General features: G+C 42.5%; 3 protein-coding genes across 5 annotated transcripts; 1 reads left to right on the plus strand and 2 right to left on the minus strand.

Moving 5' to 3' along the window:
- Positions 1–53,306: 53,306 nt before the first annotated feature.
- Positions 53,307–74,364, minus strand: DIPK2A (divergent protein kinase domain 2A). 3 transcript variants are annotated; one of them, XM_005303280.4, is made up of 3 exons: positions 73,579–74,364; positions 59,801–60,104; positions 53,307–56,201 (listed from the first exon to the last, which is right to left on the minus strand). In XM_005303280.4, exons 1-3 carry the CDS (start codon positions 74,230–74,232, stop codon positions 55,870–55,872), a joined length of 1,290 nt encoding a protein of 429 aa, XP_005303337.1. In that variant the 5' UTR covers positions 74,233–74,364; the 3' UTR covers positions 53,307–55,869. The 3 variants fall into 3 exon arrangements, with proteins under 3 accessions (XP_005303337.1, XP_065414002.1, XP_065414003.1); XM_065557930.1 differs by lacking the exon at positions 73,579–74,364 and adding an exon at positions 73,354–73,473; XM_065557931.1 differs by lacking the exon at positions 73,579–74,364 and adding an exon at positions 62,188–62,555.
- A 54,719-nt stretch (positions 74,365–129,083) lies between these two features.
- Positions 129,084–454,578, plus strand: SLC9A9 (solute carrier family 9 member A9). The gene is made up of 16 exons (XM_005303279.5): positions 129,084–129,464; positions 139,975–140,177; positions 158,269–158,346; positions 159,048–159,124; positions 229,057–229,172; positions 241,816–241,921; positions 279,730–279,868; positions 281,868–281,973; positions 290,157–290,245; positions 323,696–323,809; positions 325,643–325,754; positions 333,763–333,916; positions 379,001–379,049; positions 386,355–386,434; positions 448,505–448,610; positions 449,054–454,578. Exons 1-16 carry the CDS (start codon positions 129,290–129,292, stop codon positions 449,273–449,275), a joined length of 1,926 nt encoding a protein of 641 aa, XP_005303336.3. The 5' UTR covers positions 129,084–129,289; the 3' UTR covers positions 449,276–454,578.
- Positions 454,579–529,686: 75,108 nt separating this feature from the next.
- On the minus strand, positions 529,687–532,438 carry CHST2 (carbohydrate sulfotransferase 2). Its single transcript, XM_065557932.1, has one exon. It carries the CDS (start codon positions 531,566–531,568, stop codon positions 530,174–530,176), a length of 1,395 nt encoding a protein of 464 aa, XP_065414004.1. The 5' UTR covers positions 531,569–532,438; the 3' UTR covers positions 529,687–530,173.
- Positions 532,439–576,716: the final 44,278 nt, after the last annotated feature.

Consider the following 576,716-nt stretch of genomic DNA (forward strand, 5'->3'; position numbering starts at 1 on the left):
CATGGAACCCCACAAATGGTGACCCCGACGTGATTCGGCTTGGACATCAAGGCAGTCAGGACTTTGCCCAGAGTGAGCTAGCAGAGATCATACTAGACACAGCCACCAGTGGAGCAGGGATCAATGTTCTCAGACAGTAGACCCAACAGGTGTTGTCTCAGAAGCTGAGCAAAGAGAAAGCAGATCCAACCAGAAAAAGGATCTGAGTGGTCAGACTCTGTCATCTCTCATGAAGAAACTGGAACAATTGAATTTAGATATTGAAGAGGCTCTCAGTGCTGGCTCTTCTCCTTCCAGCACTCCTTCTACCAAAAAGCGCAAACAGCCATGCCCTGTTAAGGTGGAGACAGGCCTTCTTCACAGAGATCATCAGAGAAAGGGAATCTGTGGGAATAAGAGGGCAGGCTACCAAGATTTAGATGGTTTGCCAAGCTCAGTGTCAACTGGAGCACGACCAAAAACTGAACATGGTTTGAGAAAAGGCGGAGGTGGTAGCTGCAGCAGGAGGTACCGGAGGATACCGGCTCCTGGTCGTCCGAGAGAGACGTTCGTGAGCTCACAGCCGACTGAAGCGTTCGGTGAGAAAAGGCGGAGGTGGCAGCCGCGGCAGGCGGTACCGGAGGATACCGGCTCCTGGTCGTCCGAGAGAGACGTTCGTGAGCTCACAGCCGACTGAAGCGTTCGGTGAGAAAAGGCGGAGGTGGTAGCCACGGCAGGAGGTACCGGAGGATACCGGCTCCTGGTCGTCCGAGAGAGACGTTCGTGAGCTCACAGCCGACTGAAGCGTTCGGTGAGAAAAGGCGGAGGTGGTAGCCACGGCAGGAGGTACCGGAGGATACCGGCTCCTGGTCGTCCGAGAGAGACGTTCGTGAGCTCACAGCCGACTGAAGCGTTTGGTAAGAAAAGGCGGAGGTGGCAGCCGCGGCAGGAGGTACCGGAGGATACCGGCTCCTGGTCGTCCGAGAGAGACGTTCGTGAGCTCACAGCCGACTGAAGCGTTCGGTGAAAAAAGGCGGAGGTGGCAGCCGCGGCAGGAGGTACCGGAGGATACCCGGCTCCTGGTCGTCCGAGAGAGACGTTTGTGAGCTCACAGCCGACTGAAGCGTTCGGTAAGAAAAGGCGGAGGTGGCAGCCGCGGCAGGAGGTACCGGAGGATACCGGCTCCTGGTCGTCCGAGAGAGACGTTTGTGAGCTCACAGGTGAGCGGCTGCTTTTATTAAAATGGGCTCTGCTTTGTCTGCAGAGGAGGAGACGGTGCATGATTTTTTATTACACATCGCTAAAAAGCGGGGAAAGAAGCTTCCCTCTGACGCGTTGTCCCGTTTGTTGAAATGGGGGCAGAAACGCGGGAATGTACAAACAGGGCCTTCAGCTACAGGATATGCTGAATCAGTTGTCCCATTTGGCCGGTGAGAGCCATCCCCCGCAGTCCCACACATTGCGAGCCCTGAACCAGCCCGGCTTTCCTGTCACCAATAATGTTTGTACCCCAGAGTTCCGGGCGGAGTTCCCGGGGCAGGGTGAGCAGTTGCAAAATAGGTTGAAAAGAATGGCGGAGCTAGGCTTATCTAACTTTGAAAGGACATATAGGAAAAAAACGCCGGATAAGATCCCTCTGGCGAATAATGTAGCTACCCCCTGTCCTCGTGGTTTGTGGGGCTGCGCGATTGGGTGCACTGGACGGAATAACGTGTCCACGCACCAGCCACTGGATGTCGCCAACCCGTTTGCTCCAAAGCCTCCGGCATACTCATCCGATGTTTCCACCCTGCGACATGCTTCGAACAATATCCCGGGCGGCTCGGGCCCCCCGGACCCCGTAAGGCGTTGGCACGGACTTATTAGGAAAGCCCATATAGAGGGGGAATTTGCGCCCGAGGCTTATCCAGTAGTGACACCGGATCCACAGGACCCCGCAGCACCGGACCTGCACTTATTGTTTGTCACAGCCTAGACACCTGATAATGTGGTACTTCTATTTGTTCGGACTCCTTATTATAGGAGCAGGGGTTTTTGTATGTCCAAACTCTGTACCTTTTGTTAACCCATGACAAAATGTTTGGATCACCTGGGCGAACCAGACTGGCCAAGAAGCCCTTTTTGCTTGTCCATGGCCACCCCATCGGATCCCTTTAAAACATGTCTTATTGGCTATCCTTATTTACACCCCAATGGTTTTCGTGGGTATTTATGTAATGTTATGTTTTTTAATAGTTCTCCATATATTTCCCAGTTGTTAAATGTCACCTGTCGTCAGTTTTATAGGTTCAAAAAAAAGTAGTCAGGTGGCTAGTAATTGTCCTAATGTTAGTTGGACCCTCCTATAGGCCTTATTTAAGAAAAAGGGGGGAGGTGTGGGGATGTATCATCCCTACACCAACCTAATGGAAAGTTCCATGAGGAGGTAAAGGTCACGATGGGACACTTGCAAGGTAATAAATCATGGCCTTATGTAAGGCCCCCCTGGTGGTCTAGGATTATATAAGATGATCATGGCCTTATGTAAGGCCCCCTGGTGGTCTAGGATTATATAAGATGATCATGGCCTTATGCAAGACCCCCTGGTGGTCTAGGATTATATAAGATGAGGTAAACAAATCATGGCTTTATGTAAGGAACGGTTGAACCAATCGGTGTGGGGCTAGACATGTGATAAACACATGATTCTCCTTCTTGTCCAATCCGTAGATGTGTGATTATAGCCTAATTGTGTTATGCAATGTTGAGAAAAACTATAAAAGAAAGCTTGCAATAAACAGAATTCGGATTCAGCTTGCAACCACATTGGTCGTGTGCTTTATCTGCTCCGCATGGAACCCCACACTGGAGCGCATTTGTGACCTTGAATCTCCATGATCAGCTGTGCTGGAGTGCTCTCCATGCTGATCAAACAGGAAATGAAAACTGAAAAGTTCACGGGGCTTTAACAGAGGAGTGTCTGTTTCCTTGTGTACCTGGCAGATGTGCAGTGGGGTTGAAAGTGCTCTCCAGAGTGGTCACAGCAGAGCACTGTGGGACACCTCCTGGAGGCCAATTCATTCAAATTATATAATCCAGAGTCTACACTATCTCCATGTCGACCCGTGGACGTTGAATCAAGCGCTATGCCTCTTGCGGAGGTGGAGTACAGAAGTCTATTTGACAGGCCACTGTGGTCAGCAGAAGGGACTCAGTAGTGTAGACGCATATGTTATTAGATCGATTTAACGTGGCTTCTGTTGACCTATGTCTGTAGTGTAGACCAGGTCCCAGGTTAAAGGATTTTGTTAAGGATGGTAAAGGGATTTGGGCATAAACAGCCCAAGTTACAGCCCAAATTAACTCTGCAGTAAGACATATGTTAAGAGTGAAAAATTATTCTAGCTTTTATGTCCAGTCAATGTTTAGTTCTTCAACTAATATTGGCGAGAAGGATATCTATTGATGCCAACTGTGTTGATGGCTTTCACTATCTTGATGCCAATCTGCTAAAAAGTAGATTAAAATCATAATCTCATGTCATATCATTGAAAAAACAGCCATCAGATTGATGAGACTTTTGGCCATTAGAGATCTAGGCTGGCTTCAATTTAACAAATCATATGCAAGTAGATAACCCCAGGCAATCACTGTTACTATTGGCCCTACCTTAAATAGTATATAAGTTAATATTTCCTTTAGTGTTACTTTTTTCAACTTGTTCCATCCATTTTTGAGAATACATATTGTTTGTGTTCAGTAGATGAGAGAAACCAGGTTCTTCTAGCTACATCTCTCCACCCAGCCCTATGCATTACTCTGTGCCATTCCTAGTACAGAGCCCTACCTTGTAACAACTAAGGGCTCAATCGCTTTGTCACAAGGTGTAACCTGCAGTTGCATTGCTCTGGGGCCAAAGAGGAAAAAGACCCTGAGTTGCAATCTAAGTTCCCTCTAAGCTGCATGGCCATGCAGCAGGCTATCAAGGGAGGCTTGAGAGGAGGCTGCTAGTGCTCCTTTGCTATGCTCCTCCCTCTCAGTCTGAAACAGCCAGAAACTGTTGAACCTTAGAACACGGTGCAAGGGTCATTTTCTTAAAAGAGCTGAAGGACGGTAATGGGATAGGTGGAGAACTGCATTATTATTAATAATTTGCTCTGCATAGTTATTTAGTTATGGTGTATCTGTGCGGTTGCTGCTTTTTCATATATATATTGATTTTCTTGACTGGCTAACTGTGCTTTTAACTAATTGACAGAGAGCCTAGAGAATGAGACAGCTTTGATGGTTTTATAAATCCAAAGAAACAAAATAAATCTGCTCCAATATTAACCAACATCCAAGAAAAGTGAGCTACTTAGCTGACTTTCCACTTTATTTGCTCTTTCCCTGCAGCACTTGGGGCCAAATCACATCTATAGTGTTAGGAACTATGCTGGCGGCAGAGCACAGTGCCAACCACGTTTGTTACAAGGTCTATCCTGCCTTTGCAGGACAGGATTGCTCAGAGGGGACAGCCATTCTGTGCAGTGGAGTGGGTTCAAATTGCTGCTCATTTGCAAGAGTCACATCATATCCGACACTACAGATGACATCCTACATACTAGCCACTAAGGATCTGGCCACACCCTCTAGCCAGCTGTCTATACCCAGCTGTCTATACCCAGCTCCAGGCTGTTGGGTTCCAGATTTGCAGTCAGACTCCTTTCCTTAATGTTTTCTCGATTGTTAGGGCGGAATCTTCCTCTCTTGGGACTGTTGGTAAGGGTTGGGGGAAGCACAGGAGGCACCCTACACCCGTTTCCCCCCATAGCACAGCCACCCAACAAAGGGGATTTATCCCTTTACCTTATTTCCTGTCAGCTGAACCTGGATTTTAAATTTTATCCCAAAGCTAATCACACTGAATTTCACAGAAAAGGTTTGAATGAACTAAAGTTCCCTTCCTCATGGAGTGTTTATTTTCATCGCCATGCTGCTAATCAGTAACTTTCAAAGGGCAGTGTTGGAGATACTGGTAACGTAGAACTTACAGATTTCTTTTTTAATTAAGAAACAAATTATGTGCTCTACTCTTTGTAGTTATGGGCGGCCGGTGACCCGCCCGTTGGAGGAAGCTAGACCCCAGCCCCGCCACTCCCCCCTGAGGTCCTGCCCCACACCTCCCAGCCGGAGCCCATAGCACCCTCACCGCTGGCACATCAGCCCCAGCCCCGGTGCACCAGGCAGCATGGCCAGCCCCGGTGTGCCGGGTGACGTGGCCCCAGCACCAGCCACCCTGACTCCCTGCGGGAGGCAGGCCAGCCAGCCCCAGCCAGTCTGGGCCAGCTAAGGCAGAGCACTGAAACGTGGGGGGCTGGCCTGGGGACAGAGCATGGGCAGGGTCACACTAGGCTGTTTGGGAAGGCACAGTCTACCCCTGCCTATGGTACCCACTGCCCATGTTAGTGAGTCAAATTCTGTTCCCCTTTACACCTGCATGTGCACTAGCTCCATTGAATACAACTGAGTTACTCTAGATTTATACTGGTATAAAGAAAAATAGAATTTCTCTCCCTCTTTAACAACATTTCCCATAATGTAACTATTAAAACAGAGTAAGCAACAAGGCATCTAACAAGGAGTAGAATACTAACCTGCAAAATGTCAGCCCAAGACTGTACACTTTCATCTGATAGTCAATTCATCAAGAAAAATAGATATAAACTATCAATGAAATATGTGAAATATTATCCCCACTATCATTTTCATCTCTCAGAAATTCTGTGCAAGGGCACCTTACTCAACCAAACCAAACTCATGCTAATGAAACCCTTCTAACACACACTGAGACCACACTATCCTGCTGCCAATATATACTTAATTGAATTTAAGATCAATATGTAGTCCAATAATTAATCACTGGGCACAACAAATAGAAAAATATGAGCATCGAGCAAGATCTCTGACCGAATGTATGAAGTAAACTATGAAAGATTGTCTGCGAGCTATTTTTGACGAATGTGGCCTAAATTTTCAAATATAACTATTGATTTTGGGTGCCCGACGTGGGACACAGTAAGGGGGCCTGGTTTTCAGAGAGGGCCAAACACCCATCCTTTTAAAATCAGACCTCTTTAAAGTATCTCATGTTGGGCATCCAAGAACTGAGACAGCCAAAATCACCAGTCCCTTTTGAAAATTGAGTCCCTTGTTCATGTCTATACCTTCTTTATACTAAAGTTAAGGTGATATACATGATATTATAAGCTCCTCAGGGCAGGGACTTATTTGTCTGGATTTGTAGAAAACCTAGCACAATAGGGTTCTGATCCATGACTGGAGCTTCCAGGTTCTACACAATAGAAATAGTAATTGTAATATATATCATAATATATAATGTATATCTTTCCTTCTACAGTTATGATTCTTCCTTGTTGCTCACATTAGATTTTAAAAGTAGTCTTAGTTGCTGTACTGTAGACCTTGACTTGGAATTTAGAAGGCTGAATGCCTCCCTTTGTACCCCTCCGCCCCCTCCAAAAAAAAAAAAAAAAAGAATTAAACTGTAATCTGCAATACAATCTGCAGCAATAATTTACAACCTAGCTCTAGGCAAAAAGCCTACTGCAGATTCTCAGTTTGAAATGTTATTAACACATCAGACACCAAGGTCACTCCCAAAGCCTTTCAAGAGCACCTATAGATGGTTCTGTGTCTGCTCTCATGTAATTAAGTATAACGGTTGCTTACATTAACAGGTGCACATCAGATTTGCTTTTACCAAATGAGGTGTAACATTTGTTGTCAATTGATTTCAATGGTCTGGGAAGCAGCAGCCCCAACTATAAATACATCTCTGGGGGAACATTAATGTACAGCCTCATTTAGATGTACATAAAGACTATCCCTCTTGAAGTCATGAAAGATCCAAAATATATAGTAGTTTATCCTTTTAAAATAGCAACCTTAATGTATTGCACTAGACATTGACAAAATATAAAAAGTTGTTGCTTTGAGTTGCCTGTAAGTTTTTGGCAGTTACTAGTAAATGTATTTTCTATATATATAAATGTTATCTCATTACCAACAATCTCCATTAGGATCTAGCAGACCATGAAATAGACTTTGCAAGATCAAGCAATGTGCTAAGGCCCAGAAAAACATTATTTTGGCTTCCAGCTTCAGAAATTATGGGAGAAATGAAGCACTTTATTACTGTTAGGAGTACACACAATATGTAAACCTTTCCGGTCAGAGGCATTACTAGAGAGAAGTGCAGATTACTCATAGGTGTGAAAAGTAACTCTAGGCTATGTCTACACTACCACTTATGTCGGTACAATTTATGTCACTCAGGGGTCTCAATAAGCCACCCCTTGAGCAACGTAAGTTACACCGACCTAAGTGCCAGTGTGGACAGCGCTATGTCGGCAGGAGAGCTTGCCCCGCCAACGTAGCTCATTGGGGGTGGATTAATTATGTCCACAGGTCAGCTCTTTCCCATAGGCTTAGAGTAACTACACTAGAGAGCTTACGACGGCCGCTGTTAACTCTCTGGTGTAGCCATAGTCTTAGTTTGGTTGGCACCTACTTCTTTGTTTAAGTCTCCACTGTTTTTAATTGCTCACAGAATATGCTTTTTGCAGAAGAAAGTTTATTATGGTTCTAAAGTCATACAAGGAGGAGTTAATTTTAAACATCAATGAGTACAAATGTGCTGGCCGCCCTTCCCGCAGCCCCTCTTGGCCTGGAGTGGTGAACCGCGGCCAGTGGGAGCCGCGATCGGCCGAACCTGTGGATGCGGCAGTTAAACAAACCGGCCCGGACCGCCAGGGGCTTTCCCTGCACAAGCGGCGGACCGGCTTTGAGAACCACTGCTCTAGAACATGATCAACAAGCACTTTCCTTGCCTGTGCACACAAATATTCACAAGATCATGGTAAGAATAGTATTGTCAAGATTAACAGCAATGCAGGGCAAGAACAAAACATTAATTCTGAATTTTAACTAAAATATCAGTGTACCCGCTGTGTTTTCTATTAAATTACCAAATGATGCCCAGGAAAAAGATTTATACATCTTCATAAGGCTAAAGGAATACTTTTTAAAAATCACTTCTCTATACATGGTGTAAATTGTAACACTTTCCATATAAGTTTATCAAAGTGTTCCATGTATCAAGAAAGAGTCTGGATCTCTAACAGAATATGAACTATCAACCAAATGTAATATTAAACAGCTCTACCTTTGATAGGGGTTTAAAATTGGTAGGAGAGGTAGTGTCTCAAGTTTTGCAAAGAGCGAGAACTCTACTGCTTGGCATTAGAACTAGCTAATATACAAGAAACTATGCAAGAAAATTTCACAGCAAGAACTAGTCAGTTTTGATTGGCAGAATACAAGGAATTAGAGGGAAGGTAAAACAGTCAGTTCAGAGAAGTATGCACATTTTTTTCCTATGGGCAATGGAGCAGAGTAAATGTTTTGAAATCTATGAATTGATAATATGTTGACAGTCAGAACTACAATACAGAAGAAATATTTTCTCTGCTCATGTGAGCAAGAAAAGAAATAATAGTTTTTAAAAGTAAATATCTGCATTTAATACCACTTCCAAGCACTATGGAGGTTATTTTTTCTATTGGCTTGTCTAAATTTGCAGTCATTAAAATCAGTGGCAAAATCACCATTGAAATAATAAGACCCTATAGGAGTAACAGTGGAAAGTGAAGTTTTGTAAACATGGAATAATCAAAACATATTAAATAATGTAACAGCATAACATGTGCAGTAATTGCATTCACATACATATTCAATTTAGAGTGTGTATGTGCTTTAAAAATACCAATACTTTTCACCAACACACTGAATATCATTTTATAAATAGTTACATTATACGTTCAATTTTTTCTGTGATTTTCAAATATTAAATATTTTTAACTTTTATTCCAAATGCAGTCACTACTTTGTGTGGTTAATATTTATTTTTGTATCTGCAGGATTACCTGTAAAAACAGATTAAAATGAGAACAAATTGTGTACAAAGCTAGTCATGTTTGTGATAATCACATTTTCATTAATTAAAAATCTGAAAGCTGTGAACTCAGCTGGTCTGAGCAACTTTTGCTTTCAACTTCTCCATTTGTTCTCTTCCCAAATTGACCCTATTCCTATTTTTTTTAATATACAAATAATTATTTATTATATAGCATTGTTCATCAATAGATTTCAAAGTATTTCACAATCTTGTAATATATTTTAATGTATTTAGCCTCCCTGTGAGGTAGGGCAGTGTTATTAGCCCCATTTTACAGATGGGGAACTGAGGCACAGAGGGAGACTAAGTGCTTGCCCAAGGTCACACAGGAAGTCCATAGTGACCAGGGAATTAAACTGAGATCTTCTATATCCTAAACCAGTGTGCTAACCACTGCACCATCCTTCCCCTTTTGGGGAAAGAGACAATCTTACAGTACTATATAAAAATCTATTGTGCCGTATTATATTATTTCTTCATGGTCACACACTTGAAATCAATGGAAAAGCTTTTAAGACAAGAGTTCTCAAGAGCTTAAGAATAAGACAGTAATTCCTTTGGGTGATCATAGGCTTTCAACTTTAACTGATATATAACAGTGGACAGAAAATGACTTAACCCTTTCACTGAATCTCACTTACACTTTGTTTCCACAGTGCTGTGTGGATGTACAGCATATATCTTGAAGCATCACAACAGATCTGAAAGCAAAATACCCACCAGTGCAGTCTTTACCTTCTATTGCTCACTGGAATTCATCTCCACAACCTTAGAGCTTTTGGAACATTTATTTTAACCTGATTGTGATACAGCTAGTGGGAAATGTGTGCTATCTCTGGAATGGGAAATAAATGACAAGATTTTTCACTATTATTTACTGGCTACATTTCAGATAACGGGGAAATGTTAAAATATAACTTCGATTTTTTTTAAAGTTTACTCCTGTGACATTTTTGTAGATAGAACGGCACTCACTGCTACCATTTGATGAGAAGGATAATCTTTTATCCATACTTTATTTCTTGCATCATAGAATCAGTTCTATAGTGCCTTTGATCACAAGCCAGACCCCAATAGCAGTCTGCCAGCCGAAATGTACATTGCTCACATATAATTTTTTTGCCATAGCACCATTTAATACACCCTATAGAAAAAAGGTATGGATTAAAGATTCTTGTTAGTGAGTGTCCTCTTTCTTCCTTAACAAAATGTTATCAGTATCAGACAGACATCCACTAACATCTGAAAAGTGAACAAGTTGATCTTTGTTACGATAACTGGCTATTCAAAGTAAAAACCCAGGATAGTTGTTGTAGTGGGCATACGAAGGATTTTCCTGATAGTGTATGATATTGCTTGATTTGGCAACTGGGAGGAGAGAAATCTGTGTCTCCCTGTCCTTCACCTCATTCAGGAAATGCTCCTCCCTTCCTATTGTGGGTGTGTCTGGACAAGAGCTGGACTGAGAAGTTGTGCAGAAAAAGGGACTTGCTGGCTATGTCTTCACTGCCAACAAAAAGCGTGTTTTTACCACAGGATAACTAATGAGGGCACATCTACACTTACCAATAGATCGGCACTGCTGCAATCAATGCAGTGAGTGTTGATTTAGTGGGGCTAAATCAATGGGAAAGCACTCTCCCATCAATTTGTGTACTCCACCTCCCCGAGAAACATAAGGGAGACACCATCTGCCATCGACACAACACAGTGTAGCCACCACGGGTAAGTGGATCTAACTACATCAACTTCAGTCACATTATTCATGTACCTGAAGTTGCGTAACTTAGATTGATTTACCGCAGTAGTGTAGACCAGCCCTGAGTGTTAACTATCCTGCTGGAGACAAGGCAGCGTCATTTTTACCACGAGACGCAGTCAATGGCATTATAACCCCATGGTCTGGGGAGTTTCCTCCTGAATGCTTATCAGTTCTCCTAATGTGCAAGCCATTAGCCTTTTGCCATAACAATGTTCCTATCTGAGTGCTCAATTTACAGAGTGGGTATAAGTGTTATGGTTGGCCCAGTTTCTCACTGCTGCTTCTTGGAAGAAAAAAGTGGGGGAGCTGTGAAAAGTGAGGAAAAGCACAAGAAATAATTTGAATAGTCTATTGTTTTTGTGGGAGGAGGCTTAGAAGGCAAATTCCTCTACACAGCCTAAACCCCCATTTATTCGCTGCCTGTCAATGTCTGTTTTACTCTTTGTTTTAATCAGGAGTGGTTGCAAAAAGAACATATTGAAGTAAAATACTTGTTCTGCAGATTTATAAACATCATGGATTTTTCCTAAAAGTAGAATTCTAGGCCTCCTCACCCCCACAGAATGTTTCACTTCTCAAATAAGTAGCCTGCCTTCTGAAAAGCACCCAATAACAACAGCCTATTGAGGACTGGCAGAAGCTGATTTCCCTGACAACCTATGGAAAAGTGAATGGTGAAAAATGATAGAAGAAATCTGGATTTATTTTGCTCTTTTATACCACATTGTAGTGGGAAAGGGGGTAGGTAGCAAGAAAGTATGTGGAGTTCAGAACTCACAGCTACTCATGAGCTACTCTTCCCCCCACTCCCCCGTTGTTACTTTCACTATGGCTTTGCTAATAATCCAGCATCCCATAAAGGCATGGGAAATTAATATTTTCATAGCAAATGGAGTGAAGGCCTTAGTGGATCACCTGCCTTTCTAAACCTAACCTTAGCTTCAGAAAGATCATGAGCTCTTTTAGGACTGTCCAAGTAATAGTTGGCTGTGAAGGTTTTAGACATAAAGTTCTCCCAGTAATAATCACAACACTGAACACTTAGAGCTATTTGAGAAAAAAACTGGGGTGTTAATATTTATCACACTGCCTTTGACAGAGTCAGTCCAGCAGTGAAGGGAGTACCAGGAAAATGTATCAGAGAAAAACGTCACCATTCATTTTTTTCAAATAGCAGCCCTTCATTTTTTTCAAACCAGAAAGTAGGATGCTATCACAGTCTACCTTGTTTGTCTTCAATATTTCTAGGCCCCCTATCCGCCATCTCAGGCATGAAGTGTCTTTAAAAATAAAAGTAACATACCAGGTCCTGTCACCTTTCAGACAAAACCAGCCTAAAGTTATTAAAAAGACAAATTTAGAGCACAATCCCACAAGTTTTGAGCATCCTCCACCACATTTAGTTCAAGGGAATGGAGAAAAATCAGAAATTTGCAAGAGGCACTGAGCATTCAATGGGAGGCCTTCACTGATTTCAGTTGTCTCTGGACTATATTCTGTTCGGGTTCTCATACTGCACCCATCATCATGGTAACTGAGTGCTTGGATCAGCATCTAGGTGATTAATTTCCATCTGTGCCCTTTGAGAATACCCCATCCTTAGACATATGTACAATTCGGCTTGGGTGAGACTGGGCTGTATTGTGCTTTTATGTGTAGCTTGGCTATGTTGAAATTCTCTCATCCACCTTGCTGTAACTCTAGGGTTACCATATTTCAACAAGCAAAAAAGAGGACGGGAGGAGCCCCGCCCTAGCCCCGCCCTAGCCCCGCCCCTGCCCCTCCCACTTCCCGCCCCCCCAGAACCCCCAACCCTCCCCCCCGTTCCTTGTCCCCTGACTGCCCCCTCCTGGGACCCCTGCCCCTAACTGCCCCCCGGGACTCCACTCCCTATCTAAGCCTCCTTGCCTCTTGTCCCCTGACTGCCCCAACCCTTATCCACAACCCCCACCCCCAGACAGACCCCTGGGACTCCCACGCCCCATCCAACCACTCCCCACCCCCTGACAGCCCCCCCCCAGAACTCCCAACCCATCTAAACCCCTCTGCTCCCTGTCCCCTGACTGCTCCGATCCCTCTCCACACTCCTGCCCCCTGACAGCCCCCCCAGAACTCCCAACCCATCTAAACCCCTCTGCTCCCTGTCCCCTGACTGCTCCGATCCCTCTCCCCCCTCCTGCCCCCTGACAGCTCCCCCCCAGAACTCCCAGCCCCCTACCCCCCGCTCCTTGTCCCCTGACTGCTCCCTCCTGGGACCCCTGCTCCTAACTGCCCTCCAGAACCCCACCCCCTACCTAAGACTCCCTGTTCCTTGTCCCCTAACTGCCCCCTCCTAAGACCCTCCCCCAACTGCCCCCAGGACCCCTACCCCCTACCTGTACCCTGACTGCCCAAAACTTTCTCCACTCCCCTCCAAAAGCCCCCCCCCCCCCGTTTCTTGACTGCCCCCTCCAGAACCTCCCTGTCCCTTCTCCTGCCCCCCCTTACCCTGCTGCTCAGAACAGGGTGTTGGGCTCTGTGCCAGCCGGACACATGGCTGAGCTCCCCTGCACAACACAAAACCCGGTCCCTGGCCCTGCACAGGGTTGCCGGAGCGGGCTGCAGGAGGAGGAGCTGCCGGCCGGCTCAGAATGCAGGGAGGGGGGGGTGGGAGGAGGAAGCTGCTCCGGAGTCCAGCCCGGGACTTTCCTGCAGCCCTCCCAGCCGCTCGCTCTGCTGTGCCGGGGGAGGGGGAAATCCCGGACATTGTGAGTGCTTTACAAATTCCCCCCGGACCGCTATTTTTAGCACACAAAAGGAGGACATGTCCGGGTAAATCCGGACGAATGGTAACCCTATGTAACTCTGAGAATACTATCTCCCCTTATCAGTATCATGATTAAGTCCCATGGGACATACTCTAATTTCTTTTCAAAATCATTTGTCATCTATTTAAGTTCCACACTTCACACAAGACAAAAGAACACAAAAATCTATTAAAAGTGTTGAAGGCCATAAAATAGTTTTGAACAACTATGTTATCAGGAGAGAGAATAAAATGATAGATGTGTTTTCTTTGCAGAGAAGAGAAGGAGGTGGTTGTTGGGCCTTCCTCCTACCCCCAATATTCTGAATTATGAACTGCAGATCCACCTTCATAAAAAGGGGGAGAGGGGATATTTATATGGATTGGAGTTAAAGGTGAAACTTCTGTAGCTCAGCATCATTATATCGCCTTACAATGAGGCAGCGGCAGCAGCAGGGGAAAAGGTGTTTTCCCTTGCCTTTTAGTCAGGGCTAGAATATTGCCCTTGTGATTTTATTTTTTGACAGCAACCTTTTGAGAAACAACATATCCAAATTCAGCAGCTGAGGAAAATAAAACCTCATGGTAATAGAACACAAAATGTTCTTTCTCATAGATTTGTGTATCACAATACAATGGTTTTGGTTTTATCGTGCACCAGCTGGAAATCTCAGACAACACAAGTTAGGAGTAGAGTCTCGAAAACCATGCAGTAGTACTGCAAAACTGCCTCTGACCAATCTGCCATTAGTACCTTTAAGGTCTCCTCCTTAAAAATGCTTCAGTCATCAAATTAGAGACTAGAACCAATACCATGTGACTGCAATCCACCACACCACACAAATATTGACTAGCAAAAGAGCAAACAGTTAGTAAACTTGTAGTTTAAAGTTATTCATCCCAGCTATCGGGTAGGATATTACCCGTAATATATTTGCCAACCAAGGAGTATGGATAATTCATTATACGTTGCTTGTAATGAACAGGTCAGTCAGCACTTTTAAAATATTATCAAGCTTATATTATTGGATCATTTATCTTTATTGTTCTAGACAAGATGGTGAGAATATGCAGGATCATTGGGGATATTAAAACAGAAATATTCAGAGATTTGTTTCACTACAAATAAAAAAAAAAGCCATTGTGATTGTATCATGAAAAGAGATTTTTTCCCATCTCCAAGGCTTTACAGAGAGGAGAGAGAGTATTTGCAGATTGCAAAGACCCACTTGACTCACAGGAAAAATCTATATTCATTAGCCGAAAAGATGAAGTCTTACTGGGAAATAGATCTAGGAGGAGAGTTTTGCACATCTCTCATCAAGGAGTAATGCTTTGGGTCTGAAATATATTTGGCTTTGTTGCACCTGCTGTGCAGATTGAGAGTCACACATAGAAAGGCTTATATCAGAGCTGGTTAAAAATGGAGGTTTCATGAAATTTTCAGGAAATATTTTTCATTGAAGTTCAAAATGCTGAAGAACTTTGTTGAAATTTCAATAAGCTCCAGTTTATACACCACAGTAGAACTACTGCTTTTTTATCTCCTCTCCTCCTTTTTTTTTCTTTAAAAAAAAAACCCAAACTTATTTGAAGAAATTGATTATATTTAAGTGACAGAGCAGCATAGTGTCACTTTACAAGTTGAACACTTGACTAAACTCCTTCAAAGTGGCACAGCAATAGGCCTTATTTTATAGTTCACTTTTTTTTCTTTTCTCCAAACTGGATGGATACCTTTTCTTGAACTATGGTAGTGTATAATTCAGAAAAAAACATAAGCTTTGATTATATGCTTTAGAAGATACTTTGCTTTGCCTTCTTCATTGACAGTTTCCTTAATGCTACCTTTAAAATAAGGGGTCTATTGTTTTGGGGGGTTAATGTTATATAATCCCTGCTCTCAGTACTTCAAACATCATCGTCATAAAACACATATGTCTACTGAGGACCGCTGACCTGCCAAAGTGACCACGGTTGCTGGCACCATTATCAGGCACCATAGAGTGAAATTCCAGAGTTGGCTTAATCCAGTAAATCCATGAATCTCTGGGATGGCGTCATAGGTGACAACCGGTAAGGTCAAAATGTGCACCCCTTCATGCATTGATGGAGAGTTTGAGGGCACAGAGTGCTGGGGTGTTTCTGTCCATTATAGCAACAAGGCCGAAGAGCATGCAACACTGCTTGTGACTGTAGTGACTGAGTGGAGGAAGGCCAGATCTCTGTGAGATTTGACATTTTGCACACAGTTGAACCACTTTATGCTCAGGATTTGATGCTGACAGCACTTCTGGAATGCCTCTAGCTGCTCCAAGTCTACTTGTCCAGGTTTCTGGTCCATATAGCAATAAAGGAAGTACACTGGCTGATAGATCCTGAATTTGTCTCAATGCAGAGACATTTAGTGCCATAAGCAAGACTTGGACTTCATACAGATAGCAGCGAGACCAGTTAGTCAGAGGACATCCAGTTTGTTGTGACCATTTGAACTTTGCTGGCAGCCTAGGTAGATGAACTCATCAATGCTCTTCCCAATGCTAGAAGGGATTCTGGTGGCCCAGCTCTGAGGTTCTGGACCTTGGTCTTCTGCCATGTTCTGCCATGAGGTGTTCAACACCATAGTGCAGCAGCATCTTGGAAACCTTGAAAGGCAGGGCTGAAATTCTCTGGCTTTTCCACAAGCAAGGCAGTATCATCAACATAGTCTTGGTCAATGAACACGTCTTGACCAACCTTGATTCTGACGTGTGGAGTGGCATGTCCAAATATCCAGAATAGTGCCAGGGTAAGAATACATCCCTACCACATACCTGAGGTTGTGTAGAAATGTGACAAAAGCTGTGAACCAATGCACATTCTTGCACCTCTACCAGTGTGAAGATTGTGCACCAGATTTAGCAGAACATCTGGGACACCAGCTTCTTTCAGCATGAGCCAAAATGCTGACTGTTGACCCTGGTAGACCAGGTGCCAGCTCATAACTCATTGAACACTGACAATGTATAGCTGGGAACCAGTCTGGCTCACCTGTGTTAAATTGTTAAAATAGGTATTAGATTTATAAAAATGTGTTTAGTGTTTAGACTTTATGAAACGCTTGTGAGTTACTTCATGCATTTATCTCACTTATGATATCTGTATCCCATGTTATAAGGTAGTGTTTAAGTGTTTAGTCTGTCGCTATAAAGTTTTTGCTCTAAAACTGTAAACCCCCACATCTAGAAGAGAAGCATTACCAAGTGTGAAATGTTAATTTACTATAAGACGGGTCATCTCCTCTCCAATAAAAGAAGGCCCATAGACACCAGACAAGTCATTGTGGAACATCAGTGGACAAAAGACTTTGTTGATTGCTCCCCCACACCCACGAAGAAAGGACAATCACAAATACTCATCCCCAACAGTTTGAGCTCTGAAGGAAGGGAATAAAAATCCCTGTCAAGAAGAAATTGTTATCCCTATGTGGCTTGGATTTCAAGGAGCAAGACTTCTAAGCATAAGCAAGGGATCCCCAGCTGTTAGCTTGGGTTAGCTCTAAAGGACAAGATTTCTAATAGAAACTGTTCAAGTAATCTCTGATCTGTGAGAGAATACTTTTTTTTTGCACAGGACTTTCTCTCTTTACTGTCATGTATTGCATTTCATATTTTCTTATCCTGATTATTTGAATATCAATAAAATACAAGGAATCTGTGTAAAGTTCTAAAGACCCTCTACGTAAATACTGTTTTCCCAAGGATCTCACTGAAGACTTTAAAAAAAATAGATTTATAGATTTTTAAGGCCAGAAAATTGAGCTCCTAGCCTCTCACTGTAAGGCATTTTCTCCAGCCTTCAAATCATTTTTTCTGACACTTGTCTGCAGCCTGTCATATTTTTTAACATTCTTTTTAAAACAGACTCCAGAATTTTTCACAGTATTGTAGTATCTGCCTGGCCAATGCCAAATACAGAGGCATTGGGCTCCTACTCTTGACCTCTGATAATACATCCAAGGATCATATTAACCCTGTTCATCACACCAGGAGCAAATGTTGAGCTGCTTGTCTGCTGTGAACTCTAAAATCTTTTCACAATCACTGCTTTCCAGGATACATTCCTCCACTTTGTAGGTATGGTCTTCGCTCTCTGTTCCTAGATGTACAACCAGTATGATGTACATAGGGCCTTTCATTTTTGTTTTTGTGTTTTGTTTTGTTTTTTTAACCAAAACCCTCTGAAAATATTTTTTAACTGCTCAAACTTCCCAGATCTGGCTCCCCGCCGGATGACACGGTGCATGTGTGCAAAGGAAAGTAACTGCTGGCTGGTGGCTGCTGTAAGCTGCACAGTGGGGGAGCGAGATGGGCAGGATGCCTGGTCCCAGCGGCTGAGATTGCCTGCCCACTGCTGCGACAGGCCTGCAGGGGAGCAGAAGGGCTACATGCCATGAATACTGGCCCTGTCCTGACTGCAGCCATTCAGCGCAGCCCCACACTGTCAGCTTCCCCCTCCCGGACACCCCTCCCACACATTGCTTGCCGTGCCCCTCAAGTACCAATCACCCCTGATCCCACTCCCTGTGATACTTGTGAGAATAACTTGTGGCCAGGAACAGGTCCTTCTAACCCGCTGTGACCGGTGGAGCAGAGCCAAAGGGCACAGAGCACCATCCACTTCTCCTGCCGGACAGAGTTCCCTGCTACCCCAGGACTGCTGGAATTCACTCTGAAGCCCCTTAATCATATATTAAGGATAATTGAACAAGTCACCAATAGCAAACTGTTTTTGTTTTAAAAATAAAAGTTTTGGTTTTGTAATTGAGGGTGGGGTGGGGGGAGTAGAGATTATGGTTTCATAAACAATAAGCTCTTACTTTTCTCTATTGGTTCTTTTCTGTTCTCCCCTCTCCCGCCCCCCCCCCCCCCCATATTAACCATGATATTTACCCGGAAAACTGTGAAGTTCATTTTTCATCCATTTTTTAAATATTTTTGAAACAAAACACTGATAAATTCCCATGAAATTTTTAAACAAATTAAAAAAGCAGAAATGAAGGGCCTTAGATGTATGACATTTTCCTTTGGCATTAGTGGGTGCTGGATCAGGTAGATGTGCATTTAAATACAAAACCCACTAAGATCACAAGAGTAATGAAGGTTCCTGTCTACCTTTTATCTATGAAATAAAGTCTGTAGATTAAAAAATCCTAGACCCAAAAATATTGTAGATTTCCAGAAGTGGGAAGATAGGAACTCTAAACAGTGCTGTGCAATCCCAGGGCGAAATCAAGTGCCCATTGAATCAATTCAAGTCTACATATCATCTTCAGTGGATTTTGAATCAAACCTAAACTGATTAGCTCTCAGCTTTGGCAGTTGAAGTAGTGCCAGGAGTTGAAGGAGCTCTATCCTAGCCAACAGCAAAGGTTAAAAAATGTAACTGCATGAAAGGCTTTGGTGATCTATGGTTGTCAAGTTTACAAGTGGATGATATGCAACAAAAGCAGAAGCAGGATGTTTTTTCAAAAAACAAGCAAACAAACCCTACCTCAGATTTAGATTGCAGAGTGAATTCTTACTTATTTATCACCTGCAATTGTTTTCTATCTTCAAAGCCAGACTCATTATTAAATTAACTGCTTGCATATAACTGATTGTTCACAGTTTGTGTAGGGGAGTTGAGTTGTTGGTATGAATTACCCTGTAGGCAGGATCTTACTGTGTTACTATAGTCATGAAAGGAATTTTGATAAGCAACAATATCTTTCTGCTGTATTTTCCTCTGCAAAAATTGGTCATTTTTATAGCTAGCTGGAATACAATAAAGCTCTCTCAACGGCTGTTTAGCTATACTCAAAGATCAAAAACAAAACAGGCAAACAAACGAGTAGTTCATTAGTTTATTTTTTCTAACTACTAAACTTAAAAAGTTTTAAAATCTACCTTTGGTACAAACAGAAGTTAATATAATTAATAATTACTAACATGATAGAATTAATTATTATTGCTGCATGATATATGACTTTTCCTGCAAGTTTTTCTTTAAAACAATTATCTATAAGCTGTTAGGGGGGAGGGATAGCTCAGTGGTTTGAGCATTGGCCTGCTAAACCCAGGGTTGTGAGTTCAATCCTTGAGGGGGCCACTTGGGGATCTGGGGCAAAATCAGTACTTGGTCCTGCTAGTGAAGGCAGGGGGCTGGACTCGATGACCTTTCAAGGTCTCTTCCAGTTCTAGGAGATGGGATATCTCCATTAATTAGGTAGATTACATTTCTTTGGTTGAAATTCTTTCAGTACCATATATACTCACTTTCCATCCCATATATACTCATTTTTTAGCCCAATTCTGCAAGTTTGAGAGAGAGTTTTGAAACAAAGATTTATTTATATATTTATTTATTTTTGATACTACACCCGCCGGCTTCCCCCCCCCCCCCCAAGCCTCCAGGAGAAAAAAAGAGATGAATCATTTAACTTGTGCACAGTGGAGGAAGATTTGGGTGGCTATTTAAAATGCACATGTATTATGTGTCTGCTTTTCACAAAATAAATTTCCCAGAGAACTGGCATAACTGGTGCATTAGCTACCAATGAACCGGACTGCTAATAGGAGATTCAAACTCATTTTTTAAAATTAATTTAAAATATTTTCCAAGGGCTATATTCTTCTTCACACACCTAAGCTGAGTGATGAGGTATGGGCTCAGAATAGTTCAGTGAGGGCTGATGATTAAATAAGTATAGTAGTGAGATTGTTTAGCACCTAAGAGTTTCAGCGGTATTGATTACACTAAATGACATCAACCAGAATTTTTGTCATACAATCAAGTTACTGAAAAACAGGCCATTATTTCCTAAGAGGGCTTAATACTTTTAATATAAATTAAACAACTAAAAGACAGCTTATTCATAACTCTAGAAAACAGTCTACAAACACCCCTCTCTAGCTAACAAGAAAGTACAAAGAAATTCTACTTTTATTAACTTGTTTTTTATTAGCTGGACTGTCTCAGGCAAGCAAGACCCACATATCTCAGCTGCCAGCTTTGATTCTCATACTGCGAGCAGGGAAGCCAGCTGACAGATGTATCTTATTTATCTTGCATTTAAAAAGTTTGCTGCAATGGACTCATTCATGACCTTCATCTTCTCATTTCTCTTTGAGAAGTGTGACTCCAGGCAACTGCTTGAAAATCTTTGAAGTTGTAAGTGTGCTTTAATAGTAATGTCAATAAACCGCATAGCCTCTCTTTTTGACCTCTCCTTGAGGACATCCAGCCATCAATTTAAAAGCAACATGGCCAAAACTAAGCCCTGATCACTTTCCTCTTCTCCATCACTATGGATAATGGGTCACATTTTCAAAGGGATTTAAGTGCCTAAAGATGCAGATATGTGCCTAGTGGGATTCTGGGAAGTGCCTAAGTGCTTAGGTGCTTTTGAAAAACCCACTAGGTGTCTATCTGCATTTTAGGTACTGTATTTTCTGGCGTATAAGACTACTTTTTAACCCAGGAAAATCTTCTCAAAAGTCGGGGGTCGTCTTATACGCCGGGTGTCGTCTTATAGGGCGGGTGCTGAAACTTCCGAGCCGGACTGGAGAATCTGCGGTCGCTGCATATGGTGGGGGGAGCTCAAAAACGGCCGCGGCCGCATCCCCGCCCGATGACGAGGTGAGGGGGCGCCTCACCGGGAAGGTGTAAGTGAAGGGCGGAGCAAGCGGCAGGCGTCCGGGACGCCCGGGGTATGGAAAAAAGAGAGAGAGCGGCGCTGTGCCCAGAAAATCACGCCTCTTTCACCCATCTGGCCCGCCCTTGTATCCTATTACCGTACCTCCTTCTCTGCCTCTCAGATCTCGCTCCTGAGAACTGCAGTGAAGCGGCGCAGGTGTGCATGTGCGAGATCTGAGAGGCAGAGAAGGAGGTAATAGGATACAAGGGCGGGCCAGACGGGTGAAAGAGGCGTGTTTGCGCTACCGCTCTGATAGTCTTGGAGACAGGGAGGGCTGGGCAGGCAGGGAGAGCTGACCAATCCAAGCAGGCTTTGTATACAACAACTAGCCAATCGCCAGTAAGGTACATCGCTTGCCGTGATTGGCTGGTTGTTGTATACTGGGTACCACATACAGTACAGCACCAGTATCTGTACCTGTTCATACAGTATAGCACCAGTACATACAGTACAGTATACAAATGTCCAACAGTCAAAACCCCATCATGGCTCCACCAGCAAGAAGAAAGAAATATGAAGCCAGTTTCAAACTTAAAGTTGTAAACTTTGCCATGGAACATAATAACTGCGCTGCTGCAAGACAATATGGAGTAACAGAAAAGATGGTTCGGGACTGGAAAGCAAATGAAAAAGCATTAAAGAGTATGCCAAGGGGTAAGTGTGCATTAAGAAGAGGCACTCCACATTGGCCAGAACTCGAAAAACATGTAGCAGACATGGTGAATGAGCATCGCCAAAACGGTTATGTAGTGACACGAAATAAAATACATTTGTTTGCACTTCAGTGGGCCAAATCTAACCCAGATCACAGCAACAGATTTAAGGCCACTGTATCCTGGTGTACTAGGTTCATGGGAAGGCATAATATGGTACTGAGGCAAAAGATGAAAATTGCCCCAAAATTACCTGCAGATCTTGATAGCAAAGTAAATAGTTTCCATCGATACGTAATACAACAGCGCACTAAACATGGCTATGCGTTAAGTAGTATTGGAAATATGGATGCAACTCCAATGAATTTTGATATGGTTGGAAATAAAACTGTCCATCAAAAAGGTGAAAAAACAATTTTAATTAAAACAGGACATGAGAAGTCCAGTTTTACAGTGGTACTAGGATGCACAGCTGATGGCGCCAAACTGAGACCAATGATTATTTTTAAAAGAAAAACAATGCCGAAATTCAAGTTCCCTGTTGGTTGTTTTGTACATGTGAATGAAAAAGGCTGGATGGATGAAGAAGGGGTAAAGCTATGGCTTGATAATGTATGGAGCAGGCGACCAGGTGGACTTATTCAAAAATGTAGTCTACTGGTGTGGGATATGTTCAGGGCTCATTTAACTCCCAGCACCAAGCAAAGGCTTGCAAGACTAAACACAGATGCGGCAGTTATTCCTGCAGGATTGACATCGTTGGTACAGCCACTGGATGTGTGCCTAAACAAGCCATTTAAAGATCGCATTCAAGAACAGTGGAATGAATGGATGGTTAGCGGCGAAAAGTCATTCACAAAAGGAGGAAACATGCGTGCTCCACAGTTGGATGTTTTGTGCAAGTTTGTCATAAAAGCCTGGAATGATATTGATGCAGAAAGAGTAATCAAGTCTTTCAAGAAGTGCGGCATATCAAATTCATTAGATGGTATGGAGGACGACTACTTGTGGCAAGATGAAGAGGAAGCCGAAGCTGAGACCACACCATCTGATACGGAATTCGATCCATACGATGACTGCCTTACAAATGTATCACAAGATGTCATTGATGTACTTATAATATCAGATGACGAACAGGAGGATTTTGAAGGCTTTTAAAGGGAAACTGTCACGCCAGCAAAACCTGTAAAAATACCGTAGCTTGCAGTTATGATGGGCGTTGCTAACTCGCCAGGGACTTGCCCGGCACTTGCTCTCTCTCTCTTGTTTGTTATCTTCTTCCTATCATCATCAGTTCCAGTTTGGTTGACAGCTTAGAAAACAAACAGCATGGCAGCTCCCATGGGTTTATTGTCTTATCCTTCCTTTCAGCTTTAGAGTGAATTAGGAAAAGTTTAATCCACTTGCACTGTTTTATGTTTACATGTTTGATGACAAACAGCCTTATGTTTATAAGTGACAGTTTTCCTGCTAAGTACCTGCATGTCATAAGCATTTGAATTAAAATTACCATATTGAAATCAAATCTGATGTTTTTTTAATTTTTATTTGGTGTGCATTGGAAGAGGGGTAGTCTTATACGGCGAGTATATCCCGAACTCTATATTTTAACTGGAAAAGTTGGGGGTCGTCTTATACGCCCAGTCGTCTTATACGCCGGAAAATACGGTACCTATATACACCCTTCAAAATCTAGCCCAATACTACAATCTTCCCAGTAACTCAAGCCTACAATCTCTGTGTGTAATCTGTGTCAGAGTTCAGGGCTGACAGCGTCTTTGACCCTTCTCAGTCTTTCTGACCGCAACTCCTCCAGGTGACAGGGCCTGCACCTTCACCTCTCTGGGGCAGAATCCCACAATTCTCCCACTCCTTAGACCAGGTCCCCAGCATGCAACACCACTGTTTACCAATCATGATTGCTCAGCAGACCTGACTGCTTTTGGCTGCCCCTACAAGACTTCCTTGTGGGAGCTGTAATCTGTGTGTGTACGTGCAGTGATCCAAAACAACCTTTTCAAACCAAAGTATTGTTCACAAAAGCAGCAATCGAAGTGTCACAAGAAAAGCATTTTAACACAACAAACAGTCTACATGTGTGATGGGTTGGAACACAGAAACCCCCTTGGGAGCTGCCACCCGATGTGCCAAGACTACTTCTACCCCTGTTTTCCCTGCCAGCTCAGGACTCCAGCACCCTGTCTTGCTGAGCCAGACACTCCTGTCTGCTCCAACACAGACCCAGGGTCTGAACTACTTGCCCCAAAGCTGCAGGTTTACCTGAAAACAGCTCACAGAAGTGTGCTTGTCTTTAGCACTCAGATGCCCAACTCCCAATGGGGTCTAAACCCAAATAAATCCGTTTTACCCTGTATAAAGCTTATGCAGTGTAAACTCATAAATTGTTCGCCCTCTATAACACTGATAGAAAGATATGCACAGTTGTTTGCTTCCCCAGGTATTAATGCATACTCTGAGTTAATTAATAGGTAAAAAGTGATTTTATTAAATACAGAAAGTAGGATTTAAGTGGTTCCAAGTAGTAACAAACAGAACAAAGTAAGTCACCAAGCAAAATAGAATAAAATACGCAAATCTATGTCTAATCAAACTAAATACAGATAATCTCACCCTTAGAGATGCTTCAGTAAGTTTTTTCCTCAGACTGGACACCTTCCAGGCCTGGGCACAATTCTTTCCCCTGGTATAGCTCTTGTTCCAGCTTAGGTGGTAGCTAGGGGATTCTTCATGCTGGCTCTGTCTCCCTTTGTTCTGTTCCACCCATTTATATATCTTTTGCATAAGGTGGGAACCCTTTGTCCCTCTGCGTTTCCACCCCCCCTCACTGGAAAAGCACCAGGTTAAAGATGGATTCCAGTTCAGGTGACATGATCACATGTCACTGCAAGATTTCATTACCCACTTGCCAGCACACATGCATATACAGGAAGACTCACAGGTAAAACACAGCCATCTGCAGACAATGGTCCTGGTTAATGGGAGTCATCAAGATTCCAAACCACCATTAATGGCCCACACTTTGCATAATTACAATAGGTCCTCAGAGTTATATTTTATATTTCTAGTTTTAGATACAAGAGTGGTACATTTATACAAATAGAATGATCACACTCAGTAGATTATAAGCTTTGTAATGATATCTTACAAGAGACCTTCTGCATGAAGCATATCCCAGTTACATTACATTCACTTATTATCATATTTTTATAAAACCATATAGCCTGCACAACATCACGTCTTATTTAAACCTTAAGTAGGCCTGGCTTATCCCAGGTTCCCCAACCTCAGGGAACTGGGGGGGAAGAGGGAAGAGACACCCCTGTAGGCCTGCCTTCCTTTCTCTCTGCTCTTTGAGGATTGCCTTTTTTATTCCCCTGGGTCTCCTGAACATGGCCAAGCCAGGAGAGGTTGGGATAGACTTCAATGCATCTGTTTCTCTGCACTGCCCTTTAATTATTAGTGAATGGGTGGCTATCAGAAATGTTTGTCTATTTTCCTGTCTACGTGAAAACCACTTACAGGCATCTCCCACATCCTTCACAATCTTCAACTCAGCCTTCTCTATAGACACACACATCCAAGCTGTATCTAAACCTTGCAGTTGCTTCTAGCATTTCAGAGGCCTGGTCCCCACTAAGTCCCCAAATCGGACTAAGGTACGCAAATTCAGCTATGTTAATAACGTAGCTGAATTCAAAGTACCTTAGTCTGAACTTACCGCGGTCCAGACACGGCAGGAAGTCTCCCCCCGTCGATGCCGCGTACTCCTCTCGGCGAGCTGGAGTACCGGCGCCGACTGTGAGCACTTCCGGGATCGATCCCAGAACATCGATGGCGTGCCGCCGGACCAGCCGGTAAGTGAAGACTAGGCCAGAGATCCAGCCTTTTCTATTTGACCAGTTTGATACAGCTCATGTCCTGATCCTAATCTTATGCTTTCACTACTGTCATTTCTTCTGTGGCCTTAACTGCTACAAATTCATCTTCTCCTCCCGCAATCCACTGAAAATACTACTGCTAAGATACCACCTTATCCTTTTTAAAATTCCTCCTTAACACTTAGCCTTGCCCATGATGCCTACCAAATACTACCAATTTATCATGGGTAGGCAGTTGGTGAGCTGAGATTACTGCCTACTGTGAAAACCAGGTTTGTTGTGACCTCGCCTTCCTCACTCACTACCGCCAGCTTTTCTGCCGCCCCAGGCAGCGGAAGGTCCCTCCCGAAATGCCACCCCCCACAGAGGCGGCGGAAGGTCCCGCCGCTGAAATACCGCCGCGGTCACCGGTCCCCCAAATTGTAGCGCCCTAGGCGACTGCCTAGGTCACCTAATGGGTTGCGCCGGCCCTGACTACCCCCCACCCCAGCACTGTTTGTTCCATTGACATGTTGGATCTTGTCTTTAACTAGATTGTGATCTCTCTGGGGAAAGGACTGTCATATTAATCATTTGTACAGCACCTAGCACAATAAAGGTGTGATCATCAGGCCCCTCGACACAGCTGTAATGTAAAATAATAATAATAACAACCTGTAGAAGTTTGTGCTACAAGGATGATTTCTGACTGCTTCATAATCAAAATTCCATACTTTGATTCGACAGCCAGTGATGTGGGAGACCATCGTTGGAGAACAGTAGTAAGATAGGACTTAAATCGCTTAAATATTACACACACTTTGATTACTACTGCATTCATGTAATAAATGTTCTCTCTTTTTAGGACAGCACTCCATAAATATCGGCCTTCAGAAACTGGGAGTCAAGTCTCCAATATGTTTGTGTACAACACTGACTATTAGCACTGTAGTAAGTAAAATTCAATTCTAAATTTGGAGATTGAGAGCAAACCCTTAAAACACTGTATGCTCTCTCAGTGTTATTTCCCTTTCTTTCCATTGCCTTGAAGGAAGAGATATGTACATAATGATTAAAGTATCTGTCTTTTCAGCAAGGATGGAGAGGGTGACAGGTGTATCTATCTTTGGCTAAGCCCTGCCTAGATTGAACATAAAACTGGTATATACTGGCAGCAGATAGAAAAGGATGAGTAGGGGAAACAAGTAGTGAAATTAGGAAATTAACTACATACTGAGTAGATACTTTATGTATTTTATTATTTAACAGATGTATATTATACACAAGAGGTAGGGGGAGCAGGGTGAGAGATTTGCAGTAATATGCTCCATCCTGTTACTTGACATTAAAACAAACACACTTGATTTTTTTCAAAATGAAAATGAGAAGACAGTTAAAATGATATGGCCTAGAGCTACAGTAACAAAGTAGGTCAAACCTGTCTAACCGGTTGTTAATATATCCACCAACTCTTGCTGATAGGACAAATATTTACTAGCTACCAGTGCTATTAGCCTGAAAAATTTTACTTATCAGCAAAAGTTGAAAAACCACATCCAAGCATATTGCAAGAGAGAACCAAAATGTGTAGGTGTACCCGTAAAGGGGGGGCGGGAAATCAAGGGTGCACAAGTGCCAGAGCCAGCTCTAGGTTTTTTGCCGCCCCAAGCAGAAAAAACACAAAACCTTTGAGAGCGCAACTGCTGAAGCAAACAAAAACAAAAAACAAAAAAACCCCTAAACCACCTGGAATGCCGCCCCTGGAATTGTGCCGCCCCAAGCACGTGCTTGGTTTGCTGGTGCCTAGAGCCAGTCCTGACAAGCACGCACACACAGACACACTCCTAATATAGATGACATCCACAGTCTGCCTTTTGATGCGCTAGTGTTTGCAACCCCTTTCTGAAGAGACCAAATTGCATGCATTTCCAACAGTTTAGGCAGACATTCTGAATTACAAAAGCCAAAAGCCATTTCTAAAGATCTGGAATGTTGAGTCATTTCCCTGGTGTGTTTATTGTTAACTACTTACCAAAAGGGGCTTTCAATCATTCAGGTAACATCAGTTCAGTAAGACAACTAAGGAGAAAGCAGAGACTTAGGCCTTGTCTACACTTGCAAGTTACAGTGCTGTAAAGCCTCCCCAGCGCTGTAACTCACTCCCCGTCCACACTGGCAGGGCACTTGCAGCGCTGTATCTCCCTGGGTACACCGCTGCAGGTACTCCACATCTCCGAGAGGAATAACAGCTGCAGCGGAGTGGCTACGACTCACAGGTGTGAGTGTAAACACTTGCAGCACTGTACTAATCACCTTGTCAAGTGGTCAATCCTCTCCATTGTTGTGACCGGCTGCAGGAATGCGGAAGTGCCTGTTTCAAAGCTCGTACTGCAGAGAAAAGCAAACAATTTGCAGCTTGCTTTGAGTAAGTAAGCGAATGAGCAGGGGGCCGGGAGTTCGGAACTTGCAAAATAGAGAGCTGACATGCTCCAAAAAGCACTCTCTCTCCCCCCACACTCCCTGTCACAATCCACCCCCCCCTTTTGAAAAGCACGTTGCAGCCACATGAATGCTGGGATAGCTGCCCATAATGCACCGCTCCCAACACAGCTGCAAATGTTACAAGTGTGGCCACACCACTGCGCTGGCAGCTGTCAGTGTGGACAGACTGCAGCGCTTTTCCCTACTCAGCCGTACGAAGACAGGTTTACCTCACAGCGCTGTACAGCTGCAAGTGTAGCCAAGGCCTTAGAGAACCAGAGGAAGGGTGGGGCCTCAATTAAACAAAACATTAAATATAATAAATCATTCAGATAAGCATACAAGCATTTGAATGATTATAGACTTGATCCCTGTTTTACAACTTTTTGTTATTCAGGAGAGGGAAACCGTTCAAGTATACTATTCAGCTATTGTGATGCTTAAAATGTGTTTAAGTCTGGAGCAATTGATTGTACAAAGCTCCAGATAAGTGATAATTCCCAACTTGTTCCAATACTGCTTGCAGTATGCTTTTTCCCCCCACACCTATGTATAACCACACTCATGCAGCTTCGCCACTGCAGCGTGCCTGGTGAAGATGCTCTATGCTGACAGGAGAGCTCTCTCATCGGCATACTAAAACCACATCCACGAACGGAAGAAGCTATGTAACCCCCGCCGACACAGCGTTGTGCACACGAGTGCTTATGTCGGTGTAACTTATGTCGCTCAGGGGGTGGTTTATTCACTCCCCTGAGCAACATAATCTATGCCAACATAGGTGATGTCTACGCTAAAACCTAATTTTGATGGGGTAAATGACTTTCCAGTTTCTACCATGGCTAGCTTAGAATATAAATGACTAGAACAATCTTTTCCCTTTAACTCAAAAGCGAAGTGGAGATGTGTGTTCTGTTAGGCATTTCATTTTGCATGTCAGGCATTTTCTAGAGAGTCATATCCTCATTCCAGTACACTATCTTGATTGCAAATAAACCAAAAGCCTCAAAACGTTCTATGTAAATTTTGTAAGAACATTCTATCTTCTCAGGAAAAGGGAAGTGAAAATGTAATAGATGTTAAATATTCTTAACAGCTGGGAGAGCTAGAAATACAGCAAGCAGAATCTGCAGTCAGATGCAAAATGGCCACTGTAAAACTACTGGTGATTTTTGGTCATAAAAAATTCAGGCTAGAAAAGACTTCCTATAATGGACCAACCCTACACTGAGAATGGTCAGTAGGGGTCTGGCTGTCACAAAGAAAAGTGCCCCTGAGGAACGGGCTGCTTTTATCTAATACCACTATTGCCAGTAAGTGGTATTTTTTATCAAACTCTATTAAACCAGAAGTTTGGGACATAAAAATGAAAAGATGGTTTACACTGATCAATTGCACTCACAAAGAAATATAGGTACCCCCACCTTTCTACCTACTTCTGTGTTTTATCCATAAAATCTGCATCATTGGAATTTTGGCATAGCATACTTCATTTTCCAATTTTTTAATATGGTGGGAGCTTCTCAGCTGCATTTGTTGTGCATAAAGGTAAAGGAAAGACTTCATCATCTTACTTCAAAGTTGTACCAGTTTAACTAAAGGTGCAATTTTAAACCAATTTACTTAAGCCAGTACAAAACCATGAGTGGACATTCTTAATTCAATTTAAACCTGATTTAAATATGAATGTCCTCATAGGTTTTGCACCAGTTTAACTAAATTGGTTTTAAATTGATTTAAGGTTAGAAAAGTGTCACCTTGAACATTGACAAAGCCTTAAATTGTAAGATCTTTTGGCAAAATTATGTCCCAATCCTGATTGAGGCTCTGGGTACTATTACTTTATAGATATTAATTGTATCCCAGATTTCAGTTTAATCATTGAACACATCCATTTCTTTGATTTATTTTTGAAGGGTTTTATAGAATAAACAGAATGTTCCTGATCACATCATAAAATTCTGTGCTTTGTTTTAAAATATTTGGGTCAGAGGATCTGCTGAAAAATATCAAGACAGAGGGAAGAGCACTGGCTTTTCTTTCATCCCAAACACTTATTTCTATTTTTAATGCTTGAATGTTGTCCATCAGTGAAGATTTCAAAGTTTGCCTTTGTAGAGCATTTAAAATTCACAAAAACATAATTTCTAGTTTAAAAAAATCACATTCTGTAAATGAGATTGAAAGCAAGTTGCCAAATGTTGAATCCTAGTTCTGAGTTTAAAAATGTACATGAAATACTAGGAACACAAGCATCTGGTAATCTAATTCAGCTGCCCATAATGTCATCTCTAGAGAAAAAGAAATGCAGCACTCTAGATAACCTATTAAAAAACTGGCTCTGTTTTCAGAAAGTATCATCATAAATGACAGATCATCAGGCCAAGTTCCCATCATCTGAAATCTCTGCCCAAAAGTATCATATTTTTAAAAACAGACTTTAAAAAGAGAATGGGTTATGTCACAATGAACCTAAAACTGGCCAGACAAGTCTGCTGCTGGAATAATAGACTTTAGTAGTCCTTACAAACATGAGGGCTAGTTAAGCATATCAAGGTTGGTGAAGTAACATCTTTTACAAGGCCAAATTCTGTTACTGAAAGACACAAGCTTTTGAGCCTTGTCCTATAGCCATTGACTTCACTGGCAGCAGAGCCAGGCCCTATATCAGTAACAGCTACTATATCTTTCCCCTAAGAGGTGAGAATTACCAGTATAGTACCCATGCAATACACACAGCCAGTACTACAAGAGTATATTTAGAGACTGATGGATTTCAGTTACAGAAACTGTCTCTTATGATCCACTAATCAAGATTCAAAATACCTAGTTTAAAAACATTAAGACTAGAGAAAACAAATTAAAACACAAGACAGTTTTGCTTAATATACATCAGCATAAAGGGTGAAATCCTAGTCCCACTGAAGTCAATGGCAAAACTCCCAAGGACTTCAACAGCATCAGGATTTTATCTCTAGCCTGTAAAAGGTCAGCTAGACATGTACTATAGGTTTAGTTGCTATAAAGTAATGGCGTTTTTCTATCAGTAGGGAGCATATGTCTCCTCTCTCCCTCTCCCGACACCTGGTCACCCTCCTTGTCACAATCACATCTCAGTTCTAATGGGATGATGGTATCCTAGAGACTCCTTCCTGCCTGGTTAGTTTCTTCTTTGAAATTCCTTTGAACTTGCTGTGTCCATTAATAATAAATGTCTCTGTAAACAGTTTGTCTTCCCACCAGCACAGTGTTTGTCCAGTAGTGGAAGAAGTTCTTTAAAAATGTTAAGTAGACTCCTTTCAGATGCTGATCATCCTGGCCAAACATACATCTCACCTGCTTCTTAAAGATGCATGTTGATACAATTCCATAATTCAATCTTAATTTCAGTTTTACTCTATATGAAGTGTGAACTATTGACAGATAAAAACCAAGCTGTCACTATTATAACACACACAAAGTGAATTGCTATAAGACAACAGTGGCTTCAACACAGAGGCTCATCATTAAAGACTTAGAGAAATTGAGAAATAAAAATAAACGGGAGATGAGTATCTCACAGGAGCAGTCTCTAATTTAGACTAGAGGGACAGACACTATGAATGTTGCTGATGAAGTTCCCTCTGCCTCTCAATCAAGATAATGCTACAGCACCACTGATGGTGCTTGAGAGGTGCTATCTTTCATCTGAGAAACAAAAAACAGAGCTCCTGATCACTTATGATAATTAAAGATACCATGGCACGCTGTCGGAAGGCCAAATTCCAGTAAGGACCAGTAAGGACATTCCTGCCTGCCTACATTTTCCACCTGATGTTTCCATTTGATAAGATTTCATTCTTTATTTTGTAAGGATAAGGCTTTTGTCTACAGCCATATTGTAAGGCCTAAAGCCTAAGGCCTTCATCTGCAGCCAGATTAAAAGAGCTGCCAACAGCAATTAGCTGAGAAGCAGGAAGTCACATCCTCACATTCCATCTAAATTACATTAAAACAATGTAACATCAGGTTGTCAAGGAGACAACCCTGTCCTAATGGCACCCACAATAACCAGATAAAGAAACAGATCTTAAGATGTCTAAAGAAAACTTAGTTTAATAGCATTCTGTCTGTCAAGAAATCAGTTATCAATAGTTTTATTTGGGCATAAGCTTTCATGGGCTAAAACCCACTTCATCAGATTCATGGAGTGGAAAATACAGTAGGCAGGTATACACAGTACATTACAAGATGGGAGTTCCCTTACTAAGTGGGGGGTCAGTGCTAACGAGACAATTCAATTAAAGTGGAAGGGGGCTATTCACGTTTGTAGTGGCAATGATGGTGGCCCATTTCAAACAGTTGACAAGAAGGTGTAAGTAACAGTATGGGGAATTTAGTATGGGGAAATTAGTTTTTGTAATGACCCATCCACTCCCAGTCTTTATTCAGGCCTAATTTGATGGTGTCCAGTTTGCAAATTAATTCCAGTTCTGCAGTTTCTTGTTGGAGTCTGTTTTTGAAGATTTTTTGTTGGAGAATTGCCACTTTTAAGTCTGTTATTGAGTGTCCAGGGAGATTCTGGTTCTCCGACTGGTTTTTGAATGTTATAATTCTTGATGTCTGATTTGTGTCCATTTAGTCTTTTGTGTAGAGACTGTCTGGTTTGGCCAAGGTACATGGCAGAGGGGCCATTGCTGGCACATGATGGCATATATCACATTGGTTAGTTAAATTTGTTAGTCTTTAAGATGCCACAAGTACTCCTCGTTGGTTTTGCTGATACAGACTAACACGGCTACCACTCTGAAACTTATCAATAATTGTGGTTGTAAAATCCTCATTTCTTTAGTTTTGTCATTATGATCCCCACTTCCCTATTGTTTATCTGTATGGTCTCTGTCTGGTTATTTACTTGTTTCTGTCTGTTACATAATTAATTTTGCTAGGTGTAAATTAATTAAGGTGGTGGGGTAGGATTGGTTAAAGAATTTTGTTACACTATGTTAGGATTGGTTAGTAAAATTTTAGTATAATGATTGGTTAAGGTACAGCTAAAAAGGATTCAAATTTCCCTATATAAACTGGGGTCCAAAAGAAAGTTCTTTGGGAGCCAACTCCAGGACACCCCCCACCCCAAAGATCAGAGCTGCCAGACCTCAGCACTCTGCCAATGACACTGTGCAGAAACTGGAGTCCCCCAGATGGACCTGATCCTGACTGGCCATCAAGAAAAGTTCATCTGTCTTATTGGGAGTGGTGAGCACTGTATGTGTAATGTGTGCAGTCTGTTTTTGGTGATTGTTAATAAATAGAGAATCAGGATATTACGGTGTAAGGCTCTTTCACTGGGAAAAGGTCCTGCACATCTGCAGAAGTAGCATACACTCAGAGTCCTACGTACTGGGAAAGGGTGTAGGTACTTAAATTGACCAGGTTAGTTACACCCTGAGCCCTACAGATTGGGTAAGGGTAGCAGCTTTTCGCCTAGAGCCCTACGAATTGGGAAAAGGTGGGGGTGCCTAAATTAACCGGGTTATGCCTGGAGCCCTTCGGACTGGGAAAAGGTGGGGTGCCCTAATTTGTGCGGTTAGCAATTTCTTGTTGCAAACTGTTGTGTGAGGCTGCGGAATATTGCCAAATTGCATCCCCAAGGTAGCTGCATTTCAGAGGATGAAATATCGCTACAATTTGCATAGCAGTTTATTAAAATTTGTAAAGCTCTTCAGAATCTTTCAAGATTAAAGAGATTTGTTACACATCAGATACTGCTAGCAATTAATCCATAAAACCCCCACATAGGTGTGATAATATTGTTGTCTCAGTAACCTGGAGTCTACATGATCACACTTTGTATATGTCAGTACTGCAGCGTGGGTACATAATATTTAGCCAATAGAAGGCAACATGATCATGCACACACTTGAACAGGTCTCAGATTTCATTAGTACAGGGCAGTAATACAGACACTTTTGGAGGATACAATTATAATTTTAATATTAGGAAAGTTACCAATCCAGACATGTTTAGAAAGTGCCCAGGAACAGTTATGGTATGGAAATGTGGGTTGCACACTTCAAAAAACATTAACTGTTGTTACACTGTAAGTCATTACATGGAAGTTATATTTAATTACTATTTCATGTAACCAGAAGGTTAAATGAAATAATTATCCCTTTAAATTCCATTACACTGTAATTACTCCAAGATTATACTTTAATTTATGTACCTACTACAAATTCCTATAATGTGAAGGTTAATTACAGAATTTACCCCTTACTGTTACATTGTAATTACAGTACTTAGTCACTTATTATAAAGTGTAACCACAACATTTCAGACAAGCCCAAAATAAGGTAGAGTACAGAAGACTACCTACCAGGAATATATTCTCCTCTCTATCAGGTTTTGAAAGGAAAACAGATCATTCAATGTAAGGGGATTTTCCCTGATGCAGCATTCCTGCTCCAAAACACAATTGCCACAAAAATCAAGAATAACCTTCCACCAACAGAAGTTGGTCCAATAAAAGACATTATTGCACCTACCTTATCTCTCTCATATCCTGGGACCAACATATCTACAACACTCCAAACAATAATCATGAATGACAGCTGCTTACCAGTACAGTACTAAGGTATAAATGGGGCTCAACACAATATTATGTATTCTCATTTATCACATCAAAAGTCATGATCTTTCCCCCAATTGTTTAAGGTCAGAGCAAAAAACAGTTCAAAGTAACAGCCATCTGTATATTAACACAAGATTAGTGTTTAGGTACATGGACATCAGACCTGCCTTTCAAGAGGAGTTGAATAAGCATGTAACAGAGGGAAATGCACTTTCCAGTCTTTTCACAAGACAAAACACTCCAAATGTTTCCATTAAGTAAAATGTCAATCTTATGTGTGCTGGGGGGTTTGGGATCTAGATTTTTGTGATCCTAAATTATGCTAGAAAATATATTTTGCATACCATATCTGTTGAGGTGAGTACAATGGTGAATAAATGATGTTCAAGCCTAATGATTTCAAACACTTTTCAGAGTCTATGCAGGTTTCAGAGTAGCAGCCGTGTTAGTCTGTATCCGCAAAAAGAACAGGAGTACTTGTGGCACCTTAGAGACTAACAAATTTATTAGAGCATAATTTTTTGTGGGCTACTGCCCACTTCTTCGGATGCATATATATATGCTTATATGCATCCGAAGAAGTGGGCAGTAGCCCATGAAAGCTTATGCTCTAATAAATTTGTTAGTCTCTAAGGTGCCACAAGTACTCCTGTTCTTTTTGCAGAGTCTATGCAGTTTCCCTGATACACATCACCCAATGAAATAAATTAAAAAAAATAGTTGTACAAGACAATTAAAATTAGACAGTTACCAACCCTTTCTGTAAATTGACCCAGCTCTTCATTGCTACAGCAGATAGGATGAAGGGCCTTCCGGTTTCTTCGCAGAGGATTTCCAACTGGATCACCTCTTGCATAAAGACCTGTTACGAGATAGCAAAGGTCCCGTCACCGCCAATCATCAGGGCCCATTTGACTAGAGCGCAGGCATTTTCGGCAGCTTTCCTGGCGCACATCCCAACCCAGGACATCTGTAGTACCACAACTTGGTCCTCGGGCCACACGTTCACGTCTCATCATGCCATCACTCAGCAGGCCAGAGATGAAGCTGGATTCGGCAGAGCTGTATTACAATCTGTGCAGCCATGAACTCCTACCTGCCTCCAAGGGAACTGCTTGGAGTCACCTAATGTGGAATGGATATGAGCAAGCACTCAAAGAAGAAAAGACAGTTACCAGTTCCGTAACTGGTGCTCGAGATGTGTTGCTCATGTCCATTCCATGACCCACCCTCCTTCCCCACTGCTGGAATTACTGGCAAGAAGGAACTGAGGGTGCGGGGAGCCGGTGACACCCCTTATCCTGTACCATGTGGGCACGACTCCAGAGGGTGCCAGAGCTGCTCCCCTACGTATACTGCTGAGGGAAAAACTTCCGGTACTGCTGCATGCGGCGAGCACACACCTAATGTGGAATGGATGTGAGCAACACATCTCGAAGAACACCAGTTACGGAACAGATGTATGCTCCAAGTAAAACGCCAAGGCCTTCCGGATGTCCAGTGCGAGCAGATGCCTCTCCTCAGCAGTCTTGTGCAGCTTGGGACAGAACACTGGAAAGAATACGTCCTGGCTCATGTGAAAGGAAGATACCACCTTCAGCAGAAAGGCCAGATGGGGCCGCAGCTGGACCTTGTCCTTAAAACTGTGCAAGGTGGTTCCAAGGTCAAGGCCTTAATCTCCGAGACTCATGTTGCCGACGTCACTGCCACCAGGAAAGCGACCTTCCGGGACAAACAGGAAAGGGAGTAGGAGCCCAGCAGCTCAAAAGGCGGGCCTGTGACCCTGGAGAGGACCAGGTTAAGGTCCCACTGCGGGACAGGGGCCCGTACCTGCGGGTGAAGCCTCTTGAGACCCCTCAGGAACCTGACAGTCATGTCACTAGAAAAGATCATCTGACCTATGATCAGCTGTTGGAATGCAGAGATGGCCGCAAGGTGCACTCTGATGGAAGAATGCGCCAGACCCTATTTCCTGAGCTGCAGTAAGAAGTCCAAGATGGACTGCACTGAAGAACTCGAGGGAGAAATGCTGCATTCTGACACCCAACGGGGAATCCTCATCCACTTGGCCAGGCAAGTTAGTCTCATGGATAGCTTCCTACTTCCCAGGAGGACCTGCTGAACCTCCTCTGAGCAAGTACACTCCCCCAGGTTCAACCCCGGAGCATCCACACCAAGAGATGTAGAGACTCGAGGTTGGGGTGTAGGAGCCAACCATGATCCTGTGGACAGCAGGTCCGGATGGTTGGGAAGCGGGCCAGGGAGGGGCCACAGCCATGTTCATGAGCATGCCGAACCAATGCTGGCAAAGCCACTCAGGGGCGATCACGATAACTTGTGCTTTGTCCCTCTTGATCTTTACTAGGATCCGGCTGACTAGAGGGAATGGAGGGAACGCGTACATCAGATCCTGGGCCCACAACAGGAGGAAGGCATCGGAGAGGGAGCACTTGCTCAGGCCCTGCCAGGAGCAAAACCGATGGCACTTTCTGTTTCCCCTGGTGGCAAACAGATCTACTTGGGGAGTTCCCCATCTCTGGAAGATCATGCAGGCCATGTTTGGGTAAAGTGACCACTCGTGGTGAGAGAAGTCCCTGCTGAGGTGATCTGCTAGGGCATTCCTGATGCCGGGGAGGTGACCAGCTTCCAGATGGATGCTGTGGTTGAATCAGAAATCCCAGAGATGGAGAGCCTCTTGGCAGAGAGCCGACAAGTGCACTCCTCCTTGCCTGTTGATGTAGAACATCGAGGCTATATTATCTGTCAGGATTCTCAGGCCAGAGACGATGCTGGGTTCGGCAGAGCTGTATTACAATCTGTGCAGCCATGAACTCCTACCTGCCTCCAAAGGAACTGCTTGCCTGTCAGGTGCGGCAGGAAGACCCCGCAGGCGAGCCGGACCAGTCTGAGTTCCTTGACATTTATGTGTAACATTGCCTCCTCCTAGCAGGCGCAGGCACACCCTGGCCATTGTCAGGGAAAATGTGGACACTTCCGTGATGAGAATCATAGAATATCAGGATTGGAAGGGACCTCAGGAGGTCATCTAGTCCAACCCCCTGCTCAAAGCAGGACCAAGGTCTGTCAGGGCCTGAAACCTATCTAACGGCAGGAACGCTCTCTCTCAGGTCGAGTCGAGCACAGCCCTGATGAATTCTGTCCTTTCAACTGGAACTAATGTGGACTTTTTGTGGTTGACCAGTAGTTCCAAGGAGCAGCAAGTGGCTTGTAGTACAGTGACACTGCACTAGACCTGAGCCTTGGAGCTGCCTTTGACCAGCCAGTCATCAAAGTATGGATAAATCTGTATACCCCAACATCTGAGGTAGACCACGACTACTGCCATGTACTTGGTAAACACCCTTGGTGCTGTAGCCAGGCCAAACGGAAGGACTGCAAACTGGTCATGGGCTAAACCCACCATAAAAATGGAAAAAGTGTCTGTGTCCAGGGAAGATTGCCACATGAAAATATGCATCTTTCAGGTTGAGGGCAGCATACTAGTCTCCTGGATCCAGGGAGGGTATAATGGAAGCCAGGGAGACCATGTGAAACTTTAGCTTCTTTAGGTATCTGTTGAGGTCTTGCAGGTCCAGGATGGGATGCAGACCATCCTTGTAGGGGGAAAACATCTGTTTTGGCATTAATAACTACACACCATCTTGAATTTATGGCAACAACAACTAGGAATCCATCTTAGCTGCCCTTCTTCCCCCTCTTCAGGTATAGTTTCCAAGGAACCATGCAACATGCAATACCCAGTTACAGCAGGGCATATAAGGGGCAGCACATCAGAAGGGTGGGGTTGCCCATCTGAGTGGCAGAGTGCTGGAGGTGCTGCTACCACAGCAGTATGTTCTACTCAGGTGTGTAAGCCTGAGCACCGTGTCTTAGGGTTGTGGGATGGCTGGGTTAACACTTGAATGCAAGGGTGAGCTGCTAGCTGACACCCTTTCACCTGGATCTTACTTGCACCTACAACAATGCAGAGAAGGAGAAAGAAGAATCCCCAGCATTAAGTAGAGTTACCACCTACTTGTGCCTGATGTCCACTCCTCGCCCTGACGGGTCACCTGGTAGGTTCCGGACCCGATCTGCGTCGTGAGACCTTGAGGCTCCAGATGCAAGCTGCAAGAAATGCTAGAGACTTTTTAAGTCCTCCAGACCCCTTATCTGGGACCCGTCTTAGGGAAGGAGTAAGCATTTTGGTCACAATCAGTATAGTTACAGTGTCACCTTCACCTGTTTACCTTGCTTACCTCTGTGGGAAGTCCTTTATAGCATACCCTGTTTACTTACCTTGTTTAACTGTTGTTGGTGCAATAAATATACCTGTGTTTTGCACCTACACTCACTTGTCTTTTTTTTTAATTTTATTTTAGGCAATCTTAAACCCCAATGATAGATGCGGGTAGAGAGACAAATCTCTCTACTGGTCTCCAGCCATACTAAAACCAGTCTACAGTTTGGCAAGCACGAAGGGACTCCCATTTTGTTTTTTTGTGCCCTTATTATTTTTACTGACTGACTGCAATCCACCGGTTATGCAGTTGGGTTCCCGTGCCTGAGCGCACTAGGGATGGGAATCGATGGGTAGGGTGAGAGGCCAGCGGCTGGCATGCTGCTGCGTCCCGCAAGCAGGCGGCTTAGTGCCAGCTACCACAGGGTGCTTGTGCCCCACAGAGCCAACGCGCTCATTGCTTCCTCAGTAGAGAAGCACCGGCTGGGAAGCCAGAGGTTTGGTTGCAGGGTTCATCCCTTGGCTAAGGTTTTGTGCATGGCCAACGATTGAAGAGCCCCAGCACATGGGTGAGGGTTGGCTTACCGCAGCTGACAACTCCTGGAGACAGCCACTGACTGTAATAAGGTCAGCGCGGCGGGCAGCAGGCCAAGGCCGCCATAGCGGAGCATCTCTGCTAGGCCTGGCCCTGCACACCGGCAGTTATTGAGGAGGTGACGAGGAGAGCAGAAGACAGCGCCGCCTTGTAGGCCCAAGGCCCCCACCTCACGCTCCCACCATAACCCCTGCTGCCGAGGAGACCTGATCTCCAACACACCGAGGCAAGGAGCCAGTTGTGAATTCTTGCTGCTGCACAGCAGTAGTAGTGACAGCTTCGCCAGCTAAGAGGCAGATAGTTTGACCTACTCTTACTATTAATATGAATGCGCGCATCTACAGGAAGGATGACTGGAGTGCCCTGGATAATAAAGGGTCATTTATCTCCAGTGTCCATTACTTTTGGTAAAGGGAAGAACCCCTGGACAGAAGATCTGTTCCAGGGCCAGGAGGCACTGAGTGCACTGTCCCGAAGTTGGGAGGGTTTTATGGGAGAAAAACCCAAGCCTTCAAAGAAACTTAAGAGAAGAACCCTGATTTACGGGATGTATTTGGTGTGTGTGGAGCTAGACAAGGTCAGTTCCACACAGGCCACCTGAATCAGAGACCTTGAGTCCCAGTTACAATCCCAGGACTCAGAAATAGAGAAGCTCGGGTTCAAGTTGGAGAGCTTGGTGGTACAAAACCACATGTATGTGTCACAGTTTGGGAGGTTAGAGCTGAAGGTCCAGGACCTCAGCAAGCTGCTGGCTAAGAGGGAGAAGGAATTGCTCTCTGTGAATAACCAGCAGAGTGAATCACAGGCAGCTATCTGCAAGTTGCTAAATGAACTGCGCTCTAGCCAACATCATCAGGCTGAGCATAGCAGTTGCCTTCAGACCATGGAGAAGCTGAAGGAAAAGTTAAAAAGGACAAAGGGAATGTTATGGGCCAGGGTCAGCAAAGCCCCTCAAGACCTTGATCAGGGAGTGCATGAAGGGAGAGGACTTCGGCACCCTGCCAAGTCAACTGAAGGTGGGAGACGTGGACTCCAACCTGCACCTTTATGAGGGCGTCAAAGTTCTACCTCCCTCGTCACAACCTGATTGGGAGATATTATTCCAAGAGGCAATGGGCAGAAGAGCAGTCAGAGAGTTATCTGAGTAGGAAGAAGCTCCTATTCTGGCTAGCAGGAGCCCTTACTTGTGACACACCCGAGTTAGTGGAGACAGCTCTTCAGGGATTGAGTCCCACTTTACGGATTGCCCTGGGAGCCGTGGACCCACAAAACACCTCTTATGGGGACCTGGAAACCCGACAAAGTTGTCGAACTCCAACTAGAGGCTTTCTCAGCTGCCTCTAAGAAGAGGGTTTCAGTGGTAACCGAAACAGGCAAGAAGGAGTTTACTAAGAGGCAGCATAACAACCAGAACAAACCTTGTGACAGCTTGCGCAGCAGCCCGAAGAGCCCGTGACCCACCAAGAGCCCAGCTCCTCAATGCAAGACCACCTCTGGACTGTCAAGCAGCTTGGCCAAGGAAGAGGCCCTCGTATGGAAACAGCTGCTCCAGTTCGATAGGAAGACAGACATAGACGGGTTGTCAACGGAAGAGCTGCTGCAGCATCTGGCTCGATGCAAGAAAAACAAGAAGGAGCGGTCTGCAGCATCCGCACCATCGTCACCTAATTTACTGTGACAGGGCCGGATTTCCCTGCAGCCTCAGGCAAAGGCGCCCATAGAACAGGATACTTGGGGTAGACTCACAACATTGGCCAGCATTAAAGGGGAATTCGGACAATTTAACCAGTGGCTGCTGCTTGATACTGGCGCCTCAGTCTTCCTTCTCTGTTCGGAGGGAGATTCAACAGTGAAGAAATTCCCCGTAAAAGACAAAAAGGTGCTGGAGGGATACAGTGGGGGCAATAACATAGTATCCTTCACTGTTCCCATCACTTGTACCCTACAGGTTTTAACTGTTTACATGCCAGGCCCTGAATGTAAAGCCCCAGGGTTTTTAGGGTGGTTCGGGAGTCCTTCAGCCCATGTAATTTGTTGTCCACCTGCTTCGCAAACAGGGCCTGGCCATTGAAGGGGAGGTCCTGAATCGACTGATGAGCCTTGGAGGACAACCCAGAGAGGAGCAGCCAGGACACCATGCCACATGGAGATGGCGGACATCATGGTGTGGGCAGCGGAGTCTGCCACATCAGACATCGCTTGAAGTGCTGCCCTGGCAGCGACAGTGACCTCATCGAGGATCACCCAGAATTCTTTACGGGAAACTTCTGGGAGGGCATTCTCAAACTTGGCTGCGGTTTGCCACATATTAAAGTTGTAGTGGCCCAGAAGGGCCTGGTAGTTGGCCACCCTCAACTATAAGCTAGACGAGGAATAAATTTTCCATCCGACAAGTCCAGTCTCCTAGAGTCTTTATTTTTGGGGGTAGCTCCACAGTGTCCCAGACGTTCCCTGTGGTTAGCTGCCCTGACCACCAGGGAATTTGGGGCAGGATGGGAGTAAAGGTATTCGTGCCTCTTAGTCAGGAAAAAGTACTTACACTCTGCCCGTTTGGAAATGGGGGGCAGAGAGGAGGGAGTTTGCCACAAGATGCTGGATAGCTTCAATACCCCTTCATGAAGGGAAAGGGCCACCCTTGCAGGGGCTGTCGAGGACAGGACATCGAACAGGGAGTTTGCTAGCTTCTCCAACTCCTCCACCTGCAGGCCAAGGTTTGATGTGACCTTCTTCAACGGCTCATGGTGCACCTTAGAGTCATCCTGAGAAACCAGGTGAGGGGGCTCCATGATGGGTCTGGGAGGCTGCCCTGCTGATGTGGAGCCTTGCTCCATAGTGGAGCCATATCTAAAGCGACTGCTACCCAGTGACCTGGATCCACTAGAGCTGTGACTCCGTGCCTGGCGATAATCACAGTCACGCCTAGAGGAGGACCGATCCAAGCAGGATGTGTGCCTCCATGGGACCTCGGTGACTGGCAGCGTTTGACGGATCTGCAACAGAAGACCAACGATCCACTCATCGCGCTTCGAGACTGGTACCAGGATGAGGAGGTATCGCAGATACTCTGACACCCGTCTCAGGGATCGTTGGAGGGGTCTGCAGCTCCAGTCTTCCGATCATTCCTGGGATCTGTAACGATGTTCTGCTGAGGTGAAGGGCTGGTCTCAACATTCCTGCCAGGAAGCGCGTGCCTCCATGGGTCTGCGCCAGGTAACTGATGAGGTCCATCTCGAATCCCACTGCCAATGCCCAGGGTCCGGTGTCTGTAGAGGGGTCTGATGCATCTGCCTTCCTAACACTGAGGCATGACAGCTTCAAGTGGGTGAACAGTGGTGGGACATGCCCTGCGATGGGGATCAGTGCTACTGGGATGAGGGCTGACGAAAAGGTCCCAAGGCAGGCTTACCCCGAGGTCTGGGCACCACTGGGGCTGGTGCGCGCGGCGCCGGGAGCGTCAGGATCTCTTGCACAGACTGGAGCACTTCAGACATCGACGGCACCTGAAGATGATGAAGGCCCACCTCTGTGTCCAGGCTTCCAGGCAAGGTACCGGGTGGGCTGCATCGCTCGACATGAGCTGAGGCCTGACTTACCGATGGGGGAGACGAGCTGCTCAGTGTGGGTCTTAGCTCACACCCAACCAAGTCCCTCCCCTTGTGGGAAGTAAGAGACTGTCCCCTATTGGCCTTCTTTGACTTCTTGGCCGGGGATGGGGATCAGTGCCAGCTTGTTGATGGCACTGGTGGAGCACTACACAGCAATGCCACAGTGCTGGGTGCTGAGTTGGACCTTTGCTTTGGGGCCGAAGAGAGCGCCGACTCCATCAGGAGCGCTTTGAGTCTGAGCTCATGCTCTTTCTTAGTCCTAGGTTTAAAGGACTTCCAGATTCAACACTTACCACTTATGTGCCCTTCCCCAAGGCACCTGAGACAGTTACTATGCAGCTCGCTCACGGGCATGGGCTATTTGCTGAGATCACAGGGCTTAAAGCCTGGGGACCAGGGCATGCCCCATCCCCCGGCTAAATCCCTGACAGGATTAACAAAACTCTAACTAGTGCTAAGGGCTAACTAACTCAACTACTAACTATGTACACTAACTTTACAAGAACTCTAATTCGTACGAACAAAGCTTAAGCAAAGCTAATAAGAGCAGCGAACGTTCCGTGCACTGTCACTGGCAGCAAGGAAGAACTGAGGGTGCAGGGGAGCCAGTGGCACCCCTTCTACTGCACCGTGCAGGTGCCACTCCAGAGGGTGCCAGAGCCGCTCCCCCATAGATACAGCTGAGGGAAAGACTTCCGGCAATGGTGCATGTGACAAGCACACACACGTGTGGAATGGACATGAGCAAGCACTCGACGAAGAAAATGTATATGTATTGCTTTGTTTGTTCTGTAGTTCCAACCTATGGCAAATACTTTTAAGAAGTGCTGGGCTATGTAAAAAGGATAGAGATTACATCAGTTGATAACTATTAATTTTTGCTAAAATGTAGACATAAATTCAACATTCATTGTCTGTTACCGAGTATGAGATAATTCAGTGATGTAGATTATACACTATGTAAACTGGCCAGCTGTGTTAACTAGCAATGTTACTTCTATAGAAGATTTACAAGAGTCCAGCAAGTTTTCAGATGGTTTATTAGGCAATAGGAGCAGATGCACCTATTCATGAGTCAGTGACACGGAGGATAGTACTTGTAAAATTGGGTATCAGTCTGTGTTCTTGCAGCTTGGCACAAATCCTAATACTGTTAATAAGCAATGAGTAAAAATTGCTTCCACACTCAAGATTCCCTAGTATGATCACATCCCAAAGGCAGCAGAAGGTGAGGGAGATTTCTAGTGATTTTCTTCACTATGAAAAAACAGTGTAGTTTTAGTAAATAGTGTCCTTTTATGCTTAATGCTAGGGAAGTAAACTGCTGCAGACACTAATTAGCATGGTTGGTGAGTAAGAGTACAAAAGTTGGCATGTTTTGTCACAATGAGGAAAGTAATTGTTGTCTAAAGAAATGCCATAAAATGTAGACTAACCTCCCAAAAATATCAGTCTAGTAAGCAAAGACTTCCCTTCTTTATTGCTATCAAAGAATTATAGTTAAGTGTAGGACTGGAAAGGACCTCAATAGGTCACCTAGCCCCATCCCCTGCACTCAATCATGGTATATTATGTTCTATGATGTTCTAGGTCATCATGCTAAAGGAAAGCAACAGGCGCATAAGGAAAGGTTACAAGGAAAGAAGAATATGGTGTAAAATGTGAAAAATAATTGGAAAAAAATTATTTTTATGCTATTCATATATAGAATAGAGGAAGTTAGTGTCATTTAATGAAGTCTTGTATAGTAGTAGCTTCTGGGACAAAAATGTGGATCATTCAAGTAAATACTTAGAGAAAAGATTTGGGAATAGCAGCTCCAAAAGTAAAGATGTAACACTGTCTGCAGAGAACAGAGAGGAGTGGGTGGGTAAGCACTGTGGAATGGGTTGCCAAATGGCCAGACAAATACAGGCAACGAGACAAATAATAAGTGTAAGATCATCCCTCATAGTGTAACTAAGGCTGGTCTACACTACAGAGTTAGTATATAAGGCAGCGTACATCGACCTAATTATGTCAGTGTACACATGACAGCCTTGCTCCCACTGATGTAAGTGTCCTACTACACCAACCTAACTCCACCTCCACAAGAGGCATAGGGCATATGTTGGTGTAGACACTGCATCAGACTAGTTGCCTTGTGGGAGAGGATGAGAAAAAAAATATCACACTGTCCTTAGTCAAAGCTGATTTTCCTCTACAACAGATGAATCCATCTGTTAATTTAATATACAGTTCATTTAAAATATATAATATCAGATTACAAGGAGAAAAATCAATATGTTAAAAATGCATGTTGCTGAAATACTAATTAGAGCTGGGTGAATGGTGGGAACATATTATTTGCAAAGTCATCAGTGAACTAAAAGCCAAATTTTGATTTGCCATATTCATTCCACTTGTATATCTACTGTTCACCATCATTCAACTTTTATTCTGTGTGCTGATTACTAATAGATGCCCTTATTAAAGGAGCAATCCTTTAACAAAAAGGACAGGTTTGTTGAAATAACTCCTGATCTCTGGCCAGAGCAGTGACAGAGATTATTGGGAGGTTCTGAACACACCTTACCCAACTAAGACAGAGCATGTGCATGCATTTACTTTGGGGCTTGATTGTCTTTTATTTACACTGGTTTCACAGACTGTTATTCCATTGAAACCAACAGAGCTGCACTTGATACACACTGTAGCGAGTCTTAAAATAAAATAAAATACATAAATCAGGGCTGACATTTGCAAACAGCATCATATAGTAGAAAACCAGACGCCAGACCCTTTGATATATGAAAAGTTGCATATCTCCCTAAAACCTAGACATCATTCTGAAACAGGGATCTGCTCTTGCACTTCCCAACTAGAGCTGTGTGCACACACTCACATTGCAATTCTGTTTGTGACAATGAATGGAGACAGATGACAAAACATTTTTGGATCTAGGAAACTGCTTAACAGTACAGCATCAGAGGGACTCAGCCAGCAAAAGAACAGCAATTGCCTAGTAGGAAAAGAAGCCAATTAAGGTATAAGTGACCAAGAAGAGCTCTGTATAGCTCAAAAGTTTGTCTCTCTCACCAACAGAAGTTGGTACAATAAAATATAGTATCTCACCCACCTTGTCTCTAACATTCACCTGAAGACTGACCAACCAGATGAGAAGATCTATCAGACAAAAGGGGAACAAGCCAGATATAGCTGTGGACCAACCTATCCAGAGACCAGACAGGGGTCCACAACATAGCCAAAGACGGGACCAATAAAGGTGAAGCAACTCCCAGCTGATCTGCATAAGCAGTATTTCTAGTTATTCAGGATGAATACATATTCAAAACAAACAGGTTCTCTCTATGAAAGGGTAATTTTGGTTACTATGACATATTTTAAAATATTAACATGATTAGAAGTAAAAGTACCCGTAAAATTGAATGTTGATAAGTGCATGGATCTTTAAGAAAAATGAAGTTGTAAACAATAATACACAGACTATAATGAAAGCTAAATATACTAAAAAAACCAAGTTATGAATAGAAAGGTCATTTATTGTCCTTTCTTGAGAAACAGATTTCTGATAGTAACTTGCAACAGTGGGCTCTCTCTGCCTTTCCTGTGGTGTGATAAGTGGTATTTCATTTTGAAATATATTATCTGCTGCATCTTTTCTAAGAAAGCCATAAGTTATTGAATCAAGACACCAAATCTAGAATTAGACTTAGACTTTTAAAGTCAGAGCTTTCTGGCTCAAAGTTGAATGACTATGAAGGTCAATGGTCGCAAAGGTTTTGGTTGCTACTTAAATTTATATAGCATTTGAACTGGGCAAGTAAAACATTCACATTCTCTCTTAGGTGGCCATACCACACTCCTAAGTTGCAGCCAAATGAGGGATTCACCCCACTCCGGCACACATTTCACAGAATTGGCTAGATGCAGCATGACTTGACTGAACACTGAATTGCAATGGTTCAATAATGTATCATCCAGTGTAGGTCAGGCTTTCAATACTTCTTGTCCAGAAAAGTAGTGAATCATGTTGCTAGCAAAGTTCAATATCAAATTTTAAATGGCACTCAATTTTCAGTATGAAGTACTCTAGGTGGATGGCTCTTCGCAGAGATATGTAGATTCACATTTGAAGAAGTCATAGCACAGCACCTGTTATGTAGAGTATCAGCTATGAACATTGATTAGTTTTACAAATCTTAGCATGAAGCTAAGGAATTCTAAAGGCAGATAAAGGCCCATTTAATTTTGTCTCATTCAGACCTAAGTGAAGTCTAATAGGAAGGAGTGCAAAGATTACCTGTTTGAGAAATTGTAACTGAGGGAGACTGAGCTCTAGCTCTCAGTCTGAATTTGTTATTTTAAGCTGACTGCTTAGCCATCTAACTGTCCTACTGAATCATGAAGAAATAACTGAGCACCCGAATACCCAGAAAAGTTACACCTCTACAAGGCTAAGATGTGAATTTAAACCAACAGTTATACCAATACAACTCCCTGCATGGATACTTATACTGATCTATCTGAGTGCCTTTTTCAGTTTAGCTTATATGTCACTTTGGAAGGGGTTTAAACTAAACTGGAAAAAAAAAAGCTACTCTTATACCAGAATAAGAATGTCCACAGAGGGGAATATTGGTTTAAATTATACCACATAAAGCTTTCCTCTATACACAAGCTCTAAGACTAACTCTTCACAGGCATGTAATAATTTGTTTACGACATTTAGTTTACTCTCACTGGTGATCCTTGTCATTGCCAATCCTCCTCTCTCTCTCTCATGAAGAAACTCACCCACAGCTTTGGAACACTGGTGAGCCAGGACTCTTCAGATGGAGCTGTGCAGATTTTGATTGTTTTGATGAAGAACAAAATGGAGACTGGGAAGCTAGAGGCAAGTGAGTAGTGCCAAAACAGAATTGCCTAATGGTTTTCTGGTACCTCACTGCAAGGTCAATGAGCTGGTAGAGCCAAAGACACAATGAAATTTAATCCTTACCTGTGAAATGAGTCTTGCTAGCTCACTTAATAATCCAGCTAGCACCAGCAGCTCCCCCAAGCAGAGTTTTATTCATAGAATAGTGGAGTAGCAGTACCAGTTGTCACCTCATAACAGTGATATGAGATCCATTTCACAGAGAAACAGAGGTAACTAAATCTCCTAGAACAGTAATAACAGCACATCAGCTACTTAGAATCACAGAATATTAGGATTGGAAGAGACCTCAGTAGGTCATCTAGTCCAATCCCCTGCTCAAAGCAGGACCAACACCAACTAAATTATCCCAGCCAGGGCTTTATCAAGCTGGGCCTTAAAAACCTCTAAGGATGGAGATTCCACTACCTTCCTAGGTAACCCAGTCTATACTTGACCATCACATTGGAAACCATATCTTGGTATCATATATGAACTTTTGATAGCTAATGAGAGGAGAGCTGTGGTTGAGCCACAGAACAAGTGACCATAATATAATTTAGACTTCCTTATACTGTACAGAGACAATACTGAAGGCTCTGTTGTGGCACTACACTTTAAAAAACAAGACGTCAGAAAAGACAGGAAATTGAAATCCAGATAATCTTTGTGGAAGCTGCTAAAAAATTAACCAAAGGATACCCATAAAAAAAAAAAAAAACTAACGTTCAAGATATCAAGGATCCATTTATTAAACAAGGTGCAAGTATTTATAGTACCCGCTTTAAAAGAAATGGAAAAGTTTTAAAAGCAGTCCTGTAAAAAGGAATAGAAAACTATTATGCCTCAGATTGAGCCATGTTGTCATGATTCACATGAACTGCAGATCTGCCAAGTCACAGCAGTAAAATACAATTAAAAAGAGTTGTCTAGACAATCCTTTTCATTATGATACAGCCTGTGAGTTGGTATAAAAAAAGGAAACAAGAAGTTGGGGTGAATTTATGGGCTTTAGATCATTCCAGATAAAATGTCAAGAACTGTTTAAATACTAAGTTTGTATTGATTATCTTTCCAGTCTTGACAAATGTTGGTGGGATGATAGTCTCAATGAGGGCCACGTGGTTAGCTCCCCATGATAGTTAGGGAAGTAGAAAGGAACTGGGGGGGGGGGGGATGCAGGGAAACCCACAAGAAGCCTCCCTCACACAAAAATTTTGCAGTCCTTGTGCTCAGATGGAGCATGGCTACAGCCTCTCCTTAACCACCTTGGAAGCAAGCTGATACTACATTCCCCCCATGCAGCAACAAGCATCCTTTCTGGGCATGTAGAGAGAAACTGCAGAAGGTATTGGAAAGAAACAAAATAATCTACTGGCATTTCGCTTCAAAGAGTATGAAGAAATACTTATGAATTCTCTCAGAATATGTAATAAAGATAATGCACTCGCAGAAAGGTATAAGAGTCGAAAGGCATTGAAACAGAATTTTAATTATTCACCAGTACCAGAAGGTGTCCCCCCAAGGGTTCTAAAATGATAAAAAACAAATCAAGTGAGTTAAATGTCAAAAACAAAATAATCAGCTAACACAGGAGATTACTGTAGATGGCCACTGCTTCCCATCTTTGAGCTAAGGCCAAACAATATTGTTTGCTAGAGGCTGGGAGTGGGCAACAGGTGATGGATCATTTGATGATTATCTGTGCTGTTCATTCCCTCTGGGGCACCTAGCATTGGCCACTGTCGGAAGACAGGATACTGGGCTAGATGGACCTTTGGTCTGACCCAGTATGGCTATTCTTATGTTCTAAGATCCAAATAGTTTAGACTTCTCATTCAGATCTGCCTCATATGGCTAGATTTTATACATGTGTTATCTGCCTGATCCCTTTTTGAGAACGCTCTCAATAGAAGCATGTAAGGAAAATGTTTAGCAAGGCCTGAATGATAAACTCCAGAGTTTCATATGTAGCAGTCTTTGATTTGTCACTTTGACATTGAAGAACCTACCTATATTGTAGCTCATCTAAAATGAAGATTATTGAGAAAATGGTCTGTTTGGACATAAATTAGGTATGATTTTCCACCTTCAAAGAAATTTACCAGAGCAGAACATTTAATATCTAGAGATGGACAGCCCTATTCTGAATGTTACAAGTTTCAGTCACACAGTACTGTACACCAGTGCCACACAGAGTGTTTTTGTGGAGTGTTAAACAGCCCATCCTGGTTAAGAGGGGAAGTGAAGGCAGCTATTAAAAATAAAACAACAAATGGAAAACAAGCAAAGTAGATTACAAACACTATAAATAAGCTACGAAGTGTAGACAATTGATAAGGGAAGCTAACAACCTCAGGAGGAAAAAAATCCACAGCTAGCAGAACTATTACAAGGATTTTTAAGTAGATCATGTACCAAATAATTTCTAACCATGCTACAGGCCCATTAATAGATGGAAAAAGATAGAACTGTTAATGCAGAAAAAGCAGTGTTTAATAAATGTGTTCCATAGTTGGTAAAAAGCATGTTGATCTATCCATATCACACAAGGACAATTAACTGCTTTCCAGTAGATTAGAAAGTGAGGATGTTAAGCTACTTGGGATAAACATTTTTATGTCAGGCCCAGATAACTGGCAGCCAAGAGTCCTAAAAAAATTGGCTCAGGAGACCTCTGATCTACTTATGTTCATATTTAAATAATTCTTTAAATACTGCAGGAATTCCAGAAAACTGAAAGAGTGCTAATATTGTGTCAATATTTAAAAAGTGCAAGATGATCCAGCTAATTGTAGGCTGATTAGCCAGACATCAATCCTGGGCAAAAATGGAAGAGCTGATAAAGGATTCAGTTAAGAATTAATTGATGAGAATATGATTAATGCCAGTCTACATTGTTTTATGGATAATAGGTCTCAAACAAACCTGATTTAATTCTTTGAGATTACAGGTTTGGTTGATAAAGGTAACTATATAGATGTAATGCACTTTAATTTGGTACTACACTTTTTTTTGTAATTATTATTAAAAACTAGTTTTCTAAAAAAAAAAAAAAAACCATCACCACCACCAAACAAAGCCAATCAGTAAGGGTGATTGGAACAAACTATCCACGGACATGGTAAATATCTCTTGAAATCTTCAAATCAAGACAGGATGTCTTTTTGGTAGATATGCTTTAATTATACACAAGTTATGGGCCTAAATACTAGGGTAACTGAATGAAGTACTAAGGGCTGGTCCACACTAAGCCCCCACTTCGAACTAGATACGCAACTTCAGCTACGTGAATAACGTATCTGAGTTAAAACTTAAAGTTACTTACTGCGGGTCCACACACGGCCGGCAGGCAGGCTCACCCGTCGACGACTCCTACTCCTCTCACGGAGCAGGATTACCAGCTTCGACGGCGAGCACTTCCGGGATCGATTTATTGCATCTAGACAAGACGCAATAAATCGATCCTAGAAGATCGATTGCTTGCCGCCGAACCAGCGGGTAAGTATAGACGTACCCTAAATATACAGTCAGACTAGAAGTTGATCTAACTGGGACAGATTGTCAAAGCTATTTGGGCACCCTAGGATACAGATGGGCACCTGGTGGGATTTTCAGGGCATTTAGGCAGGGCAGCTGGACTCCACTCCCCAGTGGCAAGAAGCCCCGGTTAGCTTCCCCCTCACTCCCGGCAGGGAACAGGGAGGCGAGAAGCCCCAGGTGTGGGGTGAGTTAACTCTCAGGCCTACACCTTGGTTTCCCAGGGAACCAAGGTGTAGGCCTGAGAGTTAACTCACCCCATACTAAACCAGCCTTGGGTGAAACTCAGGGATTTCACCACTAAAATTAAGGAAAAAATGCTCCACTGCTGCTAAGGTGCCCCCACCTCAGGAATGTCCCTAACAAGAGTTAACACCAAGGGCTGTAAAGCAGACACCCCCAGGCACTGGGAAGTTTAGGGAGGAAACAGAAAGACTCCAAGAATTGGTAGAATAGATAAGCTCTGACCAGTAAATTTATACTGACCATCTGCACAAAAAAAGAAGGTCATAAGTTACAATTTGGGCATAAGAAATAAAATGTAAAAAGGGTTGAGCAGGGAGGAGAAAACATAAGTGCCAGTGCATGATTGTTTAAATTGTGTTACCTAGAGGGACTGAATAATGTGATAGGGTTAGTGAAGTGAAAGGAGGTAGCTGGTTTTACCTGTGTACTGCAACAACAAATAAATGCTCTTTGGGAACCATCTCCGGACTGGAATGTAACATCAAGCTGCTAGAACTCTGACCCCTCTGCACAACTGTGATGTGCAGAGTTATCGCTGGAACCCCCGGACGAGAGGATCCTGACTGGCCATCGGGTGAATTTTGTCTCTATATTGGGAGTGGTGAGCATAAGAGATTTGCTTGGCATATGTATTCTATGTGTGTTGCTAATAAATAGATATTTAGAGCACAGCTGTGTAAAGCTCTCTCCCTGGGAAAAGGTTCCACAGACCGGTAAAGCCCTGAGCCCCGAGGGAAAGGACAAGTACTTAAATTAACCAGCTTTCTTCCTGAGCCTGAGGATAAGGATAGGTACCTTACACCCTGAGCCCTCAGAAGGGAAAAGGGTGGGCGGGTGCCTAAATTGATTGGGTCACTCCTTGAGCCCTCGGTAGTGTATAGCTGGGGTGCCCTAGTTGTTTTTTTGTTTTTTTTTGTTTTTTGAGTGGGTAACAAGGGTACTGTCGCTGAGACAGTAAAAAACAAAACAAACCCCACACCTCATTAATTTTGAATTCTAGCGTACTTTTTCAGTAGCTGAAAAACAGAAGAAGATGTACCATAATTTAAGATGCACTCTAAGAGGAAAAATAATGCTCACTTGGAAGCATTTCTAAAGGGAAATGCATTACTGTAACTGAGCTATTCAGGATGATGAAAAAAACTCCACAGAATAATTCCTAACCCAAGGAAAGTTGGAATACAGTGCTCTCCACAATAGTAAAAAGAAATCTACCTCCACACATGATTATTCTTTAACACTTGTATATTGATCTTAAAGAACTATCTGATCTGAAAATGAAATTCTGAGATGAGATTCTTAAAGTACTCTTTATTAATATCATTAAAAGTTGTAGAAACAACTTTGTGTAATATGAAGGCACAGGAAGACAATTTTGATAAAATATTCCAATTAAACAGTAACTTACAGTACAAAAGACAATTTTAATGCACATACAAACCCCAAATGTCTCATTCAAAAATATTTCACCAAGAGTTCATCAATATTAATGGGCAATGACTAAAAATATAAATTGTCATTGTACAATAAATATCTGATAGGTGCAAATTGAACAAAATTTATTGCTTTCCACGTAAGTGTTTTCCCTGTAGGTATTTTTCCTTTCCGAATCAGCTTTCTCAATATATTTCAGAGGGAACTATAACCCTTAAACCAAATCTAACCAGGGACATTTAGTAGTTACAAGACTACCTCAAGTACTAATCAGAGCTGGCAGTGTTTTCTATTACCCTTTAATAAACAACTCAATCAGAAAACGTGCAGGGTGTTTAAAAATCAACATAATTGATACAACAAGGCTTGCGTGGCAGCTAGTGTTATTTAATCTCAAATTTTCAATGTATTTTCTGCAAATAAGTGTATTTTGACAAAAAAGTAGTGTAAAGCCAATTTAAAGACCCATATCTGAAGGGAAAGAGGTTGCAGCACAGCTGGTAAAACGGTCTTCCAACAGCAAAAACAAAAAAAAAACAAACAGCAAATAGGAAAATAAAAGCTGTAAGTGTCATATTAGCTTCTGAAAACAAAATTAAGACAAGTGAGCTGCAGTAAAGTATGACTACATATGCAAAATGGATTCAAAGTGAAAATCTAGAGCTGTGCAAAACAGTCATTAATACACTCATCTAACAAACCTCAGAAAACTTTTGCATTATTATATAGGGGTACGTCCTCCTCCCACATTCCCTAGCTTTGAGAAAGAAGTACCAATCAGTGTTGAATTACAATTTGCTTTTTTCTTTCACCCTGCTTCTACAGCAATTTTGGTATAGCAGCAATTTCCATCTGTCTTTGCAGTAGTATTTGATAGCCATGCTGACTTTGTCATGAATGGTCATGCATACCCAGCTCATTCCAAATTGTTTAATACCATGGTTTTGGTTAATTTACAACTATTACTTTTTCCCTTTGTTACTGCTGCAGGCGAAAAAAAACAACCTACAAGTCTTTGCTTAGGAGTCGAATTTTTTGACACTTCAGGTAAATGAAACACTACAGTAGTTATTGTATAAACGAAATCAAAAACAAAAATCTTCCAAGAAAGTAGATCATTTTGGTAGTGGTTGATATTTTATGCAAATTCTTATTTATGGGAGCAATCTCAGGTTTACACTAACCATTAAAGATACCATTTTTACTGCAATTCAAATAGTAAAACTTATTTCAAAGCAAGGTCTCTAGCACGAACATGGCATAGTCAGTTTAACGACTAAACCGATGGATAAACATTCAGTAAACTTCTTTACATTGTGAATTCAGCAGAACAAATGCTAGCCTGCTAGGCATTTTCTTAAGTTTAAATCTGGATTTTCCTCAAGCACTGACTAGTAGCTTAAAGTTTCTCCAAGAGTAACTAAGGACCCACTGAAATTTGAATTTTCACAATGGATTAGTGTTACTACAGTACATAATTTTGCTTTAGGACTAGTCTAGGGACTGATACACAACCATTTTCTTTGGTTTATGCTTTACTATACTGGACTAGAGATCTTATTTTTAACCTACCCTCAATTCCTACTGATTTTTACTATATTCTCCCCTCAAGTTAAAAATGACTGTTTGCTCATACAAACGATTCCCTGCTGAATGGCTATGTGTATATACTTGCATGGAAGGTTGAAGTTTTGTACAGTAACTACATTATCAAGTGATACCTGTAACAGCAGAACTACAAAAATCAAATATGAATGTATTACGGTTCATATATGACAGTTGAGTCTGCTTTATGACTATCCTTTTTTAAAATGTAATAAACACAGTAAGATACAGTGGTAAACTTAGATTAGACCGTAAACATGGGAATCCTGCACTCATAGTAATAATATACTGCACAGTATTAAATAAAACTTGTTAGATTTGAAACAATGCAACAGACAACTAGATTTACCTGCATGTATGTAAATGCCACTTCAGTAAGATGTTTGAACACAAAAATGAGACAATGACATCCGGAAAAAAAGCCTTTAAAACAGGCCATCAGTCTAACTTGACTTTCCAAGTAAAAGCATCAGTTTCACAAAATTGTGATACTAATGCAGTTTTATGTAAAGTACCCCTTGACAGACAAGCTGTCAATTAAGCTATCACAGTCTTATCTCATCTGACCCACTCCTTAGGCAATCAGGGAGAACAGTCAATAGTAGCTCAAGTTTTAATTAGATAAGTACCTTGTCTGTTTACAGAGGAACATCCTCTAAACACCATAATTTTATGGCATTTATATAATTGATCAGATAGTTTAATTTAAAAAAAAAAAAGTTTCTCTTTTGAATATGTGAGTTCAAAACCTCATTTTTCCATGTGTCTTTGCGATAGTGTTTTAGCCAGTGTTACAAAAAGGTGATTAGTTCACCATGAACTACCTCACATTATTACTTAATTGTGCAAGGTATTCACGTAGTTCTTTTGCAGCTTGGAATCTACCGTATCGCTTCTTTGGGTTGGCACACTCATCCAGCAAGGCCTCAAGTCGGCCATCTTTGGCAATTTCAGCTGGAGGGTCATGAAGTAGTCCTCCAGAGGTGCCACGCCAGGTGGCATGTCTTGATAAAAGGTTCTGACAAATAGCATAGTAATTGTGGTCCACAGTGGCACGAGCACAAAGAATCTCTTTCGAGAAGGACAAGCAAGCTTCTTTATCACAGTCATCAAACTTGCTCTCGTACCATACATCCCAGTTTTCAGGTTTATCTGTAAAACAAAGATGGCAAAATATTGTGGGTGAGATGGAAGGAAAGCAGTACATTTAATACAAAATATGACTAAAGACTTAGTTTGAAGGAAACCAGTAACTAGAGCCAGGTGCAAAAATAATAATAATAATAATAAGCAGCAAAGTTTATTTACCAAAAAGAACAGTTTCAGTAGACCTAAAATCATTCACAAATATGACCAAACTAAAGAATAGAAATGTCAAAACAAAAACAGTTTTAACCCAACTCAATTTTTTATTTCAATTTTGGGTATTTTAACAAAAGCAAAGGAGGACTAGATTCACAAAACAGCATGAAGAGAAGTGAGCTGGTGGTGCCCTCCTTATAACTTTTAGCCCACTGCTTAGGATGCTGATCTGAAATGTGGGAAATCCAGGTTTAATTCTCCTTCTGCTGATGTGCAGAAGAGATTTGAACTTGCTCTCACACATTACAGGAGAGTGCCTTAGCCACTGGGCTATGGGATATTTGGGTATGGGCCCCAATCTCTCTTCTTGAAGCTGTTCTACTTCTCAAAAATAATTAAAAGTCAAAGTCACCGCTCTAGTGATGATTTATAGCTTCGTGGTTAAGGCACCCACTAAGGATGTGGGAGATCCAAGTTAAGTCTCTGCCTGATGTCATACAATTATTTAAGCCATTATCCCTCACAACTTGCCTAGTTATTTGTTAGCTAAATTTTTGTAAGGAAACCTTTTTTTGCACATACATATTTTAGCTGTAACCTGCATTTCAAGAGTCCTTAGACGTATCTTATTAGTGTTTCTACAAGTACAAAACTACAAGTTACTTTATAAATTCCACTTATTTAGAGTTTAACAATATCTTAAGGATCATTAGAAATGCTAAAAGGCATCAAGCAGTGAACAGCAGGATGTTATAATTACAGAATCTAGTTTCTCATAAAAAAAGAAAACAAAACACACACTGTTGGCTTTCTCCCCCAAGTACTATATTTTAACTATATAGATCCTGTAGAACTTCATTGGAAACCAAAAATATTGTAGATATAAAAGGCTTAATTATAAATTTTTAAAAGCCTTGATTTCATCCCCCACAAATCATTTATATCTGAAGAAAAGTGACCTGAGTCCTCCTCCTCCCTAGATAGGTGTTAATTTTTTCTAACTTAAAGAAACTTAACTCTAACTTAAGAGCTAACTTAAAAAAAAAAAAAAAAAAAAAGTGAAGTCCAGAAAGTCATCCAGAGTTTGTGTAGGTGCATTAAGTGATAAAGAGTAAACAAATAGGAGAAATCAAACTTTCTACACTTTGCTCAGGTATACATAGCAGAACTCTTGACAAGCGTTGCAACAGTATCCTGGCAACCTTTCTTCTCTAGAGACTTCTGTCTAACAGAAAGTTTGCCTCTGACAAATATAATTACCTTGATTACAAATGGGAAATAGCTGCCTTGAGCGATTCTAGATTCAGCAGTATACAGCAGCTCCCTCAGAGTTTCCTGGAAGAACTTATATAGGACCAAGCTTCCCCCTGGAAGCTACATACTATTGCCTGGTTTGAGACAATTCCTCTTATTAAAGGGGGAAATCAACTGTGTCCCCCCTTTTGGAGCCCTTAAGCACCTGTATTGCCTGATGTACACAGAAGACAAACCAGTGTTATTGGAAAGCAGTCTCTGGTCTAATAGTTAGTTTACATTTATGGTGCACTTACACTGTTGTTCTGACAGCAAGCCAATGGATGGCTGTGATAAAAACACTGAAGTAATTATGCAATGAAAGGGAGACTCAAAAGATAAGAAAAAAGTTGATTCAAATTTAGCTAATTAAATTATCTCAAATTTGAGAGGTGAACAGAAAAATAAGACTAGACACTCATATACTGAGGTAATTGGATTGGGGGCCTACAAACAAATACTTAAACAAATAGATTATGGACCCCATGTATGAATTTGCTATGGAAGCAACCCCAAAGACTAATTTGGCCAGCCTCAAAATGTAGACGCTGTCACCTCAAAAGTAGAATACAAAAACTTCTTCACTGTCCCAATTTTCCAAAAAGGAAAACTAGACACCTTATTAACAAAGTGAGACATGAAGTTTGCAATAGCATTTTAAAAATATTTCCCCACACCTAAATATTACTGGGCTTGGAAGAAAAAAAAAAAATATCTGTATGTGCACATGTCTGAGTTTGTGGAGTCAGTACTGAAACAGTGGGATATCCAACATATTAAAAGGATTTATTGGCATCCCCTACTGGGATTTGATCTAAATACATTATGAGAAATATGGACTAGTGAGTGTTATTAAAAAGAAATATTGCTTTGTATTGAAAGACTGCACAGAGTTTCTACAGTCTAGAAATTAATTCAATGATATTAATTATATTTGCAAAGTTTGAAAAATCCACACATCCTGGGCAAACAGAAGTCTTTTGAGCTACTGCCATGAACTCCTGTAGAATTTAAGTTTTTATTTTAAAGGATTCCAGTCAGACTTGTAAAATTCACCTATTCAGTTGAAGAAATTATAAACCAATGTAATGCCGTCTAAGTCTACAGCCTGACTATCCAATGCCTCTATTGCCACCTTTTGTTTCTGCAGCTTGCAAAAAAATGGACAAATTTTCACTCTTGCTATTCGGAACTCTGCATCAGAGTGTTACTGAAGAGATTCTGGTCAATTTTTCTTGGCTGCTGCTTGGTTAAGTTCTGAGTTCAGCAGAGGTAGTCACTGACACTATTTACGGGAAATGAGGGCCAAAAGACAGAGTCTGGAATAACGGTAGAACAACAGACATCCGGTCTGTCATGGCAGCCAGGAGATTGGTGAGGGATAGAATAGCAGTGGCTTCCATCCTCGCAGCAGCCTGGAGGCTCAGGATGGGTAAGCCAGAGGAACCAAGAAATTGAAATAGAATGTTCCTTCTTTATTATAGCTATTGGAGAGTTATTGGAGGGAAAGGATATCAAGTTAGATACCTATTAGCTGGAGGCTGTTATAAGTCAAGGGATAACTGGAATCCCAGCACTATCCCTTCACTCAGTAGCTGGGGGATGGAGCCAGTTTGCTTCAACCCAAGTGTCACCAAGAACAGCGCATAAGTAACCCCAATTCAGATATTACATTATATATAAATAAAATGAGAGAAGCTTCACTGAATCAAGTAAAGAACACAACATAAAGGGGAAAACAAGCACATGACTTGAGACAGAAGGAAAAGAAAGTTTGAAACACAGGAAAAATACCAGTATAGGGGAAAGGTGGAGTGAAGCCACTTTGAACCATTTAAAAAAAAAAAAAAAACCTGCAACAACTACTTTTAAGCATGATTAGCAGGCATCAAGTAATTTTGCCCCCCCACTTTGTGTATTTGTATATCAGGAATACAAGCAATATAGAATTCAGGCGATTCTTGTATATACCTGAGCACTTGTTAATTTTGATTTCTACAAGTATGTGAAAGTTCTATAGTTTTGTTATAGATCTAATTCTACAAATAGTGTAGTAACTGAAGTCTCTGTTTCAGAAACTCACAACAGCTTCATATTCTTTTAAGTCAAATTGTAAAACATGAAGCAGGATGGACATGAGAGGAAGAACAACTTACTCTGTTTGATTAACCTTTTGTCGGCCACCAGAACATTTTCTGCATCTACAATGATAACCTTCCCATCTCTAGGACCAACTGCAAAGTTGTCAAAGCTGACATCAAGGAGGTAGAGTGCAAATTCAAAGTCATTGTTTGTCAGTTGTTCTGCTATTTCCATTAATTGCCAGGCTAGGTCCACTCGTTTTTCCCATGGTGCATTGAAGTAACTCCACAATTCTTCTCCAACATAGTTGACGGCCACCATTCTGCCACATGCTCCCAGGTACTTTGCAAATGGCCAGCCCTCATCGGATGGAAAACTCTGCATATGAACAGATTTTTTGTTTGTTAATACTGAGTAAATAGAGGAACACCAGTATATTTTAACAGGTTGAAATGTGTGCAAGATTGAAGACTATTGAGACTTATATTTACAACAGGTGATTACGCTGACCAGAACACATGTTTGCATTTTGAAACTATCAAGAATACCTACATATATTATTTCTAAACTAGCATCTAGCTTTTGTATGTATATTTTCTTATGTCAGAATTGATTATCTTTTGCCTTTGGTGTTTTATATACTGTGACTCCTGCTATGGCACTATTGTGATCATATTTTCTCACAAAATTATTTTGTTTTGTAACCCAGGTCTTTAAATAGAAGCTTATGAACTATTTGCTTTGTGTTGTATATACATTAAGTTTCTCTTATTTATTAGACTTCCTCTCTTCCACTTTCCCTTTTGTTTCTTCCAGATCTGACAGGATTCTTGTTGGTCTTCCTTGAGGACCTTACAGAAAAAAAATTAACCAATATTTTGGTGTACAACAAAATTTAGGATGTTCCATTCTTCCATCTTCCCTTAATCCTCCATCTTAGTTTATTTCAATCTATGCAGATTTTTAAAATGGAAATAGTAATATGGACAGTATTGTGTAGTACAGGCTCTCAAGAAAACAACAACTGTCTAGGTAGTAAGGGCATACTGAAAACAATAAAAAAAGTTGTCAAATAATTTGTGCATGTTTGGGTACATTTCATGCAATTAAAAATATCTTCAAATATACAAGACCAAGATGAACTACTTAACGCTTTTGCAAAAAGTACTGAATACTAGGCATAAAGAAAATCCAAAATTAATATTAAGGTCAGAAACTGAATTATAGACCACAGCACTCACTGAGAATAAGCACACTCCAGCTAAATTTTAATAGTTCTGAAATAATAGTTGTAAGTGCTATACCTCTAGCACTGCTACCATAACTACGTCACCAGATAGTGATAAAAACCATCAGTTTCCTTGAATGGAACTATTATGCAGCAGCATCTAAGGTTGCATTGCATTACTGATTTCAGTTTAACAGGAACTTTAAACCTCTCTTTTGTAAAAGCCTCTTTGAAATCCAGCACAGCACAGCCACCACCACCACTCAGTTCAGGAGAGGAGGTGGTGTACCAGTCACTGAGGCTTGGTCTACACTAACCCCCCAAATCGAACTAAGGTACGCAACTTCAGCTACGTGAATAACGTAGCTGAAGTTCGAAGTACCTTAGTTCGATCTTACCTCGGTCCACACGCGGCAGGCAGGCTCCCCCATCGACTCCGCGGTACTCCTCTCGCCGAGCTGGAGTACCGCAGTCGACGGCGAGCACTTCCGGGTTTGACTTATCGCGTCCAGACAAGACGCGATAAGTCGAACCCAGAAGTTCGATTGCCAGCCGCCGAACTAGCGGCTGGGTATAGACGTACCCTGAGATAGTTCTCTGAGCTTAAAAGAGATCTGGAGTTCAGATTCCAATGCAATTCACCTCTCTCCTTAAATGGAGAAGGCCATGAATCCCAACCTAAAAGGCACTCAGGGAGGAGCTGCTGGATACTTGTCCCTGCCCCCACCTCATTTTAAGTAAGTTATCAGAGAGCTTACACAGTCATTTCAGGCAGAGAACCCAGGCCTCTAACATGACAAATCCCAATCTTATCCACTGCATCAAGATGCCTTTCAGAGTGACACAAAACAGTCTGCTTAGTCTATCTCTAACCACTATAAAACACATTCCTCAGAGTGAGGGATGGTGATCAGGAATCCTGGATTTTAATATAATCTACTGCAAAGGTTTCCCACTAGGAAAGTGCATGCCAAGTCCTTCTTCAGCAGCCGGCTATACAAGGGTCTTGCAATTACTTTGGCAGCTCAAAAAGCAAAGGTCTAAGCTACGGATCTGAAGGTGATTGACCTACGTGGGGGAAAATACATGTGATTCATATATGGAAGACCTCAAAAAAAATTTTTTTTTTAAACTTAACTATGGGATGAAATCACCAAAATACACATTTCAGTCATTAGTAACAATGTCTGCTTGTATAACCTATTAGTCAGAGTATGTGTTATGCACACACACCCATGTCCAATCCACAGAGGATGAGAGTCTGATAGGCTCTTGAGGTGAGAGCTGGCTCTTTAAGACAAGCTGTAAAGAGTGATGCCTTTAGCTCTGGAGGTCACTGGTTGTCCTTGGCTTAGTGTTGGCCAAGATGGCAGCTGTCACACTCACAGGTATCCCACATTGTCATAGTTGAAAGCTGAGAGAGATGCTTCATCCTGGCAGGGATAGAGCATCCTGAGGAAGACGAAACAAATAGACAGACCTGCTGGTGTAATGCACACATGATGTCAGTTGCTGCAACCTGTCCAGTCCCGGAGCTGCAGCTGCTTCAGAGGCTGGGGGAGGGGGGGCCCGACCCCCTTCTCTGGTGCTTCCCCTTTTTACTAAAAAATTCGGCTTATGAACGAGTATGTATGGTATGTTCCTGAAAAATGCTACTGTAAGTAAAACGATATTAAGCGAATCCAATTTCCCCATAAGAATTAACGTAAATGGGGTGGGAGGGGTTAGGTTCCAGGGAAAGTCTTTTGTCTGGCGAAAAAATTATCTAGATATACACACACTATAAGTTTTAAACAAACAATTTAATACTGTACACAGCAATGATGATTGTGAAGCTTGGTTGAGGTGGTGAAGTTAGAGGTGGAAGAGGGAGGGATGTTTTCCAGGGAATGCCTTACTGCTAAATGATGAACTAGCACTCGGCTGAGCCCTCAAGGGTTAACACGTTGTTAATACAGGCTCACACTCGACAAGGCAGCACAAATGGAGGGAGGAGACATAGCATGGCAGAGAGAGACAGAGACACACACCATGTGTGAGTGTGAGTGCTAACCTCACTCTAAGTACACTGCCTTTTTAAATAGATTACCATAGTAATGCCCAGCCACCAATGCAGTGCTGTCTTCTTGATTTTATTGCCATTTTAGCATTTGTTGCTGTTCATGGTTTTGCTACACACCAGGAAAATGAAGTAAACAAGTCCTTGGCCAATGTCATTGCTGCTTTAACTCTGGATCACAGTAAATACCAACAATCAGTCTGCTGTTGCTGCAGCAAAGTGGAGCTAATTATTCACAGGACAGGCCCTGCTCCTCCTCCCACTCCACACCAACCATACCAAAAAAGAGTCGGGGAGGATTAGCGCAAGGGATACCTCACAACACTGCAGATGCCAGGAGGCTCTCAAAGAGGGGAGACAGCTACCTCTCCCTTCCAGCAGCTGTGGGAATCGTGGAGCTACAAAAATTCATAATATACCTACCACAGATGGCCATAAAAGAGCCAATAGCTTAGTCCTGGGTCAGCATATGTAAGAATCTTGGGACACTCTCACTTTCCCAGTAGCTCAGGTAACAGCAGCAGGGGGCTGGCCCAATGATACTTACTAAGGGGTTGCCCCTGAATCTCATTGCTAAGCCAGTCCACCCTTAATCTTTTACAGTCAACATTTGGATTGTATACACACATGGTAAATTTCTCCAGTTCCACACCAATGCATCTGGATCTGCACTCTACTGCAGGCACTGATCTGAACCTGAATTTACTCACATTTAACAAAAAAAGAAATTTTAGCAGTTTGTGTTCAATTCTAATTTACACAATTTAACTGATTTTAATAGATTTTCACTAAGTACAAGACATTTTATCATTGTGTAATCATTGAAAAGGTTCTTAGAGTGTTTCCACTTTAGCCATGAGTTCAGCCCCATACTCAATGATTTCTAAAGAAAAGGGGACAAAGAATTCTAATAATGGTTTTACTAATACCATATGCATACAGAGGCAATACCTCCTCCCTACTCCTATTCTAGATTCCCCTGCTTATACATCCAAGGATCACATTAGTTCTCTTAGCCATAGCATCAAACTGGTCTTCAAACCCTACACATACTTACTATGAGGTTCAGCATGATCAATGCCTCATGCAAGAGATTCTAGTACTGGCTTGCTGTATTTAAAAAGTGAATCTTCCAAACATAACCACACATCATATTGTAAAACAGATACATTTATATCTTTGTGGCAACAAAACGATCTTCTGACAAGAGTAGAGGGACTCCTGCCAACATCTGCACATGTACAAACAAGCTCTCTGCTTCTGGCTCCTTTCCAACTGGCATGTAATGGCCACATCTACACTTCATTACCCAAATCAGTAGCACAAGAAGGGGATAAAAAAAAATATGTATGAGTAATATTCAGCAGTTTTAGATTCACTGTGATTTTGACAAGAACTGTTAACTAGAGTGACGATTTGTCCTCTTTTTAAGCAGAGGTGTAACTTTTGGTACTTCATTACCTTTTGAAAATATTTGCATAAATAAATCATTATGTCTACTACAACAAGAAAAAAAAATCTCACTTTGTATTGCTTTAAAAGCCAAAAAATGCATACAAATCATAAAACAGAATTCCCACTGCACATGTTTAGCTACCGTTAGAAACAAAAGCTAAATAAAAAGGTTGCTAGAATCTCTAACTACTGAACTACAAATAGCACAGTTCTGAACTAAATGCTTGAATTATTAGTACACCTCTACCCCGATATAACAATGTCCTCGGGAGCCAAAAAATCTTACCGTGTTATAGGTGAAACCATATTATATCGAACTTGCTTTGATCCGCCAGAGTGTGCAGCCCTGCCTCCCCGGAGCATTGCTTTACCGCATTATAGCCGAATTCGTGTTATATCGGGTCGCGTTATATCAGGGTAGAGGTGTATTGGGTACACCTATATAATTAAATATATTTGTCTGAAGGCAAGCTTACTGTCAGATCTGCAGCTAAACAAAATAGGGTTAGCATGACTCTAAAAAGCTCTTCTGCCCGCAGCTCTAAAACAGCTACTTGGTTATAAAGTGTGCAACTTTGAGACACTTGCTAGCACACATTTTACACTCAGTCACAATAGCAGACCCAAGAAAAGCATTTAATCAACTGTTTAACAGGTGCATTTTTAATACAGATTCACTGACAAAAATTAGGATTAAGGCAATATATAGCGTAAGAGAATATATTAGTATTTTTCCACCTGTAAAGAAATTCTCACTCTATGAGCGAAGATACGTATAATAATCAACTGACCAAAAAAAGATGTGAATCAGTTAACCTGTCGGAATAACTCATTTCCACTATTCCCAGTGACATCCAAGACACTCCATCTAACAATTTAGATGTTCCTAATCAGATTTCTTAATAGCAGTGGGAAACCCACTTTCAAGCACTATTTTAAAAAAGAAGAGACTATCAAAAATATATAGTATTTACCTTATAAAAAGAACACTTGTTAGTCAGAAAAAATGTAGTTACTTATTTCATGTAAATTTTCCTCACCCAAGTGTAATCTACATTAATACAGTGTGGTTTTGTCCATCCCCTTCAGGAACAGAAATCAAGTACCCCATTGCATCTTTTCCATAAGCCCCATGTAGGAGGCAGCACAGTGTTGCACTGACCTAGGAGCATTTGTCGCTTGCAAGGAGGCAGCTACATTGGTGTAATTTCACTGGTACAAAAAACACAATGTAGAGAAGCCATATACTACAGAAACTCTAAGTCAGGGGCCATTAGAATCCAAGGATTCTTAAGTTCTTAAGGATATCAAGACAATCAAATCTGTGGATGCTTGCATCCATGTGACCGAAGTATCTTGCTTTTCAAGGAGAAGATCTCATTTCAAATTTTGCAAAAGCTAGAAAATACTATGGCTGAAACTCAGTGCAATGAAAAACAATCCTGATCCTATGTCTGAAAGTTATTCTTGCGCAAGTTAAACTCAGTGGTACATGTTTTGGGGTCTTTAGAAACAAATTTATGCGCTTGAAACTGCCACAGAAGAAATAAATGCCAGATTCACCAATCTCCACCCACTTAGCTTCAATGCTTGGATTCTGCCTATACAGCAGTGTAAAAATGGATAGCCTCTTGAACCACTTTACAGAGTTACTAGATGAGGTGGAAAAAAGAGTGCATATATCAATGATTGGCACAAAAACATCCACTCAAATGCCATCAATTCCACACAAGTGTGCATGCCTGTTTAAAAAAGCTTTAACCATCAAGATAATAGCCTTTCAAGATAGTACTTTTTATAAAAATAAAATACTGATATTGTGACTTTTTCCCCACGAGCCTGCCCAAATAAGCCCTCCCCCCCATATATGCAACAAAGCACATTAAAATCACTTGATGCAGGTATGAATGAATGGCCCAAGCAGAGACTCTCCCTCAGGTTATTTGCTCTTCACTAAAATATATCTACTCCACACACCCATTTGATGGGGGACCTAGGACAAAGTTCCCTGGATATAGTGATATGCTCCCATCCAGCAAGAAGCTCTGCAGTGTAAGGGTATGTGGATGAGATCCATATTGAGGATTTAACAGACAGCACTGATCAGCTCTAGATTGCAAGCCTGACAAATATTACCCATAATATTTTGGAATCAATTTTCATTTGAGTTTGAAACAAGTTAGATAAGACTGAGTCAGAACAGAGGGTATCTGGTTTTAATAGTATCATTTTAATTTATATTAAGGCTAAGTCTAAACTAAACAAACAACAACAAAAACGAGACCAATAGACACTAAAAACCATTAAAACAAACAAGCAATCTTGGTATTTGTTCAGAACAAGCAGAATACAAATGAATGCCTTTAGACACTCACAGCAGCAACAATTTTTATTTTAGGGCATGTCTATGTTATGCTCATACAAAGCACACGGGATCTTTATAGAGGAAGGTAAATACAATACCACAGTTAGCATATGCTTTTAGACACACACACACACACACACACACACACAGTCCTGCAGTGATGTTTATAGTTACAAGTCCAGAGTCTGGATCAATCTAGTGGCCAGCCAGATTGGTTGCAGAGGGGAGCGGGGTTCTATCGGTCGCAATCCGATGCTCCTGGAGTGTGGCAAGACAAACCCAAAGTCCTATGGCAAAGCACCCTGTTCTTATAGAATTTCTTCTCTGTTGAAGCCTATGGATTCTGCTGTGTCACTTTGTGACAGGTTACTTCTTAATTGGTGTAAACATTCCAATACACCTCCGAGAGGGTCATCCTGTTCTTTGTTCCGATTTAATCAATTGTCTTTAGGGGTGCCAGCCTTTACCTCAGGGTCTTCAATCTGCCCTTCCTTATGGATGCGTGTTGATGATTCTTTGATGTCCTTTAAGTTTCTTCACTCCTTCTTCCTTGACTCTGGCTATAACAATGGCCTTCACACCTTATCTTTTTCTAATGCATACATTCCTCATTCACAAACAGATTGAGAATACAAACAGTAGTATTTTATATTGAGCAAAAGGGCATTGCAACTTAAACCTTGCTAAGTTTTACAATCAATAACCAAGCCAATTTACATTGAGACCCAGGCCTTCAATGTTCCTCTAAGCTACTTAACATAGACACAATAGAGAATCCTGTCTCTTGCTTCCTAATTTGTAATACATATAGGAAACCATAGTAGCTTTATAACTTATTCTAAAACAAAAGGATGACCATAATTAGTCATAAGGATTGTTCTGGTCTGTCATTCCTTTCTGCTATTCAAAAAGGGTGGCTGACAGGATGAAAACAAATAATACATTAATTCTCATAGTACATTATAAAATCCAGCTCCTACATCTACACTTACATAGCTGCAGAAGAACAGCTGTACCAGTACAGCTGCACTATTACAGCACTGCAGCACATATGTTAAAGACACTCTATGCCGACAGGAGAGAACTCTCCAGCTGGCATAAAAAAAAACACTCCCACAAGTGGCATAAGCTATGTTGGTGGAAGAAGCTCTCTCAACGACAGCACTGTGCAAACTAGTGCTTATGTCAGCGTAACTACATCGCTCAGGGGGATGGAATATTCATACCCCTGAGTGACGTAAGATTTGCCGAAATAGGAGATATTGTGGACACAGCCTTAATTTACTTGCCAGTTTTAGACCATAGCCTAAAACTGAGAAAACTGGAAAACTTGTGGCTATCTTCAATTTTGGTTGTCTGTCTGCTAGCATACAGATTAAGTCAAAATTCTTTTGCCATCCTGACTAAAGTAATCAAAAAAAGATGTAATTGTGTAGATGCAGCGTGCAGATATTCATACAGGTTAAAAAAAACAGCCCAACAATTTTTGAAAATGAGTTCAGGGTTTCATGTCACTACGTAGCTGTTTGTAGATAAAAGGTTGCACTAAGCAAACACCTGTCACTAAAAACTGTGTAGCAATAACCAGAATTGTTTTTGTTGCCACATAGAAATGAAATTCAATTTACAATCCTAGTCAGACCACAAAGAAATCTGTATATAAAATATGTTAAAATATATCAGTTTCAGCTATAAACTAGGATTTAATTTGTTAAAATACTTGCCTATATATTGCAAGTAGGGGCTGTTTTTAAACAAAACAGACAAGTAAAAAAATGTTAGTTGGAGATGTAAAAAATATTTATGAAAGTGTTAACAATACAATTTATATTTAGATGGTCTAAAATTTCTTCCTCAACCTGCCACATAAGTGGATAAAACATGCAACTTCTAACCAGATAAATCCTTTCTTATTGTTTAAACACAGAACATATTATGGAAGAGTCAGTGAAGCTGATAACACTGTTTTGGTACTCCAAAGAGATGTAAAAAACTGTACCAAATCATATGCAGTTGTCCTGCAATTCGTTGTACTATAAAGATTAGCATGAATTAGTGAATCAAAAATAGTCAATCTATAAAAGCTTGTTTAAGATGTACTAATAAGGATGAAGTAAAATCATCCTACTGCAAAAAACATTAGTATTTTCACATTAGACCTCAATAATTAAATTACGTTAAGTGGTGTTTCCCTAACTTCTATGACTTGTACAGAAGTGTACCACGCTTAACTGAAGGGTAAAGCAGAACCTTCAAACTGGCTAAAGCAGAAGCTGTCAGTCAATTGTGACAGTATGCATTTCATAAGCACTGCCACTTTAGGAGTAATCCATATGCCAAACAGGCTTCCAGCTAAGCTTCCAATCTCTGATAAAAAAGTTTTATAATCCCCAAGTCACTAGATTTAGCAGATGATTAAAGTCACCTTTTCCATTATAAATCTAAGTTCAGTGCCTAAACGTTTATATTTAGTTACAGCTATAAGTTAATGAAAAAGCACAGATCAGTAACGCAGAGATCTGAGAATGAAAGCATTTCCCGCACCTGAAGATGAATATGCTTTTTGTGCATGTTAAAATTAAGCAGAGACAGTTTTTCAGGGGATAACCCACAGAACACCATTTGTCAGAGTCTTCCTTTGTACTGTCTGGCAACAAACAGCTAACATTGATTACTATTGTTAAGCACTTCAAAGTTTTTATATACAACCGGGGAATCCTCCAAGAAGAGAAACAATTCTTAGAACAAATCTCCAATTCCCACTCCTTCCTTACCCAGTGCAATAAAAACAAGTACTGAATATTTTAGCTTTATAAAATAAAAACCGCCAAACCTTTCAACACATCTGAGAGCAGCACAACTTTACTTCTTACGAAATAAGAAGGATCTCCTACATGCTGCTGTCACAGTACAAGTTTCATGATCGAGAAAACAGAAATTCTTACCTATATTTTTCCCCAGTTAATATTCTTCTGTTAACTGCACTTATCAAAATTGAAAAGAGTGAAGTGAAAGCTAGATGTGAAGTCTAGTTAATTTAAAAAGTTAACATAAACACAGTTGTTACGTTCCAAGTTAGAGTTTTCCCTTAAAATGACAGCTTCTTTTTTATGATTTGAAAGAGCATCCAAGATCTCCAAAAGATCTAATTTTATGAACTTTCAATGCTGCTGAAACTAAAATTGGACAGAATTACTCTAACAGACTGTTTTCTGATGGAGAATGCCAATTCACAGAATTTGAAACATTTTGCAGACAGTTCAATTTTGACAAAGCTGCGATCGAACACAGGTAGAGTTCCAATGGAAGCATCTTGCCAGCCAGCCTGACAGACTGACCAGAAGCTGAAAATCTGGAAGCCCCGGGAGTCCCAGCTCCTAAGCTCCCCCACAGCTCACCAGGCAGGCTGCCCTCAAATCCCAGCTCCCAGAATCCCATTTCCTACACACCTTACCAGGTGGTATGATGGGGAGCTGGAAGCCTTGCAAGTAGTGGCTTCTAAGCTCTGAGGTTCCAGCTCTTCGGCAGCCCGAGGTTCCAGGAGTCAGCAGCTCCACAGCTGTCTGCCAGATGGAGTTCCCCAGAGCCAGTACTCCATTCCCTTTCAGAAACAATTTGCAAATGTTGGCGGGCAGGGAGGGTGTTCCAAATAACAAAACTATGTTTCAAATATCAAAATCCTCCACGAAACAGAATTATTTTTCCTCTTCTCAGATCAAGTTAAAGAGATGGCCAACAATGTACGCTGAATTAAAGGCAATGTGTGCTTTTCGTGGGCAGCATGTCATGTTTAATTCCTTAGACACGTACTGACATGGTAACTTTAGTATTCCACATGGTTAAATTTGTCTATGTAATACTGGGTAAAACGCATGAATTCAACTAGCTAAGTTACCATCTCCATCCATCCTCTGGTCATAATTCAAAAGAGAAAATTCAGTTACAACACATACATATTAGTATCTAATTCACAGAAATGGTCAAGTTGTCATCAGTAAATAGGATCAACAGGACATAGGGAAAGATTTGTTTTCACACTATTCCACATTCACTGGTTTCTGTCGTCAGGACAGTTTCTCTCTGGAAAGTTGCTTTTAAAAGCAAAAACAAAGTTGTAGAATTGTACAAGTTACTGAATTCTAGCACTATAAAGTAATCAAAATCTGAAAGCTTGTTTCCTTTAAAGTAAAATCCAGGCAACTGGGAGGGGGGGAAAAACAATCTTAGTAATCTATGCCTACCCTATTCACTCCTGTAAAAATCCACATGACAGGGTATCCCATGATTAACAGGCCACATAATTTATAAAAACCTCCAATACAGAACTTATCCAGAAATCTCAAGTTACTATTTTTAGTGTGGCTAGGTATGCCTAAGTGTTGACATATTTCGTTATTTTAAACTGGATCTGCAATCATTTTCCAGAATTGCTGCCGTTAAAATGCTGATACATTTAAGTCTAATTGGTTCAGTCATCCAGGAAGTTACTTCGCCTTTCCTAAAATTTGCAAAACTCAAAATAAATTATTTGATGGGAATGTGATAGGAATGTGTAAGGAAGCATTTAAAGATGATACTAAGTGGTGTAAGTATCACATTTCTTTGTTTGTAGCACTAGCTTTCAAAATTAAGACTCAGTGAACCTTTATTTACATTTGCAAAAACATTTAGAAGTAGGCTTGGTATACCACAATCTACATTCACAGCAAAAGCCATAAGTTAAAAATGGACACCAACTACAAATAATCACTTCTGCCTAATTTTTAAAACTATTGTTACAATTTACACTATAATTGAAAGTTCAGAGGAAAAGTTATTTAATTTTTAAGTCTATTTGCTGGATGCATTAGACAGAGTGCTGTCAAATGCATTTCACTATGTAGTCAGTGTACTCCCCTCTGTGTAGGTGTTTCCTCACAGGAAAGAGGAAGGGAAAACTCATCTTTAATATAATAAGTCAATTGTAAAATCAGAGAAATCACCAGGTGGACTGAACGGGTGATCCAAAAAAATAAGCCATTAAAAAAGGTAACTACATTTCAAGTTCATGATACCTCTAAATAAATTTAAATGCATGCACCTTTTCTTAAATGAGCATTCTAGAAATCAGTCAGGAAATAAATTTACTGGAACTTAAAGCCAATCTCCACAGCACTGGCTATGTGACAAATAGCAAAATACCAGAGATTTGTGATAATGTGTTTATTGTATTAAAATCCACTTACAAAATTCCTCCTTTAGGCATTAATTAGGTGAAACCAAGGACAGTAAAAGACAAGGTGGTTAGAAAAAAACGACTGGACCAAAATTCAACTCCAGTAACTTTCTAAGTGCATACTTAGAATTTTCACAATAGTGTTGATAGCTTAATGTAAACAAGGGCAGCAACTGTTCAGTTTAAGTAGTATTTATGCAAGACAAAACAACTAGTATCACAAACAAGAGATTATTAATTTTACACAAATTTGCATCTAAAGTCTGATCAAAATCAAAGTTTCTCAAAAATTGACTAAGTGTACATTCTTGTCAGCCAAGTTGCGAAAGCATGTAAAAGTCTATTCTTATTTAGATATAATTAAAGCACAGAACAGCTAAAAAGAGCTGTCATTTAGAATGCTGCTTTACCATCAGGCTTATCTCATAGGTTCAGACAGAAATAGTCATATATTGCAGTAAATGTAAGTTTTACTGCAAAACAATAACTAAAGAGCTTTATGTGAAGAGTTAAAATCCTAATAAAACACTGAGATGGACTCTAACAACGAGAGAGTTTATGAAAAAGGAACAGATGTCCCAATCCATGTATACTAAACCCGATCCCAAGAAACTGATCAGCTAAAGTATTCATCTGACAAAAGTTTAAGGACTTCTCAAATTATTAATGTGATATGGGCATGGGATTAAAGCCATCTACTAACAAGACAAAGGGATAAATATACCACTCCCCGTTTTTTGTTTTTGTTTTTAAACGTAGACAACAGTGCTGCCAAGCCTGCTACCTGCAGAATAGCTGTTTCTCTTTACCCTCTCAGATGATCGCCATAGAATAGAAGAAGAAAGCTTTCCATGGGAGGCGGGGCAGTGAAAAGAGAATGAAATCTCCATGTTTCCCCGCCACTAAAAAGCAATTACAAAATAAGGGGGAGGGGTGCTAAAGCGGAGAGTCCCTTCTGGAGAATATTCGGGGGAAGAGCGAAATGAGAAAACAAACCAAACACCCAACACAACCCCTGCCCAGTGTCGCTCAGCAGGGGCAGCGCAGGCTCCTTCCCCGGCGTGTCAAGGTAGTTTTTGGAAGGCAGCTCACTGTTCGGGAGAGCGTTTGGGGAAGATGAAGCGTGGTGTTAGCGCCTTCCCTTGACTACGTTTCCCAGGAGGGTTTGCACCATCTGCCCTCCTCAAGACACGCACAGCTCTGCTCTCCCGCCACCGCAAAGCAGCCACCCAAGGCGCTGCTGGCAACGTGACCAGAGAGGAGGCGAAGACGATGCTCGGCCAGGACCAGCGCTTGGGCACTTACCTGGCAGCAGGGCCGGGCAAGGGGCAGGCGGGGAAGGAGACGGGACACGCTCCTGCAGCACCAAGGAAAGCAGGATGGCTAGGCTAGCACCGACCTTTGTCACTAGGCTGGGCCCGCGGGAGGCGATTAGCACCGCACCCATCCCCTGCCCGGAGCGCTGCGCGTGGACGAGGGAGGGCAGCTAGGGTGGGGCGCAGTACCTGCGCGGAGGGGGAGGGGCGTTACCTGCAGCACCAGCGGCTCCGGGTTGAAGGCCAGCGTGATGAGCAGCTGCATGCGCTCCGAGTCCTTGAGGTTGCGGAGCAGGAAGCTGCCCGAGTCCTTGGTCTCGGCGTAGCGGCGGACCAGGCGGTCGAGCAGGCGCTGCGAGGGGCAGTGCACCAGGTCCGACCAGCCCTCCACCACGTCGGGGGTGAGCAGCCGCACGTCGCCGTTGATGCTGGCGAACTCGGTGGCGTGCAGGGCCTGCAGCAGGTCGCAGCGGCCCCTGCCGGTGGCGCGGCGGCAGATCTTGGTGTCGATGTCGGCGAGCTCCTGCGCCGAGCCCAGGCGCTTGAGCACAACGCGACGGCTGCCCTCGCGGGGCTCGCCGTAGCGCGCGAAGTAGACGTTCTTGACATTGAGAAAGTCGAGCAGGCGCAGGCGGCCCCAGCTCTCCAGCCGCAGCTGCCCGTTGAGGAACTTGCGGCACCAGCTGGTGCCCCAGCAGGCCGGGCACTTATTGAGCTGCAGGAAGCGCCGCTCCGACAGCTCGTTGCGCTGCAGCGAGGCCAGCAGCGAGTGCGTGTTCAGTACCAGCGCCGCCGCCAGGCTGCCCAGCACCGCCAGCTTCACGTAGCGGTACAGCCGCCCCAACTTCAGCGACACCAGCCGCAGCATCGTCCCGGACCGGGGCCCCCCTCCCCGCCGCTCCGCGCTAGCGCCGCAGCTCCAGCCCCAGCAAACTCTCCGCCGCGCGGCTCGCCCGATAAAAGGCAGCCAAGTTACTGAGGGGGACGGTAGGGGGGAGGGGGCGGCGCCGCGAGCCCGCCGGCCCGGACCGCCCCGCCCCGGGGAGGAGCCACGCCACCGCCGCACGCGCGCGCGCGCGTCGGGCGGAGCCTAAGCGCGCCCCCGAGCAGCCCCTTCCCTCCTACACTAGGGGTCGAGCCTCACGCGCACAGGCTCTGCCACGGTGGGGGAGCGCGCGCACACCTATCAGCGGAAAAGAGGCGGGGCCGTCGCGCGCGCGCGCGAGGGAGAGGAGGGCGTGGAGCAGGAGCAGGCGCGCGTTGAGGAAGAGCCGGGAGGGGCGGGAGCGTCGTCCCCCATTGCAAACAGATTCAGAAGCAGTAGCAGCCCCGCCGGTCCCTGTGCCGAGCCGCTGGCTGAACCAGCTCGGGGCGGACGGGGCGCAGTGTGAGCCGCCATGTTGTGTTTACCCCCTGCCCGCCTGGCAGCAGGGCCCCGTGGGAAGGTGCCTGTCCCGGGCGCGGTTGCCCCTGGCACTGTGGCCCGAGGGAGCAAACAGCTCGTTGGACGTGCTGCTGCTGCCCGTCCGTCCCCGGCGCGGAGCTGCCCGGCTGGGCTCGCATGTGCCAGCCAGTGCCTCGGGTCGGTGTGTGTCTTTGTCTCGCGCACGCGGGGTGCCTGGTTGTTGCAGCCCGAATCTATCCCAGTTAACCCGTGTCCAGGCACTCTTCTGGCTATTGCACATTAATGCCACGTTCTGCACAGGGCAAGTGTGCCTAGTGTATATTGCTAACCTCGCTAGCATAGCTCACACCTGGCGCTGTGTGGCTGATGTCATGCGCACACACACGGCCTGGCTGTTGCACACCAAATTCGTGCCCGACAGGAGTCAAGCCTGTCACTCAGTGCCTGGTGTGTCTCCTTGCGCACATAGATTGTCCCTGGCATTACATACTGGAGCCATGTCCACTGTAACTCGTATGTGCTAGTAAGCCCAAGTGTGTCTGTAACACTCCCAACAGCCTGGCTGCTGTGCGCTGAAGCCCAACAGAGCTCATGCTTCCCAGTAAGTGCCTGATCTGTCTCTCTTTCACTGGCATATGGACATGGAGCGCCTGGGTATTATGTACTGAAGTCATGTCCAGTGCAGCACAGCTCATACCCTAGCACAGGCTACAAGTCCCTGCCACAGTATACACAACTGCACAGATCACTTTATTGGGCTCTGCCCATGGAAAAGATTTCCTGATCTACTCCAAACTCCAGTCCGTACTGGGTGGGGAAGAGATGAGTTCCTTGGTGTCCTGACAATACCTCTGTTTCTTCATGTTTTACCCCTCACTCACACACAGTTTTATGCCCCGACATTCATTTAATACACCTTGCATTAAATCACCATACCTTAAATCTGGACCAAAGAGCCTACAACAAAAGTGGTCCACAAAGTAATCTATCCTTGGAATTGCCGCCTGAAATTCAAGCATATGGAGACTTTCTCACACCATCATCAGGACTGCCTTCAAAATCTCTGGACTGTCAGTTCATAGGTGCCACAGATGCCGTCCCAGTAAAGTATCACTATGAAAGTGGCCTGGAATATAGGAGGAAAAGAGTCTAGGAAGCCCAAAGAAGACCATTCTTCCTCTCTACCTATCTCAGTTTTCTTAAGAGCTACGTTATTTTCCCACATTAGAAAACACTTATTTAATGTCCATTTCATCCCCTCAAATGTAAGATGGAGTGGTGGGGGAGTAACAGAGAAGAACCGCAAAGTGAACACTATCAGGCTTTCCCATTTCTAATTTTAAAGACCTGAGAACTCTAGTAAGCCATAAATATAATTGTATTATTTTTTCATTAGCATAAACTTTAAATTCTATTTTGACCTTTATATATGTAACAACAGCTTCCAGAGCATACTGAAAAATTGTAACTTTGTAGAATGAAGAGAGTAAGCTTGCACTTCTTGATGCACTCCAGGAATGACCACCTTTCACTCCAACATGTTCTGTCAACGCCTACAGTTAAAGGTCAGAATCAGTCCAATCAACAGGCTTTAGGCTTTATTCTGTGAACCACTTTGTGGAAAATAATATATTTCATTATTTTAAAGTAACTAGATTATACACTGTAATTAGAGTTGATTTTAAACAAAATATTTGGAGTCATGTTGAAACCTGAGAAATAATGAATCTTACTACATTAACTTACTTCATTTGCTTGTGGCTACAGCCTGCAAGCTTTGGAGCCAAACAAATTCCTTCTTCAGGTGTTGGCAGTATCTTTTTGTCTAAAAATATGTATACTTTGTCTTATTTATTAAACCCCTAAAATGTCCAAATATATACATGTGTTTATTAAACTGTCAACATTTATTTTCTACATTTGTTGCTCTTATGAGTCTTCTTTTGCAATTTTCTTTGTCTGCACAATTGCAGGGAAACAGACTGATCCTTCTAGGCAATAAAATTAATATTATAATTTTTATTTGAAGAAAATATAATTTAAAAGAAACTTTTAAATAGCTGCAAAAAGAACAGGAGTACTTGTGGCACCTTAGAGACTAACAAATTTATTAGAGCATAAGCTTCGTGGACTACAGCCCACTTCTTCGGATGCAAAGTGGGCTGTAGTCCACGAAAGCTTATGCTCTAATACATTTGTTAGTCTCTAAGGTGCCACAAGTACTCCTGTTCTTTTTGCGGATACAGACTAACACAGCTGCTACTCTGAAACCTTTTAAATAGTTGGACTAATAAGCTTTTCTAGTGAAGACATAATGCTTTTGAGAAATATTGCATTGATAATCCATAAACAAATTGCCTCTAAATAAATCAGCAAATCTGTTCTTATTATTTATGAGTCATTCAAAAATTGCTAATGTTTTGGATTGGTTTGTACATCACAGGCTTTTGTTCTTGTCCCTCACAAAAACGAGAGGGAGGGTCTCGTTATCCAATATGACAATAAGTTTGTTTCACAGACTTACAAATTCATTACTTGTGGGGACAGGGAAGGAGACAGACACCGAAAGGAGGATATTACTGTTTTCCTTCTGCAGATTAAATAAATGAAGAGAAAACTGAGGCAGAATTACAAAGAGGATGTAAAGGACGGAGAGCACCCAAGTAGGGAATTATTGAGCTAAATGAAATTGAGGAGTGGGAGAGGAAGAAATATAGGTTGCAACTTTTGAAGAATTCGGTTATTTGAAAGTTATTCATTTCAAATTCAGAACAGCTGGAGAGATGCAACCCTTGCCTGAAGAAGAGCTTCCTCAAGCTATGAGAGCTTCTGTGGAGAATATTTCAAAAATAAGAGTTTAAATTATTATTTATACTTCAGTGGCATATGGAGGCCTATCACCCATTGTGGGATTTACTGTACAAAACAAGGAAGGATGGTCCCTGCTCAAAACACCTTAGAGCCATTCTTGAATGTTTTCATGATACGCCAAAGTACCGGGATAGGAGGTTGTTCTGAAGATGTTTTTTTGCTAACTTCTTGTCCTGATTAAACTAAAAACCAATTAAATCCCGACTTTAATAAACAAAAAACTCAAAAGCAGTTCCTGCTGGATGCAAACTTGTCTGCACCTGCACTTAATGCAGTTCCTGAAATCCCTTGTTTTTCAGGTTGTACTATGAAGGGTGTGCCAGTGATCAAAGGAGGCCTTTGGCACCTTTTAAACGTTGTCCTTAAAGAAAGTGCATTATGATATTGTGATATTTGTGTAATGATCTGATGCCTCCACATCTGGAAGGTGTTTTTGGACTAACTTAATATTCTGCAAAACACAGAACAACTTAAACGCAGAACAATCCCTTAAAAGAAAGGCCACATGCAACTCTACAAGTGATCATTCCAATCCTAGGGAAACGAGCAGACAGATCAGGATTTTTCACATATTTTTGAAATCCAATACAGTACTTCTCAAATTAGAGCCCTAGCTATTGACTCAATGTATAGAATCTTTTTTTTTTTTTAAAAAAGTCATTATTATTATCAGACTTTGTAAAAAGTGTGGAAATACATTAAAAACTGGGACTGTCTGTCCATCCTTAAGAAATTTAGGAATGAAAATTATTTTTCACTAGAGTGTAACCTAAACAAAAATTGACCAGCGCCTTTTCCATAGATACTGTATGTTTCACAGTCCCAGGGCAGTAACCACTGACATTTCCATTTTAATTGAATGGGAAAACAAAACAAAAACAATTGCAGTTCATAAATTGAGGGATTTCTGTCCTCTTTGTCCATATAAAACACAAATGTTAGTTACCCTCAATGCTTATATTGAAAACAAGTGTAGTGAAGTTTCATTACTTTAAGTGGATTGTGCTTTTATTTATCATGATGTAAGTGAACATTATTTTAATCTAGTCATGTCAAATTTTAATTTAAGTGCTTCTGATGTATAGAAAAGATGGCTTTCTGTATCCTCAAATTCACACACAATGAACGTTAGTTTTACTTCCTAACCTGTAAAATCCTGTGCTAGTGCATTAGATAACCCTGGAGCGCTATCATTTTTATGTTGCCTGTTCTGTTCTGACTAAGTTTAAGACATACTCTCTACAGTATTTTTTCTAGGAAGATTTCATTGTGTTTGACATTACATTTCATCAAAAACTTTAGTGGCTGAAATGAAAACACAGAGAACAGCAGTAGAGTGCAAGTGCCTGGAGATCACTGTTACAGGCCAGCTACACAGGCCTCTCCATTCTGCACTAGCTGGGCAGCAGGTTCCTATCTTCCCCTTACATTATGAGCAAGTCTTGGTAGAAGTTATTTTATTACTTGCATTTTTGCTGGCTGCACAACTCACACTAAATTTCACAGTTCTCCTTACAAGCTCTGAGATAGACATGAGGCATGTTGTTTAGGAACTTACCTCCAAGGTAGGTGAAAGTTTTATATTCTCAGTCTTTTCAGAAAGGGCCACTTACCAGATCTCAGGAAAATCACAAGCTTAAGCATCACTGGACTGTTTTACTACTAGATTTCCCCTTAATCTGATTGAGTTATAAGAGGGGCTTTGGCTCCAAGATTTGTCTGTCCTTGATAAGAAATCAAATCAGTACCCAGGACTCACAAATTTTAGAGGTATATGAATATATGTTTTAGGTCAAAATAAATAGTTTAGGGCATTCTGATAAATAACGAATCAGCTTCTACTCAAAAAGAACAGGAGGAGTTTAAGTCACAATCAAGGCACCTGATTCTCCACTGCCTTGCACTTTATGGATTCATTTACGTCTGTGCAAAGTTAGTGTAAAACAATACCAGTGTTCTTTAGTAATGTGTTTTACTCCCATTTTGTACTCGCTTTAGACAGGGATAAATAACTATAGTGGCGAATCAGGCACAGTGCCTTAATGTTCTCTGTAAATAAAGCAGGGTATTTTTTCTCCATTCAATAAGCCTTTAGAAATCTTTTCATTTTTTAAGCCCAGTCCTTAATTGGAGGACTCTAGTAAATGTACAATGTCTTCTGATAACAGAAAATAATGCTTTTTCAGCAAAAAAAAAAATTCACTTCAGTGTCCTTCATTACTTGAGTGTCCTCTGGAGGTTCATTTTTTCCAATGAAAATATTTGTGTTACCTATCATTATAGGGGATAGTTGTTCTCTAAAATTCCACAGTTTCAGTTACCTTGATTTTCATCGAAGGGCAGACAAGCTCGAGGATCAGCTCTTTTCTTTTTTTCTCTGATGTCTTAATATTATTCATGAAGAATAATTTCAAGGAGCCTATGTAGTATCTTGATCTTTTTATGATCTTAAGTTATTTCTATGATCTTAGTGTGTCTGCTGGCATTTTTAGCCTACTAAGGAGTTATAGTTCCTAACTGGAGTTCACTCTGGTGTTTTTTGTGTCTGGTTCTGCAGAATTAGTTATAATTCCTCTCAGTCAGTTTTGCCTCCGTGATTACTTCCTTTATTAGGAACAGGTACAAAGGACAGTTTGATCTGTTGCTCATGTTGTTGCTTCTTTCCAGGCATATCAGTTTTCATTAGTATGATACCAAAGCCTACCTACAATAAACTGCACAATGTGATAAGCTGTAACTGATATATCAAGAAGGGAAAAATCATCTTCATATCTTATCCCCCCTCAATTGTAGACCAACCTACTGGTTTACTGATGTCTGTTTTGTGTTCATGAGACATTTCCTAATAATGTCTGAACAAGTTATATTGACAAGTTAGTTGACCTGCCACAATACTGGCATAATTAACATTAATTAACATTAATATAAATTGTAGAACAAGTTAAATGGCAATATACATTCCTGCTGAAATTTAGTTCTTACCTCAAACTGTTCTGAGATTTCATCTTCAATTCTTCCTCAAGACATCTCCTTTAACTCACTGCTTAAACTCACTTTATTCACAACCTGTCATCTAGAGCTGATCTGAAGCTATTCATTATAATTGTGGAGAGTGACAGCAATAGTGCAAGATAAAGAGGGCTTCACATGATTTCTGTTTTGAAAAATTGTCCTATAATTCTTCATCTCAAGGAACACTTTTATATTTTCAGTCAGATGATATGTAGGGATTACCTTCAATTAGGCATTTCCTAGCAGACATGCCAAACCTGTGAAAAAAACACAGAAATTGGGCTTGTTTTTGGCTTAATTGGCTTGTGACTTGCTTGTTGGCTAGTTTTTGGCTTGTAGCTTGTTGCTTGTGGTAGCTTGTTGCTTCTTTTTTTTGATTGGCTCCCATCAAGCAGGGGCAAGGGGAGGAGAGAGTCAGGGGTGCACAGCGGGCCCCCCACATTCCCAGACTGCACCCTGGTGGGATCTAATCACATAGAGTTTTGGGGTTCTTAGGGATTGGCTTGTTTTGGCCTTGTTTTGAAATGGGATTCGCTTGATTTTTGGCTTATTTTGAAAGTTAGGGTGCTTATTTACCACGTGAAAGTTGGCAACTGAGTTTCCTAGTATTTCTTGTAGAAGTGGTTTTCAAATATGGGGCATGGAACTTTTCCTGGTGGTCTTCAGAATTAAATATTTTAAGAACCAAATACAGCCCTGGAAACTGGAAATAGGGTTGGGAGAGGAGTTGCTCCAGGAAACTCACTCTCTCATAGAAAAAAAACATATTGTGCCAAAGTTATTTACTTTGAATAATATCTTGCTCCACAAGTGGTCCCATTGAAACCAGCACTTGTACTCAGTGTGAGTAATGATATTGGAATCTGGTCCACTGCAAGCAAGTGTAAAGAAGCACTTTCTATGCTAGTTTTCAAAGACCCAAATTTGATCATATATAATATATGGGATTTTTTTTAATGCTCAACTTTATTTATGTCTATTTTCAAACTCATGTTAGTGAACTTTGCATAACAGAAAGAAAAAGGAAAGAAAAAAATGAAAGGGTACATTATAAGTTAATTTTAAAATTCTTTCAAAATGTACTTAGACATAAAACATGATTAAAATGACCTAGATCACACCAATCTTCATCATGGAAAATATGATAGTTTTCTCAGTGCAGTTTTCATATTTTACAGTTACAAACTGAAAGTTTGACAAGAATTATGACAGAATAAGAAGCTTTTTAATATACAACTAGAGTCCATATACTCCAGTTTCTTCTATTACGGGGATGGTCTTCGTGTTGTCCAGAATGGGCAACTCCCAAAAATGTCAGATATTCCAAGATCCATGCAGATACTGGGAGACATGAGTTCAGAGACCCAATCCCTAAAAAGTACTCCCCTAGGAGCCATCACACACACACACACACACACACACACACACACCCCTCTCGAGCAGGATTTATTGCTACTTCAGTAGTAACTTGTGTGCAAATTTCTAACTGAAAAACGTGCCAAAAATAAATTGTTCCCAGGTTCTTTTCCTTTCTACATCAAGGCCTCTTCACCATAGACTCCTGTATGCATAGAATGAAAGTGGTGGACCCTTCCTGTTGTCTGAGGGCATGCCACATAGCGTCTGTGCTCCCTTCCACCCACAACAAGTCTGGGACTTATTCTGCCATGTTCTTTAACTTACCATATTGAGTAGTGAAGTTAGCATGTGGCCCTGGAAGTGCCACTCAAACCACTTTCTGTATGCAGCCACATTTGGGAGATGGGTGAATCAAGAGATGCATCTCTTTTGCCAATGAACAGTTATGTTGGCTTGATGTTTTAATTTTCATGTAATTACATCCCTGGCTGTAGGACAAATGAAAAGACAGATCAAACAGGAGGCAACGTTCCTCTTTTCCTTAAATAATAATTTATTCCCTATTTTGATTGAATTTTATGCAGTCAACATACTGTATATGAAGCATAGCATTACTGCCACAGTAGCATTTTGATCATAGCAGTTTGGCACAATTCCTCAAAACATTTTTTACTCTTAATTTCTGTCTGAGTATCATGCATTTTGAATAGAGCTGATTTTTGTTAGAAGTTGTTTTGCTGAACCAGCATCTCAGCAAATGTGCTTTAGGATACATAACTTTCCTGGATATAGCCCCGCTGCTTGGATAGCAAAATCTACTAAAGCATTTTTAATTTCTCCTTTCTTTTTCCTTGCACCCTCAAGCTTAGATTAAGGAAGATTTTTCCCCTCCTTAAAAGACAATGTCTCTCTTTATTCAGGTTGCATGTAGATTTTTTTTTCTTTCAATGCCAATAAAGTCTGAATGATTATGTTGTTGGATGAGATCTATTTAATTAGTTTCTGGTGGGAATTCTGTAATATTTTTCAGTGAAAATAGTTTCTTTGCCTTCATCTTCAAAACATTATGCAATAATTTTACCATAAAATCTGCAGGGTCTTTTGTTTCAATGCCAGCAATTCTTACACTTTTGTCTGTGATTTTCTACGTTTAGTTCTACAAACCTATTTTATGGCACTTGATAATGCCTGTTTATCTAAATATATCATTGTCTACTGTGTGAGTTTGGAGTCTTTTACTTTATCTCCATAACCACCACTCACTTATCAAGCTGCAGATTTTATTTTCCATTGATTGCCATTTTCTTAGGACATTATTGGTTGCTGAAAGTTATCCAGTTCTGTTGTTTCCAGATGGCATTAAAGAACTAAGAGACAGATCAAACTCCCATTGAAATCAACAGGAGGCTTTTTATCAACTTAAATGGAAGTTGGATTGAATCCTTTGTGAGTTTTCCTTGGCTCCAGTTCTTGCATAGGGATTCATGCAGATGGACCTTCTTGCCTGTTGATAGGGTCTATACTCTGCAGTGATTCCTTTTCAGGTGCAGGGCCCTGTTTTTGTATGGTTGGTAGGAAAATGTGTAGGCCCTGTTGTAAGATTGTTGGGCATGTTTGCTCTGGAGCATCATTAGATGGTAATCTTATCCTCCCTCCTCCCCCTTTCCCTCCCCACCTTTGGCATGATTTATAATTTATAGTAGTGTTTTTCACACCCTATCTCAGTAACAAAATTTGTGGAATTTCTACCACAATGGTAGGGCAGGGCACTGGCATCACTAGACAACACTCTTAATTTAAATTAAATCTCACAGTAAAAACATAACACAAAAACTTTCTGATAAAGAAACACAAATGACAGATGTATACATGACACACATAGGTCAGCTTTAAATGTCAGTCCACAAGCACAGATAATTAGCCTAAATAAATAACAATATGCACTTTTCCTGTTAAATTGCATATACCCGTACAATATTTTTCTCAAGAAACAGAAATTACAAGTACTTTACCAAAAATGTCTATTGTCATATGATAAATATATTATCTGATATCTCCTGCTTACTAGTATCTCTCAAAAGAAAATGTTTAAGTACCAAAACCAAAACAACAAAATAATATATTAAAAGAATAAAATACAATTATTGATGGGTCAGAATTAAGGTCCTGGTTCTGCAGCTTTTGGTCATGTTGAAGTCAGTGTCATGATTTATGTGAGCTAAGTGCTACTGATTATGAATGGGAGTTGCAGAACTGTGTTCTAAGACTCTTGTGCTTTCTTTATCCTTGAAAAGAATAAAGGGCCAGATCATCCACAGGAGTGAGGGAAAGGACCAGAGATTTCTGTACTGATCCTCTTTTTGTAGCTCACCGTATTGATCGGTTAAGGTCACAAGCTCTGGCTCCAGCACTGCCTCCCCTCTGCTGGCACCTCGTCAGTGTGGAGTTAGTGGAGACAATGGAGATTCCCTGCCCGTGGCTGGTCCTGGGACGACCAGGAGGAGAGTGTTTGGGTCCATGGTTCAGACTGTATTATCATTTCCAAATAAGTTCCATTGGGCCAGAGGAGGGATCTTGTGTGTTCACCGTACTCTTGTGCACACCTTTCCCCAGCTCACCCAGTCTCCACTCTTTTGGTCAATGAAAACCCCAGGCCTAGGGAAAGGCCTTCATGGGATCCAGAGACAAGAGAACAGTGCTATCAAGTCAGCTGACCCCCTCTTCTGCACGAGATGTTGGCGATGACCCAGGCCAATGTATTTGTTTATTATGAGGGCTGTGTGAGATTTTTGTCCTTAACTAGTTATTTCCTTGCTTTGAAGCGCTTGGGTTTTGTAGACTGTGAGAAGTAAGTACATTGTTGTCACTTAGCAACCTTAACTTTTGTTTGAAAGAAAGAGGATTTGTTTTTGGAACATTAGCAATAATAGGTTGTATGGGTGTTACTAACATTTCACATTAGGCAACAAATACTTAGAAAACATTTTTCTGCAGATGGAAGCTTTCAGAAATGCTTGAAATATATCTTCCTTATCTAAAGTTATTACTACTTTCAGTGCATTTTATTTTATTTTATTATAAAACGGCCTGTTAAAATAACTTTATTCTATTTGTGCTCTATACAGAAATGTCATGATCAACATAAAATATGAGCAAGATTGTGGTGCTCTTGCTTTCCCTAGGGAATATTTGTTTATGCAAGTTCCTATTGACTTCAATGGGCTACTAACATAGTAACCACTCTCCTGAATGAGGAGCTCAGTCTAGCCCTGTGTTATTTACTAGATTGTGTCCCAGCTGTGGAACTAGGCCTTCTCTTAAATAAAAAGTTTTACTCATCTTACTATAAATTGTAAAAGTCTTAATATAATAACCCACATTAGTGCAATGGTGACTTTTGTATTCTGTTAAATAAAGCTGCTATTAATATAAATGAATCTCTAAGTGACTATGGAAATATATTGCTATGGTAACTGTGATCCACAACAGCAGCTGTTTGAATTTTGTTGCTATTGCACTTGAACAGATTTAAAGATGACAATATCTCTTTTTTTCCAGTTTTTGTTATGTCCAACCTGCAAAAATAAATAAATCAATATTTCCAATGTTACACACTTATAGAAAATGAAGCCAAGCTACAGTTTAGGTTTATTTAGCCTTTCAAGTTTTACAGTCTAATGAAATGTGTCAAAACTATTTTATAAAATTGTTTAGGCTGCTTCAAATTAGTAACATTTGAATCTGTGTACTTTTTAAAATACTACAGTCTTGAAATTTGGAAAGCAGATATTTCATATCTTAACCTTATGTCTTTGTTTAAGAATGTATTGCAAGTTGTGAACTCAGTTTAATAAGAATGGCTCCAGTTCAAAATACAAATTTTGTAATATACGCAGATTTTTTCTGATAATTTCTTCTGCCTATATTCAGTTAGTGGAGCATTGTAGAAGATTGTATATTAAAATCAGAATAAATGACTGAAGCCCTGATCCTGCACCACTTATGTGCTTAGTGTTACATACATGATTAGTTCATGAGATTACCCCTTGCATAAAATTAAGCATGTGGATTGGTGTATGCAAGATTGGGGCTGAGTCTGGACTAATTTTTTACATTGAAGACTATTGGATTTGTTGTTAGTTGTGACCCTAACAGCACCTCAATGCTAACTGCCAGAGGGCCCACAATATTGTAACTCATATCAGGCCTGATACATTCATTACACATAACAGAAGTAATATGTATCGAAAAGGTAACTTGTAAGGTCTCAGGTAAACTGGCAACAAGCTGGTCAGGGATATCTTTGCATGCTGTATATATGGGTTGTGTATAAACAGTTATGTATGTGTGCTGAAAATATGTTCTTAAAATCTGTTTTGGACACAGTGAATAAATCAAGCCTGCCTTAGACAAAGGAATGTTGATTTACCTGTCTGACTGGCTTGTTTACATGCAGAAGACAATTAAAGTATATTTACATATAGTGTAAACAAAGCCATCAAAATAACAAACAGCAGCTTAGTTAGGACACCAGGAGACAGAGTTTGCAGCAGTCTTTCTGGCTCTTGAGGTAAAAACAATGGACTTTTGGAAATAAAAAGGGAGCAAAAGATATTCTAGTTATCCATCAATTAGGGAACAAAGGGGACAAGACCCTCTGCCTCCATTAAGATTGGATCCTCTACCAGGAGTTGCTGGAGATGCTATTAGCTTGATGTAAGCAAAAAAGCTGTGTAGACAAAGACATAGCTTGCTAGAATTACATTTTAGGCACTTTTAAAAGCAGCAAAGAGTCCTGTGGCACCTTATAGACTAACAGACATATAGGAGCATGAGCTTTCGTGGGTGCATAAGCCGAAGAAGTGGATATTCACCCACGAAAGCTCATGCTCCTATACGTCTGTTAGTCTATAAGGTGCCACAGGACTCTTTGCTGCTTTTACAGATCCAGACTAACATGGCTACTCCTTTGATACTTGATTTTAGGCACTTGAAAATGTATTAGTTTTGTTTTGTTTGTAACCATACCTGTCTCTTTCTTTTGCCTAGTATCACTTACATTTCTGTTCTTTATTCATAAACTTATTCTTAATTTTACTGTAAACCATCCCAGTGCTGTTATATTGAAGTAAAGAGTGAGTCCTCAGGTAACCCAGCACATTGGTGTGTGTACTGTCTCTCTGATAGCAGCAAACTTAATAATTTCTGTGAGTGCCCAGTGAGAGTGGCTGGACAGTTCAGCAAGATGTCTCTGGGGACCTTGGGAATAGGATTCAATGACTGTTACCTGTGAGGCAAGGTTGAGACTGGCAGTGTCTTGAGGATTTTGCTGGTGCAGCAGACAGACTGGTGTGGTAGGGAGCTGACTTACAGTTTAAGCCCCAGCAAAACTCTCATTAGTTGAAGCAGAGAGATAACACAGTGGTTTACAGTTCTGGATTCCCAGAGGAAAGCATCAGAATAGTTTTGTATCCTCTTTTATCAGAAGGGAGTAACAAACAGCTATTAGAACAGTCTTCTAGATAGGGTTTCACTGTTTGGTTCACCGGGTTGCCTTGCTTTAGCAAATAAATCGTATTAAAAATGTTGTTATGTTAAGGTTGTAGAAATATAGCTAGAGCTTTAGCTTTAACATGACTTGTGCTAAAATGAGAAAATATTGCCCAAAGGCTAATTTAAGGAGTTAGCTTCTTAATTGTTACAGTACTGCCCCAAAGATTCAGAGATTTCAAATATAATTTGAGTCCCAAGTCTCTCAGAATTGAACACAAAGACTTTCCACAAAGTAAATTTCAGAAAATCAAAATTTAATTGTCTGAAGATTGATTTTCTATAATAATAATTAATAATAATACTTAGAATTTATGAAGTGGTTGCCCTTCCCATTATGAATCTACACTCCGGTACTTCTATTCCAATAGGCATTGGGAATGAAACTTGTATTCCCCTGGGTCAGCAAGGGGGTGCATTAAGGCCATTAACTAATTAATCTCTCAATGCCCTTGTGAGGTGAATATTTATATGCTATTATCTCTGCTATAAAGATAGGGGAAATAAGACAGAGAAAGATCAAGGGTCAGATTGAAATCACTGGGATTGCTTGCAGAGTAAAATACTGCTCAACTGAGTAAGGGTCATAGAACAAGTTAATTTCAGAAATGAAATGAAAACCCCAGACTTTGGGGGTACTTAGTCCTATATTTCATCCACTAGACCATGCTCCCTTTGAAGTTATGAAATAAAAATAAGGTATTTAATCTTACTTTATTACTTCCCTCTCAAAAAATTGAAATAAATGCAAATATTTGAAAGTTGTTGGCAGATCTACGATTGTGTGTTTACAGAACATTTCATTTTTAAAGGCTTGATCTAGAGCATGAATGGAAGGATTCACACACTTGATTTCATGTCAATTTATTGACAAGTTTTTCTACAAAGCTAATTGAGAGTTTCCTGCCACTGGGATGAATTTTCTAAAGGATGAAAAACAACTTCTCTTTATTGGACTTTGCTAACCTTCAACAGTATGAAATAAACTCAAATACTGGTCTCATTAAAATTAAGTCAGACTGGAAGACGTGAAGAAAGAGTTGTTGACTCTGAAAACTACTCTTTTCATCAGAGTAATGAAATGCAGAACTTGACTTAGAAAGTTAAAAATAGAAATTTCTACCACAAAGCGCTCTATCTTTTAATAGTTGGGTTTCCCCACCCTCTCTTTACATCTGGGCTTGTTTCTTATGGAACGTCTTGTACAGACTAAAGAGAAATGTTTTTAATGGGCTTCACTTGCAGAAATGTTCTTAAAGCTAGACCGGTTGTTATAGTTGAAAGACAGTATTCAAAGGGAAAGAGAGGAAATAAAATGTGCCATCTTGTTATACAAAACATATGCCAGAACAATGTATAACAGTTAATAAAAATGATAGTATCTAGAAATATAAACCTAATTAAAAATGAATTACAATAAAAATGTGCTAAGGAAATATAAGTTTTTAATAGAGAGTTGAAAATGGAACAGTTAATAGGTTACAGACTGGCAGAAAGACAAAGATGAAACAGTATGTACTAAATAGCTAAGAGATTTAACTTTAACAGTGCAATGAGAAAGGGCATAGTAAGAAGAATCAATCTTGAGCAAAAAGAATAAAATGTGAGGAACAATATAGTCAGAACATATGAGTATTAGCTCATGAATGAATTTGAAAACTAAGGTCCCTGTCTGAGGTCTATAGGCAAGGATACTTCAATGGCAGTTTACCTAAGTAAGGTCCCTCTCCAGCCCTGCACCCACCCCCTGACTCCCAGATCCTTGAGCTGACTCCAACCCAGCTTTGACCTTTAGCTTGTTTCCAAACTCTGACTACAATCCTGATTTGGCTTGTCTGTCGACTCTGACCCTGGTTTGGACCCACGGCCCGGGGCCTACTCTACATCCTTTTTGACTGTTGGCACCTGATCTCGACCACCGTTCCAACCACCAGGCTTGACCGCCTAGAACCCATGGCCTGACACACTGGAAAAGTTCTTGATGCCAGGATTTTCTGATGATTTGGAGTTGACTTTAATGGAGAGACTGGGAAACTATTCCCACCAAATGACATTGCTGTTAGAAGAAAGAGCAAGTTGACCCAGAGGCAGATATGAGTACAGGCTTCTTTATTGTGATACTTGTTCCCCTGGACCCAATTGTCCAGTAAGCACTGAATTAGTTACAGCACATTATTTTTGTTTGTTAGTATGTACACGCCTACATCCATTACAACACCCCAAAAACTCTTATTAAGTAATAAAAACACCCATTTTGTTAGTAAACCCACCCTATCTATTGTGCACAGCATTACACATATTACACAGGCATTTTACCTTGAAAATATATTTCTTTGCAACAATTTGTTGCCACAAATCACCCTGGTCAGCAATTCTCAGGGGAAAGAGGAAGGGGCCATAAGCCAGGGCTTATTTATGTAGCTGGGAAAGGAAGGGAGGAGGAGATAACACTGCTTTACCCAAAAGGTAACCTTTAGAGCCCCACAGTTCTTATGCATCTGCAACACTTATCAATTCTTACAAGCAACAGGGAACGGCAAAATATGGCAACTTATTTATTAAACAAACTACAGCCTTCTTGTGCCTTTGTCCCCTAATGCTATGTTAGTACATTAGCAGCTTCCCAGGTCTCTACTTAACCCATACATATCCCAACAATTGTCATAAATGGAATTACCATACCCACTATTTTCCTGGATGACCCCACATACCCCCTTTTGCATGACTTATGAAACCATATTCTGGTCTCAGAGGGCCTGGCACAAGAAGGTTCAATTATATTCTCAGCAGGTGCAGAATGGTGGTTAAATGTGCATTTCACTGAAATCCCTCTGGCTCTGTTTACAGACACGTTTGGTTGCCTGTGTCATCAGTGCTGTCTGCGTTATTGTGGCTTGCTGTGCTCTTTGTAATTTGTGTGAAGCCAAGGGTGAGCCATTTGCCGGTGAATGGAGCTAGGACAGTAATGGATTGCTGAACCAGTACACTCAGCCAGAAAGTGTACCTATCACAGCTGGAGCAGAATGCACCCAGGCAACAGAAATCAGAGGTGCTCTGTGCCCTTCATTAGGGACTGGCAGGCCAAAGAGAGGTAGAATAGTAAATTTATGAATATTTTTGTACAGTAATACTTACAGTACATGAGGTACTGTCACAACCCACAGTGAAAGGGGAGGGGTACTGTCACTGTATGCAGTGAATGAGGGGGTTGATTGTTATGAATTTTTCTGATGGATGAGATGACTGTTTATGAAAGGGGGACTGTGTATTTACATTATGGATTATTGTATATAGATGTATTGAGAGATTGTGTTTAGATAAAACTTCCGCATTTTGCCTTACCATGTGTATTATTCAAAGTATACATCGTATGATGTGATGTAGTGATTTCAATGCACTTTCTTAAATAAATAAAAGCCTTTGGGAATATGGATGTGTTACCAAAAAAAAAAAAAAGATATTATCATATTGTCAGGCAGGCCAGCTGCCATTAGAAGATGAAAACAACATTAATAACCAACACCAAAACCAGTAATAAAACAAAGGATATAAACGAAACATTGAACAGTGAGACCAGTGACATTAAAACAATCCCCTCATTTTGTGTGTCCTCTGGCATGTTCTCTTTTCCCTTACTTGTGTGTTTAGCATGCATTTGGTGCCATTGCACTGGTGTGGAGGCATGCAGGAGAAAGGGGATCAGCATGGAGGTGGAAGTGTGCACGGGGGGAGAGGGTCTGGATGCTGGTGGAGGACTGTAAGGGGTAGATTTGCCTTGTCCAGCTGCTGTTAAGTCCCAGTTGCAAGTGCCTTCTCTATCGTTTCAGACATTTCACATTTTGGAGGACATAATTCTTGCCGTTCCAGAATGGAAAAGGGATATTTTTTTCCAAGCTGCTAGTGGCAAGCCGGCCATGGATGACTCAGAAGTTTTCCAGTTTATGGTGAATGAACAGCACACCTAGGAGAGGAGAGGAGAGGAGAGGAGAGGAGAGGAGAGGGCTGGTCATGTAGCAAGTTTGCAACTATCAGTACCTGGAATGGGTTCAAAATTGACAGGGCTATCAACCAGAGGCTACATTAGCATCCACATGGATTACTGCCTCCTCACAGTTTCCGATACAGACACAGCCTGTTATGACTGCATGCAAACACACATGCTAATATGGAGTCTCTAAGAACTCCACACCAGCCCCCATCCTGACACATTCCTGTTCTTTATAAAAACCACCATCCGTGTTTCAGAAAAACAGTATCACCACCCATGGACCACATTTCGTTTAAATGGACTACATTCAACCTTCCCAGCCCCCATACAGTTCACTGTGTACAGTAGACTCATTGAACGGATGGGCTGGTAGTGTAGCAGTGTAGTAACTATAGGGAAGGCAATATAAGGTTAATATTTTTAATACCCCAGCACATTATAGCAAGATTGCACAAGTTTCTATTAAAACTTCATTTTTAAATGCTTGTTTCACTGTTTGTGGTTCCTGGTCTCCATTTTGAATTCTACTTGATTACTGGGGTGCCAGCGTGGGGTGATGCTAAGCTGCTGGTATGCAATACATCATTAGCAGATACATGTTGTTACCCGTGGCTGGTAAGAATTTTTGCATTGGTTCATAACCTGGAAATCCTTCTCATTCCTATCTTAGTAAAAACAAATACGGAACCAGAAACTTACCAGACTCTGAGGCAACTTCTGCCTCTCCCATTTCTTCTGCCAGTTCCATGGAGGGCTGCTCCTCTGGTAGTAATAAAAAGCTCCTCCGAGCAGGGACCCAGGATGTGCTGCAACTGCTCTGGCAGCAAAGCCTCCTGAAGAATTAGTTCAGCACCAGAGTCATATTGGTAGCCTCATCCAGCACTTCCTGGCTCCCCTCCAGTCCTTTACTGAATTCAGTGAGAAAGTTGCCTTCCTAGCTGACCAGCCTTTGTGATGCGCTGGTGGCTCTGTGCTCGGCGCAGTACCCAGCATCAGGTCAAACTCCTTGTAAAAGAGGCAGGATGACAGAGAGTTCTTATCCCTAACTTTCTGACAGTTGGTCTTGAGCTCCCTGCACTGGTCGCCAATCCAGTGAATCCCCAGCACTGCCAGCTTCTTCACTCTTTCCTGGTACATGTGGTAATTTCTGGAATTCTTGCTAAAATTCAACTTTTTGCTTGCCTTGCACCAGAGATTCACCAAAATCTGGCTGTGCTCCCATGGCCAGGAAGCAGCGCACTTGGCAAAGGACTTCTTCTAGTTGGTGACCGTTGCAAATGCAGGAGAACATTCAATGTATTTGCAGCTCAGTAGTCAGAATAAAATGGAAGTGTTAAGCACCAAGCTACTGTACCCGAACAAGAGGGATTGCTTCTGTGTCCTGGGAGTCAATTGGCTACTCTTGGGGTAGAGTGGACAAAGAGCATCAGCCCATGGGATTGTGGGATAGCATTGTCAGACTTTCAAGGCTCGAGTCCAGTGGGCCTGGACCTGAGCTGCATCCACACTGCAAAAGAATGGAGTATCGGTCTGAGCCCTCGTGGGACCTGGGCTCAAACCTCCACCCTTACACAGTACTGGGGCACGGCCTCAGTCAGACAGAGCTGTATGTAAATAGTAGGTGTTTAGACTTGAGTCCTTAGGGTATAGATCATAACCAGATTGTACTTTACTTGCGTCCCCTAAAGGTCATGTCTCTTGTCAGAAAAGGGGTCAGCAAGATCAAGAGTATTGCCTCAGAGTTTAATGATGTTTATAGACTTAAGTGAGACAAAAATGACTGAATAAGGGAGAAAGAACATTAGACGTAAAGAAATCAAGAAATTAATCCTCATTAATATTAAAACCACCAGTGAAAAATATTGGCAGGAAAAAAAAAGCCCAGTTTTGGAACAATAATCAGAAAATTCATTAAGAAAGAGGTTTAAACAGTCAGGGCCTGGTCCAAAGCCCATTGAATTGTCTGTTAATTGACAGCTAATTTAAAATTGTTAGAACGGGAAAGCTGAAAGAAAAGATGCCTTTAAAAAAGGGAAAAAAACATTGTATATGTATCTTGAAATAACAGCAACACAGCCACAACCACTGCTAGAACAGGGATAGTCAAGAAAGACGCAGGGGATTAACGCTTGAAAGAAAGTGTAGACTCTTCCTGCAAAGTTTCAGCCAAGCGTAAAAATCAATAGTATTATAAAACAGAAATGATTTCTTCTTTCTAAAAGTGTTATTATAGTGGTCTATGGTATAGTTACACCTTTACGCATAGATTAGTCTACAGACTCAGTGTTCAATGTTGTCTTATAAACCTGGTAAGTTTAATAAATATTCTTGAAAGTACTACATGAAGTTAGTTTATTTTGGATTATGCAGTTATTGTAGTATATTAACAATAGGAAAAGAAGGTGTTAAGATGAACTTATATTGAAACAGGAGGAGTAATCTAAAAGTGGAGAAAACAGCATAGGGACTAAATTATAGATATTACAGTGAGAAAAACAAAGATGAGATCACTACAGATTCATAAGTACAGCACAAGGCAATAGGGGAGAGGAGAGGAATTAGCCATTGATGGTATGAGAAAGAAGAGAAAGTGATAAAACTGACTGAATTTGAATTCAGTTATGATAACTAGGAACTGAGGGACGGGGAGAGGGGAAGGAAGGGATAAAGGATAAATAAAAACATTTTAAAAAATGAATCTCAGGACATGAATTAGACCAGCAGTATAAAATGGCAAACTAAAGGTTACGGAAAATTTTAGCAGCATATCCATTAATCACCATAGCACCATGACAGAGGAGATCATTTCATCACATTTGCCCAAATAAAGCACTCAATCTTGCAAATGCTCCATTCTCAGAACTCCCATTAAAGTCAGTTGAAATCATATATCCAAAAGCAGGACTAAAATAAATGTAGATTCAGAAATGTGGGCCTGATCCAGGGGTCAGCAATCTTTCAGAAGTGGTGTGCTGAGTCTTCATTCATTCACTCTAATTTAAGGTTTCGCGTGCCAATAATACATTTTAACGTTTTTAGAAGGTCTCTCTCTATATGTCTATAATATATAACTAAACTATTGTGGTATGTAAAGTAAATACGGTTTTTAAAATGTTTAAGAAGCTTCATTTAAAATTAAATTAAAATGCAGATCTTATCAGTTTAGTGTGATCCTTGCCCTTGGTTTTCCTTGCTGAGTTTTCCAATGTCTGGCACGTATTTGGATACTTTAAGCTGCACACAGGCTTCTGAGTGATCAGTTGTTAACCAGCTCCAAGAGGGACAGAGGACAAATTTCATGTGTGAAAATACCTGTTCACACAGGTATGTGGATCCAAATGCTGAAGCATTGCAAACGCAATTTTCTTCAAACAGTTAAATTTCATTGGCAGGGACGTCCAGCAGGTCAGAATAGAGGCCCCATGATCTCTCTTGGTAGCTTCAAGTGCACTCTGCAGATCTCCAAACTTTAATGCCCACAATTCTGAGCTTTTTAACTGAATGCGCTGCATTTCAAAATCTTCAACACCCATCCACTGAAAGACAGACAAATCCAAGTCACTTTCGTTGGACTTTTCAGGGCTAATTAGAAAAGAAAGCATTGGGCCAAATCGCTGGAAATCTTGAAATCTGTCAGAAAATTCTGATTCCAGTTCTTGCATGTACGTTCCAATCTCATCGACACTGACAGTGCAACATGTTGATAGCTGTGAGTCAAAGCAGATTGAGCAACAAGGAAATTCACAATTCACACCACTGTATTCATCACATTATTAAGCTCTGAATTAGAAATTTTAGCACACAGGTTTTCTTTGATGGATGATACAATGTCGGGCAGCCAATTTGATCTTCAAGTAACTTTACAAATGCTTTCTGTTTTCCAACTATGGCAGGAGCACCATCTGTTGTGACACAAAATATTTTTCTGATGTCAACTACCCCTTTGTTGTGCCATGCAGGGGTTTTAGGCAACAAAGTTCCTCTTGGATTTCATCGGCAGCACAATATCTTGCAACAACTGCCAAACATGGAACATCATTTATATCCATGCTCTCATCAACTGCAATGCTAAACACTGCTGTGTCTTTTAATACTGTCGTCTGCTTTTCGTTAATGTTTTCTGCCATTTTGCTTACGCATGTCTCAACTGTTCTGGTCGAGACAGGCAGTTCTTTTATTCTAGATATGATCGTATCTTTATTTGGCAAATCATTGAACAAAACCTCCAAACTGCTGAGAAAAACTTCTTTTATATAGTTTCCATCTGTAAACGGCTTTCCATTTTTTGCAATGTACTGTGCAATCTTGTAACTTCCTTCTGTGGCTTGATTTTTACTTACACGTAAGCATTTAAAAATACTGCTTTGCTTCCCATATCCTGCTACTGCCTTTTTGAAAGGTTTTCTTGTGCTTCATTTGAAAATGTCGTCATACACTTGATGTGCGACAAACAACACTTTCACAACAGAAAGCACAAACAGCACGGCCCTTATTTGACTAAATCCAAATGTGTCTGTCCAAGAAGGCTGAACGGACATCTAACTTTCTTAGAAGCTGACATTTTGTCAAATGTACCCTTCAACTTACAGTGGGGAAAAAAATTGTGACGGACGGCACGCACAACGTCAAACACAGTACGCTGTTCCATGTGGTGTGATAGAGATGTAAGCAGCAAATCAGGACTTAAAAATATCCCAGTACAGTGGCTCCGGAACAATTTTAAGGTGGGGGTGCTGAGCTGCGCCCCCTCTTGCCCCTGTCTGCACCTCTCACTGCCCCAGGCTGGGGCCAGTGGGCCACAGCTGGGGGCGGCTGCAGAGCCCCAGGCCGAGGCCAGGAGCAGAGCCCCAGGCCAGTGGGCGGGACCCCAGGCCAACAGCCGAGCCCCCAGGGCCAGCAGCGGGCTGAGCAGGGCTGGCAGACGGGACCCCAGCCCGGCAGCGGAGTCCCCGGGACTGGTGACCAGGACTCGGGGCCGGCAGCGGGCTGAGCGGGGCCAGCGGCCGGGACCCCAGTTGGCAGGGGGCCGGCAGCTGGTACCCCAGGCCAGCAGCAGAGCCCCGAGGCCAGCGGCCAGGACCCGGGCAGTGTGAGTGCCACTGAAAATCAGCTCGCATGCCACCTTTGGCACACGTGCCATAGGTTGCCTACCCCTGGCCTGATCCAAAGCCAACTGACATGCAAGTCCATGGATCAGACTGTGTGCAAAATGATGGACAGGAAGAGAGGTTTGATTTATCCTCTTTCTCTCTCTCCCTTTTTACACATTGTTTCAGGAATTTACTGAGCAATCTTGCCTTTTATTAATTTGACAAATATCCAGAGGCCCTTAGGGATTGGATGCCATATAAATAAAAAGTGTTACTGTTATTTATTTTCTTATTGTTTATAAATTAAAAAATTAGAAGGAAAGGAGGAATACTGCTGGACAAGGTAAAACAGTTGGCCCACAATGACAATGACATTGCCAGTGATTGAAAGGTTGCAATCTTTGTCTGAACGTTTGTAAATATTGCTGTCCTCTTGTGTGGTCTATTTATTTGCTCATTGCTGTACTGTAAAATGCTGAACTACTTAATACTGGATAAAAGCTGTTGAGGAGTTTATTAATTTTATTTGTTCCTTATTCAAGATATGGTTGCTTTTATATATTTAATTATACCGTACCTTTTGTCTAGATTCTAAAACAGTTTAATAGAAATTTTAATATGTTATCATGATCATTTATAGCAAAATAATTAAAATAATTAAAATACAACAAACGTAATGGTCCTGAATATGTTGACCTAAGTGACTGACCCAAGTCATTCTGAAAGTCAAAATATCTAAACCATAATATATAAAAGTGAACTAAGTAGTATATTTTTGATTAGATACAAAGATTTTATTGCCAGTGATATTCATCTATTATTTCTTTTTTTCATTTTATATTGTGATTCATAAGATTTTTCTTTTTTAAGAGTTATTCTTGCTTTCCTAAGATCAGTCTTTGGCCGGGTGATACTCAGAATGAATGATATAAAAGAATGACCTTCACTAACTTTCAATGAAAGTTGCAAAGAAGGTGTATATTACATGGCAAAATAATCTGTCTCAATATCTGTATGCTCAAATAGCTGGCTGGTTGTAGTTACCCTTATTATTGAAACTCTGGATCTACTTTTCTTTAATTTGGAAAATATACATATTTTTAAATACAAATCTGGTTCAAGACAATTTTGCATCAATAATATAATGTAGAGAATATGACTTAAAATGCCAAGATTATGTGATATCACCGGGTGCTCAACACCTGTGAAGAAAACCAGTGCACCTTCGTTTAGGTACCAAAATTTAGATAGCAGGTTTTAAAATATTGTTAATTTCTATGGGACAGAACTTCAGGTGTTCTAAATAATCATAGCTCCATTAACTTCAGTTGAGCGAATGGCACTTACAAGTTAATCACGAGTGATTTCAATGGCACTATGACAATTTACACTAGCCGAGCATTTGCCCTGATACCTCTTCTCACCTCTAATTTTTGTATCATTCACTGGGCAACAGTAGAAGAAGGGGAGAAGAAAAGGGCAGAAGAAGGGGCAAATGGGTGAATGGAGAGGCGATAAACTACAATGGGGGAGGAGACTGTAGAGTAATTGTAAGGCAATAAATTAGTTAAGAGTAGTGAAACAAGCTTTTTGGTGATTTCTTAGTGTCAGGAAATATTATTTCTAAGCAGTGTAGACATATTGTCTGGGTAAAACTTATCCTCAACAGGAAATGTCTTTAACAGCCCACACAGCTCTTAAAATTTTATTCTGAAGGGTCTGAGCATCACATGCCATAGTACACATCTGTCTTTGCTCACTGATCTTCAGGCTAGTGGCTAGTTGATATGTTGTACAATTTTCAGGGGCCTGAGACTGTTTTCAATTATCTTCATTTTATTTTGAAGGCGTTTGTTTTCATTACTCCTGTAATCAATGCACCAGGGTACTCTCAGGGAGCTGCAGTCTCTGAAAGTCTAAAGGCAGTGTTTCCAGACCTATTGTAAATGAATGATATTGGTATCAGTCTTCTCCGCAGCATTCTTCCCTGAAGGAAACAGACACAGATAACTTCTGGAAACTAAAATCACTGAAGGAATGAAGAAGGGAATAGGATTGAAGTAATGTCATCATGTATTTCATTTGAACTGGTTTGGGTTGAAAAGTAGTACTATTGTACAAGTACAAGTGTCAGATCCATCAGGCACTTTTCAATATCACAGTTTTTTATTTTTCCTGTTTGCAGAAGATTTTAGCAACCTAGTCACAGAAATGTAAATGAAAACACTTTCCTGTGTGTAATGTACAATCTAAGTGGATTTAAATTTGAATTCTAATGGGTCAGTTACTTTAAACTGACACTTGGTGCTTTGCATCCAGAAGCTCAGCCTATGTGTCAAAGAGGGGATCACTTAATTCACTGATCACTGAAATGCTAAATTAACTAGGACACTGGGGCTCATGCCCATCTCCTGTAAAAAAAAAAAAAGCCAAAGGATTTTAAATTAGGCTGCAATTGTACATCACATCCAAAAATGACACCTCCAGCAACAATCCACCATATTCAGTCCTGATTCAGAGAAAAGTGCTACCAACTGAATCAATAATGCCATTTCCAATAGCCCCTATGTTTCCCAGAAAAGTTTTCCCTTCAAATACTGAGCAGCCCCTGCTTGGTTTCTGAAATCTGACTCCAGATCACAGCCCGGGGGGTATGGCTGCTGACATGTAAATGTGAAAGCAAATACTGGTCTATTTTGTGATTTACAATCCAAAGCAGCTTCCTTCTAGAACTTGGAGGACATAGCAGCGAGAAGCAGTGTTGTAGAGCATTTTTCTATTGATTAAAATGAAATATTTTCCAGGTTCACATTCCAAAGCTAGTTTAACAGTAGTTCCTCTTATCAATCATTGATACATCTTGTGCTAGACAGATGATTTAAAAAAAAAGAAGAGAAAAGAAAAAAAAAGCAATGGCCTGCCCAAGTTAAAACATCAATAGTTTCATCCTGTGATTTTGAATCAATTTCTGCAGACAAGGTCAGTTAAGTTACATACTTTCAGTGCTTTACTCTGGCTGACAATCTGCTGGTTATAATGCAAGAACGCAAGGGCTTAAATAGATTTTGCTGGCATGGAGTGCCATCTGGCACCAAACACAATCTTATAAATACTGTTCCTCTGCTCTGCTTTTACAGAGCTAGTGACTACATAATTGCAAGTTTTGTCAATTTTCAGTAACAGAGGTAGTTTGATAGCACCTGTCTGTACAAAAGATATTGAAGTCTATGTTGCCAGAGGCAGATGCTTTGCAATCCAAAACTTCAAATTATAATTGCAGCTCCCATGCAGGAAAATTCTCTAGCATAGAAAATGCTGTGTAGTTTCATTCCTTTGCAATACAATTAAAAGCTTAGCAGGATTCAGTTTCTTTGCATGAGGAATTGCATTCATGGTTGGCTTCTCTCTTAGTATTAAATGAAGTATTACTTTAAGTAACAATTGAGTGGATTTAGTATTACTGGGCCACATTCTGATTTAATTTACACTGGTGCAAAAGAGATTGGAATCTGATTTTAAGAACTGAAGCACTAATTGAATAAGCATCACACAGGCAGGTGCTACATAAGCTTTCCCAAACAGCACTACCAAGTCATCTCAGTGTTGACATGCTACATCAGGGGTAGGCAACCTATGGCACGCATGCCGAAGGCGGCACGTGAGCTGATTTTCAGTGGCACTCACACTGCCTGGATCCTGGCCACCGGTCTGGAGGGCTCTGCATTTTAATTTAATTTTAAATGAAGCTTCTTAAACATTTTGAAACTTTATTTACTTTACATACAATAATAGTTTAGTTATATGTTTTAGACTTATAGAAAGAGACCTTCTAAAAAGGTTAAAATGTATTACTGGCACGGGAAACCTTAAATTAGAGTGAATAAATGAAGACTCAGCACCACTTCTGAAAGGTTGCTGACCCCTGTGCTACATACTTGGGTCTCTTTTGCCTACCATTCTGCATTGTGCAGTAATATTGTGGTGTGCACAAATAGGGACACAGATTAAATAATTTAATTCTTTCACTTGTGACCCAAGTCAGAAGTTGACCTTCAGTCTCCAGAAAGGAAAGGCTAGTGAAGCCATCCTACTGCACCACTTAGTCCCATTCAATCAACTTTTCAAAGATTTTGCTGAAAGTTTCAGTTACTATGTTGAAAATCTCCTTTCCTGACAGCATGTAGACCTCATTGGGAAAATAAGATTGCAGAGATTCTGTGATAAGGGCACCATTATTAGTGAAGCTGATGTACCGATGCACCAAGTAATCAAACACTTTTATTATCACAAGTTTGCAGCTCTGACACACATCTATAAAACAAAGGATTCCATCATATTTATCTTCTACCAGATTTAGCTGAATATGCCTCAAAAAACTTATTTTTGACATGACAACGTTTTTGTGTCAGTGGAAACATTTTTTTTAATACAGCACAGCTAGAATTCACTTCACACTACACTGATGTGCAACAAATTTGTATGTATCCTACATTTTTCACCATCCTTTTAGACTTCTAGAGTATAAAAAATTCTGCAAAAATTAGAGAAACCTATTAGATCAGATTCTGATTTTTAAATGGGTTTAAATCCAAACAAACTCCAATGAAGTCAACAGATTTGATGTAACTGGGAACAGAACCTGGATCATTGATTATAGCAAAGGATTTTCTAATTGAATCTCCCAGAAGATTCTGAACATATGTCGTACTTTTGTGTAAATGACAAGTACTACATCTGAGCAGAGATTTTTCTGTACGACACTATAATCCTTTACCATTTAGGCAGTGTTATTGGCAAGACCCCAGCTTTCTGTAATTCTGCAGTTACAAACTTGCCATTCTGCCACAGAAACCTCCATGGACTGTTGAAGCAAGCTAAAAATGAAGGGCCATATGGTCCTAACCATAGCCCAACAGCACGTAAGAGAGTAAAGGCTCATTACTTTTCCAAGAACAGGGTTGGGGGGTCAGAGCAGAAGGAAAGGCAGTTAAAGGAAATGAACTTTCGGCATAGCCATTTTTCTGCATCAATAGAATCTCAACAAAGCACAAACTTGGCCTGAGAAATGGAATCATACAATTAATCACTGTACATGGCTTGCTCCCCTTGGAAAATGTCCTAAGTTGCATGGAAATTCATAATATTAATGCTGAGCACTTATAAGTGAATATTATCTAAGGATCCCAAAGCCCTTTACAGTTATCAATAAATGAAGTCAACACACCTATGGGGTAAGAAAATGTTATTCTCCCTATATGAAGAGCATGGCAAAGCCAGGGATAGAATCCTGGTCTCCAGACTCACAGGTCTGGGCTTTAGACATAAGAACATCCTTCATTTCTTTTGGTGCATATGTTAAGGCTTCAGCATTTACTTTCTTTCTGTTGTTTGCTCACACCAGCAGAAAGAGTTCAAGTACTAGTTTGGATGGGGGAATAAAAGACAACACTGCATGTGAGCCCGTCCTGCTGCTAGTGTTGGGTGGAAATGAAAGCTGAACGTTGCACAAGCTTCCTTTTGTCTTCAGGGTTTAGTACAATGTTCTCTTGAACCCTTATGCTCCACACAGCTGGATAACCATTCCCCCATCCATATCTGTATTGATGCTTGTCCTGACATTAAGGTGTGTGGTTTATTTCCCATTCCCAGAAATCCACTCCCTTTCCATTCTCCTTTACATGTGCTTTTTTATGGGAAAAGATGTCCCAATGAAATAATTTCTGTCTCTTCCCAAAACAGAGATGGGACCAAATGCTGGATTCTTCATCCTGCAAACGTTCTGATCACTACCTTCATGATGGTGTCAGAAATATCAAACACGCTCCAGTCAAATGCTCTCAGCTTCACAATCAGCTTAAGCAAAAGCAAGACAAAAAATGAAAGGTGGGGAGCACAAAGGCCCTGTATTTCAAAAGCCTTTAAAATTATGCTGCTAGATTTATGAACAACATTTTGATACTTTTTAAAGGAGGGTCCCTTTTTTCACTTTTTGCTAGTCCTGAGTGAGTGTATGTATGTGTGTGTGTGAAGGAGGAAGGAAGTACTGCTATTAAAAAACTCAACCTTTAGAAGAGCTATTTAATAGCAATGCTTTCCTCCCCCATTTAATAACAGCGTATTGACTTTTCTATTTGATTTTAACACAAGCCCAATAGTGCTGTTGTGAATTGTTGGTGTCTGATGCTCACAGAAATGGAGAGTGGATATAAAATCCAGCACTTGCGGTAGTTCTGAAATGTTGTCTGGAATTTATAAACATTTCAATATTTCTGTGAAATGACTCATATGCTCTATTTAAACATTCTGGCCAAGATTTTCAAAAAAAGGTGCCCAAAGTTAACTTTCTAAATCCATATTTAGGCACTTGAATAAAGGGCCTCATTTTCAAAAGCGTTGAGCACTCAGCAGCTCCCATTGAAGTCAGCAAACAAGAGAAGTGGCAAGAACTGGCTCTCTCAGTTTCGAAGTGGTGTCACTGTTTAAAACAAGTGTCACTGTTGGATTTACATCATATATGTATAAGAAGAAAAGCAAGCTTAAACAGGGGAAAAATTGTAAGTGGTGCAAAAAACAATCATTTTTTATGAATCATTATGCATAATTTTGCCAGGCAATCATCCATTTCTTGTATGTCTTATCCCCCTTTCAAGGGGTTTTACATTGAACCAGTTTGGATGGAATCTTCCTGAAATGGAAAAATAAACAGTACTTGCTAAATCACCTCTTGTTGATCCACAGAGTTTTCTGAAGAATCCCTCCCTAGAATTTTGGGAATCATTCAAGAAAGGAGAGTTAAATTTGAAGACTTTACAGAAGCTCAGCTGGTATTGTGTATATTTTATCCTTTTTTCTTTTGAGATGTTAAGAACATAAGAACGTCCATACAGGGTCAGACCAATGGTCCGTCTAGCCCAATATCCTGTCTTCTGATAGTGTCCAACGCCAGGTGCTTCAGAGGAAATAAACAGATCAGGCAATCATCAAGTGATCCATCCCCTCTCACTCATTCCCAGCTTCTGACAAAAAGAGGCTAGGGAGCATGCTTTTGCATCCCTGACCATCTTGGCTACCAGCCATTGATGGACCTATCCTCCATGAACTTATCTAGTTCTTTTTTGAATCCTGTTATAGTCTTGGCCTTCATAACGTCCCCTGACTAAGAGTTCCACAGGTTGTATGTCAAGGTTCCTTCTATGGAAACCTTTTGTTTGTCAGTAATCTCCAAAAGCAAGAAAGTGCTTAAAAATGCATACAACACTATAATTGCAGCAGGCCACCACAAAGAGAAACCTATTGGCTAATTTTTGTTCTGGTGCTTGCCAAAATCTATGGTTTGCTCTGCATATTAATATAAGTAGTTGAAATATGGCCTCCATACAGCATAACAAAATGATAGATTTGTGTGCAAACTGGCTAGCAGCAGCTGGTTTACACACTTAACTGTTGTAATATGGAATCTCTAAACCATATCAGCAGATTATTCCTTTCATGCCCCAGAGTTAAAGAATGGAAATCAATCCCCAAACAAATCTCCTCAAATTGTTTAAAATGAATTCTGTTAAGCTAGCTAGCTACTGATTTGGGCCGATCCTTGTCATATCTGAATTCCTCCTTAAAAGCCAAATGTGTTTCAATGGACTTTATCTAATATCCAAAATAATATTACAAAAACTCTACTTTAAAAAAATATCAAAATAATGGGTTGAGGGATCCAGTCAGTTCTCCACTGCCATATAATCCTTCTTCATCCTGTCACTCTAATCAACTCACACTGCCCAGAACACCTCCGCCCTGGACCAATGTATGGGGTATCAGGTCTGGGGTTTTCTTCAGCCTGTTTGGGAAAATGGCTAACAAAAAATGGCTTGCTTCAGCCAGAAGAAAGCAGCATGTAGTTCCTCCTCAAACATTCCAGAAAAATCCTACCCTAGAATGAGATGTTGCATGTGAAATTTCTGAAGGATCGATTTCTTTCTAGGGATGTTATTGGGAGGATTGGAAAAATCAGATTTACGGTGAGAAACTACTGCCCCTCTATGACCCAAATAATGTATCTCCTCTCACACATTTCTCCTATTGTCCTAGAAATTTGAAAATATAAAACATGGAAGCATAACATTACAGTAAAATTACAGTATCCCTGTTTTCCATCTTCAGTTTTCCATATTTTCCCCCAAATTCATAGCTGCTAGATAAAAGGGCAGAAGTCTGTGAGGGGATGGGATTCTTATGTTGGTAGTTTTACTTCTTTTGAAACCCTTAACAAAATATCTTTTTTTTAAAGGCAATTAGCATGCAAGAGGCAGATGTAACCCAAAAAATGACTTTCTTTCAGAGCTAATAACTGTGACTTTTTCTCCACTTCTGGTATGTCTCGTAACAAAATGCCATATTCAAAACCAGACTTCCAAACACACAAATGAAAAAATCTGTGCCTTGCTGGCAGTTTATTCCACATTCACAAAAAGAACCTTTGAGTCTGCACATTAACTAAACCTGGCAAACATGTTTAATTATGTAATATCTCCACTTTTAACTCTTAAAAAAGCTTTTTTTTTTCTCATGTGGAATGTATGTAGAGTAGCGTTCACAGACTGTTTCTCTATACTCCATGGAGGTCAAAAGGGGGTAGAAACAACAGCAGGAGAAGTGCCAAACCCCTACTACTGTTTTAACTCCAAATCCAATAGAAACCAGCTGACTAGGAAACGGCGAACTGTCCTCTTTTACAAAGAACTTGTCACTGCGATCTATGCCTTTTAGTCACCTCTTGGGTAGACTTCTGCAACTCACGCCAACTTGGAGTAAATATGAGTGCCACACAAAGACGCAGTTTGTACAGCACTGTTCACTGTGGGACTGAATTCAAAGTCTTGGTCCTAGTCTAAGTGGGTTAGGACCTGGGTATCTCGGAGACTGTTCCAGCATCCATAATGTAGCAAGAGAGCTGTGCTCTGCAGACACAATATAGTAGGAGAAGTGTAGGTTTAGATGTTCACACAGCATGGGTAGCGCATTCTCAGTGGAAGGTCTCCAGCTGTGACCTCTGGAGAAGATGAGACAGCACTGACAATATTTGGATGTAAATCCAAGCCGCACCCTTTTGATAACACTTTCTCACAATAAGAACAGCTTCTCATGGCCTGCATCCAATGGGAATGGAAAGTGATTTAAAAGAGAGCATTGAGAGAGAAAAAGCAAGGACTGTGTAACACCATGAAGCTACTGTATTTTGTGGACGACAAGAGCTAGAAATGAACATTTTATACCATTAGAAATCTGGGGTACTTGGATACTTTGTACCAGAATGTTTTCAATTTGCTTACTTTCAGGGAAAATTAGAATAAGGGCTCTATTTTGGCTTTTACAAGTAGAGCCCAAGCTTAAAGCAGACATGGTGGTGTTGCATCAGTCTCCCAGAGACATTTTGGCTTGTTCAGTTGGGTTACCTCCAGGAGCTCTGAGGATCACCCACCAGAGAGGGAACTGTGATTTTGACCAAGTGCATTGTACATGAACCTCTGGGTGGTTCAGTGTGAGTGGGGGACTGGCATAGCCACTGCTTCACCCAGCCTCATTTGGTGTGTCTAGAGTTGCTGTGAGTGTTAAACACACCTGGATCTTACACACCATGATGACAAGAACTGAGAGTGTAGCTGTCCCTTGCATAGTTGTGCAGGGAATAGGGATCTTTTAATGCCTTCTCCTTCATGGCCACCATACCGTGAAAGCTACAACCTAACCCTAAGCTTACACTTTGTCTAACTCCAATAGCCCATGGTATTTTGAATTTCTCATCCCATTTTAAGGATGTGGAAAATAATAACACCATTTTCTGAATGGCAGAATATAATTTCCCCATAAATTATAAAAGAGCAGCATTGCACATCTGCTTAATAAAGGGTACATGAAAAATCAAAACTACATTGTAGCTGGCAGAATAGGAGACAAAATTCTCATATACCTTTTAGAGATCAAACAGTCCAGTTTATGCACAGCTCCATCCAGCTCTGTGCTGTCGGTGCAGGTACAGCCAGGATTTGCCCCTGAGAGACGATGGGCCCGATTCTGCAAAACTAGCTCAGAGAAAATTCCCAGCGAAATCTCTGGACTCCAAGATTTTTGTATATTTCAGGGACCTGTGCAGTAACCGACAAGCAGACCAGGTGGATAACATCACATGGGCATGCAATGGAGAAGAAACTACTTGTGAGATTTCAGCAACAATCACCCAGTGCTTTAAATTCTGCAGTTAGGCTGAGGAAAGAAATTCCAAGAGCTCCCACTGTTTACTAGTGCACAGAAACACAAACAGCAGTTCAGGAGGGGCCCTGAAGAACCCTGTGTACCATTCCATTTTCACTGTGCTTCAGAAATTCAAAGAATCTGGGATTTCTTCAGTGTGATGGTATCTGGGGAATGAATACAGGTGAAAACCTTACTGTACAGCTGAGTTTGGTGGGATGCAGTGGAAGACTTAAATCCTACTGCTGCAATGGCAATATTTCGCTATTTCCCTCCTTTTCCCTTTGCAGGTGCTAAAATCAATAGAGTCCTTTTTGGCCCAAGAGTTTGGAAGATGGTTTTGGATTCACGAGTAGCTATTTTAGATACTTGTTTGCTTTTGTAATATGTACTCAGTTGAATACAAATATTTGGAACTGGCAATTTTTCATATGAAAACCAAACAGGAAGAGTGTATGTCCCATCTCTATTTTTTCCCCACAAAACTCTAGCTCAGTAATGTGTGGTGAAGGTCTGCAAGGGGACTGTTTCCATAAAGTAAAGGTTCGTTCAATTTGCAGTGTTACTGAGGTAAGGATGCTAAGGGGTTTTATATAGAGTGATTGTGCAAATTTCAGATGGAAAAATGTGTTTAAAGGGATATATAAATGCCAGCAGGCACCATACAATCCAGCCAGTACAGATCAGTCCTTAGCAACTGGGTGTCATCTGTGCACTGCTGGCACTTCAGTACATGTTGTCTCAGCTTCATATAAATGCTGAATAACATGAGGGAGAGGAACAAGTGAGGACTCTGGAGGCAGGGGAACAGAACTAGTATATGTTCTTTAGAGGCTAGCCCTCAAAAATAAGTGGAAAAAGAGGTGATTTCTCTATAACTGACCATTTTTAAGCCAAGTTTGGATGTTTTTTCTTATATGCTCTAGGAATTATTTTGAGGAAGTTCTATGGCCTGGGTTATGCAGGAGGTCAGACTAGATGATCACAATGATCCATTCTGGCCTTGGAATCTATAAGTTACAAAAACAAATCAAATATCTGAGGAGTACTTTCTTTTGGTGAAGATGTTCTTGAATACCAGAGTACAATTCTCCCCATGTTACTCCAAATAGAACAGTAATAGTTCACCCAGGGGGAAACCTCACTTGGAAATGTTCTTCACTGGTCAGCCTCATAATAATGAAAAGAACTCCAGGGACCCTGCCAAGAGGTGGCAGTCTCGATAGGCAGAATATCAGCATATTATCAACCCCTTCAATAGGAACAACCCATTAACAATGTATAAATCTTTCATTGGGAAAGTTCATTCTCATGTGGCTATTTCTAAAGGGAGACAACAATAAAACACCTTTCCCTGAAAAAAGACAAGCACATTTCAGTTTTGTGATTCTGCTGTTTACAAAGAAGACACTTCCCACCCCCCAAGCAATGTGGAGTTTTTGATCATAGAAGTGGCTGAGGCACTCATTTCTGCTGTAGTCCTAAAGTGGTTATTATTTAATTCAGTCTTTATAGGAATCTACTCATTGGTATCCAAGTTTTGTTAAGAGGGTCAAGGTTGCTGACTGTGTGAAACCAGACTCTGGGTTTGCCACTGTGCTGACAGTGTATTCCTTTTGTTAGTTATGCAATGGGAATTCAGGACCAACTTGTGGTCCCATTAAAGTTAATGGCAAAACTCCCATTGACTGCAGTGAGAACAGTATTTGACTCTCAGACTTGCTACTGTGCACAACAATTAAAGAAACCTTTACTAGCTAGATTGCTGAGTAGAAGGGTATGAACTGGCTTCCTTCCTAAGAAGGTTTTCATTGAACCCACGGCCAGCAGCCATTGCTATAGCAACCAGAATTTTAACAAAGGTAGTCACTGTCTCTGTAATCATCAGGTGTCACTATAGCAACGGGAACCTCCAGAAAGAGAGAGAAAAAATTCTCAAACTGTTAGTTGGAAGAAAAGAGGTTTGTGGAAAAGGAGGTTGGGACCAAAAAAAGAATAAAGATAAAACATGGCTTGAAGCAAAGAGAAGTGATTGTCCGGAACCTGCACAAACAACAGACAAGAGAAGAGAGAGAGTGAGAGAGCAGAGGGCAGAGACTGGATCAGAGATTAGAGAGAGAGAGAGAGAAAGAGAGAGAGAGAGAGATAATGAAAGCAAAGGGAAATGGTGTCATTACATTTTAAAGAAAGTACAGTATTTAGCTCCTTGGAAATCCACCATAGAGTAGATATGATTTGCTTTTGGGATATTTTTCTGAAGAATCTCTAAAGATTAACATCAGTATTGAAGAATTAAGGGGAATGAAACTACTGAAGGGGTCACGTATGAGAGTGATCATGTCGTGTACAATCTCATGTGCAGACAGTGTGTTCTAATGGAGATCTCCACTTTATTAACAAATAGGATTGCTTTATATATAAATATACCTCATTATCCTGGAAATAATGGGCCTGGTTTGTTCTCAGTCTGACCAGTATAAATCAGGAGTAATTCCACTGAAGTCAATGAAATTACACAGGGCAACACAGTATAATTGAAATCAGAATCAGCTCCGTAATTCCTTCACTAAAGACTCCTAGAGGATTTTTCCAAATGAGAACTGAGATCTCCTTAAGTGCGGTCAGGGATAATGTCACAGGAAAATGACCTCTTGCTTCTGGATAATTGCCAAGACAAATAGCTTTATTGCAACTAAATTTGTGACTTAATCAAACCAATGATTTTCAAAACTTTGTCCTGTGACAACTTCGTATTCAATTTCCTTGTTTTATTTTAACTAATCAGTGCATGTAGCTGGGGAGAAGAAAGAAAGAAAATATCATGATAGGGTATAAGTGTTTTGCTGCTCTGCAGAGCAGATCCTGGAGCTCTGACACACCCTGCCCCAGAGGTGTTCATAAGAGAGGGCCCTGCTGAACCAAACAGTAGTGTAGGGTTTGGGGGGTGAATTCCCAGGCAGTTCAGTGAGATATTCCCAGCTGGAAGCTAATTATGTTCCACTAGGCCTATTTAAATTTGACACCTTAAAGAGGGGTTGGTTATTCCAGCAGGAAAGCAGAACTAAGTCCTGAACTCATCAGTCCTTCAACTCATGGGCCCAAGAATCTGGAGTAGTGTGGTCAAGAATGATGTGGAGCTCATTTATACAGGCTGCCTATCACCACAGAGCCAAGCAGTTTTTGAGGGGAGATGACTTCTACATAGGCTGACCTTTCCTATGAATAGGGGGTGGGGGGTGCTGGAGTGCCGCTGCCGAAGCAAAAAAAAACAACAACAAAAAACCGCCAGAGTGCCACCGCCGAAGGGCCGGAATGCTGGAATGCCACCCCTTGAAAAGTGCCGCCCCAAGAAAGCTGGTGCCTAGAGCCGGCCCTGAATAGAGCACCCTGGGACTCATATGGCTGAGAAGGCCTGGTAAAAAAAAGTCATTGGCTTACACCTCTGATGAGAAATGTTCTCCACCTTTATCCAGCTGTCTGAACAGCAGCAGTTCCTCTTTAGCTGTTGTTTTGTTTCACCTGAACACCAGTTTACAAACTCGCAATAAGAAATTCTAAGATGCAGTGCAATAAATACAATAGCTGCTGCATAATTGTATTCTGGAGACAATCAACTGGGGGAGATAGAATAGCTCAAGATTTAGGGGACATTTTTCAAAAGTGCCTAAATGACAAAGCGGCCTAAGGCCATGTCTACACTAGGTGCACCTTACTGGTATAGAAATACCAGTATTCTGTACCAGCAAAGCACTCCTACTGTGGATGCAGCTTTTACCTGCAAAGCTGCACTTTTACCAGTATAGTTTTTCCACACATCCCCAAGCAAAATGAGCTAAACCGGTAAAAGTGCAGTTTTGCCAATACAGCTTCATCTACACTAGGGGCTTCTGCCAGCACAGCTGTCAGTCAGGGATCACACCTCTTCACACCCTGAACCAACATAGTGATGCTGGCAGAAGTCTGTAGTATACACCTGGTCTAGGTCCCAGTTTAAGAAATGACTTAGGACACCCCTACACTACAGATTTCTACCAGCATGCGCTATGTTGTCAGGGACGTGAAGAGATGTGATCCCTGACTGACATAGCTGTGTTGGCAGAAGGCCCTAGTGTGGACAGAGCTGTACCAGCAACTGTGCTTTTTTTCTGTATAGCTGGTTTCCTTCGTAAGTGGGGGGTAGAATAACTATATCAGTAAAAGTGAAGCTTAGCCAGTATAAGCTGTGTCCACTTTAGAAGAGCTTTGCTGGCATCATATGTTGGTATATCTACCGGTAAAGTGCTCCTAGCATAGACATGCCCTTAGACACTTAGGAGCCTAAGTCTCATTAAAAGTCAATTTAAAGTCTCTTACATTTTAAAGGAATTCAGGTGCCTAAAGATTCAGATAGGTGCTTAGTGGGATTTTCAAGAGTGCCTAGGCACTCTCAAGGAAATCATGATTTTTTAAAATGGAACCTAGGTTCCTAAACCACTTTAACACATTTAAGCAGCTATTTGTATTTATTTCACTGCATCTTAAGTTTCTTATGATAAGTTTGTAAACAGGTGTTCATGCGAAAAGAGGAACAGCTGCTATTTGAATGGCTGGATAAAGATAGAGAGCATTTATCATTGTGGATGAAAGCCTGTAAAAAAAATTTCACTAGACCTTTGGAGCCATGTAAATCCCAAAAGATAGTAGGGGGCTCTACTCATAGGAAAGGCCGGCCTTTTAAAAAGTCATTTCCTGTCAAAAATTGCCTGGCTCTGTGGTGATATCGGCAGCCTCTTCAAATGACCCTAAGGTCCTAATCTAACTCCCTTTGAAGTCAAGGGAGAAACTCCCATTGAATTCAAAGCAGTATAAGTTTGGGCAGAATTTTGCACATAATGAAGAGTTATCCTCATGATGCTTCTTCACTGACCAAGAAAATAGGTCAGTAGTTGTATGCTGTATGCCTATACTTCTGAGATTGATGGCATATAGCTAATTACCTATCCCCGATGAGCACACGTTCAGTATACCTACACAATGTAATACATTATTGCTTACTTAAACCACATAGTTTTTCTTTAACTTGTGAAAATATTTAAAGAGGAAACAGAAGCTCTGCTGAAAGTCAGATTTTCTTATCATGTGTAAACAGAGCCCCCTGGTGGAACATCATCTCCATTAAAACATTTTCAGACAGGAATTGTGCAAACAGAATAGTCTGCGCTACTTACACAAATTATTCTACCCATTTTAAAATGAACAGTCATTTGCTGATGATATTAATACAATATAAACATACTTTATATAAAACGAGATCAATAAAACAACACTTATTGTACTCATTGTACTATTTTGAGTATACTTACCTTGGGGAATGCTGAAGGCACTGCAGTAAATTTAATTCAAGCAGGTGGTATACTTTAAAAAAAAAAAATGTCCACTGTATTCTAGTTATTTGCTACTCCCTAACATTTGGGGAACCTGATATTTATCTGTGATTGCTGTATGTCCAGCACAATTGAATCAATCATAGAGCAGTATAATTGTTCATCTGATTTTTGTTATAAATCATGGAATTTTCCCAATGGATTTCAGATTAATCAGTGTTGACCATACACGATGTGAAATAGTTAAAACAGTATCTACTTCTAACTTGCTTTCAAGTGGAAGGGAATTCTGTGTGTTGACTAAGGATGGACAGACACTTCAGTGCTTGTTCCCTGGTGGGTTTTTTTAATTGAGCTATGCAGCTGGGCTGGCAGAGGTTAGAAAGCCCCCAACACCTACATGTTTGCTTTGAGATTTGAGTGAGATGGACTTTAAATGACACAGTGGACATCCTCCCTAACTTCTGCTTCAATGCCCAGGAACTTCTGCCACCTTAAAGAGATTTGTAATATTGCTTTCTTTAAGTGATTATTTTGGATGCACAGATAGATTCACGGGCAAGTATTATTAGTAAATACATTCTATCATGCATGCCTATTTCTAGAGTGGTATTCATATCTTTGGAGAAGTACACAGGAAATAATTTAGAGCAGTACTATTATGCCAGAAAACATATATGTAGGTATTTGGTGTAGCATTGTTATACTGTTCATAGTTATAGTAAGGGTAGAGGTAAACTTTCAGGGTTTTAGTCAAAATTAGGTGGTATATACAATAGATCTTGTGCTGGCTCTCTGCACAGAGGCAGTTTTGATTCTCAGTGAAGGAATATGATAAAAATTGTTACACAAACATGTATATGCAGGCAGGAGACTAACATCCTCATAAGAATAATGCAGCATGGCTTTAGCCAGCGACAGTCTGTTTTTCCTGCTGGTTGTGAGTGGCCCATCTGCTGAAGCCTACAGCTCCTCAAACAGATCCCAGGATTTTCTGTATTGTGATGTGTGCCTTATCTCGTGTTTCTTGTATAGTGTTCAGCCAAAGAGCAACTGAAGGGCTTTCTGATGTCAGCCAGTCTGGTGACCCATGGCAGCGCTGTCTCACTCAGAACATCGAGAAAATAACACAAAAATGTATCTTTTCATTCATAGATTTCAGAGCACTTTCCAAGCATCATTATAGGTGGGAAAAACTGAAGAGAGAGAAGCTGCTTGACCTATGTCCAACTGCAAGTCAATAGTAAAGCTGGGAATGGAGCCCATTTCTTTTGGCTCCCAGTCCAGTGCTTTATCCACTGAACTAATTGGCCTTTAGGTAGAATATGAAATATGTATTTCAGTGTGGTATGGAATATTGCAATTTCTCCTATAATTTTTGCCACCTCTTGCTGTTCTTTGAATAGAGCCGTGGGTTAGCATACACCTTTCCAGACAGGTATTCTAATGAGGTAGTGTTGTGCTTGGGGAAGGTTATAGAAGTCTGATTTTGGTAGGTAACATTGTTGGGAGAGTGTTATATATAATTTTGGATCTGTGGTCTGAGAGAATTGGACTAAGAGGGTCAGTTCATTTCTTCTCCAATATAGTTTAGGTGGCAAGAGGGAAACCCAGGGTGCTGTCTGAGGTATTCTTAATGCTGGCAGGATGGAGAGTGAGGTTTTGAAACCTAGTTTATCTCTGGGCAGCATATGGTCAGTTTAAACCACCAATCAACAAAAACTAAATCAAAAGAAAATAACACGGAGAACATGTGGTTCCCTCACATAAAACTGCCCAGTCAAATCACTCTCTTAAGAAATGGCCTACATGTGTCTTGGGGGGCAGAAAACTTGGGAATTTAAAAAAAAGAAATATTCATGCCATTGCCATTTTGAGATGTAGACAAGCGGATGTGTTATTAAATAGAGAAAATCAATTTAACCGAGATCCTTGAGACTCACCAAATTAAACCTTAGGATTTCAAAGGGTGGCAACAAAGGATCAGACTAGTGTTCTCTCAGAAAAAAATATAATTTCTCCAGGAGTGAGGTTTTTTTCTTTTTCTTTCCCAAGAAGTAAAAAAGAGCAAAAATACTTTGATATAGTTATATTCATAGAATCATAGAATATCAGGGTTTGAAGGGACCTCAGGAGGTCATCTAGTCCAACCCCCTGTTCAAAGCAGGACCAATCCCCAATTAAATCATCCCAGCCAGGGCTTTGTCAAGCCTGACCTTAAATACCTCTAAGGAAGGAGATTCCACCACCTTCCTAGGTAACCCATTCCAGTGCTTCACCACCCTTCTAGTGAAAAAGTTTTTCCTAATATCCAACCTAAACCTCCCCCACTGCAACTTGAGACCATTACTCCTTGTTCCGTCATCTGGTACCACTTAGAACAGTCTAGATCAGGGTAGGCAACCTATGGCACACGTGCCGAAGGCGGCACGTGAGCTGATTTTCAGTGGCACTCACACTGCCTGGATCCTGGCCACAGGTCTGGAGGGCTCTGCATTTTAATTTAATTTTAAATGAAGCTTCTTAAACATTTTGAAACCTTATTTACTTTACATACAACAATATTTTAGTTATATATTTTAGACTTATAGAAAGAGACCTTCTAAAAAGGTTAAAATGTATTACTGTCACGCAAAACCTTAAATTAAAGTGAATAAATGAAAACTTGGCACACCACTTCTGAAAGGTTGCCGACCCCTCATCTAGATCCATCCTCTTTGGAACCCCCTTTCAGGTAGTTGAAAGCAGCTATCAAATCCCCCTTCATTCTTCTCTTCTGGAGACTAAATAATCCCAGTTCCCTCAGCCTCTCCTCATAAAACATGTGCTCCAGCACCCTAATCATTTTTGTTGCCCTCCGCTGGATTTTCTCCAATTTTTCCACATCCTTCTTATAGTGTGGGGCCCAAAACTGGACACAGTACTCCAGATGAGGTCTCACCAATGCTGAATAGAGGGGAATGATCACGTTCCTCGATCTGCTGGCAATGCTCCTATTTATATAGCCCAAAATGCTGTTAGCCTTCTTGGCAGCAAGGGCACACTGTTGACTCATATACAGCTTCTCGTCTACTGTAACCTTTAGGTCCTTTTCTGCAGAACTGCTGCCTAACCACTCGGTCCCTAGTCTATAGCAATGCATGGGATTCTTCCGTCCTAAGTACATGACTCTGTACTTGTCCTTGTTGAACCTCATCAGATTTCTTTTGGCCCAATCCTCTAATTTGTCTAGGTCCCTCTTTATCCTATCCCTACCCTCCAGTGTATCTACCACTCCTCCCAGTTTAGTGTCATCTGCAAACTTGCTGAGGGTGCAATCCATGCAATCCTCCAGATCATTAATGAAGATATTGAACAAAACCAGCTCCAGGAGCAACCCTTGGGGCATTCCGCTTGATACTGGCTGCCAACTAGACTTGGAGCCATTGATCACTACCCTGTGAAGGTTGGCTCCAGTATGATAATTCAGGTGTGCAGAGCTGTGCTCTATTATAAGATCTACTCTACTATAAGATCACAAACAATAGTATGTGTATTTGTGCTAGATAATAAAGTTATCAGGGGTACCAAATACTGCCTGTGATGGTGACATGTGTGAGCTCCAGGGCTAGAAGACCTAGAGGGATAGAGCTCACTGGTCCCTCTATTGGGGAGAAAGGGAAAAGCCAGCTTCATTTTCATCCATTATATTGTTTATCCATAACTCCTCCTAGTAAGTTGCATTGTTTGGCTGGAATTTGTTTATGCTTTGATAAGCGAATGAGATAATATCATTACTGTGCTCATGAGAAGGCACAGGAACTGGGCAGGTCCAGGGCTCACCCTGACTTTGAGTAATGACTTGGTTGGGTAACGAAGCTTGGCTGAGAAGCACAGAAGAGGGGAGAGGGTTTTGTCTCTTGGATGCAGAACTCCATTCCAGGGAGAAGGGACTCAGCTCAAGGCTCCTGTCTGGCTGTGGGTTCCTCACCTAGAGATTCTGTGCCATGTGTAGAGGACTCTGCAGTGTTCCATGTGTTGAGGACACTGGACAAGTGTAGATGAAGAGAAGCTAACTTTCCAGTAAGGACCAGCTGGGCCAACAGTGATGAGGGAAGGGAACTGACTCCACAATGAGGCCCGGCTGGATCAGTGGCAGTGCTGAGCTGACTTCACAAGACCCTTGCACATCTAGTTGGTGGAAGCAGGTGAAACCAGAGAACTAGACAGCTGGTTTCTAGTTAGCTGCACATCGGAGTCAGACCAAATTGAACAGACCAGTGGAGGAGAGCCACCCCTGGGATCCTCTTGATTGCCATTGAGACTAGCTCAGCCAGTGAGTGGAGTTTTATGAGGGTGGAGTATGTGGTGAGATAGAGTTCTGAACCTCCTTAAGCTGGATGTTTATTATTTGGGACTATCGAGTGGACCAAACTCCTGATATGCTGCTTTGGGTTGTTCGAGTTCTTCTTTGCAAATATATACTGGTTTTTCATGTTTCTTTTGACTGTTTTTCCCCTTTCCCCCAAAAATAAAGAAGATATTTGTGGATCCATGTCCTCAAAGGACTCTTGAGTCTTGCAAGTGGAGAACAACAACCTTCAAAGGTGACCAGGAGGTTTTATTTTAATTTCCCAGAGCCAGAAATAAGAGCAAGGCTGTAGGTGGGGGTTCGAACTATGGGGTTATTTATTTTAGAAATAACAGACTGAAGCCAACGCTTGTTGCTCCTGGCAGAAGGATTACACATGCCTGAGGGTTTTACTGTGTTTCTTTGATTTTTCTTTTTCACCATTACTCACTTGTGACTTTTGTAATAGTTGATGAAAGAATAGCCATATCCGAGAGTTTCATTTTTTTTCTAGAGGAAACATATATCTGAAAAAAATCTTAACTTGCATAAAAGCTAGTACCTCCTTAGTTCTGGAGAACTGTACTACTAGTGTACAACAAAACAAGATAATAGACAGCTGTTGACATCCCCCTTTTCTCTGCCTGCAGGCTGTAGTGATAACTGGAATCCACTGTGCACATTAAGCAATGAAGAAATAAAGTCTGGGGGGAAAAAACAATTGCAGGGAATAAAAATGTTTGAGATTTAACTAGAGGCTTGTCTGCCCTTGAAATGCTACCGGAGCACAGAGACACCACTGCAACCTCTGTACTACTTCAGTGTAGAAAATGCCTATGCCAATGGGAGGGGTTCTCCCATCAGTGTAGGTATTCCACCTCCGTGAGAGGTGGTAGCTAGGTTGGAAGAATTAATCCATTGATTTAGCGCTGCCTACACTGGCTGGCAGCTGGATCCTAGCCAGGGAGCCCAGGCCACTTGGGGCACCATGCCATGTCACAGATTGTCCACCTGCCCGGGGTGGGGCAAGAGCAGCCCCCGACTCATGTCCCTGCCCCCCATTCCCCAAGCCCAGGGCAGGTGAGGGTCCACGCTGCAGCTCCCCACAGCTGCCTGGCCGTGCGGCTCTTACCATGGATGGGCTGTGGCTCCGAGGCCCAATCCCCCAGCCAGAGCTGGGTCAAGAGGAGCCATACGGGAAGCTGCAGGGAGCCACAAATCCTCCACCTGCCCTGGCTTGGGTGAAAGGGGTGGAGCCACGGAGGGGACGGGGGTGCCCTGTCCCCCCACTTTTGGGAAGGCTCCGCCACCACTACTCAGGGGTATGGGTTTTTCACATCCCTGAGTAGCACACTTAAGCCAACTTAATTTTCTAGTGTAGACCAGGCCTAAGGAAAAAGAGAAACAGAGCGTAGGAAGCAGTGCAGAAATTAACACACCAATATGACATTTCTTTACAGCTCCAGTAGTGAGAATGCTTTGCCTTACAAGGTGAAGCTTAATGTGTGCATCTCAGTATTTTTATAATGAGAGAAGGGTTGCTAAAACATTGGCTCCCCACTTTGAAAATCATGGGACTGTAATTACTAATCGCATTTTTTAAAATTGTGCTGCTTTTTCTTGCTTTTGATTTATCAAGATGAAAATCGCTCTGCTGCTCTAACCAGCTTCTTGTCTTGGATTCAACTTCTGTAGATCGATAGACATCTGTGGGGCAGGGCTGCAGGCAGGACTTCTACATCTGGAAATCTAAGGAGGGAGAAGAAAATAGCTGATCTATAAAGGTGGAGTACATAAGTTGGTGCCTGTAAGGAACTGAAGAAAGACAAGAGCAAAGCAGAAGTACAGTAATTGAAAGTGACCATATAAAAGTGGTGTGATGCCCAGGGAGATGAACACAATATTATTTGTGTACAAAGCAGAAGGCTAATGAGAACCTGCCAGATATAGTGAAAATTAAAACAGAATGCTCAGGACTCTGACGTGCCAGGCCTATCTTTTGTCCTGGTAAATAGTATTTGAAGTCTCTTCCTTATTCATCATCACTATCATAATGCCTAGGAGCCACAGAGATTGACTTGGACCCCATTGTTCTAGGCACTTTACAAACCTGTGAAGTTATTCTCCATTCAGCTGGTTCTCAAGCCAAGTACATAACTTGAGTCTGAAGTTCTCTTCAGTGTGCTTCTTTCTCAGTTTGTCTCCTCCTCCTATTTTCTGTGTTGGGATTACCTCACTTTGGAGAATTAATTAAATGTAGCAGTTTTTAAATATGGATTTAAGTTCTTCCTTAATCTGAGATGTACAGGTATAAACAATTCTAGCTCCCCTAATATTTCCCAATCATTTCTCTCTAAGGATGACGTGTATATGGCAACTAAAGACTGGTGAGTTAAGCACAGGGCTGGGAGTCAGGAGATCTTGGTTCAGACCCTGACTCATTGTGTGACCATTGGCCAAGACACTTACCCTTTCTGTGTCACAGTTTGGGGAAGATAACTCTGATGCCCCATGGTAAAACATTTAAAGTATGTCTCCACTACCATAGGGGCTGGGAGCACCCATAGAAAAAAAATAGTGGGTGCCCACCAGCCACAGGTGTTCAGTGATGCTGTCAAACAGCTGATCGGCGGCTCTCAAACAGTTGTTTGGTGCTCAGGGAGGGACTTGGGGGAGGGCGGAGAGCAGCGAGCAGTGGGGGCCTCGGGGAGGGGGTGGAGCAGGGGTGGGAAGAGGCAGAGCGAGGGAAGGGTCTTGGGGGAAAGGGTGGAGTGAGGGCAGGGCCTTGGGGCAGAGCACCCTGAAGGAAAACTAAAAGTTGGCACCTATGTCCACTACAGCTGGGAATGAGCTTCCCAGTCTGGGTAGATAGACTCACACCAGCGGAACTCAAGCTAGCGTGCTAAAAATAGCAGTGGACGTTGTAGCTCAGGCTGTAGTGCAGTCTCTCAAGCCTAGGGGGTCAGGTGGCCTTAAGAGCCTGAACTGCTCAAGTTGTTTTTAGAACACTAGCCCAGGCCTTGCTAGTGCAAGACTGTCTATCCAGGCTGGGAGGCTCATCCCCAGCTGCGGTGTAGAGGTATCCTAGAGTTCTATGGCTGAATCACTACATAAAATACAAAGTATTATTATGAAAGTGTAAAGGATTATACTAACTCTATTAGTACAAAAGCACAAAATTAGTACAAAAGTACAGGGCAACATGTGTGATTTCTTTGATAACCCCATGACTCATGTGCAATTTGGGTAGAGTTGTGCCAGTCTGGTATGGTTAACAATCTCCAGCCTTGGAGAATGTCTTATTTAACTTAACAATCTTCCAGGTGCAGCCAAGCAACCATTCTGTGAACAGGGGAGAAGACTGAGGAGCTCATGAACTGTGTGAACAGAGTATTTTAAACCTCATATCCAGGCTATGTTTTTAATGGGTTTGAGCTTCAATGGGAATGCTTTGCTCAGCTGTGATTTTGTGGCATGAGGCTCAAGGCTTTAACTCACACTAAATTATTTTATACAACTGTGCCATGTTTAACAGTGTCCATATTTTGTAATTCATATTGCTGTCTCAGATCCTATTGTATGTTTGTGTGAATGTGTGGAAACGGAAAGGGCAGTTTTATGGACACATTCACATTCTACCTCAGAAAAACCTTACAGCAATTTTGGCATTGTCTTCCAAATCAAACAGTAGGTATTAAACCCTTTAATGGGGTATGCAAACCCCACACTGATCAGGGGAGCTTCAATGAGTTGCTGTGGGCTTAATCAGCCCCACTGCACTACGTATCAGACTTGGGAGGAATGGTTAATAGAGGAGAACACAGCTCAGCTGGGGGCTGAGTGGGAAGAAGAGTAGTTCTCAGTGTGTGAGAGACACTGGGCTGGAAATAGGAGCTCCTTGAGAGACAGCTGCCCACTCAGGGCCGGCTCTGGCTTTTTTGCCTCCCCAGGCAAAAAAGCCTCCGGCCGCCGCGCCCCCCCCCTGCGGGAGGGCAGCCGGAGCCCCGGGGGGAGGGCGGTGAGCCCCGGCGGGGGCTCCGCTCTCCCCCCGGCGGCCGGGGGGAGGGCGCGGGGGGGAGGGCGGCCGGAGCCCCGGGGGGAGGGCGGTGAGCCCCGGCGGGGGCTCCGCTCTCCCCCCGGCGGCCGGGGGGGAGGGGGTAGGGCGGCGAGAGGGCGGCGAGCCCCAGCCAGGGCTCGCCGCTCTCCCCCCGGCGGCCGGGGGGAGGGCACCAGGGAGGAGGGCGGCCAGAGCGCTGGGGGGAGGGCGGCGATCCCGGACGTGGCCCCGCTCTCCCCGGGGGCCGGAGCGCCGCGCCGCCCCCCTCCAGGTGCCGCCCCAAGCACAAGCTTGGTGGGCTGGTGCCTGGAGCCGGCCCTGTGCCCACTTCAGCCTCCTTGAAGGAAGGAAGGTCAGATGTGAGACTATTGTTACTCATTCCTTGCTTGTTGCTACTGGGTGAGACTGTTGCAGGTAGTGTTCTGCCTGAGCAGGGCAACAATGAAATAAACCCTTTTTGTTTTGTTAAACCTGACCAAGGTCTTGGTAGTGGTTTGTCTTGAGCTCAGGAGTGACCTGGGTCACAAGCATCAACTGTCAACACACTACTGAGGAATTCCTAGAGATGAGACTCTTTTTAACCTAGCTCAAGGGGAATCTAATATTGACTATGTATCCACTCTTCTAGTTACAATAGTATGGTATTAGGAGAATAGTAACAGGCAGTTACACAGCCCACTGCCATAAAAACACAAGCCTAACTCTGTTGCAACATGACAAGAGGCCTTTAACCTTTTATTATATACCAGCTACTCTCAGCCTTAGACCCTGAAAGCTTAGACCCCCTTTTGAGTGGCCTATCTATTCCAGATCTCCATCAGATTACCAAAACCACTGTTGCTATAAAGCCCTATACTAGTTATTACCAACAGCTTTTTTTCCAGGGTCATACTAAGCATGTCAGGCTAGATGCTTATTCACACTAGTATAAGTTTCAGTAACAGCCTGCATTTGGAAGACTTACAATAGCCACTTGGTGTATGATATTGCTGCAATCATTTACTGGAGGGAGTGAAACAAAATCAAATTACCAGTGGGGACACAAAATACTTGTTAGCAAGCATTTTGCAGTGGATTTTCAGTTGATGTAAATCAATGTAGCTCCACATCAGTACATGATTTTGGATGGTGTAGAGGGAAAAAAAATTATGGGATTATACCTATGCTAATTTACTCGAGATGAGGATCTGGCCCATTTAAAAAAAATTGGCCATGCTAATAGTGACTTTTCCCTGTGTCCACAGAAGTCAAATTATTTTATTGATATATGTTAAATTACACAGAAATAACTGAAAATGTGCTTCAGCTCCTGTCTGTAAAACCGGCATAACATAATAAAATTGATGTCAATCTTGGATATTATTATAGTTATTTCCTTGTTTTTAAATAGCACCTTTCATCCAAGGATCTCAAAGCCCTTTACAGCCATTAATTCTCCTATTTTGCTATTCCCCGTCTTAAATGTGAGCCAGCCCTATATACTGGGACAGGATTTAAAATGGCTGCAGATATAGACTCAAGCTGGCTAGGTTGATGTTTTCCACAGATGGAGGTGCTGTGGCAGCTAGTTGTAGGAGGTCACCAAACAGTATCCTGTGTTTTTGAGCAGCAAGCACGTTGTCATTTGTTTTTATCACATCTTCATAGGGTATTAATGCTATGGCTGAATCAGAAAGAGGACTTTGTGGATGGGGAGGTGTGGGAAGCAGGAGGAGGAGGAGGAGGACAGAGTTAGGTTTTATGAAAGTATTAAAAACTAATTATTTTGTGAAGTTTTTACCTTATCTTGAAATTTCCTGGCTTTCTGATTTGTTTTTTTGAAAAATTTCAACATTCTCAAAGTTTTCTCCCTTAAATTCTAACTGGGTAATGTATTTCCTGCGTTTATGCCAGTCTTTTTGCGTGGGTTGATAGCAATGAACAATATTTGTGCCCCTGCAATGGGGATCTGTTTATCCTACCTATCAGTCTTCAAAGCAGCCAAAGTGTCATGTAAACAGTTGAAATCTGTGACAGATGACCACACTCTGGAACATCTGGGTTTTGCTGCATAATTGCTAGGAAAAAATTAATTATAAAATCTATTTTAAAGGATTTTTTTCACTGGGTGAACTAAATCAAATATTTTAAAAAGAAAAATGGGAAAAAATCTATTACACCTCTACCCCGATACAACGTGGTCCTCAGGAGCCCCAAAATCTCACCACCTTATAGGTGAGACCGCGTTATATCGGGTTCGGTCCAGCACGCCATGCCAGACGGGACCGGCTTCCCCGGCGGGGATTTAAAGGGCCCTGTGCTCCAGCCTCTGCAGGGAGCCCCGGGCCCTTTAAATCTCCACCGGGGCTCTGGCAGCCGGGCTCGGGCGGTGATTTAAAGGGCCTGGGGCTCCACACAAATTCAGATATAACGCGGTAAAGCAGCGGGGCTCGGGTGGCACTTTAAAGGGCCCGGGGCTTCCCGCTGCTTTACCATGTTATATCTGAATTCGTGTTATATTGGGTCGCGTTCTATCAGGGTAGAGGTGGATATGCAACCCATGCAGATCCCATTGTGAATGCATCTTCAGCAGTGTTTGACCGCTGGATCCCAAATCCACAGCGTAGGCCTCTACCATTTGAACTACAGGCATAATTGCTATTTTTAGTCTATATGACCCAGTCACTAGAGCAGGGGTCGGCAATGTTCGGCATGCGGCTCGCCAGGGTAAGCACCCTGGCTGGCCGGGCCAGTTTTATTTACCTGCTGACGCGGCAGGTTCGGCCGATCACGGCCCCCACTGGCCGCGGTTCGCCATCCTGGGCCAATGAGGGCGGCGAGAAGCCGCAGCCACCACATCGCTCGCCCGCGCCGCTTCTCGCCTTTGTGGAGGGGCTGAACAGGCAGACTGAATCCACCAAAATACAGAACGTCCTATAAAGTCCATGTGAGAGGTCAGCTTTTTATACTTCACTGAATCTATAAACTAGCAATTCTGTCAAATATAATCTGTCTTAATTAGCACATCTGGGCCACCTCCTTGCTATTACTGTACCAAAGCTTGTTTCAAAGCTCATTTGAAGGATTTTAAAAGTCCTTCAATCTGGCCATTTCACGTTAAGAAGCCTTCATACTTCAGAAAGTCTATGGAATCTAAAAGTAGCATTAACACTACACAGCACCCTGCAGTTTGTCTGCATACCCTGTGACTAATTCATTTATTAGTTGGTTTTAAAATACTGCAGTGAAAAATTGACCAGAATTATGTAAACTTGGAACACAAGCTTTCTGAAGGCACTGGTCCAATAGCACTCCAAATCTAGACTGAGTTTTAATATCCCGATAAACTGCATCATCAGAATGGAGCATGGATTACCTGTGAGCAAAACGTGTGTCTAGGGTCAGTCCTTGAGTCAGGACAAAGAGGTCCCAGTCCAAATCAGAACTTTTAAAAAATGTAATTCTGACTTCCTCATTTAAAACAGAACATTTTTAATAGCACGTGTATTGCCTGTACCCAAAAATCTGAAAACCTATGAGTCAAGGAGAATTCACAGAGACTGCTTTATGCAGCAGGCCAGTCTGAGACAGCATGTGAACGGAGAGACAGATATTGACCAAAAAAATCGCTTGAATAAATAAGGAATGGAGAGGAGGGGGAGAAAGCTCCTGTAAAAAACAAAACAAAACCAAAAAAAACCAACAAAAGCTTAGCACAAAATACTAGACTGTATCCTTTTGCTGGCTGAAAAATGCTGTGATTCAGGTGATCAACATGAAAATTGAAAACATTTTAAAAAATGATAGTTTATTAGGCATCATGGACATGCCTGTTAAAAATTGCAGTTTGCTAACTGAACTTCTAAAGTGTCAGTTGAGGTCAAGGATAAAAACATATATGTTGCTTCAGGAAGAAATAATTAAAATGTAAACTGAAAAGAAGCAAAACACAGCACTTTTGGACTGCACATCTGGATTTCTCATGAAGAGCAACTGTGACAGATGGCTATGTCTGGACAGCTGATTTATAATTACATCTTACATTTCTGAAAGGCTATAACCTCTGGGGGGCCCAATCTTGCAATGTGTTGAATATTATCTTGAGAGGTACTTATCGTCCTCCCTGATCCTGAGTCCTGAATGAATATCCAGTATTTCTGTCTTGGGCCTGACAGCTCCCACTTTGATTGATGTGGTCTGTTGCAAAAGCCCAGATATGCTTTGATAGGTGTACTTCGGTCTAACAGCCCTTCCCGGGGTTGCTGAGAAACAATGATGAGTAATTCACTAAAGGAGTTTGGTCTGGCCTGAGGGAATGTCCCCAATTTTGAAATTGAACCTAAAATGTCACAAATAAGAAAGAAATATGATCTATTCTAACAAAGTACTCCAGTAACTGACTGAAAGTCATGCCTGATTGGGTCAGTGAACGAGGCTGTGGTCTGTAAGGGCATGTATACACAGCAACTAGTCACCCGCGGCTGGCCTGTGCCAGCCAACTTGGGCTCACAGGGCTCTGGCTTCGCAGCTGTTTCATTGCTGTGTAGACTTCCGGGCTTGGTCTGGAGCCTAAGTTATGGGACCCTCCCACCTTGCAGGGTCCTAGATCTTGGGCTCTAACCCAAGCCCAGAAGTCTACACAGCAATGGAACAGCCCTGCAGCTTGACCCCCGTGAGCCTGAGTCGGCTGGCACGGGCCAGCCGTGGGTGTCTAGTTGTTGTATAGACCTACCCTAAAACCCACACAAGATTTACTATAAACATTGGAAGGAGAGTGAGGCAGGGAACTGCAGAAATAGGAAGAATAGTCTTGTGGATCAAGCACTAGAGGGGGGCCCACAAGAACTCTATTCTATCCCTGGCCCTGCTACATGTTGAGCTAGTCACTTAGGCCTGTTCTAGGCACCGTTTTTGTATTAATTTAACAATTTTGTTTTAGGGATGTGATTTTTGTACCAAAATATTTAATTATGCACAACCCTTAGTGTGGATGCAGTTATACCAGTAGAAAGGTGCTTTAGCACTATTTCTCTTCCCTTACAGCACTAAGCTATATGCACCTTTATATTGGCATAACTGTGTTCACACAGGGGAGCTGTGCCACTTGAATTATATCAGTATAGTTAAAGCCGTAAAAAAAAAAAAATGTGTGTAGACAAGCCTGTGGCCCAGATTTTTCACTTCAGTGGGCAAGTGCCTTAGACCTGAACCATTGTCTGCAGTAGGACTACTCACATCCATAGAGCTAAGCATGTTTCAGTGTTTACCGAAAGTGGACCTTGGATCAAAATTTTCGGAACTGGCCACTAATTGTATGTTCCTCATTTTCTGGATACCCTTTTGAGAAGTGCTGAGTTCACAGCTCTAAGTCAAGGCCATTGGAACTACAGGTATTCAACATTTTTGTAAAATTAGGCCTTAAGTGTCAAGCAGGGATCCCCAATAACTGAGTCAACCAAAATTAGTGGACACTGCTGCAAATCTTAATCTCTCAGTGCCTCAGTTCTCCAATTGAAAAATACTTTCTCATTTCACAGGGGAAATTGTGATGATAAATTGCTTAATGTTTGTGAGGCAGTCAGATACTCCAGCAATGAGCACCAAAACGAAGCTCACAAGGAAATAATTCTATATTCAGTGCTATGTTTGGATTTTGAACAGCATTTAAGGTATGGGGCCACACATTGGATAATATGGAAATAAGAAATACTGAACATCTGCCTTATTCACTGTGACCCATCAATTTGTGTGCTGAACGTGGCAGCAGTCTTATGGAAAAATATCTGATGATGTAATTATGTGTAGGCGCAAAGGTGTAGAATTAACATTGCATAAACAACTTCAATTCTTTCATTTCCTAACTTTTCAGTGCTTGACTATTCAACCTTATAAAGTTTTCTTTTAATGCAGGTTTTGTTGTTTGGTGGGGTGGGGTGTTGGGAATGTATATACTGGCCAAATTCTCTGCTTGTATAAATTGGCACAGCTCCATTGGCTCCAATTTACACCAGCAAAGAATTTGAACAATGTTTGTAAGGTACTTTGTTCTTTTTTAATTAAAAAAAGTTGTGAGCAAAAACATCTCAATTACATGATTGTTAGCAAACAGGAAACATTTCCTTTAAAAATGCACATTTATACACTTAAAATCATTACACACAATAGCATTTAGTGTTTGGAACCATGGTTCAAAAGAATCAGTGTATAGTCAGAAAAGATGATTGTTTTTCAAGACAGAATCATTGTGGTTATTGTCAGAATCCTTTCATGTCAGAAAAGTTATTTGTATATGGGCAACCAATAGTCAAAAAGCATCGTTGTGCTACCACAGGAAAGGGAGGTTAGATACCAGAATTCTTGCCTCAGACTTCAACAGGCCCTGTTTATGTGGGCAAAAGTCTTGTACTTCAAATATTAAAGACACTAACACTTTAAGTGCTTTTGTTTTTTCCTCAAGGACACATGATTTATTGCTTCTTGGGTTTGATATAAAGACATAACCATAGAACACAGAATTGTCTTATTGTTTGCTCTTTTTGGTTTGTTGACATTCAGAACATTAGTGATTTGAGATAAAGTCTATGGGCCAGATTCCATAGTCCCATTGGTTTGCAAAAAGTTCCTGCCACCTGTAACATATTTAGGCTGTCTTGGTGAAAAGCTGCAGTATCAAACTTGCGCAGCTACTCTTAAACTAATTTTTTAACAAGCAGAAAGAACAGCACATGAGAACTTCCTGCAACTTGCCATGTGCAGATTAGGAGAGTGCCGTTGTTTCTTCAAATACATTATACCACATAGTCATAGTACTACGAACACTTTCATTTCTGAACTGAGAAAATGTGCAAATCAAATGCCCTGTCCCTCCCTTACACTGATATCATTCTGCCCATCTGGCTCTAACGTTCTGGGAAGAGTTTTTATTTCAGTAGTGTAGCCAGAATCCCTCCACCTAATCCTCGTGTATTATTTTGCTGTTTCCAATATAATGGATAATAAATATTCAATTGTCTAACTCAAAATCTAAGTTTTGTCTTTTTTTTTTTTTACTTATTCCTGTCTTATAATGAGGGATGTGTGAATTGGCTTTGCCTATTTTTGAATTCACCCAGACTTCATGGGTTCAGCAGATGGACTTGAATTCAAATGTCCTTGTCTGAGTTTACACCCTGCCTGTGAGTGATGAGAGGAACAGAGCAGAGGGGAAGAGAGACATCCAAAGGAGAAAATGAGGTGCAGTGGGGGGGGGGCAGAGCAGAGGGGAAGAGCAGAGCAAAAACACAAATACAGGGTGACTATGCAAAAAGGAGTAGGAAAGAAGAGAGAGGTGAATTAAAAAATAACTGTATGGAGCTATATCATCCCCTTCTACAGAGAAACTCCCTGGGAAGAAGAGTTAGGAAACACCATGAAACTGGTGTTAATATAAAAATGGTTTGAGGGGTTGCAGAACAGACAAAGAAGCCATAGTCTTGTGTGGGAAGAAAGGTCTGCTTGGAGCTGTGGACACCTTGTGCAGAGCAGGGGCCACCAAGCCCAGCTGGCAGCATTGCTGCCTATGTATTCGTTTTGAATTGACTCATCAGTGACATTTAAGAGTTTGAAGGGGCACTGTCCATTCAAATTTGGCAGCAAATGTAGGCCTTCTGTAAACAAACTTGTATGGAATCTGAGACAAAGAGAAATGCTTTGCTCTTCTCTTTTATAATACTCCAATGGCTGGAGGTGGTATTTAAACACATGAATATTCTCCTCCAGTGTCTGCAGCTCAAATATTGCAGCATTGAGCTAGGACATGACAACCTGAAAGTGAAATTGGCTAGAAATGGCTATAAAAGTAGCCAGTTTTATTGCCTACAGTGAATGGAAATGGGCCAGCAGCATAAATGATGAAAAAAAATATTTTAATTTGTATTGTGTTTTTCTAACGATGGTGCTATGAGCTTCACATTGGCAGCCCCCCTGCTTTCACTATGTGCCCCAGGAGTCTGTCCATCCAGAGCTCATTGCAGAATTAGGTCCTGAATCTTGCAATCTTCATTCATTTTTTATTTGGTCTTTACTCAGGCAAACTCCTATTGTAGTAAACCCCAAGCTTCCTTGCCTAAGACTAACACTGTAGAGTGGTAAAATGGAAAGGGTTTTTTAATTGTAAAAACATAACCAACTTGTCGTTTATGCCACTTGTTCAACATTAATTAGGGTTTGCCTATGTGAGATGCTCAAGGTTCTCCTACTATGATTTTATGAAAAAGATTTTTAAAAAATTACAGGAACAAAGTGTTGTGGACACAAACTAATTTTTGCAAACAAACCAAACATAGTTTTTGGTAGGGTCACAGAGGTTTGATAGGTTCACAGAGCCTCAAATTGCACAAACCTTATGGATCTCCATTTAAAACAAGAACAATATAGTGATGCAATCATAACATTACAAATGAGACAGGACAGCTTTAAGAGAGAAACAGGAAGTTGTAACTAGAATCCAGCTGAAGTCTGAGCTGGGGGAGTTTGCCGTGAGGCTGCAAATAAAGCAGATGTGTTTGTGAATTTCAGTAGTGTCTAGACTTTCTTTTACTAAAGTTGATGATACAGCATTTAACCTGAGCTGTTTTCTTTATTTTGCATTTTGTTCCTCTTCATCCTTTATTTTAAGTGCTCGCATATGGGAATGAAATGGAGAAATTAAGGAAATATATGTCAGCAAGAGATGAGGATCAGTTTTATCATCAGGGAGCTGTGGAATTGCTGGTCTTTAACTTTTTGCTCATTCTTACAATATTAACAATTTGGTTATTTAAAAATCATCGATTCCGCTTTTTGCATGAAACTGGAGGAGCCATGGTTTATGGTGAGTACAAATTCAAGTGTCAGTTTAGTATTAAACTTGTTGCATGTGTATAATTAGACACTTGAGCTCAAGTGCTGACAAGGCACAGAAAAGATGCTGAATGAAATGCCACTAGCCTATTGAAATGTGCAGTAAAAATGTAACTCTTCAACTCTCACAAAGCAGATATAGGTTGACCTGTCAATGGAGTAAATGTCATGAATAGGTTATCATAGCACTGTGCAGATAATGTACTTCCATGGGCAGATCTGAATCTAATAACCCTTTGGGAGTATGGGAATATAGGATGCCTGAATGAAATAAGAATGAAATACCAGGTTGAAAGAGATTATTTCATTTGAATATAATGCACACTTGTGTGTGATATCCCATGATAGTGTGACACTAAGTCACAGCAGGAATCTATTAGGATCTCATGGGTCCAGCCCTGTGGTCTGATGCAATTTCAACTAGCTGAAGATTTTTGTTTTGTTTTTCATTGTATTGTAGAAAAGCAGATTTTGAAAAGTCACTCTCTGACCCTCCCTGAATGTTTCCATCGTATCTGTACTTCAGTTTGCCTCTCTTGTTCTAATCTTCCTTGATGAAATTTTCCAATATTTTATTTAACTTATGCATAGGACCTTCTGCATAGCCTGCTGCAATGAAGGTCTCTGTGAGTTTAATTATTATATGGAGGGAATGGGGGTGGCTATTTCCCCAGTCCTTCCTTTCACTCTTGTTTCACTTTCAGAAAAGTTGTGTGATCTCCATTTTGCTTTCCACAAAACGTGTCCTGATGACACTGTCAAGGCTGGAAAAAGAGATACAAATTATCACTTTATACATTGTGCATCCTAGCCACAAACCATCTGTGACTCTGACTTTCCTATGAATGTCAGGATGCTGCCCCATGCATTATGAAATTCACATGCTCTAAGGTTGCATATTCTAAAAAATACTTGAGCCTGTTTTTCTGTCAGTTGCATGCAGTATTTCCATTGAAGTCATTGACAGTGCATGCATGGAACTTGAGATAATAAGGCCCATGATTTTAAGACCATTGGAGCTATAAATTTGAAGGTCAGTAGCTGTTTCCACCTTAAGCGGTATCTTTTAAAGAAAGAGGGTTAGAGTTTATTGGAGGGTTAGAGCTGAGGTCTATCAGTCTTAACATTGTCCATTTAAAACTGTTAATTACACAAATGAACTCTGAAAAGTCATAGGAACACAGGATTTACCCTTCTGTACCAGATACGTGATCTGATGACCTGTTTAGGTCACTTCCTGCCTCTAGCAGTGACCTGATGCTTCAGAGGAAAGTAAAAAACAAACTATCTTGTATCAAGCCACTCATGCTATTCTAAATAGGTGGGTGGGGAAGAGTGAGTGTTGCTTTCCTTCATACCTGTTCCTGCCTCTGTTTTGAAAGATTATGTTTTATAATGTAACTCTTTACTGGCAAATAACTAGAGTGGTGGAAAAGGAACTTATGTGACAATCCACCCTATTTTATTTTATCTCTAACTTCTCGGGTTTTATGTCCCATGTGCATAATATACTGCTAATAAATCAACTGAGATTAAAAAGCAATTCTTGGTAGAAGGTTACAGTTCACCACCATTAATAATGGCATTGATGTGCACAGTTTAGATAGTTCTACTAAAACAGTTTTTATACTGTACAAACCACCTCTAATTGCAGATGATTATATACATTTGCCTGTTATTTTTTGCTATTAATCTCTGCATGTGGGGAAATCAATGAAATACTACCCAATATTTTCATTATGGCCAACGTGTAAAATATAACATTTTTCTAGGATTTACACACAAGACCCTTCCCCTTAGCATTCTTTCCTTCTTCTGTATGGTGTCCTGTGTACAACTGATAATGTTACTTGCTGTGTTAGACACAAACCAAAACCTCAGATTCAAACACCCCATACTTTTGGCTAAGTTTTGGACTGGATCCGAATTTAGTGACTTGGGTTCTCCATCTCTGGTTCGTTTTGAATGTACCTTGTCAAAAGTGATATAAAAGCAAAAAGAGGGTAGGGAATGCAATCCAACTTCATTAAAAAAAGTCAGTTTCCTATCTTAGGGTTTTATACTGCTGCCCATCGCTGTTGTTTCTGAGCATTTAATGTCAATAACATTTTCAACTCCTACAATGTGGAATATTTGTCATTGCCTTGCACCTTGTGTAGCCATGAATACCATTAAGCAGAGTATCCCTTTTAGAGTTCATTAAATTCACTTGCCAGTTGAGACCTGTGCTGAGGCCTGAGTGAAGCTCTGTATTAAGAAATTCCTGAACAAAGGATACTGAGTTCATTTAGTCTTCTATTATTTATGACAGACTTCAGACAAAGAGAAATACCCATTCATATGCATTACAAGCTTAAACTGTAGTCCTTCCTGCACCTAGCAATATTGGGTGTAGCTTTAGATATTCTTAGCAGTGTGAAACAGGAGTGGTTAAAGGAAACCAGCATTTCAATTGTAAACAATTGTAACAGATCAATACCAGCAACTTCAGAGGAAAATCACCTGTAGGAATCTCTACAGAACCATGTGCTTGTACTGGGCCAAATTCTGTTCTCACTTACATGGCAGTCAAGCTTGAGTAGCACCATGAGAACTGGTTCTCCATTGCCTTGAAACTTGTGTAGCCATTTACACCAGATTTTACAATCAGATCAGTAGCATTTTACACCTACTTTGCATAGGCGTAATGCCCTGATTCCATAGTTCATTGTATGGAGGCACAGATGTCTGCTGTTTGGACCCATTTTCAGGCTCTACATGAATACACAGTCTGCAAAGCTATGGAGAATCAGGTCTATTTACTTATGAGTGAGTAGTAGTTGGCCAGCTGTTTGCCGACAGTTGCACAGAAAGATGTCTGGGTCTGAAACAGTTGGCAATGCAGTGTGTGACCATTATTTATGGGCGTGCCATTGCAGAAGATGGTCAAAGAGAAAGATAAGGAAAATTAGCATGAAGGTGTGACAGATTTAGGGTCTGATCTTGTGAGGAGCTGAGCACCCACAACTCAGGCCACTAAGCCCCATGGACAGAAGAATGCAGATTCATTCATTGGTTTGCCTTCCAATTTCCCACTGAATTTGTGTGTCTGATTCTTGTAGGTAGGTTCAACAGTAGCATACTTGGTAATGCTCTGGGGTGGGCCAGTGCCAAAGCAGGCAGTTGAATGAGGTGTGAAGAAGCAGCTGAGTTTCAGCATGGACAGTACGAAATGTTGGCGTTTACACTTCTAACCATTTTATTCTAACAATAGCACTTACATAACATGGCCCTTCCTTCGAGGAATTTGAAAGGTACTTTTGAGTGCCCAGCAGCAAATGCCTTGGGACTGGCTTTTAGAAGTGCTGCGAGCCCACAGCTCCAATGGAAATCAGTGGTTTGAAAAACAGACTCGTACTGAGCACCCAAATCAGAGGTCACTTCTGAAGATGATGACCTTGACAGTAGGTCTGCATCTACACTACAGGGGTATGCAGGCATAGGTATGACACCATAGCTATGTCAGTATAGTCCCACAGTGTAAACATACTCTCAGGTAGAGGGGGCCCAAAGCTGCTAGAGCTTTCTTGTTGAAAATCAACACCAAACTCCAGTTACAAATAAACCGAGGCACAGAGGGCTGGATTCATCACTCTGGTTCATCAGATTTATGCTGCTGTAACTCTGTTGTAATCAATGGAGTTTTCTTGATGTAAAACTAGAATAATGTAGTAGAGAATCAAGTGCAAAGAACTTAAATGACATACCTAGTGTCACACGGCAAGTCAGTAGTAGAGCCAGCAAGACAGATCGGAAGAGCTGTTACAGTCACTATCCTAAGACACTAAACTGTAACTGCTTTTTTCAGGGAACTATTTACTGGAAGTGGGGCAAAAATGGTGATTCAAGCTTGATCCTTTGAGGTTCTGAATGAGTGCTGAATATTTCCCAATTCCTTAAAAGGGACTGTGGGAGGTCAGAACCTAATAGGATTAGGTCCTAGAAATGGGAATCCATAGTTTGGGGTAATATGACAAAAATCACAATTTTCCCTTTTTCAATTAATGTATGAATGATGAAAAGAGATCTTCAAGGTATAATTTAGAGCCTGGAAAAAGGATGATCAAGGCAGGTTGCATAATATAGTACAAGTTTGAGAAACATCCATAGCCAGAATGGATTTTGTAGTTGGAATATAAAAGAGAAGTAATGTTCTTAAATCAAACGTGAAGAAATGCAGGTCAGCTCTAAAATAATTATTTAACAGTCAGGAGAATTAAGCAATGGACTGAACTACATAGTACGGTTTCTGAGTCACCTTCATTTAGAGGTGTTCAGAAATAGCTAGATAAAATCCTAGTGGGAGGAATATCCTCTTTGATATGAGAGTGTGACCTTGATGACCTCAAAGGTCTTTTCCAACACTATTACCTATGATTAAGGGTTTGATCCTGCTTCCACTGAAGTCATTGGCAAAATTCCTATTGACTTCAATGGAATCAGGTTTGGCCTCTAGTTGGGGTGCTTCTGGGAGAGGAGAAACAAATGGTAATGCAATAAAAAAAAACCAACCTCTCACTTTAAAGTGTCTTTTTTTCTGATTCAATCCAGCATCAGAATAGTCACTTTTAAAAAGGAAATGTCCAAACGTCAGTACTAGTCACTGAAGGGAAACGTCTCGGATAAAGGGAACCTGGGAAGAGAAGTGATGTCCTAATTGGATTCTGACTTCTAGAGTGTTAAGGATTGATTCCTACTCAGTGCGGCGTGCTCTCAACCTTGCATGATAAGACTCCATATTAATGACTAAACTCCATGTTCAACTGATGTTATCATATCTGAAGCTGTCTTACTTGTGCTCACAGCATAGCAATCTGTAATAGTGCTACCTGGTTTCTTATTATGTGAATAAATCCTTTCCTGACTTATTCACATGCAATTTGTTATTTTTAACAGCATCATTGCTGACCTTCCATTCTAAAATCTAAAATTGTGCATTTGGTTCCCATTCTATTGAAATTAATGGAACATATGAGGGGCTGCCATGTGTACCTGGTATTAAAGGTATGTTTTGTATAGGGTGCCTCATACATTAAACACAGAGAACTGTTTGAAAATATTTCCATATTTAGTTGCAGTGTTGGGGAACAGTGGTTGCAAGGAATATTGAAAATATTAGTCCTGCTTTTATTAAGTGTGAAATAGAAATAGAAATTAATGGAGATATCCCATCTCCTAGAACTGGAAGGGACCTTGAAAGGTCATTGAGTCCAGCCCCCTGCCTTCATTAGCAGGACCAAGTACTGATTTTGCCCCAGTTCCCCAGGTGGCCCCCTCAAGGATTGAACTCACAACTCTGGGTTTAGCAGGCCAATGCTCAAACCACTGAGCTATCCCTCCCCCCCTGTGTTCTGAATGCTTCTTTAGAACCTATTGTAAATAATTTTTTTTGGAGTTGGTGAGAACAGTATAAATGGGAAGGTACATCTTTAGCCTATGTTTAAAAAAGGGGATGATTTTAATTAGAATCTGGACTAGGGCCTCAGAGTACAGCTATATTAGAAATATTAAATATTTTATACAAAGCAGAAATGTATGTGAATTGATGATGATGCACAAACTTTAAAATATTTATTTTTCCTGAGGTTTTATATTCTGTATATTGTTAAATCAGACCTATGGTAAATGCTTTATTTCTTAAGGAATAATATGACTGCAATAGTTAAGTGGTCTCCAGAAACATTGAAGAGATACAGCAATTGTCTCTTATAGATCCTTCTATGGAGCTTTCATTAATTTTCTGACTCTAGGGATTTGAATCCATCTATACTTCAAATTTAAAACATCACAACGTTCCTCTGAGAACTCAAGAGACTCAAAAGCTCCATTAATGCTCTAAGAATATTGATTGTCAACATCTGCTGTACTTAATGTTAGCCATCCCTGTATGTCTATTGATACTCACACAAAATTGCCTATTTTATTTGTACTCTAAAACCATTGACAATACCTTTAAACATCCGGTATGCTACCCTGACCTATATTGTATCTGAGGATAGGATCCACACTAGGAGAAAGAAGCAACACAAGCTTGAATTCTAGTTGTCTTTGTCAAATGTTGATTTTTATTTCCTTACAGCAAGCTTGACGATAATTTTTTAAGACCTTAAAAAGCACCATTCCTGCAAACACATATTGATCAGCTTTACATATATGAATATATTCAGATACCTAAGTGTTTGCAGGACTGTGTGACTTCTTTGGAAAAGTTCAGTGAAATGCCAGACTAACCATTCTGAATATTATCTGTCCCACCAGAGAAAACTCACAGAAGACTCTTTGTGACTACTGTTGAAGATATCATATCTTGCCAGGACACAGAATAAGAGTTGCCTTTGTAGCTTCCCATCTTAAACTTGCCACTGCTGTTTGAAATAATATAAACCAGAAGCCAAATTAATGAACTTTCACTAGTATAACAGAGAACACAATTTGACCATGTCTCAGTTTCCCAAAATGTGCCGTTAATAAGTTAAATGTGGCTTTATGTAGGGAACAATGACCCTTCTGAGTGGTCTAGTTTTTTAATCAAAGGCCCAATGAAAATACAAGCAAACCTTCACCACAACATCTTGGATGGGAAACAGAGTCAGTCTCAATTTATGCGTTCTTCCTGGTCTCCTACTCCCCTCCAACAGGGTTCTCTTGGCTCTGGTCCCTTCCCTGGAGTTAGGTCTCTTGCCACTGCCTGAGGAGGAGGTTTCCCTGGAGCCAGGGCCTGCAGAGATCTGCCAACTGCAGCTCTTCTCTGGGACAGCCTGTATGTAGTTCCTGAGAGGCTGGGCTTCCTGCCATTGATTAGGAGTTCCCTGTCCCTAGAAGCATGTCTGCCAGGCTCCTCCTTTGGTGAGCTGTCCTGGGAGCTCCTCTCCTCAGGAGCTTCCTGTCTATATGATCCCCCCCCACCTAAGGCCTAGTAACACAGCTAACTAACTGATTAGGGATTCAGTTACTTCTAGGTGGATCTGAGTTGGCTCATTCTCCCTTATAGGCGTCTGTTGCAGGTAGTCTAATCCTGGACTTCCCTGACAGTCCCATATATTTATTTAAAACAGTAACCAGAACTTGGTTTTATGTATAGAACATATACTAGGTTTCTCAAAGTGTTTTATGAAGCAGTGATCTATTCAATGGTAGCACAGAGGCTATGTAGGTAAAACATGACTGCCATCCAAGAGTCACAGGCCGATCCCCTCAATTAAAATGGCTGCCATTTCCCTACTATTTTTGCAGGTGATAGTGAGATAGCTCCTATTAAAGTTGGCCACTATCTCCCATTGTTTCAGTAGGAGAGAGTCCTGGTTGACTCAAGGAAGATGGCTGCCCTACATGCTGTCAGAAATCAGGGAGAAATAGTGTGGGGAGACTAGGCAGGTATGGAATGGCGAAGAGCAGAGCAGGATAGGGGGATAGTGGGTTAATATGGGGTCAAGGGAATTTTGAAGCTTAGCAAGAACACTGTATGGAGTAAATTAATATTGAAGGACAGTTAGGGAGTAGGTGAATATGGGATGACAGCAGAATTTAGAGGGGTAGGAAAGGAGGGTGAGGGAGCAGGCAAGCCCACTATGGGGACAGGAAATGAGGGTCATTCAGGTAGACTTTGGTGGGTGGAAAGGAAGGGAGAATGTGGCATGGCAGAAGACTGAAGGGGAAGGGAAAGAGAATGCACAAGAAGGGCTGACTGATGGCAGATAGGGTCTGGGGATTGAGAGAAGGGTCTGAGAGCTTGGGACAGAGGGAAAGAGAGCTGGAGAGGAAAGGATGATCGTTCTCCCACTCAAGGGTCTGAGAGAGGGTGAGTGGCATCCTTTCCAACCACCCAGTGGGAAGGTCCACATTTTTGCATGTGCATTTAAGGTTGAATTTTCAACCTGTAATAATACCTTGTGAGATAGGCAGTTCCCCCTAAAGGTTAAATAATCTGAAGTCAGACTGAAAACCCCAAACTGTTTTAACCAATTCATTCTCATGGCTTCCTGAGGTCTGACTCTTGACTTTTGAACTCTTGGGGTTGGCCATCATGGTATTAATATTTTGCATTGGAACGTTTAGTGCCTGCTTTCCTTCCCCCAAGAATTTTCAGGAAGTCTATATGCTACCTCTTACTACAGCTAGATTTATTATCTGATTTATTATGCACATTTCATACGACCTCAGGAAGCAACCTTTGGACTCTTAGTTGGCAGTGTGAATCCTGAGGGATTTAAAGAAAACATCCCTCCTTAAAAGTATAGTCAGCATTATTGCTATTACACCATCTTTGCCTTACTCCATCAAGCTAAAATATTACATCTAATCTGATATGCTAGAGGCAACCACTGTTCAGAGACCTCTGCAAAATTGGCCAACAACAAGATTGTTCCATCTGTCTGTCTGTCTAGGCATTTATACCACTCTCCTCACCATAGTATTTGGTTACTGAATGAAACTTCAGTATTAGCTCTAAATTTTCTGACTCCTCTGAGTTACTTTCTATGGTTAAATTTCCTTCATATTTTCCAAAGGGCTCTAAAAAAAAATCTAGATACTTAATGGCCTTCATCACCGTTGTATCTGAATATTTCCCAAGTATTTATGGATCTATACTATTAGTCAATATTATAGAATGAACCAGAAGACATGCTAAGCTAAGAACCAAAAATTCCCAGCATACTTTTGTACTTATGCTAAATGTGTATCTTGGAATATTTTAGTTTCAAGATTAGGTTTTATAGTCTACTTTTAAGGTTTTATTCGTAGTTAAATTGTTGGTTTTGTGCCTTGTATGTTCTGTTTATTTGCCAAAAGCAAGATGTATGCTCCATTGATTGGTCAAAAGCATGATGTCTAAGCTTTGCCTAGTAGGAACTGTGTGCTGGGAACACTTATGGTAGGTTTTCATGGCCTAATATTATTTGTACTCTATGATTTATTAACATTTTGAATAATATTGTTTGTAGTTGGCACAGATGTCATATAACCTGACAAATAAAAACCAGATAAGGAAAAGGAAGTGAGAGGCATTAGTCTTTTTGCTGTCATAAATAAGGGACATATAAGCCCAGATCTACACTAGAAAGTTAAGCAGACCCAGCTACATCACTCAGGGGTGCAATGTAGTTAAGCCAAGCTAACCCCCAGTGTAGACAGTGCTAGGGCGACAGAAAAATTCTGCCATTGAACTACCTACCACCTCTTGGGGGAGGGAGAAATTAACTAACTAAAGTAAGAGCCCCTCCCATTGCTGTAGTGAGTGTCTATACTGAAGCGCTAAAGTGGCGCAGCTGCACTGCTGTAGCAGTTTAAGTGTAGACACAGCCTAAATATGAGCTGAATTAAGCACACACTTTGGAGCAAACATGCTGAAAACTGCTGGAGGAACTACTTCCCAGGATCATGTAAAGTATTAACCCTTTTCTGTCTGTGCTAATTTCTCTATGTTCAATAAACCAATTGAGTGAAGGTATCTGACATCTTATCAATAAATAAAATGAACTCCTTGATTATCAACAATCCTCACAGCACCCATGGCAAATTGGGAAGTATTATTTTCTCCATCTGAGGGACACTGTTGGTGACTTGTCCAAAGTCCCACAGGAGGTCAGCAGCATAGCTACACTGCAGCTGGGGGTGTGATTTGCAGCTTGTTTAACTCCCAGGTGGGTATGCCTAACCTAGCTAGCTCGCTAAGAAATAGTAGTGAGGACATGGCTGCACAAGTCCGCCTGATTCCCCTAAGCATGTGCTTGCTTGTGCAGCCCATACTGAAGCCTGTGCTGCCATATCTTTACTGCTATTTTTAGCAAGGTAGCTAGAGTACAGCTAGCACAGGCATATCTATGCAAACTGCAGTATAAACATACATCCCCAGCTGCAGTGTAGACATAGCCAGGAACTAAATCCAAGTCTCTGTGTCTTAACCACAACAGCATCCTTCTTTCCTTTCTTTCCATTTTTATTGTTCATTATTTATATAGCACCATAACTGCATAGTTCCTTACAATATGTAGAATGTGTTAGAGTGAGAAACGACTTGCCCAACATAACTTTAACACAGGAAGTCTTCAGAGTTGCTGCGATAAGAACATTATCTCTTGACTTCCAGTACAGTGTTTTAGCCACAAAAGCATCCTCCCACTCTAAATACGTACTTACCACACATACCTTATTAGGCATGCAATAGCTGAGTAACATGGTTAGTAAAAACATCAGAATGACCCCAATACCTGGATCACAGAAGTATGATCTGTTCCAAGTGCATGTAAAACCCTCATGTCCACTCCTGTATTCATCCAGTACTGGCCATGTTCTTCAGTGTTCCATATTCATCCACACAATACTGACTGTAGTGCACCTCGGTGGTGCTGTTGGTGAAGGGGCACCACCATACTTTTCTTCTCCATGTCTATAACCAATGCTGTATCAGACACTTACAGTATTTTAACCTCTTATGTTTCTAGGTCTCCTAATGGGATTAATTATACGATATGCAACAACACCAACAGACTTTGAAAGTGGAACTGTCTTTCCTTGTGAGAAGCTGAAGTTTGGCCCACCCACCCTACTTGTTAATATAACAAACCAAGTATATGAATATCAGTACAAAAGAGAAATCAGCCAACACAACATTAATGCTCACCAAGGCAATGCAATGCTTCAAAAGGTAAAAGGATTGTCTGCCATTATCCTTGTGTGTTATAAAATGAGTTCTTGCTTTATTAACTTATGCCAGTGTGAAAGGAGAATCTGTCCCTATTTATAGTGTGATATGGACACTTATTCTGATTTTAGGATGACAAGAGAGGAACAGAAAGGAGAACAGACAGAAAAAGGAAATAAGGTGAATTAGATGTCCAATTGTTATGAACCAGAAAAGAATAATAGTTCACAGCTCCACTGCAGGCAGGAGGCTGTGTGTGAACAAAACAATTGCCTGAGTTCTCTGGTATGACCACTTCAGCCCCCACAAATATTGGCTTTATCTTGAGAAGATCTGGTCAAATCATATTAGTGAGTGATAGATTCAACACATTTCCCCTCATCAGGCATGGAATAAATTACTTACAAATCAGTGTTTTCATTACTTAAGCAGCTCTACTTGGAATCAAAAATTTCAAATGTAATGTTGATATTAAAATCTAAATGTTATGCTCCCTTTTCCCCCACACTCCCTTTTTTCTAAATTTCTAAGAACGAGAATGTTGCAAAAACCCAACAAGAACTTTTCATAACAGCACATTTCCATGTTGTAATGATAGATAAAACATGTGCATACCAAGGTTCTAAACATATGAGGAACTGCTTAAACTTCACTTTTGTTATTACCCTCCATTACTGTATGACTTCAAATTCCTTCATGTGTGTTGCCTTGTAACTCACTTACCTGTGTGTTATAATGGTAATTGTTATTTAAACTCAGGAGTTGTGTTTATGTTTATAATATAAGTCCCCCTGCATAGAAGTCAGTGGGATTACCCACAAGCTTAAAGTTTTCCACATTCTTATTACATACTAAAGTCCTTGCTGAACTGGAGCCTGTGTATGTTTGGTTATTGCCTCTCTCAGGAAAAATTAGGCTGATTGAAGATTGTGATAGCAAACCTGGGTGGGTACAGGAAAATAATGGGACCTCAGACTTTACTGAGTCTTCAGGCTTTTTCCTGGAAGACTATTGGCTCTCTAGATAACTGCCTTTGGCAGGTGGCTCTGCATAGCCACAACAGTCCCCCTTAGCAGAACTGGCGCTAGACATTAGCAGACTAAGCAATTGCTTAGGGCCCCGAGCAGCTCAAGTGGTCCCCCTGTTTGCTTTTTATTATAAGAAATTGCCTGTTTTAGTGGGGGGGGGGGGAAGACATTCCTCCTTAGGGCCCCCAGTGGGCTAGCACCAGCTCTGCCTCTTAGCCTGCAACCATGTCAGAGTCAACCTAGAAACTAGGAGCAATCTGGCAGCATGGAGAGTTTTCCTGAAGTATCGCAGTGGCATGTGTCTCTAGTGCTTGAAGTGCCACCTTTTGCCTGACATCCAGCTGTGCTCAGATGCAATGAGCGGCCTAGGTTTCAGCATCTTCATCACAGCATCCGCTCTGGAGCTGAATAATGACTCTTATGAGAATGGAACAGCATAAATTGCACACTGGTATCTGCAGCCTTGTCGGGGGATCATCCTCCCCTTTTTCCCCAGCCTGGCACCCTGAAAAGATTTTCTAAAGCCTCAGCTCTGTGGAGTTAGCATTGTGGGTTTCTTCAGGCCACAGGAAGGGGAACATGCTGCAGATGCTCCTTCTGCAAACTATGCCTGCGGGATTCACTCCACCTTGACTTTACACTATACAACAAATGCAAATTCAGCAGAATTTAGAAGGTGAAAACAAGTCCCAAAGAGCCTTTTCTGCCTTTGGTTTAAAAATAATAATAAACAAAAATGCTTGCATTTTGGCCTATTTCTTGATTGTTTTGTGCAAACCAAAATTCCCCTTTGACTTCATCATATAAGGTTCCTGCGCCTTTTCAGCAGTGATTAGCTTGTGCCATGATTTATAAATATATTTTTGTTATATCGTAGCATTGTTTTGAATAATAAAAATATGCAATTAGGATTTCTGTTGCCTATGGAAAAAAGTTTAGTCTAATTTACTTACTGACTTAATTCCCAGGTTAATGTGACATTTGAGACTCTTGGTTTGGAAGAGTTAGTGGTAAAAAGTTCTTTCTCCAGCTTATTTCCCATAAAGTTGTCAGCATAGCTAAATTTACCACATCCTATTATTTGCCAGCCAGTTCACATTAGTTTAATAACTCAAAGTAAGCAGAACAGTGTAAAAAAATTATTTTTTGCTGAGTTCTCACTTCCTGTTTATCGAATCAAGTTATCTGTTGGTAAGAAGACGGAAGCAATTTTGCAGTCTGGTCTGTTTGCTATAAAGCTAAATAATCCATCTAGTATATTGTAGCCATTTTTTTAAAGCACTTTATCTGGACAGAGGAGGAGCAAGCCATTATGCTAATGACATGCTGTCACTTTTAAAGATATTAATGTAGGAGAGCCCCCAGACAGAACAATGAATTACACAGGCTTATTATTATAATGTCTTTTGTCTCTCAGTGCTCGGCTGTAAACAGGATTCTGTTGTACTGGGAGTTACTTGAAATGAAGTTAAAAAAGCAGAACACTATCTCTACAGGCCTGAACTTGATGGAGAATACAGGCACTATACCTGCAATAGCAAGGCTGATCATTTTTTTATTTTTATTCAGATCTATGCTCATTCTAACATCACTTTTGAGAAATCATTTTAATGAGTGTCTTATTTTATAACGAAAATGTACATTGTTTTTCTTCCCCAGTCTTTTGTTGAAGAAGCAAAACACACAGTAAAAATACATCTGTTTCATACATATAGAACTTGGAATGCACTGAGGAATGCACTTTGTTTGAACTCTAGGCAATATTCCATTTTTATTACATGTCTTTTTGTTTTTTGCAATGGCACTCGTAGAACAAAATGTGTTCCATATGGCGGCCAAAGCAGTGGGCTAGATTCCATCCTGTGTTCTGGCCTCTTTCCACTGCGCTTGGACCTGGCTAAACCAGGAAGTGGGAGCTCTCTCTCGGTGTAAAGCTGGTTTATAGCAGCTCTCATGTCAACAATTCATCCCATCCTGCTGTAGGGGACATGTCAGGGAGGGAAGGGGTTTTAGGGTCTTCTTCAAAGTGGAATTAGAATGGAACTGTGTTCTGCCAATTCTCAGCTGATGTACGGTCCTTTAGGGACCGTTGCCAGCTGGTGTAAGTCAGAGCGGCACAAGAAGAAATCAAGACAAAATGAAGTGTTCTCTCTTTCTCTTTTGTGCTCAGTGGATTTCTGTGCAGGAGATAATGTGGCCAAGATCCATAAATTCTCATGGTTGTTATGCAAAATCTGTTTTTCCTACCAGCTACACATATCTGTCATACTGAGTTCAAATCCTTAGCGTTGTAGTTTTTCATACAGATTAGATAGATTTCATACATATATGACAAAAAAGCTTCATTGAAGTCAGTAGATGTTCAGCAATTTATACCAGCTGAGGATCTGGCTCAATATATATTTATGCCTTAAAATTTTTGCAAAATACTATACATTAAACTGGAATAGGGAAAAATGTTGTCTTGCTTACTACCTGCAAAAATACGGAGGTTTTTATTCGTTATGAAGAAATGCAGTAAATCTGTTTTTCAGATAACTTAACTCCACAAATTGCAGGAATGATGAGAGGTCATTATAATAAAGTTTTTTCCAAAATTATTAAAATTTGCCACTTTCAATCAACACTTTTTGTTGAAGAGGCCAAGTGCAATGCACAGGGTTAACCCACAAAGTGCTGGCATTTTCCAGATTGTGTGCTATGGTGTGAAGACCAGTGATGGATTAGCCAGGGGGCCAACAGGGCCTGTGCCCAGGGGCCCTGGCCAATGGGGGGCCCCCAGAAAAACAGGCGCCCCCGCTTCCCGGCAGGAGCACCTGGGGGTGGGAGTGGCCAGGGGGACTGCAGGCAGAATGGGGGGGGGCACTTGCTCTCACCCGAGACAAAAACTCTTAATCTGCCTCTGGTGAAGACATAAACACAGAGACTATACTTTAAGCAGCAAGTAGAGAACTCCCTAACCAGGAAGTTCTCCCATTTAGTAAGGTGGCTGCTGCAACACATCCTGTTTCTCCCTGGTGACCTTGGAAGACCAGGAACTCCTAACCACTCCACATCTTCCTTTCTTTATAATGAAAAGTTAAAATTTAAATGATATACATACAACAGTTCAAAATATACTTCAAATTTTTTAAAACTATTTTTCCTATGTCCCCTTATCAATTGCATTTAAATAACCCCGGGCATTATTTTAATGATCAAGTCTTTGATGGGGTCTGATCAGTCTTCCAGACTGTGTTATCACTTCTGTGGAGTTTGTGCATGGAGTTCCCTGAGGAGGGGGCTTAATTCCTTACAGAGTACTTGCAAGCCCCAGATCCCCTCTTTGGTGTGTTGGGAAATACAGAAGATGAATCTGATTCCTCTGGAGAAGTCCTCTTGGAGTCTCCACTTGGTAGGATCTGGGAGTTTCTACCAAGTTCTGAACAGTTCCAAATGTCTGGGAGCTCTTGATCCAAACTTTGTTCCTCATCTCCTGTCACAGAGGTGGATTAGGATTTTTTGGGGCTCTGGGCCAGAGCAAGTGGGGGCCCCTTCCCACCCCTTCCATCTGCAGTTCTCCCCCTCCCCCAGTGCTCCTGCCAGGAGGGGTTGAGACCCAGGGGCTGCTCTTTCCACCTCCCTGTTACTCTGGGGGCAATGTGGATTCTTCCTACAATGTTCAAAATCAAAGTCCTATGCAAAATGTAGGAATGTTTTAGAGGTAAATTGAGGCCCATTATCAGATATGCGGACTACAGCAACTCCATGAGGTGTAGATATTGACTTTCGTTTCTGAATGACCTGTGCCAAGGAACACTGTGTAAGTTTAGCTAAGTCAAAATATCTGGAGAATTAATCAGCTATAATAATGGAAAAAAATAAATCTTGTGGCTACCCACTGCCAAGGTCTGTCAGATAGCTCTATATAGAGTAATGGTTTTGGAGATTTTTTCCCCCTCTCCTTGTTACATATCTCGCAGCCTCTACTAAGGTGTGACTTTGCCTATTCAGACTGGGCCACCACACAGATTGCTATGCTCATGCTCCACACTTGGTTGTAGTTTGGTGTCCCTCAGGGATATTGGAGAGTATCTTTCTGAAGTTCGTAGGGATAAGAATGTGTGTCCTTTCAGAAGCAGGCCATCTGGCATGTGAAAGGGCATTTTGGTCCTGTCAGTATGGTGGTAGGTCAGTTGGAAATTGACTCCTTTGACCCCACCCTCCTTGGCAGAATAGAGTCTGTTTCTGGCAAGTCTCATGCGTTAGTTGTTTATCTCCAATTTGCTGAAGTCAGTTGGTAGATACTGGAATTGCTGCAAGAACAAAGTGTAGACTTTGACATCTTTCTCTAAAGCTTTTTCATCTTCCATTGGCTGCCCCATTGGGTCTTCTAGATAGCGTGTCTGCTGCTCTGGAATGTGTTCAGTGTTGAAAGAAAATCACATTAGCTATAGCCAAAATCTTTGAATCCTAGGTGGAAGGCGTTGATCCCAGTCATAATGTGGTCTGTTTCCTTATTAAAATTCAAGCCAAACGGATATGCCCTGAGCTGTTCACAGGCCCAACTGACTGCTAGCACTTCCTTTTCTCCATTTGTGCTACAGGCTCCATTGCTGTGCTGAGACAGGGCTCTGATTCCTTCCTGCTGCAGCTTCAACACTTTCCCCGCTCACTCACTACTCTGGCAGTCAGGGATCTTTTCTGTCCTCTACACCTTCAGAGACAGATTCATGGACTTCTGACACCATGTCGTGTGAGGGTATAAATATAGAGAGCCATGCTTTAAGCAGCAACTAGTGAGCTCCCTAACCAGGAAGTTCCCCCATTTATTAAGATGTTATAACACATCCTAGTCCTCTCTGATAACTGCAGAGAATGAAGAACAGTATGAACACTCCACGGCTGCCAAATCAATCCTTTCAGCAGTTGACAGACATTGCATATCTGATCCAAAACCTTTCCCATTAAAAAACAGACCATTTAGGAAAAGCTTAGAAGGGAGCACATGCTTCTCCAAGCAGCATCTGCTTTCCTATCAACAAAGAATTTTTATGCGCAATTTAATTTGTTAATTGGAATTAAACACATAAATACCCATTTATCTGCTGGAATGCAAAATCCAGTATAATTACTCCTTTTCCTGAAAGAAGTATGATGTAATATTTTAAATATGTAACGAGCCTTTATTAAAGAGCTTTACAATTACTCCTGGAGTGTGACCTACTGCAGTGTCCCTTTGACAATCCATGCTGTAGCTTGAAGTAAAATTTATTACAGTACTTAAGAAATTCTAGGTGCTGTCAAATGACTTTAAAGCTGTAACCAAATGAGTGATCTGAAATAGGCATTTAAATTTAGTTATAGGGTTGCCCAATCCTATGAGATGCTTTGTGCCTTCTGCAAAGTGGTGAGCCCTCTCAACACACAGTAAGGGCTTGTCTACACTTACCGGGAATTGATGTGTGGCGATGGATGCATCGGTAGTCAATTTAGCAGGTCTAGTGACAACCCTCTAAATGAGGGATGAGCAAACTTTTTGGCCTGAGGGCCACATCTGGGTGGGGAAATTGCATGCAGGGCCATGAATGTAGGGCTGGGCAGGGGGTTGGGGTGCGGGAGGGAGTGCGGGGTGTGGGAGGAGGTGGAGTGTACTAGGGGGCTCAGGGCAGGGGTTGGGGTGCAGGGTGTGTGAGGGTGTGTGAGGGTGCTCAGGGCAGGGGGTTAGGGTGTGGCAGGTGGCTGGGGTGTGGGCTGCGGCCCGGTGCCACTTACCTGGAGAGGCTCTGGGGTGGCAGCGGCATGCAGCGGGGCTAAGATAGGTTCCCTGCCTGCCCTGGCCCTGCGCCGCTCCGCTCCCGGAAGCGGCCAGCACCACATCCCTGCGGCCACTGGGGGCAGAAGGGGGCGGACAGAGGACTCCACGCACTGCCCTCACCTGCAGGTACCTCCCCCGAAGCTCCCATTGGCCACGGTTCCCCGTTCCCGGCCAATGGGAGCTGCAGGGGGCAGTGCCTGTTGGTGAAGGCAGCACACGGAGCCCTCTGCCTCCTCCCCCAGGGGCCACAGGGACATGGCGCTGGCCACTTCTGGGAGCGGCGCGGGGCCCGTGGCACCCTGGGGGTGGCAATCCCGCAGGCTGGATCCAAACCCCTGACAGGCCGGATCTGGCCCACAGGCCATAGTTTGCCCACCCCTGCTCTAAATCGACCGCAGATCACTCCTGCACTCCATCTGAACAAGAAGCACAAGGAGAGTTGACGGGAGAGCGTCTCTCATCGCCATAGCATAGTGTGGACCCTGTGGTAAATAGATCTAAATACGTTGACTTCAGCTATGTTATTCACATAGCTGAAGTTGTATAACTTAGATCGATCTCCCCCCATAGTATAGACAAGGCCTAAGTCTGTCACTCAGGCCCATATCCACAAAAGGACTTAGGCATTATAGTATCTAACTTTTAAGTTTCTTGTCACCCAGTGGAATTCACAAACCGTGAGTTAATTCCCTAGGCTTCCTGTACAATGTGTTGGGTGGTGGTGGTGCGGGGGGGGGAGGGAAATGAGAGACCCCAGAGAATGGGAGCCACAAAATCTAGCCCACTAAGCAGGGATCTATCTAAACTAGCCAATAGCAGATATGGACGGGGGGGAGGTATCTTAAGTTCCTACCACCTCATGGAGTTAGGTGCCTAAATCCAGGTGGGAGGGAAGTATCTATTTCTGCTTGGGATTCACAGCTGGGAACATTCTCCTGGTGTCAGATGCCTAAGCCATGTCTTGTGTGACAGTGGTGGAGAGGCGGCCTCTCTTATAACCTTTAGCCCTGTGGTTAGGGAATTCACCTAGGGTGTTGAAGACCCCCGTTCAGTTGCTGCCCTCTGCCTGATGTGAAAAGGAGAATTGAACAGAGGTTTCCCACCTATCAGATGAGTGCCCTGACTGCTAGATTCGAGTCACCTTCCCTCTCACCCAGTGCATATTTAATTATTTATATACAGTAGAACAGCTTCAACAGGAGAGAGGTACTCAGATTAGAAGGTCCCATAGCCCAGTTTGGGCACTTACCTCAGATATGGGAAACCCCTGTTCAAATCCCTTCTTCTCATGATGCAGAGGAGGGAATTGAACCACATCCTGATTGAATACTCTAACCACTGGGCTAAAGGTTCCTCTTTCCCTCCCTGGCTGTTTTGTGTGGAGGTAGGTGTAGTCTGAGCACACCTATCAGATCAGGCCCCACAGGCAAGACTGGTGGGGCAAAACCTATCTTCACCTGGTTTGAGGCTCACCCTGGGGCTTATGCATGAGATAGCATGTCCATGGTGCCTAGGGAACTCTTAGAGAAAATTTAGACATCTAGCAAATTCAGGCCCCTACAGGGTTAAGTGGCAGCTGAGCGGGAGTTTTGTGGATTGCAGTGGTGCCTAAAACTGGGCTTTAGGCACTGAAGTCCATTTGTGGATCTGGGCCTCAGCACTTTGTAGGATTACTAGACACTTCTGAGGACTGGATCCTAAAATTTTAAATGTAAGGTCTTGTGGTGCGAATTCCTTTATAACAAAGTCCTCAAGAATTTAATAAAAAATGACTCTTCCATTGGTCTTTGGAACCGTTTTAATGGAAAAGTATGTCCCTGCTACAGAATTCTGTAGGATGACTCATAAGAAATGAAAGGACTTGACTAACCATTATATTTTGTAGGTTTTGAGAGTAATTTCTATAGAACCCAAATGGTTTCATCCTATCAAATGCTATAGGACTGAGCACCTTCTGCACAGACTGAGTACCCACATCTACCCCTTAAGTCAGTGCAGTGAAAGGTGCCAAGCACCTTGCAAGACTGGAGCCACTCCCATTTGTTCATAGGTATAACTTTGTTTGAGATTAAGGGTATGCCTATTCATACAGCACTGCAGCAGCGTAGCTGCACCAGTGCAGCTGTGCCGTTTCAGCAGTCTGGTGAAAAATGCTCTATGCTGATGGGAGAGAGCTCCCCCATCGACATAAAAATCCACCTCTGTGAGCAGCATAAACTATGTTGGCAAGAGAAGCTCTCCCGCCAACATAGCGCTGTGAACACAAACGCTTATGTTGGTGTAACTTGTTGTTCGTGGGATGGAATATTCACAATGAATAACCCTCTGAAAAAAAGCAAAGAACCTTCCAGTAATGATCAGGGTTTGACTCTAATCCTAGATATGGTGCAGTTGACCATTGTGCTCACTTGCACACAAATACAGTCAGGGATTTTTCAAGCTATGCAGTGAGGCATGCCTGAATATCTGGAGACTCACACCTGAAGAATAGTAAAGATTATGCCATGACCTCCGGCAAAACTAGCTCCGGAAATGTTCACAGAATAAAATCAACAAGAACATTTTTAAAGTAGATAAGATATTTTAAATACAAATGCTGAGCCTTGGCACCTCTAGCTTGGCATTTCATAGCCCTGACACCTCTGGGCTTGACATGTCAGTTATGAAAGTACAAAAATCACTTGTGCCCCGGCACATCTTTCATTACAAATTAAGCACTGGGCTGGATGAACCTCAAAAGAGCTCTGAATTGAATTTGGACCCAAGTGTTCAGATCTTTATATTAAATGTATTTGAACTCCTTGAAACTATGGGCTCTGAAAAATTGAACTGGAAGTTTCACAAGAACAGGTTTCTTCACAAGATTATTGGTGCCTCCCATACTTGTTGGGTCACCTGCTGTTCCACTGGTATGTTGGTCTTTCTGTTCCTCATCCTAAAGAAGAACTGAGGAGCATAGGATTGTGTGACAATTGAAAAAAGGTAACTAATTATTCCTGAACCTGCAAAAAGGTTCCATTAAAAGTTGCGGCACAGATTCTTATTTTGTTTGATTCTTTTCAGCCAATGCCATAAGTAATACTCTCTGTATATGCTCATAGGGTGAAATTCACCCCAAAGCAAAGGGCCTATGGAAGAACCTCCATATTGCCTAATCCCTTGAGTAGGGCTGGGGGACATATACTGTATTTTTATTGCAATTTAAGGTCAGAAGGGACCACCATGAGCTATTCTGACTTCCTGCATAACACATGGGTAGCCCTCCACCCCATCTCTGTGAGCAAGCTCCATATGGGACCCAAACAGACTGGTGCTAAGCAGAGACTTGAGTAGGTTTGACAGTCCAGGGTTACACAGATCCAGGGGCCTAACAGCTTGCATAAGTGTGTATGGAGTAACAGCTGCTGCCATCCCAGTTTAGAGGGCAGGAAGGGCTGGATTGTAGAATAGTGGCACAGCCCTGGTTTGGGGAGTGAATAGTGGACTGCTCATTGCCCCATACAAAGCCCAGTTACTCTGGCTCCGTGCAGAATAGATGAGTCTCATCCATTGAACATGGAGACTATAATGTAACCCCTTGCTGCTTCCAAGACAGACCACTTTTTCCTCACAAGGTGGCATACCAGCGACCATGATGGAGTTAGTCCCCCTCCGATTTCCACACACAATGATGTGTTGCATCTCCAGCAGTGCAGAGGATAAATAAGCTGTTGTCTCATAGGGATAGATGAGTGCCACTGAGAGGATATTTCAGTTTCATTGCCATGGCAGTTTTTCCTGCACTATCAGTACAGATGGGAACAGAAATGATAATGAAGAGCTACAGGATGTTATTGGTAAATTAGTTGAACTGTTAATAATTAAGCACATTAAAAGCCCTCTAATTGAATATAATTTCCTAAAAGAAACAGCAAAACATCTGAAGTTTAAAGGAAAAGCTTCCTGGTACATGTGCGATTTCAGCATATACCCACCAAGCGAATCTCTTGCTGAAAGAGCAAATTCACATCTTGGCAAAACTACATTTTACTGTCAAGTAGAATGTTCCTAGTTCCTAGTTCCTAGTTCACCTTAATGTAGTTCTCTTCAAACATGATTACCTTAAGATAAACTAGGAACCTTTTAGTTCCTGTCCTCAGTGCCCGTCTGGGGGAGTTGCAGCTCAGTACTTCGGTGCACAGTTCTATTCATTCCCCTATAGTTCAAACTGCGGAGCAGTGTACACATTCCCTTGCTTAGACAATGCTGAGGGGCTAATTTAGCCTGCAGGACCTTTATGTCTCGAGATGATGTGAGATTGAGAGAACCCAGCTTGACCCTTTGAACCCAAATTGAGTTTGCAGTACGTGCAGTCAGAAAACAAAATTCTCCTGCACAAGTATTTTTCTGTGGAATCTAGAAAAATGAATATTAGACAGGTGCACAGGCTCTTTTCCAAACAGTTATGTTTGGGAAAAATTTAAAAACTGAATGTGTTAACCAGCTGCTCCAGTGACTGAACCGGAAACTTTTTACTAGAAGGGGTGAATTAGAATATTATCGGCATCATAGAAACTTGGTGGAATGATGAAAATAAATAGAACGTGGTTAACACCATGGTAAAAAATACATAGGAATGACAGACTAGGCCATGCTGGTGGAGGAGGGCACTATATGTGCAAGAAAGTATAGAGTCAAATATAGTAAAAATCTTAAATGACTCAAACTGTACCATAGAAAGGATAGAAATTCTATGCTTGAATAATAAGAGAATAGCACTAGGAATACACTACCACCCACCTGACCAGGATGGTGACAGTGATTGTGAAATGCACAGGGAGATCAGAGAGGCTACAAAAACAGAAAACTCACTAATAATGGGGAATTTCAACTATCCCCCTATTGACTGGGAACATGTCACTATGCAGAGATAAAATTTCTAGACACCATTAATGACTGCTTCTTGGAGCAGCTAGTCCTGGAATCCATAAGAGGAGAGGCAATCCTTGATTTAGTTCTAAGTGGTGCACTTAAGAGATGAATATAGCTGAGCCACTCAGTAATAGCTACCATACTGTAATTAAATTTAACATTCTTAAGGGGAGGTGGAAGACCAAAGAAACCCATCACAGTAGCAATTAACTTGAAACGGGGGAACTACAGAAAAACTGAGGAAGGTAGTAAAATAGAAATTAAAAGGAACAGTCACAAGAGTGCAACTTATTAAAAACACCATAATAGAGGTGTTATTCCCTAAATAAAAAAAAACCCACCAGTAAAAGGGCCAAAAAATTCTACCGTGGCTAAACAACAGAGGAATAGAGACAGGTTCAAGACAAAAAGACATCCTTTACAAACTGGAAGTCAAACCCTATTGAGGCAAATAGAAAGGAGCATAAACTCTGGCAAGTCAAGTATAAGTAAAAGTATAACTAGCCGGGCGAAAAAAGAATTTGAAGAGCAACTAGCAAAAGGCACAAAAACTAACAGCAAAAAATTTAAGTACATCAGAAGCAAGAAGCTTGCCAAACAATCAGTAGGGCCACTGGACAATCAAGGTGCTAAAGGAGTACTTAGGGAAGACCAGGCAGTTGCAGAGAAGCTAAATAAATTCTTTACATCAGTCCTCATTGCAGAGGATGTGAAGGAGATTCCTACATCTGAGCCATTCTTTTTAGGTGATAATCTGAGGCCTGATCTATACTCGGGGGGGAAGGGGGGAGGGGATCGATCTAAGAATAGCATAGCTGAAGTCGACATATCTTAGATCAACTTAGAATCACTTACTTTGCATCCTCGCGGTACGGGATCGACAGCTGCTGCTCCCCCGTCAACTTTGCCTCCGCCTCTCGCTGAGCTGGAGTTCAGCAGTCGATGGGAGAGCAATTGGGGATCGATTTATCACGTCTACACTACATATGATAAATCGATTCCCAATAGATCGATCGCTACCCGCCGATCCGGCGGGTAGTGTAGACGTATCCTAAGGCACTGTCCCAGAATGAGGTGTCAATAGAGGAGGTTTTAGAATAAATTAAACAGTAATAACAGTAAGTCACCAGGACCAGATGGTATACACCCAAGAGTTCTGAAGGATCCCAAATATGAAATTGCAGAACTACAAACTGTAGTATGTAACCTATCGCTTAAATCTGCCACTCTATGCTGTGCTTAATTTGTGCTGGGGCTTGCCAGGGCTCAGCTCTGGCACCTCTAGGGTTGGCAGTTCATAGCTCCGGCACCTCTGGGCTTGCCGCATCAGTTATGAAAGTAAAAAATAATTGCTTGAGCCCCAGCACCTCTTTCATTACAAATTAAGCATTGGCTGTATGAGATAACTGGTGGATAGCTAATGTGATGCCGATTTTAAAAAATGTCTCCAGAGGCAATCCTGGCAGTTACAGGCCGGTGAGCCTAACTTCAATACCTGGCAAATTGGTTGAAACTATAGTAAAGAACAGAATTATCAGACACATAGATAAGCATGATATGTTGGGGGAAGAGTCCACATGGCTTTTGTAAAGGGAAATCTTGCCTCACCACTCTATTAGAATTCTTTGAGGACATCAACAAATATGTGGATAAGGGTGACGCAGGGGATGTTCTTGTGTTCTTGGACTTTCAGAAAGCCATTGACAGAATCCCTCACCAAAGGCTCATAAGCAAAATAGGAAGTCATGGGGTAAGAAGGAAGGTTCTGTCATGGATCAGTAACTGGTTAAAAGATAGGAAACAAAGGGTAGGAATAAATGGCCAGTTTTCACGGTGGACAGAGGTAAATAGTGGTGTCCCCCCAGATCTGTACTGGGACAAGTTCTACATATTCATAAATGATCTGGAAAAAGGGGTGCACAATGAGGTGGCAAAGTTTGCAGATGATACATAATTACTCAAGATAGTTAAGTCCAAAGCTGCCTGCCAAGAATTACAAAGGGATCTCTCAAAACTGGGTGACTGGGCAACAAAATGGCAGATGAAATTCTGCATTAATAAATGCAAAATAATGTATGTCGAATTTAGCCACGTTAGGTTGCTTTTAAAATGACTGCATCCACACAACCAACCCCGTTCCATCGACCTAAAGGGCTCTTAAAATCGACTTCTGTACTCCTTCCCGACAAGGGGAATAGCGCTAAAATTGACCTTGCTGGGTTGAATTTGGGGTAGTGCAGACACAAATTGACAGTATTGGCCTCCGGGAGCTATCCCAGAGTGCTCCATTGTGACCACTCTGGACAGCACTTTGAACTCCCATGCATTAGCCAGGTACACAGGAAAAGCCGCGGGAACTTTTGAATTTCATTTCCTGTTTGGTCAGCATGGTGAACTCAGCAGCACTCAGCAGCACAGGTGACCATGCAGTTCCCCCAGAATTGTAGAGCGTAGAATGTTTCTACGCTCCCCCTATCATCTCCGTCCTTGAGGTTATGGCAGATTAGAAGGTGAAAAAAATGCACTTACGATGACATGTTTTCCAAGTTCATGCAGTCCTCCCGCACTGATAGGGCATAGCTTAATGCATGGAGGCATTCAGAGGTTAGGAAAGAATTAAGTGAGCGCGAAGAGTGGAGGCAGGACACGATGCTGAGGCTAATGGGGGAGCAAACGGACATGATGAAGCGTCTGTTGGAGCTGCAGGAAAGCCAACAAGAGCACAGACCCCCGCTTCATCCACTGTATAACCCCCTACCCTCCTCTCCATGTTCCATAGCCTCCTCACCCAGACGACCAAGAACACGGGGAGAGAGGGGAGGAGAGACTCCAGGTACCCAGCCACTCCACTGCAGAGGATGACTTAAGCAACAGAAGGCTGTCATTCAAACAGTTTGATTTTTAGTGTGGCTACAATAAGCAACGTGGTCGAGTCCTTCCCTCCTCCCCCACCCTACCCAGGTTACCTTGTCCATTATCTCTTTTTTTTTTAATTAATAAAGAAAGAATGAATGGTTTCAAAAGAATAGTTACTTTATTTCAAAGGGGGGAGGGTGGTTGGCTTACAGGGAATTAAAATCAACAAAGGGGACAGGTTTGCATCAAAGAAAAACACACACAACTGTGACACCAAAGCCTTGCCAGTCATGAAACTGGTTTTCAAAGCCTCTCTGATGCACAGCGCGCCTTGCTGTGCTCTTCTAATCACTCTGATGTTTGGCTGCTCAACATCGGACACCAGGCGATTTGCCTCAACCTCCCACCCTGCCCATAAACGTCTCCCCCTTACTCTCACAGATATTATGGAGCACACAGCAAGCAGCAATAACAATGGAAATGTTGGTTGCGCTGAGGTCTGATGTAGTCAGCAAACAGCGCCAGTGAGCTTTTAAACGTCCAAAGGCACATTCTACCACCATTCTGCACTTGCTCAGCCTATAGTTGAACTGCTCCTTACTACTGTCCAGGCTTCATAAGCCATGGGAGCAAGGGGTAGGCTGGGGTAGCTGCGACCGTGCGGTACTGCCGGCTGGGAGAGCAGCCTGAGGCACAAGCCTCCAGCTCACATGATATTCCAGGCAGGACTGAATCTCCATGAGACAAAACTTAAAGAAGAGAATGACCTGGAGTCTCTGGCTCCCATTCAGTGCTCTAAGAGGAGGATGGCCATGTCTTTCCAAGCGCCCCTGATCGACCTCACTGAGGAGGATTCCAAGGAGTCCTCCCAGAGCAGCAGTACCACGTCTGCCCAGCAGCACCCAGGAGGACCAGAACAGATCCCCCGAGATCGTCGCTGGGGAGCAGGAGAGCAGCATTGCAGGGGAAGTGGTGGAATACCAGGATGGGAAAGATTTTGGAATTGGAGAGCTCGTGTGGGGGAAGATCAAGGGCTTCTGCTGGTGGCCTGCAATCATCATCTCCTACAGAGTCACGTCCAAACATCAGGCAATCTCTGGAATGTGCTGGGTGCAATGGCTTTGGGACGGGAAGTTTTCTGAGGTTTCAGCAGACAAGCTGGTGGGTCTGATGGCTTTTAGGCAGCATTTCAACTACTCCACGTTTAATAAGCTGGTCTCCTATCAATGAGCCATACACCATGCCCTGGAGGTTGCTAAGAGCCAAGCAGGGAAGATGTTCCCAGAACCCCCGGCCAAGCGGCTAAAGCCTAACTTCTGCAACAACAGCAAGGAACGGGTGGAGGAGGACCAGAGCAGAGAGCAAATGGTTTCCGAAGTCACAAACAACAACAGGAGCCTTGAAGACAGTTGTTTATCGTGCAGGAGAAAAAACCCAGCCACATTCCACCCGCTGTTTCAGGGGGGCCTTTGCCAGACTTGCAGGGATCAATTCCTGGAGCTCTTCTACATGTATGACGAGGACGGGTACCAGTTCTACTGCACCGTCTGCTGCGAAGGCAAGGAGCTGCTGCTGTGTAGCAATGCCAGCTGCTGCAGGTGCTTCTGTGTCGAATGCTTGGAGGTCCCGGTAGTGCAAGGTACCTCGGCCAAGGCTAAAGAGCAAGAGCCCTGGAGTTGTTACATGTGTCAACCACGGAAGTGCTATAGGGTGTTACAGCACCGACCGGACTGGAATGTATGGCTGCAATACTTCACCAGCAACAAAGGTCAGGAATATCATGTACCTAAAATCTAAAAAGACCCGCACATTTCCCAGAGTCACTACCCTTGATTAGAGAATGTTGATTGCATTGGCTACTTGGCTCACAGCAGCCCCCACAGTAGACTTGCCCACAACAACAGCGGTGATGGTGAGCTGAACGGGCTCCATGCTTGCACTGGTATGGCGTCTGGATGGGTAACCCAGGAGAAAAGGCGCAAAATGATTGTCTACGGTTGCTTTCACGGAGGGAGGGGCGACTGACGACATGTACCCAAAACCACCCGCAACAATGTTTTTGCCCCATCAGGCATTGGGAGCTTTAACCCAGAATTCCAGTGGGCAGCGGAGACTGCGGGAATTGTGGGATAGCTACCCAACGTGCACCGCTCCATAAGTCGATGCTAGCCACGCTGACTTAATGCACTTAAGTGGGGACATACGCAATCGACTGTATAAAATCAATTTCTAAAAATCGACTTCTATAAAATTGACCTAATTTCATAGTGTAGACATACCTTTATTAGAAAAGACATGATTAAGGGGGGAATGTGATAGAGGTCTATAAAATCATGAATGGTGTGGAGAAGTGAATATAGAAGTATTATTTACCCCTTCATATAACACACAAATCAGGGGTCATCCATTGAAATTAATAGGCAGTACGTTTAAAACAAACATAAGGAAGTACTTCTTCACACAATGCAGTCAACCTGGGGAACTCTTTGTCAGAGGATGTTGTGAAGGCTATAACAGGATTCAAAAAAGAATTAGATAAGTTCATGGAGGATAGGTCCATCAATGGCTATAGCCAAGATGGTCAGGGATGCAACCCCATCCTCTGGGTGTTCCTAAGCTTCTGACTGCCAGAATCTGAGATGGGACAATAGGAGATGGATCACTCGATAAGTGCCCTGTTCTGTTCATTCTCTCTGAAGCATCTGGCACTGGTCACTGTTGGGAGACAGGCTACTGGATAGATGAACCATTGATCTGACCCAGTATTGCCATTCTTATGGGGGTTTTTTATTATTAAAGTTGGTAAAGCAAAATAAAAAGTAAATAAACATAAGCAAAAATGGAGACTATCCTCCCATGAGATGTAAGATCTCCTTTATTTAGAACTAGGAAACACAAGAAGGATTTATTTTTCCTTTTAATTTTGTTTTGTGTGCAGTTTCTAGCTATGTAGCAACTTGTATGGCCATCATCCCAGTATCAGAGCAACTCAGAATCATTATCTTCACAAAACATCTATGGAGTAGGAAGGTATTATCCCATTTTACAGGTGGGAAACTGAGGCACAGGGTGACTTGCCAGAAATCACGGAGGAAATCTGTGGCTGAGCCAGAAGTCAAAGACAGGACTCCTGAGTCCCCAGTCCACCACCAAACCTACTAGGCCATCTAGTTCATTACTCTTCTTAACATATGAAATGTAATTTGCCTGTGTTCTGTATTGACAGAGCACTACTTGTTTCTTATGCTTAATATTTTTTTACAAAAATATCTAAATATTGTACTATATGCACACGCAGCAGGGAACTCTAAACTAGTATTTATTCAGATAATAACTCTGAGTAATTTGTCCAGTTTCCACACTTTCGAGAGTAACTTATTAAGGCTGACACCGTGATTAATCCTGATTTTAAAATGGCCTGACTCTCACTTAAAACCTTCCATAACAAACTGAATGGCTGCTTTACTTTTTCCTTACTTGATATCTTTGTCTTTTCTGGCAGATGACATTTGATCCTTCAATCTTCTTCAATGTTTTACTGCCACCCATTATATTTCATGCTGGATATAGTTTAAAGAAGGTAAGTGATTTCTCTCTTAAATTACAGAAGGTGGGCTGGTCTGATGGCTACTTTGTAGTGCCACTGTTACATTGGTGGGGAGAAGAATCTAAGTAATTGTCAGTTTGAAATTCTTTTGCATGGTAATTATTTAGGCCATTTGATATCAGAGAACAGAATGAAAAATAACTATAAGACTTCAAACCCATGGGCCTGATTGATTCTGCTCCTTACGCTTGTGTAAGGCTCTGATCTTGCACTTCAATGTGTGGGTGGATTGCTTTGCCCATGCAAGGCCCCTTTGAAGTCAGTGAGGCTCCACATGTGTGCAGCAGTCCTCCTACCATGCAGAATTGGGACCTACATCTGTGTAAGGGAGGGGATTCGTTGTAATATTTACATAGATCATTAAGAACCTGAGCTTTCATTATGACCACTAACTGTTTCATACATGAATATGCAATTCATACTTGAGATGCAACAAGGGAAGCTCAGTGACATATAGACACACTGACAGAACATGAGGGGGTCTTAGATCATATTTTCAAAAGCGTATTTGAAGTCTATGGTTTGTTTGTTTTTCCAATCCTGAAGAACTATTATAGCAACTGCCAGAATGGCTTGAATGGGACTCCTAAACTCGGTGTCTGAACTTGAATTTAGGTTTCTAAGATGAACTCTGCTAAATTTGACATTGTATTTTTCATACTTTGTTTCCCCAGAGACATTTTTTTCGTAATTTAGGATCAATTTTAACATATGCCTTTTTGGGAACTGCCATCTCTTGCATTGTTATAGGGTAAGTGAAATTCACATCCTATTATTCTTGTTCAAGTTTAAGATTAGTTGATTTTCCTGATAAAAAAGCACATGATTTACTTCACTGGTGTTAGTCTAATATGAAGGCATTTTCCTAAACTATCTATTCATGACTTTCTTAAACAATGAAGTTCTATCTTCAGGTGAGGTTGAGATGGAAAATTCAAGATGTAGTCATGGTATAGGCTGAACCCTTTCCATGAGACACTCAGTATCTTACACACTTGGGCCCCAATTTGTGATCTTTATATAGGCACAGGCTGCCTTTTACAGTCATGTAGCATTAAAATTTTATCTGTCCTGCAAGAAGGGAGCATTCTCCTTGGGGGAACACACTGTTCTTTACTGGCATTCCCTTTACAGGACAAGAAATCTCCAGAAAGACAGGAGGAATTTTAAGGTTCTTGAACTGTAGCAGATGTCCAGTATCATATGTGGAAAATAGAGTTAATGCAACAATGAGACAAGCTTCAGAACTGGTCGTTTAGGAAAATTCCCACAGCAGTAAAAGGCAAATAACTGGTTCTGAACCAAGGTTTCTGCAATGAGCTCTGCACCTGCACAGAGCCCTGCTGAAGCTAACGGAGCTCCTTACAGGGGTCTGCCTATGCAGAGCTCATTTCAGGGTTGGGACCTAAGACTTCATTAGCCATCTGTCTGGGATTGTGTGGAGTTGAAGGAGGAGGGCTTATTTTACAGGTTACAAGTTTGGGAATTTACTGATGGTTCAACTTTCAGGTTAGCAGCTCGCTGAATCTTGTAGGTTACCTGAGAGCCTGGCCTGTGTAACTCTTAAATGAGCCATTTAAGTTATTCAGCCTGGTGCGCAAGGATTTATGGTAGCACTTCAATTTTATGCATGCGCTTTAATTTAGAAGTGATCAGACTTCTGAACCTAGGCTGAGTGCTTTCAAATTATGAAAGCAATTAATTTTGACTCCTATCTTCTTGCTTTTTTATAACAGATCTTAAGTAAAGTTATATGTGTGCAGTCAAAATATATGTTCCTTTTCAACATCATCATAAGACAGAATTTTCACATTTAATTTCAATTCAGTATTACAAAAACATCAGTGACTGATGGATTAGTCTGTAATTCAAAGTTAATACTTGTTAAAACTATCCTTTCAGTGGAAGCAAGACAAAAATGGGTATCGTGACATCAGAGTTAACTTTCTTGTCATCTTAGTAAGATCCAAAGTAGGCAACAGCACACACAACTTGCATTTTCTATAACAAACCCATCATCACCTAGGACTTTTTTGGTTTTTATTATACTGCATGCTATGGTCACTCAGAATTTCACTGACAGTAGAGAGAAATGTAATCCTCATGCTCCAAAAGCACAGGTCCCTGCCACATGAGCTGAAGAAGAGTCTGGGTTAGCCGGTAGTTGTGCAGCTCCTGTCACAGTTGAGCAGTTCTGATTCCCTCTAGTAGAGGGCAGAGATACACAAGCACACCAGGCAGTTTCTTACAGTGTAAACAGTTAGCCAAACGCTTAGCTGGTGTAAATTGGCTTCAATGGAGCTATGCCAGTTTATACCAGCTAAGAATCTGGCCCAAAATATCCGGGTTAACGTGTAGTTCCCCATGTGGGTGCATGTAATATGTATATACAAAAGGCTGAATAATTTTTAGATCAATGCATGCAAGTAACAGCAGCTGTACATCTGGAACCTGGAGAACTTAATCAAAGCAGGACCAATCCCCAGATAGATTTTTGCCCTAGATCTTTAAATGGCCCCCTCAAGGATTGAACTCACAACCCTGAGTTTAGCAGGCCAATGCTCAAACCACTGAGCTATCCCTCCTCATGAGGAAGCTTGTTAAAATGGCATGCTAGGGATAAGAACTTTTGGGTCTTATATGTGAAAATGTCATTTATGTGGCACTAGGACTAATGGATAAATCGCCAAAGGTCTGGACTTCCATTTAGATGCTTATCTGAATTATTTCAACTTTCAAGGTTTCCTCCACCTTGTTACTACTGGAGCTGGTTGATTAATATTCACCAACTAATGTTCACAATTTTTTGCCAGATAATGCTGGCTTTTATTTTTTTATGTAAATTATTTGATGAATATTTAGAAAATGAGTATGTCAAGTTGTGGTTAGCTCCCTCCCTCCCTGTAATAGTCTCCTCATTTCCTCCTTCCTGGAGTCTTGTTCCAGGGTCCAGCAGTTCTGCCAACCTCTCTGGGCCTGGCCTCCTGATGTTATCACTCCTGTCTATTTAGAGACAATAATGTGATTAAAGAGAGCTTGAGAGAACAGAGAGGAGGAGTGGGGAGCATGCGACAGAGTCCCAGACCTGCTTGTTCCTGCCATAGAATTCTCCAAAATTTGACTGGGGGTTGGTGCTGGCGAATTCAGGGGAAGTTATATGTATATGTACATTTCAGAATATTTTGTCCTGGTTTCTAATGCAATCACTCACCACCCCTGAACTTCATAAGTCTGCCTGGGTCATACAGTGATAAAAGCACATAACAATGTGTCTTTTTTACTCTATCTTGGAGGTAATGCTTACCAAGTTTGTTCTGTTACACTGTGTAAATTATAGGCTGTTACAGCTGGCTCAGTGACTGGACTCTGGCTGATTTTAAGAGAAGCAATAGATAACTGTGGGGGTGGGAATAATTATGTGCATTTTTATGATCTTTTAATGCATCTTAATAACTTAATACAACTTTGAAAACTCAATGAAATGGATCCTTCTAGTAGAAGATTAACTTGATTAGTTTTTCAAGGTTTTAGAATACCCTTCCAAGCACTATAAAGACCAAATATATATATATATATACTTTCAAGGGTGTTCAAGATGCTCCCTGGCCATTCTCAGCCAGTTTTATTTGTAATTTCATAAGTTGGCCAAGCACAATAGTGTGTCAGAAAGAAATCATATCATGTTCCCCATATCCTTCTGTTTCTAGACATCCGCGTTCTTACATCTGTGCTAATCTGCACATGCGGCTTCAATGTTTGTTGTCATGACATGTACAATATCAAGTGAACATGATTATAGTAGAAGGGACAGCACATTCGAGTGATTAAAGCAAAGAACTGAGCATCTAGGTGTTCTGGCTTCTCTTCTGAGCTCTGCCATTGATTTTCCCATGTGATACTGGGCAAGTCACTTAACCAACTTGTGCTTCATTTTCCCCTTTTGTAAAAAGGGAATAGCAATACTTACTAGATGCTTGTGTCACAGCTTTACGTTCCTCTAATCAAAGACCACGTGCTATCTTAATGTTTGTTAATATTGTGTGTGGTGTAGTATAGCAGTGTACAAAACCTAGGGGCATATGATTCCCCCCTTCACATGGTGATCTGATGAGCAAAACTGCTGGCAACCTGCAGCCTGGGGGTTTCTCCTAGAGATGCCTGGATAATTCAGTGATAGAGGCCATTTTATTTCCCAGATGGATAGAAGCAAAACTCTTTGAAAACCGTTGAGCATCTATCTCATAGCTTCCATACAAAGTGGAAAGAATCTTGCTTCTCCACCACTACATCTATATCCCCATAGGGACTGCAGCGTGCCACCTGAGCAGTGTGCAGCTGGCTGGGTGGAGCAGCTGAGGGAACAACTACTCTGGCATGTTGTCCTTTTGGCAGCATGATTTATAAATCCATGCTTGTGTCTTTAACACCAGGGAAGGGGCATGGCAATGAGGAGTGGGGTTTGTTCTTAAGCTAAATAATGGAAGCATAGAAATAGAGATAGCTATACTATTAGTCACCCAGCAGGCATAAGGGAGTGCATATGGGCAAGATTCATGGGAAAGAGCCCATGTTGGTTTTCCATGAGAAATGGCACCCCACCCCTTTATTCCACTCTTCTGTTGGTCTTGCTCCAGCAGGCAATGAGGTGCATAGGAAGTTCTAGGATCCATGGTTCTCTGGAAGCGAGTCCTCCCTTTTAATGAGAAGGACATGGGCCCTTGATACAGAGCTGTAAAGATATGGATTCTTCCCAAGTTTCATGAAACAACATAATCACAGTTAAACTTGGGGGACGCATGATTGGAGTTGTCTTCTCAAAGATTCTATCAGATGGGGATAGCTTCTATTTTTCAATTTTTAAGACAACTACTAAAATAACTGGAACTTTTAATGTTTTCTCCTGTGATTTCCCAGGCAGCATGTCCTAAGGAGAGTATTTTGTGCCTTGGTATTGCAGGATGCTTTGCCAGCCAATCCTTGCATCCTTTTCCACAGTCAGACTGATGTTGTATAGGTTTATGACAAAGCAATATAACCCTCTAAACTTTGAAATAAATGACTGAAATATGAGTCTCTAGACTGAGAGGTTATTTTTTAATACACAGAGAGATTTATTGTTGTCATTTTTAATGCTGAAAATGCCCGTAGGCTAGAGCCCTGCTGAAATGCAGTTGTCTAAGTGCATGCAAACCCTTTCCCCAGCATTGTCAAGTGTGAGAATCCACTTCTTGAGTCTTGCTTTGCATTTGGGATTTGACTCCACTACACTCTGAGAGATGCCCCAACAATATAGTGATGGCAGCTGTCCCTCTCATTACCTACCTGAATAGAAATGAAACTCTTTAAAATCACTGAGCATCTCATGGTTTCTACCTGAAACTGTAACTCTGCCCAGGCTGGCTCAAAAATGGGAGCAGCATCTGGGGTGTATAATCCATATTGACAGTTGGTATGTCTGCACTGTGCACCCACTCAGAGCAAGAAATGAAAAAGAAAGAGGAAAGGAAAGAGAATTAAAAACTTGGTAGAAAGAAGAGAGACAATAAACCCCAAAAGGGGGAGCTTCACTCCAAAGAGAAGAGATGGGGGTAGGGGAGAATTAGTTGTTGTAATAAAAGCCAGGAAGTAGATGGCAAAAAGACTGAAAATGAAGTAGTTCCTTATTGCAGAATATTAGGCTTGGTCTACACTGGGGGGGTGTCGATGTAAGATACGCAACTTAAGCTACGGGAATACCGTTGCTGAAGTCGCTGTATCTTATTCCGACTTACCTCCCGTCCTCATGGCGCGGGATCGATGGCCGTGGCTCCCCCGTTGACTCCGCTACTGCTGCTCGCTCCGGTGGAGTTCCGGAGTCGATGGGGAGCACGTTCAGGGATCGATATATCGCGTCTTGACGAGACGCGATATATCGATCCCTGATAAATCAATCGCTACCTGCCGATACGGCAGGTAGTCTGGACGTAGCCATGTATTCGAAGTGTGTGTGTGTGTGTGTGTGTGCGCACACACATGCATGAGCACACAGGCAAGTATCTATGTCAGTATATCTTTGCTGCAGCCTCTCCCTCTAATTCGGGTGGTTGGGCTTACTATAGAGTGGCTGGGTGGTATTTAGTGCCCTAAGATACACAGGAGGTCAGACTAGACGATATGGAGATATCTTCTGGCCTTAAACTCATGAATTTGCCCCATGCTCTCTGTCCTACTGACTTATAAAGCAGCTCACTGTAAACAATCCAATGCCTGCAGAATTTTGCTTTCATTGAATTTTTGGTGGAGTTAGTTGCCTTTAAATAAAGGTCCCTATTGCTAACTGCTGATCTTTAGTTTTAAGATAGCTCTGCTAATCTGTTGGGAAGCATCTTTCAGAATCAGTGCCTGTGGTAGGTATTTTCAATTTTCTTGAAACTGGATGAGTGCTCAACTAATTGTAAAAGTTCTGATCCCTTGCTATGTGCCTATTCGAGCGATAGCCCAGACAGTGAGTGGCAAGGGGAGCAGGAAGACTTGGGTTATTTATTTTAACACCATCCTCATCCTCAGTTCAGGCCGAGGCCAAGCTGTCAGCACATGAGAACTCTGATTATTTTCTTAAACTTGGCCTTATCAGAGATTTTTTATTTGGTTTCACTTGGGTTATCTTGGATTGCAATGCCAATAACACATTTCATATATTCAGAATGCAGTACATTTTGCATTCACTTACTCATATTTTTCTAGCTTGTCTATTAGCCTTGGCAAGGAGATATCGTTTTCCTGATATCTAGGGCTGTGTGAAATATGCCACTCAAACAGCAAAAGTATTTGCTGGAAGGCCTGATTCAACTGCGGCCTGCCTTCGTGACTGCAGTGAGTTCTGCCTAAGTAAAGAGTAAAATTGAGTATGAACATCAGGATTTGTCTCAGAATACGAATGACTGTGTTGTTGAAGGCAACAGAGGGTCCTGTGGCACCTTTGAGACTAACAGACCACAGGACCCTCTGTTGCTTTTTACAGATTCAGACTAACACGGCTACCCCTCTGATACTTGTGTTGTTGAAGACAAATCGTGGAATATAAACAGCACATGTGGTCAATGTTATAAGGATTTATTCCAAGGTCAACATCATTTCCTGGCCCATAGTGGTACTTTAATTCTGTTATGTTTTGAGCTAAGAGCATAGCATTTTGTAATACAGAAATATAGGTTTGCCTTCTTGTTGCTCTCACCTTTAACCTTAATTCCCTCAGCCATTTTTTTGCAATGTGTGAAGATTACTCAGAAGATTTATAACTGGTTTCAAATTGGTGACAAAAATATCTGTAACTTAAGTTTACTAGTTGGACATTAACTTGTCTTAACCCTTTTTCCATGCTTTCAACTCCTTTTTTACTATATAAATACTACTCAGCTACTTGAATCTGACAATCTTGCCATAAAATTCCCCTCCTATAGTAAACTGTTAAGAACTGTTCCAGGCCTGTTTTAGAATCCTTAATATTATCTTCTCTTCAAGTGGTTTGTTGTTATACTGTATCAAATTTGCTTATTCCAAAGATTAAACCCATGGATCATCATTTAGAAATAGTTTGCATCTGTTTTCCAACCTGAATCCTACTTCCCTCTCCTCCCATCCCTCCAAAAATGCTTTGAAACATGGGAGTCATTTTCATGCTGATGAGCATGTGCAACTTCCAATAAAGTGAACGGGAATTTTCCATGTGCATCAAGGGAAGATACACTATACTGTATAGCAGTGGTTCTCAAAGTGCAGGAAGGGCGGCCAGCACATCCCTCGGCCCGCGCTGCTTCCCGCAGCCCCCATTGGCCTGGAGCGGCGAACCCCGGCCAGTGGGAGCCGCGATCAGCTGAACCTGCGGACTCAGCAGGTAAACAAACCGGCCCGGCTGGCCAGGGGCTTTCCCTGAACAAGCGGTGGACCGACTTTGAGAACCACTGCTCTATAGTATATACTAAAACTACAGCACAGGCAGGGACTTGAACTTTTCCCATTCATTCTAAGGGGATGTTATTTTGACGTGTGCCTCTCCTTTATTTCCCAGTGTTGCAATGTGGAATGCCAGGTCTCAAATATTGGGGGACACTGCCCTTGAAATATGAGAGGTCATTTCCTCAGTCTCCTATCTTTGTCCTTTCCGTTCTCCTCCTCCTCCTCTGTCAACATCCTTTCCCCTTCCTACTCATTATCCCTTTTCTCTTTCCCCTCCCATCTCTTTCCTCATCAGTGTCTGTAATCCCTCCTCTCCCACCCTGTACCTACCCTTTCACTAACTCCTTGCACCTTCTTTGCCTTTCCATTTCAAAAAGGAATTCTTTGGGGTGGGGGAATCTTATGGCTGATGCTATACAGGTCAGACTAAATGATCACAACAGTCCCTTCTCTCTTTCCCTGGAATCTATGAATCTTTCACCTCTTCCACTTGGTCTCTTTCCTGCCTCTCAGCTGTTAGCAAGGGATTGCTCACTCCTTATAGGTGCACCCTCCATTCTGTCTCTAACACCTGGGATGGAAATAACAGAGAGCAGAGCTGACATGGGGTTGGGGCTAAACTAATAGTGCTCCCACTATGGGCTGGTCCACACTGGGGTGGGGGATCGATCTAGGAAACGCAACTTCATCTACGAGAATAGCATAGCTGAAGTCGACGTTTCCTAGATCGAACTAAGTTTACTTACTGTGAGTCCACACGGCGCAGGCAAGCTCCCCCGTCGACAGTGCTTCCTCCTCTCGGTGAGCAGGAGTTCCGCAGTCGACGGGGGAGTGCTTCTGGGATCGATTTATCGCGTCCAGATGAGACGTGATAAATCGATCCCAGAAGATCGATCTCTACCCGCCGAATCGGGCGGGTAGTGTGGACCTAGCCTATGAGACTGTCTTGCAAAGGTTAAAAAATCCAGCCAGGCCTTTATTTTGCTTCTAAATGGTATATAAAGTTTAGAAGGGGGTATGTGGAGGTGGGGTAGGAGTGTCTCTGCTTCCCCCAACCCCATTAGAAATTGTTCTTATCTAACAGAGAAGTTTCTCTGAGTGGAAAACTAGGGATTGTCTATACCCAAACTGGAAGTGAAATAACTAAATCAGTTGTAATTCACAGTTTCACACCATTAGTTATTCTTGATTAAATCTGTGTGTGGACATTTATTTCAAATTAAGATTATCATATCATGATTTAATGTGAATAAAAGTCAATTTACGTTAAATCATAATAGGACACTTTTAATCAGAAATCCACAGATTTGCACCAAAATAATGAAAAGTGTAAATGACAAGTGATTTAGTTACTTTGGTTCTAGTTTGTGTGTTGACAAGCCCCTAGTGAAATGATGACATCACAACAGTTGAGTGAATGAAAGCTGAGCAATTGAATGGGGAAAGAATTTTAAGTCAGACCATTCAAATGTTTTGGTTTGTTTGTTCCTATTTAACTTTAATGACTAAAAGAAGGGAAGTCTTTGTTAGAGATTCAGTATCCCTGACCTTTCAAGTAAGATGTGAGGGACCAAGCCCTAAAAGTCAGTCTAGTATCTAACCCTACATTTTACAAATAAATATTTTGAAAGCTTGCCCAAGGTTGCTTCAGGGAGAGATGGTAATAAACCCCATATATCTAATGTGGCACAGCTGAAACCTTAATGGCAACTCAGCAGCTGAAAGGTTTGGTATTAGATCATGGTAAAAAGCTGAGTCTTCTAAAATTGTAGTCAAGACAAGGCTGATTGTACTTTAGCTTGTGTTAAACTGATAGTTATCTCCTGAGGGGAGCCCTAGTAATACTTTACATGTCTTGACTAGATTCTTAGAAGGTGTTAGTTAGAGCTGGTTGGAAAATGGATTGATTTTTCCTACTGAAAATTTAACATTTCATCAAAAAAAGAAAATCAAATATTTTTGGCCCAAAACAGGAAACTTTTACTAAAAACTTCTGAAAAAAAAAGCTTTCAGCAAAAAATAATAATAATAATAATAATAATAATAATAATAATAATTGGTGATCTTGGCTTTCAAATAAAAAATCAACATTTCTCAGAAAGCAGACATTTTCCATAAATATTTATATGTATTCAAAAATCCAATTTACCATTGAAAAGAAGTTTTACAGCACATTGTCAGCTAGCGCTATTGATAGTTTGTGTTAGCTACTGTAATCTAACCATTAGCTGCCACACCTTTAAATCCTAGTCAAGATAAAATCTATGAGCTCACTATTGAGTGTTATGGTAGAGAGTGCGTGAGATGAAGCTGGCATACATATTGTTTTTCAGTATCTATTGGAGGTGGAAGTGATGAATGCTTTATGGAATGTCGGGGTGTGCCGTCCACATCTTTGCAAGCAAAGTGAAAGTAGCAAGAAATGCTGGAGACTTTTCTCTTGACTTCTCATTTTCATGGTTCCAAGGATTTGTGTGAGTGGGGTGTGTCTAGATATGAACATAACTGTCCAATCAAACCAGGGTGGGTTTGTACTACTGAAAATATAGACTTCCAAACTGCTGCTTCTAACTCTCTTTTTAGGGCCAACAGGTATATTATTTCCATTGATGTGCAGCTTAACCAGGCTGTTTTCAATTAATTTTTAGTTCGAAATGCTCTATCTAGCAGAAAGAGCAGTGAGAGCTCCCTGCAGATTTTTTCCTTTTTATTTGTCAACTTTTTTTCTCCCTGAAAATGAAGCTGACTTTGTCCTGTTCAACAGTAGTTAAGCTGTTCTGGCCCCATAGTAACATGAGACAGAATTTGCTGACGATATTGACATATTCTCAGTAGACTCTTTGCTTCCATTTCTCATTAAGTATTCAGCCCACGCCAGAGGAGTTCAGCATGCAATAGCAGTTTACACTTACTATGCACTGCAAGACTCTGAGGATTTGATTTTTTTTTTCTACCTAGACTTCTTCATAGATATTTAGACAGTTTGGCAAATGTCAGGTGGGTGTTTACTTTTGAACCTAGGTTCTGGGGTTATTTTATATTCCTTTCAGACTCAAGCTCCAGGGAATTGTACAAATGGGGCATATTGAGCTGAAACAATGTTGAGTTTATAATCTAACTTTATTCTTAGGTATTCAAGGGTTACGGATAGGCTGTATGACTTGGAAACCAAACTTTTGTTGCTATGTACTTCAGCAAACCAAAACCAAATGTTGTTTGGCTTGAATCTACTCATGCTGTACAATCAGCGCTATGTGATTCTTTTGAGTATTGGAAACTGTTTCTCGCAGGGAATGATGGGGCCACGTTAAGGGTGACAGGAAAACCTTTAGAGCTCTCTACTTTCTAAGTTAAGCGAGTACATTATTCAAGTAGCATCTGCTGCAGCATCATGTAGCTCCCATATTCCCAAAGGATCATTTCTGCATTTTAGTTTAGAGCTGCCTCAGAGAAGTTAATCAACATCTCATTCCTCATTAAAAGAATCTATTTTTTCCAGCACTTGCACCAACAAGAGATCTAAGGAAGACAACAGAGCCTGCTCTTCCTGTGGATGCTGTCCATAAATAAAGCTGTGCGCTGTCTCTACTCTTTCACAGCCCATGCACACAGCTTTGTGGCAGGCACAGAAATTGTGGTGGTTTATTAAGTAACTTGATGCTACAGAGATTAATTGGAGGAGAAAGAAGTGGGAGGAATTCCCTAGAGCTGGACTAAAAAAAAAGTTTCAAGTAATTATCTCTTAAACCCAATGAAGATGTTAGAGTTTAATGATTGCTAATAATCTTCTGAAGCCTCATATACTACCCCTATAAATGTCTGTAAAGAAGTGAACACGAAGGAGATCTTCACTTTGTGATGTAAACCATGTATGTGGATACTACATATGTAAGGTACTGTGTATTGTGGACTGCCTTCCTGGTTCAACTTAGACTGACATCTGAATGCACGGACTTTCATTGGTTATGGACCAGTGTAGTACAATGTTGTCTGCTCTGAGCTGTGCCAGATAAACAGGAAGAATTTTAGATTAAAAAAACAAACAAACAGTCCTATCCTCTGTCCAAGGGAGGCAACCTAGTACTGATCACCAGCATGTGAACGGCTGGTGCATTTGCTGGTAAACATATAGTTTGCTGCCCCCATAGTGTGGGCCTGATTCTCCTCTTGGTGCAATATTGATTAACTCTGTTACAGTCAAGTTAATTATATCAATGCAACAGAAAGGAAAACTCCATTGATTACAAGGGAACTATTCCTGATTAACTGTAATGTACAAGTACAAATATGGCAAACACAAAACAGATTGATCAAATGTGAGATTAGAGAAGCTGGAGCATGTACGCTTAGCGATGGTAGGGTCTAGGAATTTGGTTTGGGTCCATCTCTAATTATAGATTTATTGTGCTAAGCTTTTACTGTGGAAGGCAGACAAATAGCTAATTTTTATGAATGTTCTGGATTTATGGATAAGAGGATGTGCTAAATTAAGGTACTGATATAAAAAATGCTTTCCAGACCATTAACACCCACAGAAACCTGAAAGCATTTCCAGGATTGTTTCAATGCAGTCGAGTATGTCTGTTGATGCAAGTTCAGTGGTTAGACTAGAATTTGAGACCATTTCAATTTACAGCTGTCACTGTTCCTTGGGGCAGAGTTGAAGCGTGCAAAAATACTGTTATGGTTGTCATAAACATGTGGAAAACAGCAGGACGACATTATTTGCATCTCACAGAAAAACCCTTAAGCATATAAAGGATAGTGAAATAACTGCATTACAGTGGATATTAAAAGGCGAAAAACAACTACCACTTGGGAAATGAGAGCCCAATGCGGTGTGGACAGAATGAAATATGACTCGGTTCTGGACATGGTACATCATCTCTGTATTTAACCAGTGACTTCTTTTATTGTGCCCTCTGCTGGCAAAATGTGTGAATGACCGCACTGATTGGAAAATAGTAAAAAAACAGCTCCAGTTTGCCTCTTCCACAGAGAAACCTCACAAGGGGACTTGAATAAGGAAAAGGAAACCTCCATGAGGTTCCTCCTTTTTACACAGTTTCTTCCCTCTGGGCATTAGGATTTGTCCATACACTGGCCCCCCAAAACCAGAACCTGTAGAATGGCTCCTTGGAGATCAGCCAGAGAACTTCCTGTACCTCTATGCTAATTCTGCAGCCCCAGACAAACCTACCACTCATCAGGTTCCCTGACAGCTGAGCTCCCAAAGAACCATGCAGCCAGGCTTCTCCAGCTGCAACTCCTTTTGGGATCCTCCCACCAGCAAGTTGGGGCTCATGGAGAGAAATACCATCTGGAGCTATGTTATCTTTTGGGGGACAACCTCTGCAGGGCTAGTGGAGCGGATGATATGCAGTCAGTCTGACCCTGCACCTTGTCTTCACAGTCCTCTCAGGAATGACCCCAGACCCAAAGGGAGGCGTTAGTAGAATCCAGGAGGAAGGGGGGATATGCTGCCTATGAGGTAGCTGTTCTCCCCCACAGGATGGGAGATCAGTGCATAGGTCAGGGGTATAGTTAGGCTCACACTATGTACTGGATCATCCATTCCAGACATCATAAGTTTACTTTTGGATAGCAAGCCTCAGCATCCAACATACATACTGCTTGCTCCTGGTTAGAGATAGGCAGTAAGGGGAATGAAGTGACCCCTTTTGCGGATGCAGGAGTTTGTATATCAATTTGTGAAGTGCTCTGGGCTGCTTCAGGATGAAAGGCATGATAGAAACTTAAGGCAGACTAGACAATCCCTATCCAGTCTGGCAGCCTGGACAATCGAAACTGACTCATTCACTGCCAGCCTGACAAACGGCTGACCTACATTTACAAATGCACAGGCTCATCAATGTATCTGACCTACAGCTGAACATGAGAGCTGGCCTTCTGCCTGTGTTTTCTTGTAAATGTTACCCCAAAGCAAGAGTAATGGATGGTTTGCCTACCCACCCCACCATCACTTTACTACCTTCCTGTTTTGGTTCTGCCCACCAACTTGACCCTATGCTGTACTTCCCCTTCTGCTGAGGTGCAGTCTGGAGCACAGCTGGACTAATGAGGAGGGTGTTTTCAGGGAAGCTGATGCCAGTTTTTATTTAAGCCTTGGGGTGAATGCCCCAGTCACTCAGTGCAGCCAGAATATCTAAGTGTAGGTCAGTCGGATCAGCAGGTTGTCCACCAAGGAAGGGAAATGACATGTAAAAACAATAGAGAGGAGACTTCCTTCTGCTCCAGTGTCAGGTTGTTTTCAAGTTTTTAGAAGCACCATGGACCCCTGCTAGAGTATGTACTTAGTTGACTTTACTCTCCTTTTTACTACATGCTGTCTGAGCAGGAACTCATCACATGACACAATTTGCAGCCCTATCTGGTGAGAGATCATGCACACAGAATATGAAATCACTCATTTCACTTTTGCCCTACCGGTGCTTCAAGCGTAGAAAGTAGTAGCACTCCCCTGGGGCATGTCTCTCTCTCTCTCTCTCTCTCTCTCTCTCTCTCTCTCTCTCTCTCACACACACACACACACACACACACACACACACACACACACACACACACACACACACACACACACACACACATTCTTTCTTCTTGTTTTGTACTCCTCCCATTTTTTTCTTTTGTACTACTTTTGCTTTTAAATGATGCTTTCTCCCAGTCACATCCCCTTACCCTCCCTTATTTTTTACCCCCTGTCTTTTTCCCAGTCTCCCTATTTTAAAGGGCTCACAGAGAGGAAAATGACTAGGATTATTCAGATTCCTTCTGCATCAAAAACCTTCCGCATGAGATTGGGTGCCTTAGATCCTGGTCAACTCCCTCTCGCAGCCAGCTCCAAACCTGATGCAGAGGAAATCACTCCCCCTCCCACCCCAGAAAGCCATTGATTGTGGCTTGCCTGAGCTTGGGCCTCCCCACACTGCTTAGCTCCTCTGTGGAGCTGAGCAGTAAACAAGCTAAACCAGTGGTTCTCAAAGTCGGTCCACCGCTTGTTCAGGGAAAGCCCCTGGCGGGCCAGGCCGGTTTATTTACCCGCCATGTCCACAGATTTGGCCAATGGGGGCTGCGGGAAGCCTGATTTCTCTGATTCTTGGTTTTTGATTGCAGAAGTTTCTGACACTGATAATGCACAAAGTGAACATTTGTCCTCTGAAAAGTTTTTCAGGATGCTTCGGAGATAATGATCTTACTTTCAGTAACTGAGATTCAGGGACTTCATTATTTTTCCAGAGTTCACCTTGCTTTCAAGAATAGGCAGAGAGCCTTGGAGAGTAGGAAAATAAACAGGTGGCAACATAAATAAATAATATGTGGGATCATTTCACAGCAGTCAAAGTATTATTACGACTAAGGATTTCATGATGCAGCATAAGGGGACCTTTTCAGCTTTTCTACAGGGTTAAAAGGCCCCTTACATTATGAAGGAAATCACAAGTTTTATTCAAAGGAGCTTTCGAGCTGCCCCATCAGATGTTGCTCTGTCCTCTTTCAATTCGAAGTCATGCCACTTGGTTTGAACAGCTGTTCTCTAATGTGTTCATTAAATTAACAGCAATACCTGAATCAGAAAGGTGATCCTCGTAGTTTTTCCCTGTTGAATGATCCCCAGTATAAAAGCCTTTCCTTAAGACCCACGTCTTTCCCAGTGAGCTGACCTGGATCATCCCTTCCATCTGGAATGTAAACAATGAGCTGTCCATCTTACCGCTGTTTAAAAGAAGAGACATTCCTTCTGTGGATCTGTTTCTGATAGTTAGAATTAGAGATGTTCAGAAGTTTTGCTCTATAGTGTTGTCATTTGGCAAGTTCATGGGCCTTTTCAGTCAAAGATCTCAAAGGGTTCTACAAATATTAATTGGCCTTCAAATCCTTCCACGAGATAGGAAAATGTTATTCTTATTTTACAGACAGCAGAAATTGGAGCACCAGAAGTTTAAGGGACTTCCCAGTGTCACATCTGACAATGGCAGAGCCAAGATATCAAATCTGTGGGATAATGGCTAATCCTCTGCTCTAAGCATAGGATAAGCAAAGCATAGGATGGAACATCCACAATACAACTCTAGCATCTCTCTGATATTAATTTCTTCCATCCAAATGGTGGTTCAAAACCTCATATACACTGGAACAGGGGTAATTGTGGTGGCCCTTTGATTATGCTGGCCACAGATGTCATAGCCAGAGGGGTGGTAAATGTCGGTCAGTTACCACACAGGCTGACCTAAATCACTCAAGCCTAAATCACATTCAGCATCTTTCCAGGATGATGAGTCTGAAAGCTCTGTTCTAACTAAGGAGGAATGCTCGTACTGGATACTGAATCATTCGCTAAACACAAGAGAGCTTTTTTTGTGTATTTTACATGAGCTGTTTGAAAATGCTGCCATATCACTCCTGAAACTTGTCATATTTTTAATAGGTGGGATGTTTGACTATAGCATTTGAGCATTCTTTCTTAGCCGTTAGACATCTGGATTTCAGGCCAGCTATATTTCTGTTCACATGTATTGAGATTTCTTGAGAAGAAGAAACAGGACCTTAATTAGAAACCATTCTCACGACTATGGTGTAGCTAATGGGAGAAAATTGGGTGTTTTGAAAACATTTGCTATTGGATAAATATTCTATTACCTACTTTTAAAAAAATCCTTCCTTAAGCAATACCAAAGGCCTGATTCTGCTCTTACACAAGTGTAAATCAAAAAATAACTCCATTGAAGCCAATGGGTTTACACCTGTGTAAAACTTGTGTAAGTGAGAACAGGCCCTAAAATATTTTAAAATTTAAACCAATGGGTTAAATTCTGGAATCGTGTACTCAAAGGAAATGATTACATTGCTCTGCGAAATCCACTAGGTGGTGCTCAAGAGCCATAGGCTGAATAACACTACAGCTCCCAATCCAGGAAAAGAATGGTTTGACTCTGTTCTGAAGCATGTGTATGTGCATACACACACTTAGTAAGGAGCAAAGCATAGTAGAATTTGTCAGTGATGTAGCTGGGCATTTCCCTAATTCTTATATCAGCAAGAGGACAGCAAACCAATTCCAGAGATGGTGTCCAAGTTTGAACAGGAATATCTTTGAGATGGTTTGGATAAAACATTTGAGGTTCAAAAGGTTCACTCCCATTATATCTCCCAGTATATATTTGTCTTGTTTTACATGCTTTTGAACATCCTGTTGCCAGGCTGGATTGCTGTAGAAGCAATGAACCAGACATTTCCTGCCCAATTTTGTACACCCAAGTAAGTCACACAAGGCTTGGCTAAACATCCAGACTTTTGAGCTTTAGCCATTAAATTATATATGCTGCCTCTACATGCGGTGTATGGAAAGGGATTGAGAGGAAGGATGGTCTTGCATTTAGGCGACATGACCGGAAAGTGGAATTCAGGGTTCTGTGCCAGCTCTGGTGCTACCTTGGGCAAGTGACATGGGCAGTTTTTCAAATATGTTCTCTAAATTGGGTGATTATGTACATTATTTTAGCTTTCCCATGTGTTTGCTCTACACCAGTGTTTCCCAAACTTGGGACGCCGCTTGTTTAGGGAAAGCCCCTGGCGGGCCAGGCTGATTTGTGTACCTTCCGTGTCCGCAGGTCCGGCTGATCGCGGCTCCCACTGGCCGCGGTTCGCTGCTCCAGGCCAATGGGAGCTGCTGGAAGCGGCGAACCGCAGCCAGTGGGAGCCACGATTGGCCAGACTTGAGGACACAGCAGGGGCTTTCCATAAACAAGCGGCATCCCAAGTTTGGGAAACACTGCTCTACACAGATCCTGTGGTCTGACAACTGTTTTTGTTCATAGAGATAAACCAGAGGTTGAGAAGTTTTAATGTCTGACTTCAATGACATAAATGCCGTTTGTTTTAAACAACTCCAAGACCTCCCATATAACTGTGGTTCCTTAGGCCTGGTCTACACTTAAAAAACAGATCGGTGTAGTTTCTTCACTCAGGGGTGTGAACATTTTTTGCTCTGACTACCGTGGTTAGGTAGATCTAAGAGCCAGTATAGACACGGCTAGATTGATGGAAGAATTCTTTTCCGTTGACTTAGTTACTAACTCTTGGTGAGATGGATTAATTACATCAACAGAAAAACCCCTTCCCTCAATATAGGAAGCATCTACTCTACAACAGCATAGCTTCAACACTCAGCAGTGCCTCTGAAGCGCTCTGACGTAGCCTGACATCATATACATGTAAGATTTACTGAATGTAGTAAAGAAGCTAGGGATTGAGGTTTGCAGCTAACAATCCCTCAAACTTTATATTTCATTCTTCAAAAATAGATCTACCCCACTTCCTCTTAAGGATTCTGGGTAATGTAGTCCAACAAGCAATTTCCAGTCAAATATTTTAGTATAATTAGGGCTATTGATAAAGGCAAACCAAAACACTATAGCTCAAATTTTCATACATTATGCCTAAATTTGGGCAGCTCAATAAGTGGCCTGGTTTACCACACTATTTATTTAGTTGTCTAAGGAGGGATTTAGGTGCCTAAGCTTTAAGCACCCGAGTTTGAAAATGTTGGTCCAAGTACACATATGATAAAAGGACAATAAATATAGAAACACTTGTAACAACTGAACTGGTGATCACAGCCCAGCTTCTAGTCCATCATAAATCCCATTACAATCGGCACTCCTAATTGGTAATATGCATCCTTTTAGCAATCATGGCACAGAGCTGTTTTTACCTTACCACTCCTATAGTTAGCCCCTCGAGGTTAGGATGGAAGCACTATTTGGGGAAGTTGGAGGAAGCTAATGTTGTAACTGTATTTCCTCTATGGCTAAACAGATGCTTTCTGTCCCTGGGGCTGTCAAGCTGGCATCATTCATGAACGCGTAATTCATTTAAAAATAAATGGGAAGAGAAGGTAGTAGTTAAATCTGACAAAAATTAAGATCTAATGATAACTAAGTGCACAAATCTTGTCATTTTTTCTCCATGAGGCAAGATATGCAATGTAAGAAAGCTCCAGAAAAATATTATTAACTTGTCTCTGTAACAGTGCCTGCTGCTTGATATGTAATTTTTCCACAAAGGAATAGATGAATTTATTAATGACACATTGGCATGTTATATGTTAATACTAATATAAGGTAATGTTAACAGTTATCACCCAGGCTATAAGTTGTCCTATTTATATACCACACTAATCTATGACAGTTGTATAATTAGATACAGTTCTCACACAAATGGATGCCCCACTGCCCCCAGCACACGATTGCACATCAGACATGCAGCAGCCTGGCTGAAAGTACATATGGTACATGTGATTGACTGTAAAGGAATCTTATCATCTTTTACCTAGTGTCTCTGAAAGTTATGCATGCTAATGAGGGAGCAATAGCACTTCTCTTTGAAAAGAGCCCAAACACGCCCCATGGAGAAGCCAGGGTAATGAGCCCTGAGGCTGCAGCAGTGAGGAAAGCACCATTGGCTTGGGGCATGGGCTGCTGGCGAGTGGCACCAAGGGTCCGTTTGGTTTCAGTGTCCCACTGAAACAGGTTCGTGTTGGTAAATTATATACTATAGCAACACTGACTAATCTACAGGGGCTGGTTAGGAGATTACTCTGCCATATCAGGACAATTGACAACTGCATAACAGTCATATCCTAGAAAGCACCCTTTCACAGCTGCTCACTAGGACAGCTGTGGGGGAATGCAATTCTCTTCTGCTTGGCTACTATATAGGGTGACCAGACAGCAAGTGTGAAAAATCGGGAGAGGGGATGGGGGGTAATAGGAGCCTATATAAGAAAAAGACCCCAAAATCGGGACTGTCCCTATAAAATCGGGACATCTGGTCACCCTACTACTATAAGCTTGCCTGGGTCTCAGCAGGCTGCAGCCCTGTTTCCTTTCTGGCACATTTCCTGGGCACTGACTCTTAGTCAGCTACTTCTTCGTGGAAATGCACATACGAACAGCCATACTGGGTCAGACCAAAGGTCCATCTAGCCCAGTATCCTGTCTTCTGACAGTGGCCAATGCCAGGTGCCCCAGAGGGAATGAACAGAGCAGGGAATCATCAAGTGATCCATCCCCTGTCGCCATTCCCAGCTTCTGGCAAACAGAGGCTAGGGACACCATCCCTGCCCATCCTGGCTATTAGCCATTGATGGATCTATCCTACATGAATTTATCTAGTTCTTTTTTGAACCCTGTTATAGTCTTGGCCTTCACAACATCCACACCCATTCAGTAAGTGCTGGCAAGGAGTCCCACAGGTTGACATCTGAAACCACAACGTCCCTTCCCTTGTGGGACTATCTGGGTCCAGGCAAGCAAGCTGACTGGGTGTGCCCTGCCTCACACAGGCTGTTATATACTGGCTGGTTCCTTGACCTCATGGAGTCTCTTGCCTAGCTTGGATTACCTTACTGTCCTGTCTCACAGCTCCTCTTCCTTTCTCAGTCCTTCTGTTCCTGTGTAGCTTGCTATTTAAACAGCTCTGGCTTCTTTTGTTCCATCCCTCCCTTCAGAGGAGTCAGCTACACTGGATTTCTAAGGACGTAGCTTGCCCATTGTCCCAGGAGTTAGCTCCTGAAAAGGACTGTTGCGTCTTAAGCACTACACCTTGTATCTGTCTGGTGTCCTGTCAGGCCCTGTCACCAATAGTGGACCCATACACATGCAGGCATTCACGAGAAAGTAGTTTTTCATAATACAACTTCACAATATCAAGAATTCATAAGTTGTACACATGTAGCCTGAATTCATCATGATAAGCCACTCAGGCTTTGCTCCCCTCACAACAACCACCCTTGCTCGCCAGCTGAATTATAGTCATATTAATAACCACTTGGCCATGTATCCGAAATTCAGGGGTAGGATTTCACTGCAGGATCCAGAAAAACAAAAAGCTGGGCTATAAAGGAGAAAACTCTTATTCCAGTACCGTGACAGGGCCAAAGTCTGCTCTCTGTTCCACAGGTGTAAATCTGAGTAACTCCCCTGACGCCAGCAGAGCTACTCTGGATTGATGCTGGTATAAATGAGACCAGAGCTTAGCCCATATTTAATAAGAGAACAGGGAAATCTTCAACAATAGTGTCCAAATACATTTCTGTTCATTTGAAGGCTGGTTTTATTTCCCCCAAGTTGGGTCTAGTATGAAAGACCAGCATTTGTCTGGACACATTTCTCTTTTAAGTCTCTGTTGAAGCTTTTGTTTCACAAGCTTTGGTTTCTTAAACCCTCTTGAATGTTTTTCATCTGAGTTTAAGCTTCTCCCATTCTGCTTGTCTCTAACTCTTTCTTTTTAAATCAAGCTGTTCTTTCATTAGGTTCACCTGGGGGAAGCCTACTCCGCTGAGCATCCAGGCAGGCTTCCACATCAATAAGGCACATTGATGACCACTTTAACACATTTGCCAATAATTGTCTGCAAAAGCTTTGTAAAGAACAAACAATCCCTAGAATCTTTTCAAAAAAATATTTCCCCTGATAAAAGAGCCTTGGGGAGGGCTTTAGATGGCAAATCTCTGCTGAGAAGAGGAAAGGGCTGTAGCATGAGCCTAGCCTGTCCGGGGCTTGACCATTGTTCAGATTCACAAATCATGCATAAACATGACATAAACATTGGTCAACAGCCAAAACCAACTCTTCCTCCTCCACATCCATTCGGTAAGTGCTGGCTTCTGAATAGCTTTATCTATAAAGGAACAAATTATTCAAACCCTGTCTACCCGTCTCTGGCAATGAAACAGCACTCACTGGAGACACTGGATATTGACTCTGTTCATGTGACAAGGATCTTAACCTTTGTGACCCTTACCCATGACAGGTGACTGAGGCCAGTAAATAAAGGTCAGCTGGCCTTTGCCAGCACTCCGATGTTTCAGTCAGTATTGCCAACTCTCCTGATTGTATTACGAGTCTTGTGATATTTGTGTTTTTCTTAAAGCCCAGCACCTGGAACCCGGTGATTACATGAGAATCAAATCTTCCATTTTGAAAAAAAGTCAGTTTCTAGTCCTTATAATTGAAAACGTGACCTGTTTGCACCTAAAACCTGAAAAACCAAAGGCAAATAAAAAGAATGCAAAATTAATTAATTTTTTTTTTAAATCTCATGAGTTTTGAGGCCTTACCGGTGATTTTCAAACACTTAGGACTGGAAATATTGCACCTTGATTTCAGCCAATACCCCATTAGTGCAGTGATACTGCATGGCTCCTTGTCTCACGGCATCACGTAATACGATTGCAGTGTTCTGGTGTTATGTCACTACATTTGTGCCCTCACACTTTCTGCTCTTTATTGTTTCAGCCTTTATATAGGATAACTTCAGAGTTGCTTTTTGGTTTTTTTCTTCCTCTCTTCTACCATTTCATCATGGTGTTCTCCCACCCCATTTTTCATTTCCTCCTGCTAACCCATTTTGAAAGCCTCGCCCATGATTTCAAGTGGATGAAATTGCCATAAGGATGCCCTTTCTCTTCCCTGAGCATTGATCATCATCACTTCTGAACAGATGCTGAGGAGGCAGATGATCTTTCAAATGTGACAAGGAAGATGAGGTGATGAAGCTGCCTGGAGGCAGCATCGACCACTTAGAAGCACAGAGTCACACTTCTTGGTGTTAGCGAGTAGGGGCGGGGGAGAGAGACCTGAACATCAAAGTGCAATGTAAATTTAAAATTCTTAATGCTGCAATTTTTCTTTCATCTGTGCTTTTTCTGGCGAGGCATTGCTTAGAGAGCTTCTAGCAGATTTACCTGCCACCAAATAAATACAAGACCTGGTGAATGTAAATGGAGCTTCTGCATCAGTTCCTTATCCCTTAAAAGCACTAAAAATTAATTGGAGAGCAAAATATTCTACCAACAGAAGGTGGTACAAATAGTACTTTTTTTAGAAGCAAATGCTGCTCTTAATTTCTCTAGACTGGAGAAATGTAGGGTAGGGGTGGGTGGGATTTGGAATGATCCCCTCTATGACTGCTTAATTTAGCCCCAGACATGGGGAGAGCCTGTGTGGTGACATTTGGCAGCATAGGCTAGGTTAGAGAGCTAATGAGTCAGGGAGAACTTCAGGGTCTGTTTGCATCTAGCAACTCTGGTAACAAACCCCCTTTGTCTTCATTCCTGATGAGTCCTGTCTCAACCGCAGGCCCTGCGCCAAGTGAGATGTCTAGACCAACTTTCATAACTTGCACATGTTGTGAGCAAGTTAGCCTTCTTTTCTGCCCACTCTCGGGATGGAATCCTTTAGAATGAAGCCTCTGGAATTGCAGGGCCCATTTTTCTTATAATGAAGATAAAGGGGATTCTTTAGTGACGTACTTAATAGCTCTCTCTGACTCTCCAGATTCCCAGGAGAGCCCTGTTTGCTGTGGAATTGTACTCTCCTGAACACGTAACCTCACACTGTATGCATGCATACAGTACCAACCATGGAAAGAATTGAAAAGGACATACTACCTCAAAAAGTTGATGTTGCCAGTCACCTACTTCCACCCCACATAACCTTCTCCTGAAACAGAAAAAAAATGTGTTTTCAGGGAATTTTTCCACCTAATCCTTTCAGTATGATCCCATTGCCTAGGTGCTCTACCGTGACCTGCAAATCTAACCTCAGCCTCACTTAAGGTAACTAAAGATGCAGCATGTCTGATCAGGCACAAGGCATCTACGGTTATCATCCTTACAAACCTCCATCCTTTCCCTCTCAGCTTTGTGCTCCAGAAAGCATAATTGCCACCAAGTAAGCTGGCAGCCTGGTAAAAGTTTTAATAGCTGTTGCTGTTATATGATTTGGACAGCAGGGGGTGGCATACTCGTAAACATATTCAGAACCTGGCTATGCAGTCTGATCCTCTGTAGTCCATCCTGATCCCTGTCAGAGAATGGAGAGTTCAAATCCATTTCCAGTCTTGAAGCCTCTTCATCCATCATGTGGGGTCAAGACTTATCCCTCTGATCCCTTGTCACTGGACAGCTAGCATAATCCTTCTAAACTGGGAACATCCCTGCTCTGTTCTGTCTTGTCTGTTGTTGTTGGTGGTTTTTTTTAAATCTTATTCTACAAAGAGAAATGTTCCCATCACTTAAGGGCCTGAGTCTGAATGTCTTGAATATCCCAAACTCCCATTGATTTCAGTAGGGGTTTGGGGTGTGCAAGTATATCAGAGTCAGGCCTTAAATCTGTTTATGTACCAAAATCAGGGCTCTGTGCTTTATGCTAGTGAGGAAAGCTGTATGAAAAAATGTATAGGTAGATATGAAGTGTGTGCATGTGTTGGATTCACTATATTGGTGAAGCTTCTGAATAAAGGAGTAAAGATTTTAATGCTAGTTCTCTAGTTTTGTTTATGAATCGCAGAAATATTCATGCAACACTCAGTTGTGGCTCTGCTTTGTTGTAGCTCTAAAGAGTTAATGTTTTTCTTTCTGATGAGCTTCGAAAGTAGTCTAGGAATACTTCCACCTCCTTTCACCGGGATGCTGCATTGGAGCCTGTTTGTTTGATTTAGAAAACAAAAATGCTCTTTTGTGATGTGACGAATCCCCTGCTTCAATGAACGTGATAGGCATTCAGTGGCAAACACCTTGAATGACTGATAGGCTGGGTAGAATAAGGAGCTCTGCAACATAAGCCTCTCCCAAGAAGTCAAAATGGATCAGGGGAGTCATTTACTATGGGACAAGGGAAGCAGTTGCCCCGCCCTCCTTTCCTCCCCTCCCCCCGACTTTTCATAGGTCTATGTGTGCTCCTTTATTTCTTCATCTTTGTGCCTCCCAGACTTTGCAGAAATCACATGTAATGTTCTATGTGCTGATGCAACTGCCCCAGATTTTTTTCTGAAACGACACTCCTGAAATAGATTCCCCCAATATTCAGTATGTATTGTGATAGTCCATGGTAGGCAATGCCCTGAGATATAGAATGAACATTTATACTGCAATGTGCTCACTCCTTCCCCCCCAAAATCAGCTTTTTCTGATCCTTTAAGTCACTGGACGAAAAAGCAGGTCAATGGAGGCACAGAAATTAGAGTAAGAAAAGAACTATTAGACCATATAGATCATTCTCCCCCTTCCCTAAAAGGCTGCTTTGCAGTACATTCATGAGTGCTTTGTCCAGTCTACATAATAATCTGGGAGCATGGAAAGGACGAGCAAACAATTCTAGTGTGTAGAAATGTCAGTTTTTTTCACGCTGTTTTGATCCAGCTTTGGGGATGCAGCTAAGGAGTAATTGCTGTCATTATAGCAGACGGATCTATTTGCATTTCTACAGTACTTCAGCTCCAGCTGTGAATGTGTAATAAGACCTTTCACGGGAAAAATATTTTCCATTCCCTCTTGTCCAATCCATATCTGATTTCAGAATGCTACTGCCTAGTCCACTGAACTCCACCTACGTACCGGTCCACATCTATGTTGGTCTTCATGTAGATTTTTGAAGCAAGTGTATAAAGCCTAATGCAGTGGAGTGGGTGATTCAGGATGTAGCCCTTTCCCCCTGGAGGAAAACTACTCAGTATAGTATATGGATGAGCACTGTGCTTTGAGAAGAGCTGTAAAACTGACTGAGGTTTATCTATAAGGACCCTATGTTGAACTTTTCACAGTGCTAGACTAATTGTCTTGACCAGCTCTAGCTGTAGTAATTATTGTGCATTTTGCCTACCCAAATTCCCCTTGTAGTTTTGAATGGTCACTGTTGTGATGCTGACCAGGTGCCAGTTCATACCAAAGCCCCAGACCGATTCACTTGTGTATTTCTATAGATCAAAGTAGTTGTTAAATGTATAAGGCCTTGGCTACACTCGGGAATTCACAGCGCGAGTGTAGTCACGCCACAGCGCTGTATGTACTCCACCTCTCCAAGGGGAGTAGCTTGCAGCGCTGCGAGTGAGCGTGCAGCGCTGCAGGCACTGATTCCACTGGCGCTTTACAGCGCTGTACCCGCTGCGCTCCGGGGGGTGTTTTTTCACACCCCTGAACGCAGCAAGTTGCAGCGCTGTACAGCGCCTGTGTAGCCAAGGCCTAAGAGTGTATTTGGTGTTGAAACTTCATGAAAACTAATGGGATGTTACTTGCATTGTTTTGACTTATCTGTATCCAATATAATGTGGTAGCAAACATTCACGTTATATATACACCTTTAATTAAATAACCCATCAAATGAGAAAGAAGCCCTGTATAATGCAAATGAAGAACTTTAACAGAAAAATGCTAATTTCAAAGCAACTGGTCATTGTGTGTGATGATCAGAGGTCAAAGATTCTAAATGCATTCCTCACTCACTGTCATCAAAGGAAGAGCCCAGGTGGGTAGTGACCCTGTCATCTTGTTTTCTATGACAAGAAGCTATAAGTATGGATTCAAGGAAAAATCCTTCATCTCTGGACACTTTGGATTCTAACAGGGGGGGATAACTGAACAAGAATATGGAGATCCCCAGAGTTATTCTGGGTAGCCCTGAGAGGCTTGGGGAAACTGGCAGATTACCACATCTTTGCTACATTTGGAATTATAGACTGTGACTCACTTGTACATATATTTTACCTACTTTAACCTCTCGATAACTGTCATTTCCTTCTCTTAGCTAATAAATCTTTTCTTAGTTTACTATAGAATTGGCTACCAGCATTGTCTGTGGTGTAAGATCTAGGATACCTATTTATCTGGGATAAGTGACTGGTCTCTTGGAACTGGAAGCAACCTAAATGTGGTGTGATTTTTGGTTTAAGTGACCTTTCATCACAAAGTCCAGTTTGTCTGGGTGGCAAGATAGACTGGAGCATCTAAGAGGTCTGTGTGTGACTCCATGGTAAGACTGGGAGAGTGATCCAAGAGTTCACATTTGTTACTGGCTTGGTGAAATCACAGCACCAGTTTGGGGCATTTGCCCTGTTTTCTGACAGTCTGCCCTGAGGTAGGCACTCACAGTCCTGAGCCACTCCAGACAGCATGACAGCTGTATTCTTTGCTTCCTAAATGCTGTGTAGAGTTGATATGTGCTGTTAAATGTTTGCTGCGTACCACTGCAAAGGTGTCTGCACAACAGTGAGGAGTGAAAAGAATGTATATATATAATGGGCCTGATTCTCTACTAAATTGCACCTGGTAGCCATTTACACCTGTGCAAACTGCTACCAAATCAGAATTTTCCACTTATGTGCCCCAATTGTAGCATTTTAAACTGTGTTGAAATGCTTTGGCTAAGCGTAGTTGTAAGTTCTGATTCTCAGTCCCTTTCTGCTATTCTGCCACTGCAAAGGAGCCATAAATTGGCCAGTTTAGGAGTATCACTGGAAAAAGAGGGATTGCTTGAACAGCGCAGAGCTAGAGAGCAATTCTGTGTTGTCCTTTCTCCCCTTCCCAATGCTGAGGATATACCAGGAGCATGGATGCATCACTGCTTCTGTGCTCCAGCTATTCTTGACTCTCAGTAGCCCCAAAGGTCTGTTGGTGCAGCTGAGTGCAGATTGGAGCAGCCCCAATGTACCAGAAGATTAGGGCCATTAAATGCATTACGTTATCTTAGCTCTGCTCCATGGATTTTAAAAAAGACAAGACACAATGAAATATTCAAGACAATTCTTACCAGGGGCATTCAGTCTGTTTTGAACCTTCTTCCTCTTAATTCATTTATGTTCATCAGTAAAGACTATGGGTATGTCTACATTGCCAGAGTTACAGCACCGCTCAGAGAGCGCTGAAGGAAAACCGCGGTTGTGTGTTCACACTGTCAGCTGCTTGCGCAATAGCGTGTTCACACTTGCAGCACTTGCAGTGGTGTTCGGGATGGTGCACTCTGGGCAGCTATCCCTCAGAGCATCTCTTTCTCTTCTGCCGCTAAGAGGTGCGGGAAGGCGGAGGGGGTCATGGGGCATCCTAGGTTCTGTCCCATTGCCCCGTGATGCATTGCTTCGCATCCCAGCAATCCCTGTGCTTCCATCTGCATTTGGCACCATCTTTCAGCCATTTGTGTACTGTGCACTTTGCCTCTTCGGGCTGCAGGAATGGATCCCGCATTGTTGACAAGTATGCTGCTCACTCTGACTAACACATCACGAGTGGCAGTGGAATTATTCCTTAAACTGCAAAGGCAAGAGGAGTTCGACATTGATCTGCTTGTGGCAGTCACAGAGGTGCTGACTACAGTGGAACGGGAAACAAGCACTGAGTGGTGGGATCACATTGTCATGCATGGCTGGAATGACGAGCAGTGGCTGCAGAACTTTCAGATGAGGAAAGCCACATTCATGGGACTGTGTGATGAGCTCACCCCAGCCCTGCAGTATAAGGACACGAGAATGAGAGCTGCCCTGTCATTGGAGAAGCGCATGGTGATTGCACTGTGGAAGCTGGGTACTCCAGACTGCTACCGATCGGTCGCTAACCAGTTCGGAGTGGGAAAGTCAACCATTGGACTCATTTTGATGGAAGTGTGCAGGGCCATTAATAGCATCCTGCTCCGAAAGACCATGACTCTGGGCAACGTGCATGACATTGTGAATGGCTTTGCACAAATGGGCTTCCCTAACTGCGGAGGGGTGATAGATGGCACGCATATTCCAATTCTGGCACCAGACCACCTAGCCACCGAGTACATTAATTGGAAGAGATATTTCTCTATGTTTCTCCAGTGCTTGTGGATCACTGTGGGCGTTTCATGGACATTAACGCAGGCTGGTCCGGAAAGGTGCCCGACGCACGCATCTTTTGGAACACTGGCCTGTTCAGAAAACTGGAAGCAGGGACTTTCTTCCCAGACCAGAAGATCACTGTAGGGGAAGTCGAAATGCTCTTTGTGATCCTGGGAGACCCAGCCTACCCCTTAATGCCATGGCTTTACATGGGCAACCTTGACAGCAGCAAGGAGTGCTTCAACAACAGGCTGAGCAAGTGCAGAATGACTGCTGAGTGTGCTTTTGGCCGTTTAAAGACCCACCGGTGCTGCCTCTATGGGAAGCTGGACCTGGCTGATGACAATATTCCTATGCTTATAGCCGCATGTTCCATGCTCTATAATATTTGTGAAGGGAAGGGTGAAAGCTTCACTCAGGGCTGGACCACTGAGGCTCAGCACCTGGAGGCTGAATTTGAACAGCCAGAGACCAGGGCTATTAGAGGGATGCAGCGCGGGGCCAAAAGGATCAGGGATGCCTTGAGGCAGCAATTTGAAGCTGAAAGCCACTAATATTTGTTGCTATGCTCAGGATTGCAGTACTTGTAATGCTAGGAGGAGAATTGTGATTGGTGCAGACAATGCACTGTGACGATTTAAGAAAATTGCCTGTTGCTTTGCAGGACTCTGTTTACTTTCAATTAATAGAAGAAAGATTGCTTTCAAACCAAAACAATTCTTTTTATTAAAAAACAACAACCGGAGGAGAGAAACAAACCAAAAAACACATCAGCACTGTGGGGGGATGGGGGAAGGAGGGGTCCTGGGATGGTTAAAGATTTGTGTATGTCCAGGTATCATATGCAACCTTGTCCTTTGGAGTACAGTGCAGCGGGTACTGGGCTAAACTGCAGAGGGACGGGTGTTAAGTGCAGTGGGTACTCGGAGTCCACAGGGCTGGACTGTGATGGGGCAGGAGTGGAATGCAGCAGGTACCGACTGGAGCCAGGAAGTTGATAAGAGTGTGTTGGCAGTGTCTGGGGGACGCATGGGAAAGCGTTTTGTGACAGTGGCTGCAGGGGAGGGCGGGCGCAGAGCTGCTCGGTTTGCAGTGCTAGTAGTGCCTGGAGTGTGTCCGCTTGGTACTTCATAACGTTTAAGAGCCGCTCCGTGGCTTTGTTCTGGCGCGCCGCGGTCTCCTTTCGGTCCCTCTTCTCGCTGTCCCACCACTCTTTCAATTCTTGTTTTTCAGCCACAGAGTGCAACATGACATCATGCAGAAAGTCCTCTTTAGTTCTTCGTGGCCACTTTCTAATTCTGAGCAGCCTTTCAGCTGGTGATAACAAAGCGGGAGGCTGGGCTCCCAAGGTCATTTCTGTGAAGCCAAAATGCAACATTTTACAGAAGCCGTATTGTTTGCAACACAGAGACCACTGATTCAGTGATTTAAAACACAGCCACTATTCACATACCTGTCACTGACTGAACCCAGGCAAGCACACATGAGCCACAAGATCCCCAAAATGGTGAGTAACAGCAGGGGCAGGGGTATTTCAGAATCATACTGTACACTGGGCATGTGGCTCTTGAGGAGAGCCAGCACTGTAGGGGTGGCCTTCTAATCACCACTATCCCCACATTTTCCACAGGCTGCGTTCATTATGGAAGATCTCTCACTGCTGAGAGTGAGCAGGGAATCAAGGGAGGGTCTTCTCCAAGACTGCGGCTTCCACCCTGGCCCTTATGCAGCTCGCCTGTGTGCAACAATGGTCCCCCCACCCAGTGATGGCAGAGTGGCATGGGAAAGTTACCCTTAAATGGGGCAAGAAACAAAGAAGCTCTGCCAAAGAACCTGTGGCAGCGGATTGCCCAGTATCTCCATGAGAGTTTTGTGGAGATCTCTGAGGCAGATTCCCATGAAATGAGGGAGTCAATCAACACCCTCTTCCACTGCTCAGACTAGGCATGTGGTGGTATGCGCATCACATGGACACAATCCTGCTTTCTGCAACCCTCCTGCCCCCAACAACTCGCTTCAGTGATTCACAAAATCAAAGCCACTTACCAGGGGCCTCCTCTCCTGTTTGCGCTTCACCAATCTCCGACAGCTGTGACTGGCTAGCCTCCTCCAGGGTAGAGAAGAGCTCCTGGCTGCATGCATCTCTGACTTCCGAGTCGTCCTCTGCCTCTGGGTCTCCCTCCCCTTCCACATCCTCGTCCAAGATTTCCTCCTCCTGGCTCAGTCCACTCTCCACTGGCACGCGAGCCACCGAAGTATCCACATTAGCCTTTGCAGTGGAGGTGGGCTCGCCACCAAGTATCATGTCCAGCTCTTTGTAGAACCGGCAGCTCATGGGCTCAGCACCGGAGTGGCAGTTTGCCTCCCGTGCCTTGTGGTAGGCGTTCCGCAGCTTCTTCACTTTGATCCTGCACTGCAGTGTGTCCCGGTCATGGCCCCTTTCTATCATGCATCGTGAAATCTGTCCATAGATATCATAATTCCTATGGCTGGAGCGCAGCTGGGATTGGACAGCCTAATGAGGTCCAGCAGCTCGGCATTGTTCAAAGCGGGGGATTGCCTAGTGTGTGGAGCAGGTATAGTCACCTGGAAAGATGCGCTGAGACCACTGCACGTGTCACCGAGCAAATTGGAAATTCCCAAGGAATTTAAGGGATGGGGCTCATGGTTGGTCACCTGAGGGCAGGGCAGTAGAGTTCAAACCTATGACCAGAGAGGCAAGAACAGACATTGTGGGAAACCTCCCAGAGGCCAATTGCAGCGCTGTAATTGACCAGGGTGTCTGCACTGACACCACAGCACTGTAGCCCTGGCAGGGCCACCCAGAGCGGGGGGCAAGTGGGGCAATTTGCCCCAGGCCCCGGGTCCCACAGGGGCCCCCATGAGAATGTCGGAGGCTCCCCCCCGCCTCCGCCTTCCTACATCCCTCAGCGCCTCAGCGCGCTGCATCCAGGAGCGGCCTGGGACAGAGCTAAAGTGGCGTGGCTCCTCTGGGGCCTGAGCTCCTCCCACTCGGAGCCGCGTGGTAAGGGGGCGGGGCTGTGAGCTGCGGCCGACTGGCGGGAGCTCAAGTCCCGTGGAGTCATGCTGCTTTAGCTCTGTCCAGGGCCGCAGAGGCTCCGGGAGAGGGAGGAGGCGGGAGGAAGCAGCATGGTAAGCCCCTCTGAGCCGGACCCTCCCTCTACCCCCCCACAGCCCTGACCCCCAGCTCTGAGCCCAGCCCCTCTGAGCCGGACACCCCCCTGACCTCCCCCCACCTCAGCCCTGACCCCCAGCTCTGAGCCCAGCCCCTCTGAGCCAGACACCCCCCTGACCTCCCCCCCCAGCCCTGATCCCCAGCTCTGAGCTCAGCCCCTCTGAGCCGGACACCCCCCTCCCCTCCCCTCCAGCCCTCCCCCCCAGCTCCAAGCCCAGCCCCTCTGAGCCGGACACCCCCCTGACCTCCTCCCCCCCCAGCCCTGACCCCCAGCTCCGAGTCCAACCCCTCTGAGCTGGACACCCCCCTGACCTCCTCCCCCTACAGCCCTGACCCCCAGCTCCGAGCCCAGCCCCTCTGAGCCGGACACCCCCCTGACCTCCCCCCCCCTACAGCCCTGACCCCCCATCTCCGGGCCCAGCCACTCTGAGCCGGGCACCCCCTTGCTCTCCCCGCAGCCCTGACCCCCAGCTCCGAGCCCAGCCCCTCTGAGCCAGATACCCCCGTGATCCTCCCCCCCCAGCCCTGACCTCCGGCTCTGAGCCCAGCCACTCTGAGCCGGGCACCCCCCTGACCCCTTCCACAGCCCTGAACCCCAGCTCTGAGCCCAGCCGCTCTGAGCTGGGCAACCCCTGCTCCCCCCATAGCCCTGACCCCCAGCTCCGAGCCCAGCCCCTCTGAGCCGGATACCCCCCTGACTCCCAGCTCTGAGCCTAGCCCCTGTGAACCGATCCAGAGCCCTGCTCCCCACCCAGCCCTGGGCAACAACAGCGCCACCCCTAGGCAGCGACAGCCCATTGGCACCAAGCATCACCATCACCCAGCGACAGCCCATTATTTAATTGCAAATGTATACATACCATTAAAGCATTTAATGTTTTTAAATAATGTATTTTGTGTATTTTCAAATTATTAAAAATTAATTTTTGAATGTATTTCACTGGTTAGTATCATGTATTTGGAAATGTAAAAAATATAGTATTGCAACTTTTTTTTATGGAAGGGGCCCCTGAAATTGCTTTGCCCCAGGTCCCCTGAATCCTCTGGGCGGCCCTGAGCCCTGAGCCCTGGCGCAGAAAGCAGTATGCCTCTCATTGGGGTGGTTTTTTTATAGTGCTGCAACTGCAAAAAAGTTTCTGTGCACTAAGTGGCTTGGCAGTGTGTACACCTCGGGAGTTATACCACAGAAAGCTGCTTTATTGCTCAGAAGCTTGCCAGTGTAGACAAAGGCTATGTCTTATAGTGCTTGGTTCTGACCAATAAGTTATTCCATAACATGGGTTTGTTAATATAAAAAAGGTTTCTTAATTATATATCTGATATATCCATCTGCCTGCAAAACAAGTTGGTTTTGTTTAGCAAACTCTGTGCTAAGCTCTCTCTGAGATTTTAAAATATCAATAAGAAAAAAGCTGCAAAGGGCCTGGGCCAGATACCAAGCTCAGTTACACTGATGTAATCAGAGGAACTGCATTAATTTCATGAATTCACTCTGGTTTTACACCAGACTGAGCAGAGTATCTAGCCCATGATATTCTATCATATCAGCATAAAGACAAGAAACTCCATTAACATTTAACTAATGCTCTTTATGAACAACATTGGGCCAAAGCACAAATACTTGCCTTACTCATACAGGTAGTTGAATTGAATTCAATGAATCTGCTCACATGAGTCAGGTGAGTAGGATTTGTCCCTGAGTTTGGGATTTTTAAGTACACACTGAAGGATATCCTCCCGTGTAATCCATTATCCCATGCTAGATTTGCTCCAAACTGTAGCATCGTTCAGATAAATATCTCATTCCTTTCTCATTAAAGACTTCTTCAGTGGATGTTTGCATAGTGGAGTGTTGGTGTGAAAAACAACCAAAGGCTCACGTCCACACCTCTAGATTTAATTATCATTCATTTGCCTCACCCAGGAAACATTTAAGGCAATTTTCCACTTAATCATTTTCACTAAAAAGGTACAGTACTAGCCTAGATTTTAAAGACTGTTAAGCCATCAGAGCACTGAACTGTAAATTCTAATTATTGTCTAAACAAGACATACAAAAGATATTATGAATACTTTATAATGGGGATAGGGACACATGCAACTGGGCACGGCGCAAGCTTCTGAGTCCAGAATGGTGCCTGGTGGGAGATGTACTCCTCAATTCATTTGTCTTAGTTCAACTAAAATGCATGTATTTAGAACACCTCAGAGGAGAACTCTCTCATGTATAATTGACCCTGTATGTGGTTTTTCTAAATCAGGTCTTTCTTTTAGCACTAGCAAATGGAAGTTTACATGAAAGAAAGAAATCACAATAAGCACAGTGTGAATATTGGGACCCAAAGCTAAGGCCTTGGGTACACTTGCGAGTTACAGTGCAATAAAGCAGCCCCTGGCACCCTAGCTCACTCCCCGTTCACACTGGCAAGGCACGTAGAGTGCTCTGACTCCGCAGCTACAGCGCTGCTGGTACTCCACCTCGGCGAGTGGAATAACATTTGCTGCGCCCCCACTGGAGCACCGCGGCGACAGTGTGAACGAGGTGTTGCATTACTGCGCTGTGATCAGCCTCCGGAAACATCCCATAATCCCCTTAAGTCAAGTGGCCACTCTTGTCATTGTTGTGAAATCGGCTGCAGGAATGCGGAAATGCCCTTTCAAAGCTCCGTTTCGGAGTAGCTGGCTGCCAGGGGCTTTCCCTAAACAAGCGGCGTCCCAAGCTGGCTGCTTATCAGCTCCAGGAAAAAGCAAACATTTACTGTTTGCTTTGAGTGAATGAGAGAGAGGCAGGGGGTAGGGGGTCTGAACTTACAAGACAGCATGCAGACATACTCTCAGCACCCCAAAACCCACTCTCGCTCCCCCCACATACACACAACACACTCCCTGTCACACTCCACCACTCCCCCATTTGAAAAGCACGTTGCAGTCACTTGCATGCTGGGATAGCTGCCCATAATGCACCGCTCCCAATGCTGCCGCAAGTGCCGCAAATGTGGCCACACCAGTGTGCTTGAAGCTGTCAGTGTGGACAGACTGCAGCCCTTTCCCTACTGCGCTCTACAAAGGCGGGTTTAACTCACAGGGCTCTACATCTGCAAGTGTAGCCATGCCTTCAGGGAATTCAGCATCCAAGGAATGTAGTTATCTGCAACTATCATGACTGCAAGATAATGACTTATTGTAGGCAGGGCTGATCCCATCTATAATGCACTGTGACTCCTCACGTCTCTGCTATGGCAGCGATAGAGAGGCAGCTGTCCCCAGGGCCCACATGGGAGTGCAGCTTTTGAGGAAACCATGATCATCCTGCTATCAGGGAGAAAGATCTGGGAAGCTATAGGGAGACTTGTATAGATATTGGGATTTCTTTCAGAGTAGCAGCCGTGGGATTTCTGCAATTTATGGGGCAAAAACCCTCGTTTGCTGACCAATGGGAATGGGTCATCTCCACCCTCTGTCCCCCTGCAGAAAATGACGAGGGATCCACAGAGATAGGCAGCTAAGTCCCATTTTTAGGCACCACTGTGATTCACAAAGCTCCCACTTAGCTGCTGCTGAACCCTGTATGCACCTAACCTCGCTCAGCGCCTAAATTTTTGCAGTCAAAATTCCCTATAAGCCTATGTTTCTGCCTCTGAGCTGCACACTGATACCTTGCTCTTGGCACCCAGGTGCCTATGTTCTGTCTAATCCCCAGAGCAATGCACAAACCAGGGGAAAGATAATCCAGCCCCAATCTTCCTCTGCAGTCCCAAAATGGGTGTAAATATTGTTTGTAACATCTTTGCCATATATATTTTGTAGCATTATATAAAGAAAAATCTGAATCTTCAGTATGTCAGTGTCATGATTGTAATTAGTGGTAGTTATGGAACTATTTTAACAGATGCACATTAACAGCATTTTGTTATAAAAATAGTGAAAGTATAATAAACGGAGAGCTGTTTGCCATGGAGCAGAAATGACAATTCTGTGTGAAGGAGTGATTAAAATATGTGTGTATCCACTGAACAATGTTATCTTTATGACACAGTTATGTAATGGGGCTTGGGAAGAATACAACTCCCATAGTGCACTGCAAACCCAGTCTTTCAATATGACATTGAGGCTTATTGGGTTTTTATTATTATTACTTCATAAGCTGCAAATCTACTAATTATGACTATTTTTAATCAAACAATATTAATAGCACAGAATCTGGGGCTCTGCTGATGCATTAAGTGTATTAAAGTGTATTAAAGTGTATTCCTATCCAATTAAGGATGTCAAGTAAGTGGGAGATAACCTATTCACCACAGGTTAAGTAACTGCATTCTTGATGCTAGTTGGCTGCTGACTCATTCTTGATTAATACTTTCATTCTCAGACATGACTAACTGACATTCTGCCCCGGAAGGTTCCTATTTGAGCATTTTTCTCACTATATCAGAGTCACCCTAGTTAAGGGTCTGTCTGTCATTCAATAAAACCTCATTTTAGTTTCTAGAAAATTAGATCTCTGGCATCTTCACTTGCATCTGGCATTAATTTGTTGTTCAAGTTGTCAGGCCAAATGCTCATGAATTTACATGAATGAACTGAGAAGAACATCTAAGCTTTTTTGCAGTAAAACAGAAAAAGGGGATGTTTTCTTTTTTGGACTTGGTACAGTAGCAGCACCTTTAGTTTACTATTATCAATAATAGATTATTTCATCTGAGGATCTCAAAGAGCTTCAAAACTTTATTTAACTAAGTTCACCGTATCTTTGTGAGGTAGTTAAGTATTTAATACACCATTTTAGAAATGGGGAAACTCAGACACAGAGGGCCAGATTCATCTCTGGTTAACTTAATTGGATTTACAACACTGGATTTGCTGTTCCTGCACCATTGAGGTTCATGGCAGAGGTTAACAGTGATTTTTCCAAGGGCAAGGTGTTGCCAATGCTTGTTACTGAGCATAGTGCTACTACTTCAATGAGATTACTCACAATAGTAAGCTATTTGGAAGAAGAAAGTTTCTACAGGATCATACTCCTAGTGAGTGGCAGGATCAGGAGTACAATGAAATTCCCAGCCCATAGACTGATCACCACAACTCTTGTGCTTTCTAAAGGCCAAGATACTGCTTCTAGACGCACAAGCACAGTGCCAGTTTGTAAATTAAGCAGCTACGTGAACTCAAGTATCCAAGAGTAAGAATGAGTCCTTAAAAAGTTGCCTTTTCCCACTAGAGCTGCAGTAAAGCCCAGAATATGCCATAAAAGGCTTTTGTCATTTTTTGGAGAACTATTATTATTTAGTGTTTGTATTATGCTAGTACCAAAGATCCTAGTAAGGCTTGTGGGCCCATTGTGCCAGGCACTTTTCAAACATTCTTGAAGACCTGGTCCCTGCCTCAAATTATTTACAATCTAAGAAAGATCTGGGATAGCTAATATTCTAAAAACAGCCACCACATTTTTATAGCAGCTACTGTTTGGAATATTTTTCGCTAGTTGTTTTCAACATTTCATTAACAGATGAGACAGGATGATTTTGGACAGCTGGGCCTTGGAAAATGACACTGAGGATCATAGTGGCTGATGGAGCTAAAAGAACATCATTTGTCATTAAAGTTATTTAGCAGCATAAAAAGGACAGTAGCAATAACAAGAGAGGAAGGGAGTGGCACGCAGAAGGCAAAGGTACTTATGTGGTCCCCATTACCATTGTCTTCAACACCTCACAATCTTTAATATATTTATCTTCACAATGGCCGTGTGAGGTAGGGAAGTGCTACTATTCTATTTTACAGCTGGGGGACGAGGACACAGAGAAATTAGGTGACCTGCCTGAAGTTGCATAGGAGCTCTGTGGCAGTACAGGGAACTGAATCCAGATCTCCTGAGTGCTTGATTAATGCCCAGATTACCAGACCATCCTCCCCACATCGTGCAGAATGTGTGTGGGGGAGAGAGAAAGACAATTTAGAATACAAGTTCTGTGGGGCAAGGGCCATCTCTCAGTCTCCATTCTGTACGTCTCTGAGTGTATTGTCACCGATCAGCTAACACAGCTTTCTCATCCCTTCTGCAGCTTTACTTTATCATTTCACTCTGCTTGGACAACTAAACCAGATGAATCAGTTTCTCTTTCCTGTGCCAGTGACATTCTAATCTGTTCATTTTCTAATTCCCGTGCCTGTTCATGAAGGAGTAATGGATGGGTTTCAAACACTGCTGGAGAATGTTTAAATCCAAACTAAAGACTAGCTCAGGGCTGAACCAAGTCCCATGATCGGAACTAGGGTGACCAGAGAGCAAGTGTGAAAAATCGGGATGGGGGTGAAGGGTAATAGGTGCCTATATAAGAAAAAGTCCCCAAAATCGGGGCTGTCCCTATAAAATCGGGACATCTGGTCACCCTAATTGGAACACACCCAATTTTGGGAAGTTCTGATTCCAATGTGAATTTCATGACTGCCCCTTGTCTCTATAATGGACTGAACTGAAACCTGGTATGTGAACTTTGGAAGTCTCCTTCTGTGCTCATTCGCTCAACCCCATCTGTGCAAACAATGGTTTTCACTGTAATTTTCAAAACATTTCTATTGATATTAGGCTTTGTGAAAACCTGTCATTTACGAAACCTACAGTAAACATTCCATGTCAATTATCTGGCAGTGTCCCTTTAAGGTCAGTAGGAGCCACTTTTAGTTTTGCTTTTGTTGAGGACTCAAGCATCTCTTGTCATTGTGTTTTGATCCTTCGAGTTGCAATGTTTTGAGCTAATACAATAAAAATGTTAAAGTGATATCAAACATGCTCCTTTATAGTTAAATTCGTGCCATGTTTTGTAGTGGGTTATTCTCTAATTTAATTTATATTACTCAGAAAGTCACAAACTGATCTTAATTATCTTTTAATGGTAAAAAAAAACTCTTTTAAAGAAAACAACAAGTGCTCCAGAGAAAGACCACATAGTAGATCCTTGAAATATAAGAACATTGGGAGGGTTAGTGTATTTTCCTTGAAAATATTTTTAAAGAAAGTTCTCAATTTTTAAAATGGACTATTAAACATTTATGTGACTGTTTTATAAATGAGAGGTAAAAATAGTGGTGTTTAGTCCTCTTTGGTAGAGGTTTTTCGTTTTAAATGTCAGAGCACAGTTGCTTTAATTATTCATGAATTAGATCAGGGTGAATAATAATTGTATTCTGTGTTCCCCTGAGTTTCACTGCAGATGGGTTAATATCCAACAAAGAGATTCTCCACTCTTTGAGGACATTTTTTTCAGTCTCCAAGGTTGTGTGCTCTCACTGTCTTTAGACAAGATGTTTTGTTTTCTGCTGACACCAGCCTTTTATTCTTACCCTTTTTGTCTGTCAGGGTCCAATCCTGCAAAGTACTGAGTACATCCTCGGAGATGCAGAATACCCATAACTCTCACTATGGTCAGGAGGTAGAAGGGGAAGAGAAAGGTTGAGGGCTCTCAGCAACTTCAAGATTGGCTCTTTACTGCTAAAACCCCAAGCTATTCTTTGAATTGCTTCAGAAAGTGGCATTTCTATAGTCAGCATGAGTTCCAGTGCAGTGGAGCACAAAGGGTCTCCCTGGATAGAGAATGTTGCAGGAATAAAATAGACAAAACAATTCCATCAGCAATAAAAGAAGCAAAAGGGTCAATATAATGAATAAGGGAGTGCTAAATGGATATGTCCAAGCTCAGAATCAGATGGGCCTTCCAATTGCTCTGTCTCCAATACAAGAACAAGGGGAGATTCAATGAAATTGAGGGTACATCTTCACTACCCGTCGTATCGGCGGGTAGCAATCGATTTATCCGGGATCGATATATCGCATCTCGTTAAGACGCGATATATTGATCCCCGAACGCGCTCACCGTCGACTCCGGAACTCCACCAGAGCGAGCGGCGGTAGCGCAGTCGACGGGGGAGCCGTGGCCGTCGATCCCGCGCCGTGTGGACCCCAGGTAATTCGATCCAAGATACTTCGACTTCAGCTACGCTATTCACGTAGCTAAAGTTGCATATCTTGGATCGATCCCCAACCCCCCAGTGTAGACCAGCCCTGAAAAGCAGCAAATTTAAAACAGATCCATGGTAAAGACAACATATAAAACCCTTTTTCACAATACAAAGTTGATCTATGAAACCCATTGCCACACATCGTCATTGAAGCTGAGAGCTTAGTGGGATCCTTAACAGGTTAGACATTTATATGGATAACGAGAACATCCAGCTAGACAGCATTTGAAATCTTCATGCTTCGAGCCATAAGGCAGCCACTAATTGCCAGGGGTTGAAAAGAAACATATCTTATGGGCAAGCCATTTGATAAATGTGCACTCTGGGCTTTCTTGAAGCTTCTTCTAAAGACTCTTCTCCTGGCTGCTGTCAGAGACAAGACACTGAGATAGATGGACCACTGGCTGGTTCAGTCTGTCAATATCTGTATTTCTATAAAGCAGATGTAAATACAGTCTAATTCAAACTGTGTTGTTCACAAGCAGCAGTATGGCACTTGTTTTTAAAAGAGCACAATTATTATTAATATATCCAATATTTCATTATTTTAGCTATGTTAAGACATGGAAAATGACTGCATATCATGTCCAATAGATATAATATTTTGCTCTTTGGGGTGGTGACTTTGACTTGTATATGTCTGTAAAGTATCTTGTGTGTTGCAGGAGCTCTAATAATGATAATTAATCATTGAATTGGCTGACTGACTAACTGAATGAATTAAGCAGTTAGCCAACCCAAAACCATTTGACCAAATGACTGAAGTTCCATCCCATCAGATTATGTGACTACTGCTGTGTGTGGTTTGGAGTCAGGATTATTTGTAGTTAAGGCTATGATTTTGGCATGAAAAGTTTGAGTAAATTTCATGGCAGAGGTGTGGAAAAAAAACAATGTCACATACAGGTCATCAAACAATGTAGCTTTTGCTGTCAACATACACTAGAGTGTAGTGTGGGAGCTGAAAGATGAGGTCTGGGGGTGGGGGAGGTTTGGAGAATGAGCCCACACCACACCACTACTGCGGCAGCAGCTTTTCTTCCACAGGACTGGATCCAGTTCGCCACTGGCATTGTGACCTGGCACATGGGATCACAGGGCCATTCAAGTTTGGCCCGTCCACCCCACCGTAGATGGAGACAGAGGATCAGATTGGCCAAACCTGAATGGTGCTGCAACCCCGTGTGCCAAGTCACAATACCACTCAGTTTGGGGGCCTAATCAAATGTGCTTTTACAGCCATTTCCAAGATTTTGCGGTATTTATTCAAATTCATGATTTCCTTTACCTCTGTGACAAAATCATAGCCCTACTTATACTTACTATACAGATAATATTATGTTATGAAGAGTCCCAGATATTTAAGGCACTTGAGCATAATCTTGGTGCCTGACTAATAATATCTTGTACTTTTATAATACCTTCAATAGCATCCCACCAACCCTATGAGGTAGGTAAGAGTTAATATATCTTTTGTGTAGACTGGTCGGATGAAGCACAGAAATGTTAAGGGGTAGGTCCTCAGCTGGTGTGAATTGTAACAGTCGTATTGATTTCAATGGGTCTATGACAATTTATGCCAGCTGAGGCTCTGTCCCACAGCGACTAATCCAAAGCAACGTAGGGTAGGATTCATAAAGCAACTTAGGCACTGCAACACTGAAAGTAACAGCATTTAGAAAATCACAGGAATAACACTGCTATCAATAAAGCCTGAGTTAGGTACCAAGGCTCCTTGTACAATGCATGGGGAGGGATAGGCACCTCAGGCCTGGTCTGTGCTTGAAAGTTAAGTCAACATTGGTATGGTGCTACTGCAGCTATGTCACTCTAACCCCTAGTGTAGATGTGACTGGGTCAACAGAAGAATCCTTCCATTGACCCAGCTTCCACCGCTCAGGGAGATGGATTACATACAGTGATGCAAAACCCCCTTCCGTCTCTGTAGGAAGCATCTACACTATGGTGCTACAGCACTAGACCTCTGCCACCGTAGTCCCTGTAGGGTACACTGCTAAGTTCCCTCTAAGCTGCTTGGCCACATAGCTGCCTATTAAGCCCTGCACAGGGGCTCAGGGCTGCGGCAGGGAGAGATGCCTCTCCCCCCCAGCCCCAGCACGGACCGGTCACAGTGGGGAGAGGCGCCCCTCCTCGCCAGCTCCAGCACAGACCTGCCGTGTTGGGGAGAGGTGCTCCTTCCCGCTGGCCCCAGCATGGACCTGCCCCAGACTTGCCATGGCCAGGAGAGAGGCGCCCCTCCCCAGGTCCCAACACGGACCTACCCCGGACTTGCCTCTCCCCTGGCCCGAGCTGCTGCGGCAAGAGTGGGCTGAGGGAATTCTCTCTCCCTACCACAGCACCTGGACTGCCAGCACCCCAAACCCCTCATCCCCAGCCCCACCCCAGAGCCTTCACCCCTAGCCAGAGCCCTCATCCCCCCAAACCCTAATCCTCTGGCCCAACCCTGAGCCCCCTCCCACACCACGAACCCCTCATCTCCGGCCCCACTCCAGAGCCCGCATCCCCAGCCAGAGCCCTCATCCCCCCAAACCCCAACCCTCTGCCCCAGCCCTGAGCCCCCTCTCACATGCCAAACCCCTTGGCCCCACCCCAACCACATGAATTTTATTACGTGCACCAATATGAAGGTTATGTGTCACACATCACCTCCATATTGGTGCACAAAACAAAATTCATTCCGCACATAGACGTAAAAAATTAGAGGGAGCACTGCTACAGTGGCCTTTGACTGGAATCCACATAGCCAGCATGCCAGGCAGGGAGCCAGTGAAGCTGGCCAATGGGAGCACTGGTGAGAGTGGTGTGTGCTATGCCCCATCCCTTGGAGCTAAGCACCTAAGACTATGTCTACACTAGCACTTTGGTCAGTATAACTTATGTCGCTCAGGGATGTGAAACAAGTCACACTGACAGAGGCACCGGTGTGGACAACACTGTGTTGGTGCGTGATGCTCTCCTGCCAGTGTAGCTAACGCCGCTCATTGGGGGTGGTTTAATTATGTCAATGGAAGAGCTCTCTCCCGTCAGCATAGAGGAACTACAGGGGAGACCTTACAGTGGTGTCACTGCATCAGTACAGTTGTGCCTCTGTAAATTCCTAGTGGCCTAAGTTTGGGCTGCACAGAGGCACCTAGCTCTGCTAGTGATCCACAAATAAGGAGAAGTTAGGCATGCGGCTGCCTACATTGTCAGGGGGAGACGGGAACATACCTCTCTTATAATCTTTAGCCTAGTGAGTAGGTACTCACCCAGGATGCAGGAGACTCCCACTTCAAGTCTCCCTCCTCCTGAGCAGGAGAAGGGAGTTGATCAGGGGTCTGCCACTTCTCAGGTGAGTACCCTAACCTCTGGGCTACGGAGTCATTCCAACTTCTTCTCTGGCCCAACTAATATTTAAGTATTCCATTGTTTAGTGAGTGGAACAAGTTAACTGGAGAGTTTGAAAGAGCCACCACATCAGAATATCCCGGAGCCTACTGGTTAGTGCATGCACCTGAAAAGTAGCCAACCCCTGTTCAGATCCTTTCTCCTCCTGAGGAGGAAGGAAGGACTTGAACTGGGGGTCTCCCCACTCTGTGAGAGTACCCCCTCCACAAGGCTAAAGATGATAAGGGAGGGCTTTCTCCTCCTCTTCTCGCCTCCACCTTATTCCACTCCTGGCTATTTTGTGTGAACTTGCCTGCACGGCCCAATCCAGTAGGCATGCTCAGGGGCTGCATAGTGGATCAGACACACCCACAACTTGGGGAGCTGAATGCCTGGCATTCCTGATTTGTGAATTGCTGTGGGCCTTAGACAGGAAATAGGCATCTGCACACCTATCATGAGACAACAGAGTACATGGCATCATGCTCATAGGAAAAACCTTAGGTACCTACAGAGTTAGGCAACAACCAGACTGGAGTTTTGTGGACCTTAGTTAGTGGGACCTATAAATGGGACTTAGGCATCTAAGTACCATTGTGGATCCCACCCATAGTGAGTTACAAGGCCAGAAATAGAAACAGAGAGTCCTGGGTGGCCCAACTGGGCTCTAACCATTCAACAATGCTGCCTGCCTATAAAAGTGTGTTGTACCATTGTATTACAACAGGCTATCATCTGCTAATGTATCTATTAACTAGTTGGTATTGAATTAAATATTCACTATATAAAGGCTATTAGGTTATTAGGAGGACTTTCTTTACAGAATTAAAACTATTTTTTTAAAGTAGCAAAAATTGCAATACAATTATAATAGCTATAATCACAGGTACAAGCCTTAAACACTGTGTCTATATAATATGTAATAATTTTATACAGTCACATCTGACCCATAATAAATAGTTGTTTAAAAGAAGATGCATTGCAGGGGAATAACACTTAGTATTTGATTACAGCACTACCCTCGCCCAGTACAGACCAATTCAATATCCTGTCTCTGGCAGTGGCCAGTACAATGTGTTTCAGAGGAAAGTGCAAGAGAGCCTGTAGTGGATAATAATGAGACAACCTGCCCATATGGGAAGTTTCTTTCTAATCGCAGTGAGCTAGCAGTTGCCTTCTGCCTTAAATTTTTGTAAAACTTTCCAGTAGAGCAAGTTGAATTTTTTCAAATTTTGACTGACTTTTGAATTTCAAATTTTTGAAAATGAAAAATTGAAAAAAAAAGTAGTGAAATTTCCCCTCTCATTGTTTTCTGGTTGTTTTGTTTTTTTAACCCAGCAGTATTTTCTAACAAACCTGTGGATATTCTCATGATACATACGCATGTGTAATTTTTTTTTTTTTTAATCCTGCTCCAATGTCCTCAATACCGTGTGGCAATGAGTTTTCTATAGATTAATTAGCCATTTGTAGTACATTGCACTTCTTTTTGTCAGGTTTCAATGTGTTGCCTTTCAGTTTAATTGGCTGTCACGTTGCTCTTGTACTATGAGAAAGGGTAGACAGCAGCGCCCAACTCTATGTGCTCTCTACCATTGATTATTTTGTATCATTCTTTCATGTCCCTTCCCATTATCTCCTCTTTAAATTAGTCAGTCCTGATATCTTCAGTCTCTCTTCATATGAAAGTCTCTCCATGTCTGCAGTAACTTTCTCAATCCCTTTTCATTTGCAAAATCAATATTTATTAATTACTATATGCATTTCTAAAGCATCCCTCCATCATTGTTGTATCTGGATGCACTCACAGTTGTATCTAGATTTGTAGATTTTATCAATTTTTAATGGAATGCCAGCATCACAGTTTGCTTGCTTTTTTTAAAATGTATTCCACTAGGTTATCAATCTGCTAGAGTCTTTGTTGGAGGTTCTCTTTATAACTAATACGCAAGCAGGTAGACCTTGATTTAAAGTTCAAACCCTTTGCAGCAAGATGAAATATTCAATGGCACTATATTTTGGACATTCGACATTTGACAATGTTTCATGCCTCATGTGCCTCAGTAATTAGGAGATTTTTGTCAGCACTAAAAGATCAAGTGCATATTTTTCATTGCAAAGAGATTCAGGTTTTTATGTACATACCGTATATTGCCTCTGATTTAAATTGAGCCCAGGAACACAATGATCTTGAAGCTGTGTTGTATTCATTAGAGGAATATCAAATATGCATTAAACAATACTGTACTTGTAAGCTGTGGTGAATTGGTTTCCATCTCGTTAATCCAAAATGTGGTGAAACAATAGTATATTAAGGACTGATAGAAAAACAACCTGAGTCAGTGGGAGCCCAGTGTATTCAGGGATTTCCAGCTGTGTTTAATGACCTCAGTATAATTCAGTGACTTCCCAATACCCGTACACACACCTCTCTACCCTCCTGAGACATGATGAAAATTGAGGCAATAGTGAATGGAGGAAATGAGTTGCAGCTTTCAAAAGTGAAACCAGTTGCCTTAGACAGAGACTGCTATGTGAGGAAGAAAATACAACGTATTTGAGTGGCCTAAACTTATGTCAAACCCATGTAACAAAGTGCTGCATGATTTCACTGCATCACAAAATTCTTCTGTATAGAAGCCTATAATGGTTTTTCCATTCCCCTCTCTTTCTATAAAAGATTGATCAAGGCCAGGATATGCAACACAATAACTAGAATGATTTACAGAGGAAAAACTATAACTGTAAAACCCGTATAAGCTGCTAAAAATGTGTTTGAAGAAAGCATCAGAATAATAACAGTATTCATTATCTATGGCAAAGTGACAGTGTATTAGAAAGAACAGATTGTGTTAAGCAAAGAGGTGTGACCTATATCTTAGTTATTTCTACAAAGTCTTTGACAGTATTTAACAGAACTATACGTTGCGATATTAGGGGTGAGTGAGGTGTTTTCCTAGTATCTGAAGTTGTCCAAAATGCTCATATGTTGTAACTGTTATTTTCCATGGTCATACATGTAGCAATGCAATAACCAAGGTAATTCTTTTTGAAGTGTAACAATTATTCATTTTTCTTGAGCAAAATTCTATCAGACTTCTTAAATATAAGTGATGATGGATGGATGAGCTTCAAAAGAATCATAAAGTGTTTTTCTGAGAACCCAGAAATTCATCTGCATATCCAGACTCTGAGTCCAACCTTGTATTAGGTGCTAAGCACCTTCAGCTCTTATTGAAGTCACAATGGAGTTTTCTTGACTAAGGAATGAGAAAACCTTAAGGTCTGATTCTCCAATACTTTGTGCCTTGCAAAATGGTATTAAACACTAACAGATTACTATCTTGCAGAACCCCCTCTGGCATGTCAGATTGGTATTCAGACCTCGTACACTGTTATAGAAGTCACAGGGCTGTTATCAATAGACCCAAAACTCACTGTCTCCATCCAAACTTAGTGTCTCTTCATCTGGCGTTTGGATCATCCTGAATGGCCACAGCTTCCCAGAAAGTTGTGGGCCAGCAGTGCCATGTGCACATGGTCATGTCAGAAAGTAAACCTGCAGAGCTGACATACCTGAAGGGCCACTGTTGCTGATAAGTAACCTTTCTATTTCCTCTTTCTCACTCCATTCCTACATCCCTCCTGTGGCTAGGATGGAGATGTATTTCTCCTTCCTGTGCCTCTTCTCCACACTTACCAACTTCTTGCTCCATGGGAGAGGAAGGGGGGCTTCCTTCTCCTCCTCTCTGGAGGTAATGAGAGGAGTAGGTGCTCTGGAGCTGGAGCACCCATGAGAAAAAAAAGGGGGTACTCAGCACCCACCAGTGGGCCCGGGCGTTCAGCTTCTCCCCTCCCTCCCAGGGCCTCCTGCCTGCCGCGGATCCGCTGTTCAGCGGCAGGCATGTTGCCTGACTTTTAGATTATATATTAATTATATTGGTTACTTAAGAACCCCCAGTTATCACTTTGAGGGTTGCCACGTTCTTGCCCCAAGATCAGGCCCAGTATTATTCAAATTATTATATAGTTGGGAACCCTGATGTACACAGTTGCAACACTTATACTATAGGAACTCTTTTATATTTACAAATACAGCTTATTAGTACATTTAGCACAGTTACAAACACCCAACTTAGATAGACAGAGATACTACAGAATGTACATCTTCACCCCCATATACTCACACCATCTCCTGTAGAACAGCCTGAAATATTAGCCATCATCTTCCTCCTCACCTTCCCCATCATCACTATTGGTCATTATTCTGGCACCTCCCAAGGACTACATCTCTCTCTCCTACTGCCCCTAGGCTGAGACGGCACTTTTATAATATGTTACGCTGACACCACTATGTTTGATGCATATTCAGTAGAGGATTTTCCCCCTTTTCCTTATTTCTATTTCCTCACCTTACCAATGTTGGAGTGTCTTTTTCCTATCAATGATCTCAACTTATTATCATATACATCAATTTGTTACCATGGCCTCTTGTGATTAGGTATCATATTTGTTATTTCTGTTCTAACTGGTTATTTTGGTTCTTTCTAAGTTGTGGTATTAAGTTTAAAAGAGTATGAACTTAGGAAACCTCCTATGCCAACCTGTTTTAATGCATCCTCTATGTTAAAGGTCGCAGCCATATATGGACCTTATGCTTTAGCTCATTGCCATCTATCTAAGTCAGGGGTGGGCAAACTTTTTGGCCAGAGGGCCACATCTGGGTGGGGAAATTGCATGCAGGGCCATGAATGTGGGGCTGGGGCAGGGGGCTGGAGTGCAGAAGGGAGTGCGTGGTGTGGGATGGGGTGCAGTGTGCAGGAAGGGGCTCAAGGCAAGGGGTTGGGGAGCAGGAGGAGGTGTGGAGTGCAGGAGGGGGCTCAGGGCAGGGGGTTGGGGTGCAGGAGGGGGACAGGGCATAGGAGGGGGCTCAGGGCAGGGCGTTGGGATGCGGGGTGCAGGAGGGGTTCGGGGTGCGGGCTCCGGCCCGGCGCCACTTACCTTGAATGGCTCCGGGGTGGCAGCAGTGCACAGCGGGGCTAAAGCAGGCTCCCTGCCTGCCCTGGCCCCATGCCGCTCCTGGAAGCGGCTGGCACCACGTCCCTGCGGCCCCTGGGGGGGGGGGGGCAGAGGGCTCTGCGCGCTGCCCTCACCTGCAGGTACCTCCCCCAAAGCTCCCATTGGCAACGGTTCCCTATTCCCGGCCAATGGGAACTGCGGGGGACGGTGCCTGCAGGTGAGGGCAGCGCGTGGAGCCCTCTGCCCCACCCCCCGGTGACTGACCACAGACACGTGGGGCAGGGGTGAAATGGGGTGGGGCCTGGGGCACAGCGAGGCTCAAGCATCCCCAGGGAAATGAGAAAGTTGGTTCCTGTGGTGAGAGGGGAATCTTGGTAGCAGATATTTTCCTTGCCTTGGTGGATAATGCTGAGCAAATGGGTTTCTTCCATGGCACCAGTGCTTAGTGTCTCTCACACCACATTGCTTATTCCACAAGCATTTCTGTGCCCCTTGAGGCTTGTATTCGGGAACTAAGCTTCTAGAATCCATGTGTGGAGTCCTGAAACTCAACTGTTGAATGGTTCTGGCTTATGCCAGTACTAAAGATGCTTGTAAAGTGTTTTGAGTAACCTTGAATACAAAAGGATGTGTGAAATCACATTCTTTTCTGTACTACAGATATTTGTACTGCCAAAGGGATTTTTTGCATATGAGATTTGTAAGGAATAGTTCAGAGTAAGTGTATTATCAGTTTATTGTTGTCTGAGGCATTTCAGTGGATTTTTCTGTATTTGCTTAGTTAATAAACATGTCTTTAAAAGGAAATACCTTTTCGGGTGCCAACGCTGATTTGAAGGATGACAAAAAGAAGCACATACTAGCTAGACAGAGCGCGTTGAACTAATCAGTCATTTAATTGTAACCAAAACAGATCATGTGAAACATTTCTCTCTATATAGAAATTTTTTAAAGAATATACTGATAAGGTTGAAATGGTAGAATTGGGGCAAGGAAATGGATATTTCATTTTCATCTTTGCTATTTACATTTTGTGACATATTCTTAATTCTGACTAGTAACTCCTTTTATTAGTGTTGTGATATAAATAATCAGTCAATCTCTAAGTCACCTGACACACAGAAGGAATAAAATCAATCTTCTTATACTTTTTCCATAGTAGTTTTATTAATTTGACTATTCACCGTGGAAAGAAATAAATGGAACTGTTCAATATTTTTGTATCTTTTACTTCCATGCTTTCAATCTGCTGCCACCTTCAGTTGGCTGCAGGCTACAAGATAATCATGTCTAGGTGCAGAGAGATTCTTTAGGGAATTAAAAAAGAAATGAAAAATGCTCTGTGGATTAGAAAACAGATCTGGCAAGTAAGATTTAAGTTACGAGTCTCAGTCATGCTAAAGAGCACATTCATACAAACATTTTAAAATCAGGAACTATGTTTTTTGAACCTTTTAATGCAATAAAAACATTATTAACAATGAGGTTCAGTAGAAGTATGTGTTTCTAAATAACAAAAATGGAGAAACATCTGTAGTTGACTCACCATCATCAGATAGATTTGGATGTCTACATAGATCATACAGTGTGTATGCTGTAGATCTTCATTTAGAAGCAGTGGCTTCTATTAAATTTTAGTTACATCCCCTGTGACTTTAAATTGAGGACGGCTTCCATTCCATTTAATTACTTTTCCCTGTAGCTTGCCTGGTAATCAGCTACTAATCAAGGGCATCTTCTGAACCACAATATAAATGTGTGTAATTTTTTTGTATTCATTGTCGTATCTTTTTTCCTGTCTCTCTTTAGACATTGAGGGTCAGATGGAGCTATGCCAGTTTATTCCAGCTGAGGATCTGGCCCAGCTATCTTAGCAGGCAAGACTCAACAGCACATTTTCCCACCTGACTGCATCATTGGAGCAAATTTTTACCAGGGCAGATTTGTAGGATTTAGTGTGCTTAGTTTCACCTCACATGTACCTAAGGCTTGTTATGCAAGCTCTGAAAATCTGTGTGTTCACATTAACAGCCTGTGTCAAATGTCAGAGAGAACTGCTATCCCTCCAGAGGCTGTATTTAAAAATGTGACAGGGCAGAAACACTGATATTTCTTTTGTAATGTCTGTACTGTGTGAAGCATGTGTTCCACTGAGAGGGCCGTGTTGGGTAATTTCTCATGTCCCCCTTCCTCCCTCACTCTTCCATGAGGTCCCTCAGGGTTCCATTTTTTCACCCTCTAGTTCAATGTGTATGTGAGGCCACTGGTGAGACTTTCTGAGCAACAATGCCATCAGTACATTTGATGACATTTCTCTTTCTCTTTCATTCCAATCAGGCAGCGCAGTTTGGGGGCAGTTTCTTTGCTTTCCAAGCACCTGTCTGAGACAGAAACTTGGATGAGAGTGAGCAATCTGAGGCTTAATCCAGAGAAGCCGAGGTGATGATGGCAGCAGGAAGAACACCTAGATCATCTGATGGGTTGTGACCTATTCTTTAATGGAGACCAGACCTCCACCATTGCCAATTATTTTCCACTGCCTTTCAGCAGAGGTTTGCAATCTTAGGGGTCCTTCTGGACCCCTAACTGCTCTTGGATTCACATGTAGAAGCAATGTCTTACGCTGCTTTTCTTCAGCTGCAGTAAGCAATGGTAAGATGTTGCAGCCTTGCCTTGTGTGTTCAGACATCCACACCTTTCTCATCTTCCGTCTGGACTAATGAATTGCACTTCATTTAGAGCCAGGATGCTATAGTGTTGGACACCCTATAAATAATTACATTAAAACAAATAATAACCGTGAGATTTTCAAAGGCAAAACCAGAAATTAGGCATTCAACTTCCATTGACTCCCAATGGGAATCAAGTGCCTAAATGCCCTTTGTGCCTTAGACTTTGAAAATCAACCCTCTAAATGTCTGCAGCTCATTAGGGGTAAAACCCCACTCAAATATTTAGTCCAATAGGTTGAGAAATATGTGCACAGATATAAATTTTTCTTTAATGTTATAAATTTGTTTTTAGGCAAAGGAACATAACTGATCACATTAAGATCAAGAGTGAAATAGAGTACAATCACAAAAATTAAGCATGGTTTGAATCACTAAGTCATTGGTAAGATTTAACAGAAATTTTTGCCCTAAAAAAAGAAAAAAGAATGTAACACAATTTTTTCTTCTGTGAAATGGTTCAAATATTAAACAATACTCAACTATCCAATACATCCTGCTACCTAGTGGCCCCACAAAAATCCCGCTGATTTTCAATGTGTATTCCACTATTGGCACACAGCTAAACCAATTATAAAAGGAAATGGAGGAAAACGTTTCAGTACAGGATACACTGCAAACCTGATCATAGAGCAGAGCGGGCAAGGTACCTGATAAATAGGAGAAATGAAAACCAAAACATTTCTTGATTGAGGCAGTAGTTAAGTCATGAGATAAGCTTATTAGTTTTCTTCTTCTGAGAATTCAGGGGAGCTAGATTGACAGGTTGTAAAGCTCTTTTCCAGCATGGTTTTAGCAGAATTATTATGCTAGATAATTTATTTATATTATGGTCATGTCTAAAGGGCCCCAATCATAGAAGTGAAGCTGGTCAAAAATTTTCCAACAGAACAGTGTTCTGATGAGCGAGAAACCTGATTGAAAAGCAGGTCTCTCGAAAGTGACTGATGTTGAAGAAGAAGCAAAGCACGTGCATCATAATATTGAGCAGCTGGACCCCGATGCCCTTCCGACTCTCTCCTGTGTGCAGTGTGACTTGTCACTGCCTATCACTCAGGCCTGTAACCTGGGCATCATCTTCACCTAAGACCTCTCTCTAGGATGACCAGACAGCAAGTGTGAACAATTGGGACACGGGGTGGGGGGTAATAGGAGCCGGTAATAGGGAGTAATAGAAGAAAAAGACCCAGAAATCGGGACTGTCCCTATAAAATCGGGACATCTGGTCACCCTACCTCTCTCTAGGTTCTCACATCCAGGCTATGTCTAAATCTTGCTGATTCTTTCTGCAGCAAGAAAGAAGAAAGAAATCTACGTCTCTAAGATTTGGCCTTTCCTATCTATCCGCACAGCTCTCATCATCTCACATCTCGATAGCTGCAGTATCCTTTTCTCTGACCTTGACAAATGCAGTCTTGCCCTGTTCATATCCCTCAGAATGAAACTGCAAGGATCATTCACCTAGACTGTTGCTTTGACTATGTCACCCTTCTCTTTAGATCCCACCACTGGCTCCCTCTTCTCTATTATATCAAACATAAGCTGCTTATCTTCACTTTCAAGGCCCTTCACTGTCAGTCCCTACCCTACCTATCACCTCTCATTTATTCATTCATTATCGACTGCTTCTGCTCAGCCCATGACATCAGCCTCCATTGCCCACTTGTTAAAGTTTTAAATAAGAGCCTTCATGCTTTCTCCCAGCTGTCCCTCACACTTGGGAGATTGTCCCCATAAACATCCGCAAAGCTACCTCAGTATCCTCCTTCCAGTTCCTCCTTAAAACTATCCTTTACCAGGTAGCCTTCAAAACACTTGACAATGATTAGGTCACTGATGCATGGTTGCCACTGCCTATCATGCTAACCCTTGTACTCCCCCATCTGTCTGTCCCTATCTACCTGTTGTCTTTTCTCTGATACCTAGATTTTATGCTCTTTGGGGCAGGGACATCTTTTTGTTCGTTGTCTGTACTGTGCCTAGCACAATGGGGCCCTCTCCATGATTAGGGCTCCTAGCTGCTATAGTAATGCAAATAATAATAATAATAATTAATATGTCAATGCCATCAAAACTTTTAACGGAAACCAGGAAGGGTGCCCCCCCTTGCTGCCTGATTTCCTGCCAGGCAGCCACTAGGCAAGTGTCCCAGAGTCCGCAGGCATCTGGCTACATGGAATAACCAGTTCCATAGATTCCTGCATGACAAAATGATTGCAATCTGAAAAAAGTCTTGTTCAGTTCTTCCTAAATGGAATTTTTAACATTTTTCCTTTCTGCAAGAACTGTTGAGATGTTTGGTTTTTCATTCTGCTTCAGACCAATTTTTTATTCTAAATCTTGAAATTTGTCATCGGAAGGAAAATCTCATTGCTACACAGCTCCAATTGGAACCTCTTGTGCTAGGTGCTGTCCAGACACAGAGGTAAATGTGGACCTTGCCCCAAAGAGCTTGTAACCTAAGTAAATTTTCTTTCATAGATAATTGATAATATATTTAAAATAATATCATTGTTTCTTCATATGCCCAGTCAGGATGTTTAAATTATTTCCAACATGCCTACAAGAGAGAACTCAGGTCAGGGAAAAATATTGTAGGGCTTTTGTAGATATTTTCCCCTGTAGCTTTAGCTGCATTCAGAATTCTCTCCCTGTCATATATGTCAAATAGAATAATAATAGCACTGCCTTTATTATCCTCACCTTGGTTTTCATATAAGATGATCTTTTCCCTCTTTTCCACATACATGGGTCCAGATTCAGGAGTTTAAGGATGAGTTTTCCCATGATCTGGGATTCAGAATCAGCACCATCCAGAATTCCTTGTTTGATTCTCCAGTGTTCTCAGTGTACTTTGGGGCAAAGATTATTTTGGTTAAGTAATTTTTTGTGTTTTACGTTTTATTTTATTTTATTTCTTTCTGTACAGATTCCATATGGTCTGTCAAGGCTAATTCCCCACTCTGGCACTTTGAGTGCAGAAGGTGGGGGCCTGCGAAGATTCTAAAAATTAATACTGGCCACTCCAGGCTGGTATTGAACTCCCAAGGTTACAGCTTCTCTCTGACCTTAGATGGGTAGATGCTGCCACCGCCCATATGCAAAAAACCCCTTTGAACCCAGGAAGGCGCACTTGGGAATTCCTCCCTGTGCGGTACCCTCAAGCCCTTTCACCTCCCCCCTCCGGGGAAGAGCTGAGAAAGAAAACAAAGGAAATCAGCTGTTGCCACCAGCTAATTAAACAACATGCACAAACCTCTTAGGACACAAAAAACCCAATCCTGTTCTTAAAAAAGGTAAATTTCATTAAAAATAAAAAGAAAGAAAATACATCTAAAAACTATTGCTAGATTTTAAAAAGAACCACTTATAAGGATTAAGCATTAAAATAACTTTCTTGAGATCCAGTTTAAAGGTTACAAGCAAACAAAAGCATCTGGGGTTAGAACAAAGGAGTCCACAAGCCTTAAAGAAATAAAAGATTTCAGAGAGGTAGCTGTGTTAGTCTGTATCAGCAAAAACAACAAGGAGTCCTTGTGGCACCTTAGAGACAAACAAATTTATTTGGGCATAAGCTTTCATGGGCTAAAACCCACTTCATCATATGCATGGAGTGGAAAATACAGTAGGCAGTATATATATTACAGCACATGAAAAGATGGGAGTTGCCTTGCCAAGCGGGGGGTCAGTGCTAATAAGGCCAATGCAATCAAGGTGGAAGTGGCCTATTCTCAACAGTTGACAAGAAGGGGTGAATATCAACAGAGAGAAAATTACTTTTTGTAGTGCTAATGAGGCCAATTCAATCAGGGTAGACGTTGCCCATTCCCAACAGTTGACAAGAAAATGTGAGTGTCAACAGAGGAAAAATTACTTTTTGTAGTGAGCCAGCCACTCCTAGTCTTTAAACCTAATCACATCTTCCTAGATATTTTCTGATCTACTTATATATCTGGGGTTTCAAATAAGTAGTTCTAGATATGATTTGATGATTTTTCATACCTGGCGCAAGCTGCTTACAGCATTGCTGCTCTGTGTCTCCTCTCCAGAGAGAACAACCACAGACAGACAAAGGGAAGGTTTTTTCCCAATTCTAAAAAGTTCTAGCCCTCCCATTGGCTCTTTTGGTGAGGTGCCCACTCCCTTCCTTTTACCTATGGGCTTTTTTAACCCTTTACAGGTAAAGCAAGTAGAGAACAGCTACTAACAGGGATTTTATAGCTAACTGGCTGGCTGGGTGTCCATAAAAGGGAGCTATCCCCACTTTCATTTATCACATGGTCTAATTGTTGTTCAGCACTGGAAATGCTTGGCACTAAAGCTGGCAGTTTCCCAGAAAATGACTCTACCTTAGATCAATGTTGGCAGAGAGTCTCCGGATAGCATCATGTCTCTTAAAGAGCTTTTATGGTCCCCTTTCCCTAAACAGCTAATTTAGACCCTCATCATTTTATATATATAGTTGGGATTATGTTTTCCAATGTGCATTACTTTGTATTTATCAACATTGAATTTCATCTGCCATTTTGTTGCCCAATCACCCAGTAGTGAAAGATCCTTTTGTAGCTCTTCGCAGTCTGCCTGGGACTTAACTATCTTCAGTAGTTTTGTATCATCTGCAAATTTTGCCACCTCACTGTTCGCCGCTTTTTCCAGATAATTTAAGAATATGTTGAATAGGACTGGTCCCAGTAGAGACGCCTGGGGGACACCACTATTTACCTCTTTCCATTCTGAAAACTGACCATTTATTCCTACCCTTTATTTCCTATCTTTTAACCAGTTACAAATCCATGAGAGTTGTGTTGTGTCAACAACCTGTATTTTGATCTGAAATTGTACCCCAGTGGGCCATAGACAGTCTGGAAGAAACTCAAAATAACTGCCCATTTACATTTATTTACCATTTTATAGCTGATTCTTTAATAATTCTATTTATCAAACACTAAATGGATTGTTGCAAGATGATGAAAACTATTTGATTTGCTAACATAGAGTGGGATATGAATTTCCTAGAAACCCCGGACATATAAACTGAAATGTTTCAGAGTAGCAGCCGTGTTAGTCTGTATCCGCAAAAAGAAGAACAGGAGGACTTGTGGCACCTTAGAGACTAACAAATTTATTAGAGCATAAGCTTTCGTGAGCATAAGCTGAAGTGGGCTGTAGTCCACGAAAGCTTATGCTCTAATAAATTTGTTAGTCTCTAAGGTGCCACAAGTCCTCCTGTTCTTCTTTTTATAAACTGAAATGGTATCACCCATCAAATCAATATGACTCCCTTCTCCTCACACCCCAACCCTTTTCACCTTATAAAAGCAATAGCAACCTCAGTGCAGGCCATTTCCCAGGATTAATGGCAAGCTGTCACAAAGGTGTGCTTTCCTCACTGGATTTCCATTAAAAAGCACTCCTGATGTGCAGTACTGTATGATATCACTGTGGTTGGGAACTCAAATATCCAGCCAGATCCAACTTACAAATATATTCTTTGTTGTGGAATGGAAGTGTTTGTACTAGCTCATTAACTAATAATTTCAAGAAACCCATTATTAACATTGCTCAGAGATAAATTGCATCCTTGCAAAGTGTCCTCTGTTGGCTTGGGACAATCAATGGTTTTCACATAATAACCTCTACATGTAACTGTATAAAATGATACAGGTAGGCTGACATTTTCAGCTAAGAAGAATTGATGAGCAAGAAAACAGAGGGGCAGATTCTGATCTCAGTTACACTAATGGAAACCTGGAGTAACTCCAATGATTTTGAGTGGAATTATTCTGGGTTTACTCTGACTTCAGAATCTGCCAACTGCAGCTGATTTAAATGGAACTACCATGGGTATGTTTGTGTAACTGAGATTAGAATCTGCCTCACTGTGCAATATAATAAATACAATGTCATTTCAAATGTAAATAAAACAAACTAAACAAATAACATACTCAGCCTGTCATATTTCCAGAGAAATAAATTCACGTACATTCACATGTGTGTGTACTTCTATCTTCAAATTTTATTTGTATAAATCTATTTTATATTGTGCTGCAAATGTATAAATTATTTCCTGGGGGCAGATCTTCTCCTGGTGTGAATGGTCATAGCTCCACTGATGAAAATTACACCAGATGAGAATTTGCCCATGTGGGTTTTTGGTTTATCTTGTATATCTAGAGGGCATTTTAACATTTTTAAGGCAGAAAAGATGACAAAAACACTGCCTGTTGAGCTGGCTAGAAAACCCTAAATGAAATAGAAAGGAACCAGTTTTATTTAAATGTTCTTTAAAACATCTGTAGCCCACTGTTATACTTTTTTACATTTCTTATGATATCTCTGTTAAGAAATGACCTTCATTAAGATATGATCTTCATTAAAATATGCTACCTCTAAATGAGAGATGAAAGTCAGTGTTTTTAAATTTAATTCACTCTATGTTGTCTTACTGAAATGGTTAGTTTGGTCTTGATCCTGCTCCCACTGAAGTAAATGATACAATTTCAATTGCCTCTAATTGGAGTAGAATCAGGCCCTTTAGCTGTATCCTAAAAGACCCTTTAAATTGTGTTCACCAAGCAATAAACAGTGACACAATCACCTAAAACGTAACATTGTTTTTCTGAAATGTATTAATGACCCAAAATATAGATGGTGACGTAAACATAGCGAACATAACATTTCATTTTCCTATTTATTTAAAATAAAGAGACAGAGCCTCATTTGGTATGAATTGGGTCGCTCCATATTTTTCACTGTAACTATACAAGTTGAGGATCTGCCCCATAGGCTTTACCATATAGTTTATTCTATGTACCTACAGGAATATATATGCCCAACCTGTCATGCTTTGGAGGTTAATTCACTGAGGATTTTGGAATTTGAAAAGTAAGGCCCACGTGCATGTCTAAGTGTGTGCATGCTTATATGAGTGCCTGACTTGGAAGAGTAACTTCCTGGTGTTCACATAAATCTGTAATTTCACTCCTAGGAGGGTCACATCCTGTGTGTGCTTGCATATATTTGAAACCTTGAGTCTCTGCCTTCATACATGTTTTGCTGGTTTAAGCCATCATTTTAATGATATTTAGCATAACTTAAGTGTGAATATGTTTTTTTGTGAATATTTAAATGTTTTAAATATTATTTATGTTTGCTAGTCTCTATCCTGTTTCCAGTCATGTGTCCACATCTCTGGAAACCCCACCACTGTTGGCACTAATTGGCCGCATTATTTCCAGTCTAAGCAGAGGGACAAGAACTGAATGGTCATGCAGACAAATACCGCAAAAAAATTAGGGGGGAGGGATAGCTCAGTGGTTTGAGCATTGGTTTGCTAAACCCACAGTTGTGAGTTCAATCCTTGAGGAGACCACTTGGGGATCTGGGGCAAAATCAGTACTTGGTCCTGCTAGTGAAGGCAGGGGGATGGACTCGATGACTTTTCAAGGTCCCTTCCAGTTCTAGGAGATGGGATATCTTCATTTTTTTTAAACTGAGATTTGCAAAGGTCTGAAAGTGAGATAAGTACTAAATTTCCACTGAAGTCAAGTTGGCATTGGATTCCTTTCTTTCTTAGGTACCTTTGAAAATCCAGAACGGTGGTATGATCTCACTCCTATAGGTGATACCTCCAGGTAATGTTTGAGGCACATTTGTAGAGCCTCATGGCAGCTTCTGGTCTGTTCTTTGGATAAAAGATGTCAGTATACAGCTCTGTCTCATCAGTCTGCTATCTTTTGCAAGCACTGAATTGACAAGCATTGAAAATATTCAGTGCTCTATTAGAATTGCTACCAAAGACCAGAAAGGCAGCTACACTCAGTATTTAAACAATACTGAAACACTTAATTTAGCCAATCAGCTAAAACTTCACTTAAACCAAAAACAACAATGAGGTTCTTAACTGAACTTTGGTATCTCCAGTCATCACTGCAAGCAGGTCAATACTTGCAATTGTTACATGGAATTACAGCTATGGTGTGAGACATTTTCACATCAGGACAGCAGCACCACACTCCTTTGTGAAAAGCCCCATCCTCTGGAGCAGGGTGTGTCTGAGGAGAAGAAAGGCTCACTTCATTCCAAAGTCTGATTCTTCACTACTTGGGGAAATAGAAATTATTCATCAACAATAACCACAGCTGTATAAACTGTGTGAGAACAATTTTGGGTTAACTATCTGCTAGGTAGTCTATACAAATACATGCACAACTCTGCTGGGCAATTGAGGAATTCTGCAGTAATGCATCTGCCTGCTTCAAGAACAATCTTCATTTAATAGACTTAATGTGTTTTAGAGAAACTACAGCTTGATAAAGGATTTAAGAACAATTTTAATTAACTATTAGGCTAAATGTTTTCAGTACTGCTTAAGCTGCCATTCTAATCTTCTATGTATGTCACTTTAGGGCATGGCTACGCTTGCAAATGTAGAGCGCTTTGAATTTAGCCAGCCTTCGTAGAGTGCAGTAGGGAAAGCGCTGCAGTCTATCTACACTGACAGCTGCAAGCGCATTAGCATGGCCACGTTTACATCACTTGCAGTGGCACTGGGAGCGGTGCATTGTGGGCAGCTATCCCACAGAGCACCTCTTCCCATTCTGGTGCTGTGGCTTGTGGGAACGGGGTGGGTGGTCCAGGGCATTCTGGGTCCTGTCCCAATGCCCCGTGATGCATCAGTTCGCATCCCAGCAATCCCTGTGCTTCCACCAACACCTTCAACGTTTTTTGTACTGCACGTTGTCTTCCCATTCGGTCTGCGGGAATGGAGCCCAAACTGCTGAGGAATATGCTGACGAGTCTCGCCAGCATGTCACGTTTGGCAGTCAAGTTACTCCTTAAGATCCAAACTGACAGTGAGGACTCAGACGATATCGACTCATGTAATGCATACGACACGAGATTGCTTGTGGCATTCATGGACATCCTCACCACCGTGGAATGCCACTTTGGGGCTCGGGAAACAAGCACTGAATGGTGGGATCACATCGTCCTGCAAGGGATGACGAGCAGTGGCTACAGAACTTTCGGATGAGAAAAGCCACTTTCATGGGACTGTGTGAGGCGCTCGCCCCCATCCTGTGGCACAAGTACACAAGATTGAGAGCTGCCCTGATGGTGGAGAAGCAGGTGGCTATTGCAATCTGGAAGCTGGCAACTCCAGATAGCTATTGATCGGTCGCTAACCAGTTTGGAGTGGGAAAGTCGACCGTTCAAATCATGTTGATGCAAGTTTGCAGGGCCATTAATCACATCCTGCTCAGAAGAACCGTGACTCTGGGTAACATGCAGGACATTGTGGCTGGCTTTGCACAAATGGGTTTCCCTAACAGCGGAGGGGTGACAGATGGGACGCATATTCCAATTCTGGCACCAGCCCACCTAGCTTCCGAGTACGTTAATCGGAAGGGGTATTTCTCTATGGTTCTCCAGGCGCTTGTGGATCACCATGGTCATTTCATTGACATTAACGCAGGCTGGCCTAGAAAGGTGCATGACACATGCATCTTTCGGAACACTGGCCTGTTCAGGAAGCTCCAAGTCGGGACTTTTTTCACATACCGTGCACAGGTGCCAACTTTTTTCTGCACTGGTGGGTGCTCGCACCCCCGCCACGACTCCACCCCTGCCCAAAGTCCCCACCCTAACTCCGCCCCTTCCTGTCACTATTGGACCCCTCCCCAAATCCCCATTCTGTCCCCACCTCCTCCCCCAAGCGTGCCAGGTTCCTCCTCCTCCCTCCCAAGCTTGCCGTGCAAAACAGCTGTTTCGCAGTGCAAGTGCTGGGAGGGAGGGAGAGGGAGAAGCAGGATGCAGCGGCGCACTCAGGGGAGGAGGCGGAGGTGAGCTGGGGCGGGAGCTGCCGGTGAGTGCAGAGCACCCACCAATTTTTCCCCATGGGTGCTCCAACTCTGGAGCACCCATGGAGTCAGCGCCTATGGATCCGTGCTTTGCTGCCAGAGCTCCGCACTTTTGTGCCAGCACTCCTCATTCTGGTGGCGGATCCTCCCTTCACTCTCCCTCCACTCCTGCGCTTTTAGATTCTCATTAAGGGGCTGCTGCATTACTTCATGCAGCATGTCTTCTTTGCATCTACGTGGCCTCTTCCTAATTCTTTGGAGTCTTTCGGCCGGTGATAACACGAACAGCTGAGATCTCAAGGTTGCATCTGTAAAGGCAAAATGCAACACTTAACAGAGGCAGCATTGTTCACACCAGACAGAGCAATGATTCCCCTGTACTTAAGGGCAAGCACAGCCTACACAATAGCATAATTTGCCCGTCCCAAAGCTGATTGTTTCACGGCGTACTGTCCTCTGGATTTCTGTGCCTTGGGGAGAGACAACAGCTGCAGGGGGCCCCTATATTGAACACTGTCCCCACATTTTCCACAAGGGGTCATCCTAGAAGATATCTCACTGCTGAAGGTGACCTGGGAAGCAAGGGAGGGTCTTCTACTGCAATGCGGCTTCCACCCTGGACCATATGCAGTTGCCTGTGTGCAGAAATGGATCCTCCCGCCCCTCACGGCACAGTGGCGCGGACATGTTAGCCTGACTGGGACAAGGATCACAGTGGCTCTCCCAAGAAACCTGCACAAGCACATTGCCCAAGTTCTGGATGAGACCTTTGAAGAGATCACTGAGGCCGATCACGATGTGAGAGAGCACATCAACACCCTATTCCACATCTAGGCATGCATTCAGTCCTAACCCTCCTTGCCCCAAGAACCCGCACCAAATAACTTCCTTCCCAAAATAAAAAGCCGCTTACCAGGCACCTCCTCTGGTGTTTGTCCTTCCCCAAGCATCGGCCACCGCGACTGTCTACCTTCCTCCTGGCTTGGGAACAGCTCCTGGCTGCATGCATCTAGGGATTCCGGGGTGTCTTCTCTTCCTCAGCACCCTCGCTCCTGCTTTCCTTCTCCTCCTCCTGCCTTGCTGAACTAGTCTCTGAAGTGTCCATGGTGGTCCTCGGAGTGGAGGTGGGGTCTCCCTCAAATATCACGTCCAGCTCTTTGTAGAAATGGCAGCTCGTGGGGGCACCACCGGAGTGGCAGTTTGCCTCTCAGGCTTTGCCGTAGACATTCCGCAGCTCCTTCACTTTAACCCTGCACTGCAGTGCATCATGGTCATGGCCCCTTTCCATCATGTCCCTTGATAGCTACCCGAAGGTATCGTAATTCCTACAGCTGGAGCGCAACTGGGCCTGGACAGCTTCCTCCCCCCAAACACTGATGAGGTCCAGCACCTCTCCATTGCTCCATACTGGGGATCACCTGGTGTGTGGAGGCATGGTCACCTGGAAAGATTCGCTGAGAGCACTCCACGCCTGGCTGAGCAAACAGGAAGGGGATTTTCAAAATTCCCAGAGAATTTAAAGGGCGGGTCTGACAGTTGGTCACCTGAGGGCAGGGCAGTAGAGTTGAAAGTGATGACTAGAGTGGCTAGAACAATCATTGTGGGACACTTCTGGAGGCTGATCAGTGCGCCTTAACAGACCAGGGCGTCCACACTGGTGCTGCGGCACTCCGGCGGGAGCGCATCAAACATTATTCCACTCGCCGAGGTGGAGTACCAGGAGCACTCTAGCCGTGGAGTACGGGCACTCTACGTACTTTGCCAGTGTGGACACGTCGTGAGTTAGAGCGCACGGGGCTTCTTTAATGCTCTCTAACTCTCAAGTGTAGCCATGCCCTTAGTGGAGTTTAGTGTGTGTTGATGAGAGCAATATTTGGCCAGTTTATGTCATATATCCAGGTGAGTGTGGTTATCTAAATATTTTCTAAAAAATTGTTGGTATTCATATCTCTATATATAATGAATCCAGTTCTGGCCTTGGATAAGGACACAGCTGCCCCTGACATCATTGTGTGCCACCCATATTTAAGGAGGCAGTACCAAACCAATTATTTGTAATATTAGATGTATTGGAAGTATATGGAAAAACAGAATAATTAACTACAGTTCTTATTATCAAGTGAGCTCATTTCAGAATTACTTCAAATGCAGAATTAAATTATGTGTCTTTTATCTCATTACTACCTAGGGCTTGTCTACGCAGGGAAATAGTCTGGAATAGGTATAGCTGACTAGATGTTCCACACTAGCTCCCCATGTGGACACTCTTATTCTGCACTAAGAGTGTCTTTGTGTGGTTTATCTGAAACTACTTTGGAATATAACTTCCAGACCAAAGTCGATTAAGATGAACAGCACAAAGGTACTTAGTGTGTAATAAAGTATCCACACAGGAAGCTAGTGTGGAAGAGCTATTGTGCTTTAAATTCATACCCTTGCTTATTTCACAATAGCTTCCCCATGTAGTCAAGCCCTTCAGTACACAATCCAATGTTAGGCCTTCTCTACACTACAGAGTTTTGTTGACAAAAGTCATGTCAACACTCAAAAACGTTTTAATAAAAATCAATATTGCATGTTCACACTCGCTCCCTCTGTCGGCAGAGCTCGTCCACAGATGGGGCACTATCACCCACAGTGTGAGAAATGCCCTGTGGGTACCTATCCTACAGTCCAGCTTGACACCTTCTGCCGCTAGGTGGGAAGGCAGAGCAGATCATGGTGCATCTTGTGACTGGACTCAATGTCCCATGATGCATTGTTTTCTGTCCCAGCATTCCATGGGCTTCCGGCTTTCTTTCGCGGCATTTTACAGTGGTCCTTGTTTGCTGTTCACGCCGCCATCTCTGTGTGAAAGGATGGATACCGTACTGCTCTCCTATGCTCTAATAAGTCTCATGAAGACATCGCCGATGGCAGTGCAGTTAATCACGAAGTTCCTAACTGAAGAAGACTCCCAGTTCCCTGACATGCTGTGTGATATGGATAGGAACAACTTTAGATTTCTTTTGACACTCACGCAACAGCTGCAGACTGTGTACCATCACTTTTAGGCTCAGGAAAAAGCACTGAGTGGTGGGATTGCATCGTTATGCAGGTCTGGGATGATGAGCAGTGGCTACAGAACTTTTGGATGCAGAAAGCAACCTTCCTGGAACTGTGTGCGGAGCAAGGACACCAGAATGAGAGCTGCCCTGTTGGTGGAAAAGCGTGGACGTGGTGTCAAGTATCAGAGGGGTAGCCGTGTTAGTCTGAATCTGTACAAAGCAACAGAGGGTCCTGTGGCACCTTTGAGACTAACAGAAGTATAGGGAGCATAAGCTTTCGTGGGTAAGAACCTCACTTCTTCAGATGCAAGTAATGGAAATCTCCAGAGGCAGGTATAAATCAGTGTGGAGATAACGAGGTTAGTTCAATCAGGGAGGGTGAGGTGCTCTGCTAGCAGTTGAGGTGTGAACACCACGGGAGGAGAAACTGCTTCTGTAGTTGGATAGCCATTCACAGTTTTTGTTTAATCCTGATCTGATGGTGTCAAATTTGCAAATGAACTGGAGCTCAGCAGTTTCTCTTTGGAGTCTGGTCCTGAAGTTTTTTTGCTGTAAGATGGCTACCTTTACATCTGCTATTGTGTGGCCAGGGAGGTTGAAGTGTTCTCCTACAGGTTTTTGTATATTGCCATTCCTGATATCTGACTTGTGTCCATTTATCCTCTTGCGTAGTGACTGTCCAGTTTGGCCAATGTACATAGCAGAGGGGCATTGCTGGCATATGATGGCATATATAACATTGGTGGACGTGCAGGTGAATGAGCCAGTGATGTTGTAGCTGATCTGGTTAGGTCCTGTGATGGTGTTGCTGGTGTAGATATGTGGGCAGAGTTGGCATCGAGGTTTGTTGCATGGGTTAGTTCCTGAGTTAGAGTTGTTATGGTGCGGTGCGTGGTTGCTGGTGAGAATATGCTTAAGGTTGGCAGGTTGTCTGTGGGCGAGGACTGGCCTGCCTCCCAAGGTCTGTGAAAGTGAGGGATCATTGTGCAGGATGGGTTGTAGATCACTGATGATGCGTTGGAGAGGTTTAAGCTGAGGACTGTAGGTGATGGCCAGTGGAGTTCTGTTGGTTTCTCTTCTGGGCCTGACTTGTAGCAGGAGGCTTCTGGGTACACGTCTGGCTCTGTTGATTTGTTTCTTTATTTCCTTGTGTGGGTATCGTAGTTTTGAGAATGCTTGGTGAAGATCTTGTAGGTGTTGGTCTCTGTCTGAGGGGTTGGAGCAGATGCGATTGTACCTCAGTGCTTGGCTGTAGACGATGGATTGTGTGGTGTGACCGGGGTGGAAGCTGGAGGCATGAAGGTAGGCATAGCGGTCGGTGGGTTTTCGGTATAGGGTGGTGTTAATGTGGCCATCGCTTATTTGTACGGTGGTGTCTAGGAAGTGGACTTCCCGTGTAGATTGGTCCAGGCTGAGGTTGATGGTGGGGTGGAAGCTGTTGAAATCATGGTGGAATTCTTCCAGGGTCTCCTTCCCATGGGTCCAGATGATGAAGATGTCATCAATATAGCGTAGGTAGAGAAGGGGCATGAGTGGACGAGAGCTGAGGAAGCGTTGTTCCAGGTCAGTCATAAAAATGTTGGCATATTGTGGGGCCATGCGGGTGCCCATAGCGGTGCCACTGGTCTGGAGGTATATATTGTCACCAAATTTGAAATAATTGTGCGTGAGGATAAAGTCACAGAGCTCAGCAATAAGTTGTGCTGTGTCATCATCAGGGATACTGTTCCTGACAGCTTGTATTCCATCTGTATGTGGGATGTTTGTGTAGAGAGCCTCTACATCCATGGTGGCTAGGATGGTGTTTTCTGGGAGGTCACCAATGCATTGTAGTTTTCTCAGGAAATCTGTGGTGTCACGGAGATAGCTGGGAGTGCTGGTGGCGTAGGGTCTGAGTAGGGAGTCCACATATCCAGACAGTCCTTCAGTGAGAGTGTCAATGCCCGAGATGATGGGGCGTCCAGGATTTCCAGGTTTGTGGATCTTAGGTAGTAGATAGAATAACCCCGGTCGGGGCTCTAAGGGTATGTTGATTTGTTCCTGTGTTAGTGTAGGGAGTGTCCTGAGCAGATGGTGCAGTTTCTTAGTGTATTCCTCAGTGGGATCTGAGGAAAGTGGCCTGTAGAATTTGGTATTGGAGAGTTGTCTGGCAGCCTCCTTCTGGTAGTCAGACCTGTTCATGATGACAACAGCACCTCCTTTATCAGCCTCTTTGATGATAATGTCAGGGTGGTTTCTGAGGCTGTGGATGACATTGCGTTCTGCACGACTTAGGTTATGAGGCAAGCGATGTTGTTTTTCCACAATTTCTGCCTGTGCACATCGGCGGAAGCATTCTATGTATAGGTCCAGACTGTCATTTCGACCCTCAGGAGGAGTCCATGTGGAGTTCTTCTTCCTGTGTTGTTGGTGGGAGGGTATCTGTGTATCAGTGTGCTGTTCAGTGTTATCTTGAAAGTATTCTTTGAGTCGGAGGCGGCGAAAGTAGGCTTCCAGATCACCACAGAACTGTATCATGTTCGTGGGGGTGCTGGGGCAAAAGGAGAGACCCCGAGATAGGACAGACTCTTCTGCTGGGTTGAGTGTGTAGCTGGATAAATTGACGATATTGCTGGGTGAGTTAGGGGTACCCCTGTTGTGGCCCCATGTGGCAGATAGGATTTTAGACAGCTTACGGTCCTTTTTCCTTTGTAGAGAGGTGAAGTGTGTAATGTAGATTTCCTGTCTTATTTTAGTAAAGTCCATTTGTGTGGAGGGTTGGTTATTTATGAAAGTCTCCAGGTTGGAGAGCTCTTTCTTGATGTTTTTCTGTTTGCTGTATAGGATGCTGATCAGGTGGTTCCTCAGTTTCTTTGATAAAGTATGGCATAATCTCTCACTGTGGTCTGTGCAGTATGTAGATAGCAAGGGATTTTTCACCTTCAGTCCATTAGGTATGATGTCTATCCGTTTGCATTTGGAAAGGAAGATGATATCTGTCTGTATTTGTGCAAGTTTCTTCATGAGGTTGATAGATTTCCATTCCATACGGCTAAATGCAGTGCCTTGCATGGTGTCAAGTATCAGAGGGGTTGATTGCTGTGTGGAAGCTGGTGACTCCAGACTGCTACCGATCAGTCGCAAATTAATTTGGAGTTGGGAAGTGGACCATTGAGTTTAAATTAAGGCAAGTGTGCAGGGCAATTAATTGCATCCTGCTACAAAGTACCGTGAATCTGGGAAATTTGCATAACATAGTGGACAGCTTTGTGGAGGGGTGATAGATGGCAAGCATGTTCCAATTTTAGCACCAGACCACCTTGCAATGGAGTACATCAATAGGAAGGAGTACTTCTCCATGGTGTTGCAGGCACTTGTGGATCACTGTGGGCATTTCACTGACATCAACGTAAAGTGGTCCAGGAAGGTGCATGATGCACGCATCTTCGGGAACACCGGCATGTATAGAAAATTACAAGTGGGGACTTTCTTTCTAGACCAGAAGATTATAGTGGGGGATGTTGAAATGCCCATAGTGAACCTGGGAGACCTGGTGACCCTTAGAGCCATGGGAGACCTGGGAGACCCTTACAGCCATGGCTCATGAAACCTTACACAGGAAACCTGGACAGCAGTAAGGAGTGGTTCAACAACAGTCGGAGTAGGTGCCGTAATGTAGTGTAATGTGTCTTTAGCAGATTAAAGGCGCGCTGGTGATGCCTTTATGGCAGGTTAGACCTCAGTGAGAATAATATTCCCATGGTCAAATCTGTATAATCTCTGTGAAGCTAAGGGTGAAAGATTTGCTCAGGGGTGGAGTGTTGAGGAAGACTGCTTGGCTGCTGATTTTGAGCATTTTGAGCTGATTTTGAGCAGATACCAGGGCTATCAGAGGGGCCCAGAGGGGGGCAACTGGAATCAGGGCAACTTTGAGGCAACACTTTGAAAATGAGAACCAGTAATATATATCTCTATGATTGGTGCTGCAATGTTACATTACATGTAGTTTTCCTAGGAAGCAATGGTGAAATTTGGGGCCATACATTCCAGTAAGCAAATTATTAAACTGCCTATGTATATACTGGTAGTGCCTGCTATCTCAATTTGTAGGAAACAAATCATTATTATTATTACTGCACAAGAAACAACACACACAAAGACGCTTGATGGGAAAGGAGTTACCAGGGAAGGGCAGACTTTCAGAGCTGTGTGTAGGTCCAGCTATCATTTTGAAAGTTGTCCAAGGGAGTGGAGTGAAGGGGAAACCGAGAAGTCCCATAAAGCAGAAAGGACTTTGCAGGAGGAGGTTTGGGGTGGGGGGGGCTGGAAAAGAGTTCTGAATATGCTATAGGGGAAGGCAGGCACACATCTGCTCAGTCTGCAGCATTATTAAGGACTTCTGCATCTGCATTTGCTCCGCAATGACTTTAATCATCCGCTCAGTAGCATCCTTAACAAACTCCTGATTTTCTTTTCTGTCCTGCCTTTTGGCTTCCCTCCACTCCTTGCATTCCCTTTTCTGTGCATTGGAGAAGTACAGTACCTCGCGGAACATGTCTTCTTTGCTCCATCTTGAGCGCTTTCTTATTTGGCGGAGACACTTGGCCGGTGTGTGTGTGTGTGTGGGGGGGGGGTGTTACTCAAGGCCACATCTGCCAAAGCACAAGGAACAATGCAGAGAAGCGTGATTGTCTAGTTCACGCACAGTATTGAAACATTTCAGTAAAATACACCTCTGGTAACATAACAATCACTTTCTAACTGATCTTTGGCAAGCTCACATCTTGGTGAGTACCCAAAGCATGGTGTGTGTTGGCTGGGGGCACTCTACATGGGGAAAAGAGCACTCTGCAAGTGTTGCATTGCAGCCAACTAGGGGGAAAATTCTAAAATTCTCCCACACTTTTCCACAGGCTGGGGTCATTGTAGCAGATATCTCACTGTTGGGGTCATTGTAGCAGATATCTCACTGTTGAGGGTAAGCAGGAAAGCAAGGGCACATCTACTCCATGCTTGTGGCTTCCCCCGGGTCTCTATGCTGCCTGCCTGTGTGCCGCTTTGGTCCCTGCACAAGTGATTGCCGAATGGCGCGGGAAAGTTTCCTACAATGGGGGAAGGAACAAGGTAGCTCTGCCAAAGAACCTTCGGCAGAGGATTGCCGAATACCTCCAGGAAACTTTCCTAGGGATCTCTCTGGAGGATTCCAGTGAGATCTCAGCATGCATCAACACCCTGTTCCACCGTACTGATTAGCTGCACAGGGGAATGTCCAGCACACAGAAACACAGCCAGCCTTGTACATTTCTATACCTTGAACCCAACTCTGCACTACACAAACCAGCCACTACCAGGTGTCTCCTCTCCTGCTTCTTGCTCTCCAGGGAGCAACTGCTGAGACTGGCTAGACACCTCCAAAGTGGTGAACAGTTCCTGGCTGCCTGCCCCACTGGACAACCCCGCTGGGAGTGCCACATCATCATCTAATTCCACCTCTTCATCAATGACTTTGTCCTCCAGGTTAGGTCCTCTTTCCACTGCTTCCAGACCCGCCAAAGTATCCATGGGGCTCTTGGCAGTGGAGGTGGCGTTGCCACCAAGGATAGCATCCAGCTCCTTATAGAACCAGCAGGTCTTAGGTGCAGCACCGGAGCGATGGTTTGCCTCCTTCGCCTTATGGTACACCTGCCTCAGCTCTTTTATCTTTGCACTTCAGTGTGTCCTGATCATAGCCCTTTTCACATAAGCCTCGATAAACCTGCCCATAGGTATCAAAATTCCTATGGCTCAAGCGCAGCTGGGACTGTACAGCCTCCTCTCCCCATGTACTGAGCAGATCCAGCAACTCCACAGTGGTCCAAGTGGGTGAACATTTGCTGAGATAAGCTGCCATGGTCACCTGGGAAAATGCGATGAGACCTCTCCAGGCTGAGCCAACAGGAAATGGAATTTCAAAAATTCCCGGCCCGGGGCTTCGAAGGGGGATGGGTGAATGTAGTTCAAACTGCTGACCAGAGCGGTCAAGAGGGGAATTGTGGGACACCTCCTGGAGGCCAATTAAAGCGATAAAATCAAGTGTGTCGTCTACACTGGCACTTTGTCAGCAAAAATTTTATGCAAAAAGCCTTATGTCTCTCGTCAGGATGGCTTTATTTTGTTGCCAAAACAGGGCATTTTCACCGCCAAAAGTTGCATCGCAGAGTGAATGTATTCACTCTTTTGTCGACAAAACTCTATGGTGTAAACAAGGCCTTAATGTTTTTTTGTGAAACTGGCAGTCCTGTAGCACCACATTTTAAAACTTGACTTGTTGACTGATTTTTTGGGGGGAGTGTTAAATATCCATCTCATTGTGATGACTAACTTGCTGTTTTAACTCAGTCTATACTGGAAGCATTAAACACACACACACACACACACACACACACTGAGAAAACAATCAATTTAAGAACATCAGAACAAGTCAACATAGCCACTCATGTCACTATGTTTGTGTGAAGACTCTATAATGTTTGACAGATTACTTTTGATCATCTCTTCTTTAGATTACTTTATTTTATTTTTGTAAAACAAATGGCTAAATGTATTGTCATCTGTCAGCAGGTGAATAAATTGCTAATATTCAGTAAAAGGTTTTTGCTCTTCAGATGTCTAGACAATTTTGATACAATATTTCAACAGCTGAAACAGAAGTCGATTTATATGACAGCAACAATTTGTGTTCAGTACTCATACAATAAGTGTATTTAAAAGAAGTTGCAGAAGACAACCTAGTGGTTTAAATAGGAAACTATTTAGTGTTGTGAAATGAAGAGAGTAAAAGTGGAATACTATGTCTGCATCTCTGTCTTTCTTTTCTCTGACAGGTTGATAATGTATGGCTTTGTGAAGGCCATGCTACATGTTGGCCAGTTAAAAGGAGGGGATTTTCACTTCACGGACTGTTTATTTTTTGGCTCGTTGATGTCTGCTACAGACCCAGGTAATTGTTTAATTTTTTTTTTAAATTTTTGGCCACAAAACTGTCAAATGTGGAGACCAGAATATAATGTTTCCATCTGCCTTCCTGATTTTACTCCATTTGCTGTTAAATAGCTGATAGATATTCTCGTAACCAGAAATGTTAGGTCAAAAGAAACATTTCACTATCTGGAAAGATTCTTCTCTTATTTATGTTAGTAATTAGTTTAATTGTGCTTGTTTAGTCCACAAACTTTGAAATGTTGAAATGGACCAAACTCTAGAGGATGCCTCCCAGTGTCACTAAGGAATAATAATACTAGGAGATAGATGCTTCTGTTCTAGATATGCAGTGTCAAATGTAACATTGATGTAAGTGGGCGTACCCTCCCCACTTGCGTATTCCTCCCCCTTTTTAGGTCCTGATCCAGTTCCCAGTAAAGTCAATAAGAGTCCTTCTATTGACTTTAATGGGAGTTAGATCCTGCCCTTAATTATCAATATGCTTATAGATTTTCCAATTGTAGATACCTTAATTCCTGATAGATTGTCATTGCATATGTAATAATATGTGTAATATAGAAATGGGCCAGAACTAAAGCCCCAGGTCCACACATCCCTGAACTTTGGGAAAGTTCTGATCCAGATCCAAACTTTGCAGCCCAGACCAAACTCTAGGAATCAGCAACCAATATTACATGTAATTTAATGCCTACTTATGTAAAGTACCTAAACCATCTCCAACAGCTCTTCCAATATTCAGTCTTGTCTTGTTCTCTCATCCAGTTTCAATATTTCAGACAGTGTTATTTGGTCCCTTTAATTCTATCCATGCATTTTCAATTTCTCAAAGAGATGGAAATTTGAATTAAATGCTTAATTGCTTTAATGATAGACAGTCAAAAGCATTTCACTGTGGTGTAGGATCTGCTAGTGGACATACAATAGAATGTTAACCATAAAAACTGTACTAATAAGAGAACTTATTCTACTTATTATTGTTCAAATATTGGACCTTGATGTGTGCTGCTAGACTAGGAATGAGAGTGGCAATTTGACATGATAATTGGTGATCTCCTAACAAACGAAATTATCTGGTCAAATGTTATAGAAATAAAATGGAATAATAAATTACTAGCTAAGTAAACATTGTATTTTCCACCTGATTTTTCATCAGTACATTGGATTACAAGGTGTTGTTTTTTAAATAAATGGATTGTAATTGCCCTTGGTTGTGAAAAGAGATTAAGCCTAAGAAGGTGGTAAAAACTGATCTGTTGACAAGGCAGAGGTTGTTTCATATGAACTTCTTATTTATCAGATTAATGACAAAATGGAACAATTTTATATTATATGTGAAGAATATAGCTCTTAGAAATTTAAACACAGATATGCAAATGAGAGGTACAGAATATTGTGACATAAGTGTTGAGAATGGGAAGACAGTGATGTAGCAGTCTAGGACTTGTTTTTTGTTTGTTACTTTCTCATACATAGTTTTATATAAAATCAATAAAGAAGAGGTTCTCCAAAATGCAAGATGCTTTCCCACTGAACTTGCATATGGACTTGGACTACCACTGTACTTGTGTTTGGACACATTGGGGAAACTGGGTCTTTGGACACAGTGGGGAAAGTTTGAGGGTCTTGAAAATATACCTAATACAGATTAAATCTGGAAACACTGCAAGATACTGTAGAGACTTATGAAAATGTGTTCATCTATGAATGAAAAACTGTAATACTGAGAATTTCCTAAAATACATTTTAATATTTTTCATTGCCTAAATTTTTTGTTAAATTCCCCTAAAAATTTCTGCATTAAGTTTTGGGATACCTGGGAAATCCCTTCTGATTTCTGGAATGTAACCACACCATCTCTGCAATACAGCCTTTTTATTTTCCATGGCCCGTAGAAAACAAGTTCTGTCTGTCCCTATTGAATCTTTCATTCTACAAAATATGTCTTACCCTAATAATTCTTTAGAATTATCAGGAGAAGACAACGATGTTCCAGGCAAACCTTCAGATGGTTTTACTTCATTTTACTTGGAAAAGCACAGGCTTCTATATGCAGAATTCTCCCTTCTGTGCTTATATAAATGTAGTTTTAAACACCAGAGTTATGTGTATACTTTTTATAATGCTGATCAAGTGGCATAATTTATCAAAAGTAAAGCAAATCAGATGTAATTGGAGGTATCATCTATTCTCATTACAGAAGAACATAATCAATCAGCTGAGAACTCTTGTGATCAACTGGATAATTAGTGCTATTACAGGTGCAGCTTTAAGTACCTCAAGTTTTGTGGCTAACTAGATAAGATACTTCAGTAATGTTGAAGTATTAACAAGAGGAATTTAGTCCTGCTTGCCTGCTTTTCCTGGCTGAGCTTGCATTATTAAAAATGTTGCTTTTGTTAATTTATTAAGCTAAATACATTGCATCCTAACCTGCTGAGGGTTTGCGCTATGATTTTATTGTTATTATGTGTATGAAAAGAAAAAAAAAAGGGGGTTCCTTTTCTTAATTTTGGTTTTACATTGTTTTATAAGACTTCCTAAAATAAAAAAATAAAACCAGATTATTTTTTAATATCTCATTTTATAATTCAGTATGGGCAAAGAAGGCATTCAGATTACTGAGAACAGTTATGTCTGAAGCAACCCCTCTCTGCCACATTCATACTAGTGACATTATTCAAACGTATAGAGTGAGGAAATATTCAGGCCCAGATTCTCAGCTATGATTCTGCCAACAGTACTATGGGGCTGATGCAGCAGCTAGGAGTTATGGGGGTGTATGGACCCCCCAATAGAGTTGGTTGCAAATATTTTCATGGAAAATTTGTCCCTGTTTTTGTCATTTCAAAATTCAACACACCAGCCATCTCCTCTATACCAGCATCAGCAGGTGGTGACTTAGAAGCCACAATGTGGAAACTTGTCCTGAGCATCAGAGATCCACAGCAGTTGAGATCCCCATGCAGTACATTATTTGTAACAGTGTCCCAGGATGGGTCATCTGCAAGGACTGAGTTTGGGAGCTCTGGATCTAAAAGCAGGACCCTATACTGCTTGACACATAGTAGCAGACCCATAAACCTGTTAAGCGTCCAACCATAAGAGGGAAACAAAGATTTGCACATGGTTAATGTAGCTCTACACCCCCTGTGATCCCCATATGCCATGATGATCTTCTCTGGTCTAGATAACCCCTCTTTAGGGTTATTTTCCACAGGGAGTCTAGTACTGTGCAGCTGCACTGTGGTGCATGATCTGGGCCTCAGTTTATATAGCAACACAGCTGGAAATAGTTGATTCAAATAAGTAAGTCTGAGTATATTGTTCCTATCCGGTGAAGAAACAAAAATGTCAGTCTTCCAAATACATGTGTGTTACCAGATTTGCCCATTACTTTGGAGTATGCTCATTTATTAGGGTTACTCTTTGGGACGGGGAGGGTCTTTAATTCTATCAATGTACTGCTTGTGTCACATGTGTTTTCATATGGAGCTCTACTTCTCCCTTCTCCAAGTCCCCTCCCAGTGGAGCTTTCCTGCAGGACCTAGGTTCCCCAGGGCTGGGTTCCTCCAGCCCCAGAACCAGATGAATGAACACACACACACACACACACCCCTACCTACCTACCTGAGTGGACTGGGTCAATCAGCACTTTTAAGCTGACCCCTTATATGTCCCTGGACTCAACAGGCTGGGCCAAGCAGCACTGTCAAGCTGCAGCCCTTATATGCCACAGGCATCGCACCGGAATAGAATAAGCCTGAGCAGGCTGGGTCGAACAGCACTTCCAGGCTGCCACCCTTATATGCCCCTGACTCAGCGGACTGGGTCAAGCAGCACTTTCAAGCTTCTACCCTTATATCCCCCTGGACTCAGTAGCCTGGGTCGAGTAGCACTTTCAAGCTGCCACCCTCATATATCACAGGTTCAGCACGTCCCTATCCCCGCTTTCACATTACAGTTGTACTGGTAATAACCCACTTGATGAGCAAACCCCACAGTATTTTTGGGCGCTACAGGGAGCTTTAGCTTAAGTAAGAGAAGTGTTGCTGCAGAGTAATTGGGGAAGCTAAAAACACAAAAGAGTAAAGTTCAGAGAGGCAAGCAACCAGCTTAACCTCTATTATTTATTGAATAATAGTGATAACTACACAAGGAGAGCCTAAACCAACATAAATTACATTATTAAAGGTTACAAAAGTCATATATAGAAAACTATACCTGATCAAACAAGTCAGGGTTAGAAAGTTCTACCTGATGTAGAAAAGAAAACAGAAAGAAAGGGATCTCACCACTTCCATGAAACTTGTACTGGTCAGGGTTCCCAGGTGACAGGCAGAGCCCCCAGCACGATCAGTCAGGAGAAGATGAAATCCCAGTGGAACTGATGCAGAATTTGGATCCATGCATCAGAATACATTTGAGTGTGGGTAGGAGTTTTTTGCGGGCAAACAACAATGGTTCAAGGGAGAACATTAGATTTGTTTATGGGTAAACTGATGACTCAAGGGTTTTCTTTAAGCTAGACAATAGGAGCTGATCACATGGGTGGTGTTCCTTCCAGGGAGCTCACAATGCAAGTAGGCTGCTTCAGTATTTTTGATATCAATCAAGGATTTATTACTAGAATTGGTCTGATAACTACTGAGCAGGGTGTGTGCAGTCATGGGTTCATTAACATCTGGAGCAGAGATCCCCCATCATGCAGTGCTTCCCTGCTTTTCTGGTCCCAGAGTTCGGTGCGGTTCTTGCCTTGGAATCTCTGTTCTCCATTCTGTATGCTAATGGAGATGCCTCCCTGTCCCATCTTTGATGCAGATGAGGCTAGGGGAGTTTCCTTAATCCTATCACCCTTGTCAGGAGGGGTCTAGGTGTGTCTCCCACCACCCTTCACTGCTCTCTGCAAGTCTTTTCACTGATGGGTTTTGGTTCAAGCAGAGGCTGAAGGGGAGAGGGGATGTCCTTCATGAGTCAGACTGGCTAGATACTGCGCCCTGGTTCCCCAAGAACACAGAGCTGACTGGTATCATGTATGCTGTATAATTTAAGATCTGCTGTGGTTACAAGTGCATCACTGACTTAGAGTACCCCATCTACCATAGTAAAGACTACATAGCCAGGCCTGATTTCCTAATCCCAAATGAAAGTTTCAATAATTAGAATATAGAAATAATTAGAACAAAAAGCTGAGTCCCAATTCTTTCCTTCCTTACATGGACGTGTAGTGGTGCGGGGGCCCTCCCACTCCAGGTCCTCGGGAGTCCACCCGCCTCACTATGTCACTGATACATTGGCCGCCATGGGGAATGAAGCAGTCTCCGCTCGTAGCTGGGGCCCAGGCCTGTGATCAGGCTGGGTGGGAAACAAACAGTCAATTGGCCCCAGCCTTGGATCAAGGTGGGGCAACCCAGAGTCTGGGGCGGGGAGACTGCGACCCCTGGGTTGGGGTGGCAGGGGGGACGCAGGCCCACCCACTCCACTGCGTCCCGGCCCAGGGCCCTAGCAGTGACAAAGCGCTTTGTCAGTGGGTCAGCAGGGATCCATGCCGCAACATGCTGACTCACCCTCTGTCAGCGTTGCAGCCAGACAGGAGTCTGCTACCCCTAGGCCACTTCCACACTCCCCTTCTTGGTGTACCTGTTGCTGTGAGGAGGGGTCAAGGTTTATGGCAGCTCCCGAGAACGCGAGCAAGCCTTTGGTGGTCTGGTCCATAGGTGGTCCGGGCCAGTTGTCTTCTCCCTCTGGGTTCAGGTCCAACAGCAGTCTGGGCGGTCCGGGCCAGTTGTCTGCTTCCTCCAGATCTGAATCAGCTAGTGACCCTGGTGGCCCAGGCCAGTCCTCTGCTCCCTCGGCACCCTCCGCCGCTTCCCATCTCGGGAGGCCACAGGAGGCATCTGTTCTCTCCAGTGGTTTTCTGGGCCGCCTTTTATACTTTCTGCCCCTCCCACCCACTTCCTGAAGGAGGGGCAACTAGGCCCTGGTTCCGCCCACCAGGGCTCAATGCGGGGGCCCTCCCACTCTGGGTCCTCTGGAGGCCACCCCGCCTCACTACAGGGTGCAATTCTCATTGACTTAAAAACTGGGCAAATATTCTGCATCATTAATAGCCGTAAGATAAATTAGTCAGAGCAATGCTCTGATTCTATGTACTCACAACTGGATAATATGAATGCCATGGGTGTTCACATTAGCAAAATTACTTGACCTTTGCCTTAACCATAATAAAATGGGAGAATTGCTGGAAAGTGCTGCTTTAGGGCTTTGTCTTGGGTGCTGTTATTAGCACACTATTGTATAATGACATTCCAATCTAAAGACATTTTACTTACCCTTAGCACTTTAAAAAAAAACTTCTGACATTTAAAGCATGGGAAGCACATTTACCTCCACAGAGGTTTGCTGAAGCATAACTATTTCAAAGCTACATGAACTCCCTTACCTTTGGTCATATTGATAATCACAAGGCCCTTTTCTATTTGGAGTTACTATGGTTACAGCTGCACAGAAGATGTGAGTTGTACTGTGGTGTGTGGGGATTTTTTATAAAAATAGATATTAACCACCAGCTAGAGCAGTTCTGGCTTTTTACAAAATCACCACATTGTGTTTAAAAAGATAATTCATAAAAACAGCGGTAAGACATTTCATAAACTGTGTGTAAATAATGTAAATTTAAAATATCTTTGTAATTAAAATGTTTTGTTGGTGCTTTCTCCCTTTTTCTCATTGAGCTAAGACATGAGTAGGATGGGTGACTAGTAGTGTCAAGACTCTACAATTCAAATGGGAACTGTTATTTTTAGAGAAAAGCCTTTTCTGTATGGGTGGTTTAATTGGATTGTCTCTCATCTTATTTTCTTCCAATTTGTCATTGAACTGACTGTTAGGATCTGGGCTTATCAGATATGACAGATGATTGTTAACTTTGTTATAAGCAGAAGATTAAGAAGAGACAATGGCAGCCCCTTTGATCATTGTTTCCAGTATAGGTATTTAATATTTCATTTTATATATAGTTTACTTTCTTTTATTTTGATCAGATCCTCTTTTTTCTAAATCACATATACTGATCTCATTTATTTTCTGGCTCCACTTTCTGGGTCTCCTAGTTCTTTTCAGCAACAGGACAAGAAAGTATTGGATATTGTTAGTCTGAATACTGCTGTGATTTCTTGACATTTCAAGAATGTTTTTACAGGAAATTAATTACAGAAAATTACAGGAAATTAATAGCAAGCGGAGCTGCTCCCATGTATGCCAAAAATATCCTTTATAAACCAACTTAATAGACACCTGTGTTGACTTGGGTAGGACCAAGATTGTGCTAGATTGAGCATTTGCTAACACATGTTACCTCAGGCCATGAAATACAGAAAGGAGAGAACCAGATTTGTCTTAGCTCAAATACTAAGAAATTCCCAGACACTTCATCAGCTTAGGTTTCCTGTCACCGTATTTTTTAATGAAGATCATCAATGTGTTGGGAATCAGGACATTAATATGCCATCTGCACTTATGGCAGAGTTTTCTACTTCATCAAAAAAGTATTTGTGTGCAGTTCTCAAGGCAATATCTATCTATCTATCTATCCCTCCACTTATACTTACATGGAAATCTGAGAGCAAGATTTCAATCCTGAAATAGGCTAAATTATTTAAGCAAAAGTAGTTTGACTTTTGCATACTCACTATACAGTATTTGGGGAAGTACCTTGATTATTTATCATATTATATATAACCTAGCTCTATCTATTATTAAATGTCTTCAAAAAACACAGTGTAGCATCTAATACTATGTTTTATTTCTAAGTATAAGGTAAAACTATGGTATCACAGATGTTCTGTGATAACTGTTGGCAAATGACTTTTTAAAGGAGATCATTCTAATTTCTAAAAAGCATTCTCACTGTAGTATAATTTAAGATATCATCCTCCAGGTATCCAAGAATTGATAAGTTATTTTAGTAGGTCCATGCATCATCCTGATTACTACTTACATGCACATATGGCTTTCTGTAAGCAGCTCACAATTAATCCTGTGACCTGCCATTCAGCAGAAGGACTCTGTTGAATGAGAGGGAAAGAAGTACATGCCATAAAAATAGATATATAAATCTCACATCTGGTCCAAATTATTGCAAATTCTGATTCAAAATAATCATATAGACTATCTTTGAGTCCTTAACCCAGGTCAATATGAAATCCAAGCCATTGTAGTTTACAACTCCAGAACTCTTAGTTGAGAGACTTCTAGAATCTATCCGAGGCTAGACAACAATCTATGGTCATCTACACTTGCAAGTCTTATCTTATCTTCTTCTCATATTTTGAGAGAGCTTGTTGGTGTGGTGACTTAATGGCTGTAATGTTTGTTTTGATTCTTCTCTATCCTTTTATTCATTTTGTTTGAAGAGATGCATAGAGAGATATCTTTGTGCAGGCCTGGATTCTTGATTCCTTACATTGGTTTTGTCTGGGTTTACTTGTCCTTTAAAGCTGGTGGCAGAATCTTCCAGGACCAACATTAGTTGTTCTGAAGGGGTGGGGGTCCTGTGGGACAGAAGGCACAGTTATTTCATAAATTCCAAGGCCAGAAGGGACCACTGTGGGCATCTAGTGTGCCCTCTGGTATAACACAGGCCGTAGAACTTCTCCAGAATATTTCTTAGAGCAGATCTTTTAGAAAAACATACAATCTTGATTTAAAAATTCCCAGTGATGGAAAATCCACCACAACCCTGGGTAAGTTGTTCTAGTGGTTAATTACCCTCACTGTTAAAAATGTATGTCTTATTTCCAGGAAGAATTTATCTAGCTTCAACTTCCAGCCATTAGATCATGTTATACCTTTCTCTGCTAGATTAAATACTTGTTCACCATGTAGATACTGATAGATTGTGATTAAGTAACTCCGTAACCTTCTCTTTGTTAAAATAAATAGATTATGCTTCTTGTGTCTATGGCTGTATGGCATGTTTTCTAATCCTTTAATCATTCTTGTGGCTGTTCTCTGAACCCCCTCCAATTTATCAACATCCTTCCTGAATAGTGGACACCAGAACTAGTCAGAAGTGTCAGCTGGAGATTTCCCTGTTTATACATTCCAACACACCAGAATATTATGATATCCTAACATACCAGAATATTTCAACAAGCACCAATCCCTTAGATCATTGTTTTTTACACTGTAGTCTTGTCTGCTCGGAGCTCTTTGTTAAAATGTCCCACCACTGTACTAGTGCTGGTGCCGCTCCCCTGGGTGGAAACAATAGCTGTTGGCATTTTTACTAAGAGGGGGGTTAGATAGAATAGTGGCTAATAATGTTGGTGGGCAATCTGCAATGGTGAAAGATTGTAATGACAATTTCATTGTAAACTCAGCCTGTGAGACTCTTCCCTAAGGAAATTTAAGACTTTTCTAGTGTATGGTCAAGTCCAGGGGAAACAGGAGAGAGAGGAGGCACTTGAAAATGGTAAAACCAAGCCCAGCCCTGAATACTCAATACCAAGTATAGATGGTGGCTTCTTGCTTGCTAAGTGGAAATGGGACAGCAAGAGAGAACATGCTCCTCCATCCAAAAACTATCATATATAGTACCTTACAATGCAGCAGCATTTTCATTATTTCCCAGTAAGATTCCTTTCCTTTGTTTCCACTCCTCATTTATAAGTTGCTTTATTAGGGGAAGCCAAAGTGGTACATGGGAATTTTGCTTTAGAACAACATTCCTATGTAGAACTCAGGATCAACTAGAAACACGGGTGCACATGGGTTGAAATCCACACCTCATCATGCAGCCCTCAGCATCAACGACTACAGCTCTTTTGATTTCATGCCCAGAATAAGGGAATCTTTCTAGAAACCCACTGATACCCACTGAAGGAACTGAACAGATATTCAATGCTCATTTCCCTTTCTGGTTTTCTGTCTCATGTACGCTCTCTTTTTGCAATTGTTATAGGGGTCTCTCCTCTGTTTTTGGTACCAAACAAGCCCGATCAGGGTTGGATCTGGAGTTTAATAAACTTTGAGGGAGAAGCAGTGGAATCAGTGTGGCAGTTTGTGATTTAGGAAAGAAATCCAGGTCACTAAGGGCTTGTCACTTAAAATGCTACAGCAGCACAGCTCCAGCACTGCAGCTGCACCGTTTCAGTGTAGACACTTCCTATGCCTATGGCAAAGGTTCTCCTGTTGGCCTAAGTAATCCACCTCTCCAAAAGCCAGTGCCTAGGTTGACAGGAGAATTCTTCCATCAACCTAGTGCTGTCTACACAGGGACTTAGGTTAGCTTAACTGCGTTGCTGAGGGGTATGGATTATTCACACCCGTGAGCAACATAGCTGTGTTGACCTAATTTTCTAGTGCTGTTGGCTTAACTAAATTGCTCAGGGATGTGAATTATTCACACCCCTGAGCAGTGTAGCTGGGTTAATCCAATTTTCGAGTGTAGAACAGCCCTGTTGGAATTTCCCTCTCCCCACACTGTTCAGGGATTGCTGGGAGATGCTGTTCTATGGCATTCAATCTATAGCTTGGTCCAGGGGCAGGGCATGTTGCAAAAAGGGTTTATCTAAACTCTGCCTTCTCTTCAGATGTGGGAGAAACTTTGAGAGAGCTGGAGGGGCTAAGAAGTCGCTCCCAGAAGAAGGGGCAAGTGATTCATTATTCTGTTGATTTCTTCATTATTTTTATGCATTTTAGGCTATGTCTACACTAGCACTGTTGTCTGTATAACTTATGTAGCACAGGGCTGTGAAAAAACACACCCCTGAGCAACATATGTTACACTGACAGAAGTGCTGGTGTGAACACCACCATGTCTGCTGGAGACGCTCTCCCACTGACCTAGCTACCACCACTCATTGGGAGTGGTTTAATTATGTCTACAGGAGAGCTCTCTCCCGTCGGCAATGGCATAGAGTGCCTACCTTGGTACAGCTGTGCCACTGTAAGCTCTCTAGTATAGCTATGGCCTTCATTTCATTTGACTTGGAGTCAGACCCCTCTAGAGAGGGGCTCTGATAACTTCCAGAAGGCTGGGGGAGGAAGATACTTGAAAGGGAAACATTTTTTTGTTTGTTTTCTTGGAAATAACTTCGTCAGTGTGGATCTTTGTTTGGTTTGGCCTGCCACACCTATATAAACTTTTCTGTTGACCTTAGTTACTGTTTACTTTTCCTATTACTTATTTCACAGTTTCTGGATGATTTAGTTGAGGATTGGTCCTGCTTTGAGCAGGGGGTTGGACTAGTGACCTCCTGAGGTCCCTTCCAACCCTGATATTCTATGATTCTATGATTCTGCATTTAAGACCTTGTCAATAACTTAATATTAGAAGTGGCAAATGCTTGTTTTCACAGATATGGGAGTCTGAATCATTTTCTATGGAATAGGGCATCCAGAATGGTACTTCAAAGCTGCTGTGTTAATCTGGATCATGGTACATAAAACCCCATAGGAGAACTGAACATCAGAATTGGGACTCTAAACTAATACTAGATTCCAAACACTCCCACTGGTGAACACGTGTTGGAAAATCCTTTCAGCACTAGTTTCAGTTCTACCAATATTCTGTACATAAGGTCCAAAGTTCTAGAAAGAGAAAAAAATCACCCACACAAAGCAAACATTGGTTTGTGAATCTTCAGTGGTAGCTTTAGTGTAAAAATTCCCTTTTCTGAAATGTCAGATGTAAACCTGAAACCCTGGAGGCACTTCTAAACTTCAGGATTCCTTTGCTATGAAGATTTAGTCAATTGCACAATTATGTACCAGGATGAGCACCAGTGAAGCAAATGCAGTGAGATACTGCGTAATTTTCCAAACATACAAATCATTAGGAAGCTTTACATTAAATTTTTGGTAGAAAGGGAAACCTCTGTTTGTTTCATGAAAATAGTGAATATGAATAGTAATACAGAGCACATGCACAATACTTTTCACCCATAGAACTCACAGCACTTTACAAAGATGGGTCAGCATTATTATGCTCTGTTTACAGATAGGGAAACAGAAACACAAAGAGGCTAAGTGACTTTCCCAACATCAGTTTCCTTCTGACCCAAATTGAACGAGTTATTTCATCAATAATCTCAAAATATAAATACAAGTTTTTAGGGAAAAATGTTAAAATTAATGACACTACATGCTTTATAAACATAAAAAAATTAAGCCTCACAATCTATTTGGGAGATCGGTAAGTATTAGCATTGTCTTGTTCATGAATAGGTAAATTGGGGTTCAGATCGCACAGGAGGTCCATGGGAGAGCCAGGGATAGTCCCCGAGTCTCCTTACCTCCAGTTCTGTGCTTTAGTCACAAGACTATTTCCCTGATATTAGGGGTAATTAAAGGTATAGTTTTAGTTTGTGTAAGACTGAAAGGTGGCAGGGAGGGAGTGGACATTTCTAGTTCATGTAAAGCAGCAAACTCTTAAACTTATTGCTGGATTTAGGGAGCTGGTGTACTTAAATGTATCCCTTTTCTAATGTATTTCATTCAATTAATGTGCAAACTGTCATGTTACATTGTTTAGACGTTAAAACATGCTTATCAAAACTCATTCCCTTCCCTTTAGCTCATTAGCTGTTCTAGAATTATGAAAATAACAAGCTTGCTTTGCTCTGTATGTTTCCTTCTAGTGACAGTTCTGGCTATTTTCCACGAGCTGCATGTGGATACAGATCTGTATACCCTCCTTTTTGGAGAGAGTGTCCTAAATGATGCTGTGGCTATAGTTCTCACATAGTAAGTACAAATATCTGTATTCCTTAAACAATGAAATAACTCTGAATTGTCTTGGTAAATAGCTCTCTCCATACAAATATCAATGTAGAGTTTAAAGATTGCATTAAAGGGGTACACTTCTGGAAATGTAATTGGTGCATTAAGTACTCAATTTGCAATGTTAATGGGAGTTGTGTGTCTGAACTGCAATTTTTGGTTGTGAATACTCAGCCCAGAAAACAATAAATGTTTTAAATGTGTATATTAAATCCTGTAAAAATGGGAGGTTTGCCAGATTGGAGGCAGAAGTTCAGGACCAGAAGCTATCTATTGTTTTCCAAGGCAAAACCACAAAGCAGTGCAGTGTAGTACTGCTTATCCCCCTGTGTCTATTAAAACCAGCAGGTTTTCAGCCAGTAAATGTAAGATAATATTTCATAGCACCTTTCATTCCCAAGGATCCTAAAGCAATTCACAAATGATTGGCTCCATTTACCCTGGGTTTATGCTGCCATATAAACACAAACCCTAACTACGTGATTAGAAGGTTCCCAAGTTGGCTTCAACTGCCATGTCTGGCACAGCCTATCATTCTTTGGACCATTGCTAAAAAAGTAAAACAACCGCCCCCCTGCACATTCAGAATGTGTTCTTCAAAGTTTCAATCAAACCTGATTTTCATAAGCATGCCAAAAGATACTTCTCCTCAATGAAGACCATTTCCCTGCTAAATGTCTTCTTTGGACACTACAGCTGTTCAAAGACAGATTTCAGGATTTTTTTTAAATTGCGAAACATTTTTTTCCCCTCTCTTTATAGTCAATAACAATTTAACTTTTTTGCTGATATGTCCAGAAATATTTAACAGGCAGATACCAAGTCTGGAAAATTTACTATCATATAGATAAAAGATTTGAAACATATAAGCAACTGAAAATAGGGGGAAGGGGGTAGTACAGAAATATTCCAGCAACCTTAGATATAACTCTCACTACATGCTCTAGCTATATTAAAATATGAAAATAACTAACAAGTGAGTGAACAAGGCCTTGGTTCAGAAAAGCAATCCTATTATGCAATTAAGCATGTATTTAACTTCTGTTGACTTCAATATAAGTTATGTACATGCTTAAAGTTAAGCATGGATGAAACTAAGCACATGTTTAAGTCTTTCTTGAGTCTGAGCTATAATGCAGCCACCTCTGGGATGGAATACAGCAACTGTCTGATAACGCACAGCAATACTACTCAGAAGTGCTTTAAGGACAAGGCATGTAGAAGAATTTCAGACCCTGTTGAAGTTATAAAGTGAATTTTGGTAGACAATATGTAACGAACCAAACTGGGGATTTTTCTCCTTTGTTGTGACGGCTTGTTTTCACAGACAGTACATAATTCTTGCAAGATATTTAAGATCAGAGTTAACACTCCTATTTAATTGTTCATTGTCTAAATACCAGTCCTCTTACATTCCCCTACACTTAAGCCCTGCTATTGTTTTTAGAGCAAGAACAACATTTCCATCTACTGTCAAGAGTGTGAGCACAGAATCTGACGATTATATGTAGCACAGATGTCACATTCAGTAAATGCAGTCAGAACGTGTACCTTAACGGAGTATCTGTTGTATCAGAAAACAAAATGGACAAAGGGAAATTTAAATCAGAGACTAAAAAAACGGAAAGATTTGTCACAAAATAAAAGCACACAGTTAAAATAGGAATCTACTGTACTAACCAAACATATAAGAAATACACAGATGGGTTTCTTTCTCTGATTCTATTGTATTTGAGCTGAGCTAGTGCGGGATATCCTAGTGAATAGTTATGTAACACTTACCTAGAAGCAACTCAAACAAACAAACAAAAAAGCCAGAATCTGTAAAGTATCATTCGTTTTCAGCAGTTGGATTTCCAAATAACATAGACTTCTTCAAAGGTCAAACTCTGAGGAACCACTGAAGTACAACGTAAATCTCAAAAGCCCAGCAATATTGTATAGTCCACAAGTCAGGAGTTTCTAACATCTCCTCTTTTCCCTGTACACAAATACAGGTCATAGGGTTTAGTCCATCAATCTGCAAGTGGAGACTGAAGATAGATAGGACTATGCTTGCTCTAAATACTGGTTTTTCTTCAGAGCTTTCTCATCTGCTTTTCTCTGTTTCTGACAGATTGTAACCCTAGTCTCTGCAGTAGGATCTGTTTACACTAGCAAGCTAATATATTTTTCTGTATATTTTCAGTAGTGAAATTTGTGTCAGACAGTAAGGGAAATGCCTACACTCCTATAGATGAGGTTGAAAAGAATCTGGGTGATGTTTAATTTCTAGCCTAAATAATGAGTTGTTGTACCAATTGTGTAAACCTCAACCCTACCATGATCTTCTTTCCTGCAGGCTTTTAAGTAAAGATGAACTGCTGATAAAGTCAACTTCAATGACTTAGCACCCCGGTAAATCAAACAACTTCCTTCTAGTTGCATGCAGAAGTATTGTGTTCTAGTGCAGCAACTTTCATCCCATGGCACAGACGCCATTTTATTTTTATTTTTACTTTTTAAAAAAGTGTTACTCAAAGTTTTTTTTTCAGTGTGGTGCAGTGGCAATGAGTGTATAACTAGACTGGCGGGGGAATATTTCAAAATGTGAAGCTCTATAAACAGAAGTAGTAATAATACAGTAGTAATAATACAGTGCAATGCTCGTTCATATATTATTTAATGAGTAAAGAGAAGAGAGAATGAAAGAGGGGCTGCAAAATGTGTTTCGTCGGACAGCTGAAGAAACCCTAGGCAAATGGCTGCAAGGCTGACTCATTTTAAATTCTAAGGGGGATCTTACATTTATGCATACTGCCTCTTAAAGGTGAGTAAAGTGATTAAAAATGATGTGCCCGACCCTTTGTGGGTTCAGTGTGGGTTGGGAGAAGAGAGAGAAGGTTCAGTGTTCCTCCAGCTCCACTTCACCCACTCATGGACAAACAAACATGACATGGCTGCTTGTCCTTCCTGAATGGAAGGGACAGCCTACTGCACACTAATAGGGGTCATGTTGTGACAGGTTTGCTCCCCCTATATTTCTCCTCTTTTATACATCAGTCAGTGAGAGGAGGATAGTACTTAGGTGAGCTCACACGACACCTTTTATATACATTTAGAAAGTGACGCTACTCAGTGTGCTACCACAAGAGGGATTCCACCTGCCTTTAAATAACACAGGCCCGATGCCTCCAGATACCATCCGCATGAGCGCTTCAACTCCCGCACCATCACTAGCAGCTTTCCAGTGTAGGGTTGCCAGGTGTCCACTTTTTGACCAGAATACCTGATCAAAAAGGAACCCTGGAGGCTTCAGTCAGCACTGCTGACCAGGCCATTAAAAGTCCAGTTGGTGGCCAGCATGCCTCTCCAACTCCTATGCAGAGGGGTGGCCATGGGGGCTCTGTGCGCTCTGTGCAGGAACCACGGCCAATGGGAGCTGCGGGGGTGGTGCCTGTGGGCAGGAGCAGGGTACAGAGCCTCCTGGCTGCCCCTCCATGTAGGAGCCGGAGGGACATGTCACCAGTTCCTGGGAGCCGCCTGAGGTCAGCGTTGCCCAGAGCCCACAGCACAAACCCCCTCCCACACCCAAACTCCCTCCCGGAGAGCGCACTCTCTTTTGCACCCAACCCCCCTGCCCCAGCCCGGAGCCCTCTCCTGCACCCCAAACTCTTCATCCCTGGCCCCACCCACTCCACCAGAGCCCTCCCCCTCTCCTCCACCTGGATCCCCCTTTCACACCCTGAATCCTGCATTTCTGGCCCACTCTGGAGCCCACACCCACAGCCTGTAGACCCTCCCGCATCCCTGCCCCAGCCCGGAGCCTCCTCCTACACTCTGAACCCCTTGGCCCCAGCTTGGAGGCCCCTTCAGCACCCCAAACCTCTCATCCATGGCCCCACCCCAGAGCCCACACCCCAGCTGGAGCTCTCACCCCATCCCTCACCCCAACTCCCTGCCCCAGCCCGATGAAAATGAGCGAGTGTGGGGGAGAGCAAGTGAGGGAGGAAGAGGGGATGGAGTGAGCAGGGGTGAGGCCTCAGAGAAGGGGTGGGGCAGGGGTGGGGCCTCGAGGAAGAGGTGGGACAGGGGTGCTTGGTTTTCTGCAATTAGAACATTGGCAACCCTATGCCAGTGGCCCTTAGAACCATATTTTAGTCTGTATAGTTTTATAGTTTCCTTGGTAATGAATGCTATAGAACAGGTTTTCTTCAGGCTTCCATTATACTCCCTTATCTACAAGCAGATCAGCATAAGGGGATCTTAGCAGGCCATAGTTGTAGTAGTAGCTGCAGAATGGCTGGACAGATGTTATGTTAGTGGGGGAAGATCAGCAGCACAAGGCCAGGAGGATTTCACCCTCAATAAGTACTTTATACAGATGCCCAGTATAGTGGGCATTCAGTCCTGGAAGGGTGACAGCAGCCCTGGAGAGGGCTGCATCAGGGTAAGAGAGATTAAGAACGGCTGGGGAAGCTGAGTGGGTAGCTGACCACAGCTGTAGCTGGTTTAATGAGGGCCCAGCTGGCCCTTAGAAGAGGGCAGTGGGCCAGGAGCATAGAGTCTCTCTCTAGCAGTAGAGAGGGAAGGGCCTGGCTGTCTGGAAGCTGAGAGGAGACCAAGACTGGAGCAGGGCTGGGGGAAGGCCAGAGGCGCTGGGGAGCTCCAGCCTAGAAACCCCCCAGGCTGCAGGCCTTGTTAAAGGCCAGAAAAAGGTATTGTGGGGCAGGGCTGGGGGAAGGTCCGAGGAGCTGGGGATCTCTGGCCTAACCCCCTCCCCACCCCCCCAGGCTGCAGGCCTTGTTAAAGGCCAAAGAAGAGAACTGGGGTTGCAGAGGGCAGCCCAAGGGCAGGCAGAGGCAGCAGGTCGAACCCCCCCCTTGCCTATGATGAATGGCATGTACACTGCAGTCCGCCCCAGGGAGCAGGGGCTAGATGGTGACTGGCAGTAGCCATATACACTGAGGCGAGGTGGGGATAGGGGGTTGGAGGTTCCCCTGAGTGGGGAGACCCAGAGACTGTGGGGGTACTGCCAGGGGGCAGCCCCCAAGGGAAAGGGGCACCGGGGTCCAGGAGGGACACGGGGGCCAGCGACAGGCGAGACACCAGCCGACAAAGGGCGCTCCTGGGTCGAAGAGCTAATTCCCAGGATGACCAACAGGAGACACTGCAGGGGTGAGTCGCCATCACGTTACACCCAGCAATTTGTATCATTAACACAAACTATTTCTTTGAATAAAATCTCAGAATCCTCATGGAGAATAACTACTCTAAAAGACAACAAAGATGTAACTATTCAAAATTAGTAGGTTTGAACCTGTTTTACACTGGGGCTTTAAGTTCTGGAAGAATAATCTACAGTACTAAGAAAAGCCCAAAAGTGCCTAAGTTAGTCTTTCCAGACTAATTATTAGAAATTGTCTTTCCAAAAACACTCAGGAGATTACTGAAAATTTCTTTCCTTATGCATGCAAGTCTGTGTGACTGCTTGTACTAGCAACCAGGTATTTCCTGGGCACATTGTTTTCCTGGAAATTAACTATGTTTTGTAGCCAATAGTATTAGCTGTGCATTCTTATATGAAAGCCTTATAAAATGTGCATGACAAAGTATATATGATATTTACTGGCATCTGTCTCCTTTTCTGTATCTATTTACAGTGTTTGCTCAGTGTATGGAAATAATGTATATGGGGGCCTACCCCAACATATGAAACAAACAATATATATGCATGAAAAGTAAGATATTTGAAACACTCTGTAATGTTGGGTATGGTTAAAAATATGAGTTCAGTCTCTGTCTTCAGATAGCTTCTAAATAATAAAACAATTGATTTTGGATGATTGGAATTTTGTACACAAGGAGCAAGATATTTCCAATCATATCTTCATGCCATTTTCAAGGAAAGAAATCATTTTCATAAGGCTGAGACAGTTATCTGTCGGTTCTTCTATAACTCCTAGAAAGACAGAATATTATTCTTCTTGAAAATCATGCTACACTTCCTCTTGTAGCTCTATATCAAAAAAGATAACAAATGCGAAGACTGATTTTCCTTTGATTATTATCTAGGAGTTGCTGTTGTATGCAATGAACCTCTTTCTTTAAAGGTTTTAAATTATGAGATTTTTACCACTGCGTGTAACTTATGCCTCCTGTGTGACTTTTCAGACAGTCTTATAAAGTAAAAACAAAAAACAGAACACATATTTATTTAAAACATTTTCCTCTGCAAGGTTCAAAAGGCATAAAAGAGACTATTTTCTTAGCTGCCAATCTAACAAGTTCCAACCTGTGGAACTCTTTTCCAGGGGATGCTGTAAGGGCCAAAAGTATAATTGGATTGAAAAAAGAATTAGGTAATTTCATGGAGGATAGGTTCATCAAGTGCTACTAGCCAAGATGGTCAGGGATGCAACCCCATGCTTGGGATGTCTCTAAATCTCTGACTGCTAGAAGTTGGACTGGAGAAAATGCAATAGATCACTCGATAAATTGCCCTGTTCGTGTCACTCCCTCTGAGTTATCTGGCACCAGCCACTGTTGGAAGACCGGATACTAGGCTAGATGGACCATTGGTCAGACCCTGCCTGGCTATCCTTATGTTATTAACTCTCTTGAGATCCTATTTCCTTAACCCTGTAAGGGTCTTTCTGTCCTCTTAGCCAACCCCAAGGTAGAAGTCTGATCAGGGGGACTAACTATCCTTCATACTGCAAGGATGCAAAAATTCAAGATGTTTTTTTCTCCCATTCATGGATTTCAATCCCCAGAATTATTAGTATTGTTTATAATGTCTACGGTAACATAAATGTGAGTAGAGCTTTATATACTAATAAAATATGCTGTCTGTGCACTCAGGAGTTTACAATCTAAGGGCCAGATTCTGAAACCCTTAATTGAACAAAATTCCCACAGACTACAGTTGATTGAGTCTGCAGTATATGGCTGAAACCTTATGCATGTATGGGGAGTGTTATCAAACCACAAGAGAATAAGGAGAAATAGGACAATGAAGTCTATAGCAGTAAGATAGTGCCCTCGCATTGGATGTTATGCATGCATTTTGAAGGTAAATATCTTCTTTTAATCTTCTTCCTTCCTCCACTGTCCTTTCTTTATACCATCCCTCACTCATTCAGGTGAACACACTGCAAGATTGAGGTTTGCAGGGTTTGTGCATTCTTTACGGAGAGACTTGGAGGAGGGAGTGGAAGAATGGTGGAAAGAATGTGGAAGGAGGTTCCAAGTAGAAGGAGTTAAATGGGAGGAGGACTGAAGCTTTGTCTGGGAAAGTAACTGAAGGTGTCATTAGCATTTGAGCAATGCAAGAGGGCATATTTAACGCAGCTATTTACTAGCAAAAATCCTTCTCATGCTGTGTTCAGCAAGGACAGAATATGGACAAGTAAAGGTTACTAATTTGGATTCTCTGTTAACACAGATATCTTAATAGAACATTACCCAAGAGATGTGTTCCACCTACCAGTGAAAGCCAGTGTCTGTTACCTTTCCACTGACATTCATAGATGTGATTTGTTTCAGGCTTTCAGGAATCCTTTTTTTTGCTTGTTTGTTTTTGCCAGAGAGGTGGGCCTGGGCAAATATATAACATTCCATTGTTGTTTGTTTTATCTGAAAATTCTGCCCTGGTAGGAGAGTAAAGGAACCTGTTCATTTTTCTGCAGTAACATAATGAACTTTCATGGGTTTCTTTATGAAGTGGTACATTTCCAAGTAGCTTGTAATGATGAAGAAATCTAATTTTCAAAGCCTCTGAAAAAAAGAGCTCTTGTCTTACATTACATGGATTCCAAGTCCATTTTTCAAGATTTGACTGCAGGATTTGATACTATTTCTAGCTTGTGGGTAATAAATGAACTGTCATCACATACTAGACTCCTTTTAATAGTTTAAAAGAGACTGAAATTTATGGGCAATAATTTGCAGATTGCGGTTCTTCTCAGTCTGCTTGGGTCTTCTCTCATCAGGCCAAAAATGATAGTTTATCCATTACCAAATGGTAACCACAAAAAGGAGAAATTTCAACCACTTAGTGTAGGCCAGTAGCAGGGGCTCACAGTGTTGAGGGTCTATGCTATAGGGAAAGGGGGCGGCAAATTTGAACAGCTTTACCTATGATTAAAGGGATGACTTACCCAAAATATAGGCAGACTTCCTTTTTCTTTAAATGTTTTTTGTTGAAGTTTCATCTTCATGGTTCCCTCTGATTCCTTCAAGGTGATACAAATTCATCCAGTGAGCATATTCCTCCTAGTGTAGTAATACTGTGTACAAGTAGATGCCACGCTCAAGCCATTTATTCTTGCCATGAGTTCACTGGAATCTTGTATGAGATTTTCTAAAATCACAGAGGGCAAATAATGAAGCACTATTATTCTAAGTGTGGATCAGCTTCTGGCAGGAAATGACAGTACAGTCAGTGTTCAGTTTGGTTGTATAGGCATAATCTATGGCAATGGGTCTCAAGAGGTGGTCCAAGGAACTGCTCTGGGTAGTCCACAGAGCTGAATCTAACACAGTAGATTACTTACTAGTAGATGCAATGATGATACTTCTTGATAGTTTTAGGTCAGTCCAGGACAATCTTAGGAATAATAAAAACTCTTTTGACCAACTAGACTTAACATAGAAAACAAAAGAAATAAGGCTCTTCTTAGACTGTGCATGGCTACTTCAAGTATTTTGGGGTTGACTATTTCTTTGGTGTAAATTCTACCATGATTATATCCATGGTCATCTCTAAAGTGAAAGGGGAAGCAAACACAGGCGACCAAAATGAAAAAGTGCAATTGGAGTTTAAAGAAATTCTGATCACAAACAAAAAGACAAACTGGAAAGTCACCTGCAGAGACTAGAGAAAGGGGGTCAAGAAATGAGGGGGGATTCAGTTCTAACATATATAAAGTCCACTTGGCCTGCATTGTGAGAGAATAAATAGAAACACCCAATTTACCTCCTCTGTGGGCTTGACCCACTGACAACTGAAGTCAGTGGAAGTCTTTCCATTGGTGCATGATCAGGGTCTTAACTAGAACTGAGTAAAACTTCTCCAACACAACAGTTTTCCTGGAAGCTCCAGTGTGGTGAGTGTTCTGAGCCTGATGAGTCATTTGAGGCAATTACCTGTGAGTCTGAAGGGCCCAGCCAGTCCACAAGCAAGAGTCTAACCAGGTGATCCAAAGGAAAGCATATAGGTTCCTAAAGTAAGTTGCAACTCCAGTCTGCTCAGCATTGCTACCTTGTTGGGGATGATCCCTGCTACCTTCTTCTGACAGACTGTGCCTGTTTCTCCTGCTGCTCCTGCTGAAGCCATGGCTGACCACCTGGTTGTCCTGGCACCCAGCTGGGCCAGGAATCTTGGACCTGGATCTCCCAGGGCTTCCAGGCTCCTAGTTCCCCTTTAGTACCCTGGCAGGCTAAAAGGGAGCTGGGACCACTGGCTCCCAATCACCCCTTTTAGAATTAACAGTTTTGATTTTTCTAAATGATTTTTTTATCCTGTTTCATGGAGAATTTTTAAATGTTTGGTTTTTGACTATACCATTGATTTATATAATGTCATTATAATAAGTATATTCTTATTCACTAGCCCATTCTCAGAACATCCCAGCATTTTGTTTGGCCTTTTAATTGCCATTGGAATTCCTCTGAAGTTCCTCACAGTCCTCGCCAGTGTTGACTAACCTAAATAATTTTCAGAAGGGTAGCCGTGTTAGTCTGGATCTGTAAAAAGCAAGAGAGTCCTGTGGCACCTTATAGACTAACAGATGTATTGGAGCATAAGCTTTTGTGGGTGAATACCCACTTCATCTGACGAAGTGGGTATACACCCACGAAAGCTTATGCTCCTGTACGTCTGTTAGTCTATAAGATACCACAGGACTCTTTCTCGCTAAATAATTTTGTGTCATGTGCAGATGTTGTCCCCTCACTGTTCATCCCTTTCTACATCATTAATAAATTTACTTAATCACACGGGTACAAGAGTGGATCCTTAGAAGACCCCACAAATAACTTTTTTTCATCGTTGAAAATTGCCCATTTATTTCTTTTCTGTCTTAGCTATTTCTATGGTCGCTGATATTTTTTGTTGTATCTGAAAACCTCTTTCTGTACTTTCTCAGTCAGGCTTTATTTTTCGTTATGATTCTTATGTATACCTGACAGAAGCTGGCAACCCTGTACAAGACACTGAGAAGACAGCATGACTACCCTGATGCATTTACAATCCAAATTGGCATTGGGATTTACAGGAAATAATGTCAACCTGGAAAGGCATGCTGGGTTCCTCCTTGAGACATACCTGAACTGATTTGAAACTCCTTTAATGATTAGTTTTAAATTCCCATTATTTTTTGTCAGGAGCTGACCCTGATTTGGATCCTTTGCCCTTGAATTTTTGGAGCATTATGCAGGATGGATTTTGCCACAGAATTTAGTGCTCTGCTTTTTGCTTTGATTCCTAAGTCCACTGAATATCTGGTTTTACAGTGTCAAGACAGCTGCATGTTTTCAATGCTTCTTTAAACTGCAGTTATAGTCAGAAAAGTGGCTATTAAAAATGACATTGTGGGGTTCTGAATTTACTCCCTTAACCACTTTTATATCCAGTGTGCTCATTTAAGAGCCAAAGGCTTTTCTAACAGCCAATACTGACAGCCTGGGATCTGAAAATCAAGCTGTTTCCTTTTTGCTTCTTCTTGTCCATCAAGCACCAGTAATATGGATTCTGCAGTTGGAGCTTAGCTAACAGTTTTGTTGATGAAGTGACTAACTCTTCCATAGGTTCTGCAGTGTTAATAGAGGTAAAACTTGTTCTTCTCTGGAATGTAAGTAAACGACTTGCAGAGACAGAGAGCAAGCGTGCTGAGTTATAATATGCCACTTTTCATGGTGTGCTGAAGGTTCTGTTTCTTAATTGTACTCTAACTTATATCCAATGCCCAGCTTTTACTAGATTCCTGTACAGTGTTTGGCCCTACAATTAGTCCAATCCCAGGGAAATAAACTGATGCTAAAGGGCCCTTATTTTTGTCCAGTCTTTGAAGTGGACAGCAGACTACAAGGAATACTTTTAATGTTTTGTTTCCTTTGATGCAAATGTATTCAGTCAGCTTGCATCCAAAAGGAATAATAAAAATGACTGTCTATTCGTTGTCATTTGTAGTTCAGATAGAAGGCTGTTCAACCCATGCTATGACAATGAAGGATGCCTGCCTTTGCTCAATTCCACCAATTGAGATTTGTAGGGAACTTCTTGCATTTCATTGCAAGCTTCACGAAAAATGATTGTTTCCATATTGACTCTTCACACTGGGGTTCCAAGATTGGATGGTTAGGTACAAACCACTGATTGCTTCTTCAATTTCAACTGTACTTTCACCATTCATTCGCTCTGATTATGGTTGGCTCATGCTTAGGAATATCTTTACCTCTTCAGGCATTGCAATAAAAAAAATAAAAAATATGCACCTAATTTAATTTGGGCTTCCAATATATTTGTGCACAGACAAGAAATTATCCATACAAAATAACCATATAGTTGCATAAATATATACAAGTGCAAAAAACTGTCCATTGTCATGTAGTTGGCCCCTATTTGTTCACAAATGTGTATTTTGTGAACACATTTACTTGTTTGAATGTCTGTGCACACACTTCGTGTGTACTATTTAGGCTCCTGGTTTTGAATATTTATCATGTAGTGCCAAAATTTGCCCTTGAGTATGGGGTGATGGCTGCCATTGAAGTCACATGAAGTCAAACATATAGGACATGTACATAAGCAGAATTTACCCTGTAGCATCCCAGTGCATTAGAAAGGGGATCTACTGAAGCTAGTTGCAATAGAGAAGGAGAAAATGATCAGAATAACTTACTGTTATTATTTAGTATGTATAGTGTTACAGCACACAGATGCTCCATTCAGGCTTGGGGGCCCATTAACCATTGTACAAGAAGATAAAAAGACATGTCTCTCAAGGCCTGTCAAGGAAGAGAGACCAGGGAAATGGGAGCAGAGGTGGTATCAGGCCAGGGAATCGGTGGCAGAAAAAGTGATGAGAGAGCATGAACAGAATTCCAGGATAGTGGTAGATGCCACTGGAAGCAAGAAGGAAGGAGATGGGGTAAGGATTGTTGGGATGAGAAGTGGATGGGAGAGTGAAAATGCAGATGAAGGAGGTAGAGTTGGTGGAAGCATTGAAGGGGAAAGGTATGTGGAAAGGAGGAAAAAATGGTTGGATTTTGCTAATTTCTTTTCATTATATAAATAACTGTTAATTTTGTTTTCCCATATAAAAGGTATTGGTGATTTCTTATTCCTGAGAGGATGAATGGGGAAGAAACATTTGTAAAAGATGACCAAGGGGGTTAAAATTTAAGTTCTTAAAACCATGGGAGAAAATAAGGTTTTGGGTGGGAGCTTAAGCCAAATATTTTATTTATTGGAACCCCTGTACAGCCTATACTGCTAATACCACATAGCCGAAAGGGCACTTACAGGGCAGTACATCAGTTATACAGTCAGTCAAATAACTGCGTAATAATAAATTAATAAAGCAGGGAGTTATTTGTCCTGCAAGTTAATGAGTGAATCAATTAGGTGGATGAGGAATCCTTTCCCTCTTTGATTTCTATAATGACATTATGATTATCTGTCTGCTCTATTTACCTTTGAGGGAGCGTTTATCCCCATGACTGTTAGCCTGTTGATAATACTTCGACATTTTACATCAGTGACCATCTGGCATAGGCAATGTAAGAACTGGGAAACTGAGCAAACTTGTTATAAATAGAAACTTCTAAAGGACTTTCTCCCTCTGTTAAATAGAGTCAAGCCCACTAATCAAGATGTGTGCTTACTGCATTAGTAAAACTTCTGGAATTGTTTCTAAGCATGCCTTTACATAGGAGAATAATAGTTCTGTTTTAACCACAGAAAACAATGCAGAGGAATGTCAGTAATTCTTGCCCTTGTTAGAATTTCAGTATGAGATTTGAGACTATTAACAGGATGTTTTCAGGAGATAATTCCTATCATTCCAGTAAATTTCATGCCATTTTCAATATTTGCATGCCCACTACATTTTTTTTTTATATTGGTACAATGTTAAAGTTCCAGTGCTTTCCTATATTGCAAGGTGAAGATATTCTTAAATATAAGTTATCTAATAGAGTCTGGGGGTTTTATGCAATTTATTTAAATATATAGCCTACAGTGGCAGTCTGTTTCGTAAATTGGAATAGATTTCAGTGAGTGGTGTTGTGGAGAATGCCCTCAGGGAGGTATGAAAATATAACTTATCTCAAATCAACTGGGAATGTCTGCACTTGTCATTTCCAGTCAAATCAGACTAACTGTGGGTATTTCTGTCCACTTATTCACAAACAAACTGATAACACTTACAAATATGGCATGCAGGCTCAGAATTAAGAAAGCCACTTGTGATGCTTGAAAATCATGTCGAAGAGGCAATTATTTAGCTACATTTTCAGTACAAGTGACCATGTTGGCATCAAAGCTTCCTCTTTTCAAAGATTTCTATTGGGAGCACTTCAGAACTGAAGTACACCCTGCTACAAATCAGCTTGTTTTTTTGAGCGCTTCCAGATGTTTTTTCTTATCCAAATAACCTTTCTCCTGTGAATAAGACAGATTTTATGAAAGCAAGATAATTGCGCACACTGTTTAATTCTTCTTTTGGAGACGAATCCCTTTTAGTTAAAAATCGGTGTATGGATACTGGTTCCCTTGAAGTGTTCCAAAAGCAAACTGACTGCATCCTCTCTGGGGAATCATTTAGGAAAGACCCTGTCTGGATCTAGGAGTATATAAAGCTATTTTCTTGACTTGTTGGCAAGAGTAAGAGGAGAAAAACAGATATTGGCCAGGGGCAGGACCCCTTTCTATTTTCATTCATTGCATTACCACCAAATATAGTACTTGATGTTTCAGCCAACTGGGAACTGATGGACTGTGCCAGAATTATATTTTCCCATTTTACAGATTGGAAACGGAGTCACGGAGTCTTTAATGTCAACAGGGTCCACTAATTTTGGCTGCCCAATTTGAGATGCTGGATTTTTCAGAGAACTTAGCATTTTATAGAACTTTATTTCTGTAGAACTTATCTCTCATTGACTTCAGTTGCAGTTGTGAATGTTCAGCACTCCTGCAAATCCAACACCACGTGTCTCAAGTTGGGCACCCAGCAAATGAAGAACACACAATTGGTGGCCAACTGTGAAAAGTGTGGTTTAAGTGACTCGCTCAGCATCATAGGAATTCTATGGCACAAGCGAGGATACAATCCAATTCTCCAGAAATAGTCTCATGGTGAAAAGAGACCGTCCTTTCTCTTCCTGCAGTCCCCTGCCTCATTCACTACACACCTTCCAATGCACTCTGGCCTGCCAGAGATATTAGTTGGCAGCTCCATCAGGAAGACGTGAGCATGGGTGTGTACCTGGTGCGGTTTACGAACTCCTCTGACTCCTGCACTTTCTGAAGCAAGAGGGCGACCCTGGCATACATCTACTTAGAGTGTGTCAGGTTGCAACCCATCTTCCAGAACCTCTTACTGAAGTTCTGGCTGCACTTTTCCCTGCACCTCTTGATCCTGGCACACCCTATCCATGGCCCCACAAAGTCGCAAGACTTCCTCATCAACCTCTTCTAGGTGCTGGCCAAGACAGCCATCCATCACTCCAGGAGAAAGAAGGTGGATTTTGGGGGCGGGGTTGCAGTGACTCTGGGGCCTATTTCCATTTCCTTATCCAATCATGCATTTGAGCAGTGTCCGCTGACTCCTTAGACACCTTTGAGGAGCAGTGGGTGTTATCTAGAGTTCTCTGCTCAGTGTCCCCCTCTGAATCCCTGATTATTACCCTATGACCTGCACTCCCATTCCTGTTTTCCTTTTTTGTTGTCCCAAGGAATCAGTTGAAACCTGGTCTCAGTGGTTCCTCCCTCTTATCTGAGGCATAGGGCCTTTACTTTTGGGTGGGCCACCACCTCAGGCCTGCATTCCAGTGTGACTGTTTCCTTCTCCTCCTCCTTGCTGCCTGGGTAGCAACAGGGGGAAGCATTAAGAACACAGAAGAGAGAGTATCCCTGCTGTCAGTTCCTGTGCCCAGTGCCACAATAGCCTGCAACATCCAAGAGCAGCAATTGCAGGGAAAATCCTGCTCAGACCCCACATCCCTGAGAAGGTGCATGCTTGGTGCTGATGGATTTTTCAGAGATTTTAGCTCCCAAACTCTAACAAGGTTCTATTGAGCATGTGAGACCTGTGACTTTTGAAAGGTTTTTAACAAGGCCAAATTCGGATGAATTTTCACAGGGATGAAAAAAGGCATCTGACAACAGAGTGACCCAAGCCCCCTCTTGCACAATTTCAAGTCACTGCTACAAAACATGGAGATACTAGAATTTCTCAATGAAACCGTTGCAATAAGTTTTTAAACATGGGCAAAAAAATGTATTTTCCCTAATATCATTCTGAGAAATGGCTTAATTGTTTTTGCTGAAATTTCCCAAAACATTTCAGCACGAGGCAGACCCAGCATGGGAAATTTTAGCCAAAGCAGCTACAGTTTGGCAAAGTTAAAAGCAACTGAAAATAGCATCTTATAATAGAAAATGCTGTGTAACATTAACTATAGGTATTTCTACCTGTGTGGCTATAAAAGACATGCACGCGCGCGCACACACACACACACACACACGGCACGTCATGTTACTGCCTTTAGAACAATTCTGGATTTTATATTATTATATGCATATGCACTGAGTCAAGCAGGGGTCCTGTGGAAAAAATAGTATGTCACCATTTAATTAAAGACAGATAATGCACACAAAGGGTCAAAATAAGATTTCATGGCCAACCTTAATTCTGGCATTTCTTAACTTTTGAGTGTTTGAATTTGCAAACTTACCATTTTTTAATTTTGCTATGCTGGAAGGTTTTAATGGCTTCCATCAAGCAAGTCTTTGATCTCTAGACAATCACACTCCTAGGTGAAGCTGATGGGTGTGCTAACCACTCTTGTTTTAGGCTAAATGGAAGGAGCAACTCAGGGCAGGTCTTCACTATGGGGGGGCTCGATTTAAGATACGCAAATTCAGCTACGCGAATAGCATAGCTGAATTCGACGTATCGCGGCCGACTTACCCCGGTGTAGGGACGGCGGGAAAATCGACCTCTGCGGCTTCCCGTCGACGGCCCTTACTCCCACCTTCGCTGGTGGAGTAAGAGCGTCGATTCGGGGATCAATTGTCGCGTCCCAACGGGATGCGATAAATCGATCCCCGAGAGGTCGATTTCTACCCGCCGATTCAGGCGGGTAGTGTAGACCTAGCCTAAGGCTCTTTACTAAGCTGAAGACAATAGAATATACCACCTAAGGCAATAGCCCTCCTCAGGCTTTGCTAAGCTGTGTCATCTGAGGGTTGCTAATGCTGAGACGAGGGGATTGCTCGTCAAATTGTGCATTTAAAAGAGGCAGAAAGCAAGAAGACAATGAAAAAAACAGGCCCGCAGAGGGAGAGAGCTCCCTGGGGCACAGGAATCATCGGAAAAGGCAGGCTTGGAAATCGTGAGGGAGGAAACTCCTGTTTCTTCCTGCTGTGGTCAGAGAAACAAGACTTTGTGCACATTCTTTGTAAATAATCAGGACTGTACCAAAGAAATAGCTACTTGTATGCAGGGGTGAAAGTAACTTAAAGGACTTACCGGTACTCCGGAGTCCTTAGGAGGGGGTGGGGCCTCAACCGGAAGAGGCGTGGCCTCTACCAGAAGAGGCGAGGCCTTTAAATCCCCAGGCACTTTAAATCACCATCAGAGGGGGCCCCAGCCTCTGGCGGAGCTTTAAAGGGCCCAGGGCTCCGCTGCAGTAGCGGCAGCTGGGAGCCCCTGGCTCTTTAAATCACCACCAGAGCCCCGCCGCCGCTACCCCGGGGCTCCAGCAGGGGGGCTTGGGTGGCGATTTAAAGGGCCCCGGAGGGTACCGTCAGTGGGGCTCTGGGCCCTGAGCCCTTTAAATCACCACCTGAGCCGCACTGCTGGAGCCCCGGGGTAGCAGAAGCAGCCGGGGGCTCGGGCGATGATTTAAAGGGCCCGGGGCATCAGCTGCCGCTACCATCCTGGGCCCTTTAAATCGTCCCCGAAGCCCTGCTGCCAGAGCCCTGGGGTAGCAAGTTAAAGGGCCCGGGGTGGTAGTGGCAGCCAAGCCCCTGGCCCTTTAAATCACCGCCTGAGCCCCGCCGCCACTACCCCAGGGTTCCAGCAGGCTCTGGGGATGATTTAAAGGGTCTGGGGCTCTGGTAGCCACTACTGCCCTGGGCCCTTTAAATCGTCCCCGGAGCCCTGCCGTCGGAGCCCTGGGGAGGCGGCGGTGGGGCTCCGGTGGCTATTTTAAGGGCTGGGGCTCCAGCCGCTGCTGGGAGCCCCAGGGCCTTTAAATTTCCGCCAGGAGAAGCCGATCCACCCCGGTACAGCGTACCGGCTCTTGCTGTACACCTTAACGGGGCATACCGGCTTACTTTCACCTCTGCTTGTATCATCAATTTCTTCTAATAGAAATAACCTGAGATGGCCCCAAATATTGGATAACCACTTGGCCCAAGCGGGCTGCAATATATATATTTGGTTATAATGTGATTTTCCAATGTTTCAGATGGGAGTTGGTAACTATTGAATCTGAATTTTAAAAAAGCAATGTTGAAATATGATAACTTTTTTTTAAAATCCAAATTCCTCATTGAATGGACTGTTATAGACAATTTCCCCCTCAGTAACCTCTTCCTTACAGCATCTCATAGAAGTGGAAATCATTGTTATACATACAGCATTTTTATTTTATATCCCCATTCATCATATGCTTATACTTGCTTAAAAGAAATCAAACAGTGCTTCCTTTCTACGTTGTTCTACTGATCTGTAGCAAGCACAGCCAGAAATGGGAGGAGGAGGGAGGAGAAAAAGAGAGCCCAGTGGGCCTCTGTTCTCTGCCTCCGGCAGATTGGAAAGGGGTTATAGATAGTTGAAAGCATTCATAAAGAAAAACTCTCATCCCTGTGGACCATTTTAACAATGTACATCTCTTTTATTGCAATACTTTTATTCCTCTAGAGTAATGTTAAATATATTTCTGAACTATCCTTCAAGGATCCATGTTTGCAGATTTACATTACTTTGCTACAGTTACTCTTATAGCCTATGGTCTAAACAATACTATCTACTTTGCACATACTTAGATATGAACACAAAAGGCTGTAAGATGAGACTTTGAGGCCAGGAACTATAAGGGTAATGAAGCTATTCAGAATTATTTTCACTGTATTAATATTTTTTATTTAAGACTGATCATTGTGGTACCTGTTTGGGGAAAGGTTATAAATTAAAAATAAATCTGTTAGAAATTCTAATTGAGTTTATCCTTGTAAATTAATAAAGTCCTAACAAATCCATAGAAAATGTATATTATCTGTATGGAGATCATTAATGCAGCATTGTATCAAGGCCATAGGTTAAATTTGAGATTTTCATTGCAAACTTAGGGAGACTTACTTTCCAAATGACACATAGCATGGTCTTCACCTCCTGCTAATCTCGAAGGAATTCATTCCAAATGCTCTTTACATGTTCAGAATGTCTAAGCTTTAGGTAGTATAGTGTATGTGGTGTTTATTACCTCTTGCAAGCAAGGCAGTCTTATCAAGCAAGAGATCTTCCCCTTCCAGTACATTCAGTGAAAATCTTTCTTTCAGTGGGCTGTTTTCATTAAGTGAATAATACTATTTTGTAGTGAATTGTATTTATTTTAGGATTTGTTTATCCAGAATGTTTTCAAGCCACAGCTGGGAAAATGTTTCTTAATTAGCTTTCAGATATGACACATGTTTGCTTGGCTCTATTTAATGTGTGCCTGATCACATGACATGTGTGCAGAAGGTGGGGGAGTGAAGATCACATCAGGGGTTTTGTGCAATAAATATTTATCTTCTGTGGTTGGAATAAAGGCAGAATGGCTGCTGCAGACCTACAAACCACGTCTATCTTGGTAGGTAGGTTCCCAAGTGGTATAGACATCTGGACCAAGACCCTGGCCCTAATCCCACTTGCTTTGCTCAGTTCCAGCAGTGTAATGCAAGCAACATCCATCTTAACCTGCTGATTGGAGATTCCTCCACTGCGTGTTATTTTACTGTTAGTGAAATCTGATCAACCATCCAAAAGCAGGGGGTATTTGCAAATGCCACAACCAAGGCAGATTCTTAAGGCCAGATACTCTGGTCTGGTTGAGCTCTGCTCAGCATCAGACAGAAGGGGGAGGAAAGTTGGTTTTCCTGGGGTTCAGATGACTCTAAATCCCTGGCCATACAGTTTTCCCCAGCTGCTGGAATAATCCCTGAGGCTGTGGAGAGCCAGGTAAAATTCAGAGTAGCCTCAAACCAAATCAGACTTAAGCCAACTCCTAGATCAGGAAGGGGAGCTGCAAAAGCAATGTAATGCCACCTCTCACTCAACCTGCCCCACCATGTCCAAGTCCTGTGCTGAGGGCAGCTAAAGCAAACCAGAAGATCCAGCCTTAAGCTTCTATCTTGTTCATGCCATTTGCAAATACCTGCTCCTTTTGGATGTTCACTTAGGATTTACTAGGAATAAAACACCATAGAACCTTTTCCCCTTCCCACACTGGTGTAAATCCAGAATGACTGCACTAAAGCAACCCCATAAAGAATTTGGCCCTTTAATTTATTTTTTCTTTAAAGTGACTTATATGAACCACACTCCCCTTTCAGCACATGGTTCATTTTTCCTATATGTTGTTGTTAGTACATGAGTTTGGGGGCTGTTAAATTATACTTTCTATGAACTGCACTGCAAGATACACATTTTGTTACTGTGCAATGCCTAGCATTCACCGTGTGGCAGTGGTTGTAGAGGGCTGCGGGCTACTGCGTGATATGACAACAAGCAATAGCTAAGATTGCTACTTGAAAATTTCTACTACATTGCGTGGGGCATTTTTTTCATATGTTTTAAAAACAAAATGTTTGTCTGCTGGTCAAAATAGATATGTGAACAGAGCTGCAGAATACCCCCATTGGAATATTATATTAGGAGCATGACATTTTCTGCATGAGGATCACCAGATTTTCTAATAACTAGAAAACTTTCCCTTAAACTTTTAATTTCTGCTCCATTCATTTACTATATTTGGATCTGGAACAGAGACCCAGAGTCCAGGATATCCCCAAGTGCCTATCCTCAATTATGGCATATATAGAAACTGAAACGTACATTAGTTCCCTTAATACTGCCAATGCCAAGAGAGTACTATTCACATCTGGATGTATTTTGGACAGTCTCATGATAACAGCTGCAATTCATGTCTTCACTTGGACACATTTTTAAAAATGAAAATTACCATGGCAACAGCTGCAACCATTTATTATAGAGCAGTGGAAGTGGAACTAATATTTGTGAGGGACGCTATGCTAGCAGGATAATGTGTCATTCAGACAATGCAGGAGTCATTTTCCCCCTAACATTCGCATTTAAAAAATAGAAGGTAAAAGAAAGAAAATATCTTCAATACTGAAGTGTAGGTGAGATTGGATAGTTCAGAGGATTATGAATGGGATATGGAGTTTTTTATCTCTCAGTCCTTGGCTCATATTCAGTCCAGATTAACTGTGACCAGAAGTTGTTTTCATCTGTTTGGTTACAGAAATAATAAGAATTGGACTGGGGTGCCCAAGTCTGAAAAAGTCACCCCTGCAGCTGTCAATCTAAGCAGAAAGGCAATAAATTGTACCGACATGAGAGGGGCATTTTCACTAAGGAAAAAACTGTGTCCTTATCTTGTGTTAGCTATCATGAAGGAAAATCCTAGTGAAAACAAGGCAGATGTAGTTTTAATATGTGGTAGCAGGTCAAGTTGAAGCCTAAAGTTTACCTTGACCTGCTAACTCATGTTAAAGCTACTACTGCCTTGTTTTCCTGATTTTACCTCGTGTCAGTTATCACACATTAGCTCTCACAAGGTAAGAACGCATCCTGTTTTCTAGTGAGGATAAGGTCAAAAAGGGAACTCCTCCTCCATGAGCCTACAGTTCCAGCTTAAAGTTGAGGCAAGTTGTTGCAGTAGTGTGTGGTGAATCATACTGCCCAGCCTTGCTGGGTATTCATGTTTCCAGGTTGCCAGTCGCCATCTTTCACAAGCACTAAATCCCCTTTTAAATCTACATGCTGTGTGTGTAAAAGAAGAAATGAAATGTACCTGAGTTGTGGAAGAGGCATGCAAAACCAAAGGCGGTAGAATTAAGTTCCCAATAAACCTTTTCAGATTCTGATAAAGGTGTGTGTGATGGAAGGGCAGAGTGTACAGGGAGCACATGCCAACTTACAGATCACGTTCCCTCCTACTGTACCATGAAAGACAGAGTAAGTCTTAGCTGTGGGAAAGGATGTTGGAAAGGAAATGTCCTTTGACAAATTTTCAGTTTTCAGAGTGCTCTAACTCTTTATGTTTAGTGTGGGTTTCTATGTATGTATCTTCATCAGCTGTGCTAGACTCGGGAATTGTTCTTTTTCAGACCAGAAGTTCATAAATTGCTAAAGATATTCAGGTTGTGTAAGCGGGTGGAGGAGGGGGAAAGAAAACAATCTTTTGGAAGTAGGAGAGCACAAAGTTATTGATAGTTAAGCCTCAAATTTGGCACGAAGTATCACCACCAACTATCGAATACACGGCAGCTCCATCCTCCACATAAGTATAAAATCTAAAGGAGAGTTCACTATGTCTCAGCATATAACATTCCAGTCACAAACAATAGCTTTTTGTTCTCCTTAAGCCTACATATCTCTTAAAACAAAGTTTAGACTTATATACTTCACTCTCTACTTACTGAATTCTGAACGTGCTTTCCACAAAGATTGTCATTCAGACCAGCTTTACTGAATTACTTTGTGCCTTGAACAATTTTATTCTGGGTGCTAAGAAGATATAGTGGAGACAGTTGAACAAAACATTCTCCTGCTTTGGGCTATCTGGGAGAATTTGCATGAACAGTGTATTTCATAAGTGACACTGCTCAGAGGCTGGGGTCTGAATGAATTCACATAAATACTTCCCTTTTCAGACACTGATACCATATATCTAAGAGCTTTTAATTTGAGATAACTCTATGTAGCACATTATTGGCCATATACTCTCAGTTCTCTCTTTCCTCCCAGGTATCCCAATATAAGCTTTCCTGTGTCTATCCAACCCAAAACAGGATACAAATGCCTGTGTGAGGCAATCTAGGCTGTCTGAACCTGACTCTAAGGAAAGACTCAGTATAGCAGTGGTAAGGATGAGAACTTTTCCTGTATCATTGCTACTGAATAGGGGTAAGGGGAACAGGCAAGCTACTTGTTTGCCTGAAGATGCTGAGAACAGGGAGGCCAACTCTCTAGAGGTGTCGAACTGGGAGAATGTTTGCAAACAGACCTTTGCTGAGTTGGGAATGACATCTGCCATGCAGTGCTGAAGACTGATGTAATACACCCCATCCCCTGAAGACTGTGAACATTGCCCTCATGCTGCGCTTAAGATGAGGCCACCTGAGGAGAGAGAGACAACAGAGGTTGAATATGAACCTACTGTCAGGCTCTTTTGTAGATTCAGAACATGCAATCCACTGAACTGTCTCAAATTCCCCCAGCACCCAATAATTTATTTTCTAGGTAAATGTTTCTTTTGGGGGCTTTCAGGATTTCCAGAGAGATTATAGAGCACTGCAATATAGTCTCCACCATATAACAATTTGGGAAAAATCGATTTAAACCCCAGAGAAAGCAATATGAGTAAGAGCTAGATCTTACTGCAAACAGAAGTCTGCTAATTATCCCTGTCCAGTTTGCAGATAGCTACAATGAGTTTTGCTACATTGTTATGGACGATTCAACTCTCATGTAGAGGGAGAACTGTCTGGCATAAAGTTTAATGCAGTTTCTGTTAGCTCAGTACCATGCCTTTCCTGAACAAACATGTTGTGGGTGGTGTCACTTTGTGAAGGGAAATTATGGTGGAGTGAGGGCTCAGTGCAGACTGGCAAACTGTTTCCATTTAATCTTTACTGGTTGTTCCATAAGTAAAGGACCACTGCTTTGCACTACTGCTAGCCAACTTTCTTGAAATGTTTAAGTGCATGAAGCAAATTCTACCTTTAGTCACACCAGGGTAAATATGGAATAATTATATTGCAGTCAATGAAGTTACCCCAGATTTATATTAGCATAACAGTAGAATTTGAACCAATCTCTTATCTAGAGTGTTCAAGCAAAATGACAGTAAAACTCTAATATCCTGGGACTGACCTAGCTACAACTACATTACATACAACAGTAAAATGTAGCCATTTAATGGTAATCTACCTAAGTGCCCTAACTGATATCCTTCAGTGCAGGCAACCATCATGCTCCATCATTTTATCAACAGGGAGTTGGCATTCAATTGACATAGATAAAAACCATAAATATTTGTGAAAGTGAGGGTAGGCACTGTAAAAGGTAGGGAAGGGTGAACTTCTTGACAAATAGTAATTGTCTCAAAATTCACTCATCCTTAAGGTAAAGGCTAAAGCCAACCATCCTCTCACCAATCTCCAAACTCCTTCCCACAGACACTCCGATTGGTCTCTCCTTGCTGTGCTCTGGTGTACCACTTTCTTCACTCTGGGTCTTCTAAAAGTCAGTTATGTCCCACAGTACCACCTCTTGTTGTTAGTAAAGAGAAGACCATGAAGTACAGGTAGGAAAGAGGCAGGGATAGCTAGATAGAATTGGGTCTGTGAGATCATCTTAAAAGGTTTGAATTTCCAAAATCATTGAGCTTCATCTGTAACTAACACATATGTAGCTAGAGATTAAATTCATGTCGTTATAAGAGCAGTACCTTATTTTGACTAAGAGTGCCTGTGCCAATGCACTGTTCATTACCCTGGACAAATAGTGGAAGAGTCACATAAAAGAGAGAATGTTTAAGTGTGCCTGACAAATGTTCACTGACTCCCAGGCCTTACTTTAAGTTGCTGGGTGGATGACTCCCTACTACCTTCAAGATAAGTGTATACGTACACTCCGACGCACGCACACACGGATTATGTCTCACTAATTTGAGAAGAAAACAGATTGTATAGAAATCACAGGAATGTTAATTGTTTTCAGTGAGTTGCTGTTTCCCATCCTCAACACATTTTCTTGATCCCAAGAGCTGTCCTTTGCCAGCACACATCTCTATAAAGAAAATGAGGAGCAAAAGGTTAGTGGAGAAAAAATAATGCTTTAAATTCTGTTAAAATTGTGAAAATAGATGTGCTTTTCAAACAAAAATATAGATTTCCTCTTCAGCACTAAAATGTAACTGAAGTTTCTATTACATACAGTACTCTACTGGTGGACCTGGCTATTATTAATTCATTTATTCAGAAATCATTAAAAGACCACAGTCAGGGTCCAAAGAAAGGATGGTTCAATGGTCTGGATACTAGGCTGGGACTTGGGAAACCTGGATTCAGTTTCCTGCTCCATCATAGACTTCCTGCATGACCATGACCAAGTTATTTAGTCTCTCTGTTACTTGATTTTTCATCTGTAAAATGGGCATCACAGATGATAGTAGGTGAAGAACTAAAAAGTCAAAACAGACAAATAATAAGAGACTAACAATATGCAAGTAAAACATGTCTTGTTAGTTACAATGTTTTGTTATTAAATCACTTCAAATCATCCCCTTTCCTCATTGGGCAGGTGCCCCCACCAGCCCGCTACTCTGATCAAACTACAGAAATAGATGGTATCAATAAATAAATCAAGTCAATTGTGCAGATACGTTCTTTCTAAAGGTCAAAGGAGCATATTCTCTCTCAATGCCAGTGAATAGGGTTAAGGGAAGTTGTACACATGGATTGAGAAGAGAACGTTACTGTAGGATGAGTCCTACATGGTATAAAACAAATGTCCTTATTTTTGTGAATTACAGGAAAATGAAGCATACAGCATAAAACATCATGAGTAGTGAGTGCATCCTCAGCTGTTGTCCTTAATCTCTTGCACTTTTAAAAATAGCAAAATACCAATAAGAAGCGTTGCTTCATTTTTCCATGTCGAACTTTGATCCTTCTAGTTGCTAAGCAGTCCAGTCTTGTTATGTTGCTATGTGAAGTCATTTGAAAGCAGACTGATCATCTTTAGTGAAAACAAACAACTTAGACCCAAGAGCTTCAGAAACCTTAGCCCCTCAATGACATATTTATAACATACATAGTATGTATACAGAGTAGTCATTGCAAGTTGTGACAAACTGGGACAATGTCTGTGTTATTTCTTAGGAATAATATGCGTGACTTGATTTCCCTGGTCAATTTAATATTGCTACCTGACCAAATGTATAGAGTTAAATCAAAGGCTGCTGTAAAGGGTGGGGGTGTGTTAAGGAATCCAGAAAGGGTAAAATAATGTGATACAGAGAAGAGAGCCTCTCAGGTAACCGCTTCAAAGGAATTAAGACCACATTGGCTGGGCCATCAATTGGGGGAAGAATCCACCAGGCTGGCACCATCCAAACGAGGATGTTTTTCTGTTTCCAAGGCTAAGGCTGAGATAAAAAGACCTTGAGGGGTTAAAAAGGTGCCCTGGCAGAAAAGGGCAGGGAGGAGTTGTCAGCTCAGCTGGAAGCTGACAGAGGGACACAGAGTCAGCATGCAGTGAGGCTGACACACAAAGAGATGGACTTGTGAGCCAGGGACTGTAGCAAACAAGCTGTAACTTGGTGCCCAGAGAGCAAGAGAAACAGTAAGGCTAGGTCATGGCTACCTAATGCTTGAGGGGCATGCCAAGTGTAGGTAAGACAATATGCTTATAGGTGTCTGTTGTTTTTTTAAATGTTTTTTTAAACTTCTCTCAGCTATGTGTACGTTTGGGGAAAAGAAACCATACCTTGTTTGGAGAAACTGCTTCTGTATCACTGCATACTATTACTGAGCACAGGCTCCTGAAGGAGAACTATGGTAGGGTGCCAGCCAGTTGTTTCCTGCTAGGTAGTGTGGATGGCTCCCAGGGAGGTTTAATCCTGAGACCCTATCAGTAAGTGGCTGGATTGTAGTATTGCACCCCAAAGAGAAAGGGAGGGATGGGCCTCCCACATGGAAGGCATGCACTCAGGGGACTAGAAAAGGATCTCAGAAAAGGCAGCCTGTCCAGGGACCAGGACATAAATAATTAATGTTGCCCAGTAAGACTAATTACTTGCAATTGAAGATTTTTATAAGAAAACTCTGGATAAGTTTGGGCGTGTGCACAATGCATGTGTATATGCACACAATTTACATATAGTATTTGCATATATGTGATTGCATGTGTGTTAGCAAAGGTTAAAGTCTAGATTGTACAGTATGATGAGAACACAAAATTCCAGGTACTGAAATTGCAAGCACTCATCCTCCTGAGCAAAAGATAAGGAGAGTGGCAGAATTTTCCTTTTTTTTTCTTAAGACTACCCATCCTTTCTTTAACGCCAGAGAGGAGGTCATTGTAATGATGGGACGGGAGAAATAAGGCATCACAGATACCTGTCCCTCCAAAGAATCACAACTGGCATGGTGACTTGGCAGCAGCTCTTGGGTCAAGATCAAGATCTCAGCTCAATACATGGAAGGAACTGAAGCTGCTACTGCTTGATATCAATTTAACTGGTGACAGGGTTTGAGGAATTCAGTGGGTACCACACACTTTTAAATATGTAGTGTTAACTTTGTCCATTTCTTATTCATCAAGAAAAAAATGCCATTTATTATTTATATTATAGCCACACCCAGAGGCCCTAACCAAGTTCAGGACCCTATTATATTAAGCCCTAGCCATAGATTAGGAGGCAGCCTCTGCCCAGGAGAAACACTGGCTACTACATATACAAAGTAGCTTTGTTCAAAGGCTCCCCTAACAATGTTTAGTTTGTATTACATCCCACATGTAGGTGCAATGAAACAACTGAAACCAGAGATAGTTATTAACAGCCCAGTAAAACAAACCTTCCTGAGCCTTAGGAACCTGTTGAAACATGGTTGCTTTAAAATTCTGGACACCAGTAGGACTTTGCATAATTTCAATCATTGAATAAATAGTCATAATAATAATACTTTATTCCCGTTTTACTGCAGCCAGTTTTGATTGGCTGCTACGATGTTAAGCTTATCAGATTCAATCTTATACAGCCTCTCTAAGCCTTGGGAATGCTAGCTCCTTTTAGCCTTATTTTTTACCATTTGCATTTTGTTACAGTAACAGGGAATTTTAGGCAGTGCATTTCTGGGGGATTATTGTACTTCTTGGGTGGCTGAATACAGACAGTCTTCAGCGCCATACCTCACAAAGCACCTGAGGTGCTATAATCCGCCAGATATGCCCTGCCTATCACGTCTTGTTTAATTAGCATGAAGTGATACAGTAGATTTGTTTCAAATCACAAGCAGAGATTTAGCTTTGGATGTTGCAGGGATGGGGATTTTGTTGTTGTTTTTGCTTGGTAAAAAAGATGACATTGTGGGCCTTCTTAATTGCCTTGCACTTGTATAGTCATTTACACTTGTGCAGGTAAGGGGTAGGGCATGTGCAGTGCTACCTTTCTGATTTGGCAGGCTTTACTCCTGGTTTACACAGGCATAAATGACTTATGCAAGATGCAATGCACTGGGGGGAATCCCGGCTTTTACCTTACTACTTTATCTAGCGTGGGAGAAGAGGTGGGACATGGGACAGAGGGGCATCTCTTCTAACTCCTGCTTTCTTCCCACTCCATGCGTCCTGGAAACTGCTGCTGTTGTGTCTCCCTGAACTGGAGGGTAGATCTCAAGCTGCTTCAATAATACAGACCATTTGTATTCATGCAATTTCTTTTCAAGAATACAAATGAAGGGCTGGACTTGGATTGTAGTTCATATATCCAAACAAGCAAGAATCAGACTCAGATGCAGAAAGCTCTGAATGATGTGTGTTTGATAGGATCTGCTCAGACAGTATAGATACAGTCTGAAATTGGAAATTGCCCAGCACATAGTCACAGACAATCCACCATCCAGCCATCTGTTTTTTTGCTGATGTGCTTCATTCCTTTCAAAGCTGGAAGATAGTCTTTCTGGTCAGGAATTTTGATCATTTACAAAGGGATTCATAAAAAAATCAGATATAGTAACTTTAGCCTTTTTTTTTTTTTAACTTCAAAACATTCTGTTCCAAGGCTGGGAAATACTTTCACTGGAATCATATTTGACTATTAAGATTCCCTTTACAAAGAGAGATGATGTTACAGGAGACCTGGTTGTTGTTTATCAGAATTTATCACTAATTAAGATGAAAATGGAGTCGTTTGTACCTAGAAGATAGTAATCAAAATGTTACATTAATGTATGGATATGTCACCTCTTGAGGAGGAAGAAGAGAAGATCTCATGGAGGAAGATACCACGTTGTCTTCCTCCGGAGAATGACTAGTTTTAGGCAAGGCTGAGATTTGGTTTTCAGCCTTTATTAGAATTATCTTAAGTCTGTGTTTTTGAGGAGAAAACCTACACAGTAGGATAGGTAAAAGCTTCTTTCTGTAGGATTTTAGGAATCTGGTGGCCAGGTTACTGCCCCCTGTGGTGATATATGGTTTGTCATATTTCCTAGGCACCTGTAGATTCCATTCTGTGTCAATGTAAGTGTATGGAAATTTATCTGAGTCCTCACTTTGTTCACCTCTTCTAGCGGCCACACAAACACTTTCCCATATCTTCTCACATTTCAGTTGTTGAACAGATGTCAAGCCTACTGTACCTGCCAGGCTGTATTTTTTGTCAGAGGAGAGAGTCACACTTTTCATGGAGCAAAGTGGCAGACTTCACGTTACATTTCATGAATGTATTTAAATGTCCATTATAAAAATGCTTTGTAAATGTGACAGAGCATATGTGAAGGAGCTGCCAAGAATTTATCTCCCTTTTTGGAGCTGTGCATTGAAAAATTCCAACAATCAAAGGATAACTTGTGCGTGGCATGTTCAAAAGCACACATTTCAGAATAATCAGCCTAACCTAGTATTTTGGAATTAATACTATAGGAAATGTTTGCTCAGTTGAGTTCACTCTGCTTGTACCGCTGCAGATTCTGTGGTTTTCCACTACTGCATGTATTATTTAGTAGCACAACATAACAGCAAAAGGATCTTTCAGCACTTGCACTGTGGACTGCCACACAATGGCAATATTTGCCAAATCTGGAAAACATTTATCAAAAATGAATGCTGATGTTCTTTTCATTCAGTCCAGCTCAACTGATTTCTCGGATTGTACACATGTAGGGCTAGATCCATCCAAATGCTCTCGCTGCTTTGCAACACTCCAGTGACACAAGGTAGCCATAAACCTGCTGCCCCAGTCATTTAAGCCAGTTCTATGACTGCTTGGTGTCACTGGAATGACACAAAGTAAATCTGGCCCTTCATTTCTAAATAAGTGATTTTTGGAGCAAGTGAAAATCTAGCAGAAAGTATGAATTTTCCATTTTTTCATGCAGACATTGCTGTTCCTGGCAAATGGTCAATTTCATGTTTTCCACAAAATCTGTGATTGTCTTACCTTTCTGGGATGTATGTTACCTTGATAGCTGCTATCAGGTAGCCAGCTTGCAAGGGGATTGTTTTGCTGTATTAGGAAGCTGTATTATTACCACAACCCATAAGAGCTTTTACATGCGATAGCAATGTATGCAATCCTAGATTAAAGTGGTCGAAACTACTGCTTAAAAGACACCCTGAAAAAAATATATACTGATGAGCTCAAAAAAGGGGTTTGGAAACAATAAAAAAGAACAAAAATACATATGTTATAGAGGAAAGGGAACTGCTACTGACAGAAGCCTGATGATGGCTTCCAAAATGGCTGGTAGACAGCAGCAGTTGGCTCATTTTTAGAATTCAAAGGGCAAGCTCTAAGAGGAGAATATTGGGGATGGCTCCTGTATTAAAGGAGTGGCCATATTTTTTCCATCCCATCTTATTTTTCTTGATGGAATTAATTAGCACCTGATGTACTTCTTTACTTATCAGCTGAGGGAGGTTCCACTTGATTCAATGCAGATCGTTTCAGGCATTGCTGGTTTTGTTTTGAAACTCCAGGCATGACTCCTTCATGCTCCCCTAATATTCCTTTATGCTAGATATGTATCATACAATACTGCAGCGAAAAGGAAGGATGGGTTAACTAAGGAAACCATTGTGGAACGAGAAGTACTTTGACATAGCAAGTGAAAATAAGTATTCCATTCACCATATCATAAGACTTTTCTTTCCACAATAGTCACATAACCCTGTAAAAAAGAAAGAAAGAAAGAAAGAAAGAAAGAAGCACCTGTTCATTGATACGGCTTTTAGTTATGTTATACAGTAGTATGGTTATAATCAGAGAATTAACTCCTGTATCTCTGCAAAAATCAATTGCTATTGGTCTCATTTGCTTTCATTTGCTGTTGCTAATCATACCCCACAGTACTTTACTAGAACCCTTCTTTTCTTTGTAACATATTCTGATTCAGGTATTGCAGCAAGTTTTCTGCAGCATGTTTGTTTCCACAGCTAAACTGCTGCAAGCACTGGGTTATATAAAAAGCATGGATTCTTTGTGCTGTACTGTTGTTTGCGATTGATTAACATCTCTTTCTTTGATGCTGTCACACTAGCCTTAGGCATGCTGGGCCTCCAGAGTAAAAGGAGAAATACAAGATTAAATCTCATCTCCAGTTTCTCTCCAGAAAACTGTCGTGACATTCTGAGGAAATTCATGCTGTCATCCTCAAATGTCTTGGATTACTTAAAGGAAAACTCTGCCATTTTGCTAAATGCACAGGCCAGAAAATGTTTATGGCAAGAAACTCTCCTCATCATGAATGAACTGTGATCTATACTTGTAAATAACTCAGACTATGATATCTAATCAATTTAGATTTTATTTGGAAAGATTATTTTGTTTTTGTTACAGTAGTGCTCAAAGGCCCCATTCAGCATTGGAGCCCTAAACAGTAATCGCTGTACAAACACATAGGAAGACCTGCAGTCTATGAGTATATCTATACTTCAGGCTGGGTGTGAAGGAGACATACCGCTAGCACACTAAAATAGTGTGTAGCTTCAGACGTGAGCAGCAGGAGGGGCTAACCTCTTCCCCCGTACATATCTAGGGTCTTGGATGGGATCATATTTGGGTGACTAGCCCCTCCTGTTGCTCACACACTGTGGCTACACACAATTTTTAGAGCACTAGCTTAATTGTGCAGGTATGTCTCCTCAAATTACACCCCCCAGCTCCAAGTATAGATATACCCTAAGAAGATAAAAAATAGATGAAGGGAAGGGAAGAAGGATACAATATACCAGCAAAATGATCAGGTGATAATTAGCACACTTATTTAGTTCTTTTTTCCCCCAAAGGAGAGGGATAACATCCTATGTACAATATTGATATAGCGTCTATTCACTATAGATATTCTTTTATAAATAACATGCCAGTATCTCAACCTGTCCATTGTCACTTTGCCAGTTTCCTGTGGGCACCACAGAGGAATTGGGTCTTAAGAAGATACTTGGAGAAATGATGTACTGACTAGTTCAATATTGTTAATACTTAGCACAACACATGTTGAAAGCCATGTACAAACATCAGTTAATCTTCACCACACTCCAGTGAGGTACTGTAGCTAGCTAAGGCTACACTGCAGTCAGGAGGTGAGATTGCAGCACTTGTAGACATACCCAAGTTAGCTTTGATCTAGCTAGACCAAAGCTAGCTTGAATAATAGTGAAGCCCCAGCAGCATGGACAGTAACCACTTGAGTATGTACCCAGGCTCCTCAGTGGGTGGGACTAGTCCATGCAGCTGCCCATACTTCTGCAGCTTTACTGCTATTGTTACTTGAGCTAACTTTGATCTGGTTAGATCAAAGCTAGCTGTGGTATATCTACACTTGCTGCAATCACACCTCACAGTAGCAATGTAGACATACCTGAAGTATTATTGTTAACCCCATCTTGTAGATAGGAAAAGAGAGGTGGGTGGGTTAAATGATTTGCCCAAGGTCATAGCTGTAGCCACTGGGGGAGATATTTGTGGGATATTTTCCTGCTAATGTTTACAGAGGGTGAGACAATAAAGTCTCCCTTATCCTCCAACTATGATCCAGGATTCATTAGGTTAATTTGATTGCCAAACTCTGAAGATGGTTCCAAATTTCTCTTTCCCCCACACGACTCTTCTGAAAGAGCAGTTTTTGAGGATAATTTTGAGTGTAAAAACAGGGAGGGTAACTAACCATTGGAACAATTTAACAAAGGTCGTGGTGGATTCTTGATCACTCGCTATTTTTAAATCATGACTGGATTTTTTTTAAAGATATGCTGTAGTTCAAACAGGAATTATTTGGGGGGAGTTCTGTGGTCTGTGCTATGCAGGAGGTCAGACTAGATGTTTATAATGGTCCCTTCTGGCCTTGGAATCTATGACTCTATGATTCCATGCATTTTTGATGGATCTGGATTATGTTTAACCTTAATCCACTTGTGTGGAAGAACCGTCAAAGTCTCCATTTTGCTATAATACTCATTTAACAATAAGAACTTTAATATTTAATAATTAAACATTCTGTTTAAATATACAGTAACATTATCTTTACAGTCTCTTGCACGCAGTTTTTGTTAGCATAGCTCACTCCTTTGCATCAAGCACAGAAGGTTGGCTAGCAGAAATAGGGTTCATGCAGAATGTTAAAGCCATTTTAGGGAGAGGGGGAACCAAGACTAGAGACATGACATGTTTAACTGTGACTGTCTTCAGTGCAAAGTGTTATCTTGTGACATTTTGCTTTAGTGTCAAATAAGTAGCTTGGGGGCAAGAACTGGGATTAGGCTCAATGTTATTTAGCATCTTCAGTGATGAACTGGAAAAGGGGTTGTCATAGGGTGACACTGGCCTTTTAAGGAGGAGCAGGGCCAGTGTACCTGTCTGCATCAGTTGATCCAGAATAGGCTTTAAAAGAGGGCCCCTGGGGCTAGGGAAGGGAGGAGACCAGTGAGTCAGAGTTAGGAAGTAGGACTGCCAGAGTCCCCTGGGTAGGGAGGCTATGAGAGCCTGAAAGGTAAAAGGGGAAACATCCCATGGAGTTTGTGGCCCAGGGTGACCCAGGGAGCTGTTTGTATTTGTTTTGTTTAGATTTGGACAATAAGACTGCTTGAAGGAGGCTGTGGGCATGGCAGTAGATCCTTTGTAAACTGCTGAGAAGCCCTGCCATGTTACAGGGGTAAACATCCACGGTGAAATCCTGCCTCTGTTGGTGTCAATGAGAGTATTGCCACTGACTTCAATGGGAACAGGATTTCATCTCTTGTGGATAGTACTAAACTAGAAAATAATGTGCACACTAGTGAGGCTCAAACAATAGTATAAACGAAAAAATTGTGGAAAACACAAAATGGGAGTCAACCTGGAGAAATATCGGATAAAAAACAACCCAGAGCACTGATGATGGGGAGTGGGAGGGTTGGGAGAGGGAGAGAATACTTGTAAAGCAAGAATTTTGGAAAAGATGTTCTCAGATGGCAGTAACTTAAATAGGTGCTCATAAGGTGGTATGTTGTTAAAAATATACAGTGTGATTTTTGGCTTACATATTGTATAACAAGTCATCATCCATAGAGGCAAAAATCATTTTCTGGAGGGAGATGATGTGGCCCTGTGGATCAAGCGCTGAACTTGGATGTTAGACACCTTGGTTCTAGGCCTGCCACTGCTCTGAGACACCTCAGGCAAGTCATTTCACCACTCTGTGTTTCAGTTTCCCCATTTGTAAAATGAAGATACCAATACTGACCTTCTTTGAGCTCTGCTAATGAAAAGCACTCTATGAGAGCTAGGTGATATTATACTTGTCATTGGAATAAATGCACCTACAATAGAATGTTCAGTTCTGGACATCTTAAAATTTGAAAGATGCTGATAAATTGAGGGGTATTCAAAAATGTAAAGCTCTGGGTGATTTGTTGATTAGACAATGATAAAAACTTAATTTGCTAAGTTTGCCTAAACAAAGACTTAGGGTAACATGATAATACTTTACTGTTTAACAAGAACCCCAAACAGAGAGTTGAATTATTTAGGGAGGTACAGGAAGAACAAAGCTTTAGTAATCAGATGACATTAAGCAAAGGAACATTTAGACAGAATATGAGGAAAAATTTCCTGACAATGAGAGCTGAATATTAACATAACAGATTTTACAGAAAAGGGATGGAAATTCCTTGCTTGAGATATTTAAAATTAGACAAGACAGGAAGCTTGGAAATATAATCTTGCATTGTCAGGGGAATGAGCTGGGTAACTTCACATATTTAATAGGTTTCTTTCTTCTCTAGTGTTCATGACACAAGAAATAATTGCACTGCTTCTTGCATAGTACATCTTATGTCTAGTTTGATAACTAAACTAGGTATTTGGGCTCAGAGTTTAGTGACCAATATCAGATTTTCTAAAGTCTTATCATAACCAGTCATGTATAAGATGCAGTGATTTCTGTCCCAACAGTCCTACTTTTTAAAGTGTAAGAAGACCTCTAGGCAGAGAAAATGTTTAATAATCCAATAAATTCATATAAACATTCACCTATTTGGATGTAAAAGCTTTAGACCCTAGGAGAACTGTTCAGGGGAACAATTCTTGCCAGAAAGAATTGCTAGCACAGTTTTCCTGGGCAGCATAGTTAGGGCATAAAATTGTTTAAACCAAATATTTGCTTTTGTTTCAATTATAAAGATGAGCCAAGATTTAGAATGTGGTTTTCTTCTGAGTCAATGATAGGCTTACTGTATTTATTCCCTTCTCAAAAGAAAAAGAACTGCTAAGCTGAAGGCTGCTTCAGTTCTGCGGATAGCTCTGGTTTAATTTAAAATAAGTTGTTTGGGTTTTTTTGTTTGAGAAAATGCCCATGTAATTGATGATAAAACCTAGCATAAAACTCTTTATGCCTTGAGGCTGGCATAATTAATAAGCAGTTCATTAATGGCTTTCATTGAAGTTTGGCAGGTGTATTCTTCTTCCAGGTCAAGGAGCTCTTGATACAGTTCTTGTGGCTTTTAACATCTGCTATCCCTTGCCCTCTGGATTGTTCACCAGCTTTCTTTGATGCATTCAGGAAAAATGCTAGATTGACCTGATTGAAATCACCACTCAAAACATAGTGACATAAAAGATTAATTCCCCATTTACAATTAATTAAGAAACAGGTATGAGAAACTGCAGTCTTTGTATACTTCTTTGAGGTAAAGAATCAATGAGAATGTGATCTACAGTCAAGAAGAGACAGAATTTTAACTATAACATTTCAACAAAGAACAAACAACTGGAGTCCCTTTTTAGGTATACAAGAAATATTACCAAATAAGAGTTTGTTGACCTACCGTACTATAGCTAAGAAGATATCAATTGAAAGAAGCAGCTGCTCAGAGAGTGCGAGTTGTATGTTTTTACTATAATCTCTGATGTGACATGAAGGCTAAAACCTCAGACCGAAGGGGTCAGTGATGACCATCATCTCAAGACATGAATGAAGGCAAGAGATGTACTCCCTGAGATTGTTCTCCAGCATGGCATGTCCAGCAGTTGAGAGAGAACTGGCAGTGCTGGTCCCAGGCATACACATGCACTGGTTGGCACTTATGCTGGATGCAATGGTATAGGGCCAGAATATGATATGCTTCCTCACAAGGTCCTCAGATAGTCCCATTGAAGTTAACAAGACAGTTTTTGGAAATAAAGTGCTACTCTGCATGAGTAAGAATATCAGCTTCTGGTGCTTTGAAATTTTCTGTATGTAAGGAAAGTTTTCAGCATTCATATTCACATTCTCAGTGCATGGGTTTAGAATGTCATTGCTCATTTGCACATTACTGTACAGCATTTCTTAGACCCTGCTTAATGACCACAGTGATGATCACAATGCAGCCAAGTGTAACACAAGAATGTGTCACTTTGAGTCAAATAAAATATTTATCAATACTAAATCATTCCCTTTGCCCTCAAGAGGTAGCCTGGACTAGAGGATTGGGGCTAAGAAGCAAGAGCTCTGAAAGTCTGATTCTGGCCCTGCCACTGATTCTCTGTGTGACCTTTGAACTACTCACTTCAATTTTCCAATATGTAAAATTGGAATTGTAACTGTTACTTAGCTACATCGCTAGAATTATATGAAGCTTAATTAATGTATGTACAGTGCTTTCAAAATTTATAGCATGAAGTGCTATGTGTTCTCATGTGTGTCAAGAGAGTGCAGTGATGGGCACACTAAATGCTTAAAATAAAGAAGTAAGATTTTAGGTCCAGATCCAGACAAGTGGTGAACACCAGCCACTAAGAGTTCAGTACTTCTAAGGATTGTTCTCTTATTCACTCATGTTCACTTCCCTTTCTATGTATCCTTGACCAACCAAGGGATAAGATCTAGAAGTGAGTAGCCTAGTTGCTGGTCTCTGCGTAACATTTGGAGGCCCTTAAATGAGTGCAACTGTTCAGAAAAACCTTGAATACAGAGCTGCATCTCTGCTGCCTAATCTCCAGACAGAAAACATCCAATTGCAGAGATGAACATTAAGAACACATCCATAAGCATGAAATATTCACCCCAATTTAAAATCATCTAGTTGTAATGTTTAAAATACCAATCATTTTACAGCGATGCAAACTCCCTTCTAAAATCCACTGCCAAGCTCACTTGATTTTCTTTGACAGTGAACATAAAAGACCTCAAGTGTCGAAAGCAACAGAACCACAAAAATCTGAAATGTTGCTTAATTAGTATTTGGGAAGCTTGGGGCTACAGCGCATCTGTTAATTTTTATGTTACAACAAGCAGAAATACATTCACACTTGGCGGTATCATTAGCATTCTGGGCATCAAGTCACTAGTAGTAAATAGCAAATTTGATGCCCTCAAAAATGTTTAAAGATATGGCCTTGCCATTGGTGGAGTAATTTCCCATAAGAAAATAATCTTGATGGTTACAGCCAGAGACTGGATATAAAAGACGACCTCTGGCAACTACAGCAGTTTCTTTCTCTGGAAAAACAGTTCTCGTTTTTCCCTGGGGTTTCATATTGTGCAGCTCTTGACATGTTTGCCGTTTTGTTTACGAAGGGTTATGTTTGGGAAGGGAACTAGTTTGTGGTTTATGACAGCGTCACTGCTGAAGATTTGGTACATACTGTGATTTGTATCGCCCATTTGTGCCTCAGCCGTAAAAGTGCACTTTTTATCAGGAATATTTGTGAATATATAACAGCTCCAAAGACATATGGCCAATAAATAATTCAAAGTTATCTATTTTCCCTGCATATTCTTTATACACCTACCATGGTTTAATGCCTAGCTGGCTTGGAAACAATATTCTTTATGACAGTCCTAGTATAAAAATGTTTACTGACTGGCAGCAAACCACTGATTCTCAGGTTATTGCCTTGAAAAATAAACCCTGTCCTCCTAGTCTCCTTTTTCTTGCCTTTCTATTTTGCTAGCAGCCCTGAGGAGCATTCTCTTGCATTGTAAGTGCCTACAAAGTGGGTATGTTTAACACATGATTTCACTATAACTATAATGTGATTTAATTCATTATTTTCCTCCCTCCCGCTTGTCTTCTTTTCAGTTCGATTTCTGTTTACAGTCCCAAGGAGAATCCTAACACATTTGATGCTGCTGCTTTCTTCCAGTCTGTGGGAAATTTCCTGGGGATCTTTGCTGGATCGTTTGCAATGGGGTCCTCATACGCTGTTGTCACCGCTTTAATATCCTTTATTGTTTTCCAAACAGAAAAAACTCTGCAGGTTTGAAAGACTGTTTGTCTTGAAAAGAACTCCCAAGCTATCTGTGATTTAAGATTGACCATCTTTACTTTGAGCTTGAACTTCTTGACCAGGGGTTTGAAGAGGCTCTGTAAACAAAGCCAGGTCCTCAGCTGGAGAAAATCAACACAGGTTCAATGGTTTCAACGGAACTATGTTGATTTTAACCAGCGGAGGATCTGGCCCAAAATCTAGAGCCCTTACTCCTGTAAGTAGTCTCATTGACCTCAGTAAGACCACCCTTGTGCCTAAGGACTATTCCTTAGTAAAAGGTGCAGGACTGGACCCCAAATTCTCTTGTATGGGAGACTCCTGAAATCCCTCTGTCTTTCCCCATTTATTTTATTTCTCCCCCAAACCTGTCATGCTGACCAGTCCTTTCAATCAACGAGAAATAGATCACCACACTGGACCAGACCGGGGAAGGCGAGGAGATTCTGTGCAGTGCAACCTTACTCCAAGGACTGAGCTCACCTCCTTGACAGAGCTCACAGCCACTGACAGTCATGGGATTACAGGTTATGAAGTACCTGTTAGTATTTTAGCGTTCCTGAGAAAATCAAAGCACCATGACATCAAAATTCTCCTATGCTGTTCCACCTGACACTAACATGAATTTATGTAATTAAACCCTTGCTTCATACCACACTCAGCCTCCCAGTAGTTGCTATATCTTAACTGACCCATACAACTACATAGAAATATAATGTAACTGGATAATAATCAGAAGAAGTGTTGTCTACTGGGTGAAATAGGCAAAAGGAGCCAGGACTCCTGGGTTCTATCTTAGACTCTGATAGTGACTCACTGTGGGACTTTAGGCAAAATACTTACCCTTGGTCTATGCTAGAGTTAGATCGACATAAATCAGCTTACGTTAACCTAATTATGTCAGTGTACACACTACAGCCTTGCTCCCACCGATGTAAGTGCCCTACTACAGCGACATAATAAGTCCACCTCAACGAGAAGCGTAGGGCTCATGTCAGTGTAGTTAGGTTGATGCAGTGTCTGTGTAGACATTTCATTACTTACATCGGCTGTTAGCCGTCATATTTATCAGTTTCACAGCTAACCTAACAGGTGACTTAAGTTTCTAGTGTAGACAAGCCCTTGGGCCCAGAGCCTCAAAGGTAGTTAGATCCTAACTACCTTTGAGGATTCAGGCCTTAATCTCTCTATACCTCAGTGAACGCTGTCTTAAAATGGGTACAATAACCATTAATGTTTGCAAAGTATTTTGAGATGCTCACATAAAATACAATATTTAATTTACAATTTAAGTAGTAGCAGTAATTAAACAAAGTACAAGCCAAGCTATTGACTACAAATCAAAGTGCAGCTTATCCGAACTGGGAAAGTCGTGATTCTCCTTTTCCGTACATCTTGTTTAGTCATTTACATTAACTGGTGTAAAAATGCTACTCACTTTGCACAAGTATAAATGACTACACAAAGCACTAATGTGTTAATCAGCTTTCCCATCTCAATTCCTTTGAGAGTCCAGTTCTGAAGCATCGATTATGCTGATCTGATTCCATTTAAAGGCTACATAGTAAAGTTGACCTTCCCTTTTGACAGAGACAATAAAGGCTGTGGACCAACTTGGCTTTTTGGTCATCTTGTTGCCATATCACCTTTTCACAGCCGCATTTCTTTGAAACCACATGACATGAGCACATTTCAACAGCTAATATAAATAGAAGTATATATGTGAAGTAGACTAATGCTGGATAAGTAATGCTAAATTCAATCACTTAGGCCTTGATCCAGCAAAGCACTTAATAACATGTATAATCTTAAGGCCCCATTGAAGGCACATGCTTATGTGCGTCGTATGATACAGTTGAATAGTTTTACGGTGCATTATTTCATTTATGATAGTGGGGGTGAATTTAGGCTGCAAAGCTGTTTGCTCTTTTTCCTTAGTATTTTTTAGCACTTGACAAAATTTACAAAGCTGTGTGAGTTCCCCATGTTGGAAACAGGCCTGTTCTTCCTCCTGTCTTGGAGTGCCTTCCTGTCAGCAGAAGCTGCTGGTCTTACAGGTAAGTGTTGCATTTTCCTGACTAAGCAAAGACTGTGGGGCTGTTTAGTAAATCTGTGATGTGGGAAAACAGCACACCTATTTTGAACATGACATCTTATATGAATCTTCCAAAATCCAGTTGCTTCTTTTCATTGCTTAAAAGTGGGGGTGCTGCAAACATCCATCTGCAGTCACTAGGGTTACCATACGTCCGGTTTTTCCCAGACATGTCCGGCTTTTCGGCAATCAAACCCCCGTCCGGGGGGAATTGCCAAAAAGCCGAACATGTCCGGGAAAATGCCGGCCGGGCACTTCCCCTCCCGCGGCTGCTCTGCTCCTCCCCTGACTCTTCGGCTCTGTTTAAGAGCCGAGCACTACGGGCTTTGGGCAGCCCCCATGCCCCTGGACCCTGCGCCGCTGGAGCCCAGAGATTGCTTTCTTCAACACACAGAACAAGTGAAAACATTCATACACAATGGAAAATGTACACAGACATAATCCCCAGTAATGCACAGAAGTAATCTGTGCAATGCCCAGACTCTAATTGATTTCATAATGTGATTGGGAAGATTATGATTCTTAATAGTTTAAGCCTATTGATGTTTTTGATACTGTTATTTTTGACAATGAACTGCCATAATTCCCACCAGGGACAGTTAGAGGAAAACCTGAACGCCTGAGCGTTAATAGAGAGCCCATTTAGTTTTGCTGGAGAAATTGCTCAAGACCTGTTAATTTTTACTTTGAACATGATCCTTGTAAAGCTTTTGGGATCAATGAGGCCCTGGGTGAAATCCTGGGTACCCTGAAGTCAATAGCAAAACTCCCATTGGCTTCAATGGAGCCAGGATTTTGCCCTTTGTGTGATAAGTCACGTGTTCAGAGGACTTTGAAACCAGTGTGTGGTTTGTTGTAAATTGCTGCATGCTCACTCCTCTTCCTCTTTTTATGCACAATTTTCTGTTTCATTCTATGCCAAAGGTGGATGAATGCCAATGTAGCACAAGTTAAACAATAGAGCCATGCTCTATCACTTTCCAAAGAATAGGGTTACCATATTTAAAAAAATAAAAAAGAGGGCACTCCACGGGGCCGTGGCCCCGCCCCTTTCCCAACCCCAGCCCCGCCCTAACTCCGCCCCTTCCCCAAAGTGCCTGCCCTAATTCCGCCCCCTCCTCTGAGCACCCCGCATTCCCCCTCCTCCCTCCCAGCCATGCGAAATGGGCTGCCCGAGCGCTACCGGCTTCACGGTTTGCCAGGCAGCCCCCAGACGCTGCGCCACTGGCCGGCGCTTCACCAGCACAGCTGGAGCCCAGGAGGGGAAGCGCCCAGCCTGGGGTGCAAGGTCTAGAGGCTGCCCAGCAAACCATGAAGCCGGTAGCACTCGGGCTTCGGGCAGCCCCCATGCCTCCGGACCCTGTGCCCCCGGCCGGGCACTTCCCCTCCCGAGCTCCGGCAGCTGCTGTGCTCCTCCCCTGACTCTTCGGCTCTGTTTAAGAGCCAAGCTGCCCGAGCGCTACTGGCTTCAGGCAGCCCCCATGCCTCTGGACCCTGTGCCCCCGGAGCCCGGGAGGGGAAGTGCCCGGCCGGCGGCTCAGGGTTCGGAGGCATGGGGACTGCCCGAAGCCGGTAGCACTCGGGCAGCTCGGCTTTAAACAGAGCAGAAGAGTCAAGATAGGGAGCACAGCAGCTGCGGGAGGGGAAGTGCCCAGCCGGCGGTATTTTTCCCGGACATGTTCGGCTTTTTGGCAGTTCCCCCCGGACGGGGGTTTGATTACCAAAAAGCCGGACATGTCCGTGAAAAACCGGACGTATGGTAACCCTACAAAGAAAATCCAACTTTAAACTGAATAAGGCCTTGTTTAGTCCTGTTGTGCTCACTGTCCATTTTCAAAACATTACCTCTAATAACCTGCTATTTACCTAGACAAAAAAATGGAATAACTTCTAAATCCTTTGAATTTAAGCTGAGTGTGATTTCTCACGCTTTCTAAAATAGGATTTTTAAAACCTTCTCCCCAGTTGAATCCATGGGTGTCACGTTTAGCCAGGAACCAATGTGGTGCTACTAAATTTTTAAATAATTGAAAAGCGGGGTTCATAATGGAAACACTGATACTGCCTCTAATGCAGTCACTGCTTCAGGCACTGCTATACTGAAGGCATGTTCCACTGTCAGAATGCTGGAGTAGACTGCATGACCAAATAATTGGCATATATAATTTCTTCACACTGCAAATATGGTGACACATAATGTACTCTCTCCCACTAGTCACTTGGGATGGTGTTTCATTTTTTTAACATATAAAATGTCAGAAATCAAAGCCCTAATTACCAATGGCACTGAGGGGTTTTATAGTGACATAGTAGCCATATCAGAGGGGTAGCTGCGTTAGTCTGGTTGTAAAAAGCGACAAAGAGTCCTGTGGCACCTTATAGACTAACAGACGTATTGGAGCATAAGCTTTCATGGGTGAATACCCACTTCATCAGATGCCATAGTAAACTATTTTTAATGGCCAGAAAGTGAGTGGAAAGCAAAGTCATGATCCAATTAAAAGAAAAAAAAAACAGAAAAGTACAAGGAAGTTAAGCTATTGCTTATAAATAAAGGAACTGACATAGATGTTAAAAAAGGAAATTGCTCCACCCACACAAATTGCAAGGAAAACAAACCCCGCCCTTTTAGTTCTGTCACTAGCAATTCTTTTCATATGCACGTTCTTTGTCTCAGTTGGCAATTGTTAATTACATTGCCTCATTTATCAGCAGGGTTCAGCCTCTGTCACTTAGCGTCTATGAAAGGCCTTTGTCAGAAGCTGTTAGGAAAAAAGAACACATGCAGTCTTCCTTGTAGCGTCAGAAGTTCAAAGCTGAGTTTTCCAAATGCAACAGCTATTAATACTGTATTGACATTTCAGCTTAAAGTAGATATTTTTAGCCATTTGCTTTTAACCAGTTCCAATGTAACTTTCATCTTCTCTCACCCTTGCCTGAAAATGCTCTTATCCACTCCTTCCACAATGTTTTTTTAAGTTATATTTCAGAGTGGGGTTCATACTACTGTTTAACAGATCCTCGGGTGACTTGACTTAGTTTGCCAGTAGCACATTTCACTGCACAGTGAGAGATGCAAATTTAGGAGGCAGCGTCTGATTTCTTAATCCCGAACTAGTGGAATCTATTTAAAATGAGGTTAATCTATGCAGCCACCAGAAGGAGCAATGCAGTGGACTATGCTTATGTTCACAGGTGCTGATTTTTATTATTCCGAGTGGATGTTCCACCCCTGCTCTGCCCTGAGGCCACTCCTCTACACTGTGCCTTACCCTGAGGCCTTGCCCTCACTCCACCTCTCCCCGCCCTCACTCTGCCCCCTCCCTGAGGCTCCCCACCCACCGCTCACTGCTCTCTCCTGAGCATCTTCCACCGGCCACCAAACAGCTGATCAGCAGCACCGCCAAAAAGCTGTGGCAGGTGGGTGCGCAGAGCCCCTATTTTTTTTCTATGGGTGCTAGAGCCCCAGAACACCCCTGAAGTCAGCAGCTATGCTTGTGTTACAGAAGAGCCTCTTGGCCTAAGCAGTCACTTCCAGGGTTGTATTAAGAGCACACCTCTCATAGTGCGCTCCTCGGCCAAAATGCAGGGCTCTGTTACAAGTTATACCTTTAGGAGTTTAGTCTGTCTAGCACCTTGCAAAATCAGGCCATTAGATAGTAAGACTTACAGGGAAGTAATTTCCTTTTGCCTATTTGTGAAATGATCCATCAAGGAAATTTATTCTCTCTCTCCTTTAGTAAAGGAATTATTTATAAATTAATGCACACCATCAGTGATGCATTTTAGGATAGCAGTTGCCTCTTTTGTGGCATGAGTCCCATTATCAGCATCACATATTGCCATCTTTTACCCTAAGATGAATTGCCACTATCAATATAAACCATGGAGTAAAATTCATTGAGACTGATTTCCTTATGCCTGGCATCAGCTAACAAGCTGTTATTATTCCTATGTATTTCACAAGTGGAGTAAAAAGCAACTAGATTGGTAGACTATTTAAAATCTTATTACCTATTATCAAAGAGGTTGGCATAGTTGGAGTTTAGATATCTGCTAATTGATTTGGTTCATATGGCTATCATTTTTTTATTATCAGATTTTTCATTTTTTTATATTACATCTCTATCCCGATATAACGCTGTCCTCGGAAGCCAAAAAATCTTACCACGTTATAGGTGAAACCGCGTTATATCGAACTTGCTTTGATCTGCTGGAGCGTGCAGCCCCGCCTCCCTGGAGCGCTGCTTTACCGCTTTATATCCAAATTCATGTTATATTGGGTCCTGTTATATGGGGGTAGAGGTGGACATTAAATTGTCTAATAATTTAATTTCTTCAGAAAGATCATTCCTGTTGTATTGCATTGATGAACCAGTTTTCCATTTCTCCCTAAATCTTTCACTTTAATCCATAGTTCTGCTTCAGTGATGGAGGTGCTGAGTTAGTGCTCTTTTTCAGTTTTAAAAAAAAGGAGCGGAGGGAATGGAAAAGTAAGTTAGTCACTACTATCCCCAAAAAACAAAGCCACAAGTACAAGCAACTGATAAGAGAGGCTTTCTCACTCTCTCTGCTCTGATAGATCTAATCACATTCTCCTGTCCAGAATTCCAACATTGTTCGTTCTCAGTAAAACCAAGAAGTGTGCATTTAATTTAGCAGGAAACTGAGACAGACATTTACATTTTTGGCTCCAGAATCTGACGTTTTAATGAGAAAAGAACTAGTGAATATTTTTATCTTTGATGCATGCTATGTAGGTGATAGCAGTCCAGAATCAAACTGAAAGATGTCAGAAGAAAATTGGACAATTCCGCTAATAAGTCTTTGAAAAAAATATGTAATTGCCTAATTTATATCCCATACACAGTGAAGAAAGCATTTTGCTGTCAGGCTGATTCCTGTCTTCAAAATCCAATTTTAATACTTCTTGTCAAAGAATTTCCAACCTCACTTAACAATGCCCTTCCAAAATGGAAAGTTCCATGTTTGCCTTTTTAGGTAATTCTTGCCTTGTTTCCTATGTAGTTACATTAACTTGCACATGGTCGCCAAATCTCTTAAAAAGACACATTCCAATATCTTCCCCTCATGCTTTATGATATATCTTATGTTGTAACTGCCATGGCTGTGCACAGCAAGCCTTGTTTTAGCAACATATACATATCCTGCTGCAAGCACTCCATCTCCCTTGGAAATAAGGTTCATATGGTCTATGAAATTCCATTTTGAAGGATGGTGGTGGCACTTAAAGGCTCAGACCAGAACCCACACTCTGTATCAGATACTCTGTGGTTGATACTGGTCTCTCTTATTCCAGTTTTTCACTGGAATAGTAGCATTGATTCAGTGAAGGTACTCCTGGTGTGAGATCAGTGTCAGGCCCTTTACATACCACGGACCCAGTATTCACATTGCCTCAGGAAACAGTAAATAGACAAGTATCAGAGGCGTAGTCGTGTTAGTCTGAATCTGTAAAAAGCAACAGAGGGTCCTGTGGCACCTTTGAGACTAACAGAAGTATTGGTAGCATAAACTTTCGTGGGTAAGAACCTCACTTCTTCAGATGCAAGAACCTCACTTCTTCACTTGCATCTGAAGATGTGAGGTTCTTACCCACGAAAGCTTATGCTCCCAATACTTCTGTTAGTCTCAAAGGTGCCACAGGACCCTCTGTTGCTTTTTAGTAAATAGACACTTATCCCACCTATAATTAACAATTGTATTTGACAGTCACAAATCAATTTTTACAACCAGGGTTGAATTTAATAGTCAATTTTTAAAAAATTGGCAGAATGATGGCTCATGTAGTGGAAACTGAACAGGAAATTCATACTTTCATTTTTATTGTTGACCCAGGGGCTAGTGATATTTAGAAATAGTCCTGCTTAGCCATATTTTTTTTAAACTGGCTTTTCATTGTGTGAGCATTTATTTAGCCATAACATTCCAACATCCGCTTTAGACCACAAAATACAGGGCAGCCTTCAAGCCCTAGAAGAGGAACTGAAGCCATTTGGGAGAATGAGTCCTTAACATAAACTTGAAATTCCCAGCACTGCTCTCTAATGACCCTTGCACAATAGATCCAGCTGAGGGGATGAGCCCAGTGCTGAATTAAAAGAAATATTACAAAAACAAAGAAAGGGCAGTTAAAGCTCAGTGAAATTTTCCTGGTTTGTAGAAGCTTGTATTCGTGCAATAGAAATACAGTCAGGTGAATAGAATTCAGAAGCCAAGAGAATTTCTGCATTGCTGCATGGGAAAATAAGGTTTTTCATTTTCTCTTTGGTGGCAGATGTTCTTTGTGCCATTGTTCATTTTTTTTCCTACCCCCTTCTTCTTTCTTCCATCAAAGGCACATGGATGCCATTCCTCAGGTCTTCCCAGAAATGAAAAGAAAGGGAGACTTAAAGTACCGAAAACTGGTTTCGGCTGGACAATACTTTTACATCTAGCAGTCTAAAGACAGTCAGAAAACTGAGGAAGGGCTAGTAAAAGAATCATGTTACTTTATTTAGTCTTTAGCCTTTTTATTTTTTTCCTTCAAATGATGTTTGTCATTTTTTAAATATTTCTTCTTACTTTGTCCTTCCTTTTTTTTGCATCCTCATTTTGGTCCTAGGAAATGTTTCCCACTCTTCTTCAGTCATTGATACCCCCAATTTCAAACATCTGAGAGGCTTTGATTAGCATTCAATATCTCAAATGTTAATCTGAGGCTTCTACAAACTAGCCAGACCCATCCCCAGGATCACCTTCACCCTCCCTTTTTAGCCAAGTTTACTGCAGGGCATCCCTATTGCTTGCAGCTTGTTCAGAATGCACCACTCATTTGCTCACTGGCTTGAGTATCTGATCATATTAAGCCTGCCCTGCATTTTTTACTACTTATGAAATAGTGGATTATCTTACATTGGCACTGTTATTTTTTAAAGCCCCTGGTCTACATTTGAAACCTCCTCACTAAGCCTCTCCAGATTAACATTTACACAGAGCACCACCTGCTTTTTGGAGATTTCACCACCTGCTTTTTGGAGATTAGGCCAAGTGCATGAGCTCCTATACCCATGTGTTTTCTAATTGAAGTCAATGGGACTCCCTGAGAGTCCACCCACCAGGATCACTTTACATGAGTGGGGCCTACATCCACTAGGCAGTCGTGTTTTCACTCTGGAGGATCCCAGGATCATTCCCTCTCAGTTAGTTGCAGCCCACATTTAAGAGAGTTTTCTTTTTTCCAGAGGTGCTTTTGTACAGTCACCATTGGCCACTTATTTATCCCCAGTTTTCCTTTTTTGCTCTGTGTGGTCCCTTTGATGTTTATCTAACTTTAAGATGGTATGTTATTAATGAATTTTTCAATGTTTTCAATTGTTATACTGTGTTTACTTTCTGATCAGCAGCTCTAAGCACCTTACTGTGGGACTGGGAAGGAAGAGCAGCTTAACAATAATTAATGTTACCATATATGAGAACCTTTATATTCCTGATAAGATTGTTGCTCCTTCTCTCTCCTCATGACCTCCCTCAGGCTGGGGAAATATAATTACTGCCACTCCGTTACAGTCACTGACCCTGTCATTCTGGGCGACAGCTTTTTCTCACCAGAGTGGTATTTTAAGCTGGGTTTTGCTGTTTGCCTTATAATAAGCAGTGTGCAATGTGCAAGGCAAACAGACATGCAGAGGGCAAAATGGCCTTCTCATACTGCACTCTTTCAGCACCCACTGCTCAAAATTGCATTTGGGGGAGAAAATTAACATTTTCCCCACCTCTTTAGCCTATGTCACAGTTTCATTATTTTCTATACTTTTTATTATCTTATAATTGAGTAACAAACTTAGATAACTGTCAGTCTGACTGTGATCAGAGGTTGTTATACGCAGTTATCACTCTATATTAAACTGTCCAAGTAGATGGCAATGAAATGTCTGGGATGGAGGGAGGGGAAGATCTGATAAGATTTCTATCAAAATTCTAGTTTGCTTGAAAAACATTATTGTAGAACATACCTTAGCATTTCTCTATTACAAAAAGCTTTTAACACAATCTAATTAGTTTTTGAGCAGGCTAATCCCGCCCTTTGACTACTACAAGGTAGAAAATAGAAGCAGCTGACTCTGGCCTTTCTTTGCATTTCAGGAATTGTTGCAGTCCTTTTTTGTGGAGTCACACAGGCCCATTATACCTACAACAATCTGTCATCAGATTCCAAAATGAGAACTAAACAGGTACAGTACAAAAATAACTGACTTTTTCTCTTCTGGTGCTGTAATGAATATAGAGAGGTACTGCCAGCGTAGCTGGAAGGGTTTTCATTAAGGCAAAGGAAAAGGCTTATGTCTTCATTTCAGGAGAAGGATATTGGTAGAGATTTTGCCAGGAAAACATTAACAATTCTCTGGCTAAGCAAAAAAGTAATAATCTAGTCTTTGAGAGACCAGAAATATAAAATATCCATCTAGAAGATGAAAAGTGTAGAGCTAGTAATAATTTACAGGAACTTCCATCTGAAACTGCTGCAAAGCTTAGTAGGAAATCCAACAGCTCTAGTGAGTGAAGATGGAACAGTTTTAGAGACTGGGTTCATGTGGATTTTTTTTTTTGCGAAGGTGTTTTTGGAGCAGTGTGGGCCAGCCCTCAGTCTCCAGCATTGACAGACTTCTCTCCCCTCATGAAATCTGTGGCCTAGTAAAGAACATGCGGGTGACTGCAAGGTTCCTTTTCAGTGAACAATTTGGGAGGCAAGAAAGTCAGTTTTTTGTTTGTTTCTAGTAAAATGTTTGAGTCTTTCAATTGAATGTATTTTTGAGAACTTGGAACTGCTTTCAGGAGTTGAGCCTTTGGGCCACAATTCACAAACACTCTGCAACACATCAAAGAACAAATGTTAAGCTGCCGAGTCACAGGACAGCCGCCACACACCTCAGGGAGGCCCAGCAAATCCCAGTACCCTTCAACCTTCAGTTCCTTCTCTCTGACAGTTTGACAGCAAGGAGCTTGCACATCTGCTAGGACTCATTTTGCTCTGGGGAAGTGAATAGTATTTTATAATATGGATCTTTTGTATCATTTTTGTCTATGAAAACTTGTTACATTTTTAAAAATAAATGGCTTAAAAAGAAGCCCACTCCCCTCAAGGTACTTTTCTTTTTTGCTTGCTTGCTTGTCTTCAACAGTCACCCTCATTTCAGCTTCCAGAGAACTTGCCAGACAACTTACCTCTCTTGTTTCCAATCCCTGCTCAAATCACCCTTCTCTGAAAAGCCTTTACAAGACAACCACTGCTAGACCCCTTCACCAGCTCCAACTCATACAGACAGATCAGTCACTGTTTGTGTCTGCTCTATTTTGTCTTTGACTGAACTATTTTGTAAACTAATTGGGACAGGTACTCTGTTTTGTTTGTAAATCAGCAAGTACATTGCCATTTGATAAGTATTAATAAGAGGTGATTGTTTTTCTTAAGCTGCATTTTAAACTGTTTGTAAGAAAGTCAGTGGCTGAAGGGAAACCTCTCAATAAGCTCCAAGAGCTGAGCCAAGTATGATTAGAAGGTGACCTTCATGAATGGCTACAATGATGAATGTTTTAGGGCTTGTCTTCACTGCAGCATTAGCTTGAGTTATCTACACTTGAGTTAACTCCCTCTCAAGCTATCCTAGCTCGACTGAGTGCAGTCACCCTGCAAAGTAATACTCGAGCTGCACAGAGTGTTTGTATTTAGCAGCACAGCATGATTTTACAGCAGCACAGTAGCTACATCTCTACCCCATGACCAGCTCAAGCGTCAGCAGCACTTGAGCTAATCCCATATCATCTCACTGGCCAGTTAGCTCAAGTTTAAAGCACCTCTTAACTCAAGCAAAAGATCTGTGTATGAACACAGGAGCGAGGTTAGGGGCAACACTTGAATTATACTTTGAGCTAACACTATAGTAAAGACAAGCCCTGTGTGTGGCTGAAGGCTGGATACATGAGCTCTGACTGCAAGTTGCAATGAATGATGTTACCTCAAATGGACAACCCTCACGTGGATCAACTCAGCTCCTTCTTAACCACCTCTGAAACCACCTATAACTCTAATTCACATCCAACTACGAAAAGCCTTTTGAATACTTCTGTGCAGAGTGAAATAATTGGCCCATTGGGAGTCAGGATCACTCTTCAAAATTCTTTACCTTGAAACGAATCTCTTCCATGCCAAAAATGGTATGCTCTGTTGCATCTGCTTGTCAAAACCAAGGGGACATATCAAAGCCTTAAGGGTGCTTCAGCTGTGGCAGCCTTGGGCCTATGCTGCCTATAGCTCGCACCTCCAAACACCCCAAATAATTGACAGCTCTAAAAATCTACCAACAAACAACCCACTCTCTCGGCATCCTGCAGTACTCCTTCCCCATCTATCAGCAGTTTGGCATCGGCACTGCACAGTAACAAGGCATTTCCTCCAGCTCCCAGGTCTGCTGCTGTGCTTGTTGCACTCCTGATGCACCGGGGAGACTCTACCCCCAGTAGCCTTCCTAATAACTTGTCAGCTGGGAAGTATCATAGATATGCCAAAACTGTGTGTGTGTGGGTGGGGGACTAGATGAGGTTCTGCTCTTCTTACTACTCATAAGGCTCTGGGGAACCTAGGGCTAACCCTGCTTGATAGCTTTGATGCAGTTCTCCTCTGGCCCCAGGGTTGACTCTGAAGTTATAGCAGGATTTGTAGCACCTATCAAGATGAAGGCAAAGCACCTAATTGCCCTGGACTCCACTTCAGATTTCTCAAGACTTCCTGCTACTCCACCTTCATGCATATCTGCTGTCAAAAATCAATTGTTATTTAGGTCAGTGGTTCTGGCATATATGATGAGAATCTTCTAGCCTATTCTCCAGCAAACTGTATTAGCAGTTTTGGCAATCTCTGCACAGCTAAGTGGAGATGCAGAGGCATCTCTTAGTATGGTGTTCTGTCAATCACAGCTTGACTGGTTGCACTGGAATAAGTTTCCTGCATCCCAGGTGTCATTCTCCTTGATGTACAAACTGTAGCTTCATGTCTATGCCTGTGACTTCAGTGCTAAGAGGTTTTTTCTTACTTGGAGAAGTTGTAGGAGTGTCCACACACTCTGTGCCTCTGGAGAGTCAGTAAGAACTCTCCTCCAAAGGATTTAAGTCTGAGCTCAAATCTCTGTTTTCCATTAAAATGTTCTAAGGATAATATGATGGATAGTGATGTAGGTATCTGATACCACTGTATCAGCCAGGTACATGGATAGCTAAATATCCGTTTGACCACTGGAAATATGTCCACAACTTCTCTGCCCTTTTTCCCTAGGGGTGGTAGAATTCAGGCATCTGAAATGTTGACCATATGTGCAATGGGTATGATCAGAGATGGGTGGGGGGGGGGGGAGGAGAATATTCTGACCCCTTGACCCTGTTATCCTCTCCTATATTTTTTTTAATTCCCTCTTCTTTTCTTGTTCCCAATAATAAAAACAAATAATTTCTAAAGTTATTTTGTGCCCTCATATTCCTGCCATCAGCACTTTGAGCAATGTCCCTTGAAGCTTTAATAATACTGTGGGTTGGGCTTCTTGCATTGCTCTACATCACACCCTGTTCAGATGCTACGCATCTTCTGCCTGCCACTGTGGTATTACAGCAGGATGGGCTGTGGTCCCAATAGCCTCAACAGCAATCTGATTGTGCAAGGTGTCTCTAACAGTTAAAATATGTTATAATGGAGCCTAGTTTGTAGAGTTTTTCCCTGCTTTCTACTTGTATCCAGTTCAAAATGTTAAATTTTGAGCTAGTATCTGGTCTCTGAAGAGTTGCCTTAAGGCTTATTCAATCATAGCATGTCACTGTAGCTAGCTTTGGATTTCTTCTACTTCAAAAGGTCTGTGCAGTGCAACCACATGGAATTTTTAGTACTGTTACTCAATATTATTGTCTGCTGTATTATGCAGTGAATCAAAATATGTATTATTGATGTTTCTGTGGCTAATGCTAGCTACAACTGGTCTTCCCTACACAACCATGGTTCCATACGATGTCTCTGTTTAGGTGGGGAAAAGACTGTTTTGTCACTTTAATAGACATTTGAATCACTTCATTCATGGTTTTTAATCCTGAAGTCTTTACTTAGTTTTAACACAGTCATTATTCTGGCATGATTCTAGATCAGATTCAACCTGTGGTCCACAGACTCCTGGGGATCTGCAGACTATGTCTAAGGATTCCATGAAAGGTTGTTGTTGCAATAGAACAGTACGCAGTGGTCTGCATACTCCTATGGGTCCACAGTCTATGTCCAAGATTTCCAAAGGGGTTCACACCTCCATTCGAAAATTGTAGGGGTCCACAAATGAAAAAAGATTGAAAACCACTGTTCTCTATGAAGTCAAATGGAGATTTGCCAGAATAAGGACAGAGTAGAAACTGAGAAAGGACTAAAGCATTTGGCCCAGAATTGATTACTGTGAGTTAGGGGATGAACTTTAGTTTTGTTAGCGATTTACAAAGTTTGGGGATATTTGCTGTGTTATCCTTAACCTGTACTGTAGATGCTTATTTAAAAAAAATATTTTAATGGACTATGAAGATCCTAAAGGGATCTAAATATCTTATGCAAAATGTAGACATCCCTGGAGCTTCTCATTTTCTAGTAGTGAGAATTTAGCCAACACTTGCCATTTAGAAAAAAGGAAATTATCTGGAATAATATATTCCAACCTGGGCACCCCATTACCTGAAAATTTGAGGGTAGAACAATAATTAGAGAAAAGTAATTCAAATTCACAGAGGATTTCAAAGTTTGGTTTCATTCAGACTTGGTGGTGGGCTACTCTGGGATTGCCCCAAAAAAGCCCTGGGATTGCCTAGGAGCTGGGTGGGTGGGATGGCAGAAAACCAGGCAAGTTTCAGTCAGAACCCAGCCTGGTTCCATCAGAACTGAGTCAAAATCAAACAGTCTCCTCAAAAGGTTTTGTCATAATTTTTCTGTAATAATTATTTGAGCATTGGAGAGGATGACTGAGGATAGGTTAAGAGTTAAATATATAGGCCCCAATCTTCTTTGGGATCTGTTATTCAATGGGATAAAGTGAAGACACTGAGGCCTGTGCTAGCAGATTGCAGTACAGGATTAAGACCGTATACTGTAGTTTGGCTAAGAGATGACTAAAAAGGGTTATGGTAATTTTTTATGAATATGTGAAGAATAGAAACTTGAGTTGGCTGAAAGCTTTCCATTAAAATATTTATTTTGATGGCAATTGCTTTTTGATAAAACAGGTTTCAGGTCTTTCAATTCTAGTGAAAACAAAACAAAAAAACTTTTAATCTACATTTTTCACAGTGGGGGGGAAAAGACCGTTTCCTGACCAGTTCTCCTAGCAATGCTACAAACTGAGAGGGAATTGTTCAGGGTGGCACAAGGGAGGATAGTTAGGAGTCATGAGTTGAAATTAAGAAACAGGTAATTTAGTATGAATATTAAGAAAATCTTTTGGACAGTGTAATGTATTAAAATAGTCCAAAGAGAGTAATGGAAGCTTCATCCCTTAAGACAGGTTAAATCTAGAATGGACAAATTGCAGGACAACATATTATAGGGAATAACCCTGCATTTGCGTGAGAGGAACTGGATTATCTAATAGGTCTTTTCCATCTCCAATTTATACCATTCTATGATAAATTGTGTAGCGCCCCCTCTCCACCCAGGGGGTTACCTTCTTTAATGCCAATATGCTTACAGGTTTGATGGACAGGTCTGGGTTCTTCTGGATCCCGCCACCCCTCAGCAGGGTGTATCATCTTTATTTTTTCCTATGAATTTGGCGGTGCCTCCACCCCCCTCGCTCCTTCCTAGCAGGGTCACCAGGGCAGCTTGGGAGGAAAATTCTACCCATAGGGTAATCCCCACTTACTTGCCAGATAGTTGGAGACTTCCAAGAAATAACACAAACACATACAATATATTCAACACAATAATTATATTAAACAGGAGACAAATATAACATAACAGGGTAAAACACTATTAGGTTCACCGGTGCCCACGCTGCTAATACCTGTGACTTTCCCCAGTCATGTGACTTGATGTAGCAAATGTAAGATTAGTGTCCCATTGGTACGCGTACTTTGTTGGGGCCCTTGATGACCTATGATCACAAAATTCTTCTCTGCAGGCATTTAGCAGTGTGGCTGACTGGGTTCAGTAAAGCCCAAAGGACTCACAAGTGAGAAAAGGGGGTAAATCCCTCCATAGGTTTAATACGCAGCTGGTTATAAAATCCCCAAACCCTTACTCCCTGGCTTAAGGACACAGTTCAGGGAGTAGTGGGTCCCCAAAACAAATTCCCAGACTGACTGACTAAAAGATGGTGCACTCACAAACTCCATGAATGATCCTCAGGTTCAGAGATGACTCTGGAGCAAATACTCACCAGCAACCACACAACAAAAACAAAAACACTAACCCAGGAACCTATCCTTGCAACAAAGCCCAATGCCGGCTCTGTCCACATATGTATTCAAATGACACCATCATAGGACCTAATCACATTAGCCACGCCATCAGGGGCTCGTTCACCTGCACATCTACCAATGTGATATGTGCCATCATGTGCCAGCAATGCCCCTCTGCCATGTACATTGGCCAAACCGGACAGTCTCTACACAAAAGAATAAATGGACACAAATCTGACATCAATAATCATAACATTCAAAAACCAGTAGGAGAACACTTCAGCCTCTCCGGTCACTCAGTAACAGACTTAAAGGTGGCAATTTTGCAACAGAAAAGCTTCAAAAACAGACTCCAACGAAAAACTGCTGAGCTTGAATTAATATGCAAACTAGATACTATTAACTTGGGTTTGAATAGAGACTGGTAGTGGCTGGGTCATTACACATATTGAATCTATTTCCCCATGTTAAGTATCCTCACACCTTCTTGTCAACTGTCTAAAATGGGCCATCTTGATTATCACTACAAAAGTTTTTTGTTCTCCTGCTGATGATACCTCATTTTAATTAATTAGCCTCTTACAGTTGGTATGGCTACTTCCACCTTTTCACGTTCTCTGTATGTATATATATTTCTTACTATATGTTCCATTCTATGCATCTGATGAAGTGGGCTGTGGCCCACAAAAGCTTATGCTCAAATACATTTGTTAGTCTCTAAGGTGCCACAAATACTCCTGTTCTTTTTGCTGGACTCCTCTGCAGAGGGGCAGATCTCTTCAGGCAGGAATCAGGCTGCTTTGGTCCCAGGATTTCCCCTCACCACAAAGGGGTGCAGGGCTCAAGGTGCAGACTACACAACTGTAGTAAAATCTAAACTGTAGTCTCCTACCCCAGCATCCAGACACACACACACACAGCAGGCAGAGCAGAGCTGACCACGTGGTGACTGGTCTCACCTAAGGAGCTGGAGGACTAACTCAGCCTGGCTGGGGGAGTTTCCCAGCAAAACTCTACAAACTGGGAATCATCAGTGGAGAAGGAAAAGCCCAGCAGAGGGATCTTGCTTTCAGGTTCCTAGAGGCCAGTTCTCAGGGGGAACCCTGCATGCAGGCCTGGGACTTACTAGCTCCCCACACAGCCAGTCCTGCTCTTCCCCTGGCTGGCTCCAGACTGACTCAAAAATGGCTTCTCCTCTTTCCTGAATTCCCTGGGAGGGGCATCTCACTCCCTATTAGTTGCCAGGCAGACTCTGAGTTTGCCTTGGCTCCCCCTCCCTACCAGGGACAGTGTGTCTCATCCCTGAGCTGCCAGCAGACAGAGCCCCAGAAATCCAGGTAATCTCCTTGGAGGGGTTACAGTTGTTTTTGAAAAGTTTAAGGCTAAAACTAGTCAGAAGATAGAAGGGGTTTTTTTCCCCATGGGAAAACTGACAAAAATTAAATTTGTAAGATGAAACGTGGAAGATGTAAAATAGCTGGAAAGCCCAACTCACAGAGGAAAATGGGGAACATAAGGCATCCAGGCATAAGGCAATGATCCCATGAGGCATCATTTTGAAAATACCACTTTCTCCCAGTTTGATGAGGAGAGGGGATGCGGCATAGGAATCCCTTGCCATGGTGTATCATGGAAGTTGTAGTCCAGCCAGAGAGATTGGCCCCTAGAGAAGAATGGAAGTTTAAGCTAACTAAGATTACAAAAGCCATGGTTACAATGTGACACCATTTTGAATTGAAATATATTGGATTTTTGGTATTTAAGCTAAATCAAAATTTTCTGCAGAGAAACCCAGTTTTCCATCAAATAGTTTTGATGGAAAATTTTCAAGCAGACCCCCCTTTCCCCCCCAAAAAAAATTTAACTCTCAGACTCTCATGGACAATAAACCACACAATGTTGATTGAACCCAGTCCTAACTATGCAATTTCCACTATTACATGCACAAATAATGTAATGTGAATGCAATTGCACCTCGTTGGACATTCAGATGCATGTTTCCCTGATATGCAGTCATGGAAATTGCATCTGTAAATCTGCCATGGAATTGCTTGAACAGTTTGTGCACACTATTGCACACATAACTTTGAAACAAAGTACACAGTGTTTAATTTTTAATTAACTCTGAACTGGTGTGTTATATAAATTACTAACATTTAATTGAAATACATAGTTTTTGTTTGCAGTAGATCTTTACTCCCTCCCATGTCAAAAACAAAAAATAAAAAAAAATTAATTAAACTAGACTACACTTACCAGGGGAATCAACGCACAGCGATTGGTGATCAGGAGAGCATCTCCCGTCGACATAGCATAATGTGGACCACGTGGTAAGTAGATCTAAGTACGTCGACTTCAGCTACGTTATTCACGTAGCTGAAGTTGCATAACTTAAATCCATCTCCCCCTGTAGTGTAGTCAAGGCCTAAACCTTGCTCACCCCTGAACACACACACACACACACACACACACACACACACACACACACACTTCTTTGTTACTTTCCCCCATGTCTCTCTTGTTTTTCCTTTCCGCCCTACGGTCTTTATCCTTAGTTTTGCTTACGATATGGTTCAAAAATTGTTTCCAAATGCCTTTAAATTCTTCTAATTTATTTTCTAATCTTAAAATTACCCTTTCATGTGCAGCTGTTACTGCTAGATCTGCACTCCCCCTCTTTCTCTCACACAGAGCCTTTCCTTGCAGGAAAACCTACTAATCAATGCACATGTATGATTATGAGAATTCCATGATTTTAAATAATTTAATATGTAATATTATTGCTGAGTCTGGTTCTTAAAAAAAGGCTATCTGCCCTTCTACCCCCCAGTTTAAGCTAATCTAATACTCATTACTGATCGAAACCAAGAGCTTTCTAGTTCACTTAATTCATAGTTATTCTTAGGCACTCTTGCTCCTTTGTTACAATATGACAGATTATTCACTATTCTTACACTTCTGATATAAGACTGTTGAGCTGCAGTGCCCAGTGAAAAAGGAGTGAAGTAAGGATGGAGTGGCAGCCTTAAATCTAAATTTCATTTTTTATTGATTTTAAATCACTGTTAAAATTATAGTAGCAGATTTCTTTTAAAAAGTCTGCTTTCCTTTCTGCTTTGCACGATATACATTATTATTGGCTGTGAAAATTCTCATTACTTTGCAGTAATGTGTAGTACGCGATATAACAATGGTGGTATCTCTCACCATGATGTTGTGCAGTGCTACAGGCAGAACAATCATCACTTACTTAGACTAACAGGACACACAAGACAAATGGCCAGTGTAATTTTCCTCAGATATTGATACACAGGCAAAACACATCTCAGTTTCTTGGGTGAGAATTTCTCTATTAAAAGTTTGTACCTCTAGATGTTAGTTACACTGTGTCCTTTATTCTCAGTTTCCTGCATCTACTTGCCATTCAGCATTTATTAAAGGAGCAATGTCATGTTTCAGCCATCTGTTGAAATATAAACTAATATAGCTCTTGTCTTTAGCCACCAAGACTGTTACTTTAAATACTGTCTTAAGAAAAATAAGATCCCAAAAGTATTGGTTAACATGGCTCAGATTTGTTGTTTAATCCAATTATTCAAATACTCCTTTGAAAAAGACATAATTTCACAATTTACTAATGGATTTGATTTATTTTTATTTTTTTATGTGAAAAATGTTTTAGGGTGGGATTTTTCAAAAGTGCTCTTCACTGTCTCAACTCTGGTTGAATTGATTTCAGTGGCAAAATTACCACTGACTTCAGTAGAAGCAGGGTTAGGCCAATGCGCAGTGCTTTTAGTGCTTCCCACCTTTAGAGCTCAGTTTCTCTATTGCACCTACAATAGGGGCGTGGGGAGAGCTAGCAGTGACCTGATCATGGCTCCCTGACTGTGCTCTGCCTGGTCCTGGAGTACAGTTACCCCCTGTACTTTTAACTTACACTGCTGGTGGAAGAGGTACTGCCAACAGATAGTCAAGCATGGTGGAGCCTCACCCATACCCCTAAATTCTGTTGTCAGCTCAGTTTCTTGGTGGGTTGGTAGTGGCAGTCAGCTGATGTCTATATACTTCAGCTGTTAGCTGTCAAACTATACTTCACAGAAAAGACTGTAGGCCAGGAGCTCATGCAATGCATATTTACAGACTAGAAGACAAAGAAGCAGAGAATTTTGCTTTTGGACAGAATGAGGCACCATCAAGGATTAAGTGCTGGTAAGGAACCCTAAAACACATCTACAGCAGGGGAGAAGGTGTAAGGAAGTTACTGGAAAGGACAAAGATAGGGTTACCATTCGTCCGGATTTACCCGGACATGTCCTCCTTTTTGTGCTAAAAATAGCGTCCGGGGGGAATTTGTAAATCACTCAAAATGTCCGGGATTTCCCCCCTCCCCGGCAGAGCAGAGCGAGCGGCTGGGAGGGCTGCAGGAAAGTCACGGGCTGGACTCCGGAGCAGCTGTAGAGGAGCTCCTCCCCCCCCCTCCCTCCCTCCCTGCATTCTGAGCTGGCAGCTCCTCCTCCCTTGCAGCCCAGTGTCCCGGTCCGGCAGCACTGTGCAGGGCCAGGGACCAGGTTGTGTGTTGTGCTGGGGAGCGCAGCCACATGTCCGGCTCGCACAGAGCCCAACACCCTGTTCTGAGCAGCAGGGTAAGGGGGCCAGGGGGCAGGAGAAGGGGCAGGGAGGTTCTGGAAGGGGCAGTCAAGAAACGGGGGGGGCTTTTTGGGGGGAGTGGAGAAAGTTTTGGGCAGTCAGGGTACAGGTAGGGGGTAGGGTCCTGGGGGGCAGTTGGGGGGGGTCTTAGGAGGGGGCAGTTAGGGGACAAGGAACAGGGAGTCTTAGGTAGGGGGTGGGGTTCTGGAGGGCAGTTAGGAGCAGGGGTCCCAGGAGGGGGCAGTCAGGGGACAAGGAGCGGGGGGTTGGGGGGCTGGGAGTTCTGGGGGGGAGCTGTCAGGGGGCAGGAGTGGGGAGAGGGATCGGAGCAGTCAGGGGACAGGGAGCAGAGGGGTTTAGATGGGTTGGGAGTTCTGGGGGGGGCTGTCAGGGGGTGGGGAGTGGTTGGATGGGGCGTGGGAGTCCCAGGGGTCTGTCTGGGGGTGGGGGTGTGGATAAGGGTTGGGGCAGTCAGGGGACAAGAGGCAGGGAGGCTTAGATAGGGGGTGGAGTCCTGGGGGGCAGTTAAGGGCAGGGGTCCCAGGAGGGGGCAGTCAGGGGACAAGGAACGGGGGGAGGGTTGGGGGTTCTGGGGGGCGGGAAGTGGGAAGTGGGAGGGGCAGGGGCGGGGCTAGGGCGGGGCTCCTCCCGTCCTCTTTTTTGCTTGCTGAAATATGGTAACCCTAGACAAAGAGGAAAATGTAATTCAGTTTATAGGCCTGTATTCATTCCATTACTCTAGTCTTTGTTTCTGCAGTCAGTTATGAAATAGTTATGTATAGCAAGGCTGTAAAGAGAGCCCTCTGAAGCTAGATGTAATCACCTTGCTCAGATGCATTACTAGTTAAACAGTTAGCCATATATTTACATTGAACCTGCTAGCAAATCCCGTTGGGAATGCCTGCCACTTAGACAAAATCTTTTGTCCTGAATGTAAAACTACTGTGTGTCATGAAAGCTCTGACACAGCACTTCATCTCTGAGATCTTGCAGAAGCTAGACTTCAGAGTGAAGATAAAGAGCCCAGAGCTGCAAAGACCCATGTGTGTAAATAACTTTATTCAGGCAAGTAGTCTAAATGTGGTGGATGGGACTGCTCATATGAGTAAAGTTATACTACAGGATAATGCCAAAGAGAACCCACATGCCCACGGATGGAGATAGTGATTTTAATCTATAGTCTGTAATGTAGACATGATTCTGTCCTGAGAATTTCAAATGTGCCATTGTCTTAACAAAGAGATAACTAGAGTATGGTGAATTTTTAAGCAAGATACCCTAACTCGTGTGCAGTATAGCTCCAAGTTGTAAGGATTTTAAGTTAAGTGAGAATCAGACTCGAGCCATCTAGTTTCTGTGTCACAGGTTTAGGTTGTGGATGGTGTAGGGTTCCCCCCGTTCCACAGTGACAGTTTGGTATGAAATATGTGACTCAGAATGCTTATAATCAGATTTACTTTAATGTAAAAAAAATCATTGAAACAGCATATAAAGCACCATGGGAAACTTACATTTTTTTGTCTGCAAAAAAATGTTATCCAAACCACTATAATCCCTTGATGGATTTGAGACACGCAGCAAAATAGCATCAGTATGGCCCTCAGGCTTCACGGTGTTCCATCTAGAATTACATATTTGCTTTTGGAGCAAATCTAAGTTTAGCAGCTGCTTATCATTTAACAAGTGAAATATGGTGCCAGTCATGTCCAGAGATACTGCAAGGAAAATTTGGTGAATCCAAAGTATGGTTATAGAATAGTATCAGAAACAAACATAAAAAAGAGCATGCAAGACCTTGGCAGAAATTTTAAAAAGCCCAATTTATGCCTAAGGGAGCTAGAAGCATGTTTAGCTCATTATACTCTCACTGCAGCACTCTAATACCATGCTCCATCATTCCACTAAATTTTTCCTGCGTCTCAAGTTTTGATGAAGATTTCTCAGTGGATCTTTACATTACAGAAGGATAAAACATTTTCTGCGTGTACTGGTCAAGGTTGTTTTCAACCCAAATTCTAGAGCAAAAATAAAATCAGAGGGTTAACTGGAGCAGACCAAAAATTATGGGGTTCCTCAGCTAACGTGTGAAATGAGAACGTGGTGGGTAAAAAAGTGTTTGCCAACCTCTCTCTCTGCAATAAATATAATTACAAATGCATGTAATAAATCAAATGTTCCAAATTTGTTAACACAAGATAGTTGCCCATGTTGTGGGGCATATGAAATTGCACCAGCCCAGGGAGATCCTCAAGAAGGGTTTATATAAGAGCACTTATGTAACTCTCAGATGCACATAGGGAGGGAGTCTGATGCTCCTGCACAGGGCAGTTGAGTTTTACAGAGAGAGACTGGGGCCCTGGCTCCACCTCATTTAGAGTGTCTAGCACCCATGCAGCACCAGGCGAGAGCAGCCCCTGTACCTAGGAGTGTGCAGGAGCTGCAGTTATGACTGGCCTCTGTGCAAAGATCACAAGAGCAGGGGAAGAAAGGTTCTTTGTATCCCCAGCCTCGGCCCTTTACATTTGTGTAAGGGCCTGGTACAATCTTGTATGGCATTTATAGGATGGTAGGCAGGCAAAGTATTTAGTGCTAGGCCCAATGTCTGTGCTGTGATGTGAAAATGTAAAGCATTGTATTCTTATTCAGAATAATACATTTCTGGACAATGTTTGCTGCCTTCTGTTGCACTATTGGATATTTTGGATCATTTACAGATCATTAGTTTACACTTCCACAAAGAGTGACCACACAGATGCCAGGATTTATTGGTACACATAGTTCAGCTGTCTCTTGGCTTTCAACAAAATAAAGAGTCTAGTTGGGCTCAAGGAAGCTCTCCTTACAAGGAATGTGCTCGCTTGATTAGTAAGGCAGAATTCCACACAAATCAAAAGGACCACACGTGTGATCCTTGGAAATGACCAGTCTAACTGGCATCTGTTGTTATGACTTGTCGCAGGAAGTTTGCTCAGGAGAGCGTGAACTCTTGGGTATTACAAGGTCTAAGAAGTTTCAGTAGAAATAATTGAAGAAATTGCCAGGCAAGGCTTAAATAAATCAATTAATTTTGTCTTCAAAACAAGAATGACACGTAGCAGATTCTGGCTAGTCTCTGTGAGAGTATGGGACAGAAGGAGCATACCCTCCCAGCACAAGAGCCAGTCATACTCTCTGTCTCTGCGCCATGCTGTGTACTATGGCGTTTTTGCACCTGTCTCTGAAATACCTGGTACTGGCCATTACTAGAGACAGGACGGTGAGGTAGGACTGCTGTCTGATCCAGTGCAGCAATTCTTCTGGTCCTAAATGCATGTTAGAAATTGTCGATATAAGTACTCAGCATGACCCACTGCATAAATATGGTTAAACAGAGCAGTGTCCATAGGGCTGGCTACAGCATCCATTTCTCAACTATTATTAAAGGGGCTGTGTTAGTACAGCACTTTCTACTGCTTCCTTCCAAATACAGATTCAGCAAGAAGTCAGCTCCAGCAGACATTGGTCATACCTGGCTAAAGATTTCTCTTTCTGTGACAAAAGTAGGGACTGCAGCCAGGCTTCTTGACCTAGCCCATGAGCAAGATTGAAAGCAGCAAAGGCTGGAGTATCAGAGGGACTCGGAGTACCTAGGTGAGAGACTAGAGGTCGGGAAGGACAGAGTGCTCAGACCAAAGGGCAGAGGAAGAAGCCACTTTTGACAACAGAGATGGACTTATAAGAAGTATCTTTGCAAGGGTTTCTGCAAATGGAACCCATGTGCAGTTTTGCTCTTGCGATAGCCCTCTTTGCTCAAGGTAAACAGGACTTGTGCACACTTTAAAAATAAATAAGTTGTATTAGGAGACAAATACTCTGAATCTGTGACACCAACTTCTCTCCCACAGGAAATTGACCCACTGCAAAGCCCTCAAACCTGCTACACTGGTGCAGCTAGATGCCTACTGGGATTTTCAAAAGCACCTAGGCACCTACCTTATATTGAAATGATTGGGAGTTGTTCCTACTAGTATTTTCAAAAGTGCCTCTGTGCCTAACTCCTATTCATTTCAATATGAGGTAGGCACCTAGGTGCTTTTGATAATACCAGTAGGAGCCTATCTGCATCTTTAGGCACCTACATATCTTTAAAAATCTGGCCCTTTGCCCCTAGAGAGAAGCAGATCTCCAGTCCCAACACCTTCCCGTTAGCCTGTACTTTCTCTTATAGGCTTGACTTGCTTCCTGGGAAGATAATGAGTTCCAGCTGTTTTATGGGCCTGCTGGTTAACATTCACATCCCTGCATAGAAATCTGGCCTGGAGATGCAGGACTTTTTAACCCAGTCTCTATCCTACACCTCCTGGGAGCCTGTCATAGAATGACTGGTCCCTTTAAGGAGAGATGGTGGCCAGCCACACCTGTAAGTTAATAATTAGCTAACTGCTTCCAGGCTAAGGGGGCAAGACTAAAGAGGGTCAGGTGCTAGCTTAATGGACAGGGGGCCTTATAAAAGGGCTGAGTGAGATCAGTCTGAAGGGTTTTTTTGAAACCCCGGGAAGCAGGTGGATGCCGGTGGAAGGACTTGAGCCAGGCTGTGTCGGAGGACAGGTACTCCAGGAGAAGTAGCCTGGGGGATGAGTGCTCTAGTCCAAACAAAGAAAGGGGGGGGTACATCTACACAGCCAGTGGCAGTGAGTCTCCTGGCCTGGTCAACAGATGCAGGCTCGTGATAATGCTCTAAAAATAGCTACATAGACATTGCTTTGAAGTTGTGGCCTAGATTAGAGCTCCAGCTTGTTTCCTAGTGAGGCTTGTTTCCACCAGCTGGGTAGCCATACACAGAGCTAGCTGAGAAATGAGCTGGAAACGGGGCCCAGAAGGTGGGATGAAGAGAAGCGGCTGAAGTGCAGAAGAATCTTTGTTTGGGACTTTTTAGTTTGGACTCTTGCTACCCCAGAAGAGGCTACATCTGTTTGTGACTTGGCTGGAGGACTAAGCCATAGGTCCTGCACAGACTGATGTGTGGAGACTGGAAGAGACCCACCTCAAGGAGACAAACTGAGTCAGGGAGTGCGAGCAACACCATACTCGGCCTGCAGGGGGATGTTATAGGGCAACCATGACTGAGCCAGAAGGGTAGAGTACCTCTTCACAAAAAGACTGTCTTCATTTCTTCAACTGACGATTTCTCACAGGAGTAGTATTTGTAATAACTATTGCCCTTAAAAATGGATTGAAATTAAGAAAATGAAAAACACTCAGGTTTTCTCCAGTTAATTTGTGTGTTTAACAGGAAAATCAGAAAATTGGGAATGTGCCAAAATTCATTGTCTGACCAGATGTACCATAAAAATCTTAAACCCCTGCAGAATAGTATATTGCAATAAAGAAAACTAAAGCTGCTCAGTGTATAGGTTTAGCAAGGAGAATCATAACACCAAAAACTTCTATTTGTCTAATTTTAGTACTAAGTCCTTCAATCTGAATTTCCCAGCAAAATCATTCATTATCTGACTGATATTCCTGTTTATTTATCCAGGCTAAAAAAAATTGTTAATTTGCATTTTTTTTTAATTAAGAGCTTCAAAATTCTGCTGTAGATATGCCAAAATTCTGTCTCCCAATTTTTAGCTATGTGCTGCAAGACAGATGCTAAACAGCCAAGAAGCATTAGTAAAGATAAATTGATATCAACAGGTATTATGGTCGTAGCATCCCACTAATTAGCTACATGAAAAAAGTATTTTATTTTAGCACCACAGGTGGAATACAGAATAGTAAGAAGACATTGTCTGAGTACAGCATTGCTTTTTGCATTGGAAATACAGATCTCCTCTATTAGCAATAATAAAAATATTGAATGTCACCTTACAGAAATCTCTTGTTTCTGCAGTTCTACACAGTGCTCTTTAATCTGTTCTTTTCCTAAACAGCACCTGCACCATACCAGTTTTAGTGATCGTTTAAAGGCCTACTCTGACCTGAATCATTCTCATCAAGCCTGTCTCCTGCTTTCATCAATGTTTCTGAGGGATTGATCTGTTCTAGTATCTCCTTTTTTGTTGTGAATCATAACATTTTATAACATACTATTTGGAACTACAGAAATTGGGCTTTAGGTCTCCACTTAAAAGAAAGCTGATTTTGTTTTGCTCAGCACAGGAATCAGAAAATTCATATGTTCAAAAGCTATTCTTACCATGCATAAATCGGCATTTGCCTCTAGCGTTCTCCATCTTGCTGAAAAGTAGCAATTTTTGATGCTGGCAGTAGGAGGGATCATAATGTCATAAGCAAATCAGTTTCCAAACTGCTTTATTAAAGATTTGACAATTTATTTAAATGTTAAGCATTTTCTTTAAATATTAATAAAACTTTTCTGATTGTTAAGATGATGGTTTATACCAGGGATAGGCAATCTATGGCACGCGTGCCAAAGGTGGCACGCAAGCTGATTTTCAGTGGCACTCACACTGCCTGGGTCCTGGCCTCCGGTCCGCATTTTAATTTAATTTTATATGAAGCTTCGTAAACATTTTAAAAACCTTATTTACTTTACATACAACAATAGTTTAGTTGTATATTATAGACTTATAGAAAGAGACCTTTTAAAAACGTTAACATGTATTATGGGCACACAAAACCTTAAATCTGAGTGAATAAAAGAAGACTCAGCACACCACTTCTGAAAGGTTGCCGACCCCTGGTTTATACTTTAGAGGAGGGTTGCAGATACCAGTCATTGGCTAAAACATACCAATTGGAATTAAAAACCATATGCCTAATTCTTGCTGGCATACAGAAACAGGCATAAAGGACTTCCAGATGGGAGCATATATAATATATGCTATGAAAACTGTATTAATATGCAAACTAGCCTCATAAATGGCTCCCTCCGATGATCTAGTGCTCCGTCAGGGGACTGCACGGAGACCATTGCTGGTCAGAGAGCAGCTTTAGTGGCAGAGCATGCCATTTTACCCCATGCCATACCCCTTAATGTACCTCCCTGGCTTTTGTCACCAAGAGCCTGCAGTGACAGTGGTCAGAAAGGTCAGCCTGTGCGTAACCAGCATACAGCCACGCTCCAGGTTTTCAGGTGTGTGTTTATGCACAATGCCAGCATTGCTCCTTAATTCTGTAAAAAGTGAGAATTGCTTCTCAGTATGTGCACTGAACAAATGCAGTGCCATTTCCCTTCCTCATTATCACTGCCTCCACTGAGGATTGGGGTGACAACATGAGGGAAAGCAAAAGAAAATAGAATGTCTGTGGTGCATGGTAATGAACCAGATGCAAAGAAAAGCACAATCCCTGAGCAGCAACAACAACAACAAAAAACAGTTTAATCTAATCTGGGGCCACACACTATTATGCACTAATCATAGTTATATGCTTTTTACATGGTGCCATTATAGGGCAGAGATAAGGCTGTTTTGGTGCCTTACCTATGCATTTCTATACTTTGACAATGTGGGTGTAATAAAGTCCTTGGTGGGTTAGGTGGTCTAGTGGTTAGCATTCCTGGTGCCCCTTCCCAGTGGGTTAGTCTTACAGTCCTGGTCCTCCTCTGCTCAGATGTGTGGTGAGGATTACAGGTGGTTCAAGTCCCTCTTATAGTGGGGGCAGTGGTAGGAGAACCCCAGCCCACCCACTCCACCGAGCTGAAACCCAGGGCTCAAGGAGGGCAACCGTGTCTGGCCCCCAAAGGTGCCCTCCATAGGTCACTTCCTCCCACTGCTTTCCTGTCTCCGCTTTCAGTCCCAAATAAGGTGAAAATATAACCAACCCATCAGCTCCAACCGGACTCAGCCCTCCTGGGGCTTCTCCAACCCTTCTCAGGAGCCTTTGGGGTAGGTTTGGCCTTCTGAGCTGGGTTGCTCCCTTTTCAATCTATTCTCCAGCTGGCGCATGCTCTGCAGAGCTGGAGGGGCAGGGCTACCTGGGCCCAGTACTGTCCTTTAACCCCTTCTGACTCAGTGTGGATTTTTTTTTAAGATTAACCTTAACTCTGAATTTCCTGGGTCTCTAATGCTTGTTTTGGGGGTAATTACAACTTCTCTGTATCCTTTTTACCACTAAATTGATATGTAAACAATCTTAACTCCAGTTTAACATAGTTCTAATCAGGAAATTTATAGCAAAAGTAAAAAAATGATTTTTTAAATAATATGATACTTAGCAGTGTCCCTTTAGTCATCAAATAGAGAAATTAGAGTCAAAGCCCAGTGAAGTGAAGGGAAATACTCCCCTTGACTCTAATGAGATTCAGATCATACCCTGCCTAGGCACATTGCAAATAAACTGGTACAATTAAAAAAACAAAATAACAACAGGATGCTTCGTTAAGGTTTAATTAAGTTCTACATTTACCTGTTTTCCACTTGATGCTTTGTTTGAAACACTGTCATCTTTTCATTACTGTGGTATGTGACTTCAGCAGATGGATTATCAGTGAATGATCTGATACTTTAATTCTGGAAATTAATTCAGTTATCTATTTTGTGTCTCAATATATGGTATGGTATTTTGTTTCACCAGAACACAAGAAGGTTATTAAGCAAACCTTGTTTTAATTATGAGCATATTATTAATAGGGTCCTTTGTCATAGCTCTGCATCTCCTGAAACTTGCAGGATTATGTCTGAGTTTGTTCGTAATTGCTCCTACTGTGGGCAGCATTGTGTTATGTGTAATAGCTTACATGGACTTTTCTTGAATTATAGGAGGGATTTGCATTGTTTGTAAAGGATTTTCAAGTATTTTTTCTCAAATGTGCACTTAGTTCACAGAAAACCGGTCTCTGTTTTGGGGCTAGGATCTTTAAATGATATACTCCTGAAGTAAAACCTTATTAAAAGCTTGCTTTTGAGGGCTCTGCTCCCTCTGCAAATTGGAATTCTTTTCCATTAGACCTGAGAATGGTCTAATGGCACAGCATGATCCTTAAAGAAACTATTTTCAGAATTTTAGTTGTAGGATTTTTAAGTTTATGCAACTACTATATATGAAGGTCAAGTTTTGCAACTAGAAATATGGTCTGTACACCTCCACTTCTGCATTTTATATGATCATTTGCCTGATTTCAAGAGCCAGATGCTAAAAGACTCAAGAAATTGCTGATCTCTAGCAGAATCAGCAGGGTAAAAATGGGTATCCAAAAACCTAAAGCATTAGCCATCTTCCTATGCATCCATCCCAACATTCGTGTTGTACCACTGTTTCTTTCTTTCGTTTCTGGACATTCTGCCCTCAGAAGAGTTGGAGAGAGATTTGAAAATAAGACAGAAATGCTGAACAGCTGACTGTTGCTAGTTGATCTCTAGTGATCTCTTCTGTGGAATTCAGGATGGGTTAATAAGCCCATAACAACTTTGGCTGACATTTTCAAAAACAAGTGCCTGAAACCATATTTAGGCCTCGAATAAGTGGGTTGATTTTCAAAAGCTGAGCAAACTCCATGGCTCCAATCTGGATTTAGGAACCTAAATATGGGAATCTGGGATTTTTGTTTTTTTTAATTATTATTATTATTATGTTTTTTAAACTTTAGTCATGGTGAGACTGACACAGTGAGGTTCTGAGCACCTTCAATTTCCCCTGAAGTTAAAGGGAATTGAGAGCCTCTGGCAACTTGCAAGCAGACATTCAGCATCTTCCCAAGGTCTGACATTGCCATTGCACAAAAGATATAAAAGCACATTGGCATAGCTACTTATGCCTCTTCTTCCAAAGCCAATTCTTTTCACAAGAGCCCAGACAATATCTTCTGGCATCCCAGAGATTATCTCTGCTCTAGAGTAGTTTCCATAGTGGAAGCAGCAAAATACCACAAGAGAGATGATTCTTTGACAGTTCTGACTGTACTGAAATCAGGAAGTACTAGGATTCTTTAAAGTGCATTCTCACAAGAATTTCTGCTCCGATTACCTCAGATATAATCGAATGACCATCTAGGATGAAATCCTGGCTCTTCTGAAGTCAACTGAAACATTCACATTGACTCCACTAAGGACAAGATTTCATGACCCAGTCTTTACAACTTAGCCTTTCCAAACCTCCAAATCTTTTGTGGTTTGCCCAACATTAATTTTCACCTCCTTCTTCTCACATTATTTATCCACACACATTCAGCTTTTCATGTTATATATACATACACACACACAGAGTATAAAATACACACATAATCAGGTCAATGACTTTCCTCTAATTCAGTGGCTGGCACTCTTCTCTTAGAGTTGGCACTGAATAAAAATAAAGCAATGTCCGAGAGCACTGTGCTATTGCAGGCACTCTTTCTTGGATGAGAGGAAACACTGAAGTCCTCCTGACCATTTGTGGTAGTTAAAGATCCTGTTTGGCACTAGTCTCAAGACTTGGACAGTTGAAGGGAGGAGTGAATCTGCATAGAAGGAAGCTGTAATTAAACATCATCTATGAATTTATTTATGTAGAACATGCACAATATGTTGGGTCCTGCAGTAAAGAGAAATTGCATGGGGACTGAAATCTTATAATCATGGCATACGGGCAACAAGTAATTTTTTTCAGTCCTGCTTCCTGTCAGAAAGCATGTCATTCGTTTTAAAAGAAAATATAGCTTGAGCGTCTTAAGATTTTTTTATTTCCCTGATAAGCTCATGGCCCTTGTATTGGATTCCAGCTCCTAATATTTCAAAGACTGTCTAAATAAATATCTTTCAAACACCCAAAACTTGGCAAGGAATGAAAATTGTTTTTGAACTTGCTTCAAGAATTAATATTAGAGAATAGAGTTTTTTTCCTCTCAGCAAATTGAAGCTGAATACATTGTATTCAGTCTCCTTAGAAATGGAATTGATTGCTGGAGGTTAGTACTAGGAGACAAGTCACAGGAAAACATGTGGGGGTGAAGGGAGATGAGATTGATTCGTTGTTTTGCTTTTAAAACATCAGCAACAATCTGTTCCTCTAATACTAACGTAAATGCAAAAGTACAGAAGGTAAATATATTAGTTCATTGTGACTTTAAGGACAATTGGATTGCAGAGATGATATTACTATTTTTCATTGGGCAGAAGGAGAGCAGTTGAGTCACACCATTCAAAATCTCCTTTGTTAGCTATGTGGCACAACAAACTGAAATTGACTTCAGCAAAGTCACACATTTTCTTCGTTTTGGCAGAATGTTTTTTTTTTAAGATTATTCTTTATAGCTCTTGTCAAAATTCAGGGCAACTGCACCTGTATTTTCTAATAGTGGCCCAGAAAGGGCCAAGTTCCAGCTGCCAGCTGTTGTCTCTCTTGGGTGGAGAACTGCATCCTTTTTCCCTTCTGACCAGGGTATTTCCTGGCTGTATGGTTCCCTGTCTTCACTGTGTATTTCCCAGCACAGACCAATTGCCCAAAGACACCTGTTTGCTTTCTCTTCAGAGACAGATAACAGGTGTAATTGTTATAGTTATAAGGTACCACACAGGACTTTCTATGCACGCCTACCTTATTCTTAAGGTAAAAAGCACTACAGAGAAAATGTATTAAAAGCAATAAAATAACCTATAGACATGCTAATAAGCTTACCAGTGTTAACCTCAAACCCAGCCCTAACATGGATTCTGGCAGGATCAGTCCTTCAAACCCCACCTTCAGGAATTCCTTGTGGTTACCACTTCATCACAGCTTCAGCTCAGAACAAGCATAGTCATGACATAAAGGGCAATTTGAATATATGATTCAGGGGTCTTTGATCTGGAGTTTCCAGGAGCGGATATTGTAGATATTGAGTCTCTCTCCCCAAGGAGTTGTGATGGGTTCAATCACAGAAACCCCCTTGGGACTGTCACCTGATATGCTGAGACTACCTCTGAGCCAGTTTTCTCTGCCAGTTTGGGGCTCCAGAACCCTGCCTTGTTGAGCCAGACATGCCAGTCTGCTCCAACACAGTCCCAGGGTCTGAACCACGTGCCCCAAAGTTGCAGACTTAACTGAAAACAGCATAAGAAGTGTTCCTGTCTTCAGCACCCAGACATCCAGCTCCCAATGGCATCCAAACCCCAAATGAATCCATTTTACTCTGTATAAAGCTTATACAGGGTAAACTCATAAATTGTCCGCCCTCTGATAGAGAGATATGCACAGCTGTTTGCTCCCCCAGGTATTAATTACTTACCCTGGATTAATTAATAAGCAAAAGTGATTTTATTAAGTATAAAAAGTAGAGTTTAAGTGGTTCCAAGTAATAACAAACAGAACAAAGTAAGTTACCAAGCAAAATAAAACAATACACGCAAGTCTAAGCCTAATACATTTAAGAAACTGAATACAGGTAAATCTCACCCTCCGAGATGTTCCAATAAGCTTCTTTCACAGACTAGACTCCTTTCTAGTCTGGGCCCAATCCTTTCCCCTGGTACAGTCCTTGTTCTAGCTCAGATGGTAGCTAGGGGATTTTTCATGACTGCAACCCCCTTTGTTCTGTTCCACCCCCTTATATAGCTTTGGCACAAGGGGGGGGACTCTTTTGTCTTTTTGGGTCCCCACCCATCCTTCTAAATGGAAAAGCACCAGGTTTAAGATGGATTACAGTACCAGGTGACATGGTCACATGTCCTGTGAGATCCCAAGCCTCCATTCTTCCTGGCCTGACTCACAGGAAGACTTCCAAGTAAACAGAGCCATTTACAACCAATTGTCCTAGTTGATGGGAGCCATCAAGATTCCAAACCACCGTTAATGGTCCACACTTTGCATAATTACAATAGGACCTCAGTTATATTTCATATTTCTAGTTTCAGATACAAGAATGATACATTTATACAAATAGGATGACCACACTCAGTAGATTATAAGCTTTGTAATGATACCTTACAAGAGACCTTTTGCATGAAGCATATTCCAGTTACATTATATTCACACTCATTAGCATATTTTCATAAAATCATATGGAGTGCAATGTCACAGGTGTATCTTCAAAAGGTTGGCTTCCAGAGGAGAATTTGCATCCCCCTCAATCAAGATACTTATGAGGAAATCCACTTTACAGATATTGTTCTAAAAAGACCTTTGAACTCCCTAATACCTTCCAGAGATTGCATTAATCTTGTCTTCCTGCTGAAGAAGTCCCATGCAATCTCACAATAGAACACAGACATTTGCATTTCTAATACAATGTACCCCAAGGGTATTAACTCTAATTCAATAAGGTTTAGGTTAATTCAATAAGCTTCATTCTGGATATTACAGGATATTGTCAGTCTGCCACAGCTCTCAGCTATCAGTCTATGGCCTGCCCAAACCCCAACCATTTCCCTCTGGCTTGCTGCACCAACTGACTGCCCCAGGTGGCTAACTTCCCAAAAGACGTACCCTTCTGGATGGCTAAGAACGTATTATTATAATTAAAAGCCTAGTTTTAATGATGTCATAAATATGTTGTGGTTTTGTTATTACTGTTGTCTGTTAATATATAGTTTGTTTCTCATTTCAAATGTATAAAAGGAGTGTTTTAACCATCCTCTTCTGCTCACAAGGGGCTTCCATTACCATAACTGTCCCCCGTCAGTCAGTGAAACAACACTAAAGTCTGTCACTACTTTGGATAGTTCGAAGATAATGCCAAAATATGCTCATTCCACTGCCACAACAAGCCTTTGGCTGGTCAATGGATTTTTCTTTAAATCTATCCAAGGTAGTTATTAGTTACTGTCCATCTAGTCAAACAGGTTCACCCTCAGATTCTGAAGTGAGTTACTAATTCAATAAAACAAAAGAACAACAAAATTATTTTTAAAAGTTAGTTAACAATATGATTAGGATTGTCAGACTGATTCAGTTAAAATATAAAACCAGCCCAAACTTCTATCCCATACAAACCAAACACTTTTAGAAGTTCAGAGCAGGCTTATTTTTTAACCGTTTTATCTCTCAGTTCTTCACTGAGTTGGGTTTGGGACTGGAATTAGAAGAACTGAAAACCCCAGTGAAAGTTTCCCTGGATGACATTCCCATACAGTATGAGAAATCTCAGCACAGAGCCAGAGATTTAGAGCAGTCTCGGAGAGGGTTAAATTAGCCACCCAGTTTTAGATGCATTTCCCTGCCCTCATTATTCTGTTACTCTCTTCTATTACCCCAAAATCTTGGTTCTTTCAGGGTTCATTGATCGGTCAATTTGATACAAAAAGAGAAAAGAAATGTGACTTTTTCATTTGTGTCATATGTACAGACCTAAGGAAAGGCGCTGGTGTTTCAGTTTGCCTAATATATATTAGTCACTTTGTTTATACTACATTAGGTCATTCAACCTAATGCAGGTAGAAATGTAGGGCTCTGACTTGGATCTAAATTCATAAGGTGCTGTTGTGCTTCCAGTATTTACTTGATTACTTTCAGAATTTGGAACAGTACTATTCAAGTGGTCCTAGTTCTTTTTCTTTCTTCTCATTATTGCTAAAGGTAGTCTGGAAAGGAGAAAAAAATGTTATTCTGCCATTCCTCCCCTCCCTCTTCTTTATGAGAGTTAAAGAAAGCCTGACAAGGTGTTTTTCATCAGCACTTTCTTATTACCTTACCAACATCAGGAATAGAAAATCTTGTCTTAATTGGTTTCACTGGAGAGCTCCATGGAGGACTAGAAAGCTGGAGTGAGATCTCTCATCCCTCAGTTTTAGGACATTTGAAGTTTTTCTTCAAAGCGTTTGTCAGGTTTTTTTACTGTTCATTTTTGGAATGAGGAAACTTCATCTTTGCAGTCACTGTACTTTTAGTATTATTTGTCCTGTACCAAAGTGCCTAGGAACCTGAGGTGCCTAGAGTCTGGGACAGGCACTTCTATAAAATAGTTATACATTGAAATAATTCAGTCAATCAGGAATGAAATAATCAGACTCCCTAGAACTCTGGATTCAAATGCCAGCAGGGTTGACTCAGCCTCTCATTTCAGTACCATACAGTTTACTTTCTGGTCTTTTGGGTGGCACCTTAAAACGCTAGGACCATTCTTTTCAAAACTTGGGTGCCTAAATCGAGGTGCCAAAGTCCATATTCAGGCACCTAAACAGCAGTGACAAGTGAGTTTTTCAGAGATGCCAAGATACTACTCACATCAACTACCCTGGGAGCTGCAGTTGCTCAGGACCTCTGAAAATCAAGCCACATACTGAGGGATTTAAATAAAAAATTAGGTGCCTAACTTCAGACAATCCTAGTTGAAATTTTGCTTTAACATCCTCTCTGCTCTGCAAGAGCATTCAAGGTCCCATGGCTTTTCTAATAGAAGTAGGGGTTTATCATGATGTCTGTGGCCAAAGTATCCTCTCCTATTACTAGGGAGCAGTGTGCCATGTGCCAGATGTGCACCTAGCTGCATTCATCCTGCATTTCACAGGTGCTGTGTGAATTGATGGGGCACTGTAAAAATTCAAAATATTATTGGCTGTTCCTCTACCTTCCTATTGCTCCTGTGTCTCTTTTCTTTTCTTTTCCCCCCCTTCCTGCTACTTCCTCACCATGTCTTAGGAATCCTATAAAACTCTGCTCCAGGAAGAGGAAGAAAGTTAGTTGCACTGTGCATAAACATGATAGGGGTTAAATCCTGGCCATATTGAAGTCAAAACACCCATTGACGTCCATGCTGCCAAAATTTCATTCCAGGACGTTAAATACCTTGTACTGTGAGAGTCTCACTCTCTTGGGTTTGTTTTAAAGTTTGCAGTTCCTAAATAAGCTGGGACTTTAAAATCAGCACCATATAAAAATAAACAAAGGCCTATCTTCTCATATAAATTCTCGTTATTTATAGGACTGTCAAGTGATTAAAAGAATGAAGGGGTATACGAATGTTTAGCATATCTGGCACGTAAATACCTTGCAACTCCAGCTACACAAGTTCCATGCAAATGCCTGTTCTCACTTTCAGGTGACATAAATAAGAAGCAGGCAGCAGTATCTCCCATAAATGTAAACAAACTTGTTTGTCTTAGCGATTGGCTGAACAAGAAGTAGGTCTGAGTGGACTTGTAGGCTCTAAAGGTTTACATTGTTTTGTTTTTGAGTGTAGTTATGTAACAAAAAAAAATCTACATTTGTAAATTGCACTTTCACCACAAAGAGATTGCACTACAGTACTTGTATGAAGTGAATTGAAAAATACTATTTATTTTATCATTTTTACAGTGCAAATATTTGTAATAAAAATAATAATATAAAGTGAGCACTGTACACTTTGTATTCTGTGTTGTATAGAAATCAGTAGTTTTGAAAATGTAGAAAAAAAACAAATATTTAATAAATTTCAATTGTTGTTCAATTGTTTAACTGTGCGATCAATTGCGATTAATTTTTAAATTGTGATTTTTTTTAGTTAATTGAATGAGTTAACTGTAATTAATCAACAGCCCTCGTTATTTATGCATGATTCTTACCGCTAAGCAGCTTACCCTAGAAATGAAGAGCTTTACACAACTATGTTGTAAGGATTCATTATTCTTTACATTTTACCCCATAGTATCAAGGTTTGCAGGCTCTGGCTTCAAATTCAAATCTGCTTTCTGTGATTTTGAAGCCTCTAATTGAAAGAGAGAATAAATAAAGTGATTAGAATGTAATAAAGGTATTCCAGAAACCTGCAAAAATGGTAGTAGTCTGTATTCACTGTATTTTAGTTTAAAACAGTCAGGCATAAGTAGTTTTCATGAACTATTGATTTATCAGTATCCTTAATTTCATGATAGCTGTGTTCTAATTAAATAACATTCAAATGTCATAAATTTTATATCCCTCATTTAACATTGACTGCAGGGGTTTTTAATGGCTCTCTCGCACCTTGAAATCTCTCATGATACTCAGTACAATCAATATTGTTCCCCTGGTTGATGTTGGATTATTGAAGTGCTTTCTGTCCTACTTTGATGCCATGCAGAAATGTAGCCCCTTGAGATTTAACCCCTAGAGAGCTGGCATTTTTCCAAGTAGCTAGCTACATCAATGCAGCAAGAGAATGCTTACTGGTACCTACAATACTTTGGAGTTAATATAGAATATTTAAGTATTTAATGAAGAACTAATTTTTATTGGCATAAAGAAAATAATATTGGTAGGGAAAAATTTTATGCTCAATCTCTGTTAATATTCATGGCTTACAAAGGCTCGTCAGGAAAAAAAAAAGTGCACAGAATGCACTTCCATGGCAGAAACAGTTTAAACACACAGGAGAGTGTTATCTATTGCTAGACTGCTTATTCATTTTAAACAAGTAACTTTAAATAATCACTTTTAAAGCTGTCTTTCCTGGGAAGTCTCATTGGCCTGGAGGATGTCCAGACAGAGCATGGTTTACCAGTTACCGAACTAAAGCTTAAATCAGATGTGCCGGCTGCTGATGCATTGCTGCTATTATAATTTACTATTCAATAAAATCGTTGGCGTCCTGGGTTAAATTCTGCTGTAAGATACACTGGAGTTATTTCAAATTTTACATGGGTGATTTATTGGGGTTGTTACCTTTATATCTGTAAAATCTCTTTAACAGGTCTATACATTTTGCGGAAGGGTAAGTGTGGGAGATTGTAAACTAGACGTTTTGGTTTAATGAAGAGAAAATGTGTTGTTTCTACCAGGTATCTTCATTACATTGAAATGAGCCCAAGTATAATTATGTGGTAACCTCAAGGAAACTGATGATGGTTTATGAGCACTTTCTTAGGGACTAATTTGGTTTATACTGTGGGGAAGAAAAAATGTATGCGCACTTCTTTGAGGATGACTTCATTTGAACCAACTAATTCCTGCAAACACAATAATGCCTTGGACTCTGATCCTGAATGCACTTACACCTGCATAATTTTACTCACCCGAGTCATCCCATTGATATCAAAGGGGCTACTCAGGCAAGCAAAGTTAGGCATGTGCATGCTCATAGGATCAGGACCTTAGTGCTCAATGAGCAGGGAAATTTTGAAAAGGGTCACTCTTGGAAACAGCCTAGATGTGGGCACATGATTATGGGTGCTCAAATAAAAAGGGGTATTTTCAAAGCTAACTGTGGGTGGTGCTGTGGTTCTTAAAATTTGCCGAAAGTCCCTCAGTATGCAAGGAGATTACAAACTTATGCAGAAGATGAGCACTAAGGTTGCCACCATTCTAATTGCTCTTAACTGGACTCCCAAAGCCCCACACTCTTCACCTCTTTCCCCAAGGCCCCACACTCTTTGCCTCTTCCCCCGAGGCCCTGCCCTCTATTGCTCGCTCCTCTCCCCTTTTTCTCCCATTGCTCACTGGATCGTCTCCACCTCCCTCCCTCCCTCCCTCCCACCAGCTGGGCACCCTGTGCTCCAGGGCTGGGACAGGAGCTGCTGCACCCTGACAAGCAGCCTGCCTGTAGGTAGGAGGTGGCCCTGGCTGAGCAGGGGCTGACACAGGTTAATGACCTGTCTCCTACCTTCCCTGTCCCCCATGGTAACGAGACTTTTGGTGTCCGGTCAGTACATCTGACCAGACACTGCCAGGTCCCCTTTTTGACCAGACTTTCCAGCTGAAAACTGAGTATCTGGCAACCCTAATGAGTACTCAGGTAATGAAATGTTCAAAATCTTTCTGCTTTTGTATGGTTTGGTTTCTGCCTTCTTCTGGTTCCCATTTCAAGATGTCATCAACACACCCCGCCTCTAAGATAGCTGCACACACAGTAGTATCCTTTCATCTGAGATCTAGGCCAGTTCCACACAGAACAAGTACTCCTCCAGTTTCAGATGTGAAGAAAAGCTCCTTAACTAGAATAGGGATGAAGATGGGGAATGGGGGAGCATGGATTCCACACGCTCTGTATAACTCCTATGGAGAGTGCTCTTTGAGATCTGTACTCAGTTGTGGCAGGAGAGGAATGTGAAGCAGATAAGGCACCTGTGACGTTGTGCAGTCTATATGGTTTTATAAAAATATAAGTGAATATAATGTAACTGGGATATGCTTCATGCAAAAGGTCTCTTGTAAGGTATCATTACAAAGCTCATAATTTACTGAGTGTGATCATTCTATTTGTAGACATGTACCACTCTTGTATCTAAAACTAGAAATATAAAACATAACTCTGAGGGCCTATTGTAATTATGTAAAGTGTGGGCCATTAAGGATGGTTTGGAATCTTGATGACTCCCATTGTCTGCAGATGGCTGTATTTACCTGTGAGTCTTCCTGTATATGTGTGTGCTGGCAAGTGAGTAATGAAGTCTTGCAGTGACATGTGATCATGTCACCTGAACTGGAATCCATCTTTAACCTGGTGCTTTTCCAGTGAGGGGGGGGTGGAAACCCAGAGGGACAAAGGGTTCCCGCCTTATACAAAAGATATGTAAAGGGGTGGAAGAGAACAAGGGGAGAGAGGAGCCATCATGAAGAATCCCCTAGCTATCACCTGAGCTGCAACAAGAGCTGTACCAGGGGAAAGAATTGTGCCCAGGCCTGGAAGGTGTCCAGTCTGAGAAAAAACTTACCGAAGCACCACTGAGGGTGAGATTGTCTGTATTCAGTTTGATTAGGCATAGATTTGCGCATTTTATTTTATTTTGCTTGGTGACTTACTTTGTTCTGTCTGTTACTACTTGGAACCACTTAAATCCTACTGTCTGTATTTAATAAAATCACTTTTTATTTAGTAATTTACTCAGAGTATGTATTAATACCTGGGGGAGCAAACAACTGTGCATATCTCTCTATCAGTGTTATAGAGGGCGAACAATTTATGAGTTTACTCTGCATAAGCTTTATGCAGGGTAAAACGGATTTATCTGGGTTTAGACCCCATTGGGAGTCAGACATCTGAGTGCTAAAGACAAGCACACTACTGTGAGCTGTTTTCAGGTAAACTTGCAGCTTTGGGACAAGTGATTCAGACCCTGGGTCTGTGTCTGGAGCCAGACGGGAGTGTCTGGCTTAGCAAGACAGGGTGCTGGAGTCCTGAGCTGGCAGGGAAAACAGAAGCAGGGGTAGTCTTTGCACATCGGGTGGCAGCTCCCAGGGGGGTTTCTGTGATCCAACCCATCACAGTGCCATTTGTACATACAGTTATAGTGGATGGGAAAGTGTGACTGCACAAATGCTGGATGGGATAAAGTTAGTATGTACCATGCTCTCTCTGGGCACCCTCCAGGCCAATGAGACTTCCCAGGAAAGACGGCTTTAAAAGTGATTGTTTAAAGTTACTTGTTTAAAAAAAATAAGCAGCCTAGTGAAAGACAGCACTCTCCTATGTGTTTAAACTGTTTCCACCATGAAAACGCATCCTACCATTGTAAGCTGTCAGACTTGACAGATCATTGGCCTGATTTTTATCATTGTTTATTACTGAATAGTATATAGGACCATAGTGCTTTACAGGGATGCAGGAAGAGGCTGAGGGAAGGCCAGGGTGAAGACAATGTGAGTACGTTGTGACATGGGATGCTAACAGACACAGTAAAGGGCCACATGGATTTCTTTAAAACTGCCCATTAGAAGCTATGGGATTAAGTACCTTGAATCAGGAGAAACATAGTGGATGTTGTCAGGAAAGGAAGTGAAGTCATCGCAGAAAGCCTGAAAGATGTCATGGAACGGAGTGGAAAATGAATACTGAACCGTCTCCAGACTAGCAGCCCTGGACTGAACAAATAGGGCTTGGAAATAAGAGGTGAGAGGTCAGAGAGATTTAGGCTGGTAAGAACCTTGAGGGCAACAGTGAGGAGCTTGAATTTAAACGGGAAGGCAATTGGGAAGGAATTTTAGGAGGTGTTGAACTGATCTGGTTTTAGCAAAGCCTATTTACCTTCATAAAAATATAGGACAATGGAGTGGCTGATGGGAATTTGGTTACCACATAAAGGTTAATTTAACTTCAGAAATCATGTTTGTCCAATACAGCAATAATTGATAATTTGTCTTTAAACTCTGGGTGGTTTTTAGCAAACAGGGAGTGAAAGTATCATTGCATTGAAACACAAGGCTGCCCTCCTCTCACCCCAACAGCTAAGCTAAATTTCAGAATATGAATCCTGTGATGAAGTTCATAAATAAAATATGAGGGAAAATGAAGTACAGAACAGAGAAATGAAAGAATAAAGGTCAATAAAAGTGATGGGTCTGAGCCATAGAGTTTTGCTTTGGATCCAAACTGTTCCAGTGCCTGGGGTTGTTTGGACTCACAGTTTGGATTTGGCCCCATCTCCAGTTTTTTGCTATTGAAATGCATTCTGACCAAAACACAGAGGGTTCTCATGGTCATATTACAAGATGTGCTTTCTATTATATGGGTGTGACAATATTTGCTTGAATGATGCAGCACTGAATATGGAACACAGTATGTGTGCTCAATATAATTGATGGCACTGCCACTGCATGCAAAACTATCTTGCATCATGGCACTGCATTTATATGGGTCTTTACCTCCAATATTTGTTTTAAATTGTTTTGCCTTTGTTAGTCCTCACTGACTGGGTAGTTGATATTTATTTTTAGCCCCCCAAACATATTACAAAAAATACATAAATCCCAATGAGGCTGTAAAGAGTAATGTCTCCATAGTAACAATCCTAGTAGAGTGGATTTATATATGTTTGTATGCAGAATTTACAAACTTAGGCCCTGATTCTGCATTGGATTTGCTAGCACTGACTTCCAAGCCCACACTGAGTCCCACTGGCCTCAATAGGTTTCTGCACTGAAGAAGACAGGCATGTAAAGTTCTCTGCTTCTGTACTCTGTTGTTGCTTTGGGGACACTGTCTATAGTTTCTCCAGGAATGGAAGCAGACTGAAGATTTATGTTTTATATTTTCCCTTTAAAGCTAATTGTCTCCTGATGCTATCAGGACCATCCCCTCAAGACAAATAGATTTATTGGTCTGTTTCACAGAAGAAACCCTGTTATAACAATTAAATTATTTGCCATTCTTGTGTAACAGGTTTAAATGATTCCTTAAATAGATTGGTTTGAAATGAGAATTTGACCGCTGTGTCCAAATGGTCCAATTTACAAGACTCTTGAGGTTTTATCATAGATAACTTTTCTTTTTTTTTAGTTCATCAACTTAAAAATCACACTTCTGTCTGAAATTTTATTACCACAAGTAATGCCTATGATTGCTATAACTGAACGAGATTAGGGGGAAAGTTTTGTGTGTGTGTGTGTGTGCATGCACACATTTGACTGCACTTTATGCATAGTCAGTTTCACAGTATTCACTTGAATAGTCAAGGGCCCAATTCAGTTCCCATTGAAGCCAGTGTAAAATGAAGTGTTGCTTCCGTTGCCTTCAGTGGAGTTGGACTGAGACTTTAGTTAGCCAGTTTTCCCTTGTTTGCATGGGACTTTCATATGGCAATGAAGGGGAGGAAAACATGTAAAAATACAAGAAAAGGTCATTGTAAAACTACAACCATTGCCACGGAAACTCAGCAAATAGTGTAATAACAAACTATTTTTATAGTTTAGTGAAACTCTTCAGAAAGACTGGATTTCAAGTTGTAAGTGTCCCTGTAATCTAATGTGCCTGTTTTCCAAGTTAATCTAGACTCTGTAACAAACACCAGCCAGTTACAGACACGAGTCATAATAATGGTTTTTGTTTCTCTTTGTTTCAGTTGTTCGAGTTCATGAATTTCTTGGCCGAGAATGTCATCTTCTGTTACATGGGGCTTGCACTATTCACATTCCAAAATCATATATTTAATGCTCTCTTTATATTTGGGGCATTTGTATCCTTTGCTTTTAGTATCTTCAAAAATGACTGTTTTGGGTGAAAAAAAATTAAAATAAAGTAAACAAAAGTATTTTTAAATGGTAAAAATAAATGCTTTGTAGGGTTCAAATTGAAGAGGAAGGCAGGCAATTGGCTTTGTTTTAATATGTACATTTCAGTAACTCTCTTAACAGACCTAAGGAGATGATTTGTTGGCATGCACTGTAACATTTTGCAGACCTGTTACAATGTACAAAGATTAAGGCAAATCTCTCATTTCTTATATTCTTTTTACATACATGGAACTACCATCGATGTTGATGTCATATAGGCCATGGCATGGAGGTTTTGCCCTTAGTTCTTTCATGTTTCCTCAGTGCCAGGTACCAGTCTGGAACGCCACACAATGACTCCTTTCCGCCTCTCCCCTCCCTCTGAACAAAAGCCCTTTGCTTGTCACTTTTTGATGAATTGCAATAACTTCACAAGCAGGGACTTTACTTATTGCTTGGTTGCATTCACATTTATATGTAACTTCCAAACTGATATTAAAAGCCAAATTATGGCTCCCCAACACAGGTTATTTTAGAGGGCAGAAAGGCCTCAAGGAGCCTGGTACCCCCATAACTATACAGAGGCAAGTATAATATGACTGCCCCTAACCTAAGCAATAAAGGACTGCTACAGCTGACAGCAGCAAAGGGACTATGACCAATGATGCCCTCTTGTTGTGGGCCAACAAGCTGGTGCAAGGCTATGCTAGATTGACGTACAGGGGCTATGTGATCTACAAGTGTAGTAACTGCTGTTGATGTGTGTGCTCTCCCAAGCCCCCAGTGGCACTGTGCCTGCTCCTGGACTCTGCAGGCATAATGCTTCCAGACACTCAGGGCAGGACTTCACTACGGGGGCGGGGGGGAGGGTCGATTTAAGATACACAAATTCAGCTACGCGAATAGCGTAGCTGAATTCGATGTATCGGAGCCAACTTACCCTGCTGTGAGGACGGCGGCAAAATTGACCTCCGCGGCTCCCCGTCGATGGCACTTACTCCTACCTCCGCTGGTGGAGTAAGCACGTCGATTCGGGGATCGATTGTCGCGTCCCGACAAGACGCGATAATTCGATCCCCGAGAGATCGATTTCTACCCGCCGATTCAGGCGGGTAGTGTAGACCTAGCCTCAGGTGCACCACCTCCTCTTTCATCCACAGCAAGTCTCAGGCTCTTACAGACATAATTGAGCCCTAGGATTCACAAGGTGAGGGTAGGAAGGAACCTCCTTATAGCAAGGTTTCCATATAGAATTAGTTATGCTTTTTTTGTCCTGATTTTTCTAAAATATCTATTCAAAAAACACAGAGGGATAATATAAAAATCCCTTTCTAAAGTCTACAAAAGAAAAAAAAAGGAAAGAGGTAAAGGTAAAGATATAGCCCACATGAATTCTGAGGAAATAAGAGCGTAATTATGTCCAAAAGTACATCTATCCTTCCTAAATTGCCGTTGAAGGAGATAATGCCATTTCCGTTGGAATAATTTATGGTGTGCATTTTACTGAAGGGCTGAAGATGTAGTCATATGTGATGAGTCAATGCACCGTGAGTGAAGTGATGTATAGGATAAGGAGCTCAAAACTAAGATGTTTGGAGAGAGCTAAACTCTGCCCCTCCATGGGTCCATAATGAAAATGTGGCTGGATATCTCAAATCTGAAATTATGCTCAGACATTTAATATTGTGTTTATTCTAACTTCATATTCAAGATATTCACCTGGAGAAAGTTTGTTAGTTCAGTTTTCCTGTTTCTCCCCCGCCATTTTCCTCAGCATCTCACATTTAACATTATAGGTGGCAGTTTTCATAGCAAGAGCATGTAACATATACCCACTTTCTTTCATTCTGAATTTGGGCCGAAAACAAAAGATTCCCAGGAACTTTCAACACATGATGATGTTTTCAGGTAAGTGTCACTGTACTTTTATCTCTACATTTTCTAACACCTGACATAGAATAAAGACAGAGAAAGTTATTTTCTGGCAAGGAGACAAAAGGTCTAGATATGCACGTGCAGGCTGATCCAAAGCCCATTGAAGTCAATGGACAGACTTTGGATAGTTCCAAGATCATTTAGGTGCTTGTGTGTAAATGTGTATTAATGACTTTAGTTATCTATATATCAGAATAAAATTAGAAACCCATTGTTTGGTTACCCATCTCAAAACTCATTGTCCATCCCCATCTCGCAACATCCTTTCCGATTTTGGGAATATTTTATTCCAGTATTAGGCACCAAAACTACTCCTGGTAGCATGCTTATGTTACACACAAGGAAATTAATTTCTCGTACTGTAGCTTTCTGAGAGTGGTTGGTATTCTTCATAGATACCCACTCACCAATCATGTGGCCTCCCACAACCCTCCCTAACTTAAAGATCATTTTTACTCTGAAAAGTGACTATGTGAAAATAACAGCTTTTTATTCAATAGGCCTGCTCCTTCTATGGATTCAGTCTGATATCTGATTGCTTTACTTACTAAAGTTGTATTGATTTTAACTCCTGTTAGTACTGCAGAACCAAAGCAGCTCTGGAGAGGGTGCTGAATTCTATTCTGATTTGTGCATCATCCACAGATTTGTTAAATCTCAACTGCAATCTCTTTATTCCCAGACATACATGAGGCAAAAATATTGCAGCTTGACTCTTGGATTCCAGGGAAGGTTTGTAGGATTGGCAGTTAGGAAAAAAAACCAAAAACATTTTCCACTTTTAAATGAGCTCATTTGACCATTGAGAGAGATGAATATGGAACCCACAAAGCCATTTTTGCAAAGTTGCTTTCTAGAGTGGAACCATACCCCAGGCAAATTTCTGAAGCATTCTTCCAAAGCAGGGAGGAAGTCAGAGCCACTGTCTTCCTTTTTCTCATATAAGTTTTATTGCATGAATTTTTCTTGGTCAGCCCTGGATATGAAGTGTTCTATTTATCCACAAAACAGATAGAGCAGAAGTAGCTACAATGCACACTTCCCCATACTTCTCCATCAATCGGTCTCATTTCTGACTTGAAAGAACCGCGCCTTTAGGGGAGCAATGTTAGTTCATTTCCATGTCCATTCATCCTCTTCACTAAAATTACCAATGAAATTGCCAATTAATGCCAGGTGGATGTGGGGGGAGGGAGAGGTTGTGATGTAGACACTTAGGATCTGGATTTCAGACCACCTGTTCATTTCAAATAGACAGCTATGTGGCAATTATATGGTGACGGTTTCTGTTAGCTAGCATTCTGAGCTGGATTCATTTCAGCACTATAGAGATGAAAGTCTCCATCTCTGGTTAATTACCAGTCTCCTGACCCATGTATTCTCTTGGCTCTTGTAAATTTCTACTTCTGGCTTTTGGATCCCATTTTCCCCTTGATTTTTCTTTGAAAGCAGAGTAGGGATTGAAGGATTTTAGAATACTAACTTTTTCTTCATCTTTCACTTTTCTTATTTTGTCCAATCCAGTCTCACATTCCACAGAACCAGAAGTGGAAAGGTCATCTGCAGCCAACAATTAAGAGTGAGAACTCTCACTTGTGCATTCGGTTTCACATTTCAACTAATATCTGTCAGCAGAGAACTGAAAATGCCAATAGTTAAAGCTCCCAATATATGCAGTACTTTATTTCAAAAACAATCAGAATGTGAATTCTTTACACTAAAATGTTTTATTTCAGTAAGATAAAAATGTTTTCATAAAAGCAAATGACATTCTGCAAGTAGGGCAGTAACACTGATTAACTGCACCTCTTACATGCTTCTCACACTGCCTTAAGCTTCATGCATCATAACACTCTCAAGGCGTTCGGGTTTCCAATATAATTGTACCTCTGATATGTGTTAACAACTATAGCCCACAGTCACCTAGCGTCTTCACATACAGAATAAACAATATATACTGAGTACAGCTGTATACAGAGAAAATGATGATTTCAAGAAAGGCAAGCACATTTCTAAGTCAAGTAAACCAGGGTAGAGTTTGGCCTCAGAAGGTACAGATGCATTTCTAGCTTAAAGGTCTTCAGACCTTCTCCAGTGATTGCAATCAATGGTGTATAGAACTAAACTTAATTTTTGGCAGTGTCATCTCTTCTTAAGTAAACTCAAGGAGCTCATGAGAGGAACGGTAATGAATTCTGCAAAGCCTCGTAAACCAAAGAGTAGATACTGGAGACCTTTTTTATTTTATTTTATTTTTATTTTTAACACTTACCACCAAGTTCATCCAGAGTTTATCATGGCTTATAATGGAATATAGAAACCCCACACTGGGCTGGAAGAGATTAAATAACAATACTGGGTCCAGCTAGCCCTGCCCTCCGGTCCTGCAGAGCATGTTCCAACTGGGCAGAGTTGAAAAGGGAGCAACCAGCTGAGAAGGGAGAGGCTGAGAAGGAGGACAGACCTACCCTGAAGGTTCCTGACAGATGGGCAGGAGAAGCCTGAGGAAATAGGACTATATGCTGAGCCCGGTTGGGGTTGACAGTTTTATTTTTCTTTTACCTTGTCTGGGACCAGAAACTGAGGAAGGAAAACAGTGGTAGGAAGTGACCCACTTGTAACCGCCTGTCTTTTTCCAAGATCTCTATTCATCTCTAGCTGTGCTTTCCTGTTTTTCCCAATCTGTGATTTAGCCAGTGGGAGACTCTCTGCAAAGAGTTCCTTGGAGAGTTCCTTCCACTGAGCTTTATCACAGGGAGGGGATGATACACCCCATTGAATGTTTGAGCTGTGAGAAGTAAAACCACTTAGAAGGGAGCTGAGAAAGATCCTTCTTTCAATAAACTGTGTGTGTGTTTCTAAAATAGTTTAATTCTGACTATCTGTTAAGTATTAAGCCTCTTCTTACAAAAGGAGAGGTTACTTAGCAAACGTTTTGCCAACATAAGTGCTAGTGTAGACTTGGCCTTAATCATTTGAATTGCTGAAGTGTTTTCTAAATGGAAGTTGCTTGAAGAGAAGATTTGTTTATAGAGCGCAGACAATACACACAGCTGTGAAAGCTTTCACCAAGGTACAGAACAAATAACTCACTGCAACTCTGACTGGCTCCTAACTGATAGACAAAGAAGCTTTCATTCCTCAGGCAGAGCAGCCATACGTGCTAATTAGACTTCTTGAGAAGCAAACCAAAGTAGCTAAAATAGTAGGAATAAAATATAAAAGCTGTTGTCCTTAACTAAACAAGAATTGTAGCTATTACAGGAGAGGACTTTTAGTCCCATCACTGACTTCTCCCTAGGATAGGGGTGGGCAAACTTTTTGGCCTGAGGGCCACATCTGGGTGGGGAAATTGCATGCAGGGCCATGAATGTAGGGCTGGGGCAGGGTGTTGGAGTGCGGGAGGGAGTGCAGTGTGCAGGAACGGGCTCAGGGCAAAGGGTTGGGCAGAAGTGGGGTGCAAGGTGTACGAGGGGGCTCAGGGAAGAGGGTTGGGGTGCAGAGTGTGGGGGGGCTCAGGGTAGGGGTGCAGGAAGGAGTGTGAGAGGGGCTCAGGGCAGGGGGTTGGGTGCAGGAGGGGTGTGAGGTGTGGCAGAGGGCTCAGGGCAAGGGGTTGGAGTGCAGGAGGGGTTCAGAGTGTGGGCTTCAGACCAACACCGCTTACCTGGAGCACCTCCAGGGTGGCAGCAATGTGCACCGGGGCAACTCCCAGAAGAGGCCGGCACCACGTCCCTGCGGCCCCTGGAGGGGAGGGGAGGGTGGCAGAGGGCTCCACGTGCTGCCATCGCCTGTGGATACCTCCCCCGAAGCTCCCATTGGCCGTGGTTCCCCGTTCCCAGCCAAGGGGAGCTGTGGGGGGCAGTGCCATAGGGACATGGTGGGCCGCAGGGACGTGGTGCCGGCCACTTCCGGGAGCAGCACAGAGCCCGCGACACCACAGGGGTGGCAATCCCACGGGCTGGATCCAAAGCCCTGAAGGGCTGGATCCGGCCCACGGGCCATAGTTTGCCCACCCCTGCCCTAGGAGTTAGTACACAAGCTGTTTGTGGACTTAAACATGTTATGAGCAAGGTTCCACCAGAGTTTCTGAAGTAGTACTGAACACACTCTGCTCCTGCCTACTCATGGAGTTAAACCATCATCCATTGCTGAGATTATCATTGTTATCAAAGGTTGACCCTGGGATTGTCAAAGGGCTCAGTATTGGCCTAATTGCTCACTGATGTCAACGAGGGATTTACCTTTGACTTCAGTAGGAGCAAAGTGAGGCCAACCATGAGTGCTTTCAAAAGTCTCACCCTAAATTTTCTCAGGTAGACAAAGTTCGGATTTTCTTCCTACTTCTCTGACCTCTCGTTTCTTCTTCTGTGACCACATAAACTGTGTTGGCTGACATGGCCAGGAGCCACATGCTAATCAGTCATAATTATTACAATTTGATTACAGACTCAATAAAATTTAACAGCAAAAAACATTGCAATATTTAAGGTTGCTATACTCACAGCTCATGAAATCTCTGAACTAAATGTATACAGGTCAGATATGCCACTTTAGAAAAACATCTTTAACTCTATTCCTGTATCCCTATCTAGCCTTAAATCCCTCTTAAGCCACTCCCCTGAGATCATAACCAATGTGGGCTACACATTCCCACAAAGTACCTTGCATGTGCTGCATACAGCTCATAGACCCAATCATAGACTATCCTCCTGCTCACCCACCCATTCATTATGCTAAGCATCTTACCCTTCATATCCAGACTAGCTATTTGACCCTCCTCTATCCCATCTATGCTCCTTGATCAGAGGACCTGTCACAAGGTTCTCCACTCACCACTGGGGGCAGGCACTTCTTTGTGGCTCACCTGAGGATTAGCTCTTGACCAGCCTCCTCTTACTGTTGTTTGCCCTTTGCATACTTCTTTCTCTCTCTGGACTTGGCTGCTCCTTCTTCATGGTGTAGCCCTCCATCCAGGTCATTATAGTTTTCCCTTTCTGGAGTATCAAAGTTTCTCCATACAAACTATCTCAGGCAGTCTTCTAGTTCACTGCTAAGACTGCTACTTTCCCAGTGGCGGGAGGAACACAGGCCTGCCCACTACTCCAGATTCCAGTTCAGGGACCCTTGAATGCATGGCCAAGTCTGCACTGTCCCAAGCCTTGTTATTTCCCTGAGCTGTTTCCTACTCCACCATCTCTTTGGGTATGCCCATCCCTCAGGGCCAGGCTCACAGAGCATCAACTTTCCCTCTGGGTTTTCTCTTTTTCCCTCTCTAAACCCAGTGAGTGACTGCAGCCTCCTTCTGCCCTCTCTGCATGGCTTTATGTGAGCTGGGCCTGCTTCTGCTCAGCTGGACTCCATCCTTAATCAGGGATTGCTTATCAAGCCTAATTCTCCTCCAGGTGTGGTCTAACTGATTAATTAATCCCTTCTGAGCCTCATTGACCCTTTCAGTGCTAGTGTGGGGTGAACACCACATCACACAACCATAACATATCACATCTTGTTTTCCATACACAGACCAGAAACAACAACTTTCCCCTATCCACTAGTCTACCCCATTTCCCCATAGTACATGTACTGAAAATCCCACTGTACTGCACCTTCTTTGTTCACTTTTCTACTGTAAGTCAGAGACCCCATTTTCCACATATATACCATAGATTCATCTTTCTCACATGCTCTCTCTCTCTCTTTCTCGTGTGCACACATTCACGTGCACGCACACACACACAAACACTCCTTGTTCTGCAAAGCTTTGGAGCATCTCAGGTTTCCCATTTCTCCTTCTCCTGCATAGACTTCCTAAATTACCAATTGGGCCCACCAGGGGCATGTGCAGAAATTTAACGTTGACCCCTTTTGGGGGGACACGTTCTGTGCCTCCCTGCCCCAGGTCTGGCAGGAGCTAGCTCTTTCCTTCCTCCTTCTTCCCACCCCCCGCGCCAGAAGGAGCTCACTCTTCCCTCCCTTCCTCCATCTCCCTCCTAGACTAAGGGAACCAGATCTGCATATAATATTCCATATGCTGTGGCACTAGGGTTATGAAGAGCAGCACTAACACCTCCCTCATTTTACATGAGGTCTTTTGTGTTAGTGTTCAATTGGTGACACTCTTCCCAGTGAGTCAATAATAAACCAACACCCAAATATGGTGTATAGGGTAGATAAAAAGTAAAAACAAGCACTCCCAAGAACCAGAGTTGTTAAATCTGGTGTCACTGACAAATTTCAATTGAGATTATTCCATTTTGCTTGTACATGTGATGCTTCTGCTTTTGATTTGATACAGAATCCTTCATTTGCTGTACACAATGTTGCACACTGTTGTTGTGCGCTGTTAAACGGCTGCCATGTTCTACTCCAAAGATAATTACATTTCTGCAGTGAGTGAAATGTTCCCCATATAAACCTTACCTACCTTGCAATGTGATTGATGTGAGGCTTAATTCGTTAATATTTGCAATGTGCTTTGTGCCCTTCGTAGGAATTGTATTCATTTAAATGTTCTCTTTGCATTTTCCCCATTGATTTTTGTATTTTTCTTGAAAAACTAATAAAGATTAAAGATAAAAGGAAAGCATTAGGGGAGTTCACAGTATTTCTATTATGCAGCCACGAATAGTGCTTTTTTTTTTTTTTTGTCTTTTGTAATATATCATACTATGAGGTCCTTTTTGTTTGCTTATTATACCCTAGGGGGCTTTTTTTAAATTCAAAGTTAGCTGTTTCCCCCCATTTGTATCTTTTGTTATTTATTCAGTCACTATAGGTGGATAAATTTTACATTTATTGTAACATTTCAAGTGCCATGCTATATATAATTTTAAAACTGCATTTATTGTGCATCTTGTATTGCCGGCATTTAAATCTTTCTCTAAAAACTACTTATTAGTCTTTATTGCTTGTGCTTGTTCTTAGCACAAAAATGATTTTTAAATTATTATATTTCACTTGGCCACAAACAAGAAATGTCCTAATGGACCACATTCTGATAACTACTACTTAATTCCATCAGTGGGACTACACAAAGGATTACAGTGCTACTTAACATGAATAAGGGTGTCAGAGTCTGGCTGTTGGAGATTATTCCTGACATAAAGAACTATATGGATATAAAACAAATGTCTGATTAGTCTGTAAATATCAGGATGGTTTCATTGTGAAAAATCTGCAAAGCTGATTGTGTGTGAGTTAAACACCATTACATCAATTAAATATGATTCAGTGTCTGTTACTGAAAGGCTCACAGTCTGACTATTTGTCTGTAGTGTTTACAACTTTAATACATAATTTCTTCTTTTTCATTTGTTTGAAATATGAGGCCATGGTCAAAAAATGGTTTTTATCACTTGAGAAATTTTAAATGGGGAGAGGGCTCCCCTCTGGTAACTCAAAACAGGTTTTCTTTTCTCCTTTTTTCCTTTTATTTTTTAATTTGAACTGAGATTTCCCGATATCTAATTCCTCAGTGAGGACTAGTTGCTTTGACATGTTTGCAGAAATTTGCTTTACAAATAGTTGTGTTATAGACATGAACACAGACTAAATTCTCCAGCCCAAGTAAGTTCATCAGAGTCCTGGGAGGCCAGGGTGCTGGAATTAGGGCTGCTCGGGGTGCTGCCGTACCCCCTGGTTTGAAGTGGTTTCGATCAGCTACAGGGTTGACAGTTTTGTTCAATGGCTTCCAGCACCCCCACTATACAAATTATTCCAACGCCACTGCTGGAGGCAGCAACATTTCATTCCCTGTAGCAACATGAATCTTCAGGCCAAATGTCCTTATTTGGGCAGAAGACACCAGCATGGCGGAAGCTATTGTAGCAGCCATGGAGGAGATGAGCATTCTGTTTCTCCCCCATTGATATTTAGGCCCACTTGTTTAGGTTTTTCACAAGGAATAGGACTGGGGCTGGAAAGAGTGAAATGGTTTTATGTCCAAGCATGTTAAGTTGCCATGCATGTCTCTTTTCTCTCCCAGGTTTACGTGGTGCAATAGCGTTTGCACTGGCTATTCGGGACACAGAATCTCAACCCAAACAAATGATGTTTACCACAACACTGCTTATTGTGTTTTTCACAGTCTGGGTATTTGGTGGGGGCACCACGCCGATGCTCACATGGCTTCAGATCAGGTTAGTGTTATCAGACAATTATTTAATACTGTAAAATAATAGGATGGCTATGGCCAACCCCTGGACTTTTCAATACTCATTGTTTTCAGTAGAGATGGTTACAAGCCACAAAACTTCGATCTGGCTCTGAAAGTCTCCAAACTTCAACAGGGTATGGATCTAGTGTTCTCCTTCAGATCCATCTGATAGGGATGGGTCCAAGCCACCAGAGAATGGCAAGGCGGGGGGGGAGAGAGAGAGAGAGAGTTGGTCCAAATGTCTAATTCAAGCTTATCTCTGATTCTTAAAGGTGTGTTTCTCTACTGTTCTTTAAACTCACTATTATCATTAAATGCTGACATAGTGTGCTTGGCACTATATGAAATTAAAAGATATAGATACAAAAACAGTTCCTGCCCTAATCAAAAACTTGTTCACAAAAATGCCAAACATAACTTCAATGCTTATCAAAACCCCTTCCTGGAAACTATTACATAGCCATGCTAGTGACACAGACAGGCAGATAGCAAAATGTATGCAAGGAATGTGCTCACCCAGGTTGTCAGGGGACAATGGCAGAATCTCTTGGAACTGTGCACACACATACACACACACACACACACACACACACACACACACACTCTTATGTCAGCATCAGGAAGAAGGAAATCATCATCTTATTTATTTAATTTTGTTTAATTTCTAATTGCAAAAGAAGGGATATGTAGTCAGAAATGTGATATGCACTTTGATTGAATGCTAATGAGCATTTTGTATAATGGGTACAGCATATTTGCTATTTCTGTTTGGAGCTCATTTCAAGAGATGGGAGGGCTTAAGTGTGATGGACCAAATCCTCTCTTCAGTTTCACTCATGCAACCCTATAGTACTAAGTGGGGTTGCACAGGTGTAGCTGAGGACAGCCTTTAGCCCAGTACATATTATGACATACCTCTAACTATTCCCTCTGGGTCACCTTTGATTCTTTGGCATCAAAATTGAGGGAGACTACGTATGAGCTGATTGCTAAGCACAGTGCATTCCTTCTCAGAGGTTGTCGTGCTCCTCAAAGCTCTGACAGGGAAAAACAGAGACATCTGTGTGCTATGGGAGATGCAAGTACATTCTGCCATGAGGCAGAACAGGCAAAATTTTAAATTATTCTTAAGAAGAGTGCTCAGTGGTGACCGCCTCTGTGTATCCACTGTCTTTCAATTCCTGTTGTTTCTCGTTTCTATAAAATGCCAGCAAACACTTCTGTGGTTAATTCTAAGGTGAGCTGGTGTAAGGGCAGGGAGGTCTCCCTGGCAAGCCCCCTGTAGTCAAGCACCATGCTGCAGGTGAGCCTTTGCCTCAGCTTCCCCTCACCAAGGGTATAAATAAGTCCAAGGAGGCCTTTCTATTATTTATTTAACAGAAAAGACCAACACAAAAAGCTTCAGTTACCTACTACACTGGAAACTCTCCACTCCTGGCTTAACCAGTCTCATGTCTCACCCCTCCTGCCTGGAACTTGGGCCTGTGCTGGGCATTCTGCTGGATGCCAGTCTTCCCCGACCAGTGCTTCACTCTCCGCTGAGCCAGTGGTCATCCCCTAGTAGCTCCCCAGGCCCCTCACCCACTTTATTCTCTTGAGCTGCTTTGGTCCCTTGCCTGGGAGCACTTTCTCTTTAGGCTTGTTCCTGCTCTCCATGAACCTCTGCTCCCCTGGAAGACACCACTGGGAGTAGCTTCCTACCCAGCCTCACCCCCCCCCCCCGGTGGATCCTCTCTCCTCAGGTGGCTTCCTCTGTTCTAGGGCTTCCTGACTGAGCCCTCATCAGCCTGTATTAGGCCCCGGTACTCCTTGCCTAAATAACTGTCAGCCAGCTACTTGGGCAATTAACTATCCACTGGTGCAGGGGTGGCCAACCAGAGCCACATGCGGCTCTTCAGAAGTTAATAAGCGGCTCCTTGTATAGGCACCGACTCCGGGGCTGGAGCTACAGGCGCCAACTTTCCAATGTGCTGCGGGATGCTCACTGCTCAACCTTTGGCTCTGCCACAGGCCCTGCCCCCACTCCACCCCTTTCCACCCCCTCCCCTGAGCCTGCTATGCCCTCGCTCCTCTCCGTCCTCCCCAGAGGCTCCTGCACACCATGAAACAGCTGATCGGGAGGTGCGGGGAGGGATCGGGAAGCGCTGGGAGCTGATGTGGGGCTGCTGACATATTACTGTGGCTCTTTGGCAATGTACATTGGTAAATTCTGGTTTCTTCTCAGGCTCAGGTTGGCCACTCCTGCTGTACAGAATGCTGTGTCCATACCTGTTCCATGCTCAACCTACTCTTTACCTCATTTTACATTCCAGGTTTATTTTGTGCATTGATATCTCATCCATTGTAAAGGTGTTCCCTCTGACCTGAGCTAATACAGACATTCTGTCTCTTAGCTTACTGACCGATTTACCTAACTTCATTAACACAGACATTCTGTTTCCATTTCCATTTTGATTCTGCTGATCCATTTAACTCCATAATCCTGTCTCCCAAGACAGGAGGCCTCACTCATGTCTAATTACTAATAATCAAGCCAGGCCTACACTTAGCTGAGCCTGTCACAGGTAAGCTGGATGCTTGGATCCCACCCTCCCAAAAGGCCAGTTCCTGTAACTGCTGGGTTGTTTTTTTGTTTGTTTTAACTGAGAACTCATGAATGGAGGGTATTTTTGTTCATCTTGAGGGAGTTGTTACATAAACTACCTGAAATAACTTGTTTATAGTCTGTGTATAGATCAAGAACACAGAGAAGGCTGTAATCTTCCTCTGGTTGTAGTTATGAATATAGTTTTGGATACCAGAGGGCCAAACAACAATCACAGTTTTCTATTCTTAGTTAGGAACATGCTGTTGGTTGTGCTTCTACTTAGATAATTCTTAACCAAGGATATGTCTACAATTCGAGCTGGGGGTGTAATTTCCATTTTGAGGAGACATAGCATGCTAAAAATAGTGTGTGACAGGAAGGACTAGCCACTACAAGTACATGCCTAGCATCTCGGATGGCTATGTACTCAAGTGCTAGCCCCTCCCACTGCTCAGACTGCTGTAACTACTTCTATTTTTAGCATGCTAGCTTGATGAAAGCTAGCTTGAGTGTGTCATCTCGAGCTTGGAATCACAGCCCACCTCGAATTGTAGACATGTCCTAAATGAGAAGGACTCCTGCCCTTAGAAGTAGATTTAAGAAGTTCAGGATGGGTCCAGATTACTTCCAGCCTCCCTCTTAGGCTACATCTACACTACAGGGGGGGGGTCGATTTAAGATACGCAAATTCAGCTACGCGAATAGCATAGCTGAATTCGACGTATCGCAGCCGACTTACCCTGCTGTAGGGACGGTGGCAAAATCTACCTCTGCGGCTTCCCGTCGACGGCGCTTACTCCCACCTCCGCTGGTGGAGTAAGAGCGTTGATTCGGGGATCAATTGTCGCGTCCCAATGGGACGCGATAAATCGATCCCCGAGAGGTTGATTTCTACCCGCCGATTCAGGCGGGTAGTGTAGACCCAACCTTAGAAAATAGGTTGGCAGCAGTAGTAGAACAAGAGGTGAGATATTATGGTCAACATTTTCAAAGGGGAGCTACCGATTCTGGGAGTCCCAGTTCATAGGAACTGTAACAGGGTGCTGGCTAGGAGATCCAAGCCAGGCCCCAGTTAGTCCAGCTTCGCTTAAAGGGGGATTAGTTAGGACTGGCCTGGGAGGCCACATCCTAATCACCTGAGGGGATGCACCTGGGCGCCTGAGTGCCCAGCCTGCTATATGAAGCTGACTGGGAGGAAACCAAGGGGGGAGAGACAGGAAAGGGAAGAGCAAGGAGCTCTAGATCCCTGCTGGCAGGAGAAGCTAGCGGTCTCTCAGGGTGTTGATCTGTAAGATATGTAAATAGTAGATGGTGGGGTTAGGCACGAACAATAAAAGAACACTGGTGCATGTACTTTGGAGCAGTCTCCGACTGATTTTGTGGAGGGGCTAGGAGAAGGCATTGCTACAGTAACCAAGCTTTATCCACCTTAAGCCCTGCTCTGCCAACTACTGTAATTCATGAGTAGAGGTTACCATGTGAATTGCAAAAGTTACCAGAAATTCTTTATGCATTTCCTTCAGCCTCTTTATTTGTGCAGCATTCAGCCAATGATTTGTTACTTAATGAGTTTGCTCCTTTATTGTGTGAGGTTTTTAAATGAATTCATGTTGGTGGATAGCTATGAGAGGGTCAGTGAGAGAAAAGAGGTGAAAAGGAAAGTGGGGGAAAGTATTTTTAATTTTTTTAATACAATGTAATATCATTATATAGAGATATATTTGGTGTTTTGCAAAGCAACTTTTAACGAGGTTCTAATGCCATTTCTGAGTTCCGGTTATTTCATAATCCATTCAGGACTCTCTGCCGTAACTTATAATGTCAAGTATCAGAGGGGTAGCCGTGTTAGTTGGGATCTGTAAAAAGCAACAAAGAGTCCTGTGGCACCTTATAGACTAACAGACGTATTGGAGCATAAACTTTCGTGGGTGAATACCCACAAAGTGCGTCTGACGAAGTGGGTATTCACCCATGAAAGCTTATGCTCCAATACGTCTTGTTAGTCTATAAGGTGCCACAGGACTCTCTGTTGCTTATAACTTATAATGTCACCAGATAAAACCTTAGTGGCATTATCGTCTTGTAATTCACAGTTACTTATCATTTATTCTATATATAGTGTATGCTTTGCTTGTTTACAGAGTAATGTCTGATTAACAAACCTTCATGTCAGACTGTTGCTGTAAAATACCAGCTGAAGATAACTAAATGGGAGCCTTAATAAAGAGGCATAGATAAAAAGCTTGCAGACAAAATCAGGACTGGCATACAAATCTACTGTATAAACATAAAATGCTGGCATCCATATATAGTATGTGAGCTTTGTATTTCCTTGATACTTTGATTTTTTTTTTAAAATCTCTCATCTCCTACAATGTTAGCCAAGTTCATTGCAATTTAGATAGACACCTCAGGTGTCTGGCATCCTTAGCAGACTTGCTACTGTTTCATTTTTACTCAGCAAAAAAGTTGTTACATAACCCTACCTCAAATTAAAGCAAGTGGTAGCAAAAACTGGGGCTGATGAGGAATATCCTGATTCAATCTTGTGAAGTGAAACATTGCTTAAGATCAGGAGGAAAAAAAATATAATGGTTACACATCTATTTCCCAGGACAAGTTTAGAACCCTAAATACCTGCCCTCATCTAGTTTCTTGGAAATTCGAAGGGCAGCTTCTCATGTGCCCTTACCGACATAAGCAGTCCCATTAATTTCAGTGGTTCTGATCTCATCAGTCAAGACCACCCATGAGAGTAAAGGTCTTCAGGATCCTAAGTTAGTGGCTGATACTAACATGATTAGCTAAAATCTACTAAGGCCTGGTCTACACTATGACTTTAATTCGGATTTAGCAGCGTTAAATCAAATTAACCCTGCACCCGTCCACACAACGAAGCCATTTATTTCGAAATAAAGGGCTCTTAAAATCGATTTCTGTACTCCACCCCGACGAGCGGAGTAGTGCCAAAATCGATATTGTCATTTCAAATTAGGGTTAGTGTGGCCGCAATTCGATGGTATTGGCCTCCTGGAGCTATCCCACAGTGCACCATTGTGACCGCTCTGGACAGCCATCTGAACTTGGATGCACTGGCCAGGTAGACAGGAAAAGCCCCACGAACATTTGAATTTTATTTCCTGTTTGCCCAGCGTGGAGAGCACAGGTGACCACAGAGAGCTCATCAGCACAGATAACCATGCAGGCCGATAATCGAAAAAGAGCACCAGCATGGACCGTATGGGAGGTATTGGATCTGATCGCTATATGGGGAGAGGATTCAGTGCTAGCAGAACTTCGTTCGAAAAGTCGAAATGCCAAAACTTTTGAAAAAATCTCCAAGGGCATGATGGAGAGAGGCCACAATAGGGACTCGGATCAGTGCCACGTGAAAGTCAAGGAGCTCAGACAAGCCTATCAAAAAACAAAGGAGGCAAACGGTCGCTCCGGGTCAGAGCCGCAGACATGCCGCTTCTACGCCGAGCTGCATGCAGTTCTGGGGGGGGCCGCCACCACTACCCCACCTCTGACCGTGGATTCCGAGGCGGGGATAATCTCATCAGCTACACCTGTGCTATGTAATGTGAATAGTGTTGGTCACCGTGAAAGAGTATAAGCATTGTTCTGCAAAATGTATCTTTTTAAATACTTCCCTCCTTTTTTCCCTCCCTCCCTCCAGCAGCTGCAAATTTTTCAAGCCTCCTTACTTTCACAGAGATTGTGGAGCACACAGCAAGCAGCAATAATAGTGGGGATATTGGTTTGGCTGAGGTCTGACCGAGTCAGTAACGATCGCCAGCGACCTTTTAAACGGCCAAATGCACATTCTACCACCATTCTGCACTTGCTCAGCCTGTAGTTGAACAGCTCCTGATTCCTGTCCAGGCTGCCTGTGTATGGCTTCATGAGCCATGGCATTAAGAGGTAGGCTGGGTCCCCAAGAATAACTATTGGCATTTCAACATCCCCAACGGTTATTTTCTGGTCTGGGAAGTAAATCCCTTGCTGCAGCCATTTAAAGAGATTAGTGTTCCTGAAGACGCGAGCATCATGCACCCTTCCCGGACAGCCCACGTTGATGTTGGTGAAATGTCCCTTGTGATCCACAAGTGCTTGCAGCACTATTGAAAAGTACCCCTTGCGGTTTATGTACTGGGTACCCTGGTGCTCCGGTGCCAAGATAGGGATATGGGTTCCATCTATCGCCCCACCACAGTTAGGGAATCCCATTGCAGCAAAGCCATCCACTATGACCTGCACATTTCCCAGAGTCACTACCTTTCGTAGCAGCAACTCAGTGATTGCTTTGGCTACTTGCATCACAGCAGCCCCTAGATTAGATTTGCCCACTCCAAATTGATTCCTGACTGACCGGTAGCTGTCTGACGTTGCAAGCTTCCACAGGGCTATCACAACTCGCTTCTCAACTGTGAGGGCTGCTCTCATCTTGGTATTCTGGTGCTTCAGGGCAGGGGAAAGCAAGTCACAAAGTTCCATGAAAGTGCCCTTACGCATGCGAAAGTTTCGCAGCCACTGGGAATCGTCCCACACCTGCAACACTATGCGGTCCCACCAGTCTGTGCTTGTTTCCCGGGCCCAGAATCGGCATTCCACAGATAGAACTTGCCCCATTAACAACATGATCTCCAAAGCAACGGGGCCCGCGGTTTGAGAGAATTCTGTGTCCATGTCCATGTCCATGTCCATGTCCTCATCACACTTGTCGCTGCGCTGCTGTCGCCACCTCCTCCTCTCCTCGTTTTTCTGGTCCTGGCTCAGCATAAACTGCACAAGGACGCGTGAGGTGTTTACAATGTTCATGACTGCTGTCTTGAGCTGAGCGGGCTCCATGCTTGCCGTGGTATGGAGTCTGCAGTGTTCACCCAGGAAAAAAGGCGTGAAATGGTTGTCTGCCGTTGCTTTCATGGAGGGAGGGGTGAGGCCTTACCCAGAACCACCTGCGACAATGTTTTTTGCCCCATCAGGCACTGGGATCTCAACCCAGAATTCCAATGGGCGGGGGAGACTGCGGGAACTATGGGATAGCTATGGGATAACTACCCACAGTGCAACGCTCCGGAAATCGACGCTAGCCCCGGTACATGGACGCACACCGCCGAATTAATGTCCTTAGTGTGGCCGCATACATTCGACTTAATACAATCTGTTTCCAAAATTCGAATTATATAAATTCGGATTAATCCCGTAGTGTAGACATACCCTAAGTGTGAGTATCTTCCTGCTCATCCCACCCTCAGTAGCTCTTTCACCTCCTGTCCTTTCCTTAATGAAACATCGAAACCACTGAAGTTGGATAGTAACTGTCCAGGAAAAGATAGCTTTTGCCCAGGACCCCTGATTTCAATGGGAATTAGGTACCTAAGTACTTTTGAGGATCTGGGCCTGTGTTTCTAAATTGATTGATTTAATAAAATAATTTAATTTAGTCTAGTAACTAAGGCTAGGATTTTCAGAGGAGTTTAAAGGAGTTAGGTGCACAATTCCCATTGAATTTCTTGACTGCATCAACTTCACAACTAAAGAGAGAGAATTATGTAGGAAATTTATATTTAAAGAAAAATGTGGTTTTTATGTCCCTGATTTCTCTGCCTGATGAATATTTTGAATCAGTTTCACATTTATTGAACTTTAACTGGCTTATCTATAAATGATTAAATAGTTACCTCCCTGGGGCTATGATCAGTGAGGTTAGTTGGATGAATTGGATCTTATCCATATCCATGTAAATATTCCTCTGTGCACATATAGCCAAGTGGGACAGGCCAGTAGCTTAGCAGCATTGCTCCAGTCAGTGGCTCATGGGATTCAGCTCTTTCCTATCCCAGGCTGATTGAGTCTAGCCAGGTCACAGAGAGGTTGTGCTTGAGTTTAGACATGTTGCAGGGAAACTAACCTAGGTGCAGGTAAACAATGGTAATCTGTTACCTGATGATATTAAAAATAAGCAAAAATATTTTGTTTCACATCTATCAAAAACGGTTTGTTTACTCTACAAATAATGTATTTCCAAAAGCTGTCCTCCCTTCCCATTGTGTGCTCTGATCTCTTCCCTCCCCTGCACACCATGGTTTGTTGTAATTATTTATTGGGTTATTAGGTTTTTTATTGGGTTATCTGTCTAATTTACATTGTAAAATTGTCAGGGCAACGACCTTGACTTCTTGTATATCTGACAGTGCCATGCAAACTAGTGGTGCTATATAAATAATAATCTCTGTAAAAGGCAATCTGTTTCAATGATATCTAGCAAGTCATCCACCTCTCCCTAGGTAGGGAACTTTGATCATATTTGTTTTAGTAGAGTTCAGTCTTCTGTAAATATAGTCTGTCACTCCCTTCTTTGGAGTAAAGAAGACCCGCCTCCACAGATGACAGTCTTACAAAATAATTTTCTTCTCTTCTACAACTACATGTGCCTTCCCAGCTCTCCAATTTGCAGGGCCGGCTCCAGGCACCAGCTGAGCAAGCTGGTGCTTGGGGCGGCAAATTGTTGGAGGCGGCATTCTGCCCAATCCTAGGGCGGCACAGACGCTTTTTTGTTGTTGTTGTTGTTCCGCTCCGGCCGCCTGTAGGGGGCGGCGGTGCAGAGAACCAGAGTGCCCTGCAGAGCAGTCCTCTTCCTTCCCTCCCTGCCGACCGGAGCGGAGCCCTCGCAGCAGGCGGCAGGAGGCAGCGCAGCGGGAGGAGCCGCGTGGCAGCGCCCCTGCTGTAGCCCTGGTCGCCCCCTTCTCTCTCTCTCCCGCCCGCTCCCTCCCCTTCCCACCCCCCCAAGCCGATCCCCCTGCACCCGCGCTCCAGATTTGTTTGGGGTTTTTTTTGCTTTGCCGTTCTGGCCTCCCCGTTTTTTGTTGTTTTTTTTTCGCTTGGGGTGGCCAAAAAGCCAGAGCCGGCCCTGCCAATTTGTTCACCAAATTGCCAAAATATATCGTCTGATCTATGTCAAAACAATCTGTGTGTCACCAATGTGGGCAACCTCAAATGTTCCACTTCAGTCAACAAAATGTCAGCTAGGTGATAAAAATTTCTGCAAAAAAATTCCATATACTTCCTTCGCCCCCAAAATGTGTCAGTTCCATATTCTCCTCACCACCCCTTTCCATCCCAAAAGCAACCAGTGCTATATGTTGTACCCCCTTAGGACTTACTGGCTGGTCTGGTGGGAAGAAATTGTCCCTTGGCTAGTGTGGCGAGTTGGCTGGGAACCTTGGATAGTAGCAGATGGTTGAGCAAAATGTGGATGTGGGGAGGGGTGAGGGAATACTTGGGTACCCACTAGCCTACAAGGACCAAAGGCCAACTCTGTTAACAAGAGGCTCACGTGCGTCCCAGGAGCCCCCTCCAGCATTATCAATGTTCAGAACTTTCAGTCAAATTCAAACCTTAAGTGAGCAAGTGCAACTCCATTGAAAGACTTGTGCCTTCTTACATAAAGGCTGATTTTTGGTCTAACCAAGAAGCTCAATGCTTGGGAAATCATGTCTTTCAATCACAGAATCTGTTCTGATCATTTAAACATTTCCACACCCTAAAATACAATTTTAAAAAGAAACCACACCAATCAATGTAATCATCATGGAGGCAATTGTTCCTAAAGGCAAGACTAAAAGAGTTTAGAAATGTAGTTCTTCTTTATGTTACACTACATTGCAATATTCCATCTTATGAACATCAGTGTTCAGTTTATGGATAAAGTATTGCAATTCCCTCATGTTTCACCAACACACACAGAGTGACTTACAAAAATGTATGTTAAAGAGTTCTCGGGGAGAAAAAACAGGCTGAATTATTTTTAATCTTAGTTTTAAAAGAATGTGACCTAAATTTTCAAAAGTGACCAGTTATTTTAGATTCCTGGGTGCCCAAAGTGAGTCATCTTAAGGTAGTCTTATTTTCAGAAAGAGATGAGCACCTTCTGAAGCAGGCCTCATTAAGGTTTCTCAAATTGGGCACCCAAAATCTCTTGGCACTTTAGGCCTACATACTTAAATGTATTATAAATTAAATGTATTATAATTTACTTAGTTAGGTATATCTCCATATTTATTTATCTCATAGAGCTGGAAGGGACCCTGAAAGGTCATGGAGTCCAGCCACCTGCCTTCACTAGCAGGACCAAGTACTGATTTTTCCCCAGATCCCTAAGTGGCCCCCTCAAGGATTGAATTCACAACCCTGGGTTTAAGCAGGCCAATGCTCAAACCACTGAGCTATCCCTCCCCTTAGTTACTAACTGGCTTCCTGTGAACAGAATTGATTGCATCAGATACCTAAACATTACTTTGTCCTTGGTTTTATCTGCATGGTATAACAAGAAAAAAATGGCCCTTTCTTCCCATTGTGATAGGCTTGTGGTGTGCTGGTCTTGGCTGATAATGGGTGAACCTGTATCCATGTGTGAGAGAGATACCACAATATTTCAAAAGCAAAACAAAGAATATGGCCATTTAAGCATGAGTTCACAGACAAATTGAAGCATTCAATAAATGTGTCTTCAGAGATGTTGGGTATTACCTGCTAATGCTTTTGGATGCATGTTTCCCCCTCATTCCCCCTTACTCAGATTAAAACAGCAAACTACATTTTACAGTAAATCTCCAATCAGTGATTTGGGGATAAATGATTCTCCTGACAGGCACAGCAGAAATACAAAGCTATTAATAAAACATGTTGTATAAAAATATTGTTGTGATAGGTATTAGATCTTGTTTATCATCGCCCCTTGTGCAAATATTTGTCAAAGGACTTCTAGACATTTTGTGTAGCTTTTTGCAGCAATTCTTCAATGACTCAGAAGCATTTATTCAGTGTTCTACAGTCTCTATTCAAAGAAACACTAAGCATTATGAAATACTAACTTTTAACAATGTCTTTGTGGTCATCCCCCATCTGTATATATTAGATAAGGTCTCTTTGATTATTAATGAGAAATACTTCAAAGTAAACAAAAATAATTGCTCAGACTGGGACATGAATATCGAGAGAGGTCATTGAAATGTTACTCCAGGGAATCCACTCGTGCAGGAGTCTCAGCTTCAATAATAGATGTAATTCCCAATCTCAGCCAATGGAGGAAAGAACAAATCTGTGACAGATGACATATTGATTTTAGATTAATTCGCAGTGTAAGACCACTGAAATCAAATAATGAGTCTGTAAACTCGGGGGGTCATGCCCTATGACTGGAGGATTGCTAAAATAGTACTAATTTTTAAGAAAGGGGGAGAAATGATCCAGGAAACTACAGGCCTGTTAGTTTGACCTAAATTGTATGCAAGGCCTTAAAACAAATTTTGAAAGAGAAAGTAGTTAAGAACATAGAGGTAAATGGTAATTGGGATAAAATACAAAATGGTTTTACAAAAGGTAGATTGTGCCAGATCAACCTGATTTCTTTCATTGAGAAGACAACAGATTTTTTAGACAAAGGAATTGCAGAAGAGCTAATCTACCTGGATTTCAGTAAGACATTTGATACAGTTCCGCATGGGAAATTATTAGTTAAATTGGAGAGGATTGAGATTAATATGAGAATTGAAAGGTAGATATGGAATTGGTTAAAGGGCAGACTACAATGGGTCATACTGAAAGGTAAAATGTCAGCTTGGAGGGAGGTTACTAGTAGAGTTCCTCAGGGATCAGTCTTGAGACCAATCTTATTTAACATTTTTATTAATGACCTGGGCACAAAAAGTGGAAGTGTCCTAATAACATTTGTGGATGACATAAAAAGTTAATCTGTTTATGCGGATCTTATGCTGTATGCTCATATGCTGACAAAGGACAGGGATGGTGTGTGGAGAGAAAATCAGTAGCCTGACTAGTAGGACAGGCTGTGTGGCTAACTGTTGGTGTGCTGAAAGCTAGGGCAGAGAGAGAAGCACAGGTCTGCAGGAGTGGCGATGGCTGCTACTGGTGTACTGTTGGAAGGGGCACCCACTGCTCTGGCTAAAAGGATTGGGCCCATCTACAGTCCAAGATGGAACCACTGGGCTGTGGTCATGTATTTAAGGTGGGTGTAAGGAAGAGGGAAGAAATGAGGCGGGTCTTTGTTGCTCCTCAGCTCCCTGGGCCAAGTGGAAGGCTGTTTCAGTTCCCTGAACACTCAGCATCCGCTCCTGCCATCCGCAGTCCCACAGAAGCACAGGGAAGTGTCACATACCAGAACTGTGGTGTACCCTTTTCTCCTCCCCTGCTCCATGCAAGACAAAACACAGCTTGTCTTTGGCAAAAGTCAAAATAAGATCCGACATCAGCATGCATTACAACCTCAAATTTACCCATGATACAGTAGCTATGAACTGTGATGAACCTGCTTAATTGTTTTGCTTATATAAGCACATTTTCCTTTCACTATTTGTCAAGATGAAGGAAGGTCATTTTGGAAAAGGAGGTTTACTTAAATGTTTTTTCCTGGCCTCTGCTGTCCTATACCTGTAATCACTTGTGTCATATTTTCTCTTGGGGGCTAGAAAACAATTCAGTGAAAATAAAGGGTCCATTGATTCACTATTGCAAAAGGAAATGTCATCCTAATTGTGTTCAACTATAATTTCGTAGTAACCATAACACAGAGCCACATAGTTTAGGTTAAAGGATGCATGTTTTCTAGTACATCTGGATCTTTACGATGTTCTATATTTCTGTGCACTTCATGCTATTGTGTTTATTATTTTTATTAGAATTCTTGTAATCAGCAGAGAAGATATTCCCTCACAATAACATAAATAACACTGATGATTTAAAGCTCTGATGAGCAAAGTTCTTTATTTGTTTTCACAGACTTTTTTATTCTTCTTAGCAATAGTGCAGTAGGTTCCTTACATCATTTTACAATAAAGTCTCCCACTGGGAATCCAATTTCAGCCAAGCTACTTTTGCTCATTGAGTTCCCTGTAGCCTAGACACAATTTCAACAGAGATCAAACTGTCTTCGGCTGGGAAGTCTTTTAAATCCCCAGCTGAATGCCACTGAAATCCACCAAAGCCTATAATTAAACATAATGTGTCTAATCGTTACTATAGCAGTTATTTGTAGAAAGGTGTAAGTACTAGCCTAGCCAGCTGTCTGCCCCTGCACACATCTAAACCATGGTGTTGCTCCTAGCCTCATGTACAATTACACCTGGGATGTCTTGATGCTAACAAAACATTAGATGTTGGAGACTGAGGAAAGCCTGGCTTCTGGCACTTTAGACTCTCTTGGGGAGAGGTTAAGGCATAGGCACTATAGGTGATTGCAGAATTATGTAATTACATCAGAATCTGAGCTGGCATTAAAACAAAGAAGTTTCTTGCTCTCACAATTGTGAAGAACCCCTTGAAAACATGACCCAAGTGTAACTGATGTGAAAACATCTGCTGAGAGCCTGAAACAATAGTTCAGAGGAGGAACTGTTCCATGAATCTCAAAGGGTGTCAATTCCAAGACCAATGCTTTGGGTGACCCCACCACCACCGCAGCACAGAATTCAATGTGTAATAGAAGGAGAAGAGTTCAGCAGGCCCAGCCTATCCACCCACTCCTGACTCCTTGGCTGGCCCCACTAGAGGAGGGAGGACATGGCAAAAAGCCACCTATGTTATTGTCCCTCTCTAGGTGCACTGAGTATAGCTCATTCTACACCTGAGGTTCTGATCAATCATATATATCAAGAAGATCATATGAAAGTTCTTCCCATGGACACTACTCTGCACACCAGAAAGGTATATATAATATACCTTTATAATATATATAATAGTAGCTTTTATAACAGTGGCTGGAGAGCCATTCATCTGGAAATGCTATAAATCAAGAGGTAGAGTAAAATTGGACACTAAATGTATTGGACATTATTATAAAAAGAGAAATTGGATCATTTCCACTCATTTCTATCTGAAAATGAGAAATAGTGCAAGTAATGAATCTTAGTGACTTACTGCAATGCCTATCTCAGTACTTTCCCAGTAAGATAAAGGATTTAAGAAAGCTCTACCAGACTTATTCACCCTATCAATTTGCTTGAATGATGCTAAACAAACTTCAAAACCATTTGTGCTGTACGAGTCCCTGATAAGCACCAAGTGGTCATCCCAAAGGGTGAAGAAAGTAGGAAATAAGAATTACATTTTTGTTCTAGAATTTTTGGTACAAGAGATAGGAAGAGTTAAATAGCATTTCAGACAGATTCATACGTGTCAGCTTATTGTGAATTAATCATATAATGACTGTGATTTATCACAGAAACCCAGATTTGTCTATAGCTATTTCAAGAGAATTTCATATAGCCAACATATAGCGTGGAATAGTATAATCAAGCAACAGTATCAGGGTTTGCATTAATGAAATGATTCCTTTATGTTATCAACATTTAAAATACTATATCAACATTTCAGTGATAGGTTTAGTATGAGTAAGCATGCATTCATACTGAGACTTCTCCAACCAAAATATCCCCAGGTTTAACCCAACTATTGGCTTTTCATCATCACCCAATGTACTGAAATTTCCCAAACAACAACAAAGGAATCAAACTGTCTAATATCTCTAGACTATTTCTAAACTATCAGATGAGAATTCTTTAGAACTAGCTGATGCATTGTTACTTTACCCCAGAATTTGGCAAACCAATCAAAGTAAGCTGAACCTCTAACTTTGTCTAATTTTAACAACCTAAGTAGTCCTATTGAAATCAGTGTGAAAACTCATGCTTGAAGTTAAACACATGCCTAAATATCTTGCTGAATCAGGACCTATTTAAGGGTGGAAGGAACATGGAACTTTGAGTCTTAACAAGTTTCAGATAAACAGCTGGGATGAAATCCTGGCCCTAATGAAGACAGTGAGAAAATTCCCAATGACTTCAATAGGGCAAGGATTTCACCCCCACACTTGTGGATACTGATCCAAACCATCCTTTGTGAGGTTCACTTGTCACATCTATTCATCCAGTACTATTTGCTATTTTACAAATTAATTTCTGAAAAGGCTCAGGTGAATGTCTTGTTTAAAGAGCTGATTTATGATTGTGTCAATCACGGTGATTGGGTAGTTTAGCTTCATATATCTTCCTTTGCTCATCTAGCCCAGTATCCCGACTTCTACAGTGGCCAGTGCCAGATGCTTCAGATGGAATGAATAGAACAGGGCCATTTACTGAGTGATTCATCCCCTGTCATCCAGTCCCAGCTTCGAGCAGTTAGAGGCCTAGGGACACCCAGAGCCTGGGGTTGCAACCCTGACCATCTTGGCTAACAGCCATTGATAAACCTATCTTCCATGATCTAATCCTTTTTTTGAACCCAGTTATATTTTTGGCCTTCAAAACATCCCCTGGCAACGAGTTCCACAGGCTGACTGTGCACTGGGTGAAGAAGTTCGTACTTCCTTATGTTTGTTTTAAATCTGCTCCCTATTAATTTCATCTGGTGACTTCTCGTTCTTGTGTTATGTGAAGGGGTAAATAACACTTCCTTATTACCTTTCTCCACACCAGTCATTATTTTATAGACCTCTATCATATTCTCCCTTAGGCCTCTCTTTTCCAAGCCTAACAGTTCCAGTCTTTTTAATCTCTCCTCGGATGGAAGTTGTCCCATACCCCTAATTATTTTTGTTGCCCTTCTCTGTCCTTTGTCCAATTCTAATTATCTTTGGGACAAGCAGAACTGCACACAGTATTCATGGTGTGGGATTACCGGGAATTTATAGAGTGGCATTATGATATTTTCTGTCTTCTTATCTATCCCTTTCCTAATTGATCCAAATATTCTATTAGTTTCTTTGACTACCACTGCACACTGAGCAGAGGCTTTCAGAAAATTATCTATGATGACTCCAAGATCTCTTTCTCAAGTGGTAACAGTTAATTTAGACTCCTTCATTTTGTATGTATAGTTGGGATTATGTTTTCCAATGTGTGTTATTTTGCATTAATCAACATTGAATTTCATCTGCCATTTTATGGTCCAGTCACTCAGTTTTGTGAGATCCCTTTGTTAACTCTTCACAGTCAACTTTGGACTTAATTATCTTGAGTAATTTTGTATCCTCTCTTTATATTTGGTTTCCAAATATATTCATTTTTATCCCTCTCCCCCTGACTTTTGTGTAAAACTGAAATTTTTCAAATTGAAAAGATGTTGTTTGGTTGAAAACACAGTTTTCTGCAGGAAATTTTTTGACAAATTTTCCAACCAAAAAACGTGAAATAAAAACTTAATTTCAAGTTGATATTTCAAACCAAATCAGAAATTTCTGTGCATTTTAACTTAAAATGTTTTATTTTATTGTATTTTATTTTATATTTGGAAACCCAAAATTGTCAGTTTTCCTTTATCAGATTTTTGATTTTTTTCTTTTGATTTTTATTCCCCCCCCCCTCCTTTTTTTTTTTTAAATTCTGTGCCTCTTTCCCCACTTCCCCCTCGACCCCAGGTAAAAGATTTTTTTTTTAAGTATATGAAGTATAGCAAAACTAACTTTCACACATGCTTACTGTTTTCTAACCTTTTCCACTGAAAAAATTAGGGGAAGATAAAAAGGGGAGGGGGAGAGTGAGAAAACCCAGAAACCAAAAGTAGAAAATCTGATTTTTTTTGTTTCCAAAAAGCAAAACAAAATGACATTTTAAATTGAAGCAAAATTAAAATTTCCATGTTGACATCTCATTTTGAAGTGTATTGAAATAAAATAAAAATGCTCATTTAGTTTCATTTTGAAAAATCCTGCAGAAAACCTGAAAAATTTCAGTCCAGAACTTTCAAAGAGGGATTGTTCCAGCACTAATTTTTTTTTTTCAAGAAATTTTGGTTTTCTGATCAGTTGTGTGTTTGGGTTCAGAGTAACCTTAGGACAACACATATTAAAAACCTCCAAGTTTAATTCTATATTTAAACCATGAAAAACAAAACATTTCACATGAGTAACTAAAAACCATAAGCTGCATCTGAGTTATCTGGGGCAATGCCCCACTCTGAACAATGGAGAAATAAAACCAGAGTAACGTAAACAGAATGGTTCGGAGTAGTCTGGGAGACAACTTTAGCTGGTCTTCCAGATACAGGGCCCATTTCTTCTCTCACTGCCAATAGGGTAAATCAGGAGTAAGTGTTAAAATCAGTGGAGTGACACTGCTGTAAAAAGATGATATGTGAGAGGAGATTCAGGCCCTAAGGATCTACAGGGGGAAGATGCCCCAGTTTATGTCATGCCTCAATAGATTAGCAGCATTTCACTGATCAACCTGGCCTCCGCAACAAAGCATTAAAGGGCAGCTGCCTTAATTACTGAATACAGCTGCAGCTGAGAAAAGTAACGCTGCCCAATCTAAAGTTCTGGCCCATGTTTCCTTAAGAACGGGAGATTTGCTCTAACCCTAAACAAATGGTTTAATAAATGAATGTCATGGACACATTGAATGTTGTGTTTTCAATGCAGCCTGAAACCAGGGAAGAGTTGCACAAATTCAGGGTTTGCTGTGAACATTTATTTCACACAGTCCTATACATGGTTGCTAGCTGTTCAAGACCAGAATCTCTCACCTTCTCCATGAAGATGCCACTGTCAGTTATTTAAATGGGAGAAAGGTGTTAGTGGCCCAGGAGAACACCTGGGCTTATGTATGACCCTCTGTTTAAAATTCAGGACTGTGATAGTGAATCCCTGAAAGGCAGAAAAGCTATGGTACTCTTTGGTACCAAGCCTATACAACTATTTTGTAATTGGTTGTCTATAAAAAGGTTCATTAAGAAATATATTTGATAGTGTACTCCTTAGAAGCAGGGTCTCTGTGCTGTAGTAAGAGCTTTTAACATTTAGTAAACAGCTAATTTCACTATAACATGGGCTTTTTATTGTTAATTATCATAAAAGAAACAGCCCAACAATAATTTGCTAGTCAGTACAGCTGTGAGATTTAAATGGGAAAATTATCTCTTGTCTCAGCAAGGAAGTAATTGATTTCAGTGCACTTAAAGATATAATGCCGGTTGCTGCATGTTCTTTTCTTTTCTTCCTTCAAAGATCTGACACCATTATGTCATTGATATAAATGGAATCTCAAAGGTGCATCTAAAATTCTCTCCCTTTACAAATTCTGGCTCTTTGTTAACTAAATGGGAATGTACTCCAGGTGAAAAATGGCCCAAGGTCAGAGTTACAGTCCAGGTCAGTGCCCGAGCCTTTCATTTTGTTTTTCTTTATAAATGTCTGTACTCAGTCTTTTCTGACTTCATTGCTAATCATTGTGATTTTGCTAAACTGGAAAAAAAAATCACACTTTTAAAAAGGCTGTCAAAATAGAGGGCAGAAGAGTCTTTGTTGGAAGGCCATCTGTTATTGCAGTCAACTGAAGTTAACTGGAAGGCAGCTCATGGTACTTGAAACTAAATTTAATTAGAGGAGATGGACTAAAAAAAGAACCGTACATTTAAAGATGCCTTGCAGTGCATTAGATGTTTTTTCCCCCTGGACTTTAACAACTTCTCATACAGCCACACAATATCAAGAGTCCTAAGGGTAGTTGAGGTAGGAACACAAAGAATCAACACTTAAGGCAGGATATTTATGGCTTTTTAATCGGAACTTCACATTACATTACATTTAATTCACAAACACAATACAAAGTTGACCTGCAGCTGTTATTCTTTCCCTTATTGTTTTACTAGGTAATGATACTAATGCTGTGCACTTGTGTAGCATGCTCTAGCCATGAGTCTCAGTCTTCTACAAGCTTATACTGATAAGAATCTCAAGACCCCTGTAAGCTGAATAAAAGAGAGAGGGGTTGTTTCATCTGCCACTGCTATACAGCTACCTCTGGGGTGGAATGGAGCAGCAGTTTTAACTCAACAGCTTAGGCTAGAACCTAAGGAAGAACACTGTATGCAATTGAAACTGAAGAGGAAACGGAGGTAGGCAAAATGTAATTACTCTTGTTTAGTCTGGACATTGGAGTTAACACCCCATTCTTACAAAAAGTGACATAGGATCTTTGTTGACTGTTGTTGATCAACACTGTTGTCTCACCCACTCCTGATTCAGACAAGAGTGCTACCTAAGGAATCATTAATGCCACTTGACTTGCATATAGGTATTCCTTGGAAGATTTCCATTCAGTTACTGAACCATCCCAACCCGGCTTTAACTAGTGAAATGAGGAAAAACTTGGTATAAATTTGCTTAATAGTGGAGACCCCCCGTTTTCAAATGGGATTTGACACACGGCAAGTTAAAGATTCCCGTTCTGCATTTGAGGGTTCAGATTAGCGTTTGGATAGCTGAACTGGGCTAAACAGAAGTACCAGTGTGAGCGCCCTAAAGTAGAAATATGAGCCCTAACTTAAGACATCCAAAGTTAACTAGTGGCCCTATAGTGGTTAAACTTATGGGCATGCACTTAGGATAAAATTTGTAAAAATCTGGACCTTAGGCATTTTTGAAGTGCCTAACTCACACTGAAAGTCAATGGGACTCAAGCTCCTAAGTTCTTAAGTTGCTTTTGAGGATGGCTCTTAGGGCTTGTCTACTCTGCAAGCTAGTGCACTGTAGATTTACATCCTGGCTTGCTGCACACTAATTCACTGTGTAGACAGGCCCTTGGGCCAAGATTTTTAAAGGTATACAGATGCTGCAACACCTAATTGACTTGCAAGCCTAATTCTCATTTTCAAAAGTGACATAGGTACTTAGGGCGAGCTTCACAAAGGTACTTGGCATTGCAACACCTAGCTCCTAGGTGCCCTGCCGCCTAGTGGAATTCTCAGCTCCAGATTACGTGCCCAAGCACTGCAGGCATTGTAGGGGGAGTTAGGCACTTACTAAAGGGATTTTCAGAAGTCAGCAAATTGAGTGTAGAACCACCTAGCTAACCAGGAGTGAAATGCAAAGGGCCAGGGAAAAAGAGAGAGTGAGTCTATATCGCAGTGGTTGGGGCACTTGCCTGGAACGTGAGGAGCCAGTTTCAAATCCCTCCTCCAATAAATATTTTATTATTTTACAAACTGGAACAGCTTTAATTTTCCTGCTTCAGAATACCCAATAGCTTGGTAGTTAGGTCAGCCTCCTGGGACTGGAGACCTAGGTGCATGTGCCCACTGGTGGAAATGTATATGTCTTTGGGGATTTGGGGTTGGGTGGCAGCTACACAGTGGTTTTGAGGATGTCAGTGGTGCCTAAATGTAGAACTTAGGTGAATCTGCCCCTTAGTAATTTAAGTCAGTTAGGCATTGCAATGCTGGGTGAAATAATGCCTAAATACCTTTAAAAATCTGGGCCTTTAGCATTTTTGAAAATGTTACCTTTACTGAAAATGTTATGTAGAAACATTCTCAGGTCATAATAGGGGAAGCTCTCAAAAGAGCTTCAGTATCTGAAGGTCAATGAACATCCATGTATTGATTTATTGATCATGCTTTTTAACTCTTTCAACTGATTAACAATCCAGCTGTGCATATAGACAAGTTCCAAAAGAGTGGAAAATGCAGCCTAGAACTACCCCTAATTTACCACTGCAGCAATGCTGTAGACATAAACATTTACGCAAGGGAGAGAGGAGAAGATGCTTGTTCTCCAAAAGGAGCAGGAATACATTTAAAAGGTGTCCTTAATTAATCCTTCCTCTGGGCTTCTCAGAACATCCTGCCTTCTCAGTTTCATCTTTTCAACCGTAAACTCTCTGGTGCAGTTTGTACAACACGGAGCCTTGTACCACCCTGAGTATACTGCCAGCATGTAACCAATAATAGATAATTATCCAAAACCCTTTTCAGAGCCTATTTTATTAAGAGTTTTGCAAGTAAGGACTCTCCCTGGAAGTGATGAGAATAAGAGTTTTACACCACCTATAAATTAGAGCTGCCTTAGCAGCTCTTGCTGAAGCAGTCATCTTGTGTCTCCTGGAGTTACAACCTTAGGCTTGGTCTACACTACCCCCCTAATTCGAACTAAGGTACGCAACTTCAGCTACGTGAATAACGTAGCTGAAGTCGAAGTACCTTAGTTCGAACTTACCTTGGTCCACACTCGGCAGGCAGGCTCCCCCGTCGACTCCGCGGTACTCCTCTCGCCGAGCTGGAGTACCGCAGTCGACGGCGATCACTTCCGGGTTCGACTTATCGCGTCCAGACTAGACGCGATAAGTCGAACCCAGAACTTCGATTTCCAGCCGTCGAACTAGCTGGTAAGTGTAGCCAAGGCCTTACAAATATCTAGATTTAAGGCAGCACTCCCTCAGTCATATATTTACTTATTTGGGTGGTGGCTATTCTGGGTAGTGCAGTGTTATGCTCTCCTCCCCACCATCATTAAAGTTTCTTGCTCTCTTTAATAAGCCATAAAGCACAAGACAGTGTAGAAGCAGCATATATTTATGAGCCGCATTGGTTGAATTATCATCCACACCTTGTCATGGAGAGTTAAATAGAGCTCAGGGGGTGTTAAACCCAGAGAAAATGGATAGCTTGTGATTGATTCTCAGCTGATGTAGATTGCCATAGTTCCATTGACTTCAGTGGAGGTAACACAATCTACAGCAGCTGGACCTGACCCCTTGGCTTTTAGGTATAGCAGGCTTTGGAAACTCAGGATGGGGCACAGTCTCTCAGGACCTCTGTGTTTGCCTTTCATTGTCTTAAACAATCTGTTACTTGCATTGTCATCATGACTTGAACTTGGATGTTTACTCATGGATGCTACACCGTTAATCTGCAGTTTTGCCAGAAGGCAAATACACATGGGGAGTGAAATGAAGTAACGTGCTCGTCTTAGCTGTAGTGTAGCTGCCATTTTGCAATACACTGCAAAGTAGCATCAAGACACAAGCAAAACTAGTCTGAATGTGTTTATGAAACACCCCCTACCTCTCTACTTGGTGCTTCCTCCCCACTCCCCATCCTGGGCTCTCGCATTGCTTTCATTTCAAATGCTAGGGAACAACACAACAGGACATCAGTTGCGCAGTTCGGGCTTTATGCTCATGCTCTAAATGGTTATAAAAGTTTAAAAGCTTTAAGGAGTCTCGCCAAATGCTCCAGTAAAATTATAAAGGCTTAATAGATTAAAACAAAAGTGTTTTATCAACCATAACTCTAGTGTCACAGAAAATAAATAGTATTTAACAAATGGGTGACTAACCTTCCCCTGGGGTACTCATAAAAGGCTCACAAACACCAGTGTAGGCAGCAAGAAATCTCATAACAGTAAATGGCTGAGAAAGAGCCCTTAGCAAGCCAAATGCAAAGCAAAGAAGAATTTTAATTCAGTTCATTACAAAAAGAAAGAAAGAAAGAAAGAAATGTTTGGCATTTTTCTCTGATACACAGCTCTTGACTCTCTAATTCAGTGTAACTTCTGCCCACTTGCTGGTATAAAAGTAAAGATTGATGATCATGTTTAAATTTCCATCTTTTGCATGATCAGCAAAATGTTACTGCATATTGCAAACAAGCTGCAAGTTTCCAAATTTTTTTGAACATAAAGCAAGTATGCACTCAGGGTGAAACTAACCCCTTTGCAGAGTGCTACACCAAGGCCTATCCATCACTTGTGTCCCTGTTAAACCCATGACCTTCTGCCAATGAATGGAGTACTGAGCCATGCATATTTAAGAATAAATGAAATAGAAATATAGGCGAATCTAACAGCACACTACATCTCCGTTTTGTGTGTTTTCTGGAACTTTGACAAGGGAGTCCAGGAACAATGGGGTAAATGATAATGGTGATAGATCCAGCAATTTCTAATACTAGCAGCTATTTGCTTCCTTTGTAGAAGTAAAGAGCACCTGAAAACCAACACAAACAAAATTAGAATTTGTAATATTCTGTAGAGTTCTGTCACACTGGCTGCTGTGTGATTAATGAAAGCCATGTAGTAATGGATGAAAAGATATCTGATCCAAATATGCCAGATGCATCAGAAAACACTGTCTCCCTCTGCAACCCCTTCAATATGAAGATGACTGAGCCCAGTGCTTTTTTTGGATCGAATGCACACACAAAGATTAACAGTAGTAACTTCATTAGCATTACCCATCATTGTAAGTGATTCCATCAGGTCTTCCCAATCAGTGACTATCCTAGTGACAATATGTTCCTGGCATTTTGTTTTGCCAAGAATACTTCATTCATACAGCATGTTAAAAATACCGTATAATTAAAGTGATACGGTAACAAAACTAAATGGCACTGCCTCTGAGTCACTTTACTATTCAATAGTGTCACTAAAGCTCTTGAGAATCCAAACACCAAGGAAATACAGCAACTCAGCCAGACATAAGTGTTCTATTAATCAGTATTTTAGAACACAGTATCTTCCAAGATGACATTATTGTTTATGTAATTCTCCCCAAGCTGGCACTATGGAGCCTGTATGCCAGGGGTTTCCCCCAGCATTCAAATGCATGGGGAGGCAATTGCTGATCCTGTACACACTGAGCAACTTCCGTTCAGGCAAAGCTCTCCTATTCCAGTCCACAGTGCTCTGCTCAAATGACACTTTTCCCTGGGTTCCTCATTATTAATGTTTGCCCTATAATTTCATGTTAAAAAGGAAAGTGAAACAACCACAGTTAGTAACACCCGGTCAGTTGTGTCTGAGCTTTCATAGAATAATGAGCAAATTGTAATTTTACAATTAAACTTTGCATTGATATGACAGAGTTGCAGTTGACTGAGCATCCACTAGTATGTAGTATCCACTTCTGGATAAAAAAAATCTAAGCACAGATCCAGATGTGTACCTAATGAGATTACCATTGCAATATATGCTCATAATCTACTGACCTCTTTTCTAGGCAAGGCTATTTAGTATGCATGCCTAAAATCATTACAAACTATCATAGATATCATGTTGAAGTACATCTTTGGGTGCACAACATGCTATATAGCTCTCTTAGACTGTAAGCCCATTGGGTCAGAGAACATTTTTTTTGTTCTGTTTGTACAGCTCCTAGCACAATGGAGACCTGCTCCATGACTATGACTCCTAGATGCTATGGTAATACAAATAAATAATATTATGCAGTCTTTGGTTCAGTCAGTGTGTGTACATACATACATACATGCACACCTGCTGACTCACTGACTATGTATATGCTCTCAGTTTCTAGCACAGGCCCCTTCCGCTGTTTCTTGCAATTCTAACCGTCTCAGACAGCACTTAAGTGAAAGGGCTCAAAATTATGACTTAAATAAGAACCTTAAGTACATGCAGCTGATTCCAATCAACCCTGTGCAAAGAGCAGTTTAAATGGCAGGATTATGGCATTGAGTGCTTGTGTCAGTGTTTCAGAATAACTTGCTATCACCAGTTGCCAGCAGTATTTACACAGATATTCTTATAGTGATTATTCACTAGCATTACATCTGCTAACATAGGTAAAAGGGAGCTATTCCCCCCCCACACACACACACACACACACTTCATTTATCACTAATGTCTTGAATATAATGACCCCCAGTTTGCAGTGGCTGTTCATGACTGTGCACAGAGTACCAGTCCAAAGGTATGAAAAATCACATGTTTGGGATGTGCTTCCCCATGCCGTGAGCCTAGGGAAGTTGGAGCTGGTCATCTCATTATTTAGACTAATGCCTCAAAAGCATTTAATGTTTTATTTTCAGTTAATCACATTAGCAGTAATGTAATGCATCTACAATGGCCTGGGATTCTTTCCAAAGCTGTACTGTTTATGTTCAAGGAAAATAAAGGAACAGACACCTAAAGTGATTCAGAGAACAAACATTATACTGCTCTAAGACATAATTCACTGGAGGGAACTGTTATTTCTGAGCCAAGTTTTAACTCGCCTTATCCGTAGGAAATTGTCAAAATGCATCTGGGCACAGTTTCTTTTTCTCATGCAGATCTTTTGTAAAGTCAGTTCTCATTTTTCCTGGCTGGTGAAGCCCATTAGTAGTCTAAGTAAGATGCCAGCAAAATGGCCTAATTCCCTTTTTTTTTTTTTTTTTTTTAAGTGGTATCTCTGTAGCATTCATAAAAGTAGCAATTAGTCTATTTAGGCAGGGGGGGCTGTTTTGTGAAAAAATGATTCTGCTTGTCGTGTGGCAGTGTTTCTGTCTCTTTGCATTAGCTGAAAATACATTTTAATAATGTTCCATAGTAGTTTTTTATTAATAGAGTTTGAGACTTGTGTGCAGAGCATTTGATCTGCAGAATTGCTCACAGCATGGGAAGAGCTATGGTCATGGTAAACCTCATAAAGCATGTGGATGTCTGATCAATGCTAGTACTTTGTAGATTGGCTGTTATTGCAAGCACCATAGGGAAAGGCCTTTGTATATTCATGCCTAGTCATTTTCTAACCTCTTAAAATTCCCATCGTGGCAGCAAAAAAATACCTGACATCATTATGGTTCCTTCCCTCGCCAGGCTGGTCATTTGTCATTAACACTAGCAGTCCACCTATCAGTCCCATTGGATGGTATTAAAAAACATAAGGTCACTTAACTAAAAGTAATTGACGTCGACTTATACAGTCTGAAAAGACTTGGATATTGTTTTTAAAATACTATGTTTAAATTACTGTGAGCTTGATGGCAGGCCACACTGTCACATCAGGGCAGCCTTGCCCCTTTGTGCTGTGATCCTGTCAGAGCTCATAAGCCAAGCTTGATTAGCATTTGCTGGACCGGTACTTGGCTAGGAGACTTCTATGGGTATGTCTACACAGCAATGTGAGCCCCTAACCGCCCTGTGTCTACACTGCAATTGTGCTAACTCAGTGCTCAGACCCAGGGTCTCAGGACTCTGCTGGGCTGGAAGGTCCAAACTCCAGTTAAACTGGGACCCAGGTCCAAGTCCTATTGCTTTGCAGCATAGATGCAGTCCCGCTTGGCTTGGGTCCTAGGAGTCAAACGGAAGTATCCCACAATTCCATGGGGCAACTTCCATGGGCTAGTCTTCTCTAGCCCAACAATCTGCAATCCACTCTATTGAAAACAAGAGTCACCCCCTTTGCAGCAGCTCAGGTTAGCGTTAACTCATTCTCTTCTGATCACCCATCTGCAAGCACACTATCAGACAGCCTCCTGGTTTTGCAAGGGAGAGCAAACCTATCAAGCCTTTTGCAAAGTGAGCTGCATCCTGGTAACATGCAGGGCAGGCAGTAAAGTTTTCCCACACTGTGCACCCCAGTCCTAGGACTGGGGGTTGGGTGCTAGGGACTCTGGGATATGGTTACTTTGACTTGGGTCTCTGCACTGCAGTGTGGAAACCAAAGCCCTAGGTTCAAGCATGGGTCAGAAAAGTGTTAACATAGGGGTTAAAGTACAACGTAGATGCTCAAGCTCATGGTTCCCTAACATGGGTCAGCTGACTTGAGTCCCACTAACCCTGGGCTTACACTGCAGTGTAGACACCCTATGAATTCTCTAGTTATAACAGGAAGTGGTATTGGTGGTTCAGTAAGGGGCAACTCTTCCCTCTGAGTCAGTTCTGAACCAGTGCTCCAGCATGATGTCAAGGGATAATATGCTGCTAGAGGTTCAATCTTTCAGATGAGACATAAACCCAAGGTCTGTAGGAAGATCAAATGGAAATTTTACTAAGAGGTGGGAAGTTACCCCCGGTATCTGAATTATAATCAAGCTTCAGTACATTCTGCCTATCTACATATCTCTTGCAGCTTCAGCTTGCATATTGAGTATTATTTAGTTTCAGTATCATTCATTTTCTTTTAAACTATTGTGTAACTGTATGCTGTGAAACAGTTGCCACACTTCTCCCCAGAGGTGGCTGCATTTCAGTGGAGAGTGAAGTGATCCCTCCATATTTAGAATGTACACCATTCTGATATGTTTGTAAAGCACTTTAATATGAAAGATACTATCGAAGTGTAAGATCATTATCTTTAAAGGAACTCTATTAACATTACTGGGCCTTGAAAATGTGTTATTCTATGCTATAAGTGCCATGAGGATTTTTTTTAAAGGAATCTTTGTTATTAGCTTGAAATGTTTTTAAAAAATAATAGACTTTCCACATTACCCAATGAACAGAGTGATGCACCTATGTTAAGGCAAAAAAAATATGTAGTTTGAGAAGCCAGTGTATCCGCAATTTCCCCCCATACATACACACAACAATAAGTGCTATACGTAGAGAATATGTGATTGATTGATAAGGGGAGTTATAATAATGTTAATGCCCCAAAACTGGAATGACCACATTATTTATCTCATCCAGTGTTAAGACACTATGCAACTGCCTCACTTTCTGTAGCTCATTCTCTCAGTAACAAGAACTGAAGGAATTGCTCGTGGGGCAGTTACACACCTAAGCTAGATGGTAAAATAGCAGGAAGTAAATTGTTTACCTTGTTCCCATGGTTCTTGTTGTTAGTTAAATGAGTTATATGGAAACCATCCTCTTTCCTCACTGAAAATGGCACATGACACCAAGAAGTAGAAATGCTGAGTGCCAGTGAATATCATGATTACTGATGCCAACTACAGTGAGAGGTAAAATTGAAACAATGCTACTGAACCTGTATGACTCCAGTAAGCAAATCCCAAGAACGCTGGAGGGATTCTGAAAAGGCTGAGCATGGCCTAATTCTGCTGTCATTGAAGTCAATGACATTGCCTACAGTGGAAGCCCATGCTGTGTGCTTTTGAAGATCTTGCCCTCCGATTGCAACTCCAACTCTATCTGAAAGCCATAGAGGGTGAGTTCAAAGGGAAGATGGACAGAAATTTGCTTTATTTTTTTATAGTGGCAGATGCAGAAGCACTCTCTATATAACCCATTCCATGCTGATGATAAGTTTTGCAGAAGTAATGAAAATGTCTGAGTATATTTGTGTTCCTTGAAAAAAAAAATTCTGGATAAGAACACTGAGAAAAGGAGAAACAATAGAGGAATTGATAACTGATTTAAACCTAAGAGGTCATTAATCTGAATGTGAACTAGGTAGTATACACTGTTATTGGAGGCCTATTTTTATTATTCATTTATCTATTTATATTTGCACCAATAAAGCAGGTATGTGAATAGGTGTTATTCCAGAAAGTTCATCTATAAAAGGCAATAAGTAAATAGCAAGTAAAAATAAAAAGCAGTATTGCAAACTGAAATTCAAATAAAGGCCCCAGAGAGAGAAATGGAGCATGTGACTGTAAAGATAGCTAAACAAGTAGGTGAAATATGTGCAGAAATTAAAACACAGGGTAGCAGAAGGAATCTTGCAAGAGTAGGCAGTTGCCATCAGGGGCTCCTAAGCCCCCTAGAGTAGATGTTGAATAGAACTGGGAGGAAGATGAATTCCGGTGGGATTCCACAGGTGAGGGCTTTATTGGTGCCATGAGGAGCCATATTCATCAGGTAGTTAAAAGCTGCCACATTTCCAGATGAATCATTTTTAAGAGACAGGAAATGAGTTGGGCTTTGAATCCAAACCTGGATCAGAATTCCTTGCTGGGCTCTATGCCTAAAATGAATCAAAGCAAACCCCTGATCCAAACATTTCCAGATTTTGGGAGGGGGCAATTAGACATCCAAGTCCAAAATCTGTGATTCGGGTACTCTTCTGGTTAGTCTATAACACCCTTTAACTTGGGAACAGGTCGATTTTTAAAATGACTTGGAGACTACAATGGCATTAGGTGGAAAAATAAACTTGAGCCTCATTCTGATCTCATACATGCTGACTTCAGTGGAGTTACACTGGACTTAAATGGATGTAAGTATGAGGACCCATTGTGCGAATTCTTAGGGTTATAAATACTAATTGGAACAGCTCTCTAGGTGAGTAAAGTTTTAGGTCTAACAATCTCGACCATGTCCTTTAAAAACTAGATTGACATTAGCAGACAACTTAAACAAAAACACAGTAGCAGAATTCCTATGTAGGAAGGTTAAATTTACCAGTTAATCATTAGGAAACAAGGTTACCCTTCCAATATCTAAAAATATATATGTTTCAGTCCTTGAGAAATCTAGGACTTAGACTTAAACTGATTTAGAGATGAGCTGATGTGGTTTAACATAGTACAGATTCAGTTCTAGGGATATTTGCAGCTTGCAGACAGGTCAGTGGACATAGGGGGCCAAATTCTAGGTTCCTTCTTAGCACAACACTGGAAAATCAGTGTATCTGAGTCCCTGCCATGGAGGTATCCCCAGATGGTATACAGTAACCACGGTGTCTCCTATGCCATTCCCTCTACTTTATGCAGGGACTCACCCCCACACTTGGCCAGCCTCCGAAGGAGAGGGGGACCATAAAGATGGCTTAAAGTTTAGGTGTCACCTGGGGTCTAAGCCATGGTTGTGATCTGGCGGTTTCTGGTCATTCAGTGAAGTGTGTAGAAAACATTTCTGGGACTGGAGTAACAGTGTCCAAAACAATTTGCTGCTATTCTGGTGTCTCAGTCCCAGAGGTTTCACCTTCAGGGAATAACAGCAAAATATATGGCCGGTAGACTGGAGACTATAAATATGCACCTGTACTTGTTAATGGACTAAGTTTAGGAATGTGGGATCATAGAGAGATTGTTAAATACATATAGAAGCAGGCACATTCTATTTTTGGCTGTGTTTGCCAGGCTGTAGCTGATATCTTTACTAGTACCATGCAAAAGACTGGTAATGAAAAGTAGATGAAACTCCCCAGATTTGAACAATTCACCCCAAATTTGCTAACCCTTTGTAAACTGGGACCACATTTATTTGGCGTCTCCCTCCACTGAAGTCTTCCAGAGGAATTACCTCTTTCAACTCTCACGCAAACACATACATCCCCTTCCAGTGTTTTTTGGGCTTCACTGACTGTTCAATTCCCCCATCTTTAGTCTCAGGAGATGGCACCTCATGTGGTGACTGCTACTTTCAATCCAGGAAAAAGTGTTTTGAAGGGGAATAGGGATCAAATTTGCCCTATGAGTGTGCAGCAGCAGAAACAGCAGGAAACCATTTGGCTCCTGGTTCCTTCACCATGGGCTCCAGAACCTAACCTTTCCTATGAACAAAAAATAAAATCTCTAATCTGAATGGTTGCAAAACTAACCTTCAAAATATGATTCAGATGGAAATCAATGCCTGAGTATGTAGACAGCCTGAAACAATAGCTCTGAGAGAGCTCATAGACTCATAGACTTTAAGGTCAGAAGGGACCATTATGATCATCTGGTCTGACCCCCTGCATGCTGCAGGCCATAAAACTGTCCCTACCCCTTCCCTGGACTCTGCTGTTGAAGTCCCCAATCCTGTGTTTTAGTGACTTCAATCGGCAGAGACCCTCCTGCTAGTGATCCCTGCCCCATGCTGCGGAGGAAGGCGAAAAACCTCCAGAGGCTCAGCCAATCTACCCTGGAGGAAAATTCCTTCCCGACCCCAAATATGGCGATCAGTAAGACCCCGAGCATATAGGCAAGAGTCTCTAGCCTGACCCCTGTTAGCCATTATACTATTTACCTACCATTGCTTAGTTTTCCTTGACTACTATGTTTTACCATTAAACCATTCCCTCCATAAACTTATCTAACTTAATCTTAAAACCAGACAGGTCCGTCGCCCCCACCGTTTCCCTCGGAAGGCCGTTCCAATATTTCACCCCTCTGAGCTATGAACTGCCCATAGTAATTTCAAAAGGTATTAACTATGGAATGGACAGATGTTGCTAAACACTGTTAATTATTTCACTGCTGATTAAAGCATGCAAGAAAGTCGAGGGACAAGCAAGTTGGGTGAAATCCACCAGTATGTAGGAATCAAAAGAGGGCCTATGCAGCATTATTTTGGGGTCTTCCGTCTGGCTTAAGTTCTGTACAGGCCTTGTGATGTCCCTCAGCACAGGGCTAAATTTCACCAAATATGGAGATCCACACAGTCAGCTCTGACTGGTAGATCATTATGGTAGCATGAGTGAGTGGATCTTGGGAGACAACCATCACTTGTTTTCCAGTCTAACCCCTGAGGCAATTACTGTGTCTATAGGGCCAAATATATAACTTGCACTTTCTATGCCAGCTAGAGTAGCCTAGAATGAACATCTATCATGTACCAAGCAGCCTGTCAGAGACAAAATAATGAACAATGTAACAAGCAACATCTGCCACTCACTTATCCCAGAATTAAAATGATCTTTCAGCAAATGTGTAGGCAGACAAACCTTAGTTGCTAATGACCTAAACTCTCATTATTTCATATTCTGTCAACTTCTTATTCATTTCATTCCAATGTGGCAGTTTTATATTATTCACCTGCACTTCCAGTGGTTTAAATGATGATTTCAGAAAGTGCAGTGGGCATAATTATTACACAGCGATATTGTTTTAGTTTGCTTTAGTTTGTTTTATATAGCTCTAGTTTCCTTTGCATATTTTTAAGCAGCATGTTTGAATACCCACTGTGTTACTCCAGTGTGACACCAGTGTATTTTCACTGATTTCAGTGATGCTACATCAAGGTAAATGTACAGCAGTGAATCAGGTGCAAGACATTTATATTCATTTGTAAAGGCCCAATTCACCATTGCACTGCACCTTGTGTTCTCATTCACACCAATGCAAAGTAGTTATGTGTTAACTGTTGATGTGTTTACATTCTATACCCTCTTTGCACAGGCGTCAACGACTACACCGGTGCAGGATAACCAGGAACTGGGCTCTAAAGGCTAGCTGCGCAAATGGGACATGGGCATTGCAATGCTCAGTGGCTCAACTCCTAGGCACCCTGCTGCCCAGTGGAATTCACAGCCTCAGGTTAGGTGTCTAGGCTCCCCATACATTGTAAGGGGATTGTTAGGCACTCAGAAGCCAGTGAGCTGAGCAAGTAGTCACCTGAGCTAACCAGGACTGAAATGTAGGAGAAAGAGGCAGGGCTTTGGCCCTGATTCACAGAGATACCTAGTCACTTAACTCCCATTGATATGGGCCTTTAGGCACCTGATTGACAGGCCAGAGGAAGGCACCTATCTTAGTTGAGAATTCTTAGCCATGAACCCTCTCCTGGGACCTTAGCCAGGTCAGCTCTTTGTAGCAAAAAAACAAAGAGAGAGAAAGAACACATGTGGGTGAGCGAGCAACCCCAACCCATTATAGCCATTAGCCCAGTGGTGCAGGCACCCTCCTGGCTTATGGATACCTATTTTCAAATCCCTGCTCTGCCTTATTTGGGGCTGGGCCTTGAACCCTGATCCCCAACATCCCTGGTCAGTGTCCTAAGCACCAAGATATTGGGTATTCTGGTGACACACCCACATAGCCAGCTCACCCCAAAAAGTTCCGACCTGCTTGCCTTTGGCTATCTTTTGTGTTGGTTAGGCATGCTCTGAGAGTGCCTACTGGATCAGGCCTTGCAGATGAGATGCTCAGGGAAGTGCTTGTCTGAGGGTTTGTCTACACAGGACATTACTGTGAGGCAAGGGAGGATGTGAATCTACAGCACACAAGCTTGCCTCACAGTAACATCCTGTGTGGATACTGCTACAGTGCACTAAAAGTTCAGCAATGTGCTTTGACATACTACCCCATCAGTACATGTAGACGCACACTGAGAATCCTGCCATGGCATAGATGTGAGCCAAGGCTCCAAGCAGTTCATTAGCTCTGGCAGCACTCGGACTTAAATGCTTTTGCACACGCCCGCTGGTGGGCACGTAGGCACCCAGGGCTAGACAGCAGCTCAACAGTGATTTTTGGGAATGCTGGTGTTAGGCACTTAACGAGGCAGTTAGGTCCTGAAGTCCCTTTGTGAATCTAACCCTATATACTTATTTAGGCTCTGTCTACACTACAGTCTATGTCGGCAAAACTTATTTCACTCCAGGGTGTGAATATTGCCCCCTCTCTGAATGACGTAAGTTACACCAACATAAGCATTCGTATGCACAGCACTATGTTGGCAGGAGAGCTTCTCCCACAGACATAGCTTATGCCGCTCATGAAGGTGGTTATTTTATGCTAATAGGAGAGCTCTTTCACATCAGCATAAAGCATCTTCAACACACATGCTGCAACGGCGCAGCTTTACCAATATAGCTATACCACTGCAGTGCTGTATGTATAGACCTGGTCTCTTCTCAAGCTTTTTCGTGATGTGAACCATATCTTGTGGGAGTGTTCTTTGGAGCACTTCCCATTGCACTTGCAACTGCATGACCCACCTTCCCTCCCATTCATAATCGCAATACATCTTTGTGACAACTACAGCAATTACTTACTTGGAGAGTAATTAGGAAAGCATTTAATATATTTTTAGCTATATTTTAATGCAAGTTAACATCTGGAAATAAAGAGCCAGCACCATGTGACCAGCCAACTCTCCATTTCCAGCCAAATTATCCTTCCTTTATCCTTTAGAGCTTTCTGAAATAAAAGTCCAAAAATCAGAGTTTGATAAGTATAACTTTTTAGCCTTAACACTCTATTGCCAGGCTTTTCTAAGTTTAAATCAGACTTTTAATTTTAAATGTATTTGTGTGTGAGAGAGAGAGAGAAAGAGAATGTATTATCCACATGGCAAACAACTGTCATAACCATTGAGGAAGCATAGTTTGCTGGTGATTTACTTTAATCCTTCTCAGCAAGAAATTCAGCTTATCTGCTCTTAGTTCTGTGAGCCAAAGAGCAATGGTTTTACCTGTTTTACTCCTCAACCTTTCCTATTTATTTCACATTTTAAACCAAGGTGTTTTCATTTATTTACAGCATCAACCTGGGTTGAACATTTAAGACTTGCATGTATAACTTAATTCTCAATGGGGTTTATGTCAATCAAAAGATTACACTACAGCACTGGCATTAATTATTGAGACACCATCTTGTGGACTGATGTGGAGAGTTAACAATACAGAAGGAAAGACTCTAGCTGTCAGTTTGTTAAGAATACAGATCACAGTTACTGCCAGTTGTGGACAAGAATAACGGCCTGAGCGATCATTATTTATCCTGAAGGTTTTTTAATTTCAATTTTAATGATTTATTAGAGACCGTGAAACGATCACCTTTGGATTTTGTTCATGTTTCTAGCCTTTACAGTTAATAGTTCTGAACTGACTGCAATATGTTGGTGATGGATAGCCACAAGCTACAAATTTACTCATGCAAAAATATTCAAGATTCACATTGCAAATGTTGCTTAATGGCCATCTTTGAAAATTGGGTTATAAATCTTTTATTTAAAAAAAAAAAAAAGTTTCCCAGAGGATGTACTTTTTTATAGGTCGGGATTCATGCACAGCTTTCGTTACACTGGGACAGAATTTAGAGGCTGAGGCTATTGCGCGCTCAAGGTTGGTTCTTCCTTTAAAACCCCTGACAATGGGGAAAGTAGCCATTATTGTTGTTTATTACACAGTAGTGCCATGAGGCTCCAGCCAAAACCAAGGCCCGATTGTGCTAGGTGCTGTACAGACGCATAGTAAGAGATAGTTCCTTGTCCATATGAGTTTACAATCTACATAGACAAGACAAACAGAGTGGAACGAAGGGAGTATTATTATCCCCATTTTACAGATCGGGAAATGAGGCAAAGAGAGAGTGCCCAGATTAATACAGAAAGTCTGTGGCAGAGTTTACTATTGAATCCAGATCTCCTGAGTCCTAGTCTATTGCCTTAGCCACAAGACTATCGTTCCTCTTGAATTCTAGATGGCTTATCCACCTCTGCAAAACCTCTTCCAGTGCCTGAATCCTGCAAATGTTGCTTAGTTTCCTGCATATTGCAAACTTTACATCTCTTGAACTGCCTTTGTCTCTAAACTGACAGCTCCATAAATTCATGTGCCATCTGCTGCACGCTCATTGTCAGTATCCATACTTAAATCATGTAGATAATATCTCATGGGAAGAGTGTGTTTCTCACATTAAGAGACTGTTTCCCTTGTAAATCTTCCCAAGCCTGATGTTTTGCCCATTATACTATGAGCTTCATCAAAGAATCAGCATATAAAAGCAGATCTTGAGGCTTCACTCCACTGATTAAAGTTGAGATATGCAGTTCAGCAGTTAGGCAGACACTGAGGTTTCCCACCACTCCACTGTAACATGTTAATCTACAGTATCTTAGATTTGCAATGAATTGAAGTGAGGGAAGCAAGTAGATAGGGTTACCATATTTCAGCAAGCAAAAAAGAGGACAGGAGGAGCCCCGCCCCCATCCTGCCCTAGCCCCGCCCCTGCCCCACCTACTTCCCGCTCCCCCTCAGAACCCCCAACCCTCCCCCCCGCTCCTTGTCCCCTGACTGCCCCCTCCTGGGACCCCTGCCCCTAACTGCCCCCCAGGACTCCACCCCCTATCTAAGCCTCACTGCCTCTTGTCCCCTGACTGCCCCCTCCTGAGACCCTCCCCCCATCCTAACTGGCCCCCTAGGACCCTACCCCCTACCTGTACCCTAACTGCTCCAACCCTTATCCACACCCCCACTCCCAGACAGACCCCTGGGACTCCCACGCCCCATCCAACCACTCCCCACCCCCTGACAGCCCACCCCCAGAACTCCCGACCCATTTAAACCCCTCTGCTCCCTGTCCCATTGACTGCTCCGATTTCTCTCCCCACTCCTGCCCCCTGACAGCCCCTCCCCCGAACTCCCAACCTCCCCCCTCGCTCCTTGTCCCCTGACTGCCCCCTCCTGGGACCCCTGCTCCTAACTGCCCTCCAGAACCCCACCCCCTACCTAAGCCTCCCTGTTCCTTGTCCCCTAACTGCCCCCTCCTAAGACCTTCCCCCAACTGCCCCCCCAGGACCCTACCCCCTACCTGTACCCTGACTGCCCAAAACCTTATCCACCCCCTCCTGGAAAGCCCCCCCCCCGAACTTCTGACCCCCCCCCCCATCTCTTGACTGCCCCCTCCAGAACCTCCCTGCCCCTTCTCCAACCCCCTGGCTCCCTTGTTGTTGGCCTTCGGTTCGCCTAAGGTCTCTGTGAGCTTGCTCAGGAACTGCCTGAGCCATTCGTCCCGGCACGCTGGGGAGCGGAGGAGGAGGAGTGGGGGAGGAGCTCCAGACTGCCGGAGGCGATCTGCGAATGCAGGGAGGGAGGGAGCGATCTCTGCTGCAGGGGGGAGGAGGGACTCTCTCTGGCTGTTGGAGCCCCATGTAAGTGGCACCATCCAGCTGCTCTGTTAGCCGTGCGCGCTCTGCATGTGGGGGGGGGAGGTCCGGACATTTACAAATTCCCCCCGGATGCTATTTTTAGCTCAAAAATCCAGACATGTCCAGGGGAATCCGGACGAATGGTAACCCTAAAGTAGAGCTATGTTATAATTGTCCAAACAACATCTTATTAGTCAGCATTTCAGTTGGTTTCCAGTTTTCAGATTTCTTACTTCTCCTTCCCCTGACAATTTGAAACTTATCTTTCCATCTGTTTTCACTCCAGACCACTGCTTCATATTCAGTAACAAATTCCTTTTTTGTCTATCAGACACATTACAACCGCTGCTGAAAAAGTGATGTCTAATGGCACATGGGGATTTAAACAAGATCATTGATTTTAAGGGGGTAATTTTGCAGAGTAGTGCACACTTCCTGGTAACAATAATCCCTAACTGCTAAAGACTATGAAATTCAGATCCAGATTTTGAATACACCAAAGCTCAATGATGTTGGTATCCAGAATTTTGGTTCAGCCCATTATAAAAGATAATGCAAATTTTGGTTCTGAGTTTGGATTTTGAATACTTCTAGATTTTCAGGAATTTTGATCTGAGGTATGAAAAGGTCCTATCTCAAATAATCACCCAAGTACAATAAACCAAATGCATTACTAAGCAAAGGAAGATGGGTAGCACAGTAAGCTAATACACCGGTCTTTCATCCCAGAACGCTTGAGTTTCAATGTAGTGAAGAATGAGTCTAATCTCACACTGATCACAAGTGGCCATTTACCCATAACACAAAACCCCCACATAATTAATCTTGATTATCAGTCAAAATGCAGGAAAGGTCTTAACAACGTAATAGGAGAAGGAAGCTGACATTTTTTGATCTGGGTAGGGAAAACTTACATAGCACTAATGATTGACTTTAATCAGTAGTGTTAGCCTCTCAGTTTACTCACCGTTTAAAATTACATGGCGGGGGAAGGAGGGTGGAATCCACTAAGTAATAATTCATGTTCTTTGCAGTCCATCAAAACATAAAAATAACTTTTGCAATGACTCCGCCTGCAGTGTCGTTATTGTAAGACTATAATATTGATCAAACTACATTTTTCCTTAGCATTTCAGGACTCCTAGATCAAATGTTTGACATCGTGTTCCTTATTCCTTATTTGAATTTGTCATTTCCATGCTTGGCATCCTCTTTTGTGCAGTGTGGGTATCCTCAATTCCCACTGAGTTGAGTGCTCTGCACCTCACTGGGCTACATAGGTATTAATCAATCATTCTTTCTCTTAGTATTTAATGCTATTTCCTCATGCAATGCCTATTTTCCTACCATTCTCTAAAAAAAGAAAGCACTAAATATCATCTAAACATCTGTGATTCATACGGAGACCAAAGCTCCGGTAATATTTCACTGTCTTCCTAAAGATGCAAAATGATGAGGATCACAACAGTACTGTTTTTAATGGGGAAAGTGAGCCTTTTGTTAACTGCTTAGTTTGTTTCACAGAAAAAGCCATGTTCTCTGTATTCCTTCTAGATAGGGCTGGTTATGGGGTCATCCTAAACTTTTAATGTCTAGGATACAATTGTACAAACAATGGAAAGGTGGAAAGGAAAGCATACAGAATTTAGATATGGATATTTTGGCTATGAGGCAGGAGAGAGATGGTTACCATAAACGAGAAGGGGAGATGAAATTACATGAGTGGGAAGAGCACTAAGTGAGCTGCACATGAGGTCAGCAGAAAACTCAGCTACTCTTTTGCACACAGTTGAGGGAAAAGATGTGTTGAAACCAGGGAAGAGAAGAGAAATATGAGAGAGGAACAGAGGCCTGGTCTACACTATGACTTTAATTCGGATTTACCAGAGTTAAATCGAATTAACCCTGCACCCGTCCACACAACGAAGCCATTTATTTCGAAATAAAGGGCTCTTAAAATCGATTTCTGTACTCCACCCCAACGAGCGGCGCAGCACCAAAATTGATATTGTCATTTCGAATTAGGGTTAGTGTGGCCGCAATTCAATGGTATTGGCCTCCGGGAGCTATCCCACCGTGCACCATTGTGACCGCTCTGGACAGCAATCTGAACTCGGATGCACTGGCCAGGTAGACAGGAAAAGCCCCACGAACATTTGAATTTTATTTCCTGTTTGCCCAGTGTGGAGAGCACAGGTGACCACAAAGAGCTCATCAGCACAGGTAACCATGCAGGCCGATAATCAAAAAAGAGCACCAGCCTGGACCATACGGGAGGTACTGGATCTGATCGCTATATGGGGAGAGGATTCAGTACTAGCAGAACTTCGTTCGAAAAGATGAAATGCCAAAACTTTTGAAAAAATCTCCAAGGGCATGATGGAGAGAGGCCACAATAGGGACTCAGATCAGTGCCGCGTGAAAGTCAAGGAGCTCAGACAAGCCTATCAAAAAACAAAGGAGGCAAACGGTCGCTCCGGGTCAGAGCCGCGGACATGCCGCTTCTACGCCGAGCTGCATGCAGTTCTGGGGGGGGGGGGGCGCCACCACTACCCCACCTCTGACCGTGGATTCCGAGGCGGGGATAATCTCATCAGCTACACCTGTGCTATGTAATGTGAATAGTGTTGGTCACCGTGAAAGAGTATAAGCATTGTTCTGCAAAATGTATCTTTTTAAATACTTCTCTCTGCAAATTTTTCAAGCCTCCTTACTTTCACAGAGATTGTGGAGCACACAGCAAGCAGCAATAACAGTGGGGATATTGGTTTGGCTGAGGTCTGACCGAGTCAGTAACGATCGCCAGCAACCTTTTAAACGGCCAAATGCACATTCTACCACCATTCTGCACTTGCTCAGCCTGTAGTTGAGCAGCTCCTGACTCCTGTCCAGGTTGCCTGTGTATGGCTTCATGAGCCATGGCATTAAGGGGTAGGCTGGGTCCCCAAGAATAACTATTGGCATTTCAACATCCCCAACGGTTATTTTCTGGTCCGGGAAGTAAGTCCCTTGCTGCAGCCGTTTAAACAGATTAGTGTTCCTGAAGACGCGAGCGTCGTGAACCCTTCCCGGCCAGCCCACGTTGATGTTGGTGAAATGTCCCTTGTGATCCACAAGTGCTTGCAGCACCATTGAAAAGTACCCCTTGCGGTTTATGTACTGGGTACCCTGGTGCTCCGGTGCCAAGATAGGGATATGGGTTCCATCTATCGCCCCACCACAGTTAGGGAATCCCATTGCAGCAAAGCCATCCACTATGACCTGCACATTTCCCAGAGTCACTACCTTTCGTAGCAGCAACTCAGTGATTGCTTTGGCTACTTGCATCACAGCAGCCCCCACAGTAGATTTGCCCACTCCAAATTGATTCCTGACTGACCGGTAGCTGTCTGGCGTTGCAAGCTTCCACAGGGCTATCGCCACTCGCTTCTCAACTGTGAGGGCTGCTCTCATCTTGGTATTCTGGCGTTTCAGGGCAGGGGACAGCAAGTCACAAAGTTCCATGAAAGTGCCCTTACGCATGCGAAAGTTTCGCAGCCACTGGGAATCGTCCCATACCTGCAACACTATGTGGTCCCACCAGTCTGTGCTTGTTTCCCGGGCCCAGAATTGGCGTTCCACGGATAGAACCTGCCCCATTAACAACATGATCTCCAAAGCAACGGGGCCCGCGGTTTGGGAGAATTCTGTGTCCATGTCCATGTCCATGTCCTCATCACGCTTGTCGCTGCACTGCCGTCGCCGTCACTTCCTCGCCTCGTTTTTCTGGTCGTGGCTCAGCATAAACTGCACGAGAACGCGCGAGGTGTTTACAATGTTCATGACTGCTGTCTTGAGCTGAGCGGGCTCCATGCTTGCCATGGTATGGAGTCTGCAGTGTTCACCCAGGAAAAAAGGCGCGAAATGGTTGTCTGCCATGGCTTTCATGGAGGGAGGGGTGAGGCTGTACCCAGAACCACCTGTGACAATCTTTTTTGCCCCATCAGGCACTGGGATCTCAACCCAGAATTCCAATGGGCAGGGGAGACTGCAGGAACTATGGGATAGCTACCCACAGTGCAACGCTCCGGAAATCGACGCTAGCCCCGGTACATGGACGCACACCACCGAATTAATGTGCTTAGTGTGGCTGCATACATTCGACTTTATACAATCTGTTTCTAAAATTCGAATTATATAAATTCAGATTAATCCCGTAGTGTAGACATACCCATAGGGAACAACCAGAGTAGTGGGAGAGGCAGACGGGGTGGGAAGAAAGAAAAGTGGAACAACAGAGGAAGAGACGAGGGAAATAAAAAGAAAAACAAAATAGACAGTAAGGAAGGAAGATGCAGGGACGGAAGGAGAATACAAGAGAAAAGAACTAAGATTTTTAAAGCTGGAAAATGGGTTTTATTTCTCTTTGCCTGCCTGTGTTTTATGATACTTTCTGGCAGAAAGAGGGAAACTGAAGAATCTTAAATTGGGAGTGGGGATTAGATTGGTATCAACAAGAGGTTGTTTGTGGGGATCTTTGGGTTCATCAGGCTTCAAAGTTGAAAGGGTTATACCAGAGCTTTCCCCTCCTTAGTACATAGACTGAATGTACATTTCTATCCTCACTTTATCAGGCTTACCGTAGAAATGTATGTGGTAAATTACCAGATGGTGAAGGCAATCTAGGAGTCACTCTGCATTTGTTCACCTACCATAATTAGAACTCCTTGCTTTTAGCCCTATTGTTAGTTGTGAAATCCAAACACTCTACAGATAAAAGCAGAATCAGGCCCCTTCTTTCATAATTAGCTAGCATACAACCCAGCTAGAGGACTGAAGAGTTATTCTAAGATTGCAAATTTTACTGGCAATAGAATGGCAAGGCACAAGAATCTGCAGGAGATCTGGTATGAACTTCATTGTGCAAGCATGCTTAATGTCATTCTTTTTGACCATATCATATCATTTCTGATGCTCTGTATTCTTGCAGTTTAAAATTGCACTCCAATGTGTCTCAAATACATCAGACTTAATTATATAGCCCAATATTTTCAGTAATAGCCTAAAGTTAGGCTCCTAAGTCTATATTTGGACACCTAAATAATTGGCCTCATTTTCAAAAGTGTGGTGTGGCCAGACATTCCCACTGAGCTGAGTGGTTCTCTTTGGGATACGCTTCATAAAAATATTAACATTCACGTTATAAAAAAATCAGGGTGTGTTGGTGGTGGTTTGATTTTAGTGTCCAAAGTTGTACTAGATGCTTCATAGAACAGTAAGGAAGATGTAGATCGTGTCCCGAAGGGCTTCTAGTCAATGCACCAGATTCTGCCATCCCTACTCACACTGAGCAATACCTTACTACACATGTAGTCCCAACAATTTCAATGGAATTACTCACATAGTAAAATACTACTCCGTGAGAGTAAGGGTGGAAGAATTTGGCCCTACATGTTTGACATCAGTCAGTGAGTGAGGAATTGAGCAAGGAAGGATTTGGATCACAGCAATGTGATTACATGGCTATTCACATTGGAAAGTACACATTGTGGTGTTCAGTTCAGAAGGTTTTCATTCTTTTTTCATATGTACAAAATCAAAGGAAGATGAAGATACAAGAGAGTGAATATATTTGATTTGCTTATTGTGGGTTTTGTGGAAGAGGTGATTTTTTTCAGGCTTTGAAAGTAATAATTCAATAAAGAATAATATAGATGCCTTTGTTTGTGCCATATTGTAACATCTATTGTCTATAGAATAAACAAGGCAATAGTGCTGGCTATCTTCATAACTACAAGGATAGGAAATTATATGTATAGAGGAGCTTAAATTCTGCAAAATACAGGAAAATCTGCAAAACTCCCTAAATCCACAGATTTTCTATGTCTGTAGACTCCTGTTGTCCCTGATTAGACAGATTATATCACTGTTATTGAAATGATATTGCAATCGTGAACTCTGGTTCCAATTGGCTACATTTCCCAGCTTTTTCACATTTGGTATTACAGTTCTTCTGGACCTATGTGAAATGTTTTCCGTTGTCTTAGCTCATTCCATAATAAACGCATCACAACTCCACCACACATAATCAGTCACAACTGGCATTTTTCTCAGCTCCAATAAGTTCAGAACTGCATGAAGTCTAAATTACTTCTGTCCCAGGAGACTGATTCTTTGAGGTCAGGTCAAGCTCATTAAGGAGAAGAGAGTGCAGAGAAGTTTGTGTTGCAGCCTCTTGAACTGCACCTATCATGCATAAATAGATTTTGCTTCCATCATAACCAGAACTGTAAGGGCACTTAACTATTGTATTGCCAGTGCTTCCCCCATGCTGGCAGTAGAATGAATGTTATGGGAGAACCTACTTATGGGAGGCAGATGGCCAAGAGGCTAGGACACCAGACTGGGAGTTAGAAGACCTGTTCCTGCTCTTGCCATGTGACCTTGGGTGATTCACATCAGCATTTGGTGCTTTTGTTCCCCTCTGTTTAGATGGAAGCATGTCAGGGCAGGGACTGTTTCTTATGTTTATTTAACAAAAAGGGTGCCTACTGTCTATTGGGCCTCTGGGCACTACTATAATATTAAGCCTAATGGCAGGCTGAGAGTTAAACTTTCGCAGACATAACTGTTCATATTTTTAATTAAATGAAAAGATCTAACAACTTCATTTACTCCAAAATAATCAATAGGTTAGTACCTTCTGCAGTTTTTCCTAGTGACTCAAAGGACAAAAAGTACAGTGAAAAATAAACATCTATTCATTCTTTTAATCTCCTTCTTGAGTCAGCATCAGGATCATTTGTCTTAATCAAAAGATGGAAATATTTATGCCTGGAGGACTCCAATTTTTTTAAACTAGGGAGTTGTGATAGAAACAAACTGCCTCTTCTCTTTTCCATTCAAGATTTACATATAAAAGTATCCACTTTGCTTCTAGTTCCTGTCATTTCTCAGAATGTGTTAGAATGTCTGCATAGCATTTACAGTAAAGAGCAATGAAGCAAGTAATTGCTAAAAATAAATAAATAGGATTTTAAAAATGCATTTGTGATATGTTATAACAGATAGAAAAAAAATTCAGGGAGGAAAACTGTTAAGTACATGGTAAACCGGCCTTACATGAACATCTGGTGAAAGAATAAATTTTCTCTGCATCAGTAGATTCTGCATTAGCTCAGTGGATCTGATGCCTACATGGGCAGCTTGTCAGGCTTTCCGGGACAGCTGGTCACCCTCTCTTTGGACATTAGATTTCAGTGAGGAGAATGCCTGTCTGCATTAGTCTTCTCTTATTGCTCTACCTTTCTTCTATGACGTGGTCACCATCCCAATCCTCCCTGTTACTCAGGCCTGTAATCTGATTATCATCTTTGAGTCACCCCTCTCTTTAGCTCTGCCCATCAAGGCTATACCCAAATCTTGTCACTTTTTCTACCTATCATCTTTAACATCCAGACTTTTCTTTCTCACCACACAACAAGAACTCCCTCCCAGGCCTTCACCATCTTCCACCTCCTCTATGGAAGCCTCCTTCCCTCAGTCTTGCTTCCCAGCTACCCAACTGATCCCATTCAAGTCCTTTCAAAAGGCTGCTGCTAAAGACCATCTTCCTGGTCTGTTATTTTGGCCATATCTATTGTAATGCAAATAAAAATAATAGTGGCAGCTTGCATCACAATGTTATAGATACCTATGTGTGGAACAGGAGAGGTTGTTGAGAAAGAAGTGTTTGAAGCAAAAAGCAACTAAAGACCAGTGGTATATCTTAGTTTCTGCGAAGGGTGAGATTCTGTGCTGAGCCTCTCAGAGCCGCAGCACAAAACTCACAGCCCAAGGGAAGAGGGGACTAAGGCAGATTTAAGCCATGTTGCGCCTTCCACCACACTGAGCTAGTCCATGGGCTGGAGAGGCCCTTAGCATAACTATGCCCCAGAGGCCTGTTTAAGTTATATTAGCCTCCCCAAGAATGTCTATGGGCTGCGTACTGCCTGGAATATCTAGAGCACTGTGTACTGCAGCCTCATCCTCAACACAATTCTCCTGCCCCCAGCATGCCACCGATGCAAGGGCGGTCCTCAGAGAGCAGCCATACAGCTGTTTTCCGCAATGCCTGCACCAGGGGAATCCTCCTTGCCTAGATGTGTGGTGTTGTTTTTAGGGCTCCTTTCTGACACTCTGACCATTTTAGCTGGCATACAAGGGTTGGAGTGAGGGTGAGGATCTCAGCCCAGGTATGAGCACCAGATATAAAGTATTTCATATTTCCTGCAAACTTATTGTGGACTCCTTTGATTTGGGAAGAGATCTTATAATGTTCTGCCACTTCTGCACATTTCTTATATACTTGGGATTGAGTGATGTGGTACAAAGAAACCGTTCTACACATGTGACCATCTAATCTGCATTGAGTCATTCACCATGTGTCTTGTTTTCTTTAATAGAGTTGGCATAGATCCAGATGAAGATCTGAAAGCAGAAACTGCAAGCCAGGCAAGTTACAGCTATTGATATATCTATACTGACTAACATAATGTTCAGTCATGTTTAGTTCGTGTTTCTCAGTGTAGTAACTGAAAATCTTTAGAGCAGGGTTATCTCTGCTATAAATGCAGAATATGCAAGTACAAAATAGTAGGAGCTTCACATATTTTGTAACTGTTTATTGAGAGGACAGGTACGTACTGTACATTTTTCAGTTTCACTGGGGCACCAGAATAACTTTATCTGATACTGGGTTTTGAGGAATACATATATAATTACAAATAAATATTGACATGATGAAATATTAGTAAAACAGTAATGGAATTGCTGCTATGGTAAATTCAAAACTTGAATTAGCTATCAACTGCATTTATGAAAACAAAAGATTTCAGAACAATGCTTGATTCCCTGGATTAAACAAAGGAACTATGCATGATTGAAATTCTCGACTCTGGGCATCAGGGTAGGTCAGGTTGCTGACAATGTTCATTAGTCCATCTGAACATACATTCTGGTTAAAAAACTATAGGCCACTAGGGACCAAGGAGGCTATTTGAGAAACTGCATGTGCTTATCTGTCACCCCGTTGTCCCTGCCTTTTTTGGTGTTTATGTCTAAAAATGTTTAAAATACAGCATTATGTGCTGTCCCAAGCCTAGTCAAGTTCCCCTGCTGGACATTCACTGGGGTGCCAGGTTTGGACCCATACACTGGAGTTGTGTGCTTCTGAGCTCCCCAGGAACTGAGCGGCTCCAGGCACACTCTCTTACTTTGGCTGTTCAGCTCATTCCGTGGGCAGAGACCCTTCTTGGAAGTGGGACCTCCTGGTCCCTAAGCCCCAAGACCAGTGCTAAACCACCAAGACTCCCCAGTAAACACAACGTTCCCTGGATGTCACCCTTGTGGGCACTCTGGTTTATAGTCTACCCCTTCAGAGATACAAGATAGTAGAAGCAAATAGACCGATTTTTTCCAGAGGAATTTCTAAAACAAAACATGCTTTCCTCATAGACAGCACATGACACAGGTCTAGACAATCCAATAAAATACCTGTGTATCATTCCCTGCCTCAGTTTCCTCACCACTCCTGAACAGTCTTTGGGATTTGGTCAGTGTCCTTTCAGAGTTCCAGGTCCTCACTCCTCCAGCTCATGACTTCTCTGCCAGATTGTGGAGCCTCCTCTCTAACCCTGACAGCCAGCTTCCTTCAGTTTTGACTGGTCCAGCACTCAAAAGATTCCCTCTCACTGAGGAAGCATTCCCTCTTCTTCCTTTCCTTGAACTTCTCTGCTTCTGTGTTTTTAAAGGCCTTCACTAACACCTCTGTTGCTTTGCTCCCCTTCTGGAGATTTTCCACTCTCCTCTCCTCTAGAAATCTGGTTTTATCTACATTGCAGCTACACTAACAATATAGATAGCAGTATCTTTTCCAGTTTACAGCACTCTAGGACATACTGATCAACATCAGAGATTTATATTGCATTGTACAATATAAACATTATTTCACCTTACATGTATTTTTTTCATGGGGCTGGAAATTGTGAAAATGTGCTTGCACTAGACATCAGTAGATAGGACTTCTAATTTTCTTCCTTTTTCTATTAAAAATGAGAAATACATATTTGTGAATAACAATAAGGCACCTACTGACCCAAACTGTGTTCTGTTAATTAACACCTAGTTCTATTGGCAAAACTCAGCAGCACAATAGAGTAGGTGTGAATAAATATCACCCATTCCACCCCCAATCAGGTCTAAATCAGCATACTTTACTGTAAAATATTTTTACTAGCAAGGTAGTCTTGTTGCTCTGATTTCCTTTTTAAATGTTTACTATCTTCATTTCTCTAAGAGCTACAGTTAAACGTGTTATATTAATTTTTATTAATACAGTTCTCTATTTCATTGTGCATTTCTTCTCTTTTTAATTTAAGTACTACGGACTGTTCTTCACTTTTTCTTTCAGATTGTTTCTTTAAAGTTTTCTCTTTTCCTTCATTGATATCTCTTCTTTTCCTCTATTGTTTTAGATAATTCATTTTCTTTCTCTTTATTTTTCTCTCACACAACTTCAGATATGAGTTTTATTTTTCTTCCATATTAACTTCCAGTTTTCTTCATATATGTGCTATGCTCTTTCATACTACAGGATTTTTTGGGGGGGAGGTATATCTTATACTTAAATAACTACTCTCACCTGAAAGAACCTTAAAGCACTATTCAGTTGTATAGGACGTGTCGCAGCATGAAGCTCAGGAATGGGAAGTGGCACTCATGCACACACAATTTTTGGCTAAGGAGATTGGCACAAACAAACCTCGTACTACTGTGAAAAGTGTTTTGTGATCCTTAATGTCCAAGAAGGGCAGCTGAGACCTTGATTTTTTTTAAGTGTTCAGCTGAATATGACACACAGTTCATTGGGTAGAATCTATGTTATGAAATTCAAAAGGATGAAAGGCTGGCAAAGTAACCACTGTTGAGATTTAGACCTTTGACTTAGGTTTTCCAAACCAGAGGGGATTTCATACCTGCTTTAGAGAGGGACACATGTTTCATTTACTGCTTTAGAGAGGGAGACATGATGGAATAGTTCAAGAAGCACAGTCACAATAAGGGCCAAGTTATGACTAGAACCTTCCCATTTGTGTCCTTCTCAGCTGTAGTCCCTGTTCTCATTTGAGAAGCAATGGACTGCTCTCTGTCTCTACTAGGAGGATCTAGTAACTCCAGCAGGGCTGGGGGAAGAGCAGGGGCATGTCCTCATCCCCCCTCTCCATCAAACACCTGAGATAACAGACTAATGGCACAGACAATGTTAGCGAAGGTGTTTGGATAACAGTATCTTGTGTCATCTGCCTGTTATCTAACACATTTTATTGTCAATCTCAGGTGTTATCAAACTGTTTTGAGCTTTGCCTGCCTGGTTCTTGTAGCTATCACACAAGATGAGGTGCAGAGAAACCTCTGATTGCACGAGGGAGGAGAGAGAGAAGCTATCTTGACTTTCGACTAGACGAGTTACTTTTTTCTTTTTCGGCTTTCACTGTGTTGTTGTATTTGTTTTTCTACAAATATAATCCTTACAAATACCACCCCCACACACACACTCACACAGTCTGTTGTATATGCCAGTTTCTCAGTTGGTGTAAATCAGGGTAATTGCATTACCTCCAATAGAGTTACACCAGTTGTGGATCTGGCCCCTTCTATGTTGAGTTTGGTATGGCTGCAGATGTGGACTGGGCTGTGGAAGGATCAAAGCCAATGGGTGCATGATTACACAGACCCAGGGGTCATTCACCCTTCTTTGCACAATGAGATGCAAGTGCTGATGGTGCTATTGCAGTTCTTGGGCTTCAGTAGGTGAGCAGCTCTGCAGCCTGGAGGAAATAATTCCATCCCTTCTTCCCCACACAGGATCCCCTATACAAAGCCCATCTATCTATTCAGCCATGGTACAGAGGATGAGGGTTTGGCCCACTGTGGGTTAAACTAAAGTTCTAAGGCAATATAAAGAGTAAATATAATCAACATTGCTCTACTTTAGCGTTCCTATTGTGACAGACCCAGACCAGTAGGGTACAGGAGTCTGGTAGAGGGCAAATATACTGGTCACTGGATGAGTAGTTTTCTGTTTCCTGAGTGACCAGAGCAGGGGCTGTACTAGAGTAATCAGGAACCTGCTAGAACCAGTTAAGGCAGGCAGCTAATTAGGACACCTGGAGCCAATTAAGAAGAAGCTTCTAGAATCAATTAAGGCAGGCTAATCAGGGCACCTGGGTTTTAAAAAGGAGCTCACTTCAGTTTGTGGTGGGAGTGTGAGGAGCTGGGAGCAAGAGGTGCAAGGAGATGAGAGTGAGAGGGTGTGCTGCTGGAGGACTGAGGAGCACAAGCGTTATCAGACACCAGGAGGAAGGTCCTGTGGTGAGAATAAGGAAGGTGTTTGGAGGAGGCCATGGGGAAATAGCCCAGGGAGTTGTAGCTGTCATGCAGCTGTTACAGGAGGCACTATAGACAGCTGCAGTCCACAGGGCCCTGGGCTGGAACCCGGAGTAGAGGGCAGGCCCGGGTTCCCCCCAAACCTCCCAATTGACCTGGACTGTGGGTTCTCCCAGAGGGGAAGGTCTCTGGGCTGTTCCCCAACCCACACGGTGAATCTCTGAGGCAAGGAAATCTGCCAATAAGCGCAGGACCCACCAAGATAGAGGAGAAACTTTGTCACACTATGTACTACCCACCCTAAATAACAATATGTCTGCAACCTTAACTTCCCCTCCAATTATTTTATTTGTGGTTACTTTCTGGAGCACTCTGCTCCTCCAAGTTCAGAAACCATGCTGCTAATGATAAGCCTGTCCTGACTCTGGAGAAACATTTTACTATAGTCCTACTTTTAATACAAGCCCATCTTGTTGTATCTTCCAGTAGATGGAAGGCATGTTGTATCTTGCACTTGGTAGTGGGAAGAGTAATTATTTGCTGAGGATATTAGTGTAGTTATTGGGAAAGGAAGACATCAGTATTGAACCCAGGACAGTAAGACACACAAATTAGATTCAAGACCACCAGAAACATGGGCTGAGTAGTCTTACTGCATTACTGTTGCATGCTGGAGCCACACTAATTAAATATTGCCAGTAGATCACTAGCCTTTCTTAACAGTGATGCATATTTCCCTCTGGGGCAAGAAGAGTGACCCAATTTCTGAAGCTTAAGAAAATCTCATTGTCCATGAGGAGAAAAATAATCCCAAGTCCATCCTGGTCAGATACTCCTTTTGTGGCTTATCACTTTCACTGTCAGGAGGAGATACAGGAAGCTGTGCTTCAAAATAGCAGCTCTTGGCAGATTGTGTCCATAATCACCACCTGGACTTCGCAGAGCCCTGATCTGTACACTATCCAGATTAGTCCCCCCCCCCCTTGGTTTCTTTTTTACTTTCCTAGTTCTATCTTTTCTCAGGTGCATTTATCATCAAACCCTCTTGCATAAACAGAATGTACGATAGGTTAGCTCATTTATTTCCACTCATTTATTGATGGGTTTTCATAACTCAGTTCTGAAAGGCCATCAATAATGTGTAGAAATAAATGAATGCAGTCAGTCCACTGCATATCCTACACAATTAGAATATAAACACACAAAGCTAATTCTGATGACCGGGCATACAGGATAAATAGTCATTAAGCTGAGTTGCAATGCCAGTCTGCTCCAAAAAAGACAAAGCTTTTTCTTGCTGTTTTTTTTAACAAGGATCTAATTAATTTCCTCACAAAACAAAGATGGTTGATAAAAGCTTTTATTCCGCTGATTTATGTCTCTCAGCTATCCCGTTAGGTGCATCTCCACAGAGACTATGTGAAAGAATGTATTTTCTGGAAATATTTTGGAAGAATGCTGTAGGCGTGTTATAGGTCTCGGGGAAGCCCAAGCAGCTTACTGTACAGCTATGAATAGCTCACATGCTAAACTAAAGCTCAGAAAAAAGAGATGTGTTTAACTGTCTATTTCTTTAGCTCCTGGGAAGGAAAGTTTCCCTACACTGTCATTCTCCCTATTAGCCTCTCCTGCAGGCCTGCTGGGGAACTGCAAGTGAGTTTTTGAAAAAAACATGGGTTATTTCTGTGTAGGGGTTGGAACCACTGCCAGTTTCAGTTCACAGAGATCCTCTTATTTTTCCATCAGACTGCTGGCATAGTGTGGCCCCCCACTGCCACTAGCCGGCCCTGCAGGAAAAGCTGTAGGTTCAGACTTTATACCTGCAGATCCCTGAGGAGCTGCCAGAGATCAGGAGCATCCACAGCCCCTGCTGCCTCTGCACCATCCCTTGATGGTATCGTTCCTGCAGGATTTGGACTACCGTGAATTCCCCAGGCCACCATCATTCCCCATGAGACCTCCCTGCAGCAAAAGGATTTTATGGCATGAGCGGAAGCCACACAAGTTAAAACTGAATCCTTCCACTCAACAAAATGGGAGCTGAATCAGCTCCCAGGAATAAATTTTGGCCCATGTGCTACAGGTGTAAGTTTATCGTGCTCAATCCTGCAATTCTAGTGTTGATGAAACTGGCACTGACCTCATTGGGAGTTTTGCTGATATGAAGCCTCAGGAGTCAAGTCCAAGCTTCCACCCAAGCTGGAACGGCCACACTGCTATTTTTAGTGTATTAACTCAAGCCCTGCTAGTGCAAGTCTGTCTACCTGCATTGAGAGACTGGCTCCCAGCTGCAGAGTAGCCATACCCTATAGGGGATTATCCAAAGCCCAATTAAATCAATGTAAAGATTCCTATGGACTTCTGTGGGGTTTGGATCAGGCCTTAGCAGTGGGTAGCCCTATTATTATGAACCTTACACGCATCATGATGTGTGTAAGGGATGAGAATGTTTGTATTATTAGCTTAAAACCGAGAAATAATGAGACAAATAGAACTGAAAAATGCAGAAAGTAAAATGTTCCCATTAAGCATTCCATGGAGAATGAAGTTTAAAAAAAAAAATAAAGCCAAAGAGGAATAAAACTGTAATGGAGTGTGCTATTTGGAATGCCCATTCCCATTTCTATTCCCAACCTGTTATTAATTCTTACGCTATTTTTCACATAACACCCAGAGCGTAACTAATTACCCATCTAGTATATGAGGAGGTTGTAAAGCTATAATTCCAGACTGTGGTCATGATCCTGCAAGCTGTTCTGTAGGAGGCAGATCCCTGTGACCATGCAGAGCCCGGCTGAAGTCAGCTTGCAGAATGGGGACCAATGTTAGTTTTCAGTATTTTCCTGCACTGATTCCAATCTGTAGTCCCCAGTGGTGGTACAGTTTTTGTGTGCATTTTTGTTTTCTTATCAAGCAAAGAGGAAAAATAGAAAGGAAACTAGTGTCATAATTATTGGAATATTATGCTCCCTTTGGAATGACCTTTTTGTAAGCCATAAACAAATACCATCTGAGCTTGACAGAAGTAAACTGAAGTAATCCCACTACAGCAATTTAACAGAAATATCATTTTTATTGATCTCAGAATATAGTGCTTCTCAGCTGCTTAATAAAATTGGAATCATTAATAAAAGTAAATGCTGAATTATTCCACTCAAGCACCAGCACAGCAAAGAGAAATGTGCTGATGATCTAATTTGCCCATGAACAGATTCACATACTGAGATGAAATCTGAGCCAAAGAGTTTTTTTTTTAATAAAAAAAATGCAGGTAAATGTAATTTGGTTTGACAAGTATTTTTAATATCAAAACTTTGTTTTATTTATGTTTTCAAAAACTCTTTTGATTTTATATATGTATTTATTTTGCAGAAAGCAACTACTGCGGATAAGAACACAACCAAGGCTGAGAGTGCGTGGCTGTTCAGAATATGGTATGGGTTTGATCATAAGTATCCTTTTATTCTTATAAACCATGGACATGAGCTTTGTTAAGCATTTCCAATGTGCTCCGCATAAGAGTCCAAATGAGGTGATAGGGAGGGATAGTGAATCAGGCTGGGAACACCTGCCCAGAACAAAGTTTCATCAATGTATTAAAATAAATTAATCTTGTCTAATTCCAGGATATAAAACATGTGCAGCAACGAGCCAGCTACAATGTTGTTCCAATTTGGGAGTGAATTCATTGCTCGGGAAAGTGAGACATTTAAGATCATATAAAGCCGGATTGTGGATGGCCCATATGCAAGTGAGCAAGGGCCCTTGAGTCCCCCTGTACAGGGTCCAGTCCCAATCACCATCCCTATACTCCCCTGGGCACAGAGCCTACTGTCTGCTTGTACATCTTGGTTCAGTAGCCATGCCAGAGAAGGTGCAGAAGGGGTGACGCATTGGCCCTGGTCACACCTCCCCAACAGGCATCCAGAGGTGCATATTCCACACCCCCTTGTTGGGGGAGGGGTAGCAGTGGGCACATTCTCTGGGTACTGGGGGGCTCCCAGAAGCACTGAGCCTTCCGGAGAAATAATGGCTTCTGGTGCTCCTGCTGGGGCAGAGCAGGGGCACCTTGCCTCCACACAGGCTGCTTCTAAAAGCCACACTAGAGCCCACAGAGCCAAATTCTCCATGGCCATGCACCTTGTATCCTCACCAACACCTGTGTAAAGTGGCTGTAACAGGGATCATGCTGGTTTGGTATTGGTTTTACATGCACTTTGCACAGGTCTCAGTGATACTCATGATGCAAGACAGTGGGGAATCAATGTTATAGAACAGGTACTAATGCAGTGAAGATCACAGGAATCATTCTGTTGACTTCCATGGATACAGGATCAGGCACTAATTTGGTAACACCACTAATGTACCTCAGTGCTGCCTAGCCAAACTCCTGCTGTTCCATCCTGTTGCACCATACTGGAGCACAGAGCAACACTCATGCCATACATTTCTTGTATGTTTTTCTGATGTGAGCACAAACAAACTTGGATGAGAACATATCACAACTGATAAAATGTTACTCCATAGCAATGCAGCTTCTTATTAGAACGCTAGTGAAATTATCCCTCAAAAGTCTTCCAATCGGCAAGACTATTTGGTAAGAAATATAAATATACAGCCCCTAGTTTTATCTATCCAGGCAGTTCTAAGGACCAAGAAGTTAGAATTAAAATGTGTCACTAGAACAGGCTTAAGTTCACAGTTTTATACTTTCCAGGCACCGTGGAAAATAGCGTGTGCAATGCACTACAAAGGGGAAGAATGTGTTTAAAAAATAATACTAAATGCCATCATTGCTTGCTTTAGATACACACTGATCCCACTCCTTCCGAAAGAAGAGCCTGTATATCAGTAGGAAGGGGAGAACTGGGCAGAAAAGAAGATGGTTAAGAAAAAGGGAGAGAGAATGGGAAAAGACAGGAAAGTGAAGAGGGATGAGTGAAAAAGAGAAGGAAAAGAAAATAAAGAGGGAGCTAGGAAGACCAAATAAAGGGGAAATAGGGTAGGGATAGAAAGGGAAGAAAGCAAGAACCAATGTAAAAAGAGCAGAAGACAGACCAAAGGGAAGGAAAGGGCTAGGGGAAAAGTAGACTTTAGGAGAAACCAGGACAAGGTCAGTGAAAAAAGGAAGGGAATAGTGGAGAGAAACAGAAGAAAAAAATGGTGGGAGAGGAGAGAGGTTAATTGAATCTATGATCCAAGTTGCTGTGAAGTGGCAGAGCAAGCCCCGCCACCATTATCTTTTTGGAGATACCCTGCATAATACAGAAATCCCAAAGGAGAAGCCTTGAAGATCTCCAATTCAGGACAATAGCCCTTTCTAAACTTTCTTCAATTTAGAAAGTTTGACTTCCAAGGTGTTTGCATTTCAAGAAAACATTACTTTTCTAAGTGATTTTTTTGAAGAGATTCTGAAAACGAAAGCAAATTTACATCTTAAGTAGCGATCTGTCTTCTAGTCTGGTAATAATCTTGCTCCAGTGTTCTCATTTTCAAAGACTGCAGCCCTGCCATTATCCTACAGGTATATTTTCATTTTAAAAAATATGACTTTTATGTTTTATTTATGCTGAAGACTTGTATTCAAATCCCTGTGGAGAAGGATGGTTCAACCCACTAATACTTGGAATGATAGTTCTGAGCTTTTCTGCAGTGTGAGTCACTATTCTGCTTCTGAAATATGTTCCTATTCCTTAGAGAGAGACAAATTATCTAACCAAACTTTTCTTCAATATCTGTGTCCTTCTCTTAGCAATGTTATGAAGTTGTGCTGCTGAATTTAAAAGAAGAAATTAATACAATTGTCATGTAGTGCAGTATTTATGCCTAGTACAGGATTGCATAATAGATTATGATAAAGCGTTCAAAGACAAGGTGCTGAAAAGTAATCATCTGTCTGGTTACACACTTAGGAAGAGTCCATGCCTGTGACATTTCTGTGGCCTGACATTTGCTCTAAGGTACCAACACCCACTCTTCTGGTAATAACATCCCTAATGTCTGTTTATTTCATGCAATGAGGCACAATTGCAGCAGTCAAAGGTTGCCTTATTTCTTGATGTCATTCTGAAAGATTTCCTACATTGACTTGGAGAATGTTTTAGGGACAACATTGTAACTTGAGCCACTGGGGGCCTGGTCCAAAGCCAGTTTGAATCCATACGGGTCTTTTCATTTGCTCTAATTGGCGTTGGATCTAGTCCTAGATACTTAAGAAAAATACATCTCTCTCTATCACTAAGACAAAGGAACATTAACATCAGAACAGTGAAAATTAAGAAGAAATAATTTGAGTATCTGGATACTCCCACTGAGTCTTTCATTTCAACATTGCGGTAAGTACAGAACAAGATAAAACATTTGGTATCTTAATGTGGCTAAATGTCTGAGAGTCTGTCTCTGTGTTCATGGTTTTATAGCTTGGAGTCTATCACCATTTTGAGCTGTAATATAATAGTAAAAGCTGATGGGAAAGAAAAGTGTGGGGGGGAAAATACTAACTATTTCAAGAATATTTATTGAGGTAATAGAATTAATGTCCCAGCACTGTCATGTACATGATGTATTATGGATGTTTCAGTTTCCTTCAAGGGCAGCCAGTGTATTTGTATTGAAAATAGCAAGATTTAACTAAAAAATAAAAGTGCAAGTGGAGTTTTTGATTGTTTCCATTTTGGGTCATTAGCACACGAGGACTCGGTCCACAGAAAGGTTGGAGTGAAGGTGTTCACTCCAGGACCATACCAGGAAAGGAACTGTGACTCAAGGAACCATCCTGGTCTGTTCTTGCTCCAGGGTGGCAGTAATCTGCTGCTAACTGGTACCCACGTCAGCTCCCCCCACTACCACGGCTCCACCCATTCCCCACCCCTCCTCAATCACTTGCTTCAGAAAGGTAGCATGCAGGTCTTCTGCATCCACTTACTTCGGGTCTAGGAAGCCTGTGTAGCGGTCAAAGGGGGTTCTTTCCCCACTATAGAGGTATACAGTGCAAGTCACAATCTAGCCCAAAGAATTATAACATTTTAGAGTAGTGACTTGCAAAGAACATTTCCCTGTTTTTCAATTACACCTCTACCACGATATAATGTGACCTAATATAACACGAATTCGGATATGACGCGGTAAAGCAGTGCTCCAGGGGGGCAGGGCCGCACACTCTGGCGGATCAAAGCATGTTCGATATAACGCGGTAAGATTTTTTTTTTTTTTACTCCCGAGGACAGCATTATATCTGGGTAGAGGTGTACCACTGGGGATACATACAACTTAACAAACCAATTTGGGTTAAATAGTCTTGTAGCAGATTCTTTGTCCACTAAAATTTCCTTCTCTTTTCTTATGTTCGGGTAACTGCTATTTCCCGGGCTTAGATCATTTTGCCCTCTCTGTGCCCACAATGGTCCTCACTACCCATTCTGTGACCTCACTCTAGAAGAAGACTACAGGCTTATCAGTCTCTGTAACCCACTACATAGAGAGTAGGACATAGTGATGGTGAAGATGAAGGAATGGTTGAGGGGAAGAATGGAGTGTTTTAAAGGGGAAGAAAAGAGAGAACATAATACATGTTAATATATTAATACAATGCAGACTTTGTACTTCTAATGGATGAGCTCTCTCATCAACATAACACATTAAAAGTTAGATTGAGGAACAACAGATACTGCAAGACAGAGGAATAGATGCCCTGAGACTCCATAGAAGGAATGGAGTGAAGCCAATAAGAAGGGAACGAGGAGGAAGACCAAAGGCAAGGGATGCATAGTAAGTTTGTTTTTATTGCTTAATAAATACTGTGTGTAATGGACCTGGTCTCAGGCTCAGCCTACAACCAGGACTGATTTTTTTTTTTTTATTGACAAAGGTGTACGGATGTGGCTGAGCCTGATTCCCACATTGGACAATAGAGAGCAGAGCATCCGCTATTCCTGCCTCTAATGTCATGGAGGAGAAGCGACAAGTGAGCATTTGCAACAGGGAGATAATTACAAAATATATGCAAAAGCCTGAGATGTGTGTTGGTAGAGTAGGGAATGCTGGGATTGTGGTGATACAATGATAGGCCCATCTCTTCCTTGAGATAACTCTAATGATTTCAATGGAAATTAGTCATAAATTCCTTTCAGAGCCTGGTTTAAGTGCCTTCTCTTCTGAGTTTCTTTTACACATACCGCATTGAAGGGAGAAGGAGGAGGAGCCACTCTCTTCCTTTACAGATATCTGTTGAATTTGAGGGGCCAAATTCCCTATTTGGCCAAAGGAAGCTGTGTTCAGGAATAGATATAGGAACATTGATTGAATAAATCAACTTTTCATGGAAAAGCTTACTTGAGTATTTCTGAAAGTATTCACCATTCTGATATATTCCTTTCAGAGTCTAAAGGAAAGATATTTATAGTCTTCCTCTCCCCTTGAATCAGCTAAGAGGAATTGCATTGATTTTAAAGGCTTTCAAAGTTTATTCTGTTTAATTTAGTAGATCCTATTTTCTTTTTCATCCCTCCCTATGGCTTGCATATAGGCTAACAGTACATTTTACTTCATAGGCAGTCATTAGAAGTGTGATTGAGAAGTTGTGAGAACACAGAACAGCCTTTCTTTTGCTTACCAAAAGCAATATTATGCATTCCAAAGGAGGGAGTCAAAGGGAATTTCACCATCTTATGATCTTCAGCTGAACCTTCCCTATATGATGACTTGTCATTGTCATGCCAGAGACAGATGCCTAGGAAAGAGATGGGGAGTTACTATAGCAATGTCTCTTGTATATAATTTTCTCCTTCCGGATAGAAATTGAGGGGCTTCCTAGTTACTAACATTTTTAGTTAGATAATAGTGATATCTTTCACTTATGTAGCACCTTTTTAATCTGAAGGACACCAGACTGCTTTATTATTTATTGTTTGAATTGCAGTAGAGCCTAGGAGCCTCAGTCCGGGACCAAGACCCCATTGTGCTAGGTGCTGTACAAACACAGAAACAGATGGCCCTTACGTCAGAGCTTACAAATGGACTATAAAACAAGAGACAACTGAATATAGACTGACAAGGGAGTACAAGGAAACAATGAGCCAATATTGGTCAGCATGATTGGCAGTGGTCTGAGCTCATAAGCAGCCTAACCATTGTCAAGTTTTTTTGTAGGCATCATGGCAAAGAGGAGTTTGGAGGAGGTAGCTTTTCAGATGCTTCCATGAAGCAAATATCAAGCATGAAGATGCTTGTTTGAAAATTTAACAAATGGGTGATGGTGACCTGGTTCAAATGATAATCTTCTCACTCTCACCATTGACCTAGCTGACAACTTCACAACCATGCAAAGTAGGAATTTAGGGAAGGAAGGAAGCAAAGAACCCTTTACCCAGCTGAGGCTGACACAAGATTCAGGTACTCGTATACCAGAGGTGGGTGCAGTATAAGAAACATGGATAGACTGAAAATTTCAGGCAGGCTGAAAACCAGGATACGAGGTCTAACACCTCTGCTCTAGCAAAAAGAATCTTAAGATCTTTAATTGCTTGAAGTGGTCAGGATTTTGCTTTCAGCTGTCCTTCCAGGTGGCACTTAAAACTGCAAACTGCTGCATAACATCATTCTGGAGAATTAGTTTTTTACTGACTTAGGGACCTATTCAGCTGCAAAGAAATCTGGCCATTGGAGCTCTTTAAGTCCCAGAAGTCTGCTTGCGGTAGTCACACAGTGGACTGACCTATTCAGAGAGTGGGTTGGTCTGTTGTACAAGGTGAAAGTGGAACACTCTCCTGCTCTGTGGCTGGATCTTGGCGAAGAGAACTGACAGCTGGCTGCTCATGGAGCTCATGTAAATTAGGTCCTTGCCTCTTCAAGCAGCGCTACTGAGTATTCTTGTTCCATCCCACTCCCTCCTTCTGGAGCCATAGAGAGACTGAACGTTACAATAGCCCTAGGACTGTGAAGCCCTGTAGGAGCAAGAGAGACATGATCTATTCTCTTAGCTTGAATGGTGCAGGGTGCAGGAAAGGAGAGGGACCTCTCCCAGTGCCAATCACTGTAGTTGAGGTTGAATGGGAGCTCCTGCCACCATCAGTGTGAGGCTTCCTTCTCCCCCTCTCCATAACTGCTGTGATTACTTTTCATGGTGATAGCTCCTTGTGTTGAGGAAGGCCTCTTCTTTCTTTGTTAGTAGCTCCAACTCTGTAAGTGAGTTTCCAGCTGTGAGAGAGTCTTTGGAATGGCCAGCCATTTTCACTCTTCTCCTTAGCTGGCTGTCAACCAACCCAGAAAGAACTCATCCCCTGCATGGATGTCAGGGGGGCGCTGTCCCTAGGAAAAAGGAGAGCAATTGTGTAAACCTTTATGTGGTCGTCACCAAGGAGGAGGGGCCCCTTGAATACTAAGCAGATGCAGTGGCCAAGTATATCATAGAGCTTTCTCATATACAGGATCTGCAGAGTCTGCTTTGGTTTCCATAGGGCCCCCAGAAACAATAGTATTAATAGCAACAATTGCAATCGCTCTGGACTTGTTTCAGAATTCATTCAACAACCTCTTTGTGGACATGCAATCTGGATTAAAAAGCTGACAGTGAAAACTCAGTGTTCTTCGTTGTTGTGTAGAGAATCAGTACATCTGATTTGGGGACCTCTCCTGGCTCTTTTCAAGGACACAAGACTGTAGAAGTCCTGCAAATTATCTTAATAAATAAACATGGCTAATGATTAACATGAATAATAAGTGACCTCAGTTTGTCCACCATATCTTAATAACCAGCTCACAGATACAAAAGCACACCAAAGAGGAAGCTGCAAAAGGATTTTTCAATGCTACCAAAACTTGCAACTATCTAGTCCCTGTAATAGTAAGAATTAGAAAAAAAGGTGGGTGTGAGGGAGGCAGGGATGGAGAAGAATGGCATGACTTCAAAAAAGCCATTAGTGTCAAGGTCATTCTCTCCTTCTCTGGGTGTCCAAACTACCCATCATTCTTACTTCCTCCTAGGTCTGTCTCTCTTTACTGAGTGGAACTGTAAAGTCTTAGCAAACAAAGAAGTAGAGGTAAGGAGCATTTGCAGTATTAGTGTTCCCACTGAAGATGGTGGTGTTTTTATTATTAGTTGCCATTATTGAGAATCTGAGGGTTGCTGACCTTTCCAGATAAATTCCCTGCTGGCTCATAGGGTACAATGGATAGAAACTAGATTGTCTTTGGTGCCTGCGCCGTAACATTTGGTGCATTTTCTATAGTGACTGGCCTATGTCCAGGTACTTGAATCGGAAGGAGAGCCACAAAAATCTGAGCACAAAACCACCACTGATTAGACATAATATTCAGTAAAGATGTCTAGAATTCATTCTCAGTTCCTTGAATCTGTGGAAATAGGTGATATTTTGGGATAGGAATAGACATGTTACACATAATGCCCAGTCAAAATGACTTCAGATTTTTTGCAAACCTAACCCTTGATATTTAATTTTAGAGAAGGCAGTACTATAAATGATCTGACCTTATCTGTGCCAATGACGACTTCCCCACCGTCCGCCAGAAAATCCATTGGCAGCCTCCGACATGGTTCTTGTAATATTCACAGTCCCAACAATGGAGGAAGTAACAAAACTTTCAAAGGGTCACATAAATATTCAAGAGTTATAATAGTTATCTAAACCTTTTGGGTAAGCAAACTTAAACTGGAAATCCCAGGAGAGTGAGCTTTCTTGAGGGCTTCTGGTACTTTCTACTTTTGCTCAGTCAGGAAATATTTCTAGAAGAGCCCCTAGGGTCTGCCTCCAATATCATTCACCAATTCCTAATTAAACCATGAAACTTTTTCAGTTTAGTTCAAGCCACTTCCCTACATTTAGCATGCCACATTCATGAACGAAGCCTAGCATAGTCAGATCAGCTGCTGACACATGGCCAAAAAAAGAAAACCCTTCAATATACAGAAACAGGTACATAGATTTTGTTCAAACTAAAAAAATCACATTTGGGAAAATATTAAGAGTAAACATCTTTATCACAAAAGAAATTTGGGAGTTTCATTCCCTGAAAGATACTGCCAATGTGAAAAAAGTTCATGGAAACACAAGAAAAAAATATTAGAGTGCTGTGGTGACAAATTTAAAAGGACAGATTAAAAATTAGTGATTTCATGAAAACAAATGGAGGACATATTAGTCTATAAAAAAGGGAAGCTTTCAAAATCAAAGAAGGAGAGGAATGACTAGACTAGAACAAGAGGCTGTAACTAGAAGTAATGAGATGAAGTTAAAGTAAAAATTCAGATTTATTGTCAGTCTCTCACTCCTAACAGAAAGATTTAATAAACTGTGGAATGTTCTCCCATGGCAAACTGGAAGCCCAATTGTTTTGTACATTTAAAACAGGCCTGACTAAAATAGCAAAAAAATATGTTATAGAGAACAAACCTGCATTGGCAAGAGAAGGGATTAGATCTGTTCCTTCTCTAATTTCTATCCTTTTATGGTTCTATGAAATACCACCAAAATTAAGTTATTCTTGAAGTAGGCGTTGTCAGACTGAAGCCTTTTACATTGCTGCTAGCAAGCCATTACAGTGAATTTCTTGAACTCTAAAGTCTTCATAGTAATGTGCAGTGCTGCTGCCTTTGAAGGAATAAATAAAGGGACATATGGGGAAAACTTTATTGGATTTCAAGAAAATCAATGTTCAAAGTAAACAATGAGTGTTGCAGACATGGGACAGGTGGGAAAGGACAATTGAGTCATCATTATTGGATTCTTAAAAGCCAGGCATGTTTTTGTATTAAAAAGAGATTCACAGAAGAGTCAGAAAATATATAAGCTTTTCAAGTTTTTTTTTTACTGAACTTTTTCTATCATCTTAAAGAGACAGGTATTGCCAAATACTATCCTCAAATCCTTGTGAATGTTCACTGATTTCAGAGGGAGTTGCACATTGGTAGCTGAAAGCAGAATTTGACCCACAATCTGTAGTAGACAGGGCTGGCTTCAGGCACCAGCTTAGCAAGCAGGTGCTTGGGGCGGCTGCTCCGGAGAGGGGCAGCACGTCCAGCTATTTGGCGGCAATTCAGCGGATGGTCCCTCACTCCCGCTGGGAGCAAAGGACCTTCCCCCGAATTGCCGCCGCAGATCGCGATCGCGGTTTTTTGTTTTTTGTTTGTTTGTTTTTTGGCTGCTTGGGGCGGCCAAAACCCTGGTAGTAGATAATATGATGTCCAATTGTTAGATTTTTTTATTTAATAAATAAACTTATGATTCCCATAAGCTAGAGCATCTTCTATTGGTGCTATATAAGGTGTTCTCAAACAAGGACCACTTCTGATTACAGCAGTTGTCTCATGGACTCCTCCCCTTCAAATCACAACTGTGTAGTCCACCTTCTATTTGCAGCTTCATAACATTCTTGTGGTAACTATAATAATATCAGGGAAGTATATAATATAACCTATTTTAATTAGAGCTGGCTAGAAACCAGAATTCCCATTTTGCAGGACATTCCAAAATTTCCAAACAAATTCCACAGAAACGGAACAAAAAATGACGTTTCAAAATTTCACACAGAATGGGAATTCCAAAATTTTGTTTTAAAATAGAAATGTCACTTGGCAATATTTCAAAGACCGCTCAGGAGGGGAGCTGGGCAGTTTGGGAAGCAGGGAGCTTTGGTTCCCAGGCTGCAGAGGTGCTGGGAGCCTGTGTTTCCAAGGAACCAGGAGACTGGGAGCTGGACTCTAGACAGCCCACCTGGGAGCCCGGGCTCCCCAGCAGTCCATCTGGTGAACTGGCAGGAAACCAGGTCAGGTTGTCCCAATGGTACCCTGCCTGGTTTCCACTGGAATTTTCTCTGAACTAACATGTAACCATGGACTGTTTCAATATCAACAAATCCACATTTTCCAACAGCAAAACCTTCCATCTGAAAATTTCTGACCCACTCTAACTGTAATTTTCTTTAGCACGTTTCAGCTGCTGGAAGTAAGGCATTCTTTTCAGGCCATCACCAAGTTCTTTGTGAACCACTGATGGGCTGCACAGTTTTAGAACCTCTATGCTATATATGAGAGCTGAACAATTCCAACCACACCTCACACTGATGGGTTACTCGGGTCCCAGTCATGAAAGTTATTGATCAGAGCGATGGCTGCTCTCAGCTCCCAATAAGGGCACACACCACTTGCCAGGAGGTACTCAACACCTGGCAGAATCAGACCCTCACTAGGTTTTCTTTTTCTTTTCACATCGCTGTGTGGTTTTATTAAATCACCATTCACAATGGTAGCATGTTAGATTTGGACAGAGTCAAAATTTAAAGCAGAAGAGAGATTCGGCACCTACAGTAACAAGACTGCATAAAGCACACTCCATTCTTCTCACAGACATGTTTTCTACAGAGCTGATACATTAATATTGACCCAGTGCCAAATGTTCATGTACGGAGAAAAAGACAACCAGAAAAATTACTATATTTAAAATTCTTGGTACTTTAGAAAAAGCAACACACTTGCCAGGTCCCCCTTTTAGTTCCCAGTACAGCTCTCCATCAGTTTCCAGCAGATATAGCAGGCAAAATAAAGAAGTTTAAGGTGCTGAGCCCAAAGCCTGTTAAAGTCACCCGGAGTCTTTCCATTGATTTCAATGGGCAATCGATGAGGCTCTAATCCAGATGGCATCTGAATTTACTGACCGGCACTAACTCTAGGTATGTGAAACAAAGTTTTCATCCCCTGTGGTTTGTATTATTTATTTATTTTTCTTTTCACTGTATTATTGGGGCATAGTGCAGTTTGTACAGACAAAGAAGCAGCAGCCTGGGCTTGTGTTAGTCCACTCAAGCATGAAATTATAGTTTGTTGGCTCACAATACTTAACAGCACCCAGGAGACTTAAGTATGATACAGCAGTACTGAAAGCTTATAACACGGACTTAATCAGCCATGCCTCCGAATCTCTCGCAAGTCTCATTATTTCATTTACAGGACTGCATGTGCAAGAAGTTACCTTATGTTATGTCTACAGTGTTGGAGAGTTCCTCAGCATGTTTATCTTTCACTCTGTTCTCTTCAGTTAGCACATTTTAAAATACTTCCATTTGCATGCAGCATATTTTGTATATCTAGTACCACTTGCAGATGGCAATTTTTTTATAGCAGCAGTTGTCATCATGTGATATTGCTAATTACACAACTACCTAAGCAAGGCGTTGGTAATACTTGCTAGTAAGGACTTAATTATTAATGCTAAATTATAGTGGAATTCTTATAGAAGAATGTGAGTGTAAAGAAAGTCAGCATGATTAAGGTCATTATCAGGAATGCCAAAGGACATGTTAATGATTTATCACTTCTTAGAAATTGTTGAATCAAAGCATCCCACAGCACACTCTAACTGCTAGATGCAAAGCCCTTTTGAAGTCATTGACAGCATAAAACATAAAGAGCACAAGCTTATGTCACATATTAGATGGTAAAAGACACAAAGAAAATTGCATTAACTACAGTTGCATTAACATACCAGTACTGTTACTTCTGATAGCAGCATCAATATCACAAAACCTAGTAGTCTGTGTTTTCTCACTACTGGATGAGAATAGGAATAATTTATTAGTTTGAGGGTTTGGTCATCAGCCCAGAGTGGGCCAGTATGATTCACTCAGTTTCCAGACAAGGAACTCAATCTTTCTTCCTTTAAAAAAAAGGAAGAAAGTGGGCTGTAGTCCACGAAAGCTTATGCTCTAATAAATTTGTTAGTCTCTAAGGTGCCACAAGTACTCCTGTTCTTCTTTTTGCGGATACAGACTAACATGGCTGCTACTCTGAAACCTAAAAAAAAGAGGGATCCACTCCTATAGTTTAGCAGTGGAGGAGAAGCTGGTAAGACGGAACCTTTATGTATCCTGGGGATGTGGGAAGTAGGACATTTACAAGTTTTTCCCGTAGTTCATAATTGGTTTGCTAGCGGAGGGAGGGTGGGGCAGGAAAATAATAATTTTTTTTAAAATGTCCTTGCATAATATATGTTTATTTTAAAAAGAAGAACTGAATTTTATGTGTCCAGAATCCTGGACTCACTTTGCTAAGAGCAAACAACACTTACATGGAATGTTAGGCTATGCATATCACATGAAAGAATGAAATAGCTGTCCTGGTCTGGTGAATTTATGGTCATCTTGTTTTAAGATGTGGTGTTATGCCTGATGGAAAAGAAGAGCTAAGCTGTTAAATATGTATTTATAAATCATTGTAAAGAGTGTATTATTTATGCAGTAGAGCAGATAGCTCCTCTTGAACCTTTGTGGTTTTTCATGTAAATATGTATTGGGAACATGTGCTATGCATGCTAAAATTGCTCTCAAGAAACATTCTTTAAAGCTCCTGGCCAGGTGCTGACTGATTTTTGAACATCATAATCTGTGCTGATTAGAAATTTGTGGGGCTTGTCTTCAAAATACTAAAAGCAAATAGAGCGTTTTCTGGTCTAATTTCGTGCCATATTGCAGGACTAAAATAAATAGGGGGTTTTTTAGTTGTACAAGTACAAAAAGGAGTTAACAAAAATAAAGAGTGAGTTTGTTTGTTTTAACATTGTATCAATTTTAAATGGACAAGGGGTTTGTTTGTTTGTTTTGTTTTAAAAGGAGTGGATCAAAACATTTATCCAGAGGCTGAAACTTCATCTCACAAGTTTTAATCAGTAATTTGTTATTGCTGGTTAAAATGAAAAATGCAGCTGCAATTTTAATTATGTCATAAATAGTGACATTAGGCAGACTTTTCTGAGACTAATTTGGCCAAATTCATCCCTGATGACTGAAGTAAATGGTATTACACCACAGAATGAACTAGGCCCTACCTGTGTATTTTAGCTCTTTAGGAACTAGTGGTGTTGGTTTTTTGTTTTTTTTTCATCCCATTGCCAGTGATGAGCTATGCCCAGACAGACACTCACTAAAATACTGGTGGCATGGTTTTTGTCGTATAAATTCACACTTTACATTTTTTATATATACAGATATGATCTAAAAACTTGTATTTTCCTAGTTTCATCCATTACTGTTTGCAAGTCACTTAGTAATGGCATTGATGGGTGAAATAGATCAGATATACATAAACAATTTCACAAGAGAAGCCATGCTGGGACACCGAAGTAAGTAAGATGATGTCTCCCTCCCCTTTGTGTGAGCAAAGGAAAGGTAAGCACCTGCTGCTGATTGTGCAGAGCCAAACTGCCCAGCATTTTATGAGGGACATCGCAGCATACATCAGACAGAGAAAGAAGCAACCCAAGGAGGAAGGCATTCAGCTGGCCAACAGCCCAGTAGCCACTTTTGAAAAGCCTTCCCTTGAACTGACCATTTGACAGCTGCCAGCATACCCTGGTATTGACTGCAACAGCGTTGTGACTTTCACTTGCTTTCTCACAACATGCAGTGATCCATGGCTGGGGAGGGGAAGATTCTTTCCCTCCTCATGTTTTAAATTACATGTTGGTAAGTAGATGTGGTCCAAATTCAAAGATGAGTCTAAGTAAGTCTGAGGGAGCCTTATTTTCCTCTCACTTGATGCTTGTTTTATGCTGATGTAATTTCGTTGATTTTCAGTGGAGTCCAGCACTCTTGATTTTTCACTAGGGTGAAAGAAGAATCAGTTCCATGAGTCTCAATATTAACCTCCCTCTAGACTCAATTAGACCCACCTCTGAGTGGCCCCTGGAGTTCCTCACTTACATTGGTGTAACCAGACACCCGCTATTAATTAAGGCCCAAGATGTTCAGCTTTTTCCCAAATCAGCACAACGTGTTTGCCCTCCAGCCTTCACCCCTTAAAGCTGAACCCTTAGGGGAAGAAGATTGTGATGACAGACTTATCTTTTAGCTAGTGCAGTGTCCCAGCCTGGCCTTTGCTGAGAAACTACTTGTATGTTGTTTGCTCTAGCAGGTCCCAACTTCCTGTGAACTGGAAGTAGGGCCTGGGAAAATACAAACGTGATCTACAAATGAGCTGCTATTATATCTAGAAAACAGATTTTGGATTTCTACCACTTGAACTACTACTATATTCAGTGTGATAGGGTAACAAATGATGATTGCCATGCTTCAATGGAATTTATTGAAAGGCACAAGTAACATTCATAAAAGTGAATTTTATTTCATACAGTATGTGGAAAATACAGTAACTTGGGTCTCAATCAACAGGCAGTAAGCGTGTGTATTTAGTAACAGGCCAGGAGTTATAAAATACAAACCAGCTCCCTGTAAAATCTGGGGATCTGGGCAAGTGTACAGTTCTCTCTTTTAGGGACTCATGGGTTAAGACATATACACAAAAAACATAAATCAGACAACAAAACCCACTGTGTGTAGACTTCTTTTCTTTTCAGAGAGTCCTTAGCCAGATTTTGTTCCTTTATTAAACAGGAAGCAGAGCAGCTATATGATTCAAGAGACACCAAAATAACTTGGGACGCTCTCAAAAAATTGTCAACTAGTGTTTAGAATTACAAAAATGTTCTGTAAAGTTCAATATAATTATGCTTATGTGTATATTATGCACAGCCAAACTTGTTTGTAACCAGATTGTCAAGCACTGTCATTCTGTCCCCTCATACAGTGGAACCATGCAGTTCCTACGTCCACAGAAGTGAGATAGGATTTGTCCTATAGGACCAGACCCGCACCCTGTCTGGGTGAACAAGGAACTTCCTTACCTCTTGCTTTCTTATGTAGAGGTCTCCCACAAAACAGAGTGGCAAGCAGAGCTAGGTCCCCATTCTGCTGTTCCAGAGCCCTGGCCCAGTATGGTAGAAGTGCCTGCTCTATCCCTCCTCTTACCCCAGCTCACTATTCATCAGAGCCTCAGGAGAAAACTTGGCAGACTCAGCCAGCATTCCTCCATGAGCTCTGGCTGCAGTGCAATTCCTTTTTACCACCTTCCAACAGAGCCAGTAGCTGAAAGCCACACTCAATTCCTTAACTGCTAAGGGCCCAATGATGTATCCATTGTAGTCCATGATGTGCTTTTATGTAGGAGTAAGGACAGCAAAAGACACGCCTGGTACAGGAAATTTGACCCAGGTGCTGAATTTCAGCTGTTAAACAATAAACAGAATTTGCACAACTAGGTAACACTGCACAACAAATGTTGCTTTTCTCAGGGCATCCCTAACTTAGTATCAGTGCATTTGTGGAAATGACTGCTGTATCTTACCTTTCAGTTGTTTCCTGATTCCTGCCCGCTGCTGCTGCTGTTGTTGTTGTTGTTATCAGATGCATGATGAGGTTTATTCAATGGTTGATTCTTCACCAGAGATGCAGAATAGTGTATGTCACAAATGGTTAAGCCTTTAAAATTCCTTGTGGATTATTCACTGAAATTTGCATTGCTACAGAGTAGAAACTATTTTTGGTCTGTGCATAAATGGAATATCTAATGTAGAATTAAATTATAATGAAATATGCAATAATGCAAGTACTCATAAAGTGCTTTTTGTGTAGTGCAGGCATCCAAAAGTTTCAAATGCATAAAATATGATTACACTTGCTGTATACATGACTGTGTATCAGGTCCATTCACATTTAATTAAAAGTAAGATTTAAAAAATATATTATATGAAGCAGTTAAATTGCTATCGATATTTGCTATAGCAGCTTGATTTAAATGGTAGGTTGAGTGAATAAAGGTGTGATGAGGCTGTAGGGCCTGTAACACCATCTAGCTGAGCCAGAGGAAAAATACTTCGTGTTTTGCAGGAAATGCTGCATGTTAATGACCCAGATAAAGCAAACTCTGAATCTGATTTAGCCCCACGTAGCTGTTCAAGTTTAAAGGGACACTATCAAGATATAGATGGTTTTTAAATTTTCCTTGTTGAGATATTTGGTTCAATAGTGCCTTAGATTATTAAAAGTGTGGGACAAAATAAAAATATCATTTACACTGCTTGTTTACTCTTTGCTCATTCATCCAACTATCTAGACATTCATACTGAACCCATCACAGTAGTGTCTTAGCAGCTTAGAAAAATTATGCATTGCCAATAAGTTATTTCACTTGATTCCCTCTCTGCTTTACAAGAAGATATACTGAGGGGTTTTATTATTGGCATTCTGCTGAAATGAATAGGCAGGTTTCATACTAACATTTGCAGTCATCCTTGTGGAAGGAGATCCATAGCCAAGGGCGAGGCATACACATAGTTTTGTCCCCTGTTCCTGTGAGTCTAAACCTTGTTCCTGACAAGTTCATTATTCCTGATTAATCACAGGTTGTCACCTCCGAAAGAGAGAAAATTGTTCATATAGTCCTGTTCAATTCAGGACTTCGGATATTATGACTTGGACTTTGATCTGGTAGTCATTGAAGAACCAGTCGAGTGCCCGTAGCACTAGCCTGTGAGGGACTGCTGTATTGTCAGCCAGCTAGAGCATCTAAGGCTATGTATACACTACTGCGACAATTTCTGCATCGGGAGTCAATTTAGCGAGTCTAGTGAAAATCTGCTAATTCGATGGCAGAGTGCTTTCCAGTCGACCCCAGTACTCCACCGGGAACGAGAGGAGTAAGGCAAGTTGATAAGAGAGTGTCTCCCGTTGACCCAGCGAGGTGTAGACACCACAGTACATTGATCTAAGCTACGTTGACTCCAGCTACATTATTCACGTACCTGGAGTTGCATAACTTAGGTTAACTTACCGCGGTATTGTAGACATAGCCTTAGAAGCACTATTTTCAGTCCTAGGAACCGTGTGTTGCATGAAGCCATGATTTTATATCTCAGTCTAGCTAGGAGATTATCTCCTAGACAGATGATGGAGTTTCTAATGGTCTGAGTAACTAGTGGCAATAAGGAGTCCAGGAATAGACAAGGCTGTGTACTTTATTGACAGTCTGGGGCAGATGTCCTCAATAGAAAGTGAAGTTATCATATTGGCTACTTTCTCAAACTGTTTCCACCTCCATCTTACCCAGACTTAGTTTCAGACAAGTGCTTGTCATCCAGGCTCTAAAGTACTCAGGCTCTAGGCCAACTGAAGGAGGGTGTAGTTTTCATTTCAGATGAAGGATATGTGGAGCTGGGTGTCATCTGTGCTGCCTCATGAGCTCTCTTGGCAGCTTTACAGGTGTGTCAGAGGAAGAACATATAGCGACTGGTGGTACTGCACGGGGAGAGTCTGGAGACTGAGGTTTTATTAGGCTCTTTAGAAATTAGTCAGTGAAAAAAATATCAGAGCCAGCTGCAAGCATTCCTTTCACCCTGGAATCAGTAGTGTGTCATGAGCAAATGTGTTGAATGCAGCTGTGAGATCTGTGAGATCCAGTAGTCTGATTATTCTTTCCATGGCTGGGGGAAGTGTTTCACTGTGCAATTAGTGTAATCTCTGAGCCATGTTCTGCTCTTGAACATGAGTTTACAAGACAGATGGCAGTTCAGAATAATTCTGCTGAGTATGATATAGTGGCTGCGATGGCAATGGAGAAATAATCCCTCCCCCTCTTAGTCCCTTCCAGGGACAATCTGCACAACTGTAGGAATTCCCTGACTCAAGGTATCTGAACCCCCTGCTGTTTTTGCCATCAGCACTTTAGTTACCTACCATCTTTTTTCTTCTGTCACAGGTTATCATTGCTTCAACGCTTGTATGTCAATGGTCATGGTATGTAGACATAGTGTCTTGCTAGATTAACATGATGACTACATTGGGAAATTGCAAGACTAAAGATAACTATTCCCTGGCAGGTCATTATAGGTGGACCCTCCTGTTGTTGGATTGACTTCATTCAGGAGACTAACTAGGAGAGGAGAATAGATTTTCCTCATCCTGTGCCGGCACCAAGAGTAAAGTTGTTCATGTAGCAAAGCTGGCTACCTCACACAGCACTGTATTTGCCCAGGAGGACTGAGCTCCACTGGTAGCCTATGGTAGGAATTAAAAACAGGCCTTTATTTTATTATTCTTTTCCACGGGCCACAGCTAAGATGAAGGTAGAGATGAATCTGCAGTGAGCTAATCCTTAAGGAGAGGGAGAAGTTGAGGATAAGAGGAGGAGCAAGGTGGATCAACAATTAGATGCTAGTCTCATGAGGGCATCAGATCACTTGTGGTGGGGGCCCAGTAGGTCAGCAGCAGCAGCAGAGGGTTAGGAGACTGGAGGGGGTCTCTCAGCCTGGTTTTTCTATGACCACTGCATTCATGTCAGTATGAAATTGCTCAGCCTACTGCATGCTACCTCCATGAGCCCAGAGAAGATTTGATAATTACACTTCAAGTTAACATACTATTAAGATGATGGATAAGTTCACACCGGTGTATGCTTTTGCTTTAGGCAGTATGGCTGCAGATTCAACAAGATAACCATGCATCAACCTATATTGTCAACGTTATTTTTTGCAACTAGAAGTGTTAGTACACTTCTTTCTTTCTTCCTTCCTCCCCCCCCCCATTACAATAGATGTCTCCAGCCAAAATTTTGATGGGATACAGCTACTACAGATACTGTAGAACAATACACCAAATGCAGAGAAAATAGCAGCTGTGAGTCCGTTAATCACAAACAATAACAGAACAGAAATACATATTAACATATTAATATTTCATCTGCTAGGATTTTTCTTAATAAGCTTGTTTTTAATTATTTTGTGATGGGCTGAATTAAAATTCTTATTTGCTTTGCATTTGATGTGCTCGTGCTTGCTGTTTGTTGTAAGATTTTATGCTGCCCCAATCTCTGCGTGCACTTTTCCTTCTGAATACCCAAGAGGAGGGCTGGTTACTCATTTCCATTTGTTAAATACTTTTGATCTATTAACAGACTTCTGTTTTTTTTGCTGGAGTTTCTGCAGAGTAGTGTGGTTTTACTCTGATTTGGATACTAATACTAATACATTTGAGCTGTGGTGCCCCTTCGCTCTGTTCTTTTTTGAAGGAGCCTGCCTGTGTTAGCTCCAGCTGAAATACCAGAGGACTATGTCTCATATCCAGGGCCGGCTCCAGCATTTCTGCTGCCCCAAGCAAAAAAAAAAAAAAAAAAAAGCCGCGATTGGCAGCGGCAATTGGAGGGGGGAAAAAAAAAAGCTGTGATTGGCGGCGGTAGTTCAGCGGCAGGTCCTTCGCTCCTAGAGGGAGTGAGGGACCTGCCGCCCCCAAATTGCCGGAGGTGCCGCCCCTCTCCCTTGGCCGCCCCAAGCACTTGCTTGTTAAGCTGGTGCTTGGAGCCGGCCCTGCTCATATCCTTCACTCTAATTTCCATCAAAATACTTGCAAGAAACATTCCTGAGACATTTCAACTAGAATTAACCAGCGAGGAATAATTTCCTAAGGTATGTGTTCTATCTCCTGACAGAGTCAAGGAGACTGCTGCTCCTGGAGAAAAATGACTTTTTAGCAGCCTGTTCTCCTCATTGATGTATGATCTATTCTCATTATCATTAATAAGGGATTCTGGGTGCGTATGGAGGAGAAAATACATGATTTAATAAAGAGCATTTTAAAAGAAAATCTTAAATGCAAAACTGTAACTATCAAACTATACTTAAAACTAATTCTAAACAGCTATCATCTATCACATTCAGGAGATTATTTGATTCTTATATGCTCCTCTGCCCCGGTTCTTTGTCCTAATGCTTGCAGTTTTGATGGCTGCTGCCAAGCAACATACATTTCTTTGAAATGAAACCAAAACAGAGGCGGTAAAAGCTTCTAGCAACAAATTTCACAGCAAATGATAGAGAGCCTGGAAGGTCATGGAATATAATGATCCTGTACAGTATTTCAGCTAGTCCCTTTAGACTGGGGATTAATTACATTTCTAGGTGCTGTGTTATAGGAATGTGGAACTTGCTTCTTTCTATTCTACACAGGAACTGGCTAGGTTATATTCTATTTTAGTTTAAAATTGCATTTATGTGTAATTGTGATGAAAAATGGATATATCACATAGAAAGTATATGGCTGCATTACATGCAAGTATAGCACACTTATTCATTGCCATTGTGTACTGATATCCATAAGACAGAAAACAACACAATGAATGATATCAGACCAGATCCTGTTCTAATATATTCTAAATTTATATAGCAATAAATCTATGGGAGTCCATGAATTGCTGTGGAATCTAGATCAGAATTTGGATCCATAGTCTCTAAATGCTAAATCCAGTCCCTGGCACTTCCTTGACATCAAACATGGATGGAGTTGTGGAGCCTCCTGCCTGACTCCACCCAGGGAGCACCTATTTGCATCCTGGGGGTGAGAACAGAATGCGCCTTAGGGTATCTTATACCCTAGGGTACCTCCCTCTTCCTGGGAGTCAGAGTCCACGGATCAAATTCTGCCACCAATTACATTGGTGTAAATCCAATGCAATTCCAAAGATTTAAGCAGAGTCATTCCAAATTGACACTAGGGTAGCTGAGGGAACAAGTGTACCCCCACCCCCATTGGCCCATGCATTGAGAAGTGGGGGCAACTGTCCAAATTTAGTTCCCGTGGAAGTCAGTGGGTGCTTTTCCACTCAGAGCAGAATGTTTCATCAGGGAGTGTATGATAGTAAGTAGTTAATGGTAATGCTACTAAGAGGACTTCACTTAGCTTCAATATCCCTCAAGAAATCAACAGCCTTTAAAAAATATAGCAGCATGTTCAAGACTGATTTTTCAATACATTAGTGATAATCAATCAGTCTTCATCTGAGGCTCGTGTATGTTAGGCACTACGTTCACTGAGCATAGTATTTTACAATAAGAAGTGGCCCAACTCTGTCTTCCTTTCTGAAAAGTAAAACCACATTTAACAGTAATGGGTGGGGACTTGACTGAAGGTTGCAGAATCAAGATCAGTATCACAAAATACTGCATTGAGATAAAAAGGGGCAGGGGAAACACACCCAAAGCTATAACAAGATCCATCTAAGCATTACAATAGCGTGTCACTCAATGTTTATGTATTGTCTTCTGTCAAATAGCAAGGAAATGAATTCTATCTTAAATACAAACCTTTAAATTTTATATTTTAATCACTGTAAAATGCATGCCTGTGTTGGAGTCTGAGCTGTTCCATACTTTTGGTGTCATGTATATAATGAGAGATTTGGTTTTAATTTTTTTCACCTAGAATTAACTGAATGTTGAATTACATTACACTAGTTAATCATGGGACACCTTTGGACCTATCACACAGATAAATATATGTAAATATAGATAATAAAATGAGTGGATTTAGAAAAAAAACCAAAAGCAGACTAGCAAGAAAGGTATTTGAGAAGCCAGCATTGTCAGTTCTTCTCCTGTGTGGACCTGTTATGACAAAAGCCAGCCCTGGAGCAAGTATATTCACCTTATTTCTCATTTAGGACCCAATTCTTCATTCCTGAGCATATCACAAGTAAACAGGGTTTAAAGGAAGACAGTCTGAGGCACCCATAGAGCTACTCTCTGGCCACCGCACATATGCCCTTCTGTATGGGTTTTAGCTAGTGCATCCATAGTTTTGCAGATTCACTGGCTATCAGGTAATGAACTGGGCCAGTGAGCCAGAGTTGGGATATTTGGGGGGGGGGGGGGGGGATGTGGGTGTAGGGTAGGCTGCCATCTAAGATGTAATTTAAAAAATAATTACATTTGGGCCACATCCTCACATGGCATAAACCAGCATATCTGCATTGATGTCAATGGAACTGGGCTGATTTAAAGCAGCTAAGAAGTCTTTTCTCCTTACGATTGCTAAAATAACCTGCAAATGATAAACTGAGCCTAACCAATGTAACGAGTCTGAAGATAGTGTAAAATAATAGGATTGTGAGAGCTGAACTGCCTCTTTCATCTCAGTGAGGACCTGCACACGCTGCTATGAATGGTTTCTCAAGCAGGTGACGTTTTGGAGTGTATCACTGCTTTTCTTTCCTCCCCCCAATTCAACCTTGCTGGCTACATTCCCTGCAGAGCTGTTTCATGGCATGGAGAATATGCAAACAATCCTCTTGAGTGCACACTCCAAGTGGGCTTCCCAGGCCACCCTATGCCAGTAGCAGGCGTGAGGAATTCTGTCAGTTTTAGGGAGGAGATTACATGCTTTTGAGCTGCTGTTCTAATATCTGTGAGTAGCAGTCTGATATCACCGGAGAGTCAGTAGGCTTCTGATGATCACTTACTTCACAATAGCCTAGTTATCTTCCAGTTAGGATTAGAGAAACCCAGCATCACTCCTGAATCCTGTAGGATTACATCTGTCGTGTCTATGGCCTAGAATATTTGCTAGTACATTAATCAATTGCTGCCAAAAGTGATTGAGATTGCAACATGACCTAAGAAATGGAAAGTATCTCCAGCCTCTCGCTGACACCTTTGACAGTTATCACTGGGCAGTTATCTTTTACTGAAAAGTCTGGCTGGAGTCCAATAAAACCTGTGCAAAATTTTAAACACTACCAGTCAATTATGCTTTTCTAGCAGACTGATCAGGTGCATTTAACATCCTTTCCTGCTGCTCTTCCTTAATTTCTTCCTGCAGAATTTTTTTCTTATTTTAATCTAAGATCACACAAAAATTATTTATTAACTCTACATATATGCTTTGATCCTCTCCAGTTTGTAAATAAATTAATAACTGATGGTGGTTAAAGCTCTTTTATCTCCACAGCTTCAGTGGGTGATATTGGAATAATCCATTTTCAAAGTCAAAATGGTTGCATGTATTTTCAAAGGATTTAAATGATGCCTCATGCAACATATGGTTGTAACAGCAACAGCCATCCAGATTTTCCAATTGACTACACATCCCATAAACTTTATTTTGGGACATCTCCATATATGGAAATGTGCTGAATGATATGGATTACACTAATAGATTCTATTGAAATGTAATGCCACAAAATGTTATTTAATAGTGGGATTATGGTCTGCTTTTTACTTTTTGATCCCACCACATCTCTTTTCACCTGAATATGTAAACCAGATGCAATATAATGAAGGTCCAGATTAGGTCATTTAAATCTTCTCCATTTACTTAGACTCTGAAATTTTCTATCTGTAATTCTTGGTACAGTATTATCCTACATAAATGATAATATTGTATCACCTTTCATTTAAAAGACTCTGGATGGGATTATCAATGTTAAAACAGCAAATCTCTAATTACATCTGGGGGCTACCATTATTTTTATTATCTGTACCCTTCCCTAAAGGGGCTAATGTCAAAGTGCTTCATTTTGAGATGATCTTTAGGGGGAAGATATAGGGACAGATTTTTAAAAGCAGATCTCAATTTTTGAGCCTGCACAATGCAAAAAAAGGCAAAAGTGATTCAAAGCAATATGCTTCAGTATTATCCATGTGCAAAAGCACCTGGAGAAATCTGCTTGATTAAAAACTTATTACCTTTCTCTGCAGTGCTAGCTGAAACTGATCCTGCAAGCAAAGGTGAAGTGATGCTTGTTACTTTGTTAGGAAATTGCCTCTTGTTAATTTGTGAAAATTTGAAGTATTTGAAATCCTTGTTAGGCTTTGGAACAGGGTTTGTCTCCCATCTCCATTTCAGCAGAGCAGGCTTTTGCCTTTAATGTAGCAAGGCCTGAAATAGTTTATATTTTTATTTAGAGACTTTCCGAAGATGCCATTCCTCTCAGTTCAAGCACAATTCTCTCAGGTCTTGTCAGGGGCTCCACTTAAATTTGCCAATAGTTTTTCTTCCCTTTAGGAGTTTGTAATTTACACCAACTGTGAGTAGCCGTCATTGGAGAAGACAAATGGATAATCCTGTGTGAATCGCTGCCTGTTTTGTGATTCACAGATGCTGTTGATAATATCCCAGAAAATGTTCCTTCTAATGAACCCTTACCCCGGCTCCACCCACTAACAGATGAGACTATGTTCTGTATCTTATTAGATCAGATCGATGGCTGTGACAGCTCTTGCACATTTGCTTCTCTTTCAGTTGTGTGGTTGGAGGTACAGAGTAACAACAATAATACCTCACCTGTTCTTACAAGCATGCATTTGGCTTCCGTTGCAGTGGTACCTCGTGTTCTATACAACACCTTTCATCTTCAGTACACTTTACAAACATTAAATTAAATAATGCATTAGTTAAGGTTCATAGCGAGCTATCATTTTACAAGATAACTCCTTTCTCGTTGTCTACAAAACAAAGTAATTTATTTTATATATGTATTTAATACCATTATTAAAATGTATCTATAGTTATCACTATACACACAAGCATTTCAAAGCTAACAAAATAAACCAACAAATTATGTGCTTTATATTTCATTCATTCAACACACATTCCCTCCCTCCCCCCATAACCCAACTACTTCTCAAAAGCCTGGGAAAAAGATTTTGCAGTATGTCCAGAGTATCAAAGATTTATACACTTCTTATTTTTACCTTAAATGATAAACCCATTCAAATGACTGGCCCATAAACTTCAAAAGTTTAGAACATTGAATATCATATTACAGACACTAAAGTGCGGTATTGCTGGTTGACCTTTACTTTTGGGGACAGTTTGTCGGTTGCTGTATTGCATATGGCAAAGGACACAATGAGACATTTAAATTTCAGGTTTGTGAGGTCAAATCTTCAAAGAAAGAGGCAGCAGATGCCCTTACAAAAATCTCACAATTCTGCTTGCCAACTAAGGACTGCTGCCTACGCAGATGGGCAGGGAGGGGTGCAATATAACTTAATTCTACTTGCAAATATCCTTTTGCATACACAAATGTGATTTTATATGAAAAAAACAATTGCAACTTCCTTTTAAGGGGTGGCCCAAAAAAAATCTCTTTGGTAGAAAAGGATTCTTGACATGCTAATTATCAGAAAGCAGACCATCCACTGAGCAACAATAGTGGATTCATATAGAATTGAGGGGCGGGGGTAAGTCTGGTGGATCAAAAGGCACATTTTTTTCTACCAGAAATCTCTATATGGGCATATAGGCTTTTTCTTTCACAAATTCCCCATTTTCCTTTATTCAGATTTGCTTCTTCTATAAACAACTTTTTGTTATTGTGACAAGGAAAGCTGGCAATTCTCACTGTTAGAAGGAAGTTACAGTATGGCCTGGATTGATACTGTTCTTGTCCCAAATATAATTTTAAAAAATAGGTTATCATTGATTCACAATGTTCACATTTCAGGTGGCAACGGAAGTAAATATCACTATCACTTGAATATAAAACTTTCACTGAAGAAAATAACCATGTGTCAGCAATCTCTCCGTGTCACTAATAGGAATTGCCATACCGTGGTTATCATTATAGAGACATGGCATCAATTTTCATGCCCCTATAATGTATGGTAGTCAAATTTTATGAAAATGCTGTTTTGGTCATGAAACAATACCATAAAACTTTACATATTTTCAGTCACAAATGAGCCCATGAAAATGTGTAAAACGTTCATGAAAAGAAACCCAAATGTCAAATTTAGGTAAATAAAAAATATTCCAGTTTCAAGTTTCATTGTGAACATTTTGAGCCTCCCTAAATCGCTCCCTTACGAAGGAGAGCTGTCTAGTGGTGTGACCAGAAGTCAGTGCTCTTGGGCTCTATTCCCAGCTTTGCCATTGACTTGCTGTGTTATTTGGGCCCTGATCCTCCACCACCAAAGTCAATAGGAACTTTACCACTGACTTCACTGGATACAGTATCAGGCCCTTATGGCCTGATTTGGAAACTACACCTCAATAACACTGTGCATTTCAAACGTTGATTTCATCCTTGGGTCTCAAAGTAGGGCACCAACACTCATTGTCTTAGAAGTTACCCATGAGGTAAATATTACCATTCCCATTTGACAGGTGGATAGACTGCAACCCACAGTTACGGTCCTAATTTTCAAACAAAGCCTCCACTTTTACCGGTGCACTTGTAATAAACATGGGCCTACAACTTTACTATCAAGGCTGATTCATGCATTTCCTAGGCAATTTTTCAGACAAGATTATGAATATAATAAATATGTACCAATAGATGTGGAAAATGTTGGTATTATATTAAATAGCCCCCAGACAAAATTGAAAGGGGAGGAATTACAAACTTGATAGAACTTGTTTCAAGAAGCTTACCTTTTGCTGTAAGAGCTGGAGGTGTTATAAAACACCAGGATAGAATGGGAGTACTTTGCCTATTCATTAACAGTGATTGGCCTGTAAACATCTCAAAATGTCACTCTGGGTCACTCAGTGCTGTTGTGTGTCTGTAAAAGAAAACTTTTAATTTCTGAAATAGTCCTGAATCATCCTGTTAAAAAAGGCAAAACTGTATGAATATGATTCAGGAACATTAATCACCTTCATTCTGCCATTGTACCAGCTCTCATTACATGCTTTTACATGTATACAGTAGCTCACCACATTTGCTATCATTATAGAGAATCTGCAAAATTGCCTATTGAGCACTCATTATGCTATCTACTTGCTATCTGTAGACAAGGTGGGAGATTGACAGGTACAGCATTGTCAGTTGTGTTCTTGCTACCTATCAACAATGTTGTTGTTGTTTTTAAAGAGAGAAAGTAACAATTTTTTCCAGAAGAGTACTTATCTATAATTTCACATATTTAAACAGAAACAAAAATTAAATATGGCAGTGAAAAGGACACTAAAATGCCATTTCTATCAAATGTTTTGAATGATAGAAATCTAACAAATGTTACCACATAAATAATAAAGGGGCTAGATATATACAAATGTATATGCTACTCTATCAAAGAAATGCTTTTGTAATTCAGCACAGAAAAGGAGTGAAGAAGAGAAAAGATGTAATAAAATAGATGAGTGAAATCGACTAAATTCAATGGCAAAACTCCCGTTGAGTTCAGTGGAGCCTGATTTCACCCTAGATCTATAATCAAACAAGAAACCCTTTTCTTTGACATCTGACTGACTGTCTTGTACAGTGAAATACATCTTAAGTGACCCTCAATTGCTGAGCACAGGTGGCTGTTTAAGCAAAAGTCAAGCAAATTTGTACTGGAAACCTTAAGATGGAGATCAGGTTTTGGGTAACCTACTGGAAGTGATATGTGTAGGTTTCATATTACATTACACTTAAAATGTAAGAATTTGGGGCCAAATCCTGCTTGATCTACTTGTACGAGTAATCCTGTTGACTTCAGTGGGATTCCTTGTGTGAGTAATGCAGATAGCATTTAGCCCTTCTTATAAACATAAATACTTGCCAATATTTAAAAAATCATTTATTATTTTCCATCCTAGCCTTTTCTTCATGTTTACTTTATAACCTAATTTTATGCACAAAAGACTTACATTTTCAAAAGTGACTAGTCATTACGGGTGCCCCAAAACTGAAACACTCATGAGCAAGAATCAGTTTTGACAATTGAGTCCAGAACAGTGAGAAACTGATTTAGATGTTCTCTCAAAGAAAATTATTCACTGTTTCTGTTGCTGGATTGCCAACATTTTGTTCACTGAATATTCTCAGCAGAGAGATCCAGATGAGCACATACAGTTATTTGAGAGTTGCTGTGGATTCCTTTAATTCAGTTCTTCTCAGGTGATGCCACTTATCTTTGCAGAAATCTAATTTAGGGGAAATTGGTTTTGGAGTAACATGTCTAGTAAAATGGGAAGAAAATGCATCTTCCATTAGTCAGGTGACTGAAAAGATAAACTGTAGTGTGTCTTTGCCAGTCCTCACTGTTAATGCTTTTTTAAATGGATTGATTCTCAGACAGTATGTTGCTTTTTTTAAAATGTGATTTATCACATTTATCATGCTGTCTATGGAGACTTCTTAACTGAATCAAATAGGTCCAGACCTTGGATCTAAACACCACCCGCTATGGGTGAAACATTGAGATTTGTGGCATAGCCCATCATTAGTTGCTATTCACTACCAGTTCTGTGAGATTTTCTGCAATGTCCCACTTTTCTGTATTGTCTCAAAGCACTGAACTATTAGCTCCCTGCTGAGGACATGTTGAATAATAAAACAAAATTGAATGTTACATTTAATTCCCCACACAACCCCAAGAACTAATGGAAAGGCTGCCTGATAGACAGGTCACATACTGTTACAATTATTTGTTTGTTACAATTAGTTATGAGTGAGCCACAAAAGAATCAGAAGTCCAGTTCAGATAAGCCTATAAAAGATTGTGTCTTTATTTGAACTGAATGAACATTTGGATAGTCTCTTTCCTGTAACCCACTGTCATACTTTTGCTATAAAGAGGCTTCTACCCTGGCAGCAGAGCAGTAGTATTCTTCAGATGAAGCATCTGCAGCTCTCAGTGCCACAAGCAGAATCTTTCGGGGGGATGAATCTTTCCCCTCCCTTCAAGTGCATGCATCGGAAGTCTCCATGACACTCCCCATTGCAGCAGCATGTGGAAGTACCACTTCCAGTGCCGTGTATTTCATGTTTAGCAGGAGAGAGGGCTGAATACTGGTTATTTGTGAATAAATTATTCACTTTTTGAGGGGGGAGAAAATGCAAATAATGTATATGATAAATACTGTCCTACCACCTAAAAAGCTGGTCAAATGGCAAAAAAAAATTGTAATCACATGTAATTTATTCAACATTTGATAGAAGAAAATGTATTGAATAAATTACTCATGGCTATTGGGCCAAATGCAGCTCTTAGTTATGCCAGTGTAAATCCAACTGGTGCAATTAAAAGCAAAATCCAGTCCATTATGCAACCAGCTGTACTTAGCAGGCACTCTGGGATTCTCTCTGTAGTGCTGCATGCACCAGAGGAACCAAACTCCAAAGAGCCCAAGATATGCAGATTCCCAGGATCCCTGCACATTCTGATTTTCAAATGTCAAGCAGTGGAGGCCTGAAGGAAGCAGTATGGTCTAATAAATAGGGTCTGACCTGAGAATCAGGTCAGTTAGGTGCTGTTCCCAGATGTCCCACTAATTTGCTGTGTGACCTCAAGTAAGTCAGTTCATCTCTGTGTCTGTTTCTCCTTTGTCTTGTCTATTTAGATTGCAAGTTCTTCGGGATAGGATCGGTCTCTTGCTATGTACTTCTATATACCATGCCTAGCACAATGGGGCTTTGACTCCATAGGGAACTCTAGGTGCTTCTATAATACAAATAATAAACAACAAGGACCAAAAACCCAACACCACAACACAGGGAAGAGGCAGGGCTTAACTGAACTGCTCCAAGATGTCAAACTAGGGTGTGTGTGATTAATTTGAAGTTTGAGCAAAAGTTCTGGATAGTTCCTTTTCTGGCCAAATCAATTCACTATCCTTCAATATACTAATAGGCTAACAGTGTTTGTGATGTTATAATTAAGGGTCAGTTAGTTTTTCTTTATAAACCACATTTTCAGCTGGATGTCATCAGAGCATCATTCAATTCCTAAAAGAGATTTCTCTTAGTCTGCCATGGAGTTGTTTGATGACATCATCATATAGTCTGATATGCCTGTCTTCTGTGAACCTACTGGAATCCTCACTCTGGGCCAGATTTGGTTCCTGGTTAAGTTGGCATTATTGGCATCACCCTAAAAACACCAGAGTAACCTAGATCAGAATTTGACCTTCTGTCACATCTGCACTTCCTCTATAATGTCTTAGATTGCTGAGAGCCAGAAAAAAATTGTCCACTAATCTATGACTGTCAATTTTCAATGATGACGAGGTCTTGTTAAGTTTGCAGACCAATTTCTGCAAGATATTCTTGAAGCAAACTTCCCCTCCACCCCCCAGTTCAACAATTTTCTTGAGGATGATGTACCATATGGTGTATGTTATAGAGCCCTGTCTGTCACTGTAGTAACTAAGGCTGACCAGAAAACAAGAATTCTGTTTCATTTAAAAAAAAAACAACAGGTTTTTAAAATTGTTTTTGTTCCATATCAGGAGGGAAAAAAAGAGCTCTACTCACCCACCCCAGGGAGAGAGAGAGAAAAGCCCAGTGGTTAGCACTCATGTGCAATGTGGAAGACCCAGGTTCAAGTTGTCTGCTCCAAATCAGGCAGAAAGAGGACTTAACCTGGATCACCACCAGGCTAATGGTGAGGGCCTCTCTCTCACCAGAAATTCAATCCTGTACCTAAGAAACCTTTTGGATAAAACAGCATTTCTTAATGGAAAAATCTTTTGTCAAAATCTTTTCAACCAGCTTTAGTAGTAAGGTCTGCCACCCATGAAAGAATTAGTATTATGTTACTTTGACAAGTATGAAAGACCTCCAATTCATTATCTCCACAAAAGCATAGGTACGGAATGAAGGTGGCCTTTTTTCCCCACAGAATAGCAGATAATTATTCTTCATCCTTAAGAATACTCCGTCTTTTATGAAGATATATGTAAGTGAATGTACTATTTTGGTCTTTTTAATGAGTAAAAATATAAGTGATCCCATAAGGACTGCTAGAACAGTCTCAAAGGTTGGCAATACTATGACATACACACATCATCATAGAAAATCTGTGAGCCTTGGTGCAGTTGGCTAATGCACAGATCTTTCTGTTCTGAATACCTGAGTTCAAAGCCATGTTAGATTAAAAAGTAAAATAGATCTCAATGGTTTATCCAGACTGTAGTGAACATCTGTAAACATGAGAACACCACTAAGCAATTTAACATAATGAAAGGATTCTGCTCGAAGGAACCAGAGCATTAGCCTGTTAAGTATGTTTTAGGTCATAGCTAAAGTGTACTTGCAAATCTAGTAGTAAAAACTTGTACATGTCCTACTGCTATTTTTAGGGCTGTCAAGTGGTTAAAAAAATTAATTGTGCGATTAATCGCACAATTAAACAATAATAGAATACCATTTATTTAAATATTTTGATGTTTTCTACATTTTCAAATATATTGACTTAAATTACAACATAGAATACAAAGTGTACAATGCTCACTTTATATTTTTTTATTACAAGTGTTTGCACTGTAAAAAGACAAAAGAAATAGTATTTTTCAATTCACCTAATACAAGTACTGTATTGCAATCTCTTTATCATGAAAGTTGAACTTACAAATATAGAATTATGTACAAAAATACTGCATTCAAAAATAAAACCATGTAAAATTTTAGCGCTTGGAAGTCCACTCAGTCCTACTTCTTGTTCAGCCAATCGCTCAGACAAACAAGTTTGTTTACATTTGCAGGAGATAATGCTGCCTGCTTCCTGTTTACAATGTCACCTGAAAGTGAGAACAGGCGTTCTGATGGCACTGTTGTAGCCGGTGTCACAAGATATTTACTTGCCAGATGCTCATGCTTCAGTCACCATTCCAGGGGATATGCATCCATGATGATGACTGGTTCTGCTCGAAAACCATCCAAAGCAGTGTTCATTTTCATTATCTGAGTCAGATGTCACCAGCAGAAGGTTGATTTTCTTTTTTGGTGGTTCAGGTTTTGTAGTTTCTGCATCAGAGTGTTGCTCTTTTAAGACTTCTAAAAGCATGCACCACACCTCATCCCTCTCAGATTTTGGAAGGCACTTCAGATTCTTAAACCTTGGGTCGAGTGCTGTAGCTATCTTTACAAATCTCACATTGGTACCTTCTTTGCGTTTTGTCAAATCTGCAGTGAAAGTGTTCTTAAAACGAACTATAACATGTTCTGGGTCATCATCTGAGACTGCCGTAACATGAAATATATGGCAGAATGCGGATAAAACAGAGCAGGGGACATACAATTCTCCCCCAAGGAGTTCAGTCACAAATTTAATTAACGCATTTTTATTTATTTTAATGAGCGTCATCAGCATGGAAGCATGTCCTCTGGAATGGTGGCTGAATCATGAAGGGGCATATGAATGCTTAGCTATCTGGTATGTAAATACCTTGCAATACTGGTTACAAAAGTGCCATGCAAATGCCTGTTCTCACTTTCTGGTGACATTGTAAACAAAAAGCAGGCAGCAGTATCTCCTGTAAATGTAAACAAACGTCTTTGTCTTAGCGATTGGCTGAACAAGGCCTGAGTGGACTTGTAGGCTCTGAAGTTTTACATTGTTTTGTTTTTGAGTGCAGTTATGTAACAAAAAAAAAATCTACATTTGTAAGTTGAACTTTCAGGACAAAGAGACTGCACTACAGTACTTGTATTAGGTGAATTGAAAAATACTATTTCTTCTGTTTATCATTTTTACAGTACAAATATTTGTAATCAAAATACACACTTTGATTTCAATTACAACACAGAATACAAGATATATATGAAAATGTAGAAAAACATCCAAAATATGTGATAAATTTCAATTGGTAGTCTCTTTTTTGACAGTGCGATTAAGACTGAGATTAATTGTTATTAATTTTTTCAAGTTAATCTCATGAGTTAACTGCGATTAATCAACAGCCCTAGTTATTTTGCCTGATATCTAACAGTGCCATCAATTCTTGCTCTCCTGAGAACTATAGTAAATGTAACCTTAATCTACCAAAACAGCTTGTATTCAATGTCGCAGAACAAATTTAAAAAGTAATACACAGCTATAATTCAATCATAGTGCATGACTGACGTAACAAAGAATATAACAAAAATCTCAAAATTGAATTGTGGCCTCAGTTTTTATACAAGGGTCAGGCACTGTTGTTATTAAAAGCAATTCTTAAAATGTTTAGCTTTGCAGAGAAATGAAGAAACAGGAAGACAGCTGTTACCAAATTGTAACTAATAGTGTTAAGTTTCTGAATGTAAAATCCTGACTGTAATTCTGAATGTGAAAAAGAGGAGATAGGTTACAGTCCATGTGTGACAGTGAATCATTGAAGAAGAGGGGAGACACCTGGACAAGATGCAAAAGGAAAAAGAACAGGCGTACTTGTGGTACCTTAGGCCTGGTCCACACTAAGCCCCCAGTTCGAACTAAGATATGTAACTTCAGCTACGTGAATAACGTAGCTGAAGTATCTTAGTTCGAACTTAAAAGTACTTACCGTGGATCCACACGTGGCAGGCAGGCTCTCCCATCAACTCCGCCTACTCCTCTTGCAGAGCAGGATTACCGGCGTCGACGGCGAGCACTTCCGGGATCGATTTATCGCGTCTAGACAAGACGCGATAAATCGATCCCAGAAGATCCGAACCAGCGGGTAAGTATAGACGTACCCTTAGAGACTTACAAATTTATTTGAGCATAAGCTTTCGTGGGCTAAAACCCACTTCAGCGGATGCATGCAGTGGAAAATATAGTAGGAAGATATATATACACAGAGGACATGAAAAAATGGGTGTGATTCCTATGAGTACACCAGAGAAACTAAACTCCAGATATCCTGAGACAGACAAAAAAAAGTCATTTTTCTGGAATTAAAGGGGCAGAATATTTTTCAATTGGCATTGATTAGTCTGGTAACCAGATTTCATCCTCATAAATCCAACAGTTGAGTTCCAAATTGATTTGAATTCTGGGTGATAATATGAACTGACTAACAGAAGGATCCAGGTCCAAACACCATATAATCCTTCCAACTCTGCCTGTGATCCAGCTAATGTCACCTGCACCACCCGCTGTGCTCCTCCCCTTCTGATCAGTGTCTGCTTCTACATGTAGCCCGGGCATAGAGGGGAAGCAGAGCCCTGATCAGAACAGAAGGAGCAGACCTCATGGTGAGGGAGCAATAGGAGGAGAGTTCAGGCAAGACAGCACATAGAGAGCAGATAGCCACTTCAGTTCATGGTTAGACCATAGCACTGCCTATGGAGCACTATTCAACCTGCTTAGCAAATACCAAAGCAAAGCACAGTACTACTCTGTGCTCTCAATTGCAATACTCTGCTGCCATCACTTCCTCCTCCTCAACTAACCATAGAATCATAGAAATGTAGAACTGGAAGGGACCTTGATAGGTCATCTAGTCCAGTCCCCTGCACTGAGGCTGAACTAAATATTATCTAGACCATCATTGACAAGTTGTGATACATGGGGGGGGGGGACTAGCTCCATTTGATGGACACCCAGACAGCAAGTTAACTGTAAAAACCCCTCTTGGTAGCTGTTCTTTACTTGCTTTACCTGTAAAGAGTTAAAAAATCCCACATGTAAAGAAAAAGAAAAGGAGTGGGCACCTGATGAAAAGAGCCAATGGGAAGGTAGAACTTTTAAAATTGGGAAAGAAACTTTCCCTTTATGTGTTGTTCTCCAAAGAAGCAGGGACAGAGCAGCAATGCTATAAGCAGGAATACTGTGTAAAGTTTGAACCGGGTATGAAAAATTATCTTCCATACCTAGAAGGAATCATTCGGATAGGAACATTTAGATAAATCCAATCAGGTTTATTCTTTATTTTGGCTTGTGGATCTCCTCTGTGCTAATCACAGATGCTTTTGTTTGCTTGTAACCTTTAAGCTGAACCCCCAAGAAAGCTAGTTTGGGTGCTTAATTTTGGAATTGCTCTTTTTAAAATCTAACAAAAGCCTAAGTTCCAGATGTATTTTTTCCTTTTTGTTTTTAATAAAATTTACCTTTTTAAGAACAGGATTGGATTTTTGGTGTCCTAAGAGGTTTGTGCATATTTTGTTTGATTAGCTGGTAGCCACAGCTAATTTCCTTTGTTTTCTTTCTCAGCTCTTCCACAGAGAGGAGGTGAAAGGGCTTGAGGGTACCCCACAGGGAGGAATTCCCAAGTGTTCCTTCCTAGATCCAAGGGGTTTTTTTTGCATTTGGGTGGTGCAGCGTTTACCAAGCCAAGGTCAGAGAGAAGCTGTAACCTTGGGAGTTTAATACATGCCTGGAGTGGCCAGTATTAATTTTTAGAATCCTTGCAGGCCCCATTTCTGCACTCGAAGTGACAGAGTGAGGATTTAGCCTTGACACAAGTGTTTGTCTAACCTGTTCTTAAAAGCCTCCAATGACAGAGATTCCACAACCTCCCAAGGTAATTTGTTCCAGTGCTTAACTACCCTAACAGTTAGGAAGCTTTTTCTAGTGTCTGACCTACATCTTCCTTACTGCAATTTAAGCCCATTACGTCTTGTCTTGTCCTCAGTGGTTAAGGAGAACAATTTATCACCCTTCTCTTTATAACAACCTTTTACATAGGTGAAGACTGTTAACATGTCCCTCTTCTATCTTCTCTTCTCAAGACTAAGCAAACCCAGTTTTTTCAATCTTTCCTCCAAGGTCAGGTTTTCTAGACCTTTAATCAATTTGTCCACATCTTTCCTGAAGTGTGGTGCCCAGAACTGGACACAGTACTCCAGCACGGGCCTTATCAGTGCTGAATTGAATGGAAGAATTACTTCTCGTGTGTTGTTTACAACACTCCTGCTAATGCATCTCAGAATGATGTTTGCTTTTTTAACAACCGCATTACATTGTTGACCTACATGTAGGGTGACCAGACAGCAAGTGTGAAAAATCGGGACAGGTGGTGTGTGTGTGTGGGGGGGGGGGGGGGGGGGGTAATAGAAACCTATATAAGAAAAAGACCCAAAAATCGGGACTGTCCCTATAAAATCGGGACATCTGGTCACCCTACCTACATGTAGTTTGTGATCCACTATAACCCCCGATCTTTTTCTTTAGTACTCTTTTCTAGGCAGTCATTTCCCATTTTGTATTTGTGCAATTGATCATTCCTTCTTAAGTGTAATACTTTGCATTTGTCCTTATTGAATTTTATCGTATTTATTTCAGACCATTTCTCCAATTTGTCACCATCATTTTGAATTCTAATCCTGTCCTGCAAAGCGCCTTCATCCCCTCACAGCTTGGTAATATCTGCGAGCTTTTTCACTGTACTATCAATGCCATTATCCAAATCATTTATAAAGCTATTGAATAGAACCAGACCCAGGATGGAACCCTGCAGGACCCCACTCAATATGCCCTTCCAGCTTGACTGTGAACCTTTGATAACTACTCTCTGAGTAAAGTTTTCCAGTGTGCACCTACCTTTTAGTAAGTTCATCAAAGCTATATTTCTCTAGTTTGTTTATGAGAAGGTCATATGAGACAGTATCAGAAACCTTACTAAAGTTGAGATATATCACGTCATCTGCTTCTCCATAATCACAAGGCTTGTTATCCTGTCAAAGAAGAATATTAGGTTGGTTTGATATGATTTGTTCTTGACAAATCCATGTTAACTGTTACTTTTCACCTTATCATCTTCTAGGTGTCTACAAATTGATTGTGTGATTATTTGCTCCATTAACTTTCTGGGTACTGAAGTTAAGTATCCTAGGATGTATTTTGTCAAGTCCTGCTGACTTGAAGATATCGAATTTGTCTAAGTGATTCTTACTTGTTCTTTCCCTATTTTAGCCTCAGATCCTATCCCATTTACATTAGTCATCTGATTACTGCTAACCTTTTTAGTGAAAACTGAAACAAAAAAGTACAGTTCAGCCATTGCTATATTTTCTGATATTGTCTTTCCCTCCTCATTGAGTAATGGGCCTACTCTGTCCTTGATCTTCCTCTTGCTTCTAATGTACTTGCAAAATGTTTTCTCGTTACCTTTTATGTTCCTAGCTAGTTTAATTTTGTGCCTTGGCCTTTCTAATTTTGACCCTGCATGCTTGTGTTGTTTTTTTAAATACATCCTTCATAATTTGACCTAGTTTCCACTTTTTGTAGGAAGATATCCTGGTTATGCCAGGGTGGTCTCTTACCATACTTACTATCTTTCCTGTACTTTGGGATAGTTTGCTCTATTCAGCTATTTGCCTATTCAGATTTTTCCTTAATTTATAGTTAGTTACTAAATAATTAAAGGTCTGATGTACAAAACAAGTTATGAAAATGAAAGGCAAGGGTACTGTATTTTTCTAGGGAAAATATGCTTCCTTTACAGTAATGTAAAAAGAAAGAGGTCCCCCATGCTCACTGGTGCACTCCTGCATTCTGTGGGAGAGTTATAACAAAAGATGTAGGTGGCATTACATGAGACATGAGTAAATTTTCAAACTTTAGTGCCTACATTTAGGTACCTAAACAAGTGGTCCAATTTTCAGAGGTGCTTCATATTCGCAGCTTTCATAGAAGTCAATGGGGGTCAGTTGTGTGCAGAGCACCTTTGCCTAATTTGGATTTATGGTGTACATATTAAAAAGTAACTAGCAATTCTGTACCCCTCAGTAGGTGTCCAGTTTGAGCCACCTGAATAAAATAGAGGGCAGGAGCTCAGCACGTTCTGATAATCTGGCCCTTTTATACTGTCTTAAATTTGACAGTGATAAACAGAGGCACCCCAAATCAAGAGTCACATTTGAAAACGTAGGCCTATGGTCCTAACTTTAGACACCCAAGTTTAAATACTTCGCCTAATTTTTAAAGTGAATTTAAGTTACAGTTACATCACTGAGAATGAACAAAAAATAGTCCAACCAACTCAAACTTCTCTAGCATTCATTTGTTAGGTTGACTTTTTTCAGAATATTTGTTTAACTTCTATTTTTCCTGTGCATGTTTTTTGGAAAATCATGTATTGCTGACTCCACCAACCTATTATTTTAGCTTTCAGCTTCAGGTGCATCTATTTGGGAACCGGGGGGAGAGGGGCAAGGGAACGGACAGTTACAGACGAAAAGCAGTCACTTTATTCAGAAGGTGTATGTTCCACACTCTTACTGTTTCAAATCAGTAACACCCAGTGTGACTGGAAAATAAAGCTTTTTGCCTAAGGGCCCAAATCTATGAGGTGCCTTGCAAAAGACACTAACACCTCTCAGGATTGGGCTGTACGGCAGCAAATGTTTGGATGCAAGGGAGGTGCAATTCACAACACCCAAAGTGAGGGAAAATGTAGTAGTTTGTATGATAAAATTAATCCTTAATTTGACAATGTTAATAAGGAAATTCCATAAGTACATACATTAGGGTATCAATTTTGCAAGTAAATGGTTTCTAATTCTAGGTACTAGAATATTTAATTACTATATATTGTTTTTCTATCATTTTTCCTTAGGTACTTTTCAATTGTCTCTTTATTCTGTTATCTAAGGGTATTTATTACATGTTTTTGAGTATTTGCTGACATGATTTGCATAGATGCTTTGCATGAGTTACTGTTTCTGTTATTGTATTTCTCTGAGTAAATAATGTTCTCTGAAGGGATGTAGAGTTGAGCTAAACCAGGGGTTCTCAAACTGGGGGTCAGGACCCCTCAGGGGGTCATGAGGTTATTACAAGGGGGAATCGCGAGCTGTCAGCCCCCACCCTAAACCCCGCTTTGCATCCAGCATTTATAATGGTGTTAAATATATACAAAAGTATTTTTTAATTTATAAGGGGTTGCACTCAGAGGCTTGCTATTTGAAAGGGGTCCCCAGTACAAAAGTTTGAGAACCACTGAGCTAAACTAAAGTGTACATTATGTTTCAAGTGTATTTAGGACTGTAATCTTGTTTCATATAATAGCTATAGCTTGATTTATAGGGTAAGGTCAGAATAAAAAAATACAGCCACTAAAATCCAGGGCACTCTTTCAGCGCACTCAACTGAATCTGATTAAAAAAAAACCCCACCATACCAAAATCACAACAGTCCAAAAAGAAAAAGAGTTAAAAAAACACAAGGTTATCAACATTAGGCTCGCAGCTGCTATTGTGATAGGTCCATCTCAGTGCCTGGATAGGTCTATCTTTAGGGGTAGATTCTCAAACACTTATGTCAAGTAGCACTTGCAAAAGTGAGTGATCCCATTGACTTTAGTGACATAATTGGTGTGAGTAAGTGCTACAGAATCTAGCCCTTAATCCATTACACAAAGATCTCAGATACACAAGAAAACCTGAGTACCTTCCTTTTAAGGTGACTACGTAAAGACCGTTAAAATCAACCTTCAGTTAACCCATTGGCACTGCTTTCCCTGGTCAAAGTCCCTTATGGTCATAGTCTCCAAACTCTGGTGAAGTTCAGATTTTGATCCAAGCACTGTAGTTGGTTACAATCTCTTCTGCAGGCCAAACCAAAATCTCACACAAACATCATCCAAATCCAAACACTCTTGAACACTAGGAAAGACAAGCTCTCTCCAGAGCTGGATCTATACATTATAGCTTAGGTTAATGTACACAAACACAGTTTTTGCATGGGCAAATAGGTCCATGTGGAGTTTTTAGAATGTAATATTAAGAGTACTTTTAAAAGTGCACCCTAAAAGTCTCTTTGTGAAACACATGAGGTTTCCTGGCCAAGATGAATGTCTCAACTTCTAGGCCCTATTCCTGTAAACTCTTATTCAGACAAATAGTCCAATTTTTTCAGTAGATTTGATAATCAATGGGAATAACCCTGGGAATAACTTTGCAACACTAGGCTCGCAGTTCTTCTTCTGCCTAAAAGGAAAGCAGCTTCATTAACTTTTATATTGTTTGGATAGCGTTTAATTATCCATTATTTTAAATACTTCAGACCAGACTATGTTTGGCTGCATAGGTTGTAATTTAATGGGGAAGAAGATTTCTCTCCCCTTGTGGAAGTTGAAACACTGGGGCACTGCCTGTCTCAGAAAGATCAGAAAATCATTCTGAGTAACATAAATGTACTTTCAATGCAGTTCTATGCACTAGTCACAATAGTTTGTTTAACAGACCAATTCTTCTAAAGGAAGGATACAGAGCATAGCAGTTTTTATACCCCAGATTCTATGGTGCACTTAGTTACTTTCCAGTAAGAGGCTCCAAACAGCAGCAACTGGACTTGACTGAACAGCCTGGGAGGTACTATTAAGGAGCACTTTCAAACATTCCCTTAATTAATAAGCACACATCTGTTATGAGTGTTCTAGGTCTGTCTATATGTCGTTAATAGATGAAGTGACAGTAACTGATGCTCAAGAATATGCAGCATCGTTCCTGGGTTTTGTAGGCCCAGTAAAACATGCATTGCAGATGGCCATCTTTCTACAGTTCTTTATATCAGGTCTTAACAACACACACCCAGCGAGGCCACTGTACCTCACTTACATGCACCCCTGCATGTGTCAGGCACACGGTGGTGCTTGTGCTAGTGCCGCTGCTAATGCTGCCTTTCCCAAAGTTAGCAGGTGAGAAGGGGCAGGGAAGCCATGATAGAGCACTTCAGGCACGGAGGAGATGATGCTGCACCTTCTTAAGTAGTGGAATAGCAGCTGCACTCCCTCGAGCACCCAGCAGCATTTTGCCTGCTTCAGCTACAATACCTCCCACAGGTTCTGCTAGGGAAGTACAACTTTACAGAGCCTTCAACACAGACCTATGCCTTAAACGGCCTCCTCCTAGCAAGACACTGGTGTGCAGTGAATTTGAGTGTGGGAGTTGCTTGCATGTGATTGAGTCAACACAGGGATCTCATTTGTCAGTGCCCAGGCAAGTATTTGTGTAATTCTTTTGTTAATAATATAGTGTGCACACATTCCATTTCTTCCACATTTCTGAGATACGTATCAGGAAAATAGTTATTCAGCAAAATGCTGACATAATAAGCATCTCAGATCCCTTGTCACAAAGAAATAAGGTTTCAGATAAACAATAAATAAAAGATTCAGAATTTTCATGTACAATAGAGAATGTGTGGGTTTCTCTTCTGGTTCATAAAGAAAACTCAGTACATAATGGATACACACCGGGATGTGGGTGGCTATGAAGCCAGCATGTGGAGTTCACATACATAGCCCCTCTCTTTGAAGCTCTGTCCTTGGGAGTTGAGTATTTGGAGTGTTATGAAAAAGCATTGTTAAAACAAGGGTAAGTGTAATGGGGTTTAATACTGCTGGAAGTGAAAACAGTGTTCATGTATTAAAAAAAGGAACTGAACATGTATGTCTCAGTGTTCACTTAGATTTGAGTAGCTTGGGAAGGGGCTGTTTTTTAAAAAAAATATTAAGAGCACTAGAGGAACATATGATTTTACAAAGTAAAATAAATCCCTTCATTTGTTCTTTGTACATGTTTTGCATGTTGACTTGAAGGACGGGCAGTTTTTAAAAACAGCCCATTTTCTACTTGAATTTTGACCATGTACATCTGCGCTTAGAGACAAATTCTGCTCTCATATCAGCACAGCTGATTTCTGCTGATATTCTGCTGTCCCTTCATGTGTTGAATTGGAAGTCATTATGGAATATCATTTGTTATCACTGTGCAGTTCTGACAGCAGAAGTTTGCCTTCCTGTTCTAAATCTAAAACTGGGAATTTTACACTGCCTCGATGCTCTAAGTGCCAGCTGTTAGTACTACTGTATAGCAAAAATATCCATTACCAGCAAAGGATTGCTTGCTGGCAGATATTTATGAAAACACTGCAAAAGGAACAATATGTGAGTGTCTGACAATAGGAAATGCACCTCAGGAGTTTGATTTTATTTGAATGCTTACCTTAAAAAATATCATTCCTCAGCTGGGATAAATCAACTTAGTTCCATTACGTCAATGGAGCTACACTGATTTAGACCAGGGGTCTCAAACACGCGGCCCGGGGGGTTATTTTCTGCGGCCCGCGAGCTCCTGTATCATTTAGCAAAGGGGAAGGTTAAATTTTACCCTTAAGATTTCAAACAACAAAAAGTATCTCACCTGCTTTCTCATTTGATGATTCTAGTTCATCAGTGATGTGCTTCCAGAATTTAACTAAAGGCTTCCACAAAGATAAACCTCCATGTCTTAGGAGTGCATGCACCCACAGAGAAGAGGGGTGAAGGATTGAGGAATAGATTAGTTTATTTTTTCTTAAATGGCAAAACACTTCCTCATAACAATAACCAAGTAATAAATAATTCAACTTCTTAGTCAGTGCATTTCCCTGGAAGTGTTCATATTTTTCTTCTGAAAAGTACACCAAGTATAGACCTGATCCTGCAATATGATCCATGTGAATGCCCCCCATCCCCAACCCTATACAGAGCCCCATTGAAGTCAACTGGACTCCAAATGAGGGTAAGGTTGCACCTGTAAAGATCAAGCCTATATTGATAGTAAAACACAGATTTCAATGTGTGTGATTTAAATGGAATGAATCTGGCCTTTTACACTGAAATAATCTCTCCACATACAAGTTGGTGGGTAGATGTGTGCTAATAGGCAGAATTCAATTTTATATATATATAATTTTGACAGATAATAGCAATGTTTATTTTTAAAGCATTTTTCTATTCTTATCTATTTAAATTTTCACAATTGTGGGGAAATGGGGGGCGGGGGCAGACAATTATTTAAGGACAGAAAATATTGAGGTTCCAAACATTAAAGATTTATAATTATTAAGACTCAAATTGTCAACCTCATGTGGCAAAACATACAAAGTAAATATAGTTAAATCAAACTCTAATAAGTTCTTAAACAGCTTTTTTTTTAACCTTTCCTGTCTGTAAATTTTGATTATTATAGATATATTTTTTCATTGGTTTGTGTGAATGCAATGAAATCATCATTTACTGACATTGATTGATAAATATCTAATCCTTCCAAGCCTAACTAATAGCTATCTTATGACCTCAGATATGCACAGACAGTTCCTACTGACTTCCTACAAGAGTTAATGGGAATACTTCACACACTTGCCAAACCAGCATATTGCCCCATGAGAAGGTACGACTTCCTTGGTTCATCTATGTTACAAGTGTTATCACACTTAGCTTGGCATGTGGGTTTCTTTTACTTCTTCTTGCACACGTGATCCCATTTTATAATACAGTTTATTCACTCAGAAATGCAAATATAGAACCAATTCTGAAATTCTAATGCAGCATTGGGAAGAACGATTCTGCTCAGCTAAATTTCTGGAGGCTTTTCTCTTTTGCAAACTTATTAGTACTCTTGTACGCCAGAATTGCTAGCAGTTCACATTTCTGTTTGACAGAAAATCCTTGTTAGGGAATGGAATCTTGAGCTAGTGTTGGTGTTTTATAAATTGATACCAGTTACAGAATATTCTCTTTCATTCTTCTTTCCTCACAAAAAAAATGTAATGCATCCTACCTTTACAGGGGCTGCATAAAACAATTTTCTAAGAGGGTGTTTTGCCTGTGGTTTAAGTATAACCTGGCGCAACATAAATCAATTCTTTAGCTGGCCAGATATTAGACTTTGTTGTGTAGTATGTGCCATTACAAAAGCACCCAGATTAAATGGAAAATAAATAGTACATTGATTGTTTTTATCCAGCTTTTGTAATTTAGGTTGAGGAAAAACACTGTTTTCAATGTGCTCTGCTTCAGTATCACTGCTTCAACTGCATTATTGTTTTAGTCTATAAATTTCTACAAATTAGCTTCCCATAATCTTTTTATGAAATCTTCATACTTTCTTGTTCTTCACCATTCCTTCCCAGTATGGTTTGCATTAACTTACTTATGATTAAAGGTTACAAAGCCCTTGTAAACACCAGCCATTGCTAACAAACAACACAATTAATTAATTAATGGGAGCCATTAGTTGAATGACAATTATCTAAGCACTTAAGTCATTCCAACATCTCATTGTGGAACCAACCCAGTATCCATCGCACAGCCTTGTTACTTGGGCTGTGTGTGGGGGAGGCAAAATAAGGAACAGCAACAGATCCACTCTACAGTACTGTGGTACCTTCAGGGCTGCTGTAGTCCCATGCTACATCATTCTTCTTCCTTGAGGAAGAATGGCTGAGGAATTCTTGTAATTACTCTGTCTTTATTCCTAATACTTCCTGTCTCTCTCCTTCCCACTCATTCCCTGGACACTGATGCACATGGAGACTTTGCCATGACAGGCTTCATGGTGCAGAACTATGATGGGCCCATGGGATGAACAGATCCCTCACCCCGATCATCAAAATGCAAACAATTTGTCTACATGTATGGCCAACTACACCCACAGAGGGAGGGAGGAAGGATTTGCCCCTCTGAGAACAACCTATGACTCAGTGTCACATTATTCAGGAATTTTCAATTTCAGCCCAAATAAAATTCAAATAAGCTGCTGTGATTGACAGTGACATACTAAAATTCATTGCAACCAGCTTCAATATCAGATAATATAGAGCAACAGAAAGAAAATCAGTTCATTAATACCCAGAAGCAAAAGGGAAATTCATTTTGAAGCGTGCTTCCTCTCTTAGGGAGAAGTCGTCTTGAATAAGGAAAATTCAAGTGACAACAAAATGAATGGGAATGAAACATTTTATTTCTTTACTAATTCTTGGGAAATTATTCTTTCTAAAAACAATTCTTTGCTGTTTTCAGGTTTGATTAAAATATAACAATATAAAACAAAATAATGCACATTTATTTGTGTTTTAAGACCAATTTTACACATGCTTTAAACAAACCCTAATTAAGCAATGTGAATATTAAAGTATTTTTAAAATACTTAAGAGTTATAATACATGCAATAGTACTTTTATGGGAAAGTCCTAAGTATTTAACAGAAAAGAGAACCTTTTTATAGGTTTTGCTAAACCATCTGCTAGGATTTAACATGCAATGATAGAGCAGGTACTATGTTCTGAGGATAGTTCAAAAACCTATATAAAGGATCTCATTCTATATTATAATTTCACACACAAAAATTATGTTAAAGGAACATTATTAAGGTTGCAAAGTGAAGCACTCAAAAGTTAGGAAATGCTATAATTAAGGTTGCCAGTGAAATCTTAATTCATTCTCTCTCTCTCTCTCTCTCTCACACACACACACACACACACACACACACACACACCCCTATATCTGTGCATTATGATAAATCTTTAATTACATGACCACATACTCTTTTTCCCTCTCAGAACCCCTAGTCTGACCCCTTTCTGCTCATGTCCTCTCCAGCATGTTCCTTTACCCGTCCTTTCTCCACCACCCCAACTCCATGTCCTAGTGCCAATATCTGCCTTTGGACTCCCAGTCTGAGTACCAACCTTCTCCTCTCCTTGGCTCCTAGGGCCAGTCCTTCCCACCCCCTGGGCTCTCTGTCCCAATCTCAGTCTACCCCCTCCCTGTCCAAATTTCCTTGCACAGTCAAAGCCAGTCTTCCCCCCAACCCAGGCTCCTCATCTGCTCTCAGTCTTTCCCTCCCTCCCCCCCATACTATCTCTAGGGTTGCCAGTTTCGGCTGGACGAGTTCCTGGAGGTTTCATCACATGACAATCTTTAATTAAAGATTAAGCTTTAATTCCTGGAGACTCCAGGACAATCCTGGAGGGTTGGCAACCCTAACGAGCTCCCAATGGCGAAGTTCCCATTGACTTTAATGGTTCAGGATCAGGGCCTAAACCACTTTTGTGCTGCAGTTTACCTATTTGCTAAATAGAGATAGTGATTAGAACTACTCAAACCAAATGGGTGCTGGGGCTGGGGGAGGGAAGTTGCAAAAGTTTTCATCCTTTTTTCCATAAGTGTTCAAAATTTGAATTTTATTTTTTACCAGCTCAAACAACCTTCGCTACTTTCCTACTACACAGGAGCATTGTGAGACAAAATTCACTGTAGTCTGTAAAGCGCTTTGATGCCTGCTGATAGCACTTTTTACTAATGTGGCTTGTTCTATTACATATTGTAAATATTTAATTTCCTGGAAATATGTTTTAGTCCAACACACATGACAGACTGCAATACAGCGCGTAACACAATGGGGCCCTTGTCCGTGGCTAGGGCTCCCAGGCAGTACAGCAATACAGATAATTAATTGTACTGGAGGCTTATAGCTGACTTCCTCACCCGTGCTGAGCCTATTGGTCTGCTCCCACAATGCCACATGTAACAAGGCAGGGCTGCTCCCAGAAGAGCCCCTGGCAGTTTTATTTCTCCAACATGAGCAAAACAAACAAAACCAGTCCTTCAGCTCACACTGCACTATAACTCCCAGAGGGTTTTCCCCCTTTGCGCCGCTCAGGATGACACTTCCTCCCCTCCCAGGGACTCTGGCAGTCCTGTTCCTCCTGTGCTCTGTTCCTGATCACCGCCCCCACAGGGCTTTTCACGCTGAAGGTCCTTCTCCCAACAGTTCGGTTCAGGTTCTCACTGCCTCCCATCCCCAGCTGTCCTGCTCTTGCTCCTAACTCTGACTCACTAGATAGCGTTCACTCGTCCCCAGGGCCAGGTGCCCTCTTTTAAAGCCTACTGTGGATCAGCGGATGTGGCACAGGTGCACTTGCCCTGCTCCCTTTTAGAAGGCCAGTGTGACCAAGCTTACTGGCTTTTGTTCGCAGACAACAGTTTTACTTCTGTTGCTGAACCTTCACTTATTGAAAAACGAAAACTCCCCAGTAAAGGCTACGCAATAGAAAGCAAAACAGAGCGATGTGGCATGGAATGGCGGAAAATGTTATCTGTGACCTGCATGTCAACCTCAGGACCAAAGAATAATTATTCTGAGACTGTCAGATGCTAGGGATGGAATCTGAACATGATACATTTCAGCAGAGAGTGGATGTGGGGGCCAAGTTGTCTTGGTTGACTCAGTGCTCAGAGTGGCTCTGAGCTGCAGGAACAATTAAAAATAGGGCTCTTCCTGACACGCAATCCTCATTTTTATACATCCATCCTGGATTCTCTGAAAATGACATATGGGGATCTCAGGTGGCATCAGGCCCAGGTGGTATAACACTACTGCACTCTTCCATAGTACCCTTTGACAAACAGAGGGCTGCCTTACAGTTGCAAGACATGACCTGTAGTCATTCTTTTCTTGCAGGAAAAGTTTTCTGCTTGCCTCACAAGATAAGATAATGTTCCAAAGAGATGCACCTTTCAAATAAAGTTATGCTGTCCAAGCAGATGCCTGCAATTAAATTTTCCATGTGTAGTGTGACCATATGGCTCATCTTGGCTGGGACAGTCCCTTTTTTAAACACTGTTATGGCCGTCCCAATTTCTTTGGCAAAAGTGGACATTTGTCCTGGTTCCTCTTGCCAACTTGATCAGTCAGCAAGAACAAGCATGACAAATGCCCTCATTTGTCAAAAAAGTCGGGTGCGGGGAGGGGGGGGGTGAGTGGCAATGCCAGCCCCATGCAGCGGGCGAAAGCAGGGCTCGGCTAGGGTGCAGGCAGGGCTTGAGCGAGCAGCAACCCCAACCTCGCGGGGCGGGGGGGAGGGCTCAGACAAGCGGCTCAGGCCAGGCCTGCATGGAGTGGGGGCAGAGGTGAGACCTAGCCCCACGCGGTCACCCTATCCATGTGTCAAGTCCTGCTTACTTTATACTTCACTGACATCATGTGGTCTATTCACATCACTAAGGCAAGCATAATACTCACCCTTCAAAGGTGCCCCATCAGTAATACGACTTATCTATTCTATATATGTATGTTCACTTTCACATCCCCTTTACACTGCCAAAGCAGCATAAATAGGTTCTAGTGTAAACAGTTCTAGCCTGGGAATTGTATTGGATAAGCATAGATAAAAGGCCTTGTATCTCATTACTCAACAACTTGAATTATCCAGCCCCCAAGAATTTTTTAAGATTCCAGTTTGTTTATATGAAGTTTCTGTCATATTCTTGTTTCCATATTAGTGTACTTAGTGAACTACAACTCCAGTGCATCACACACACTCTCATTCTTTTTGGAAAAGCAATTTCACTTCTTGCTAGGCACTATTATTGAGCATTAACCTGACTGTTAAGGAGCCTGTATTTTAAGGGTCACATATTCCAATTTAGGTTTCCTTTAAAACATCTTTCTGCAATTGTATGTCATTTAAAACTGCTGATTATTGATTAATTTTTCTTTATTCATCTTGGTCCCAATCTGAGAAATGAAATCATTATTGACATAAATCTGTATCACTAATAGCCCTACATTGAGCAGATTGTAAAAATGTTTGCAGATACAGTGTAAGAGTTATACCCGGTAGATAATATTTTGGCACTCTTAATCCAATATATAGTGATAATACAGTCATTTGCGATGAAAACATGTGTTTAAATGACAGATTTGCCTGGACCATATAAAGGTTTATATTTATTTACAATAATACCATTAACCTACAAAAAGCTACGTGAATTAATTTAAGAGTCAGAGAATGAAGAGTCTTATGCATTGGGACAAACTCAGAAGTCTGCCCCTTAGGACACAGGGAAAGTAGGTGCCTCATATTCCCTGATAAAATGGCAATGGTGCTCCAGTACTGTAAGACTTTTCCAGCAGGTCTATGGTCAGATGACTACAGAGGAAGCCTGGATAGAAAAACTGTGCTCCAGTCTCCAGGTGCAGATACGGGTCAGATACCATAGTGATAGGCACTGGACCCAGATAGATTATTAACATGTGGCAATCTGCATGAAAAACAGTGGAGTCCTAAAATCTTCCCATATTGTAAAATGTGACACAGAGCAGGAATTCAACAGTTCTGAGGATTAGTAACATTTAAGTCATCACTATCTGATGGCTTGTTTGATGGACTTTTCTCCTTGAGAGGCAAGTGAAAGGCATTGCTTTAATCAAGTATAGAGACATGCTCACAAACAAATACACCTCTACCTCGATATAATGGTGTCCTCGGGAGCCAAAAAGTCTTACCACGTTATAGGTGAAACCGCGTTATATTGAACTTGCTTTGATCCACCGGAGTGTGCAGCCCCCCCCCCCCCCCCCGGAGCACTGCTTTACCGCGTTATATCCGAATTCGTGTTATATCGGGTAGCGTTATATCGAGGTAGAGGTGTACCAGGGAATAAAATGTTAGCTGAATATTTTCGAACAAGCAAAGAGTTTCATTTCCAGTTTGCAGTGAACATTTGGGTCAGTTCTTATTTCCCAACCAGTAGGATGATTCCTACAAAAACTGGGTTTAATTTGGAGGCAGACAAGAGAGCATTAGAAGCATACCCTGGTTTCACTCAGGTCCTTTCAATGTGTACACACAACAACACTGTCAATACTCAGATAGTCAAAGAAATAATCATCATTTAGAAATCAAAGTACCATTTGTGTCGCTTTTAAGACCGGGCTCAAAGCTCATGTCAGCTGAACTCTCACACTAATGAAGCAACAGTAAATCATCATGACAAACTGAAGGTTTAATGTAAGAGTGAAATTACAGAATGATTCATTACCTTCCTTTCCTGTCTTTTCCTTTTCAGCAGCCAGCAGAGTAGTTGCTGCAGCTAATGTCAAGCGGCTAGCATCATTCCATTGCTTCTACACCCCCCACACAAACAGATACTCCCACGCTTGATTCAAGGAATTTTATTTTTCAGTGATAAAATCTTATCATGAAGCACAGCTTAATTTGCTGTCTAGGGACTTTATTTAATGAAAAGGATATAACCGGGTCACATTTGATTGTGCTAATAATATTTTTCAGGGGTTTTAATAGGCAGTGAATCTTGCCATCTTCTCAACAGATTGGTTTAGGATTAAGTTATTTGCATTCACAGAATGTAAAAGTGTGATGAATGGAGTGAATTTAGGATCATAGTCTCCACTCAGTAAGCACATATAACTGGTATTGATGCTACAGGAAGTTCACAATGAGAAGGGCATATAGCCCTTTATCCATAATTGTTTGTGTTTTCACAAAACTCAGCCTAATTAAGGCTGGTGTCTCTTTCAACCTTGCCACTCAAAAGCAAAGAATTAATCACAATGTTTTTTTTAAAAAACAGTGAAGAAGAATGGTCCCTCTCAGGTCTCCACCCCACCCTCTAGCCCCCAATCTTGTGGATAAGAGCAATGTAAATTAGTCATAGTTAACATTAGTGGCTGGGCTTTTCAGCAGGAGCTGTTGAAGTGTGCAGCACTTTTGAAAATCAGGGTACTTATTTAGGTGAATAGCTATGGATGTAAGAGCCTATTCAGAACCCACGTTGGAAAATCCATTTTCTACAGGTAACCATTTCCTACGGATATTTGAAATCAAAACCAAAGAGAACCAGAGAGAGAACTATGTTTACAAGTTCTCAGAAACAGAACAGTTTTAAACTAATCTAGTGACTCGAGGAAGGAAATGGGAAGCTGGAATCCTGGCTCTGCTATTTGCTTGCCATGTAGGTGAGTCACAACCTCTGTTCTTCAGCTTACCCTTTCATAAAACAAGGATACTAATGTGGTATTTAGACTGCTTCACAGGGATGTTGTGAAGTTTATTTATATTTGTAAAGCACTTTGAAGTACTCATATGAAATGCACGATAGAAATGCAAAGTAGGATTATATTTTACAATTTTTCCATTTAGAAAAAAAATCTAGTGGTCTGTGTTGGTGTTTGTCACCATAATGTCTGACTACTTATATAAAAAACATATAATGTATTGTATACAATGGAAGTTTTCTGAAGTAAAATTAGTGTTGTGACTAGACTGGACAAACCAATTTGGATAAAATAAGAACAGACACAAACAAACAGCTAAGATTTTAACTTTAAACACAGTTGAACTTTAAAATCATTTGTTAACTTATTTCCTGTTTCTTTTGATTTTCACGTGCTTTTCCACTTCTAGTCTCTGGAATTTAGGAGAATATTCTCCATTCAATGTGCGCAGATAACTGGTATTGATGCTATTCCCCTGGCTGGAAGTACAGTGCACCTGCTGTACTGATATAATTTCATTTTTCCCCTGTGGAGTTACTTCTGATTTGCCCTGGTACAAGTGAGAGGAGAATCAGGTTTGTGTGTTTATGCCTCTGGATACCATGAGCAAGGTTGCTCTTGTTGTGTGTTCAGCCTGACCCAAAGCAGGAATTACAGGAAACACCATGAGAACCCTGTTCTTGCAAGATTTCAAATCCTATTTTTTTGTTCTCTACGTCTTCTGTAAAATCCATCTCCTCTGTATCTAAGAAGTTCCCAGACAAAGTGGGCCTGCATACTGAGGCCCATAGTGGATTTCATGGATTATTCTGCTCTTTATCCTCCCAAATTCTCTGTGTGGGTTGTTGTTGATTTTTACATATGAAAATCTACCAGTTATTGTAGGAAAGTTTCATCATTAAGGGGATTTTGCCGTGTGTTCTAAAGGCAACCAGACGCTGGATCATTCTAATCTCCTCTGGTATCTCCTTCCACAGCTGAGCCCAGTCAACCAGCAGTGCTTTGTCCTGGGCCGCTGCCTTAACAGATTCTGGATTGCTGATGGAGTTGGAGCCTGACTTTCAACAGAAAATCAAGTTATTGACTAAATGACGTTTTTTTCCACAAAGAAGTGTCTGCTTCCACAGAAAATTTTGATTTTAAGTGAAAAACCAAAACATCTCAAAACTGACACATTTCTAGCTGAAGAATGTAACATTTTCACTTGTAAATGGTCCGCTTGGGAGTTTAGGTGCCTCGTGCTCCTCTTCTCCTCTTTAGGCATCTCCAGGGCCCAGCAAGAGGGGAGAACATGGTCTATTATAGGAGATGTAGTCCAATAAGGACCTCAGCCCATAGAAGAGAATGGGAGCATGAGGCATCCACACTGCAAGACCCATGAGGCATTACAGCAGCATTTTACAAGTAACATTTTTGGGGTTTCAATCAGAGGTTTTTAGTTTTCAGACAAAACATTTTGGTTTCCAATTTTTTTCCTAAAAGTAGAAAATTTCCATGGAAAATTCTAACAAAAATTATTATTTTTTATTTTTTGAAAATTTTAATTTAAAAAAAGATTTCTGACCAGCTCTAGTCTTGACTGTTTTTTTTTTTTTTAAATCAGGACTTGAAACTGATTTGGAGCCAGTGAGGGGACTGGAGTACACTGGTGATGTACTCACGACAACCCGCACCATTGCGGCAGGTTGTCGCATTCTGCGCATCCTGGAATCTATGTGTTACTTCCTGATACAGAGAATTATCATCATCTAGTGTGATGGTGACAAGAATGTGGATCATAGTGGACATTTATGCCTGTATGTGTATGCCCACAAAGTGGGAGGGGTTCCCTTACTGATGCTCCCAAGAAGAGTTCATTTATCTTTTGAAAAAAGTTGTGGTGGTGATGTCACAGCTCTGAAGGTCCTGCTGCTGGCCAGTATAAATGTTATTGTTTGGAGAAGGGGGCTGTTCCCAGGTGCTTCTTCCCCTAGGATTGAGGAAAGGCAGTCTGGGCACCACTCCTAGTGGTGGTGCTGACAGCAGTTCAATTCATTTGGATAAGGGTTCAGATATATATTTGAAGTTGGGACACTTATTCAAACTGAAGTGAACTTCTGACTCTTCACCCATGACTAATTTACCTAGCCAGTGTACAATGCTTCCCTTGTGCACTCTAGTGGGCAAGATATTCTAATTACATGTGTGCATGTGGAGGGAGCTGCATATTGGAATTGAAATCCTCTGTCTGGATCTCAGAGTTGATTTTTCCAATGTCAGAAAGAAGGGGAAATGGTCCATTGCCCTAATTGTACCACTTTCTTATGTTAGATGCAGGAACAGAAACAAAACTAATTTAAAATCTTTGTAAATGGTTTACCCAAAGCAAACTCTATGACATCCTAAATGAGTTAAGTGCTCTCTCTATTCTGTTGTTGACAAACTTGAAGCTAATGATCATAATTGAGCACAAAGGCAACAGAGCATTGTCAAACTCATTCAGGAAATGCAGATTCACAAAGATAATGAAAGATTTATTTCATTGGTACAGAACAGAGAGGAGCTTAGAGGATGTGCTTTCAAAAATGTTACTGAACTAAGTCAAGCAGAGCAAAATAACCAGAAGATAGACAGACATTAGCAAGTGTAGTCACCCAGGCATAACACGTGACAACTGGCCACACAAGAAAGGAAGAAATACCAAAACAAATTGTTCTAAAAACCAAGCCAAGATTAAAGATGATACATTCTTAAGTACAGAATCAACCCTATCTCCAGGGGGAAATAACTATACTTAGCACTTCTATAGGATTCCTAGCTTCAAAGGGCTTTTCAGATGTTAACTAATTAATTCATAGAGTCATCGAGTTTAAGTTTAAGGCCAAAAGGGACCATTATATCATCTAGTCTGACCTCCTCTATAACAGAGCCATTAGATTTCACAGGTACCTCTGTATTGAGCCCAATAATTTGTGTTTGACTAAAGCGTATTGTTGAGAAAGGCATCCAGTCTTGATCTGAAGACATCAAGAGATGAAGAATCCACCACTATCCTTGGTAGTTGTTCCAGTAGTTAATCACCCTGACTGTTAAAAGGTTGTTCATCTTTAATTTGAATTTGTCGGGCTTCAGCTTCCAATCATTGATTCTTGTTACCCCTTTCTCCGCTAGATTCAAGAGCCCTTTAGTACCATGTATTTTCTCCCTATGAAGGTATTGATCAAGTCACCTCCAATCTTCTTTTCAATAAAATAAACATATTAAGTTCTTTAAATCTCACTGTAAGGCATTTTCTCCATCCCTTCAATCATTTTTGTGGCTCTTTTCTGTACCATCTCCAATTTCTTAATATCCTTGTTAAAATGTGGACATCAGAACTGTAAGCATTATTGTAGTATCATTCTCACTACCGCTATGTACAGGGGTAAAGTCATCTCTCTACTTCTACTCACTAATCCCAAAGGCTACATTAGCATATCATTGGGAGTTTGTCCTCTCTAAGACTCCTAAATCCTTTTCAGAGTCATTGCTTTCCAGGATACAGTTCCCCATTCTGTAGATATTCGTTCCTAGATGTATAATTTGCATTGGCTATATTAAAACACATTTTGTTTCAACGGGCCCAGTTTACCAAGTGATCCAGATTGTGCTCAGTGACTGCCGAGTCCACATAATGATTTACCACTCCTCTAGTCTTTGTGTCTTCCACAGTATTATTGCAATGATTTTATATTTACTTCCAGATTGGTATTTCCTTTCTCTGCTTTTCTTTCTCACTCTTGTAGTATAATTTGACTTTAGTCTTTCATTTGTCTAGTGCCCTAGTACATTTAGTTCTGTACCGTCTAAGTCAACACGTTGAAGCAAATTTTCTCTGCACTGCAATGTTAAAGAAAATTCAACAAACCCCCAAAATCATGACTACTACCCATAGCAGGTGGATTTAGAAGCAAGTCTTTAAAGTACCAAACAAGCTTTCTGTGGTGTTTTCTGAATATTGTTTTAATGGCCAAGTCAAAGGATTGCAAAAGGATTACTATCAGCTAATAAATAATAGGTAGCCACTGGCACCTAACATGCAGAGTATTAATGAACATGCAGTGACCTAGCAATAGTGAAATATGCTGTAGCACAGGAAACCTACAGTTGGGTCAGTTGCTGGTCTCAATCGCAAAATCCCTGAGCTAGCAGGGGCCTGGGGCTCTGTGGAGGCAGGCATTCACTAGCATGCAGGGAATATTTTACATTGCTCCTTGTGAGGAACTGCATAATTGTGACGCATCTGGCCAATAGGTGTAGTTTATATGGGCTCCCAAGTGAATGATACTGTCCTCAGTCAGAAAGATGCTGGCTGCATCACAGTATACGTATTGCCAAGCCAATTCTGGGGAGCAAATCCAAATAATCTGTTTTGTTACCAGGTTTTCACTCCCCAGCAAACTCTCAGGATAGTTGAAGTTTACTCACAAGGACTCATATAATTAGCAGGGATTTTTTCATATACCTAAAAGAACTGCCTGGTGAACTCCTTCCTCATCCTTGAAGATATGTGCCTTGAGAGGCCAAGTTTCAGTTCTCAGTTACTCTTTATCTGTCCTCTGCACTGCTTCATTCTGATTCTCCCAGATATGCTCTATCTATGCAATTAAGAGGAAGAAGAAAGTGAAATCAGTCAAATTATCCATGATCCTCATCTAGGTACATGCCTGCTCTCCATCTTGCAGGTCCCACCTAAAGACCAAGGACAATCAAAATCATTCAGTAAAGCAGAGGGAGGGTTCATGTGTTATATTTACAGATGAGATGATCTGGTGGTCCCAGGGCCATCCTTAGGATTTATGGGGCCCTATGCAGTATTAAACTGGTGCCCCTACGCCTGACAGCAGCATGGGCTCGCATGTGAATTTTAGATAAGGGTGGTCTTTTGAAGGATTTATTTAAAAAACTATATGTCTGAAGATCCAAGCATTTAAGGCTAAAGATGAATACTCAGATTGTGCATCTAAAAATCTGTGCAAGGATTTTTTAGAGATGTGATTTTATAACCTTCAGCAACACACTAATGAAATATTTTTAAAGCAAATTTTAAACTAAGGTCCTGTTGACTAACATTTCTGAGTAAATATTATAGTAATGCACAACTGTTTTTGTCAGTAAATTCAGAAACGGAAAGTATACACCTGGGGGTTGGCAAATGCCTGTTAAATGGTTTCATTACCACTTGAATGGCTCTTTAACAGTTTCAATGTTGTGCTAATAGGTCTGGCAGGCTGGAAGGCCTTTTTCCCTTTTAAGTACTAGATCCCCTTCGGAGGAAGACTCACCAGGCTACAGCAGACAGCTGTGGTGGGAGCCTGCAGGAAGGGTCAGAACAGGGATAGAAAGAGGCGGGAGGGTGGACACTAAAACCCAGGGGTTCCCCAAATGTTTGGGTGCCCTACACAGCCCGTATATGCTGTGTATGCCTAAGGACTGCCCTGGGTGGTCACTTCTGGCCCTAAACTCTATAACTATGACTCAGAATCTGCCTACCTTTTGCATCAGCCTGTGGAGCTATCTAAGAATGTGAAGGAAGCTGCACCATTCTAAACATGTCTACCCTCCAGACAAAGGAACTTGGGAAGTTAGTGTGCCTCCAAGAGGAAAAATCCCCACCTGAGTATCCCCTGGGGTAGTGCAGATCCACATATTCAGGGCTATGGCTAAATGTCACAATCTAATCCAATGGTTCAACCGGCAGATACTTGGGGACTGTTATGGCAACACCTCAGAGTAACGGATTTAAAATTGGTAAACCCATTTCTACGAAAAAGAGAATAGGTGACTGAATAGAGTCATTATGAAGTTTCAAGGGGAAAACGATTAAGAGATGAGTCTGAATCAAAATGATGGATCTGAACCCTTCCAGACCTGGCACTTTGAAATCTGGATGACAGTCCAAACCTTCCCAAATTTTAGGATTTCAGATCTGACCCACAATGTGGGAGCTTTGACCTGCAAACTGGGATTTGAAATCAGGTCTGGATTGGGGTTTGGTCTGGGCATATCTGGTAAGAAGAATAAACAAAAGCCATGTTCATAGTGATGATATAAATTTCCTAAATAGATCACATTTATGAAATGACTACTGTTCATGTGCCATTTCTATAGTTTGTATTATGAATCACTCATGATTGGACCCCTTATAGCTGACCTCTCTATCAACAATGAAACACTGAGAATGAAAAATCCTCGTGCTCCTTCAAGCTGAACTGTACTTTTCCGCTATCTCTATTAATGTCTGCATTGGTACATGCGTGCAGTGTATTTCACCAATAAACAGAAGATAAAGATGCCAAATTAAAACAAAAATGTCTTTCAGAATCTCTTTTTTCAAAATCCATCATTGGAAACATAATGAACTGTGATACACGAGGTAGGCAGGCATTAAGAAATTGGTTTACACTCTTTGAATCCGATGCCTGACTAATACCTACATCTCCAATAGCATGTTGAAATAATCCATTAAAAAAATTACCAAGGCATTTTACACTTTAATCAAACACAGCAATAACCACATTACAGTAGCACTGAATTTACTGTACTGTGGCAGACTCATCTAGTACCCTCCCGCAGTAGCCAGAGGCTTATGTTTTAGACATAAAGGAAAGAAAATAGCCCAAGTACATCTTCTTGGGTGGGCAGTTCTGTACACGGGAAGAAGGGGTCCTTTCTTGACCTCTGCAGGTAGCCTGAAGGATGAGATGAGGCAGCCCCTGTTGTCTTGCACAGCTATAAATGTTGCTGTGTTTATGAGATTATCCTTCCCTTAGGAAAAAACTTGCTACAATATTTGACTCCATGACCTAGTAAGGCCGTGATTGCCATAGGCAGACTATGTGCTATCTAATGCCGTACATCCTTTTATTTGCTGTAAATTGAGTGCTGCTTAATGTCATTGTGTTCACATGTTCTCTTGTTATGGGACAGTTTAAAAGGAAAGATGTTCTTGCTATGGCCTTCATAATTTGGAACACTGCACATCTGCACAATTAGGTCCCCTTTAAATCTTCTTCCTTCCAGGCTAAATTGTTCTGTTTTTACTGTCTGTTGTCCTGCCATACTTTTAACCCAAGCCATATAACTAACGTGCACACTACAGAAATCTTTGCTTTTTCCCCTACATGGCTTTCAGGCCTTCCCTTTGCTCTCCTCACCCTCCCCTTAGCAGCCACCCCACAGCATACTTCTCACTAGTTTTCCTGTTAGCATAATGAGAGAGCTGTGCTATGCAGCACCCGGCAGAGAAAAGACAGATGGAGCTCAGAGTTCTGGAGGCCTTTCAAATGGAATGCTTATTTCCTGCCAGGCTGGGGATTAACAGAAAGACCCTCAGTCCTATGGTGGGAGAGGTGGGGTAAGGAATCCCATCCTTTTAAGAGGAAAGAGTGGAAGGAAGAGGACACCCAATGCTATATTTTCTTAAGATAGCAGTAGTTCCTGTGCTGAACAAACAGCAGATTTTAGGGCTCTTTCAGCACAGGACTTGGCTCCTTTTACACAGGAATTCTGTTTTAATCTGCTACTGTTTCCAAACCCGACTTTCCATCAGGACCGGCTCCAGCCTTTTTTCCGCCCCAAGCGGCGAAGAAGAAAAAAAAAAAAAAAACCCGATTGAAGCAGAGTGATTGAGCTGCCGCCGAAGTGCCACCGAAGAGAAAGCAAGGAACTGAAGGACCCACCGCCAAATTGCCACCACAGACCCGGACGTGTTGCCCCAATAATGGACAGACTGCCGCCCCTTTCTATTGGCCGCCCCAGGCACCTGCTTCCTTCTCTGGTGCCTGGGGCGGCCAATAGAAAGGGGCGGCAGTCTGTCCATTATGGAGAGCCGGCCCTGCTTTCCATTGTGCCCATTCTGAGTTTTAAGCTCCAAGTGTTAGCATAAAGAGATTTGTACTTTTAATTCCCAGCAGTGCAGCCATTGCTATTATCCCTCTTTAGTGAAAATTTTGTTTTTGCTTGGACCTCTGCCATGCTTCATTTTCATCTCTTGTCCTTAGCTGTGAAAATTCAGTACTTCTGAACAAATTCCATCCAAAATATTGATGGCACCCACCAACACATCATGAGCACTCTCCAGCAGCTCCTACGTATAGTTTAAATATTCCATCTGAAAGCTATTTCTTTTAATTTCAGTGGGCTGGTTCGCTCATGGGTAGGATAGAGCCCATCCCCATGCAGGAGGGTGCCCACAAAAAGCAGTTTTCCAGTGCCCAATGGATTTGGAGCCCTCCTTTCTACGTCACCTTTGCAATCCCACAAGAGATTTGTTGGTTTCCCAATTAGAGGATTCTGTGTGTAACAGGGGTCGCACTCCTGAAAAGGCTACAGGAGAGGCTCTAGACATAAACTTTCTATTTAGCAGTCTAAGTTCAGGATGCTGATCTCCATTGCTTAGATTAAAAATTCAATAAACAAAGATCAGAATCTGGCCCTCAAGGAAATATCAGAGAGGTCCTGGAACCTGTAATTTATGAAATATGTATCACAATCGTGGATTCCTTCTCATCACTGTTTTACAGGGCTGATTATCTTCTTCATGGCATCTGATATCTGAAGTCAAGTCACTGCTTGGTTCTCATGGTCCTTACCCAAAAAAAAGAAATGTGTACAATTGTAATAATTAAATCTCCTACCATCATGCCCTGCCCCTCTCAAGCACTCAACATAGACAGATCCCCATCCTCTGAAGAGAATTCCTTGCTACAAGTAATAGAAGGAAAATCTTGTCTAAAAACTTCCCTTTTCCTTTCTTGGACACATCTGCCGTGTATGTATTTATACCCCCAGAGGTCACTGGCTATTGCCTCTCCAGCTTAGTTAGGCACATACAGGCACTCATAGAACAGTGACCAAACAGTCCCAGTCAGCTGTTGGCAGCAGCTCAGCCATGCACCAGCTCTCAGCCACACTCACACACACACAAATACACACACACTTTCAGACTGGAACAGCTTCTTCTCTAGCTCTGCATATACCATATATCAAAATTGCTTTCTTTGCCAAAGTGAAAATCTAACAAGGAACTGAGATAACTTGTACTTAAGGAAACCACATTTCTGAACATGTAGGAATGATATCTTTCTCTTTGCATGTCTCTTAATAGTGTTTCCTCATCGATATAAAAGAGAGAGCCTACGCTTTTATCTCAGTTCTGTGACATAATCATAACTTACAAAGTCTGCTTTAAATAGGAGTACTAACAAAAGAGACACTGTAGAGACACTAAAAAGCTGCAAACCAGAAACATTAGAGACACTGCAAAAGAGCAAAGCAAAGCTCCAGGGAGTGTTGACATTCACTTCCAGGGATTTGTGCCGCTGACATAAATTTCATTATATAATGCAGCAATGTCTTGCGTATGAAATGCCACACTATTAACCAATGTATGTCTACAGCCTGGCTTGCCTTTGCCATGGAAAACTGCACTTTTCCCGGAAAATGACTGAAAGTGGATTTGAATGGTATGAAAAAGAGTTCCATATTTTATGGGGTGTTTTAATAATAACTGTTGCATAAAATGATACTTCTTTGTCTTTGGGGAACTGTGTTTGCCTTAAGGCCCAGAACCATCACTCTTTGATAAGGGAAAAGGTGAAGCTCTCCCTCTGGCCATATACAGGATTTTGTAGGGCTCTGCTGGAAATAATTTTCCTAATAAGATTAAGGTTTACCCTGACTCAGTTTCCACACAAGCATTTGTTAGTCTCAAAAGCCACTTAATGTTGGTTACATCCAAAATATACACATATGCATATACACCTGTATTCTATACCCTAGAAACAATACAGATATGGAGAATACTTCAAAGAGGTGCAGACCCAGGAGACATATCCCCATCATGGCGTGACTCCAGAGGGGTACAGTAAAGCTCTGACAAAGCACCCTTACCAATTCTACCCTAACCAATACAAGTTAAACACAAACAACTTTTCTTTCTCATAATTTCATTCATTTTAAACGCAGGCTGTGGGCCTATCACTCATGCTAAAATCCAAACTCAATTTAAAACCATAGTTCACTCTGGCCTAATGTGGGCCTGTATTTCTACAGGCCCCATGGGAGCTGTCCAACAGGTATTTCAGAGCTGTGGACACCTTTTCTAGCTCCAAGGATTTTGCTGTTGTAGGCAAAATATAAATTACCTCTCAAAGTCTACAGTCAATCACACAATAAACAAGGGCATTCAAATTGTTACTATGCTTCACAACATGGCTTCTCAGAATGTCCTAGTGAGGACAGAACTCGGATCGTCCTGCTAAAGGAAAAAGAAGATTAACATTTAAAAAAAAATCCTAGCCATCCCTTTCCTTTGAGGTTCCAATGTTGATTCTCCATCTCTTGATATATTCAAATCAAGACTAGATGCCTTTCTGGCATATATGGTTTAGCTGAACAAGTTAGATGGGGGTAACTGGGTTAAATTCTACAGCCTGTGATATACAGGAGAGCAGACCAGATGATCGAATGGTTCATTCTGGCTTTAAAAATCAATTAATATATGACTAAATCTCTAAGTCTGCTTTATTTAGCCTGTAAGTGCTTCAGAATATAGACTGCCTGTGCTTTATGTGTTATATAGTGTGGAACACCCTATAAGTATTAAACAAATAACTAATGAAGTTGAGGCACTGAAAGAGTTAACCTAAACACACTTTGTCAGTGGTTTGTTCAGTACTTCCATGATACTGCTATAGAGCTCACAGACAGTAGTTTTACATCTGTTACTTTTATTTTCCTTTCCTAGAAGCTTTAACAAAAGAAAATAGCTAGCAATCCAGAAGAGGAAATTTTCCTCAGCAGAGAAAATAGCCTATAACTGGCTTCCCATAAAACAGTGAAAATTACACTGTGAGCAAAAGTAGCAGAGGAAATAAGTCAACCTGAAGTGCTCTTGGGAAAATCTATAGTGGCAGATATAAGGACGATATAATTGCTAAAGATGAGCAGGTTTTTCTTTTATCTCAATAAAGCACTTTTGGATGAAAAGATTGGAAAGACAGGAGCAATACAATAGAAAACGCCTGTTACAATCTTATTTACATAATTTTATATAAAGGAGCATTGATGTATGAAGTGTAAAATGAATGTGTTGAATACCGAAAATAAAGCATTACAGAAAACAAATTATGCTTACTCCCCAGCTATAAAGAAGTTTAATGTTTGATTAAATACATTTGCCTGGTGAAGAGAGGCATTGATTTTATAAAAAGCTGAGTGTGCCATTTCAATAAAACAGAAAACTCCCTGTCACTGGATCTTTTATGCAATGTGGCTCTTACAGCTGAATCTTAAACTGTTTTGTATATTCTTTTGCATAGGAAACATTTTCCCAATATCACAGACATTAGCTGAAAATGCTAAATATGGAGCTCTTATTGTACATTTCCCCTCTTCCCATTCCCTCTTGTCTCAAGCTGGTATGGTGCCATATTTGACAGGCTCTGAACAGCAAATGGCTTTGTAGACACACTAATCTAAAGTGGATGATGACTGAATGAATGGACTGGTGGGTGGCTAAACACAAGCCATCTCCTAGATTTCCGTTTACTTGCATGATTATCTTCTGCTTTATTATAAAATTATCTACTTTAATAGAGAAACTTGTTAGCATCAATATACATATTATACTCCTTAACAGACTTCACAGATATCTGAAACCCATTTTAACCCATGCTGGTCCACCGCTTACAACAACATTACCTGAATGGTGTAATCCTATTGCCAGACTGCTAACTAGCCCTAGAGCATATGGAGTAAGTATATATATATTGTGTGTGCATTAAACTTTGTGAATAGCATTTAGAACCTGATCTAAAGCCCACTGTAGTTAATGGAAGCATTTACATGATTTCATTGGGCTTTGGATCAAGCCTTTAACAAGGCTAGACACTATATGGCTGTCGTGTCGTAGGGGTGAAAAAGTACGGCGACATTTTCAAAAGTGGCTACTAATTATTAGTGCTGTGGGTTTTCAGGTGGCCTACTTTAGATACCTAAGGCCTGGCTTCCAATGGTACGGAGAAGCAGGAGACTAGAGGCAGCCACTTGCTTCAAATTGATAAAAATCAAAGTGAGGTCACTGTATTTAATAGTTGATATTAATCATCAACACTGAAAATATTAAAATGGAATCCCATCAGGCTTGTTTCTGGGAAGTTGTCACTGATTAGGATCCCTTTTCCTTTTTAAAACACAGGAGCAGCTGAAGGATGATGACATGGACTGTATCGTGAATAATGATGAACTGACTATAAATTATGAAGACCCCAATCCTGTTCCAGTGCCGGCACAGGCCAGAATAGACTCACCCCAGACTCCAGGCAAGGAAAACATTCATGAAGGAGACCTTGGATTAGGAGGATGTGAACTCCAGTTGGAGCACACTCCAGCACAAACCCAGTTGAATTCATTAGCATGAGCAGTGCAAATGTAATCATAAGAAATGCACAGAACATGAAGGAATAAAAGCCACACGTATGAGGGAGTGTTGGTAAGAAGCTAGAAAATGTATTAAAAGCAGAAATTGAAGAGAATCAAAACCTTGTCAAATGTATCTTCTGGTGCCTGAAGAAATGAGGATCATCATCATCCATATATGCTATACAACTAAATTTAATGTTTTGACAGTGGCAATTTTTATTAATGAAATTGAAGGCACTGTCTGCTAAAGGCATATTACAGATGCACTCACAGCGTCAATTGTACTTCGCACACACATAAACACACAGACTTCTGAATGTTGTTCTCTTTGTTAATTAATTCAGGTGAGGAGGAGAGATATTTGATTAACACGATCATGCTCAGATGATCATAGAACTTTGTAATAAGTTGCTCCTGGGCAGACATATCACCCATGGGACAGGAGGAAATTTCTTTTGTACAAATGCAAACTTTGGGCAGCTACTTTCTCTTTACAAATGTTTAAGACTCCCACTTAATGCTTCCAGCATTTGGCATTTTCTAGAGTCAGTCCAATGAATGCTTCAGCAAAAATAAGTTTCACACCCTCGGCTGCAGAGGGTTAATTCAGAACACAAAAACTGGGCATTGCTATATTAGCTGTTCAAGCTAAATAAATCAATAATGGAACTTTTTATTATTATTTTGATTGATCATGATCACTATGGCATACAGCAATTACACTTATCCCACAATGCATTTGTTGCTAGAGCTTGGCAGTAGGTTTTTATACACAGCTTGTGTGATGGGAACAATTTATGTTTTTTGTTGTGTAAAACATTCCAAGTTTGTATTTTGATTTTAGCTTCTTGGGGGCTGGGTGGTGGTGGTGGGGTGTGGGTGTGGGTGTGTATATAATATATTATATATACACACACACACACACACAAAGTCCTGCAAAAGAGTTTACTTTTTAAGATAAGATTTAAGATGTGCATGATCACACATTTACATTTGGCACTTAGATATTACAGTGAAAAGTAAGATGGTAAAACCTAGATAGACAAATGAGAGAAAGATTTAGGTATGGAAATACCAGCTGTGTCTGCATAAATTCAGCATATGAATTCACACATGGTCAGTCATGCACCTAACGGATCATGATGTACCTGGCCGTATCAGGCATTTGCACATATAAATTGGGTATTGTGAATGCATGCGCACAGGGGCATGTCTCTAACATTTAAAGTCTGGCTTTGTATCTTCTCAGCACAGGAGTTTCAGCTCAGATGCAGCATAGGTTGCTTATCACATTGCTTGAAAGTGTTCCTACCATGAAAGCTGAACCACGAGTTTCGAACAAGGTCATTCTTAACCAAAAAGCAACAGAGGGTCCTGTGGCACCTTTAAGACTAACAGAAGTACTGGGAGCATAAGTTTTCGTGGGTAAGAACCTCACTTCTTCAGATGCAAGACATTTCTAAGCCATGGGGGAGGGTGTGTGTGGAATCAAGTCATCCCAATGAAACCATGAATGATCATAAAGCTGAATGGGTTTTGATTCCATCACAGATGGAAACTGAAACACAGACTTAAATATAATCCAGTTTTAGTCATTCTTTTCCAGGCTAATTAATTGCTGGTTGGATTTAAAACTAGACCAGCTGCTCTAAGCATAAATTTAACACAGGAGTGCTATGCGCTTTTCGGAAATATCAGAAGCTTAAATTGGCTTTCCCCCCCCCCTAAAACATTAATCAAGGGGCTTCAAAGGATGTTAGTCCCCATGTGGGGGTGGGGACTATTCTATATTAGGTCGTCCCGAGGAAAAGTGGTGGGTTTGCAACTCCCCGACTTGACAAATCTAGCTGAGGGAGAGTGGAGGAAGCTGCGTACCCTGGATGCATGAAGGAATAGAGAAGAAAGAAGAAATGAGGAATATGGTGTTATGCCCTGAGTGGCCCAAAGGAGGATGGAGTTGTGCACTGTGGGGCACCAGGTGGGCAGGGCTGACAGTACAAGGAGAGATGAGCACCTAGAGGCACATAGAGGAGAGCTGAACATTTAGTGACATATAGTGGGTTATTATACATATGATAGTGGGTATTGTAGTGCAGTCATGAGTTCAGTAGCTAGGGCTACTGCCTTCAACCTTTACAAGTACTGTGTAAGTGTCCCCATGCTCCTTGTATTCCTTGGAAAAGAATAATTCCAGATAGGTTTGGAGATGATTAGCTGTATGGTGGAAATAACTAAGTTCTTGCAATATTAATAGGCAGGTGTTAAGCTTTTTTCCTCCTCCCCAAGAGCTGGAAGTGACTCAAACTCTCTTTGCCAAATGTTCTGTTCTCAAATACACCCCCCTACTGGAGCATCCTCTGCGTTTCTTCCCCATTTTATTTATTGTGGCTGTGTCCATGTTTCATTAAGTGGGATACATTAAGAGCCCTAGGCTGATGTCCTCTGCTGAACCATAGACTAGTACAGTAGCAAAAGATCTTCCACACCATCATGCCAATATTCCTTAAGACTTACTTTGGAAGGCTAACTGCTTTTTTAGGGTGAAAAGTAGTTCAATCTTCATGGCCATTCAGTCCTTGCTCTTCGTGCTGAGATTGTCAACAAAGGAACATCCCTGTTTTGTGGGGTGGACACCTATCCACTGAGACTGACTGAGAGCACCAAATTAGATTCTTTTAGCTTTACAGAGTTGGGCTACCAGAAATCTCTAGTAGTGGTAAAAGGGTCTATAACCTATTGCTATCCACTGCATTATTAAATCCTTCTTGTTTCCTAATTTTAAAGTATGCTTTGTACCGGTGGAATACTGATACATAGCATGATGATATGTACTGTATTCAGCCATAAGGGATACTGGGAACTAGTGTCTAGTAATTCTACATGAAAATTTAAACAGTGATGTGAGAGAGGGCCTCTATGGTATAATTCAATTCGTACTTTGAACATTTAAACTACTTAGTTTAATACAGTGCTTGACTGAACATGTGATTCACTACCATGATAAATATGGAGTTATTTTTCCTGTTTGACCTAATCTAATAAAACATTGCTTGGAAAATGACACATAAAATACCTAGTCACAATGTAGTGACTGCATACTCAATATTAAGGTCAATATGCTAGAGAAGATGTGGTCTGGAATTCTGCTATGTTACTAAGCCCTTATTTTATTTCCAGTAGCAATAACTGGGATTCCATATTAAACTGCAGCGCATGTTTAGATAGGTTTTAGAAGTATCATGAATGGATCCTGGATGTGAAGGAGAGCCCAGTTCAAAAAGAAACTGCACTAAAAGTTATCAGGTTCCCGTGATAACATTCACTGAGAAGTGCAACATCTGGTAACCTAGGGCAAGCTGTTATGAACAAACATTCTCATTGTTCTGCATAACAAACTTAGACTTTTCCATAATAGCTACTTCAGACCTTAGTCCAGCAAAGCACTTAACCGAGTGCGTAAATGTAAGCCAACTGAAGCCAATAGGCTACTCACACCCTGAGTATATGCTGTGTTAGACTGATGCCTTAGTGCATTTCTTTTCTTTTTGAAAGTTAATGGACAGCAGCTGTCACTGAGTCTTCAGCGTACACACAATCCTGATTTGTATACACATCAGGGGTGCACAAGCATCACAGTGTGCACATGCACAGGTTAGGTGCACACACGTGCACTTTTGAAATGCTATCCCTATGTTTTCATAAATCCCAATAATGCCTGGGATAGAAAAATTAATTTGCCACTTGAGAACTGAACATTAGTAGAAACTAACATTCTGCGTCACCAAAAAGTGCTGCTTCTAAACAGAAAGCCTTTTTTCCTCTGTTTCCTATTAGCAAAATGAAAAACAGTCTTACAATGAACCACTTCAGTGAGTTTTAAATAACTAAAATAACACAAGCTCATCTCTACCAGTATAATCCCAACAGACATGAATCCCAGCTAGTCAGCTGTGAAGGGCTTGTCAACATTTTTATTTTATAAATAATTCTTTCAGAACCAGAGAATTCTCTGTTTGGAAACAGGAATCAACCAGCGAGTTGAGTTAACCCCTTGTTTTGTTCCTAAAAGTGAACCTTTTCAACCAATGAAATCCCCTCACGAAGTTAGCTCACATTGAGTTGATCTAGAGCTTTTGTTAGCTTCCTTGGCAGTTTTTGTCCTTCAAGGGGATTAGCTGAAATACCTGAATATGTTTTGTTTGAAAACTTTTTCTTCTAATTTTGTCCCTTTTTGGTATATTTAAATCAATTTACAACAGAAACATGATCAAATACATGAGTGCCAGTTTATGTACAAAATGAAAGCAAACTAAGACTGCCAAGATAATACTGTTTTTTTTCTGCTTCATTCCCCCCTTTCAAGGGATTAAGAGGTAGGAGAGCCTGGTTCGATACTGAATGTCAGAAGAGCAAATATTCCCTCACCAGTCTGGCAAAGCAGATCCAGCCAGCAGGCTCAAAATAGTTCATCAGATTAAATGTGGTAGAAAAACAGATTCTTCATGAAAGTAAGGAGAAGCAATACAAAAGCGACGTGGAACCAGTCAGTGGTCCAGGTTGTTGCTTCCAATAATGAAAAGCATCAACACCAAGATGTTTCTATGAGGAAATGTTTGCCCCATGGTAAAGACTACCCGTACCCACCATCCACACACACACTTTGGCTCTGGCCCTTGGTGGCCTCCCTGCCAGCAAGGCCTCATTGAAGCTGCATTGCTGGAACCTTCCCCCAGCAGCCATGGCAGCCCCAGACCCTCTTTGAAGATCCACAAATAAATTGATACAGTCTAGGGCTGTATTAATTATTCCAACTAATTTCCCGGGGATTCGGGAGAAGGTAATGAGCATCCCAACCCAGTTCTTATCCCCTGAACTACTCTGACTCCATCTTCTCCCTCCAGTGTGGATTCTGGATGCTGACAGCCCTGCACATGCTCCATGGAGTGGAAATGATGCTGTTTACGAATCAAGTCTTCTTGCCAATAAAGGCAATCCTTAGTATCATCAGAGTGGTGGCAAGATTCACTCACCTAGCCAGTAAGTGAAGAAAGCAGGTCTTAGGTACAGACGAGACCACCATCATTTCAGGCCCTAGATGGCTTCAAATCTGGGCAAGATAGATTAGTTTCACCCTCCTTGTGGAACTTATGAGGTTTGAAATTCTGATGCTAGAAACCATAGGGAATAAATGAATGTATATTGGAGCCACTGTTCTACATCGTTCTTATTGTTTAACTGTCTGTTTCTATGTATGTTACTATGAAGGCTGATGGACATAAATAAAATACTACTGCTACTTTATTCAATAAGGATTTCAAATGAGTGAGCAGCATGTCTAATGAGCTAAACTCTAAAAGAAAACCTCACACAGTGATATTAGGCATTACACTTGCCTGACACAAGTAATACACAAGTGAGTTCAAGTAGGATAATAATATCCCATAAGCATAATGAGATTTCTTATACCAGAGGTAGAATATATACTAAATATAACCCAGTGCTTTAGAATACACAGCTGACTGGAACTGAAAATATGAGAAAGAGACAAGGCAAAGGGGAATAAACGAATGATGGAGAAAAATGTATCTGTATACCAGAGAGATGAGCAACCTAAAAGAGGTCAAAGGATTCAGCATTGATTGCAAACTTAAAAGCCCAAATGAATTATTTGCCAGTAGTTTGACAACCTAAGAATTTGGTTTGAGAACATTACTGAAAAACACTAATGCTGAAAAACCAGTATCACTGATCACCATCCCTGTAAAACACTAGGAACTCCACAGGCCTACAGGGAGCTAGAACAGAAGTCTGTAGGCTGACTGATTGAAAGCAAATGAAGACAAAGTCCTAAATTTAAGAGGCTACTTTTTATGTAGGGCTATTAGTGGAGCAGTGGAAGCAATGCCAGGCCAGGTCTACACTACAAAGTTTTGTCAGCATAGTTGTGTCAGTCATGAGTGTGGGGAAAAAACGCACCTGCTGTCACACTGTCTGGAATGGCTCATTACCATGAGTGCCAACCTCAGGGCAGACTGTCAAAAAGCAGGCAGACACCTCAAGCTGGTGGTATGTTCTATAAAGCTCTTGAGTAACAAATGTGAACTCCTGGATCACTATAACAGTCTTACAATGGAGTCACAGTTCCCTTGGGCTCTCCAGTCTATCTTTCTACCCAGGTAAGCTGGATGTAGTGATAAATGGTCACTTATATCAAAAATTACAAAGTATTCAGGTTGTTCCCAGTCCCAAGAGATCAGTCACTTATCCCAGATCAAATTGTTTCTTAGATCTCATACCAAAGACAATGTCTAGAGGCAATTGTCTAATAAACTATCTAAAGGTTTATTAACTAGGAAAAAGAGAGTTATTTACAGGTTAAATTAAGCAGGAAAATACACACATGAGTTATCATCTAAGATTTCTAAAGATGACAGAGATGTCGTAATCTGTCAGTTCAAAATGTCTTACAGGACAGACCCAGAGGTAACACCTGGAGATCTCTGCCTTAGTTTAGTGTCTCTGGCTCTCTGAGAGTTCAAACAGCAAAGAGATGAAAAATTCTCTTGTGACCCTGTCTTATCTTTTCCATTTGGTCTTCGTCTATGAGCCTTGCTCCCTTACACATAGCATTTCCAAGGGGTGATAGGGCCATTCACCAATCCTTTGTTTCACAACGTTCCTTAATGGCCTGTTTAATCTTGACGGGACTCCTTAAAGGGCAGAGGAGATGATTCCCATACCTGAGTTCACCAGTTCAGAGCAAACATTTTTGGTGTTATAAAGCAAAACTTATATATTTTCTTACAGAGTGAAATGCAGACATTGTAACTGAGATTAATGCATGCAGCAATTTACAAGCATTTCATAGAGTCTAAACACTAAATATATTCTTATAACATTAATACCTATTTTGAACAAAACATACGGGTGAACTGGTTTGGTTTCCATCGATGAGCTTGTCACGTTTGAGCTAATGCCTACAGCCTTGGCTGGAACTGACGGTTTACCAGCATCATACCTGCAGCCAACACAGCTATGTTGGCAACCCCCCCCCCCCCAGCGTATATGCAACTATGCTGACAGAAGGACGTGGTGTTACTATACTGACAGAAAAACTCCTTTGGTTGTCATAAGATGTGTCTATCCTAGGGGGCTCTGCCAATATAGCTATTCTAGCAAAGTATTTGTAGTGTATACAAGACCTGAGCCTGCTATCTTCAGGGGAAGTGTGAGAACCACATTGAGGGTATCAGTTTCTTCAATCTTCCTTCTTTCTCCTCCCAACCCCCCACAAGAATCCTGCTGCTTAACAACGTCCCCATGAGGCACCAACTAGTCCAGGGGTCGGCAACGTTTGGCACGCAGCTCGCCAGGGTAAGCACCCTGGTGGGCCGGGCCAGTTTTATTTACCTGCTGATGCGGCAGGTTCGGCCGATCGCGGCCCCCACTGGCCGCGGTTTGCCGTCCCGGACCAATGGGGGTGGCGAGAAGCCGCAGCCTGCACATCGCTCACCCACGCCACTTCCCGCTAATGACTAAATGGTGGATTCCCTGTAACCTGAAGTCTTTAAATCAAGATTTGAGGACTTCAGTTACTCAGCCAGAGGCTAGGGATCTATTATAGGAGGAGGTGGGTGAGATTCTGTGGCCTGCAATGTGCAGGTGGTCAAAGAAGATGATCATGATGGTCCCCTCTGGCCTTAACATCTATGAGTTCTAGCTATTGATATTGATTTGACCTAGAAGGTGCTCAGTATAAAATCCTCAGATAGATCCCTGGGGGAGCTCTAAACCTAGGTGAGAGATCAAAGTCCTAGTAGACACAGGCTGTAAAACAGGCGGGGGTTAGTGGTGGAGGGGGCTTGCCACCTGTGACCTGCTGGTCCTGCCACTGCTGCAGCCTTGGTCCATTCCAGACTGTTCTCTGCTGCTGGTGATTTGAGAGGTTTGTGGAGTGCTCTTCCCACATGGAGGAAGAGCAAAAGATGCTTGGTTGAGGCAAATTCATTCAATTTATGAACTAGTGTACCAGCAGGGTAGTGTGTAACAATTTTCACCTCTGCTTTATAACTGCAAGGTTTGCATGGCCCCTGCAACCAGTTCCCAAATGACAGCTTAGGGCCTGACCACCACTAACTCTACCAGTAATTGAAGACTGGCTGTGGAGGCTTGGCCCCTGCTACAACTCAGACTCTTAACAGAGAACTGATTAGTGTCATTGATGCCCTGGCACCAGTCAATTCTCACTCTGACCTAGTTTAGTAGAGAGTGGCTGTGGTCTGGTGCTGATCTTTGAAATTTAAATAGCCTGAATAGGAGATTAGAGTATGTGGGAACTCTTGAAGAGAAGTGTGAGGTCATTTCCCCATATCTGGTGGAGTTCAGACCCTTTTATTGATACTACTAACAGGGCCGGCTCTGGCTTTTTGCCAACCCAAGCAAAAACAAAACAAAAAAAAACGGGGGCAGCCAGAATGGCAAAGCAAAAAAAAAAAAACCCTGCGACGCAGCCGGAGCCAGGGTGCAGGGGGACTCCCTGCGCTGCAGATGTGCCCCGGCTAGCAGGGGGAGGAGGAGAGAGTGGGGGGAGAGAGAATGGGGACGGCCAGGGCTTCAGCGGGGCGTTTGCCTTGTGGCCCCAACCGCCGCGCTGCCTGCCGGGAGCGCTCCACACCGCTCCGGTCGGCGGGCAGGGAAGGACGTGGGCTGCCCTGCCGGGCTTGCTATAGACCTGGCACCGGCTGGGGCAGACAGAACGCGCAGCCTGCTCCCAGCAGGACGCTCCCCTCCTCCGCGCCGCCGCCCCCTACAGGGTGGCCGGATCAGCGAACAAAACAAAAAAACAAAAAAAAGCGGCCGTGCCGCCCTAGGATTGGGTGGAATGCCGCCCCGTAGAATCTGCCGCCCCAAGCACGAGCTTGCTCGGCTGGTGCCTGGAGCCGGCCCTGATTACTAACCATCGCTGCGGGAAATGATTTGTCACTGGGGCTCAATAATACATGAAGAGCATTTGGGAGTGTGGGGGCTTTAAAAATATTTGCCCTTTAGTGCATTCAGGTCCATTCCAGAAAACTCCCCATGGGAGAACACACCCCAGACCTCTGTTACAAGGCTTTTGACCCCCGCATCCACACGTACAAATTACATTGTGTGCTATCAAGCTCCTCGGGGGCTTCCTTTATATTTATACAGTCCCTAGGACATTGTGGGAACTACACAAAACAAAGAGGAGTGATATACTTGGTGATATTTTTCAGGCACACATATGAATGTTTCCAGCAAATGATTTAATGCAAGTGTTTGCCAAGGGTTTTTATCCTTGGCAAACACTTGAAAACAAATCAACATATTCCCTAGACATGTGCCCCTACTGACTGCAGCCCTATGTAACCTGGTAAATGGGGATTTAACAGGATAAAGGGAACATGCTTGTGGAACTCCTTGCTTATAATATTAATTGCACTGATTTAAAGTGGCGTTATCTTTTAAAAGAGGAGAGGAGAAAGTACATATACATAAATATGCAAGCCCAGCCCACTGACCTCCCTTTTCCGTTGGGCTGTGCTGTGACTAATGTCTGAGGCCATGTGGCCCAGGCCCTGCCACTGTGCAGGGGAGGCAGGACTTGCAGCAGTTTTCCACACAGGTTTTCTGCCACATGCTTGTACTAGAATTTGGCCTTTCACTCATAGCAATCTGAGTTGATGGGGATTTTCCTCAGAAGCTACAAATATAGAAACATCATAACACGGGACTAAAGATGTGCTTTGTAGAGAGGGCTAAAGCAGTGACTGCAGCTAGGATTCTTTGAGGTTTTAACATCCTGGATTTACTTGTTCTGAAAGCCCTGTTAGGACAGTGTTTATTTAGACTAAGTGTTCACCATCTGTTCTACCAAATTCTAAACAGGAAGAAAATACACTCCCCCAGCAGTCACAAAACACAGCATTGCTGTGCTATTGATGTTAGGACATACTAGGTGCAGAATTCACGGATGACAGTGCATAGTGGCTGAGGTTTTTCTTTCAGGAACAAATTGGGGATTAGCAAAAACAACGAGGAGTCCTTGTGGCACCTTAGAGACTAACAAATGTATTTGGGCATAAGCTTTCATGGGCTAAAACCCACTTCATCGGATGCATGGAGTGGAAAATACAGTTGGCAGGTATAAATACACAGCATATGAAAAGATGGGAGTTGCCTTACCAAGTGGGGGTGTCAGTGCTAACAAGCCAATTCAATTAAGGTGGAAGTGGCCTATTCTCAACAGTTGACAAGAAAGGGTGAATACCAAGGGAGGGAAAATCACTTTTGTAGTGCTAATGAGGCCAACGCAATCAAGGTGGCCCATTTCAAACAGTTGACAAGAAGGTGTAAGTATCAGCAGGGGGAAATTACTGTTTGTAGTGACCCATCCCCTCCCAGTCCTTATTCAGGCCTAATTTGATGGTGTCAAGTTTGCAAATTAATTCCAGTTCTGCAGTTTCTCGTTGGAGTCTGTTTCTGAAGTTTTTTTGTTGAAGAATGGCCACTTTTAAGTCTGTTATTGAGTCTCCAGGGAGATTGAAGTGTTCTCCTACTGGTTTTTGAATGTTATAATTCTTGATGTCTGGTTTGTGTCCATTTATTCTTTTGCATAGAGACTGTCTGGTTTGGCTAATGTACATGGCAGAGGGGCATTGCTGGCACATGGTGGCATATATCACATGTAGATGTGCAGGCGAATGAGCCCCTGATGGTGTGGCTGATGTGGTTAGGTCCTATGATGGTGTCCCTTGAATAGATATGCGGACAGAGTTGGCAATGAGGTTTGTTGCAGGGATTGGTTCCTGGGTTAGTGTTTTTGTTGTGTGGTATGCAGTTGCTGGTGAGTATTTGCTTCAGGTTGGGGGGCTGTCTGTAAGCGAGGACTGGCCTATCTCCCAAGGTCTGTGAAAGTGAGGAATTGTCCTTCAGGATAGGTTGAAGATCCTTGATGATGCGCTGGAGAGGTTTTAGTTAGGGGCTGTAGGTGACAGCTAGTGGCGTTCTATTACTTTCTTTGTTGGGCCTGTCCTGTAGTAGGTGAATTCTGGGTACCCTTCTGGCTCTGTCAATCTGTTTCTTCACTTCACCAGGTGAGCACTGTAGTTTTAAGAATGCTTGATAGAGATCCTGTAGTTGTTTGTCTCTGTCTGAGGGATTGGAGCAAATGCGGTTGTATCTTAGAGCTTGGCAGTAGACAATGGATCGTGTGATGTGGTCTGGATGAAAGCTGGAGGCATGTAGGTAAGTATAGCGGTCAATAGGTGTCCAATATAAGGTGGTGTTTATGTGACCATAGTAGCTTATTTGCACTGTAGTGTCCAGGAAGTGGATCTCTTGTGTGGACTGGTCCAGGCTGAGGTTGATGGTGGGGTGGAAATTGTTGAAATCCTAGCCGTCACTTACAGCCCACAACTAAAACCTCTCCAGCGCATCATCATGGATCTGATGAAGTGGGTTTTGCCCACGAAAGCTTATGCCCAAATAAATTTGTTAGTCTCTAAGGTGCCACAAGGACTTCTCGTTGTTTTTGCTGATACAGACTAACACGGCTACCACTCTGAAATTGGGGGTTGAAACTCTAATGCTTTCATTTTGCACAATAGTGAAACTGTTCTAGGGCTGAATGGAAGTTGCTCTTAGACAGTTTCACTGTTTTAAATGGAGGTCAAAAATGAGTGAAACTAAGTAGGCTTATAAGATCTTATAAGATGAGATAACTGGCCAGCATCGCTTATAAATAATGTACTTGTGCATAGTCCGCGCAGCAAAGTTTAACATAATCCTAGGAAGCAATAGCCCAGAAAAATGAGTGAATTAAGCCACAGCCTTGGTAATCAAACATAGTTTCAAGTGACAGGACAGTCCCAGTCCCTGGTGTAGTAGAGAATAGTATGGTCTAGTTGTCCAAATACAGGAGCTCCTGCCCCTTAATCCTGATTTTTAATCCCAGTTCTAACAACAATTCCCTCTTTGAAATTTGGTAAATCAAACTCTCTGCCTCAGTTTCCCTACCTATCAAATGTGCCTACTGATACTGACTCACCTACCTTAACTGTGCCAGTTAGTGAGAGTAATGTGGAGCTCTGGGAGGAATTCTGTCTGGAGAATTCCTCCATGAACTCTGGTGTGCGGGAGGAGTGCACCTGCCGCTACTACCCGGTGGCAGGTGAAGCACAGCCACTGTGCTATTCTGGATCTCCTCCCCATCCTCCCTCAGACCCATGTGGGTGCTGTGTGCCCTGGCAGTGCATGGAATGACCATTCCCTGCACTCCAAGTGCAGTGACTGCACTGTGAGAGGCAAGGCTCCTTGGGTGCTGCACCTTCTCTCCTGCACAATGATCTATACAGGCTGGTCCAGAGGCAGAGCTGACATTCGCAAGTGCCACATTTCAGTGACACAGGTCAGGTTTGGAAGAAGAACTTTACACGTTCTCTCTCAACACAGCACCACAGTGCTCCCAGTCCCCCCAGGAGCCCACTCCAACACATCCCCATTGTATTTTCAAAGGGGTCGCTCCCATTTCTAATTGTATAATTTATGGAGTTGCTAACAAAACCCAACAACTATTCAAGTAACGTTCAAACTATTACCAAATATCACTAATTACTAATAATAGTAAATCTATTACTGAATGTAAATAATATGAACCCAGGTCACACAGAACCATAAACAACTGTGCTATCCCTCTGTCTCTGCAAGGGAGAGTTGTGCTGGAGCTTAAACTGTGTGTCAGCTTCCTGCCACACCTGTCTGTCCACCTCACCAGCCAGCTCCTTGAGACTGGCAGTCTTAACCTTGTGTCACATGTAACAAACAATGAACCCCAGTTCCCGAGCTCCCTAGAGACGTCTCTCTGACTGGACACTCATAGAAAGTTAGCTGCCTCCAGCCTGTTGGTTTAACTCAGGACTCACTCTTTACTTCAATAGAACAGCGCTCAGATGATTTAATAGTGAAACTACAAATAAGTTTATTAATAAGAAAGGGGTTTCAGTGAACTAAGCAGAGATAACAAACAGAAAATGTTTACAAACAAAACAAAAACAAATCACCCTTTTTAGTACCTAAAACGTAAGGTACTAAGCAAGCTATGTCTTTGTCTAACATGGTTTCCCACCTGTCATCAAGTTAGCAGCATCTCCAGCCCTCCAGTCAAGAGGATTCAATATCCACAGAATCAGAGTGTGCTGTGCCTTTTGTCCCCTGAGTGATGGATAACTAGAATGCCTTTTATTCCCCTTATATTTCCCCAAATACATTATCTTTCCTTCAAGAGCCAGGAAGACCTCCAGGGGGGCTCAGATTCCATTGTGTCCCCCAGTGTGCTCATCTAGCTGTTTCCTCCACCACTTGTTAGCTTGGTTGCTTTACCACCTTATATGTACATGTACTTTAGTGGTCTATGGCTTACAAAGCTTGATCCAGACAGGTCAAGCCACATTCCTTTGTCTAAGGAAGGTTTGTTTATCAGGTCTGCCCCCAAAACTTATTTTAGGACCATATATCCAGCATATATCCATACATAACTCCTTATATGCCATCCATACACACATTGTGCAATTACAATCATGACCAGTGTGTCACCGGTTTTTATATGATACCGTACCTGATAGTCTTTTATAGTATAATATAGTACAATTCCTTATTCTTTGCAGTTGAGGCCTCCTTTCTTCCCCTGGAGTTTCTGGATCTTGATTGGCATTTATTTCTAAAGCTATCTATTTCAGGATCCTCACATGCTCACCAAGTTGAAATTAATTTCACAGTCAGCAGGTATTCTGTTCAATAGGTGCAGTAATTTTAATTATTTAGACTCTAAATTCACTAATAAAATAAATATATATATACTACTGTGTTCCACAGTGTTTCCATTTTTTCTAAAACGCAGTTTAGTTTAGTGGCTTACCATTCCCACCAAACTATGGACTTGTAAAATCAGCTATTCCAAATATGTCCATATGTCAGGGCTTGGCTACACTTGCAAGTTAGAGCGCATTAAAGCAGCCCCAGGAGTCCTAGCTCACTACCCGTCCACACTGGCAAGGCACATAAAGCGCTCTGACTCCAGGGCTAGAGCGCTCCTGGTACTCCACCTTGGCGAGAAGATTAATACTTGGTGCGCATTGGCTGAAACGCCCGGGTGTCAGTGTGAACGAGATGTTGCATTACTGCGCTCTGATCAGCCTCTGGAAACATCCCATAATCCCCTTAAATCAAGTGGCCACTCTTGTCATTGTTTTGGAATCACTGCAGGCATGCCAATATGCCCTTTGAATGCTCCGTTTGACAGCCACCATGCTTATCTGCTCTGAGACAAAGCAACCATTACTGTGGAATGCTGTGTGAGAGAGAGAGAGCTGGGGGGGGAGAGGAGGGGGTCTGTTGCTGTCTGAACTTACAAGACAGTATGCTGACATGCTCTCAGCCTCCCCAAAACCCACTCTTTCTTCCCCCACATACACATAACACACTCCCTGTCACACTCCACCCTACCCCCCTCATTTGAAAAGCAAATTGCAACCACTTGCATGCTGGGATAGCTACCACAATGCACTGCTCTCTGTGGCCGTTGCAAGAGCTGCTAATGTGGCCACGCCAGTGCCCTGTCAGCTGTCAGTGTGAACAGATTGCAGCGCTTTCCCTACTGCGCTCTACGAAGGCTCTGCATCTGCAAGTGTAGCCATTCCCTCAGTATCTCCTTTGGTCATTGTACTCTAGCTGATTGTCAGTTAGCTTCAAAGACCTCAAAGACAGTGTCTGTACCCACAGGACTTTTTCTTTGATGACAGATAGTGAGGAATGCATTCAGAGTCCTTGATCTCGATCATCACACACAATGATCACTTGCTTTAAAATTAGCATTTTCTGTTAAGTTTCAGAGTAGCAGCCGTGTTAGTCTGTATCCGCAAAAAGAAGAACAGGAGGACTTGTGGCACCTTAGAGACTAACAAATTTATTAGAGCATAAGCTTTCGTGGACTACAGCCCACTTCTTCGGATGCATCCGAAGAAGTGGGCTGTAGTCCACGAAAGCTTATGCTCTAATAAATTTGTTAGTCTCTAAGGTGCCACAAGTCCTCCTGTTCTTCCATTTTCTGTTAAAGTTCTTAAGTCCTTCATTAGCATTTCACAAGACTTCTTTGAGGGGTAATTTAGTTACACGAGTATACAAAATGTAAATGTTTGCTACAGTAGTACCTCAGTTATGAACACCACAGTTACAAACTCATCGGTCAACCACACACCTCATTTGGAACTTCAAGTACACAATTAGGCAGCTGCAGAGACAAATATATATATATATGGTACAGTACTGTGTTAAACTACTAAAAAAAAGGGAAAGTTTAAAAAGAAGATCTGACAAGGTAACTGTTTCTGTGCTTGTTTTATTTAAATTAAGACAGTTAAAAGCAGAATTTTTCTTTGGCATAGTAAAGTTTCAAAGCTGTATTAAGTCAATGTTCAGTCGAAAACTTTTGAAAGAACAACCATAACATTTTGTTCAGAGTTACAAACATTTCAGAGTTACAAACAACCTCCAGTCCCGAAGTGTTTGTAACTCTGAGGTTCTACTGTATTGCATTATACAGGAACAGATAAGCGAGCACAATACAAGTAACATCCCATTTGTTTTATGAAGTTTAAACACCCAAAATACTTATACATTTATAATCACTTTGATCTAATACAGAAGTGACTTGACCTGAATACACTCTAGCATGACCTGGTCAGCGAGTGTCACACCTATATTTAAAAAAAAATCATGAAACTCAAACTAACTAAGGAAGGAGAAATACACACTAATATATTCCTGGGCAAAAGATATGTTAGACTGGAGTTCAGTCTGAAGGTAAAGTTAAAAAAAACTTGAAGAGAACAATTTGTGAATAGTAAAAGAGGAGAAATTTGTCACAATAATTATTCATTCTGAATTATATGCCCAGCTCCATGTAGCAGGCTGACTCCTCTATTAAAAAATAAAATCAAAGTTCATTTTTGTAAACTGTATACTTAGCAAAGACATTCATTTTAACCCCTGAGTGGGAGAAAGCGGACATTTTCAGTTATCCTCAATCTAACATGCCCCTCAGTGTCAAAGGGAAATAGAGTTAGATTAAACTAGTAGTCAGAAGTCAGTAATAACAAAATTTTGAGTAAGTATTAGAAAAACGATTTCACATTTTGAAGAGCTAGAGTGTGCGAGTCCCTTTTACACTATAATCACCTTTGTTAAAATTTGGACGGGTCCTTTTTTTGTTAAAGAGTTTTCCCTCAGATTTTCTGACGTTTTGGCAAAATGATTGACTTGAAATGAAATTTTTCATTTTGAATCAATCTAAAAAAAAATTGTTTGATTCTAATGTAATCTAAACAATTTTTTGTTATTTGAGGGAGTTTCCCCCATCCCTCTCCTTTTTTTTCACCCCAACAGGAAGAGAAAGGAGTTTAATTAAAAAAACATTTAATTTCAATTCAATTTGGTTAGGTAGGAAAATTTTTATTTCAAATCAATTTGTTGAAAAATTGGAAATTTCAAATGAGAACAAATTTTTTTATGAAAAATGTTTATTCAAAATAGCCATTTTTCAACCCATTGTAATTTTAGTGGCAAACCCTCAGGCTTCGTTATATCAACAACGTTCTGCTCTAACGAAGTTTCACAAAACCTCTGTGAGGTAGGAAAATATTGTCACCCCATTACACAGATGGGGAAATGTAAGTTAAGCAATTTGCACTAGCCACACAATGAATTATTAGCAGAGTATTGATTAGAACACTGACACGTCTGACTTCCAATACCCTGGTCATGTCACCAGACTACACCCCTCTGGTCAGCAGGAAGCCAGTGAGTAGTAGATAACAAGGCACACAGCTGGTTGGCAAAAGTTGGCCACATCTTGTTGCTGCAAGACCCAGATGAGAAGATACACCCCGATCCATGATGGTCCCCCTCCCAAAGCCCACAGTGTAGCCTAAGAGAAGCGGGCTCAGAAGTCATGGTGACACTCACTACCAGATGTCCGGATATTTTTTTGTTGGTGGTGCAGAGTGGGCGGACAAAGCCGTGGTGGATCCAAGCCCAGTATAATCTTAATCCACTCCTGACTGCAGGCAGCAGGATTTCATTATGTCTGAGAGGCTTAAACCTACTTTAACTTCAGTGTCAAAAGTTCTTGTTCTAAGGGATGAACTTGCTGCAGTCAAGAGCAATTATGCTGCAAATGTCCACCTTTTGTGGAGCTGCTTCTCTTCTGTCCTGCATCAATATCTTAAATGCAAATCTTAGAGCAGGTTTCAGAGCAATCTGCAGGGCTGAATAGAGTGTATGTATGGTCAGTGCAGCCAATCATTCTAACATGCTGATAGACCTGTTGTTATCTGCGGGAAATAAATCCAGCTCTGACTAGATACACAGTTTTGGTGGTGTTTTATTTTAAGGAACCACTGAGGCTCCTGGCTGGTTTAAAACGCTATTAAGAATGCATTTTCAAAGTATTTTAGCTGCGGTTTGATTTTAAATTGGAGTCATGTAGCAAAAATCCCTCTCTGCTCATCACTTTAAAGCTTTCTTTCATATTTTGGAGCTGGATCAATAAACTGACACTATCTTTAGTATTGTTTTAAGTGAGAATGTTGCTCATAAATTTGTACAGGGTAGCAAGGCCCCATCCAGTGATTAGCCTATATAGGTTAAACCCCTGCAGAGAGTTGCAGCAGTTGTCTGGCCTCATTGGTAGGATTGCTGAGGAACCCAGCCATAGAGGAATGTGCCTGTCCTTAGCTGAACCCAATCACTTTGTTGTACAGAGGAATTTGGACTATAAGAGAGGTTGTTGTGCATCCTTTTCTACAGAGCCAGGACGGGAGCCCAGGGCATCATGGGAGTGAAGAGATGTAGTTCATTTTGTTCAGGGTATTACATTATACAGTTGATATAAGTTATAGTAGTACAGTAAAAAATAAAGAATTTTCTGACACGGGCTCTGTTTAGTTAATGTTTCTTTTGTTGCCCACTGATGTGGCCCAGTCATCGCAAAAAACATGCTATTTACCGCATCCCTAATCTTTGTTTTCTGTCTCCTAATTAGACGATAGATCTGTGGCAGGTCACTAAGTTTCCTTAATTGCCTCAAGTAAGACAATATCCAAAACATTTGGAAATTCCAAATAAATCGAAGTTATAGATTTTCCTTTACTTACTCTTTTATTAACACTTTCAATGACATCTTACACATTATAGGTGCTAGATACAGTGGTTATGAGAAAATTAGAGATAGATGGCAGACAAAGTGGTACTCTTTACTTTTCCAAAAGCCATGTTAGTTTGTCATTACAAGTACAAGTAGATGTAGGAATCAGCGCTCAGATCTGAACCTGCATTGGAGCCGAATCAGGGTGAGATTACAGGTTCATGTTCAATGGTTCTGACATCATGCAAACTACTCCCAGTAAATTTTGGCCCTAGATAATGGGAGCATGAGATCAGATTATTTTGTAATATTTTCCCCTTTGGGGCTAATCTCACAAGAATCAATGATCTCATGAGATTTCAGGCTCCTCCCAGAACTAATTCAGATCCAAACTGCCCCCCCACACACACCAAAAAAAAAAAAAAAAAACTTGCAAGGGTTTTGTCTTCCCATTTTGTCCCATCTCTGATTGTAACTCTGTTTTAAATTATTTCCTAAGATCTTTTCCCCCATTACTGCAGTAGGAGAAAGTATCAGCAATTTAGCAGTTTAGGATCACCCTTCTAATCCTTTTAAAAAATTGTAAGTGGCACAAACAGGTGTGCTGATTCTGAAGATCAAGATAAATTATTTCGTAACTGGCCCATATCTGCTAAAGGCTGGTTTTAAAGCCTGAAAAGCCTTGTAGCTTGGAAGGCATTGCATCTTTCTGGTGCTTGAGAGCATTGAAATGACCTTGGTATTTCTACCTTGAATGCCAGCAGAGAGCAGAAGGCATGTCAAAAAAGATGGACTCAGTCTCCAACTAAAAGTGCAGGTCTCAGCCCTTCACAGAAGCATAGGATCTAGATGTGGAAGAGACCTATTCGGTCATCTAGTTCATCAACCTACTAGTGCAGGAATTTTAGCCATTGTACAATTTGTTAGGGTTTTAGCCAGACTGGTTTTAAACATGCCGTGGGGTTTCCACCCTTACTTTGGGCAATTATTTCACAGATAGATCTTGCTGACTGGCCGTGTTTCATGATATTGGGCCTACGTTTTTCCTTTCTTCATTTCAACCTATTGCTCCTAGTTATACCTATATTTCAGCTAAATAAACCCCCCCTCTCTCTTGGCATTTACACCCTTCAGATATTTGAAGGCTTGTTACATACCCATCCTCTTAGTGAACACTTAGCCACACTAAATATAGTTAACTTGGTTATGGCCTGTATGACAGGTTGGACCCCTTGGGAAACCACCTGATGTGCTGAGATACCACTAGGTCTGCCTGTTCTGCCAGTATGGGCCCCCTTTAACCTGTCATGGCTCTTAACATCTCCTCTAACACACACACAGGCAGGGCCACACCCAACTGCAGATCAGCTCTGGGAAGACTCAGCTTAAGGGACTTGCTCCAGCACTCAGATGTCCATGTCCCTTGGAGTGCAGACCCAAAGATATGTTATGAAATTCTCCCCCTCCCTCAATGTGGAGAAAGGTGTGCACACTTCTCCTCCATTAGAAATTACAGAAACTGGGTTTAATAATAAACAAAACAAATTTTATTAACTATAAAAGGCAGATTTTAGTGGTAAATGGGGTAACAAACAGAACAAAGCAGATTACTAAGCAAATGAAATCAAACACGCAAACTAAGCTAGTTTCACTAAAGAAATTGGTTACAAATAGTATTTCTCACCCTAGATATTGTTGCAGGCAGTTTGCAAAGTTTCTGTGATTTCGAGTTCCAGTTATATTTCTTTTCAGACTAGACCCCTGTCTCAGTCTGGACTCCCCCCTTGCCTTCCCTTTTGCAGTCTTTCTTCTTGGGCAGACAGGCAGGGCCGGCTCTAGGTTTTTTGCCACCCCAAGAAAAAAAAAAAAAAAACTTCCAGGAGCACAACTGCAGAAGCAAAAAATAAAAATAAAAAAGGTGGCCGGAATGCCGCCCCTGAACTTGTGCCACGCCAAGCACGTGCTTGGTTTTCTGGTGCCTAGAGCCGGCCCTGCAGACAGGCCATGGAGAGGAGGAGACTTGTTTACCTTCCTCCACACCCTTAAATAGAATTTACATGTGGTGGGAATCCTTTGTTTCCCAAAATTGACCCTCCCCCCTCCCCCATTCCCTCACAGTGGAAAGTTACAAGAAGTCCCAGGTAATGTTTTAGTATCAGGTGACAAGACTTCCTGACTCTGTAGTATCACAGTGTCCATGAGTCAGTGGCCCTATGGAGCATCCACAGGAAGGCCAAGCTTTTCACCGCTCATTGTCCTCGCTGATGGGCCATCCGCCCTGTCTGGCTTTTCCATTGGTGCACCTGAAGTGTTAGCAGTGGGCATCACCCAAAGTAGCATAGTTGAAATATAGATACATGGTCAATATTCCTAACTTCAGATACAGAAATGATACAGGCATACGCATTGGATAATCACATTCAGTAAATCATAACCTTTCCAAAGATATCTCACATGAGCCATCTTGCAGAAAGTGTATGTCAGTTATGTCATATTCATATCATAAACATATTTTCATAAAAAATACAGAATGACATGTCACAGCCTGAACCAAAGCTTGCTGAGTTTCCTAGGAGATTGGGGTGTTTTTCCAGTTGTTTCATTACAAACTTTTAGGTGGGGTTTCTTCAGGGCTGGCTCCAGGCACCAGCATTCCAAGCAGGTGCTTGGGGCGGCAATCTGCAAGGGGCAGCAGTCCATGTATTTTTGCCGCCCCAAGCAGAGCACCGAATTGCCACCGTGGACGGCGGGGGCAGTCTGTGTGCCGTTAGAGTGGCACGCGCATTTCCATGGCGGCAGCAATTCGGCAGCAGCTTCTATATTCAGCTGCCCGCGGCGGCAATTCGGCACCTTCTGTCTTCATGGCTGAAGACAGAAGCTGCCGCCAAATTGCTGCCGCCGCAGAAACATGTGTGACGCCCTAACGGCACACAGACTGCCCCTGCCATCCGCGGCGGCAATTCGGCGCACTGCTTGGGGCGGCAAAAACAGTAGAGCCGGCCCTGGGTTTCTTGTAACTCAGATACACTTAAGAGCTAAAGCAAAGCCATGGATACAAATCTCATTTCCAGCAGTCTATTGTTTTGTTGCTGAACAAGCTGACCCTCTCCACCAACTTAATCCCTGTTGCAAAAGAAGCCTGGGCACTTTTACTACCACAGGTAGCCAGGGATTTAGGATTACATTTTAGCCAAATGACAGCACAGTGTCCTCTAGCCCCATGTTGGCATAGAACTGAATCAGAGGGGAAAGTGCCGCTGACGGCACCATCAGCCCTGCTTCCTGCCACATGCAGTTGTTTGTTAGAGGTCATCCATTCCAGCACCAACCAGGCTTGAGATTCCATAGCTGTGTTAGAACTGAAAAGACCACAAACAAAGGTGCTATAGCTACTCTGTTTCCATCCCTTATGCTGGTTGCAGCCGTTTTTCCTAGTCTCTATCATTTAGATTACTGTCCCTAAGGACAGACACACAATCTGACAATGTTTTTATTTGTTTGGTGAGGCTAGTGTTTGTTTTTTCCAGACAGTGGACTGATTATTTCCCCACTTTAATAATGGCTCCTATAGGTGAATAAATGGCAGCCTGTTGTTCCCATCACTGCCTTTCCCTCTCATTAGGGTAAACAGTCTTTCCCCTTGGCACTGCTGGAAATATCGAATCCTTTGCAGTGTTTACAGTACCTGATCAGTATAAGGGGCCAGCAATAACTTTTACAGCACCAACCTTTCTCTCTCCTGAGACTCGCTATATTGACAGCTCATTTCACCAGCCACAATAACGTCCCTTTGTGAAACTCAGAGCCAGATGCATTCCTGTGTAACACTATTGCACTCAGAGGGGTCAGAGCAGAGTTGGATTTGGCCCAGACTCTTCACTTTGCATTATTTTAAAAGCTGCTTTACCCCTGTGTATAGCCATTAGAGGCAGGGGCCTCCTTTCCTGATGCTCAACCATTTCTCCACCTGCTATTGTGTCTTAATGCAGCCACCTGAGCTGTAGAAATGCCTACGTGAAGCAGATCAATAGATGCTCTCTCCTGCCCCTGTCAGTGTTAATTCAACAGCAGATGCGTCTTCACCGTTTGCCTTTTCCATGTTTTTCTGTAGGGGGGTTGGCTAGTAGTATGGATTGTTTGGTGTCTGCACTTGGGATCGATGGAAAGTTGCCAACTAGACACCACATGATCTGAAAATAAAGTTAACTCCGTGGCTCTGATTAGAGAAATTGTGACTGACTTCAAACCCTTTCGCTTTACCGTTAGAAATCCCTCCTGCTCCCCATCACCTGAAGTAACGACGAATGCAAGCTTCTCCTAGTTACAGTGGAAAAGGAGGAAGTGCCTGCAGATTATACAAGAAAGTCTGAAAAATAAGATGGAGGCAGACAGTCTTTCATCCCCATCAAAAAATTAAATATGAGAAACCATATTAACTCTACTGCCTACCTCGTTTTCATCCTTCACCACCCCAGTGCTACAGACACTGCTAGTCTACCTTTCAGTAGAGGTTATCCTCTATTCCCTAACCAGTCCCCTCATATGTTGCCTCTTCATTCATTTCCTGGTCCATTCTTCATGATCACCCACACAGTACTGCACCTCATGGGAGCAGCTCCTATCTATCTCCTCTCACTTTCACCAGATTTACATGTCAATAACTGTGGATTTGAAAGGAGTTTCTCTTGATTTACACCAGCAACAGAGGAAAATCAGGCTCCCAAAGCTTGATCCTGGGAGGTGCCAAGTACAATCAGCTCTCACAGATGTCAATGAGAGTTGAGACCTCAGCAACTGGCAGGAGTGCTCAGTGACTTGCAGGCACAAGCTCTAGGGCAGCACCTCCAAATCCAGTCAGTAGAGTACGGAGGACATGGTAAAGAACAAAACAAGCACTGCCCTCCCCTTCAAGGTGCAGCTACGCTAGAACACTTTGTACAGCACCTAGCACAGAGGGGTCTCGGTCCATGACTAGAGCCCTAGGCACTACAATGATACTTTTATTTACAATGGGGTACTTCTGCAGTGCTAGTAACCTCTGCTAATCTCACAGATGGGAACCCCTATTATGCTATCAAAATGGGGTAATAATTATATATCTTCATTTCTTTAGTAGCTGTGGCTTCTATTCAACTGAATTGCTTTACCTTGAAGCATCAACTCAGGGTGGCTCTAAAATATGGTGGCGCTATTAAATGTAATTTTCCCCTACAGCTTACTTGGTAGAGGTGCAGTGACTAAGCAAAGGGTGGCTTTACAAAGTGAGGCTGCAAAAATTGAGGGGGTTTCTCAAGGAAGATACACATTATTGATGTTTGTAGCAGGAGTCCCGCAGGATTCTCCCATTTCTGCCACCCACCACTTCATTTCCCCAACAACACCAACAAAAGTCCCATGGCACGGCAACCCTCGTTCATGCCAAAGAGGGAAGTAAATGGTTCCCTGTGAAACTTGTCAACAGTTCCAAGCAGCAACCAGAGCATCTTCATTGGGCTCTGAGAATACAGTGAGTTGGGAATAAAAAAAACAAACTCAAATCAAACTGTAAATAGGACTTCTTAGCAGAAAAGACTCTCCAACAGAGAGGGAGGAAGTTGGCTCTTAACTACTAATTTATCCTAAGGTCTCTGTGCATCCATTGCCAACAATAGACATTACAACCAATATACTGGTATATCATTCCAGGAACAAAATAGTTCATTAGATTTTACTCCATTTGCATTATAGTACTTTGCTATAAGATGAGGAAAGTTTGTTTTTAAAAGTTAAAATAATCCCGGACTCTGTTTTTTTGTCTTTTGCAGCTACTATGACAAATCATTTTAATTACAAACTATTCACCCTAAAAAAATATTCATTGAGTTCTACATTATAACAGAATACCCGGAATATTAATAGTATGTAGCCTTATAGATGAGATGGAACACTTGTCCTTGTTGTTCTGTAGTATTCAAGTCAGAAGGGTCTGACAAAATTCACCCTAGGGTACTTAAGAAACGAATGAAAGCAATCCTGGAACTATTCATGATTATCTTCAAGAATTCTCGGAGGACAGGTAAGGTCCCAGAAGACTAGAGAAGGGCAAATGTAATACCTGTCTTTAAAGAGGGGAACGAAGGGGATCCAAGAAATTATAAACTAGTCAGCCTAACTTCAATTTCTGGAAAGATACTGGAATAAATTAATAATTGTAAGCACCTAGAGGATAAATAGTGTGATAAGTAATAGCGAGCATTGATTTGTCAAGAACAAATCATGCCAAACCAACATAATTTTTTTCTTTGACAGGGTTACTGGCCAAGTGGAGGGGAAGGGGGAGTACTAGACATCATGTATCTTGATTTTAGTAAGCCTTTTGACACAGTCCCACATGCCATTTTCTTAAGCAAACTAGGAAAATGTGGTCTCGCTAAAATTACTATGAGGTGGATGCATAACTGGTTGAAAGATCATACTCAGAGAAGTTATCATTGGTTCAATGTCAAACTGGGAAGACGTATCTAGTGAGGTCTATCCTGGATCTGATACTATTCAATATTTTTATTAATGACTTGGATAATGGAGTAGAAAGTATGCTTATAAAATTTGAGGATGACATCGAGCTGAGAGGGGTTGTAAGCACTTCACAAGACCAGAGGACAGGATTAGAATTCAAAAGGACTTTGACAAACTGGAGAATTGGTCTGAAATCAACAAAATGAAATTCAATAAAGACAAGTGCAAAATACTACACTTGAGAAGGGAAAAAAGTGAGAAACACAAAATGGGGAATAACTGACTAGGCAGTAGGGACTGCAGAAAAGACTGTGGGGAGCTGTAGTAGACCACACATTGAATATGAGGCAACAATGTGAGGCTGCTGCAAAAAAAGGCAAATATTTGGAGATGTATTAACAGGAGCATTATATGTAAGACATGGAAGATAATTGTTCCATTCTATTTGGCACGCACTGGTGAGGTTTCAACTGGAGTATAACGTTCCATTATGGGTGCCACCCTAAAAGTTGTGGGCTAATTGGAGAGAGGGCAGAGAAGAGCAGCAAAAACAATAAGAGGTTAGAAAACCTGACCTATAAAGGAAGGTTAAAAAAAAACTGGATATGTTTAGAGTTGAGAAAAGAAGACTGAGGGGAGACCTGATAATAGTCTTCAAATATGCTAAGGGTTGTTATAAAGAGGATGGTGATCAATTGTTCTCCACAGCCATTGAAGGTCAGACAAGATGTAATTGGCTTAATCTGCAGCAAGGGAGATTTAGGTTAGATATTAGGAAAAACTTTCTAATTATAAGGATAGTTAAGTACAGGAACAGATTACCAGGGGAGGTTGTGGAATCCCCATCACTGGAGGTTTTTCAGAACAAGTTAGACACATGAGATGGATTAGCTGGCTTCTAGAGGTCCCTTCCAGCCCTACATTTCTATGGTTTTATGATTATATACTGGATGATACTCTTAATCTGTCCTAAATATGTTATTTTATACTGGCCAATACCTGTTACAGAATATTTTATACTGGCTGGTAGCTTGGCTTCATGCTTCAAAGTTGAGATACATACAGAACCATTGTTCTACAACATACCTCCTGCTAGCGCGACTGCTGCAATCTGGCTGCTAGGTAACAAACTTTGTACTGGAGGTGGCCAGGTGTGGCCATCTCCTGCCTTAATCCAATGAGTGTCCAAGGAAGCCAACTTGACTAAACACATGGACAAGAATGCTGCTGGCACCACCACCTCTGGAACTACAGCTCCCAGTAGCCTCTGTGCAGTTGCTAGAGAACTGGGGAATGGTGAAACTGTCAAATGGAGCTGCTCTCAGAAGATTTCTTCTTATTCTGGTTCCAAATTAAGATCCACACCTCTGTCGATGTTTAGACAATCCCTACATTCTAATGTTGGTCTCCTTCAGATCTGGATCAGGACACCACTGGTCAGTCCAGCTCCATGGAGGAGGAGGAGAGCACTGGGGTTTGGAAGTAAACATATTAAATTAAAAACTAATCACTATTTGTCACTACAACACCCCTTTGTCATAGCATCAGGGTGCATTAGTTTTCTTTTCAAATATAGTTAAAACAATATTTCTATGGAACAGAGAAACCCTGTTAATTTCCTGCTCAGAAGCTATTATTTCTCATGCAAGAGCCTCATCGCCACATAAAAAAGGTGTGTGTGTGGAGGGGGCGCGGAACACATCCTTCACTCTGCAACCTGAATCCTGCCACACTCTGGTCTGGAGAAACCTCTGGATGAGTTACAGACATGGATGCCCTGTGTAGTCTTATCAGAGGAGCCAACAGCAGAAGCACCGCATTCCATCTAAGCCATCAGTGGCTTACACGGTAATAAATAATAAGTAATTCAGCCTTAGACCAGTTAGAGATGTGAGTTGTAGCTAACTCCTGCCTTGACCTGCACTCTATCACGGCTACCATTTTTGATTCAGAGCACAGGCATTGCATAATCACTTCATCCTACCCACCACACCTTGGAGGGCAACAATATTTCTTATTTGCTGAAGCTTCCAGGCTTCCCCTATCATTTCTGGGAGATTCTACTGAATGAATTGGGATGCTCAAAACCAGATATTTCTGCCTGTGGCTAACATAAGCCACTGCTTCTACAGGCTTAATTGGTCCATTTCTCTTCTCTTTCCATTTCTCAGTCTCTGGATTTGTTTGTTTTAAACCCAGTCCCTGCTGTTGCCTGACTCCCACTCTAGTGCTGTATTAACACCACCATCACTGAGGCCCTAAGTCTGCAAACACTTCAGTTCAAACCTGGAGTTAAGCTCATGGTAAGTTTTTGCAGGACCAGAGCCTTACACAGTATTAAGGCTGTAAACGCTTCAAGGCTGAGACCATCTCTTACTATATGTATGTACAGCACCTAACACAATGGGACACCAATCCCATTAGGTCCCATCTGCACTACTGTAATACAGTGGTTTTCAATCTATGGCCTATGGACTCCTGGGGTCTGCAGACTATGGTTAAGATTTCCAAAAAGATCTCCCTGTGAAGTTTTTTAGGAGTCTGCAAATGAAAAAAAAAGTTGAAAACCACTACTATAATACAAACCACAACAGATTTAATACATTGGGCATATTTTGCTTCACACACCACATTAAATAAAAGCCGCTGGTCTTTCACTATCTGCTACACCTCACCCTGAAATTCCTTTTTCTGGCTTAGAATTCCCAAGAAACCCCAGGGAACAAAGCCACATGCCGCTACTCCGGAGATAACAAATCTCAGCCAGCAAGCTGCATGCAGACTAGGATCCCCACTTTGTCCCTCCTGCCCCCGCTGTAAATAGAGGTGCAGTTAGTTTGATGCTGTGGGACGTGTTGGGAAGCTGATGGTAATGCCGCTGGAATGTTTGACAAAGCTGCTGGAGCATTTAAAATGTGCTTAAATTCCCAAGAAAACTGTGTAGATTTGAGTTTGAACAATGCCTCAGTGAACACAAGAGGATGTGCATGTATTTCTAGAGGAAAGAGCCTTACAACTACACAGTTGGATACCCCTGGCACGTCATTCATAACACGTCAGGCAGCCATGCAGCTGCTACAGCAGCTTTTGCAGAAACTACAGAGTTAGATACATGACTTTCCTGTTCATCTTTTCTACTGTTTTGACAGAAGCTGCTCTGAAGCACTATCCAAGTCTATAGGGCTGTTTTACACGTCAGCCAATTTGAAATCAGACCCAGGATTAACAGAGTGAAAGCATTGAAGGCACACTGTTCAGACTGACACATACAAATGCACCTTCTCTTCTCAGTCACCAATTAAAGCCATCTCAAACTTTGAGTTCTGGCACTGAAGCATGTCCACAGAAACTTCAAAGAGACAGGAAAAGGTTTGAGATTATTTACTGTGAACATTTTGCAAATTTGCTAGTCTACTGGAAATGTGGAGGTTGCTTTTATTGCACTGTAAGGTAAAAGTCCACAGATATTATGCTATTAGTTCTCCTAAAGAGAATACAATATTGAATCTACAATTGCAATTACTTTCCTTCATTTTCTCATCAAACAAGTGATAAGCTAAAAGAGGAGAGTTTCCTTTATTGCCAAGAAGTTTTATGCGCTCACATATATACACTTTCAACATAGCTCTGTCACTAATGTTAGTTTTCATTGACGTTTCCCAGCTTGGGTGAACCTAACAATACTTCTGTACATAAAAAGCTACAGTGGCACAGCTGCACCACTGCAGCTGCATCGCTATAGTGCTTCAGTGTAGACAATACTACACCGTTAGATTACCTAAGCCGACAGGAGAACGGCTCCTAACTCCCTGAGAGGTGATGGAAGAATTCTTCTGTTGACCTAGCACTGTCTACCCAGGGACATAGGTCAGCTTAACAATGCCACTGAAGGATGTGTTTTTTTCACACCCCTGACCACTGTAATTAAACCAACCTCATTTTCTAGTGTAACCCAGGCCTAAGTGTGTATATATAGTGTTGTGGCAGATGTCACCAGATGGCACTGTTTCACATAGCCTTCCAAGTTATTTTTTTTAGCATACAAGCAAATGGTCAGCCTTGGGAAGAAATACTGTGGTGGTCTTAGTTTTTGTTATGCAAAGTTCTGATCCTTGCAGACAGCTGTGTGAACAGCAGAAGATTTTGCTTTCTGCCTTGGGCTCTGATGAGAGTCAATTCATAAAGCAGAGTTTCTTTCTGGGACCCAGCCATTGGTGTTGGGAAACCTCTTAAAGTAGGCATTTGTTTGTGACCCCCCGCCCCTGTTCCCAGGCTAGTGTAAAATGAGTTACCCTTAACATATAGTAAGGCTCCACATCACTGATTTCTCCTCTTAGGAAGCCAACCTGCAAGGTCCTGGACATCTATTACCACATATACCACCACAATACTTGTGTCAGGCTGAGACAGTGGTGTCAGAAGAAGGAGCAATCCTATGATGGATGGGGTTGAAAATTCTTGGAACAATTCATGAATCATTTCTTACCAAAAAAAGTTAGCCTAGATCCTGGCAAGGTACTGAGCAGACCTATGAAGCACTGAGCACCCTCCATTACTATCGAAGTCTGAGTCAACGACACTAATTCCTTCAGTAGGTGGCTCAGCACCATTCTGGATCGAGCTCTTATTGAGACAGATTTCCTGACATGGTGTAACACTGAAAATCATAATTGGAAAAGGAAGTTAGGGCCACTGGCTTCTATGCTCAGCTCAAAATTGCCCTGTGACTGGACAAGTAATGTGAGGTTTCTGGCTCGGTTTATTCATCTGTAAAATAAAGTTTACTAGTATTTACTACCTCAACTGGGTGATGTGAGGCTGACTGGTATTCTTGGACAGAGTGGGACAGAGCCTCCTGAGTCACTAATGCATGCTCCCCTCATCGGATGCCTTGGTTTATAGTGTAACTCCTCAGGGACCATGGGGTAGATGAAGTAAGGAAACAGGCTTTGCATATGGGTTTCTTAACCACAGGAACTTTTACTGTCGAAGCATACAAGAGTTACAGATCTTTAGGAAAAGAACAAAAACCTCTATGTTTATCCCATCTTGTGAGTCTGAGGCCAGCCAGGATGTCAGGGGGATAGACCCCCTCCTCCCCTCAGAGTCCTGCAGTCCTTCTGCAGTCCAAATCTGGTTGGACATTGAAAGAGGTTGGAGCTGATCCTGTTCTTGCATAAAAAGTCTTCTGTCCTCTGTCAGGTGGCCAACTAATCAGCTTCAGAACCCATCAGGTGGTTAAGTGGAAAGTCACAGCCTCCTTAGAGTCCAAACTGGGCTCTTCCCTTCAGCCCATCCATTTGTGGTAGCAAAATCATTGACCTGGGTGTGGACCCCTTTGAATGGAGGACAGTCACATTTGATGACTTGTGCTAGTTCTTCAGGGAGGCATCAGATTTTACAATAAAGCTGTCCTTGGCCCGTATTTGACAACTCTGAGAAGTTACAGTTCTACTCAAAATGTAAGTCACATTTTTAAAAAAAGCAGTTTGATGCAGACTTGTGCAGACATACCAGTCCATCACAGAAAGCTCACCTTTCTTGTTGCCACCATTCTCCACTGCTTGAGGATAGGGTCCCAATTCTTGATGTACCACTTGTTCTGAAAAGCATCTCAGGAAACTAGTAAATTAATGGTAGACTAGTCCAATTACAATCATGCTGTGCTTGTACCATCTCAATTTCAAGCCCTGAAGAATCCAGATTCCTGGTGATGAGCAGTCACAATATGATTTGACAAGTTTAATCCTGTGAAATTTTCCCTTGAGATCAAGTTTGTTTTTTTTAAGTGACCAAACAAAGTTTGGCTTTACCTTGCAGCTATGCTAAAGAACAGCATTTATTTCCAAACACAACCATAAAATCACCTTCAGGGAAGGGCTTTCAAATACAGTGACCACATCTTCAGTTCTTGTATGCAAACACATGGCTATTTCAACAAGATTCCATTCCATAGTTACAGTCACGGGAAACCTTTACATGGTAAATTTATTATATTGTTATCCCTTTGTGAGCTAAGCAGTTGGCCAAAATTCAGGGTCCTGTATCTTGTTTTGACTAGGAGGTGTCACCATGCCTCAGAGGGTCACTGCTGAGGATGCCAAATTCAGAACAAACTGCTGAGAAACAGGGCAGACTCACCCCAAACTGCTGGTTATTCTATCATTAGAGTATACCAAGCTAGTAACAAAAAGTAAACTTCTGTCTCACCACATTAGTTAATAAGTCAAAGCTGCAATCTCCTTCGGCATTCCAGCCATTGTCTCACCACCCCAACGCTGGACTCCATGATGAAATTGGTTTTCGGTAACCACTCATCGAACATAGGGTACTTGTAATCCCAAGAGATCAGCCACATAGCCAGGTCAATATATAACTCAGATCTTATCCAATAATCACGCCGCTGCCAATCCTTTAGTAACTAAAATCTAGAGGTTTAATTATAAAATGCAAGAAGAAGGGAGTTAATAATGGTTAATAGATCATATACTAATAATTGAAAGTCCTTATATCAGATTTGTAGTAGTGATGGAATAAACTGCAGGCTTGTAAAGTCTCTCTGGTATTTTCCAAAAGATTGGAAGATCCTCAGTCCATAGTTCAAAATGCTCCTTGTAGTTGTAAATCCACAGTCCAGAGAATCAGGCCAGGAAAGAGGCAAAATGGAGATGTTTCAAGCGTCCTTTTATATCTTCTGCCATGTGCCTGGTAATTTACTGTCTCAAACAAGGCTCACAGCCCAGGTGCATGGAAAATTACTGGCCCAAGACGGAGTCTAGGGTCACATGAGTATATCACATGTCCTTACATGCTTTGACCCACAGGAGCAAACACTGCTCATGTCAGGGCTGCCCGGGGGGGGGGGGGGGGGGGGAAGTGGGGCAATTTGCCCCGGGCCCCGCAGGGGCCCCCATGAGAATGTCGGAGGCTCCCCCTGCCTCCGCCTTCACCTGCCCCCATCCCCCGGCGCCTCAGCGTGCCGTGTCCAGGAGCGGCCCTGGACAGCGCTGCAGCGACAAGGCTCGGGAGGCACCTGAGGTCCTCCCGCTCGGAGCCATGTGGTAAGGGGGCAGGGCTGCAAGCTCCGGCGGGCCGAGCGGCAGGAGCTCCTGGACGCAGCTCGCTGAGGCTCTGGGAGAGGTGGGAGAGGGGGGAAGCCAGGGTAAGCGGCATGGTAAGCCCCTCTGAGCCGGGCACCCCCGACCCCATTCCCCCCCCCCCAGGCCTGACCCCCAGCTCCGAGCCCAGCCCCTCTGAGCCGGGCACCACCCAACCCCATCCTCCCCCCCAGCCCTGACCCCCAGCTCTGAGACCAGCCCCTCTGAGCCGGGCACCCCCCTGACCCCATCCCCCGCCGCCCTGACTCCCAGCTCTGAGCCCAGCCCCTCTGAACCGGACACCCAACGCCATCCCCCTCACAGCCCTGACCCCCAGCTCCCAGCCCAGCCCCTCTGAGCGAGGCACCCCCCGACCCAGAGCCGAGCTCCCCACCCAGCCCTGGGCAACAGTAGCGCCACCCCCAGGCAGCAACAGCCCATTGGCACCAACCATCACGATCACCCAGCGACAGCCAATTATGTAATTGCAAATGTATACATACCATTAAAGCATTTAATGTTTTTAAATGATGTATTTCGTGTATTTTCAAATTATTAAAAAATAATTTTTGAATGTATTTCACTGGTTATTTTGTACATTTCCAAATAACATGTTACTATAGTATTGCAACTTTTTTTTATGGAAGGGGCCCCCAAAATTGCTTTGCCCCAGGCCCCCTGAATCCTCTGGGCAGCTCTGGCCCATGTTCTTGCTAAGACACGCACAGGATGGCTTATTGAGTAGAATGACAGGTTTCAGAGTAGCAGCCGTGTTAGTCTGTATCCGCAAAAAGAAGAACAGGAGTACTTGTGGCACCTTAGAGACTAACAAATTTATTAGAGCATAAGCTTTCGTGGACTACAGCCCACTTCTTCGGATGCATATGCATATGCATCCGAAGAAGTGGGCTGTAGTCCACGAAAGCTTATGCTCTAATAAATTTGTTAGTCTCTAAGGTGCCACAAGTACTCCTGTTCTTCTTTTTGAGTAGAATGAGTTTCTTCTATGGCCCATTGTTAGAGTGAAGTGTCCTTAATGGGCCATCAACACATAGCTGTCTGGTTCTGATGTAAACTTTACCTGGCAGGTGTTACCCAGGAACACAACACAATATGATGCCAGTACATAGCCAATATTCATAACTTCATATACAAAAATTATATGCATACAAGATAATCAATCATAACTCTTCCAGTGACACCTTAAATGATACAAGATTTGTTGCAATTGTATAATAGTGCAATAGCAATGATATAAATGGTCATATTCAGTCATACAGCATCCCAGGAGGAGAAATTGATGATGGAGCCAGGTATTTCTCTGATGCAAATCCTGTTGATTTACAAGGAACATGCAAAATCCTGTTTCCCTAACACAGTAGGAATCAGACAGCAAGTTTCTTTGCTCCCAGTTCCAAGCCTTTTTCAGCCAGCATTCAGCCAAAAACTCTCTCTCTCTCAGCTCTTCTCAGGACCATGTGCACAGGCTGTTCCCTTGGTTTTCTGATCACACACGTCTCCTAAAACACACACTGAAACCTCTCCATACACACTCCTTTGTTTTGGGCAGCGATATGTGCCTGGGGTTTGGGTGGAGTGTCCTAGTGTTTCAGCTATCTGGTTCCATAAAAGGAGCGTAATTTCTTACATTTATCCCAAATGAAGGGCAAATGTTAAACCTTTTGAAACTGGTGGGTGTAACCCAACTCATAACAGTATTAAGCTGAACTTTTTTGACTGCATGGAATTGAAGGATTGGGATTCTGGGTACAGTAAAGTTTGGGATATCCTAAAAATCAGAAAAGAGAACATACAGAACCCATCAAATGGGCAAGGGACTATTTCCCTATATGCACTCCATTAATTGAATATATTACAGATAATTCTCCCTCCTCAAAATCCTCAATTCCTTTGGGCACAATCCTTATCTTAAGCTTTCATTGAAGTTGAGATATTTCAATGTGTGAAGACTGCAGGATTTGTCCACCTTAGTTGGTGATCTTAAGTAAGCAATATATTTAATACATTTATTGAATTCTGTAGGCAGTGTGCTATGAAGAACAATCACAACATTCTAATAGTCTCTTCTTCGTGCACATAATCATCAATATTTAGATGCATCCTTATGTCCATTTCACTATACTTCTGTGGGAAACATAAAAAGCAAGGGAACTTTATTTAAAAAAATAGGACCTGATTCTGATCTCACAGTCTGGAGTGCAGTTATCCTGGCATCAGATGACAGCCAAACCTAGAGTGACCAAAAAAGATGCTCATCGCAAGAAGCCAATATTGGGAAGGAGTAACTAGGGAATAATTTATTGAGATAGGGAGACACCCATCTCTGGGTAGATTCAGATTTCACACCAGATTTTCATTTGAATCAGAAATTACTTAAATTCTTTGAGTAAAAGGCCCAGGAGTGGAAAGGGCTTTGTTCGACACACCTACATTTATGTTGGCTGATCCCTTCCTGCTTAAAGGAAGACAAGGAAAACTATGCAACTAAGAATTCTGTTATATTGTCTGTTTCAATTGTGGATTTTTAACAACACATTTTTATGGCATTTTGTCTTGTCTCACTCCCCTCCCCCGGGGATAATTAAATGCTTCTCGAGGACCATGTTGTAAATTAGATTTTGGATTGAGTCATTCTCTGCTATAAAAACAGGAATTAATCTCATTTGTGCAAACAGCTAATATGTGTTATACCATCTTTGGAAGATACACAGCCTGAAGGAAGCCATTGCATTCTTCACGACACTTTTCTCAAAACTAATCTAAAGGGTTTTGACAACAATAATCTTAGAAAACAAATTAGTAACAAAAAAAGAACTTTAAATAATAAACCCACTCATGGTAGGCCTGATAATATAAATTTGGTCTTGTGAATCATTGGTCTTACAGAGGGACCATAATACAGTAGCATATTGTGATGCACGCTGCAGCAGTCTGCACAGCTGACAGAGGGGTGGGAGGACAAAGTTCACTACAACAGGGACAGACAGTTCTAAAACCACCTTTTCAGTGCAGTAATAAACATTCTATATGCAAATTATCTCAAGTCAATGTCCACATAGTTATTCCTTATTGCTGTATCTTTGCTAAGAGAAATTGAAAGCACTTTTATGACATGCTTAATAAAACGCTGCTCACACTGAAGAATGTTATCTTCCAATATATTAAAAGTATTCTTTTAGGGGCTCCATTATGCATCACTAATTAACCCTTTTTTATATTTTAGTATGAGAGGTTGACTGTTCAAAGAGATTCTTACAAAATTCCTTTAGAAAAGCTACGTGAATGGCTTCCACCAAACTGGAGACAATGCTTCCATTGTTCTCAAAAGTGAATTGATTCAAGCACTGTCTCAGAAAGCCTGATGAAAAATAAAACCAATATTATTTTTGCAAATTCAACTCTCTGGTTCAGGAAGAGGCTCTCTTTTGTATTAAAAAGGATGCTGAGCTTTGCGCACTATGCCAGGTACTGCTATTATGTTAAACTGTTTTGCCAACTTAGTGTGTGGAAATTTAAATGTAACTAGTTAATTTAATTAAAGAGAGGAACAAAACATCCTTCATTCTGTTTAAAGAGAAATTAGCATAGGGGCATATGTTAGAAGGGAGATGAGAGTGTGACGCTGGGTTGAACGGATGGAGGTATTAAATACTTAGTCATGCCTTTTAGAATCCGCTTTCCCCTTCCCCCTTAATCCTAGTGCTTTTAAGGCCATGTGGCCACTGTTTTTGGCAGCACTTGATTTGTCTCCTCCCCTTGTTCTTTTCCGCTCCAGACAGCTTTCCAAGCTACAGTAGATAGAGACTCTGTGATCTCATGCCTCCGCCTTTCCCTCCATCTTCATTGCTGCCACCTCCCTATTCTGCTTAACACTTTGCCTTCAAATAGAGGGCCGCCTCTGAGGAGCGCATGCAACTCCCATTGATTTAGGTGGGAGCTGAGCATACTCACCTGCCAAGCATGATCAGTACCTCACTGTATTAGGCCCAGAGTAGATACCTCTCTGCTCTACACAACTCTGCAACATTGCAGCGATGTGACGCTGACTGGACTTTGACTGTTCCAACAAAGAAACATTTTAAAAACCTTGAAAATGCAGAAGCTTCCATTATATCTTCCTCCATCGCTTCACCTGACTGCTGAGGGCTTGGCAAGCTGGGGCGTAAATCTACAGTATTCTAGTGTGCTGAACACTAACTGTCCCTGGAGACCCTGCTACTGCACATGGCAGTTCTGTAGCATGCTTCAGCAGTAGATCAAAGCACACCGTGGAACTTGTCATGCATGGCAGCAGGATCCACACAGACAGTTCGTGTGCAGCAGGCTAGTACACTGTTGCACCCCAGCTTGTTGCACACTGACTCTCCATATAGACATGCCCTGAAAGTTAGTAATGAAACTGTGAGATTGCAACCCTACTGCGCAGCAATGAGCCATCTTCCTGATCAAGAAACCTTTATAATAGTCAGGGATTTTTCCTTTTTATAAAGGACTCAGCTGGAGGAAGTGTCCTTTTGTATCATGTGGAGACCCGGTAGCTTGCAGCTTTTGAATGTCTAACCCTGACTGACAGAACATGATTCAGAATGCATTTAAATCTGGAGGAACTGCACATCAATAATTCACCGACATGTTAAATCATACAGTCATCATCAAAAGGTCTGTATTCTAGTGAAAGAAAAAGTGGGTTTATAGACTCAAAAATAAGATGTTACACTTTAAAATCCATCTGGAGAAACCCAAGTTCATCTGTTGGGAGATAGACTCAGCAGCAGAGCATTTGGTTTTATACAGTGCCTGCATATTCAAAGTGTCCCTAGAAAATCTACAAAGCAATGAATTAAACCTTAGTAGTGTTGCATATAGGCTGGGTATAGTGTTCTTGCTGGAAAAAAGTCAGTGTGCTGCTATAGACACACCCTGTTCCGGGGTAGGAGGGAGAAGACACAACTTTCTTCTTGTCTATTGTTTCCTCTTTTATTAAACTCATCCCTCAGTCAGTCACTTTCCCAGCTCTGAGAGCCCTTTCGTTCTCTGCCTAATTCCTCCCTCCTCCCCATCTCTATTCCTCTCCACTCCTTCAACTTTCCTCTCCCAGCCACTGCCTTTTCCCTTTATTGTATGTATTTCTATGGAGTAAAAAGTGCACACAACCACACAAGATCAAGGCAGAGGCTTCCCCTATGTCGCTATTCCACTAGCAGCTCCCCAGGGCCTTGCACACCTGGATGTCTAGCTTTTGTTATCAATGTTGTGCTCTTGAGCAACTGGGCCTGGGTTCTGAAACTACTTGTGCAGAACTGAAATAATAAGAGTCAGATTAACTTTTCCTGGAGAGTCTCAAACATGGGTCCTCAGGTATAGGCAGTTGCTCTGCAAAAGGCCCAGTTCAAATCCGCCCCTGGAAAGGAGTTCAATGGGATTAATTTGATTGGCTTCAGGTGAGAGCTGATCAGGCCCAAGGAACACTGATCCTTCAAGGAGTTATCGCTGCTGATTCCTGAGAGTGCAGAGAAAGCACTCATTTAAGGTAGCTCCTGAAATTATGACAAACCAATTGTTTATATTTATTAGAGAAAAAGCCAATTTGATGTCTTAAATCATCAGTTACTTCCAGTAATGGGGCACTCACCTCCAGCACTTTCTAGTAGCAGGGTATGGTACTGCAATCCTGTTGCCCCTGGCAACCTCTCGGGGGGTGGGGAGGGGCAGCCAACCTTGGTGGACCTTCTGTGGCTTGGCCCTCTAGCCAAGTTAGAGTCCAAATGAACCCCTTCCAGGGTAGGAAGAGTTCAATAAATGAACGGTCCTGTTGCCCTCACTAGGATGTCCAGTCCCAGCACTGGGCCCTTTAAATTCAGCCCTTTGTTTGGGCTCTCACATAAGCCATGTCCCCTTCCTGAGGTTTATGCCATGGTGGCTGGTAGGGGAAACTGGGCCTGCCCACTACTCCAGGTTCCAACCCAGGACCCTATACACAGTAGCTATGCATTACTCAATTTCAGTTAGTTGCTGCTTCTTTCCTGCTCTTCCTACCTATAGAGTGACCATATTTCCCTATGCTGAATATGGGACACTTGGTAAAATTACTCACATGCAAGTGAGTTCAACGGCAATCAGAACTATGCAGTACTAACGTTCAAAGTAACATCAAGGTGACTAAACCCCTGTTAAAAGAAAATACTGCGTAGTTGGATTCTTTTTATTTGCCTTCTTATTTTTAAGGCTGTCAGGTTCACACGGGGAGAGGTCTCTCTCTCTCTCACACACACACACACACACACACTTTTACACCTCTCACACCGGGCGGGGGGGAGGGGAAGGGAGTAACTGACCAACCTGACCCTCCCTGCCTGGTGCTCTCTGCCCTCCATGCCTAGCTGGCCCCCCAGGATGGACCCGCCTCTCCTGGTGCCTGGCACCACATCTTCCCAAGGCAACACATTGGGACGGGGGGAAGAATCACATGCTTCCCCTCCCCAGATTTCTGCCAGGGATCACACCAGAATGTGGCCACCAGCAGCTTTTGGACACTGTGCGGGAGGGAAGGGACAGGAGCTGCTTCCAGCTGGGGTGGGGGTGGGGGAGGGAGCGGAGGAGACCTGGCCCATGTCTTTGCAGTGCTCATCTCTTCCCTCCTCTCTCTCCCCTACCCCGTGGCTGGAAGCAGCTTGTCCCTTCCTGCCCACACAGTATCAAAAGGGACCTAACACCTCCAGGCTGCTGCTGGCCACTGACATAATCCAGCCGCCTCGTGTCCCCTGGCTACAGCGCAGGCAGGAAGAGGTTAAGCCCTAAGGATGCACTGTGCACCAGGGCCCAGGATACCTGACTGCAGGGACTTCAGCTAACCCTGCCAGAGAGGTGGCTCAGCAAGGGAGAGTGCCTAGGGAACGGAGCAGCCCTGCGCTGCCTGGGAGCAAGACCCAGGGTGGGGGGATGGGTGAAGATGGTATTGTGGAGCCTGCAGGGTCGGGGCACGAACAGGCTGGAAATCACTTCTCACACACACACACACACACACACACACTCCAGAGCTTAGCTGAGGTGCGGGGAGAGGCTTCGTGCCTGTTCTGTGTGGGGCATTGGCACATTCAGGATTCAGTTCCTCCTAGCCAACACCCCAGGCTGGAGGGTATTGGGCTTTCCCAGGGCACGGCCTAGCCAGAGTCAGTGGGGGAAGGAAGGAGCCTGCCGGCCAGGCTGCTGGTGAGCTGAGTGCTCTGACCTGGGGCAGGTTCTCCGCACAGTGCTGGGAGCAGGATATGCCCTGCCAGGGGTGGCGGGGGGGAGGGGGAATAGGGAGGAGCAAAGCAGGGAGAGGACAGCGAGAAGGGGAGCACATAAAGAGTTGATGGTTGGGCAGCAGAGACACGTAACCAGCTGCAACCTGGCACCTGCCCACACTCAACTGATCACCCTAGGTCTTTGGGGCCATCTTCCTACCATTTTAATTACAATTTTTTAAGCAAACACAAAAGGCTGATGGATTTTTAAGCATCTCCATCATAAAACAAAGAATCCAATTCCTAAATAGTGTTGGGCCAGATCGTCAGCTGGTGTCAGCTGTACTATCTTACACCAGCTGAGGATCTGGCCCCATCCCTGAGATAAGCTCACATAGTTTATTTGTTTTCTCTTGACTCTAACAGTATCTAGCAAAGATAAACTATAAATAAATTTTCATTCAATTCTAAACAACCCAGGTACAAGATTTAAAATAAGTGGTTGCCCTGATACCAGTGATATAGTAATAATTCAAGAGAACATGTCAGCCAAAGATATATCCTAAATCAAATAGTTTCTGTGCTTTGTCAGACTGCCCTCAGATCCGGAACCTAACACAGCAACTGCCTAAGTAGAAGTGTGACTGGGTGCCTTTGCGACTCCCTACAGGAGGTCCCATGGTCCTATTACACCTCACCCCAGGAAGCAGTGAAGTGACAGTAAAGGAGCAGCGAAGGTGGGTCCTCCTGGCTTGACTAGAGATGCATTAAGGAAGCAGCCAATTGGAGCCCAGCAGGCTCAGAGAAAAAGCTGCAGAACCTTAGCAAGTCAGTTCTTTGCCCCCTCTGGTCCCAGCCAGGAAGGGTGCTTCACTCTGGCCAAAGGCACTTGAGGGACAGAGTTTGTTTCTGGCTGCATTTGCTTAAGCTGGGTTTGTAGGGGGGGAAGAGGACCATATGAGGTTGCCTACTTTCTATTTGCAGAAAACCAAACACTCTTGCCCTGCTCCGTGGCCCCGCTCCCACTCACTCCATTCCCCTTCCCTTTGTTGCTTGCTCTCCCCAACCCTCGCTCATTTTCACCAGGCTGTGGCAGCGGGTTGGAGAGCAGGAGGGGGTGTAGGCTCCAGAAGGGGATTCCGACCTGGGAGGAGGGCTTTGGATGGTGCTTACCTCAGGCATCTCCTGGAAGTGGCTGCCATATTCCTCTGTCTCCTAGGCAGAGTGGCGCAGGTGCCACCCCCACAGCTCGCTATTGGCCATGGTTCCTGGCCAATGGGAGCTGCAGAGCAGGTGCTTGGGGTGGGGGCAGCGCACGGAGCCTCCCGGCCAGGAGTGAAAGTAAGTCCAGTGACTTACTGGTACGCTGGGGCCAGCTCTGGCCCCCAGAAGGGGCAGGGCCTAGGGCATAAGGGGCATGGCTGAGGGAGTCAGAGCCAGCCCCAGCCCACCCTGTAAGGTAAGTGCCCCCCCCCCCCACTGGGGTAGCAGCAGCATCCCAGAGCTCCGTGGGCTATTTAAAGGGCCCAGGGCTTCCCTACTTCTACCGCCCCAGCCCTGTAAATCGCCGCGGGAGCCCTGAAGAAGCAGCGGTGTTCCCGTGGCTATTCAAAAGACTGGGATGGCAGAGGCAGCTGGAGGCCCGGGCCCTTTAAATAGCTCCTGGAGCCCCCCACTACCCTGGACTCCGGGGGCTATTTAAAAGGCCTGGGGCTCCCCTGCTTCTACCGCCCTGGCCCTTTAAATAGCCGCCGGAGCCCTGGAGTAGTGCCGGTGGGGCTCCGGCGGCTATTTAAAGGGCCGGGCGGTAGAAGCAGCGGGAGCCCCGGACTTTTTAAATAGCCCGCAGCCCTACCCTAGGGCTCCAGTAGTGGGGCTCTGGTGGCAATTTAAAGGGCCTAGGATAGAACAAGAACAAGCTCCCCTGCTGGGAGCCTTAGGACCTTTAAATTGCCCCCCTGAGGAAGCCGGGCCACCCCGGTACGGCAAACCAGCTCCTGCCGGTACGCCGTACTGGGGTGTACCGGCTTACTTTCACCTCTGCTCCCTGCTCCTAGGAGCCAGAGAGACATGCCGGGTGCTTCCGGGAGCTGTATGGAGCCTGCCTTAGCCCCACTGCACTGCCGACCGGACTTTTAATGGCCCAGTCAGCAGTGCTGACTGGAGCCACCAGAGTCCCTTTTCGACTGGGTGTTCCAGTCGAGTACGGCAGAAAGGGACCTAGGGATCTAGGGGTTATAGTGGACCACAAGCTAAATATGATTCAACAGTGTGATGCTGTTGCAAAAAAAGCAAACATGATTCTGGGATGTATTAACAGGTGTGTTGTGAGCAAGATACGAGAAGTCATTCTTCTGCTCTACTCTGCGCTGGTTAGGCCTCAACTGCAGTATTGTGTCCAGTTCTGAGCACCACATTTCAAGAAAGATGTGGAAAAATTGGAGAGGGTCCAGAGAAGAGCAACAAGAATGATTAAAGTTCTTGAGAACAAGACCTGTGAAGGAAGGCTGAAAGAATTGGGTTTGTTTAGTTTGGAAAAGAGAAGACTGAGAGGGGACATGATAGCAGTTTTCAGGTATCTAAAAGGGTGTCATAAGGAGGAGGGAGAAAACTTGTTCACCTTAGCCTCTAAGGATAGAACAAGAAGCAATAGGCTTAAACTGCAGCAAGGGAGGTTTAGGTTGGACATTAGGAAAAAGTTCCTAACTGTCAGGGTGGTTAAACACTGGAATAAATTGCCTAGGGAGGTTGTGGAATCTCCATCTCTGGAGATATTTAAGAGTAGGTTAGATAAATGTCTATCAGGGATGGTCTAGACAGTATTTGGTCCTGCCATGAGGGCAGGGGACTGGACTCGATGACCTCTCGAGGTCCCTTCCAGTCCTAGAATCTATTAATCTAACCTGGCAACCCTAGGACCAAAGTGTGGTGCCTGCAGATCAGTCAGGTACCAGCTCATGCCAAAGTCTCCATGTCTCAGCTAACAGATACACCGCTGAAATCTGTCTGGCTCATTTATGGGTTAATATTGATAGAGTATTCAAATTATAATAGTATTAAGATGCTATTGAATGATTGTGAGTTGCTGCATCCATTAATCTTGCTTGTAATATCTGTATTCGATATTGGAATGCAATATTTGAGTGGTTGTATTGTGAGCCTCTGGCTGTCTGAATTGCCATTCAGGAGTGGGACATTAAGCTGCTGTTCTCCAGAAATTATGCAAACTCCTCCCCCCTTCCCCCAAAAGAGGAGGCCCATTGATGCCAGAAAGATTCTGGCTGGGTCTTACAACTGGAAACTCCCTACCTCTGGATTGAGTTGGTCAACAAAAGGACTAAAGACATTGTTCTGTCCTCTCTGTGAATGAGTCATTCAAGTGGATTCCTATCAGCTCAGTTTGCAGTTCAGAGCACATGGCAGGAAGGGATAAAAATCCCAAACAAAAGGAATAAGGTATTTCTTTGTTGTTTGGACTGTGGGTCAAGGCATTTCTAGGCACAAACAAGAGATTTCCAGCTGCTTAGCCTGGGTTAGCCCTAAAGGTCATATAGCTGATTATAGAAGCCTATATTACCTTTGGAACCCTATGACTAACTCACTCATGTCTTGGTTTGCTTGCTTTAACCTCATAAGTAACTAATATCTTGTTCATATTTAATAAAACTTCATATAGCTTACTATAGGATTAGCTACAAGCATTGTCCTCTGTAAAGGGCCATCTATCACAGAGATACGCTCACCTGGTGGCAAAACAGACCAGAGTACCCAAGGGGAGAGTCTGACTCCATGTTAAGGATGTTAAAGTGCCCGAGGAGTTGGTGAAATCTAAGTTTAGAACTCTCAAACAACTTGGGGGTTATGCCCTGGTTTTTAACAGTCTGCCCTGAAGCAAGGGCTCATGCTCTTGAGTCACCATTGGCAGAGTTACACTAAACCTTACATTTAAGGAAACGAAGAAGCTAAAAGAGGCTAGGTAAGTAGGGTGACCAGATGTCCCATTTTTAAAGGAACAGCCCTGTATTTAAGCCCTCCTGCAGGTGTCCTGAGTTCCTTAAAAAACAGGCAAATTGTCCTGTATTTTCTGTCCCCTCCTCCCCCATCAGTATTGGCAGGTCCTGCTGCTGGCTGGATCCCTGCTAGCCAGCGGTGAATGGGGGAGAGGTCAGTCCAGTGACAGTCGATGGGGGTGGGTGTGCATGGCTGGTGGTGGGGCAAAGCTGCAGCATGCGGGACCAGCTGCTCCCCATGCTGGTCCGTCAGCGCAGCCCTCGCTGCGTGCCGGATCTCAGTCAGCAGGACTCCGTCCCCCAACCATCCCATTTCCGGCCAGCACTGGCTGTGCACTGCCAGCTGCAGTAGCAGCTGAGTGTGGGCAGGTACCAGGCGGTGGCCGGTTACGTGTCACTTCTACTGCCCAACCATCAGCCCTTTATGTGCTCCCTCTCTCACTGTCCTCTTCCTGCTTCACCCTCCCCCCATCAAAACCCCACTGCTCCTCCATATCTCTCCCTCCCCGCCCGGCGGGGCACGTCCCGCTCCCAGCACTGTGCTGGGAACCAGTCCCTGGTCAGAGCGCTCAGCTCACCAACAGCCCGGCCGGCAGGCTCCTTCCCTCCCCCACTGCCTCTGGCTAGGCCATGCCCCAGGAAAGCCCTAGACCCTCCAGCCCAGGGTATTGACTAGGAGGAACCGAACCCTGAATGTGCCAAAGCCCTGCACAGCGCTGGTATAACACCGACGGACCCTGGTCGTCAGCAGGCAGGATCGAACCTGGGATCTCTGGAGCTTAAGTGCATGAGCCTCTACCGCATGAGCTAAAAGCTAACTGCCTGTTATCTAAGGCTGTAGACTCAGAGCAAACTCATTAATCTCGCTAAGTGGTCTTGGTGCCAGTAAGTAGAGGGAACAGAACACCACACCCAGGAGGTCTGTGGGTTACACTGGCACGAAGCCTCTCTGCCCCCTCAGCTAAGCTCTGGAGTGGTCGGAGGGGGTGGGAGGGGGAGAGAAGTGATTTCCAGCCTGTTCCCGCCCCAACCCTGCAGGCTCCACAGCAACCCCTCAGCACCCTCTTCACCTGCCCTCCCGGGTCTTGCCCCCAGGGAGCATGGGGCTGCTCCATTCCCTAGGCACCCTCCCTTGCTGAGCCACCTCTCTGGCAGGGTTAGCTGAAGCCCCTGCAGTCAGGTTCCCTGGGCCCTGGTGCACAATGCATCCTTAGGGCGTAACCCCTTCCCACCTGTGCTGTAGCCAGGGAACAGGAGGCGTCTGGGTTTTGTCAATGGCCAGCAGCAGTCCCTTTCAACACTGTGCGGGCAGAAAGGGACAAGCTGCTTCCAGCCACAGGGAGGTCGAGGGAAAAAGAGTGATCATTGCAAAGACATGGGCCAGGTCATCCCCCCGTGGCTGGAAGCAGGTCCCATCCCTTTCCTCCTGCACAGTGCCCAAAAGCTGCTGCTGGCCACATTCTGGTGTGACCCCTGGCAGAAAATCTGGGGAGGGAGACATGTGACCCTGCCCCCCCACACACACACGTGTTGTCTCGGAAAGATGCAGTGCCACGTACCAGGGAAGGCGGGTCTGTCCTGGGGGCCCAGCCAGGCAGGCATGGAGGGCGGAGAGCACCAGGCAGGGAGAGTCAGTTACCCACCGTGAGAGTGAGTCACCTCTCCGCATGTGAGCCCGAAAGCCTTAAAGATAAGAAGGTAAATAAAATGAATCCAATTACACAGTATTTCTTTTTAACAGGGGCTCAGTCAACTTGATGTTAATTTGAATGTTTGTACTGCATAGTTCTGATAGTCGTTGAACTCATTTGAATACGAGTAATTTGTCCCGTATTCAGCATAGGGAAATATGGTCACCCTACAAAGACAGAAATCGGTGATAAAGACTAAGGGCCTAATCCTGCAAGCCTTACCAAATTGAGCAATCACACTGGTTTCCAGCACTCCTCACATGAGTAGCTTATGAGGATCAGACCCCAAGTATCATACCCTCAAAACAGCAGCTTTTACATTTAAGCTTTTCTCTTAGAAAAAAGAAAATGGCTCCGTGTAACATACCAGGGTACAGCCCAAACTAGTGGGGACTATATCACCTCTGCCCTGCAACCTTGGGTGCCTACAATGCCTTGCTGAAGTATCTCCCAGCTAGGCCACTCTCAGCCTTCCAACATGCAAGCCACACCCTGAGTTTAGCCTGCCAGCCACACATGGATTAAACTCCGGCTCTCACCAGCCTTAGTTATACAGCAGGGTGACCCCAACACACATTTCTGGGGGGAAATCTGAGACTGGGGGAAGGGGGTATGTCCTGTACTGGCCAGCCCTCTTCTAGAGGATACAAATATTTTAAGTGTGTTATTCCTTTAAGGGAATAATGCAGCAGCTTATTATCTCAGATAGTTATTCAGACACTTCAATTGAAAAACACACTGGATTAGATAAAACAGTAAAACATGTTTATTAACCACAAAGAGATTTTAAGTGACTACAAGTAATGAGGCATAAACGTCAGAAATGGTTACAAGAAACATAAAGATAAAACATTTACTAATGCTTAATAAACTATATTAGATTCAAGCAAAGTGTCTCACCACATGCTCCAGCAGATTACTGACTAACCTCTCAAGTCAAGACCTCTCCCCCAGAGTCCAATGAATGTAGGGTGACCAGAGGTCCCGATTTTATCGGGACTGTCCCGATATTTGCTTCTTTGTCCCGCGTCCCGACCAATGTTTGGTCGGGACACTGGACAAAGAAGAAATTTTCCCTTCCGCTCCGGCTCCGCCCCCTTCTCCCCCCATTGGCTCCCTCCTCAAATCCCCGCCCTGGCCCCGCCTCTTCCCCAGCATTCCTCCTCCCTCCCAGGCTTGCAGCATGGCCGTGCAAGCCTGGAGGGAGGGACTGGCGGCGGCGGTGCCTGGATCCTGGAGCTGGTAAGTCAGCTCCAGCACCCGGGCACCGGGCGGGCGAGCAGGCAAAGGGGGCCTGGCAAGGGAGGGAGACGGCGGGCTCAGCTGTGAGCCCCCCCGCCGTGCCAGAGGGCTTCTTCCCGCGGGCTGCCTCACCCGGGGCCGGGAGTGCAGCCTGGAGGCTGCTCCAGCCCTGCAGCCCGCGGGGCAGCGCGGAGCGGGCGGGGGGTGGGTGGGTGGCGCGGGCTGAATCCCCGCTGCTGCTGGGGAGCCCCGCGCCTCTCCGTCCCGCTCATGGCTGCGGCTCCTTCCTGGCTGGACGCGCCCCCCCCCGGCTTGCCCCGCGCACATGCGGCGCACATCCAGCTGCTCCTTCCCGGCGGGAGGGAGACTAGGCGCGGGGGACGCGCGCCGCATGTGCCCGGGGCAGCGGGGGGGGGCGCGTCGCGTCGGGAGGGAGCCACAGCCGCGAGCGGGAGGGAGAGGCGCGGGGCTCCCTGGCAGCAGCGGGGATTCGGCCCCTGCCACCCACCCGGCTCCTGCCCGCTCCGCGCTGCCCCGCATATGTCCGTGGCGGGCCAGGGGGTGGGAGGCTCCGCGGGGAGGGCAGCGCGCGGGGCCTGCTAATGCCCCAGGCCCCTTAAATTTTTTGGCTCCGCCCCCTTTTTGGCTCCGCCCCCGTCCCGATATTTTACACTTGTAATCTGGTCACCCTAAATGAATGCTTCCTTTGTTTCTTTCAGTACAGTAATGCAATGGGTACTGAGAGGGAGGGGAAGAGGTGCCTTGTGGTGCTTGTCCCTCCTTTTCAGTCCCCTTCTTGGAAAAGATTTCCAGATGGGCACTAGGAGTCAAACGAGTATATGGAAGGATGATCCCTGCTGGTTTTTTCCTCACCTGTTTGAGTTTTGTTTCCCTCCCTGCTTGATGACTGTTTACTGCTTGAATGTGTGCTCTGCTTAATTTGCATTTCTTTGTTTGAGACAGAGCTGTTTGCCATCCTCAGTTTGGAACATGTGTTACCACCACCATGCAGGGGACTCTTATAATTTCACATTAGAATGCGTGGCAACACATTGTATCAGGACAATACTGACCAGCAAGCAGGGCCGTCCCTAGCTATTCTGGGGCCCTACGCAGCCCCCCCCATGGGGGGGCCTCCGTGGGGGGCGGGCACCAGGCCTCCATGGAGGGGGGGAGATGAGGATCGGGTCCCAGGCCACTGCGGGGGGGGGGGGGCGGGCTTGGGGAACAGGGGGGAACCACCCCCCAGCACTCACAGCAGCACGGCTGGAGCTGGGTCTGCACTTCCCACCACCATAAGTGCAGGCCTGGCCATGCTGGCTGCTGCAGAACTCAGGGGAGTGGGGGCGGGGCTGGGGCGGGGAAGGAGCAGGGCGGGGCAGAGCAGGTGCAGGGGCCATGGGGAAGAGCCGGAGCAGGGGCTGGAGCAGCATGCAGCTGCGCAGGGCACCAGGAAATTTGGTGCCCCAAATTTCCTGGTGCCCTACGCAACTGTGTGCTTTGCGTATGGGTAAGGACGACCCTGCCAGCAAGTTATGAGTTTAAGTGATACCTTACAAGGCATACTTTGTACAAACGTTACTACAATAGCATGTAGGGTGTGAACACGGGGGTTTATTCAGTCACGCACGCCTTGTAATAATGCCCATATTCATGCAATTAACTGAGCTGTGAAGTTGTAACAAATACATAGACCGAGACAGACAATATAATGTGGGATGACCGCAGGGGTCCATGATGTTGCTAATCCTCATCAATAGCTCAGAGTAGGCAATGAGGTCAGGAGCCTACAGAACTACGGCTTCTTCAAGAGCCCTCCAAGAAATGGCAAATTAAACACAGAACCACTGAACAGCAGAGCCTAGTCCTGAGCAGAAAGGGCCCAGGACCCAAGAAAACCTGGATCTATTGATCGGTGTAGGAGCAGCCTCACCCCTAGAGAAACCTGATTCTGGGAAGGGCGAATTCAGATCAGGAAGGGGGCTGATTCCAGCTCTCTTGCCTCTTGTACCTGAATCAGTCACTCTTCTGCTATGCTCTGCATTATGAGAGATACCACACCAAACCCAAGCACAAGAAGCAGCAGAAAATGGCAAGTGGCAGAGCACAGGTTGTAGGAAAAACAAAACAAAACAAACAAACAAAAACCACACACCACACAACAGTTATCAGTGGTTTACTGTCAAATCAGTCCTGGCTCCAGGTAGGGTTGCCAACACTCCCGTTTTCACCAGGAGTCTCCCAGAATCGGGCTCTATCTCCCAGAGGCTACTGAAGCCAAACTGGGAGATTTTTAGGCCACTAAAAGTCCGGCAGCGGATCAGGGCTAAGGCAGTCTCCATGCCTGCCCTGGCTCCATGCCACTCTCTGAAGCGGCTGGCACATCCCTGTGGCCCCTTGGGGAGGGAAGGGGGCCAAGGGGTCTCCGTGCGCTGCCTCCCGCCCTTAACGCCAACTCCACAGCTCCCATTGTCCGGGAACTGTGGCCAATGGGAGCTGCGGGGGCGGCATCTGTTGGCAGGGGCAGCGCACAGAGCCTCCTGCCCCTCCCCAGAGGCCGCAGCGATGTGCCTGCAGCTTCTGGGAGCAGTGCGGAGTCAGGGAAAGCAGGGAGCCTGCCTTAGCCCCGCTGCATAGCCAACCAGAAGCTGGCCAACGTAAGCACCACCTGGCTGGAGCCCGCACCCCTCACCCCCTCCCACACCCCAACCCTCAGCCCCAGCGCTGGGCCCCCTCCTGCACCCAAACTCCCTCCCAGACCCCACATCCCCTCCTATACCCCAACCAGGGCCGTACTTAGGCATATGCAGCATACATAGCTGCATAGGGCACCATGAAATTTGGGGTACCAAATTGCCCCACATTTCATGGTGCCCTAGGCATCTGCATGCTGCATACGTGGCAGCACCAGCCCCGGCGACCAGCCCTATCCCTCGGCTGGCCCCCCCCTGCAAGGGGCAGGGCCATCCCTGGGGGGCGGGGGCGGACAACTCCCTCCGCCCTGCCTCTTACCCTTCTCCCCTTCTCTGCCGCTGGCCCGCCCCCATTTCACCTCTTCCCCCAGCCCATTCTACTCCACCAGGATCGCCCCCTGCACTCACCGGTGGCGGGAAATGGAGAGACGCAGCCCCGGCCCGCTCCGCTTCCCATGCCCCGGCCCCAGCCATGTCACTCAGGTTGGGGAAAGGACCGCACCCAGGTCTCACTGGCGGCGGGAAGCGGAGGGCCGTGGCTGGGAGCTGGCGAAGTAGAGCGTGCTAGGGCCGGGCTGCTCTGCTTCCCGTCGCTGCCGGTGAGTGGAGGAAGATCCCTTCCCCCAAGTCCCCTCCCCCGAGCAACACGGCTGGGGCTGGGGCAAGGGAAGCAGAGCGGGCTGCTCCCAGCCCCCCACTAATCCACCGGGCCACTCTGGGCCTGTGGGGCTCCCAAAAGTGGCTCCCCACAGCTCCTACCTCCCAGATCCTTGGGGGGGAGGCCTGGGAGGCTGCGTAAGGCACCCAACTGGCTATGGACGGCCCTGACCTCCAACGCCCTGCCCCAGGCTCAGCCTGGAGCCCCCTCCCACACTCTGAACCCCTCAGCCCCAGCCCAGAGCCCACACCCCCTCCTGCACTCCAACCCCCTGCCCCAGCCTGGTGAAAGTGAGTGAGGGGGATGGAGTGAGTGGGGTGGGGCCTCAGAGAAGGGGCAGGACAAGGGTTTTGAGTTTGTGTGATTAGACAGTTGGCAACCCTGGCTCCAGGACTATTCAATAGCTTCATTAGTGACTTAGATAACAGAGTGGAGAGTATGCTTATAAAATTTGCAGATTACAAGGGGTTGCTAGTACTTTGAATTATAATCCTGTCCTCCAACATGACCTTAGTTGTAGAAATTGTTTGAAATCAACAAGATGAAATTCAATAAAGGCATGCAAAATAATACACTTGGGAAAGAAAAAAAATCAAATGCACAAATACAAACTGGGGAATAACTGGCTAGGGTTGTAGTACTGCTGAAAAGATGTGGCATTTATAGCGGTCAAACTGAGTATGAGTCATCAATGTGACAGTTGCAAAAAAGGCTAACATTCCAGGATGTATTGATAGGAGTGTTGTATGTAAGACATGGGAGGTAATTGTTCCCCACAGCACTGGTGAGGCCTCATCTGCAGTTTTGGGTCCAGTTTTAAGAAAGATGTGGACAAACTGGAGAGTGTCCAGAGGAGAGCACCAAAAATAAGGTTTAGAATATCTGAAGTAAGTGGTTTAATCTGCAACAAGGGAGATTAGGTTAGATATTAGGAAAATCTAACTATAATGATAGTCAAGTACTGGAATCTGTTACCAAGGGAGGTTGTTGAATCCTATAATTGGACATTTAAGAACAGGTTGGACAAATACCTGTCAGGAATGGTCTAAATTTACTTGGTCATGCCTCAGGACAGGCTGATGGACTAAATCTCTGGAGGTCCCTTCCAGCCCTACACTTCTATTATTCCATGCCTGTTGTGACATTTAGTGTTTGTAAAGGGCTTTGAGATCATTTGGTGAAAGAGTGTCTACACACACCCTGACCAAGAGAGGGATTGACCACCAGCCCCTATATAATGCCCCATAAGGATTCCCCCCCAGGATACTGTGTCCCTACACTTCAGGGAGGGACCAACAGACACCCCCCCAGTCCCACACACCCTTCCCTGAGGACCCTCCTGCACCCCCCTCCTCCATGGACAAACCTGGCAAATTCCACTTTGTCCACCAGGAAAGGGGTAGGACCCCCCAAAACTAGGATTCCCCTCCTGATGCCCAGGCCAGGACCAGTATACAGTTTGTGGGTCAATGCCCTCCAATCTCTGCCCACGGTATTACCTGCTCCATGTAAACCAATGTGTGTGCTTTAACGTACTGCTGTTTGAAACAATACCACGTTCAAGTGCTCTCTAGGAAACCTTTAGTGTGCAACAGCAGGGTTTACACAGAGCAATTAATCTGCAACACAGTGCGCGTTAGAAATCACACCCCTGTAGAGCATATTACCCCACCATGTAAACAAACCCTTGGTCCACTTTAATCAAATAATCATTCATGTTTTCATACTGTCTTTAATATAATATCACCGGACGCTTTACAAGAGAAAGCCAGCCAGCAGTAACAGTGAAACAAGTTATAAAAGAGCTATTCCAAACTAGGGTTACCATCTTTAACAAATAAAAAAAGAGGACCCTCCACGGGGCCCTGACCCCGACCCAACCCCGCCCCTTCCCCGCCCTAACTCCACCCGCTCCTCCCTCCCACTCCCAGCCACGCGAAAAGGGCTGCCCGAGCGCTACCGGCTTCACGGTTTGCCGGGCAGCCCCCAGACCCTGTGCCCCCGGCCGGCGCTTCCCCAGCGCAGCTGGAGCCCGGGAGGGGAAGCGCCCAGCCAGGGGCACAGGGTCTGGAGGCTGCCCAGCAAACCGTGAAGCCGGTAGCGCTTGGGCTTCGGGCAGCCCCTATGCCTCCGGACCCTGCGCCCCCGGCCGGGCACTTCCCCTCCCGGGCTCCAGCGGCGCAGGGTCCGGAGGCATGGGGGCTGCCCGAAGCCCGTAGCGCTCAGCTCTTAAACAGAGCCGAAGAGTCAGGGGAGGAGCAGAGCAGCCGCAGGAGGGGAAGTGCCCGGCCGGCATTTTCCCGGACATGTTCGGCTTTTTGGCAATTCCCCCCGGACAGGGGTTTGATTGCCGAAAAGCCGGACATGTCCGGGAAAAAACGGACGTATGGTAACCCTATTCCAAACAAACACTGAAATTTAATTTCAGTTTGGCTTATGGTTCTGAGTCTCTCTCTAATCATGAGGGTCTAATTAGAAGAGGAAGACAGTTCAACGAATAAAGGGTGAAAAAAATCAAAGGCTATACACCTCTAGATATACACCTCTATATACACCTGCTCTGGCTTGCAGAAGTGCTAGCTACTAGGAGCTGGAATAAAGATACATGCACTGGAGAAATAGGCAAGAAGATCACATAGCTGAGGTATGAACTTTGTCTGTGGGCCAAAGGCAGCACACGGGGTTCTCTACTGCTCAGGTTAAGATGGTGCTTTGCATGCTGGGATCTATACTATCTGAGTACAGAACCTCCTCATTAAACATAAGGTTAGTTGTAATCAGGCTCCTGGCAAGTTCTTAATGGAATATGTCTCGTCTACACTTACAGCAACATATATAATCCAGACACCACACACAGTGAAAGGCTCCAACAGCTGGGAGAAGCTCCAGCTGCTCCCTGCTGCCAGAGCTTTTCACTGCAGTGAGAAAATGCTCTGGCATAGGGGAGGCAACAGGGAAAGGCTCTGGTGGTGGGGAGCTGTCAGAGCCTTTCCCTGCAGCAGGGAAAGGCTCTAGTACCCTACTGAAGATAGCAGTGTAGATATGGGAAGCACTTCTTGGGCACATAGAGTATAGGGTATATATCCTAAGGTGCAAGAATGTAGGGAACCATCCACACTATTTATACCCACGCTAGCTGAGTGTACAGTGTCTGTATTTTACACACCACTGTAAGTGCAGACAAACCTGTTGTAGCCTTATCTGGGAAGAGTTTAGGACTGTCTAGTAAAGCACAAAGCTTTATGCTACCATATTACAGTATATAAGCAAAAGTTACCCTTTACATCATTCACCAGGAGCTGGTGGGGTTCTCTCAGTCTTGGACAGGATTCTGAAGCATTGCTGTCCTGCCCAAACTGCAAACTTTAGAAGGGAAGCAGCAGGCAGGCCTGTTAGAGTGCAGTCATTGCCTGATTATAGTACATAGAATGGTACTGAAATCAAGGAGGGCGTCCCTAAACAGAGTTCTAGAGATGGTATTTTGAAAACTCTGATTAATATTATTCATTACTGTGGATAACCTAGAGATAGTTAATTTTAATTATTGACAGGATGCCCAGAACACAGGATGGGTGCCTATTAATTTGAGTCAATTTAAAAAATATATCAAGAAAATTAATTAAATAAATAAATAGCCTCACAAGAGCATTCAAAGTCAAAAATAATAACGAGTTTTGGAAGCAGAGAAAGGAAATTACTGTCAGAGGAAAAAGATCCAGTGAGGATAAGAGAGACCTCTGCTGGGACAGGACCATCAGTAACAACTCTATCTTATCAGAATATAACTAGTCAGCCAAGCCTGCATATCATCAAGACAATGATAAGAGAGAGAGAGACAAACATTGTAGAGAAAGGCTAATATAGCCAGGTATCTGCATTCCAGTGGCAGTGGAGAATATTAATACAAACACTGTCCTAAAGGAAACCTGGGAAGATTTAGTCAGTTTCGTTAGTATGGGGCCAAAGTAAAACTACATTGAGGAAGACAGAATTTAAACAGATTGTGATGCCAGTATAAACACACTAAATGGAAAAGTGAATGACACTTGGTAAAAAAAGTTAAGTCTGCATTAGAGAAAGAGTAACTGATAGCCATAGCTAGATTTCAGTAACAACTGACATATTCAGATCCTTTTATGGTTAAATTAGGGGTCATGAGAAGTACCAGAGTCAGTGCCCTAAAGTCTCTATTTATCCAATGAACAGATACAGAGTGAGCAGCAATGGTGTGAGCTGCCAAACAACATGCCTCAATCTAGACCTTCTAGAGATAGAAGGATAGTGCATTTTCCTTACCTAATCCATCCGTGGCCTCTCTGCTCACACTGACAAGGTGTCAATTATTATGGTGGCTTTTCCCTACCAAGGACACCTGAGATCATCATCTCATTTCACATAGGCCACTGAATAGCCATCAAATAGCTATGACTTTCAGTCAACACTAGCCTGTGATGAGCTGCTAACAGTATCGTCTGGCATAATAAAAGTATTGCCCATGGACTGTATTAGCAACTCCATTAGGAAGTCATGATATACTGCTGTAAGAAAGCCCGAATACATACATATCCTCTAACCTATGCACATTAAGGACCCTGTCCTGCAATCCTTTTGCATGTGGGACTCATATGGACATCAAAGGGATTTGTGCCTGCAGAACACTTGGAGCACTGGGTACTAGACTTTGCCTTTCTCAACACAAAAGCAAAACTGCTCCTCTCACAGACTCTTAAAGCAAAATCCATTCACCCTTTTCCTTGTTACGAGCACTACTGGAAGGACAGATGGGCTCTGTCATAGGATATACTCACCACTAGGGCACCTCCTCCTGACACCCCCTTCTGCCACTCATTCTCACATCCTGCGGCATCTCTTTCTCTGTGCGACTTAGGGTGCGGCTCTCCTTTTGTAGCTTAACCCCCCAGCCAGGTCACTGTCTGTTTTCTCCCCTTCTGGGGTATCAAAGTCCCACAGGGCAACTGTTCTACATAGTCTTCTGTTCCACTGCTTGGTCTGTACCACTTCTTCAGTGACTGGTAGGAGAATGCAGGCCATCCTGCTCACCCACTATTCCAGGTTCTAACCCAGAAACCCTACAACCAGCGTCCAAGGTCTGCACAGCCACAAACCTTGCTACTGTTTCCCTGGCCTGCTCCTACTTTGCCTGTATCAGGTTCTAGTGCTGGGGCTGGAGACTGGGGCAGGAGCTCATGATGCCGACAGGAGAGGGACGCGGCCGGGCAGACAGACACCAAGCTAGGGTCGGGGCAGGCAGAGCTTGAACCATGGTGGGGGGGCCCCTCTTCTCTCCATGGGCATGCCCTGCAGCCTGTGTGCCCTGGGCATCCTCACTTCTGGTGCCTGCTGAGTGGTAAGCGTTGGCTTGAGAGGGTGAGGGGAGGTGGCCCCCCCGCTCCCCATCATTGCGCATCCACCCAAAAGTGAGGGTCTACCCAGTTTTCCTGTCCTAGCTATGCCACTGGTGCAGGGCTGAAGCCCAGGGCCCTAACCCTCCCACCTAAGGCTGAAGTTGAAGCCAGAGTAACATGTATTTGGAAATGTAAAAAATAACCAGTGAAATACATTCAAAAATTATTTTTTAATAATTTGAAAATACATTAAATATATTATTTAAAACATTAAATGCTTTAATGGTATGTATACATTTGCAATTACATAATGGGCCGTCACTGGGTGATGGTGATGGTTGGTGCCAGTGGGTTGTCGCTGCCTGGGCCCAGGGCTGGGTGGGGAGATGGGCTCTGGGTCGGGGGCTGCCCAGCTCAGAGGGGCTGGGTTTGGAGCTGGGGGTCGGGCTGTGGGGGGGATGGGGTCGGGGGGTGTCTGGCTCGGAGGGGCTGGGCTCAGAGCTAGGGGTCAGGGCTGTGGGGGGATGGGGTCAGGGGTGTCCGGTTCAGGGGGCTGCGCTTGAAGCTAGGGTTCAGGGCTGCGGGGGGGGGGGAGTGCCTGGCTCAGAGGGCCTGGGCTTGGAGCTGGGAGTCGGGGGGGTGTCTGGTTCAGAGGGGCTAGGCTCGGAGCTAGGGGTCAGGGCTGTGGGGGGATGGGATCGGGGGTGCCCAGCTCAGAGGGGTTTACCATGCCGCTTACATCTGCCTCTCTCTCTCCCAGAGCCACAGCGAGCCACATCCAAGAGCTCCTGCCACTCAGCCCGCCGGACCTCGCAGCCCCGCCCCCTTACCACGTGGCTCAGAGTGGGAGGACCTCAGGCCCCGCCCCAGCCACGCCATTGCAGCGCTGTCCAGGGCCGCTCTTGGACGCAGCGTGCCGAGGCGCCGAGGGATGGGGGAAGGCGTAGGCGGGGAGGGGAGCCTCCGACATTCTCGTGGGGGCCTCTGCGGGGCCTGGGGCAAATTGCCCCACTTGCCCCCCCCTCCTCCCGAGTGGCCCTGATATAAACTAACACAGCTACCCCTCTGAAACCTAAGACTAGACAGTGACTGCAGGCTTCTATACTACAATCCTCCCTCCCCCATTCTCAGCTGCCTCATTTTACCCCAGCTCAGCCTGTTCCTGTCCAGCTGGACTCTATCCTCTCTTAGGGCTTGCCTGTCCAGCCTAATTATCTCCCAGGAGCAGCTTATCAGGTTAATTAGCCCCTTCCCAGCTCCCTTAACCCTTTCAGATAAGGGGTGGAGTGAACACTCCATCACAGGTAAAACACTGTACATAATGTGAATCTATACATTCATATGAACATACAAATGGGCATATTGGTCAGACAAAGGATCCATCTAGTCCAGGGGTTCTCAACCTTTTTGTTTCTGAGCTGCGCCCCCCCCCCCCCAGCATACTATATAAACTCCCACCAGTGCCCCCAACAGTTCTTTTTCTGCATATAAAAACCAGGGCCAGAGTTAGAGAGTAGCAACCAGAGCAATTGCCCAGGGTCCCATGCTCCGGGGGCCCTGCAAAGCTAAGTTGCTTCGGGCTTCAACTTCAGCCCAAGGTGGAAGGGTTTAGGGCCCTGGGCTTCAGCCCTGCAGCAGTGGCATAGCTAGGACAGGAAAACTGGGTGGGCCCCGACTTTTGGATAGGCAGGCAATGATGGGGAGTAAGGGGGGCACTTCCCCTCACCCTCTCCAGCCAATGCTTACCACTCAGCAGGCACCAGAAGTGAGGATGTCCAGGGCACACAGGCTGCAGGGCATGCCCATGAGGAGGAGAGGGACCCCCACCATGTTTCAAGCTCCACCCTCCCCAACCCTAGCTCAGTGTCTATCCGCCAGGCCGCATCCCTCTCTTGCCGGCACCAGGAGCTGCTGCCCCAGTCTCCGGCCCCAGCACTAGCCCCACCCCCACGAGGCACACTGCCCACCTGGGACAACTCAGCCCCTCCCAGACTGTGGATTCAGGGGGCTCCAGCCGCCATTTGGGTCGGCCTGGATGCTAAGTGGATGGGCCACAGCCCACCCAGGTCCACCTGTGGCTATGACCCTGCCCTGGGCCCCAGTGAGTCTAACGCTGGCCCTGCTTGGCGGACCCCCTGAAACTGCTCACAGCCCCGCAGGAGGCCCTGGACCCCGGGTTGAGACCTGCTGTTCTAGTCCAGTGTCCTGTCTTCCGACAGTGGCCAATGCCAGATGCTTCAAAGGGAATGAACAGAGCAATCATCAAGAGATCCATCCCCTGTTGTTCAGGCCCAGCATCTGGTAGAGACTGAGGCTACATCTACACTACGGGGGGGGGGGTCGATTTAAGATACGCAAATTCAGCTACGCAAATAGCGTAGCTGAATTCGACGTATCGCAGCTTACCGCCTTACCCCGCTGTAGGGACGGTGGCAAAATCGACCTCTGCGGCTTCCCGTCGACGGCGCTTACTCCCACCTCCGCTGGTGGAGTAAGAGCGTCGATTCGGGGATCGATTGTTGCGTCCCGATGGGACACGATAAATCGATCCCCGAGAGGTCGATTTCTACCCGCCGATTCAGGCGGGTAGTGTAGACCCAGCCTGAGAAACACGCAGAGCATGGGGTTGCATCCCTTACCATCTTGGCTAATAACCATTGGTGGACCTCTCCTCCATGAGCTTAACCGAGTTCTTTTTTTGAACCCTGTTATAGTTACCATCCGCTGCCCAGGAGTTCCACAGGTTGACTATGTGTTGTTTGAAGTAGTACTTCTTTTTGTTTGTTTTAAGCAAATCATTCCAGGGTGGAGTAAAACATCTCACGCTGTTTGGAGAAGGTTTATATAACATGATGATAAGGTGCCTGCAGCTACTTGCTATCCTATCTGCAGTAGTGCTCCCATTGGAGCTACAAGTGTTAGCAACAAAGGAAAGATTTTTCAAAAGAAAACCAAGGGTAGATAAGGCTCAGACTTGGCTCTAACATGGTCTCTTTCTGTCCTTGCAGGCAAAAAATAAATCATTCTTGTACCATGGTTCTGGCTGAACCACATTACACAGTCATCTTTAAACACTATTTTAATAATGCAGAGGGCCTAAAACTACAAGTAGGCTCACTGGTCATCTTTGCCACCTACCCTTAATGTCAGCACTGGTGAGAGTAGCATTGGTTTATTCCTATATGGTAAATTCCTATGAAGACATTCCAGAGCTAGTTTTTCCTACTGTCAACACCTAAAAAAAGAGCTGTCAGGCACGTGCTTGGCTTGGATAAAGTTGTCACTAATAGGAAGAGAAACTAGACTGGCTGATAGTTGAAGCTGGAGAAGGAAATAATTTAGTGGTCCAGTGGAAAGCTGGGAAAGGGAATTTATAAGGAGAGGCCTAGATGAGAAGTCAGATTAATAGACACAGGAAGTAGAGTAGGAGACTTTGGAAAACAAAAGTATTCCCCTTACATGCTACCCTGAAATGAACCGAACTTTTACATTTAATTTGAATAGTCTATTTTAAAAATCTGAACAAATCAAAGCCAAAATAACTAACTCCAGAAGGTCAAAGCCCAGAAAGTCTGCACTCCCAGCAATCGTAGAACTATAAAAGAACAATAAAACATTTCCATATTCGGCATCTGAATATTGTTTACTCATTTGTTTTTCATAACCTACACCCCGCTTGTACTGCCTTGAAATTGCAAATTGGTTACTGCCAATCTAAATAGTTAGATCTCTGTTTTTAAAACATGCTTCTACTGCAACTTTTTAAAAATGCTTCAAATATGGCATCATAGAAAACTGAAGGTGCAGTTAAGATTGCATTTAGATGCTATGCCCACATATCAGGGAAATCAGTGTCTAATAGCTTTATGTCTGCAATTAATTGTTCCTACAATTGCTCTAACTAATAATTTAGAGGCCAGGTAGAGAATCCTTTAGAGAGTCTATGGCCAAATTTGTTTCTCCAGATAATTAGATCAACAGGCACAAAGTGTTCTAGTTTTGTCAAGAGTATTTTACTCGTCTCAAATATTAACACAAGAAAGTTTCCTGCAAGGCCATTTGTACAATTCTTCCAAATTAGCTTCTCATACTTGTCCTTCTAATCTTTCATCAGCTTTGGGCAAGACAAAAGATGCAGCTTGACATGACAGCATGGTTATGGCTTTGCTTTCCCAAACTTGTTCATATGTAAGCACTCATAAGTCACCTGTGTATTCCAGGAGTCCACTGCTGGTTGTCAATTGGGATGGGAATGGGAGGGACCCAATTCAGCATGTGTGTATGTGCTTTGCTGAATTGGGGCCCTGTGTAGTATAGCATGAAAATTTTTTCAGCCTGAGTTTGGAATGTGAGTAAAGTGAGAAAGTTCCACACAGTCATAATTTTACTTTGAAATCCACTGCTCTAGGAAGATTTCCTCCTTCTCATTATCTGGGTAGCCAGGGTAATTTTGGTACAGAGAAGTGCATGGTTAAATTCCCACATACCCTTTGAAAAAATTACACCTCAGTGCATATTAATCAGACACAGAGAAAATCTATCAACAGAAAACACAAGAGGTCCAATTTTGATCTCAGTTTTAACAGTGAAGTGTCTCCAGCATGACACAAGACTTTATCCCATATGCACTTCTCATACGTACACACACCCTTCCTCTAGTGACAGTGTTAGCTATATGGGATGGCAAAGGTGACAGCTTCATACATATAGGGTGAAATCTTGCCCCCACTCAGGCCAGTGGAGCCAGGATTTCATGCATAATTTTGTTGTCCTGTTGGTGATGGTGTTACAGGGAAAATGTACTTTCCTGGGAATCTGAACATGTGCCCAATCCTGGTCTCAGACTCATTTATACCAGTGCAGCTCTTTATTCCTCTGAAAATATCATAGCCAGGCTCTGTGCCATGACACAGCTCATCCATGGTCACGGTTTTCTCAAGATATGTTACACATTTTGCTAATAAACCAGAAAATAGAAACTATGTTTACATAATTCCTGCCCACTTCTAAACAGGGGTCAATTTTCCTGACATAGGTGAAGCTGTACAGCGCTCAGAAGCTTTACCTAGTATTAAATTGTTTTGTGAGTGTGCCTTGACCACTTGCTGACACCGTGTATTGCCACTGTTGCTTTCTCTACCTGTTTAGATGTTAAATATTTATTCACGGAGGCACGTTATCTCCCCTATTTCACATCTTCTCTGATTTTCTCTCATACAGCAGGTCTCGTCCTTGTTTTCTCAGTGATTCACTGCCATGCAGAGCAGTGCTCCAGGCGATGGCAGGGCAGACACATGGGCACAGAGGACAGGCACTCTGATACAAGCTAAGTTTCTTTAGTATCATTTTCTCTTTAGCCAGGGTAGTTCAAATCCTGGCTCATTTGATACATTGATCCAGACAACCACAAAAAGAACAACGAACAAAAGTAAAGTTTCTGTGAGAGATCAGTCAGCATGTGCATCTCCTCTGTAGCATTCTTCATCACAAAATGACAATTGCTGCTACAGACAGCATGCAGGTGTAGTACACAATTCAAGTTACCTAGCTACGTGTACCCCAGTGTTCAAGCTTCAGCAGTCCCAAGCTCCACTCACAAAACTAGAATAACTGGGTGTTTCTAAACTGAACTTTCCTGCCCCAGAGAAGATTCACTCCAAGAAAGGCAGCAGACAATGCTCACCCAACTGTCCTGGGAATTTCTGCTGGGGGAAGACAGCCTCCAAGTTTTCCATGTACTCTATAGGAGCATCAATATTAGAGGTTACTGGGGAAATACTGAAGCTACTCACGTCCTAACTGTACTGGCTGTATCTTCTCCCCAACAAGTGACATCCACTATTCAGGCTGCTCTAGCCCCTTTTCAGCCCCAAGAAAAGAGGAAGATTGCAGCCACTTTTCACTGCCACAGCCTCCCCTTGGCAGCTGTCCTCCATCAGGAACCTCTGCAAGTATCAGCCAGCATTGATCCTGGATTGAATTTGGCCCAGAGACTATCACTTCCCTATACTGTGACATGATGCCTCTGCATATCCAAACCATAACTGCAGTCATTTGCTTTGCTGCTGTACGTCATGCCTCACACCCCCCTCAAGCACCCCTTTTTTGGTGTCTAATGGATTCCAGAAGAGGACACATTTGTACAGTCCACCTGCTAAGAGACGGGTCATTGCAATGCAGGGGCCATTAATAATGCATGGGACAAGGTGCTCTACTCATCACTTGGATGGTACCACCTCCTGGCCACTCTGGGGAATAGCTCTGCAAGGCCAACACCCCTTCCTAGAGTTGTACGCCATCTCCTGGTCTCTCTCAGTCTGCAGCCCCTCTCTCACTCCAGGAGCTCCTGCTTCCTCTTTGTGACTTGGCCCTTTGAGTAGGTCACTCAGCGTTTCCCCCTTCTGGGCTACCAAAGTCCTTCCACATGAATGGTCTGAGGTAGTCTTCTCTGGCACTGCCCTGACAGTGGCAGTAGGGGAACCCAGGCCCACCCACTACTCCATGTTCCAGTCCAGGGACCCAATACTTAGCAGTTTTGATCTGCTTTCACTCAGACCCTGTTGCTCCTTCCTACCATTTCTGGGTCCCCCCTTTCTCTAGGTGTACCAGCTCAAACTCCCTCCTCTCAGGACGTAACTGCAGACTACTAAACCCTCTACCCTCAAACACACACATCCACTTACTTCCCTGTAATCCCCCTCTGTTGCCAACTTCCTGACTTCATAAACCCAGCCCAGCTCCTCCCCCAGATGGACTTCATCTGCCAGTTGGGTCTTAGCATGCCTTGGCTTTCCTCCGGGTTCAGCCTATAGGTTAATTGGCTTCATTTACTCCTTCAGGCCTTGTGTGAGGTGGACACCCAATCCAGGCACAGATAGTTCATTCCCCCAAAATGGACAGAGTGCAGCTCCACGTTGGAAGTCTACACTCCATACATGTTTTAACCAAAATTACCAATCTAGTGTTAATAATTTGGAAAAGCACAGACTTCCATTGCTATGAACCACCCTAAATATGGGCAAAGGGAAATACTCCTGCTTGCCCCCTAGAAGAGTCTTTGCATAACTACCATCCGGAATGCAAGTGTTATTTTTCAATGTGAATGCATGAAGATACTCTCTCCCTTTGTGAACAGTGGCATTTCGGGGGGGGGGGGGAGGATGGCCTGCGGAGGACGGGACGGAACACTGCCTTCAGCTGTTTTGAGTCAGAGGCACTATGATCTTTACTTATTACTGTAAATCAGCTCTGAACACATGATGTCCTAATCACTTTCATTATCATGAGTCATCAAAACTTCCACTCTTTGTTTATGTTGGGCCTGAGCCCTTTGACGTCAGTGGAGTTTTGCTACTCATTTCAATGAGAGTAGGATTGGGCCATCATTAGCAGCAATGTAAGAGTGTCTTTGAAGACACACTGGAAATCATAAGACCCAGTACAATTGCCCCTTGCATTCAGCAGCCCCTTATTCTAATGATAGCACCTGGTCCTGCAGCCCTTTCTCAAGTAGCCCCTTGACTGCAATGAGATTATGATACTTGTGAAAGAACTATTCACATCAGGAAAAGGTTGCAGGATTGGGCCATTAATTAGTCCAATGGAGATTGCGTGTAACGGGGTAATGAGGAATTTGCAATGAGAAACACGGCTTCTTGGCTACAAGCAGTTAGCAAACAGAATAGGAGACACTCACTCCAGAACATCCACTCTGGCTGATGTGAAAGTTATCTCTGTTCTAGCTCTACAGTAGCCCATTCACTCTTCTTTCCTTTTTCAGTAAATGTTTAAGTGTGTTTTTAATTGACTGTACATAGTTACTGTGTCTGAAGTTGGAAAGCCCCTATCTGCTAACTCCATCCCTTATTTTTGAATTTGCAGCTGACTAAATTGTCCACTAACATGTAGAGTAAACTCTATTTAATACATTATTCAGACATTAAACAGAAACAAAATGCAGGCACATACATTTCTCACCACACTTCTTTTCTTCAGGATGAATAATATGTAGAGAACCTTGCTGAAATGAGCTGTGCAGCTATTACAGATATTTTAATAGTTTAATTCAGGAGTACGAGTCTGCCTTATTTTGTGGCCTATACAAATATTGCTCTTTTCCCCCATAAAATATGGGGATAGCTTAATGATCTTAGCAACTAGGAATTTCAGCTTAGACTCTCTGCTGCTGTAGGTTCAAGTCCCAGCAGAGTCAACTCAGTCCTTTACCTTTTCCAGCTAGAAATAACTGAGTGTCAGGCAGTTTGCTGTAGCCTGAGCTCTCAGGTAAGACTTAAAAAAAAATCCATCTTGACTGCTCTGTGTGGGCACAAACATCTCATGAGTCTATTTGTAGGAGATTGAACCCTGACGTTTTAATTCAGTCAGTAGAATTCAATCCACTGTGAGTCAAATAACATCAACAAGAGTTGTGCTTGAATAAGGTCTTATGCATTTAGTTTGTTAGTAGGTGTTTATCCATAAGTCCTTGGCTAAAATATCCTTCTATCCTGTGGACTCAGTAGCAATCAGAAGGCTATAGTTCAATGCTGTTGTATATAGATAGCTTGATGCTTTCAGATATTTTGGAATGAAAACATTATACAAATTATTAGCATCTATTCAGAAGGCTAAAGATGAACAGTTATAATAAAAATACAATACAATGTCTTTCATCTGATGATTTCAATAATTTTACAAATGTTAGTATTATTACTCTAGTGTTTTCAAATGGAGAAAATGAGGCACAGTAAAGGTGAAATGCCTTTGCCCAAGGTCTCATAGCCAGTCAGTGGAAAAGGCAGAAGCAAAACCAGATCTCAAAGCAAAATCAGAGGCAGAAAGAGACCCCAGATCCTTTGACTCCAGGCTCCCTGCTTTAATTGTTCCCATTCTTAATACTCCCTTAAAAAATCATAATGTACATAAATAGCAGTTATAACTACATTATTGATCCCACTGTTCATGTTATCTATAATGCCTTCCACGGCAATGCAAAAGGACTTGTGATGTTCAGTGTTTCTTTGTAATACAATCCCTGTCTATGGAAATGCATTATGATTTGACTTCTAGCCTGATTCTGAAGTGTTCTTTGCATTTGATTTACTGCATGTTGGCTACGATTCTGAGATGGTTTAATTAATGTTATGTACAGTAATGAAAAAACTTAAAAATAAGTAAAAAACCAAATTACACAAGAGGTTTATTACACTCTCACTTATACCAAAGAGCCATCTTCCAAACATGTATAATGAGAGATGTAATTATGGAAGATTTAACGAGATGGACAGACAGCTGGGTGGAGTGCTAGTTCAGCATCCAGAAGTACAAGGGATGGCCTACATACCAATGAGGATACATTGATCTAATGTATTGTGCCTGGTTTCCCCCCTCCTGCAAGCTGATCTACATGTAGATTTGACTATGTAGTGTGTTTCTCTTCCCCCACTGAATGTTTACAACTGGGTGTGACTAGGTAGCAAAATGCAAAGCATGGAAACTGCACCTGAGGTTGTTAATGCTATAGTAGAAGATATGGTCTCCTATAGTTAGGGCTCAAAGGTACATTAAAGATTATGTGATTTTACACAAATTTGGTCTTGCCTTGTTGATTAGGCTTCCACAGATGTTCAACACCTCCCAGGATCAGAGCCCATAGTTTGCGGAGTTGACTTTATTTTATGGAAGTGCCTTCCTGCCCCACATTTTCATTGTCCCTTTGTCTCAGTCCCCAAGAAACAACCCATGTTGTCGCACCCATTTATAATACCTTCTTGTTTGCATGCACCTACCAGCACTTCACAAGGACATTGCCTTTGGAGGAGGGCAGCTTCATGGAATGAGCACACCTCTTGAGGGCTTGATCTGGAAAAGTGCTGAACAGGCTCTACTCCCATTGATGGGACTGGGAGTGCTGGGCACGTCACATGGCTGCTCAGCACCTTGCAGGATCAAATCCTAGCATAGTTAGAAGGGATCTCCTTCTCTTGAGCCATGTTCATGTTAAAGAGATCTCATCAATAAAAACTAAGACAATTGTTTCTTTACGAAGAAACATTGCTAGAGGATACTTGCATTCACCTGATTATCCCCCTTTCAACTTTGCCCCAAACATCAAGTTCTCAAGGTCCAAACAACAAAGCATAATTTAAGGTGCAAATTCCTGAAGACCTTTTTCATTCAGAAGAACTGCCCTCTTCCATGTAATTATCCTTAAGTTATAGCCTCAAAAACCTCATTTTGGTATGATCTTTGGTGAGTTTGCACCTGAAGAACTTTCTTACCCTTGGAGCAATTAGTCTAAGAAAAACACCTTCAAATGATAAAAAAGAGGAGGAAATACCCGCCAGGAAAATTCCTTATCCTGGCAGCTTCCTCTGAGAAGTTTTTCATTTTCTTTCTACATTTTGCCTTCAGACTTCTAATTCTGAAACAGATCAGGTGTCAGGTCTGTTATCAGTTTTGTATTTGACATTTAGGAAATAAATCCTGCATTGTCCAGAGAGTTGGGAGAAGACTATATGATCTAATGAAGCTCTGGAGCACCTGTATTAATTATTTAGCAACCGCATTACAGTAACACCTAGAGGACACAACCAGGATCAAGGCTCCCCTGTGCTAGGCAGCATACACAGATGTAAGAGGTAGTCACTGCCCTGAAGACCTTATAAGTGAGTTAATACAGGCTCAGCAGAGCAGAGCAGTTCTGCTGTCACTCTTGTGGGAAGAGGGCCAAGAGGGCCAAGCCCAGCTACTACTTCCTGGTCCAAGGGGTAGAGAGAGAAGATTAATGCCTAGTATTTAATTAAAGAAATATAGGGGTCCCCTGCCACAACCTTTAATTCACATTTTCAGTCGGACTATTTCTCCAGTGTAGAAAATCTTTCCCTTGCTCAGTATTGGCCTCTAGCCATCTTGAGAAACATGGGGGACGAGGGGAGAGGAGGGGAATGTTCCCATAACTGCACATTCTTAAAAAAAATCTTTAAGTAAAACATTGAACAAATCTTTGCCATGCTCGAGATGGGTATTACCAGTCTCCAGACTGCCTAGATCTGGATCTGGCTGTATCATGAATTTGATGAGCTTCAGACAGAAATATTCATCCTATACTTGATTCTTTTTGTCAATCCCATCAAGTAACCTAAATTTTGATTTTGCTTGATTTTCGCTAAATCATTTCTATTTCCCATCAGAGGAGCTAGACTCCCTATTGAAAAAGATGCACTTAGTAAAATCAGATGCATTGTGTAGTGAGTAAGTTCATGACCCATTATAGCTAATGCCCTACCTATCACTTCCTATCCTGGAATCAGAAGTATTTTCAGCTGAATCACATTTGACAATATAATACACAATCAAATCTGAATCGTGATTCATGGCTATAATGTATGTCTCCTTTTCAATCATCTCATTGCTCAATCAATCTGCATATTAAAGGCTGTAGTCAGGCTTTTACCAGGGAGAAAAGCTGTGGGGGTGTAAATCTCCAGTGGATTACTGAGACAGGCAGAGGAGAGTGTACTTAGAAGCCGATTCTGATAACTCCTTTATGGAAGTTCATGCCTGGCATGTGGACGGCCAAGGGTACATGGAAGGGACAAGGCCCTGAATACTCTGTACATTATCTAGCACTTCTAGCCACACTAGCCTATGCTCACTTCCCTTTTGTGCTCAAGGAGTTGGAGCCAAGAAATTCTGGCTGCACTCTCCACAGGTGAGCAAGAGAACTCCTTCCACCTGCTCTTTGGCACCCACCCACACAGTGTCAACCAGAATAATGTAGCCTTCAACAGGCATCACCTAATAAGTACACAACAATGTGTCAGATTATCAAACATTTACTGACACAAACCTAGCAAGTGAACTTGATGGATCAACTACCGAGCCTGATGCATCCACTTCTGAAGCAGCTACAACAACTACTGACTTCCCTGTATTGACTTTCTGACACCTAATATGTCACTAGAGTGAAATCATGGTGAAGAAGCAGCTAAGTAAACAATAGCGTCAAGCAGAAACCATTTAGCTGCCAATTCCAAGACGGCCTCAGAAATAATAGAGCCATTCAGAAATTTAGCCAATTTTTCAGGAAAAAACAATTAAAATAAATAAATGAATGGAGCCATGAGAGAAATGGCTGCCAGGGCAAACATCAGCTACAGCAATGGAAGGCACTATAGGATATTTAAAGCAAACACTCCTCATTGTGGTATAGTGTAGCAGAGTTTCAATAAGTCCTAGATGACATTATATTTGGTAGAAGTTTCAAAAACAACACACTTCCCTGGGCTAGCTGAAAAGCATTTTTGGCCACATTTTTATACACTGGCCTCTGTTTTTGCCCGCAGGATTTGCAGGATAGGCAACAAATATTGTGGGTGTAATTCTGCACCTGTAAGACTAAGGGCATAATCATAGAGGTCCTGGATGAATAATCAAACCTCAAGTGTGTAGTTTAAATGTAAGGAAGGTGTGGACTGGTGTACACTGTGAGGTGCATGCAGCTTAAGTACACTTCTATCTAAGGCATGCAGGTGTAGGGGCTTGATTCTGCAAGATGCAGAACTCTGCCTGTAGAGTGCTGAGAGCCCACAACTCTCATTGAAGCCAATGGAAACCAGACACATTGCATTTTAGAAGAAGTTTTTAGCATTTCACAGATTCAGCCCTCAAATAAGCATCATGGTTGCAGTGTTACACAAGTACTTATAAAAATGAAAGTTAGCAGTCCCCTCCTGAAATTGTAACTGCAGTGTACACCTCAAAGGATGTACACAACCAGGGAGCAAGTAATATTGATTGCTAATATATATTTTGTTAAGAGACAGGGACAGAAATCTATATAAGTCTCAGTAAATTTTCAACTCTTTGTTCTAATCCTTGATTTAAATCCACACTTCAGGAACAGACTGCTTTTGGCCAACCCAGCTACTACCACAAATACTGCTCTTATTTTTCAGAAATGCTTGTTTTTTCCTACTGTGTGGTAAGATTTTTCTGTTGAGGACAGGAATGAGAACGATCTTCATATCTGCACTTCAACCATGCTCCCATCTGTGTGTCCTGCTCAGATATGACTTATTCCCTAATGCCTGACACCAACTTCGCAAATGGCTCTTTCCTAAATTACCTTAATCAGGGCAGTTAGTAGGGTGACCAGACGTCCCGATTTTATCGGGACTGTCCCGATATCTGTTTGTTTGTCCCGCGTCCCGACTGATGTTCGGCCGGGACACTGGACAAACAAACACTTTTGCCCTCCGCTCCGGCGCTTGCACACCCCCCCCCCCGCCCCAACTCCGCCCCCTTCTTCCCCCATTGGATCCCTCCCCAAATCCCTGCCCTGACCCCGCCTCTTCCCCAAGCACTCTCTGGGCACGCTGCAGCCAGCTCGGTCTGCTCCCCTGGCCGCAGCTGGCTCAGCGTGTGGGGCGGGTGACTGAAGAGGGACCGGAAGCCGGAGCTTGGCCGCTGGCGTGCAGAGCCTCTTCCTCAGCGGGTGGGGGAGCCGGTCCCCTGCCCGTCCCGCCGCAGGGATGAGGCGCACTGGGCTGGGTAGTGAGCGGCGGCGGCGGGAGGGGCCCGGCCTGGGCTGGGGCGAGCGAGACGCGTTTGCAGCTGCCGCGCCAGGGGTTCCTGAGGCGCGGCAGGAGCTCAGCCCCTCCGCGGCCACGCGTCTTCCCGGGACCTCGCCTGCCTCTCGAGCCGCCCCAGGGCCCCTCCGCCGGCAGCCGAGTCCAGCCCAGGCCCGCAAACGCCGCGTGGTAGCGCCACTCTCCGCACCCAGTGCTGCCCGGCCCCCTCCAGCCCGGCCCTGCACGCCGGCAGCCGGAGCAGCCCCCAGCCTGGGAAGGGGTGACCGGTGTCTGTGTGTGTGTTGGGGGGGGCAAGCAGGGCGGGCATGGGCCCACGGCGGCTGAGCTGTGGCAGAGTGTCTCCGAGACAGGCGGAGGCAAGCTGGTGGGGGGGCGGGGCGTGGAGCTCCGGCGGCTTTTTTTTTTTTTTTTTGCGCCCCCCCCCCCCCGCGGCGTCCCAATATTTCACCTGGGTGATCTGGTCACCCTAGCAGTTAGTCTATTTAAAAGATTACTATGGGAGAATCAGATGTCTATGTATTATGTCTTAACGCAATCGTGTTTTATTAATTATGTCTCTTACCAGTGTATGTTAAACCAATGAGCTAAAATGCCTAAGTATTTCAGATTCCCCCAAGCAGTGAGGGCTCTTTTATACCAGAAGGTCTACAGTCATTCACAGGGAGGTAGATTTCTAGGGGGGGGGGGCTAACTCTGTTCCTATTGGAGTCCATCGGGAGTTTTATCATTGACTTCACTCCCCACTGACTTCATTGGGAGCAGTGCTTTAGGCCAACACCAAGTGCTTTGGACAGTCTCACCTTATGTGCATTAGTGCACCTACTGGTTCCTGAAGTCTAATAATCAGGCCTCATGTGCATTGTCACTGCTGGCACTGGAACAAGTGAAAATACCATGATTTGTATTGGTTTGAGTCAAATGTTCCATTGACTTCTCTAGAAGTTTTGCTTGTGTAAGGACTGCAGGATTTGTTCCTTATTATTAGTTTGCATAACATTAAACAAAATCTCCACTTTCTGAGCACCCTTGCTCAGCATACAGAATAAGTTACATGTTACAGTTTTTGCTTTAAGAGTCAAATTTGCAGCAGCCTTTGTAATATTTGTGAGGGTGGTTGAGTTCTTACCTCTCCTCATCAAGTGCAGGTGTGTACTATTGGAAGTATTGGACTGGTGGATCTAGGCCCATCCAAAACTGAAGGCCCTCCTCCACAACTAAAGGGAGGAATCAATAAATCCAGTCTCCAATTGATTACAGGCTACAGCAAAGGAGAAAACAGGAAGGGGATCCAGGTCAAAGGTTGAAAATCAAGTAATCAGAAGGAGATGCTAAGCAGAGAACCCTAGGCAGTGTCCATTGCTCCTCAGAGGTATTGAAGGAGTCAGCAAACACCACCCAGAGGAATTCTGGCCAGAGTCATGACCAAACAAGAGACCAGAAACAGGCCCCACAATTGCACAGCAGCCCCTGCCCCCATACAGCTTCTTTCTCCTGGAGTGATGGATAGCCATTTTTCCCAGCATCAGGAGGAGGAGGATGGAGGAGGACCTGCAACTTTGTGGGGCCATGGATGGAGGTAGAGAGAAAAGTGCAAGAGGAGACAGAAGAGGGGATGCAACTGACAATCCTACATAGACATGCACCAGGGTCTCCCTCACCACAAAAGAGATAGGAGTTGGGGGAGTTTGTGAACTACACCAAGTACACGCCTGTGCTCACTGCTCTTTGGAGGAGCCACCAGGTGCAACCATGCAGGCCAGCATGCAGGGTTCACACTAAACAATTTACCCCTCTCCAGGTTGCCTTCCTGTTCTATTTCTTCATTCCTCCTCCTCCTCTATGGATGTCCAGAGGCCCTACACACACACACACCTTTTCAGCCAACAAAGCCATTTAGGTTTTGCCTTTTCCCTCATCTCTTCTATCTCTGCAGAGAAACTCGCAACAGATCTAATTTTCCCCAACTGGTAAAAGGCAGCTTATTTTATAATATTATATCCCTTCCCCAGCATGCATTACTGCCAAGCCTACAACTCCCATTAGACCTTCCAGACTACATCCCCCAGAACACCCTTGCTTGAGACTGAATTGGGATCAGGGTAATGCAAAACCTAAAGCTCTAAAGGGCCCAGCCCTGAAAGGACCCAACCCCCCTTGTTACAGTAAGTATATCTGTGCATGTAAGTTGAAAATGTCATGCCTTTGGGTCATATTTTGTGATTTTATAATACAGAAAACAGTCTTGATTTTTTTTAACAAATTATTAAGAAAGTATATTTTCTCCCAAGCTGAAACCAGCATGTCAAGTGTCAACCATGAGCATTATTCAGATGTTATGAAATTCCAGGAATAAAAGGTAACAATTTGACTTGTAATACAGATCCATTATTTTATTCAGATAAAGCTAACTTTTATTTAATAAACAATTGCTTCCTTTTATAAATATTTGGTCTGGCAAACAAGTTTCTCACCATCGGAAACCAAACTCTATAAAAATAGGAAATTAGTCATCTTTTCTGCCAGTTACAAATTACATGTTCTCAGCATTGTGTCCAAGTGTAAACATCTCTTTCTACTTCCTTCAAAAGCTCAGACTCAACTCAGACTGAAGGAACTAATGAAAGTCAGATTCTTAAACTGTCTTGATGTTATGATCAAGGGGAGTGCCTGGTGCAAAGGATTGATAAGGGAGACAGGTGAAATTTTTCAGATGAATTGATTTTGCCAAAAAATTCAATTTCAACTGAACCAAAACTTTTTGCAAATTTGACATGAATAGTTTTCACTATTCACAAAACAGCCAGGGGAGGCTGTGGTAGCGATGGTGGTGACACTGCCCCCCATTATAAGAAGATTTGGTTTGACCCTGACCAGCTTTTTTTTTTTTTTTCAAAACTGTCACCCAGCTGAAAAAATCAGTTATTCACATAGCTTTACCTCTCACCTCTAGGTAACTGTTCTCAATGCGATCTTAGTTAACGGTGCCTGAAAGTGAAATGAATTGGTGTTCTCAGTTGAGTTCCTAACAGACACATCTGCATCACAGGAACCTCCACCCAAGTTAACACTCCCTGATATCCTTGTTAGCACCCTCAACAGAGAAACCTAGGAGTGAGTGAGGAAGAAGAATTAACTATGCTCACTCCTAGAAACGTTCCCTTCCGTATGCTGGTGGAAAGTGTCCATGCTCCACTGTGCACCCGTGCTAGGGTTACAACAGAAGACTTCAGTGCTCATGGCTGTCAATGTGGCACCTGTTACAAATGCTACAATTAATGTTTACAAATAAAAATAAACAATCTCTTATTCCCAGGGCACACATAGCTCAGGGATGCATTGCCAGGCTGACATGTTTGGTCAACAGAGGGAAGGCAATGGCCAAGAGCAAAGTATCTCATGTTAACTCTTCTATGAAGGAGCATTAAGCTCTGTTCTCAGAGGTTTGCTTGTCATGGCCACTCAGCACAAAGAGAGGCACAAAAATAGTAGCTCATTAAAGGTAAAGGATTCCAATGGAAAATAGTGATTCCTACATTGAGGGAACCTTTAAGAGCCTCTCTGAACCAATCTTCTAAAAGGACCAAAGGAGGCAAAAGAAAATTCATACAGTATCTATAGGCTTAGGGCTGCAAAGGTGCTTGGCAATGTATCTTCCCAAACAAAATTTAATTTGCCCTTTCCATTTACTCATCAGCCTTCAGAATCCCTCATCATAACCTTTCTAGAGAAAGAACTTCCACCATGATGCAGACAATGGCTCTGGACCCAATCCTGCCCATTTCTGAGGGACTTCACACCAGTGCTGGACACCCTCATCTCCTATTTTAAGTCAAGAGAATTGAGGGGCTCAGCCTCTTGCAGGATTGGGCTCCCTGATTCTAAGTCATACAGATGGGAAAATGTTACTGTAGATGTTGTCTGGACAGTTTCTGCAATGTTCCATCTCTATGATGTACCTTTCTTTCTCTTTCCAGCATGAAAGAACCTATAAGATCTTGTGTCATTGACCCTATGCTAAGCAACTGTATCAATCAAACGGCTAAGTTCAGCCCCAGGATATACAAAGTTTCCTGTTGATTCACATAGTGGAATGCTTGCCTCACCAGCTCTTTTTCACCATTTCTACATTACTTCCAGACCAAACATCTCTTTCTGGGACAGGTATATTTTAGTACCACCAGCTGTCTCCTAGCAGTAATTATACCCACAGAGCACCCACCTCCACCACTAACAACTACACAAGAATTTAAAAAAATACAATATAATAAATTCATAATAAAATACCACTCTCAAAACATTTGAAAATGAATGAGGGGGTCCAATTTTAAAAATAGGAAAGAAAGGGGCTGTAATATGAGGTAATAAAAACAAGCTGACAGTGGTGGATCTAAAACACTGGCGGGGGGAAGAAGAGGAGAGGTGTATGGTGATTTTTAACTGTAGGGAGACACGTAAAAGAGATGGAATCCCGGGGGAGGTGAGTTCCATTAATTTCCACAGCGTGACCCCCCCCCCCAGAAAAGGCTCAATCACCCATCTCAATCACAGTTTCAGACACACGGGGGATCTTTCAGAGGTGAGTAGTGTGTGAACAATTACCCATCAGTACAGGGCTTAAGGAGTAGGTCTCCATCGTCCTCATCTTACAGCCCCTTTCTTTCCTATTTTTAAAATTGGGCCCCCTCATTTATTTTCAAATGTTTTGAGAGTGGTATTTTATTCTGAATTTACATTTCAGGCTTTGAAATTTCTATTACCCTGGGACATGTGATTATTTTTTGACAGACAAATAAAGTATTGTAGTTCTCCTCTCACTTACATGCTTGTAAATCAGGAGTATCCACTGAAGTCATTACACTGATGTAAAACTAGTGTGAGTCAAGAATTAGGTGCTATGTGTTATTTCATTCTAAGTCTCCCGGCAAAGGTTGGGTGAGCAGATTTTGGGCCTCTATTGGTTTGTTTTCATTACAGTTTTGCAAGGCTGCTATATGTTGTTGAAAAGGAGCTGAATATAATTTTCTGACCTGAGCAAACAAGAAGCCTAGACCAAACCAATCTGAAGAGGCAGGAAACTAAAGGAGAACTCTCTGTGCAATTTTTAAAAACTATTTGTTGCTTATGTAGAGGCAGCCATAGATCATGTCCTATAGTGGCAACTGGGGTGTTTTTTTCAGCATTATCATTATAAACCCTGGGTTTCGGTTTCTGACTCAAGCTAAGATCTTCATAGGCAGGAACAGTCAGTGTGCTATGCTCCTGTGGGAAGGAAAGACCACACATCTCTCTACAGCAACCCTTCCAAATGATTCAGGAGTAGCCCTGACAGGCTCCAATGGAGCCATGGTGTCTTGGCCATGGGGGACCACAGAAGTCCTAGAGGACCCTTCTATCATGAGAAATCAAATACAAAGTCACCACTCCACAGACTGCTACAACTCATTGTAATAGCTTTTCAATACGTATCATGTACTCTATAGATGGTGCTATCTGAAGATAGAGAGCTCACTCCTGAAGCCCTTACTCCTGTGAGTAGTCTTATTGAACTTAATGGAACTAATCACACGAGTAAGGGCTTCAGGATTGGTCCCATAGTTAAACAACAAATTTCCATAGGACCCATCAGTGGTGTATAATAAGGTGTGGAAGGCTGACACTAGTGCTTCCTCCAGCCAAATGACTGCTAAACATTTCCATTTTCTTAGCACCTTTCATGTTAAAAAAGTGCTATGAGATATGCACATGGCTTAGAACAAATCGCTACTGATATTTCTTGTAAGTGAAAAAAGGAATCATCTGGGAGCTGGAATTAATGGTGGTGCCAAGCGTCTACTGGGTTTCTTGGGAATTCATGAATGGACGTCTGAGGAGAGAAACCAAGAAGAAAAGTCAGCACAGGCTTTGCTACCTCTAAGCAATGTAAGCTTGGGAAACCAATATTCATATAGCTGATGCCTTCAAATAAATTATGTTTCCATGTTAAAATTCATTTTAAAGTTACAAACAAAAAAGTCTGCCTAACAAATGTAAGGACTCAAAGAGAGTCAAAGAGAGGCATCCTTTCCATGTATCAAGAATAAATTTAAACTGTTATAATGTATCACAACTGTGCATTTTCTCTCATCCCCTTTAGGACTTAATCTTGTTTTTAACATGCAGATGTCTTTATTCTTCCTCCTCTAACCTTGCTGTGTTGTATTATTTGTTTGTTTCTAATTGTTTCCCTCTACAGTATTTCTTTCTTCTAGCAGTAGAGAGCAACTTCTGCAAGACTCTACTTTGTATTCCTTTCCTTTCTCCTAAATGAACCAGAGACAAAGCTGGATGTAGCATCCTACTTATGACTCCACTCTTCCAAAAGTGATTATTGCTCATTAACCATTTTACTGCTGGCCCTCTGCAAGATTTGAGCTGCTGCCCGTGTACTGCTGCAATTAGCAGAATGTTAAGACATGCCTGTTACCTGCAGTGACAGTCAACAGACAAAGTCATTTCAAAGGGCAAGACGTTCACCATACAAAGTTAGCGATTTGGGGCCAGCTTTTTAAAGATATTGAGATAATGCGGAGAGTGGCCTAGTGGGACTTGGCATTTTTGAAAATCCCCATTAGACTTCGATATGCATCTCTAAATACCTTGGAAAATCTGGCCTTTGGGACATGTTTCTGTAAAAGTGCTGAGAACCCAAACTCCCATTGAAGCCAAGAGAGATAGAGGAGGCTCAGCACCTTCCAGGATCAGACTCACAGTGCTCTTGAATTTGGTTGAGGTTGGATTTTTCTTGATTTTTTCAGGGGCAAGGGTGAGGGTCCCCCCATCTTATGTTTATGTTCTAGTTTTCAGAGATGTAGTGAGGTGAAAACCTCATTTTCATTCATGTCCCAGCAGGGCAATGCCATTATTGACAGCGCCAACCTTAGGCACAAGCTTCTGACAGCCTCGTAATACTGCATTGACTCAACCGCTCACAGGCTGGCCAGACACCTCCTGCCGCAGGACTGGAGGAGGAAGGTGCCCACAGTCCAACCCTGGTTTTTGCCCTCCAGCTATCCAGCGCTCCACTCTGTTTGGGGCCTTGCAAATCATAAGGTTTGCACTGACTTTTGGAGAGAATTCCCAGATCCCAGGGTGAAATCCTGACTCCACTGAGAGCTTTGTCATTGTCTTCAGTGTGGTTAGGATTTCACTCACAGACTAGCTAAAGAATGTGATGTCGGGTTTCACACGCAGATGATTTTCTCTCATTGATTGATGCTCATGCACTATATTGCAGGTGCCACTGTAGAGACTGGAGGTTATTGTTCACTCCCATACACTTTTCCCATGTATAATGTGCTTTATTTTTTAACTATTTTATTTTCATACTCTAATGATATTAAAGGAAGTTGGACTCAATTGCTGGGTGCAATGGCTCCCACTGAGGCTCTTTATTTATCTGAGAACTATAGCACAACTTGCTTTCTAATTACTTATTCTTAGACTGATCCACATCTAGCTTTTTATGGTTTGAGTTCCAGTTGGTCATGTTGCTAAATACTTAATAATGCAGGATTGCTCTGCCATTAGATGTTATTGCTCTTTAATTATCTCAGGACCCGGAAAACCCCAAACTCAGGAATAGAACAAAAATAAATATGAGTAAGATTTCTACCTTCCAAAGTTGATATAAATCAATAGTATGCAGAATCTAAGCATCTTCTCAGCAGAATTTGATTACTTGGGTGCAGAATTACAAGTGCAATAAAAATCAAGTGGCAATGTTTAATATTAATGCTTTCCAACAACCTCATTTGCTACCAACAAATCAACATCACTCAGCCTCCCTTGAGAAAATATCTGTAATGTGGTGGATACTACGGATACTACATTCTATACGATTCTGGTTTTAGTCCACAGGCCCATTTTTATAAGAACTTTCTCAGGAGCGATGTCACAGTGGATAAGCAATAGCCTTTGATCACCCAACTGATTGGATGCATGGCATGGATACATACCTGTATGGCAGCCTCAGACTAACCCATAGTCTATGTACTAAATCCTACTTGCCTTATTCAAAGGTGTAGTTCTAATGGACCAAATTCATCCTGGGTGTAACTCAAGTGGATTTCAGTGGTGCAAGTTAGAGAGAGAAGAAGAGATGGATTGACAACATAAAAGAGTGGACAGGAATGGAATTTGCGGAGACTCAACCACTGACACACAATCGTTGGGGTGGAGACAATTGGCTGATTGCTCATCAATGATGGTGCCCCAATGACCAATGTGGTTATGGGAGTGATGATGATTATGATGATGATGATGAGACAGAAAGAGAATTTAACCTACTGACATCAATGGGATTTGAATAGGGCAGATGGGATTTGGCTGATAGCCTGTTCACATTACAAAGCCACTGTATAAATTTGACATGATTGGCATTCTCAGCTCCAAAGACATCCAAGCCTGGAATTAAAAGGATGCATTGGATCAAAACTGAAGTGCCCCCTTTAATGCCTTTCCACACTGTGGAAGCTGCAGTAAAAAAATGCCCCTTGCTATCAAGACCACCTACAACATAGCACTTAACAATGTATGAGGAAAAAAGAATAATCCCGCTTTGTTCCTTTCATGTCTACAGGATGAAAAATACTTTGTTTCAGAATTGACTATAACCACTAGCCTTTCTAGAAACCAAAGTTCAAATCACCAGTAAAAAAAATAAGCTTTGTGGTGTTAATTAGTCAGTTGCACCCTCTTATCCCATGCAAGGGATAAAACACATACATGGATTTTGAATCAACTTAAAATGTGCCTCCTTTATTAAAAAACACCCAAGGACATTTCATCTGACCTTCAGTTTTTGCACCAGCTAAGTCAGTCTCAGCATCTGTGGGCATTCAGCACCTTTTACATTTTAAATGGATTCGAAGGGTTTGTGTGCAAGCAGCTTTAGTTTGATGTTGATTTTGCGTCTTGTAGCTGAATCTATTGTTTTCTAGGTTAGCAGCATCCTGGTCGGTGTTACATACATATGAATTGTATGGTCATATATAAAATTGTATAATTTTCTGCACATCACAGAACCATCACACAATTTGTCATTATGTCTCTGTTCAAGAGAGATCTAGGACTGGAATACCGTAGGTATCACATGTCCGTACCAGGAGAACTTGATTAGTGCACTAATTCCTGCTATGCCTGGTTCACATTAATACCACTGATTTCCAACTTTCATGAGTACTAAATTCATTCACAAAATATCAAAATGATCCTACCACATCTAAACAGGTATTATAAAATAATCAGACAATGCAATTCCCTGCACTTTTTAAAATGAGCCTGCATGTTATTTGATTCAGATTCTTAGACATACACAAACGTTTATACTCACGTTCATATCTTCTCACCTCTTGTTTTCTCTGCCATTTTCAACTGTTACTGCTTTTCTCATTTTGAAGTTCTCTTAATCCTCCCTTCTTAAAAACTTAGAATAGGGTGATACCAGGCATTTTATTTTTAATCTGATAAATGTTTGTATATTTCTTTTTGCTTTTAATGGAGACGTAGTAAATATTAGGCTGGATCCCTCAGTCCTTACACAAGCAAAACTTCCATGGACTTCAATGCAAGTTGTGCCTAAAAAAGGATTGCAGGACTAGGCCCATAAACGTATCTACATAAACACTCCATCACTCATTTCGTACATAGAAATCTGCCCAGTTGCAGCAATAGCATTTGTCGGTTAATTTCTTGCTGCAAAGTAGAGAGGTGGAGCTCGGATAATGGGCCCCATTCTGATGTCACACCAACTCCATTCACTCTTGATTTACATCAGTAAAATAATGCAGATCCTAGACCAATACTTTTAATGCATTGTGTCAAAAAAAGCAGTTAGTACTCTCTCAGCAAAATGGAGAAAGATTTTAAAATATTTAAAGTCAAAGACATTTCCTAAAGATTTGCAAAGCTGGGGAGGGCTAAATATATCAAGCATGTCTCTTTCACATACAATTCCTGTTTGTCTTACTTACACCAAACTCCAAATGAAACCAAATGGGAGTTTTCAATGAATGAGGTGAGCAAGATTTTGTCCTTGGCATCAGAACAGCTGGTAAAATAACATACTACCACATGAGAGATCCTAGTTCAGAAATTGCATTAGAACTCTCATACTCAAGACAGCAGGATCTGAAAGCATCACAGAGATGGTTTCCAGAGTCTCTAATGGCACAGCCTGCGTCACTTTCCTAGTAGGTGGCTGTAGAATGTTATTGCAGCCCAGTGGAAGTTGTTCCCCTTCTAATCAGTTTATGGAGCCCATGTGCAGCTACTATAAAGCAGCAGAATAGGATTATATGGGGGGGGGAGCGGGGAGAGGCACTTAATGAAGCAAGGGCGGGTAAAAAAAAAAAATCAAGCAACATGTTCTAAAACAAGATCGGAGTCCTTAGTCACTGCTCTTGGGGATGCCTGGGCTGGGAGTCAGCTGGACTGAGAAACAGTCCAAGCCTGAATGTCTGGGACCCATCTGATGTAAAAAGAGAATCTCTCTGGTGGTAACAGGAGACCTCTAATTCCACTACCACAATAAAACTTTAATATGCATTTTATTTATTAATTTAATTAAGAATCCCTTTCATTTCTCGCCATTGATATCTCTGAAACACATCTCACTTAACGATCTACTTGCAAATGTTCTCAGAGAAAAGAGTTACACTCTTATTTCTACTGCCACTGCTAATAAATTAACAGAATGGGTATGTGTCATACAATTGATAATTAGCAATATCGTATATGTAACCTTGCAAAATAAGCTTTTTAACTAGTTTATTAAATTCCTGTTTCCTTTTCAAACCAAGTTGACATCTAATTGCCAATATTTTATCCATAAGTCAAATATCTTAAGTCTCAATTAACATCTTGTTTTAGCTTAAAATTCAATATTAATACAAGAAAGACATTACACGTAACCACAGTTTTCACACACACTTATCAACATTCTTTTATATAAATATATTTTAACAAACCAATTCTTCTTCTTCCTACTATTTATATTCTTCCTAGAAATTCTTTGTATTTTCTGAAGGCACAATATCTAGATAAGCAATGTAAAATGTGCTTCCCACAGAAAAGTCTGTGGTCTCAAATCAGAAAACTGTGTGGCAAGAAATTGTTTCCTTAAACCTCAACATTCAAAACAGATCTTTTAACAGTGTTGGAGAATAACGACACCAGCCTTAAATAAAGTCCTTGCTGGTACCTGCAGTTATCATATGACAGAAGTGAGAGTAGTAACATCTCCTACTTTTATCACATTTAACAATGGGCTTGATCCTCCAAGTAAAACTCTCAGCAACTGAGAGCGTTTACACACAGTGAAGTTCCAGCCAATAGTCTCTCGGAGTCAAAGGGTAGTTTTGCCTCGCTAAGGACTGCAGGATCAGCCCAACATAGCAACAAACCAAAACCTGTATGTTCCTACATACCAAACATTTAGATGACAGAAAATGAATAGTTCTATACTATTCACATTGAAACTCCAGCTTTATTCTATGTTTTCATTTATACCATCTGACAACAAGCATGCCAGAAGTATGCTTCAAGTATTTTATCTTTCCATTGCAGTTATTTGCACTACAATATACATAGACATTTATTTAGTTTGCACACATGCAAACCTTTTCATTATTATAAAATGTTCATTTAAATACTGTACTTTTTTTTTTAAGACCACATGTAGAACCATTTGTTCTACTTAACAGTGCCTCCTTGACACGTGTTTCAAGACAACAATACTGTTGTGATGGCAAATCTTATGAATATATTATAGTGGCACATATTTAAAAAGTTATATTTCACTTTTTTTAAAAACAATTAATAATTTAAAGAGAGATCTCTCTTACCTATGTGCATATGGCCACAAAACCTTCACAGCATTTATGGGATTTGTACTTGTTTGTAAGAAAGCAGCTTCTAAACTGCAGATAACATGGAGAAAGTTGCACTCCATTCCCCGAGCCCGATAAAAAGTATTTGTTACTATCAAATGTGCATCTGAAGCAAGCACTTTTTCAAGCTGTACGTAAGCAATGTGTGTGATTCCCAGACAATCGAGGTAATTATAAAAATGAATATCATTTATTGTTTTCTTTATTTAGATCACATTTGAATATTTACTTTTAATAGAAAAAAAAAACAATTTGCAATATTAATGTTTCCACTGCAACCCATCCCCACCGAGACAGATGTCTCAGAAATTGCACAAGTTTTTCATTATCACAGTCACAACAAGAAGTCCGTAAACAAGATTTTGGTACTGAATCTCACCTTGGGTATAAGAGAGGAAAGGGCTTTACAAATACCATCAATCCTACTTTTTTTTTTTAATTGCATATAACCCAGCAATGCAAAAATGTCATTGTATATTACCCACAAATGGTCTTTGGAGCAATGCCTGGATTCCTGATGAATGCATTTGTAAGGAATACCAGATGTTTTTTTCCTCACTCCCTCTCTCTCAAGCAAACAAGACTGTTTTCAAAGCTGCTCAGTGGCTAGCTGTCCCTTTGGAAAGGATAATTGTTGGCATCCTCTGTGCCCCATTCACAGCCTTGGCTTCCTGAGCAATGTTTTGCTTAGGTCCTTCACCTCTTCGGGGTTGTTGACTCTCTCGTAGCCCAGGACAGCCATGGGCTGGTGGCAATACTCCTCAATCTGCTTAATCTGCTGGAAGCTCAATGCTGTCCTCCAGGCGCTCACTGCTTGGGTGGCATTCCTGGCAGACACCACAAAGGGCTTGGAGGAGTAGCCGGGCCCGCTGGTCATATTGAGGGCGAACTTCTCCATCTCCGGGCTCACCACCAGATTGACAAAGCCATACACCTGCCGCACAGTCTTGATGGGATCCACCACCAGGTCCTCGTAGCGGACAACCAGATAGTTGTTCTTGAGCCAGTCGGGTGGACGCAGGGCAGTCTGCAGGGTCTTGGCCATGCTGCTGCAGATCACCTCCATGGCCCCCAGCGCGTGGTAATCCGAGCCACCTCCCCCCTCCTTCTTGCTGTTCAGCTTGTGGCTGGCATCTAGGAGAGGCATGCGGTGGATGCGGGGATCCCGGCTCCTCACCACCTGCAGGCTCTCCCGGATCAGGCCATGCCGGGATTTGATCCTGGAGCTGGCCACGGCCCGGGGGTCCCGGACCAGGTGGATAACTTTGAGCTGCAGGGCAGGGTCCTGCATGAGGGGGGCCAGCACGGCCAGGTCGAAGACGCGCACGCCCTTGATGACCAGGGTGTGGTACTTGTGGCACTCGTCCTGCAAGAGGCTGAGCCGCTGCGGGGGGCACTTCTTGCAGACCTTGTCGTCCACCATGCCCACCACCTCCTTGCGGTAGGCCGGGCAGAGGGGAGATGAGCAGATCACCTTGTTGGTGGCCGCCCCGAAGATGCCCAGCGTGGTGAGGTTCTTGCCGGCCCCGGCGGTGTTGTAGAGCTGGAAGACGGCCAGGTCGCAGCGGTAGAGGGAGCTGAGCATGTCCCGGGCCGCCCCCTGCAGGGAGACGGCGTCCCCCGGGTACAGCTTCTGCCACACGTGCCACACCGGCTCGTAGAGGAAGAAGACCTCGGGGTTCTGGTTGAAGAGCTCCCCGAAGAAGGACGAGCCCGAGCGCCAGGTGGTGAAGACATAGACCAGCTGGCGCTGGCGGGGCGGCGGCGCGGGGGCCCGGTAGAGGGAGCGGATGTCCGAGCGGGGCTGGAAGTGGGGCTGCTGCGGGGAGGAAGGGGCGCGCCGGGCCGGGGGGGGCTCGTTGCATTGCTGGGGCTCCTTGTGCCACTTGTAGTCCAGCAGGTTGAGCATGGTGAGCAGCAGCAGCAGCACGTAGCCTAGGCACAGCACCAGCGCCTTCCTGCGGAAGACTTTCATGCTGAGAAGCGCCGGGGACCAGGGCAGCAGCACTGCAGGGGCAGGAGCGGCTGGCCAGCGCCAGCTGTGGCTCATCACATCACACGGAGCGCAGATCCGGGGGGGGCTGCCCACATGCCCCCAGCAGAGAGCCCTTCCCGCGGCGGATCTGGCATTTCGCACGCCCCGGGGGTGGGGAAGCCCAGTCCCGGCAGCCGGCCGCTCTGCTCCCTGCCTGGCGGGACTGCGCCCTCGTTACTAGCCCGTGCTCCAGCCTAGTGCCAGTGGGTCTCACCAGCTAGCGGGTCTCACCAGCTGCCGGCTCACAGCAACTTTCGTTTCTTTCTGCCCTTCATAGCCGCAGCTGGCAGGCTGGGGCCGGGGGAAGCAGCAGCGATCTCCCCCCTTGGCCGATGCACCCCAGAGCCGGGCTCTGCAGCCGGCTAGCGCGCGGCGCTCCGCTGGCCCATCGCGGCGGCAGCGGGAGTTTCCGTTCCGCCGCCCAGCGGCGAGGAAGCAGCCGGGGGACGGGAGGGGGGAAACTTTAGGGTGCTGCTGAGCTGGCGATCGCTCCGAAAGTGCATCTCGCCTCCCGCGCAGCAGCGGCGGCGGCTCCTCCTGGGTGGCTGCGGCAAGACGCGCTCCGTCCCCCGCTCGCCGCCTCTCTGGCGCGGGGGGTTATCAGACCGGATGCGGGGAGCAGCGAGCGCGAGGCAAAGGGGTCGCGGCGGGCTATTTCCCCGGCTTCCCTCCGCATCGGTCAGAAACGCCTTTGCGATCGCCGGCCCGCTCTGTACCAGCTCCGGCGGCAGCCCCCGGCGCTCGGCAGTCACCCCCCCGGCAGCCCGGGCTCCATTGCAAGCCCAGCTGTCCGGGAGAGAGACTTGGAGCACGAGCTGCTTCTCCGCGCTCCCGGCACAGCAAAACAGAGCCGCCCGCCCCCTGCCTATTGAACGGGTTGCAGAGCGCTAGCCAAAAACGCACGCGGCCCCGCCTCCCCTCCGGTCCCGCGCTCCCCTATTGGACGCTGCAGTCATCAGTCCTCTCGCTTTCTCCGCCCCGATCGCCCCGCTCTGCAATGGTTGCTCTCGCTGCGGCTGGGGAGAGCGGCGGCAGCCGCGCTAGGAGCGCTCTTGCGCAGCGCACCCGGCTTGGGTCCAACGCCTCCTCCTGGGAGAGTTGAAGGGAAAGTTTTCGAAACAGCCCCTCCCTTGGCTGCCCTGAGAAAAAGGGCTCCGGTAGGTGCTGGAGCTAGGCACCCTTCAGGGGAGGCTCATCACTAGGGCCCTACCAAATTCATGGCCATGAAAAACGCATCATGGACCATGAAATCTGAGCTGCCCCCATTAAATCTGGTCTTTTGTGTGCTTTTCCCCTGTACTAGACAGATTTCACAGGGGAAACCAGCATTTATCAAATTGGAGGGTCCTGACCCAAAAGGGAGTTGCAGAGGGGGTTGCAAGGTTTTTTTAGGGGATCATATTTCCACCCCCTCTCCCAAACATGCTGCACCCTCGCTCCTCGCCCCCCAGCGCTTCCTGACTCCGCAAAACATCTGATCCGCAGCAGGCAGGTGGTAGGTGCTGAGAGGGAGGTGCTGGGTGAAGGAAGAGGTTCTGGTATGGGGGCTCCTCCTCACTACCACCACCTCCCCTGCGCTTGTTTCCCCATTCACCTCCTCACCCCTTACCTCCTCACCCCTTACCTCCCCACCCACGGGGGCCCTAAAAGTGTGGTGCTCGGGGTGGTCACCCCAATTCACTGTACCCAAGGGACGGTTCTGGGTCACCCTACACAAGTGAAAACTGAAAACAAAACTCAGATGACAAAAATTACACAAAAACATAAATTGTCCAAGCTCCCGTGTCCACGTTCACCATGAAGTTTGCGAACCACAGCAACCCTGGCCCAGGTTTTAGGCTTTTACACTTCTCTCTCTTCTTGGCCTTCTACGCTTTCCTTGTTTCTGACCTGATCTAAATACACAACATTTAAATTATGTTAGGGAAGACAAGACCATTTAGAAAAGCATCTAAGCCAGGGTGTATGTCCAGTCTACAACTTACTTATTTACAGTTGTATTTAAGAATCCTTTTTGGAGGGTTTATCTTAAACACAGTTTAGTATGAACCCATTTATTTTTACTGTCAATGGGACTGTACAGAGAAAGGCCAATACAGACAATGCTGCCAGAGTAGCATCCACATAGCCAGCCCCTACAAGCATGTTGAAAATACTAATGCAATATTTACTGCTATTGCTCCACAGCCCAATGCTATGAAATTAGAGCTGCTTTGTGCAGTAAAAGCTTGAGCAAAAGAGGTCAGTGAAAACACTGTCAGGAAATACCTTTCCTTGTCCCATGAGTCTGTTCTTTGCAAAGTGCTGTACAGGTTCCAGTCCTCTATTGCTGTGGTGTAAATGATTTTGTCTTAGGACATTTGTGCAGCATAAACCATGTTATATTAAATTATTTTCAATACCTTTGTGCTAGTGTGCACAGGACATTTATTGATGCCTTTACACTTTTATTGCTGCTGCACCTAATAGGAGCAGATAAATTTTAAAATAATACTCAATTCATCATTTACTTTCTTTTTGGATGTGTTTGGCAGGGAATAGAGTGTTTTCACTAGGCCTAATTCACCCAAGAATTTTAGGTATCCAGTAGGACTTTGCTTCCTGAAGTGTGTTATTTAAATAGGGCCAGTATGTCACACCCCAATGGCCCCCTCCCTCAGGGAGTCCCCAGGGAAGGCAGATCAGCATTTTATGTGGCTAATGCTGTTGCAAGCATCTCAAAGCATTTTGGGGAGGGTCAAAGGTGTGTGAGTGGGGAATGGAAGATTCCTTTGCAGGAATATAGAAGGCCAAGAGAGGGGGAGAAGAAAGAAGAAAGCAGAGAATGGGTTAACTCAGCACTGCAGCTAGCAAGCTCAGTCCGAAAATAACACGCTGGCCCCCACCCAAGGACACTGCTCACAGCAGAGACTTGGCTGACAGCCAAAAAAGATAGGGGCTTGAATGTGCCCGAGCGGCCGTGGAAAAAAGAACTAAGTGAGACTCAGAGCTGCAAAAATAACAGCGAGACTAGTGAAGGCTAAAACAAAAAAGAAAACAGTCTCCGGAGCCGGGATGTTTTGGGAAAGGGAAAGAGACCACAGAAAGCGGTTTGAACTGGCACAAGGAGCACCAGGAACAGAGGTCGCAGAATGAAACACCCCCAAAGGAGTCCAGGACTTAAAACCTTCCTAAGAGCTGGAGCAATTCAGAGATTACAGCGGATCCCCCGGATGACCTGGGCCCAGGGCAAGAACTCCTGTCCACCCCTTCCCCTCTTCTTCTTACGTTACACCCAGGCCTGGCCAGCTTTAGGTAGTGCGTGTGTGAGTATAAAAGTGGGTTAGGGCTTGGGGCTCTAATGCTTTCTTTCTTCCCCTGAGTAACATGAAAGTGTTCCCAGCACTCTCTGCTGTATTTTATTATTTTATTAATAAAGCTTTAAAATTTAAACACTTGGTGTGTTACGTCATCTCCTTCCCAAACGATCCTGGGGCATCAGCCCGATCACTCGATGCTCCAGGTTAAAACACACATTTAACCTGGAGAGAAATGCCTTTGCCACAGCTGTCCTGATGGGCCATCTGTGTCAACAAAAAAATGTGTTATGCTACGTTACTCATAAAGCCAGAAGTCATTATTGACTGGTATGTGCAATTGTTGCTGTTCTAACAATCTTGTGCATGCTGTATTGCTGTTTATGTAAAAGGCCAACAGTAACCCTTGCCGCTATACCAGGGGGAGGATAAAAACCTGAATGGTGACTCCTCCCAACAAAATGTTGATTCGGGGTCAAGGGAAGGAATGTCACACCCAATGGCCCCCTCCCTCAGGGAGTCCCCAGGGAAGGCAGATCAGCATTTTATGTGGCTAACGCTGTTGCAAGCATCACAAAGCATTTTGGGGAGGGTCAAAGATGTGTGAGTGGGGAATGGAAGATTCCTTTGCAGGAGTACGAAAGGCCAAGAGAGGGGGAGAAGAAAGAAGAAAGCAGAGAACGGGTTAACTCAACATTGCAGCTAGCAAGCTCAGTCCGAAAATAAGACGCTGGCCCCCGCCCAAGGACACTGCTCACAGCCGAGACTTGGCTGACCACAGAAAGCGGTTTGGACTGGCACAAGGAGCACCAGGAACAGAGGTCGCAGAATGAAACACCCCCAAAGGAGCCCAGGACTTAAAACCCTCCTAAGAGCTGGAGCAATTCGGAGATTACAGTGGATCCCCCGGACGACCTGGGCTCAGGGCAAGAACTCCTGTCCACCCCTTCCCCTCTTCTTCTTATGTTACTCCCAGGCCTGGCCAGCTTTAGGTAGTGCGTGTGTGAGTATAAAAGTGGGTTCAGCGCTTGGGGCTCTAATGCTTTCTTTCTTCCCCTGAGTAACGTGAAAGTATTCCCAGCACTCTCTGCTGTATTTTGTTATTTTATTAATAAAGCTTTAAAATTTAAACACTCGGTGTGTTACGTCATCTCCTCTCCAAACGATCTTGCGGCGTCAGCCTGATCACCTGATGCTCCAGGCAGATTGGTAACGAAAATCTGTCACAAGTTGATATATCTACTCAGATTGACTAGCAACTTAAATAAACTGTTATGCCAGTTGATTTCAATGAGAGTACTGAAGGCGTGAGTTACTTAACATGAGTAATGTATCAGAATCTGGCCTATAAAATGGGATGGGATGTACATTCTGTCTGGTAACAATTAATTAATAAGTCTCATCCAGTGCAGTTATACTAGACACTTAGGCGGAACCTTCAGCAGCCACAGGCTGTTATTTTTGGAGAGTTAGCCTTCCTAAAACTCAAAAATTACCCTCTCTTTTAAAAATAAATGTGACACACCAGCTGCTATAGCAGGGGCGGCTCCAGGCACCAGTGCAGCAAGTGCGTGCCTGGGGCGGCAAGCCACAGGGGGCGGCGTTCCGGTCGCCATGAGGGCAGCAGTCAGGCCGCCTTCAGCGGCATGCCTGCGGGAGGTCCGCCGGTCCCGCGGCTTCGGTGGCAATTCGGTGGCGGGTATGCCGAAGGGGGGGGACCGGCAGATCACCCGCAGAAACGCCGCTGAATCCGCGTGACCAGCAGACTGCCCGCAGGCGTGCCGCCAAAGGCCGCCTGACTGCCGTGCTTGGGACAGCAAAAAACATAGAGCTGCCCCTGTGCTATAGACATTTGAAAACAAAAACATATTGATGATTCTTGCATGAGTTATATTACTGGCTTCCGTGGTGCTACTCACAGGAGTAAGGGTTGCAAAATCAGGCTTGGGAAGTTGTTCAAGTCATAAGATTTATTTTCCTCCATTACTATTTTCATGGTCCACCCTACAAACTCAGACCTGGTCTACACTGGCTTTGTACAGGCATAGCTATTTGTAAGGAATGCAGATTTTTCCCAGAATACTTATACCTACAGTCCTAGTGTATACACAGTTGTACTAGCATAAAGGTACCATGTGCTGGCCTAATTTATTCCTGTTCTTGTATGGGAAAAAGCTATACCACTATTGCTGCATCAATACTAGGGGGGTTGTGCCACTTGAACTGTACCAGTATAGTTAAAGCAGTACAACTTCTGTGTGGAGACAAGACATAACAAAATGATTTCACATTGAAGGTGGTTCAGGAGCAACAGTTTATAATAAGCCCATCCTGATTTTCCATTCAATTTAGCGTACAAATAACCTACCCTGCAAATCATCATCGGGTGGCATGAAATTTTGCAGCAAATGATCTTGAGACTTTCCCAAAACAGCTTTCATGTCTGGGGATTTCAAAGAATTCTTCCCAAGGGAACTGTTTCACCAGCTGAGCAAAAGTGTCAGCCTAATTCACTGACTTTGGAATGCACAGACCAGTCTGTCCCTAGAGCCAAACCCACATTACTAACAGAATATATGGTGTAGGCTTTAGCATGACAATTCCACTTTGAAACAAACTGCTTGGAAATCTTTGTCAGCCTTCAGCTTCATAATCTTTACTATCATAGTCTGCCACTACTAATAGCATAGCGATGTCAAACAGCTTTGAGAGTAGGGCCTACTTTAGCTTCAGTTCTCCTAACATCTGCCTACATATTCTTTTAACCCTCATCATCAGAGTATTTTACACCTCCTACGTATTTATGGATTTATCCTCACAGTACCCCAAAGAGGTAGGAAAGTAATATTACTTCCATTTTACAGCTGGAAAACTGAGACAAAGAGATTAAGATGTTGTATAGAACTGTAGTTTTTTGTTTGCTTGTTTTTGTAGTTGTTGTGTGTGTATATATAAGGTTGTATTTTGTTTTGTTTTTTTGCAAAAGTAGTTCACACTGGTGCAGCTTCTCCAGAGGAATTTTGAAGGCAATATTCACTCTCACTCCCTCCTTGATACTTTGTTTTGTTGCCCTAAAGTGCTTTTCTCAATCTGTGCTTTAGGAAGGGCTAAGATACAGGTAAATAAAAACTTCTCCACACATCCTGGATAAAAACTGTCACACATGGGCTGCCACCAAACTCCATTACTGTCTTGAATGTCTGACAATTAAGTAGATATTTCATCTGGCCTCTGCATGTATATGTAGTAGGAGTTTTCAACACATCACAGATCATCATGTGTATTCAGTTAAAGTAATTTAGGAAGTATTAACTCCATACAGACAATAAGGTCCAGGTCCTCTTCTTGCCCGGATCCCGAATACGCTTATGTTTCAGAAACACATTTTGTTCTATAACAGCTCTAGGCATCATTCCAAAATTCCATTACCTTTAATTACATGTTCATTCTGTAAAGAAACACTTTTTTTATAGATTGAAGCAAACAGGAACCGTGGCACCTACTTCACCCCCACGAGCCTCTTTCCAGGCTACCCACAAAGCATACAGCCAAAAACAGCAGTGGTTCAGTCTTCATGCTGTTTGGCGGCTTTTAGAACCTCAGATTTAAATCCTCAATAGGAGAACTATTATCTCTGAGGAGACCTGAATTCTGTTCCCAGCTCAGTCACTGGCATGAACCATTCTGTCACAGTATTTTCAGTTCTCAGTCTTTGTGTTCAGTTAAGAACAAGGAGTCCGGTGGCACCTTGAAGACTAACAGATTTATTTGGGCATAAGCTTTCGTGGGTAAAAAACCCACTTCTTCAGATGTAGTTCGGTTAATTACTATTCAAGAACTAAAGGTGACACAATGACACGCTGAGGATGTTAAAACTAATGGTGAAAACGCCCTTGTAACAACATTAGAGAGACAAGGTGGGTGAGGTAATATCTTTTATTGAACAAACTTCTATTGGTGAGAGACACTAGCTTTCAAGCTTACACAGAGCTCTTCTTCAGCTCTGGGTAACAACATGTCTATTATCAGACATTCACCTTTTCACTGTCACTACTCTTTTCGTTGCCCTCCATCTCATTTTTTCGAAGTCCTGTTCTGCTCTTTATCTCTTGGCTCCAGTCCTGTCCAGTCAAGTGCAGAATATTTCTGTGGAATTTTGGCTGGTAATCAGATGTCTCATTAGTTTTCAAAAGTAGCCTAATTTCCTTCCATAAATTTGTTTTCAGTCAGAGCATTATAGGAGATTCTACTTGCTCCAGAACACATGGTTCCATGACTGAACATTCTTACATGCACCAAATCCATTTTCTTTGGCCACTCAAAATGTTTGATCTGTCAATCTTTTAATTGTCCATTTTTACACAAGAATGTTTTTAGGCTACTCTAGTGTTACAGGGAAGTCTTCTCTTCAATGTATGTCCCACTAACAGCCCTGCATTCTAATGGCACTGCATGGTAAGTAAGGCTAAGATTTTGTCACGGATATTTTTTTTGAGTCTCTCTCAAGATGTGGGATGTGTTATGAGAAAATCTGAGAACCCTTGCTCTAGATTTTCATTTGTGATAGACACAAACACAAGTCTGTCCATTTTTATAATAGTCCTACAAATGCTTGGCTATCTATAATGATTGGCATTTTTAGCATAAGCTCGTAGGCCCCTTGTTTAGTAAATAACAGATACATCTTTTATCATAATATCTTGGACTCTTTCTGCTGAGATTCCAGGTATGTTGTTGAGACAGGAAGTTTACAAAACCTTTGTAATACACCTTTCTAGGAACCTCTTTTCTACAGATGTGTCTCCAGCTGGCTAATAGTCAGCTTGTCAATAATCTTATTCATATTTTAATTTGTTCACGTTTGACAGACTTTTTCCCTTCTAGCATCACAACAAGTCTGCAAACTTTTGTGGTCATGCTTAGCTTTCACACTCCTTTAATTTTACTTGCTTGACCAATATATGCTTTAAATGCAGCTCTTTATTTATAACTCTGGCTCTGTACTAGAGAGGAGCACAAAAAAAATCAAAATCAATAATTTATCCAGCAAATTTAACCTATTTTTCTGCTTATTGAATATTCACAAGCAGACAGATTTCCTCAAGTATATTAATTATTCAGCAATATTCAATGAATTTTTTAACCCTGTGGATTGTTTATGAATGGTTTTCTCTCAGTATGTGATATGTGCTAGGTGTGAAATTCACCCCTGTGCTGAGGGCCTGCACATGTGCTCCTGTGTTCTCACTTAAGCCCTAAAGTTAGGCACCTACATCCATATTAAGGTACTTAGATAAGTGTCCTAATTTTTACAAGTGCTGTGCATACGCAGCAGCTGCCACTGAAGTCAAGAACTGCCTGTTGGATGCTCTTCACTTTTCAAAATCAGGTAACTTATTTAGGTTCCTAAATAAGGACGTAGGAGCCTAACTTTAGGCATCTGTTTTTTAAAATTCTGGCCTTTTGGGTCAAAGATCTGTGACAAAGGCAACAAATCTTTTGCCTTGTTGCTCTGTTCTATACAGGGGCGGCTCCAGGCACCAGCGCAGAAAGCGCGTGCTTGGGGCGGCAATCCACGGGGGGCACCCTGCTGGTCGCTGTGAGGGCGGCAGGCAGGTGGCTTTCGGCAGCATGCCTGCGGGAGGTCCGCCGGTCCCACAGCTTTGGCGGCAATTCGGCGGCAAGGACGCCGATGGCACGGCACCGGTGGACCTCCCACAGGCATGCCGCTGAATCCGCGTGACCGCGGACCGCCCGCAGGCGCGCCACCAAAAGCCGCCTGCCTGCATGCTTGGGGCGGCAAAAAACATAGAGCCGCCCCTGGTTCTATACATTCTACTCACATGTTGCACATTTTTTTCCTGTGAACAGTAAGTAACACACTTTTGCAAGATCTCATATATAATGGACACAAATCCTTCAGATTTTCCATAGGCAAAAGCTCCATCAAAGGGAGTTATGCCTGAAACAGGAGTGACAGAAAGTTGTGCCTTGGTTTTACTTTTTTATGACTTAATAGTCCTGAAAGGTCTGTCACACACTCCACCCATTTCTGCTTGTTTTTTGTTTGTTTGTTTTACATTAGAAACAGGTTTTGTCTACTTGGAAATCACTATGGTGGTTGAAGAACTATGGGATTATATTACAAGATACTTGAAGTGAGCAATTGTGAAAGAAAAGAACTTTTACTCAGAATGTTAAAAATGCTCCATTTTTTCTTGTTAATTTTTATTTAACTTGAACAACTGAGCAACATTTGGGTGAAAAAAGAGCTTTTGTTAAAGATTCAACATCTTACTCCACTCCTTCTGTTAAAGTATGAGAAAGTTCTCAATCAGAGATCCTCCAACATGGCCTCCAGCAAAAGCAGGGAAGACCAAACTTGACATTCCTAATATTTCTTGGGTAAAAAGAAACAGAAACTCCCTTCCCCTTTTTAAAAATTTCCTCGACAGGTCACCACTAACTACTTTTCCTTTGTAAATGTGTAGTTGCCTTTTTTATTTACGTTTTAGATTTTTGTCAGAATTCTTGGCACCCCTTAAAAACCATTGAGATTCCCAGATGAAGATCCTTATAGACATGCAAAATGTTAATTATTATTGATTCTTAAAAATGTTAGAAATTCGTTGGAATAGCCAATTACCTAGAGCAATAGGAAGACTGATTATTATTAATCATTACTGTATTCAGTAGAAGGGGATCAGATCATGTTATATCATTTCTTTCTTGCAGTTCACTCTACAATACACTAAAACTTAACACTTCACACCTCTTCTGGTCTGTAAGTTGAGTTTGTAATGGATGGGAGGGAAAGGGTCTACCTTCCCTAACCCACCCAGAGCTCAGTCCTGTATTCTTGGCATACCCAAAAACCCTATTACCTTCAAAAGGAGTTTAGGGTGTCAATGAATGCAGGCTTGTAACAAAACTATCATTTTAATTTTTTTCCTTCTGCTTTATCTATCCAATACTTTTCTACATTAAATCATCTCCAGCCAGCTGCATAACTGCCACTACTGTATAGAGACTGAAAATAGATTTTGTTATCTCTGCTGTTAGTTTAGTGCTGCAGCTGTGTTTCTGGTTCAATGAAGGGTTGGGTGAAATATTCCACCCTTCAGGCCAGATGGTATATTCAGCAACCTAGGTCTGAACTATATTAAAATTGACCATCCTACAAAGGATACATTTGTTTATTATGATATTAGATGAACCCATCTTCTTTTTATTCCTGTTAATGTATTTTAGAGATGTAGCATTTTAGTGGAAAACTACAAGAGAAGCATTCTCATGGTATTTTATGAGGAAGTCTCCAAACAAACCTCTTTCTCAGGATATATTGCTGAGATTTAAGCAAGTGTTACATTCTGTTCCACATAAAGTACTATCACAAATGAAGGGAAGATGGCTAATGTCCAAGGCTATGAATTTGTCATGGAGGTTGCGGAAGTCACGGAATCTGTGACTTCCAAAGACCTCCATGACTTCAGCCCCAGTGGCTGGGAGCTGCAGGGTCCTGCCGCCTCCTGCAGCAGCAGGGAGCTGTGAGGTAACCTCCTTGCCTGAGGCAACAGAGCCTCCAAGCCACCATGGGAGGCAGGGGGATCTCCACAGCTACTCATTGCAGCTGGTGACAGGGGGACCCCTGCAGCTCCCCAGCCATAACGATGGGGGACCCGCACAACTCCCCACCTCTGCCGGGGGCCCCTCTCAGCCCCCAGCCACCCTGGGGGGAAGGGATCCCCCCAGCTGCCTCCGCGGGGCAGGAGGACTCTCTCAGCTTCTGGCCACCTGGGGCAGCAGGAGGACCCCAGCAGTTCTCCACTGCCGCGGGGAGGCAGGGGGACCCTGCAGCTCCCAGCCACCCCACAGCTGCCCAGCCCCTTCCCATTTTAGGATATTTTTAGTAAAAGTCAGGGACAGGTGTGACAGTGCTGCCCGTAGGAGCCAGCTGAAGTCACTCAATTAGGGTAAACTGCAAACAGAATGGGGCAGACAAACCCCAAACGCTGGTGGATATTTTAATACTTAGATTTACCAAGCCAGCATAAAACAGCTTCTGTAGTACCTCACTGGTTATTCAGAAGTCCAAACAATGCAGTTCCCTTAAAGTACCCAGCCTCAGGCCTCCGTCCAGACACACCTGTCAGATATGATGATGATTACTGAAAATCTTATCTCATCATGTAAAAGAAAAGGTTCTTCCAAACCCAAAGGATCAGCCACATACCCAGGATTCAATTATAACTTAAATCTTACCCAAAATACACGCTATAGCCAATTCTTATTAACTAAACTAAAATTTATTAAAAAGAAAAGAGAGAGTGTGTTGGTTAAAAGATCAATATACATACAGACTTGAATTCAATTCTTGAGGTTCAGATACATAGCAGAGCTGAGCTTGTAGTTGCCAAAAGTCCTTTTAGATATAGTTCATAGGTTATAGTTCAATGTCCATATTCAGGGTGGCTCCAGTCAATGACTGGGGATCTCAATCCTTGTGGTTTAAGGTTTCCCTGTCTTGAAACCCAAAGCAGATCTGAGATGAAGTAGGATCGTGTTCCAGGGTTCTTATACATTTCCAGCAGCCTTTCGGCCTGAGAAAACAATAGGCTTAACTCTCCTTCCAAACCTCCTGGCAATTAGCACAGGGTAATTTATCCATTAAACAGTTTAGTTACAGGTTACCACAGCCTTTAAAGAGACATATAGACAATAATACTATTTCACTCAAGTATCATCATAAATGTTATTATTCCTTTTTTGATCTTTGAATTAAAGTTATAGCAATAGACAAGACTTGTTTGCTTACATCACAAGACCTGAGCAAATATCTACCCTGGAATTCTCTAACAATGCAGACTTGCATTTCAAAGCTCTACTCATTTACATATCTTCCTAACCAGTCCTTAAGGTTCACCCATAGGTCAGGTCAGTCTCTGATTTAATTAACTCTTTCTGGCCCTGACACCTTCCAATGAAATATTACATTACACTCATAATGTCACAATAGGTTACAGGCTTCTGTGAATTTTTCTTTATTGGACGTGACCTGTCCATGACTTTTTCTAAAAATATCCATGACAAAATCTTAGCCTTATTAATGTCTTGTATATCAAGAGGAGAGGATAGAGTTAAAGTGTATTCAAGTATTATTGTTATGTAATATTTGATTTGCTCTGACAATGTGTTTGGTACTGTACAAGATAGAAGGATAAAGACAATCTATGCCCTAAGGAGTTTTTAATCATTCTTTTCCCTTTAGTAAAGAAAATATCTATGCATGACTTTTCCTTTCAACTCTTTCTTCCTCGGTTACAGAAAATACAATACAAGTTGTGGAGAAACAAATAGTCAATAATATTAACATGCTTGTTTGAGCCAGGACAATTTTTTTGGTTCTCTCTCTTGTAAATTGAGAATTGATATTACTCAGTTTATCAGAATTGGATTGCAGAGGTTCTGTTAGAAAACACTGCTCTTTTCCAGTCTCTGACCATTCTTTTGTTAATTAGATTTATTATGCACAAAGTATTAGTCCTAATGAAGCTAACAAAAGCCCTTTCTGGAGCAGTTTATTTTTTGGATCTCAAAAGTCAGGAAATTCTAAACACATACACCAGTTCATAGAATCAATCAATAAACTCAAAATTCTGGCACCTGGCTCATCATGTACTACATTTCATTAAGTAAAAAGTAATAAAACAAAAACACACAACATAGAATTAAGCAACTGTGATGGGGCTGAGTGACCCCGCACTGGTACCGCAGGGTTAACCCTTCCTTCCTAGCAGAGGAAGCCACGACCCGGAAGCTCTGCTGGGCATGCTCCAACTGGAGAACAGGTATAAAAGCCTGCAGAGCTGCTCAGTCTGGGCTGACTGCTGGAGGGGAAGGAGGCATTTCGCCAGCTCCCAAGGAGGGACAACCTGCGCACCACGATCCGGAGGTCAGCCAAGCCAGGACGCACCTTGATGCCCAGACGGAGTACGTCACAGGAGGGGAACAGACCGGAGGACCCCCCAAAGCAGAGAATCCGTCATTTATGATAGGAAGTGACCCAGGGGAACTTTAGAGGCAAACGGGGTTAGAGCCGCACAGATGCTCGGGGTGTTGCGGGCTGATCCCCGCCGAGCTGTGGCAAGGGAGCTTGCTACTACCAGGGCCCTGGGTTGGGATCCGGTGGAGAGGGTGGGCCCGGGTCCCCCTACCACCACACCATGGGAATCCTACAGACTCTGGCTGCTAGGCCACACTACCCTGCTTGCAAGGGGGATTGTATGGACTCTGGCCATTAGGTCACACTGCCCCAACTCAGGGAGTGATTTATATGGACCCTGGCCATTGGACCACACTGCCCTGACACTTGGGGCGAGTTACCTGGACTCCAGCCGCTAGGCTGCACTACCTCACCTGCGAGGGGGATTGTATGGACTCTGGCCACTAGGCCACACTGCTCCAATGCGGGGAGCGATTTATATAGACCCTGGCCATTGGGCCACACTGCCCAGACATTTGGGGTGAGTTACCCAGACTCTGGCTGCTAGGCCCACTATCCTGACCAAGGGGTGATTGTGGGGAAGGAGGCCATTAGGCCGCAACCGGACGCCCAAAGAGAGACGGGCGTGTGAACTTGGTAGTGGCGAGGTTCCGACACCGCTCCCATCCCTCCCACAGAGGGGCGGGGTGGTGCAGTGCTAGGCCCGGCACAACAACTAAATAAACTGACAAGACATTGGGAATGGAGACTGTCATACTGCCCCAATTATCCCATTCTTTCTGCAGGGAAACTGGAAATTAACAGAATTCCCAACTGATCATCCCTTTGCAGAGGTTGGATTTGGCTGTTCCTCTCCCCAAAGTGAAACAGTTGCGAGTGTGGCTTCTGGAGGCCATGGCAGACATTGTAGTGCAGCACAGTTCCTGGGCCTCCTGTCCATCCTGTGGGTTTCGGTACAGGCATCAGTAGATCTGCCTTTGACAATGTGAGGGCTGCAGTCACTGCCAAGGATTAAGACCAGGGCCATCCTTACCCATATGGAAACTATGCAGCTGCATAGGGGACCAGGAAATTTGGGGCACCAAATTGCCCCAAATTTCCTGGTACCCTACATAGCTGCATGCTGCTCCAGCAGACAGCCCAATCCCCTAGCTGGCTGAGCTGGCCAGGAAAGCTGCCCCCGCTCCGTGCCACTCCACCCCTTCCCCATAGCCTCCACCCCTGCCCTGCCTCTTCCCGCCCCTGCTCCACCCAAGCCCCATGCCCATTCCACCCCTTCCCCTAAACTACATCCCGGGGGACTGCAGCAGGGATCCAGGCATGCCCTGCACTCACCAGGCGGTGGGAAGTGGAGTAACCCAGCCCGCTCCACACCGCTGGTGGTGCTGGGGGGCAGTTCTCCCCTGCCCCCCAAGTCCCAAGGCTGGGAGCCAGGGGAGCAGAGCGGAGTGGGCTGGGGCTGGGTCACTCCACTTCCCACCACCCCATGAGTGCGGGCTCGGGCCCGCCCTGCAATCACCGGGCGGCAGGAAGTGGAGCGACCCAGCCCCAACCTGCTCCGCCGGCTTGTGCTGGGGGGGTGGTTCCCCCTGCCCCCCAAGCCTGCTCCTGCCCCCCCCCCACAGACCTTGGGCGCAGCCCCCACAGAGGCTTGGGGCCAGCTCCCCGCCACGGGAGGGTTGAGTAGGGCACCACTATGTCTAGGGATGGCCTAGATTAAGCCACTTCCCTTAAGACAATAAGACACTTATTGTTTGTGTGAAACAATACCAGTGTAACCATTACAGTTTCCCTGTAACAGGTTATCAGTGGCAGCAATTACTAAAATGTCACAGCTGCTTTTCAAATTTAAATAGCTTCCTTCTTTAAAAAAGTCGAAAGTTAATAGCAAAGCACTAAATATGCCAGCAAAATCTCCATTTTTATAAAAAAAGGCAAATTTTTAGCTAGAAGTATTTGAAGCCCATTCTAGAGAATTAATTGGCATCTAGTTGACAACATATGCAGGGTTTCAATCTGATGCAAATTAAAACTACTGAACTATAAACCTTAGAGAACATAGTTTCAAAAGTATCCCTCCTTTTTCATTATCAACACCTGCAGTGCATAAATATACTCTGTATATAACTCAATTCCTTTATTCATGGTCCCAATCCTTGCACAACAAAAACTCCCATTGACATCAGATGTGTAAAGTTAGGAGCAAAAGAAAAAAATAAATTAGATGCATAAGAGCTTCCTTAGATTAGTATGTAGGATGAAATTCCCTTCATCCATGTAAAGTCCAAATAATTATTTTTGGAAAAGGTTTGTGATACCATGAATTAGGCAATATTAAGTCTTCAGTAGTTATGTGAATACCTAATAAAGTGTGGATTTATGATATGAAATATTGTCCTCATACTAATATTGTACTGCAGCATTAATTAACTAAAAGACAAGCATCAGTTTGACACTATAGGAAGCTAAAACAATTCCTAACAGTGAAAATCATTAACATTATGGTTGTCAAGCTATTAAAAAAATTGTGATTAATCACACGATTAATCACACTGTTAAAGAATAATAGAATACCATTTATTTAAATGTTTTTGGATGTTTTCAACATTTTCAAAAATATAGATTTCAGTTACCACACAGAATACAAAGTGTACAGTGCTCACTTGCATCTGAAAAAGTGAGGTTCTTACCCACGAAAGCTTATGCTCCCAATACTTCTGTTAGTCTTAAAGGTGCCACAGGACCCTCTGTTGCTTTTTACAGATTCAGACTAACACGGCTACCCCTCTGATATTTAGTGCTCACTTTAAATGTTTATTACAAATATTTGCACAATAAAAAACAATAGTATTTTTTCAATTCACCTAATACAAATAGTGTAGTGTAATCTCTTTATCATGAAAGTTGAACTTACAAATGTGGAATTATGTACAAAAATATAACTGCACTCAACAATAAAACATTGTAAAACTTTAGACCTACAAGTCCACTCAGTCCTACTTCTTGTTCAGCCAATCATTCAGACAAACAAGTTTGTTTACATTTTCAGGAGATAATGGTGCCCACTTCTTGTTTACAATGTCATCTGAAAGTGACAACAGTGTTTGCATGGCACTGTTGTAGCCGGCGTCGCAAGATATTTACATGCCAGATGCACTAAAGATTCATATGTCCCTTCATGCTTCAACCAAACTTCCAGAGGACATGCGTCCATGCTGATGATGGGTTCTGCTCGATAGCGATCCAAAGCAGTGCAGACCAATGCATATTCATTATCATCTGAATCAGATGCTACCAGCAGAAGGTTGGTTTTCTTTTTTGGTGGTTCAGTTCTATAGTTTCCGCATCTGAGTGTTGCTCTTTTAAGACTTCTGAAAGCAAGCTCCACACCTCGTCCCTCTCAGATTTTGGAAGGCACTTCAGATTCTTAAATCTTAGGTTGAATGCTGTAAATCTCACATTGGTATCTTCTTTGAGTTTTGTCAAATCTGCAGTGAAAGTGTTTCTAAAACAAACAACATATCCTGGGTCATCATCCGAGATTGCTATAACATGAAACATACGGCAGAATGTGGGCAAAATAGAGCAGGAGACATAAAATTCTCCCAAGGAGTTCAGTCACAAATTTAATTAACGCATTTTTTTTAAATGAGCGTCCGCAGCATAGAAGCTTGTCCTCTGGAATGGTGGCCGAAGCATGAAGGGGCATACAGATGTTTAGCATATCTGGCACTTAAATACCTTGCAATGTTGGCTACAAAAGTGCCATGCAAACGGGTGTTCTCACTTTCAGGTGACATTGTAAATAAGAACCAGGCAGCATTATGGCCCGTAAATGTAAACAAACGTATTTGTCTTAGCAATTGGCTGAACAAGAAGTAGGACTGAGTGGACTTGTAGGCTCTGAAGTTTTACATTGCACTCAAAAAACAAAACAGTTATGTAACAACAAAAAAATCTACATTTTTAAGTTAAGTTGCACTTTCACAACAAAGATTGCACTACAGCAGTGGTTCTCAAAGCTGTTTCGCCATTTGTTCAGGGAAAGCCCCTGGTGGGCCGGGCTGGTTTGTTTACCTGCCGCATCCGTAGGTTCGGCCGATTGCGCCTTCCACCAGGCACGGTTCACCGCTCCAGGCCAATGGGGGCGGTGGGAAATGGCAGCCAGCACATCCCTTGGCCCGCGCCACTTCCCGCAGCCCCCATTGGCCTGGAGTGGCAAACTACAGCCAGTGGGAGCCGCGATCGGCCAAACCTGTGGACACTGCACTACAGTACTTGTATGAGATGAATTGAAAAATACTGTTTATCATGTTTATAGTGCAAATATTTGTAATAAAATATAAAGTGAGCATTATACACTTTGTATTCTGTGTTGTAATTGAAATCAACATATTTGAAAATGTAGAAAAACATCCAAAAATATAATACATTTCAATTGGTATTCTATTGTTTAACAGTGCAATTAATCACGATTAATTTTTTTAATTGCGATAAATTTTTTCTGAGTTAATCGTGTGAATTAACTGCAAGTAATCAACAGCCCTAATTAAAATATAAGGGAGTTAAAAAGAAAAAGGATTTTTTTTATTTCACTTGTTTTAAGACAGGCATTCATTTTATCAAACTGCAGAACCATCTCCAATTCCTGTATAATTTAAAAACTAAATAGCAAATTAAAACAAACAAACATGAACTTTCCAAGAGTGATGACATTCAAAATGACATTACTAATCAGGAAAATTAAATGTTAAAGTTCTAGTTGGCTTCTATGCTTCCTTGCTTGTACCAAATGGTATCATCCCTCTGCCTGGAATGATAAATGTAAAAATACTTCCAGTGACATTATCTCAAGACTACAGTTAAGACATAGCTAAGAATGGATGGGCCTAAGTGATAATTTGATTTGGCCTATGCACACACATTGCAGAATGGAGGACTTTGTTTTTAAACAAGATAGATATATAATCTTCTTTGCATGCAAGTGGAATTGTACACCCATGCAAACTTTTACCTAGTGAAGTCAGTGGGGCTTTGTGCAGGTTCTGTCTATATCCTTGTGGAACAAGTTGTAGGGCTGGGACATAATGCAACTGGATACTAGTGAATACTTCCGAATAAACTTAACTCCCCGAAAGAGAGAGTCAACTTTCAACTAATGATATGCAACCTTGGGGTTATTTTGTTTGTTGTTTTTTTAAATTGTCAACACATTGGCTATAAACCACAGAAAGCCAACCACTGCAAAGCCATAGACACAGATCACTTTTTGCAAGTATGTTGGGTTTTATTTATTAAAGTTTGTTGCTGAATTTGGGGCTCCGTCATGTAAAACACATTGTTTAGAGCTATATAAAATATGGGCAAGGCCTTTTCTTGGGAGCCATGGATTCCATGATTTATTTTCTTTCTTTCAATACATAATTTTTGACATTTGGTGATTTTGGATAGTGAGTAGGGGGGTTTGATGGGAAACAGATAAACAAACATCACTGAGAACTACAAGATCTTGGATTGCATGAGAGGCTAACAGAGAACAGCAATTCAGTAACAACATTGCAGCAATGCAAAGAATCAGAGCCATGGACTTGCAGCAAGAACTTTAATTCCACATAGGAAATACAAGGTTCATCTTCCCCCTCCCAAGTTTAAAAATATTTTAGAATGTGGGGAGCCTGACTTACGATTGATTGATTGATTGATTGATATGAATGGTTGATTCCCAAGTGTCACAACCTGTGTTCAAAATCATTGTCAGACCATATGAATTGTTCTTCCTGTTTGTACTTCAAGTAGAAGAAATGTATAGGCTATTGAAGGTATGAAACTAAAGATAACTGTGATTTGACGTCTGTTTTTAACTATAGTTCTGTGGACCAGATTCTCAAATGGTATAAATTGTCATAGCTCCATTGGCTTCCAAAAAGCTATGACAATTTACACCAATGGGAGATCTGGCCCCATGATCTTGACCTTTTTACTCAGCCCTTACCCTGACTTTTCTGCAAAAAGTGTTATGATAAAATTACTGCCTTAGATGCTGAGTCAGGAAAACATCCCTGTCACATTGTCTGGAATAGTTCATGACTGAGAGTGCCAGCCTTAGGACAGATTGTCGAAAAAGTCGGACAGACACCCCAAACTGGTGGTTTGTCCTGTAAATAGATTTCACCAACCTAGTAACAAATGTGAACTCCTGAAACACTATAACAGTCTTACCAAGGAGTAATAGACAGTCCTCTTGAGTATTCCAGTCTATCTTGCCACCCAGCAAGCTGGACTTATTAATAGTTGATTGCCATACACAAAAGATCTCCAAAGATTCAGGTTGTTTCCAATCCCAATAGACTTACCCCAAGTCAATTTGTACCTCAGATCTCACACCAAAGACATCGCTTGTAGCCAATTCTGTAGTAAGCTAACTAAAGATTTATTAACTAGGGAAAATAAATGAGAGAGTTATTTACAGGTTAAAGCAGGCAACATATATGAGTTATAGCCTATGGTTCCAAAAGGTGACAGAGTTGTAGCAATCTGTCAGCACTGAATGTCTTTTAGGGCTAACTGAGGTTGACCCTCATGATCTCTGCTTCTGTTTTGTAGCTCCAGCCCTGTGAGAGTCCAAACAGCCAAAGAGATCCACTTTCTCTTTGTCAGGGATTTTTATCTCACCCACCCCAGGCCCCAAACTGATGAGTTCATGAGTAGGAGTCTCTTTCCTGGAGGGAGTTAGGAATGCAGTCAACAAGAGCGCTATCCTTTGAAGCTACACAATACCTCATTTGCCTTCAATGGGGCATCTTGTATGCAGGACGAGATCTCTTCCTTAATTGATGCTTCTTTTCCTGTTTGGGGAGTTACAGTATTACATACATTTACAATGCAAACATTCAATATAACTGTATACCATGGGCTACAGAGGTTACAAGTGAGATCAATACATGAGCATCATACAAGCATTTCATAAAGTTTAAACACAAAATACGTTCTTATCAACTTCACATCTAATATCTATTTTGATAATGCTAACTCACAGGTAAGCAAGACTGGTTTCCAGCTATGCATCTGTCAGTATTCAGTGAGGTTTGGGGCCTTGGCATGAGCTGGCACCTAATCTGCCAGCATCACAATCCCTATTTAGGAAAACACTTAAGCATAGTCTTAACTTTAACATGTGCTTCAATCTCATTGAATTCAGTTGAAATGGGATTAACTTTAAAACCATGTTTAAGTACATTCCTGAATCAGGGCCTTAACAAATGGATATTTTATACATTTTCAAATAATATTTTAAGCAAGATATATGCAGCTCTCTTTTTACATCCCACTCATGCAGAGTGCCACTGTGTAGCCGAGGCCTGGTCTGTTATGAATAATTAACACCTGGAGGCCTCATTTTTGGAATATAGAATTAGGGAAATGAATCATCAGGTTGAAAATGGTGTTTGTGCTAAATAAAATAAGCAAATAGGTCAGTAGGCTAAGAAGACAGAATGTCTGAGCCAACTAAGATAAGGGGGGGAATGTCCAGGGAACTATTTACTATGAACTAGATAACAAGGGACAAAATAAATTAGGAATGGAAAGATGAGATAAAGAGAAAGTTGAACCATGGTCATTGCCTGGACGGTGCATGCTGCACAGGGATTGGTTCCTGAAAAGTAACCAAGCCAATCCAAAACCTGGGATGAAATGTATAGTAAATACGAGATGTGTAATGTAGATAAAGGGCGAGGGTTTCTGAGTAACTTTGGAGCTGTGATGTACCCTGCATCCATCCCCCCTGTGTTTGAGTCTGATTAACTCAGTGTTGCACTGTTTTATGCCAAGTAAAGATACCTGAGTGACGAAAGCTGGAGTTGAACTGAGGTCTTGGGAAGCCAAGTGGAAAGAGGTCTCGGAGGGAATCTCAACACACTGAAGTCAATGAAATCTACTCATGTGTTACAACTGGTGAAGTAAGGACCTCAGTCAAGAGAGCTGTAGCACCTCTGTGTGAGAAAACTATTTCAGAAGAAATAAGTTAACTGAATTACTGCATCAAAAATAAAAAAGCATAAAGTGGTAAACAATAAGGGCCAAACCCTGAGAAGTGCTAAGGACATGTAACTCAACTGGCTTTGATTGGAGTTGCTGGTGCTCAGCATCTCTCAGAATTTGACCCTAAATTTTGAAACAATAGCAGAACACAATATATACATTTTGAAGGTAAGTGACTGAGACAGAGCCTACATAATCCGAGTCCTTAACATCTGCTGAGGCAGACAGTATATGAAAAAAGCTAAACCACCGTGTACCAGAAAGGTTTGCCCAGTTAGGGGCAGTTTTATCACCTCACTCTTCAGTCTCAGTAGAAAACTGCCAATCCTAAAGACATTTTAAATTGTAAATAAACTACATTTCACTCTCCTTCTAAAGGAGGCTCAGCAACGGATGCAAAATCATCCGTAACTATTAAAATAGATGCCTGAGAAGCCTCTCCAAAGGCTCACCTGCTTTCTAGTTATATCTAGTGAGAGGTGGGGGAAGGGGGCAGAATTAAAGATACATGTTTTGAAGGCCATTCAATTGTAACAAGTCTTTAGGAAAGTTCTTCACATGCCTTTACAAATAAGCTCTGACCGTTTAAAGCCTTTGAAAAGCCTACAGTAGTGGTAATGCAGAGCTTCTGGTCCAATGTTTCAAAGAGGTAAAATGATTAGAGCAAATTGGAAAGAAGACCTTATTTCATGAGCTAGCTTTACCTGAACCCATAAGGATTTAACTTAAGAGTCCTTGAGATATGAAGATAAGATTATGAAATAAACTCTACTCTGAATGAGGGGGAAAGGTCTGCCATCTTATGCCCCAATCATGCAAATATTTACGTTTAACTTCATTAAGGCTATGTCATCACTACCACGGTAAGTCGACCTATGCTACCTAACTTCAGCTACGTGAATAGCGTAGGTGGAGTCAACGTACCTTAGGTCGAGTTACCGCGAGGTCTACACCATGGGAGAAAGTCTCCCATCAACTTATCTTACTCTTCTCATCAGAAGTAGAGTACAGGGGTCAACAGGAGAGCGATCTGCAGTCTATTTGGTGGGTCTTTACTAGACCTGCTAAATTGACCACCGGTGGATCGATCTCCGAGCATCAATCCCGGCTGTAGTGTAGACCTGCCCATAGATGAGCAGTCCCACTGAAGTACTCAGGTGTATACAGTTACTCATGAGCAAGTTTATAGGATCAGGGCCTCACTGTGTCTGGATCTCAGAGGCTAATAAAAATTGATTAAAGATGGGGCTTCCAACATAGCCATTTGATTGCCCTTGTCCCCACTGCAAGGTCCAAGATTCAGTGTGTTATTACTTACCCCCAAACTGCTCTGTTCAGCCACATGAACATAAGCCACATGGTACATGAGCAATAGGGAATGGGTCCAGAACAGGGGTGGTGGTTCAGGGAGGGAGGGAATAAAGCAGGTGTGGGGGGATCCTTTTAAACAAAAGGAAGGGAGGAACTGTCTGCAGTGAAGGATATCCTGATTTTCCAGGTGTCTCAAATTTTCACCCCATAGCTCTGTCAGCATGAAGTAAACCACGTTGCACTGGGACATGAGCAGTAAAGATCACAGTAGCATGTCAACCTGTCCTTGGTGGGGCTCAGTGACCTAGGGTTTGGCAACATTGTCTGAACTGTCCCTGCTGGATTTTGCAGCGCTCCCAGCAGCAGTTTATCTAAAGGTTGGTCAAGACCCGAGGTTAATCCAGATGATAGACTATTTTAGCCAATGTTCTGGGCAGATCATTTTCACTTTAACTGTTGGATTGCTTTAAAAATAGGAGACCCAAACATGAGTTTGTTTGGGGGTTTTGTGTTTCTTTTTTTAATAAGGGGTGAAATCCTGGCTTCATGGAAGTTAATGGGAGCTTTGCCATTAATGTCATTGGCATCAGGATTTCACCCAAGGATCCTGGTATATTTTGAAATGCAATACATTCTTCCTGAATGTTTCATAGATATTTATGAGGGGAAAACAATTGTCAATTCCTAATTAAATTTATCACCATACGAACTGTTTACATTTGTAGTTCTTCACACTAATAATTTTTCAGATATGAACAGTATATTAAAACAAATCACACAAACTGTTACCATAGATACTTCACAGCCAATACAAATTGTAACTAGTTTGTGGAAAATAAAGAAAATACCATATTTACACTAATAGCAACTGCAGTGACATACATTGTTCTATGTGATAAAAGGAACAGAAGAAAATTCAAAAGATGAGAACAGTGAGTCCTGGAGCTGAGACATATCAATTGATTTTCAGTCAGCATTGTCCTGGAACAGGCAAAGAGCTCGACTCCTTTTTCTAATTAATTTAAAACAAGGATTTCTAAAGTGGATAAGACGTAATGAAAACACACTGGCAACTTGGAATTCTATGCACGTATAAAATTCCCTAGGAATTTGGACATGGCCTAAAAACAGACAATAGATTCTGAAGCAAAGGTTCTTCTTCCACTGGGGAGATAGTTCCTCAGCCTAACAAATCTTATCCTTAGGATATTCTTTGTGATACTCAGTATACATTTTTCATCTCTAATTTCATCCCATTCCAGTCTAATTTCTTACCATTACTCTTAGGCCAGGTCTACACTAACCCCCTAATTCAAACTAAGGTACGGAACTTCAGCTACGTGAATAACGTAGCTGAAGTTCGAAGTACCTTAGTTCGAACTTACCTTGGTCCACACTCGGCAGGCAGGCTCCCCCGTCGACTCCGCGGTACTCCTCTCGCCGAGCTGGAGTACCGCAGTCGACGGCGAGCACTTCCGGGTTCGACTTATCGCGTCCAGACTAGACGCGATAAGTCGAACCCAGAAGTTCGATCGCTCGCCGCCGAACTACCGGGTAAGTGTAGCCAAGGCCTAGGTTATACTGGATCCCTTGTCCCACCCTAAATAATAAATTCTTCTTCCCTAGATAAATTGTTCCAATAGTTAATTACCCTCATTTAAACTTTTGCCCCTTATTTCTGGTCTGAATTGGTCTGGTTTCAGCTTCCAGCCTCTCTTTTTATGCCTTTTCCTGCTAAATTAATGCTATCTACTATCAGAAATTTCTTCCTCATATAGATACTTATAGACTGTGATCAAGTCATCTCTTGACCATCTCTTGGATAAACTAACAAGATTGAACTTCTTAAGTCTTTCACTATAAGGCATGTCTTGTCTGCTTAACTGCAAAGCATTCTTGTAGCTCTTTACTGAACCCTTTCCAATTTTTCAATTTCCTTTTTCAAGTGTGGATACCAGAACTGGACACAGTATTCCAATAATGGTCTCATTAATGCTGTGTACAGAGATACTACTGCCTCCCTCACTCCTACTTGATATTCCCTATTTAGACATGCAAGGATCAGGTTTGTCTTCATCACTACAGCATCACACTGGAAACTCATGTTCAGTTGATTATCTACCATTAGCCCAAGTCGTTTTAGGTGTCAGTACATTGCAGGATACGGTCTTCCAACTTGTAATTGTGTCCTAAATGTATGACCTGGCATTTGGCTGTATTAAAATACATGTTGTTCAAAGGAGCTCACCTGCCCAAGTGATCCACATCAGTCTGTATAACTGACCCATCCCCAACATTATTTACCACTCTACCAATTTGTGTCTCTACAAACTTTATCAGCAATGATTTTATATTTTCTTCCAGATCATTGATAAAACCAGTGACAGAAATCTAAATATATTATACCAACACAGTTGCATTTATTAATTATATAACAGACAGCTATCTCCCCAGATTCCAGAATAACTCCCTATGTAGACAAGTCCCAAATCTTCATTGAGAAAGCTGTATATATATTCAGTTCTTTAATCTTTCTTCATAAATCATCTTCTCCATCTCTTTATTTATTGCCGTTGCTCTACTCTAATTTCATTCCAATTTACCTACAGCGTAGCCATCTGGTATAGAGATGTCTAGAGATCTGGGCACATTCCTACATCGTATGTTTTATCTAGTGTGAATAAAGCAGACTCCATAGTTTTAGTATGCATATTTTTTTCTGTTGTTTTTTGGTGTGGATGACATTTCTATATTAAGATAAAATGGGTCAGTTCACAATTTCATAGTTAGGACAGAAACTGGACTCTCTCTGTGCTTTCAGATTCAGCTCCTGAAGCTTGCCATACTTCTTGCACAGTTTTTGGGACGATATTTGAGGAAAGAAGGGATGAGGGAAATTATGTCCTTGTGAAGAACCAACCATAATGCCCTCCATTTTGAGGCCATGTCCTTCCCTCAGAGTGAATGCAGCATGTTGCAGACAGATGACATGTGTGCATTCAGTGCAAGCAACTCATATCCCTCAGCGACCAAGTAAGGGGTCTTGAGGCCAGAGTGGCTGAACTGGAGGAGCTAAGGGAGACAGAAGTATATAGACAACACTTTCCAGTACCCAGTACAGCTGTCCCACCCCCGCAGTCTGACAGTCTCTGTGCTGCTGAGGAGGATGAAAGTCTTGGAGAAGGAGAACATCAAGCTGGAGCAGAGGGAAACAATCCCATAGTTGGACCCCTCCTTCTAGATGATGTCAAGGTATCCTCTTGCACTGATGATACCCCTCCAGCAGAGGGAGCCCCAGTTAATAGGAAAAGACATGTAAATAGTAATGGGGGATTGTAGTGAGGTGGTGTGGCTGGCTCCCCGCCGCCCCAGAGAGGGTCGAGCCTATCCAGAGGTCGGAGTGGGCAGACCTAGGGAGCTCTAGGCCCGCCCCTCAGAGGGTCAGGCGATGACCCAGAAGTATAAAGGCTCGCCCTCAGAGCTCACTGGAGGGCCAGCTGCCGGGGAGGCCAGATGTCTCCAGCCTAGCCTGCGACTGGGAAACCCCCGCGGCCCAAGGTGCATGCCAGGACTGGCCTGACTTGCCCTGCACTCGCTACCCGGAGGAGTTGCCGGACCTGCCCTGCGCTCGCTACCTGGAGGAGTTGCCAGACCTGCCCTGCGCTCGCTACCCGGAGGAGTTGCCGGGCCTGCTGCTCGCCCACTACCCCGAGGAACCCATGCTGCTGGACCCCCCCCCCCGGATGACAACCCCCTAACCCAGGTACTACCCGAGGGGGAGTCTGGAAGTAGCCCGGGGGCAGCCGACCCTAGTCTGGCTGTAGCACTGCCAGAGCCCATGTCAGAGTGTTGTGGCCAGGATCCCCACTGACCCAGCAGCCGATCTTCTACCGCTGCTAGGGCCCCGGGCTGGGACGCAGTGGAGTGGGAGGGCTTGTGTCCCCCACCACCGAACTCATGGGTGGCAGTCTCCCCCTCTCCCAGGCCTTTTGGAGGCTTGGGCCTTCTGTCATTACTCAGCCCTGCCTGAGGGCCTGAGCCCCTGACTCACTGTTGCCCTGCCCTGACCCAGGGCCTGGGCTTATGGTGCTTATTCCAGTTACCGCAAGGGCTGCCGAGGGAGACTCCCGTGGCCGGACTAATTCCCCCGAACATCAACTGTGTGTAGTGAGCAGGTGTGGCTCACCGCCGCCCCGGAGAGGGTCAAGTCCCAGCTAACCTCTTTACAGGGATTCAATTTTTAGAAATATACAGTAGATAGTTGAGTTTATGATGAGTGGGAGAACCGTATGATGAATTGCCTGATGGGAGTGAAGGTTGCAAACCTTTTGAGATATCTAGACAGACTTATGTGCAGTGCAGGCGCTGGTGGTTGTGGTACATGTACATACCAATGACATAGGGGAAAAATAGGAGAGAGAGCCTGCGGGGGAAATTTAGGCTGGTAGGAAAGAAATTAAAGTCCACAACCTCCACGGTAGCATTCTCTGAAATGGTTCCAGTTTCACTCGGAGGGCCAGTTAGGACAGGCAAAACTGCAGGGTCTCAATTTGATGGTGAGATGCTGGTATTTGGAAAGGGATTTAGGTTTATTAGGAACTGGGAACCTTTTGGCTATACAGGAAGGGTGAACTCCACCTAAACCAGAACAGAACCAGAGGAGATTTAAACTTAAGGCTGGGGGAAAGCTGACATATGTGGAGGAGCACATGGTTTGGACAGACCCATCTCTTAAGGGAGTATTTATTGAAGTGGATACTCTACATCCTAGTAAACAGGAAAGGATAGAAGTTCATCAAGTACAGGTAGGGACTGAAGAGAAACAGTCAAATGAAAAAGAACAGGAGTACTTGTGGCACCTTAGAGACTAACAAATTTATTAGAGCATAAGCTTTCGTGGGCTACAGCCCACTTCATCGGATGCATATAAGAAGTGGGCTGTAGTCCACGAAAGCTTATGCTCCAATAAATTTGTTAGTCTCTAAGGTGCCACAAGTACTCCTGTTTTTTTTGCGGATACAGACTAACACGGCTGCTACTCTGAAACCAGTCAAATGAAAAAGTCTTATTCAGTTACATTACATGAAGTCAGACAGCTAAATATTGACATGTTACATAAAGTGTTTTGTGAAGATAATGAATACAATTCTTCTGAGGGCACAGGCCTGCAGCTGGTTGGATGGCTGATTAGCCCTGCCTGCTGCACCTGGGAAAAGAGCTGAAACTTAATTGGCTGATCCTCATAAAAAAAAGAAAACAGCAGGAAACAGGAGACTGCAATATCCTCCAGAAAGCCGAGGGGCCCAGTGTGGTCTGTAACCTATCACTTAAATCAGCCTCTGTTCCAGATGACTGACAGATAGCTAATGCGATGCCAATTTTTAAAAAAGGCTCCAGAGGTGATCATGGTAATTACAGGCTGGTAAGCCTGACTTCACTACCAAGCATGTTGGTTGAAACTATAGTAAAAGAACAGAATTATCAGACACATATGTAAACACAATATGTTGAGGAAGAGTCAAAATGGCTTTTGTAAAAGGAAATCATGCCTAACCGAGCTATTAGAATTCTTTCACGGGGGTCAACAAACCTGGACAAGAGTGGTCCAGTGCATCTAGTGTACTTAGACTTTCAAAAGCCTTTGAGAAGGCCCCTCACCAAAGGTTCTTAAGCAAAGTAAGGAGTCATGGGATAAGAGGGAGGGTCCTCTCATGGATCAGTAACTAGTTAAGATAGGAACAAAGCATAGGAATAAGTTATCAGTTTTCAAAATGGAAAGTGGTAAATAGGGACACCTCCTTCCTGTACTAGGACCAGTGCTGTTATGCATATTCATAAATTATCTGAAAATGGGGTTGTAACGGGTTGTGCTCACCACTGTGGCACCTCCTGCTCCTTTCCCTGGGCCACTTCCCCATAGCTCCAGCACCTACTCAGCCCCTGTATCAAGGCCACAGGCTGGAGCTCCACTTGCTCCCCCAACCCTGCCCAGCACTGCTCTGTCCCAGGTACATCTTTCTAAAGGCAGCCAGTCCTTCTCCCTCAAACTCCAGGGAGAGACTGACCTTCTTTGCTCTACATTATAGGACCCAGTCTGGCCCTGACTAGCTGCTTCTAAGCCTTCCTCTGGTTGGCTGGGTTCTGCGCAGCCACTCCAAGGGCTGCTATTAACCCTTTGCGAGCCAGCAGGACCGGCTCTAACTTTTTTGCCGCCCCAAGCAGCAAAAAAAAAGAACCGCCCTGCCGTAACACACACACCCCCCAGTGCCACCCCGCGCCGCCGAAACACCCCCCTCCGCCGAGCGCCGCGCCGCCGGACCCCCCCCCCGCCGAGCGCCGCACCACCGAACACCCCCCGCCGAGCTGCTGAACACCCCCCCCCTGCACGGAGCACCGCCGAACACCCCTGCCCCCCTGCGGAATGCCGCCGAAACCCCCGCCAAGCGCCGCGCCGCCGAACATCCCCAAGCACTGCGCTGCCGAACACCCCCGCCGAGTGCTGCACTGCCGAAGCACCCATGCCCCACGCCGCCAAAACTCCCGCGGAGTGTCGCGCTGCCAAAACCCCCACCAAGTGCCGCGCCGCCTAACACCCCCCACCCTCTGCGGAGCGTTGTGCTGCCAAACCCCTCCCTGCCGAGCGCCGCGCCGCCAAACCCCTCCCCGCCAAGCGCCGCGCCGCCCCCCGCCACCCCAAGATTGGCCGCCCCTTACCTGGTGCCGCCCCAAGCACGTGCTTGGTTGGCTGGTGCCTGGAGCCGGCCCTGCAGCCAGTGAGGGGCAGCTGCCCCCGTCACAGGGGGTAATCAGTAAGGTAGCAATTTACAATTTACAAATTACTCAAGTCCAAAACTGACTGCCAAGAGTTACAAAGGGATCTCACAAAACTGGGTGACTGGGGAAGACAATGGCACATGAAATTAAATGTTGATAAATGCAAAAGGGCACATTGGAAAACATGAGCCCAAGTATAAAAAAAATGATGGGGTCTAAACTAGCTGTTACCACTCAAGAAAGATCTTGGCATCTTTGTGGATAGTTCTCTGAAAATATCTGCTCAATGTTCAGCAGCAGTCAAAAAAGCTTAGGAACCATTAGGAAAGGGATAAATAGGACAGAAAATATCATAATGCCACTGTATAAATCCATGGTATGCCCACATCTTGAATACTGTGTGCAGTTCTGGTCACCCCATGTCAATAAAAGATACGTTAGAATTAGAAAAGGTACAAAGAAGGGCAACAAAAATTATTAAGGGTATGGAACAGCTTCTATATGAGGAGAGATTACAAAGATTGGGACTGTTCAATTTAGAAAAGAGATGACTAAGGGGGGATATGATAAAAGTCTAGTATATCATGAATGGTGTTGAGACAGTGAACAGGGAAAAGTTATTTAACTCTTCACATAACAAAAGAACCAGGATCACCCAATGATATTAATAGGCAGCAGCAGATTTACATAAGGTGGTACGTTCTCACTCAACACAGAGTCAGCCCGTGGAACTTATTGCCAGAGATGTTGTGAAGGCCAAAAGTATAACTGGATTTTTAAAAATCTTTAAATACATTCATGGAGGATAGATCCATCAATAGCTATTAGCCATGATGGTCAGGAATGCAACTCCATGCTCTGGTGTCCCGAAACCTCTGACTGCTTGAAGCAGGGACTGGACATTTGATAAATTGTCCTGATCTGTTCACTCCCTCTGAAGCAGCCAGCACTGGCTGCTGTCAGACGACAGGATACTGGGCAAGATGGACCACTGATCTGACCCAGTATGGCCACTCTTATGACCTGACATGTTAATCTTTAAAGACCTAGGGTATGTCTATGCTACAGACTTTCCTCATTTAAGTGTGTCTCTCATTAATTTATCTTGATTCAGGCTAGCATGAGATAGCATATTCACACTACAACTATCAGTAATGGGCTTTCTGGTACACCAGGCATCCACACTGGTGCAATACTTAATGCTGTTAGATCCAAAACTTCTCAGGAAGTTTATAGAGCCATTCAAAACGGTGTTGTGAATGCTTTCAAAGGGTACTATGGGTGAAGATGTCTGTCCCTTTTGGGGAATATAGAGAGAAAAAAGGAGCTTCTACAATCCAACTGGTTCTAGATAACCATTCTCCTTATTTCTGTATCAGTCCTGCATCACTGTTGCTAATAAAATGGAGAATGCATTGGGGCACTCCTGGCTTTCAGTTGTTGTTCTTACCCCTTCGATAGGCCTCATTACGCTCCTCCAGTTTCTCCCTGCCCTGCTTTCCAGTATAATGGATTCCCATTGCTGCTAGCTTCTGCGAATTTTTGTGATATAGGTTGGCATTTCAGTTTCTGTACCAAAATGATGGTGTGCGCTAGCCTCAGACCAAAGTACCACCAACACCTTGATGGCAGCCTCTGACGAGATGGCAGCATGCTTAGATAACACTGGTCTACAATTTTTGAGAAGTCGTCTGCTTCAGAGATAAAATGTGCTATTTATTATGTATTTTGATGTGCTGAATTCAAATATGACAATTAAAACAACTGATTGGCTACTGTTTCTAAGATATTTAAGTTTTTATATTTTATGTCTATGTATATTGTGTAGATAGTAGAGTTTTAATCATAAATTGTAAACCTAGGTCTTTTCATGTGTTTATGGTTGCTTTACATGATATTTCACCTGTCCTGTTTATGTAATACTTTAAAAATCAGCAAAAGGGTTATATAAATAAAATGTATTATGAAACAAAAGGCAAAAAACTATTACGTACATAGTTTAGTCCTATTCAGTGTCTACTCGGCGCTTCTTGGCTTGTCTCTTGTATTCATTAAATGGAGCATCTCTTGTCACTGTCCTGCAAGCATTGATGGGCTCCATTTGCCCTGATAGCGTTTCTCCATTGTTGCAATGTCCTGGTGAAATCGCTCGCCGTGCTCGTCGCTCACTGCTCCGCAGTTCGGAGGAAAAAAATCTAGATGAGGGTGCAAAAAATGTATCTTTAGTGACATGATGCAACAAAGGCTTTTGTATGCCTTGAGGAGGTTTTCCACCAACAACTTGTAGTTGTCTGCCTTGTTGTTTCCGAGAAAATTTATTGCCACTAACTGGAAGGCTTTCCATGACGTCTTTTCCTTGCAACGCAGTGCATGGTCAAATGCATCATCTCGAAGAAGTTCACGAATCTGAGGACCAACAAAGACACCTTCCTTTATCTTAGCTTCACTTAACATTGGAAATTTTCCACAGAGGTACTTGAAAGCTGCTTGTGTTTTGTCAATGGCCTTGACAAAGTTCTTCATCAGACCCAGCTTGATGTGTAACAAAATCTTCCTTGATTCAACAAGTGGTGGATGCTGAACACTTTTCCTCCCAGGCTCCAATGACTGTCGGAGTAGCCAATCTTTCTTGATGTATTGGGAATCTCTTGCACGACTATCCCATTTGCAGAGAAAATAGCAGTACTTTGTGTATCCAGTCTGCAGACCAAGCAAGAAAGCAACAACCTTCAAATCGCCACAAAGCTGCCACTGATGTTGGTCATAGTTTATGCACCTCAAAAGTTGTTTCATGTTGTCATAGGTTTCCTTCATATGGACTGCATGATCAACTGGAATTGATGGCAAAACATTGCCATTATGCAGTAAAAAACAGCTTTAAGACTCGTCTTCGATGAATCAATGAACAGTCTCCACTCATCTGGATCGTGAATGATGTTGAGGGCTGCCATCACACCATCGATGTTGTTGCAGGCAACAAGATCACCTTCCATGAAGAAGAATGGGACAAGATCCTTTTGACGGTCACGGAACATGGAAACCCTAACATCACCTGCCAGGAGATTCCACTGCTGTAGTCTGGAGCCCAACAGCTCTGCCTTATTCTTGGGTAGTTCCAAATCCCTGACAAGGTCATTCAGTTGACCTTGTGTTATAAGGTGTGGTTCAGAGGAGGAGGATGGGAGAAAATGTGGATCCTGTGACATTGATGGTTCAGGACCAGAAGTTTCATCCTCTTCCTCGTCTGACTCAAGTGAGAATGATTCTGGTGCATCAGGAACTGGCAGTCCTTCTCTGTGGGGTACTGGGCGTATAGCTGATGGAATGTTTGGATAATGCACAGTCCACTTTTTCTTCTTTGACACACCTTTCCCAACTGGAGGCACCATGCAGAAGTAACAATTGCTGGTATGATCTGTTAGCTCTCTCCAAATCATTGGCACTGCAAAAGGCATAGATTTCCTTTTCCTGTTCAACCACTGGCGAAGATTTGTTGCACAAGTGTTGCAGCATATGTGTGGGGTCCACCTCTTGTCCTGATCTCCAATTTTGCAGCCAAAATAAAGGTGAAAGGCTTTCTTAACCATAGTGGTTATACTGCGCTTTTGTGATGCAAAAGTAACTTCACCACAAACATAGCAGAAGTTATCTGCACTGTTCACACAAGTACAAGGCATCTCTGCTCACTTTGGCTAAACAGAAATGTGTCCCTTTGCAAAATCAAACACTGACAAATAAGAGAGCACAACACTGTATGATTTCTAGAGCTGATATAGGGCAATTTGTTCAGCAGAGTGATGTAAGCTTCGTTATGATTGCATCATCCATGACTTCTAGGAATAACATGATGCAATTCATATCATGAATGACGCAATACCAGCTTCAGATTGCATCATTCATTGTTTTGCCTAAAAAGCAAGTACTGTCCAAACCCAGTCATAGATTTATTCATAGATCCAGTCAAAGATGTATTTTAGTCATTTCTGGTTTAAATTGAGATCCCTTCCCTTTATAACTCACTTATCCTCCGCCATTCCCAAGTCAAGGGTCGTATATACTGACCCAATAGCATATCTTGAAAACTAGAGCCAATCAACAATTTTAAGCATCATTTTCATTCTCAGTGACCCAGAATTAATAAAGTTTGACTACATGTATTTCAGAAGCATTTTGGCTGTAGAGCAGTGTAATGGCTTCTTAGCAACCATTATCAGACAGAAGATTTCTGTATCAGAATCTATGGGCATTGTTGGAACTGGAAACCGCTTATGATTGGGGATCTGGATCTTGTTCAATCTATATACAGGGATGCTGGAACAATTTGTATAGTGGGGGTGCTGAGAGAACCATGTATATAATGGAAACCACTTCAAGCCAGGGGGTGCGGCAGCACCCCTACTTCCAGTACCTATGCTATATAAATTGGTAAGTGACTTTCAGTCAGGGTCACTGCTTAGAAATGGAGAGTAGATAGATGGCAAGAGAGGCCACCATGGGAAGTTTCCTGGGGCATTGTGGGAAGGCATAGGCAGACTCACTTACACTGACTGTGTCACAGCCCTGCTGCCACACTAGAGCTTTCTTGACTTTCTTGAATATCAGTCAATCCATCTTACCTTGAGATCCCTCTTTGGCTGCTGACTGGGGTAGCTACCTCAACTTCTGCTATAGGCAACACACATATCAGGGTGGGGGGAGTCATGTCTGGATAGGGAAGGTGGGCAAGGAAAAGGGAACAATCAATCTTGACTTTGAGATAACTATATAGTGTACATAACCCCTTAGATTACTTGAGCCCTGACTAGTTGAGAGATCACTTACCCTGTCAGTTGCAATTCTCCGAGGCACTCATGCTAACAGCCCTTCATTTAATTTAGAGAGGGATTAGTGGAAGACATTTTCATTAAGGGGCTCCTGGACTGTGGCACTCACTTCCCACAGGAGCTGCAGGACTCACCATTCTGTCCGGCTCCCCAGTGGGAGGGACTGAGTGGAAGTAGGAGGAGATGGAGGCCTTTTGGGGGTTGAGAAGATTTTCAGGAAGTCCTTTCTTGTAAAAATTGTTTGATCTATTTTGATGAAAGTTTGAGGTTTAAATGTGGGTATAATGTGCTTAGAAAATGTGATGGTATTTATGTATTTAGAGTGCTCACCGGTGTCTAACATCTAGAACTTATTATCCAACACAATCTGCAGATCTGTTAAGGACAAGTGTGTGCACTGCTAGTTTCTCAAACACTGCGTGGAAGCTGGGCTCTGAAAGCAAGATGTGAGTTATGAGAATACGTTGCAATGTTCAAAATGTGAATGAGATATTTACTCTGCTGAACAGATGCCAAAAAAGGCTGAATGGAATGAAAGATCTTGAAGATCTATGAAGCTGTGGAAATATTTATTTTATTTTAGCTATACTGTTGCTTGAGAAAGGAGAAAAATGGAGCAGCAGTCTTTGAAATTGTAGCATGATTATATTTTAAAGCATTCATTTTTAGCCCTGCTTATAACTTCCAGCAGCTTATTCAATGCCTCATGAAGTAACTGCTGATTTATTTATTTAGTTTTACATTCCTACTAATGGATGAAGTCTTAGATATTATACTAAACTGTTGGCGTAGCAATGAAACAGTCTTTTCCCTTTGAGCCGTTTCTTCAAAACGGCTCATGCATCAGGCTGTGCTGCAATGAATCACCAAAACCAAGTGACGTGTCAAAATGCAAGTAGCAGTTGATAACTACTGCTTAGAATTTAACAAATTGGGCATCCAATCTGTAGTGAACTGTTTTTCCTCCAGTTTCTACTATACATCTGTCTCCAGTTAAACAAAGTGGCATTTTCAATAAAGTTTTGCTATTTGCAGATTCTTGTTTTTGCAGTTGAAGGAACACTAGAATGTTATGAATGCCCTGAGGACATTATTGTGCAGTGAAGTCACTATTTCTGAGTCGTACTGAAATTGCAATTCCTGTTTCAATTGTTATGCAGTTGGCACTATATTCCAAAAGGAAATTAAGAGAGTCATTTGGTAACTTTTATACTTTAACTGCACTGCCTTAAAATATGAATCCAGATTGGCAATTGTTCAGTTCAATATTGTTTATATAACTAACCTACAATCTGCTAAAAAGGATGTATATGAAAAATAATTTTGATATGAAATCACAGTTTTGTTTAACTGATCGCTAATTTCTGTGGGCCTGCAAGTCCTTGAGAGCTGAGGGAAAGGAACAAGCTCTTTACTTCCTCTAAAGTATTATCAAGGGACTCCAGTGTCCCACTCCAGCTCATCCAACTGGGCACTCAAAAGGTCAACAGAATGGCTAGTAACACACACTGACGCATAGCCCTGACTGGGCTTTCCTGTGGTCAAACTTCTATCAATTCTGCTGGTCAATTGGTTTCTAACATGAGAGAGAAAAGAAATCCCCAACCTCTCAAATCACACCCACACTAGAATTTTACCATGGCCCTGAATTTTGAACAATTTAGCTAATCTTTTTCCAATAATCTACCCACATCTAGATGTCTAACAAATTACTTAACAGGCATTTCTCTCTCCTGACTGCATGGGAAATAAACTAAATGTGCCAGGAAAAATAAAACTAGCATCAGTGTCCAAAAGGTACGCACATACACTGGTCAAAGTAACACAAGCCAGTTGTAATAAATATCTGTACATTGGCTATCTCTATACCATAGGCATGGATGTAATTCCTCATCTCCCATGTGGTTCACTTCTGGTTTTACTAGATTACACTGAAGGGGATATTGGCACCCCACCATGCCCAGCAGGAGAAGAGTTCTAACTGAGCCATTCTGTCCTCCAGAAATAGCCACTCAATACAGTTCCTTTTCACCTTTGCCAAAACTTCTCTGCTGGTTCCTGTAGCCTGATCAGGGTCTTGATAATAGATGGTGGAATCTAACCATTGTGCTTATTGTGGATTGGGGGCATGCGTCAATCCCAGCACATAACCTGGGAAGGAATGACATGGGTATCTGAATCCCAGATTTGAGCTTTTTTCAATTGGTTCAAGGGTGCCTGTTATGAAATTCAATGGGAAAATATTTTAGAGCCATTGAATTATACAGATCTACTGTATGTTTTCCCTCCACACAATCTCCAAATGCATTCTGAGCTCTGTTGGCCAGTGGCTCATACTTTGTCAGCAGCCAAGCACTGGTGTCCAACATAGTGGTACCAGGGCATAGGGGGTGGGTTTCAGACATGTTTGAGGTTAGGCCCGTAAGAGACAAGCTTGTGGAGCACGACCCAGATTCTGTGTTGGGTAATAGGTATGAGCAGTTTCCCAATCTCAAGGAAGAGCAAAACAATCCTCCACAACTGCCATAGGTATTTAAAAACTACCTATTGCCTTGATATCTAAGCAGTAGGTAGAGGTGGGAGGTATTATTTGACCAAGACAGGGCATACGGGTAACTACAGAGTGACAACCCCATGCCTCATCGATGGGTTTCTGAGAAACAAAGGACATCAATGGGGATAGTGGGGGTAGGTGGGAGAAGAGCAATAGAAATTATATAATCTTGGACAGTTAAATGCAGAACATGCAGAACCAGAGTCAACCCATAGAAATGTTAGCAAGGACAGGAAATTGTATTAAGCATAATATAAACATATATAAGCTATTGCCATCAAAGATAAAAGGTTAAAAATAAAAATGTTACTTAACTGAACGTTGACAAACTGACAATTTTATTCTCATAATGTAATTTGGAAATTTTCTGCACTAAGTGCAAAAATCATAAAGCAAATGAGGCATAAAGTGCTAATGTGAAACTATCATTTCCTCTTGAAGTGACTGCAAAATTTTCCAGCTTACTACACAGAGTTAAAAAGCAAAACGTCCCAACACAACACCAGCCCTTAGAGAGATGTTATTAATGTAACAGGCTTATCATGAAGACGGTGTTGTGATTGAAACAGGTAAAAAAAATAACATGCATTTGCTTGAGATAGGAAGACTTCTGGGGTCCTATGGCATGAGGATGAAATTTATTAGCATTTTAGTTGTAGCACTAAAATGAAGTTGTTTCCACCTTGAATGAGCCAATCTATAGAACAGTATGAATTAACTCTAAACTATGGAATATAACTCATCCATTAACAAGAACAAAGGGGAATTATAACTGCTCAAAAACTTATTTGAAATAGTTGGACCCCATTAAGTATAGGAAACTCAAGCAGCCTTGTTTGGAAAAGTAGCTCTGGAAATTAGCTCAATTTCATAACTCCATAATAAACCCAATGACTTTTGAAATGAAAGTTCACTTAATGTGGAATTCCCATAATATAAGCATTAAACAACAGCTTGAAAAAGAGTCATAGTGAATTCTCATCTTGTCCAATTCAGCCATCATTAGCCTCAATTGTAAGCAGCTTGCTTGTCTTGCTGGACTTTCATAGTAACACATGCCAAGATTGACATTCTGGGAAGCAGATATAAGCAAATTGAGAAGAAAACACATTAATGCTTAGCATAAATGCATACAGACAGAAACACGCTGAGAGGATGACCATTTATACTGACATTCAATGTAGAACCACAGCAATGATTAGTAAAATAGAGACTATGGACCTGATCCTGCAAGGAACAACACATAGGCACAGCAGTCCAATTATGTGACACCAGTTGCAAGACTGGGACCTAAATGTGTCTCCAGAATAAGATGACCGACTCAGATTGTGTCCAGTCTCCACCTGGTGTAAATATTTAACCCTGCCCCTCCCAAAGTTTCTGTGTACGGTGGACAGAGAAATACAAAAAGTTGTAAAGAATTAACTAAAGTTGCCCAGAATGGATTAGACATATCAGGCTAGATCCTGCATTCCTTGCACACTCAAAACTCCCATTGGTTTTACTTGGGCTGTTTAGAAACAGTTGAATGAATGCAAAAATACAGGTTTTCCCCACATGAATACTTCGGAAATGCAGCAATGTTTTATTCTTAGTGTGCAGAGACTTGCTTAAAACATTGGCTGACCATTAGTGACACTTCTTAAAGGAGATTGAGTTGGACTTTCCCTGCTATAAACTTTCAGTTGTGGTGCACCATAGCTTGGCTGTTTCCAACATACATACTAATTATAAATGCAGTTTTTTTAGAGGTGGTTTTAACTTTTTAAAATCTGGCTCAAAAATTTGTTAAATAAAGCTAACCCAAGTTTGAAAGTCATCCCATTTTGTAGGTCTTATCAAATTTAACTACTGTGGTATTTGTGTTAACCCATGAATTAAAAACTTGTGTTCTCTTCCCTCCACCCCCTCTAACCTTTAAATTTTAGAAAAGGCAAAAGTAATAAAAATATCGGAGGAATTAAATCCTGAAGGTACTTTGGAAAATGTTTCCCCCAAAAGCCAAGATTTTGCAGTATGTAGATGTTTGAAAGAAAGCTACTCGAGCTAAGCACTAGCTATTAATGTCAAGTTACTGTTTTGGGTGGTGTTTTTTTTTTTAATTAAATGTAATAATCGGGACAAGACAATATCAATGCAACCCTGCAGGGATTGTCTGTACAAAATGAAACTAGGTCAATGCAAGATAGGCTAACAAAAATTTGAATACAACCCCAGAACACTGAAATAGCACAGAGGTAGATTTATAAATCCAGAAAAACCACCAGAACAGAAAATGCAGGGAACCAGGACCTTAGAGAGCCCTCTTGTGTTGAGCTGCTGGATTAATACAAAAGGTGATTTGTGAACATATTTGCAAAAGAAGTGGTGAGTTTATGGTATGAGAGAAGGGTGGTAATAAGTACATAAGTATTCCACATGGACACTGGGTGTTTGAGAACTGGTTAAAAGCTAGGGAACAAAGGGTAGGAAAAAATGGTAAATTTTCAGAATGGAGAGGGGTAACTAGTGTGTTCCCCAAGGGTCAGTCCTAGGACCAATCCTTTTCAACTTATTCATAAATGATCTGGAGAAAGGGGTAAACAGTGAGGTGGCAAAGTTTGCAGATGATACTAAACTGCTCAAGATAGTCAAGACCAAAGCAGACTGTGAAGAACTTCAAAAAGAACTCACAAAACTAAGTGATTGGGCAACAAAATGGCAAATGAAATTTAATGTGGATAAATTTAAAGTAATGCACATTGGAAAAAATAACCCCAACTATACATACAATATGATGGGGACTAATTTAGCTACAACAAGATCTCTTTCCTGATTAGGAGTGATCGTGGATAGTTCTCTGAAGATATCCACGCAGTGTGGAGCGGCAGTCAAAAAAGCAAACAGGATGTTAGGAATCATTAAAAAAGGGATAAAGAATAAGACAGACTATCTTATTGCCCTTATAGAAATCTATGGTACGCCCACATCTTGAAAACTGCGTACAGATGTGGTCTCCTCATCTCAAAGAAGATATACTGGCATTAGAAAAGGTTCAGAGAAGGGCAACTAAAATGATTAGGGGGTTGGAACGGGTCCCATATGAGGAGAGATTAAAGAAGTTAGGACTTTTCAGCTTCGAAAAGAGGAGACTAAGGGGTATATGATAAAGGCATATAAAATCATGAGTGGTTTGGAGAAAGTGAATAAGGAAAAGTTTACTTGTTCCCATAATATAAGAACTAGGGGCCACCAAATGAAATTAATGGGCAGCAGGTTTAAAACAAATAAAAGGAAGTTCTTCTTCACACAGTGCACAGTCAACCTGTGGAACTCCTTGCCTGAGGAGGTTGTGAAGTCTAGGACCATAACAGGGTTTAAAAGAGAGCTAGATAAATTCATGGAGGTTAAGTCCATTAATGGCTATTAGCCAGGATGGGTAAGGAATGGTGTCCTTAGCCTTTGTTTGTCAGAGGGTGGAGACGGATGGCAGGAGAGAGATCACTTGATCATTACCTGTTAGGTTCACTCCGTCTGGGACACCTGGCATTGGTCACTGTTGGTAGACAGGATACTGGGCTGGATGGACCTTTGGTCTGACCCAGTATGGCCATTATGTTCTTATGTTCTTGACCCGCCTCTCAGTAACCAGTCATCCAAATATGGATACATGTGGATTTCTCTCTTCCTGAGATAGGCCATCACAACCACCATGCACTGGTGAAAACCTGAGGGCAGAAAAGAGGCTGAATGAAGTACTATGTACTGAAAATGATGGTCTGCCACAATTAATCAAAAGAATTTTCTGTGACCTGGCAAAATTGCCACATGAAAGTAGGCATCCTGAAGGTCCAGAGCAGCAAATCAGTCTAGGGTGACCAGATGTCCTGATTTTATAGGGACAGTCGTGATTTTGGGGTCTTTTTCTTATATAGGCTCCTATTACCCCCACCCACTGTCCTGATTTTTCACATTTGCTGTCTGGTCACCCTAAACCAGTCATGCTGAGACAACACAGGGAGGATAGTCGATAGTGTGACCATTCAGAACCTCATGTATCTGATATATTTATGGAGGTTGCGAAGGTCAAGAATGGGTCTTACCCCTCTCTTAGATTTGGGCACCAGAAAGTACTAGGAGTAGAAACCATGATCCTGGCATTCTAGTGGAACTTCCTCCACCTCTTCTAAAGCCAGTAAAGCGTGAACCTGCTGGACTAGCAGTATTATATGAGAAGAGTCCCTGAAGAGGAATGGGGAGGGAGGGTGGTGGTGGTGGATGGAGAGGAACTGGATGTATAGCTTGAGCTGATTGTGCTTAGGACCCAAGCATTGTGAAAGCAGGCGAGCCTGTCCCCAAACAGAGATGGGGAGAAAGGAGCACCGACTGAAACACTGCAGGAACTCCTCTTGTATACCTTGGGAAGCAGCCACGTGCTGCAAAAGGTCCTGGTGCACCTTGAAATCCTCCAGTACTTAAGGGGAGGAAGATCCCAGCACTGTGAAATCATCTGGGGACAAAAATTGAGCAGTTATATGTGCCAGAGCCAGATCCACCTCCAGGATTGACCGAACTGGGTGGACGACTCTGGAGTCTCCCCAAGGGGAAGGCTCACCAGTACCAGGGTCTTTGGCAGATCAACGGTCACTGCCACAGACCTGGTCAATCTTGCCTTTGAGTGAGACAAGGAGAGGGACCTCCTCCACTGAGGAGCATCCCATGGATTCCATAGAGGCCACTGCTAGGGGTACCCATAGCACTCAATGAACGGCCACCCATGCAGGTCACGCGATGGCAAGTGAGAGGATGAAGATCCCAAACTGGATGCCAAAGCATCCCAGTTCAGGGGATAGAGGTGGAGCCAGCCATGTGGGTGCAAACAACCAGTACAACTCGTCTGTATCCCAGAATGATGAGGGAGCTGGCGCCGATGATGGAAACGGTACCGGTGGCACCAAGTAGGCCTCATAATTGCTGGTGCTGGAAGTAGTGTTGACCCCAACGTCAGCAGCAGTACCAAAGTAACTAATGGTGTTGAAGTCTAGGGAAGTGAGTGTCACAGGGATGCCAAGGACATTCCTGGTGCTGGGGAGGGCCCTTGCACTGAGCCAAGTACTGGCTCCACTCCCATTGAGTGTGAAATGGAGATCTTGCTGTACAGTGCTGATAAGACTTACAAGGACAGCGGCCCACCAGACAATGGGGCTATAAAAGACACAGCCCTGGAAAAGTCCTGGACCAAGGGTGAGGTTGGGACAGAAAGGCAGAGGAGATCTATTGCCATCTGATACGCCACCAACATGGAAACAGCCAGTGCCAGCATGCCCTTGTTGATACCAGATTCAACAGACACCCAGGGGCTGGAACCAGAGTCAACAGTTGACGGGGCCTGCTCCACCCTGTACATCAATGTTCATCCCATGCCAATCTGTGCTACTTCTGGAGGAGGAAGACAAGTCCCCATGGGACCTGGAGCAGTCCCCATGGGACTTTTCCACAGCACACTTAACAGGGAACAACTCCTTCATCTCTTTGGAGAGGTGCCAGCTCCAGAACACGATGTGGGAGCACTCTCAGAACCCAAGGGCGACCTTCGATCTGATGAGGGCCTCTGTTTCAAAGCAGGTTATGTGGCCTATTTGAGCAAGTGCTGCTTCCGATGAAGATACCTCGGCCACTTGAGTCCATTTGGTGAATGATCTGCAAATTGAGCACTGCTCCTTGCGCTTTGTGTAGGCACCGCAAGCAACACGTGTAGGGATCCCTCCCCCACACGACAGACAACGTTTAAACCTTGGTGAGGGCATTACCAGGGAAACACAAACTATAGCTCATGCATGCTAAATCTAACAAACTCTATTAAGGATACTAATTATATACCATTAGAAAAATCACTAAAAATAGTGGGATTGTGAGGTTAAAAACAGAGCTCCAACTCCAAGCCACAGATGGTAAGAAGGAACTGAGTGGGGTCAAGACGGTGATGCCTCATATAGCTTGTGGCCGGGCTACAGCCACAAAGCACGAGCACTGCCTCTCCAAGAGTACTGCTAGGCAAAATTCTCTGGCTCCAGCACTCCCAAGGGATCTAAAAGGGAATACACAGTTGCATCTACTTAAAGAATCCCACACTGCCTGATTTGGAGCAGGGATTAGAACCTGGGACTCCCACATCTCAGGTGAGTTCCCTAATTATTGGGTAATAAAGTCATTCTCTCCCTCTCTACACCAATGAATATTTAAGCATTCTGTACTAAGTGAGATAGCTTCAACAGCAGTGACCAACCCACCCCGCAATATGCTATAACCTGGCTGTTAGAGCACTCAACTGGGAGGTGGTAGATCCTGCTCCAGACCAGGCAGAGTAGGGTTTTGAACCCATATGTCCAATATCCTGGAGGAGTGCTCTAACTACTAGGCTATTGGGTAAGCAGGGCCATGACCACAGTTTTTCTTGAGAAAAGATTGACCTGGCTTAGGTGCTTTACTCCAGGCTCACAGCTGTGAATTCAGATTAGAGGGAGATGCCTGCCTCCAGCTAGGACTTAGGTGCCTAACTCCTTCTGTGGGGTGGGGCTCTCCTTGGCACTTCCTATTGGCTAGCTTAGATGGCTCCCTGCTCAGCGTGGTGGCTTCTGTGAATCATGTTTTTTAGGTGCCTAACTCTCCCCATGCATTGTACAGGGAGCCTGGGTGCCTCACTCAGGGCTGTGAATTCTACTTGGAGGCTGGGTACCTGGAAGTTAGCCACTGCAACTCACCCCAAATCCCGCCTCTGAATTTGGCCAAACAGAACAGTTTGAGACCAAGACTTAGGCTGAAATTGTATAAACTTGCTGGTTTCAAACTGTAGTCTGACAAGCACATACTGAAGGTCTGCAGAGAACTAGAGTGCCATATGATGCTAACTCTCCTCCTTTCCACCTGTTAAAATACTATGCCTAAACTTGCCTAATATGGATTTTCCACATAAGCAAACATTATAGTTGTCACAAGAGACTCTCCCCATTAATGTGGCCCACACATGGAAAATTTCAGAAATCCTGCAATCTGGCTAACACAAATACATTCAGAGAAGTCAGGCATTGCTAAAGAAAGGTCTCTAGATACAGAGCTGATGGAATTCTGAGTAGCTGCAAATTTATCCCTCTTTGTTTATGAACCAGTCCTATCAGGAGGGCATAGAATGCTGAGTTTAGCATACAACTGGGAAAGCACTTCACCAATTTAAATATGTGCATATCAGATTAAAGGATGATTAAATAACACACTGCTTACATTAAATTCCAATGTTTAAGGAAGCATCAAGGTAAGCATCATCGCCTAGCATTTTAGGCTTTAGGAACACAATGTAGCCAGAATGGGACTCCATTGTTTAACTCCATGCTATGGCAGGTTAAACTCAATTTCCTTCCTTTTGTATAAACCACATCATTAAGGCTTATATATGCACCTCCCAGGGAATACTCTATAGGAGAATCAGTGACTCCATGTTCTCTACTTGCATTTTCTCAAATGGGGAGGGTTTGAGGCCACATGGAAAGATAGGGGGTTGCTGTGCTCAATTGCCATATAATCAGATGATCATTAGAAAACCCAACTCCACAAAACACAGAGCAGCTTGAACAAGGACCAACCTCTCTATGCCATTTCCCAAATCCCCACCACCAGCAGTTCCTCCATCCACACCATCCCAGCTGTAAGATAAGCAGTATAGTAAAATTCCTTCTCCTTGACTACACCAGGACCCAATAACTCTTAGAGCCCCCAGTCATGCAGTAACTATACATAAGGGTTTCTGTAAGTCCAAGGCTAGGGAGCGGTGAAGTGTATTGGATTGGCTGTGCTTCCCCTTTTTCCTCAGTTATTGTGGGGATCACCTGGCCCTGGTTCAGCCAATACCACACTTGAAACACAGATTTCTCCTTTACATAATCAAAAAATGTACTTCTTGCAATTTCATATGAAAGCTATATCTAGTCATTCTGCCAAGAGTTAGACAATGTGGAGAAATTTTTATTCAATTTAGTTTAATTTGCATCTCCAATATTAGTTAAGCCTTTTGTTAAGCATTTCCTGCGTAAAGATTCTGTATTTTTTTTATTACCACTTTGCCAGACAAGGCAAGCTATAAACAAAATTATGTAGAAGGGAGACATTGGAACAAATGGTATCAAAAGGCATTCTTTTCAACAATAAAATAGGAATTGGTATCAAATTTGCGGATTCTTAATAGCTCTTGAAGGTGTATTATTAAACAACTTTTCCAAAGCCAGAAAAATGAGCAAACAGAACAAAATAGAAGGGAATGTCAATAAAGTATTTATAAATTAAAGGTGCTGATAAAAGCTGTTATAAAATACAGCAGTGCGGTAAGCCATGC

The sequence above is a fragment of the Chrysemys picta genome, chromosome 9 (genome assembly GCF_011386835.1).
Source record: "Chrysemys picta bellii isolate R12L10 chromosome 9, ASM1138683v2, whole genome shotgun sequence".
Lineage (NCBI taxonomy): Eukaryota > Metazoa > Chordata > Testudines > Emydidae > Chrysemys > Chrysemys picta.

Excerpts from the sequence above, each read along its gene's own strand:
- DIPK2A (XM_005303280.4), bottom strand. The coding sequence starts at position 74,232 with ATGCTGCGGCTGGTGTCGCTGAAGTTGGGGCGGCTGTACCGCTACGTG. Across the intron at positions 60,105-73,578 it reads CGGAGCCGCTGGTGCTGCAG|AGTTTTCCATCCGATGAGGG; the intron begins GTAACGCCCCTC and ends GTTCATATGCAG. Across the intron at positions 56,202-59,800 it reads CAAAAGGTTAATCAAACAGA|ATAAACCTGAAAACTGGGAT; the intron begins GTAAGTTGTTCT and ends TTTGTTTTACAG.
- CHST2 (XM_065557932.1), bottom strand. The coding sequence starts at position 531,568 with ATGAGCCACAGCTGGCGCTGGCCAGCCGCTCCTGCCCCTGCAGTGCTG.
- SLC9A9 (XM_005303279.5), top strand. The coding sequence starts at position 129,290 with ATGGAGAAATTAAGGAAATATATGTCAGCAAGAGATGAGGATCAGTTT. Across the intron at positions 129,465-139,974 it reads TGGAGGAGCCATGGTTTATG|GTCTCCTAATGGGATTAATT; the intron begins GTGAGTACAAAT and ends TTATGTTTCTAG. Across the intron at positions 241,922-279,729 it reads GTGGCTATAGTTCTCACATA|TTCGATTTCTGTTTACAGTC; the intron begins GTAAGTACAAAT and ends TCTTCTTTTCAG.